This window comes from Halichoeres trimaculatus, unplaced genomic scaffold, assembly GCF_033239565.1.
Source record: "Halichoeres trimaculatus isolate MK-OKI-2021-1 unplaced genomic scaffold, fHalTri1.1 fHalTri1_scaffold_2, whole genome shotgun sequence".
NCBI lineage: Eukaryota > Metazoa > Chordata > Actinopteri > Labriformes > Labridae > Halichoeres > Halichoeres trimaculatus.
Window position 1 is genome coordinate 35,313,195 of NW_027437180.1, and position 488,297 is coordinate 35,801,491.

The 488,297-nt window shown below is 40.4% G+C and overlaps 16 protein-coding genes across 28 annotated transcripts; 11 read left to right on the top strand and 5 right to left on the bottom strand.

Annotated features, from left to right (window-relative positions):
- Positions 1-110,181: 110,181 nt before the first annotated feature.
- LOC141802007 (CCN family member 1-like) lies at positions 110,182-120,456 on the top strand. Its single transcript, XM_074685397.1, has 6 exons — positions 110,182-110,326; positions 111,039-111,252; positions 111,903-112,150; positions 113,887-114,031; positions 116,296-116,477; positions 119,043-120,456. The coding sequence occupies exons 1-6, from the start codon at positions 110,276-110,278 to the stop codon at positions 119,346-119,348; spliced, it is 1,146 nt and encodes a 381-aa protein (XP_074541498.1). The 5' UTR covers positions 110,182-110,275; the 3' UTR covers positions 119,349-120,456.
- LOC141801998 (ATP-dependent RNA helicase DDX39A-like) lies at positions 120,437-127,355 on the bottom strand. The gene is made up of 10 exons (XM_074685385.1): positions 127,240-127,355; positions 125,829-126,036; positions 125,615-125,742; positions 124,399-124,675; positions 124,161-124,279; positions 123,366-123,497; positions 123,146-123,255; positions 122,881-123,025; positions 122,489-122,636; positions 120,437-120,669 (listed from the first exon to the last, which is right to left on the bottom strand). Exons 2-10 carry the CDS (start codon positions 126,034-126,036, stop codon positions 120,653-120,655), a joined length of 1,284 nt encoding a protein of 427 aa, XP_074541486.1. The 5' UTR covers positions 127,240-127,355; the 3' UTR covers positions 120,437-120,652.
- Positions 127,356-129,570: 2,215 nt separating this feature from the next.
- On the top strand, positions 129,571-138,637 carry LOC141801948 (NLR family CARD domain-containing protein 3-like). 6 transcript variants are annotated; one of them, XM_074685306.1, is made up of 12 exons: positions 129,581-129,633; positions 129,881-129,973; positions 130,107-130,250; positions 130,379-130,443; positions 131,748-131,824; positions 132,363-132,570; positions 132,830-134,633; positions 134,729-134,902; positions 136,769-136,942; positions 137,036-137,209; positions 137,884-137,930; positions 138,055-138,637. In XM_074685306.1, the coding sequence occupies exons 1-12, from the start codon at positions 129,581-129,583 to the stop codon at positions 138,606-138,608; spliced, it is 3,567 nt and encodes a 1,188-aa protein (XP_074541407.1). In that variant the 3' UTR covers positions 138,609-138,637. The 6 variants fall into 6 exon arrangements, with proteins under 6 accessions (XP_074541425.1, XP_074541407.1, XP_074541397.1 ...); XM_074685296.1 differs by lacking the exon at positions 129,881-129,973 and having other exon boundaries at positions 129,581-129,669; positions 130,125-130,235; positions 130,361-130,504; positions 131,746-131,824; XM_074685324.1 differs by lacking the exons at positions 130,107-130,250; positions 130,379-130,443 and having other exon boundaries at positions 129,571-129,669; positions 129,881-129,994; positions 131,746-131,824.
- A 9,063-nt stretch (positions 138,638-147,700) lies between these two features.
- LOC141801981 (NLR family CARD domain-containing protein 3-like) lies at positions 147,701-155,661 on the top strand. The gene is made up of 9 exons (XM_074685353.1): positions 147,701-147,795; positions 149,037-149,115; positions 149,654-149,861; positions 150,118-151,921; positions 152,020-152,193; positions 153,529-153,702; positions 153,796-153,969; positions 154,639-154,685; positions 154,810-155,661. The coding sequence occupies exons 1-9, from the start codon at positions 147,746-147,748 to the stop codon at positions 155,334-155,336; spliced, it is 3,237 nt and encodes a 1,078-aa protein (XP_074541454.1). The 5' UTR covers positions 147,701-147,745; the 3' UTR covers positions 155,337-155,661.
- Positions 155,662-157,777: 2,116 nt separating this feature from the next.
- On the top strand, positions 157,778-214,596 carry evi5l (ecotropic viral integration site 5 like). 2 transcript variants are annotated; one of them, XM_074685364.1, is made up of 20 exons: positions 157,778-158,135; positions 178,135-178,516; positions 183,247-183,436; positions 184,173-184,397; positions 186,330-186,404; positions 186,676-186,801; positions 186,941-187,084; positions 187,174-187,263; positions 187,552-187,649; positions 187,815-187,875; positions 189,435-189,488; positions 189,919-189,951; positions 193,175-193,315; positions 196,762-196,878; positions 198,797-198,937; positions 199,040-199,216; positions 202,049-202,195; positions 202,719-202,814; positions 202,930-203,025; positions 210,925-214,596. In XM_074685364.1, exons 2-20 carry the CDS (start codon positions 178,275-178,277, stop codon positions 211,237-211,239), a joined length of 2,568 nt encoding a protein of 855 aa, XP_074541465.1. In that variant the 5' UTR covers positions 157,778-158,135; positions 178,135-178,274; the 3' UTR covers positions 211,240-214,596. The 2 variants fall into 2 exon arrangements, with proteins under 2 accessions (XP_074541465.1, XP_074541473.1); XM_074685372.1 differs by lacking the exon at positions 189,919-189,951.
- Positions 214,597-224,544: 9,948 nt separating this feature from the next.
- Positions 224,545-227,725, top strand: LOC141802017 (uncharacterized). The gene is made up of 5 exons (XM_074685407.1): positions 224,545-224,810; positions 225,551-225,770; positions 225,869-225,988; positions 226,078-226,243; positions 227,541-227,725. The coding sequence occupies exons 1-5, from the start codon at positions 224,545-224,547 to the stop codon at positions 227,723-227,725; spliced, it is 957 nt and encodes a 318-aa protein (XP_074541508.1).
- Positions 227,726-230,870: 3,145 nt separating this feature from the next.
- LOC141807310 (lysozyme g-like) lies at positions 230,871-231,787 on the bottom strand. Its single transcript, XM_074693229.1, has 4 exons — positions 231,712-231,787; positions 231,354-231,574; positions 231,099-231,249; positions 230,871-231,007 (listed from the first exon to the last, which is right to left on the bottom strand). The coding sequence occupies exons 1-4, from the start codon at positions 231,773-231,775 to the stop codon at positions 230,871-230,873; spliced, it is 573 nt and encodes a 190-aa protein (XP_074549330.1). The 5' UTR covers positions 231,776-231,787.
- Positions 231,788-237,426: 5,639 nt separating this feature from the next.
- LOC141804840 (lysozyme g-like) lies at positions 237,427-240,444 on the bottom strand. 4 transcript variants are annotated; one of them, XM_074689484.1, is made up of 4 exons: positions 239,885-240,444; positions 239,591-239,665; positions 237,953-238,155; positions 237,427-237,866 (listed from the first exon to the last, which is right to left on the bottom strand). In XM_074689484.1, exons 1-4 carry the CDS (start codon positions 239,886-239,888, stop codon positions 237,492-237,494), a joined length of 657 nt encoding a protein of 218 aa, XP_074545585.1. In that variant the 5' UTR covers positions 239,889-240,444; the 3' UTR covers positions 237,427-237,491. The 4 variants fall into 4 exon arrangements, with proteins under 4 accessions (XP_074545585.1, XP_074545577.1, XP_074545593.1 ...); XM_074689492.1 differs by having other exon boundaries at positions 237,428-237,866; positions 239,591-239,662; positions 239,885-240,429; XM_074689501.1 differs by lacking the exon at positions 239,885-240,444 and having other exon boundaries at positions 237,430-237,628; positions 237,716-237,866; positions 239,591-239,672.
- A 1,704-nt stretch (positions 240,445-242,148) lies between these two features.
- On the bottom strand, positions 242,149-244,341 carry LOC141808876 (N-acetylmuramoyl-L-alanine amidase-like). The gene is made up of 3 exons (XM_074695639.1): positions 243,405-244,341; positions 243,075-243,285; positions 242,149-242,999 (listed from the first exon to the last, which is right to left on the bottom strand). Exons 1-3 carry the CDS (start codon positions 244,246-244,248, stop codon positions 242,696-242,698), a joined length of 1,359 nt encoding a protein of 452 aa, XP_074551740.1. The 5' UTR covers positions 244,249-244,341; the 3' UTR covers positions 242,149-242,695.
- A 4,278-nt stretch (positions 244,342-248,619) lies between these two features.
- trappc5 (trafficking protein particle complex subunit 5) lies at positions 248,620-250,354 on the top strand. Its single transcript, XM_074696606.1, has 2 exons — positions 248,620-249,040; positions 249,509-250,354. Exons 1-2 carry the CDS (start codon positions 248,765-248,767, stop codon positions 249,803-249,805), a joined length of 573 nt encoding a protein of 190 aa, XP_074552707.1. The 5' UTR covers positions 248,620-248,764; the 3' UTR covers positions 249,806-250,354.
- A 360-nt stretch (positions 250,355-250,714) lies between these two features.
- Positions 250,715-274,415, top strand: mcoln1a (mucolipin TRP cation channel 1a). The gene is made up of 14 exons (XM_074665382.1): positions 250,715-250,949; positions 262,035-262,312; positions 263,375-263,542; positions 263,937-264,093; positions 266,061-266,142; positions 266,389-266,485; positions 267,888-267,987; positions 268,134-268,240; positions 268,325-268,474; positions 268,569-268,670; positions 268,769-268,891; positions 271,737-271,943; positions 272,049-272,179; positions 272,789-274,415. The coding sequence occupies exons 1-14, from the start codon at positions 250,919-250,921 to the stop codon at positions 272,823-272,825; spliced, it is 1,770 nt and encodes a 589-aa protein (XP_074521483.1). The 5' UTR covers positions 250,715-250,918; the 3' UTR covers positions 272,826-274,415.
- Positions 274,416-279,372: 4,957 nt separating this feature from the next.
- prr36a (proline rich 36a) lies at positions 279,373-325,546 on the top strand. The gene is made up of 6 exons (XM_074686891.1): positions 279,373-279,638; positions 300,266-300,947; positions 301,037-301,136; positions 312,995-313,176; positions 315,750-318,308; positions 319,975-325,546. Exons 2-6 carry the CDS (start codon positions 300,365-300,367, stop codon positions 321,075-321,077), a joined length of 4,527 nt encoding a protein of 1,508 aa, XP_074542992.1. The 5' UTR covers positions 279,373-279,638; positions 300,266-300,364; the 3' UTR covers positions 321,078-325,546.
- A 90-nt stretch (positions 325,547-325,636) lies between these two features.
- Positions 325,637-330,243, bottom strand: cunh19orf67 (chromosome unknown C19orf67 homolog). Its single transcript, XM_074661865.1, has 8 exons — positions 330,080-330,243; positions 329,733-329,905; positions 328,355-328,529; positions 328,131-328,275; positions 327,806-327,915; positions 326,288-326,497; positions 326,094-326,213; positions 325,637-325,990 (listed from the first exon to the last, which is right to left on the bottom strand). Exons 2-8 carry the CDS (start codon positions 329,863-329,865, stop codon positions 325,834-325,836), a joined length of 1,050 nt encoding a protein of 349 aa, XP_074517966.1. The 5' UTR covers positions 329,866-329,905; positions 330,080-330,243; the 3' UTR covers positions 325,637-325,833.
- A 2,080-nt stretch (positions 330,244-332,323) lies between these two features.
- On the top strand, positions 332,324-415,015 carry pkn1a (protein kinase N1a). 3 transcript variants are annotated; one of them, XM_074689284.1, is made up of 23 exons: positions 332,324-333,156; positions 379,938-380,132; positions 382,205-382,310; positions 385,011-385,159; positions 385,513-385,633; positions 394,331-394,476; positions 394,963-395,176; positions 396,607-396,801; positions 398,167-398,276; positions 398,382-398,525; positions 400,795-400,870; positions 403,375-403,510; positions 403,828-403,954; positions 404,273-404,352; positions 407,017-407,092; positions 408,116-408,207; positions 408,413-408,589; positions 410,350-410,412; positions 410,605-410,681; positions 410,807-410,949; positions 411,047-411,154; positions 411,272-411,352; positions 413,459-415,015. In XM_074689284.1, exons 1-23 carry the CDS (start codon positions 333,136-333,138, stop codon positions 413,660-413,662), a joined length of 2,841 nt encoding a protein of 946 aa, XP_074545385.1. In that variant the 5' UTR covers positions 332,324-333,135; the 3' UTR covers positions 413,663-415,015. The 3 variants fall into 3 exon arrangements, with proteins under 3 accessions (XP_074545385.1, XP_074545377.1, XP_074545392.1); XM_074689276.1 differs by lacking the exon at positions 332,324-333,156 and adding an exon at positions 378,836-378,975; XM_074689291.1 differs by lacking the exon at positions 332,324-333,156 and adding an exon at positions 378,836-378,975 and having other exon boundaries at positions 403,828-403,912.
- A 2,475-nt stretch (positions 415,016-417,490) lies between these two features.
- map2k7 (mitogen-activated protein kinase kinase 7) lies at positions 417,491-432,414 on the top strand. 2 transcript variants are annotated; one of them, XM_074682225.1, is made up of 12 exons: positions 417,491-417,687; positions 419,563-419,610; positions 423,492-423,636; positions 423,792-423,858; positions 426,538-426,651; positions 427,006-427,125; positions 428,310-428,417; positions 428,510-428,689; positions 428,825-428,905; positions 430,978-431,120; positions 431,425-431,470; positions 431,579-432,414. In XM_074682225.1, the coding sequence occupies exons 1-12, from the start codon at positions 417,564-417,566 to the stop codon at positions 431,720-431,722; spliced, it is 1,320 nt and encodes a 439-aa protein (XP_074538326.1). In that variant the 5' UTR covers positions 417,491-417,563; the 3' UTR covers positions 431,723-432,414. The 2 variants fall into 2 exon arrangements, with proteins under 2 accessions (XP_074538326.1, XP_074538334.1); XM_074682233.1 differs by lacking the exon at positions 419,563-419,610.
- Positions 432,415-451,241: 18,827 nt separating this feature from the next.
- Positions 451,242-487,597, top strand: LOC141805060 (myosin-9-like). Its single transcript, XM_074689748.1, has 43 exons — positions 451,242-451,492; positions 457,724-457,914; positions 458,009-458,149; positions 458,248-458,404; positions 458,537-458,564; positions 458,727-458,820; positions 460,253-460,273; positions 463,096-463,188; positions 463,332-463,395; positions 463,774-463,872; positions 463,971-464,114; positions 465,797-465,892; positions 465,984-466,060; positions 466,230-466,424; positions 469,294-469,467; positions 469,572-469,745; positions 469,867-469,981; positions 471,420-471,610; positions 471,690-471,811; positions 471,924-471,993; positions 472,102-472,262; positions 474,014-474,122; positions 474,227-474,358; positions 474,470-474,676; positions 474,770-474,907; positions 475,601-475,724; positions 476,827-476,998; positions 477,078-477,290; positions 477,379-477,523; positions 477,601-477,807; positions 477,913-478,017; positions 479,478-479,630; positions 479,741-479,989; positions 480,105-480,317; positions 480,404-480,616; positions 480,702-480,863; positions 480,984-481,112; positions 483,240-483,328; positions 483,454-483,577; positions 483,709-483,917; positions 484,010-484,118; positions 484,231-484,403; positions 486,671-487,597. Exons 2-43 carry the CDS (start codon positions 457,729-457,731, stop codon positions 486,777-486,779), a joined length of 5,886 nt encoding a protein of 1,961 aa, XP_074545849.1. The 5' UTR covers positions 451,242-451,492; positions 457,724-457,728; the 3' UTR covers positions 486,780-487,597.
- Positions 487,598-488,297: the final 700 nt, after the last annotated feature.

Below are 488,297 nucleotides of genomic sequence, written 5' to 3' on the forward strand. Positions count from 1 at the left end.
AGTCGACCCGAAGGGGGCAGAGACTCAATGACAGGTGAGAAGGGACAAAATCCTCTTCTTTCACTCTCAGTCCTGCAGATAACTCTTTCTTGTTTTTATACTAGAGGTAGACCGATATATCCGCCTACCGATATAACGGGCCGATATTTGGACATTTGTCTCTATCTGCCATCGGCCGTATTTTCTTTTAAAAAGCCGATTTTTGATCCGTTGTATAAAATGACGCAATTTTTGATCAGGCACAAAAAAGATGAGCACCTTAAACTTGTGGAACCGCTTGGATACATTACATACTTTGTTCAAATTATATTAATAAGTTTAAATTTCTTTTTTTGACATTTTAAGAAGAGTGTGAATGTTTACTACTGCTTGTTACATTGTGTGTTTACCCAGACAAAATATTTCATTGTTTTTAAAGCTGAATGAATGTTCAGAGGACTGGACACGACTTGTTGTAATAGATTTCTTTTAGTTGCTCAGAAATTGCTGCGTTTCACAAAAATGTGATAAATATATATTTATTTAACAATCGGCCTGAATATCAAATTGGAAAAATCGGCTATGCATATCAGCATCGGCTGCCCAAATTTGGAAAGCATCGGCATCGGCATCGGCCCCCAAAAAACCCATATCGGTCGACCTCTATTTTATACATAGATTTTCTCCACCATTTTTTACCCCTAGCATCACCTGTGACTCTTATTTCTGGACTCCTTTGTCCAGTTTTTCCTCAATTTAAACATCCTACAAGACTGGGCTGAGGTGGAATCTGATACGGACCCCCCTCAGGGAGCTGTGGTAATAAGGAAGAGTGTGAGTGAGAAAAAGGGAGACAGGGTGAGAAAGAGAGGAGCCTGATTTAAAATGAGTGGTTTCGTTATGTAAAAGGTTACAGCAGGGATAAACAGTTACGTTAAATGCAGCAACAATTCTGGGAATGCATCTCCAGAATGATCTGTGACAGTCAAGGCTGGATGGAGAGTATTCACTATGTAGTGTGTTTGTTATCCCAAAGCTACCACCTCTAAATTTGCAGACATGTGCTCTTTGGACTGGGCAGATTAAGCCATTTGCCTTCTCACAGGCACAGCTCCTGGGCCTGTATGCATGTGCAGCCATTAGCGAGGAAAATGGACCACTTGTCCTAATGGCAAAAAAAAAGAGAAAAGGATTGCATGAGCCAGGTGAACGGGCCAAAAGAGCGTTAAATTTAATGGAGGTAAACCCCACCGTTGCAGGCACTAAAGGCAGGGTTGTAGGGTGTAGCTGTTTGAAAGGCAGACATTGCGCTTATGCATTACTTTTGAGATTAAGAATGCAAAGACAGTGGACAATCCTTTGGAAAGGTGTTGATGTGTAGCCATTCAGTACATAAAAATTTAGATTTAGGAGAAATTTTTCCAGTGAACCGATGGGATAAGAGAGACAATTGAAGTTTCAAACCCGAGAGGCCCGCTGCTGTCAGTTTTACAAGTTTGATTCACTCTCTGCTTTTCTGTTGGAGTTCATAAACTGCTTTAAGAGTTATTCATTGAGGTACTGGGGCATTGCTGCGGCAATGCGCTTTCATATTACTGATTTCATAATTGAAGTTTTTTTACTGTGCGCTCGGAAACACCACACGCATTTACTCTGTTTAAAATCGCCAAACTTTCTCTTTCTCTTTGTTTACCTGATTGACTCAGTAGCCACGGTTACATGAGGAGTTTTTCGTCTTTCCGATTGGAATCTTTCTGAATGACTTTTCCGAAAACAGTAAAATACATGGAAAGGAATATTCCAATCTCTGGTCTACATGCGCCGCTGTTAAACAGAATAGTCGATGGGGCATGCGCAGAAAAACGTAAACATCAAGAGATTTATCAAAGACGGAGGACGACAGTTTTTTTTAATCACGGTACTGCAATACTCCATATTGCGAGTTATTTGTCCGTCTAGTCTTGAAATTATGTTCAGTTCTTCGAAGTTTGGATCAAAAACAAACTTTCCACCAGTGCTGACTGCTTGACGCCATTTTTAGAATTGAGGAACGTCTTTAGTTGCGTCTTACGTCATACCTGAGCATGCGCTGAAGAAACGTACCCGGACAACTTTCCATTTGAGTGGATACATGATACCTCAATCGGTTTGGGGAAAGGAATATTCCACCCCTGTGAAACCGATTAAATGTCCATTCAGATTGGCCCTTTTCTTTCAGAATGAGGTGTATACAACGGTTAAATTATTTCTGTTTGAGCAAATAAACCGAATGCAAGCGGAATATTTGGGTCCAAGTATACGTGGCTACTAATAGCAGCTGTTTGTGCATTCCTCTTTTGAAATCTATATTTCTTCCCATGAAAAATGTTTTTCTTGATCTTCTTTCAGTCACCCCATTATGGCTCGCCAGGTTTATTTCTGTTTATGAGTGGAAGACATGTGCAGTTCGACTTTGTTTGACGGAGTTTTCCAGGAGGTTCCTCTTAATTATGACGTAACCTGCACCTGCATCTCTTTCATGGTGTAATGTGTTAACTGGATGACAATTTGCAGTCGTGCATGCGGCTAACGCTGCAGCCAAACTGGCTGTTAAATAACTGAACGTGTATACACAAAACAATAATAGGGAGTTTTATGAGCAATGCAATGGGGAATGGGCTTTTTTGTTGAAAAGCCTGGTTTATTGGTCAACGTCAAATTGATGCAGCCGGGTTTTCAGAAAACTTTGATTTCTTTCTTGCACATGCACAGATCAAAAAGCTTGTGAAATATTGTGGGGGCAATTTTCCTGAATTTGATAGAGTATTCAAGAAAGAGATGCCCTGTAAGAGTATTCTTGAAATGCTATCGGAGAAACATCTTACAAGGAATTTATCAAAACTGTTCTTGACTGATTTGGCAGCTATTCTTACTCTAAGATGTTTTAAATCTGTATGTTTGTCTTTTAATGTCTAAAGATAAGATTGAAATCTTGCAAAGCCAGCTCAGTTAAATGAGATACTTTGACTTGAAATAAGACAAAGGCTTGGGAGTATTCGACTTCAAGCAGCATTAGCAGAGCAGAAAAATGAACAGTGTATGCAAACAGCGCCGATTAATCCCTCAACGCTCCAGTGTCATTAACACCATAATACATAAGTAAAACACTTAATTGTGACACAGGTTTCCTTTCTGTTACTTTTTCTAGAGTTTGTCTTTTTGACTTTCTACTTCTTCACACAGGTGTCTTGATATTTAGAATAAGGTGTTTAGTTTTGGAAGAGAAGATTTTGCAAAATTTCAGCTCTGCTACTCATCCCATAAATATATGTTCCTTATAAATGTGACACCATTTAAAATAGGAATAAAAAAGACTTTCCAATGGTTTAAGATTCATTCACAAGAAGTATTGTTGAGAATTTTCTTACTTTTTGCGCTGAGCTTATTCATAAAGTAGACGGATGGAAGAACCAAACATGTATGACAGAGATCCAGATCCAAACTTCTGGACCTTGGCTCTGTGAGATCCCATGATGGCTGACAGTGCAGCAATGTTCAGTCTGAGTAAAAAGAAAAACAAGGAAGAGAAACTAAAGAAAAACCAGTGAGAGAAGGAGAGGCACACAGCCGGCTTGTGGGACACAAACAAACAGAGGGTTAGCGAGATGCTCGATTTAGAACCACTGCATCTGCATTATTCATCAGCTCAATAGATTTACTGAGACTACTACAACCACAGCAGACGGATAATGTTAACTACAGGGTGCTTGATAGTCAAAAACGAGCACCTAGCTGAAAAAGAGTTGAGGCAAAGGGTGAATGATGAGTTTTAAAGTTTGGTCAGGTCAGACAGTTCGGTGTCAGCAAGGAGGTTATTTGAGGTGAATGATTGGCGCTGTATCCTGCTGACTTCTTTTAACACCGACAAGAGTCTGGGGGAAGAAGATGGGAAATAAGATTTAAGGTGAACAGACAGGCATGAAGAGCTCGCCCTTTCTCAGTTTTATGAAAGACAGGAGCAGGACCAGATCAAAGTCTAATCCGTCACTGATAGGGGGCTCATGAAGGGAGGCTGAAAGCCAGGCCGGCCTCTCAGTTGTGTCAGGTTTCCAAAAGTTGTGTCCAGCTTCTCACTGCAGACAAAATGACCTTTTACTCACTGATGTGTGAACAATTTCTGCCTATAAACTCTTAACACAGCTGAGTCACACCGTCATCGCAGAAAACCCCAATTCAGTGGTTAATGCTCTGATTTTCAGCCAGGGGAAATAAAAAGATTAAACAGCAGAGGGATGAGAACAGAGCCCTGAGGTGCTCCGTATTACAAGTCAGAAAACTGGGATGTAATGATATTGGAAATAAACTCCCCTTTCAGTCATGAAATGTATTGTTTAGATCAAACTTCAATATTAAAGTCCTGGAGAAGTCAACAACGCAACATGTGTTGTGAAGATTGTGAGTTTTGTATTGTATTTTAATAGGGTTCGGAGAATGCCTTCATCTAAAACTAACACACTTCTGAGCTAGATTCAATAAAGGAAACTGGACTTGATGGAATTCTTAAAGAGGTTTCACCTCCTTCTGAGGCTTCTTCAGTTCTCAAGAAAATTGTGCATAGGTTCTTGAAAGTTTTTATGGTCTGCAGATGTCAGTGTCATCGTTACCAGTCATCAACTTCGTTCCTGAAAGTCATTCATCAGTCGTCAGTCCTCTGTGACCAACATAAGAGTTGTTAACCAAGACCCTGGAAGTCTCTGAAGTCTTCAGTTGTCCGTGGTCACAGTTAGCAAAGTCATTGATCTAGTTCCTAAAAGTCTTCAGAGTCTTTGGTCCTCTGTAGCCATTGTAAGCAGAGTCGTTAACTTTGTTCCCTAAAGTTGCTGGGTTCCTCAGTCATCTGTGGTGGACATAAAGCCGCGTTTCCACCAAGCAGTCCGGGTCGGTTCGTCTCAGTACGGTGTGCTTTTAGGGGCGTTTCCACAGACTCATCCCGGGACGGATCCCTAAAAACCGAGACGAGCCGTCCCACTTTTTTGGGACCCTTTCGTATGGGTGCCAGACTGAACCAATCCGCTCTCGGGAGGTGGAGCAACACACTGCAGACGGCTGATTGGTCAAAAGAATCGTCACTCACCCCGACAGCGGCTGCATTTCTCCTTGCGGCACGCAGACTTCTCTGAAACGAAGCTTGATTGCACTTTGTAACAGAAAGTTACATGAAAATCACAGAGAGGACGAAATGCTGCATGTCTTCCATCCGTGCTCTTCGTTTACTGTGTCGCGTTTTCTTCTTTGTTGGATTTAATCGCGGGGTAAGCTGCTACGGCGTCACGCTATTGTTTACCAGCTGCGGCTTCCGGCATGCGGCTTACACGCCGCCCACCACGAGAGGGCACAGTTTGCTGTGGAAACGCAAACGGGATCAGACTTTACTGTCCCAAACCGTCCCAAACCGTACTGAACCGACCCATACTGCTTGGTGGAAACTCAGCTTAAGAGTTGTTAATCTAGGCCCTGTTTACACAACAACGTTTCATCTGAAAACGCTGAAACACAGTAAAAAAAAAATCTGCCTTCACACGGAAACACAGAGGGACTGAAACGCTGTAGTAAGCATGCCAGGCCTGTGGTTGGTGCTATAACTGTCTTGTCAAGAAGCCGCTCTTGGTAGATCTCCTCTGAAGTAGAGTTGAGCTCATCATCTGGTGTATTGGCGAATGCCAAATGCAGAAGTGGAGCAACAGGTGCTAATTTTCTTGAAATACAGTCAGCGGATTCAGCAGATTGAGCAGCACAAGCACAACATGGTAGTTCACCACAATCGTAACAACGGTACTGTTGTACTGTTGTATGTACTTGTGCAAAGTGTAGTGTGACGTCAGTGTTTCCACTGAAAACGCCGGCTAACTGTTTACACAGCAACGGTGTCAGCAGCGTTTCAGAAAAATTCCACTCTGGAGGCCGTTTTTAAAAGTTTGCGTTTTAGGTCTGCTGAGACGTTCTTTCCGTTTAATCGCAAGGCTGAACTTTTGCGCTTCACCCCAAAACCGTTGTCGTGTGAGGGGCCCTCTAGACTCTGAAATTCTTTTGTCTTCAGCCATCTGTAGTCATCTTTCGCTGTCATAAACCTGGATCCTGAAAGTGTTGGTATTTTTTGTTGTCTGTGGTAGAGAAGAGTCATTCCCATCAGGATTGGGAGGGTTACTTTAAAAATGTAATCCAATACAATTACAAGTTACCTGTTCAAAGATGTAATCAGTAACTTACTCCAAGAATCACAACATTAAAGTAATGTTCGTGATTGCTTTTAGTGACTTTTGGATTACTTTAATACCAAACATGCACATAAAGACAAGAGAGTATAAAAGATGTGTCTGCTCAGTGTTTTTTTTTTCTTAGAGAAACATGAAATGATAAAATCTCCTTTTACACTTTTAACAAATCAGGTTTTCATACACTGAATTCTAAAAAAGTACTACCTGTTTTTATCACATATACTGGTAATCTGATGACATATTTTTTTTCTGTACTGTAATGGATTTCAGTTACATTTTTTTAATATCCAAATTACATAACGCTGTTACATGTAATCTGTTACTCTCCAAGCCTGGTTGTCATCGTTAGCAGAGTGTGTTATCTAATTCCAGAAAGTCCTTAGGGCCCCCAGTCATCTGAGGTCAACATGAGAGTTGATAACCTAAAACCTGGAAGTTTTCCTGGGCTTTAGTCATCTGTGGTCATTGTCAGCAGACTCGATGACCTATTTTATGAAAGTTTTTGGGATCTTCAGTCGTCTTTGGTCATGGCTAGCACAGTAGCTGACCTAGTTACTGAAATTAATTTGTGTTTTCTGTCCTCTGTGTTCATCGTTGGAGTCATTGACATAGTTCCTGAGATTCGTTGGGGTCATATGATCCTCTGTGTGAGTGTGTGTCAGAAGCCACCATCACTGGTTGTTGGGTGCAGGTTGTTCCTTTGCACCTCTTTCAAACCAGAGGGTAATAGACGACTAAAGACCACAACAACTCTTTCAGGAACTAGGTCAACCACTCTAATGACTAGCTAGCAGAGTTCTTTGAATCTTTGAATTAGCACGGTCTTTGACTTTTTAGCATTTGGAGATAACACACCAGCTATTAGCCTCATTGGTTTGAGTGTTTTCGTTGTTGTTAGGTGGTCACTACTCTCAAAACATTCAGTTCAATCTTAACACAGACAGGGACTCTACAACGGATAAGACACACACACAGCGTGTTTGATTTGTACACTTGCATGCCGCTGCCTCACAGGAATAGAATATAAACAGTTCACCACAAATACATCTCTGTTAGCTTAAGTAAGCTTAGATATTTCCATAACAGCTTAAAATAGATTTCAGCATCCAAAACATTACATTGGTTTGGGCGTCCCTTGGAATCAAAGCACAGACGCTTCTTTCAGGAGCTGCTATTTTGAGCTGATGTGTAACAATCACTTTGGGAGGTAGAGGAAAAGCTCTAACTGCAGCAGACGTGGCAGAAAAGTGGGTTTAGATAAACACCAAATACAGCCCTGAGTTAATCACAGGAATGTGGTGAACATCACAGATTGACAAAGTAAGAGGATTTACAGGAAGATGTTGAATTTTGAGCGCTATGAAATGAAGGAGCAGAAAAGCAGCTGAGGTAAATTTGTTCCACACCATAGTCCTGGAATTTTATGAGCAACCAAAGAGCATGTTCATGACCTATTTCCAGAGCTGACCTCTTGTTTTTTATGTGTTTACACTCAGAAAACACATACAGAATTTAATTAAAACCTGGATTATTAGGATTCAGGGTTTCTCTGTGTGTTTTTAGTATAATTCATGCACAAAACCTTGAGGACTCGTTGCGCAGAAGGAAGCTTTTATCAGCCCAAGGCCACACGAAAATAGAAATTGTGAATTAGATTGGAGAGGCTTTATGCAACCAAACACACACACAGAGCTATAAACAAGCTGATTAAATGGTATAGCAGCCTTGGTTTACTATCAGAAAGGAGTTGTACCGATCCTGTAACATTCATGACGAAGAATAGAGCCTGGTTGTGTAATCCTCTTGAGATGTGTAATGGATGTAAAATCTGGTATTGACAGGAAGAGGCACAGGTTGCCTGGATTATAATGGGATACATTAAGACAGGAGTGTGCTGATGGGTGTGATGAGATTGCTGCAGGGCAAAATTCAATCATTAGGAATAGTGTGAGACAATGAGAACTATTTTGATTTTCTTATTAACAGAACAACCTCACAGTCTGCAGAGGGGAATCATAGATGTCTTGTTTCATATGATTGACGATCCTATCACGTTACAGAAGATAAAACAATTACTCTGCAGCACAGGAATGCCTCTAATTTGGTTTGAATAATATTTATTAGATCAGATTTGCACACGTACACAAAAAGACTTTTGAGCAACTACAAGCCCAATGATGGCGTCTCACAAGGATCAGTGCTTGGACCCAATCTTTTCACTTCATAGAAGTGCCTTCAAGGTTATATCTTGAGGAAATACCTAAAAACTCTTGCTGTTATGCTGATGACACTTGTACTTATAAGCAAAACCAGATAACACCAATCAACCCCCCAAATTTTGGCTGCTCAGAAAAATAATAAATGAATAGTTTTTGGTACCCATATTTCCTAAATATTTCCCTGAATTTCCCCTCGGGGATAAATAAAGTATTTTCTATCTATCTATTCTATCTATTTTCGCGTCCAAACTGCCGCCAGTGGCATCAGTCTGGCATCCAGCACCACTGTTTGATACTATACACCTGTGCACACTAGGTTTAGACACATAGTGCCACAAGGCCTAGCTCTAGAACCAATTTTTTTCATTCATATATGCTTCCTTTAGAAAGTATTGCGAGAAAACACCCCATAAACTTCCACTTTTATGCAAACGACACCCAGTTGTATCCACCAATAAAGCCAGAAGCACAATTGTTCAATTAAACAAGAGGCATGACGTAGAGTTTAGAAACCTTTTTTTTTTTTAAGATAAACCCAGAAAAAATTCAGTCATTGCCTTACCCAAATCCTAACATAAACACAACCCGAACCCTGACCTGCAAGTTGCTCCTGCAATTCCTAAAAGTAGTATGGGAGCAGGCTTGGGAAGTAACAGATTGCATGTAACAGTGTTATATAATTGGGATACAAAAGAAAGAAAAAAAAAAAGAACGTAACTGTTATCTGTTACAGTACAGAAATACACATGTGATCAGATTGCCGATATATTTGATAAAAACAGGGATTATTTTTGCAGGACTACATTTCAAAATCAAACAGGATACACTACAATGCAGCAGACACATGCACAGTGAGCACGCATTGTGACATTTTATGACGCATCATCACGACAAACCAAGACGTGAAGTGACCACCCTCGTAGCCGCGAGCAGTATGTAAACGTGAGCTAAAGTCGTTCACCATTACAGCCACTGCAGAGCAAAAAAAACAAAGCCTTCAATGGGTGGAAACTGCAGCATCATTTAGAGTTTAAATCAGAAAATAGGAATAAGACTATAGTGCAAATTATCATCCAGGGACTCCACATCCAGCTTGAAGAAACATCTACAGATACAAAACAAACTACTAAGGTTTGCAGAAATATAAAGAAATCCAGTTAGCTTCAGTTCACGTTTGTTAGCTTGCTAACCTTTCAATAACCATTGTAGTGCGTGAGGCTCTTAACTCATGGACTAAAACAGAGCCTACTCTGTTTAACTTGTAAAATGAACTATTTTCTATTATTACTTTGAAAAATGTGAACATTTTAAGTTTGTTTTGAAATTGCACATTTTCTGTCAACTTTGTAAACAACACTGTTTTTCAGCCAAATACTTGGATAATTTGGAATCAGTAGGTGTACTGTCTGAATTTGCTTTATGGTTTTAATTTCATTTTGTCATTTTTTCAAATTCAGTATACAAGCATCTAATCTTTTAAAAATACCCTGGGTTGTCTCAGTCGATGAGTTCAACTAAAACAGCATTTCCTGTTTGCAGTGAAAAAGAATTTTTTTTTCGTTTTGTGTTTGTCTAAAAAGTACACCGAGCAGGTGACACATCTTTTGTACTTTCTTGTCTTTATGTGCATGTTTGGTATTGAAGTAATCTACAAGTAACTAAAAGTAATCAGGTACATTAATTAGGGCCCAAGCCCGCCAGTTGGGTGAAAGCAGTATTGAAACCCATGCGATTATTTTTATTCTTCCTTGTACGCCGTTAACCCAAAATTGCGTGCCTTTTCTTGGAAAAAACGCCAACACACCAAGCCCCAAAATTCAATCCTGGTGTTAATCTTTTTTAAGTTGTGATTCTTAGAGTAAGTTACTGATTACATTTTTTAACAGGTAACTTGTACTGGATTATGTTTTCAAAGTAACCCCCCAACCCTGTATGGGAGGTAGCGCCTGAAGTTATCAGGCTCCTTCTTGGTAAACATCTGCTAGTCAGGGTCCCAGAGGCAGGCGCCCCCTTTACCTTTAAGAGGAGGCTTAAAACTTTCCTTTCTGCTAAAGCTTATTGTTTCAGTTGGCTTTATGCTTAGACTGCCAGGGAAACTGGCACACTGAGCTTCTGTCTTTCACTTTGTCTCCTCTATCGGTCTTCATGTCACTGACTTTAAATCTTTATATCCAATTAAAGTTACTGACCATAGATCTTTCTGGGAGTCCCTGAGCTCCTTTGTCTCAGAGGTTCCTCGGGATCATTGCCAGCTGCTGCGGACTTTCTATATCTACCATATCAGTCTTACTGTTAAAACTCCTATAATGTTGGTTTAAATGTACTTAACTCCAGCTGCAATAAGTGATACTGCTGTTCCTATTTCATTTTACAGCACAAAAATGACCCACTTATCTCAGGCTGCTGTCTCTGAAACCTGCCTCATACAGTGGATACTCCAGCACAGTTCCTCTTCTCTGTTGACCCCGTTTGGCCATTTTATTGACCAGTTATAAAACTGACGCCACTGTCACAGCTACTCATGTTTCATTCTTTTCTCCAGTGTTAGTTTCAGAGTTGCGTTTTAATTGGTTGGAGCTGTTTCTTTTTGAGGACCTGACTCAGGCCTGAGGCTGTTCTGTTAATTTTCATTTCCTCATCGCTGACAGACGACATTCTTCTGAGGTGACCCCGTCTCACATGTGCTCGAGGCCAAGAATCATTGTAATTGAAACAAACATTAATGAAACTCATTGTTGGTGATATTAGCTCCAGCATTTAATTAGCTAGCTTATGTATTATAGCCTCCAGTGTTTTATTTGTACAGTGAAGGCTCAGCTTCATAACACAGAGGCAGCTAGCTCCTTTGAATTGGCATTTTCTTCATTAAGAGAGCCAGCAACCTTTGTCAACAAAGAATTAAAGATGTGCTGTTTGTGTTATCTTGTGTAAAGTGATCACAACACCTTGAAACATGACCAGCTTTTTGGGGCTCAGAGCTACAAAATAGTGGCCTCCTGTTGAATTTTTGGAATATTTTTGCACACTGATGCCAGCCTTTTTATTTAAAAAAAAATGTTTTAAAGATCATCAGTGGTTAAAAGCTCTGTTCTCTACATCTTGTCCCAGATGTCCAACACCGAGCGACTTTATCCGTCCTTTACCAGAAGATGACTGCGATCTCAACCGGCTTGAATGAAAGTTTTAACAAGAATGGCAAATAAAAAAAAATGAATAAAACCTTCTTCACCTGCAGCAACTGTAACTGTCAGGGAGTGTGAGAAACATCCAGAGAACTGCACTGTGATCTATAATACTATCCAGCAGCTGTTAAAAGGATCTTTGACACTTTGGGGAAATCAAAGAGGGATTTTCTTCCTGCAGCCTGACCTGAAGGTTCAGATCCTCTTCTTCAGAACCGTCCATTTTCCCCTCCAACCTTTGTGTGCACTCATCCTTTCCTTTCAATGTTCTGTGTTTTTTTACTTTCTAAAGAGCCTCAAAGGAGTTTGAAGATGTCAAATTTTTCCTTTAAGGTGACAAAGGCAGCGTCTGTGAGAGCTCTTCTGAAGCACTTTCTTTCAATCTTCAACCTGTTTCTCTGTGTTCAAGCACTGCTGCGAGTAACCCTTCATTCACTTAATCTCTCTTTCCAAGGTTTGCAGTAGGTGACCTCCTGGCTCTGCATATTTTGGTCTGTGTGTTGGATAAGGGTGCTCAATAATTGGCTTCTACTCTGTCAGTGCAAAGCTTCTTCACAGAAATCCACTTCACAGCCTTGGATAAAAACTCATGGTTTGCAGTGTTGTGATGTGTTTTGGACTAGAAATGAACTCTGTTTCTTTTCTGTCGATTCCTGTTCTTTCATTTTTTTAATGTCAAAATAAAAGTCTTTTTCCTTTATCTCAGCTAAGGAAAAGCCAAGATAAGCAAACAAAAGTGACCCAAAGCTGGGATCCGCCAGTGCACGAGTCACCTGATGTGGTTTGAAACTGGGGAGGGGCCCATGGCAGCAAACTACGCTCATTAAAAAGAGTGCCAGACAGTTGAAGTCAGGAAACCAAGGAGTTCCCACACTTCCTGGTCGCTGTATCTCAGATTGATGGATAGATTTTCATTTCTTCTTGGGTGGAACATAAAAGGATCAAAATTTAATTTGGCTTCACACTCCTTGTATCTAGAAAGTGAAAGCTCAAGCGTTAAAAGGAGTAAAAGTTAAAGGGTCGTGTTGGTAGTAAAACTAAATATGATCTAGTTTTGGCATGATTTTTTTTTTTTTTTGAAAGCTACTGGGACTTTTTGAGTGGTGTCCGTGCACAACTTTGAAGTTCCTTGCCTGCTCGATCAAAATTTGGACAGTTGGGTACAGGATGCTTGTGTATTTTAGCAGTAAGATCTGTCAGAATGGGGAAAGTTGGACACAAATGCAGACCAAAAGGTAGGGAAGTTCTGAAAGTTACTTGTTCATTTTCTTGAACTCAAGGAATTCCTCCAAGTTTTTCAATCAGTCATCTTTATGGAGCACCAAGATCATCACGCCACATCTGTCTTCACACTATGGGGCAGTTTACACAACAATGGTTTTAGGCTGAAACACAAACGTTTTGTTGCATTTCAGCCTCCCTAAAACTCAAACTTTCGAAAACGGCCCCCAAAGTGGGATTTTTCTGAAACGCTGCCAACACCGTTGCCGTGTAAACAGTAAGCCAGCGTTTTCAGTGGAAATGCTGATGCCACGCTCCGCTTCACGCGAGCGCATACATCAGGGCAGATGATCGGCTCAACTCTACTTCAGTGGAGATCTACCAAAAGCGGCTTCTGGACAAGACATTTATAGCACCACCTACAGGCCTGGCATGCTTACTACAGCGTTTTCAGTCCCTCTGCATTTCTGTGTAAACGCAGATTTTTTTCACTGTGTTTTGGCGTTTTTAGATTAAACGTAAACGGGGCCTATTTTTGAGGGTAATGTTTAATGCTGTGTAGGAAACTAACAAAACTGCACTTGATATGAACACAAAAGAAAACTGGGCTCTGAACGATGCTGTAAGAAGGTAGACTCCCTACAGCCATCACCTATGGTCTAGACTGACAAAGCAGCCGGCAGGTGTTTATAGACGGGGGAGGACAATCTGATGATTGGTGAGAGTTTGGTCAGACACCAGCTTTCACACATCCAGAACTCTTTGCACCATGTTGTTTATGCTTCTTGCTGGATTTACCCATAGACTGTAAAAAAACAGATGTCATCTTGCTCAGCTCAAAATGAGGTCACCACAAAAACTGCTCCCCCTGGTGGCTGGCAGCAGTATAGGTCAAAAAATCCATCTCTCCACTCATTCCAGATGGGCTGTGGTCAAACTTTAAAAATTTAATACACCTCTTAGAAATGTTTCTCATGTCCGATTGTTGTGGTGATTTGAAGAAACCATTTGGCTGCCTTTTATTCAAGTCCTATTTTCTTCTTAAAAGTTTCATTTTCAGTAGTTTTAAAAGGTTAAAAACAAGGTCTTACGTCACGTTTAACGATGATTGACAGCTGCCGTTCTTGTGTATTTTTTGGGGATTGTAAAATATGTCGGGAGGTAGAGTCAAGAGGTGATTGGACTCTCGAAAGCAAAAAAATTGGGGGTTTTTTTGCCACCCGCCTCCACTCAGATTCTCCCAGAATCCCACACAGTCTCTCCTACGCAGACTCGGGCTGCACAACTGCTGCCAATAGTGGCGCCTGTGAAGGTGGTGGTTTGGCTTCAAAACCGTACAATGACAAATGGTGGAACCACGCTGTCCATTCTATATACAGTCTATGGTTTTATCGCCTACTCTTACATTTTAGCATATTTTTTTTACAAAATACCAAGTGAAAAATGGCACACCCAACTCTATTACCTAACTCTGATGCGTTGATAATGATATGCTTAGGTCAACAGAGAGAGATTAAGACCTTTTGCTTTACGTCAGGGTCACACTTATCCTGTAAGACTTCATAAACCAACCCACTCACTGTTATTTTACCTTAGACTCAGCACACATACTACAGAATCCCAACATTTTAGACACTTCTAATATTTGTATATCACGTTTTAGTACGACAGAGCCTGTTTATGACGCTGTCTGACACATCGTGTTCAGGAAACAAAAGTCTTTGTGTTTTCTGATTGCTGAACGCTCTTTGGAGTTGTTATAAAAAGGATTATTGAGGCTTTTAGTTCACATTGAAGAATTAGCTGTACCTTCATTTTTTGGTGGGTGAATTGGAGTAAGACCACATTCACTGAACTTCCAGAGGAAAGTTATCTTTTTATTTGCTGTATTTCTCTTTGGACCGGTCTCATGGAACAACAACACAGGGACGCCATCCCTCCTTAAGAGACAAAGCCAACCAGCCGAGACAATTCATTTTCTATCACATTATCCTCCACATTCACCACGCTTCGCTCCAGGCCCTTCACTGTCCCTGGAGGTTTGTTACACAGAGACATAAAATAATCAGAAGTCTGCAGAGCTGCTGCCACACAAGAAACAGCGCACGTATTCTCTTTCTATGCACCCAGCTGATCTTTTCTGAGCTGTGCCTATAATCCCAGAGTGTACCTTTCCTCTGCTGAAGTTTCCTGACTGACTCGACGGTCTTTGACACGCTCAGCTGTCAGCTCGTGTTTCATTTGCCTGAGGACTTTTGTTCCCCCTGGACATGCTCTCTGAAAAATCTCAAGCTTTTACTTTTTAGTCTTTTGTTGCTGTTCTGGGTGTGAATTTTACCTTAGCTTGGCACTCTAACTTTTCCTACCAGACAGGTATTTCATTTTCTTTCATAATTCTGAACAGAGTCGCACACTCCTTTATTTATTCAGAGCATGATATTAGTTTCTGTCTTATCAGATGAAATGAGTGCTGTTCATTTGACTGTCAATCAGACTGTCAATCATAAAATATCTTTCTGGTAGTTTATTAATATCCCAACCACAGACTGATCTGAATCTCAATTTGCTTTGTCTATGACTTGGAGCAGTTTTCAACCTCAGTGGACGAAGTGCTGAACAATGAAGGCAACTTTTGGTTCACTGGTAACATCTTTTAATGCTTCGTTTAAAAAATCACCCCCATAGAGTGTGTGTTATTATGGCAAAAATACACCGATGCGTCTGCAGTGCGTCTCCATTCTGTACAGCCAACAGATCAAACAGGTTTCATTGAAATCAACGTGTCAACTTTCACTGGATCTGTTCTGTTGCAGTACGTCTACGTGGCTGATCCGTCATTAAGCAGGTAAAACGCAGCCATCCTATTTTTGACAGACGTAGAGCTGTGACGCCATAAATTCAGTGCAAGAACGATTGAGTGGGACAGGAAGTCGCAAATGTAAAATTCCCCTTAAAACAGTGACTTTCAAAATAAAACAAACTGTGTCAAAATCAGCTTGTATGTAGCTTGACTCAGTGGCGGCTGCTCGTCAGTCAAGGAGGGGAAGCTCATTTTTTTCGGGCCTACATCATAAATTTGTTTATTTATTTAAACGTAAATTCTACCCTCCGTGCCAGCATGTTATTAGCATCTGGAGCTTATTGGTGAAAAGAGAGAGAATCTTTAAACACAACGCTCGTCGTTTTTAAGAAGGGTAAACTCGCTGGAGATCAATAAAGCCTCTGGATCAGTCCAGAACAAGTAAATGTAGAACTCCGAAGATGCTCTGGTGGAGGGTTATACTTCAAGATCTCTGACTGGCTCATATCACTGTCAATCAAAAAGGGATTCAGCCTCAGACAGATCATCCAATCATCATGCAGAAGCCCAGCGTCCAGGCCAGCCCACTGCCTCATAGACCCCCAGAGACGCTGAGCGTCTGATGGGTGGGACAAAGCCCAGCGTTTATCCAATGACCGTCCAGTTTCCACAGTGGAACAACCCACTCTACGCTTCCCCGCTGAAGTCAGAAGACGTCCAGCGTCTCACTGTGTTAAAGCGCTGAGACACTGCGGGGATGAATGAGAAGGAGGTGGAGCCAGTTACCTGTGATAGGAGCTGATTCTGAACAAAAGATGAAGGAATTGTAGCTCATATTTTGTCAATGAAATGTACACACAACAGCACATATCACTACTTTTTTGGGGGACATTTCATTGACAAAATATAATAAGTTTGGGTCTTAAGAGGTTAAAGGAATCAGATCTGAAATGTGAGAAACTGATTATCATCACCAAAGTTGGTTATTTCTCAGTGATATTTCTGAGTACCTGGACTTTCCCAAGACAACACAAATCAACAAATCAACAAAGTTTAGCAGTGACAAGCAAAATCTGTGTTTTCTCTGCCGAGAAGGATTTCTTGGGTTAATGTTGTAGTGATGGTTTGACACTAGAGCTGGACTATTAGATGGAAAAACGACGTCAGAAGAGAAGAAGTCTAAACAGGAAGGTGATAGATCACGGGCTAACACGGGTTAAACTGTTTGTGATAATGTTCATTCCAACCCACAGTCAGCAGTTATTCTGCAGTGGTCTGTTCAAACTTGAGAGTCTATCAATAAAATGAAGAGTGAGGTTACGTTAGCTCTGATTGGTGAGGTTGGAGTTGGACTGAACAGATAATCTACTCACTAAATTACAAACTGAGTTTACAAAGTTTGGTTGTTGTGTTTTGTAACACCACATGAAGACATTACCTCATCACTTTGCATCTTGGGAAAAGTTGTCTTGAACTAGCTGGAGTTATTATTCTGAAGCAAGTAAGGTCAGGTTGGGCACACCAAAATATTTGGATAGCACAGAGACATTTAATAGGCTCCATAAATACCCTGAATATTGGTTGTAATATTTTCCCCACAAGCTGTGGAAATTTCCTTTGATCATCGTTCAGAGCGCCATCTATCACTCATTTTGGCCACAGAATACTCCCCTCCTGTCTGTACTCTGCTGCTCCTGGGACACTGATATTGTTGGCCAGCAGATAAAGTGGTGCTTTTACTGCCTGTACCAGCTGTGAACACACAACAGTCACAGAGATCCAGACAACCACCTGGCAGCCCAGTGAAGCTCCCCGAAGCAGAGGCAGAGTGAGGCTCATCTCATCGCTGCATTTCATGCCTCTCAGCATCAGTGAACTTTCTCAGTCACAAAATGTCAAGTATCTTTAAGAGGTACTAAAATATGTTGCCGCATGCAATGTGATAGTTAAAAAAGATGTTTTAATCACTCAGGATTTCAAGGTCATTGTCATCTGAAAAGATCTGGTCAACCATTACGTGACAGATGGGTTTCTGAAGCCAGTTATTCTTTGTCAGGCAGCCAGGGCTGGAAATATTTGGCTCTCAGATAATCACTTTATATCTGCCACTGTGAAAAGCTCTGGATATCAACACAGTTTTCAGAGATAGCAGTAACTTCCTGTGGCCAGTAGGTGGCCCCATCCAATATTTGACAGGAATCTTCTTGTCATGTTTTGAGCCTTCTTTTATTTAAAGATGCTATGAGGAGAATCTGTTTTAATTAGACTGCCTCGCCACCTTCTACTGTCACAAAAATATAACTTTAAAGGTCCCATATTACGCAAAAATCACTTTATTAAGTCTTTTAGTGAAATTTGTGGGTCTTTGTCTTTCCTCCCAGCCCACAAAATATGATATTTAATGACAAAACCTGTACTTAGTAGAGCTTGTGAATGTTAATTCCTGACCTAAAACAAGCTGTTTGGAAATCTCTCCAGCAGTGGGGAGGAGAATGCCAAAGTTGAAGAGCCATCACTGCTCTGTTTTTGGCTGTAAACAGCCACATAGTTCCATGCACAAGCTTCCCATCTCAGAAGAAGACAAGACTAAGTGTCTAGAGTTCATTTATCAAGGAAATGTTCCAGCTACACTCAGTAAAACTGTGCATGTGTGTGCCAGTCACTTCACGGCCGACTGCTTTTCCAACTTTGGACAGTCCAACAGAGAGCTAGAGAATAGACTGGTCCTGAATCCAGGCGGATTACCAACCATCCACCAACAAACCTGGGACCCTGGATATGTGAGTATTTTAAATGCTGTGTGCTGTGGAGCAGATGTAAGAGCTTTTCCTCAGTGTCCCCCTGTCTCTGTGTTAGCTTCAGGATGCTAACTTTAGCTGCGGTTAGCCTGTTGTTTTAGCCTGTAATGTTACGGTAAACCAGCTTCGCTGTTTTCTAAACATTGTGCACTCAGAGCTTGTGGCGCCACTCTCGATGACGCGGAAGAGCGGGGCGGTATCAGCGGTGGCTCATTTACATATGAAGGTCACGCCCACTAAATCAGAGCGTTCTGAACAGAGGGGCTATGAGAGCCTGGAAACAATGCTGCTGTGCTTGATTTATTGGCTTTTTGGACCAAAACATGTTACTACCATTTCACGAAGACATCAATGATCCATATTAAACTGCATAAAAGAAGCAGAATATGGGACCTTTAAACCAGGCATGTGTTTGTTTTGTAACTAATTTTATTTGTTCAAGATGATTTTTTACTAGACACAACACGAGAAGGTAAGGTATTTATCAGTAAAGTAACTTAGTGCTGTTGTTTGAAGTGTGACAACAAGCATATGTATATATATATATATATATGTCAATATAGCCCAGCACTACGACGTATCTGTAGGCTAACGTCACAACAAGCTAACTGCCAATTCATACAGTAGTTTAGTAGTCGTCTATACATTGCACTGACAGCCCGATGCTGTGAGACGTGTCAGCAATGTGTCAGTGAATCCTGATCACAAACAGTTTAGCTCCTGTGTTAGCCTTTAGCTTGGGCTTAATCACAATCCTGTTTATTTTCTTCTGCTCTTCTGTCCTTTTTCTGTCTGATAGATAGGCTCCTGTGTCAACTGTCACCGCAAAATTAATCACAGAAATTGTTTTCAGCAGAGAAAACCACAGATCTCTCTTGTCACTTCAAAACTTTGTCAGCCATCGTGATGTTGTCATAGAGACTTGGACGTGCTATGAAGCTATGAAGTAGCATTTCTAAATAACCTACATTTGCTCTGATAATCTCATTTTGAAGTGTGGATTACAATCAGGCATATATCTAGAAGGAAGACCTCCAATTTTACAGATAAATCTGATGAAATATTATTAAAAAAGCAGAAAATCTTAACTGGAAAACAAAAAGATTCCTGTCGAGCTGTATAATGAGGTAACACTGTCATGTTTTCTTACTTAAAAGTATGAAAAGCAGCCACCAAAAGAAAGACTTTTCTTCTTTGTGGCTCCAATAAAAGCAGATTTTGCTTTCTGAGAGCCATCAAGTGTTGGTGATGGTCCTCTTGTGTCTCCCCCAAGGCCTCTGATTCCCCTCAGCTCTCAGATTGTCCTTCATTCAGACAGAGGCTCTCTAGTGAAGCCCCCTTTATTTCTTTTTGCATTCACATCCTTGTCTGTGGATTTGTGACCAGGGTGGCCAAGGCCAGAATGACAATGTCACAGTGGGACATGTTCGGACGCTTGACGAGAATGATGTACAGGGACAAGTTCCCTCTGAAAGACTGCAGCGAGATTCAGGGTCACGGAAATCTGAAGTGCAAATATAAAATACTCATCTGTCCTTTACTGTTGTGAAAGCAGGTTACATCGTTATTTTACAGATTTTTAATCATTTCTTTTAAAGTACATCTTTAAACTTTGATTAATCTGTTTGGTTTCGTTAATCTTCATCCGTAACTGAAAAATCCTATAAAAGGCAGCTCTGTAGCAAGAGTTTAATGAATCGCTTAAATACTGTTTTTTTGATGGTTTAATGGCTCAACATTTATTATTTTACCATCATATTTGGCTTTTCTTGCTGTCAGACACATGAGAGCTTCTTCTCAGATAGCTGGGCCACATTTGCTCTGAGGGAGGTGGTGGTTGAAAACTGGCAAGTTTGAAAAGTTTGGGAACTCCTGCTCCATTGAATCCGTAAAAACTGAAAGAACAGAGGTGAAACATCTCTCTCTCTGTTCTCTGGGAAAGATTTCATAACGATACTGATACCATCGAACTCGCAGAGATAGGAAAAATACCAGCTGATAAGATAAGCAAAGTGGAGTGCCAGCTGATACAGCTCGAGGACAAAATGGAACAAAACACTGATATCAGAAACTTTTTTACCTCCTCACAAATAGCCCAGCCATCTGTTTTATAGCTCTTTCAGGAAAGTGTGCATATTTGGGGTGATCTGCAGCATCTTATACAATATCTTCAAATACAAAAAACACACATTCATCACTCTCCACAGTCGCACAGAGCATGTGGTGCTTTTTCCAGTGACCATGAGTTGTAGCCACCACCCCAAAAATAAAAGCATCCAGCAGTGCAGCAGAGAAAAAGCCAAACAGAGATGTGGCTTCACATTCACTCACGGCGCAGCACAAAGCCCGTCACCCTGATCGAGATGAAACTCAATCACATCCTCTCTGATTGATTGAAGGGGAGTAAAGAACAAGTCTGACACACTCATCTCTCCAGACAGGAAACGTAAAAAAAAAAATAAGTGACTTCTTCTACACGCACACACCAACATGCTGCGTGTCACACTCATCTCGAACTGTGAAAAAGCTTTTTAACTTCAGCGAGGCCCGATGAGAGGAAGGACAAAAGCCAGTGAAGTGTGAAGAATCACTTTGGCCCAGAATTGTCCTCCATCAGTCCTTGACGCCCTCTGCCTTTATCTCGTCCATTTAAGGTCTGCTGGAGCTTGGAGGTTGAAGTGGACCAAAGATGCTCCGACTAAATCTACACTACTTTCTTCCCCTTCCTGTGTGGAAAATACAGTAAACTAAGAGATCCACTCAAACTGGGTCACAGCTCTACCTTCCTGCAGTATTATCCCTGTCTTACAGTAAAAGCCGGAGGATGTGGTGTTTCCTTTTATCTTCCTCTTTAAGCTGCGACCAGTTTGTCCTCTGAACCTCTTTATTCAAAGCTCTTTCAGTCTTCTTCTTCAGAGAAATGAAACTTACTTACTATACTAAACTATACTGCTTTGCCAAGCAGAGTGGAACAGCAGAAACCACCACATTTCACAGTTAGGATGAGGTTTGATGCTGGTGTTCAGTGACAACTCCACTTTAGTTTAATCTGTCCACAAAATATTTTGCCAGTAGTGCTGTGGAACATCCAGGTTTTTTTTATTTTTTTTAATTTTTTTTATTTCTACAAACTTCAAACATGCAGCAATGTTTTTTTTCTGGTTTAGGTTTTTTGTTTTTAGTTTTTCTCACTGCAGCAGCTTCCTCTGTGGTGTTCTCTCATAAAGTCCATTCTTACATACATACAAGAGATTTGTGCAAGTCCTCAGCTGACACCTTGGCATATTTTTTGACTAGGGATGGGTGCCTTTCACATTTGAAATTATACGGTACCGATGCCCGGTATCTGGCAATTAGAATCGGTACTCAACGGTACCAATCAGAGTCCAGGCAAAGGTTGGTACACATAAAAGGCAGTCCAAACAGGGAGTGGTAACAGGCAAACATAGGGCAGAAAGCGAAAGTCAAAAAGGCAAGCAAAGTTCAGAACATGGCAAGACCATAACTATGACTCTGAAAAAAAGGCTGGGACGAAGACTTTGAAGTATTACGAACTGGCAACAAGACATTAAGAGATATAAGGATTAAATACAAGAGGTAATGCGGGTAATGGGAAACCGGTGGGAAGGAACAATCAGGGAGCAGGTGTGACCAGACGGGAGCAGGGCAGGCAGGAACACATATGAAACAGAAACAGGGGTTAATGATCAAAATAAGATAAACATGAAACATAAATGTGAAGAAGAATGAAATTTTGCAGACATGACATATTAATTTGTTTGATAATGAAATCTCACAGTTTTTCAATTTAACGAATCTGCTCTTCAATACATAAACTTGCAATGCAGTCCCTCACATTCACAAGGATACGTTCAGTACCTCAACATGGTACCTTTTGATTTTAAGTGAATCGGTACTAGGTACTACAGACGTAACCTCAAAAAGTACTTAAAACAGTACCCACCCATATTCTTTACCTCAAATAACATTCTGCACTGTTCTTTTGCAGTCATTATTACAGGACAGCCACTCTTAGAGAGAGTAGTAACCAAGCTAAATGTTCTCTATTTATAGACATTTTTTTCCAAGGACTGGTGAACATCAATGCTTTAAGAGATGCTTGCGTTACCCTAGGACTACACCACATGGGTCTCAGGTCTGGCTCTGCTTAGTTGCGTATTGACCGTGTACCTCAACTCACACCAGTTGCGTGTTGCAACTTGCAGGACTGCCAGACTGCTGGAGTCAAGAGACAAACTTCAATTGACGATCCCCTCCTGGTTCATGTTGGGCTGTGAAACCTCAAACCTGTTGACTCCTGGCCTGGCTCTGCACATTATGTTGGTGTGTTGGAGTCAAGCTGAATATGATCTTATTTTGACACAGTTTGTTTTATTTTGAAAGTCAACGGGCATTTTTAGGTAGTTTCTGTGCGCAACTTCCTGCCATATTGTAAATTGTGTGATCATTTGATGTGACGGAGTGAATCCAGATCAGAGATGCATCTGGTGTATTCTGGCCTAGCTTAACAAGTCAACAACTCTTCCTAGGTCTTCTAAAAGCTCTTTTGTGTTTCTTTAGAATAACTAACCTAGAACAGGTGTGTGTTTTTTTATAGAGCAGGGCCGCTTTAACCAACTCCAAACACATTTCATTGATAGGGCTCCAGGTTGGCTGACGCCTGGCTTCAATTAGCTCTTAGAGAAAACATCAGAACACATTTAATGACCCACATTTAAGAAATCCAGTTCCTGTTTGCAGGGACTTCCTTTGAATGCTCACAGACTGATCTGAATATTAAGTCTCAAATCAGCATTCATAATTAAACAGTGTTGATAAAAGGGTAGTCTTTGTTGCAGTTATTTATGCGCTTTATTAAAAAGACTGATGTAGGAAAGTTCCCATCTCTATGCCTTTCCACTCCCCTGTTGTATCTGCACACATGCACTGCTACACACAGTTGGTAGAGGCTGTTTTTTTGAGCATGCAGGTGTTTGAATTGTGAGATGAGTTCATTTCTATGAGGTGCAGAACCTCTGCAGTCTACTTAAACATAGCTAACAAAACATGCTGACTCAGTGCTCCAGGGGCGGGGAGAAGGGACTCTGCTCAGCATCTTATAAGAATACTTTGATGTTGAATTGAGGTGGCGTCATGTCAACATAAGGGAAATTGTAAGAGAAGAAGCATTTTATATCTCCTCTGCTCTGTAAACATTTACTTCTGTACCACAAAAGGCTTCAAAGAGTCTCACGCATGATGAGGAGATTTACTTCACCACAGAAACTGCTGCTACTTTGAGAAAATATACAGCAGGAATAATAGTGTGGACTACAATATGTTGGATGGTTTTATCCGTGTAGGTAGTCGAAGCTTCACGACTCTCCTCAGGGGGAAACAACAACTCAACCAGAATTGAAGGATTTTGGCACTTGTCATGTGAAAGCACTTTAATCGAACCCTGTGGAGTTTTTAGAGCATGTGTTGCTCTAGGCAACTTTTTTTCCAGCAGTCCAGCGTCTTGTTCATGGCTTAATGTTTTCTGGATAGAGACGAAACAGTCGCTGTTTCTCTGCGGAGGCTCAGGGAAATTATGAGCGTCCTCTTTCATACTCAGAAAATTCCTCTTCCACAGTGCTGAGTGCAGCTTGAGTGGTGATAAAACTGTGACAGAGTCAGAACTGAAACAGACTCGATGGCCCTGCCAAGACTGATTTATTCAGCTGAACAAGGCTGTGTCCAATTTTAAAGAAAGGATATTCTGCTTTCCCATATTTTAAACATGAATATGAAGTAACAATGCAAGATGTTCTGACTAAATGTGCAGATTTCCAAACCTCTACAAATTTATATGCTGTAGAAATCCCTGAATCTGTTTGTAAATTGATCAAAATGTTCCATAGCACAAAATAGCACAAGATCTCCACGATTTCCATGAGACATGCTGGGACGATGAGGTCATTACACTAAGGTCTCCTTACTGGTTCATGACGCAATGGAGGGGTGGGTGGACCCCAAAAACAAAGATTTGCAAATAGCTCTGCCTCACAAATACACTTCCAGAGGGCTGGCCAATCAGAGATAAGGGGGTAGTCTTAAAGAGACAGCAGAGTGTTTCAGCCAGAGACTGAAATAAGGTTTTTTTAATGGTGTATGCACACCTGTGGCTCATTTGCTTTGTTCAGATTCAGGGGCAAAAATGATACAGTTGTAGCGGTTGTCACGTGGTTTGTTTGTGTTCACAAGGAAAAAGTCTCTTGCGGTCCAAAGTTGTAAACAAATGTCATGTGCAATCACGATTTTCTTTTTTTTTTCTTTCATTGGTCAGAAATCATACAGGGAAGGCGGGTTTCCCTATCTTCATTCATTCATTCATTCATTCATGTTCTTACCCACGTGAGCCGACGACTCTTTTTCCTTGGTTCTTCTGTCTTCTCTCCTTCTGCTGCTGTGGTTGATTCTTCTACTCCTTCTTCTTCTATTGTTTTGACTGTACAGTTGTCAACAGAGCTCATTACTGCTCGCATCACTACAATGTGAGCCACAGTTATGAGCCAGTTGTACCGGTTGCTGGGGCGTTTGTGTTCTCACTGCACAGGAACCACTATGGGGCTCTATTGGAAGCAAGCCAAGACCGCCTATTTTTGGCGATCTTGATCTGCTTGTTTTGTCCCCATCTGAGCTTGATTGCTGTGTTCACATATGCCCAAACAAACCTGAGTTTTTTGGGGGGCTGCTCAGTGTTTCAGAACAACTGTCCCAAATGGTCCAAGTTTTTAAAACACCAGCCTGAGAGACATTCAGATATTTTTGAGATTTGAATCATGTAAATTTAACCCCAGCCCAGAAAAAAAACATCAGAACAGTGGAGACACCAACTGGAGACTGTGAGACAAAAATTCAAATCACTTTTGTATTTGTTGGTGTTGTCTGTTGATCAAGCAGCTATTTAAGCCTTTGAACAATATCTTTACAGAGAATGTTCCCTATAAGTCTGAAGCCCTATATTTGGGGATATTTCTTTTGACAACTGGAATCTGAGAGACAAAACGCTGCTAGTTGTGCTTTTGGCAGGAAGCAAAAAGACAATCACCAGAAAGTGGTTAAAACCAGATACACCTACAATTGCAGAGTGGGTTGATATTGTACAGAATACTTAAAGTCTTGAGAGGTTGTCATTTTCCATAAAGTGTCAAAGAGAATCCTTTTCCAGGATTTGGTCATATTGGACAAATTATGTGAAACCAGTAATCTTGATAATCTGACCATGTTTATTGTGATTCCACCTTGTTGAAACTTCTGTTAGGTTGATGCAAACATGCAAATCTTGATGTGTGTTTTATTCCAGAGAAGTCAAGAATTGGAGCCGGACCTCTCCTTTTGCTCACTTGTTCCCTTAGTTCCTAAATCTATTAAAACTAAGGATTGGCAATGGTCATTTTCGTGACCACAATAGACGCGCGGAATTTAAATTGTATACCGTACCCTTTCCCCAAAGGGACGCTATGTAACGTGTACCTTTCCAAATAAACAAAGACTTACAAAAAATAATGTAAATTCACCCCAGAGTACCAGAGTGACAGTAAAAAGGCCAAAATAAAGCACAATACCCTCTCTTTGAGGATCCAAAAACTAATAATCAAGACTCTCCTACCCCAAATAAAACAACTGCCACCATTGCTGCTTTATTTAACAGCTTTTTATAGAATTCGCTGATGGAAATACTTGCTCTATATTACATGCTCGCTCCCTGTGGCTCAGAGATAGAGTGGGTCATCTTCATAGAGATTTGTGGTTGGGTCCACATGTCAAGGTGTCCTTGGCAAAGATGTTGACAGATAGACTGATTCTGAAGACGTAGCCTTATCCTGTCAGAGTTTATGAATGTGCTTAGATCTGTTCTTACATCTGATTGACAATCGTTGCAGGAACAAACGCCACACTCGGATGAAAAGGCCGTGAAGAAGAGAAAGTCAGGATGGATGTGAACGATGCATGTTGAATTAAACATTTGAAATCAACTGCACAATCTCTATTTAGTTTGTACTCTTTATTCTCCTACTACCTCTCTTTTTGTTAAAGAGTACCACAAAGTGTTGTTTTTGGCCTATTTTATTATTGTGTTATCGTCTCCCCGCACAATAAATCACTCCAGGCTGCAGACAGGTGCACAGCTGGGCTCCTCAGAGGGACATTTCACTTCTCTCTTTCTCTTTTTAGCCGTACTCTACCCTCTTCTTCCTTTCTCCCCACGCCAGATTAATCTCTCTGTGCAGCTCCCCTGGAAAGCCTCCCTCTTAGGATGCTATAAATGACGATGATCCCACGCCGTAAACTGTGGAACATTTTACCACCGGCTAAGAGCCGTGGAAAGATTCATTAAGGAGAGAGTTGGTGGAGAAACGGCAGGTCAGACTTGCTGTCGTGTACATATAGACAAACAACCAGTCATACTCACAGTCAAACCAAATCACAATTCTTATCTCCAGTCCAAAGACATGTTTGTGTGGTTGACGAGTCACATTAATTGTAGAGGAAGCCAAAGCACTCATGGTACACACGTGTTGATTTAGTGCTTTTGCTCGTCTTCGGTTCACTTAGTGTCAGTCATAAATAACCTTTCACACACTGACGGCAGAAGCTGCTCTGAAGACATGTGAACAACAGGACCACTTTAGACCTTCTGATTGAGAGACGACCATATTCACCGAGGAAAGTCACCAAGGATGTGGATCAGGTGGCAGCACTGACCACCACAACCAAGTGCGGCTAAGAAAACAGAAACTACAAGCTAAAATCTACTGTAACAGAGATATTTCACAGAATTCAGAAGAGAAACTATGTAAAGAGGGCCAGAGAAATTGGGTCCTCATTCGGATTTTGAAAGAATGATCTTGCAGGAGACTCAAAATTCACTGAAAAGCTTGTTCAGTGACAGACTCCTTCACTCCAGTGTCTCAGTTTCTGCAAGTCTTTTCTTTCAGCTGTAATCAAACTGTAAATTCACCAGCAACGCCAAACAGTTTTACTCCTGTTCATGCTGAAACTATCTATCTTGTGGAAACTTGTTTGAATTTCTGGTGCGATTTAAGAACTGGTGCAATGTCAACATGTACAATACCTCACAATGTATTATTCAATTTAAAGGGGCTGTGAGGGGTTTCTAAGTGATCTTGAAAAAGTCTCCCTTTTAAAAATAAGTCTGATCTTAATCCACACTTTAAATTGAGATTTTCAGCTGTAATATTACAGGTTACAGGTTATTTTAAATTGCTGCTTCTCAGCTTCCTGATCGGGTCGAGCAGGACTGGACTGATTTATGGCACGTCTAGGTCACTATGACAACACCACGCCTGATGAAGTTGTAGTGATGGTGGACACAGGAGCCTGACTGTCAGACAGAAAAAGGACAGAAGAGCAGAAGAAAGATAAACGGGAGAGACATAGAGCCCGAGCAAAAGGCTAACACAGGGGCTAAACTGTTTGTGCTAATGTTGATTCCAACCCACAGTCAGCAGTTATTCTGCAGTGGTCTGTTCAAACTTGAGAGTCTATCAATAAAATGAAGAGTGAGGTTGCGTTAGCTCAACCTGGTAGATGACTGACAGGACATAACCAGGATTCACTAATGTTACACATTACAGACATGTCTTAGCGCACTGAGCTGCCAGCTGTGCTAAATATAGACAGCTACTAAACTACTTACAAACTGACAGTGTTTACTTGTTGTCACATTAGCCTATAGACATGTTGGAGCATCGGGCGGCCGATAGCACTACATATAGCCAGCTACTACAACGTTTGCTTGATGTCAGGTTTGTCAAACCATATCACTACGTAGCTGTACTGATAAATACCTTACCTCTTGTTGTATCCAGTTAAAATTTGTTTTAAGCAAGGAAAATGTGTTTTGTTTCGATCGCCATTTAATTCCAAAACAAACACACACCTCGCTAAAAGTTATTTCCGACAGTGTGTCCCTTCACCCGCTCTGAAACATGAATGATATAGGAACACAGTCTGAGTTGCGAGCAGTCTTATATATTTTTTCCTTTTCTCCATACCAGTGCACACAAGCTCCTTCTTTGCTACTCCACTGAGTGAGGGCAGGAGTACACACATGTGGTCCTTATTCAATATTCAGAATAATTCAGACTCAGATAACTCATCAATAGAGTTTTCGTATGTTGGTAGGATGTCTAAATTTGAATGACCTGATCACCTTATCATTCCTATTTATTTATGATTACTTCCCTGATAAAAGAGCTGCCTCAAAGGCTGACCTCTTAAAGGGTAAATAAATATACAAATGAGCCAGTTTACATTTAACACCTTTGAAGGTATCATGGGTATGTGCAGTTTGTTTAATCTGGATTCTAGTGTTGATGCTTTGTTGTAGCCTTGTTGTTTGTTCGCCAGTGGAAGTATATACGTAGGCAAGTGAATTCATGGTGTATTCAAGGTTAAAATGGCTAAAACATACAATTACCAGATTATCCAGTGACATTACTGTCAGTGGCTTTTACTGACATGAACGGCTGCATGAAAGAACATTCATTATTTACTTGAGTAAGCTTTATGGGAAAGCCTCTTTCAATGACCATAAAATGAGGAATTGATTTTATTATAGTGTTATGAAAGAAGTTGGTGGTCCATCTCGCACAGAGCCTTAAAGAATCATTCAGAGATAGTGAAAGACGGATGAGTCTCATTTTGGCTTTATTTCTGCACAAGCTGTCTGAATGACAACGTGTCTGAGTCATAGCATCACATTGATATGTAATAATTTTTGACTGTTTTTATAAAGTTGAATCTTGAAATCTTGAACTCTATCTTGGTCTTCCTGCTTTTAACAATGTGTTCCTGCTTTGACAGCAAACAGAAGAGTGAAGAGTGAGAAGAAATAGTCCAACACTTGACATATGCTTCTTTTCACACCAACACACAGCTCCTTACACCCTAACACAAACATTTTAATCAACACCACATGCACACACATTAATTATGTGAACTCATAAACACCTCATTGAGGGACAAACAACACCCTCCTCTATCTGAGACGCAGGGATTGTATTAATAAGCCGAGGTGTTTGTGTTGCTGTGGGGGCTTGTGGAGTAATTTTGCGCAGCATACTGATGAAGCCACAACACTGTCTAAGCGCCAGTGTCACTCAAACGGTGTTATGACCTCAGTCGCTGTCCCTCAGTGGAAATTTGCCTTTAATTAGAACAGCAACACATCGGCACAGCAGGCAGGGTCGATGGGGGAGGAAAGGTGTGAGTGTGTGGATGGGTAAAGTTCCTCTGGCAGATGGAGACAAAGAGGGAAATGAGTTGAATGAATGATGAGTTTTTTATCCTGTTTTTATCTTTGGTTAAAAAAGAAGTCAAACTAAAATAAAAAGAGCTGATTGTTCCAACCATAGACTGTGAAAACAGGGACATGGTCTTGATGACACTGAGGGTATGAAGCCTTAAGATGTCGGTCGCCACATGACTCAACATGACTTCAAATCACTTTGGAAATAAAAGAAAATCATGTTCTGACAAATCAGCGCCAGATGTGGATCAAGACGTAAGCAAGCAATACAAGAACAGTCTTAACCAGGCAGGAAACATGTCGACATTTGCTTTTCAAACAGCCGTTATGGCTCCAGCCCCAAGTGGACACTCAAGGTACTGCAGCTGTAGTTCACATCAGCTTTATTTTACTGTAATTTAAATAGTTGCAGCAGGAGAGGAGGGCTAACAGAGTGTTTCCCCAAGTGTAAACTCAGTTCAGTGAAAGGTTGCTAAGCTAATAAGCTAAGATTATCCTTTATTCATCGCACAACTGGGAAATTTAGAGATACAGCAGCAAAGGAGAAAGTATACAGTGTAAACATTGCAAGAAGAATATATCAAATAGAGTTGTATTATGAGTGTAAAGTGGAAAAAAAAAACATGTACAGGATTATTTAACTGCTAGAAATATGTAAAGAACTAATAAACAAGTAAGAAAAGTGCAGACTGATAACTAGGGATGGGTACCTTTCACATTCAAAATGATGTGGTAGCAATGCCCACTACTTGGCAATCGGTACCAGTACTCAACGGTACCAATTTTCAGTACTTTTTCGTGCTCATGCGGTGAAAAATATCAAAGTGTTTATTAATTTTACATATTTGTTCTTCAATATATAACCTTGCAATGCTGTGTTCATGTTCAGCATGGAAAATCGCCTTCTCCTCCACTCCCTCACTGTCACAAGGATGCATTTAGGTACCTAAATATGGTACCTTTAGATTTTTTTGTGAATCGGTACCCGGTACTTTGACAGAACTCGTACTATAAAAGTACCTAATTCGGTACCCATCCCTACTGATAAAGATAAGTAAAAAGTCTTCTGAAAGGGGAAGGTCATGTAGTCCATCAGAGACCACAGCTTGGCCATCATGTCAGCCTCCACCTCCACAGGGTCTAAAGCAGGGGTCCCCAAACTTTTTCCCGTCAGGGCCAAAAAACTTTTCCCTTCTCTGATGGGGGGCCAGGGTTAGTTTGTAAAAAAAAGTGTGATGATCACAGAGGTGTTCAAACATAAATATCTATTGTTTCCCAGGAAGCCACACATAACCAAACATTAATAATCCTTTCTGGGACCTTGATGAGAAAAAAAAAATCAGAAAACAAAAAACACTACTAATGAAATATATAACACTATTTATGAAATAAATAATAATAAATAACTCTTTCAGGTTTTTCACAGAAAAAAGGCCATGAAATTTTAACTTTCTTGTAGACACCACTGTTATTTTGTATAAAGTGATACAACACCTATCAGTACAATACATTTCACTACCAGTATGGTAGGGTTTTTTTTATTTTATTTTATTTTATTTTAAAGGAGGGGTTTCAGATAGGGCACAAACCGCAGAAGGGTGGAATAGAAAGTTACGTTCTATGCATGTGTAAGTCTCAATCACGTGGCCAGACTGAAAAAAAAAGAATCATAATGCGCCTCTGTTATTGTTTAAGGGGCCAGGCAAAATGTGCAAGCAGGCCGTATCTGGCCCCTGGGCCGTAGTTTGGGTGCCACTGGTCTAAAGGGTTCACAGGGTCCAGAGGGCAGCCCAGGACTGAGCTGGCCTTCTCTACTAGTTTGTTCAGTCTGACTATCTTTTGAAGGTAAAATCCTTCTAATGTGACATTCATGTCCAGTGTTAGCTGTGTTAGCCATGTCTCTATGAACAGCATGTTGCTCTTCTGCCCTCCATTGCTGGGTTAGCACCACTAGCTTGTCCATCTGATTGAAGATAGATTCTAAATCACCCTTAACAATGGATGGAAGGACGGGTCGATATCATCTCTTTTTAGCTCGCACATTGTCCTCACCTTCTTCTCCTCAGCTTGCGGAGAACATTGGGCCTAGCACCAGTTAGCATCGACATGCTACAAATGCGACCATGGTTACATGGATCCCCAGACAAACAGGGGATATCACAACAAACATGACCAGTTTGGTATCCCAAGCCAAAGGATGAGTCATGAAAACAAATGACAAGCTCCAAAAACAAAGAGAAGAAGAAAAAAGTAAAATTAAAGAAGAAATTAAAGGATAAGGACGAGAGGGCTGCTGCAACGAGCAGACACTCAAGCGGTGCTTAGCTTGTTGTGTTTTGCCTTTTTGTTCTGTGTAATCTTTACTGTAATCTCTTTCATCTCTTTTGGATTTTGCTTCTTTCCTTTGCTGTTTCAAATTCATTAACATTAAGAAAGTACTGCAAGCAGAAAATGAGCTACCCTAGCCGCGTATGCCCTCAATTTGTTGCTGGATTTTGCAAATCCATGGATGCTCTCTGCAAAGCTTTCAGTTAAATTTTGTGGTTTCATTTCCTTTTTATCCATTTTCTCTGAAGTAGTGTTGTTATTTCTGTGACTCATGAATGCCCCTCATCTAAAACATCTCTGTGAATTGTTCCCCAGTTCACCCTGCAGCTACACTTATTCTATCATTACTTCCTGATCTATAAATCATACCATTTCCTCATCTTAACAATTGATTCACTCTCTTGTTCAGCCTGGATAAAGTTTAATTGGATAGAAAGGTTTTTGGACATTTGATTCAAATGCAGTTGTGTCAGCCTTTTGCAGTTTCTGATTTTTGTCAGTGTCTGGTTTCTGTTTGTCCATTTTTTTTTTATTTTGCAGCACATTTTTTTTCACGTACAGATTGTTTTAGCTGTTGCAAATTAGTTGGCCTTGTTAATTATTGTAGTCTCCACCTCAAGTAGGGAACATTTTAAGAAAATCCAATCAAAAAGCACAAAAATAATGCAGGTCTATTGAATGTAATAAAACTCTTCTTTTTAATCCTTGAGGCAGTTTTTTCTCCTTTATTCTCTCTGATCATTTTTCAGCAGACTGTCTTGTGTCTCTCCACATGTGAGAGCTCTGACATGAGATCGCTCTGTGCCAACAAGCTGTTCTTTCCTCGTCCTCTGTGCAGACTTCTCAGAAACTTCATTTACTCTGGTAATCCTTTAAATCTTTTGTTTATCCACTGTTATCTTGATGTGCACTTTCTGGATGCCGCAGTACTTTCCTCTTCCTGGAGGTCACTTGTCAATTAAAGCTGGAGCTGTTTTCTTTCCCTATTCAGCGTTGATGGCTGCTGACGCTCACACTAACCAACCTGTCGTTCTTTTTCTCTCATTTCTTCCATACCGTACAGATGCTGATTGCCGTCTGCTTTTTAAACTGAAAGGAATTAGTTTTGTTCTGACCATGAACGTATTCCACCTTGTCACTTCAAAGTCAGAGATACTAAACATCAAATCATTTGGATTTGAATGTTTTGGCCTGAAAATAGGAGTCCGCCATAATACGTTGTATATAATATTAGAAACACTGGCGATGTTTTGTTTCCTCTTCGATGTCATGACGCTTCTTTCATCACTCTTTTCAGTTGAATTAATGAGGATGGTGACATATTGTTTATGACAACTTCCTGCCAAACTGGCATGATGATAGATCCACTGAGTGTCACATTTACTTAAAAGCTAGTTCATCACTGATACTGAGAATTTTATGACAGTAGCTCTAAAATAAAACTGAAGAGACTACAGAAGAAATACTGGGTCATTAAAAAGCTGAGCAGGAGAAGTGCAGCAATGACAGTCGATCAAGAGAAGGACTGATGAGAGGACTTTACCTTGCTCATACAAAAGCTTAAAGCAAAGCAGGTAAACAAATCTGTGGTAAACCTTAGAGGAGATGAAGTGGTTTTTCAGTTGACCTTCCTGACCCCACTTAGAGCTCCCTGATGAAGTCTCATTCAGGTCTAGCTTTTTGAACACACAGAGGTCCTTAGTGGTCATGATTTCTTTTCTCTGTTTTTGTGACTTAACGTATTAATATCAATGGTTTCCTCATGATCTCAACTTGAGAAAAAAAGTTTGTTTTCCATGATACTTTTCTGATGATGTAAAAAAAATCAAACCAGTCGGTTGATTACTATCCTTAGCCAGATGATGGTGTCTCCTGCCTGCCTCTTTGTCGTGGGCTCGCAGCCACCATGACTAAAGTCATTAAGACCTATATTTGTGTTTCTCTGCACTTTTCATGTTGGAGAAAGATCGCCATGAAAAAGAAATTACCTTATATGAGCTTGATAAGATAACATGAGACAACTCAATAAAAGATCCCATTTGTATGAAAAATAAGTCAAGACTTCAAGAAAACAACTAGAAATTAATGTAGTGATTAGGTTTTTGGATCACTCAAAAATGATCTTAATAAAGGAGATTCATTTTCTGAATACTGACAGAAGTTATCCCATTATCAATCTCAGAAACTGTTAAAATGTTGTTATCTTGAGAAAATACAGAAAATGAAATCTGCATCATGTTTATGTGACCAAAATGGTTGTTGAATTTATTACCATGAATAATAAATGATATTAAATAATAATAATAATAATAATAATAATAATAATAATAATAATTATTATTATTATTATTATTATTATTATTATTATTATTATTATTATTATTATCAAAACAGTAATTAAAACAACAATAAAAATAATATAAACAATAAATTTATAATATTTTTGTGACAGAAATTATCCCATTATCAATCTCAGAAACTGTTGAAATGTACTTATCTCAAGAAAAATGCAGAAAATGAAATCTGTTACATGTTTTTGTGACCAAAGTGATTGTTGAATTTATTACCATGAATAATAAATGATAGTTAATAATAATAATAATAATAATAATAATAATAATAATAATAATAATAATAAAAATAATAATAATAATAATAAAAATAATAATAATAATAATAATAATAATAATAATAATAATAATAATAATAATAATCAAAACTGTAATAATAACAACAATAAAAATAATATTAATAATAAATTTATAATATTTTTGTGTTAGCAATAAGTGAGTGAAGTCCTACAATGAGGCACATCAAAACAAAACTTCAAGGAGCTTTCTCCCATTTTAGGAAAAAAAAAAGAAAGAAAGAAAGAAAGAAAGACAGAATTACAGAAGTCAAGAATGATCTCGTGGTTATGGAACTTGGAGGAAAAAAAAGTAAACCTCGCAAAAATTTCGTTGGGATCTTGCAAATGTGTCTATACACCTTAAATAATGGATTGGGAGTGGAACGGGAGATTGCTGATAAATTCAACCATAGCCGTCAGGTCGGAGTGGGATTTGTAATGGGATAGTCCACTTGCATTAAGTATCAATTTTAAATGTTTTTCGCTGGTATAACAACCGTGCCTACATCCAAGAATTGATTTGAAATCTTTATTCCTGAGGTCAATCTTAAAATAAAATTCAATAAATTTGTTTCACCAGTAAGCTCCTTCAATTGTTTTGTTTGAGTTAACCCAGAAGTAGATACACTGACCAATCACAACTGTCTCTCCATGTCCCCTTAGGGACTCCGTACATGGTCCAACTTTGATGCATGAGAGTTACAGTTGCCCCAACTAATGTAAAGTCTGAACATGCCAACATTGGGTCCAACTACAAATTCAGCCGTAGGTCTGAAAATCGCGTCAGAAACGTCTTTGACTCGGCCTCAGGTGAGTGGAAAGCAGCTTACAGTATATTAGGCACATTAAATTCCCCGTCTCTATTTCTGTCTCTTTGAGGATTCATACAGAGTACGAGTGGAGCTCCTTCAGGGAGATGAAAGCCGACAGAAGTTCTTTGTAAATGATTCACCTTGGCAGCCCTCACTTAAACCATTATTTAAGAAGCAGTGTGAGAGTGTGTGTGTGAGAGTGTGTGTGTAAGAAAGGCATAGCTGGAGTGAGAGTTCCTGAATTAAAATGTGTTGTTGTGATATAAAAAGACCAGGAAGTGAAGAAGAGGTGAATGTTCACATGAGAATGGTCCGTCTGGAGACACAAAGAGCAATTTTACTCCTGGGAGTGTTCGTCATATTTAACACCATCACCAGCCTGCAGATCCAGACCACGAGGGTTGGGCCCTGGAATAGTCAGAGGAGGGATGTCAAAGCAGCTCTGAATGTGACACAAGACTAAAAGTTGTGATTCCAAACAAAAGCACCCAGAAGCGATACGCCATTAGTCTTCATCACAGTGTTTTCGCTCTCGTGTGTCTGTGCATGTTGTGTATTTTGTGTTTGCCATGCATGGCTGCAGAGGGGGGGCTGCTGAAATGATCCACTCTGTCTCAATGAGTCCAAACTGGCTCCACGGTGCCCGCGCCCGCCAACGGCCATCTGGAGCGGCTGGCAGCAGCAGACTAATGGAGCACAGGCTTGAGTTTTGGCTGGCAGGGTGGGTCTATAGTTTAGGTAATGACTAAAGTGATTAAGCAGGGTGTGGATTCTGAACTTGGCTGTGAGAACTTTGTGCACTAAGTAGTTTCCAGCACCGGCTGTGTCACATCTTGGACACTGGAGCATAAATAGCGCTGTGGATGAATGGGAAGTGGGATGATAGCATTGATAGAGCTCATAATCTGCTCCTTAGATCTTGCTCTTGTGCCACGTTTTCATCCGGTTTGTCAAGTGAATGAGCTTCCATAATAAGTGTAAGAGCCCTGACAGTAAGCTTTTGGACATAAGTGATCATTTCTGTGTGAAAACTGACTGAAAGAAGTCAAACTAGTGCAGTTCAGCATAATGAGCTGTGTGGGAAGACATTATCCTACAATTATCAGGATCATGAGAGGAATTATTGATCAAATATCAGCCTCTGATGGCTGATGGCACATTTTTTTACTCCCCACTAATCCATTCAGGACAGCTTTGAGGACTGTCAAGGTTGCTAAAAAAATAATTAGAGAATAAAATATTTGGAAGCTGAGGTATTTTTATCTTTTTTTTCTCACCGAGGTCCCTGTGTGATTTGTGATGTGAAGGAGTCAGCAAGTCAGGTAAGAGAAAAGGCCAGCTCAACAAAAACAGGGTCCTTATTCCCCTCCGGCATGGCAGAGGTCTCTGTGGGAGACCTCCTTTCAATCTCATCCTCACTTTCTGAATTTATCTCCTTCTCTGAGCTTTTGCTCCTTGATCCTTTGAGGCCTCCGCGTTTCCCTTTCCTGTCTGCTTTCAAAATATTCACATTCATAAAACACAAACATGCAGAGAAGGATGACAAATGTGTTTTTCTAAGACTCTGATTCCAAATACCAGCCCACTCACTTCCTACGGAGGCTTCTGGACAAATAAACCTTATCACAGAAAACTTAATTTATGTCAGTCACTGAGGAAGTCACGTTTTTAAGGTGGCAGAATGTTTGAGCCAGGGGTATCGTTCGACTCTTTCTAAAATGGTATTACCACCATGAATGATCATAAATATGGAAACATAATTCCAATTGTGCAGCTGGCAAAACACTTAAATGGGGACAAATGGCAAATTCTAGTTTTGCTGCATGCAGCTGGAACCAGACAGGAAGTTTTGCTCGGAAACAACATCAAAATATCTAGTGACTTTCAAAATAAAATGAACTGTGTTGACACCAGATTGAATTTTAACTTGACTACAACTACAGCTAGACATAATGAGCAGAGAGAGGCCAGAAGCCACCAGGTTTGAGGTTTTCAAGCCCAGAGGATCATTTTTTGGGTTGGAAGCACAGGAACTCCTTGGTCAGAATTCATCTTATCTAGCATGCAAGGATGGAGCCAGGATTTCAATTTTGGATGGGCCTTAAATTTAAAAAGTTAGTTAAAAACTACTACTATATAGATATATTACTGTTTCTTTGTACGTTCTGGTTGCTTTGATCTTTTAATATTAACTTAAATTTTGTAACATTTTAGTGTATCAGACAGCTATGGCTTTCCATGGTAACGGCCAAACAGTAGCTGCTCTAACACACTAATGGGCTGCGCCGCCTCAACTTTTCATGTATTATAGGCTGTAAAAGCAGCAACATTAACCACAGTTAAACAAGAGACAAAAATCTACAGTCTTTCCCAAAATCATCCTCGAGTTCTACAGTATAACATGAGGCTGAATGAGTCATAACTTTTTTACCAACAGGCTAAAAGATTGACAAACTTGGCTCATTTTATAAAGGCAGGGCATCTAAAAATAAGAAATGATTGTACAGTGACAAAAATTATATGATATTCCTCTTCAAAACCAATTTAGAAAAATTAAAAATAAAGAAAAAATATTTTTTTCAGAGGAATTTTTGAGGTGGGCCTGTCAGAAAGTGGGCGGGTGGGACCATTGGGCCCACACATGACGCCACCCCTGACACCACGTGGATGAGAGTTGGGTGGGCCTCTCACATTTGGTTCTAAAGGGGCCAGAGGAGGATCAGGCAACAGTAAAAACAAACTGCCCGTGCCCTCATGCAGTGTTGCCAACTTAGTTCATTTAGCTAGTTTTCAAACCACTTGTGTGACTCTGTTTATTTATTAAAGGAAGCAACCAGCAACAAATCTAGCAACTTTTTCCAGGAGTTTGGAGACTCTGACGTGTAAGCACAAGCTGCAGGCGCTGGGTGCTCAGCACCAGAACCCGCCTGTAGTTCAAAATAATTTTAAAAAGTGTTTTATGAAGTTTTTTTTTCTCCCACAAGATATTCCTCTCTCCTACAGTGACTATGATACTTACATGCAAATAACCCTTATGCAAATGAGGTGATTACATCATTAAGTGACTTCTTAGAAAGCGAATAGCTACTTTCCTCCCTGAGGAGTTGGCAGCACTGCACCCTTGGGGTGATGGACACAAACTAAAGAGGTCTGCTCTTCACTGTGGTACTTCCCTTTTTTATAAAACAATTTTAAAAAAGGAAGAAAAAAAATCACATGCCCGTGTCTTAGTGTATGACCTCGATTAAACATCAGAAAGGTCGAACGTTTCTTTCATGTTACTCAGTGCATGATCTGAATCAATCGGACAACCTTAAAGGTCAAAATGATAATCGACCATCGTGCTTGTCAGCATCTTTCATGCGTCGCATAATCTTGAGAGCCAAGTGGATCTTCAAACTCTCCAACAGTCCCCAAGAATTTCTCCCATGTTACGCAAACTACAAATATTCTCTGAGGTCCCTTATAGATTATGTTGTTGGAAAATGCAGACTTCGCTTAGCACTACAAGTTTATTGTGTCTTTCATAAAAAGTTTTCAAATAACCTGCACACTGTACAACCATTGACTTTATAGAGAGTGGACAGCGTGGCCATCGGCAGCAGTTGTGCAGTAGAGAGTCTGCGCAGTAGAGGGGATGAGGGAGAGAATCTGAGTGGAGCCGGGTGACAAAAATAATAATTAAACTCAAATAAAATGCAGCCCAATAGTATCTTCAAATCACCACAGCAATCAGATGTGAGAATCATTTCTACCAGGTGTATTTATTTTTTAAAGTTCGACCACAGCCCATCTGTAATGACTGGGGAGATGGATTTTTTGACCTATACTGCAGCCAGCCACCAGGGGGAGCAGTTGACATCCATTTTTTTACAGTCTATGTGTTCAACCTGCAAAGAATTGGAACTATTAACATCATTGTGGTACACCAAAAACAGTAAATTACACCAGAAACTGAGTCAGTAGGCATGTTTTCACCCAAGCTCATGTAATTTAGCTTAAATTGTTGTGGTGTTTCTGTACCCTTTAAATTCTTCTCTCATATCTTTTCAGTCTATCTTTTACCAATATATATATATATATATATATATATATTTTTTTTTTGGGCAGTTTTGAAATGTTTAGTTCAGGCAGTCTGGAAGCTAACATTTTTGCCAGAGTGTCAACAGGCTGAGGTCAAATTAAATAGACTTTTTTCTTCAGATTAATTTTGTAATAATTCATGACTTCTGATCGATCACAATGAAGCGACTGATGCAGAGAACTCCAGTTCTGAAACCTGTTCCCCTGAAAACGACTTTTAACACAAACACGTAAAATAAAAACTGTGACACAGCACAGCGTGAACTTTCCAGTTTAAAATGTCAAAGACAAAAACTCTTCACAGGAATTCAGGACGTCTCAAGAATATTCAGCTGAGAAACAGTTTGAGACGGAGAATAATGAGAACTTTCAGGCGTCAGGAGTATCCCCGGCACATTTAGTGTGACTCATCTCAGGCTCACCTCGCCGCGTATCTCTCTGCTATGTAAATAGCTGCAGAGCAGATGACCTTTTTAACTGCAAATAACAGGCATAAATATGGAAATATATGTATCCTGGTGACTTTGGCCAACAAGCAGGGCTGTATAATTGTACGCTCATCCACCCACGAGGCCTGAAATTTTAAAGAGAGTGTCCTCGTTCTGCCCATGTGTGTGTGTGGTGTGTGTGTGTGTGTGATGGCCAGGACTCTGATCACAGACCGGGGCATCAAGGGGAGACTTAAGAGGATTGTTATGCTGTGCCCTTGTGTGCGTCTTTGTACCTCTGAGCCTGTTTGTCTCCTCAGTGTGTGACCGTATCTGTGATCTCTGCCCACACACACCCACACACACACTCACACTCACACACAGAGTGCTTTCTGGATGCTAGTAAATGACCATCTGTATGTGTATCTGACTCTTTGTGCGTCTGTTTGTGTGTCACTTTACCTTTATGCACCCCTGCCTCCATATGTTTGTGCACGTGTCCACGCTGCACTTTCTTAATTTCTGGATCACAGGTGGTCAAAGGCGTGTGCAAGGTGTGTTAGAAATGTGTCTCTGTGTGTGAATAAATTACACTTAGCTGGAAACTTTGGATTAAATATTCATCAGGCAGATGTCTGTAGTGTAATATAAACACTTGTAACATGCAAAGCTTAGAGCAAGCGTCCAGTTTTTATCCTTTTTTTCACAGTTTGTAATGTCACAGATAACCAAACACTTCAGCCATGTCTGTGTGTGTCCCTCCTGAGAGCTAACACTAAACGCTGAGTGCTAAGAGAAAATATGACTGTTTAACAATGAGAAGGAAGGAAGAAATAGAGATGAGACTTTTTAACTCACTTTATGTGTGATCAATCATGATTAATCACACAATTCCCTTGGCCTTAATAAGCCTTTAAGATACAATCCATCTATCCATTGAAATTCTACAATCTTGAATCATCTAGTAGTGCTGTCAAACTATTAAAATATTGAATCAGATTAATTTTAGGGTTGCTGTAGATATTAAGCATGTTTCATTCTGCATGAGCAGACTCAAAAAAGAAGGAAATATTTTTGCACTTAATGTGTTAAACACCTTTAAAGCCGCGTTTCCACCAAGCAGTCCGGTTTGGTTCAGTACAGTTCAGAATAGAATAAAACTGTATTGTCATTGTAAGAAGTAAAACAAAATTGAAGTCACAGCAGCAATCAAGAAAACAAAAGTAAGAAAGTGTACAGACAGTGCAAAAAGGTCCATAAGAAAATAGATGATGACAGCTTGTTCATCATTGTCCAGTGCAGCCAGCCTCCACCTCCACAGGGTCCAGGACTGAGCTTCTTCAGCAGTCTGTTCAGTCTCTGTCTCCTGGATCCTGTCTGCTCACAGCAGGTGAAGCTCTTCCAACATGGTGTTGGTGTCTGATGTAAGCTCTGTTAGCCATGTCTGTGAATAGCACAGTGCTACTCTGCCCTCTGGTATTCCCTCTGTTGCTGGGTTAGCACAGCTAGCTCATCCATATTATTGGAGATAGATCTTACGTTCCCAATAACAATGCATGGAGGGTCAGGTCAATGTCGTCACTTCTTAGCTCACACCTGAGAACCAGCACGTCCTCCTCACCTCTTTATCCTACCTTGTGGGAAATATCAGGCCTAGCACCAGTTAGCGTTGACATGCTACAGGCTGCTAACAGCTGAGTTCACATGTAAACATTGCAGCCATGGTTACATGGAGAAAAAAGTAAACTGAAGCAACAAAAAGTTTGGTGTCCATGACCAACAAATGAGCCAAACAAAGTAATGATCCACTCCAAATACAAAGATTACGAAAAAGAGATGAAAAAATTAAAAGAAACGTACAAAGAAGAGAGAGCTGCTGCAAAAGGCAGCCATAGCCAACAGGGCAGCGCCTAGCATCGTGCCACATGGCACGGTTTGATACAGTTGGACCTGATACTGTTTGCGTTTTCACAACAAAACTGTGCCCTCTCATTAAACTATCATCAGTGCTTCAGTGCTATTTCTGTGATATGGTCAATATCTGTATATTCTTTGTCTCTATTGTAGTTTTCATCGTCCTTGCTTTTCTGGATAATACTTTAATTTTTCAACATGTTTTCTGTCTTTTACCTTTTTGGTCTGTAGCCACTTCATCCTGTCTTCTGCTGTTTATCTGTGTTTAAAGGAGGCGAACGAAACAGCTGCCCACTCACTGATAACAACACAGGAACTGCGATTCCTGGAAAAGGAGACAAACTAGTGTTTGGACAATCGTTATGAGAAGCTGGATTTAATCCTTTTTCTTGCCAGAAATTCTCAATGAGCAGGTTTGGTGAAATGTTTGCATGCAGAGACTTATCTGTATTCACACCAGCGTATAACGGAGAAAAAAGAGGCGTAAATACACATTTGCAGCTCTTGAAGGCTATGAGCCCTCTATTACCTGTCGCTCTGGAAATGTCAGGAAACCATTATGTGCAGCGGTATTGTGGGCCCTGCTCGGCTCACCTTTGGTATTTCCTGCGTTTCTTTGTTTAGATTTTGTTATTGCAGCAGTGAATTCAGTGTCATGGTAATGTTCATTTTGATAAGACAGCACCGGGGCTTGATAGACGGGGCCTGGAACAATAGGAGCGCCGACCTCGTCGCTCCTGGCAGAGAGGGCAAGGACACAAAGAGGGGAACATAATGAGCAGAGACGGTGCTGTGATGGGAAGCTGCAGATACCATGCACTGAAAGTAATGTGCTGGAGTGTGTGTGTGTGTGTGTGTTTGTGAGGAGTACGACAGTGTTTGGGCGTAGGAGAAACGCTAGTGGGATTGTGTGTTTGTGTGTGGGCATGTGAGTGACAAAGAGAGTCACACAAAATGTCTGTGTCGTCAGTTAATCATGACTCTGACAGACAGCCAACTGCAAGCCTCCCGTGTGTGTGTGAGTGTGTGTGGGTAGAGTGTGTGAGTGTGAGTGTGACAGAGGTGCGCAAAACTTCATAACAGGCTGATCAATAGCCTATTCAAGGGTAATGAAACACCAGTCAATATCACCACCCACATTCTGCCTCATAAACTGATGACAGCCTCGCCTCTCCTCGCACACACACACACACACACTCACACACACACTCTTTCTTTCTCTCAGACTCAAATAACAATCACCCCCCTCTCCCCGTCTCTCTCCTGCATACTTTTGGTCTGTCACCACCAATTACCTCGACTCCCTTTTCACTAGAAGTTGACAAGATTGCCAACCCAGCTGAAACACGACGTCGGCTGAACTGAATGAATAAAAACCCACAATCCTGAAGGAACCGTGCCTCGTTGTCATCATAATGTTGAAACTCTGTGTGTGTGTGGGTAACAAGCCAGTTTTCATTCCCAAGATGTCAGATTTCTTCTCGCACGAGGTTCCTTTCTGGATCACACACACACAGACGCAGCTTTGAAATAACTCCTATGTGGAAATATCACATGAGGAGAGGAAGAGCTTTCAACCTCCTCTTGATGATCAGGATATTATTCCACATATGCATCCACACCTGTACCTCCAAGAGAACCAGAGTCACTCTGGTTTAGCTGGTTGGACCAACCCTTCGCTTCACACAGATAAAACTGTGTAAGACCCACAGACGCTCAAGGCAGCACACGAGCACAAGGAAGAGCTGTTGTCTGCGCGGGTTCATTTTGTGTCTGAATTAAGTTAAGTATGCCTTTGGCTGTGTTTCACACTCTTTAGTTTTTTGTTTATAAAGTACGATTTTTGGTAAGCAACCACCCCCAGGGGAGGTGATTCAGTGGTGTGGCTGGGTTTTTTTTTTTTTTGAAGATGAAGAAGCCAAGTGACACAAAGCCTCAAATCCAGGGGTCGCCAACCTTTTTGAGACCAAGGGCTACCTGATGGCAAATGAGTGGCCCAAAGGGCTACTTGTCCGATAAAAACTTTCTGAAAAAAATGGTACAGATCATTTTTTAATAACACTAATCATAGTAGAAATGGTAATACTATGTGAAGAGACTGCTCACAGGTCAATGTACATTATTTCATCACTATTATTAATGATCTACAGAACAATGATTGCAGTAAGGGGCTCCATTGGGAGCAGTGCTGCTTTTTGGTACATGCCTCATGGGCACTTAAAGGGCAACTCCAGTTTTTTGACACCTGGACCTTATTTATAGGTGTGTGCATGCTCATATACTCACTCAGACAAACATTGTTCAGCTCAGAGTCCTTCAGAAGTTATTTAGATCCAACCGATTTTAGCCGCACTTAGCGGGGGCCACGGCAAGGGAGCTTCAGCGCGGGACATAATCTCTGTAAAATCGCTCATTTTCGTCTAAATTCTTTCATCCATCGCCAGTGTTATCATAAAGTCAGCTCGTCTACCGTCTTCAGACTACGACTTCGAGTTTGACGGTTGTCCTTACCGGTTTGAGCTCCATGAAAGAAGGATGCAGAGGGAGAGAGATGAAGAGCTGGCTCGAGAACAACAAACAGGAGCACGTCCACGACTCAATGCCAACTGGTGGTGCGCTTGTGGACAGTGTTCGCCTATGGCAACAGAAGAGGAGCGTGTTTGTGATAACGATGGATAGCGATGGATGAAAAAATATAGCCGAAATGAGCGATTTTGCAGAGATTATGTCCCGCGCTGAAGCTCCCTTGCCGTGGCTAAAATCGGTCGGATCTAAATAACTTCTGAAGGACTCTGAGCTGCACAATGTTTGTCTGAGTGAGTATATGAGCATGCACACACCTATAAATAAGGTCCAGGTGTCAAAAAAAACGGAGTTGCCCTTTAAAGTGGTCCATGGGCACCATGTTGGTGACCCCTGCTCTAATCTGTATGTTTTCTAGGGAGTGGGGTACATAAAACACTATGTTGCAGCTTGTTTATCGCTACCTCATGTAATGGAATGACCTGTTATGCTGCGGCCAGGCTGGACTCAAATTGGCGAATTGAAACCCGCGTCGCAGGTGTGACGCGCCACGCTAATGCCTGTGGCTGGACTCAGGACTACTTTGACAAGCAGAGGGGCGACACGCTGAAGATGATGCGCTGATGCTTTATGTGTGTGCATATTCATCTCTTAACAAACCTCTACACTCAATCCCTGAGGGGCCTGCCGCCTCTCCCCGGTAATCCACCTCCACTGGCCCTGCCTGGCTGTTCCCTGCGATCTCATCCTCGACCCCCCGACCCATGTTCCCGGAGGTCTCCCTGAGGAAAATGAAGGGGTCGAGGAAAGAGAGGACCACAGAGAACTTCCATCTTTTCCCTGGCTCTGCCCCTGCCCCGCTCTTTTCTCCTCTCTATCAGGCTCAAAACTCCACTGAGAAAAACACAGTCAGACTCAGTGATGACCCGTGCAGGCAAATCCAGCTGGAAACGAATATTTACAGAGCTCACCTTCAAATCCTGTCTCCTCAGCAACTTTCACCCAAGCCCGCTCCTTTTTTTTCCAGTCTCCGTAGAGGACGCACATCGGATCGTATAACTGTGGATACTGACACACCACACAGATTATTTCTCCTCCATCTAGCAGCGGGAGCTTCACACGTCATCAAAATCAATGACGTCGGGACAGGATGACATCGTTGATTGGCTGGCGTCGAAAGTTCAATTTTCAACTCAAGCGTAGAGGTGTTTGACGCCCCAAACGCGCCACACCAAACGCGTCCAATGTGCTGTCCGGGGCAATCTACGTCCAAACGGGTCTTTGCAGTGACTTTGTATGTAATCCTGATGCAAATTCACGTCCGGTGTGGCCGTACCATTAGAGCGCCCAGAGAGCGCTCATTTTACTTACACATGCTTGTTATGTAACCAACACTTCAAACACCGACACACCCTTTCACTCTCCTGCCCTCAGTCACTCATTCACACACATACATTGTCCTCTTGACTTAGCTTAAATATCTTATTAATTCACTCAACCCCCCACTCAAATGCACAATTAGTCGCTTCATGCACACTGCTAACATGCTAATCTCCCTGATTTCATTCAGTAACTTGATGATGACGATGCTGTGATTTGATTGGTTTGAGGCCAAAGTTGGGGTGGTTCCCCTTGATCAGTCTTGGCCAATCACAGGTGAGCAGTTTCATGACTGCAGCCTCATCTGATTGGTTAATCAGTCTTGTTTTTTTTCCACCAAGGGATGCCAAGTCGGCTTGGCCTCCTAGTGTGCAATATCGTATTTTCACCACTCGTTCGCCACAGAAAATTTATGAGGGTGCTGTTTTACACATTGTAAAATGCTCAATAAGTAGAGGAGAGAAAGATGACAGAAAAACAGAAAAATTATTGAAACTGTTAAAAGGAGTATTTTCATTAAATCACAGCTACAGTCTGAAAAAAGAGAGGAAGCATGGCTCCCCTTGGCCTCTGGGAGAAAACGCCACTGCAAAGAAGACAGATTGCTGGATGTGTTCCATCGTCACTCTTTGTTTACTGTGTCGCATTTTTCTTCTTTATTGGATTTATTAGCGGGGCACACTGTGTCACTCTGCTTTGGCATCATGCTGTTATGTAACTGACACAGCTATTGGCATCTGGCTTACACGCAACCTACCACAAGGGGGCATGTTTGACTGTGGAACCGCAAATAAGACCAGGCTCAACCGAGCCAACCTGTACCCAACCAAACTGATCTAAACCAAACTGCTTGGAGGAAACGGGGCAAAACATCAACATAGTTCTTGCACGTCAAAAACTGAAATCTAACCCTAACCCTAATTTAAGATACTAAAAGACAGAAGTGATGCCTGAATCTCTTTTAGAGACCAAAATAATTACCCAATGTGAAAAGAAAATGTTTAGTTTCTTGTATTAAGACATTATTCTTGACAGATATTTTTCTGACCCCGGTTTTTAAGTCTTGAAATGAGACATTTTCCTCAACCTGTCAGGTGAAAGAGGTTTTTATTAAGTCCACTAAGTCCAATTTTGCTTGAAATTAAGGACACGAAACAGGAACTATTGGAGTAATACGAGCTCCAATTTTTTTACTTTTAATATATTTTCCTGCTAGAGTCTGAGCAAAGTGTTTATGAGGAGTATTTGAGCGCTGACATGTTCTCACACAGGAAGTGTTTCTCATTTCTGTGGCGCAAACATACCTGTGTCTCTAAAAATCAGGTAAATGTCTTTCAATGAGTCAAATCAAACAGTGCTGCAGTGGTTGCTTGGTAACCACCTGGGTGAGGCTGAGGTGATAAAAATAGTCTCTTCCTGTCTGTGTCCTCTGTCCTGAGATATCATTAGCCAGACAGACGAGCGGAGTGTGAAGCCCGTATTGTGTTTGAAAAGTTTAACAGCGCACGTTTAGCAGCTGGCAGGGCGAGGTGTTCAAAGGATCACTTTGGGGTGTTACACTCTGATCCACTTTCACCTGGTTTATATTCTCAGCGAGCAGAGAAATAAGACAAACACTTATCTGATGTAATGCGCTGCAATAAGTACAAGTTTAAAAACATGGTGAGTTAGCCTGGAGTTACGTTTGTTGGTGTGTTGACTCACTGATGCGTGGCTGCTTGAGGTTTTATCACATTGAAATTCAAAGCAATGATTTCAGAAGCACTTAAGAAAAAATGTGCACAACTTTTAATTAGCTACTTGAAGAAAATATTTGTAGGATTTACAAGAAAAACTCACTGTATCTAAGTTAAAGGCTCTGGAGACTAAAGAGATAGAGATTTTTCCAGTAAAGGGAGATCTACTTAATCACTATTTCAAACATTATAATACCTTTGTCATTACTGACAGCTAAATGAGGCGGGTTACTATGTAATTAAGCCAGGCACAAGAGAGGAGCTGCAAATAAAGTGTGGGGGTAAGCGGCAGACACACAAGTTATGATGAGTAAAATCATGTTGACACTTCTTTAACAAAGAGCTGATGCTGAAGTAAACTTTTCAGCAACAAATATCTCACAGCTACCTGTGTGTGTCTGTGTAACCAGCAGTCAGAGGGGATCTCATGCAGCGTCTTTGGATCAAACCAACTCAAGGGAGACGGGTGGATGCTTTTTTGAGGTTTGAATATAAGGCACACGTAGCTGACTTCTTTTGACTTGCAAGATAATTAGAGACATCACAACCCTACTTAAAATTAAGGGGTTAATCGGGAGTGGAGCAAGAGACTGGGTTAAAAAGCAGAAGAATCCCTCCAAAATCAGGACTAACGGCGAGTCTACTCAACGCTCAGCCAGATGCAGGACAGGAGCTGCAAATTTGATTCGCCTGAGTCTGGAGCGATCTGAGAGGTTAAAACTGGTGTTTTCAGAAATGGAACATGCATGTGAACATAACGCCCCAGGGCAAAACCTGCTCAAAAACTGACTTCTTTTGCAAAATTAAAGGTTTTCCAAAAAGTAACACACTAATTACTTTCCCTGTTAACTAAGTACATTTATGAAGGAGTACATCCATTACTGATTCAGTTACTTTTTGGGGAAAGTAATGAGTGACTGTAACTGATTATTTTTATAGTATTTTGCCCAACACTGCCCTCCTGTTTTGCTCTCTTCTTCACTGATGTCCTTTCTCTTTTTGTCAGTCCAGCTCCAGAGTCCGACATGACTACAAAATTAATCCAAGAAATAGTTTCCTCCGAGAAAAAGAACAGATCTTACTTCCAATCCAATCCAATCCAACTTTATTTGCTAAGCACTTAAAAAAAAAAAAACATAGTTAAAACAAAGTGCTGTACAGGAGAGTGAATAAATCCCATGGCTGAACTCCATCAGCCTGTCTAGTGTCGTCGAAAGGATGTGGAATAAGTCCTCATCATTAATTGGGTTAGAGAAAGTCACAGGAAATCAGAAGTAAACATGGCTGTGGCTGCATCTGGGACTCCGGCCAGTGCTCCATTGAAAAGCAAAGGATGCAGAAAAATAGACGCGAGTGGGAACGTTCAAATAATTGTCTTAACATCGCGTGAAACAGTTTCAAAGGACACGGTAAAATCTATCACCCAGTGCTTTCTGTCGGATGTCTGACAGCATGCGGCTAGAGAGCAGTGATACGGCAACATCAGGACAAGCAAATGTCACTCACAATTCTTCATACCTGAAGCATCTTAATACAAGCACCAAATACAAGAATCTTATTAATAACTCATAAAATGTGATTACTTTGGAAAAGTAAATCCTACTAAAACAATCAACAGAATACGATTTTGAAAAGTTGTGAATTATTTTGAAGCTGCCACAGTGTTTTACTGAATATACTTTCTCAGATTGGACATTTCTTACCAATACATCAAGAATACAAAAGTTTCATTTGTACAACATGAAAAAAGTTCACTACAATTTTGATAACCAGAATTGACTATAGAAAAAAAAACATCAAAAGGACAGACAGGACAGAATACATCTTGAGGAAATATTTTAAAATTCTTACTTATTGACATAGATAGAAATAGATGGGGTTGAGATTGAAAGGGTGCATGAAAACAGATTTCTAGGGTTGGTCATGGATGACAAGCTTAGCTGGAAATCACACATTAAACATGTAGAGTCCAAAGTTTCAAAAAGCATTGCAGTTATGAACAAGGTAAAACATATCCTGGATTACAAGTCACTTCACACTCTCTACTGTTCTTTAGTTCTGCCATACTTCATGTACTGTGCGGAGGTTTGGGGAAACAACTACAAAACTACATTACAGTCACTTATCACTTTGCAGAAGAAAGCAATAAGAACCATACATAAGGTTGGCTATAGGGAACATTCTCATCAGCTATTTCTAGAGTCAAGATTGCTAAAACTTCTCGACATTGTTTCTTACCAGACAGCAATAATAATGCACAAGGCAAGAAACAATCATTTACCAGAAAACATTCAGTCTTTTTTTTAACCGTGAAGGAGGTTACAATCTGAGAGGTGAAGACAACTTTAAAATAATAAGTAGACGCACAAACATTAAAAGTTTCTGTGTGTCTGTTATCGAGGTAAGCATATGGAACAGTTTAAGTGAGGAATTAAAGAAATGTTCGAGTAAAAACGAGTCCAAAAAAATGTACAGAATGATATTTGCAAGATACCATAATGAAGAGAATTAAGGAGTCTGAAAATATTATATGGTTATTATTAAAATATAATGATGGTATGAGAATTATATATATATCTGTCTGAAATTATAATTAATGGGGCGAGCCCGCGAGCTAGTTCAGGCAGTCAACTCGAGCAGCACTGCTATACACATACCACGTGTCTCACACGTCATAACCATCTTGCAATCACACTCTCTCAATTGGGCGGTCTATTTAAACCGGGAGTCTCTCATCCCTCTCTGCCTGTCAATGCCTTGGCTGCCCTGCGATTGTAATGCTGCATGTTTCTTTGCCGCTTGTGATTTTACCTTCTGGCTGCGTAGGTCGCGGTGTCTCTCGCCGTTTCTGATTCAAAGGGTGAGTCTCGACTTTCAGAGGCGGACGTTGGTTTATTCCTGAAACCCAGGCTCGGTCGGCGAAGTTTGCTCCATGAATGAATCATCCTTCTACATTACCAGCAAATGACTTGCCGGGCGGCCCATGCACCTCAACCTGGGAGAGCTGTAAGCCGTAGCTTAACGTTCCTGGTCAGCCTCAGCCGTTAACAGTTTTGATCATCTGCTGATCCAACAAACCTTCCCCGATGCCTCGACGCCGGGTGTCGAAGGCACAGCGAACAGCGGGCCCTCCAGGGGGAAGGTAAAGCTCCAGCTTAAGCGCGCGCTCTGCTCCTCAATCTGCTTCTCCCGAACCGGAGATCGGAGCTGCCGGATCCTGACACCTCCATCGACGCGTCCTTCTGTCTTCACATCTCGGGGGAGTCTCTGATCGTCAGAAATGCCTAGTTGAATGCCATGGACTCCCTTTCTCGCCATGTGAGCTACCTGGGCTCTCCCGTGTCTGCTGTACCTGCCCCGGTCTTTCCCACTGACGCCGCAAAGGTCCCTGGGAACTGCAGTCCCAGCCCCTGCCTTGGCTCTCGGTCCCTGCTCCCTGCTGCCTGTCGCTCTTGATTCTTTGGGGAATAATTCCTGCAGGTAATCTCGTCGTGCTTTCAATTGCCTTCATAACTGATAAAGTTAAAAGTCCGCCACTGGTCCGTCATTCAAAGGACGCAGGTCTAAGCCCCTCAGCCAACACTCTTCTGCTTGTGTTGTAATTATTCCTTACTTATTTAACGTATATTTATTTATTTATTTATTTATTTATTTATTTATTTATTTATTTATTTATTTATTTATGTATTTATGTATTGTCGTATCCGAGCAGACACGGGGGTTGTGCAAGATGTAGTTACTTTATCATTTAATATGCGTATTATCTTTGCTCTTATTCTGACAGGCTTTGACATTATATTGGTAAAGATTACGTTGCGTGGGTTCGGATTTGCAGACAAAAGTTTTGTAGATTGCATAAAATTCTGCAGGTTCTTGAGAATAGTGAGCCAGGTCTGTAAAACTTTTGGCAGAATCTATAAGGCTTTGGGCGTTTTAAAACCTGCTTGCAGTTTATGCTCAATACAGTGAGGAATTTGTTACTCTGCCATGTTATCAGACCTCATTCTCATCTATGGTGGCTCTTTCTTTGAGCACCTCAATCTTTCAGCCAAGATGTCATGGACATTCAGAGATTCGATTCAGGGTATCTGCAAGGTATAAAAGCCTTTAATCATAAAATCCAATAATTTGAATTTAAGATCTTAAATGTCTTAAATCCTCTTTTTTATAAAATGCCTGAATATGAATGCTAAGAGCTGAAATGTATGACATTTTCTCTAAACAAATAAATAAAGAAATGAAAGATAAAAGCAAGTTTATCTTAGCAGCAAGGCAATTCAGTGTCAGTTAAACTAAATAAATAAATAAATAAATAATAATAAATACATTTATGAATTATAATATTTTTAAAAATACATAAATTAATTAAATAGATATAAGAAATGGATATAAGATACAAGAAATATGCTATACCTTCTATAAAGGTATAGAAGTAAAACAATGATAATAATAATAATAATAATAATAATAATAATAATAGAAATAAAATAATAATAGTTATAATAAATTAATAAATACAATAGATAAAGAAATAGCAAAGGTATAGAGGAATAAATAATGATAGAAATAAAATAATAATAGTTATAATAAATAATAGTTTAATGATAATAATAATAAAACCATAGGCATATATTCAGTGTTTTATTGCAATGCATTCAGTTGTTTTTAATTGATTGGGAGAGGTCATGCAGTTATGACCAATTCTCAGAGTTTCATTGCTGCTCCTCTGCATGGGGGTATGTTTGAAGACAGTGCTGCTGTCTTTCACCTCTGCCAGTGCATTTATGTCAGATTGTGAGACCGGAAGAAAATTAAAATAAATAAAGAATAATAATGATTAATAAATAAATAAATGAATAAATAAATACATAAATAATTAAAATGAAATGAAATAAAAATAAATGATTAAATAAATAAATAAATAAAAATCAAAATAATTATAATAACATAAAATAAAAATAAAATAAAATAAAATAAAATAAAAAAATCAATGCGTTGCAAATGATAATTCATTAACAGATGAATGTTGTGGAAACATCTAATTTCTGGACTCAGCCAGGGAAGTCCTTTAAAATGTTAAGAAGAATCTTAATCTGACTCTTCTTTCAATCCGTGCTCTGAATCTGTCATGTCCTATGTCTTCTTTTGCCAGTGGAAATGTGAATTGGGTTTTAAGTTATATCTATTGTGGCATTAAAAATAAAAAATAAAAAATAGAAACAAATATAATACTCATGACAATTAGAAATATAATAAAAAATAATTATTATTATTATTTATTAATAAAGATAACGAATGAATGAATACAGGATGATAATAATACACAATAATAATAAATTTAATTATAAATGAAAATGATATATTTAAAAAAAAAAAAAACCTGTTGAAACTTCAGAGCCTATTTCCTTGACCTCACAAGCTGGCTTTACCGGGCGTAAAACCCGAGACTCTTTCATGACTTCTCTTTGTGCAATAACTGTTACAAGACCTGCCGGCCCCAGAATTCCAGCCAAATTCATGTCTAGCTCTATAGATCATTCTTAAAGGGTCAGGCACCTTTTTCTTCAGGATATGAGTTCCCTGTTTGTTTGTTTGTTTTCTTGCAATGAAAACATTTGCATTTCCTAATTGTTGAATAATGCCTATGTGGAGTTGGTGTGCAGACAGCCACCCTCGCTCTGTCTTTCAGGAGGCTCACTCCTGCTGAATCGAGGAATTAATAGGAAGCATCTTTCAACTCCGGTGACGTGCCGGCTCTTTCCAAAGCTCTGTTTATTCTCCCCAATAGATGTTTTGTGAATCATCTGAGTACTGGTTTAGTAAAAGATTTTAGCAGTCCTGTGCTCTTTAAACAACCTTGTCAAATTCTCAGTAAGTTAAGGTCAAACTCCCTTCTCTATTCGGAGCAAGAGCTATGGTGTTGCCACAAGGAATGTTCAATGAAGTTATAATAATAATATAGGTTTCATTAGATCTCTCTTCAGTTGCAATGACTTTGTGGAGACTTAAGATTCTCTCTAGTTTTTAATGACCCTGCTCCATTAGTTGGTTTTGGGGGATTCTTTATGGTTAAGGGTTTGCTCGTCTGGATTTAGTTTTACATTAGATGCTCAGATTCTTCTTGGGGACCCTTCCATTCTGCTGCTCTCAATGACTTAAGGCATATCCTCCAAGCAATGATAAAGAATGCCCCTCTTTAAATCACTGGTGCACAAGTCAGTGTTGAGATTAAGACCTATTTGACTTCTATTGTTCTTCTTCCAGAAGCAGTTCTCTTCATGGCTTTATAGTTTCTCAGTGGCAAATCCAAATCTAGGCCTCTCCTTTATTATCATTTGAGCTCACTATTCTGATTCAACTTAGAAGAGCACATGTGTTCCATATTCTTGAAACTCTGTCAGATCTTGTCAATGGTTATTGCTGAAACTAATACCATTATTTGTTCTTTGTTTTTATGATGGAATATTGGCATTATCATCCCTCAACCCATCAATCGTCCTCCTGTTCATCATCGATGGTCACAACCTATGATGAGATCCTGGTTCTCCAAAAGCTGCTTGCTCTCTGCCTGTGCTACTGCCTGCCAGACGAACTCTAGTCCCCTCAGTCCCTGACGATCAAGGATGCCCATTGCTGCTCATCTGCCTGCCTCAACACTCAAATCCCTGGGTTGCTAGTTGTCTTCTGCTAGCAATGCTATGATGGTTCTCAAGAGATCCAGCTTGCTCAAAAGCCCTTGAACTTCTGCTTGAAAGTGTTAATGAAAGAAAAGTTGGATTTACTTGCTGCTTAATACTGTCAATGCATATCAGGTGGTTTGCTGGGTTAAAGAAAGTATCTAATAAATGCTATAGGTCTGCATCTTCAACGTAGAATGTCCCCTTTGCGGCCACAGTGCTATCAGAGAATGGCCTCACATAGTAGAGAACGCTAGATAGTATATTCCCCGACAGGCGCTGTACTGGCGGGGAATGGCCTCACGGCGGCTGGTGCCATGGTCACACATAGTAGAGAACACTAGATAGTGTATTCCCCGACAGGCGCTGTACTGGCGGGGAATGGCCTCACGGCGGCTGGTGCCATGGTCACACATAGTAGAGAACACTAGATAGTGTATTCCCCGACAGGCGTTGTACTGGCTGGGAATGGCCTCACGGCGGCTGGTGCCATGGTCACACATAGAAGAGAACACTAGATAGTGTATTCCCCGACAGGCGCTGTACTGGCGGGGAATGGCCTCACGGCGGCTGGTGCCATGGTCACACATAGTAGAGAACACTAGATAGTATATTCCCCGACGGGCGCTGTACTGGCGGGGAATGGCCTCACGGCGGCTGGTGCCATGGTCACACATAGAAGAGAACACTAGATAGTATATTCCCCGACGGGCGCTGTACTGGCGGGGAATGGCCTCACGGCGGCTGGTGCCATGGTCACACATAGAAGAGAACACTAGATAGTATATTCCCCGACGGGCGCTGTACTGGCGGGGAATGGCCTCACGGCGGCTGGTGCCATGGTCACACATAGAAGAGAACACTAGATAGTATATTCCCCGACGGGCGCTGTACTGGAGGGGAATGGCCTCACGGCGGCTGGTGCCATGGCCACACATAGTAGGCTCTACATCCTGGCACAGGCTCCTAAATTTTGTTTTGGGGGATTATGTTCACTATGTTTTGCTCATCACTCCTCAATGTCACCATGTAAATTTATTGTGAGGGGTGATGAGGCCGGAGCCTGGACGCCAAACATAAAATATATTTGCTGCTAAATAAACAATTCAAACGTGAGTTGTCTGACTGAAATGGGGCGAGCCCGCGAGCTAGTTCAGGCAGTTAACTCGAGCAGCACTGCTATACACATACCACGTGTCTCACACGTCATAACCATCTTGCAATCACACTCTCTCAATTGGGCGGTCTATTTAAACCGGGAGTCTCTCATCCCTCTCTGCCTGTCAATGCCTTGGCTGCCCTGCAATTGTAATGCTGCATGTTTCTTTGCCCCCACCACCACCCCAGCAACCACCTGCAGGCTCCGGGGGGGATTATGTTCACTATGTTTTGCTCATCACTCCTCAATGTCACCATGTAAATTTATTGTGAGGGGTGATGAGGCCGGAGCCTGGACGCCAAACATAAAATATATTTGCTGCTAAATAAACAATTCAAACGTGAGTTGTCTGACTGAACTTAATTTGATTAAATTAATTAATTGGATAGAAGTTTTCTGTTGCAATGTCCAAGCATTAAACAAGGGTGCGTGGACATAGAGAAAAAAATATGGACATCTGCTTCTGTTTATAAATAATTGTTTGGTAAAGGGATGGGAATTAATAAGTTTATACTTCATCCCACGCCTTTTCGAATATGTGATTAGATAATGTCTGTTTGTTTGTATTTGTTTCTGTCTTTGACAGAAATTTCACTTTGACCTCATGTTCGAAATAAATTAAAAAAATAAAAAATAAATAAAAATTAAAGCTGCAAGCAGCGTTAGACGGGTCCTCGGGCTCCTGCCGGTTTTCCCTCCAATGTGTCCAACAAAATGAGATGAACATTTTAGCGTTTGTTTCATCTCTCTACGACATTCCTAGCCTCAGTTAGGGCTGTTTTGGTGTGAATAGGCTTTAGTGAGCCTAATGGCTCTGAGAGAATATTATGGGATGTCAGGGAGTCAGTTGACACCATGGCAACGTATCCTCTGCTAGGCTGAATGACATCACCAGCTGCATGCTTGGAGTTCTAATTAGCGTGACATGAGTGTGACTAGAGGCTGGAGGGAGAGTTTATCAGCCATCTAATGTAAAGAAATCCTCACAGAGTCCACAATTTTACCCCAATCTGTGTCAAAAATATCATATTTGACAGAAGCCTTTGTCAGGAATCCATTTTTGGCATTTTTAAAGCTGTATGAGTTATACTTTTTTCTGTAGAAGCACAAATGCGTCACAAAAACGGTGGAAAAGTGCCAGAAATGGATTATGGATTTTAGAGAAATGGCCGAACTACTTGTCCTGTAGGTCACAATGTTGGCTTAATCTGTGTAAAAATATCATGTTATTGTAGGGGATTTTGTCAGGAATCCAACCATGTAATTTTTAAAGCTCTATGACTTTTAGTTTTTTGTCTAAGGGCCCAAATGCGGCACTAGTAGAATGTGTGTTTTGACCTGAAATCGGTTCTCCTCATCTGCTAACATGGAGAAATCCTGAAGCGGCCAAAAGCGGTCGGTGACTTTGAGGGCTCGCCATTCGAAAACCGGGCCCGAAATAACAACTTCCTGAACAACTTTTGTAGAGCAGGGTCTTGTCTGTCATGGGGGCCACTTTTCAAGTCGGTCACATTTTTGGTTTCGGAGGAGATAATTTTTGAAGAAAGGGTAAAAAAAAAAAAAAATTTTTTATTTTGGGAGGCAAATAGCCGGCTTCCTGTTGGAAATAGGTCCAGGGTAGCAGTGTATGATTTTTGCGTCTCGATGACACGAACATTTTGGTGTTGGTTTCATCTCTCTACGACATTCCTAGCCTGAGCTAGGGCCCTTAGCGTGTGCCTAGGTGGCGCTATTGAGCATATTATGGGATGTCGGGGGTCATGTTTGGTATCAGACGAAAATTTTGGGCGCATAGAACGTGTGTGCCAATTTTGGTGAGTTTTTGAGCATGTTTAGGGGTTCTAATAAGCGATTTACTGGAGTGCGAAATAATAATAAGAAAGAAACGGACGAAAAACAATAGTGCCCTCGGCCTTTGGCCGAGGGCACCTTCTAGCTCTTGCTAGAAGGTGCCCTGGCTCAGGCCGAGGACCCTAAAAACTTTAACTAATACATTACCACAAATGGTACCCCCTAAGGTGGCAACCCTATGTGGAATCCACATTCATAGTTTGAATTTGTTTAACAGGGGGTTTTCCGGGAAGTTCCTCAGATATATGACGCTCTGCACATGCCTCACTTTCATGGTGCAATTAGTTAATGGGTCAATTTTTAGCAGTCAAGCATTCAGCTAATGCTACAGTCAAATGGGCCGTTCAACAACAGTATGTGTTGACTAATGGTTCCATTTGTTTAATGGCTGGACATTTCTTCTTAAAAATAGAAAAATAAAGAATGGAGTGGTGAATTTTTAGTTGTGTTTGCCGCCAGTGAAGCTTTTCCTTAAAATCATGTGCCACAAAGATGAACATTTCTTAATTTGACCTTTTGTGTTATTTTTTCATTTCAAAGACGAATCCTTTTTCTCTTAACTTCACGTTGGTCCCCCAGGGACATGAAATAAAATAACTCACCAAAAAAGAATATTTTTTTTCTCTAAATGGAATCATTTCAAAGAAGTGAACATTAATAACCAGAACAGAGCCGCGTAAAGCTCTGCACTTTCTTTAACCTTTCTTTTTCATCTTGTTGGGGTATCTACCTTGAAACGGAGGATGAGGTAACCGAATGCCACATAGGTTAGAACCCGTTCACTGCATCTCAGGTGCAGAATGAAAGAAAATCTTAAAAAAGAAATCCTCAGGCAACCCTCCCTCAGCCAGGCAGACAAAACCTTTGAAGAGGGAAAAAACAAGCCTCTGTATAAACAGATGATCCACAGTTTCTTTTTTTGACCCATTAAAAACACCCTTATGTTCCACAGTGTAGGTAGCATGGCATCAGTGTGGCTCAGAGCTGTGAATGAGAGTCTATGCGGATGATTAAACCTTCACAGATTCAGGACAAACTGCAAAGGAGATTCATGTTTTTAATAAACCAGACGACGGTAAACAAATGATAGCCCACATTTGTTCTCTGTGATCATTCACTCCCACTGCCTTTTCTTTTCTGTCTGCTTCCTGCTGTCTCCCTGTGACTCACTGTGAAATTAGTCATAAAAACCAACAGGCAAACAAACCCTAGCTCCTGTGTCTTTGATGGATTCAGATTCATATATCACTACAGTCAGAAAGGTCATCTGAAAGACTTCGCTGTGGAGAAATTACCTAGACTGGGACACTATTTATCACCCCTGGCCTTTATTTGGTATTATCTCTGTACAGGTGATAAGTCCTCTCTTCAGGGCTGTTTTTGATGGGAACAGACTGTTTTTCATGTTGGCTCAGATTCAAATATTTACTGTAAGAAGAAGTGTTGTTTTATCTGAATATGTGTGATTTGGTAAAAAGGCTCAAGGCTACAAACAGAATGCTAAAGATAATTACAGTGTTCTGACTTTCAGTGCTGAAGCTGATGGTTTTTCAAATCCTAGCAGATGTTGAATCTGTGAGAGACGCCAACAAATTGTGTAGATGGTGTAGCCTGAGATTTCTGGTATTCACCTCTAAAGTAAATATGATGTATAATGAGATGGTTCTCTAGCTTATTTGTGCTAGCTCATAAACTAACATTGTCTTTTATTTATTTATTTATAATTTATTTACTTATTTATTTGTTTACTTATTTTTCTATTTATTTATTTACTTATTTATCTATTTATTTACCCATTTATTCATTAATTGATTTATTTATTTACTTGTTTATTTGTTTATTTATCTATTTATTTATCCATTTATTAATATATTTATTTATCCATTTATTTTCATTTTCATTGTTAAACTTATCTCTACAATCACTTGTCCTTTCCAACCTTGGTTGGAAAATTTCCATGGGAATTTTAGCATTTTATGAATAATAATAATAATAATAGTAATAATAATAATAATAATAATAATTTATAATTTTACCTCAGTAAATTTTTCATGGGAATTTTAGCAATTTATGAAACATATTTTATAATAATAATAATAATAATAATAATAATAATAATAATAATAATAATAATAATATTTTACCTCAGTACTATCATCAAAATTTATCTTGGCATGACCTCTAGACCCAAATCCAGAAATGTGGTCCCAATGGAATGGACTCTGGACTGTCCAGTTGAGCCAAATACAAGACAAACACATTCGTGGGTGTGAAGCATGAATTTTTATGGACATCAGAGTTGGAAGCAGGGTTGTAAAGGGGTGGAAATTTGTGGTAAATTTTTAGAAAAGTTTCCTAAAAATCTCCATGGGCATTTTTTTAGGAATATTGGAAACTTTCAAGATGTTGTTATTGTCAACTTAAATGAATTTTTCTAAATATATGATTGGTAAAAAAAGAAAATGATTTTATTTTATATTTTTACCATCGTCTCATATCATTTGATTTCATTTTTATTTCATTTAGCAGAAGCATTTGTCCAAAGCGACATATAATTAAAAGCAAGAATTTAGACAGAAGAAAAACCTAGTTAGCGCGACAACAATGCTAAAAGTTATTTGGCTGCAGCTGCTGCCATTAAGTGCAACATTATTTTTATTTTCTAATAATGTAGAATAATCTGGCCAACTAACCACAATCAATTGCTGCAGCAATATACTTCATCCTTCAACAACAGTCTTAGACCTTCAGACTCATTCTACCCTTGATGACAAACAGGAGAAGGGTCAGATTAAGTGCTTAAGTGTTTCCTGAACAGATGACTTTCCAGACATCTCTTAAAGTGGAAAGGGACTCTGTGGATCATATAGAGTTAGGTTATTCATTCCACCATTTGGGAACAACAGAGAAGAAGAGTCTGGCTAGTGATTTGGAGCCGTGCTCGGCTGGGAGCACCAGGGGTCTTTTACAAGCAGAGTGTGGAGGGGAAAGGAGTGGATGAGGGACCCAAGGTGGGAAGGAGCCATTCTTGTCAATGTTTTGTAAGCCAGAAGAAGAGCTTTGAATTTGATTGTAGCTGCCACTGGAAGCCAGTGTTTTGTTGTTCTGTGAAAGTTATTCTAAATATCGGAATGTTCCTTTAATTTTCACCATTTACACGTTTGCATACATGTCTGCTTATAATGAACCAAAATGCTTCATATTTATACACATATACGACCTGGTAAATGCAGTTAATATACATTTAAACACTTCTTCTCTCTCACTGATCCCTGCAGCGAATGTGACCTCTTCAGCCACTTTCTGCTTTCTGATCACAGCCTGAGGCATTAACTGACGAGGCCACAGATAGAGTCAGGCAGTAGTTTACATTTATGAGGGTTAAAGTCAGCATCTGCAAAGTCTTATTCCTAAACGCTGAGTTCTCCTAACATCTTTAACAGCTCTACGGCTGAATGATGATCAGTTTTACAGCTTCTACCCAGAGACACTGAGACATCTGAAACGTCTGTCAGGATTTAAATGATAGTTTAAACCCACACTGTGTTATCATATGTTGATGAGTTAATGTAGCAACACTTCATTAGTCCACAGATGTTCAATCAGACAAAAGTGTCACTGGAGTGCTTGAGACAGCTCTGATAGATAAACAGAGAGATAATTAGTGATCTCATCTTGGTTTGCTGATTAAACTCCACTACAGTGACTTCATCTCCCAAACTCTATTTCCTGTAATCACTTGGACGACGGCAGCAGGACCCTCGGAGAGCCAAGTGGCACTCTGCCCATGAAGAAACTAATCAAGGAAATAGAGTTTGACTTGTAATTTGTCCAGTCAAAACCTCGTTGACCTGCAATTAAGGTGCAGCGGAGAGGTCAGAGCAGGAGTTTGATGGTCAATATCTGTGTTTACTGAGGTCACTCACTTAGAGAAATGGGATGAGGTGTGCCAGGGGTCTTCAATTACCAAAATGCAATCACTTAGTTTTCCTGTCTTTATTTTACTTTGCTTTGGAGTCTTTACATGATATGATTACAAAGTACTTACAGAGCGCTGCATATAGAAGCAAAAGAGAGACGTTCCTGATGCAATGAAGGTGTATTTTTACAAGCGAAAGTGGATGGAGATGTAGAAGCTGCAGGCGTTAATACATGTAAATTATTCATTGTTAATAAGAAATATATGAGCTGGTGTGTGGTGGCTTAGAACACACAAGTAAGCTTCTTTCAGAATAAAGCTAAGTATAACTTTGATCAAGAAGACTTTTATACCCGTCATCACCTTTTCAGCGTCTTACACATCTCCTGATCATGGATGTTTGCACCTTAAAAAAGGGGTGTTTTGCAATTTCTAGACTTTATTCTGTTCCTCTGGTACCCAGTTGCTTTACATGATTTACAGCTCAGAAAATTCCCCTTTTTTTCTCACACCGGTGCTTCTCATTAGCAGCTGTTTCTTTAAGGCTTCCTGCTCCAAAGACCCCTTCATTCTGATTGGCCAGCCCTCAGGAAGCCTGGAACCTTGGTGTTTGAGGCCCATCCCCCCAACATGTCATGAACCAGTCAGGAGACCCTTATTGTGATGATCTTTTACCATTTCGAGCAGTTACGAGTATGTATGAATAAGTACACAGTAAAACATAATTTGTTGACTTCACTTAAAAAAAAAAACGTAGGAAACCGATTGTCTCAAAATTTCCAATTAAAGAAGATAATTAATTTCAAGTTGTTGAAGCTAAAAAGAGATGTGTTTAGACAACTCATGTCATGGCAGTAACCTTGAGTGTAGTAAACACAAAATCATTTGTTAGGTTTACTATAAAATGTAACTTCAGAGTGAGGAGGGAACACATAAGACCCTGCTGTACGTTGTGATGTTGCACAGATGGCGCAGGCTGTTTTGTGGACTTGGAGAAGGCATTCAACCATGTCCCTCGGGGAGTCCTGTGGGGGGTTCTTCGGGAGTACGGGTGTTCCCTGTACGACCGGTGCCAGAACTTGGTCCACATCGCTGGCAGTAAGTCGGACTCGTTTCCAGTGAGGGTTGGACTCCGCCAGGGCTGCCCTTTGTCACCGATTCTGTTCATAACTTTTATGGACAGAATTTCTAGGCGCAGCCAGGGTGTTGAGGGGGTCCGGTTTGGTGACCTCAGGATTGGATCGCTGCTTTTTGCAGATGATGTGGTCCTGTTGGCTTCATCAAGCTGTGACCTTCAACTCTCTCTAGATTGGTTCGCAGCCCAGTGTGAAGCAGCTGGGATGAGAATCAGCACCTCCAAATCCAGCCAGAAAAGGGTGGAGTGTCCTCTCCGGGTCGGGGATGAGATCCTGCCCCAAGTGGAGGAGTTTAAGTATCTCGGGGTCTTGTTCACGAGTGAGGGGAAGGATGAAGCGAGAGATCGACAGGCGGATCGGTGTGGCGTCCGCAGTAATGCGGACTCTGCAGAGGTCTGTCGTGGTGAAGAGGGAGCTGAGCCGGAAGGCAAAGCACAAAGAACAAGATCGCGGGTACAAGCGGCCGAAATGAGCTTCCTCCGTAGGGTGGCCGGGCTCTCCCTTAGAGATAGGGTGAGAAGCTCTAAGGGATGCCAGATGAGGTGGCTCGGGCATCTGGTACGGATGCCTCCCGGACACCTCCCTGGTGAGGTGTTCAGGGCACGTCCCACCGGGGAGGAGACCCCGGGGCAGACCCAGGACACGCTGGAGAGACTACATCTCTCGGCTGGCCTGGGAACGTCTTGGGATCCCCCCAGAAGAGCTGGACGAAGTGGCTAGGGAGAAGGAAGTCTGGACTTCCCTGCTTAGGCTGCTGCCCCCACGTCCCAACCCCGGATAAGCGGAAGAAAATGGAAATGGATGGATGGCATTTGTTTCCTCAATGAATTAGAAAAAAATTTGTTGAAACCTTTCTAAATTAAGGCTAAAAAAAAAACAGTGTCTATTGCACAATTGTGCATCCTATACACAGTCCTTGTCCCACATTTGGCTTAAAAGCATTTGATCACCCTAACTACCGATCGCCCCTAATCCAGACTCCACACCACCATGCTCATTAGCTCTGCATGTGTGCCATGTTTGTGGAGCCGTTTACACTCTCTATTAATCATGAATGTGGCCTTTGGCAGTGTTTTCTAACAGTGTCTAGACTGGACGCCCTTTGGGGATGAAGACTCATTTTAGTGTGGCATGGAAATGAACTTAAATACAAATTAAATTTGAGATCTTCCCTTTTTCTCTGAAAAGCTTTTTTTTTTTTTACTTTACAGGCAAATAAAGAGTTTTGAAATGAATTGCATCATTATTTTTGCTTGACGGTAATTGGGAAGTTTTCAGTCTGAATTTCCACTGTTCTTTTTGTTGCTTTGTTCATTTTGAATCAATAGAGATTTATCACTTGAAGGACAGTCAGCAAGCCTGAAATCATCTTTCTTCTATTAACAAACTTACAGAGATCTGATATTTTTATTTTAGCCTACTGAGGGTGAAGGAAGGAAACTTTTTGGTGAGTTTTTATCTCAAAGTCCAAAAACTGTGGTCTACAGGGAAAACTACAGGAGCCGTTTTCTTCCTGAACACACACCACAGAGACATGGAACTACATATCCATGCAGGGCCCTCAGCCCAGACCCAGCAGCAGTGTTTATAAGGCAGTGAAATGTGTTTCTTGTCTTTATTTGTGGCTCTGGCACCCAATCCGCCCCCTGTGACAGTGATGGAGCAGTCCATCTCAGCCTGGTCGTAAAGAGGGGGGCTCAGACCCATTTCCTGGAGGGAGAGATTCATTTCATTACAGAACCCCAGAGAAAGAAAGAAAGAAGAGGAAAAGGGATCAGGGGAAAGAGAAGGAAAAGACGGGTAGAGGTAGAGATCTATTTTATTACAGGACCTCAGACTCCGGCTTGTCCCCATGGTGACGGATCGCCGCAGCGGCTGCCTCTGATGTTCAGCGTGAAGCAGCGAGGCTCCCCGCAGGACGGAACCGCCTGATTCAGGCCGACACATATCCATTTATTCACACACGCACACACACGCACTTAACCATTCACACAAAGAGGAGAGATGAAAAGACACTATTTCACCGTCATCTTCAGACTCTCATCTCTGGGTTCATCCAACTGTTTCTGACTCTACTCCTACAGAAATGTGCCCGAATCATCTTTGAAACTTATGATCTCCATCAACATAAAGGCTTGACAACCTTTTCACTTCACACAGCTTAAGCAACCAGAATTCAATCATATGTTGTCATATGTGTTAGTTTGTGAAACATGGGAGAAAAAAAAGACATCATTAGACACCACAGGTAGGCATGCTACTCTTATTTATAGATTTCATGTGAAACTTTGAAAGACAAAAAAAAAAAAAAAGAGAAAGAATGCAACAACATCTGGTCTTAAAATTTGAAGCTTTTGCCAAAATACTAAAAACTGCAGTTCCTCAAGTGTCCACTCGAGGCGGGCTCTAGAAACAGACACCACATACACAACAATTGAAAAAAAAATGTTTCACTAAACTACATTTGGACTGTGCATAGGATACTTGTATAAAGCTGAATATCTGTACATTCTGCAGAAACTCAACAACTCTTACAGCAGAAGTCTTTAAATTAATGTATTTATCCGATGTGAAAATGTGCAAGTTTGAAAATCCGTCAGAGGACACAAGACAAGATTAAAGTTGTGAAATGAAGCAGAAAAGGCAAAAAAAAAATGCAGAGTAAGAAATAATCAGAGCTTAAAATGTTATTTGCAGTTCCAATAGTCTGGCTGTGGGAAAAAAAATCCTGATAAAATGCAAGTCCTGATCCTTATTGGGTTTTAACACATTTACTTGTGATTTTTTTTTCTTATAAATTGGAAAAATCCAATTTTCCTGTTTTTACAAGATAGCAAGTTAAACCAGCTGTTTTTTCCAGAACTCAACCTAATTTTCTGTAGAAAACAGAGCTTAATTTCCTCCAGATAACTAGAAAATGAAGTCAGGATCTTGAGAAAACAAGCTTCTTTTTTCTAACATAACGATAAAATTAAGTCAAGATATCAAAAAAAAAAGCTTTGTTTTTTCCAGATAATGAGAAAAATAAGGCAAGAGCTTATGAAAAGGACTGATATTTACTCCTTATCTCAAGAAAATGATATTATATTTATTAACAAAATGGCCTTTTGGGGCTTCTGTACATAATGCAATTGTGCAACCAAATATTTTTTTAAATCTTTTCATATTTCCCCCATATCGCCCCCTAATGGAAAACATTTTCCTGGGTCAGAAGCAGAGTTTGCTGATGTTAACACAGCACGCAATACTGTAGAAAACTGACCACTGATCATCTGGTACCAAGAGATACCTGAGGGACAGGTGAGGTTTGTCATCACGGTACACTATTGTTTGACCACACTTAGGTGGGCTTTACAAGAGTACAAATTTCTATGACTCCAGTGAAATAAACTAATGATCTGGTGATATTCACACACGGAGACACAAATTTGTCCATGACTCCGCCTCTTTTTTGAAAACGGGTCTGCAGGTGGATATCTGGGTATTCGTCTTCATGCCGTACTTAGTATAAACAGATAAGTCCGGAAAAGATGGTGACCTCATTGCACCCCTCCTACTCCCCGCCCCCCAACCCACATTGTCACACACAACAACAACAATGGTGGCAGGTGGACTGATTCTGATATTGTTCCAGCAGCTACAAATATTGCTTTGACTATTACATCAACATTTTATCAGAGAGCATGAACAACACCAGCTACGGCAACAACAACAAGTGCTCATGCAGAGATGCAGCATGTTATGCATGCATGAGCACTTGCTGACGTGGAATTTGCCTAGGAGCAGAACCAGACGGGCAACCCGACGACAGTTTTGCGTTGTCATGTAAATGCACATGTCTATGTACAATATGATGTGTAAACAGTGATACATGTTTTGATGCCGACGCCAAGACAATACGGGGCCGTCCATGTGTGAGGAGGGCCTAAGTGAGTGATTTTTACAAAAAACAGTCAAATTGTTAGCAAATAGAGCTTTCATATGGAATGTTGAAGTTTTGACACCCCTTGCCTTGTCCGTGAAACATACTCCATACGTCTTTTTCATCAAACTGCTTTAAGAGGGCTGACCTTTGACTGGTCTTCAGGATCCTCCATTAACAGATCTTAGTGCTCAAGTGTGAAGTCCCCCTAATGGTCAGGGCCATGTCCTGATAAAAATACATCATAAAAGCTTAAGTGACCTCCTGTAGCCTCTGTTGGAGAGGGGACATCTTAAAATGTATAATTAAAGTGGAAAAACTCTTCAGGGTGCTCTTTCTGTGAAAGAAAATGGGTTTGTCACAGTTCACTAATGGTACCAAAAAAGAGATGTGCCATTGGTGGGTCACAAACTCAGCAGGAGTTTGTAGGGCACTGCTGAGGACTTCTGCTCTCATCCATCACCTCTTGGCATTTAACGTCCCTTCCAGCTACGCTTCAGCAAATGTCATCAAACACTTGTAAATTACAAAGCAGATGCATTTATCGTTGACTTTAAACTAGCTTTAGTTTTGACTTTTGAAAAAAAAAAGAAGTGAAGGAGCTCCAAAGATCATGTTAGGGTAAGTGTAGTGAGTCTTAAGTTTTCTGCTTCCATCTGCCAACCTCCAAACGAGACATCAGACGCTCGTATGGGAGCAAAGTGCTGAGTTTATTAGCTGTGAAGGTGTTTACTTCACTGGTGGAGCCCAAAAACAGTGTTAAAAGTGGGGTAAAAATTTGAAGTTTGTCTCTTTCTTCCTCTTTATCCAGCTCTAAAAGCCTAACACAGTTTCAGGTGTCGATCTGACCTGTCTGGTGCTGCTTGAGTCTCATCCTGCATTAGTGCTGTTACCTCACAGTAAGAAGTAGCTACTGGCCGCTAAACAAAGAAACGTCGACTTGAAGCTCTTTAGAGTTGTTTTCATTAGCATCTTAATGTCTGCTTTTTGATTCTGATGTGCTCAGGCATCAACAATACGTGCTTCGCCTCTGTTTGTCGACTTTATTTTGACACTTTCTAAAAAGAAAATCACGGTTCCTCCTCCACAAAGTCTCCCTTGTCACATGAAAAGAAAACAGATTTCAGTTCATTTTTTAGTTTTATTTACTGTTTTGTCAAACAGCTCACAAAGCCTGTGTTTCCATATTTATCTCCTTGAATTCAGCTGTCATTGTTGGATTTCAAACACTCAGTTCTTGACGTGTTTTTAAGGTCTTCCAGCTGTGTTTTACACAATGACACCTTCAGATGACACCTTCTCCACAAACAGTCATGTTGTTGCTGTTTCGAAGAAGGAGGTGTTGTGATGTAATTCACAGACCAGAGAGGTCAAACAGGTCAATGCAAACATGTCACATGAAGCTACACCGTGGAGGGGAAGATGAGAAACGACACACGATATGAATTACTAAAACACCTCTTAACTTGAGGCTTTACTGAGAAGGAAGAAGGTATGTACACCTTGGTTGTTTTTGGCATTTCTTTTGTTGTTTTTGTTACATTTCAACAAGTCTCCTGACATCGTTGACAGGGGTCATGGAGAGGGAAACTAACAAAGGAAAATTGCACCTTAACACGAAACAAAAACAAGGTCTTTGGGGTCTTAAAGGTGGAGTGGGAGTTTCACGCTCCACAACCACCCACTGAATCGACTAAAAGAGTAGGCAAACAAAAAAAAGGCCTTAAACAAAAGTGTAGTCACATCATGGGGGGAATAACAACTGTGCAAAGGAAAATCTCCTTAGAGATCAACCCTCCCAAATCTCTTAGTATATACAGACCCTCTTTCCCTCAGCACATACACACACGCTCCCAAAACACTCATCCCACAGACCAAGAGGAACCAACTGAAGGTGTTAGCTCTCCGGTGTCACACGCCTAACTGAGGGAAAGCTCCTCCTTTTATAGACTCCCCAGGTTGATGAGCAGCAGCTGGGGGGCACTGAGGACAGGTGAGCTGAGTTAGAGCTCATTAAGAGAGCTGGAGGTCACAAAACACCTCCGTTTGTAACGTCTCAAAGACTGTAACCCTGTTTTAAGTGTTTTTCTTCCATGTATCACTTCAGAAAGAAAAAAGTTGAATTTAACTTTTTTGGGCATTATTGCTATCCAGTTGTATGCGGGGGGTTTTAATGGTAATCATAAGCATGTGATGTAACCCTGCAAAGCAGAAATATAGCAAAAAATGCCAAACAGCTATAACTCCTCAAGGTGTTGCCTGAACAAAAAACTCAAATGCTAACAGAGCTGAGAAGCTGTGCTCTTAGTCAATTATAGTGTTCTGTCTCATGACATGTTTTGTTTTTGTGTTTTTCTCCTTTTATACTGCTAATACTACTTCCGTACCAAGTGCAATAATCATCCACCAGATGTTAAATTTTAAGTTTATGTAGGGCATTTTCAGACCATTTTACTGCCTTAATAACAAAACGTATCCAGATCAAGGGTCTGCAATCTGCAGCTCAAGCAGCTCCTTTGCAGTGGCTCCTTATAGCTTTAAAAAATATCACTGAAATAAAGAATATTTATTTTTCTTTGGGAGTATTGATGATTACAACATTAACAGTCTACCAACTTTCCATGCACCTGTGGCTAACCTCAAGTTTTACAGCCTTGGTAAGATAACTAAATTTACAAAAAGACTAACCTGGAAGAAAATACAGATTTTAATTCTTTGAGGGTGGATTTATTTAACTGACAATGTGCTGGCTCAATATGCATGCTTGATAAGTGGCAAGACAACCAAAAATGAAGTGTTTAGCAATACTATCAATATACATTACGTTAGCATAGTCGGATATTCTTTCGAAATTTTTGTAATTTTTTTTTTACCTTTTTGAAAACATTTCTGATGTTTAGAAAATTGCAAAAAAAAAAATTTAAAAAGGTATTTTTTTTTTGCAATTTTTTAAATTTTAAAAAGTTTTGAATTTGCAAATTTTTCAACTCTTCAACTCTTTTTTTTTTTTCAAATTTATTGAAAACAAAAAAAATCCCCTGTTCAGTTATACAGATTAAAAAATATATTGTAGATGACGTTATTATTATCAACTAGATTTTAACTATGTATGAATTCTATAAACTTTTCAGTCTTTATTATGAAGATTAAATAGATTTTTTGGCTCCAGAGTGACTTTAATCCAGGTGAGCCGAGGCAAAACAGCTCCTAAAAAGGTAAAGGTTGCAGACTCCCGGTCCAGACTATTGAACATTTTGATTTCATCATCAACTTATTAACATATAAATTTATCAGGGTTTGTATCATCAGTGGAAGATTTTAGCTCCTCATCACCCTGTCTTTACTGCAGAAGGATATATCGTTGATGATCGTTTATCGTCATCATTTTTGTAATAGCAGTAACATTACTGTTGGGTGAGCATTGTCATCGCGACACACTTCAGATCCAGGCTGTGGAGATATGGGGTTAACCACAGTTTGCAGAATCTCATCTCAATGTTTAACGTGTTTGGCACTGACAGAAAAGGTCTGGCAGATTTACCATGGGTGGAACTCACAATCTCAGCCCTGCTGCTCATCCCAAGGATGCATGTTTCCACAAATGTGGCTTGATTCAAATGGAGAACAAACAGGCTTTACAACAGAAATAGATTTATTTCTACAAAGCATTTTTACATCAGAGAAATAATCAACAAAACACAAGTTTTCTTGCTTTTTGTGCTTTAAACACGCAGGCAAAGCATAGAAACTGTGATAAACTTTGTCTGACCATCAAACTAACATGATAACAAGCCTAAAGCTGGAAACCACACTTTTCTTTCCAATTCCTTTGCTATATTCCTAGATTTATGCCTTCAGTGTGTTTTTATAGGTAGAAGCTGCAGGCGAGAGAAGTTTATTTCCCACATTATGGCCGAATCAGTCGTAAACGTAAGTAGGGACACTGCGGGAGATGTGAAAGGCCTGAGTGCGGTACCCCATTAAAACAACTCAAACAAACAACACAATAAATATAACCCATAAAACTACTAACAAAGCATGAAGATGTCCGCGCTCATGCCGACGCTGAAGGGAATGAGCAGCTGTTGTAAAGCTCGGCATGCTTTCCTGGAAAGATGGTGGAAATAGACGAGGGTTGTTCGATGTGGAAACATTTTTAAGCATCTCAGAATTCAAAGACCTTAAGAGTCGTATCATAGAGACGGAGCAACGAGGCTACAGGTGTAAAAACAGTCCCTGCAGCATCACTCTGCAGACCTCCTGCTGTGATCTTTAGAGCTGATGATTGGTTTGTTTATGAGGCGGCTGAACAGCGTGGAGTCATTTGAATACTGATGGATGTTTTCAGCCTTCACTGTCAGGAAAAACAAACCCCAAGGCTTTATTTTTCCTCCTATTATTGTCATCTCATTTTATTCTGTTTTTCATCACCCAGCCCTGTTTCATTTTCTCTAACTTCCTCTTCATTTATCCTCATCCTCTCCCTATTTTTCGTCCCCTCTCATTCCCTCAACAGACACACACGGATACAGACTCTTATCTCTTCTTTCACGTCTCTTTCTCACTCCTTTGCATCCTTCACACTCCTTCTGCATCACTACACACACGCAGAGTCACGCTCGCGCACCCTTTGCTCTGTTTTGTGTGAACCCCCGGCGGTTCGACCTCCAGCCAAGGTGGCCGCGGCGACATGATGGAGAGCCCCGCTGAAAACATTTAGCCAGCTTCATTACTCCCCTTCCTGAGTCTTATGTGAGTCTGTGTGTGTTCCTGTGTCTGAGTGTGTGTGAGAAAGAATCTGTGAGTGTACATGTGTGTGTTTAATGTGCAGTATGAAGTGATTAACAGAAGCAGGGCTATCAGGGCAGGACAGGATAGAGGGCAGGGGAGCACAGCAAAGAGACTCTATTATGTGTCTGAGGCTGGACAAACCAAATTATCGATACCAAAAGGATCAAGGAATAAAGATAGGCAATCAAAAGCTGATTAAAGCTACGTCATTATTTCTAGTAGTGGCGGCTGCTGGTCAGTCAAGGAGGGGAAGCTCATTTTTTTCCGGCCTACATCATAAATTTGTTTATTTATTTAAACTTAAATTCTACCCTTTGTGTCAGCTTGCTAGCAGCTGGAGCTGCTACATGAGACTTCAACAGGCTGTAAGTGTGAGTGACAGGGGGAGAAGCTCTGCAGCTGTAGATGAAGCTGCTTATTGGTGAAAAGAGAGAGAATCTTTAAACACAACGCTCGTCATTTTTAAGAAAGGTCCAGAACAACTGAATGTATAACTGAGAACATGCTCCAGTGGAGGGTTGTACTTCAAGATCACTGACTGGCTCATTTCACTGTCAATCAAAAAGGGATTCGGCCTCTGACAGATCATCCAATCATCATGCAGAAGCCCAGCGTCCAGGCCAGCCCACTGCCTCATAGACCCCCAGAGACGCTGAGCATCTGATGAGCGGGACAAAGCCCAGCGTTTATCCAATGACTGTCCAGTTTCCACAGTGGAACAACCCACTCTACGCTTCCCCGCTGAAGTCAGAAGACGCTCAGCGTCCGACTGTGTTAAATTCCTGAGTAGCTGATTCTGAACAAAAGATGAAGGAATTCTAGCTCATATTTCGTCAATGAAATGTACACACAGCAGTATATATCACCACTTCTTGTGGACATTTTAGGGGAAGCTGAGCTTCCTTTGCAGTCTTGGAGCAATCGCCATTGATTTCTAGAGTTAAACCCTTGATGACATAGCATCACCAGCAGCTAGCGTAGGTAGCATTATCCTCTAAAAGAACTGGAGCAGGAGCACCGTTCCTTGTTAGGTACCATATCACCATGTCAAGGTGCTTCTCTGCCTCTTGGATCATGTCAGCATAGAGATCTTTTCCTCTTTGTCATCGGCTTTTTTTCTTGCACGCCTTTGCCTTACTCTACTCAGACTGACTCTACCTTACTCTACTCGTTTTGTGATAGTTTTCCACTAGCCCAGTTCTTTGACCACCAGGGGTCGGGGTTGCCATATAACAGCTGGGCAACACTTCATCCGTGTCATTTTGAGCGTGACACAACAATCACAAACAATGGAGGACTTGGAGGCAATAGTAAACATGCTGCTCAGTCTGTGGCTTTTGTCACAAACTGAAAGAAAGAGGAAAGCAGACATTGCAGTTACTATTTAAAAATGGCAGGTGGCTCTCGTCCTCTTATCTCCCATCTTGTTTTGGGCGTCGCGCTCATGACTCATCGATGACAACATTGTCTGACCAATCAGTAGCCAGCAGTCGGGAATGTCATCTTTTAGTATAGACTCAGCTCACTTGGAACCAGAGCGGAATAGGTACTAAAACTAGCTTTCCAGGCCAGTGGAAACACGCTGCAAATCAAGTAGGCCCGAGTAGAGTGGGGCCAAGGCAGGCAAATGGAAAAGGGCCAATACACAGCTTTCACAGCAAGCTGGTAAGGTGAGTGGAGCTGTCTTTTCTTGAGCATGATTTAATTAACTTCTTCCAACCACTTAAAAGTTCAAGGGAACCCATTTTTTAAAGCTGTTAGAAAAGATGAGGCTTAAATATGAACAGAATCTAAAAAGAAATGTTTCTATATACAGGTTAAAAGTCAGTTGTAGGGGAAAAAAAGAGGGTCCAACCTAACAACCTAGCATCAAGTGTGTATATTTTGGGCAGGGCATGCCCAATCAACCCATGTCCAAACTATGTCTGCCGATATTTTGGCCCAGGCCACTTGATACCCCAGGGTATCAAGTGGCCTGGGCAAAACTGTACCAACCAGACCAGGCCAAGTCATACCCCTCCGGGCCAGAATAAACCCCTCTTGGGCAAAGGGCTTTTAATGTTTTAATGTTCATAAAGTGTTTGATACCAGGAGGAATAATTGCTGTGATTGCAAACAGTAAACAAGATTCTATGTTATAATGTGCAAATGATTAAACTTCAGGAGTATAAAGTGTCGCTTGATGTCTGTTTTTGCTATGATTGGTCATAATGACCAAACTTTTTTCCTGTTTTTTAAAAATGTATCTTTTGGTTGCCTCTAACCTAATTTGGGGACTGAGTTGGTAGCATACTAGTTTGAGTCTCCTTTTGCACAGTTGGACAATTTGAACAGTAAATCTTTGGGGAGAAAGTTTAAATATAATGTCTGCAAAGGATCAGGTGAAAAAGATTAATCGAATGCTGCCAGAGAAAAACGTGTTGTTTGACATGTCAAAAACCATAGACTATACATAGAGTGGACAGCATAACTTCGCCATTTACCATTGTACGGTTTTGAAGCCAAAATACCCCCGTCACGGGCGCCACCATTGGCAGCCAGAGTCTGCATAGTAGAGGCTAATTAGAGAATCTGAGTGGAGCCAGGTGACAAAAATTATTAGAGTCTAATTATAGTCTTCTTGACTCCCCCCCCCCAACATATTTGACCATCCCTGGAAAAAATACACAAGAACGTCAGCTGTCATTATTAAACGAAACATTAAACCTTGTTTTTAACGTCTTATTACTAATGGAAACTAAACTTTTCAGAAACAAGAGGACTTATACAAGGCAGTCAGATAATATCTTCTAATTACCGCAACAATTCAATGTGAGAAGAATTTCTATGAGGTGTAATATTTTTTTGAATTTCACCCCAGCCCATCTGGGATGACTGGGGAGACAGATTTTTTTTACCTATACTGCAGCCAACCACTAGGGAGCAGTTCATGTGGCGGCTTCACTTCAAGTCAAGCAAAATGACGTCTAATCATTTTACGGTCAGTTTCATTTTTTGCCAATCTGTGAGTGGAGACTTGAGGATTACTTAATTAGGAGCTCAGAAAGAAGGATTAGATTGTTTTGAATCTCACGCTCAAAACGGCCACAATCCTAGTGGTGGTGATGGGGAGTTCTGGTAAAGTCTTGGGGGGATTTTGGCCTGTTACATCAGCTTGATACAATGCCACTGCTCCAAGGAGCAGCTGGGAATGTATACACACTGTTTTGCCTTCAGAAACGTTTTAATTCTTCATGTGATTTGTTCAACAAAGTGCTGGAAACCTTCCTCAGAGATCCAAAAGAGCAGGTTAGGATTCTTAGCATTTACAGGACAGGATCAGCAGTACTGCTTTAGATGCTTCAGATCATTCTACTTCTCCTCTGTTCCCAGCTTTGCCACTAAACACATATTTTCACAGCCTTCCCGGGAACGTGTGTGTTTTCTTCAGCTGCAGTAGTATTAACATTTTATGAGCCAGTGTTCCAACTTTTGTGCAAATAAAGCCTGAATGTCCTCGTAAAGCATCCAAACTCTGCTGAGAAATGACCAATTACTGGGATTAAAGAAGAGAAAATGTCAGCATATGACAATGAGGAATGTTTGATTCAGCTCACACACATATTTTAACATATTTAATCCCTCATCTCCTGTGCACACGCTGATTATTTCTCCGGCTCAAGATGATTCAGTGTGGCAGCGCTGCTCTTCTGCTCCAATTTCTTCCCCTTTATAAAAGCTTATGCAGCATTTCACGCAACATACATATGATTCCTATGGAGGGACTGTATAAATATATAAGTATATATATCCTTTAATGCTTTAAGTATGTAGCCGACACCCTATGGCCTTGTAAATTAATATTTTCAAAGATAATTAGCCACGGTCCCTCAAACTGTGTTTAATTATTAGAAATGAGCCAGAAGGGAAGCGCTGAGATGAGCCCTGCATTACTCTCATGTATGTGTATGTATCTGAATCCTGAGCCGCTAACACCACCACAGACATCAATCGAATTAATACCCATAATATCTATGACTCTACATATTACCCTATGCCTTTAAGACAGCCTGTACCAGTGTGACGCCGTACCCCATAACCCTGTGTCACAGGAGGGAGTGCAGGGATCAAGATCTTAATGAAGTCTGTCTCACACAAGGTGTCTGTATCCTTAAGTCAGCTGTTAATGTGTTGTCCAACAGGGCTGTAAGTCATTATCTGATAACTCTATTACAGCTCCATTCAGGGGAAGAAGGGAATAAATGATGCAAAGAAAAGATGGAAAGAAAATCTGCTTCAACACATGCACACATCAACTTTAATTTAACACATGACGAACTGAGAAAAACACACAGGCTGTAACATGAGAGTATTAATCAGCCAAGTTTTCATTAAAAGCTCTGTAAGGATCATTTGGAGCTGGTTGCAGTGACACCTTTTGTTTAAATCTGTTGTGTTTTAACAGGATGAAGACTCCGTTTCCAATGAGCACCATCACCCACTGTCTTTCTTGAAATGACCCCTGAAATTTCATGAGAATTTGGTGAAAATTAGCGCATAACTTCTGGTCCAGATTCTGTTTTTCAGTGCGCCTGTACTCGCAGTGTCTGTCACAATCAGGTAAGGCCAATTTACAACCCCACTCTTGGTGAATATCACATCTGAAGCCTTTGGTTGTATCATGTAAAACATTATAGGCCTAATAATAAAGGTTTATCATTTTGCATGTGATCTCAATTATGCATATCAACAAACTTGGTACTAAAGAACTTAGTGAAATTAAATAACAAACAGCTAACTATCAACTGCTTATTGGGAAATTGAATTATTCGCTTAACATTTCAAAGGTAATTATCAGAGGAAACAATAAACCTGACTTCTGTATTGAAGAACAAAGCAGCTATTTATCACCTGCTTCTCTGGAAATAGCAGAAATGTTGGGATACATCTAAAAACATTTTGTGGTGGGTTGTGATTTAATTTCAACTAAATTCTTTGCTAATCATCACCTTCTTACCTTGCAATTTGGAGTAAATTTCAAAGAAACTGGGAAAAACAGTAACCTACCAATTGTGACTTGCGACAACAAATTTGGACATTATTTTAAAGAAGTTGTGTTCTAATTTTAAAGAAATACGAAAAAACGTTGTCTAATTATTCCCTATGTGTGATGATATTTGCGGACCTCTAAAGTAAAGCGTTACCAAAAGTTACTGTGAAAATGATTTTAAGAGTCTACTGCACTTTAAAAAATGACATTTCAAAGGATTTTTGACCCACAGTTCTTGTTTTGTACTCACGGCCTACTTGGCATGCTTCATTTCTGAGCTCCCAAAAAGAAAAAAAAAATAGAAAAAAAGGGAAAAAAAATCATCAGGCCACATTTCTCGGTCGGATATGCAATTTGTTTTACCCATAGACTGTATATAGAGTGGACAGCGTGGCTCTGCCATTTATCATTGTACGGTTTTGAAGCCAAAATACCGTCATCACAGGTGCCACCATTGTAGCAGTTTAAGGCCAGAGTCTGGGAGTAGAGGCAATGAGGGATTCTGGGAAATTCTGAGTGGAGCCGGGTGACAAAAATACTAATCATTTTTTTTCTTTCAAGAGTCTAATCACTTCTTGACTCTACCTCCCGACACACTTAACAACCCTTCCAAAAAAATACACAAGAACGGCAGCTGTCAATCATAGTTAAACGTTACATAAAACCTTGTTTTTAACCTTGTATAACTAATGAAAACGAAACTTTTCAGAAAAAAGTCGACATGAATACAAGACAGCCAAATGATATCTTCAAATCACCACAACAATCGTACGTGAGAAATATTTCTATGTGGTGTAATCGTTTTTTAAAGTTTGACCACACCCCATCTGGAATGGTGGGAAAGCCGTGTTCTTAAACCTATACTGCAGCCAGTCACCAGGGGGAGCAGTTTTTGTGGAGACCTCACTTCAAGCTGAGCAAGCGGATGTCCTTTTTTATACAGTCTATGGTGACATAGTGGATCTTTGGTTTGTGTAGAATATGAATCAGTCTGTAATAATGAGAGACACAGGTCGTTTCAGTCGCATCAAGACCTGACAGGATATGTCGCAAATTTGCGACAACAGGCATCAAGGGGTTAATGAGTGTGTCACATCACTTCACTTCTATCTCACAAACAGTCTGACATTAGTGTTGTTGTATTATAGTTGTAATGTCGACTCATTCCAGTAGATGGCGGTAATTCACCAAAACCTGCCACCTGTATAGAAGAACCGATTTAGCACCGTGCATTGTTGGTAATAGTTTGCCAGATAGACTGGTCTGTTGCCAACAGATAATTTTCCTGGTTCAGCAGGACATCTGGGGATTTTTTGCATCCTAACTACGACATACTGAATTTCGGCCAAGGCCATTTGTAAATCAGCCAGTGGCTCCACCTCACACCTGTCTGAGTTACTGGCTTCACCAATGATTTGAAACCAAATGACCCCAATACAGAGATAAAACACTGATGTCTATGGCTCACTACAACAAAAGACACATTGTCAAGTTTAAAAATTAAAATATTTTGAATACACTTCGAGATGGTATTTCATAGAAAATCACTTATTTCATCAGTACACTTGCACAACTTGTAGGAAAGAATAATGTTTTACACTTTTCATGCTATTTGTGGTCAAATCCCTTGAGTTCCTTCACTCAACCTTTGATACTGTTCAATCCCGCTATTTCCAAATGTAAAGCAGCTCCCATCCCACCTTCCTAGGTTGTCAACATTTTATGGGGTTGCAACTGAAATGGTAACGCCTTAAAAATACTTTGGCATTCTTCTTGATGACAATCTGTTTCAACAAACTTGCTGCCAAGCTGAAACTTAAATTGGGTTGTTTTTATTTAGAAATAAGTAATATTTTTCTCTAAAAGTCAGAAAACATTTGATCACCACAACATTTTTACCCTTGTTGGACTATGGAGACCTTCTTTTTATGAATGCCTCTGATCAGTTTTTAAAGAAATTAGATACTGTATACAGTAACGTGCGGTGAGGTCCATGACGAGGGAGGCAGGCAGACAGCTAAAGTTGAAATTTCTGTATGTGTGTGTTATATATACAGTGAACTGCTCACATTTGCTAATACAAACTGTTACTGGCCAGCCCTGCCCCTTTAAAGCGGTGACAGTCTGTGCTGTGTGTGTGTGTGTGTGTGTGTGTGTGTGTGTGTGTGTGTGTGTGTGTGTGTGTGTGTGTGTGTGTGTGTGTGTGCGACATAGCAGAAGGAGAGACGGTCTGAGTACATGCATGGTGTGTGTGGGGCGGGAGTACATTATTTTGGTCTTTGTTTCTTCAATAAATGTGCGGTTGTGCACAAGGTGCACCTTTTTTTTCCTCCTCTTTAGTCTTTTCCCTCACTTTGGCCCGGACTCCTAGACACGGGTTACCAGCAACGAGCAAAGGAAATAAATGTTAATCAGCTTTCCCATCTACGGTTCGGAAACAGACTGAAGTCCCGGAATTAACAGGACGAAATGCCAATTAAAACCCGAAACATACGTTCACCTGCATTTCTACAGGATTTACATCAAAGGAGCAAGAGAAAAATACGAAGAAAAATAACTCGTATCTCAACAACACAAGAACACAGGCCAGGCACTTCCGGTATACTCTATCAAACGTCTGCACTAACAAACTATCGCGAGACCTCAAAGAGGGTGCGTTACTACAACCTGCGGAGGCAGAGAAGCGCTTTGCCTCATCGATGCCCATGTTAATCAGACCTTAGTACGCATGCGCGAACCTGCAAAATGTTGTGATTTCAAGTAAACGGTCTCTCTCTCTCTCAGAGTCTCTGCCTCCGACGCACATTACAAGCATGAAGCCAGCGCAAAACGCTGTCCGTCCCCTCTGTTAGCCTCCCTCTTATTGACAAATCAGCAATTTACTTTTTTAACTATTAATTATGACAAATTGTATACAAACAACTGAAAAAAATATATTTTAAAAAAAAATTTTTTTTTTTTTTTTCTTGTTAGCCTAGGGGAGGCACTGCCTCCCCTGCCTCCCCTGACCGCACACCACTGACTGTATATCACTGTGTCCTGTGTTTTATTACTGGTTGCAGCTATCAAGTTCATCACTTGTGAACTGTGTAATTAAACATCCCTATTGTTGTTTTTATGCAATTTGTTTTATTTTCTATTTTGTGTTGCCATCTTGGCCAGGTTACTTTTGACAAAGAGGTTTTAAATCTCAATGAGTTTTTTACCTGGTTAAATGAAGGTTATCATTTTAAATCATTTGACAATTTAATTTTCCAATGACTGATTCTTTAAGTGTTTTAAAATGGTAGAAATGTTGAATAAAATACTATGACACCAACAGAAATGCAGACTACACATTCAAACAAACATCTAGCGCGTTATTTTAAGGAGTTGATATTAACCCTTATTTGCCACCGTCCCAGTTATGTAGCGCTATTGTTAGACCCATGACAACACTCAATCTTTGTAAATTCAGTTTGTAGTGTAGTCTAGTGTCCATCTGTTAAGTGTTACTCAACTGACTAAAGTTGGATGTATCTGATGTATTTAAATTTTGTTTTTGATTTCAGTGTATGAGAATACCTTGACGTCCCTTAAGGGGACTCCAGAGTCTTATATCAACATGCAAAACACAGCAGTTTGTCTTTATGGGATAATCTTTAATCATTCAAAGTTTTTACAGTGAATTCAAGATCAGAGAAAGGCAAGACAAGTTATATTAAGTTTGTCATGAACATTTGGTCACACCTTAGATATCTACAAACATTTAGATTATAAGGAAACTTTTTATGTAAACTACAAGAAATATCAGTGAAGTGAGAAATTAGGAAAGTTAAGAGTTCAGATGGTGTCTAAAGGAACAATTCACCAACAATCAGCCCTGAAGCTTTGACTTGCAGAGGAAGTGGAGTTTCTCTCGACAGTCACGGTTCTCCCACAGTCCGTCTTCAGTCAAAGCTCCACAGCGTCTCCATACAGGGCACTGGTAGTCCTGGTCCACCTGGGACCAAGGTTTGTACTCCAGAGAGTCACCGTCCACATACAGCCAACGGTCTCCCAGGAAGCGCAGACCGATCCACATCGGCGCAGTGATGTGGTTGCTCTGCATCTTTCCCAGGACCCAACTCACCTGGCCCAGTGACTGTGGGCTGGTGAGGTTCGAGTGAGTGACTCTGCAGTGCTCCTGAGCCTCCTCCCAGGTCTTCTTCACCGGCCGAGTGGAGCAGTAAAAAGGACGCCTGGTAAGTGGTCCCTGATCATGCCACTTTCCATTGTCCTTGATTTCTACAAAATACTCAGACCAAAGATCATTGTCTGGTTGGTTTTCACCCCAGTTCTCGTAGGTGAGGGTTTCACCTCCTGACCACTTCCACTCAGAGCTGAAGACGTTTTCTCTGTAGAGACCTATCCATCCAGAGATCCAGTTTCCACGTGCAGCTTCTTTGAGACTGTCTTGGTCAGCCTGGTTTCCAACAGAGAACAGATCAAAGTGCTTGGCTCTGCAGTAGGCCTGAGCTTGATGCCATGTCTTTCCTGAAGGAACAAAAATGTGTTCCCCCAAAACTTTCTGAACAGCTGTGCAAAGTAAGATGAGCAGGACTGTTTTCTTCATGGTTGCTGCCGTGTGGCTTGAGCTGAAGTTGTTTTCTGATGGTGTTGTTTTAGTCTTGAGGTACTGTAGGGGAAGAATTTGCATCTTCATGGTAGACTTAACCTGCACAAACAGATATGTTCTGCCGTGTAATTAAATGCTAAGACTAGGTGTGCGCGAGCTCAAGAGCTGTTGGCAATGAAAGATATGCCACTCCCTACTCTCCCCCTCTCATACTCTGGGAAAGGTGGTGAAAAAAGAGTTGTGTCTGTCCCTGAATCCGTTTTGTTTTTCTAAATGAATTTAAAATGCACCTTAAACCACTGGAAATAATAAAGGGCCAAAAACATGTTATGACAAAATAAGTATTCTTTCTTTACTTAATTTTATATTTTTTTCTTGATCTTTTAATCTTGTCTGTTACTGTTTTGTATCTGTATCTTCAACCCTGGTTGACTTCTTTAAAATGCTCCCTCTGGCAATCTCTGTGCATATTAATAACTGAAACTTCCAGATGTACCTAAAATGTGTTTTGTACAAGTTTGGAAAAAGCACACTTCAAAAAGGACCAAAAGAACAGTCAGAACTAAATATAATCAGATGTCATAGGCAATCTTTTTTTTTTTTTTTTTTTTATGTTGTAAAAATCATGTCACTAATGGAGCTAGCCTCTAGTGGACACTTGATTAACTGCAGTTTGAACTTTTCCTTGTAGGTTTCGTTGCTATGCCATATCTGTGCCGTGAAAAAAAATCTAATTAAATAATAACCTATAAATGACTAAGAAATTTTATAATTTAAAGGTCCCATATTGTGCAAAATCACTTTAAGTCTTTAAATGAAATTTGTGGGTCTTTGTCTTTCCTCCCAGCCCACAAAATGTGATATTTAATGACAAAACCTGCACTTAGTAGTGCTTGTGAATGTAAAATCCTGACCTAAAACGAGCTGTTTGGAAATCTCTCCAGCAGCAGGAAGGAGAATGCCAAAGTTGAAGAGCCATCACTGCTTTGTTTTTGGCTGTAAACAGCCACATAGCTCCATGCACAAGCTTCCCATCTCAGAAGAAGAAAAGCCTCAGTGTCTAGAGTTCATTTATCAAGGAAATGTGCCAGCTACACTCAGTAAAACTGTGCATGTGTGTGCCAGTCACTTCACGGCCGACTGCTTTTCCAACTTTGGACAGTACAACAGAGGGCTAGAGAATAGACTGGTCCTGAATCCAGGTGCATTACCAACCATCCACCAACAAACCTGGGACCCTGGAAATGTGAGTATTTTAAATGCTGTGTGCTGTGGAACAGATGTAAGAGCTTTTCCTCAGTGTCCCCCCCTGTCTCTGTGTTAGCTTCAGGATGCTAACTTTAGCTGCGGTTAGCCTGTTGTTTTAGCCTGTAATTTTACAGTAAACGAGCGTTGCTGTTTTCTAAACATTATGCACTCAGAGCTTGTGGCGCCGCTCTCAGTGACGTGGAAGAGCGGGGCGGTATCAGCAGTGTCTCATTTACATATGAAGGTCACGCCCACTAAATCAGAGCGTTCTGAACAGAGGGGCTATGAGAGCCTGGAAACAATGCTGCTGTGCTTGATTTATTGGCTTTTTGGACCAAAACATGTTACTACCATTTCATGAAGACATCAATGATCCAAATTAAACTGCAGAAAAGGAGCAGAATATGGGACCTTTAAAAGCTATGAGCTAAATCACACTTACAATTGCTACACTCACAATGTTCATGAAAAAGTTGGTCAGCCAGTTTCATTTCAACTCGTCTTTGTTTTTCTGAAGGATTTATTTTCTTGAACCTTTAGAATTTTTCTTGTGAAGCAAAGTCAGAATTTTGTTTATGATTTCATTTTTTTATGAGAATACCTTAATTCCCTCTCGGGGGACTCAAACAGAGGGGTTGTGCAACACACAGGGCACAGCAGTTTGTCTTTATGGGATAATCTTTATTTGGTCAAAGTTTTTACAGTGAAGTTAAGATCAGAGAAGAGCACAACAAGTTATATATGGTTTATCATGAACATATCTTGAAGTCTAATGAACACACTTTGTTAAACATTTGGTCACACCTCGTTTATCTGTCAACATTTACATTATATAGAAAACTTTTTATGTAAACTACAAGAAATATCAGTGAAGTGAGAAATGAGGAAAGTTAAGAGTTCAGATTGTGTCTAAAGGAATAATTCACCAAAAATCAGTGCTGAAGCTTTTACTTGCAGAGGAATTGGAGTTTCTCTCTACAGTCACGGTTCTCCCACAGTCCGTCTCCAGTCAAAGCTCCACAGCGGCTCCGTACAGGGCACTGGTAGTCCTGGTCCACCTGGGACCAAGGTTTGTACACCAGAAGGTCGCCATCCACCCACAGCCAGCGGTCTCCCAGGAAGCGCAGACCGATCCACATCGGTGCAGTGATGTGGTTGCTCCTCATCTCTTCCAGGACCCAACTCACCTCGGTCTCTGAGTGTGGGCTGGTGAGGTCTGAGTGAGTGCTTCTGCAGTGCTCCTGAGCCTCCTCCCAGGTCTTCTTCACCTGGCGCACAGACCCAGTGGAGCAGTAAAAAGGTCGCTTGAACCACCGTTTCTGATCATTCCACTTTCCATTGTCCTTGATTTCTACAACAAACTCAGACCAAAGATTATTGTCTGGTTGGTTGTCATCCCATTTCTCGTAGGTGAGGGCTTCACCTCCAGACCACTTCCACTCAGAACTTTCTCTGTAGAGACCGATCCATCCAGAGATCCACTTTCCACCTGCAGCTGCTTTGAGACTGTCTTGATCAGTCTGGTTCCCGACATAGGACAGATCAACGTGCTTGGCTCTGCAGTAGGCCTGAGCTTGACCCCATGTCTTTTCTAAAGGAACAAAAATGTGTCCCCCCAAATCTTCCTGAACTGCTGCGCAAAGTAAAACAAGTAGGATTGTTTTCTTCATGGTTGCTGTTGCTGCTGTGCGGCTTGAGCTGGAGTCGTTTTCTGATGGGGTTGTTTTAGTCTCGAGGTACTGAAGGAGATGAATTTGCATGTTCCTGGGCCTTAGAAAAATAAATGACGAAACAAAAGGCGTGTAAGCTCATGAGCTGCTGGCAATAAAAGATATGACTGTACCTGTGGATTTGACTGATCAAAGAGCTAACAAACTTTAAAGATGCTTAATCTACAGCTGGAGGGCAAGAAAAGGTCACTCGTCTCAGATGATCAGTTTGTATAAGTCTTATATGGGTGTGGGAGCCAGGAAGTGATAAACCTGGCTGCTTGGCCCAGCTCATCTGCTACATCCCAGCAGAAAGGTCTCTATTTGACTCAGTGTGTCATAATTTCTTACAGACTGCATCACTGATTACAAATTGCAGGTTCAAGCATGCGTTAGGCGGGTCCTCGGGCTCCTGCCAGTCCCCCTTCTGCTGGTCTTTCATACCTGTTTCCCCTCCACTGTCAGGGTTTCATCCCCTTCTGGCCCTCTTAGTGCTATAACAGTTGATACCATGTATAATTTCCTATACTGAGTCACATGACCAGCTGCACGGAACTCCCAATCAGTGTGTGACATCATCACAGAACTGCAGAGGAAGATTCAAATTCTCAAAAGTTTACAAACAACTCATCATATAGGCCAGAATGTTGACCTAATCTTTATAAAAAATGTGATATTTTTGTAGGAAATTTTGTCAGGTATCCACTCATGTCATGTTGAAAGCGTTCTGAGTTTTAATTTTTTTGTCTAGGGGTCCAAATGCAGAAGCCTGCATGGGCAGAAATGAAAAATCCCATCTGTTTACATGGAGAGAGCTGAGAGAGTTCACCAACTTTGAGTGCTTGCCATTTGAAAACCGGGTCTGAATTAACATCTTCAATAAAAAAAAAAAAAAAATGTTTGTAGAGCAGGGTCTGGTCTGTTATGTGAGTAAATTTTAAGCAGGTAGCACTTATGGTTTCGATGAGATAATTTTTGCAGAAAGGGTAAAAATGTGGGCAAATTTTATTTTGAAAGGAAAATTGCCGGCTTCCTGTGTGAGATAGGTGAAAAGTACCCCCACCTTTTTGTGCGCCTCAATGAGATCAACATTTTGGCATTGGTTCCATCTCTGTATGACATTCCTAGTGGCCACATGCGTGGATTTAGTGTCCCTAGGTGGCGCTAGAGAGAAAATTGTGGGATGTTGGGGGTCAAGTTTGGTATCATATCAAAATTTCTGAAGATTACGATGTGTGTGCCAATTTTGGAGACTTTTTCAGCATGTTTAGGGGGTCACATTAGAGCTCAAAGACCTGACAGAATGATAAATAAATGCAGCAGGAACAACAGTGAGGCCTTCATCCAAGGACCCCTTATTACATAATGCATCAAAGTTTATTACATATTGTGTTCAAGAATTTTATTTCAAAATGCGGCAGATTATCACAAAATGTGGCATTATTACAAAATGTGGTATTATTACATAATGTGGCGATACAATCCTGAAGAATAACAAAAACACGTAGGTGTGGTTCAGGGTTAAGGCGGTTTTAACTCTGGATCAGAAGACGGAAGAGCATAGAGTTAATTGATATTGTTGCTAATTCAATAAATCATTAATGCAACCAGAAAAATTCAAAGAAAACAATTTTCTATTCTATTTCGCAAAATGATTCTGCTTTGAACAGAGACCACGTATGAAGCGAGAAGAGAAAGCTCACCTTTAATCTGACAAAGGTTTGCCAGAGGTTGCCGTTTGCCATTTTTGTTGTTTTGATCAAAAGTTCATTAGGTCACTCTTTGTCTCTGACTTCCTCTAAAGGTTATGCTCCATATCTTTGTGTGAGAGAAGGGGGTTATTAATGAGGTCAGTCTTATCTGACCTTTGAGAAGCCTTTGGGACAGAAAAGTCACTCGACCTTCAGATGGATCTGCAATTAAACACATCCTGACCCGTCTGAAGAGAGCCAGTTCCCTGAGTCGATGCCTAACAACGAGGCGGACTCCAGAGGATCCTTCTTGTTGTTCAGTGAATATATTAATGGAAGAAGCAGATGGAGTGGTTTGGAGGTAATATGACACAAAACTGTGCAGTCAATTCCAGCAAAATGTGTCTTAACGCTTTTTTTGTTGTTGTGCACTCATTCCTTTTGCTCTGATAAAAAAGAGTTCGATTTTTATATGTTGTCACCGTATTATAATACCCTATTAAAACAATGGCCTAATTCATTTTTTTACGTCTTGGGGAAGACACAAAAAACTTTACCAAATACAGAGCCTATGATATGTATTAATCATTTCAATCAAAAAAAGCCTTCACAGTGGATGACTGTTGACCAATTTTTCTAACATTCTTGTCTGACTTGGGCCTGGACCACACGTAAATGGGTATTTTTTTGACCAGATATCTTTGTCCTTGTTAAAAAATCTCTGTCCACACCACAGAAATATCTCTGTCAATACGAAGAGGCAAAACTGAAAACGATGGCCTCTGAAGCCTGCAATGCCATGCCTGGCCAATAAGTGGCAGGTTAGAAAAATGTGAAAACCATAGATGCAAAATATTATGAGCATGCACAGTCAAAAACAGGAAGAAGCAGTCAACGGAGTAAGGAGATGGCAAAAAAAATAAAATACAAAGTTGAGTCGTTTGTGTGGACGTATGATGAGGTAGACTTGTTACTTCATTGACATCATCAACATTACATCCATCTGTAGAGCTGTAATGAGGGCAAAAAGTGCAAAGAACACAGAAATAGCGCGGCAAATGTCGCTCATCGTTCTTGTTGTTGGAAACTGTTGTTACAGTGACTTGTTTAATACAGCTACATCGATCCACTCAACCAGATATTTATTTATTTTTTCACTTTTTATCCGTTTTAAAAAAATCTCTGTGTATGTGGGTGAAATCGCCATGTTCATGTAGTTAAAGGGATAGTTCGGATTTTTTGACATGAACCTGTACGGCATCCTCATCTGTAATTACGTGCATCAGCGCTGTCTTACCCCTGTCTGCGTCCTGTGACCCGAGATCTGGTGCGGTTTTGGTCCAGACGAAAGTAGTCCAGCAACATGGCTGGGGTCACAAAAATAAAGCGTTTTTCCTCTCAAAACAAATTGTGTTCAAAAGAGTGATAAATTTGCATCACAAAACTGCAAACTGGAAAAAAGTCAGACTCTGTTATCGATTGACACTACTTTCTGGTGCGTATCACTGCACCCCATGCGTTGGCACTGTCATAACAACTTAAAAAAGTTAACGATAACATGTCTGACTACGACCCTGATGAAGATGCCATTACATTTAGCACAGAGCCAAGGGGATTTCTTTATGGACCCGAATATACTGATGCTGAAAGTTATTGTTAACTTTTTTAAGTTGTAATGACGGTGACAACGCGCGCCGGTCAGCTGGATGCACCGCGCGGCGCAGTGATACGCACCAGAAAGTAGTGCCAATCGATAACGGAGTCTGACTTTTTTCCGGTTTGCAGTTTTGTGATGCAAAGTTATCACTCTTTTGAACACAATTTATTGTGAGAGGAAAAAAGCTTTATTTTCGTGACCCCAGCCATGTTGCCGGACTACTTTCGTCTGGACCAAAACCGCACCAGATCTCGGGTCACAGGACGCTGACAAGGGTAAGACAGCGCTGATGTACATAACTATAGATGAGGATGCCATACAGGTTCATGTAAAAAAATCCAAACTATCCCTTTAAGAGGTCCAATTGGACAGAAAAATATGCGTTTGGAAATATATCCATATTCGTGTGGTCCAGGCCTTGGGCAACTTTAAACCTGGCCTAAACTACCCTTTCATTTCAAAGAGCAAACTCCAAACTGAAATTACCCTGAGTTGAATTAAACATAGGTCAGATAAATTAAATTGATCAGGAGGTAGCCCCTTTCCTCACTTCTCCAGGTATTCTTTGCTGTTTTTTTTATTATTAAACTTAACCCATTTCCAACATCCAATTTTTACAACTTTTTGAAACCTGACCATTAACTGTCCTTTAATTCCATGAAGCAAACTCAAAACGTAAATAACTCCAACCTAAATTGAACAAATATCAGTTCAATCATGAGTAGGCATACTTATACATCTCCTAACAAAAAGCAAGAACATGTCTTTTATTTTAAAGCTTTGAGAGGTTAATTGCCTTGCGCTCATTTACGTTTGGTTACAGAAGTAAGTGGACTAGCCAGGAATAGGTAGCTAGCTAGAAGTAGCTACATTTGTAGTTAAACTATAACTTTGGAAGTTTAGACTAAATTACTACACAACATTATACCCTAGCCTTTATGACTGTGAACCTAATAACTCACCAGATGAAACTGATTCAAGAATTATGTTTACAGCTTCTTCTGCACTTAAGTTTCGATTTCTTCTTGAAACAGCCGCCATCATGAAAGCTTGTTAAACTGCCCAAGTCACACATTTTATCTTAAATGATCCAAAATTTGAACTCAGGCTAGAAATAAAATGGCCTAAGTCACCCTCTTGACATAGGCCATTGTCCTATAGGGGGGTTAAAGAGCATGATCCTTTTAGATTTAAGAGATTTTACGTAACATGGGCAGCATCATCAGCCATTTAAGCCAACTTAGGCTATTATTTTAATAGGTTGATAATATTCTTTATTATCAATGATAAGGTAATTTAATGCAACCATTAACACATAGTGTTTCTTGTCCCTTTACAGATAAATGGACAGTGACTCAGTGAATAAATCAGCGTAGAATCTGACATAACAGGACCACTTTAAAAGCTTTATCTACTAGCTTGTGTTATAAATAAAGAATTGAAATGAAGCAGCAAGAGTTATTAAATATTCACAGACCCACTAACTATGTTGAGTACTTTTAGCTCCCACAAGTGTAGCTGCTTAGAAAATGTTTGGCCTTAATAAATTTCATATTGACATTGAGGTTATTATTTCAGGAGAGGTTTAGTACTTATCTGTAAGAGACCAGGTAGCGACCTCCATAAAGAAATGAGAATAATGTTTAATTTTTCTAATGAAAAATGTGCAGAACTTGACTCATAAATCAGATATTTACTTATTTTTCACATGAGTTTTGATACGTTTCTTTTAGAATAACTCTGGGCATGTTTTTCCTGTTTGCAGCATTTGCTTAGCTCGAACACTGAAGCATCCAAAGTCTGAATCCCTGCAGCCTCTTCTGTCCTTCACGCAATGTTTTGAATTTCAAGGTTGTTCAGTCAACTATCAGATGAACTGCAGAGGCTGCTTGCGCAGTTTTGTGTGTGTGTGTGTGTGTGTGTGTGTGTGTGTGTGTGTGAGTGTGTGTGTGTGTGTGTGTGTGTGTGTGTGTATTTAACCATGTGGGGGTTAAGCAGTATCACAAAGGTCCAGAGTGTGGAGCCTCTTATCTCTATTCTGAATAATGCAATTGACCCATGGGGCAAGGAGCGCTCTGAACCCCACAAAACCCTCTTATAGTAAACACACACACACACACACACACACACACACACAGGCACCAGCTCATAAATAAACATAATGAACACACACACATACACACACACCTGCCTCATAGTTGCACATCTTTGCTGTGCCACACTTTGGAGCAGATGGAGGAAGAAAACTGGAACATGTGTTAAAGAGTGATCAGCGGTGACTCACTTCATGTTTCTTTTTTTTTACCTCTACACTTAAAGTTAACCCTAAGTCTTACCTGGAAGGCAGTAATCTATGTGATAGTTACCGTTTCTTCTAATAAACTCAGATATTATCAAGTATCTTGTTGCTAGGCGCTGCCCAAATGGCTGCCTGTTGTGGCAGCTCTCTCTTCTTTGTCTGTTTCTTGTAATTTTTTCAGCTCTTTTTCGCCATCTTTGCATTTGGAGTGGATCATTACTTTACAGTTGTATGGTTTGTTTGTTGGCCATGGACACCAAACTGGTTGTGTCTTCAGTGATATTTTTACTATTTTTGCTGCTGTGTTTGTCTGGAGATCCTACAAAGCATATGTGATCAGCTGTTAGCAGCCTGTAGCATGTCAATGCTAACTGGTGCAAGGCCGGATGTTCCCCATAAGGTGAGAAAAGGAGGTGAGGTTGACGTGTGAGCTAAGAAATCATCAACCTGTCATTCCATCCATCGTTATTGGGAACCTAAGATGTATCTCCAATTAGATGGACGAGCTAGCTGTGCTAACCCAGCAACAGAGGGAATACCAGAGGGCAGAGTAGCATCATGCTATTCACAGACATGGCTAACGGAGCTAACACCGGACACCAACGCCACATTGGAAGAGCTTCACCTGCTGTGAGCAGACAGGATCCAGGAGACAGAGACTGAACAGACTGCTGAAGAAGCTCAGTCCTGGACCCTGTGGAGGTGGAGACTGGCTGAACTGGACAATGATGGACAAGCTGTTATCATCTATTTTTTTATGGACCTTTTGCACTTTTTTGCACTGACTCCTGAATTTCCCCTCGGGGTTAAATAAAGTATGTTCTATTCTATTCTATAAATCTTTGTCACAGTGCTCTGAAAGCGCAGCACAAGTGGAGGCATGCTTGATCCTGTTTGACCTTTGAGGCTTCATTTTCATAGATCAAAGGCAGGATGTGCAAAGCAACATTAGCAACTATTTGAATATAGCTTAAAGTCTCTGGTTTCAACAAATGATAAACTGCTTCTTTCATCTCCAGACTTACTGTAATACTGCGACAATAAATCTTCACCCATCACTGATATCAGACTTTATTTTAATACCTTCAACGTCTTTTTTTGTTCCTTCCCTCGTGATGTGCTGCCCACATCTGTCAGAGAGCAATTATTCATCTTTTATTTCCTCCATTATTGATAATTGTTATTCAGAGAGCAGCGTGCTGTCATTCTTCAGATTCCTCAACCTGAGGCATTATTCATAATTATTTCCTGCTGAGCAGAAGAACATCAATCCCTCGTCCAAGGCCCTGGCTGGCTTGTAAATCCAGGAGCCGAGCACGAGCCTCTTAAGTACCCGGGTGATTTAGTTGTCATATTAATAGACTCAGACTGTGAGGCCTTAAACATGGGTTTCTTCACACTCTAGAGTTTATTTATGAGAGTGTGTTTTGACATGGGTTAAACTACAAAACAAAAGAAAAAGAAGGGGATAATTAGTAATTATGCTCTCATACCAACTTTATGACCAACACGGCAGCTAAGGAGCCAAAGCCAAAGTGAGTCTTATGTTTTTAACTTTAGCAAGGCATTTGGCATGTTGTGTGTCAGCAAACAAAATCAATTTTTCACAAATTGTTTAGTGCAAAAACATATTCCTGTCTTCACACAGCCTTAAGGGGGCAGGTTTGACAAAATGTTAAGGTCTTGTGAGGACTCTTTGAGCAATGCTTCCAACTCCTCAGTAAGGAAATTAGCTGTTGACTGTCTCAGAAGTCACAAAATGGTGCCACCACCTAATTTGCATAATTGACCATTTGCATGTAATTGTCATGGACGCTGAGACAAAAGATGAGTAAACAACCTAGTAAATGTCTTTTGAAGTACAAATAAACTTACTTGTTTTTCTTATTGTCATAAGAAAAATCCTCCTCCTTTATCCCAGCTTGGGACCGTCAAATGGGACAGTGTTTATTTTAGACACATGAAATTATATTTACTTTCAGCTCTGGGACTCACCAGCAATAATATTGTGTATAATTGATTCATTTTAATGCAGTCGCGTACGACTCTGGCCGCAACTTGTCAGATTATTTAAACTCCAGGAAAAATCACTAGATTCATTGGTAGTTGCTTTTTTGAAAAAGAGTCTAAGTCTGGAGTCTAATAACTTGCCAAACATATCCTCTTTATAATCCATCATTCAATATGAGATTATCAGCACCTAAATGACTTATACCTATATACTATTTCTCAGTAATAGTGGTCAGGTCAAACAACAATCCAATTAAAGAGTTGAGACTGAAAGACCTCTTTTAATGACATCATGCTAGCCAGTAAAGTTTAGCACTGAGTAAGATCTGTCCGCTTTCTAATGACAACAACTTCTCATATTAATTCCATAGTACTGTTGGACACCGGAGCTGGCCTAACCAGAAAAAGGACGTCAGAGCAGAAGAAAGCTAAACAGGAGCATGATACGACACTGGCTAAAACACAGGTTAAAGATCCCACATTATTCTCCTTTCCTGCAGTTTAATATGGATCATTGATGTCTTCTGGTAGTAACATGTTTTGGTCCAAAAAGCCAATAAATCAAGCACAGCAGCATTGTTTCCAGGCTCTCATAGCCCCTCTGTTCAGAACGCTCTGATTTAGTGGGCGTAGCCTTCATATGTAAATGAGCCACCGCTGATACCGCCCCGCTCTTCAGCGTCACTAAGAGCGGCGCCACAAGCTCCAAGTGCACAATGTTTAGAAAACAGTGAAGCTTGTTTACCGTAACATTACAGGCTAAAACAACAGGCTAACCGCAGATAAAGTTAGCATCCTGAAGCTAACACAGAGACAGGGGGGACACTGAGGAAAAGCTCTTACAACTGCTCCACAGCACACAGCATTTAAAATACTCACATTTCCAGGGTCCCAGGTTTGTTGGTGGATGGTTGGTAATGCTCCTGGATTCAGGACCAGTCTATTCACTAGCCCTCTGTTGTACTGTCCAAAGTTGGAAAAGCCGTTGGCCGTGAAGTGACTAGCAAACACGTGCACAGTTTTACTGAGTGTAGCTGGCACATTTCCTTCATAAATGAACTCTAGCCTCTTAAATTTGTCTTCTTCTGAGATGGGAAGTTTGTGCATGGAACTATGTGTCTGTTTACAGCCAAAAAAAGAGCAGTGATGGCTCTTCAACTTTGGCATTCTTTGGGAGTGGGCGGGGAGGGGTCCAGTGGACCAATCAGGTCAGACTTGCTCCTGATTGGTCAAAAAAAGGAATCGCTGACTTCGGCAAATCCCCAAAATCCAAACAGCTCGTTTTAGGTCAGGATTTTACATTCACAAGCACTACTAAATACAGGTTTTGTCATTAAATATCACATTTTGTGGGCTGGGGGGAAAGACAAAGACCCACAATTTTCACTTAAGACTTAATAAAGTGATTTTTGCATAATATGGGACCTTTAAACTGTCTGTGATAATGTTCATACCAACCCACAGTCAGCAGTTATTCTGCAGTGGTCTGTTCAAACTTAAGAGTCTATCAACAAAATGAAAAGTGAGGTCATGATAGCTTTGCTCAGGTTGGAGTTAGTAGATGAGCACTGGTAGGACATAACAGAAGTCATTACGCTACATGTTAAACATTTTACAGCCCTAATACAACAGACATGTCTCTGGTCACCTCCAGACATGTCTCTGTGGCGTGTTGGCTGCTTACGTCAACTCACACCAAACACTAGGACACATGAGGACAAGGAGTTCTTGCTTGCCTATCCGATAATGATCCTCTTCTCATTATTGTTGGGCTGTAAAACCTCAAACCTTTTGGCTCCTGGTCTGACTGCACTCATTATGTCCATTTGTTATAATAGCCAAGCTAAACACGATCTGGTTTGGATACATTTTATTTTGAAAGTCATCTGCCCAAAGAAGAACTGATGCGTCACAGCTCCGTCATCTAGCAAAAATAGGGTTGTTGCATATCTGCTGTGACCTGCCAGAGCAGGGAAGCAGCCGGACACATAAAGTGCTTTTTGGCCATTAGAGCACCAGGCTGTCAGTAACACTAAACAGATAGTCTGCTAACCTTCTGGACATTAAACTACAAACTGAGTTTACAAAGTTTGATTGTTATCACGTTTCATAACTACATATAAAAACAGTACCTTGTCACTTTGCATCCTGGGAAAAGTTCTTTAAACAAAGAAAAGTAAAGTTAAAAAAAGTAAATGCAGATGTGGCAGAACACCAGAGGTCCAACATTTGACAGGGTGAATTTGATTGGGTGAACAGGTCAATAAGTTATGGATGACTCTGCTTTGAGTCGGGCCACACAGCCAGGTTTATCACTTCCTGGCTCCCACACCCATATAAGACTTATGCAAACTGATCATCTGAGACCAGTGTTGACCTTCTACTGGCCTCCAGCTTTAGATTCAGCATCTCTGCAGTTTGTTATCTCTTTAATCAGTCAAATCCACAGGGACGGCTCTCTTTCCAGACTAACTTTTGCTCACAGCCAGCACATAATGATAAAATGCAGTGTTTTTCACTCTATATCTTTCATTGCCAACAGCTCTTGAGCTGACACACACCTTGTCTTAGCATTTAATTACAGGGAAAAACATATCTCTGTTTGCGCAGGTTAAGTCTACCATGAAGATGCAAATTCTTCCCCTTCAGTAGCTTAGGACTAAAACAACACCATCAGAAAACAACTTCAGCTCAAGCCACACAGCAGCAGCCATGATGAAAACTATCTCACTCATCTTACTTTGTGCAGCTGTTCAGGAAAGTTTGGGGGAACACATTTTTGTTCCTTTAAAAAAGACATGGCATCAAGCTCAGGCCTACTGCAGAGCCAAGCACTTTGATCTGTCCTCTGTTGAAAACCAGGCTGACCAAGACAGTCTCGAAGAAGCTGCACATGGAAACCAGAAGTCTGGATGGATCGGTCTCTACAGAGAAAACGTCTTCAGCTCTGAGTGGAAGTGGTCAGGAGGTGAAGTCATGACGTACAAGAACTGGGGTGAAAAAGAACCAACAACTGAGTCTGGGTTTGAGACTGTTGTGAAAATCAAGCGGAACGGAAGGTGGAAGGCTCTGGGTCCACAAGTCATGCAGCCTTTTTACTGCTCCACTCGCAGGGTGAAGAAGACCTGGGAAGAGGCTCAGGAGCACTGCAGAGTAGCTGGCTCGAACCTCACCAGCCCACACTCAGCGGCCGACATGAATTTGGTCCTGGGAAAGATGCTCCGCATCACTGGGCCGATGTGGATCGGTCTGCGCTTCCTGGGTGACCGCTGGCTGTGGGTGGACGGTGGCCCTCTGGTGTACAAAGCGTGGTCCCAGATGGACCGGGACTACCAGTGCCCTGAAAGGAGACGCTGTGGGGCTTTGACTGGAAGAGGACTGTGGGAGAGCCGTGACTGTCAAGAGAAACTCCACTTCCTCTGCAAGTGAAAGCTTCAGCGCTGATTGTTGGTGAATTATTCCTTTAGACAAAATCTGAACTTTTAACTTTACTCATTTTGCATTTCACTGATTTTTCTTGTAGTTGACATAAAAGTTTCCTTTATAATGTAAATGTTGATAGATAAATGAAGTGTGACCAAATGTTTAACAAAATTTGTTTGTTAGACTTTGAGATATGTCCATGATAAACAAAATATAATTTGTTTTGCTTCTCTCTGATCTTGACTTCACTATAAAAACTTTGTAAGAAGGAAGATAATCTCATAAAGACAAACTGCTGTGTGTTGTGTGTTGCAGTTTAATATAAGACCCCCATGTTTAACTCTGGAGTCTCCTCTATCTAAGCTCTATCCTCTTACAGGATGCTTTGGAAGCACTTTAAAGTCAATGAATGCATAATTTCATTTCATTGGCGAAAGAAGAAATCTTCATAATCACAATCATTACATGGAAAAATAAAATAAGCTGATCGAAAAGGGTTTCAGCTGAAGCAGAGTTTTTAGATGCTGAACCCTAATTTTCATTTCCTTTAGTCAGACAAACAAAACAAGATTTTTGAAAATATGCTGTAGAAATGTGAGAACATAGACCATCTCCCAGATTTACTTGTGCTTCTTTAGCATCACTTTACATCTACCTCCGGGACCATCTAATGTTAGCGCTGTTGTATTGTAGCTGTAATACTGACTTATTCCAGTAGATGTCAGTAAATCACCTAAACCTGAGTGTCACAGTTTAAACAGAAAAAAAAGACAAAGGCTGTTTTCGAATTTGCATACTATAGTAGCAGTGCCTACTGATTCAACCAAAATGCAGTATGCAGTATGCAGTATGCAGTATGCAGTATGCAGTATGCGAACAAATGTCAGAGTTGTAGTATGAGAAAAACACCCGGATGACGTACTGAATCTGGAAAAATCCACAGTATGCATCAGACCAGTCTGCTTCGCATACTGTTACCCACAATGCAACGCGCCTGGTCCCATATCAGAAGTGAAAATGGCAGAGAGCAGAGCAACAACAACCGGAGTAGCAGAGGAATATAAATGTAAGAGCCATTTCTTTTTTTATCTTTAAATCCTCATCATCTCCACCACTGAAAGTTAATATAAAATGCTCTCTCTGGCAATATATTTGCAGATAAGTTACTCGTGGTTTGTTAATTTTCTACATTTTCAATAAAGTTTTTTTGGGAAAAAAAGTCAGCCGTAGCCAACTTCCGTTTTCTTCGAACTGAAGACCAGCGTAGCATACTACAAAAATTAACCCAACTGAACAGTCATACTACATACTGCTTATGAAAGTATATGAAAGTAGTATGTAGTAGGCAGTGCCTACTACATACTACTTTAATAAGCAGTATGTAGTAGGCGAATTCGAAAACAGCCAAAGACTGTTTTCCAAACCACCTTCTACATACTCCATGTGAATGTACTATGTAGTAGGCACTGCATACTGCATACTGCTTTTGCATGTAGTATGTAGTATGACTGTTCTGTTGGGTCTGTTTTGTAGTACACTACTCTGATTTTTAGTTTCGGAAGGCGGAGCTACAGCTGATTTTTTTTTTTTTTTTAATTTCATGTTGTACCTTTATTTAAAATGTACAAAACAAACTATGGGTAATTTGTGACACTGTAGTCATTTTGTTGATCATACCACAGCAGAATCATCATATTTGATTTTTGATCTTACACCAAAAGTTGAATCATTTATTCTAAAAAAATCTGGAAGGGATTGACTTTTTATTCTTACAGTTGATGGAAAAAACACTTCTATCTAACAGGCCGTTTACACGACAATGGTTTTAGGGTGAAACACAAAAGTTTTGTTGCGTTTCAGCCTCGCGCTTACATGGAAATGGCGTTTCAGCCGTCCTATAACGCAAACCTTTAAAAACGGCCTCCAGAGTGTGATTTTTCTGAAACGCTGCCAACACTGTTGTCGTGTAAACAGTAAGCAGGCATTTTCAGTAAAAACGCTGACGTCACACTCCGCTCTGCGCAAGTGCATACAACAGGACAACAGGACAACAGTACCGTTATGATGTTATGATCGTCGCGAACTATTGTGTTGTGCTTGTGCTGCTCAACCTGCTGTATCTGCTGACTGTCTTTCAACAAAATCTGCATCTATTACTCCACTTTTGCACTAAAGTATTCACCAATACACCAGATGATCTGGCTCAACTCTACTTTGGTGGAGATCTCCCAAAAGCAGCTTTTGGAAAACACAGTTGTAGCACCACCTGCAGGCCTGGCATGCTTACTACAGCGTTTTCAGTCCATCAGCGTTTCTGTGAAAACGCAAATAATTTTCACTGCGTTTTAGCGTTTTCAGATAAAACGTTGTCGTGCAAACGGGTCCTAATTCACGTTTGATTAAAAAAAGGTAATTATTGGTTTATATGGACTTTAATGAATTTGTAGAAGTAAACACTTCTTTTTTTAACTGAAAGTAATGAGATTTACCAGTAGTAGGTGATTTGGAAAACAGCCAAAAACAGCATAAGTGCAGTGCATTGTGGAAAAACAGTATAGGAAGTCGACTGGCCCAATGAATCATGAGATGTTTTCCAAATCAGGAGGATGTCCAGAAATTTTTGTCATACAACAGATTTTGCTCTTTTTCATACACCACATGCAAAATTCAGCCAAATCAGTCTGCACTGCGGGTATAGTCGGCCTTTTGGAAAAGAGTTAGACACACACACTATTGTCATACCATTTTCCACTCAAACACAGTTCCTATAAATCTTTTTTAAATCATCAAACACTTTGCTTCAAGCAGACCATCTTTTCAGTCTCAGCTCCTCACATCAAAGGAGTTTAAAGGAACATATTCCTCTGTCATCATCATCTTCCTGCTTCCCCTGGAGTCAAAGATCTCTTCAACCCACAGTTCAAGCTTTTTTTTATCCCTGTGCTTTGGGAAAAAGGTACAAAGCCATCAAATCATTTCTTTGCTGTTTGGTACAACATTAGCTCTGAGGATTCAAGACTTCCAAGGGAATTTTCCACAATTCCCAGCCATAGCTGCAGAAGAAGCAGATGGGTGCAGGGTCAGGAAGCTGAGAGGGGAAATTCATCTTCATAAGACCCTCATCCTGTCAGGGTCGGAGAAAGCAGAGGAGGAGATGAAGGATGGGGGAGCAGAGAGGTGTGGGTTATCTGTAAGCGCTGCAGATGGAGATATCTGTGTTCGTCTGCTCATGGAGGTAACACGGCTGTCGGTTGGTACATCTCCAGACCATTGAGGAAGAAAGGAGGTGATGGATGAGGAGGGGGTGGAGTAGCCTGACACAGACTCTCTTTGTGTGCCACATGATGAACAGCATAAGATCATCTGCAAACCTATTGATTGTGTTGGATCAGAGAACAGGCCTGTGAGTGGGTTTTTATAGAAATGATGTCAGGACAGCTGATTGGCCACAACTTGCAGATCTGGTTCACCCAGTAGACCCCGGCCTCCTGCTACTTTGGTCTCTCCCAACCACACCAGACCGCCTCAATCGATTTCTTGAGGCTCAATGTTTGTGCACTTTTCAACCCTCCTCATTGCGTCATCTTCACACACCCTCGTGTATCTTCAGGACACAGACAGCTATGACGGAAATGATAGATAATTTACACCCGGGTTTGGAGAACAACAAAAATGTGCAAAACCTTCATTTAAAAAAAAATCTTGCTCTTTTTTAGATATTTACTGCAATTATTACAAATGTGCACTGTCAGAAAAACAGGTATGACAGGTCCATTTATGGTCTCTAAAGTGCAAAAAAAGGTCAAAAGGTCATGACTCAAAGGTCATCAGCTGATCTATATGATATTTAAGTACCAAGCTTATGTTGTTGTTTGATATTTGTAAGTAACGTATTCACAAACTCATATTATCTGTACTGCAACTAGCCACCAGGGGGCGATTGTAATATTTTAGGTTTCATCTTTGTGAGGCTGTTGAGTTGTCCATTGCCATCAGATGCAGTGTGGTCGGTTGTGGAGTACAGCAGAAAATGTCACGCTCATGCCACACACACACCAGACGCGAATTTGCAAAGACGCACATTGAGATTACATACAAACTCAGACATGTTTGGATGCAGATTTGCCCTGGCCAGCACGTTGGACGCATTTGGCGTGGCAAGACCAAAAAAAAAAAGGAGCAGGCTCTGGTGAAAGTCACTGAGGAGACAGGTTTTGAAGGTAAGTTATATAAATAGTTGTTCGCGTTTAAATTCGCCCATCTGGTGTTGCCACAGCATTAAAGAGTCTTAAAGTGATACTCCGGGATGGAACAAGTTGGGTCCTATCACAAGGTTTAGGGCAGAAATTACCCCTACAGCAGTGTTTTTGTGCAGCAGAAGCCCAGAGCACTCGCACCAAACACCCCCTCCCTGCTCCTCTGCCGGTTTCCTCTGCACTCAGACGGGGCCATATTGTACTTGACCAAAAACACAAATAAACGGACTCCCACTGAAAAAGTCTGATATCGGTCTGCATTCACGCTTTATTTAGAGAATTTTCAGCGCATTACTTTCACACAAAAACACCGCTAAATAAGGCTCTAGTTTTCATCGTGTCTCTTCGTCCTGGCAGACTACCTGCCTTTGTCTATACCTGGCATGCCGCGCATGGACTGATACACTAAGCGGCGAGCGTCTCGTAGCCAGCTGTGGCTCTGCAGCAGAGGTAGCGCCGTTTTATGACACGATGAGCTTTGATGAAGAATGGACTGATAAGTCTGTATTTATAGAGCCAACTTTTAAAAATGCTGTATATGTGTGCCTCAAACCAAACTGTCTCTGAGGCGTCACCGCAACACAAAACATGCGAGCTTCAAGGAGTCATATTCTGAACAGTCAGAGAAACATTTCTACTGTGGTTTTTTTTTGATTGAAGGAAGGCTGCGGCACAAGATACTTTTCAGAGGGTATTTGTTTCATTTGACTTAAAAAAGAAATAAGTCAAAATTTTGACTGAAATGTAACCACTTGGGTATCTATTAGTGCTATTCTTAGGCCGGATGTAAAGCTCTGTTGGGGAGGATTTGGCCCACAGGTTGCCAATTGACGCTGACTGAAATAGGGGTGCAATGTCAGTGTCATACTCTCAGTAGAAGAGATACTGTTTCAAGAAATGGAATATGCTGCCAAAAACTATGGAGCCCTTGAAGAGCCAAAAAGTAACATTTTGGGAAATTTAGGATATAACTTGTGTTCACAAATTAATTTTCTTGCGGGGTTAAGTCCCGATCTGTCGCATACAAGCTAACCTCCTGTTCCCACAAAAGCAAACATCAGCAAATGATAAAGAAAACTTTTAACTTTCACACCGCTGATAGACTTCACACACATTCTGGTCATCGTTAGATAGGAAACCTCAGATCACAAATACAAGTGGCTGAAAAAAGTCTCCACTGAAGAGTGGCTGAGTTCAGCCTTTTGGAAACGGTTTGCAGTTTAGAGTAAAGCCTGTGCTCCTTCACATCGAAAAGAGTCAGTTCAGGTGGTTTCTTGATAATGCTGCCTCCTGGACGTCTCCTCTAAGAGGTTTTAAGAGCAGGTCCAACATGGAGGAGGCTGTGAAGTAGACCTAGAACTTGTTGGAGGGATTTTATTTCTCACTTTGAGAAATAGGGATGCCTTGGGATTCCCAAGGGGGAGCTGTGTTGCAAAGTGTTGCAGAGGAGAAGGACGTCAGGGTCGATTTACTTCGACTGCTGCTCCCACAACCCAACCCCAGATAAGTGGAAGGAAATGAATTGATGTTCATCAATATCTTTCTGTTTTGTAAATTACTTTAACTTCTCTTGTTTTCAGTGACCAGGGGACAAAATAGTGTGATTTGCATTTTCGTGAAGTTATAATCCATTTTACTTCCCTGGGTGTTGAGTACATGAGGCTAAAATCTGATATTACATACAGAACCAGATAATAATTTTGCTCATTAAGCTAAAAACTCCCAAACGGCTGAAATAAAAGATCCAAAAGGTAACCTCCACCTCCCCATATGTGTGACAGGATGTAGCTCACAGATCTGCTCTGCTCCACACCGGCTGAGAAAAGCGTTTTTCCTTCCCTGACAATCGGCGTCTGTGAACCCCAGTGACTGCAGAGGAGGGAGGCCGTCTAATCAGGAGACCACGGGTGATAGGAGACGAGAGCGTGCTCCGAATAAAACCAGGTTGGAGGCAGCTGTGCAGAAGCTGTCACGGACTGGAAGAAGACAGCAGAGATTAGACCAAAGAGGAAAACAGGGACAGAGAAGAGGTAGAGGTTTGAGAGAAATTAGAGTCTTGTAAAGGGAGAGACTGATATTAATAGATAAACGTCAGGAAAGAAGAAGAGAGGGAAAGATTTCCTCAGCTACTACACCTACTCACCATCTGTTCTGAAGAGTTTAATAACATATCAGTGACGCTGCATGGGGAGAAAAATGAAAGCTTCGAAAAATACTGCCAGTTCTTCTGCAACTATGGGGAAGTGGTTGTAAATGTTTGCCGTGTCTCCATCATGGCAAAGGCCAAAGGGCTCTCTGGGTCTTTTTAGAGTAAACTAAAGTTTCTCATTTCAGATCTGATTTGAATTTTTGATTTTAAGCCATGGACTACATTATTACCACTATCAGTTTCATCAACAGTCTTTTAACGTCATATTTATTTTAGTTGATTTGAATTCATTTTATTTTATCATTTAATTTGGATTCATTTTATTCTGATTTGAGTTATTTTAATTTATCTTTTTATTGGTATCAATTGATATTAAAAATTTTTTAATATGTCTAACTTTACTTGAGGGGCACAAACCATCGTGAAGTGAACATGGCTCTTAGCCAAGGGCGTAGGTTTGCATAGGGACGGTAGGGACATAACACTACCAACTTTTCAGGAGGCACAAATTGTCCCCACCAACTTTTAAGCAACTTTTTGCATTATATAATGAGTTCAGTTATATAGGGAATTTAGATTGTCTTCCCATATGTTGTAAGGATAGAATTGACCCTACCGTTATTAATTGAACTATTTTCAAAATGTTCAGACTTAAATTTACCCCTTTTCACTCGCTGAATGTGCCGGTCCATTTTTTTTTTCCTCAAACGCACGTTAGATTGACTAATGACTTGTTTAAATTATTATTATTATTATTATTATTATTATTATTATTATTATTATTATTATTATTATTATTATTATGAATTTAAAATTTATTTCTATTTTTTTAGTTTATTTCAATTGTGTTTTTTATTTTCAATTAATTTGTGGGTCATTTCGTCCATTTTGGTAAGTTTTTGTGTTTTCGTTTTTTTTTTTAGAAATTTTAATTGTATTTATTTTTCCATAAATCGTATTTAAATGCATTGTTTATTTTTATTAATTTATTTTGTCCTATTTATTTTAGATTAATATTATCTGTTTTTTAATCAATGTCGATTTATTTGATTTGATTTTATTCACTTTATTTTGATTTATTATTTTGATTTATTATTTTATCTTATTCTATCATCTCAACTCTTCCATCCATTCTTTTTTTTATATATTATCTTAGAATTTTTATTTATTTATTTATTTATTTATTTATTTATTTATTTTTGCTGATTTAAGGTTATCAATAGGATCTTAAATTTAGTTTGTTGTACTGGTTTTATTTTTTCCTATCAGTATTTTTTTATTACATTTATCTGGCTGTTAATTATTTTCCACTTTTTTAAATGAAGTACTTTGGGCTGCATATATGAACACATGAAAAGCGATACAGAAACAAACAAACAAAAAAAAAAGTGTGTCTGCTGGGGGTTAAAGTAAATACCTATGCTGTGATGATATTCTGCAGGTTTTGAAATGTGTGCTTGACTTCAGATTTAAAGGTGTGGTTGAAACCACCAGACCACGAAAGACGGTCTGAAGATCTGTGTGGTATTGAAGCCTTGGATAAAAGTTTAGGAACAATGTGACTTATTCTGTCCTCTCAGCAGAGGATCTTTGTGCAAAGCGAAGGATCGAAACGTGCCCTGAAGGCATCAAACTTGGATCCATATATTTGTGTTTGGCTCCATCTAGTGGAGACATAAGGAAAAAAAAACTTGTTCCCAGTACAGATTTGTGTTCTTTGTTTCATCCACTTCTTTCCTCTAAAGCATCCACCAGGGGGAGAAATGGCTCCAAAGAAGTTGTGCTACACTCAGTCTACTGTTTGCCAGGCCTCATCTGCTCTCTTATGTAACTTTATGGGCCTGTGTAAGCTTTGACTGGGCTGTTCATTAATACAGGAACCAAATGTCGATGCCAGATTTAGCACATATCCCATTACACATCATAATGTGATACCATTAGTTTGGCCTGAATGCATGAAACAGCCTTACACTCACTTTCCCACGGTTTGTCAGTCAGGGATACTCAAGCCTCTGTCCTGCTGCTGTTTTAAAGAAATCACACCTTTCTTTTTCCTGTCACCTCAAACACAAACGCACTGGGATCACATGGGCTTTACTTTTTTACTGTAGCAGCAGAGGAACAAGTTTAATCATGCCGTCAACGATCTCACACTCTTCCTCCCTCTTCTCTCAGGACAGCACTTCTCTCTGCATTTCACGCTCCCATCAGGATAATCACATCAAGTGAAGTTATGTAACATATTTTTTCACATCTCCTCTTGTGTATTTACATCTTTTTAAAGCACATGACCTTGGTGTCATGCAATTTGGTTCATGTGACCTTAAAAGCAGAGTGGGGTGAAATACCAACAGTGGGTTTTTGTGTGAAACACCAAACCTCCAGACTACCAGAGACCCCATCAGGGAGGACTGGCAGCGGGGCACTTTGCTCACTCCACCCCTTGAAAAAACAAACTCTGTTACCATGAAACACCTGTCGTCCCCCCTTTAAACGCTTCTCCTCCTCCCTTCTGGCTCTGTTTTTTCTCCTCTCTGGCTGCCCCGTTCACATTTTTATTCACTGTTATTTCCTCTGAATGTGCCCCTGATTTTCCTCACCACCCTTTCTCCTGGAGCTGTCTCTTTGCTTTCTGCAACTCTTTGCACCCAGTCGTGCTCCTCTCAGGAGACACAGCATGTGAGAGAACAAACAGATTAGTCGCCTCTTTGTTTTGCAGGCTCTAAATTAGATCAGTGTATCAGCACAACTCAACACTGGTGTCCCTTCAGGGCCGTCATTAAAGTTTACACTCAGGTTTTGGAGCACCAAAAGTGTCCAAGACCTTAGTTTTTTTTGTTTGTTTTTTTTTTAATGTATGCATGTTAAAAACAAAAGTAATGTATCCAAAGATGTACTGCAAACACTAAGAATGAGACACTACTTCAAGATACTGACTCAGAATCCAGACAAAACCAAAAAAAAACATATTTTATGACATTAAGAGAAATATGACTCCTGATTTGTTCATAAAGAGTCAACAAATCACAAATATTTACGTTAAGTTTCTTGTATTGAGACATTCTTCTTGTATTTATACATTATTATTCTAGAAACTAAACAAGTTTACTTTTCTTAAGCACTGGCAGATTGTTTTGATCATGTAGAAGCAATTTCAAGCATAATTTTCTTTTAATAGCTTGAAATAAGATATTTTTCCTGGACTTTTCGGGTAAATTAAGTCAAATGAGACAAATTCTACAAAAATAAAACATGAAACACTTGCTTAGATTTCACATTTTTGCAGTGAAAATTGTTTTCTAGCACCCACAAATTAACTACAAAGTATGCAAGCTTGACAGGGGAGTGGTAATGAGAGAGACACTTTTGAACGAAATAATTATATTAGATCTCAACTAGAGTTTACTAAAAGGCATGTGGAAGACTCAATGGGCAAGTGGAAAAAGGTTTGTTGGTCTGATGAGACCAAAGACGTGCTTTTTGCCATCTGACAAGATGTCATGTTTATTAGAAACCACATACACAACATCCCCACTGTGAAGCATGGCGGTGGCAGCATCATGCTGTGGGGACATTTCTCAGCAGCCGGACCTGAAAGGCTTATAAAGGTAGAACCCAAAGGGCTGAACCAAAAATCCTTAGGGAAATTCTTGTTCAGTCTGCAAGAAAACCAGGGCTTCAGAGAAGATTCATTTTACAGTAAGACAATGATCCAAGACATACTGCAAAAACTGCACAGCATTGTGGATGAACATGAAAGAGGCTGTTCATGCCTGATACACATGCATCTGACAGAGCTTGAGCAGTTTTACAAAGAATGGATAAAGTGTGCAGGCCTTGTACACAAGTATTTTCAAAAACAAATATTGCCCCCTTATTCATTTTTAAAAATTTATCCATCAACACCAGGGGTGGCCAACCAGCCAGAGACCAAAAAAATGACCATGGTACTATATATATATATATATATATATATATATATATATATATATATATATATATACATCCAATTTTTCTATCCATCCAGATAGATAGATAGATAGATAGATAGATAGATAGATAGATAGATAGATAGATAGATAGATAGATAGATAGATAGATAGATAGATAGATAGATAGATAGATAGATATGAGCACATGAGTGATTGAGATGAGCACATGTAGAAAAAAGAAACTGAAACTTAAGTATCAATCTCATCACCCAAGTATTGATCAATACTGATCCCAACATTGGCATCAATGTATCAATTCCATTGCTCAGCACACCACTACTCATAACAAGAAGTTTATATTTATTTTTATGAATGGATCAAAGAGCCGCACACTGAAAGGCAAAAAGCCACATGCAGCTCGCGAGCCCCAGGTTGGCTACCCCTGGTCAACACATACCAAGCAAATCTGCCAGTGAGTGCGGCTCGAAGCATGCCAAGCCCATATATGGCAGTGTTTTTCAGGCGTGAAACCCATGCCATCCAATCAGGATGAAGCCCTGTTATTCAGCTGTGACATTTGAGAACCAAAAACCAGGAAACCACAATTTTCCAAAATCTTTGGAAATTTCTGAATTTTTCAGAAAATATTGTGTTTAGTGATGTAAAACTGCAGTCTAAACTGGCCTTGACTTTTAAAATATATGTGTTACCCCAAAATCCTGAGACTTATCCAGAGACAGGCTTAGTGCTGTGATTGCTGCTACAGGTGCATCTTCTAAATACTGACCCAGAGGGGGTCAGTAATTACGCAAATAATTATTTTTCCGCCATATATTTTTGTTTTTATTAAAATATTTTTTTTGAAATCTCTTTTCATTTTGACTTTGAAGAGTGTTTTCCAATTAATTTTTGTGTGACAGAAGTCAAATTTTATTAAACCTGGGTTGTTTCACAAAAAGAAGAGGGTGAATGCTTATGACAGGCGCTGTATGAGGAAGTAGTCTTTGTGACATCACCCATTTTTATCTGATGTAAAGTTTTAAAGCCCATCGTTGGTGAGGTACGGGTTAAAAATGCTGAACTCATCCTAACTTTGTTTGAGTCAGGATGAGGTAAAGAGGCAGGACTTCCTCAGAAGAACTAAGTGATAACCTTGATGTCATTAAAGTGGATACAATAACAAAAGCACTCCTAGTGTTTGCCCAGGAGTGTCCTTGTTGTGACTCCTATAAACTGGTGTGACTCTTTGTTTGAATAAAAACACCAGACTGTAAAGTTTTTGTCTAATTAGAGGGTCAGATTTCTTAAGGCATCCAAAGAGCTCCCCTCTTAACGGCCTTTGGTTTGATGCGTGAGAAAGATTTGAAGTAAGAAGCTCCATGCTTGTGGTTTAGCTTAGCACAAATATTTGAAACAGAGGATAGAAACATGTTAAATTTAGAGACTGATATCAAGAGTGTGGACCGCAGAGCTGGAGACAAACTTCTAGTTCAGACCTGTTACAATTTGACAAAACCAGATTAGCTATTTCCACCCGTCCAAAACTTTTCTGCTCTGTGTATTGTGTCTTACAAAACTATTACATAAGTGTCTAAATGTCAGTAATTTCCCCTGTCATCAGTCAAAACTTTAACTTTCCGATTAAATTATGAGCAAATTCACTGACTTTGGCTCAGACTCTGATTAAATCTGCACTTGGGGAAGTTTTTCTCAACCCCCAGACAGTCAGAGAGTATAAACAGAGCAGGCTATAAAAGTTCTTATTGTTTACATGCAGCGTTTGCCCTCGTTATAAAAGACAAAGGTTAACAAGATCAGACAAGTTTAGTATATTACAGCTGAGCCAGTCGTCTGCTTCCCTCCGGTTCAGCATCAGTGGAGTAATTAAAAACAGGAGCAGTCACAGGACTTAGAGAACACCTTGAGTTCCATGACCACAACGGGATTAAAATAGACGGGCCATGACTTTGTCCGCTTGCTCACACCATTAGAGAAATGACTGACAGCTTCCTGGGGTGGTTTCCTTTTTTAAATTAAGAGTCACGACTCTGGTCCACAACAGTTCATCGTGTGTTTTTCAGCTGAACACCAGACAGACAGGTTAGCTACAGAGGGGTCAGGTCTCCTCTGGCCCATGTCTTTGAACACGAACATGCCAGCAATGAGCCAGTTTGATTTATCTTAAGCAGAACTAGAAACAGTCCCACTTTCATATATTTGTCTGTTCATTATTCACGATTTAATAGGAAATAAGAAATAAGATTTTAAGTATAAGTTGTTGTGGCGCTTTGGTTTTGAGAGGAAACGTGAGTTTGCCGAAATGGAGGTCGGCTCAGTGAATCACAAAGATTGTGAACTCACCAGAGGCTGGTGCAGATTTGAGTTTGGAGAAAACAGGAAAGATGAGCAGCTGTGGGTGTTTGCTGTGTCTGTAACTCATATCCATCTGTGCCGCTTGTGCAGCATATTTTTTCAGGCATAAACCAGACCGGCCAAGATGCCACAGGCCAAGCAAGTGTGCTTTCAAACTAAAAGCATCCCTTGGCAAAGTTGGAAACACTCAATGTCACATGATGTGAAAGAGTGGGTCCATCTGTTGTTTCTGCAAAGCAATTCTAGAGCAGCTTAAAAAAAGCAACATAAAACACAACTTTTGGATCATACTTTTTACATATTGTTGATAATAAGATGAGTGAAGTCTCTCCAAGTGAGAATCCTTTGGATTTACCTGCATGTCTGCATGAATTGGTCATAAAATATGACCTGATTTTGTAGCTTTAAAAGAAATTATTGAAATAAATAATTTTCAATTTTCTTATTAAGGTGATGATTAAATATATCGACACTCAATAAAATCATGTGTTAACATTTTGTTGACCTCAATATGCATTACATCCTGCAATAAAGCCTGCCACCACTCTACTTTCTACAACACCAACAGTCCATCAACTTTCCATGCACCTGTGGCTAACCTCAAGTTTTCCAGCCCTGGTAAGAAAACTATATCTACAAAAAGGGGAATCTAGAAGAAAATCCTGTTTTTAAATTCAGAAAATAGGAAGAGTTGAGCCAAAAATTAAAAACATGTTTTCAAATTAAAATAAAATGTTTAAAAAATCAAGAATTTTGACTTTTTTTAACCTTCATAATTTTGTAAAAAAATTTTCTTTAATTTTCTGTTTCTTTATTTTTGCATTTTTAAGAAATTTCACAATTTTGGTAGATTTTTTTAAATATTATAATTTTCATTTTTTTACAAGTTAAATTATTTTTTTTACAGTTTTTTTTTAACTAATTTTTTTTAACATTTTTTATTACTTTTATAATTTTCTAAAATTGTTATAATTTTTTGTTTTAGAATCTTTTGAAAGGTTTGAAAATTAATTAGATTTTATTTTAAAAAATTGAAAGAACAGCAAATTTTTAAAATTTCAGCAAATCTGTTTAATTTTGACAAATTTTGATATTTCAAAATATATTGTAATTTTAATTGTAATTGTTGTGCCATTTTTTCATGTCCAAAATGTCCTTTTTTTCCATTTTTGCAAGCTTTTAAAAAATACAGTCATCACATGCACAGTTTTTTTAAATAAAAAAACTCCTTTATCTAGCTGTTAACTATGGGCCAAATTTTAGCCACATTTTTGGTCTTTATCATGAAGATAAAGTAGATTTTGTCGCTTTGGGATGACTTGAATCCAGGTGAGATGAGGCAAAATGGCTCCTTTGAAAGACAAGGTTGCTGACCCCTGTTCTAGTCTAATGACTTCTCTAAGCGCTTATTGGTGTCAGTAGTCAGCCAACCTGGAGTCCAGTTCGTGTGGCAAGATTGGAGGTGTTGGTTAGAGCCATGGAGAAAGTTACTGTTGTCAAGTGACGGTTTGTAAAAGAGCACCTGAATGTTCCACAGCACTACTGGCAAAATATTCTGTGAACAGGTAAAACTGAAGTTGAGTTGTTAGAGGAGCACAGAACAAAAGCTGACACAGCACACCAACATCAAAACGTCATCACAACTGGGAAGTACGGGGCTCTATTAAGACATTTTACGGGAGATCTCAAGGCCATCTGTCCACCAGTTGAAGCTCAACAGAAGCTGGGTGATGCAATAGAACAATGACTCAAAGCACAGAGGTAAATCAACCACAGAATGGCTTCAACATAGCAGACATCGCCACAATATTTTTGAACTGAAACACTTTTGTGAAGAGGAATGGTCCAGAATTCCTCCTGACTGGAAACGTTCTCTATTTATCTATTTATGAACAACTTGTGCAGAATCCAGGTCATTCCAAAAAAGTTCACACACTTTTCCTCCTTGCATAAGAAAAGAGCTGGAACATAACTTTTCAACCCAGACTGATCAGATTTCTGCATCAAGAGAAGGCCTCTGTGTTAGAGCAGGTGTGGCTGGAAACCTGTGGTTGAACAGGAGGAGACCAAACCTTACAGGGGATCATATCCTGATCATTCCCACGTCAGCACAATGTGGTTAGGTGTAACATTTAGAGAAAGTCAGTGTGCCTGAAATCTCTATAAAGCACTCAGATGAAAACAGTCAAAACTTACCTCTTTACCCTCATGTAGACACTTGTTCTTGTGCTGTCCACACAGAAGAGGGGAGTGTCAGGTCTCTCTTCTGTTATCTTAATATTTGCTTAATGCACTCCACTTTCATTTTCTGCCCTGGCACCTACACAAGTCTGGAAAAACAGTGAAACTACCCCACCCCCTCCTCCTTTCTGTTATTTTTCTTCCTGGAGGTGAAGGTCTCAATAATGTGAGCGTGCTGTCTGGCCCAGCTGAGTAAATTCACCCAGTGTTAGCAGGAATGTGCCAAAGTGTGACTTGAAAGCGTCCGTGAGGTTTTAATTTTTAACCCGTTAAATAAATACAGAGCTGGAGCTGCTATGCGATTTTTATGAATGGCAGCATTCATTCCTCAACACGCCCTCCAATCAGCAGAGCCCCAGCGGTGAAGCCACGCCCACTTGGAATGTCAGGTCTCTTATCGGCGCGTGGGTTGGATGAAAGAGTGAAGGGGGCGGGCCCTCTTCGAACTCTCAGCTAGAGTTATAAATAAGAGTTTAGACTATTCCCGGTAGGAAAACAAGGAGGACTGTGGTGCTAATAGAGGACGAAGTGTCACAACCGCTCTCTGGATGTTCGCCTAGATATTCCTTCCCCTTTTTTTCACCTCATCTTGAACTCAACATGGCATATCGGGTCTATTTGACTTTACTGACAACAGCTCTCATCTCACAGGTAAGACATTTCTTTCACAGTGGAGGCTTGTTTGAACTAAAAGTGACTTTATCCAATACATTTTAGAGATTAAACTTATTTTTAAGCAGCATGAGTCATGATTATGAAATATAAATGTGATTAATCTTTGCCTCCAGGTGTCTGACTTGCATAAACATCCCTAGGTGTAAACAAACCAGCAAACACATTCATCCTCGTTTGACTTTACACCAAAATAGTGGATTAACTACAAAGTTTTGCAAATGTGACATAAGTGGGGGAGTACTTCCAGTATTTCTTATTAAATAATGAGACTGGATGCTGTTCCCAGCATCAGCATGTCTGCTCATGTCTCCCTTTTTAAAGCACAGTTGATGCTACAATCTGAAACAAGTTGGCTCTAGCGCCTGGAGATGACTCAAAGCAGGAGGCGGCAGGGGACTTTGTACAAATCTGAGTCTGTCTAGACACTCAGGCCTGACTGGGCAGCACTGACTGTATTTACTATGCTGCGTTGGCTGTAAAAGAATATAAAAATCTGGAGCTTAAGAGAGGAATCAGGAGTGAATGTAGCAGGGAGCCACAAACTCTATACCCCTAAACCCCTCACGATGATGACTTTAACACCCTTAAGGCTTAAGCTATTCTGTGTCTGAATTTTTTACACTCTTTAAGGCTCTGTCTCTCCCCACCTGGTAAAATGTCAGGTTATCTCACTCTCTCCTCCCTCCAGGTGTCTGCTAGCTGCCCAGCTGTGTGCGACTGCCCCTCAGAGCCCCTCATTTGTCCCCAAGGAGTAAGCGCTGTGCCAGATGGATGTGGGTGCTGCAAGGTGTGTGCAGGACAACTCAACCAGGACTGCAGCCCCGAGAAGCCCTGCGACCACCACAAAGGGCTGGAGTGTAATTACGGCAATGATGTGAGCTTAGCCTGGGGCGTCTGCAGAGGTGAGAGGAGGGAACAGAGAGGCCTCCTCCACATGAGCTCCTTTTCCTGTTTTAATTCAATTTAACAAGCGAGCTGCATGAAGATGTCATAATATTTTTCTCTTTATTGTGACTTTGATGGGCAGTGAAATGCAACATGAACCTTTCCTCATCATGGAACAAGACAGGGTGTATTTTAATAAGTAGTAGATGTTTTATGATGGCAACAGGGGGGTTTCACAGATAAAAATATACCCCACCATGCACACTATGCCAGTGCTGTCCCAACAAACTATGAATAGCTGCCTCCTCTGTACTTATGAGACTTACACTACCCCTCTCTTTATTTCTCAGCACTTTAAAACTAGTTTTTGTTTCAGCGTCTTTATCATGTTTTGTTAAAGCAGGACCATCTTAGATTGAAGGTTTGTGGTATGTCATTGTTAAATAACAGTTTATAGAAGCTCAGTCATTGGTATCTGAAGATTTTACAGCAGGTCTCATGAAACTGATGAACACATATCTTCCATATCTTAAAACATGGATGGTTGCCAGGTTTACCTCCGTTGCCTTCTGGTGGAGATGTTTGACAAGCCTGCGTTACATCTCTTGACACCCATTGAATGTCTTTTTATTGTTTGTTTTATCTGAGTGGTTTGTGTATTTTTTAGCAAAGTTGGAGGGACGCACCTGTGAGTACAGCGGCAGGATTTACCAGAATGGCGAGACTTTCCGCGCTGGCTGTAAGCACCAGTGTACCTGCATCGACGGCGCTGTAGGCTGTGCTCCGCTCTGCAACAACAAGCTGCCTCCAGCCTCTCTGTCATGCCCCTACCCAAGGCTGGTCAGGATACCAGGGCAGTGCTGCTTCAGTGTGGACTGCAACAAGGGCACCTGGAGACTCCCACCTAAGTACAAGGTATGTTAACTAGGGTCTGGAGTTATGGCCCTGTATGCGGATGTACAGAAATTTTGAGGGACGGGGCCTGCAAGCTGATGTTTCTGCTTGGTGGACCACCCAATAACTCCTAAACTGTGGTCTTCTTTGAGCCTGATATTGTGAGTGTGTCTCTGTCAGCTCCCGGTGTTACAGTTTAAAGAGTGACCCTGTAAACTGGAGACCTTCAGCTGAATGTGTCAGCTGCAGAAGCATTTCATAATATCCTCATAAGATAAGGATGTGATGATGATCTAAAACCTTTGATCTTACAACAGTCGTAAATCAACAGGTTGTTTTATAACCTGGTCGATCTCGGTCGTCTTCATGTTTTAAACAGCAGAGCAATCCAGTGTTTTGTCTGTCAAAGCTGAATCTCCTTCACGCTAAGTGGCTAACTGTGTTGTTGCCATAGACTGTAAAAAAAAATGGAAGTCATCTTTTTTGGCTCAAAGTGAGGTCACCACAAAAATTGCTCCCCCTGGTGGCTGGCTGCACTATAGGTAAAAAAATCCATCCCTCCAGTCGTTCTAGATGAACTGTGGTCAAACTTTTAAAAAATTGATACACTTTGTAGAAAATGTTTCTCTCACCTGGTTGCTGTGGTGGTTTAAAGATATTATTGGGCTGCCTTGTGTTCAAGTCTTCTTTTTTCTGAAAAGTTTTGTTTTCATTAGTTAAAAGAGGTTAAAAACAAGGTTTTATGTCACGTTTAACGATGATTGACAGCTGCCGTTCTAGTGTATTATTTTCAGGATTATAAAATAAGTTAGGAGGGAGAGCAAAGAAGTGATTAGACTCTCGAAAGAAAAAAGTAATATTTTTTTTTTTTTTGTTGGCCTGTCTTCTTCTTCCATAGTGTCATTTTTGCTGAATGACCTTCGTCACTGCCCTCCACTGGTGTAGTGGTGTGCTGCAATTACTTTTTTTTTTTTCTCCATTTTCCGTCAGTGACAGATATAACAGGTCCTGTAAGAAACTTTTGATATGTATGGATTTTGGCACCCCCTTGTGGGAAATACACAATCTTTAGTCTCTTTCCTGATCTCTTCCTGTAGATAAAAATAAAAATCTTTTCTTGATTTCTCTTCAATCAAATGTGAGGTCATAAAGAGGCATCAGCTCTGATTTTAGGTTGCTTCAAAATGAGTTAAAATCTCACAGGAGCTTTAAACCGTCTTAAGACAAGAAAGAGAGATGTGAAATGATAACCCTTAAGAAAAGAAGAGTAAAATTATGATATTTAATGTTTCATCACTTTACTTTTTAAGTACCGATTGATAACTCGCCAGTGTCGAAAACAAAGGCATCAAATTACTTATTTTCCTGAACCAGCAGGTCTATGACTGAAAGCAATGAGTTAATAATCAAACAGCACAAACAGAAAAGTCATGACATCCCAATAGAAAGTCACAGAATAAATGGTTTCCTTGTTGTTTTTCAAGCTTATGTCAAAAGCATGTGATTAAATTGATTGATGTTAAGCTCTTATCGGAGCTGTTGGTGAGTAAAGGTTTCTCTTTGTTTAAATATCAATCATAAATCTTAACCAGTGGTTCAAACCGAGACAATGACTCTGTGAGGACAAAGGGGTCAAGTGACCGTCCTATAATCAAGGTGCCATGATGCTATCAGCGCTCCAAAAATCACACAGACAGTAGGCCTGACTGCAGCTCAGGTGAATCCCTGGTAAACAACATCCTCTCTTCTTATCACAGGTTCCTCCACCGCAACAACACCTGCCCAGACCTCAGCACCATCCCCATCCTGCCCCACAGCAGCCTGATAACAAGCTGGTCAACAGGCTCACAGACGTCAGGTCTGTCAGCTGGGAGAGGGAACATGGCTACAAACACCTGCCAGGTAAGACAGAGGAGACGGACTGAGAGGAGAATGTGTGGTGTCAAATACAACACTGTACTCCGATTTTTGTTTGGCTTGTTGTTTTGAATTTGACCTGACCTCATAAATCAGACAAGAGTGAGGCCTTCAAAATACCTACATGGTTTAAATACAAATGTTGGCAGTTAAGAGTGAAATACTTAAAGTATGTATTTTCCTTATTATGGTGATTATGGTTCATATCTGACCCAAAATTCACGAGCTCAAACTTTGAAAATGATAGGGAGATATTGTTTTTGACACCTGCCCACACTGCCAAAATTATCAAAAGCTGGTTGGATGACATAATATAACTGTGCTTGATTGGCCAGCAAAGTAATCTGACCTGAACCCCAAGATAATGAGCAACACTTGAACCAGTAACTCAGAAAACAACTAAGCAAAGTAACCTGAGCTCAGCACACCACAATGAGTAATTTATGCCAAAGGAGCCCAAAGCAAGTATTGAGCTCATGTAGATAAATAGGCATTTCAAAAGGAAAACATTTCTGCATTAAAACAATATTGGTCTTAAGTAATATTTAGAGTTTTTGGGACACTGAATTTGGGTTTTTATTAACTGTACACTAAAATCATCAAATTATTACCTCTTAAGACCCAGCGTCCACAGATGTGGACATTACATTTCTGCCTCTCAGACCCATGATACTTCAGTTTTTAAAACTTTGACCGACTAGCCACATTCAGGGACACTGCCAACATCATTTTTGGGTGAAATCGCAACATTACACCCAATTTAGTGATAATAGCAACGTTTTTAAGTACAATAACACCACAAACGAACAACTTATAGAAAATTCACAACTCAAATAGTCAAACTTCTTGTACAAAGACCAAATTTAGTTATTATACCTTAGAGGTCTTACTTTGACCAATGGCAAGGTGAATTAAAAAATGCACACCAGGCAAAAGCTCAGGTCTTAAGAGGTTAAAGAAATAAATCTTTAAACGAGTTTCAATTTTTACAATAAACACTTGAAACTTTTTAAGATGCATTTGCACATGTGAAGCAGCTATAACTTAAACATCCTGTACTCCTTTTGTTTTTTGTTTTTTCCCAACTTTCACAAGACTCTTGTTAGATCCCATTGTGGTCACTATTCCAGTAGGGTTTAAGTTCACAAACATGCTATCTGGGAGCTGTCATTTGGTCTCAGCATATCTCTATGCCTCTCTATATGGTCTTTGTTGATGAGTACCTAGAAAAGCACACAGAGCACGGAGACCTCCGCCAAGATTCTCACACAAAACTTTAGTCCTACTTTAATGTTATACTCCCTTTCAGCAGACTGTCTGCTACAATTTGGTGTCAGTTGCAGGTTTGTACGATAATTTGTTTCCTGACAGTGTTGAAAATTATGATGACTAGGGATGGGTACCGAATTAGGTACTTGTATAGGTGTCAACAGAATTCAGTCAAAAGTACCAGGTACCAATTCATGTGAAATCGAAAGGTACCATGTTTAGGTACCTAAATGCATCCTTGTGACTGGGGGGGACTGGAAGAGAAGGGGATTCTCAATGCTGGACATGAACACAGCATTGCAAGGTTATATATTGAAGAATAGATATGTTAAATTGAAAAACTATAAGATTTTATACCGATAAAATGTATATTTTTTACCAAATAAACACAAAAAAGCATTGAAAGTTGGTACCGTTGAGTACCGTTGAGTACCGGCACTGATTGCCAGGTACCAGACATAGGTATCAAATGGTTTCCAATGTAAAAGGCACCCATCCCTAATGATGACCCAGTACATATTTCATATTCAGAATCCAGTATCCAGAATATTGCCAGGATCTGGATCGTACTTTTAAATCTTTCAAAAATTATGGTGACCTTGTCTTGGATATTTTTGCAAAGCAATCCAACTATTTATGGTGGAGTTACACACACATGGTGAAAATGTCCCTATCTCACAATGATAGAGAATCCTTTAAAAACGTCCTGGATCCAGGCGGTGATCCAGATCACATTCAAAATGTAAACTCTTCTTCCTTATTCCATTTTGAACATTTCCTGAAAATTTCATCAAGATCTGTTCATTAGTTTTGGAGTTGTGTTGTTTACAGTTAGACAGACAAACACACTCTCCCAGGAAGTTAACCTCCTTGGTGGAGGTATAAAACACAGTGACCCTGAGGTGAAGCCCTGACCCCTGGATTCGAGGTCTTAGACTAACTCTGTGATCATATCTCTCTCTTTCTTCACCTTTCCCCAGTCTGGAGCAACTTGAAGGAGAAGAGGTGTCGAACCCAGACGACTGAATGGTCCCAGTGCTCACGCAGCTGTGGGATGGGCATATCCTCAAGAATCACCAACAAGAACCCGCAGTGCAAGCTAGAGAGGGAGACCAGAATCTGCACCATCCGGCCATGTGACAGCCTCATTCTTCAAGCTAAGGTGAGGCAGACAGAGAGCAGAGGTTTGATATCAAAACAACATACCGCCTCGATCATTTCTTATCAGAGCAGTTTGTCACAACGCCTTCTGATAACACTGAACATCCAGGAATTCTTTCACCTTTGGTCCACCTGTAGAGAATAACACCTGACCAGCTTTTCTCTCTTGTTTACGTCCTTAGACTTAACGCAGAGAAGCTGAACATGAACATCCGTGCTGCAAAGAATTGTTCGCAGTAAATATGCTCTTAGTGCCAAAGCCATCTTTATCCTGAGCTTAAGAACAGAGATTATTTTAGTGGTACGACGGGAAGCTCCACATCCAGTGAGAACTGGGCAGTGCTGATTTAAACAGCCGTGTTTTGGTGGCAGGCAGGCAGGCGCCTTTTTAAATATAGTCCCCCACCCCCAGCATTCCTGCCAAGCAACTGTCCATAGCTAGGCCCCGTCTGTGTACTCTGAGTCCAGGGAAGCGGTGTGTCTATATTAATCCTCCACGTTGGAGAAACACTCGGAGGTCTTTTCTCTGCTCCACTGGGTCAAAATCCCTGATGCCAAGACTAGTTTAAGGTGTCAGGCCTGTTTGACAAGGGAGCCCACTGAAATGTTGAATAAATGCTCAAATTAATCTCTTAAATCTAAGTATAATCCCTCTCACAATCCCTGTCCCAGCCCTCTCAATGAGAAACTAATGAGTTTGAATGGAAAGCTGCTTAAATTTTCTGTTACATAAAAAAAACATTGCAGGTTGAGGCCAAAACTCATAATTATTATTACTGCTGTGAGCTACACCACCTGGCCCTAAAAAAAAGTCGCCACCAAAGAAAAGGTCATGCCCTTTAATATTTCGTTGAACTGCTTTTAGCTTTGATTACAGCACGCATTTGCTGTGGCACTGTTTTGATAAGCTTCTGCAATGTCAAAAGATTTATTTCCATCCAGTTTTGCATTAATTCTTCACCAAGATCTTGCGCAAAGCCCTCTCTAGCACATCCCCAAAGATTCTCAATGGGGTTAAGGTCTGGAATCTGTGGGGGCCAATCCATGAGTGAAAATGATCTCTCGTCTTACCCCGGGTCAATCTGGACTCCAGTTTGCCTTACTGATTGGTGTTTTTCTTCAGGCTGCACAGCTGTTCAGTCCCAATCCCTTGAGTTCCCTTCAAATTATGCGTGAAGAAATGCTCTTGCTTTCACTATTAAAGGTCCCATATTCTGCTCCTTTTCTGCAGTTTAATATGGATCATTGATGTCTTCATGAAATGGTAGTAACATGTTTTGGTCCAAAAAGCCAATAAATCAAGCACAGCAGCATTGTTTCCAGGCTCTCATAGCCCCTCTGTTCAGAACGCTCTGATTTAGTGGGCGTGACCTTCATATGTAAATGAGCCACAGTTGATACCGCTGATACCACAGCTAAAACAGCGAAGCTCGTTTACCGTAACATTACAGGCTAAAACAACAGGCTAACTACAGCTAAAGTTAGCACCCTGAAGCTAACACAGAGACAGGGGTGACACTGAGGAAAAGCTCTTACATCTGCTCCACAGCACACAGCATTTAAAATACTCACATTTCCAGGGTCCCAGGTTTGTTGGTGGATGGTTGGTAATGCGCCTGGATTCAGGACCAGTCTATTCACTAGCCCTCTGTTGTACTGTCCAAAGTTGGAAAAGCAGTCGGCTGTGAAGTGACTAGCACACACATGCACAGTTTTACTGAGTGTAGCTGGCACATTTCCTTGATAAATGAACTCTAACCACTTAGTCTTGTCTTCTTCCGAGATGGGAAGCTTGTGCATGGAACTATGGGGCTGTTTACAGCCAAAAAAAGAGCAGTGATGGCTCTTCAACTTTGGTATTCTCCTCCCCACAGTGGGCAGGGGGTATCTGCTCCGGTGGACCAATCAGGTCAGACTTGCTCCTGATTGGTCGAAAAAGGGAATCGCTGACGTTGGCAAATCCCCAAAATCCAAACAACTCGTTTTAGGTCAGGATTTCACATTCACAAGCACTACTAAGTACAGGTTTTGTCATCAAATATCACATTTTGTGGGCTGGGAGGAAAGCCAAAGACCCACAAATTTCAGCAAAGTGATTTTTGCATAATATGGGACCTTTAAAAATGCTTGGACAGTTCTTAACCCAATTTTAGTAGTTCCTGCCATCTCCTTAGATGTTTTCTCTGCTTGATGCATTACCAATGATTTGACCCTTCTCAAACAGACTAACATCTTTTCCCCGAACACAGGATGTGTCTTTCCACATGGTTGTTTAAGAAAGATTAGCAACTCGTTGCACCAGTACCTTGTTGCCAAGTGAAAGACAATCACCCATGCAGTAATTACCCAATAGGAGGCTTGTACCTATTTGCTTGGTTAAATCCAGGTGGTGACATTTTTTTGGGCCAGGCAGTGTATTTTATGTCTCTCCAAAGGGGCTGAGGACTTTAACTCCTGCCTTCTTTTGCTGACACATGAAATAGCTTACACTCTTATTTACATCATCACTCATCATAATAATTGTTTGTGTCCACACTAAACCATGTACTTTATCGTCCAATCACAGAAAGGGAAGAAATGCTCTCCAGCCCAGAAGGCCCTGGAGCCAGTCCGCCTGTCCTACGGAGAGTGTCTGAGCGCTCGTCTCTACAGGCCAAACTACTGTGGCGTGTGCACAGATGGGAGATGCTGCTCACCACGCCGCACACGCACTCTACCTGTGACTTTCGCCTGCCCAGATGGCGAGCGTTTCCAAAGGATGGCGATGTTCATCCAGTCGTGTAAGTGCAGCGATGACTGTGGCCACTTGAATGAAGTAGCGCTCCCTCCGCAGCACTGGATGTATGGAGACACACACAAGTTCATCGACTAGAGCCAGGTGGGATTTTGTTTTGACTTTAACGCGAGGTAGAATGCTTCAAGACCAGGAGCTGTTTTTTTTTCCTCATCTGGCTCGGAGTGAGTTGAAACCGCAGGAGATCACCTGACCGACTACAGACTGCAGGCAGGAAGAGCTGCCTCAGATTTATCAACAATCACAAAGGCAACCTCAATGTTATTTTACTGTGTGACAGGAGTGGATTGCACACTTGCCGGCTCCTGTTCAAACAGACAGCGGGCCTAAATTAGAGCCCTGAAGCACCCCTCGACTCCCTCCACTGTGGACTGATTGCTGGTTCAGGTGTGGAGGGTTTTTGTTGACCCTGAGATCAGCCTGAGAATAGACGCCACAAAGCAACGAAGCACTTTGTTAAAGCACTGAAACTCTGCTTGTGTAACTACGACAGCAGTGACTCCAATTCCCACAGAGCACTGGGACAGCTCCTCGACAAGCAAAAGAAAACTTTTGTGATTGTATAATCTGACCATCCACTGAATAATACGTGGATGAATATCTTTTTTATTATTCAGCCTTTTTAAATCGAGCCTGTTATGACAAGCAGACCAAAATGTTTGAGCGTTCTTGGCCAGCTGACATGACAAGCCATTAAAATAGATTTTAAACAGCAATGAATAGCACAGTTTCACTGGATTTGGAGCTGTTGAGTGATAGGAGACGCTTTTGTAAAGCAGCCAAGAGCAAAATGTCTTAAACGTTGTGAAAAAACTTGTTTTGGATCACATTGTAAACTGTGTTTTCACACCTGTGGATCGAGACACACTGAAAGATTTCTGTCCATACATGTTATGAAATAGGCTGCTGCGATCAACTTTCATGAAGTTCTAATTTCACACATTTGGAAGTACTTGGTAGCCTCTAAAAAGCAGCCATCAAAAAGTGTAACGTCTTTTATTTAGGAGACTAGCACCCTCTGCTTGTGAGAAAAAGTCACTACAGTCAACAGTGACAACTTTTTTTAACGTTTGACAACTTCTGATGCACTCAATTTTTAATAAATGCAAAAATAAATCCAGTAAAAAATCACTAAGGTATAAAAAGTTTATTTCTTCAACCAAACGTTGGATTCATGGTTTTAACAAGGAACTCACTAAAACAAGCAACCCGCAAATGTGTGATAAAATAAAAAAAGGTTCATTTTCAACTTGTCAACATTAATGGAGGGGGAGGGGAGGGGGGTACTTTAATGAGGAGGGTTTAATTTTCTTCCACTGAAATACAGCAACACAGAAGATCAGGCGATCAAGCAGAAGCTTCCCTGGAGAGACACGTCAGGCTCATCTGGACTGCTCAACTGCAAAGGAAACAGATTTTAGATATGAGACCAAGAACGAAACAGGAAAAGAGGCTGTGATGCACTGACAGCTACAAGTGGGCAAAGCTAAAAGAGACTCAAAATACACATGGGGGAAAAATACATCACTTGTCAACCACTAAATCAAGAATGTTCCTGTTACTTTTGCTGCTGCTGCCTTCACACCCTCCCACTCATTTCCAGCAGATGAAGACACACCCCACTCAACACAGCTGCCACACCACCATTTTAATCCAGCTTCTTAAACTGAGGCATGTAGCTCATGACAGATGCATGAGGCTGTGACAGCCCAGAATCACCCACTGAAAAGCAGTTACTTCCTCATTGTGTTACAAAAAGACATGAAATGGACACAGAGAAGCGAATACTAATATAGTGTACAGATACTGAGGGAACATCTGTGTTTATCCACATGCTAGGAATTATGGGTCTCTAGTTACCGAAGCTGCTCGATCTCATCTGTGCAACTGTTTTTGAAAAATAAATAAAATCATTGGAGAGCTGGAGGGAATTTAACATAAGCCTGTTTCTGACTGGTAGAAAATGAGAGTGACCAAAAACATAAATAAATGCATTGGTACCTTAACTCACAAGTGTCACAACTAATGAGTTTTTCAAGTTACAAGCCATCTCTGGACTATTTTTTGCTTTGAGTTGAGAGCTAAAATTTGGGTTAAAAGCTAGCACCAGATTCCCCACTGTCACAGTGAACGCCACATCTTTCAGCATCCCATGCCTTACACATTCACTCTCAGTGGTTAACCTGCAGTGCTCGCATTTGTGCTTGCAGTTATTCAGCAAAACTTTCAGAATTTAGTTAAAAGAAACACACAGAAAAAGTTGCAACTGGGCATGTGACAGCCCTATTTAATGACATTTGTAGGGACAGCCAGATACTGATACCAGCCTTTTTTCAAGGTATCGGTACTCGCGAAGGCTGCAGATACTAGCAGCAGATACTCTGAGCAAAAAAAACTTGCGTCAAGCAAGTTTTCCTCGCCACTAGATGCTGGTAATTGCTGCGGTTTGACACCACTGCAAATGTACACCAGGTCTTTTTCAGACAATATGAATGAACCAGGAAGAGTTCACAGTTAAACTTTTTTATTTTACACTTCAGTTTACTTTAAAAAATCCCTAAACCCTGACAGATGTTAGTTTTATTGTGCACTTTTAATTTTATTTCTTTTAATATTTATCAAAAAAGTTCTAAACTCAAAGAGAGTTGATTGTGTTTTATTTGGACCTAATGGGCAGAGTGACTGTCACTGTCAATTGAAATTGTATGTATCAAAAGAACTAGAAGTATCTGTACTTGGTATAGGTGAGTACTCAAAAAGGAGTACTCGTACTGGTATCGGTCAGCATAAAAGGTGGTATCGAACATCCCTCGACATTTGCTGAACTCACTTTACAAATGTCCTGAAGGGAGGATGAAACAGAGCTCATTGGACAGGTTTTTGTGGAAAAAAAAAGTTTAAACTTCTCTTTTGGGGGTCCCAAACTGATTAACAGCATTTCAATTCATTCAAATGGGGAAAACTGATATGACATACAAATCATTTGAGTTACAAACTGTCACAAAACAAATTAAACTCATGAGTACAAACACCATGGTGAGGCGACTTGCACGAATTAAAGAAAAAGTCAAACTTTTAAAATAAAAAGTTGAAATTTTTAGATACCAAGTTGAATCTCCTCAACATTGCTTGAATTAACTTTGACGAAAAAAGCTGTTCTCAATGATTAGTGATCTATATCTTAACAATGAAAGTTTGAGAGAAGAAACAGCACTTACTGTAGGAGGAGATGTCAATCTCATCTGGTAGCTCTGCTACGTTGACTTCGAAGCGGTCTTGGACCTCATTCAAGGTCTTGGCGTCGGTTTCATCTGACACAAAGGTAACAGCTAAGCCTTTGGTTCCAAACCTGCCAGCACGAGCCACCTGGAACAGAGGAGGAAGTTAGCAACACCGCTCTAAGGGACATTTGTCTTCAGAAAGCAAAGGAAGAGTGTGATCAATCCATTTAAGTAAAGTTTCTCAATGTTGGCTCTGGCTTAAGAAATTTTGACGAAACCATCAGGTTTGGATGCCTTATAACAGATAAATCAACAAATCAGAGGTGTGGTAGGAGCTCCCAGTGTGTGAAGAAAACTCAGATGTCTAATGCATCAACAGCAGAACTGACTCTGTGGAGGTATGTGTCAGAATCCTCTGGCATGTCGTAGTTGAAGACGATGTTGACTCGCTCGATGTCCATCCCTCGGCCAAACAGGTTGGTCGCAACCAGGATCCTCCGCTGAAAGTCTTTGAACTGCTGGTAACGGGATAACCTGGAAATACAATTAAAATAGAGTCATATTATACAGTACAAAAGAGGAGGAACTCTTTAAAAATTGAGTTCCTCCTCAAACATCTCAACTTAACAGCTCAAGGGACCAAACAGCACATACCGCTCCTCCTGGCCCATTCCCCTGTGGATGGCGATGGCAGGAAAGTTCTGCTCCACCAGCAGCTGGGACAGAGCCACACAGCGCTGTACCGACTTCACAAAAATCACCACCTAAAGAAAGCAAAATATGATACTTTGAAGTAACTTTTGAAATGTACATGAGAGATAAATATGCTGGAGTTGGGTAAAACTGTGAGTGAAAGATGGTGGGAAAACTCTACCTGGTTGAACTCGAGCACATCGAGCAGGTCGAAGAGCTTTCTGTTCTTCTCACTGTCCTTCAACTTGCAGTAATACTGCTGCAGGCCGTGAAGAGTCAGCTTGGTCTCATCGTCAACAAACACTTCCATTGGCTACAGGAAAGAGGAACCAAAGATCAGTTGGAGATCAAGAAAAGTCAAACTTTGGTGAAGTTTCGGTCTGATGATAAAACTTTTTCAACAGTTTACAATATCTGCACTTAATAGTCACAAATACTTAATAAAACCTGTTCTCCTGGGCTGCAACACGGCCAAGAGGACTGACTGTCCTGACTGAGCCACATGCGCCCAGGAGGATCACTTTGCCCCTCTGATATGGCCACTTATGACACTGACAGCCACAGGTGGGCAAAGCTAAAAGGGACTTTTCACACAGCACTCAATTATAGAACTTAGCTGATGATAAACTGATTGGTACATTGGCCGAAAAATGTGAAGGTTATAGACAGGAAAGGAAGAAGACAGTCACAATATTTTTGTGGCAGCATCAGGGTCTCCCTTTTTTGAAAAATCAACCCCTTTTCACGATACTTACAGGACTAGTTTGCAAGTTACCGACATGCAAAACTTGTCCCCATACATAAAACTAGTCCTTAAAGAAAGCATGATGTACAATTCAGTCAAAAGTGAACCCCAATTTTGATAATTAATGAAACATGTTGATCTTCTCTATGTAAGGAGAGCTCTCTAACCTCACAGGAAAGAGAATTTTTGGTCAAAGATACGATCAAGCTGTAAATCTTTATGAACACTCACATCCTGCATGAACTTGCGGCAGACGGGGCGGATGTCTTTGCTTAGCGTTGCACTGAACATCATCACCTGCTTCTCATGGGGTGTCACCTTGAATATTTCCTGGACATCACCCCTCATGTCTGTGAGGAATAAAAAAATGAGTTTCACTCGTCTTTTGGTTCAATTAAATACTGACATTCTGATGAGGGATCTTCACTAAAGCAGATTATTTCTCATCAGTCTGCTTTAATATTCTCACCCAGCTGCTCCAGCATCTTATCACACTCATCGAGAACAAAGTGTTTGATGTTCTTCACATTGAGGTTCTTGTTGCGGATGAGGGCCAGGGTACGTCCTGGAGTCCCCACGACGATGTGAGGGCAGTTCTTCTTCAGGGTCTCTTCATCCTTTTTGATGGCCATGCCGCCGAAGAACACTGACACTTTGACTGTGGGCATGTACTTGGAAAAACGCTCGTACTCTTTGCTGATCTGGAAGGCCAGCTCTCGTGTGTGGCACATGACGAGCACAGACACCTGGTACAGATGGATACAAAGCATTAGACCAACTTACTTTTGGGTTCTTTTCTTTCATGATAACAGCAAAACGGCTGATCTGTAACTTAGTTTTTGGTAACTCGTGTTTTTCAAGACTATTTCTACATATCAGAAAAACTTGTAGTTCTGTGTGAAATTACTTTTTGTGTAAGATTTGATCATCAGTTTCACTTTCAGACACAGACAAATAGCTGAAGGGACTCTAATGGCTTAACATCGCCATAGTTTGTGTCAAACTCAGTCAACAAGATGTTGAGAAATGCCCATTGGGCTGGATATGGCAAAGACTATGAGGCAATAAGGTGAGCCCGTCACCACAGCTGTGTCTTTGGCATGGCAAAAAAAGCTTGGTACAAATGTTAAGAGATCTGTGGAGACACTGACATCCACTGGGATACTAAATTCCCATCACAACACATAACAGATCTGCTTGTTTACATGAACTATGATTAGCATATACACCTCTCCTTTCCCTTTGTTAGCCTAGATTTCTTGACTGTTCTTGACTTTTTTTCTCATATAACTACGTGGTGAAATGATTTCAAATCATACAACAAACACAGAAGTGAATGCCACTGCTGCTACAACCTGTCTAACCAGGTAATTAGACCAACTCTCATCATCATACATAGATGTAGCTCATGATACAAGTCTCACAAGAACTTAAAGATTATAAGCTCTACCATTTTAAGGTGAGCTGGGTATTGTTAGGTGCGTGAAAGAGGCTGTGTGGCCTTGAAGTACAACTTCTGACTGAAAAGTTGCTCCCTACTCCCGCTAATCAAAGACCTGAGCACAACCTGTCAACCAGATATTGTCTAGTTGGACAGGATACTTTTTTATACCAGTTTAAACACACCTAGAGGGTAACCATAGTATCAGGAGAGGCACAAAGATTCAGGAGCTCCAAGGACTTACCTGACCATCCACAGGTTCAATCTGCTGCAAGGTGGCCAGGACAAACACTGCTGTCTTTCCCATACCAGACTTGGCCTGACACAGGATATCCATGCCCAGGATAGCTTGGGGAATACACTCATGTTGCACTGCGGATTTAAAAAAAAGATATATCAAATAATTTATCAGAGCATAAAACTTTAAAGGTATAGGAAAAATCGAAATAGTTACTCACCTTCTGAAGGATGTTCGAAGCCACAGTCTACAATCGCGCGGAGCAGTTCAGGCTTAAGGAGGAAGTCTCTGAAGCCAGAGCTGTGAATAGATACATAGGACCCCTTCACCTCTTTCTTGTTTGTTGAGGTCCCACTCTCGGGGGCTCCTTGAGGCTCTTCATCTTCCTCATAGTCGAGAAGTTCAGTATCAACATCTGTCTCTGCCATCTGTGTGAAAAGCAAGAAAATCACAGAGTCAATGCCAAAAACTTTGAATATTAATAACGATGGGTCTCAAACCCATTCACCAAATTTGGTCAAGCCGTGAAATAAAGTAGACAGATCTACTAACATTCCAGCATTAGTGTTGCAGTTTAAGAAATATATTGACATAATACCATAGGTGTGTGCATCTGTAACGGCTGCAAAAGGTGGACAGACTAAATGTCAACGTTAAAAGTAGATTATAAATAGGGGACTCACTTCATCTGATATTTGTTGTGCTCAGAGTAACAATCTGCATATTTCATTATCATTTTGGGGGGAATTATATATATATATATATATATATATATATATATATATATATATATATATGATGGATTTGCTTTACATGCTGTGGTAAGCTGTGAATGAATTGCCCTATTTGGGGTTAATAAAGTTCACCAAGTCTGAGTCGAATAAAACACTGCAATAATTAACTGTTCTCAAGCCAACTGTGGTCAAAACTTCGAGCAGAGAACAAAGTTGTTCGGTTTCGAAAATAAAAAGTGAGCAATACAATGATGGTCTCGTGAATAATGCGGAAAACGCAACAACGACGGGAAGCTAATCAGCTGTCTCAAACGTTAGCGAGGTTAGCATCATGCTTCATTGAACGTACAGAGGCCGCAGTCGTGATTCAGAAAATAAACCATCGTTTTCAAGGCTAATAAAGCTATGATTTATTCCTTTGTAAACCCTTTTTAACGACATAAGTGAAGCATGAGGCCAGTGTGAGGTAAATATCACTGCAAGACCGGCTAGGTAATCTGGACTGGACTCAGAGAAGCGCCCACACACACAATGGACTCATTCAAACATGCCGGCTAGCATGCTAACAGCACAACCTGAGTCACGAGTTAAGTTTAACAAACATTTAGGTGACTTTTCTGGCGTATCTACTTTCATTTAGTGAGTACGTGATATTATAATATGGAAACGGGCGAAAAACAACAGCCAAGTATGTGACTTCAGAAACAGTTTGAAGTGACTCCACAACTCAAACAAAGCTAATGCTAACACGACTAGCATATTAGCTTAAATCCAATCACTCAGTCCAAACCTTTTCATTTAAGACACAGTCCCGAAAATAATGATAACATAATATAACAAAAAATACAAATGCCTCGTTAGGTTTGGTGAAAATGGGAAAAAAACGGCGCACATTACCTTGCTGTGGGGATGAATGACGCACCGATGTCAATTTGCGTAATACCTGCGAGCTAGTACTCACAGAGAGGGGAGCACACATGCATGGTGTGTTCAAGTACATCCGGAAAAGTAAGGAGTCCGATGTGATCCACATCGACGGACTGTAAAAAAAACATCTATACAATAATATAAACCGTACAGCCTGTCCAAAAATCCCAGCACGTCAAAAAAGACAATTGGGAGGATTTTCTCAGAATAAAACAACACAGAGAAAGTGATAAGCTGTGATGCATAGACGAACTCCCGTAGATAAACTTAGCAGTAAGCAGTACCTTTCACCTATCGTCCATGGAACCATTATTTGAGGGTCCCAAAGCATCTTCATGTAAATTACGATTCTTGTGAAGTCCCCCTTTGGCATCATGCATAATCAGCCTGCTAACACTAGATAAAAGTGTTGGCAGTATATATATATATATATATATATATATATATATATATATATATATATATATATATATATATATATATATATATATATATATATAGTCATGATAAAGCCCAGTGTGTGTGAGGTTTCAGCATAATTCAATGTGTGCCTCTCTCCAGTAGGCAGCAGTGTAGCGCCTACAGGTACTACAGACAGTACAAAACAGGTATTCTCAGGTAAATCACCGTCACTGCTTCCTCCTACTCAAGAGCTGCGCCACTTCTTCTATCTGCTCCCCTCTTTCATTCAGGTTTGTAAACTTTGAAAACGAGTGGGAATGCTTGAAAATGTCGTTTCTCTGTCTTAAAAAGCTTCATCAGTGTTAACTAGAAAGTTAAAGTGTAAGATTTGAGATTTGTAGACACTCAAAAAACTTTACTTTCACTTTGACCCAAAAAAAGAAAAGAAAAGAAGAGTCTGGTTCCATTTTTACGCCATTGCATTTTGTTTTTATTACATATTTGTTTTCTAATGTTATGCCTCGTTGTAAATTACATTACAATTACATAGCTAAAGTTTGTGGAATTTGTAAGCCTTGTAAGGAAGCACGTCCGTTCAGACGTTTAGAGCCCCCCTTCAGGCCTGGTTATACGTGAGAAAATGGAGGAAAGTCTGCGCAGTAGATAGCTTTAAGCTGAGTGAACTATACCTCTGAGTTACTGTGGAGTCGTTTTTGAAAGCAAAATACATTATACATGTTCAAATTGTATTTCTTGTCGATTTTGATTTATTCTTCTTTCTTTACAACAAAAAATATTGATGATTGTAATTTCATTGATCAATCCAAATATGATAGAGTATTGTGTTATAATGAAAAAAAAAATACCCTTGAAGGTTCATGTGGCCCTGATTGCTCAGTCTTGTTGACATGCCCTCTATAACATCAGGAGGATCAGACCCTACCTGACACAACAGGCCACACGGTTTCTGGTACAGGCGCTTGTGATTTCACGCATCCACTACTGCAACTTCCTCTTAGCAGGCCTCTCTGTGTGAACATTGAAATCTCTATAGATGATCCAGAATGCAACAGCACGTCTGGTCTTTAACCAGTCCAAAACAGCACTTTTCACCCCGCTGTTAATCTCTCTTTGCTGGCTTCCAGTGGCAGCTCGAATCAAATTCAAAGCTCTTCTTCTGGCTACAAAACATTGACAAGAATGCCCGAGACCCTCCATCCAGGTCTACACTCATTCTTGCCCACTTCACTCTGCTTGTGTAAAATGCCTGGTGCCTCCAGCCCAGTGCGGCTCCAAATCTCTAGCCAGACTCTTCTCCTCTGTTGTTCCCAAATGGTTGAATGAATTACCTAACTCTGTATGATCCACAGAGTCCTTTTCTACTACTTAAGCTGGCCCTTCTCTGTCCTCAGGGGTAGAATGAGTCAGAAGGTCTCAGATCTTCTGACTCATCCAGCTCTTAATGAATTTTCAGCACTATTTAATGAATGTTTTTGGAGGTTGAATGATATTGTTGCAGTTAGTTAGCCATGGCTACATTATTTCAAATGTGGGGAAAAAATGTGCTTCTCTTTGCACTTGATGGCAGCACTTGCAGCATAACTTGATGCACTAACTAAGGTTTTCCTTTCTGTCTAAATTCTTGTTCTTGTACGTCGCTTTGGAGAAATGTAATCTTCATTATTTTTTTAGCCTCTGAAAAACCAAAATCAGGGGTCAGTACACAGAACCAGGACCAGAAACCAGGAAAGAAGGGAAGAGGAAGGGAAGAGCGTGGGTGAAAAGGTCAGAGGTCAAACATCTTCCAACCCTACTAAGAGAAAGAAGAACTACTATGTGTCATGTGCTGTAAACCTTGTTGTAATGAATGAACACATTGTTGTGATTGTGTAAAGGTGAGATCTCTGCTATGGATCAGTGTGAGGACCAAGAAGAGGGAGCCCCTCCCTCTAAAGGCACTCTGTGTGGGAACCATGAGAGCCAGACTGAAGCCCAGAGGTGAGATTAGGGTCTCAAACTATCACTGCAATTAACATCACTGGACCATCATTATTTACACTCATACCTCTCTCTCCCTGTGTGTGTGTGTGTGTGTGTGTGTGTGTGTGTGTGTGTGTGTGTGTGTGTGTGTGTGTGTGTGTGTGTGTGTGTGTGTGTGTGTGTGTGTGTGTGTGTGTGTGTGTGTGTGTGTGTGCGTGCGTGCGTGAAGCAAAAAGCAACAGCATGGACCAGGACCTGCTCCCAGCTCTGTGTCTTTAAAGAGTGATCGGTCTATGCTTAAACCTTTCAACTTTAAAGCTGTGCGTCAGTCTGATCGTCTAAAGTAAGAATCCATCACCGTGTTTTTATATCAGAATTTAAACTGTAAAAAGTTTGTGGTAAATTTCATCACCAGATTAACCTGGAAGATTTCAGTGTTCATGTTTATTCATTAGTGTTTGTGACTCTCACAGGGTCAAACGTATGAAACCAGACTCACCTGGACCAGGACCTGCTCCCAGCTCTGTGTCTTTAAAGAGTGATCGGTCTATGCTTAAACCTTTTAACTTCCAAGATGAACGTCAGTCTGATTATCCAAAGTAAGAATCCATCACAGCGTTTTTATCAGAATTCAAACTTTAGAAAGTTGGTGGTAATTTTCAGCAGAGCTCAAACCTGGAAATTTTCAGTGTTTTTGTTTATTCATCAGTGTCTGTGATTCTGTCAGGCTTAAACGTAAGAGACCAGACTGTCCTGGACCTGGACCTGGACCCAGTGATGTCTCCTTAAAGAGTGACATATCTATGGGGAGAATTATTGAATTCAGATCTTCAGAAAGTAGTGCTGATGAAAGGTGAGCCTATCAAAGTAAACTTCCTGTTGTTGTGTGTGAAACATTTGATCCTAACTGTGGTTGGTGTTTTAAGGTGAACATGTTTCAGTCTTTGTGTTTCTATCAGGACCCAACAGTAAACAGGGCCAGAGGCAGAAAGAACTGGACTCAGCATGTGTCTTCATATGTGCCCTCAATCAATCCTTATTCGTAAAGCGTCAAATTCTAACAAACGTTATTTCACGACACTTTCCAAAATAACATTAACAGGTTTAGACCCATTAATGTTAATAGAATCTTATTAACAGAAACCCAACATCAAGACAAGATAAGGAGTCCTTTCTCATCTTAACCCACCATGAGTACAGGACTTTGCAGCATTTAGCAAATTACAATGGCAAGGAAAAACTTCCCATTAACGGGCAGAAACCTCGGACAGAATCAAATTTATGTTGGACAGACAGTCAGTACCTGAACTGCAGCATTCTAAACCAGCTGAAGCATCCTCATAGACTTATTAGGACAGCTGGATAAAAGAGAGTTGCAGAAGTCCAACCTAGAAGAAAAAAAATCACAGACTAGTGTCTCAGCATCACTCTGAGATGAGATGTGTCTGATTTTTCTGATATAATGAAGATGAAAGAATGCTGTCCTTGGGACCAGTTGGATGTGTAAGTTAAAGGAAAGGTCCAGATAGAAAAGAACTGGCGGGTTCCTGGCAGGAGTGCTAGATGCCAGGCTGATGTGGTTCAAGGCAGTGATCTCGTCAGAGAAAGTCTCTTTGTGGTGTTTAGATCCGAGGACAATGACTTCAGTCTTTTCTGAGTTCAGCAGTAAGATATTTCTGCTCATCCAGGTCCTTACTCAGGTCCTTGAGGCATGCTTTAACTTTAGATAAACGGCTGGTTTCTTGTAGCTTTTTTAACAAGTACAGTTGAGTATCATCTGCATAAAAGTAAAAGTTTATTGAGTGTTTCTTCATTGTAGTGCCAAGAAGAAGCATTTACAAGATGAAAGCAAATGGCCCAAGTCCTTAACCTTGAGGAACTCAATAACACACCCTGGTGTACACAGAGGATTAGTTAAGAATTAGAATTAGTTTTCACGTGAACAAACTGAAATCAGAGGACACCCCTGTGTGAGGCAACAAATAGATTATTGGGGTCCTGTGTTTGTAGGAGGATCCAGCAGATAGAATTATCACATGAACACTGTGTGTCATTCTGTTATTAACACTACATGATTTTCTGTTTGTTTCACAGAGTTCAGTCGCAGAGATCTGAGGCTCCTATTGGTCAGTCTGCCCAGCAGCATCACGCACAGCTGGACTTCATATTTATGGTGTGTAAATGTAGAAACACAGCTCCCACTGAGCATCAGAGCTCACACTCTGGAGCTTTCTGGATAGTTTCCTGATCACACTGCAAACATCATCTTCACACTCAGTGTTTGACTGATTGAATGAAGCCGCACATTTCTGAACTGCTCACACTTAGAGGTCAGAGGTCATGCTGGGTGCTAGTTTCACACACAGAATCAGACTTTGTCAGCAGAGGGTTCACAAACTGAGTTCAGTTTTAGCTCGAAACAACAAAAACACTTTGCTTCATGTTAATGACAGCTGCTGCTTTCAGCTTCTTTCTAATAAACACATTACGTCATAAGCAGAATTTTTCAGGAAGAAAGCACACTAGGAGATTTCTCCAACATGAAGTTCATTTCATAGAAAGGAAGAAGGAGCATCCACAGACTAAGAGGTGAAGCAGCTTTGTGATCCAGTCTCCATGCTGGACTCTGCAGACCAGCAGGCTTTCTGTCTGTCACACGTGATCTGATCTGACTGTCTACGAGTTGAACCTGAAATTTTCTTCTCTTCCAGCTGCTCCAGAAGAACATTATCAGCTTCGTAAGGAGTGAGCTGAAGAGGATCCAGAGAGCTCTGAGTTCAGATTACCCAGAATGCTTTGAGAGTCAAAGAGAGGATGAGGATGAAGAGCAGAGGAGGAGTAGAGAGGCCTTCCTGAAGATCACTCTGCACTTCCTGAGGAGAATGAAGCAGGAGGAGCTGGCTGCCTGTCTGCAGAGCAGTAAGAGGATTCAAACATATTTAACATGATGGAAAGAGGAAATGGAGACAACATAGAGAGGTTTACATTTTAAACTCTGCTCTTAGTATGATTTTCACATTAAACATCTATAAACTGTGACAAACTTCACAACTGATGAGCCGAAGACATTTCAGAGAAGAGCCAAATCAAATCCTTCCTGATGTCTGAAAGTTGAAACTAATCAGACTGATTGTAGCTTCACATCATTCATTACATTTCTTTTTTCTTCATTCAGGAGCCGATGCTGCTGCAGAGTGCAGACGTAAACTTAAGTCTGAGCTGAAGGAGAAGTTTCAGTGTGTGTTTGAAGGCATTGCTAAAGCAGGAAACCCAACCCTTCTGAACCAGATCTACACAGAGCTCTACATCACAGAGGGAGGGACTGGAGAGGTCAACGAGGAACATGAGGTCAGACAGATTGAAGCAGCATCCAGGACACCAGACAGAGCAGAAACAAGCATCAAACCAGAAGACATCTTTAAAGGCCCACCTGGAAGACAGGAACCAATCAGAAGAGTGCTGACAAAGGGCGTGGCTGGCATCGGGAAAACAGTCTTAACACAGAAGTTCACTCTGGACTGGGCTGAAGACAAAACCAACCAGGACATCCAGTTCACATTTCCGTTCACGTTCAGAGAGCTGAATGTGCTGAAAGAGAGAAAGTTCAGCTTGGTGGAACTGGTTCATCACTTCTTTCCTCAAACCAAAGAAGCAGGACTCTGCAGGTTTGAAGAGTTCCAGGTCCTCTTCATCTTTGACGGTCTGGATGAGTGTCGGCTTCCTCTGGACTTCCACAACAACCAGGTTCTGACTGATGGTACAGAGTCCACCTCAGTGGATGTGCTGCTAACAAACCTCATCAGGGGGAACCTGCTTCCCTCTGCTCACCTCTGGATGACCACACGACCTGCAGCAGCCAATCAGATCCCTCCATGGTGTGTCGACATGGTGACAGAGGTCAGAGGGTTCAGTGACCCTCAGAAGGAGGAGTACTTCAGGAAGAGGTTCAGTGATGAGGAGCAGACCAGCACCATCATCTCCCACATCAAGACCTCCAGAAGCCTCCACATCATGTGCCACATCCCGGTCTTCTGCTGGATCACTGCTGCAGTTCTGGAGGATCTGCTGAAGACCAGAGAGGGGGCACAGCTGCCCAGGACCCTAACTCAGATGTACATCCACTTCCTGCTGGTTCAGTCCAAACTGAAGAGCATCAAGTATGATGGAGGAGCTGAGACTGACCCTGTCTGGAGTCCAGAGAGCAGGAAGATGATGGAGTCTCTGGGAAAACTGGCTTTTGAGCAGCTGCAGAAAGGAAACCTGATCTTCTATGAATCAGACCTGACAGAGTGTGGCATCAACATCAGAGACGCCTCAGTGTACTCAGGAGTGTTCACACAGGTCTTCAGAGAGGAGAGAGGACTGTACCAGGACAAGGTGTTCTGCTTCATCCATCTCAGCGTTCAGGAGTTTCTGGCTGCTCTTCATGTCCATCAGACCTTCACCAAGTCTGGACTCAACCTGATGGAAGAGCCACAAACAACATCCATGATCTCTGAAACCTTTACAGACCAACCTGAACTGGAACGTCTCCATCAGAGTGCTGTGGACAAGGCCTTACTAAGTCCAAACGGACACCTGGACCTGTTCCTGCGCTTTCTCCTGGGTCTCTCTTTGCAGACCAATCAGAGTCTCCTGAGAGGTCTGCTGACACAGACAGGAAGTGACTTCCAGACTAATCAGAAAACAGTTGAGTTTATCAAGAAGAAGCTCAGTGAGGATGTGTCTGCAGAGAAAAGCATCAACCTGTTCCACTGTCTGAACGAACTGAACGATCGTTCTCTAGAGGAACAGATCCAACACTACCTGAGATCAGGACTTTTGTCCACGTATAATCTGTCTCCTGCTCAGTGGTCAGCTCTGGGCTTCATCTTACTGTCCTCAGACAAAGATCTGGACGTGTTTGACCTGAAGGAATACTCAGCTACAGAGGAGGCTCTTCTAAGGCTGCTTCCAGTGATCAGAGCGTCAAAAAAAGCTGTGTGAGTGAATGAGTTAGACATTAGAAATGGAATAAATTCTGTTCCTGACAACTAAAAAATCCATCTATTTGTTCTCTTAACATGAATTTCTTCAGGCTGAGTGGGTGTAAGGTGTCAGAGAGAAGCTGTGAAGCTCTGTCCTCAGTCTTCCGCTCACAGTCTTCCAGGCTGAGTGAACTGGACCTGAGCCACAAAGACCTGCAGGATTCAGGACTTATGATTCTGTGTGCTGGACTGGAGAGTCCAAACTGCAAACTGGAAACTCTCAGGTCAGTATGAAATAGAAATTAAAATCTAGCATTGACACAGAAAGTCTCACATGACTGAAGTTTTCGAAATTACCAGTGAAGAAAGGTCAAGAAAGCTGACACTTTCAGTCAATCTTTGAGAAATTTGTGTGGGTAAAAAAGGAAACAAATTACATACTGCTATGGCAAATAACTGATCATATCCTGAAGACAAAGTTGCATGGCTTGCAGTCCTATGCACTGGTAAATATAACTTATTGTTTTAATACATATGCTCTACTTCTACACTGTAAAACATTTCACTACACTGTAAAAAATAATGGCAGCAGGGGCTTCCAGTTGTTTTCTATTATTTTACAGTGTATGTCCTGTAATTTATTTTTACAGTATAATACTGTAAGTTTGATAACAGCACATGAATGCAAAATAACAGTAAAATACTGGCAACCCTGCTTTTACTATTATTTTACAGCAAAATATTTTTTGTCGTGATGACATTTTGTAACCGTGAGTGAGGAGGAAACACATTGGATAAAAGAACCTGTTGGACATTATGATGTTGCACAGAGGGCAACAGCTATTTGTGCTCTAAATGGCACAGATCAGCTGTTTATGCTCCATGACTTGCTGTCTTGTCTGTCCTAACCCTAATAATTAATACATCTTATTTATTAGCATAAACACTAAAAGCACTGTGAAAAAAAACACTGAGTCATGGGCCCATGCCATGCGGAGCACAAAGAGACTGTCCGTGCAGCAGAGCACAGACAGCCGGTCCATGTAGATAAGCACAGACAGCGGTCCATGGAGATGAGCACAAACAGCCTGTGCCCCCACTCAGTGTAACATTTTCACGTACAGCAGGGTTTTATATCCACTGTGTTCCCTCACTCATGGTCACAAAACATCATCAGAATAAATACTACTTCGCTGTAAAATAACAGTAAAAGCAGGGTGTGGTGGAATTTTCATATTGTGTTTTGCCTTTCCTCTGTTAATTTTCAGATTGATTAATTAATTAGATCAGATTAATTAATCAGAGATCAGATGAATCAGATTAATTAATTGCCACTATATGTGTCGCAATAATACCTGTAATTGGCCTTAGAGTTATTTGTGCACAGACACACATGTTCCTGTCTCCTCGAACCCTGTGTCACACACTGAGATCCCAAGCCAAGCTGAACCCACTGGCTCAGATAGACATAGCAATCGCAATGTCAGGACTGATAAAGACTGAGCACACAGACTGGACTGTTAGTATTGACTTTGCATTACCCTGGGCACCCATGTGTACTGTCTGTCATTTTCTCCTCGATCCAGTTGTATAAACTATTTCAACTTAGGTCATCTGAGTTTCCTGAGTCTTCTTCATCAAGTGTCAAGATTCCTAAAATAAGTGGAAGCTCCTGCAGCCGGTTATTCTACCATTACTTTTGACAGCGTAGTGAAATGTTTTACAGTGTAGAAGTTTAGTCAATGTGCAAATGTAATTTCAAAAATAAAGGTTAACATAACTGAAAAGTTTAATAGAGTTGAAATACATTTATTATTTCAAACAACTACCTAAAGAAGTTAAGTCAACTCACAAGTTTAAATCAGCCAAACTAAAACAAAGGGTTGCCTCGACACATTTCATTTAGAAAAGTAAACTTCTGTTTGTGATACATTTTTTATTGTTCTAACTTAAAATTCAAAGGCAGCCCTTCAACACAAATTTTTACATTAAACCAAGTTCACATTTTGAACTTATAGTTATGTGTTATCGCAGCAACTTCAGAAATCTTTGGTTATACTGACTTAAAATATGTTAGAACAACAAATTTGCAAAGTCACATTTCACACTGTGTAAATTTACAGATTAATAAGATGTTCATGTCTTTAAAGGCTTCATGGATGTAACCTGTCAGAGAAAAGTTGTGAAGCTCTGTCCTCAGTCCTCAGCTCCCCGTCCTCCAGGCTGAGAGACCTGGACCTGGGTAACAACAACCTGCAGGATTCAGGAGTGAAGATTCTGTGTGCTGGACTGAAGAGTCCACACTGCAAACTGGAAACTCTCAGGTCTGGTCTTTGGCTCATCCTGAGGTTAGAGATAAAGTAATAGTGATAATCAGTAGACTTTCTCTCATTGTGTGATTCTTTTTCTAACCTCAGACTGTCAGGATGTCTGATCACAGAGATTGGCTGTGCTTCTCTGGCCTCAGCTCTGAGCTCCAACCCCTCACACCTGAGAGAGCTGGACCTGAGCTACAATCATCCAGGAGACTCAGGAGTGAAGCAGCTTTCTGCTGGACTTGAGGATCCACTCTGCAGACTGGACACACTGAGGTATAACCAGAACAACAAGCGCTCAAAGACTGAATCTGTTTGATTCTTTTCAGATTAGTGATTGAAGCTGAATCAGGAAACACACAGAGCAGCAGAAGAGCATCAAATAGAAGAAAACACACATTTCAATAGAAACAGCAGTATGTCTTCACTTCTTTGATGGTTCTGCTCTCTGCAGAATTAGCCTCATCTGACCATTCATCCACAAATAATGTGAGCAGAAAAAGGCAGAAATTACATTATCAGATCATCAGAACGATTAAAAACGTGTAGAATTATAAAGACCTAATTTCTAGGAGACAGTGTTGTCTGATAAAATGAATAGGATCAAATATTAAAGACATAACTTTCTCCACCTGGCTCCTCATCAGAGCAGAAAGGTAAAGCAGAATTTGACTTTACTCATTTCAAAAGGTACATGAGAAGCAGAATATGGACTTCAAGGATCCAAAAAGCAACAGGCAGCCTTTACTTTTTGACCCCTTTTGTCCTTCTTTTTGTCAGAATCTCCACACTGTCAGAAAAAGTGACAGAGTGATGGAGACAGTTGTCTCTGACGAGTTTGAGCCTGTTTCTGTTTCACAGGGACAAACTGAGGATCACTGCTTCATGTTGAGCAGCAGTTAGGACTCATGTTGGACAGAAAATCATTCTGACTGTGTTTCTCCCTCCAGGGTGGACCATGGTGGACAGCAGTGGTTAAAACCTGGTCTAAAGAAGTGTAAGTGTGAAATCAGTTTGACTCCTGATAAACAAACAGCAGACTGTCAGCTAACAAAGAATGAAGCCTTCAGGTGTGTCTGATGATAAACTGCTGCTGTGCTGTGTCTTTTTCTCTCTGTCAGATTTCTGTGAACTCACTCTGGACCCAAACACAGTTCACAGAGAGCTCAGACTGTCTGAAGACAACAGGACAGTGACACGTGTGGAAGAGGATCAGTCATATCCGCATCATCCAGACAGGTTTGATCGATGGGTTCAGCTGCTGTGTAGAGATGGTCTGACTGGTCGCTGTTACTGGGAGGTGGAGTGGAAAGGAAGAGTAAATATATCAGTGAGTTACAGAGGAATCAAAATGAAAGGAGACAGTCGTGTCTGTGCTTTTGGAACAGATGATCAGTCCTGGAGTCTGTTCTGCTCTGGTAGATGTTACTCTGTCCGTCACAATAACATAGAAACAGTCCTCCCTCTGTCCTCATCCTCAGACTCTGACAGAGTAGCAATGTATGTGGACTGTCCTGCTGGTTCTCTGTCTTTCTACAGAGTCTCCTCTGACACACTGATCCACCTCTACACCTTCAGCACCACCTTCACTGAACCTCTGTATCCTGGGTTTGGGTTGTGGTTACCTGGTTCCTCAGTGCATGTGTGTGGTTACCTGGTTCCTCAGTGTGTGTAGGAGGGAGAATCTCCTCTCTGCACAAATCCAAAAAGGCAGTCGAAGAACAGTTTAGCCTCTGCACCAACAGATACTTCAGTTTATCCTGATATCAAAGAGCAGGACTCAGTTAAAAACGGGCTCACTCAGCCTTACTGATTGACATATCTATGATGGAAAAAAAAAAACATTCAGATGTTTTTTTTCTCCAATGCATTTTATCAAAAGTTTGTCAGAAAAGTCAGAGTCAGATTCTTGAAACTTTTCAGTAAAATCAATGAATCGTTTTTCTGTCCGTTACTGCAAGCGTTTGTTCATCCCAAAATCCCATTTACCCTAAATGTATAAATTCTTGTTACATTATAACACTATGAATTTAGTTTTATGTGTCAATGGCCTGCATTATGAATTATTTTTTTTATCCTTTGAATAATTTATTAAACGAATATTTTTGTTAAATTGTGAATCAGAAAAAAAATCTGTCTCAAAGTCAGGAATGATTCTCTGTAATTTGATTTCAATAAAGTTGTGCTTAGCATTTTGTTCTTCATAGTCTTGTCAAACTCATTTTTCACTCAGTTTTCATTCCAGCTCATCACAAACCGAGTGTTAAGAAACAGACACATGGTGATGATCTGTTTCAAGTCTCCTCTCAGTGACTATTTTTATATTTCTCTTTTCTCTGATATTAATTTCTGACCATGCTTAGGTGGCGTTCACACAACAACGGTTTTAGGGTGAAACGCAAAAGTTTTGTTGTGTTTCAGCCTCGCATTTACACGGAAACGGCGTTTCAGCTGACCTAAAAATGCAAACTGTTAAACCAAGTACTAACGGCTGCGACCTGCGGGAAGGCGGGGCTAGACATCCAGCCCCGTTTATGTCACCTACGTCACACATCCAGTCCCGCCCACATCCACTATGCAATTGTGGTTTGTTCAGGGACAGTCGGGATTTCAGAAACTCGATTGAAACAGCGTACTTTTTGACTGAAGGCTGACTTAGAAATAATAAACATTCAATGAACACGAATGAACATGAAAAACGATTGTTTTTGGCAGCGATACATTGTGTTTTTGCAAGTAATAAATAGTGTATCACCGTTTATCACACTAACGGAAACTCACAAGGAGAATGGTCTAGAAGAATGCTAAGGAGTGGAGAAGTGAGTGACTGTCATTATATTAATCAGTTACTCACATTCATGTAGGCTACATCACTCGACACATTTTTAAATAATCGGTCAAAGGTCACATTATATAATTTACTTATCTTCCAGTAGTGTGTCAGACTGAATAGAAGTTTTTACCACTATTTAGCCAACATCAATTAACCTCTGTTTAAACTGTATTAGTTGCATTTGTATTGACTATTTTATTTATTCAAATTGTTACCAACAGAACTTACCTTTACCAACCTCCTGACCAGCCCTCTCTATACAATTACATTTCTATAGAGGGCATCCAGTACACCACCATCTTTTGTTCTCTTTCATTTTTACTATATCTGACCTAATATCAGAATGTGTGAACAAGTGTTAGTGATAGTAAATAATGGAAACTAAAGTAAAAGCTGTTCTATTATTTAGCAACAATGAACAGACTCTTCTGATCAAATTATGGAAGCAATAGCAGGTTAGGCTAAACATGATACTATGGGTGCAGCCTCCAAGCAGACCAAGCCATATCTCTGCAAAAAATGTACAATTACTATCTTTTCATCCTGCAGGTAAGAAGGGAAGACATCCACCACTGGAGTTTTTTGTTTGTTTGTTTTTTTTATCCATCAAGATGTTATGAAGTGGGCGATCCTGGTGGTTGTTCTGAACGGCCCCTCACACCAAGTAGTTTACCCAGCTGCCTTGCATCTTTGTGTATGATGCAGCCTCCCCAACAGACTGCAGCATAAAACAACACACTTGCCACCACAGACTGATAAATCATCTACTAAAGATGTTTCAACATTTTATTCAAACAAAATAATACAAAACATGAACATCCATCCATCCATCTATTTTCTTCTGCTTATCCAGGGTCGGGTCACGGGGGCAGCAGCCTAAGCAGGAAGCCCAGACTTCCTTCTCCCTAGCCACTTCGTCCAGCTCTTCCCGGGGGATTCCGAGACGTTCCCAGGCCAGCCGAGAGATGTAGTCTCCCCAGCGTGTCCTGGGTCTGCCCGGTGTCTCCTCACTACCCAAAGCTCATGACCATAGGGGAGGGTGGGAACAAAGATCGACCAATAAACAGAGAGCTTTGCCTTCCAGCTCAGCTCCCTCTTCACCACGACAGACCTGTGCAGAGTCCGCATTACTGCAGACGCTGCACTGATCCGCCTGTCGACCTCTCGTTCCATCCTTCCCTCACTTGAGAACAAGACCCTGAGATACTCCATTTTGGGCAGGATCTTGTCCCTGACCTGGAGAGGGCACTCCACCCTTTTCCGGCTGAGGATGTTATGCCCCGTCTAGGGGAGACCAGAACACAACATGATGTCCCATTTCCCCCAAGTCCCAAGCAGCCACAAAAATCAAAACGAGTTTAAGGTGAAAAAAGTTTAGCTATTTATTTACAAAAAGAAATCAACCCAAAACATTTTCCAACAACGAAATTAACTCAGAAACAACTCAAAGAAGGGCAAAGGATAATTATATAAATTAAGACAACTAAATTACAAACTAACTTAGATAAAACTACCAGAAAATAAGAGTAATCAAACTAAGACTTTAAACAAAGGAGCACAGCGTGGCATGGCACGCATGGCGTGGTGGTTGGGAGAAGAGGGAGATGGGATTCCCTTGCCTGCTTTGCTGACGTCATCGGTCGACTTTTATCGTTGCCCAGCCAATCCGATCCCGATGATCAGCCAATCAGAAAGGCAGGCCTACCTGCAGACACTCACAGCAGGCATACTTTCAATGCGCGCGCGCACACACACACACACACACACACACACACACACACTCACACACACACACACTACAGCCGCGCTATGACAAACAAAGGAACAAACAAACAAACTAAAATTACGACCTCGGTCGTACCAAGGACCATGGACTCGGATTTGGAGGTGCTGATTCTCATCCCAGCGGCTTCACACTGGGCTAGGACCATGGCCAGGACGAAAACCACATTGTTCCTCCTGAATCCGAGGTTCGACTATCCTACGGACCCTCCTCTTCAGTACCCCCGAATAGACCTTACCAGGGAGGCTGAGGAGTGTGATCCTCCTGTAGTTGGAACACACCCTCCAGTCCCCCTTCCTAACAAGATGAACATTTGACTGGAATTCTTCTTCTTCGCTGTCCACTCCTAAAAGGAAAACATATCATGTCAATAAATTTGGATACAAATGTAGAACTTTGTCAATGATAACTTCAGTTATTATTTAGTCATGAACACATTTACTCAGTCTGGAAGAACTTGAGGGATAAGTATTAGTTGAGTATTTGTTGAATATAACTGATAACTTGAAGTCATTTTGTTTTCAAAGTAAAAATAAAGGGAACATTTCTAAAAAAATAAAATAAAAATTGTAATGAGATGAAAAATAGTCATTGATCAATCAAAGAGTCTTCACTCTGGAACGCCAGCACAAATTTAGCAGAACTTCGAACAAAAGCCAGGGTGAGTACATTAAGAGTAGATTCCCTGTAGCTCCCCTCTCTGCCCCCTTCCTGCATAGCCTGTGGGCAAATAAAAGATTAATTTACTAACAGTACCTATTTGAGGCCCGACTTCATTTTTTCTACGTGCAACAGGTCTGCATTGGAGGCTGCATTTGCAGATGCGGTATTCTGCAAGACAAAATGTTTATTACATTAGAGCCATTGACAGCTTCACACACGATACACATGTACTTAAAATAGGGAGATGAAAAGGGAGGGGTAGGAGTAAAAGTTATTACGTGATATGTTTGAGTAAAATAAATTAAATCAGTAAATTCAGACTATACCTCCATGGTGGACCACTCTGAATGATTCTGTAGATGGTAAAGACATTTATGATTTTGTTGGGACCAGAAAGGACAACATGGACAATGGTTAATTCATTTAGTCAAATAAGTTTTAACTACAACATTAACACGTTAGATAACTTTTTTGTTACATTACATAACGTGACTATTTAATGTAACTTCCAAGTTTGTCACTTTCGATGTACGCAATGAAAATGACAGACAGACAGACATAGACATACACACACGCACAGACACACACCGCTAAAATGGGGTTGCAACCTTTGGTTACATAAACAATGCTAACGCTGACGCTAATATCGCGTAGGATAATGTTACCACACAAGCTAAATGTTGACCACTAACCTGCCAAAATAACGTAAAGCTATACAACAGCAGTACACAGCAACAGAATCACCATGAGATATGAATAAAGCTTTTCATTCATTGCATGTATTGTAGCAACATAATTTCTTCTTCTTCTTCTTTATTTTCTATATTTACTTTATTTGTCCATTTCTCACTGAACTCCTGGCATTCCATTGAAGAACACAAAACATTTCAAAAATTATCCTTCCCTTATAGTCAGCTATGTCTTCCTCCCCCTTGCTTTCCACCCTCTGCTTCTGTATGTTTTTCCGCACATCTGACATGTGTTGGAAAAACTTTTCTGGTCCTTGTTTCGCTCCAAGGAATTTCTCGGCTGCCCCTACTACTTCCCGAATGATATCTGAGCTATTAGCCGTTTTGGAAGCAAAAATTTGTCTAGCTGCTGCTAATACCTCAACCACAAACGACAGAAACGACTCCTTACTCATTACCAGCATGTCTGCTGGAGGGCTGATTGGCTCTGCTCTTGAATTTTCTTGCATTGCTGTCCCCCTCCTCTCTTCTTTGTACTCCCTTGCAACAGTCTTGACTGCTTCAGCATAGGACACTTTATCTCTCTCCTTTACAGCCTGCACCTGCCTGGCCTTGATGGTGCGCTCACATCCCCCATAAGCTGCTCCATGCCCCCCGCAGTTAGGCCTGTCTGCTTCACACTCCCTTATTCCATGTTCCCCACCAAACTTCGCACACCTTTTTTTTAACCTCGACAGGAGTCTGTAATGTGCCCATACCTTGGACAGTTGTTGCATCTAAGTGGAGGTCTTACATACTCCCTCACCTGATATGCCGTAGCCCCCAGATACACTCTCCCTGGTAGTTGTGTGTCTTTAAATGTCAGTAGAACTGGTGGGTCCCCCGGGGCTTCCTCCCTGTTCTTAAATCTCCTTACAGCCACTACCTCCCCACCTCTTATAGGTTTTCCAGGATGTCCTGTTCTGACAGACCAGCAAACATTCCATAAACCCCTGAGTCCCCACTGGAGTTGTCTCTACTCTCTCCACTTTAGCCACAACTTTCCCCAAACTCTTAGCATCTTCAAACTGTTTCCTGTTAAAGCAGCTCACTTTCAAACCCCCCATTGAACAGTTTCTTGGCCACATACCCCTTGCCACTCTGACTGTGCAAGGACATATCAATCTGTAAAGGATTGATTGCTTTAAATCCTGCATCCCCTGGTTTAGCTCACTTGACTCTGAGCTGCACCACGTTCCTCAGGGCTTTTTGTTCTCCTCTGCTTTTCAGGCACCTCATCCCTCTCTCTTTGAGCCGATCTCTTGCTCTTCACCCTCCCCTGTTGCTGCCAACCTCCTCCCTCAGTCTCTCCACTCTCCTCCGTCCATCCATCCGTCTGCTCCTCAACGGAGCGAGCTCCGTTGCTGCTAAACGTTCCACCTCCCTTCCCCTTCTCCTTCCCTTCTCCTGCACTATTCTTACAGAGAGCCGACACAGACGCCGATCACAGATTTAAATTTTGCGTCAACAATCCTTCAAACAATTCTCTCGACACGCTGCAGCTCCTTCCTCAACATGCGTTCGATGTCAATTTGCATAATACCTGCGAGCTAGTACTCACAGAGAGGGGAGCACACATGTATGGTGTGTTCAAGTACATCCGGGAAAAGTAAGCAGTCTGATGTAATCCACATCTACAGACTGTAAAAAAACAACAACTTTACAATAATATAAACCATATAGCATGTCCCCAAACCCCAGTACGTAAAAAAAGACAATTAGGAGGATTTTCTCAGAATAAAACAACAAGAAGAAAGTGATAAGCTGTGATGCATAAACGAACTCCAGTAGATAAACTTAACAGTAAGTAGCACCTTGCACCTATCGTCCATGGAACCATTATTTGAGGGTCCCAAAACATCTTCATGTAAATTACGATTCTTGTGAAGTCCCCCTTGGGCATCATGCATAAACAGCCTAACACCAGATAAAGGTGTTGGCAGTGTAAAAAATAAAAATAAAAATAAATAAATAAATAAATAAATAAATAGATAGATAGATTAATTAATTAATTAATGAATTAATTAATAGTAATATAATAATAATAATAATATTAATAATAATAATAATAATAATAATAATAATAATAATAATAATAATAATAATAATAATTCACACATTGAATATAATAATAATTCAATGTGTGCTTCTCGTCAGTAGGCAGCAGTGTTGTGGCGCCGTACACGTACCACACACGTCACTGCTTCCTGCTTCTACCGACCTGCTATCAAAGGAAGCTGCGCCACTTCTCTTATCTGCTCCCCTCTTTTATCCAGGTTTGTAAACTTTCAAAACGAGTGGGAATGCTTGAAAATGTCGTTTCTCTGTCTTAGAAAGCTTCATCAGTGTTAAATAGAAGGTAAAGTGTATGATTCGAGATTTGTAGACACTCAAAAAACTTTACTTTCACTTTGTATCGAAGCGGGGCATAGTCTGTTATATAACGTCTATTTGACAAAAACAATAAGAGTCCGGTTCAATTTTGACGCCATTGCATTTCATTTTGTATCACATATTTGTTTTCTAGTGTAACGCCTCGTTGTAAATTGCATAGCTAAAGTTTTTGGTATCAGTAAGCCTTGTAAGAAACCACGTTCGTTCAGACGTTTAGAGCTCCCCTTCAGGCCTGGTTATACGAAGAGTCTATGTGGAGCAGAAAGTATGTTCACTAGGCGACATGAACGGGGAGAAAATGGAGGAAAAGTCTCTGTGTAGTGGAAAGATTTATGCTGAGTGAGTGAACTATACCTCTGAGTTACTGTGGAGTCGTTTTTGAAAGCAAAATACATTATACATGTTCAAATTGTATTTCTTGGCAATTTTGATTTATTCTTCTTTCTTTACAAAAAAAAATATTGATGATTGTAATTTCATTGATCAATCCAAATATGATAGAGTATTGTGTTATAATGAAAAAAAAAATACCCTTGAAGGTTCATGTGGCCCTGATTGCTCAGTCTTGTTGACATGCCCTCTATAACATCAGGAGGATCAGACCCTACCTGGCACAACAGGCCACACGGTTTCTGGTACAGGCGCTTGTGATTTCACGCATCCACTACTGCAACTTCCTCTTAGCAGGCCTCTCTGTGTGAACATTGAAATCTCTATAGATGATCCAGAATGCAACAGCACGTCTGGTCTTTAACCAGTCCAAAACAGCACTTTTCACCCCGCTGTTAATCTCTCTTTGCTGGCTTCCAGTGGCAGCTCGAATCAAATTCAAAGCTCTTCTTCTGGCTACAAAACATTGACAAGAATGCCCGAGACCCTCCAACCAGGTCTACACTCATTCTTGCCCACTTCACTCTGCTTGTGTAAAATGCCTGGTGCCTCCAGCCCAGTGGGGCTCCAAATCTCTAGCCAGACTCTTCTCCTCTGTTGTTCCCAAATGGTTGAATGAATTACCTAACTCTGTATGATCCACAGAGTCCTTTTCTACTACTTAAGCTGGCCCTTCTCTGTCCTCAGGGGTAGAATGAGTCAGAAGGTCTCAGATCTTCTGACTCATCCAGCTCTTAATGAATTTTCAGCACTATTTAATGAATGTTTTTGGAGGTTGAATGATATTGTTGCAGTTAGTTAGCCATGGCTACATTATTTCAAATGTGGGGAAAAAATGTGCTTCTCTTTGCACTTGATGGCAGCACTTGCAGCATAACTTGATGCACTAACTAAGGTTTTCCTTTCTGTCTAAATTCTTGTTCTTGTACATCGCTTTGGAGAAATGTAATCTTCATTATTTTTTTAGCCTCTGAAAAACCAAAATCAGGGGTCAGTACACAGAACCAGGACCAGAAACCAGGAAAGAAGGGAAGAGGAAGGGAAGAGCGTGGATGAAAAGGTCAGAGGTCAAACATCTTCCAACCCTACTAAGAGAAAGAAGAACTACTATGTGTCATGTGCTGTAAACCTTGTTGTAATGAATGAACACATTGTTGTGATTGTGTAAAGGTGAGATCTCTGCTATGGATCAGTGTGAGGACCAAGAAGAGGGAGCCCCTCCCTCTACAAGCACCCTGTGTTGGGACCACAAGAGACAGACCAGAGCTCAGAGGTGAGACCAGGATCTCTAACTATCCCTGCAATTAACAACACTGCACCATCATTACTCACAGCGCTTTCTCCCTCTGTGTGTGTGTGTGTGTGTGTGTGTGTGTGTGTGTGTGTGTGTGTGTGTGTGTGTGTGTGTGTGTGTGTGTGTGTGTGTGTGTGTGTGCGTGCGTGAAGCAAAAAGCAACAGCATGGACCAGGACCTGCTCCCAGCTCTGTGTCTTTAAAGAGCGACCAGTCTATGCTTAAACCTTTCAACTTTAAAGCTGTGCGTCAGTCCGATCGTCTAAAGTAAGCATTCATCACTGTGTTTTTATATCAGAAATTAAACTGTAAAAAAGTTTGTGGTAAATTTCATCACCAGATTAACCTGGAAGATTTCAGTGTTCATGTTTATTCATTAGTGTTTGTGACTCTCTCAGGGTCAAACGTATGAAACCAGACTCACTTGGACCAGGACCTGCTCCCAGCTCTGTGTCTTTAAAGAGCGTCCAGTCTATGCTTAAACCTTTTAACTTCCAAGATGAACGTCAGTCTGATTATCCAAAGTAAGAATCCATCACAGCGTTTTTATCAGAATTCAAACTTTAGAAAGTTGGTGGTAATTTTCAGCAGAGCTCAAACCTGGAAATTTTCAGTGTTTTTGTTTATTGATCAGTGTCTGTGATTCTGTCAGGCTTAAACGTAAGAGACCAGACTGTCCTGGACCTGGACCTGGACCCAGTTATGTCTCCTTAAAGAGTGACATATCTATGGGGAGAATTATTGAATTCAGATCTTCAGAAAGTAGTGCTGATGAAAGGTGAGCCTATCAAAGTAAACTTCCTGTCGTTGTGTGTGAAACATTTGATCCTAACTGTGGTTGGTGTTTTAAGGTGAACATGTTTCAGTCTTTGTGTTTTTATCAGGACCCAACAGTAAACAGGGCCAGAGGCAGAAAGAACTGGACTCAGCATGTGTCTTCATATGTGCCCTCAATCAATCCTTATTCGTAAAGCGTCAAATTCTAACAAACGTTATTTCACGACACTTTCCAAAATAACATTAACAGGTTTAGACCCATTAATGTTAATAGAATCTTATTAACAGAAACCCAAAATCAAGACAAGATAAGGAGTCCTTTCTCATCTTAACCCACCATGAGTACAGGACTTTGCAGCATTTAGCAAATTACAATGGCAAGGAAAAACTTCCCATTAACGGGCAGAAACCTCGGACAGAACCAAATTTATGTTGGACAGACAGTCAGTACCTGAACTGCAGCATTCTAAACCAGCTGAAGCATCCTCATAGACTTATTAGGACAGCTGGATAAAAGAGAGTTGCAGAAGTCCAACCTAGAAGAAAAAAAATCACAGACTAGTGTCTCAGCATCACTCTGAGATGAGATGTGTCTGATTTTTCTGATATAATGAAGATGAAAGAATGCTGTCCTTGGGACCAGTTGGATGTGTAAGTTAAAGGAAAGGTCCAGATAGAAAAGAACTGGCGGGTTCCTGGCAGGAGTGCTAGATGCCAGGCTGATGTGGTTCAAGGCAGTGATCTCGTCAGAGAAAGTCTCTTTGTGGTGTTTAGATCCGAGGACAATGACTTCAGTCTTTTCTGAGTTCAGCAGTAAGATATTTCTGCTCATCCAGGTCCTTACTCAGGTCCTTGAGGCATGCTTTAAGTTTAGATAAACGGCTGGTTTCTTGTAGCTTTTTTAACAAGTACAGTTGAGTATCATCTGCATAAAAGTAAAAGTTTATTGAGTGTTTCTTCATTGTAGTGCCAAGAAGAAGCATTTACAAGATGAAAGCAAATGGCCCAAGTCCTTAACCTTGAGGAACTCAATAACACACCCTGGTGTACACAGAGGATTAGTTAAGAATTAGAATTAGTTTTCACGTGAACAAACTGAAATCAGAGGACACCCCTGTGTGAGGCAACAAATAGATTATTGGGGTCCTGTGTTTGTAGGAGGATCCAGCAGATAGAATTATCACATGAACACTGTGTGTCATTCTGTTATTAACACTACATGATTTTCTGTTTGTTTCACAGAGTTCAGTCGCAGAGATCTGAGGCTCCTATTGGTCAGTCTGCCCAGCAGCATCACGCACAGCTGGACTTCATATTTATGGTGTGTAAATGTAGAAACACAGCTCCCACTGAGCATCAGAGCTCACACTCTGGAGCTTTCTGGATAGTTTCCTGATCACACTGCAAACATCATCTTCACACTCAGTGTTTGACTGATTGAATGAAGCCGCACATTTCTGAACTGCTCACACTTAGAGGTCAGAGGTCATGCTGGGTGCTAGTTTCACACACAGAATCAGACTTTGTCAGCAGAGGGTTCACAAACTGAGTTCAGTTTTAGCTCGAAACAACAAAAACACTTTGCTTCATGTTAATGACAGCTGCTGCTTTCAGCTTCTTTCTAATAAACACATTACGTCATAAGCAGAATTTTTCAGGAAGAAAGCACACTAGGAGATTTCTCCAACATGAAGTTCATTTCATAGAAAGGAAGAAGGAGCATCCACAGACTAAGAGGTGAAGCAGCTTTGTGATCCAGTCTCCATGCTGGACTCTGCAGACCAGCAGGCTTTCTGTCTGTCACACGTGATCTGATCTGACTGTCTACGAGTTGAGCCTGAAATTTTCTTCTCTTCCAGCTGCTCCAGAAGAACATTATCAGCTTCGTAAGGAGTGAGCTGAAGAGGATCCAGAGAGCTCTGAGTTCAGATTACCCAGAATGCTTTGAGAGTCAAAGAGAGGATGAGGATGAAGAGCAGAGGAGGAGTAGAGAGGCCTTCCTGAAGATCACTCTGCACTTCCTGAGGAGAATGAAGCAGGAGGAGCTGGCTGCCTGTCTGCAGAGCAGTAAGAGGATTCAAACATATTTAACATGATGGAAAGAGGAAATGGAGACAACATAGAGAGGTTTACATTTTAAACTCTGCTCTTAGTATGATTTTCACATTAAACATCTATAAACTGTGACAAACTTCACAACTGATGAGCCGAAGACATTTCAGAGAAGAGCCAAATCAAATCCTTCCTGATGTCTGAAAGTTGAAACTAATCAGACTGATTGTAGCTTCACATCATTCATTACATTTCTTTTTTCTTTATTCAGGAGCCGATGCTGCTGCAGAGTGCAGACGTAAACTAAAGTCTGAGCTGAAGGAGAAGTTTCAGTGTGTGTTTGAGGGGATTGCTAAAGCAGGAAACCCAACCCTTCTGAACCAGATCTACACAGAGCTCTACATCACAGAGGGAGGGACTGGAGAGGTCAACGAGGAACATGAGGTCAGACAGATTGAAGCAGCATCCAGGACACAAGACAGAGCAGAAACAAGCATCAAACCAGAAGACATCTTTAAAAGCCCACCTGGAAGACAGGAACCAATCAGAAGAGTGCTGACAAAGGGCGTGGCTGGCATCGGGAAAACAGTCTTAACACAGAAGTTCACCCTGGACTGGGCTGAAGACAAAACCAACCAGGACATCCAGTTCACATTTCCTTTCACGTTCAGAGAGCTGAATGTGCTGAAAGAGAGAAAGTTCAGCTTGGTGGAACTGGTTCATCACTTCTTTCCTCAAACCAAAGAAGCAGGACTCTGCAGGTTTGAAGGGTTCCAGGTCCTGTTCATCTTTGACGGTCTGGATGAGTGTTGGCTTCCTCTGGACTTCCACAACAACCAGATCCTGACTGATGGTACAGAGTCCACCTCAGTGGATGTGCTGCTGACAAACCTCATCAGGGGGAACCTGCTTCCCTCTGCTCGCCTCTGGATAACCACACGACCTGCAGCAGCCAATCAGATCCCTCCATGGTGTGTTGACATGGTGACAGAGGTCAGAGGGTTCAGTGACCCTCAGAAGGAGGAGTACTTCGGGAAGAGGTTCAGAGATGAGGAGCAGACCAGCACCATCATCTCCCACATCAAGACCTCCAGAAGCCTCCACATCATGTGCCACATCCCGGTCTTCTGCTGGATCACTGCCACAGTTCTGGAGGATGTGCTGAAGACCAGAGGGGGGGCACAGCTGCCCAGGACCCTGACTCAGATGTACATCTACTTCCTGTTGGTTCAGTCCAAAGTGAAGAGCATCAAGTATGATGGAGGAGCTGAGACTGATCCTCTCTGGAGTCCAGAGAGCAGGAAGATGATCGAGTCTCTGGGAAAACTGGCTTTTGAGCAGCTGCAGAAAGGAAACCTGATCTTCTATGAATCAGACCTGACAGAGTGTGGCATCGACATCAGAGCAGCCTCAGTGTACTCAGGAGTGTTCACACAGGTCTTTAGAGAGGAGAGAGGACTGTACCAGGACAAGGTGTTCTGCTTCATCCATCTCAGCGTTCAGGAGTTTCTGGCTGCTCTTCACGTCCATCTGACCTTCACCAAGTCTGGACTCAACCTGATGAAAGAACAAACAACATCCCAGATCTCCAAAACCTTTAGAGTCAAACCTAAACTGAAACGTCTCCATCAGAGTGCTGTGGACGCAGCCTTACAGAGTCCAAACGGACACCTGGACCTGTTCCTACGCTTCCTCCTGGGTCTCTCTTTGCAGACCAATCAGAGTCTCCTGAGAGGTCTGCCGACACAGACAGGAAGTGACTCACAGACCAATCAGGAAACAGTGGAGTTTATCAAGCAAAAACTCCGTGAGGATGTGTCTGCAGAGAAAAGTATCAACCTGTTCCACTGTCTGAATGAACTGAACGATCGTTCTTTAGAGAAGCAGATCCAACGGTTTCTGAGATCAGGACCTTTGTTCATGTATAAACTGTCTCCTGCTCAGTTGTCAGCTCTGGGCTTCATCTTACTGTCCTCAGACAAAGATCTGGACGTGTTTGACCTGAAGGAGTACTCAGCTACAGAGGAGGCTCTTCTGAGGCTGCTCCCAGTGATCAGAGCTGCAAACAAAGCTGTGTGAGTGAATGAGTGTGAATGAGTGAGACAATTGAAACAGAATAAATTCTGTTCATGACCCTGAAAACATCTGTTTGTTCTCTTAAAATGATCTTCAGGCTGAGTGGATGTAACCTGTCAGAGAGAAGCTGTGAAGCTCTGTCCTCAGTCCTCAGCTCACAGTCCTCCAGGCTGAGAGACCTGGATCTGAGTCACAATGACCTGCAGGATTCAGGACTGAATATTCTGTGTGCTGGACTGAAGAGTCAACACTCCAAACTGGAAACTCTCAGGTCAGTATAGAAATGCAATTTCAATCTTATTGACAGAGATAACAACCCAGTGAGTTTAAGTGATATTGTCACAAAAAAAGTCTCACATGGCTCTAAAGTTTCTGAAATTACCAGTGGGCAATGCTCCTGAAAGTCAACACATTCAGTCAGTCTTTAAAGGTCCCATATTCTGCTTCTTTTCTGCAGTTTGATGTGGATCATTGATGTCTTCATGAAATGGTAGTAACATGTTTTGGTCCAAAAAGCCAACAAATCAAGCACAGCAGCATTGTTTCCAGGCTCTCATAGCCCCTCTGTTCAGAACGCTCTGATTTAGTGGGCGTGGCCTTCATATGTAAATAAGCCCCCGCTGATACCGCCCCGCTCTTTCCCGTCACTGAGAGTGGCGCCAAGTACTGTAACATTACAGGCTATAACAACAGGCTAACCGCAGCTGAAGTAAGCATCCTGAAGCTAACACAGAGACAGGGGGGACACTCAGGAAAAGCTCTTACATCTGCTCCACAGCACACAGCATTTAGAATACTCACATTTCCAGGGTTCGAGGTTTGTTGGAGGATGGTTGGTAATGCGCCTGGATTCAGGACCAGTCTATTCGCTGGCCCTCTGTTGTACTGTCCAAAGTTGGAAAAGCAGTCGGCCGTGAAGTGACTAGCACACACACATGCACAGTTTTACTGAGTGTAGCTGGCACATTTCCTTGATAAATGAACTCTAGCCACTCAGTCTTGTCTTCTTCCGAGATGGGAAGCTTGTGCATGGAACTATGTGGCTGTTTACAGCCAAAAACAGAGCAGTGATGGCTCTTCAACTTTGGCATTCTCCTCCCTGCTGCTGGAGAAATTTCTCCAGCAGCAGGGAGGGGAGTGGGCAGGGAGGAGATTCGGGGGTATCTGCCCTGGTGGACCAATCAGGTCAGACTTGCTCCTGATTGGTCAAAAAAGGGAATCGCTGACATCGGCAAATCCTGGAAAATTCCAAACAGCTCGTTTTAGGTCAGGATTACACATTCACAAGCACTACTAAGTACAGGTTTTGTCATTAAATATCACATTTTGTGGGCTGGGAGGAAAGACAAAGACCCACAAATTTTACTAAAAGACTTAATAAAGTGATTTTTGCATAAAATGGTACCTTAAATAATTGTGTGTGTGTGTGTGTGTGTGTGTGTGTGTGTGTGTGTGTGTGTGTGTGTGTGTGTGTGTGCCTCCATGCATGGGGGGCAGGCAATTTATATACATCTATGGCAAAGAAATGATCATGTATTGAGTATAAAACTTGCGACACCTTTAGTCTTTTGTAAAATAGATTAATAAGATGTTTATGTCTTTAAAGGCTTCATGGATGTAACCTGTCAGAGAGAAGCTGTGAAGCTCTGTCCTCAGTCCTCAGCTCAGAGTCCTCCAGGCTCAGAGAGCTGGATCTGGGTAACAACGACCTGGAGGATTCAGGAGTGAAGATTCTGTGTGCTGGACTGAAGAGTCAACACTGCAAACTGAAAACTCTCAGGTCTGGTCTTTGGCTCATCCTGAGGTTAGAGATAAAGTAATAGTGATAATCAGTAGACTTTCTCTCATAGTGTGATTCTTTTTCTAACTTCAGTCTGTCAGGATGTCTGATCACAGAGAGTGGCTGTGCTTTTCTGGCCTCAGCTCTGAGCTCCAACCCTTCACACCTGAGAGAGCTGGACCTGAGCTACAATCATCCAGGAGACTCAGGAGTGAAGCAGCTTTCTGCTGGACTTGAGGATCCACTCTGCAGACTGGACACACTGAGGTATAACCAGAACAACAAGTGCTCAAAGACTGAATCTGTTTGATTCTTTTCAGATTAGTGATTGAAGCTGAATCAGGAAACACACAGAGCAGCAGAAGAGCATCAAATAGAAAAAAAACCACACTTCAATAGAAACAGCAGCATGTCTTTTCTTCTTTGATTGGTTCTCTTCTCTACAGACAAAGTCTCATCTGACTGTTCATCCACAAATAATGTGAGCAGAAAGAGGCAGATATTACATTATCAGATCATCAGAACGATTAAAAAACGTGTAGAATTATAAAGACCTCATTTCTAGGAGACAGTGTTGTCTGATAAAATGAAAACATGAATTTTTCCACATGGCTCCTAAAAAGAGCAGACTACTTTAAAGAGACAGAAGAAAGGTAAAGCAGTATTTGACTTTACTCATTTTAAAGAGGACAGAGAAGCAGAATATGGACTTCATGGATCCAACGAGCAACAGGCAGCTTTTGCTTTTTGACCCTTTTTGACCTTTTTATCAGAGGATCTCAACAGTGTCAGAAAAAGTGACAGAGTGATGGAGACAGTGGTCGTTGAGCCTGTTTCTCCTTCACAGGGACAAACTGAGGATCACTGCTTCATGTTGAGCATCAGTAAGGACTCATGTTGTAAACATGAAATCATTCTGACTGTTTCTTCCTCCAGGGTGGACCACAGTGGACAGCAGAGGTTAAAACCTGGTCTGAAGAAGTGTAAGTGTGGAATCAGTTTGACTCCTGATTAACAAACAGGAGATTGTCAGCTAACAAAAAATGAAGCCGTCAGGTGTGTCTGATGATAAACTGCTGCTGTGTTGTGTCTTTTTCTCTCTGTCAGATTTCTGTGAACTCACTCTGGACCCAAACACAGCTCATAGAAAGCTCAGACTGTCTGAAGACAACAAGGCGGTGACACGTGTAGAAGAGGAACAGTCATATCCTGATCATCCAGACAGATTTGACCACTGGGTTCAGCTGCTGTGTAAAGATGGTCTGACTGGTCGCTGTTACTGGGAGGTGGAGTGGGAAGGAGGGGTTTCTATATCAGTGAGTTACAGAGGAATCAGAGGGAAAGGAGACAGTTATGACTGTGCTTTTGGAACAAATGATCAGTCCTGGACTCTGTTCTGCTCTGATGGATTTTACTCTGTCTGTCACAATAACAGAGAAACAGTCCTCCCTCTGTCCTCATCCTCTGACTCTCACAGAGTAGCCGTGTATGTGGACTGTCCAGCTGGTACTCTGTCTTTCTACAGAGTCTCCTCTGGCACACTGATTCACCTCCACACCTTCAGCACCACCTTCACTGAACCTCTGTATCCTGGGTTTGGGTTGTGGTTACCTGGTTCCTCAGTGCATGTGTAGGAGGGGGAATCTCCTCTCTGCACAAATCCAAACAGCTGTGAAGAACAGTTTAGCCTCTGCACCAACAGGAACTTCAGCTTATTCTGATATCAAAAAGCAGGACTCAGTAGAAAACGGGCTCACTTACTGATTTACATATCATATGATGGAAAAAATCAATCAGATGTTTTCTTTCTTAAATGTATTTTATCAAAAGTTTGTCAGAAAAGTCAGTCTTCTTGAAACTTTTCAGTGAAATCAATGAATCATTTTTCTGTCCTTTACTACAAGCATTGCTTTATCCCCAAAATCCCATTTACCCTACATGTATATATTCTTGTTACATTAAAACACTATAGATTTATTTGTATGTCAATGGCTTTTTACCATTTGATTGATTTATTAAACAAATATTTTTGTTAAATTGTGAATCAGAAAAGAAATCTGTCTCAAAGTCAGGAATGATTCTCTGTAATTTGATTTTAATAGAGTTGTGATCCACATTTTGTTCTTCATAGTCTCGTCAAACTCATTTTTCACTCAGTTTTCATTCCAGCTCATCACAAACCAAGCGTTAAGAAACAGACACATGGTGATGATCTGTTTAAAGTCTCCTCTCAGTGACTATTTTCACATTTCTCTTTTTTCTGATATTAATTTCTGACCATGCTAAGTTTCAGTGAAGTGTGACTCACTGCACCACAGCATCAAGCAGAGCTGTCCCGAGACATTCGCGATGTAAGCAGCTGCTTAGGGCCCTAAGAGCAGGGGCTGTGGTGCATGAATTTGTATGTATCGCATTCATAAGCACTTAGCAGTAATTGAATAGTCCTGGCATAGAGTATTACAGAATTAAAGTTGTGAGAAAATATTTCCATATTATCCTTTGCTACCTACAGTAAATTTCAGGAAAGACTTTTTACAGTAAGTTGCTGTACATTTTGCAGTAAAAAGAAAATCATAAAAATAAGTTACAGTGTGCTTTTATAATGAAAGATTTTTTATAAGTTATCCAACAATTTTTAAACTTCTCCTGTTCAAGTTGTGTAATAAATGTGAGTCCCTACCTCACAAAAACGTTATGAATCACACCAACCAGCTGTTAAATATGGGTACATCAGCTGACATCCATTTCCTCTTGAGACCCTTCTTGCTTGATATTATCTAAATATGAAACATGTACTTGTCTGAAAATCTCTTAACAGTGCCTGGTCTCAGACCCATTGAACAAAATCACAGATCACTTTTCTTTCTCTTTTAAATATCCTACACTTTGTCAATGTTAGGTTGATTGGGTTAGTTATGTATTATCAAATAACTATTACTTTAATGTATCATGTTTGTCCCAAATGTTTATGCATTGCAAAGTTTGTGCTCAGAATTTATTTTTGCCAGCTGCAGTACTTGGTTTGTCCACTTGATGGCAATAATAAGTCTGATATGGCCAGATAACAGGTAGAGTTGATGTTATACAAAGTGTTACGTGTTTGTCATACTGTTCTTTTTTCTTTGAAAATATCACATACATCTGGAAAAAAATTAATTCTACTTTTGCCCACTCCACTTGTCATGTTTCTTGGCTAACGTATCCTTTTAAAGGTACAATTTGCCTGCTGCTTTGCTTTATTTTGAAGGCCTTATTGCTTTTCTACATCTCCATGTCCTTTAAACAGTTATTCTGTACCTCATGTGCTAATGTGTCTGAAGTATTCAGGTATTTTCTGCACCAGCATTAACAGCATTAACTGAAGGAAGGCTGTATCCCTATTGTGTTCTTATTTACAAGGTAATTTTCTTGTTTTTTGCTTCCTATTTAAGTGCACTTAATAGCTTAACCTGTGTTTTTTTTTTTTTTTTTTTTTTTTTTTGTCAATTTGTCTCATCTTCTGGTGCTGTCAAACCCCCTTTGTGCAATTTTTTTTTTTTTTTTTTTTTTTTTTTTTTTTTTTTGAGATTGTGACAATTTGGGGTTTTCGTTTTTAATAAATATTTTTTTAGTTCTGCACCTGGGCCCCTTTTTTATGTACATTATGCCCCGTTAACCTTTTATTCTCCTCATTAATTCCCTTTATTACTACAGCTTTCGTTCTGTTTTCCACCACTTTGCAACTGCAACCTAGTTTAGGACAGTGAGTATGGAATTGTACTTCTTAAAAATAAAACTGTACGCCTTTTTCATCCATTATTCTGACAGCTGAAAATTCCACACGAAATAGTTTAATCTCATAATTAATCATTCAGTGTCCATGTACGTATAAACCTGTCTAAGCCGGCACCGCTGTATGACACCTGCAAGTCCCACCTCCCCGCAGAATAAAGCTCTACAGTGATTGGCTGCCTCGGTTTTCTATCAAATGGAACACTGTCGTTCGAAGCGATGATTGGTCCGTGGCCTGCCAATCAAACGTCATCCTGTGTCTTGACTGGTTGGCCCCTCCTCGTGCTCACCAGAGCACACTGAACGCCAGCCATCCCGTGTGATTTACTCGCGATGATTGATGCTGCCGTTTAAACCAAATCCTTGATGACCGCAATCGACATCGCTCGGCTGTCATGCTTGTTTTAGAGGATTTCTCCTGGAGGATTTGCCTCCTCTGACTCCGTGGGAAAAAAACACGAGCCTCTCCGCGGACCAGCTGTGCGTCGCGGCGCTACCTCCCGGATAAACGGCGACAGGAGGATGGCACTGCATTGGACGCTCTCTGTATTTGTCCTCGGTGGTCTATTAAGATTTTAATTAGCTGATAACACTCTTTTACGACGGACTCCGTGTGGGGGCAACGACAGAGGCACCGTGTTGATTATGGAAAAGGACTCCAGGTATGCATTTTTGTATTTTTACATGAGAGGTTTTGTATCTTCGACTGAAATATCTGTATTATCGCGTGATGCGTAACGTTGGGCCCTATACCTTGTTAGTTTGCATTTTCTCAACGTGGACACATCAGCATCGACTAACATTATGATCCTATGTTATTGAAGCCTCGTCTGCTTCGTTCATCTCAGTGTAAAATTCCACTGAGCAGCATGCCAACAGACACGGCCCATTCATTGGCCGATAAACCATATTTATTGCTCCAAGCATAACATGCTGCTCTGTGACATGTCTCTGTTGTCGTTCCTCGGCGTCTCGTCCCCGTTTTACAGTTTCGTTACACAATCCAGATTGGTGTTGGTGTGCGTGAAGCCGGGACATTTGGTGGCGCAAAGCAGCGGATGATGTGTCATTTTGGCCACAGATGTTGATCCAGCCAAGCCATGAGTCGACTGCAGAGCGCAGGCCTGTTGTTCAGTTATCCTCAAGCAGGCCTGGATAATGAGCTGTCATGTCCAAGGAGACCCAGGCAATAGGATTACAGGCTTATTTAAGTAGGAGCCACACGACAAATTATTGTATGGGTCACTTTTTTTCCATGGAAAAATCTCCTTTATATCCGTTTTGCGAGATTGGCTGTTGTGTTTCTTCAAATATGCCCTTCATGAGCACCATGACACTGTACACAGCTGTACCAGTTACATTGATATAAAAGGTTTATGGGTATTACTACTGTTTTTGTTGAATCTTTATTTTCAGAAAGAGCTTTAAGGCACCTTAAAGTGAGATCCTCTGGTATAAAAACTGTCTTGACCTAAGGGTTCAGGAACTTCAAGTCATATGCACCTAGACAGCAGAGATTGAGCAGTATGTCACCTCAAAAAAACAGGCTTGTTGGTTCATGACTTTCAAGGCTATGCATCCCTCTTTAACGTGTTCAGATAATAATTCAATGCTAACCTGATGAGATTTTTTGGGGCACATATAAAGGTTTATAAAACTAAACTTTCACAAGGACTTCAACCGCAGCTGTTGTAAACTGGATATCCACTGACATGTTCAGCTGAAGGTCCCCAGTTTACAGGGTCACTCTTTGAACTGGAACACCAGGAGCTGACAGAGACACATTCACACTATCAGGCTCAAAGAAGACCATTGTTTAGGAGTTAAACCAAGTCAACTCAAGTGTTCCCAAGTCAGTGTGGATGCCACTGACCCAACCAGGTAAATTAATATACCCCAGAACTAAATTAAAAACTTGGTTCTGACCATATACCCACAGAGTGGACAGTGGGGCTCTGCCTTTTACCACTGTACAGACTTGAAGCCAAAATACTTTCACTGTAGGCATCACCATTGTGGAGCCAGTCTGCGTAGAGGCTATGAAAGACAAATGTTTACAGGCTAGTGTAGTCTAAAATCACAGTCATTGACAGGTGTTCCTCTGCTATTCATATCATCATCCATCATTTGATCCGTTCCCGTCCTCTCTGCAATGTAGCCAACATGGCAAACATTTGATACTCAAAATGCACTATGTTGTTCATGCTATCAGTGTGAATGCATTTATGTGGTCAAAATAAGAAGTGTAAGTGCAGAAGTATGCAGTTTGTGATGCAGCGCTAGTTTTCCATTCCTTGCTAACACAGCTAGCAATTTCAGTTTTTTCATCCCATATAGAATAGAATAGAATAGAATAGAATAGAATAGAATAGAATAGAATAGAATAGAATAGAACTTTATTGGCATTGTAACAAGTACAACGAAATTGAAGTCACAGCAGCAATCAAGAAAACAAAAGTTAGAAAGTGCAAAAAGGTCCATAAGAAAATAGATGCTAACAGTTTGTCCATCATTGTCCAGTCAGCCAGCCTCCACCTCCACAGGGTCCAGGACTGAGCTTCTTCAGCAGTCTGTTCAGTCTCTGTCTCCTGGATCCTGTCTGCTCACAGCAGGTGAAGCTCTTCCAACATGGCGTTGGTGTCTGATGTTAGCTCCGTTAGCCATGTCTGTGAATAGCATGATGCTATTCTGCCCTCTGGTATTCCCTCTGTTGCTGGGTTAGCACAGCTAGCTCGTCCATCTTATTGGAGATAGATCTTACGTTCCCAGTAACGATGGATAGAAGGACAGGTCCATGACGTCACTTTTTAGCTCATACCTGAGAACCAGCACATCATCTTCACCTCCTTCTCCTTAACTTGTGGGAAGACATCAGGCCTTACACCAGTTAGCATTGACATGCTACAGACTTCTAACAGCTGAGTTCACATGTAAACAATGCAACCATGGTTACATGTAGGATCTCCAGACAAACATAGGAGGAAAAGTAGTAAAAATTATACTGAAGCCACAAAAAGTTTGGTGTCCATGACCAACAATGAGCCACTCCAAATACAAAGATTACGAAAAAGAGACAAAAAAATTACTGGAAAACAGACATCAAAGAGAGAGCTGCTGCAAAAGGCAGCCATAGCCAACAGGGCGGCACCTGGCATACTTTTAGCCTGTATTGGCCCCCTACTTATAAACTCAAACTTAAGATTTAAAGGAAGAAAACCAGAAAAATACAGCAGCCAAATATTTAAAATAGGGTCATCTTCAACACTATTTACATAAGACTGTTAGATAGCAGTTCTGTTAGCATCTTGCTATATATCCTAGCTTGTCGGATCAAGTTCAGATCACTTCACTGATCTGAAACATTGATGGCAATGATGTGACAAATTTTGAAGATTTGTGGTACTTAAGGATGATTATAAACTGATAATGTGCTCATCTGTAAGCTAATAATTAAATCTGCTTGAGAACATTCCTGAAAAAAATATCCAAGGTTTTTATTTTCAAGTGTATGATAAAGAAAATCAAGTATACAGCTGACTTGGCACACAACAGAATGGCTCCCTCAGGTGCTTTTTGTTTTATTGGTCGTGCAAACTACCCCAGAAATTAATTATCTTACTTTTCTGATTGTGATTACAGCTTACAGCCCCATGACTGAGGCGGTGTACCACAGAGTACAGGGTTTACCGTTTCCTTATTCGAGACACAGTGAGATTACTCAGGTTTATCTGTGAAATCCACTCACCATGCAGAAGACATCTCACACATTTCACTATCAGGCAAACAGGTATCTGATTGTCACATCCTGATGACCTTGTTTTGGAGTGCAGTGATACCAAAACATTATATCTGATGTGGCACACACACACACACACCCACACTCATTTTGCACCCGTGTCACGCAAGCACACCAGCTTATCCTAGCTCACCTTTTCCTGCACATTACTCATGTGTGACAGCGGTAAGCTAATAGGCTCTGGACAGTGTCACAGGGATAAACACTCTCTAAGCTTTGCATACACGTGTGAGTGTGTGTAATTGTGTCTGTGTTTTTAATTTGTACATGAATGTAGGTGTGTGTTGCCTCCAGCAGAAACAGGAGGAGGGATATCATCTTGCAGCTTTATCCCTTTTACTGTCCAGGTTTGTAATTGTCTGGCGCTGTGTACGGCTCTGTAATAGGGACAACAAACAGGAGCCACATGTCTGCTTCAGAGAAAAGGTTCACTGGTTGATTTGATGGCTCTGGAACAAGATCTATCCTTCCAAAAACCATACAGATGATGATTATTGCTACCAGGGCTCAGTACACAGAGCACTTAGAAACAAGATACGACAAGTCAACAGCAGATCGACTTATTGTCTCTTTAGACTTATTTTATCAGCTGAAAAACATCCTGGACCCCTGCTTGAAGCCTTGAATCATCCAAATATATGTGACTGCCAACTCTTTAGTCAGTTATCCATTATTCTTTTTCACTATTACATCTGTTGTTTTGATGTCATTGCAGACTCCAGCTTTGCAAATGAAGAATCAGATGGATTTTTCTCTGTGTAGGACTAAAAGAGATCAGATGGGAGCATCAGTTCATATGGTTGTGAATGACTGACACTTCATTTTAGACACAGTTGAGAATACATTTAAGTGTCAGAACTACACTGCCAGAGGCAAATAAGGCTTTATTGCAATAAAGGTCAATTGACAGCCTGCTGGCTAAAGTAGGCCCCCAATGCTACTAAAAATTACCCTAGTGAGGAGAACAAGTTATGTTCAACAAACTGTATCTGAAAAGCATCTTGTGCCATTGCCTGCCTTCAGTCAAAAGTAACCACAGACTGGTTGCATGCAGAGATGCTTGTCACCCTCTTTCGTTCAGGTGAAGTTGGGTTAATAACTCCTCTTCATGGGAGTTTTGAGGTTTTAAAGTAGAAATGTTTCTCTGACTGTTCAGGATATGACTCCTTGAGACTTGCATGCTTCGTGTCATGGTGACGCCTCAGTGAGGCAGAGACAGTTTGGTTTCAGATGAGGCACACTGATACAGCATTTCTAAAAGTTGGCTTTATAAATACTAACTTATCAGTCCATTCTTCATTAAAGCTTTTCCTCATTTTAAGATTCCTTGAAAATTACTTTTTCTTAACCTTAAATTTACCCAGAGGGTCTTTATCCTGTCAACATTCTCCTCAACCTAACACACTGCAACTGACGGTGATGGACACCTTGACAGCCTCACAAAGATGAAACCTGAAATATTTAATCGCCCCCTGGTGGCCAACTGCAGTACAGGTACCTAACACTGATGAATACTAGAAAGCAGGGATGAGCGAGTACTGATACCAGATATCGGTATTGGTCCGATACCAACCTTATTTAAAGGTATCGGTTCTCGTAAAGGCTACCAATACCAGCAGCCGATACTCATAGTAAAATAATCTTGAGATGAGTCCTCCTCACCAGTAGTTGGTGCTACATTGCTGCGGTTTGACACCACAGCAAATGTGCGCCAGGTCCTGTTCAGACAATATGAATAAGTTAGCAGTTAGAATGAGTTAGCAGATAAACTGTTTAACTTTGCACTTCAGATTATTTTCAAACAATACTAAAACTCGGACAGTTGTTAGTTGTTTTTTTCTTCTTTTTTTAGCTCCTTTGTTAAGTTATTTAAAACAAATCATACAATTAAAAGTAAATTTTCTGTGCTTTATTTTGGACTTAATGGCAGAGTGACTGTGCTGTCTTTGTTAGAAATGATCTGTCACTGTTAATTGAAATTTTATGCATTAAAAATACTAGTGGTATTAAACATCCCTACTAAAAAGTAACATGAATTTGGGAAAAAAAAGTATATATAAATTTAAATGATACAATTTATTTGATTTAATTCATATTTTAATAATTACAGTTTTGTTGTGTTTGTTGCAATGACAAATAAAGTTCTATTCTATTCTATATTTACATCAAATAAGGGATGCACTATATATCGGTATCAATATCAGCCAATGTTGGTCTTTTTTTTTTACATATCGGCATCAGCCCATTTGTAAAAGTAGGCCGATATTTACTCATTAGCTGCTGGCCATTTTCAGAGCATCCTGAATGATCTTTCAAGACCCAAATAATATTGTTTGCCATGACTATGTAAACACCAAAACTACCTAAGAAGACGGGACTCTCTTCTTTTATGTCTCTCTTCCTGTTTTTGATCTAAAAAACAGACAAAACATACTTTTTTGATCGCGTTCATCTTACCAATTATTGTGCATAACAGCAATATTTATATCGGGTATCAGTATCAGCCAGAATTTTCATATCAATGCATCCAAAAATCAAATAATAATGTATTACTCACGATACAATATTAATTGTATTTATTTCACGAGAGCATCTGACCCTCTCTAGGTCTGCAGAAGAAAACGTACCTTGGACAAAAAGAGTTGACGACCCCGGCATTATTGGATGTGTCAGTCTTATCTTGATGATTTATGGCTGAAGGATGGAAATTTCAAGCAAAATTACCGGTCACTGCTCACTATTCGCTGATTATTCCTCTAGTCCAGGCTCGTGCCTGTCTTGCTGGCCTGATGGTGTGTGACTGTCTAGGTGCTGGCCTGGCCTGTGCACAGCGTTACGATTCATCTCGGGTGCTGACACATGGAAACAGGGAGCAGCTTGATGACCTGGCTGCTGTGGTTCAGACTCACTACGTCTGCAGCTCCTCCACTATTGTTCCTGCAGACTGCAGATTTGTAACTGGATCCATGTGGATGTGCAGGTTTTATGCCCGGTGAATCCTGATTTTATTTAAGACTGCTGCGTGTTGGATTTATATCAACATGCAAATTAGGTTTTTTAAATAATGAAGCAGAAATATGCACAGGGAGATTAGAAATCCTGCAGAGGAACTCGGCTCAAACTCATTTGGAAATCATCCAGGCTAATATCGTCCTCATTTCTATTCATCCACCTGTTTTAATAACAGGTTGATCTTTGTCCTTGCTTTCTGGCACAAGAGAGTGGCTACATTTGAAATCTTTGAGTGAAATCACAAAATATTCATTAACCAAATACATACGTATATATTTTTATCAAAGGCTTTAACATATGTTCATCAGAATTGGTATGTTTATAGAAATAAGGCTTGTTATTTGCTCGCTCTCTCATATATATGTTTTCATTTTTCACAAAAGGAGCGAAACATCCTCACTTTAAGGGTCTTTTTTTATATGACACATCCTGTCATAAAATGCTATTGCTAACGTTACTTCAATTTCCATGACTTCTGGAGTCGACACACACAAACACGCTGCTTCAGTGCTTCTCAGTATTTCATCTGCAAAGTCAAGTTACTGTTTACAGTGAGCACGAAGCAATGATTGACTGCAGGATGAATCTGTTTAGGTTGGAGTATGATTAACAGCTCACATGAGTTACTGAGTGAAAAATGTTGTTAGTGCTTCCTTTGCACAATCGACCTGTAATGTGATGCATCCTGTTAGCTAATGGGTCATCAATAGGCCTGGAGTAAACAACATGGACGTTGAGAGTTATAAGTCTAAAACCAGTTGTTTTCTGGGTAGGGATGGGTACCTTTCACATTTGAAACGATACGGTACCGATGCCCAGTACCTGGCAATCGGTACCGGTACTCAACGGTACCAAGTTTCAATACTTTTTTGTGTTTATGTGGTAAAAAATATCAATTTGTTAAATAGTGAAATATTAAAAAAAAAAATTCAATTTAACAAATTTATTCTTCAGTATATAAACTTGCAATGCTATGTTCATGTCCAGCATGGAAAATCAACTACTCTTCCACTTCCTCACAGTCACAAGGATGCATTTAGGTACCTAAACATGGTACCTTTTAGTTTTACGTGAATCGATACCCGATACTTTTGACAGAATTCGGTCGGTACCTGTAAAAGTACCTAAGCCGGTACCCATCCCTATTTCTGGGTTGGAGGCCAGTCAGAGTCTAGGTGAGCACCTGCTTTATTTAATTACCAAGCTGTTGCTGGTTGTTGGTTGAATGTTTTCCTCTTGGAAATCTATTTTCAAGACACACAACAGATGATTTTACCACTACAGGTGTATAAATAAGAGCTGCTGCTCAGTATGTGGGAAGGTGTTGCTGGGAAAGTATCAAAAAAAGAAGCAGGAAAGCCAACGCCACTCATTGCCTCAGTGCCACATACGGCTGTGATAGCGCCCAGTTTGTTGCCAGTATCCTCTATGACACGCTTGTGTAATCCAGTTTTAAGATTAGTGTGTGATTAGCGGATGATACACTCTATTTTATCATGTTCTTTTTACTTATAACATATCAAAGACTTTTATTCATGAGTTATAGTGTGTTTGTAAATGAATGGGCTACGGGAAAAAACATTTCTTGTCGATTCCCCCTCACCGCAAATCATCTGGAGAGGGATTCAAACTAAATTTAGAGCAGGAGAGCATTAGTCATATAAAGTGAACATGGTCAGTGGATTAAAGGAACCAAATCTGGAAAACATTCATTACACACAGTGTCCTTTCCATTGGCCTACATGTGACTCTGCTTCATTCAGGCTTTATGTCACACTCAGTGCTGGTTGGAAAAATCCCAGAGAAGAGTCAGAGTACATAAGAGGACCAGCAACATCTAAATAATCTATATGGAGCACGAATTGTTGCTTTCACAAAGTCTGACAAAGCTAATGTTGGGGTTATGGGCAGTCTTTCCCAGTGGGGTTGTCAGTACCATAATTTTTGATAAATGTTGTGACCTGATTTGATTACACAGTGACTTAATTTTTTTTTAATTTCTTATTTTTTATTATAGAAATAGAAATAGAAATAGAATATACTTTATTTATCCCCGAGGGGAAATTCAGGAGTCACCACAGCATTTAAAAAAACAAAAGTAAGAAAGAGTATAGAAAGTGCAAAAAGGCCCGTAAGAAATGAGATAACAACATCCCGTCCACCACTCGTCCACCACTCTCCAGCCCAGCCAGTCTCCACCTCCACAGGGTCCAGGACTGAGCCTCCCCAGCAGTCCATTCAGTCTCTGTCTCCTGGATCCTGTCTGCTCACAGCAGGCGAAGCTCCTCCAATGTGGGGCCGGCGTCCGATGTCAGCTCCGTCAGCCACGTCCGTGAACAGCATGATGCCGCTGGGCTAGCACAGCTAGCTCATCCATCCCCCGGGGCTGGATCCCACGTTCCCAACAACGATGGATGGAAGGACAGGTCCACGTCATCACCTCCCAGCTCACATCCGAGAACCAGTACGCCATCCTCACCTCCTCCTCCTCAGCTTGAGGGAAATCATCAAGCCCTACACTAGTTAGCATTGACATGCTACAGGCTGCTAACAGCTAATTTCGCATGTAAACAATGCAGCCATGGTTACATTGACAAACACAGGAGAAAAGTAGTAAAAAAATATCGCAGAAGCCACAAAAAGTTTGGTGTCCGTGACCAGCGATGAACCATACAAGGGTGATGATCCACTCCAAATACAAAGATGACGAAAAGAGACGAAAAAAAAATTACAAGAAACGGACAAAGACGAGAGAGCTGCTGCAACTGGCAGCACCTAGCAACGGAATGGTATCACATCTGCCCCTTTCACTTTGCAGTAGCTTTACTCATTTTGACTGGATGAAACATTTTTTTTCATATACCTTTAAGGCTGAATATAGGTGGTTTCGGATGGTGTCATTCTCACGTAGCGACAGTAACACACACCACAACATCGTCAGCGTACAGAGTCAGTGTGGAAAAGCTTATGCAGAAATGGTGGACAGGGTACACAGAGCATTTATTTTTTCTTTTAAATAATAAATGTAAAAGCACATAAGACACAGAAACTTGTATTTTTTGTACCACGAAGAGGACCTTTCTTCTTTTTTGTGAGCTTACGTGGAAGAGGAGGTGTGCAAAGATTATTTTGCTGTGTAAACCTGCACACAAATTTGATGTAAACCCGTCGTTGAGTGGGACCAATTTTTTTATTTTATTTCTTTTTTAGGATGGGTTTTTTTTTCTGTTAAAGTTATTTTGAGAACTCGTTGATGCTGCCAAAGTCTCCAGTTTTTCTCCACCTCTAAGTCTCACAATGCCAAACTTCTTTACTGGTAACTGGCACTTTCTCTTTCTTTCTGTTTCTTTCTCTTTCTGGTGTCATTAAGATAAAATTATGTTATTACGGGCATTTTTTTTGTTATTTGAAATGGTTTCAGATGCCCCACAAACACCTTCTGGTGTGTATACCACATTACAACCAGCAGATAATTATAAATATTACGAAAAGGTTATAGTTTTACTTTTAAAATAAAACTGTGAAATTACTAAAGATATTTTCTATTTTGACTCTGGCTCAATGTTTATTTCTTTTTTTTAGACATGCAACGGTCATTAAAAAAAAATCATTCTACTTTCATAATCATTATCAGAAATATGTTCATATTTCTATCTACTAATGTCCGTATTTAGGTAAAGTACTTTACAATCGATCCTCCTGTGTGCCCGTTGTTTGAACGAATGTCCTGTGTTTTTCTGCTGTCAGGCAGAGGCTGTGAGATCATTTAGAGCTTGTTTTCATCACACAAATTGATTAGATCCTGTTTTACACACCATTGGCCTTCTGCACATAAAGTGGACTCTGCTGTTTAACTGTTCAATATGTGAAGTGAGGACTAACTCTGCTCTCTGCTTTAGCTAATTGAGCCGTTCTGATTCCACTCATGTTCTGCAAACAGCTTTGATAAGACCACATCTTTTTGTTCACAATGGGACACTGTTAGTACCGTGTTTCTGCCGTGAAACCCAGCAGCGGTCACAAGGGCAGCGGGTCCAGTAGATGAATAGCGTGGAAAAAAGACAATCCACGTGTCTGCGACCAAACATGAGATCATGAGTTGAACCAGCAGTGAGGCTGGCAGCAATGGATTAATGAAGGGGTCTTCTTTAATGTCAGGGCGGGCAGGCCTGCAGGCAGAACACACATGCATGAACAGAGAGGGGGGAAGGGTGAACACACTGTGGTGGTAAGTGTATCTGTAGCATGGTGCTGATTTCTCTGTTTTTGGAATAAAAGTGGAGTGAATGTGTCTCTGTCAGCTCCTGGTGTTTCAGTTTAAAGAGTGACCCTGTAAACTGGAGACCTGCAGCTGTGTCAGTGTCAGTGGATGTCCAGTTTACAACAGCAACACAGAAGAAATCCTCAGGAACTCACCCCAGATTAGTTTTATGCACCATATGTGTTAAAATAACCTACTCAGATACGTATTTACTGATGATCTGAAGCTGTTTGAGAAGGACTTTGTGCTGAAACGCTTTAAACACCAGGTGAAGCTTTTTCAGGTATTTTGAAACATGTTCAATCAGCAACAGCTTTTCCACCAGCAATGTCTCCTTTTAAGTGTCAGCAAATCCATCTGTAGTGCAGGAAAGCACAATCAAAACCAGCACAGGCAAAACATCCTTCATGCTAACAGGCTAACTGTCGTCTTCTTAACACCCTCTACTGGTCTGGCTGTGAAGTACAATTACCTTTATTTTTTCTTCATACCTCATCAGCCTGTTTAGCATAATCTACCCAGGTCATCGGCCCTTTGAGCTAATGCAGACAAACAATGAGCTGCACAGGAGCTGAATTTTCACCAGGAACTAAAAACTCATGACCCTGCTGGCTGAAAAACACCTTCTGTAATGTTTCAGGGATGATGTTGACTAAGTGGCTGTTGGTGGGTGTTGTCAAGAGATCAAAGAGAGGGGGCATCTGTCCTTTTTTTCTTTCTTATACCCTGCTAATTTTTAACTGCCCCAGGCAAGCTCAATGCCACCAACCCCAGATGGAGACCGTGAATAATCCTTTACACCAGGGGTCTGCAACCGTACTTTCATTAGAGCCATTTTCCCTCAGCTTGGCTAGATTGAGGTCATTCAGGGGCCAAAAAACTACTTTATCTTCATAACAAAGACTAAAAAGTATGCAAAAATCTATACATAGTAAAAATCTAGTGAATAATTATACAAACGATATGTTTGTGATGTCTTAGTTTTTTACTTTTAATAAATTTGTAACTATTAAGAGGACATCATTAAACCATATTAAACTGCAGAAAATGAGCATAATATGGGACCTTTAAGACTGGATGCAATATGTAGGTGGTTTTAGATGGTGTCTGTGTCACGTAGCGACAGTAGCACACACCACAACATCATCAGCATACAGAGCCAGTGTGGAAAAGCTCAGGCAGAAGTGGTGGACAAAATACACAGAGCATTTATTTACTCCTTTAAGTAATAAATATAAAAGCACATAAGACACACAAATTTATATATTTTTGTATAGCAAAGAGGACCTTTTTTCTCTTCTGTGAGTTTACATGGAAGAGGAGGTGTTCAAAGATTCTTTTGCTGTGTAAACCTGCACACAAATTTGATGTAAACCCACCGTTGAGTGGCACCATTTTTTTTTTAATTTCATTTTATTTTTTTTTATTTTTTTTTTTAGGATGAGTTTTTTTTCTGTAAACGTTATTTTGAGAACTCGTTGATGCTGCTAAAGTCTCCAGTTTTTCTCCACCTCTAAATCTTACAGTGCAAAACTTCTTTACTGGTTACTGGCACTTTCTCCTTCCAGTGTCATTAAGATGAAATTGAAATGAGATCTTTACATAGTAAAAATCTAGTGAATAATTATCTTAACGAAATGTTTGTGATGTCTTACTTTTTGACTTTTATTAAGTGTGCAACTATAAAAAATTTTATGTAGTGCCATTGAAATTTCACAAATTTGCAAAACTTATGAAATTTCAATAAATTCACATTTTTTTAAAAAAAAGAAATTTTGAAAATTTGCAAAAAGTTCATAAATTTGCATTAAAATAAAAAATGTGATTGGAAAAAAATCCTAAATTTCCAAAATAAAAAAATGTAAAATTTTGCAATTTGTTGTAAAGATATTTAATTTGGATTATTTGCAAAAAAAAAATGCAACACTAACAAATAAATGATTTTTTTTCTAAATTTCAAATAATGTCAAAAAATTGAAATTTAAAAAACAGCAAAAACCTAAAAATAAAAAATTTAATGCTTTATTTAAGATTTGAACGCGTGATCTTATTTAGTGTCGGTGTCTTTAATCATATTTACCCTTTGTACAAAAAGTTACAAGGAGCCACAGCAAAGGAGTCAAAGAGCCGCATGAGGCTCCAGAGCCGCAGGTTGAGGACCCTTGCTTGCCTTATTTTGTAAATCAGCTACATCCTGCTCTCAGTTTTTCATGCGAAGTAAGGGTGCAAAAAAGAAACATGAAGAGAGCAAAGGGACATGGGTTCATGTTGAATAATTGGTGTGTGTGACTCGAGGTCAGAGGAGAAAACAATAGTGCTGTCTGTTTCTGTGCACAGAGAGAGCTTGGTGAGGATGCGTTCAGGCGTAGACGTTGCAAAATAGCATAGTGGCGTTTGGCAGCATCAGGCCACAAAATAATATATTGGCTGGAAGTAATCATAAACCTGTTAGATGATGTGTGCACCCATCAGTCTAATTGTGTTTGAAAGCACCTGAAGTGTTTTCATCTGTGCTTTCTCTGAAGTACACACAGCATTAGGACATGCTGCTCTCAGGGCTAATCTCAGAGAATCTGGCTTGTTTTGCTTGGTTAGAGTCCTCCACAGTGTCCTTCCATTAACCATGTCACTGTATGTTTATGCCTGTGTGTGTGTGTGTGTGTGTGTGTGTGTGTGTGTGTGTGTGTGTGTGAGAGAGGGAGAGAATACACACACTCCGCTTCGGTCTGCATGACTCACACCTTTCTCAGAGAGCTCAGACCACAGTGACACAGCTAAATCGCCCCCTGAAGCGCTGAAACCTCGTTGTCCTGTCGCCACCGAAGGCTGTTTAACACAAGTGCCATGGTTACATATTCCATGACACCTGTGTGTTTGTCAGCGTGTGTGTCTATCAGGAATATAAATGTTGTCAGTAACCGCGCTCTCTATCATTTAGGTGAGTGTGTATCGGACATGGCAGATGCCTCAGTGCCCTCAGGCTCCCCCATCTGTTCGAGGGTTTAATCTTCAGAGAAAAGGCAAACCATCGTTGTTTTTGCCTGCGTAAATTCAGCCTCACAGAGCTCGCTGAGCGCGACCAGGTTAAGCTGACTAAATAGCGACCATCTCTCCTTCATCCCTGTTTTTTTCTGTGATGGTAAAATGTTGCTCCATCAGATTCGCCCTTTAACAAATGTGATGGCTCTCATTGGCCTGTTAATGGCTCTTTTGATCAGCCTGCTTTCCCTCCATGAATGTCGTCCTTGTCTCCTCCCTCCAGTCGTGTTTTCCTTGTAGAGGATGTTATACTCCTCCTCTCCTCTCCTCTATTTCCACTCCACTTGTTTTCCTCCCCTTATCTCTAATTCTCCTTTTCACTCCCTCTCCTTTTCTTTCCTGTTATCTCCTCTTTTGTCCTTTCTCCACCCTTCTTCTTTCCCCATCGACCCCTTTTCTTTCTGCTTTCCTCCCCTTTTCCTTTCTCCCCTCCACTCTACTTTCTTTTTCTCTAAGCTTTCTCCTCTCCCTTCCCCTCTTTTCTTCCCTTTTTTTCTTGTCTTTCTCCTTTTGTCCTTTCCTGTGCTCCCTTTTCTCTCCTCTTTTTCTTCATTTTATCTCCTTTTCTGTCGTCCTCTCTCCACCCTTTTTTTGTTCCCTGCTCCTCCTTTTTTTTCCTGTTTCTTTCTGCTCTTCTCTCATTTTCTCTTTTCTCCTTCCTTGTATTTTCATCCCCTCTTATCATTTTAATTATTTTTTCTCTTCTCTTCTTTTCAGGCTTTTCTCATTACCTTTTGCCCTCTCCTTTTTATTTACTTCTGGGGATGGGTACCGAATCAGGTACTTTTATAGATACCGACCAAATTCTGTCGAAAGTACCAGGTACCGATTCACGTAGGATCAAAAGGTACCATGTTTAGGAACCTAAACGCATCTTTGTGACAGTGGAGAGTGGAAGAGTAGAGACATGGACACAGCATTATAAGGTTATAAAATTAAGAATAAAAATGTTGAATTGAAAAAAATGTCTATATTTTATTATTAAACAAATTGGTAGTTTTTACTTCATAGACACAAAAAAGTACAGAAATTTGGTTCTGTTGAGTACCGGATTGCCAGGTACTGGGCATCGGTACTGTATTGTTTCAAATGTGAAAGGAACCCATTCCTATTTACTCCCCCCTCTTTTTATAACTCCTTTCATCATCCTCTCTCTCATCCTCTCTTTTTTTTCTATTTCTCTACTTATCTTGTTTTCCCTCCTCTTCACCCTCATTTCTTTTACCAATCTGCTTTTTTCTTTCTGCTATCCTCTCCTTTCCTCTCCTCCCTTCTTATTACCTCCACTAAGGAGGTTATGTTTTACGTTCACAACATAACTTTTATAGTAGTAACGAACAGATTTAGATGAAATTTTCAGGAAATGTTCAAAGTAGGATAAGGAAGAAGTGATTAAATTTTGGAGGTGATCTGGATGACTGTCTGGATCCAGGACTTTTTTAAAGGATTCTTTATCATTGTGAGATAGGGCCATTTTCACCATATGTGTATATAACTCCACCAATACAAGACAAGGTCACCATAATTTCTAACAGATGTAAAAGTATGATCCAGATCCTGGCAATATTCTGGATACTAAGATCTGAAAAATGAAATATGTACTAGGTCATCATAATTTTCAACACTGTCAGGTAACAGATTATCGTACAAACCTGCAACTAACACCAAATTGTAGCAGACAGTCTGCTGAAAGGGAGTATAACATTAAAGTAGGACTTAAGTGTTGGTGACAATCGCAATATGCTTGGTGGAGGTTTGTGCTCTCTGACTGCTTTTCTGGTTTACTTCTTTCCTTTTTCCCGTCTCCTCTTTTTTTAACTCCTCTTTGTTCCTTTATTGTCCTCCCCTCTTTGTTTCTTCCCTTCGTGTTTTTGTTTACTGTCTGCATCATTTGCTTGGAAAACATCAGTTTTTGTGCGGCCTGTTTGAGACACCCTTCACGGTCGGTTAAACCACTAAAATCAATTCTTTGCTTCATTGTTTCTGATTTTCCTCATAGATCTGCTTTTGCTGATCGATTGACTCTGTTGTTGTTGTTACTAAGTTTGAGTTTGGTTTGTTTATTTCTGTCTGGGTTTCCTCTCTTCTGCACATTTTTCTGGTTTAACATTTATTCTGGAGTTTGTTCGTGTAAATAAATGTCATTTCCTCGGGGCTCTCTGGGTTAAAGAGCAGAAAGAAAAGATGGTTGCAGGACATTTTTGCTGCAGTCTTTGATTTTAGCCACACACCAGTTTCAGCCTCTCAGTTTGGTCTCTGCAGCACACAGAGAGCATTTACATGCATAATAAAATATATAGAATATTCTTCTGTCTTATGATGAGTCTTCCTCCTTATTGTTCTGGTAATGTGTTTTTTAAGTTGGTGCTAAATGTGGGACAGAAAACAAGCCCTGGGATGTTTGTCCTCCTTTTGCATGTGTGAAATACTCAGATCTGTTTACTCTGCATGTTTTCAAAGATGAATCCATGAGGCAAAGCAAACCACATGTAGATGAGGTGTCTAACATTAGAAAGTTGAATGTCTCACTTAGGATACATATGCCTCTCCCTGAGCTAATTACTCTTAGAAACTTGAACACTAACAGGTCTTTGGGAAGCCTGACTAATGACCGTCCCTCTTAAGCCAATACTGAACGCTAGTGTCCGAGCAGAAGGTGCAACACAAGGATGTTAACAATGAGTAATTGTGTAAATTCGTATTTGATTCAGTCCAAAACCTAAAACATGTAAAGCTGAAACATTTTTATTAGTGATCTTGAAATAGTCTTACTTAAATACATTTGTCTGTTCACGGTTCACGATTCAAAATGAGATCATCAGCACCAAAAGGATTCTTTCTTAATGCTATTTCTCAGGCTCTTGGCTGAGAAAGTTTAGCAGTAAATCGAGATCTGTTCCTTTTTTACAACTGAAAACGATGCCTTAATTGGGATATATTTTGTTATAATTTTGTACACTGGAGATGGACTGTCAAAAAGAAAAAGGAGGTGAGAGCAGAAGAAAGATAAACAGGAGAGTGATAGAGCACGGGCTAAAACACGGTTAAATCTGTTTGTGATAATGTTCAGTATATACTAATTTTATGTGTTAAAGACATGTCTCAGAGCATCGGGGTGTGAGTAACAGATCAGACAGGTTTCTATTCAAGTCAATAGCTGCGTTTCCACCAAGCAGACCAGTTCAGTTTGTATCAGTACAGCGCGCATTTTGTGGCATTTCCACTGACTCATCCCGGGACAGATCCCCAAATAACCGAGACGAGCCATCCCACTTTTTTGGGACCCTTTCGTATGGGTATCAGATTGAACCGATTCACTCTCTGAAGGTGGAGCTACAACACTGCAGACCATTGATTGGTCAAAAGAATCGTCACTTACAGCAGTAGCATTTCTCCTGGTGGCACACAGACTTCTCTGAAATAAAGCTTGATTGTTCTTTGTATCAAAAAGCTACATGCCAATCACAGAGAGGATGAAATGCTGCATGTCTTCCATCACTGCTCTTTGTTTGCTCTGTTGTGTTTTTCTTCTAGCGGGGTACACTGTGTTGCGCTGCTACGGCGTCACGCTATTGTTTAACAGCTGCAGCTTTCAGCATCCGGCTTACACACTGCCTACCATGAGAGGTCACAGTTTGCTGTGGAAACACAAACAGGATCAGGCTTAACTGTACCAAACCGTGCCAAACTGTACTGAATCAAACCGGACTGCTTGGTGGAAACACGGCAAATGTGTCAAATCACACTGGCTGCATACTTGCTCCGGCAAGTTGCAGCAGATATTCAAGATTCCTGATTAGGCTGGAGCTGTGACGCGTCAATTTACAAAAGGCAAATTGAGCAGGACAGGAAATCGTGCACAGAAACCACCCATAAATACCCACTAATTTTCAAAATAAAACAAACTGTGTCAAAACCAGATTGTATTTAGCTTGACTATGACAACAAACTGACATAATGCGTGCAGCCAGATCAGGAGTCAACAGGTTTGAGGTTTTACAGACCAACACGGACAAGGAGAGGCTCGTTATTTGAGTGGGAAGTACAGGAACTCTAAAAACTAAACTAAACTACAAACAGCCCACGGTAACTACAAATAAAAACATACACCTTGTCACTCTGCATCCTTGAACAAAGAAAGTAATGTTAAAAAGAAGATCAATTGCACGCTTGGCAAGAGTCACTTCTGAGTGATGATGCTAATGGGAAACAGAGTCTTTATCCTAGAAAAACACTCAGTAAAGTTTCTTCTACTCGTCTATTTCCAGACTGTGGTTGAATCTTTTACAAGCCCTTTGACACCTGCACCATCCCTCTGATCTGACTCAGTTATTCATGTGATTTATTTATGACTGGATTGATCTCTTAATGCACGCTCATCACTCAGCAGCACTGCTGAGTCTTTCTGAAAGCACAAAGTGATGTAAATTGATTGATTGGATTTGTTCTTTTAAAAGCAACACAAAGTTAAGAGTGTCATATTCTAAGAGTCCACTGCGTAGGCCGCACGGCAACTCGTGGTCTTTGAGTGAGGAAACAACAGGACAGAGTCGGTCTGCAGTAAAGGATGACGTCGTCACACTGACTCATGCTGGCAGTTGTTTGAGCAAAGGTTGGGAGGGGCTTTGTTGGCACGTTGATTAGGATTGGACCTGTATGACCAGTTTATAAAGCACTTCATCTTTAATTAGGCTGCTCCTAATTCTTAATACACACACAACTAATAATCTGACGGATGTTCTTACCATGGAGAGGGCTAAGGAAAGTCTTTTCTTTGTTCTTTGGTCAAACTGAAAGTCTGCATGAGTTTGCGCCAGTATCCTCTGATATTGGTCATCCTTCAGTCTGCTGGTTTGAAGGTGCCTCTCTTATGTGGAAGTGTCTGGCTCTGGTGACCGTCTTTTTTGACACTTCCTGACTCAGCTAAGTCTTTAACTCTTGTAGTTTGGTCGGTTTTTTTTCAGCTTTTTCGAAGTACACATTTCTCTTTCACTAGTTTTATTTCCAGCGTCCAGTTTAAAATCTTTGACTTCCTACTCAGCCAGACTTGATGTGGACTGTGTGGCTCTCTCTTTTTGGATTTCTTGATGATACTCCTCACTCCACATCCTGACACTTGGACACAGTGGTGTGATAACTTTGTGTATCCTTCTCCTGCTTTGGACACACTAACAATTGTTTTTCTAAGGCAGGGGTTCTCAAGAGTTTTTAATGACAGAAATATGCTACATTTATACTTTACAACCAATTCATTGTGTAATTTTTGAGAAAATGTTACCTCTGAAGCAGTGGTGTGCACAGAGGGGGGACAGGGGGGGCAGCCACCCCCCTTGTGGTTTAGTTGTTAAAACACACCCGCTGAAGTGAGCACTTGGGAGCCAAAACGTGTGCAAAAGTGCTGTCCTGGTTGGCAAAAAAATGCATGCAATGTGTGCCTCTTTTTTTCTTTTTTGCTCTTGCCCTTTGAAAAGTCTGAGCACACCACTGCACTAAGGTGTTTTTTTTTCTTTTTCTAATTTTCTAGTGTTGCGTGTAATGTAGTGCTAAACATGTCACGATCATATGAGAATTGATCTGGCACAAAACTAAATTGGGCAGGGGAATTAGAAAAACGGCTGATCCTGGTTTGTTGATATTCTTTTTCAATGATACAGCACGCTTTTACAATCTTTTTCTTAAATTATTCCACAGACCCCCTGGCTGTGATTCACGGACCCCCTGGGGGTCCTGGGACCCCACTTTGAGAAACACTGCTCTAAGGTCTAAAGTGGTTTTGTTTTGTCTATGGCTCCAGTTGCTGTGTGCTGTGAGTGTTACAAAGTTTAAAAACATAATTAAAGCACAACAGTGGTTTCTGCGCTGGCTTGATGAAAAGTATAGTTTTTTTTAAAGGGGGAATGATGATTTTGACCCTGCTAGTTTTTTTGTTTTTGTGATTTTTTTTTCTGTGTGCAAATTAAAATAATGTCGGCATCCAAAATAAAACTCATCAGTCTGTTTAAAAAGCACTTTACAGTCGTGTATTGCATTCTCCCGAAAAAAAAAATTAAGAATCCTCCTGTTCTTATGACATAACTATCTCATAAAAACAGGAATTTTTTAAATTTATTTTTGATTGTCCTGTTTTTATGAGCAAGTATCTCATAAAAACAGGAATCTGAAAAATTAAAGGAAGTCCTGAAAATCCTTAATCCCCATCTTGATGAAAACACATAAAACATGAAACTGTAAAAACCAGAGGATTTTTTTCAAGTGAATGCGATATGTCACTGTAGCACTTGGGATATTTGGGGAAAAAAATCTTTAAACATTAAACATTAAACAGATCTTTATCTCCTTATGTCTTCATGGGATGGCAAGGAACTAAAGGTTTCACAAACAGGTGAATAGTCAATGGTGACTATCGAACAGTGTTTTTGCTTGACATGCCCATCCTTAATTTCTGTTGTGGTGACTTGCTACAAACCCAATAACAACTTAAATATACCACTTAACTAAGTAGGACACACTGCTTTGTCCAGGTTTGTTAAATCTGTATTTCTGTCCTTCACAGGTGTAACAACCTCTGATCATATTGGCTCCAAGGCCAGACAGGAAGCCACCTCAGGAGGAAGGAGACCAGCAGTGAGACTGGAAGAATCCCTGAGTACGCCCACACTGCTTCACCCATAACCCTCCACCACCACCACCACCATGTCGATACCCAGCAGCAGCCCTGAGAGAGAGGGATCGACTGGGGCTCCCCCTCAGCTAGAGTGCCCTTCCTCCCCTACTGGACTGGAGCCAGACCCGCTGTCAACGGGCAGCCCTGTGCTCAGCCCAGACTCCTCTTCCCATGATGCAGTGCTGTCAGCACCGGCAGCTTCACCGGCAGACTCGGAGAACCTGAGTCCTGATGAGCTGGAGCTGCTGGCCAAACTGGAGGAGCAGAACAGGTGAGAACAGAGGGGAAAAATAACAGAATAACCCTTTAAAGCTGAAAGCAGAGATAATTAAGGTTTAACCTCACTGTTTTTCCTCTCCTCCTTTCGTCCATTCATTGCCCGGCAACCAGAGCTTTACACACAGACTTGTTAAGCACCTGGTTCTTTATCCTCAAAACATAAATATCAGTGTCAATAAAGAGGGGGTATTCTGCTCTCTCATGTTTTAAACATAGACATAAAGTAACAATGCCAAACGTGTTCAGATTTTCAAACAGCTGTATACTTGTGTTGTAGAAATCCCAGAATCTGTAAACTGATATAAATGAGATTGTCACGAGTCATGCTTAAATGATGAGGTCATCACATAAAGATCTCCTAACTAGATCATAACATGTTGGAGGGGTGGGCCTCAAACACCAAGGTCTGCCCATAGCTCTGCCCCCAACAGACCTGCAGAGTAGGGCTGCAACTAATGATTATTTTAGTAATCGATCATTCTGACGATTATATTTACGGTTAATTAATGAATCAGGAGAAAAAAGGGTGAGAATGCACAATAGTAAAATTCTTGAAACCAAACATGCGTTGTTGTTTTAGTTGATGACTATTGTTTGCTTAATGATTTATACAAAAAAACAACATATTTGAACATAATTAAACTGACCAGATGCTACATTTATAAAGTATGAAAAGTGACATGAATGTATTGTCACTTTAAGAAACAGCAGTGTGGGCAAAATAATAGAAAATAAATTGTTTTGTCTCCAGATTAAGAACTTAGTGGGCCAAAAAGGCAAATAAATAAAAATGTGTCCTCAATCTTTTCACCTGCAGGTCAAACAGTACACCCCCTCTGCCCTACTACTATCTGTAGTAGCTAACGCTAATGCTAATGTTAGTTTAATGAGCTCCTCCTGGTTTTCAAACCGGGTGACAATTTAATAAAAAGACAAAACAAGTCCTAAAAGACAAACCATGCATTTTACAACATATAAATGAGTGTATGTGGGATTTTGTAGCTCCTCACCTCGTCATCGATGAGCCCAACATGTTTGCGTTTTAAGTGCTAGATCATTGCAGTCGTACTGCCGTGCCATTCGAGGTCATTTCTGTCAATTAATTATTATCACGCTTTGTGCTTCTACTCAGCGGGAAATACTCCCAAACTCTGGATTGTTTTGACAAGTTCTTCTCCGCCACACTGATCTGTTTACATGTGACGCATACAGCCCCACAGCCCAGGTAATCTACACTCCAGTCAGTAGGTGGCGGTAATGCACCTTCAGCTGGTTGCCAACCGCTAAATAATCAAACAAAAAGGAAGAAGACAAATAAACTAAAGACAAACTAATACAGTAATGGTGCAGCAAAGTGCATCTATTATTATTATTAACAAATATTTTTATTTTCCTCAGAGTATTTGATATTTTCACCAGGTCACATATAGTCTTTCTGATGTCACTGTCTCTCCACCACTATCAGTGAAGCAGTAACATGCACTCAGTACTACACTGTTTATTCTGTCAGAGAGCTTCTTATGTAATCAGCTCAGAATCCATTTCCACAAGGGAGATATCTCAAACTTAATCCACGGCTTTTACAGTCATGTTTTGAAATGTCTTTTGCACTAGAGATAAAAGTTTTGTCCAAAACAGACGTGAGCACATTAAACAATCAGTTTTGATTAGTCCCAGCAGAGACTAAAGGACAGGAAATCACTTTGTAGATAAAGGAGCGTAGCAGGGTAATATTTTGAGTGTAAGTGGCCACGTTGTTTTTCCGTCACATGTTTCAGCGGTGGAGGTCAACGTGTGCGAGTCAAGTGATGTAAAGCATAAAGACACTCAGGGGTCATAGTGGGACTGAAGTGAGCAGCCCCGGGGAAAAGAGCGTCTCCTTGATCACTTCATATCTGCCTCCTGCAGCTTTGCTTTCCCTGACTAAGAGAGAGAATATTTAAAGGAACAGTCCACACTTTCAAAAACGATGATTGATGTGACTTGATTACTGTGGCTTGTATAAACCAAGGGGCAGTTCATCTCTAAACAACATACACACCAAACCAGAAAAGGCACTTTTTACAGGAGAAATAAAAGTTTACAGCCTGGAACAAAAAAAGGCTTGTTCACCCAATCAGAGGCACGGCTCAGCTTTGGGATTTTTTTTAACCTTACGGTCGATGAGAAATCAATTTAAAACGGTTATTTTGCCTGATGAAGTGGCGCCACTCCGCCTGTGGTCAGCACTGCGTCTCCAGCGTTGTCCCGCCCACAGTACCATCTGGTTGGTTACAAGCAGAGCCATGACTCAGGTAACAGCCAGTCAGCAGTCAAAGCTGTGCATGTACTCGATAAGATCCGGAGAGCAGAATGACGTTAAAGTTTGTCAGGTAAGTTAAGGCAGCAAACTCTCCCGAAATTGTAACAAACATCCCAGTCCTAATCCTCTACATCTCACAACTTCTGGTAAACGGCAGCTCTTGTTGCTGACAGTCCCTTCAGATTTGTCCGTTAATGCTCTCCCTAAATGTTGGTGCTCAGCTCCTTTGATAGCTTAACACTTCTTAGTGAAATCATAGACCGTTGTTTGGTGATTTAGTCATTTAGTTGGGCTCAAAACTCAAAGGCACTAATAAACAGATGTAAAAAAAAAAAAAGACGTGAACAGCCTGACTTGGCAAAGTAAAGCTTTTATTTTTAAATCGGTTAGTGAAAGTCCACTAGCTTAATGCTAACGTCAGTGTAAAATTCCATTGACGGGCTAACTTGGCGAAGTAACGGTTTTCTTAACAAGCTAGCTTCTGTTAGCTAAAGTCCGCTAGTTTAGTGCTAAGTTAGTGTAAAATCCCGTTAATGGGCTAACGCAGTTAGCATCGTGACTATCTTACTGTCTATGAACTTATTACAACTTTCACAAACACACACAAAACACTTGTATTATCAATACCCACAGGAATACATTTCCCTGCCTCTTAAAAATGACAAGAAATTACTTCAACTATGAATATTCAGGGGCTGAATTGTTGCTGCTTCTCTCTGTCTAAACTGTGGAAGCCCTAGATGGCCAAAACACTCAAAGTCTAACGTTGCGTACCCACCAAATGTATTCACGCGTCAAGTGAACGCGCCGCTCTAGACGCTCGAGTTTTGACGCTGGTACAAATATGAAAAAAACGCTCACTGCTCGCCGCGGCTTCGTTGCATGAAAAGTCTGCCATCATCATTTCATCGTCGAACATGGCTCCAATCACCACCATACCTGCTCTGTACCTGCTGTCGAGAAGCCAGCTGCGGGCTAGGCGCCGACGTCGGTACTGGATGCATGCTACCCTACGGAGACGGTGTGAGCTCGGTGAGTTCCACCGTCTCTTGCAGGAGCTGCGTCTGGACGACTGCCGGTTCCAGCAGAAGTTCAAGTTGACTGTTGCCCAGTTTGAAGACCTGCTATCCAGAGTTGGTGCCAGGATCTCCTGCCTGGATATCAACTACAGGCGCTCCATTCCAGCTGCAGAGCGCCTGTCCATCGGTGACGATCTCCACGCTGATGGGCTGTCCTGGCGCGCCAAGACGCTCGCTCGCTCAAAAAGTTCAATTATTTCAAGTCTAGCGTCAAGCGTTGAGCGTTTTTCGCTGGAAACGCTCACCGCTCAACGCTTGAACGCTTGACGCCACTCTATGCTCGCCCCTACGCAGCGTCAATTCGCGGTTTTAAATTGACTTTGTATGTAATATCAACGCTCGAAAAAAATTTGCGACGCTTTCGATGGGTACACACTGTACAATAATGCAACTGCATTACATGCCCGTAAAAGGCAGAACAAACTCACTTACTTACATTGAAATGTTGGAAAAATTTATTTATTGTGGAAAACTTCAGGTAGCCATTTATTTTTTTAAGTTTTCATTTACCTTTATGAAACATGCCTCTGAGCCTGGGAGCTGTTTAATAAATATTTGCTTAAATGCTTTTGAACATAGTTAAGTGTTTTTCAAATTTTTGACACCAATATTTTTACTTTTAATGCAAATGAATATTGGTCCCAAATATCAGTTATTTCCCTCCTTGACTACTTATCATATCAGCCCACGATTTGCTCCAAAACTCAGAAACAGATAGGTGACATCACTAGGCTACATTCATTTATTGTACAGTCAATGGGAAAAAAATGACCAAACCCTTAACCTGAAGTTCAACCTGATTTTATTTTGAAGCTTTCTGCATATATTTCCTGACTGGCTGTGGAGCTGTTTCAGTGTAGAGGCCTTGCAGAGAGGGGAAGGCTGCAGGCTGGACTTCTGCTGTCAGACTCTCTTGGGATGAGACCTGCATTTGTGGTTTTACATTTCTGGCACTCAGATGAAATATTTTTATTAAGGAGGTTAGAAGAATTTCTGGATGATGTTGACATCAATAATTTCTCTGGGCTTTTTGTTAACCATGTTCACTTAAGTGTGTTTACTGAGCTCTCTACAAAGCAAATCCGCAAAAAGAGTGACTGCTTAATGTTAATCTTATGAGTAACTCTCAGTCTCTAGATCTGCATCGTTCAGAGATGAATTAAAGTTAACTCCAGAAAGTGTTGTCAGAGAGGCTTTGTATTCAGCTGTGTGTCTCAGTCTACCTGCCTCTCATCACAGCTCATCTGTCTCCTCCATCTTTAATGAAACAAACATTTTGTGCTGTGTTTTCACATGCTTTCCCATCAAAAACTAACCTTTGACCTCTGTCTTTTCCTGCAGGTTGCTGGAGGCTGATTCAAAGTCCATGAGGTCCATGAGCGGTTCACGGCGCAACAGTGGCTCCTCGCTGGTGTCCAGCTCGTCTGCGTCCTCCAACCTGTCACACCTGGAGGAGGATACCTGGATTCTGTGGGGCCGTATCGTCAACGAGTGGGAGGAGTGGAGACGCAAAAAGGATAAACTCCTGAAGGTGGGAGTGCAGAGAATTCAAGTGCCTGTGGTCAGATGAGACAAGTGAGAACATGAATGAGGAAATTATCATCCTCCAGGTTTTATTTTTGCACCTTCTTGGAGGTTTCCTGGATGGTTTTAAAACTCCCTGAGTCATTGCACCATAAACATCCACACACAGACTTTCTCACTGCTCTGTTTTTGTTCATGAGGTCACAGCGTCCGTCCCTTTTTAGCTCTGAGCATATGTGTGTCAGAAATATGTTGCTTGCTGATTTCACAGCCTTTATTTTAGCTGACATCCCCCCTACAAGAAAAAAAAGCCCAGAATCTGTTTGAATCTGTTTCAAAGTGTTGAAATATTTGTATCTGACTCTGCCGGTGGCTTTGAGGTGCACTGCGCCAACACGTTTCCCTCCTCATCCTCTCTGTGTCTCTCTGCGTCCTCGGTGACAAAAAGAGGAAACCCAGGGGAGGAGAAGATGGATGAGACGGGGGAAAGTGAAATGACTCAGGGAGCAGACGAATCAAGGAATATGACACGAGCTGCCTGAAAAATCCTACCCACACATACCAAACTGAAGGAGTTTGAAAAACACAAGTTCAATAAGAGTGTTACTGTGAAACACGACATCAGTGCGGGTTGTTTTTAAAATTCAAATAAACCCTCCTCACACAGCTGATCTGTTATTCATTGCATTGTCGATTCATCTTCTCTCTAAATTAGTTATTAATCCTCTTAATGTCTTCTCCAGGAGCTGATCAGAAAGGGAATCCCTCATCATTTCCGCGCCATCGTCTGGCAGCTTCTGGGTAACGCCACCGACATGCCGGTGAAGAACCAGTACTCTGAGCTGCTCAAGATGTCGTCCCCCTGCGAGAAGCTCATCCGCAGAGACATCGCCCGCACCTACCCCGAACATGAGTTCTTCAAAGGCCAGGACAGTCTGGGACAGGAAGTGCTCTTCAACGTCATGAAGGTGAGAGCAGCAGCATTCAGGTCAGAGGTGGAATCTGTTGACATGTGAGAAATAGGTGCATGTGTTGGTTTGAAAAAATGTGTGCCGTCATTTCTAGTGTCAAGTTACGCTGTCACACTGTGGGTGAATTTAAAGATAGGGATGGGGGCAGAAACCTGGCTCCATAAAGAGCTACAGTTTCATTTAGCAGATGCTTTTGTCCAAAGCGACGTACAACACAAGCAAGAATCTAGACAGAAAGAAAACCTAGTTAGTGTGACGAAGTGATACAAGTTATTCGGCTCTGCAGGTGCTGCCGTTAAGTCCAATTTTTTTTTCCTTCTTTTTAATAGTGTAGAATAAACCCTTTTCTGCAACCCTAGTGCCAAGGACAGGAAAATATGCAAAATAATCATGAATACAAACCCCAATACTGTTGAATGCCAGAAAGAAATAATTATTTTATATAAAGATGCACAATATATTGGTATCAATATCAGTATCGGCCGATGTTAGTCATTTTTTAACATATTGGTATCAGATGTATGTGATGTATTTGACATCCTGGTCGCAACATGAAGTTAAACATTGTTGGGGGGTGGTATGATAAGTGTAGGCCCAGCTCTCAAAGAGATTTTATCCAATACATGAAAATCACTTAGAACATGAAATGAGTCTACACATTTTATAAGACAAGGCAAGGCAAGATTATTTATATAGCACATTTTAGCAAGGCATTTCACAGTGCTTTACAGACAGAACATGTTAAAATAAAACAATTACCATTCAACTAACCAGCAGATTAAAAATAATAAGGTACAATTAAACAAAATGAGATTGAAAGAAAAAATAAAATAAAACGGTTAAGTGGCAGTGCAGAGTTGCAAAATTGTGCGATTTTAAATGAATTGTTAAAATACTCTAATAAAAGGCAGCCGTAAAAGATGAGTCTTCAACCTGGATTTAAAGAAGCTGAGAGTTTCAGCGGACCTGATATTTTTTGGCATTTTGTTCCAGATATTTGGAGCATAGAAGCTGAATGCTGCCTCTCCATGTTTGGTTCTGACTCTGGGGACTGAAAGCAGACCTGATCCAGAAGACCTAAGTGGTCTTGGTGGTTCATACGGGATCAAAAGATCATTGGTGTATTTTGGCCCTAGTCCATTCAGAGCTTTGTAAACCAACAGGAGTGTTTTAAACTCTATCCTCTTACAAACAGGAAGCCAGTGTAAAGACCTCAGAACTGGACTGATGTGATCCACTTGTTTGGTCTTAACGAGGACTCAAGCAGCAGCGATCTGAACCAACTGCAGCTGTCTGACTGGTTCCTTAAAAAGTCCCAAGTTCCTGGAGAAAGTTCCTGCAGTTGAAAAGCATCTTTTGTTTTAAATTTACTACTGAATTGCCTGTCTGCTTTTTTTTTTTTTTTTACTTTTTAAGGGTTTATTTGTGTATCCTCATTTCATTGTTTATCTCATCTGCCCATTGTAAATGAGGGTTGTGCTCTCGTCGATTTTCAAGTCTTTGTAAAAAATAAAATAAAATATATATGTTTTAGTCACAATTACTTTAAAATATTCAAATAGCTTCTGCACAACAGACAGGCACTTTTGGAGAAAAAAGGGGGGAAATAATCACGTCAGAGCACCATTTTAAACACCTTGCCACTGCAGGTGTTAAGAAAACAGATTCAAATTATGAAAAAATATTCAACAGGCTTTAATAAAATCCCCCTTTTCCCCCATCAAGTGTTAACCTTTGTGTTCATGAGACAGAATCTGCAAAGATTTGTCCATAACGCTGTGGAAACAAGCTCGGTCATGATCTCTGCATCATCCTTTCTGTGCCAGCTGCAGGAAATGAAGAGACCCCTGGTGACGGGTTTCAGATGTCATCCCTGCTCCTGCTGATGAAAACAGCACACAGATAATGTGATGTTTTTTTGTTTTTCAGGCGTACTCTCTGGTGGATCGAGAGGTGGGCTACTGCCAGGGCAGCGCGTTCATCGTAGGTCTGCTGCTCATGCAGGTAATGACTAAATATTTCAGGTAAACAGAGCATAATGAGAACATTTTGCCCTTAAAGTTCAGCACAGTGTTTGTGAGCTCCTCTTTAATGAGTCCCGTTAGATTTCGTGGATTACTGCTTTTAAAACGAGCTCATTATGTCGCAGGTTTTGAAAACTATGAGGTGATTAACTCATCTCCAGAGACAAACAAAGTGACAGTGTGTTGTTTTGTTTAACATAAGCTAAATACCTAATGAGGGAGCTTTACTCACCCCTCTCACCTCCCCTCAGATGCCAGAGGAGGAGGCGTTTTGTGTGTTCGTGCGTCTGATGCAGGAGTACCGTCTGAGGGAGCTTTTCAAACCCAGCATGGCTGAGCTGGGACTCTGCATCTACCAGTTTGAGTATCTTCTACAGGTGAAGAGAAAACACGTGTATCTGTGACGTGCAGTGCTTGATTCCCCCACAAGGGGGCAGCAGATCTCCAGTACACCACGTTTTACAAATGATTTCATCTGAGACTTCAAACTGACCTCCCTTTTTTTTTTAAATTTAGGAACAACTCCCCGAGCTGAACGTCCATTTTCGATCTCAGAGTTTCCACACGTCCATGTACGCCTCGTCCTGGTTCCTCACGCTTTTCCTCACTTTTCTCCCTCTGCCTGTCGCCACACGGATCTTTGACATATTCATGTATGAGGTAGGTAACAACTAGGTATGTTATAATATCTTTGATATGTTTTAAGTTTCATCCAAGCACAAATGGTAAAAGATCTGACCTGTGTGCAGGGCTTAGAGATCATCTTCCGTGTGGGCCTGGCTATCCTGCAGTACAACCAGACTGACCTCATTCAGCTGGACATGGAGGGCATGTCACAGGTAAGAGGCTACAGCTCCAAGATAACAATAATTTTACCTTAAAAAATCCTATATCCTTTGTCTCTTTTACCTTGAAACACAAACTACAACTACATCCAAGTGTATCATTGTTTCCCCCGCTTTAATCACTGCCTCATGGATTGAACGACCCCCTCGCCATCAGACAAACATTGTGCCAGACGCTCTGAAAAACCGTGTCTGCCTCCCTGCTAATAAAATATGAATGAGCATGTTTGTTTTTTTTCCGGGGGGTCTAAATCTTGCGTTATTTCTGCGGGGCTTCTGCAGCATTTCCAGAAGGTGATCCCCCACCAGTTCGACAGTTGCCCGGACAAGCTGATCCTCAGGGCGTACCAGGTCAAATACAACCCCAAGAGGATGAAGAAGTAAGAGCCAGCACTGCTCATTACCCAGCTGACGTCACACACACACTCCGACACACTTCATGTAGCAGAGGAGGATTGTTTTTAACTCTAACTCATTTATTGCATTTACCAAATTACACACAAACAGAATTAGGTGAGCTGATAATGTCTTTATTCTTCTTTTAGACTGGAGAAAGAATACACAACCATCAAGAACAAAGAAATGGAGGAGCAGATTGAGATCAAGGTGAGTAATTTGCTGTGCTCTGGGCTCTGTGTTTGTTGGTTTGGATTCAGGTGATTTTTACCAAGCAGAAGTCATCTGTTGGACAAAAGTTAAAGGGGACATATCATGCTTGTTTCTCCTTTTCACTATGCCAGACTAGGATGCCTGTAAAGCATTTCTGCCCTCAGTACAAGTCATTTAGTTCCTTCATTTCCCCACAATAGCGTTCTCAATATCCTCATTTTAGGCCATTCTGAAGATCTCGTTGAAACGCTCTGTTTCGAGAATGACCTCCAGTAACGTCACAGCCCTTTGTGCTCTGATTGGTCAGTTCTATCAGAGGGGCGGAGGGGGTAGAGCCAAGGGGCGGTTTTTGCAGCATGGCAGTATTTACAAAATAGCCACATTGAATGGAGCAGACCGAGCGAGTTTGCTGTTTGCCAAAACTTCACTGTAAGGCATTGATAGCACTAATAAAATGGCAGAGTGTAGGATACGTCCTTTTGTATGGACCCCGAGTCAGACCAGGACGGTTCTGCAGCTCAGGAGGAAGAAAATCCACTGCTTTATCAGATTACTCCAATAAAAAGAGAGGATCCTCGTGTCGTCATGACGGTCGAAATCTCGAAGCCAAATGTCAATGACCTATTTTCAGAGGCATCAAATCTCGTTCTAGGATATCAGAAAAAATACAATATCTCATTTTTTGAAAATTCAGGGGGTGTAAGGTCTTGTTTTCAAACTTATTATCTTATATGTAAGTATTAAATCACAGATCAGCATGATATGTCCCCTTTAAAGAGGGTTTATCATCCTTTTCCATATTTTAAATATGGACTTAAAGATGCTATGAGGAAGATCTGTTTAAATTGGACTGCCTTGCCACCTTCTGGCCTGGAGTCTCTGGGCACTATCGTAAATTGCTTTTGGTGAGGTGTGTGTTTGTTGCCGAATAAAATGGAGATCGGATTGAAACAAATTTTCTTTGTTGAATACAATTTTTTACTGGATACAACTTGGTAAGGGGCTCATCAGTTCAGTTACATAGCAATGGGGTTTGTAACGTGACATCAAGCAAACGTTGTAGCAGCTGGCTGTATGTAGCACTATCGGCAGCCTGGTGCTCTAGACTCTCATGTTTGAACAGACCACTGCAAAATAACTGCTGACCATTATCACAAACACATTAACCTTTGTTAGCCTTTACTAGCCAGAGAGACAGTATAAAGCCAAAAAAACACAGAACCCCTCTTTGAAAAACTAAAAATCAAGACTTGTTCAAATTTAAGCTTTGAAAGCTGAGGAAAAAGTTTAAACAGACATATTGGAATCAGCTTTTGGCTTAATTTTGTTATATAACATTAATATCAGCCCAGATTTCAGTCAGAGCATCTGTTTTTATGTGTTTGTTTCTGACAAGGGTTAGAATAATAACTACAGACCTTATGACTGACTATCGTATTTACAGTGATGTTACATTGAAATTTCTATTAATTTGCTCTGTTTGTGAGTGCAGGATTAAGACCTTAAAGTGGTGTTTTTTAAAGCCTTATCACTGGTCTGTCTTCCTCTTTCTGCAGAGATTACGCACAGAAAACCGTCTGCTGAAGCAGAGGATTGAAACTCTTGAGAAGGTAAGAGACGATTTTATCTGAAATTCTGAAGAAAATCTGATTTATCTGATCAGGTGGACCGCACTTTAACAATGTAATGATGCTGTGGTGACTTAGATTCATGAGCTCACTTTGGGGTTTTGGTTTCCACTCCCTGTTGCGTGTGTGTGTGAGTGTGTGTGAGTGTGTGTAGGCTCTTTGCTGAGGAAGGTTTTTCCCCTCCTCTCCAGCACTCAGCCTCTAACATTTCTCTTATCTTTTGTGAAACACTTTTCTTCACTGCTGCCTCTGTCTAAACTTTTCTACGTTCAGAACATAAACAAGGACTTTACAACCTGTTTTCCTCTCCTCGTTTTCTTTGACCGTCTTCTCGTGTTGGTTTATTCTCCTGGTGTCTTTTCTCGCTCTTCATCTCTGCTTTTCATTCTTCCTCTTCTCGGCTGTGCTGTAGGAGAGTGCAGCTCTGGCAGACAGACTCATACAGGTAGAGTACTGAGCACCACTTTCCTCCTGACCTCCTGCCCTTAACACCTCCTCCTCCTCTTCCTCTTCCTTCAGCTCTCCTGAACTCTTCTTCTTCTCCTTTCCAACAATTATCAGCTAGAAGTGCATGACAAACAAATTATGATTTTTTATTATTATTATTTCAGCCTGCAGAGTTAACCTGTTGTGGCTGAATGCATGCACGATGTTTGTGATTATTTCAGGTTTTCTGCATGTGGCATGTGCTCTACTACATCATTCCTCATGTTGTTAACCAGATCAGGGATGATCACTCATGTGTGGTTTAGGTACAGACAAAATAAAAACTGAGTCCATTTTCAAGGCACTGTGAGGACTAGAGGTGGGAGAAAAAATCTAAATACAATATATCAGGATTTTTTGTTTGGCAACACCAAAATCAGGATTCTTTGTCAAAAAATCGTGTTTTTTTTTCAAATTCTTCATTTCAGTTTTTGTTAGCAAACTAAACTGGAAAAAAGTTACCACATTTCTCCAGTAGAGGGTGAAATGTTTCTCTCTGACTCACCTGATGAGCATTTTATGGGAAAATATGGCTCCTGATATAGTCTGTAGACATTATCATCATCATTTAACTTTTTCACATGGTCTGGTCCTAAAAAGCAAACTAATAATTAGAAATAATGATGAATCACAATTTAAATCAGCAGTTTAAAATAGCATATCATTCAAGCCCTAGTGAGGACTTCTGGTAGGGCTGAACAATTGATCAAATTGAAATGAATCAAGATGTAGTAGAAAACAATTATCAAATCACAAAGGCTGCAATTAAAAAAATAAATAAGTAAAAAATCATGTACACAGACTGAGAGGGAATAGACTACCTTGTACTCTGTCTTCCTTAAAGCCAGAAAAAGTCAATTTGCAGGTTTTTCTGGCAAAAAACAAGTGAGCTACAAAGATCCATAAAGTAGAATAAATGTAGCTGACAGAGTCGTACCCCTTATTCACTTTAACCTGTTTGGTTTGGTACTCTCACTGACAACTGGAGGTCAGTAAAATTTCACAGTTGCTTTTTCTTGTTTAGTTAAAAAGTACAGAAAATAATTGTTTACATGTTGACTGTATCCTTTGTCATGTTGGTCATACTGTAGAATGATTCATTGTTTGTGTTTAGCGGATAATGCAGAAGACAACCCCCCCCAAAAAAAAAATAAAATAAATAAATGAATAAAAAATAAAAAATAAAACATTTAAAAAAATTGCATGCTAATGCTGCCTTACATTCGTCTCTGGTACTGGGAAGTCAGGAGTAGGAATGACGTAATCTCAAGTTAAAAACATTCCAGTTGCCAAGTCACAAAAACTTGCCATAACAGCAGTAATTCTGTATATAAATATTCAATAATGTTATGTATGTAGCTGATTTATTGCGACAAACACTAGTCAGAAATTCTAAAATAAACAGATGTTGTCATTTCTTATCTATTGCAAAGGGGCGCTGGGTAGCTGGCAAGCTCCTAGGTTTCATCTCATTTCTGTATTTTTCCCCATGTTTGTTTTCTTATACGTCTTGACAGGGATGAAACTGAAATGGAATTTCCCTTCGGGGATCAATAAAGTATGAAATATTCTGAATCTGAGCCTAATTACTGTTTACCCCTGAAATCAGAATTTTCTACGACCACAGGGGTTGTTCCAGTCTGGCGTTCCCACTGGGGACTTGGAAATTTTGACTTCCGAGTGCAAATGTAATGCACCATAAATCCCAGTCGCAATTAGGTTATCTTCCAAAATCGTTTAGCCCTAATTTCTGGAATCAGTGGCGTTTTCCCATGATAAAGTTCCCCATGAGCTCAGTCACTCACCGTTATTAAGATGTGACTCCAGCTCGGGTCTGCATTTGCTTTGAAGCAAATAAATAGAGAGTAGCTTTTCTATTTAACACAAGGTAATGTATTTATTTGTAGTTGCATAGCACTGTTGTTTGAAATGTGACAACAGGCATAAATTTTAACTCAGTTTGTAGTGCAGTTAGACCTCTATAACATGTAGCATAGTGACTCCTGTTCTGTCCAACCAGTGCTCATCTACCAACTCCAACCTCACCAAGCAGAGCTAACGTAACCTCCCTCTTCATTTTATTGATAGACTCTCAAGTTTGAACAGACCACTGCAGAATAACTGCTGACTGTGGGTTGGAATGAACATTACCTTTAACAGTTTGTCATAACTCATTTTCTGTATGATCATGAGAAATAGCTCATTTTGGTGCTGATAATCTCATTTTTAATAGTGGATTATGAACAGACAAATACAAAAGAGTGAGACGGTTTTGAGATTACTCATCAAGTCCTCACAGGGCTCTTGAAAATAAAAGGTTAACAAGTCCAGCTCAACAAGGTGTGACATAAATATTAGTCTGACTCATCAAACCTGGGTTAATAAGCGGCTTCAGACTGAGATCTCCTCCCATCCACTGTCTGCACAGAGCACTTTCAGAACTCGTCACTGCCTCATACAAACATGAAACCTGCACACTGAAGTTAAGACAAACTTTTATGCTTGAGTTTTATTTGTAGAAGGTTCAACTTCATCTTCTTGCAAGCTACACAGAGGAAAAATAGAGGTCCAGGTTAAAACTTCAGCAACACTTGAGGATAACAACTGTATTTGAGACCATTCTGCTGCAGCTTGTTGCCTTTGTCAGGGTCATAGTGAAAGATACTGCAGAAATCATTTCAACAGGATGAGTTTAGACAATAATAAAACTTTATTTGTATTGCAAAAAATCACAAGAACATTTTCTCAAGATGTTTTAAAACACAGGAACAGATCTAGACCTGCAGAGACTCAGCCTCATGCAAGATAAAGAGTCTGGTCTCATCTCAACATTTAGCGGGTTTTAGTGGTAAGCACAAATCCACAGAAGGAAACCTCAAGCAGAGTAAAATGTATTAAATACTTAACTCCTGACAGACCTGGATGAGCTGTTTCCTCCTGTTTTTAGTCGGCAGCATACGAGAAACAAGCCTCTGCATTCACGAGACAGAAACCAGAGAGACGCCTCTCACTTGGACAGCTTTAAAACACGTTTCCACATCTTTTTCTATAAGACTGAAAACATCCAGTTTATCTTGAGATATAAGTTGCACTCTCCTGACTTTCCCCCCTACATTCATATCATCAGTGTGTGTTTTACTGTTTAAACAGCGCGGTAATTTTGTCATGGCCTCCTGTTTCAGGGTCAGGTGACGCGGGCGCAGGAAGCCGAGGAGAACTACGTGATCAAGCGAGAGCTGGCGGTGGTGAGGCAGCAGTGTAACACAGCCACCGAGGGTCTGGAGAAAGCACAGGACACCATCAAAGAGCTGCAGCAGCAGAGGGTAAACAGCAGCCGTCGTCTGTCGGTCTGTCACTGCACAACACTGTGGTAGCAACAGGGAGCAACGCTCAGCATGTAAACAATGACACGTGAAAAACAAGTGGTCTGAGAGCCTTTCACTAAGAGGAAGAAGTCAAGTCAAGAAGTCAGTTTGTTTAAAAACATTTCGCTAAATTACTCATTTTTCATCCAGAAAAACAAGCTGATGCTTCATTTCGTGTAAACGTTGAACCTGAAATTGATGTAAACAAAACCTTCCAGGTAGCTAATCTCCTCAATTTATCTAACAAGCAAACCCTAAGAGCAGTGTCGATCTTTCTGCAGATTTATGGAGAGAAAACATTGAAATGTGTTGAGCAGTTTCTGTATTTAGAGATGTTTTTAAAGATGAGTCATTTCCCTGAACCCTGTCGGCCTTGTGGGTCAGATTTATGGCAGCAAGGGTTCAATTCAGACGAATTTGTTTCATCACCCACTTTCTTCAGACTTTGTGGAAAATTGAAGAAGTTGAAGTGTGTGCAACTGAAACCACAGGGATGAGAAAAAATGGCAACACAACTACAAGATGTGTGTGAGTGTGTTTGTGTGAGTGTGTGTGTGTGTCCCAGAAGGAAATTAAGAATGAACTGTTTGACAATAAGTCTCTGTGAAGTGCATATGAACCTCACTGTCACCATTTGAGAATGATTGTGTCCTTTTTATTACTGTTGTTGCTGTTGCTGTTGTTGTTCATTTACTCTCTAATCCCGTTGACTTGTATGGTTGCCTTTTTTTTGTTTGTTTTTCTTAATTTGTTTAAAAAAGAGAGAAATATCTGTAATCCTGAATGTTTTATCATTGCTCAACAAAAAAATACTCAGACTAGAAATTTTCTTTCGGTAAGAAGAGGTTTTTATCAAGGTCTCCTAACTTAGCAATAAATATCAAGATAGGCTTCCAGGTTTCATAAAATCTTAGGACAGACCCTTTAAGAGAGTTTATCTTCTCAAGCTTGAAATATTGCATAATTGCATAATGGCATAATTGCATAATTGCATGCTAATATTTTAGGCTAGCGTATTATTCTTACAGTTATTTAGATTTAGACCCTGTGGCACGATATCGAATAAGGCAGTGAGAGGAGATGGATCTCCTGGCATGTCTAATATTTTTGAAAGAGTATCATAAATGGATTTCCAAAATGCACATAGTCTTGAACAGGCCCAAAACATGTGGAGTAAGCCTGCTGGGGCTTGTTTTCACCTGTCACATGTCTGGTCTAGGTCTGACCTGATTTCAGACAGTCTGACCTTTGACCAATGAAGTCTGTGGACAACAGCATGTCTTTGGCAGATGGAGGATTCGTCAATTCTTTGTATAATTTTTGCCCAAGTTTCTTCTGAGATTTGCTCGTTTAATTCTCCTTCACACTTGTTCTTAAGTTCAATCAATATTTGCTGAATTACAATGATTGAGAAGGTTATATATCTTACCAATCACCTGCTTTAAATCCATTATTAGTTTAAAAATTGAGTCTAACAAGGATGCTAAAAAATATAGGGGAAAACCATCAGTGTGTGGGACAACAAAACTCCACAATTGTAGATACCTATAAAAATGAAAAACTTAAGGATATGAAATTTAATTCTTAGTTGCTCAAAGAAGAGTAGATTTAAAAGATGTCAGTGACTCTGTCAGCCTATTCTCCTCAGGCAGGTTGTTCCTAAGTCAAAAAACACGATCACTGTACACACCAATTCAATAAGCCGATCTTTACAGCAGAAATAAACACACAATTTTTTTTTTTTTTAAACTCAGTTCTGCTCGCTTGAGGGAATGGCTGACTTCACTGATTGGTGGGCACCCTTCAGCGGTTAACACGACCTGTTTTCCTCATACTCACTCAATGATAGCTTAAAGGTGATAGCTTTATTCATCATGGCACATGTTTCAGAGCAACTAAATTACATTTTTGGGGGGGCATACTTTGAGACTAAGAAAAAAAACACATCAGCATATAAACACATGACAACAACAAATAAGAAACTTGAAGACTTGCACAAATGTCACTGGGGGTGCACACACAGCCACACTTGGACGCGTGCAAACAACCCTCAGCCGACTGCGCTGTGACGAAGCCAAAAAAGGCGACTTGAGGTTGAGTCAGATTTTCCCCAAACAACAGGCTTCAAAGCTGTACCAGAAAAATGGCAATGTCACCGACACTTTGTCTGTATGTTACTGTAAACAAAAGTGCTGATATCAGAGATTTAACATGCAGGCCCATATAATATTCAATATAATTACTGGATTAGGACACCCTTAATGCCACCCCCCAACTCTCAGTCTGTTTCCTGTTTGTCCACTGGCTTTTTTTTTCACAATAAAGGCATAAAATGATAGAAAATAACCTTAAAAACATAAATTTCCACAAAAAAAGGAATGAAGTTACTGATTAGAAAATGTGACACTCTACTAAAGTAAACAAACAATCTAAGAGTGATCAATGTAGCTCATAGCTTAGCCACAGCTAAATTTAAATTTTGAAATTGAGCCAAATTGATGATCTAACATGTTATCGAGTACTAGTTTATATTGATACAAGAATTAGATTTGCCAAACAAATGAAGGCAGGACTGCAGCTGAAAAAAGATGACTCTGTCTGGATTTTAAAACATTTTTACGAGGGGAAAATCTCAGTTTTCATCTCCCCTAATAAACAACCTGGTGTTGCTGAGAATTAGTGAGTTTAAGTGAGGCGTATTAAAATTTAACACTTGTCATTTTTACCAGCAAACTCTACAGGTCTTAAAAAAGAATCTTTACGGTCACATCTGACCGAAGCGAGATAAAAAATGCCCCCTCACACACACACTCACACACACACACACAAACACGCACACACACACTCGGTCATAGGATAATGACTTGGGTTTTTGAGCATGGCCTGAGAGCGTGATGCCATTTTTAAGGGCAATTTTCTTCCACCTCAGATTGCTGGCACCCATCGCCCCGCAGAGTTCTCACACCTCCTCACACTCGCACTCCTCTTTGAAAAACCACGACTGAAAAGCCTCAAATGACAAATCATCACCTTTACTCACGCAATGCGACTCACCCAATTTCAAACTTAAGTGTTTGGCCTCGTAGGAAAGTACGTTTCCACTCAGCCCGCCGTGTTTTCTGTTGCTCTCACATCTTGAACTCTTCAGTTTCGCTGTGATGTGCTGACACAGAAATGTACAGTGGCGCTTGATTTCATGACATCACTCTGAGTCACTGTGGCTGAATCCCAGCTCGACACCGACTTCGTTTTACGTGATCAGCTAATCTATGGACTGGCACCTACTGAGTGTAAATATAAAACTGTGTAGCATTTTTTGTTGCTGATTAAATGTGAAAAAAGAATAAGGATGTGCACAGTATTTGACGAGTGTGAAGTAGTGACCCCTGTGTTTGTTTCTTCAGTACACAGATCAGTTTGTGACCAACCTGCAGACCGAGCTGGAGCAGTCCAGACTGCGTGAGACTGAACTGCTGGGAGCACTGAAGGAAATGCAAGATAAGGTCCTTGACCTGGAAAAGGTGAGCTCACTGAAAAGTTTAAGTGGCCCAATCTCAACTTTCACACCCACACGCACACTGACTTTGAGTCCTGCTACAGTGTGAAGAGCATGAGGGATGTGAGGGTGTGAATCCCAAAGTGATAAACTGCAGACTCCTCTTTCCTCTCTCCTCAGCCACAAAGAAAGAGAGGACAGGAGGAGCAATGAGCAAGGAAACACGAGAGCAGGCTTTTTCAGGAATCAGAATCAGGAATAAGGAGTGCGTTATTAATCCCAGGGCAAATTTGGTATTTCCATTGCTCTTTACATAATACTGTAGGTGGATAGAATAAGCAATTGAGTATCAGAAAGTATCAAAGCGATAAGTACTAAACCAGATAAGAACATTTACATAAGGAGGTAGACAAGGCAAGATGAAGTATTCTGAACAGATATTGTACTTAGCAAACAGTAAAACAGGATATAAGATCCATAAACTAGATACTGCACTTTGTTGAAGTCTTTTTACTAACAGACACACTCCCATATGGGATATCACTCACTAATTGGATGTTGCAGTGGCTCAGACGTCTCTGAAACTTCACATCAACAAAGTTTAATGAGATCAGAAAGACAGAGAGGAAACAGTCACTGAGAATCGTTCTGACACAGGTCAGAAACAGGGATGTCTAGGGATGGGAATTGAAAACCGGTTCCTGAATCGATAAGAAATGTTTCAATCCATTGATATTGTTAGCCTTTGTGCTTAACGATTCCCTTATCAATTCTTTACATTGTGCCGGAGCCGCCGGGGCTTACCTCAACTAGCCTGCTGCAGCTATCTTAGCTTAGCAGTTAGATAACGTTTCCCAAGAAAACTCTGATTCAGGATTTTCAGCTTGAAGTTTTACTGAAGAACTGACTTCATAAAGAAATGTACTTTACTCTCTCTCAGGAAATTCATATTCAGTACATTCAAAATGGTAGAAATCCCTTTATTTACCAAAACAACAAAATAGCACAAGCTTGATGCTAACGTATATGGGAAACTGCTTTGATGTGCTAGCAGTTAGCAGTAAAAGTCGGAAGTCAAAAAATCTGTATTGGGACATCCCTAGTCATAAAGCTGGGATTAAAAAAAGTGTTTGATGTGAGTTGGGAGCACAAAGTACTGGACACAGCTACCATAAAATCTATAAAAGAAAAGATAAATACCTAGTTTTTATATCTAGATTCATCATCCAATGAAATAACTCCAATAGTTCAATAAAATATGCAGAATAGAAATATTCATCAACCGTCATTTCTCTTGTTTATATTTCTGTTGATTATCTTTTTCTTTGTTAAGATAATTTAAGTCAGAGAGAAAAAACACTTTTTCCGTTTCCTTTAGAGTTCGTAACATTTCATTCGTAAGCATGAGATTTGTAAAGAGTAACATGGGTTCTATTTTCCTTGAAATCTAATAAATTAGTTATATCCAGTGGTCCTGAGAAATCATAAACTAGTTAAATTAATATGTTTTGGAGTTCACGATCAGGTACACTCTAGATGAAGGTGAAATATTAAAAAATTAACTAATAATGAAGCCCTTTACCAGTAAAGTGGATTTTTTTCAGCGTGAGGGCATTTCTCCAGAGTTCGTAGACACGTGATGTAAAACATGGGATTCCCAGGAAACCCATAAACATGGCACAGTGAACGGGACGAAGATAAATAAGAAGCACAGTTTGTGCACCAAATATTGATAATTCACAAGATTTAAGATCATCTGTGGCTTGTGTTTATGATTAAATATCCGTACTGTTAGTATGAAATTTCCTCCAGCTTCAGGCCAGGATGTTAAACCATGTTAACACTGAAATGTTTGGCAGGTATAACAGTTGAACTGTAGTATGAAGTTATCATGTTAGCTGCATGTAGTATGACTCACTAACACAACACCTTCATCCCCTCAGAGGAACAGCTGCCTGCCTGATGAGAACAACATGGCCGCTCTGCAGGAGGAGGTGAAGCAGATGAAGCTGAGGGAGCTGGAGACGATGCGCTCCTTTAGAGAGATGCAGGACACCGTCACTGAGCTGAACCAGCGCTGGCAGGTAACACACACACACACACACACACGCACACACGCTGCATTAACATCTGAGCTTTTGTGCTTTAACTTTGTTGTCACACCTTTATACTCTGTGTTTCTGCAGCACCACATGTCCCGAGGCAGCAGCACAGGCGGTGGAGGCGGGCACTGGAAAGAGTCCCCGAAGAAGAACGCCATGAACGAGCTGCAGGACAAACTGATGACGGTCAGACTGAGGGAGGCGCAGGCGCAGGCCGAGCTCCGAGAGGTCAAACTGAAAGCTCTGCAGCTGGAGAGTCAGGTCAGACATCTCATCTTTGTGTTATCTGCCTGCAAAGGCCACAGTAGTTACGGCCAGCTTTACCTCATCGCTTTGCATCCTGGGGAAAGCTGTCTCAAAGAAAAGTAAACAACTAAAATCTTATCAAGTCATTTTGTCCTGTTTAAAGTAAAAATTGTCTTTTTAGACTTAATATGACCTTCATTCACTTGAGCAGTCCAGAAAAATGTGTTGCCTCAATTTGTTTAAAGACAAAAATGAGATCTAAATTGCTTGTAACAAGTAAAAAAATTGGCCAATGGAACAAGAGAAAAGTTGCTCAAAAATGTTCTTGAAACTAGAAGAATTTCTTAAAACAAGTCACTTTTCACTTCGCCTGAGTAAGATGTTTCCTAATTCATCCCCTGTATGTCATCGATGTAAAAGTTGTGTAGGGACAATCATGCACATCTTCTGGGAATGCAAAAAGATCAAACGCTTTTGGAAAGACATACACAACCTGTCTGTCAAAGTCATGGGAACCACAGTGGACTGTACACCTATATACTTTCTTTTTGGTACTGATCTGAATAGGACCCTGGATCCCACACACACAAAGAGGATTGCTATGATATCCTATATAGCAAAGAAATGTGTTTTACTTAACTGGAACCAACACAATCCCCCTTCATTGACTATGTTCAAACAAACTCTGAACGAAACTCTACGTTTGGATCAACGCACATTTATTCTGAAAAACAAGGGGGATCTTTTCCTAAAAATATGGAAACCGCTTATGGACCTCTGACATCTATGTCGCTCGACAGCTCATGCACAGACTCTGAGTGCAAAGGAGGAAAAAACACTGTGACCATGGTTTATTAATTTAATGTATTATTTGTTTTTTTTTGTTTGTTTGTTTGTCTTTTGTATTTTTTCTTTGTTTGTTTGTTTTGTTTTTGTTTTTCTCCTCAATTATTTTACTTTTTAACTGTCTTATATATATATATTTATTTTTTTGTCCTGTTTCGTCTTGTTATATTTTCCTTTTTGATATTTGACTTTGTTCATTTTGGTTTTGTTCTTGCAAAAATGTGAAAAATCATAAATAAAAAGATAATTGGAAAAAAAAAAAAAAAAAAAAAAAAACAAGTCACTTTTCTCTTGTTCCATTGGCAGATTTTTTTGACTTGTTACAAGTAATTTAGACCTCATTTTTGTCTTTAAATAACTTGAAACAAGACGTTTTTCTGGACTGGTCAGGTAAATCTGGCTTACATAAAGTCTAAAAACACATTTTCTACTGAAAGTAATTCAATATTACTGGATAAGATTGATAATTGATTTGAATAGAGTCACATCTTTGCAACAGTGGGTGATGATGCTCATGGGAAATGGAGGCTTCATCCTGGTAAAACCAAAGTTTTCACCGAAATTAACGCCAAATAGATAATCCTCACAGCACAGCAACAAAATTACTTTATGCTTACCTTATCAAAGTTTAAAACCAGTTGAAAAAATGCAAAAACTTACAATTTGCACTTTTGTTGGCTCTTAAGAAAAGTCTAAGTAGAACATAAAAATGCAAAAAGACAAAATAAGAGTGAGACCAAAAAGTTGAGTGAGCAGTCATGTTTTCACACTATACAACCTGATGCTCTGATGCAACTTCACTGCTCACTCTATACGTCCATGTGTCGGACTCTGTATCCTTCTTCTTCTATGGTGTTTGGGAGCTGGACTCTTCTTTTCAGCTCTGCAACATCAAAAGGAGGAGCAGGAAAAACCCAGAAGTGGGAGATGCACTCCGAGGATGCTCAACAAAAAACAAGCGAACTGCCTTGGCAATTTGTGCCATTTGGTGTTAAGAGACAACAAAAAAGAAGAAGAAGAAGAAGACGAAGAAGACGTGTATCGATAAGGAATTGGCTGGACATACTTCAGCAATACAGTCTTTCAATTCTTCGGAGGTCAATACCTTCACGAGGAGTGATTAGGATTTCACACGTCTGATTTTCTTGCAGTCAGCGGATTTGCGATCAGAAGCACGTGTCAATCTGTCCTCGTTACCCCCCGTGAACTACACGAGACACAACATACGATTAAGCTGAAATTCAGCCTGATCCAAAAGACCATAAAGGTTTAGTTTTTTTTTTCATCAGAGAACAAAACCTTTCTTCACCTTTCAGTGTCCCATGTTTGGTGCTCTCTTACAAAATCCAAATGGGAAATATTGTGGCGTTTAAGGAGATGAGGAGACGAGGCCTTTGAAGACTTTTTTGTTCTTGATGATGGTTTTTGGGCTGCAAAAATAACTTTAAACAACAACTTTAATTTAAGTTGAGGATCATCCTAGCCAATCAGATCCTTCGTCTAACCTTGTTGAGAGAGGCCTTGCTTATGCAGCTCAACAATCCGACCTTGATTTAAGAGAAAAAACTTTTTAGCCTTTGCCATCAGGAGGTCATGACAGAGTGAACACCTGACAGGAAAAGACATTGAATCCACATTTTTTTGTGCAGATTTTGAGTTTCGATCAGCTGATTTCACTTTCACTTGTTTATTTAATAAATTGCTTACTCATTTATTTTTGTTACACTCCCATTTTTTCCTCTTTTTGCATTTTGAAACTTTGCTTAAAACCTTTATAAGATCCAACAGTGCAAGATGAAAATTTGTGCAATTTATTGACTGGTCTTAAAATTTTGTTCAGGTGTTTCTGTTTTTGTTAAACCTTTACCATCGATCCAAAACAGTCTGTTAAAGATGGTGGCTTTGGGGAGTGCTGGTCTTTTCTTCTTATTTAATTCTAAAGACTTTGATAAAAGAACCTCAAACACATAAATCTGCTCTCCTTTTTGCCTCCTGTTACAGAACCAGATCCACAGCAAGCTGATCGGTCGTAACGAGCAGGAGCGCTCTGCCCTGCAGGACCGGCTCCAGATGCTGGCCAATCAGAACAAAGCTCTGCAGGCTCAGCTCAACGAGATGAAGAGGAAGCAGGCTGAGTCCGACTGCAAGGTCTGGATCTGGTTTACGGGGGTAGATGAGGGAGGAAAGGTCATTAGAAAGAAAGAGCTGCTCAGTTACTGCCCTGCGCAGCATGTCCACACAATAATGAGGGTGGTGAAAGAAAACAGCCCAGAAAGAGGAGCGTTATACGACAGAGAAGTATGAGCAGGGAGGAACAGAAACTGAAACCATTTCTGCAGAAACTGAGTCTCGTATTAATGTGTTTTTGGGAGGGGCTGAAGGGCTGGGATGAGTAAAAGAGGTCAGGGCAGGAGGCGCAGAAAGAGACTCAGACCACTCATTGTGCACCTTCAGTCCGCATCACTGAAACCCCCTGAAATCATTGTCCTCCAGCCCTTAGATAATTTCATATCCTGTCTTTTGTGTTTCTGGTCTCTGGGTGCTGGTAGATGGTAGAGGAGGCTACAAAGCTTATCACTGTATTTGTAGAGCACATTTCCTGTTTCTCTGTCAAAAAAGCCCCCAAGTAACCTCATTTACTCACCTATGACTATCTCCCTGCTTCACCCAGAGCAAAGAGGAGGTGATGGCCGTGCGTCTGAGAGAAGCAGACAGTATGGCGGCCATGGCTGAGCTGAGACAGAAGGTGGCAGAGCTGGAGATACAGGTGTGACAGTCAGAGTGTATCCTGAGTCTGACTATCTGTTCATGCAGTTGATCAATTCTACTGAAAAGACTGAATGTGTGTGTGTGTGTGTGTGTGTGTGATGTGTGTTTTACAGAAAGAGGAGGGGCTGATCCAGGGTCAGCTGAACCACTCAGACTCCAGACAGTACATCAACCAGCTCAGGGACCAGATCTCTGAGCTCAAGAACGAGGTTAGAAACACATCCTCACTCTGGCACAAAAACACACTCAGCTGGAAATAAAAATTTAACTTAGGCTGATCTGTAATTCCCCTTTAATACCTCCAACATAAATACCAACAAACAACCAAATTTCATTAATTTAAACATGCAGGGCTCATTAATATCCTCATGTGCTTCATGAAATTACAGATCCTGAAACCTGTGTGCTTTAGTTTTTGTGGGGCTGACAAACACACACAGATGATAACGAAGTTGTATATAATTTTGTACTTTCTTATACTTGTATATATACTTATAATTCTATTTTTTACTCTCTTTTATTAAAACTTTTTGAAGGGAGTGGCTATAACAAAAAAGCAAATTCCCCTCGGTATTAATAAGTATTTCTGATTCTGATTCTGATTTATAGACTATATGTGAAGCACTTTTCATACAACTCTGTGGCATAAAGTCCTGAACATAAATAGACAAGCAGCTATAAAATAAAATAATAAACAAATAATGTGAAACAAACAAATGAACGGATTCCTTTCCTACCCTACTGGGAAATGCTGGGGTATACAGATGCATTAAAACTGGGGTTTGCAACGTTTTGGTGCAGTAAGCAGAAAAAAAAATAACGTACAGTCAAAATAAAGGAAATATTAAATATAAGTTCCTTTTATTCAGGCATACCTGCCTGATTAAATTTTCTTTTTAACAATTAGTATAAAAATATTACAATAATCTGGAAAATCCCCTTTAAGCACCCAACACAGGCAGATTTTCTGTTTGAGTAAATTTGAGAAGTTTATCTACTAGGGATGGGTACCAAATCAGGTACTTTTATAGGTACCGACCAAATTCTGTCAAAAGTAAATGCATCCTTGTGACTGTGATGGAGTGGAAGAGTAGGTGATTTTCCATGCTAAACATGAACACAGCATTGCAAGGTTATATATTGAAGAATAAATATGTTAAATTGAAAAAGAAAGTGTACTTTATCATTATAAAAAAATAATATTTTTACCACATAAACACAAAAAAGTACCAAAAATTGGTACTGTTGAGTACCGGTACCTATTGCCAGGTACCGGGCATCGGTACCGTATCGTTTTAAAAGTGAAAGGTACCCATCCCTATTATCTACAATGTGTTAATACTACCAGAATATTACCCTGTTATATATTATATGATAAAAAATCTTACGACACTAGTTTGAGCAACATTCATCTAATATTTTTCTAACTTATTTTGTTATTTTTATCTTGCCCTACTTTGTATATTATATATATATATATATATATATATATATATATATATATATATATATATATATATATATATACATTATATATGTATATGTGATATTTTATTATTCTTTTTCTAATTCTAATTATTCTTATTATTAACATTATTATTATTATTATTATTATTATTTTCCAGTTAACCTGCAGCTGTTCTATTCTATTCTACCATACCAACTTAATTTATAAAGCACTTTTAAAAACAGCCACAGCTGTAAACAAAGTGCTGTACAGGTAGATAAAATAAAAAGATAAAAACAGATGAGAAAAACAGACACTTATAAAAGAAAATATATTTAAAGCAAATAAAAGGAAATGACATTAAGCAAAGAAGATTAAATCTTACTAAAGTGAAAACCAAAGAATAAAGATGGGTTATAAGACACATTTTAAAAGTGGACAGTGAAGAGGCCTCACTAATGAATAGGGTGGAGAAGCTCATTGTTTAGGTGGGGCAACACCATTTCAACATTAAATAACAAACATAAAAATTTTAGAATCAGCTCTAAAAGTCACAAGCAGCCAGGGAAGTGAAGTGCCGTATTTCACGTGTACCTGTTAAAGTCGTGTACTGTGACATGCAGGTTATTAATGAACAAGTGTAACTCTGTTTTTGGAGCAGCAGCAGCCTCTCTCTGCAGCTCTGCAGATCCTCCATCAGGTCAGGCTGACACAGCAACATCTCCACAAATCTGTTACCGCTGTTTGGCTCTCAACACAAGACATCCGATTAGTCTGCTACTCGCTCAGTTTTTGGAGTTAGGACTCTATGACTGGGCTGTGAGCTGAAAGTTCATTTAAATGTTGCTTTCTGTGGCCCAGAATAATGTGTGATGTGTTTTTTCCTCTATCTATAACACCATCTGCATCACACTGAGTGCACTCTGCTCCTCAGTGACACACACACACACTCACTGTTGATTTCTCTATTTGAGCTCATTGCACAAAACTGATCAAAGGTGAACAGAATCTAAACTCAAGGTGTTTTGTGCAGAAAGTCACTGCTTTGAACCAAATGTGTTTCAGTAGCCTACGTGACGGACTACGAGCTTTTCCGGGGACGTTGGATTTGTCTCCCTTTTTAGTCTTGGCCCTTTGAATCCCCATTAGCTGTACCCTGGAGCAGAGCTAGTCTTCCCGGAGTCCAGGCTAAAAGAAAACACATATTTACATATAAATATATATACATTCACATTCAATCACATTTTGTAAAGAAAAAGAAAAACATACGACTAGGCCTGTCACTATAATCAATTAATCGATTAATCGAACGATAAATAAAAACGTCCTTGGTAAGTTTGCCAGCCTCAATAAACTGACACGTGCATGCATGTTTGTTTTCCTCCTCTCTTTTGACCAAAGAGGCTGAATGAGAAGATGGCTCACTACGTCTATCTTTCCTAACATCGGGGTGCATAGGTTCTATAGCGGATTTAGCAGTTTTATGGCGGAGTGAGCATCTGTCAAAAATGCGATCTTTGGGGTGAAGACGGGGCTGCTTGCTTGTACACACAGAGAGAGCTAAAGCGAGCGTCCTGAGGGGTAAGGAGGAAACACACGCTAATATGAGTGATGGCACGAAAGATACGGTTCTTAAGCCGCCTGCCACAGTCCCAGTGTGGGAATATTTTATTTTTTATCAGAATCAACAAAGTGTGAGCTCATGAACACCAATGAGCTGACATGTCGCATTTGTTTGAAAATAGTGGCGACGAAGAAGAAGAAGGGGAGGTGCAGTGGAGCCTTGTTCTTTGACAATCCGCTCTTACTGAGGCTTTTGATCTGCAAAGTAAATAGAAATAAAAGCGCCAAATGGTGGCGCTCAAAGACAGCTACATTGCCAAAGAAATGCAGCCCTTCAATACGGCTGAAAGCCAGAAATGTTAAAAATGTTTGACAGACAGTACGGATTGACTGGGAAAAAGTACATGTTACAAACAATTCAGGAACTGTATAAACTCCCTTTTATTTAGGCTATAGTTTTTATTGTTGTTTTTTTTGGAGTTTTGTTTTTTCTTTAGAGACAGGGTCTATGTTTTATTGTTCTTGATTAGTATTAATTATTTTCATTGACATTTATTTTTTTCTAAAAGAGAGTCCATTTCATTTTCATTGTATTTTTTTTCTCTTCCTTGTTTCTTAAATTTATTATATTTTTTGTTTATTTTATTTAAAAGATCCTGACCTTTTAATTACAGTTAAATGCTCTTAGGAAATTAAAGTTTCTTGCTTTTGATATGGTGTACTCACTTTATTATCCCATTTATCATAATTACATCAATGAAAAAATGGGGGAAAAAAATCAAAATAATATTGACAATAATATCGTTTATCGGCAATAATATTTTGGAAAATGATCGTCTAGCAAAATTTGTTTTCGTGACAGGCCTACATACGACGCACAAAGTAAAACTTTACAGTAACATCTGTCAAAAATAAAATAAAAAGATGTAATCCACAAATCCATGAGTCTATATACACACACCTTTATACCCCAAATATACAGTTCAAGAAAACTTTCAAAATAAAAGACTCAGTAAGAGCTGAGGAAATGCTACCATGAGGTCAAATGAAAAAATATGATAGAAAGAAAAACAAAATGAAGGAGTTAGACGAAATAAGACTCTAAAAATCACCTTTGATCAGAAAGAAAACCTCCACGCTGTCACACTGAGTGGGTATTCTGACTACACCTATCTGCCTAGAGTTTTCTCAACATTTGCTTCTGACTGAACCAAAGGTGAGCACGGTGTGTGCGTCAGAGGAGGAAAGGGATTTTTTTTGTTGAACCCACAGCTCTTTGACTTCTGTACACAGTTCTTCACTCACGCTGCAGCAGCTGGGTTTTAAAAACTTCTTGTAAATTCACCTCTACAGATTTTTTGTGTGATAACTTTATGACTTTAAGCTTCATTGCCAATTTATCGAGGTGAAATTCTCCCCTGCAGCGTCTCTGAGCGTGTTCATTCAGAGAGTTGCTGTGCGTGACTCTGAAGCGAGTGGGTGTGATGAGACTGCACTGATCTTTACTGCTGCTCTCCTCTTTCTTTTCATCCCCCCACCTCTTTTTTTATCAGAGCCGTGGTTTTTCTATGCGAGACTGAAACTTGCGTGAGCACAAATGAGGAAGCGGGGGACAATTTAGAAAAATCTCAGTGTAGCTGCCTGAACATTTGAGTCACATCGACCGTGCTGGTAAATAATGAGAGTGTTGACAAAACACAGCTGAGGAGAACATACGTGCACATTAGCTGATGAGTTAGGGTGATTCAGCTTGACACACTGATCCAAATTAACAAGAAGAGAATATTAATCTAAATAACTGCGTTTTCACCAACTTTCTGTCTCAGTATTTATCAATTTCCATCGGTTGCTTGAACCTTAATCAGACAGAACATGACCATAAAGAAGCAGATGATTTTTATTTACTGTAGCTTCACACACTCACGCACTCAAAACCTTTCCAATGGTTAACCACTGCTTTCCCCCTCCCCCTGCCCCTCACCCAGAATGAGTGTGTGATAGGAGGAAACTAAAACCTCTGAGATTTGTCATGAGTCACTGAGGGTAGCACACATGAGAAACATGCATCTAACAGTCAACTTTACTTCTCTGCCTTTTTAATGTGACCAACGTAGGGCAGCAGGGAGTTAAAATGTGAAAATAATCCTTTTAAATTTCTATCTTATGCACAGATTGAGTTAATCTAACGAACAGTGAAAGTATGGGGCTCAGATTTAGCTGTGAAGACCCCCCGTCCTATTTGCAAAACCTCAAAGTGGTGAGAGCGATGCAGACGCTACGTTTTGTTTTTCGTACGAAACAACCCGCAAAAAACAGTTCCCAGCACCTGACATAAAATGATCTCAAAAAAACAAGTTCATTGAAGATCAGCTCAACATTTTTTACATTAACCCTTCAATTCATGATGAGAACTCAGAGAGCTTTCAAAAAATCAACACAGGTCTTCATTATTCAGTATTTTCTTTTTCTGTGAAGTTTTCTATGACTATTTAAACACCAAAACTACCTCTTTGCTTCTTCTATGTCTCTCACAGACAAAACATACTTTTTTTGATCGCATTTATCTTGGGTGCTCTATCCTTTGATCGCGACGCTCTTTCTCTCTGAACTACCGCGACACATCCTCAATTTAAGCGTGAGCTGCCTGAACTTTTCTGACTTGCAGCGTCTCTATATGCCTCTATCATCTCACATCTTCTCCTCATATCCATGCTGAGCTCTCATCCAAAGAGCACACAGCTCTCACCCACAGTAGTTTACGAGACCCTGCCTCCCCCCACTGAAAAACATAATCGACTTCTTTAGATGCAGTAAAGGGTTGTAATCGAATTAACATTTATAGACGTCAACGGCAGCTATGATTTAATGATCTGGAAAACAAAACCGTCAAAAACAAGTGACTAAATCTGTTTAATCATCTTTCACATCTGAAACATCTGGCAGGAGTTTGTGTTGGTGTCATATGTTTTCACATGTTCCTCTGCGGAGCATCAAATTGTGATATTTCTGACAGTGTTCATTAAGAAGGTTGATAACATGTGCTGACATTGAGCGAAGGGAGATTTTTAAAAACAATTTTGAAGTTTTTACATCAGGGGGAATCAACTACATTTGTCCAAAAGCCAAAAACTGTTTTTCAGTTTTCTGACCCTGTGAGAGCCAGATGCTCTTGAGAAACAATTGAAATAAATTGGGATCCCAAAGGTCCATCTATGCTCAGTGTTGAATCAGGTCCAGACAGAGCCTTCTGCTCGCGCTACATTCCTTTCATCCATATCTCTGCCTGTTTCAGTAAAGCTTACGGATACTGACCAACCGGAGTAGTGCCACTGAAAACTGCAGAGACAGTGTTGCTGTTACTACCAGATATGTAGCTAAAGTGAGACACGAAGAAGAAATAACAATGGCGGAACTTTTTGAAGACAGTCATGATGTATTTACCGGCCTAACAGCAAACTACATCTGCAGTGTGTCTTCGTTCCGTTACGGCAAACGGGTCAAAAAGGTTTCATTCAAATCAATGTGTCAAATCACTCTGGATCCGTTCTGTTGCAGTACATCTGTGGCTGGTACGTCATGTTGCAGGTAATCCACAACCATCCTATTTTTGATGTACGCAGAGCTGTGATGCATAAATTCAGTGCAGGGACAGGAAGTTGTGACCGAGAAGTGCCTAAAAACACCCAGTGACTTTCAAAAGAAAACAAACCGTGTCAAAATCATTTCGTATTTAGCTTGACTGCGATGATAAACAATCATAATGGGGGGAGCCAGACCAGGAGTCAACAGGTTTGAGGTTTTGCAGCCCAACATGAATAAAGAGAGACTTATCAATGGAGTTGGAACTTCTTAAGCGCCCTTCACACCGCCGCGCGGTAACCGCCCCGAAAACCGCTCCTCTGCCGGCAGAGACCCCTGAAATGCAGAGCGTTTTTCAAAGCGGCTCCTGCCGCCACGGCATGAGCATGGGGTAACAGGCGGCAGTGACGTAGAGGTGATTCGGCGAACGTTACAGCAGAGCCTGCCCAAAAGTCCTTCACAACACTCCCTCCTCAAAAACACGTACCCCCTAGTAGTACCTCTGTTTACTCTATAATGTGTATATGAAAGATTTTATTATTATTGTAGAGCTCTGGATATTCAGATACCGGCAGTATTAGCTCCTCCATTGCTCGTTCTGCCCCGCGAAGCCTGCTATTTCCGGGTTTTCTTTTTCCTTCGATGTGATTGACTGTTCCCAGGCGGCTGCCGCCAGAAAGTTCAACACGCTGGACTCTGGGCGGCAGGGGAAAATCTGTGCGCGTGCACGTGGGCGGCAACCGCTTCTGGGTCCTACCGCTGCAGCCAAAACCGCTTGCCGCCTGCCGCCCGACCCTCATTAAAATGACTGGAGGCGGCGCATTGCCGTGCGGCGGTGTGAAGCCCCCTTTAGTCTCACGACTCCAGCTGTCTATCAGTCATGCAGCTCGTCGGACTGAACATGCAGCCGTTGTAAGTTGACAAACGCAGTCAAGACACAACAGAACTGTGTCGCACTGCAGACGAATCTGGTGTATATCAGGCGCAACTGACCACCGCCTCCTAAAACACTTCCTTCCATTTTTGTACATTATACAAGAGATACATTAGCAATACTTCACAGTCGTAATGTTTGTTTTTGAGTTTGTTGTTGTCATAAACTTTTAACTCTGTTGGTTATGTTGGTTAATGGCAATGACAACGTAAAGAACGCTCGTAAGTATGTGAGCAGTAACAGTAAAATTGTTTATTAAGGGTGTGTACATTTTTGTATATAAAGGGAATATGTAACAATAAGTTTTATATTATTATTTGTATTTCTTATTCCAAGTTTTGTACTGTAGGTAGCCACCAGGTGGCGATTGTAATATTTTAGGTTTCATCTTTGTGAGGCTGTCGCACTGTCCTTCACCATCAGATGCAGTGTGCTAGGTTGAGGAGAACAGGAGAGCCCTAAAAGAAAAGTTGATGCGGAAAAGCTTTGATAAAGCTTCTGTATTTATTTTGCTTGTTATCACGACACAAATATGATAAAAAGGCCTCCCTTCCTCCTGAGAAACTTTCCCATCTGTGTTTTCAGATTAGGCAGCTGCGAGGTCAGAAGGCGGCGCCCAGCTCCAGGGTCACCTGTGGCGGAAGCACCAACTACCAGGACCTCTGCCTGGCCAGCCCTGCCTCAGCAGAGGGGGACTACCTGAGCTCGGACGACGACCTGCTCCCCAGCCCGCTGCCTCCTAACGCCCTTTACCCGTCCCTCTCCGGCCCGTGTCACCCGACTCCCCGCCTGGACAGCGAGGGGAGCACGGACAGCGAGGCGGAGGAGCAGGTGCGGACACACCCGGACCCTCAGCAGCTGTACGGCAGCATGGTGTGTGCCGAGGCGCTGGATAACTGAAGCCAGGAAGGACGCGCTGGATTTCTTTGAGCTGAGACGGACAGCTGCTGTGAAACTGTGACTGTATAATCCAATCCAGTCCTCCTCCTCCTGGGTTTGTCCTGTGTCAACCTGATGCAGACGAAATGGCACTGATTGGTCCTCTTCTGATCATCACCACCCGCCGTCTCTGCTCCTGTTACCGTCTCCCCACACCGTCCGATCTTGTGCCCCCTGATGAAGAGGTAATGTAAAACCTCTCTGCTTGTGTAACTGTGCCAGAAACTGTCAAAACACGTATCCATCAAAACAGGAGTGAGACTGAAACACCACTGGACCTGAATCTGTGACTGAAGAGGTTTGGGAGTGGGTAGACATGCAGAAAATAACTCCCCCATCACCCCATGAACTAAACAACTGACACCTGACGCACTGTATAGTCAGTCTACCCGTATATAACGCTCCTCCCTGATTGGTTCAGGTATAAAAACCTCTTTATCCCCTTTTTATGCTTCTCATTAGAAAGACTCAGACAGAAGAAACTTCTATCAGCCATCGATTTACCTCTCACTAGACCAAGTATTTAAAAAAAGGTGATGAGTGTGCAGTGTAGGAGTGTGTACCTATCAAACAGTAGGACTTCATTGGACGGTATTCATACATGAACACTGTAACCAACCTGTCATGTGTCGTCTGTATCAGCGAGCAAAACCAGCTCGTGTCAAAACATATTCATGCAAACACACTGAAAAGGAAAGAAAAGTGTTGCCAAATGTAATTTTTGTTCTGATTATTTATATGTTGTAATTTATTTTGATATTTTTTTTTATTTTTTTATAAATCTATATGAAACCTTAGGAGTGTAGAGAAACCGACAGAGGCCAAACTTTCCACGCCGTCCTTTGTGCCAACAAGTCGCCTGTGAGTGTTTCAGAGATGGGAAATTTGCTGCTATGGTTTTTGGATTGACGACTTTTCTTTCTTTCTTTTTTTGTCTGTTTTTCTTCTTTCTATCTTTGTGAACTGAACATGTAACCTCCTGTGAACGCTTACTTTGATTTCCTACAGTAGATAACCGCTTTGCAGGCTGATCACATCTGAAAACTGAGCAGTTTCACTTCATTTATCTGTGGGGCTTTTGAATGATTCACAACAAGGGGATTTATTTCTTTTATTTCCTATCCAAGTGTTTTCATCACCCTATGTTGGATTTGAAGGAATAGTTTGAGCATTATAGAAATATATATCTTTTAAATGCCAAGATGTGAACAGGGGTGCATTGAGTAGGAAAACATCAAAAACCCATGACTGACTTATCAACCTTTTGTCTAATAACAAAAGGTAACATTTAAATCTACTGGTGGCTTCAGATAAAAAAAAGTGCAGCTGTATTTTGATTTCTGTTGTCATGTTAAACAGAAAAGACAGGTTTTTAAAGTTCATGGGTTTTCCAGCTAAGCCAAGATAATTCAACCATCTCCTGGCTGGAGCATAAGGGCCTGTTTCCACTGACAGCATTTCATTTTCTGTGCACTCAAACTCAAGAAGTAGCGGGACGACTGTTGCCAACTCTTAAAGAAAACCAGACTCATAAAGTTTCAGTCTGTAAATATCTTTCTTGAGAGATTTCAAGGTGTGTAGAAGCGGCTAGTTCCAAAATCGGTTATTTCTACGCGCTATTTCACGGTTTCTTTGGTCAGGATGGATTTTCCTAACCTTGCAGAGCAGATGGACCTGCCTGATTCAGTTTCTGAAACCCTGCAGAACAGATCCATCTTGCCAGGCTCCATTGACCAATGAATTCACACAGCTAAATTCTAACCTGCCCAATCAGGGAAGAGAGGCGGGGGCAGCGGAAGTGACGAGCAGACGTGACGTCAGCAGACTTTCGTACTTGTCAGCGTTCCTTTAATTCTTAAGTTGACTTTACAAAAACAGCAGCAGTCGTCTAACGCCATTATCACAGCTGTTTCCCGTGTTCCAGTAGTTGTTCGTCTATTGTTTCTCAGCAGCGGCACACATAAGCTACGTCATACTGTGGCTTGTTGTGGATTGGTCTGTGGTGAGTGTGTCAATCAGAACGGTCGTCCAATCACCAGCTGCTGATTTTTTTTGAAGGTCACTCCTCTGAAAACAAATCCACAGAGCTGCTACTCAAATAGACAAGCTAAATATTTCTGTGGCGGATATATTAAACTATCTGTCTGGCATGTCAGGTTAGGATTTTCCTGAGAGAACACTCAAATCCATTTAAGGCACGTAAATGACACCAAACCTGCAAAGTTTAACAGTGAGACACAAGATCTGACAAGGAAGCTGAACAGGAGAGTGCTAGAGCACGGGCTGAAACATCGTTGAAACTGTTTATGTCATCTCAGAGCACCGGCCTACGTAACAGAAAGGGGCCGTTTACACAACAACGGTTTTAGGGTGAAACGCGAAAGTATTGTTGAGTTTCGGCCTCACGTCTACACGGAAACGGCATTTTAGCCGACCTATAACAAACTTTTTAAAACGGCCACCAGAGTGGAATTCTTCTAAAACTCTACCGCCGTGAACAGTAACCTGGCGTTTTCAGTGGAAACACTGATTGTACTGTTGCTACGATCGTCGTGGACTTCCGTGTTGTGCTTGCGTAGCTTAATCTGCTGACAATCTTTCAACAAAATGTGCATCTGTTGCTTCACTTCTGCTCTTACCATTCACCAATACATCGGATGATCGTCCCAGCTCTACTTCAGTGGAGATCCACCAGTAGCCCCTTCTTGACAAGACAGTTATAGCACCAACTACTGGCCTGGCATGCTCACTACAGCGTTTTTAGTATCTCCGGTTTCCTTGTAAACACAGATTTTTTATTTTTACTGCATTTAAGCATTTTTAAATGAAACGTCATGTAAACGGGGCCTAAACAGTCTGCTCACTTTCTGGCCGCTAAACTACAAACTTAATTTATACATTTTGATTGTTGTCACATTTCATCACAATAAATAAATATATTACCTTGTTGCTATGCATCCTGTGAAAAAGTTGTCAACAAAGAAAAGCAGTGTTAAAAAGAGAATGGACTCCAAAACAAATGCACGTCTTGGCAAGAGTCACGTCTTTACCACAGTGGTTGATGGTGCTCATGGGAAACTGAGTCTTTATCACTGAGACACTACCAATGCTCATATCAACATCAAACAGGTAGTCATCACAGAACCTTTAAGCAAAGCAAATTGTTAGCATGTAAACATATAAGTGAAGTGGAAGAGATGCAGAAATGCTGTCAGTGGACACAGGCCCTTATACTAGATCTACATATATAATAGCGCCAATACCAGTCCAACAATCTACCAATAATCACTTCATGTGCTTCTATCACTTTTTGAACCCGTTTCACCAGAAAAAAATTTTTCAACAAGCTGCCATCATAACCAGAGGATGTGTAGAGGGAAATATTTTACATATCAAACGTGAATATATTCAGTGTACAAAGGAATGGTGCAGATTGTATGGAGAAATATAAGATACAGCATTGAACAGAGAAACGTTTATGGATATAAAGATGTTGGGCTCAGTTTCACAGCTTACGCTGAAAGTGAGTCTTTCAAACAGGGTGATCTGCTTTTTGCACAACACAGAAAGAGGGAACTGCTCCTTACACTCAGTACGGAGAGATGCTTTTGGTTGATTCATGGTGGGATCATTTTTTGTGAGACTTTATCCATTTCAGATTTTGTATTTTGTTCACGATCCCTCAGATTGTTGCTTGAAGGAATCCCACTGTCTGTTTCACAATCCTACCCTACATAACTTTGAATTGGTGATGGAGAAAATTGCTACTGCCTTCGAGGAAACCAGGAAATTGGATCATCCAGAAATGGCCATGAGAGAGCTGAAGAGGATGTCAGTTAGGCCACACAGATGTTGCAAATAACAGCTTTTTAGTTGAAGCAACAGCTAAAATCTGTGCACAGGAATCAGTGTGGGGTGTTAAATCACGCAAGAGTTGTTTTCTGTTTGTACAGACTGACAGCAGCACTGAGCATATGGTTTGGGTCTGTGAGCGTATTTACTTTGGGTTAAAAATGGCTGCAATCTTCACTTATGGTTAAAATCCTTCTGATACTTTTATGTAATTATAATTTCAATATTTTAAGTTATTTTAAGATGTTTTCTTTTAAGGCCTTTCTTTGTGAAGATTGGATGCTCTCCCAGAGCACGCGTCCGTTCTCACCTCCTACAGTCCACTTCTTTTTCAGACTGATACCAGTACAAATTCTCAACAATAGAATACCAATACCACCATTACTTTTGATACATAAAATTTAAATTAACAGTGACTGATCATTTAAACACAGACAACTCTCTCTCATTTACATTTTTTTAGATAAATTAACAAAAGTGCAAAATAAAACTAACAACTGTCAGAGTTTTAGTCATTTTAAAACAAACTGAAGCGCGAGGTTATCTAGTTCAACGGTTAACTCTTCCTGGTTCATTAATCTTGTCTGAACCATAGACTGTGTAAAACATGGACGTAGTCTCCCCAACATCACCTGTCTGTTTCTGAAACAGAAAATGAAGCACATCGGCTATAGCTGCCATAATGGTAGTGGCAAGGGCTTTGCGTAAAGCTATAGGGCGCCTGTCGGTCACGTGACCTGAGCTATGCCTCTGATTGGGCGAGCTCTTGATCTTAATATCCTTTGAATTGCCCAGTTAGAAAAAAATTCCCCCTACAGTGAAATTGACTCAGACAGGAGACGTTTTTTGAACCAGACTGTAAATAGGTAAATTTCTGCTTTGAAAACAGCTTTTTTTGGCTTGGTGTGTATGTGACTTCTGGTACTTCCAGAGCCAGCCTCAAGCGGACACTTGAGAAACAGTAGATTTTAGCACTTCTGCATTTTCTCATATTCTTAGACCTGAGGTTGCCGCTTGGTCTGGACAGGGCCTGACGCACATTTGCCGTGGTGTCAAACCGCAGCAATGTAGCGTCAACTACTGGTGAGAAGGAATTACTCGCTTGAGTTTGGGCTGCTGTTATGGGCAGCCTCCACGAGTACCAATACCTTGAAAAAAAGGCTGGTATCAGCCAGATACCCTATACAGATACCAGTTCTCGCCCATCCCTAGCTTGCGTGTTTCAGTATGTTAGTCCTATGACAGTCTGACCTGTCTAGGATGAACCCACCAAAAGTATCAGGACACCCCTCCAAACTGTTGACTACAGCTGTTCCAATCACTTCCATGGCCACAGGTGTATTGAATCAAGCACCTAGGCATGTAGACTGCTTCTGCAAACATTTGTGAAAGAACGTATCTCTCTCTTGAGCTCAAAGAATTCGAGCATGGTACCATGATAGGTTGCCACCTGTGCAATAAGTCCACTTATGACATTTCCTCATTACTAGATATCTTACAGTTAACATTTAGTGGTGTTATAACTACTTTTAGCAGATACTTTTAATAATGTAGTGTATGATAGGCTCCAGTGACCCTGAAGGTAAGGGGAAAAGGATAACAAGTGAGCAACAAAACGTATTTCAGCACGTTGTATAGAAGTTCAGTATTGAATAGCTAACTCATTTTACATCTTTATTTCCCAGTTTTCTAAATGATCTTCTGGCTGCAATGCTGGATTCTGATTGGTCAAAACCCCTTGGCAACAGTTTTTAACTGTCACCAACATTGCATCATGTCACATCAGTCTGAAGGAAAGAGTTCAAAGGGTTTTGCTTCTGTTGAAGTTATCGTCTGTTAGCAAACAATGTGACTAATATGTTAGCTTTAGTTAGGATGCTAATTCAGCAACATGCTATGAAATATTTATACTGGATCTTGTCAAGCAATCTTTGGGATGGCAAAGCAATTTCAGATTTCAGGTTGCCACAAAGAAACTTAGTCAACTGCAGAGCTCAGAGGTTGTCAGAGTAAAGAAAGTACCTCAACGCCAAGGTTTCTGTTTCCCATAATTCCCATTTAACTCTCAAACTGATTGTTAATTCAGGACATTCCACCACAGCTGCTGCCACTGAGTTTGTTTACAAAGAATACCTCTTACCTTTAACCCAGAGAAACACTTACCGCCCACCACAATGGGGTCACACTGAAACCAGCCTGATCTGGTTCGCCGGAAGACGAGACAAGATGTACATCTCTGAAAGCAACCCAGGCTTCTGCTGGACAACATGAATCTGTGCATCTAGGTTATAGTGGATTGAGTTTTATGTGACAACAAAAACTAGATCCCATGTTGTCTTTAAGGGGACGATTGACTCACAGATAAATATCTAAACCGTTAAACTGGTCCAACTGAATTCTCAAGATGCTCTTTTTGAATCTGCTCATGGACACTTAAAGGGCTTTTTAAGTCATCTTGAACAGTCTTTTTTTAATAAATTTGCCTGTTCATTATCCACAATCATTAGCCAAAATGCTGTTTCTCAGTATCTGTGGTTAGGGTCACGAAGACCTAAGACCCTACGTCAGTTGACAAGGTTAGGGATTAAGTCAGGTTTCAAACAAAAGTGCTACGTAAATACAAATAAATACATTATCTCGTCGCTTTGCATGCTGGGAAAAGTTGTTTTGAACAAAGAAAAGTGGATTTTGAAAAAAGATCTGATCTCCAAAACAAATGCAGGCCTTGGTAATGGTGCGTTCCATTTGTCCTCGGAACTGGGAAGTCGGGAGTGGGAATGACGTCATCTCCGAGTTACGTGTACCAGTTGCCAAGTCGGAAAACTTGCCATAACAGCAATATAATACTATGTATACAGATGATTTATTGCGACAAACACCAGTCAGAAATAGTAGCTTAATTACCGTTTACCACTTAAGTCAGAATTTCCTACTGGGAACTCAGGGGTGGTGTGGATGCTCCGACTTCCCAGTTGGAAGTTCTGACCTTGGTGGGCGTTCCAGTTGGGCGTTCCCACTTGTAACTCAGAAATCTCGACTTCCGAGTACAAATGGAACGCACCACAAAAGTCACGGCTTCAGGACATCGGGTGACAGTGCTCATGGGAAATGGAGTCTTTATCCCTAAGAGATACAACAGATTCTGGCCCAACATTAAACGTATCACCACAAACACATTTTTTCAGAGCATTTGGAAGTGATGAATCCGTTGTATGATACTAAAACCACATTTAACACCAGAACTACTGCGATAATAGTCTGAAGAATTTTAATTTTTAGTTTTCTTTGGGTTTTATTTCAATAACTTTTTGATTGTTAAAGGTTTTTTGGACCCAGCTCAGTGCTCAGTGTTCATGATGACGTGTGTACACGGCTGTCTAGTAATGGTGCTCCGCTCTCACCACTGTCTAAAAAACAACTCTATCTACTGTGATGAAACATTTTGATATGTTGTAAATTTCTTCTGAATATATGATTATCACTCATCTTTGATCTTATTTTTATAAAACCATCAGATCTTTGTTTCCTCCTGCTCGCAGCAGTGATAACTGAACGACTGACCATCATAATGTGCCATAAACTTAGGTAGACTAACACATTATGCTGAACAACCTCATGTGGTAAACAAGAGTTTCAGCCACACACACACACACACACACACACACACACACACACACATCCCCCTTTGTTTAACAGCCACGTCATGGATTTATTGTGGAGTGAAATACCATCACACTGTGTTCCTCCAGATGTGTCATCATGAAACTAAAACATCCACACATCGTCCCTGACAGAGCAGGAAATCAGACAGCTCGGTGCAGAGCAGGTTGATCCGCACAGACTTTCAGAAGAAGAAGAAGAAGCAGACGGTGTTCATCTTGGTTTGTCAGATTTCTGTGTGGTTCGTCGCGGCTGTTTGTTCCCTGAAACCTCATCCACCTTCTCTGTCTGTCTGTCTGTCTCTGTCCTGCGATTCAGCTGATGTTATCAAATATATTAAATGACGGTAAAGATTATATAAATTCAAGTATGATGGGAAGAAAAATACATTTCAGTGTTCTGTATCCTATGAATGATACAAAATAAACTTTGACATTGCACCTTTGCATAGGCCTGGTGGTCTTCTCGTTGTTCATTTCTGAACTTTGTCTTTTTTCCAACTCACTCCTTTTTCTCACTTCACAGTTTGCTTCTAATGTCCTGTGTCTACAGTTCAAGAAAGAAAATTGGCCACAAAAAAAAACATTTGAACAATAAACATTGTGGCTTTGCTTAGGTAGCTGACTGAACTAACTGAAGCTGAAACTCATTCCATCACAGAAAGACATTACTGGCTACGTTTACATGCAGTTAGTAACCCTTTCATATTCAGAATATTAGCAATAACCCAGTTGCGATGCCATGTAAACACCAATAACTCTTCTGGAAAACTGGACAATGCTCATATTCCGATTTTTGAAAACCCGAAAATCACCCCTGGTTTACTCCTTTTCTAACCCAAATATTTGGTAATGTATACGTAGGTATGGGTACCAAATTAGGTACTTTTATATGTACCGGTACTGAGTGCCAATTCATGTATAACAAAAGGTACCATGTTTTGGTACGTAAACACATCCTTGTGACTGTTGGAGAGTGGAAAAATAGGAGATATTCCAGTCAGCACCGTTGGGGTCATTATTTGCAAGTGGAAGAAGCACCACCTTACCATCAACAGGCCACGCACAGGAGCTCCTTGCAAGATTTCTGACCAGGGAGTCAGAAAGATAGTCAGAAGAGTACTCAACCAGCCAAGGACCACCCTGAAAGTGCTCCACAAAGACTTGGAGGCAGCAGGTACAATTGTTACAGAGAAAACAATAGGCAATGCACTCCACCGCCATGGCCTCTATGGACGCTCAACCCGCAAGACTCCATTCCTCAAGAGAAGGCATGTTGAAGCTGTTTTAAAGTTTGCTAAACAGCATCTTGACAAGTCTGTAGAATACTGGGAGAGTGTTGTCTGGTCAGATGAGACCAAAACTGAACTTTTTGGCTGTCATACTACAGACCATGTTTGGAGGAGAAATGGCACTGCACATCACCCAAAAAACACTACACCAACAGTGAAGTTTGGAGGTGGAAGCATCATGGCATGGGGTTGTTTCTCATTTCATGGTATTGGCAAACTTCATATAATTGACGGAGCAATGAATGGAGCCATGTATGGGGAAATTCTTGATCTGAATCTGCTGCCATCCACCAGGATGATGAAGATGAGACGTTGCTGGACCTTCCAGCAGGACAACGATCCACAGCACACGGCAAAGTTGACTCTCAAATGGTTTCAAAAAAAAAATCAATCTGTTAGAATGGCCTAGTCAATCACCTTAAATCCAATCAAACATTTGTGGACAGAATTAAAGAAAAGGGTTCACCAGAGGGCACCAAAGAATATTCCAGATTTAATGAGAATCTGTGCAGAGGAATGGGCCAAAATCACACCTGAGCAGTGTGGGCCATTAGTTCAAACATACAAGAAGCTTCTGGAAGCTGTCATTGCAAACAAAGGCTTCTCCACTAAGTATTAGATGAGTCTCAGTTAGCGTGTTCAATACTTTTTTCCTGTGTTATCGCATTTAATTCATCATAATCATCATTTATGGACCTGATCATTGTGATTTCTTTTCATGTGTGGATTATTTGAATAATATCAATGTCTGGTAGAAATTTCGTTTGAATTGCATCTTTAGAAATAAATGTGATTAGAAAAAAGTTGACACGTTCAATACTTATTTTCCCCACTGTATATCCATTTGTATTGTTTTTATTAACATGATGATGAGTTCACTGGACTCTTTTGGCCTCCACTGTCACCAGATCTCAATCCAATAGAGCTCCTTTGGGAGGTGGTGGAACAGGAGATTCTCCTCATGGATGTTCAGCCGACAAATGATGCTATCATGTCGGTACGAAGCAAAATCTTTGAGGGATGTCTCCAGCACCTTGTTGAATCTACACTTCTGAAGGCCAAAGCGAGTCCAACCTGATACTCACATCACACTGAGCTACATATTCTAACTAACAGGTTTTCTCTGTGAAAATGTCAGGATGGGAATCTGCTTTCTCATCATCCAGCTTCTTCAAACCTGACCACCACCCGCTGTTTAGCAACACAACTGTGTCGACACAGAGTGTGGACATTTTCTGCAGAACTTTCAGCACAGACGTCCATCCTCTTCCCCTCACATCCGCCGTCATCTGTCGCCCCAGATTCATTTCACACTCACAGCTGCAGCTTTGAAAAGTTTGGGGGTAAAAGAAGTGGAGCCTGTGAGGATCTGAGCTGCAGTCAGCGTGTGCAGCGTCTCGGGCTGTCAGCGAGGAAGCTGTGTGGTTGCTGGCTCTGGGTTCTGAGCTGAAACACTTCCTCATCTCGTCACTCGAGTCAGTGCAGCGAGAGCATCAACCGCTCACCCCAGAGCACGCTGACCTCGCATGTGACACGCTGACTTCACACCATCTCTTTTTTAGTTTCATGCTAAACCTCTATAATCTCAAGATTGGGTGAGATATCAAGAAGCACAGGGGGAACTCAAAAACCTGGTGAGTAGTCAAACTTTTCTGTTTGAACAAGATCTACTCTGGATTTGTTGGTTTGGTCATTTTTATTTTTTCTTATTAAATGATAAATCAAAGTAACTGCATGATGAGAAAAGAAGGTGTTTCATTTTGAGAAGGTTAAAATCTACAACTCTTATGACTTGTTTGAAGTGTTTGAGCTTTTTCAAGAGTAAAAGTCAGAAAATCAATGCACAAATACCTTAAGGTGGATCAGGATAGGATGGATAGGATTCACAAACACAATCATTTAAGAAGAAACACTTAAGCATTCCTGAAGACACACAAAAAGTTTCAACTTCTGCAAAGGTTCCTCCCAGCTTTGTGTAAAGTTGAATTTAGATGTGTAACATCGTGAATGTATTCCACCTGGATTTGAGAGAAAGTTTATTTTATTTGTTCTTATTTGAGTTTGTTAGACACTCAGATGTTAAGTCTTGTCACTCTGGTGAAATCACAACCAAAAGCAGCCAGCAATGAGAAATAACTTGTTGTAGCTTCTGTTGAAATAAAATCAGAGACACTTGGAGCATCTGGTCCTTTAGCAATTCCTCCCTTCAATTTGAACCCTATAGGTTATAAAAGACAGATTGTTAGACAGCTCATGAAATCAGATCTGATCCAAACATGCTCAAAAAAGGTGCAGAGAAAACTAAGTTATTGTTTCTTATCTTCATCTAGCGTCAGGTACAGAGCATTACTCTCAGGTTCAGTTGCTAAGTGATGACCAAAACTGGGCAAACATGGCATTTAAGCTTTTCCTTTCCTCTTTAATCTCATATTTTTCAATAATTAAGTATAAATAAACAGTACAAGTCAATACAAAATGTGGAAAAAAAAGCTACAAGCAAAAAATAATAATTAAATTAAAATTTGAAAAAATAAAATAAAATAAAAAATAAACTTAAAATTTCACACCGAACAAACATAATATAGAAGTTTGCATATGGACATCAAAACAGACACGTATGAATTTAAAATGTGCATTTTTCCACATAATTGAATATGTGTCTGAAACAAATGCAACATATGACTCCATCTGACAAATCTCATTCCACATTTTCTTTATGGATCTTAACCTTGTTACAATTTACAGAACAGTCTTGATGAAGGTTAAAGCTGTTCGACTGACGCAGTGATGAGTATGGGTGTGTCACGTCTGCTTTTACTCACCACAGAGTTTTAATTTATAAAGAAAGCAAAGGTTAGAGTGGGTGAAGTGGAAATGTTTATGCTTCTTTAAGCTGCAGAGTTTTGTAATTTCTTGTTTCCGGTTCAGGCTCACTGTGAGATTAAACTTAAAGATTGTAAAAAAAATTGTTTGAACTAGCTCCAATTGTAAGATACTAAACTGTCTTATACTGTAACTGTAAAATATGACACACATTTAAAAGCAGTATAAGCAAAAGTATTGTTATCAAAACAGTCTAACTGCAGAAGACGATGTGTTCCCCCGTGCTTTGAAAAATAAACATGGTTCACAAATAAAATCTGTTTAAAATTTGTTGAAAAAAAAAAAAGAGGAAAAAAAATCCTCAAAATTAACCCAATCCTTGATTTTCTGCATTAGCTTCCTGTTTATTTTTCATTGATTTCAAATCAGCCAGTCATCGTTATTAATAATGTAACCCTTTCTGAGCCAGCTCACTCTCTAAGATCAGCTGATCTGTCTGAGTCTGATTGAAATCCAATCGCTGGCGTCAGGAACATCAAGATTTTGCTGCCCAGGTTCCTTGACTCTAGAAACACCTGCAGAAATCTGTTTCAATTTTCACATTTTTCAAAACTTTCTTGTTGGACGAGGCTTTCCTAACCGTGTGACTCTCACTGTTTCTGTCCTTCTCTGCTGATTTTATCTTAGCGTGTTGTTTCATCTTTGAATTTTATATCTTTACTTTTATCCATCTGTTGTGTTTCTTGTTGTTTGCAATGTTTGCAACTTTGAAAAGCGCTTTATAAATGAAGGTATTATAATAATTTCGATGTATCCTCATGGACTGATGCTTTTTACTGATCTGTTTGTTCACTTCCCGTGAGATTCCTGTCTCCTCGTACTGTTATTTTAATCTTAAAAATGACTTTTATTATATCTCTCAGTTGATAATTTGTAATGAGTGAAACACTTCAGTGTCCTGAGGATCGACCCAGTTTCACCTTTGCTTAAATGCTCGGATCTGAAGTATCTGAATAAAAAAAATAAATAATAAAAAATGTAGATGAAGAAAACTGTGATTCGAGGAAAGTTTTAAGTACAGGCACAAGTTTAACTAGTTTTGTCATTTTAACAGAATTTACTGCTGTATCTGCATAATGGGAAAGGTCTTTTTGGTTAAAAAAAAAAAAAAAAAACCCTTGCGGACAGTAACTTACAGTAAAACTTACAGCGTCTGTTTTACAGTGTATGAAAACACAAAGGCGAGGCTTCAAATGATTCAGAATATTATGTCTGATGTTTATCTATTGTTTCATTTTCTAGTCATTTATTTGACTTTTTTATTTCAGTTTTAAATCAATGTGTGACACGAAGAGAGCAAACAAAACAAAAAATAAATAAATTAAATTAAATATTTACCTTTTCTTCTTCTCTGAATCACTGTACCAACAAAGTGTGGAGTGTGTGTTTGTGTAGTTCCTGGACGCTCTCAGAGAAGAAACCTGAAACTTTTGAAGACACAGTTCTGCCGCCCTCTACTGACAACACAACGATCAAACGTACACCCTCGATCCATTGCTTGGTAGAAGTCGTCTGCTGCATTTTAATCCTCTTGATGACTCTGATTTCAGGTCCACGGCGGTTTCCCTCTCCTCAGAGTGATGCCTCGGTCTTTCTTAGTGAAGCGAGGAGGGCTGCACCACCACCGGCCCTCAGCACGGAGCCCCGGCCCTGGATCGACCCTGGTGACATTCAGTCAGACAGAAAAAAACACAGAGTCCTGGTACACACCTCTGTGGGACTCCACAGCTCGAACAGCAGACAATAACAGCAAAGAGCCTGTCACATTACTCCAGCAGGACCTCCAGGCTGTTCAACACCAGAGTGGAGGTAGGAACCTCAAGTGTTACCAGCACCAGGTCTATGAGAACCTGGGCCTATAGCTAAGGTTTAGCACAGGCAAGGGTGCACTGCGTAACTCAAAATAATGTTTAAACACTGTGGATTAAGGAGAGAGAGGACACAGTCAGCGTCTTGCTCTGCCGTAGCTCATTTAATGTGAATAACTAAATAGAACATTCTCATATTCCATATTAACTAATAAAGAGTCAAAAGCATGCAAATAAAAACATAAGTAACATAAATACATGTAAAAAAAATAGACACTAAACAATATAAAAATCTCTTGAAACATAAATAAATACAACCAAAGGTACACTATTTTCTTGCGTTCTTACTTTAAAAGTTAAAAAGACCAAACTGTGAAGAAAATGCTCAGAAATATGAAGTGATGGAGGTCAAGTGGTTCAAGTTGTTCAAGTTCTGCAGTTAGCACAAGAGCCAAAAAACTGAGAAAATGTCAACCGTGTTAACTGTGATTTTTGTGCCATAATTCTTTTAATTTATGGCCAAACTGATAAAAATGATGAGGGACATTTCTAGGGAGCCTAGTCTTAATTCGAAATGTGGAATGGAAATTATGCTCCAAAATGTATTTATTTTTTTACTTGAATATTTAAGAATTCATTAGAGCTTAAGCTTGCCAACCAATGAATTAAGGTAATGTACACAAGAATCACTCGAAAGCATTCTAAGTTTAGGTAGCCAGCTCTGATAAAAAGGAATAAATTTATCGAAATACACAATGTACTGATGTTTTTTGCCTGTCTGTCTAGACTCAGACTTCTCAGACTGCAGTTTGGTCAACTCGAATACCTCAAGCACAACAGAAGAAGTCAAATTTTCCCCTCCCAGAGCAGCAGTTTGCTCTGCACCTCATGGGATCTCAAAATATCCACATGAACCGTCTTTGGGACAGGAAGCCTGGAGTCAGCACCCACCGATCCCAAGGGACATCAGGAGGCAGGAGTGTCCACTCTGCAACAAAGTATGTCGTCTCTGCACAGTTTTCAGTGGAAAACTGTTAGCAATCACCTCTTTACATTTTTTAAGCTCTTTAACGTTCATCATTTGATCTCTTTGCAGATATTTTCATGTCTGTCAAGTCTTAAGACTCATATATGCAAGAGTCATGGAATCAGGTCGTCACCTCACATCAAGTCCAGCAGGACAGACGGCAGGAGATCCTCCTACAGAAGCAGCAAGGTCAGAGCACATCACTGTTCAGTGGGACAAATTCACCGTACATCAATGAGAGAAAAACGGGCACATAACCACAGAGCGTTTTGTTTCAGGAGAGGACGTTTGGTTGTACGGAGTGTGGGAAAGTGTTCAAGCGCTCCTCCACCCTCTCCACCCACCTGCTCATACACTCAGACACGCGGCCGTACCCCTGCCAGTACTGCGGCAAGAGCTTCCACCAGAAGTCCGACATGAAGAAGCACACCTTCATACACACTGGTGAGACATGTCTGAGGTTTAACAAAAGGGTATCAAAGAGCTTTTAATACCTGCAGGAAGTAAACCTTGATTTTTCTGTCATTCCAAACAACACATGCTCATATTTCATAGCGTATCAAGTAACAGTCAGCATATTATTATTATTTAACATACAAACCGTAAAAATATCTCCTGTTGAGAGTCAGCTTACCCGAAAGCTTTGAAGAGGGGGTATTTTCCTTTCTCAGGCTCTATTTTGTCCACTTCCTGTTGCTGAATGTGATTTACACTGGTGTTTTAGGAAACCCCAAATTTAGCCTCTGTTTGTTTAGCTGCTATCTCTTCAAGGCTCCCTGCTCCATAATCCCCTTCCCTCTGATTGGCTAGCCCAATACCATTGTACGGTTTTGAAGCCAAAATACCCCGTCACAGTTTCCGCCATTGGCAGTCAGAGTCTGTGCAGTAGAGGCTATGAGGGACTCAGGGAGTATCTCAGTGGAGCTGGGTGAGAAAATTATATATATTTTTTCTTTTAAGAGTCTAATCACTTCTTGGCTCTCCCTCCCGACATATTATACAATCCTAGAAAAAAATGCACAAGAACGGCAGCTGTCAATCATCGTTAAACGTGATGTAAAACCTAATTTTTAACCTCCTTTAACTAATAAAAATGAAACTTTTCAGAAAAAAACAGGACCTGAATACAAGGCAGCCAAATATTATTTTTAAATCACCACAACGATCAGATGTGAGAAACATTTCTACAAGGTGTATTAATCTTTTTAAAGTTTGACCACAGCCCATCTAGAATGGCTAGGGAGATTGATTTTTTGACCTATACTGCAACCAGCCACCAGGGGGAGCAGTTTTTGTGGCGACCTCACTTCAAGCTGAGCAAGATGAAGTCCAATTTTTTTTTTTTTTTTTTCGTCTATGGTCATGAACCAATTAGAGGATCATTATGTGATGACCTCATCATAAGATCTTGCGAAGATCTCATGCTACTTTTGAGGGCTATTATGGAAGCACAATAGATCCTATTCTTCAATTTGTCAACAGGCAAAGTTCTAGGCAACTTTTTTAACTATAACCTTATTTGTTGCAGATCTTGATAAAAAAAATATTTAGCGTGCAAAAAAAAGAAAAACATTTTCTATCATATATACATGAAGCTGGCGCTGAGGCAAAAATGTCCATTAGATCTCTGGTTCTCAAAGAATTAGTATTTTCAAGATGTGTGAATCCTAGTCCCAAACTGGAAACCTAATTATCATGGCTACTTTTTCCTCTGATGTCTTGTTTTGTGTCTGTTTTCCAGGAGAGAAGCCCCATGTGTGTCAGATATGTGGGAAGGCCTTCAGCCAGAGCTCAAACCTCATCACTCACAGCCGTAAACACCGCGACGAGCGGCCCTACCGCTGTGCCCGCTGCCCCTACGGCTTTCAGCACAGAGTGGAGCTGCGGCAGCACCAGGAGCACCACTGCAGCTACCGCTTGCTCTGACACAGCCCAGTCCCCATCTTTTGTCTCCGTCAGAAAGCAGGAAACACAAGAGAAGCTCTGACAGTGTTATCAGGGAAAAAAAGACACTATATAGTGTCACTATACCCCGTGTCACTATAAGTAGCTGAGACTGAGCTCACACAGCAGACAGTCTGATTGAAGGCAGGAACTATGAAGCTGTTTCTATCATAGTCTCGCCGACGTCACCCGTCTGTTTCTGAAACTGGAAATGAAGCAAATTGGCTATAGCGGCCATATTGGTAGTGGCAAGGGGTTTGTCTACAGCCATAGGGCGCCTGTCGGTCATGTGACCCTGAGCTGTGCCTCTGATTGGGGGAGCTCGCGATCTTAATATCCCCTGAACAGCTGCGTTAGAAAAAAAATTCAACCCTCGTACAGTAGGTGCTGAGAGTAAAATTAGCGACTCAGACAGGAGATGTTTTTTGAACCAGGCTATAAATAGATTAAATTCTGCTTTGAAAATGGCTTTTTTTGGCTTGGTGTGTATGTGACTTCTGCTACTTCTGGAGCCACCCTCAAGCGAAAAACTCGTGAAATAGCAGATTTTAGCACTTCCACATTGTCTCAGACCGGAGGTTGCCGCTTGTATAAAACATGGACGTAGTCTTCACAACGTCACCCATCTGTTTCTGAAACAGAAAATGAAGCACATCGGCTATAGCAGCCATATTGGTAGTGGCAAGGGCTTCTCGTACAGCTATAGGGCGCCTGTCTGTCACGTGACCCTGAGCTGCGCCTCTGATTGGGTAAGCTCACGTTCCTCTAACGGCCGAGTTAAAAAAAAAAAAAATCACTCCCGTACAGTGTGCGGATAATAAACTTATTATATTTTTATATGAAAATAATAATCTCTAATATAATTTAAAATTATTATATTCATTATAATTTACCTTTCATATCAAGTCCCAGTGTTATGACCTGGCGTTTAAGTGCATAAGGAAAGCAAAAAAAAAGCACCTGTTAGAATTTAAAAAAGCTAATTATTACCAACACGGTAAAAGTGCTGCTTAAAGAACAAGTTAATATAACAAAAGGAGATTGAATAGTCTAATTATTTGGTTTCTTTCAGCCTAGACTTAAAATAATACTTAACTAAGTCACTTTCTGATGAACACACCATGAAGTGAGAAGCCCTCTTAACCTTTTTATGACTATGTAAATATGTAACGAAGCTGTAAATCATTATCATTTCCCCTACCCATCTCCCTCCTCTGCTCTGGGAAGAAACTGAATTTAAATCAGAGTAACATGCAGAGTCTGGGGAAACTCGAAAATAAAAATATTACATTTTTTGAAGTTTCAGGTTCTAATTTTAGGGAGTAAAATGTGAGTTAAATGTGTGCTGCTTGTTTTATGGGAGACTGCCAGCTGCTCTTATCAGTTCAAGACAGAATGCTATGTTATCAAAAGTCAGAAAGATGTAAGCCCAACTATTTAGCGAAGGGATGGCCAAAACGATTAGTGAGTGCAAAAGCACAGAACTTGTTAATTTTGTCCTTATGTGATAAAAATAAAAATAAAAATAAAAAAAATAAATAATTAAACAAAAAATTAACCCAAAAAGTCCTCTGTAACAATGCTTATTGTAAAAGTCTATTTATTTATCTTTGAGGTGGGTCACATTTGGTCCCTGTTCCAAGAATCAGCACCATCCCACCTTTGACTGATCTAGATCGAGCTTGTGAAGTAGCACATCAAGCTGGTGCAAGAGGAATCCCAACTTATCCCAAACCCGCAGGCGGGTTCAAAACACACTTATTTTTAAACGACTGGCATATACACACCATTTATCCTATTCGAAAGCAGTAAAAAGTGGCGTTACCGTCAGATTCTCAAGTGTCCGACGGTCCCTGAATGTATCACATGTGATGCCAGCAACATGTTGAAAACCGGCAGAAAGGAACGATGATTTTGTGCGACTGCCATCTTTGAAAAGTCCGCAGAAAATGAACTGTTTGCACCAGCTCAATTCTGTTAAAAAAAAATAATTTGACACTTTTTACTGCTTTAAATAAGCCCTGAATGAATGATTTACGTGTTGTATTTAAATCTTAATAATTTTTTAAAATTTGCCTTCCATCTTCCTGGTTTCATGTTTCAGCTTGGGGCTGCTCTGCACCAATGAGCAACAGTTTGTGTGTTAAGAGCTATTAAAACTGGAAGCACCTCACTCTTCTTTGATCCAGGACTTGAATAAAGTGTTTTGTACATAGTTATTCACATTTTTAATTTTTTTAGAGTGAATATTCAATTTCCGCCTGTCTTTTTTTTTGAATAGTTTCTTGCATTTTGGTTCTGTTATGTTGCTGAGACATTGTATTATATATATATATATATATATATATATATATATATATATATATATATATATATATATATATATATATATATATATATATGTAGTGTAACACAATTCAAAAGCTGTTCATTAAAAAAAGGAGAAACAATTTCTTTTTCTTATTTTCTGATTTAAAATTTTTTAGAAGTAAGGTGGGAGAATATATATATATATATATATATATATATATATATATATATATATATATATATATATATTCTCCCACCTTACTTCTAAAAAATTTTAAATCAGAAAATAAGAAAAAGAAATTGTTTCTCCTTTTTTTAATGAACAGCTTTTGAATTGTGTTACACTACATAAAGACATTATTAAGTTACATAGCCTATAGCCATGGTTGTCCCAAATCTACAGAAGTGCTACACTTGACCTTAGAGAGAAAACAGAGAAAAATTAGACCACAGTGAGTAAAAATATGACTGAAGCAAAAAAAAAAAAAAAAAACCTCAGAAAGTGCTTGGGATCCAGAGGGTTAAAAAATTGCACCCTACCACTTCTATAGGCTGTATCTTTGTACATCAAATAAAAGTGATGAAAAAAATGTTCCTAGAGTCTAAAACCAGGTTGCACATACTTCAGAATTAATCGGATCTCAATGCAACCTTGAGCACACTTTAGGGATTCAATAACCATGTTGATGCCAAGTGAGAAACAGATTACAGCGATTTCCAGCATTTTTTAAAATCAGAATTAATTTTTATTCCAGGATTGCATCAGAAATGTTCAACCATCACTTGTCTGCCATTTTTTCATGTACAGCTTCAACTGTTAATAGCCACAGTTCTTCTCATACCACTGGGCTCTGGCAACAACGTCATTAGAGTAGTCTCCTCCAGTTGTTTCGTCATCCACTTCATCATAGGATTCGACCTTTCCATCCCCAATGTTGTAGGCAGCGATGCCTCCTGTAGGTTAAAAGCCCAGTTAAGAAACGTGTGAAAAAGGTTAGAGGTGGTGTTTTTATGGCTCCAGTGTTAATGGTTCTGTGAAACAAACCTTTGAGCTTCTCCTCCATGCTACAGCCTTTGAATTTTTTCTGCATTATTTTGATGAAACGAACCAAGATCTCAGTGGCTTGGAGGAGGTGTTCCTTGCTGTCCCATTCACCCTTTGGCTTATGATTACCTCCATTTGGATCGACATCCACCTGCAGAAATGTGAATGAGTGAATAACAAATGAATCGGTCTACAACCATGTCTTGAAACCAGAGACTTCTGGAAGTGAGGTGAGGAGAGAAGTATTTGTTAGACCTGCATCAGTCCAAAGGCGTTGTATGCTTTCCTCTTTTGGCTATAGTCTCCCCAGCCTTTGGTTTTCCTGATTGTATTTCCAGCCCGAGACTCCCTGGAGATGATACCAGCGATAAGCGCTGGGTGGATTTCTGTTTCCTCTGCCACTTCATTTATTATATCCCTGTATTTTTCCATTCTCTTTGCGTCCATCCGTGCCATTTTGTATGATGCAATCACACCTTTTGAGCAAAACCACGTCTTGAAATACCAGATGAGACTTTCACTTCCTGGAATAAGTAAAAAGGCAGACAAAATAAACTTTCCCTTTGCATGTTTGATAAGGTTGGTGTTTCTCTTCCGTTGTTGTTGTTTTTACCTGTGCTTTCTGGTCCATCCTGAGCAGCTGTTTCACTTGAAGCTCCAGAAGTTTCAACCTTCATAATGTTTCCATATTTTGAAAACCCTGAAGTTAAGTTCAAAATAGTTTAATCAAAAATAAAGCATAGGAACTTAATGTAATTGGTTTTCATAGATATTTTAAACTTCAACTTTATTTCATTTATATGGCACTTTTCATGCAATTCAGCAACACAAAGTACCTCACAGAGAATAAAAACAAAAACAAAACAAAGTCAAACAAAAAAGAAACAAAGGAATACCATAAAACCCCCAAACCTCCCACCCCCACAAATATACCCATGGCAACACAGTTATATACACTCCCACGTAAATACATAGATATACGCACAGACACACAAACACACACACACAATCATACACAGGCTATCGCTGAGGAGACATGGCTGGACACCAGGATCTGAGGTGAGGAAAAAGCTACCTTTGGGGGCCATGCAGACCGGGAGGAGCCATGGCCCATGGCTGAAGGGGGCGCCACCACAGGGACCACCCCAGCCCAGGCAGACAGGTGGCTCCACACCAAGGGGTAGAGCTCTCTAGCCACCAGGGCTGGAGCCATCCACGGGACAGCGCCCCAATCAGTGGACCAGAATCGGCCCCAGGTGTGGCAGGCCCCCAGGAGGAAACACTGGAAAACCGAGGGACTAAAATAGTAGAATGTGATAAAAGGTCTAGAAGCTAAAACTGAAGGAATAAAACAGTATAGATTAAACAGATAATGTGAAATAAAATAAATAAAAGAAATTGTGTCCTGACTAAAACATCAAAATAAAACATTGAAATAAAACAATAACATAATAAAACAGGATAAACTAAGCTGGATAAAAAAAAAACATTATAGTAATGATAATAGTATAAAATAGAGTAATGATAAAAAGTGTAAAAATAGGGGTAAGCACAAAAAGGATTAGGAGGAGTTAAACTTGTCAGTTTGGGGCATAGGGGAAACAAAGCCTCTGTAAAGGTAGGGTGTGCAGGAATTTTGTTTCTTGTTAGTAAACACAACGGTCAAACTGGGCTCTTCCTCCTTGTTAATGACTACATTAACACTGTCATTCGCCCAGCAACCACCAGCAGCATTGCTTTTCTATGTGGGAGAGACTTCAGGGTGCTGCACCAGACATGACATGTCAGCACAAACTAATCACAGGTATATGGCACATACTCGTCGCTCTTTGTCCTGAGCTGCTCTCCAAGTTTCTGAAAGCAGGTGAAAGTTGAGCCAAACTTAACCCTTGTTTATTGAAAAAAAATCTTTATCTCTTTGGCGTTTCATTTCACTTGGTTGTTTTTCTTGCTCTCTGCTACGTTAACTATTGTACCCACTCAGGATAGCTTTCCACTCTCTCATCAACACGCTAAATCACTTTCGCACTAGACAAGTGCTGTGATTGGCTGATTTAACTATGCTTATTCTCTGCCCAGAAACATCCCGATACAACCAAAATATCAACATACAGGCTGAGGAGAGGGTTCGAGGCAGACACGGACACCTACACACTCTCCGTAGGAGATGATTGAGCAGGATTATTCCAGTAAAAGTTGATACTACCGATAACTTTCAGTTTCAAAGTGATCCTGAAATTCTGAAGATTCTAAGATCATCAGCACCAATATAGGTTATTTCAAAATGTTTCTACTTCATAGCCTCCTGATTGGGTCGAGCAGGACAACAATATTTCCCTGCTTTTTCTTTTTGCACATGAAACTATAACTTTGTATGTTTACTTGTTTTAGCCCCAGGACACACAGCAACTCTTCAGCTTTGTAGGTAACAGGTATGCATCAAAGCAGCTAAATAAGATAAGAATTAGGGCTGTCATTTTAATGCATTAATTAGATTAATTAATTACACCGCAAATTAACGTGTTATAAAAATTAATGCAGATTAATCTGGATCCAAACCCGCGGGGCATTCAAAGACGCACTTATTTTCAAATGTCTGGCATTTACAAACCGTTTGTTCTACTTGGAAAAAGGAGTGTTGTAGTCAGATTTTTAAGTTTCCGACGGTCTCTGAATGTTTTCTTTTTGAAAATCTACAGAAAATCAGCCGTTTGCTCTAGCTCAATTCTGTAAAAAACAAATAATTCTACACTCTTTACTGCATTAACCAAGCCCTGAATGATCGATATATGACCTGTATTTAAATCTAGAGAATTCTTTGAAAATTTGCTTCCATCTTCCTGGTATCATGCTTCAGTTTGGGGCTGCTCTGCACCAATCAGCAACAGTTTGTGTGTTCAGAGCATGTTAAACTGAAAATACTTCACTTTTCTTTGATCCAAGACTTGAATGAAGTGTTTTGTACATAGTTCCTCACAGTTTTTAGCCTTTAGCCCTGGTTCTCCTGACCTCATAGAAGTATAGAAGTTCATATTGCAGTGAAAATTGAGTCCACATCGAGTAAAAATGTGACAGAAGCAAAAACCATCCTAAAAATCAAATCAGCTTTTCTTAGGTGCAGGACTGTGTAGATTTTGTAAAGATAGAACCATAAAACTTTTTTCATGTGTTCCTTATGCATCAGGGTACCTAAAAATGTGTTCTATATATTCCCACCTTATTTTTAATTGTTTTTTTTTAATGTCTTTTAATGTAATTTTTATGTCCCGGAATTCAAATTCTTTATTTTGGGACCTAAAGAAGATATGAGATTAAAATGCGATTAATTAGATTAATTAATTACAAATCCTGTAATTAATTGGATTAAATTTTTTAATCGCCTGACAGCACTATAGAATAAATGAATGACTAATGAATAAACATATTTAAGAAAAGAATAAAACCGGTTAAAACAAAAGGGGGGGGGGGGGTAGTTACTATAGAATAATAAAGGTTCATTTCAAAGTAGAACAAGTTAACATGTGTGGATAAAGTTTATCTAAAAGAGAGAATAACAACAGAGGCACTTACGAGCTCCTCCCATTTTTTCCCCAGATTGTCCAACTGGGTATGAGTCAGCTGAGCTGGTGCGAGCTGCAAGTCACAAGGACATGTTACTGAGAGAAAATACTTTACTTAGAAATAAAACATAAATACTCACACTTAAAAAAGTTCTTCCCAGTATTCAGTCTTAATATTTTAAGATTTAAATTAAACAGTATTGGGGTAAAAATGAAACAGGCTTTTCTCACATTTATCACACTTTTTGAAAACATCTAAACTAAATGTGTGGTGTGCAGCAGACCTTAATGGTTTATCAATATCAAAATGATTGAAGGTCCACCAAAATGTGAAATTATGAAATTGTTTTGCACATTTATTACCTTATTAGGATATATCAGTCAAATGTCTCAATTAACAATTTTGGATGTGATATTAAACATAAAAAGCTAAATGAGTTATTTTTGTAATAATTCAGACAAACACTTACCTGCTTTTGTCTCTTTCTCCTCTGGTGTTCTCTCTGCAACTGAGGACATCACCACAGTGGGCTCATCTTATATAGAGATATATTTATTCTCAGCCTTACTTTCACTTTCAGTGTCCAGTGAGGATCGATAAAAGAGACATATATGTGCAAATGTCAAAGTCCCTTTAATGGCCCAATTAGCAAAGTTTATCAGTGAGAAGCAGGAGAGTGACAGGACACTAAATCACAAGCAGGACATAAACGGAGTAAACAGGGTGATAAAGAAGACAAGGTCCAGACAAAACTGCACTCTTAAACATTCAGTTTCTGTATGACATGGATTATAGATAAGATTACCTGTCATTTTAAAACAAGTGACAGCATGCTGATTTAAAAGAAAAGACCCTATTCATTGTAAAAGGAACATGACACTATATTATTGCACCTGTATAAGAACAGGCACCTTAAATGGCTCCAAAGTCAAGGCTAAGGTGATAGTGCGTTTGGCATCAGGACACTGCCCTTCAACCTGAACACTTGACAGTCAGACTCAGTGTCTGTCTTTTGAAAAGCCACTTTATAGACAGTAAAATCCTGACATCAATGTTTTTAATCTATTCTGCAATTTTCTTCTTTCCAAAGCTTCTCAAGTGATAAAGTGATTTCTTTTAGCCATGTTCTCTTTTAAAATCTATTTTGCCCTTATTTTTTGACTGCTCTTTTTGCTGCCTTCTTCGTTCTTCATTATGCTAATTTCACCTTATTTTTTCCTATATAGTAGGGCTAGGACAATATGCTATTTTCATGATTTGATTCTATTACACTTGTTGGGGAGCCAGTTCAATTTAAATTGTGATTCTTCGATATTAACGATTTTTGCAATTTTAAGTTTGCTTTTTTTAAAACCAGACCATGTGAACAAGTTAAATGACGATGATAATGTCTAAAGACTATATCAGGAGACATATTTTCCCATAAAATGCACATCACATCAAGTCAGAGAGAAATATTTCACCCTCTGCTGGAGAAAAGTGGTGACTTTTTTCCAATCCAGTTTATAAACAAAGACTGAAATGAAGAATCCAGCTTTATGACATGGAGCGTTATCCTGCTGGAAGTAGCCATCAGAAGATGGGTACACTGTGCTCACAAAGGGATGGACATGATCAGCAACAATACTCAGGTAGGCTGTGGACTTTAAACCATGCTCAGTTGGTACTAAGGGGCCCAAAGTGAGCCAAGAAAATATCCCCCACACCATTACACCAGCAGCAGCAGCCTGAACCGTTGATACAAGGCAGGATGGATCCATGCTTTCATGTTGTTGACGCCAAATTCTGACCCTACCATCTAAATGTGGAGCAGAAATCCAGACTCATCAGACCAGGCAACGTTTTTCCAATCTTCTATTGTCCAGTTTTGGTGTTGCTGTGTGAATTGTAGCCTCAGTTTCCTGTTCTTAGCTGACAGGAGGGTCACCCGGTGTGGTCTTCTGCTGCTGTAGCCCATCTGCCTCAAGGTTGGACGTGTTGTGTGTTCAGAGATGCTCTTCTGCAGACCTCGGTTGTAACCAGTGGTTATTTGAGTTACTGTTGCCTTTCTATCAGCTCCAACCAGTCTGTCCATTCTCCTCTGACCTCTGGCATCAACAAGGCATTTTGTCCCACAGAACTGCCGCTCACTGGATATTTTCTCTTTTTGGGACCATTCTCTGTAAACCCTAGAGATGGTTGTGGGTTAAAATCCCAGTAGATCGGCAGTTTCTGGAATACTCAGACCCCCTTTCTTCCCCATTCTGATGCTCAGTTTGAACTGCAGCAGATCGTCTTGACCATGTCTACATGCCTGTGCAAGTGATTGGCTGATTTGCGTCAACGAGCAGTTGGACAGGTGTGACTAATAAAATGGCTGCGAGTGTATATTGTCATTTTAGTTTCACATCTGTTAAAATATAAACAGGTAGTATGCATACCTTGTAAGTGGTTAGAAGGGTAAAATCTCAGTGCATTCTTTATTTGAGGTAGATTTTATAGAAATGGGAACACTTAATGATATCTTGGTGTTGAAACCTAGTGTAAAACTCTCCCTTGTTCACCTCCCTCATCAATGACAAGAAGCCCTGTTGATGTATGAGAAGTATAATCAAACTTTTAAACACTTTCAAAAACTGCATATGCAGAGTTAATACACATTATTTTGAACATACTTATGCCACACATGATCCATCACAAGCAAGACATGACAGATATTAACTGGGAAAGGAATAGGACAAGGCCAAGGAGATGTAATTTGCATTTATTGGTTTTAATAAGATTTTCATGCTGAAAATACAATAAAGCTGTACTTTTACTTCTAAAACTCTTCCTCATGAACAGGTTCAGGTGTTAATAGCCACGGTTGTTCTTGTACCACTGGGCTCTGGCAACAACATCATTGGAGTAGTCTTTTCCAGTTGTCCTTTCATCGACTCCCTCATAGGAGTGGACGTTTCCGTCCCCCATGTTGTAGGCTGCGATCCCTCCTGGAGAGCAAAATATCATCAAAACCAAAGGCAGGTTTCTATGAGATGAGTGAAGCAGGTTAATTATGAAGGATCTGTACGACAAACCTTTCAGCTGCTGGTCTGCGTTCCAGCTCGGAAATTTTTGACGGATCCGTCCAATGAAATAAACCAAGATCCCAGTGGCCTGGCTGATGTGTTCCTCGCTGTCCCATGCTCCCTGTGCGGTGTGCCCACCTCCATTTGGATTGACATCAACCTGTGAGATTTAACATAGTCTTTATTTGATTAAAATCTCTGTTGTGTTAAAATCACATTGAGTCAAACAGCAGAGGTTATCACAACCTGCATCAGTCCCCAGGCGTTGCCATGGTCCCCCCATCCTCCAGTAGCCCTGATCACATTCCCAGCCCTGGACTCTCTGGAGATGATGGCAGCAATGAGAGCTGGATCGATCCCTTTCATGGCCCCCACTCTGTTGATCTTTGACCTGAACTCTTCCATTCTGTCTGCATCTGTCTGGGCCATGGTGTGAGATGCTTCCACACCTATAGAGAAGAATAAGATGAAAACTATTAAAAAAGTTGTTGTTGTAAAAAGTTGGACCCCACTGGCTCAGATAACAGAAAACAACAAAGTAATGCATACAACTAACAGTTATACTCAGATGTTAAAGTTAAAAACCATGGTCCAGGCCAGAGAACAGTTTTTAACTCAGACCTGAATGTTAAAAAACAAATTAAGCAGGACCACACCATACCATCACTTCAAGATATGGGGGACCGAAACTGTCAAAAAATAAATAAATAAATAAAAGTGAAAATCTAATCCAAAAAAAGATGTGGCAATAGAATTAATTATCAATGCAAAGGGTTATTTTTATCAGTACAAAGGGGTATATATATATATATATATATATATATATATATATATATATATATATATATATATATATATATATATAAAACTTTCATCATTATCTATTTTTAATTTTGGCAGTTTTGGTCCTCCTAAAAGAATGTGTCAAGAATTAAGGAAGGTGTACATCAGCAGGACACACACACGCGACTGCCAAAACAAAAAAATAAATAAAAGTGAATTATAAAAATTGATGTGGAAAAATGTATCACTTGTCAATACCTAAGTAAATACAAGCGCTTTGCTTTTTACTTTTATCAATTCATTCAGTACTTTTACATACACACACCCACAAACATATATATATATATATATATATATATATATATATATATATATATATATATATATATATATATATATATATATATATATATATATATATATATATATATATATATATATATATATATTGTGGTCCTTCATAAAAGAATGTGTCAAGAATAAAGGAACTTACACAACAGCAGGACATGCACATTCACACACACACACACACACACACACACACGCATGCACGCACGCACGCACGCACGCACGCACGCACGCACGCACGCACGCACGCACACACACACACACACACACACACACACATATGTTTCAATATATATTACTATATAGGGTTACATAGATAGATAGATAGATAGATTATTTTTACTCTAATTCATGTTTTTATTTTGGCATTTTTGGTTTTCAAAAAAAAGAACGTGTCACAAATTAAGGAACTTATACGTTAGCAGGACCTGAAAAACTGGTCCATGCTTTTATGTGGAGTCAGTCAGACTCATGTCATTTAGAACAGGTCTGCTTTCATTTCCCAGAGTAAGAAGCAAATATGCAGCAGTAGTTGGCTTTTATGCTCCAAATATCTGAACAACCCCCCCTGAAAATATACTTAACACTCTCAGCTCCTCTAAACCCAGGTTGTAGACACTCCATTTAATGTGAGTTTCCCTCTGAATACCTAGATAAGTAAACCCTCTGTGGACGATGATGGCCACACAATGACTTAATAAACCATCTGACTTTAAATCAGCTCAAATCAGATTCTGTGTTTGTAGTTTTTACCTGAGGATCCCAGCCTGTCCTGCTGTGCTGTTTGCCATGATGCACCGGTAGTTTCCACTCTCATGATGTCACCTGCTAACATCAAGTTTTTGTAAGTTACACTCCCCAACAAACCCACACCAGAATCAGCACAAAGTCTGGAAACTTTATTTTAACATTAAAGAAAATGTCTTTTAGCCTGTTTAGCCACAGCATGTGATCATAAATACAGTGGGGAAATCTCACATTTACATTTACTGGAAGAAACATACAGACATTTTATGTTGCTTGAAAATATAAATGAAGTCATCTCACCCATCTTTGTTGTGTCCTCTTCTATTGACCTCACTGAGGCAGGAGAGCTCAGATGCAGTGATCCTCCGTGCGCTCTATGAAATCAGCAGTCAGGATGTCTGTTTTTATGTCTCTGATTATACTCTTTCAGTTTCCGCATGACTTCCTCATTCTCGTTTCACTTTCTCTTTCACCTGCAGGGGGTGTTGTTGAGGTCCCAAAAAAGAAACAAGTGACAGCTGGTTTACAAGAAAAGCTCCCATTTACTGTAGGAGACACATTTATGAGAAAAGGTTTTCTGGACATCTGGTGGTTCCAAGGTCAGCTGTACATTTACATCTTAAGGACAAGGGCTGCAAATTCAGATTCACAACAGCCTTTCCTGAACAGAAGTGGTGGCCTTACATTCTACTTATTTCCAAAATATGATGCAGTTTTGAGTTTTCTACCAAGCAGAAAAGGGCACACTCACACCAGGCATCATGTGACCCCATCACTGCTTAGGAACTAGGGTAATGACTGGATTAAGGATGACCTCAGACCCCAGCATCTCTACCAAGTCCAGTTACTGTAACAGAATAGCTTCAGAGTTTCCTATAACTGACTTTACATGATAGCGTGTAAGTTAAAACAACAAATTCTTGAAATTTGCCCACAGAAACTCTAGTTTCTTCTTCAAAATGTCAGTTTTTTTCTACAGCTGCAGTGCACAGACTAAGCAATGACTTACCAAAACCTGCAGATGGCACTAGTGTCAATAAAAACTTTCAGGCCTCAGGTTCAAACTCTAAACACGGGGAAACACAGAGGACTTAAAGCCACCCTGCAGGCTTCTCCAGTTGTCTTGATGAAACCATAAAAACTGACAAACTGTTGGTATGATGTGCCGGGTACATAATCCATCTGTTGTTTTGGCTTTTGCAAGTTCCTTGGCCCAGCTTCATTAAGAAGCTTTAACTACCCAAATTTTTGTGTACATAATGCTCCAGTATTTCATCTGCAGCATCCTCCCACGGTACAATGAACCCTACAAAGTAAATAGTGTTAAGTAAAGAAGTGGGGTCAGGTCATTTGGTGTCAGCGCTTGAGAGAAAGTGGGCCAAATTAAAGCAGGGTTATGGGCAAATGTTGGGACAGAGTGGGTGGTCTGGTGAGTCATAAATGTTATCTGAGGACAATAATGGAGGAAGATGAAATCAAAAGTTACATTCATCTTTAAATCTTGTTGAAAATTTGTGTCTCAGGAAATAAAACAGTAACTTATAAGGGTTGGCTGTCTTTCCAAGAGTTAGTCATCATTTCCCACTTTCAGCTCCTTACGCGTCAAGATGTTTGCAAATTTCCTTTTGTTTAGGGTGTTAGATTGAGATATGTAACACAACAGTTCGATAGGGTTGTCTCAGATTTTTCACTAATTTCAATAAACTTAATTCAGTGACAATGAGAGAATGGTTGTCCTGATTTGTTTTCAGAAAATTGTGGCTCAGATTCATCAGTCTTGGATGTGACACCAGCACTATCTGGACTATCAGCTGTTAGCCAGTCTGTCCTATAATACAGCGGTCCCCAACCTTTTTTTTTCACCACAGGCCAGTTTAATGTCAGACAATATTTTCATGGGCCGGCTTTTCTTCTGTCTCCCCACTGGCTCTTTTATCCTGCCTAAAGAAACTTTCCAAAGATGTTTGTTTTTTGTCCGTTTTGCAAGCTTGGGGGGGGTTGCGTCAGGAATTAGACACAGATGGATATGACAGAGTGAATCCGGTCATTTTTCAAAATAACATACTGTTCAGAATCAGATAATAAATCAAACTGAAATAATGTAAGTTGTGTATTTTTTATGTGTGGCCCAGCACCAATCGACAAACGGACGGGTATCTGTCTGTGGCCCGTGGGTTGGGGACCACTGCAATAATATATCTAATTAAGAACATTGGTTTTTAACTGTGAGCAATGCTGATCCAGATCACCAGAGCTTGGTGTTTTGAGGGGCTAAAAGCCTGTATACTGTCGCATACTGGTTGTTATTCTTTCAGTTTGTTCAATAAATCCTTGTAATTTTGCCATTAACTTCAGTCTCTGTTGCCTATTTGTCATGACCCTTGAGCCAGGTTATGACATCACACAGAAATTCACGATCTTATTGACAAAAACTTACATTAACCAATCATTAATCATTAATCAGTAGACAGTGATGAGGGTAATTACCAACAAAAGTGTCAAATGAATGATAAAAAAAAATAACTTTCTCTGAATTTAAGACTACAACTCAAGTGTTTTCAGTATGCTGAATCCAGCTGTTGGAGCTGGAGTTGTTTGCCCTTCCTGATCAGACAGAAACCCTGACTTTACTTTTGGGATTTTACCATGTTGCACTTTTCATTTATCTTTCTAAACATGTGATTCATTTGATTATATTTTACTCAGTCAATCTCTAATGTCAGACAGTAAACCGTGGTTTTAGGTCATCAAATACATGTTTCTGAAGGTGTTCCACAGGGGTCTATTCTTGGTCCTCTTTTATTCAGAGCGTACACAGCATCATAATAATCTCAGATTCTCCTTATCTACCAAATTTGCACTCTCCATTTGACACATTTTATATTTCTTTTGTCAAACAAAACATTATTAAGGACTCTCCAAAACTCAATACTTGCGTAATATACATCCCAAGCAACAGGAGTATTGCAATTATTAATGAAATTGATTTATTGTATCCCTGAGATCAACAAAAAAACAACAACAACAAAGTCTTCAAAAACAAACTGGCAAGGATCATTCCCCCTTTGATCCTTTCATTTTGATGATTCCAGGTTTTCACTTTGGGTCTCGTCAGTCTCTGAAGTGTTCCCAGCTTCTTATTTCTGAAAAGAAAGCGTCCCCAGGGCAGCTGGTGTAGTTCACCACCTGTCTGTGGCCGTGAATGGTGAAGTTGGCCGCCAGTTTTCCTCCATCTACTGCACACCGGGCTAGGCGGTGACGTATCAGATCCATGGCGTGACGAGACGGCAGAGTGGAAGTGTAGTTACCGATGAGTGACACGCCAAACCCCATAGAGTTGCGGCCCCTTGTGTGTGTGCCAAGTAGGTGCCAACCTCTGCCTTCGTAGACGTAGCCATCTGAGCCCACCACAAAGCTAACGGAGAAGACAAAGGTTAACTCTGTATTTATGAGTTTATGAGATCTTGTTTTTTCTTTGATGGATGGTTACCTGTATCCTATATCGCTCCACCCGCGATCCTCCTGGTGGAACCTCTGCATGGATCTCATGTTGAGAGAGCACATAGTGAAGTTTAAACAAGGTGATGATGGCTCGTAGGTGTGGTGGACATAGAGGAACTGTAGGGGCAGAGCCAGTGGGGTCGGTGTGCCCCGGTAGTTTTCTGCCCCCCACTGACAGCGAGGGATGATTTGAGGGCAGTCTGAGGAGAGGAGCAGGGACAATAAGGGTATCACAAGCAACTCTAACCAGAATAGCAGATGCAACCATAAAAGGCAGTTTAAAAGGATATAAATGACTCTTGTTTGGATATGTACTCACCCCAATATCTGTGCACAAATTCCTGTAGTCCACTCCTCACTGCTTTCCCCACTCCAGTGTCGAAGGCAATCCATTCAGTCTTCTCCAACTTCCACACCAACGCCAATGTCTCCATCACCTTGCTGTGAAGATCCAGCGGCTCCAGAATGGTTCTAGAGATCTCTCTTCTCCTTGGACTGACATGGCTGGTCACAGCATCCAGACCTTTCCCTTCGCTCAGACTGAAACTATAATATCCTTCTAAAATTTCACTCAGGGGTTGCAGCTGCTCCGGTGCTGCTACACTGCTAATGTCAGTGCCGAGTATTACTCCATCCATGCCCCCACTGATAACAGCATCAGTGGCCAGAGTGGCTGGACGGGACAGCTTGAACACCCTGGGATGGTCCACACTGTCCCAGCACCCATTCGGCCCTATGCGAGCTGATGGTGGGAAGTCCTGGAGGCTTAGGAATGAGAGGCCCAACGGTCTGCCTAGGGTAAGAGGAAAGATCCCAGCTGCTGGTGTCCCCTCCATCTTAGCTTTTAGTCCTGATTCGATTCCAAGCAATAAAGGTGCAAGAGCCACTGTGGTGCCATCTGGAGCAAGCACCACCCCTCGTTCCTCTCCTTGGGCTGTCACGATGTGGCTGATCGCCTTGTCGAAGAAGCTGAAGGATGTAGCATTGAGAATGGCTGGCTCCAACACCTCAGCCTCACTTAGATTATAAGAAGAACCCAAGAAATGGGTGGTCATCATGTCGTCATGGCCGGCGGTCCTACGCAGAGCTCTGACCAGAGCCAGAGGAGAGAGACCAGGGTTTGAGTCTTCTACCTGTCGAACAGCTTGTATGAAGCTGTCCATGTTACGCAGGTGGACTCCTGATTACATGAAAAGAGATACAGAGATGAAGACAGACTGCTGTCATGGCTCAGACAATAAAATCAGTGTTTTGAGATCATCCAAGTTTTGGTAAATTAAAGTTAATGATTCTGTGATGTACGAACAAGATCAGGGAAAATTCTGTATTGTATAAAAATTCTGGACAAGGTGGGTTAGGGTTGGGGGTGGAGTACGGTACAGCGTTGGGGTACGGGTAGAGCAGGCTACAGGGTTGGGAGTATGGTAGAGTACACAATAGGGTAGGCAATTGAAAGGGTAAGCTATGAGGGAGGAGGAAAGGGAATGGGGTATGGTAGAGTTGGTAAGGTTACAGGAAAAGGGTAGGAAATGGGGCACAGTGGAGTACAGGAGAGGTTAAGTGGTAGAGTAGAGTAGGGTAGGGTTAGGGATACGGAAGGCAAAGGGAATGGAAAAGTAGGGTAGGATTAGGGCAGACTAGGGAAAAAGAAAAGGGTAAGACATGGAGTAGAGTAGAATACAGGGTAAGCTATGGATTAGGGTACAGGTATAGAATTGGGTAGAGTAGGATATGAGGTTAGCAGGGTAGGGTTTCCTCCGTGTGACCTTGGTAGGCTGATAACGCTCTACTCTCCTGGATGGTATGCAGACAGATGCTCTACCCCCCACCCACCACCCGCACCTTCCTCCTGTGAACTTGTCACTGGATCAGAACTTTTCGATGTCGTCTCTATGGCAACAGCCGTGGCCTTGTCATCATCAAATGGCAGGACATTGCTGAGTCTGGTTGGGGATGAAGTCCACGGGCTTACACATACACACACATGGAGACACGTGGCACACACACAACCTCAGACTCAATGCCTTCTTTGGCTCTGTTGCAGTTTAGCTGCTAAGGGCTGATGTATGCACGCAAGTGAGGCTGCGTGTGCGCCCCTCGGTGTATGTGCAGTGACAAATGTGCAAGTCCCCTTGTTTTTTGGTTTGTTGCTCATGTGCTTGCTGAGGTTTTTTTCATAATCTGAAACTATGCCACCCCCTTCTTCTTCTTCTAGCATAGTCTGGAATTGCCTTTTTTCTCTCCTCTACTTGTCTCTTGTATTCTTTTCTCTCACCTGAGTGGGGCGCTGCACACCCTGCTGCCCCCCAGGTCCTCCCACTCTTGTCCTCCCTCAGTCTGACACTGTATGTTCTTTGACGGGATGTCTAATATTTTATGGGGTATGGTGGGGTACAGAAGCGGGTAAGATAAGGGGTAGACTTAAATGCAAAGTAGGATATGTTATAGGGTAGGGTAGGGTAGGGTACAGGGTAGAGTATAATCAGGGGTAGAGAAGTGGATACAGGCTAAGGTAGGGTGGGTTGGATAGGGGATGAGAATCAGGCTCCTTTTTTAAAACCCATTACTGACAGTGTTCATTTACTACCCTTTACTTTGGATAAAATTCTCAAAAAATTAAAATGTTTCTGCCTTTAAAGAGAAAATTTGGATGAGTAAAATAAAGATGCCTTAACAAGACAGCATGCCCTTTGTGTTTTATTGTTATATCTGTATCAGACAAAGAGTCAGAGGGTAAAAAGTGACTGTCTTGTTCAGGGTAGGTGATCTGCTTTGTCAAGGTAGCAATGATAAAAGGATGGATACGTTAACTGAAGTAAATCAGGATAAGCAACTGCCTCAAAATAGTGGAAGATGCAGAGAATAAAAAGATAGATATTGTATCAAACTCACCCTGACCTCCTCTGACCTCTAGACTTTATAGCTCGATCATAATGCTAAATTACTTCCTCTTTCTGAACAATTATAATTTCTATGACTGCTTAAGATCAAATTTTGTATTGAGGATTAAGTGTCATCCTTTTCTGTCTCATTCGATGAATCTCTATAACCACATCAAACATATTCAAAACTCAAAATTCAGAATTCAACTAATGTTACAGAGGTTAGCATTCAAAAATCTACTTGGTGCAAAAAAAAAAAACATCTCAGGTTTAATGCATTATTGCAAATTGCATAACACGACAGGCTGCAAGCAAGAGGAAACTATTATCATAACTAAATCAAAACCAGTTTAAGATTTTCATGACTGAACTTACCTGTTGGCCTGCAATGAACAAAAAACAAGAAGGATGAAGCCAGAACAAAATAGAACAGTCCATATGAAGTCATTTTGTCCACAAAGATATATAAATTAACTTCGACAAAAGGAGAGTCTTCAAAATAAAAGAAATATCTGGACAAGACTGTTTTGCTCCCTTCAACTTCTGCAACAGGTTGTGGAGGAGTATTTGTCTCCCTGTTTGACCAGATGTGTCCAAATAGGGAAAAGTACTTTTTGTTCACTGATGGCCTAAATATTGATTTAGCCTACAGTGTGTCAAAGTGTGACGTGGGCAGAGTCTGGCCTCCTCTGTGGAGTGTTAAACACCAATCCCGACTGAAGACTTTATCTAGAATCAGTCTTTCTGTGTCACTCTCTCCACATACATTCCTCAGACTTTAACAGCTCTGTTTGTTTTCAGTATGTCCCTCAACAAACAAAACTCAAGCCAAAACAGATCCATAGTTAATATTTACCTGTTCATGAGATGTTTATTCTGCTGTGAACTCACGAGTGTTGATAACATTTCACTGGGTCATTTTTTACCCCATTTTTGGTTCCTCGAACTGAAACTTTTGAAAATTAACCTGCTACCTCTATAATTTATTTGCTTTGTGTATTTGGAGCATATATGTTTTATTTAATCCTTACAAATATTAATTCATCGTGGTGGTTTGTCCTTGGCCAGCTGTGTGCTTTTGGTCATCCTGTTGGGAATCTGTGACTCAGAGGCTTTCTGACTCTGGATAGTTAATTTTGCTCAAGACTGCTCACTGACTTGATAGTCTTGCAATTTTATTGAAAAATGCACAGATTCGAGACACTATGTAGACGCATCAAAGCAGCCAGCTAAATTTTGCCGGCTAGCGTGTAGTTGACTTCGATGTGCTATGAATCAATCCAGTCCAGGACAATCCACACAAGGAAACTGAGACAAAGCATTTAGAAATAACTTATTTTGGCACTGATATTCTCATTCTAAAGCATAGATTACCATCACGCATATGTGTAAAAGTGAGACTTTTTCCATAATCACTCGGGAAGTCCTCACAGAGACCTTAGCAGGGGTCGCTAACAAGTAGCTTGCCCATGATAAGTACTTCTCCAAGCAAATGTAAAATGAAAAATGATAATAATAATGATGATAAAAAGATGAGAAGGATAATACAAAGAGTTGATAGCAGTTGATGCTCCCCCTGGTGACTGGTTGCAGTATAGGTATAAAAAAAAAAAAAAACTAGCTTTCCAGTCATTCCAGATGGGCTGTGGTCAAACTTTAAAAAATTAATACACCTTGTAGAAATGTTTCTCACGTCTGATTGTTGTGGTGATTTGAAGATATCATTTGGCTGTCTTGTGTCCTAGTCCAAGTCCTCTTTTTTTCTGAAAAGTTTCGTTTTCATTAGTTATACGAGGTTAAAAACGAATTCTTTACGTAACGTTTAACGATGATTGACAGCTGATGTTCTTGTGTATTTTTTTTCGGGGATCGTAAAACAGGTCGGGAGGTAGAGTCAGGAAGTGATTAGACTCTCTAAAGAAAAAAAATAATTATTATTTTTGTCACCCAGCTCCACTCAGATTCTCCCAGAATCCCTTATCGTCTCTACTGTGCAGACTCTGTCTCCAAACTGCTACAATGGTGGCGCCTGAGACGGCGGTATTTTGGCTTAAAAACCGTACAATGATAAATGGCGGAGCCACGCCGTCCACTCTATGTACAGTCTATGCTCCAAATGAGCAGTAGCTAAGGTATGGACTCAGTTAGCCGCCCTGCCGTTGTTTCCGAACTAAATGTTTTTAATTTCACTAAGCCAAGCATACCATTTGGATATAAACAATAGGTAATACAGGTCCATCAAAAAACCCAAAACATACTAATTACAAGGCCTTGGTTGACAGCATGCAGTGTTAAAAATCATATTTAAAGTAGGCTAAAATAAGGGCATTGAATATGTAATTTAATGTAAAAAATAAATAAATAAATAAATAAATAAATAAATAAATAAAAATACATTGCACTACATAAATAAATGAATAAGGGGGCTGGAAGTAGCTCACGACTTGTTTTATGTCTTAAAAGCAACTCTTATCGAAAAAAAAAAAAATAAAAGCTGGCGACCATCGACTATAAAACAAACAAAAACATAAAACTGGAGACTCCTGCTCTGAGGTCTTGTAAAAACCGTCCAGAAGAGAGCAGCAATACGCTGCAGCGGCGCCTCGTCTGTTTAAACCAGAGATTAAGGAGTCACGTGACAAGTGACGTCTAGAGCCGGAACAGGAAGTAATAGGAATAAATAAAGCAGGTGTAAATGTGTTTTCCACTGAATTGAGGTTTTATTTCTCGCTTCTTTCTGTGACATCTGAAGTAAGTTTATTTCTTACCCTCCCTGGGCCCAGAATCTTGTCTCTAAATGACAATGGAGACACGTTTCACCCGCGGTAAGTCTGCGATCCTGGAGCGGCCTCTGAGCCGGCCAAAGACCGAGGTGAGCGTGAGCGCCTTCGGCCTGCTGTTCTCGGAGGTGGTGCAGTACTGCCAGGGCCGGGTGTACTCTGTGACCGACCTGCAGGCTCGTCTGTCCGAACTGGGTCAGAAGGTTGGAGGCAGCCTGCTGGACGTGCTGGTGCTGAGAGAGAAGAACGGGAAGAGGGAGACCAAGGTCCTGAATATACTCCTGTTTATTAAGGTACAGACTCACTCTTTCAATTAAACTAAAAGGCATCCAAAAGATCCATGGTCTATAATCTTAATCACACTGTGCTTGGTAATTATTTGCGTCTTTCAATTTCCTTTTTTACGCAATTTGGACGAATATAGTTAATTGTGTTCCGATACAGTGTGAGGAAAGTGTCTGCAATATGTTATCAGAAATTAGCATCTAATCAAATGCAAAGATCAGTGAAATGATGTTTGATTTGTGCTTTAGTCTGAAATGATGTTGTGACTATGACCAAGTAAAGTTATTCAAGTGTTGTGGCCTATTGAATAAAACACCTTACCATCAATGTGCAATCAATTTTAATTCAATCTGTATTTCAAAGTAAAACTGCAGATAACTTGCAGATTACACTTTAAAATGGGACACTCCAGGTTGTGTCAAAACTCATTGTAATCCCACTTTGAGTCTCTCTGTCATATGCTCTGTACCCCTCAGGTGTCCGTGTGGAGAGCTTTATTCGGCAAGGAAGCAGACAAGCTGGAGCAGGCCAACGATGATGACAAGACCTATTATATCATCGAAAAGGAGCCCCTGGTCAACACATTCATCTCTGTTCCTAAGGACAACAGCACCTTGAACTGTGCAGCATTCATTGGAGGAATCGTGGAGGCTATCCTCACACACAGCGGCTTCCCTGCTAAGGTCACAGTCCACTGGCACAAAGGCACCACGCTCATGATCAAATTCGATGAGGCGGTGATCGCCAGAGACAAAGCACTGGAGGGCAAATAGTCAAGAGACAAGAGAATGAGTGTGTGATACATGTGCGATGTTTAGGAACAGCTGGAATATCTGTTACCTCTACAGACTGTTTAGTTTTCAATTTAAGCTAATTTAGGGATTTTAGATTGTACTTCACTGACTGCAAGACCTCTGCAAAATGATGTTGAGAAGAACTGCTGGATATTTCTATCTTCTCATCACTGTCTTGATTGTTTTCAGGTTAAAAAAAAAAAAGATGCAAATACTCAAGGACTTAAAGTTTCTCCAACAAAACAAAAAGGGGCATTGTTTATTTGCAAAGCTGGAACTAATACATTTTTTTCACTTGTCTTCTTTTCCTAATGCAATATTGTACTGCATGACCATCTTGAGTACAGGGGCCTCACAAGTTGAACTTGCAATTTAAATAATAGTTAGCTTTTATATTGCAGCAGAAAAAAAATATTTGTATTTTTTCCTGTTTAGAATGTTGATAAATACATGAGAAAAAAGATATTTTTTTCTTCTTTGCCTCTGGAAATGACAATTGTATGTTTCAATAAACCACAAGTGTTTTGTGAATGCAATAAAAGGTGAATGTATCAAGGTTAAAAGTTGATAATAAAAAAAAAATAGTAGAATTCACTTTTTTCCATTTTTGTTGTGCATGTTTCATGACCATGCTTTTGCAGCAAAAAAATAAAAATAAATGATAATAATAATAATAACAATAATAATAATAATAATATTTTCCTGATCTGTTATAATAATTTTGGCGTCGGGTCACACATTTTAACCTGCGCACATCGTGTAACTTTACAACACAGAAGCTGTCAGCTGTTAACTCATGCCTGGCACGGGATGAATTCAGAAAATCCGCCTCAACTGAGTGTCCTGTGCTCGGTCTGCAGGCTGGCACCGAGCCCTGAGCGGAGTGACGTGATCACGTGGTGTTGGTCACATGACCACGAGGAGCGGAAGAGAGTTGCCTCAAACAGCAGCAGAGGAGCTGAAGCCCGGCTGTTGTTGCACAGCTGTGTGCTGTGAGAGCTAAAAACAGTTATTTATACAGTATATTATTGATTTTTCTGAGGTTTATAGCTATAAACGAGGGCTGTTGGTTAATTTTAAGCGGTGGACTTCATGGCTGAGACAGAACAAGAAGACTCCACAGGTAACACGAGTTTAATCGACTTTTACTTTCAACTTCACCTCTACTAGCTTTAAAAAGTCTTTTAAAGTTAGTTTTATTAACTCCTAAACGTTTCCATATGTTTTTTGTTGTGTTTAAGCTAGTTTCAGAGTTGCTTCTTGTTGTTGAGACATCCAAACATCACGGTCACCTGTTACTGCTCTGTCATCCTGTGATTAGCCCAGATCACAGTGGTTATTATCTTAACGTGTGTTTCCCCAAGTGCTCTGTCAGAGTCATGCTCTCTGTAAGGACATTATGTTTTATCCTCGATGACACGGAGGGATTTCCCTCTCTTTGCTAGCAGAGACTGTTAGTGAGCGATGTAAGGATACAGAAATATACAAATATTGATCAGATTTGGTGAAAATAGTCTTCTAATAATTGATTAGCTGCTCGCTAATTGTTATTATCTTAAGGAATAATTCACTGTACGATATGGAACAGAGTGCAAAATTTCATCATGCATCGATTCTACTTTAAATGATCGACTGTAAGGCAACCAAAATCAGGATTATGATACAATATCTGTATTATACAGTTTAAAGGCCGATACTGTACAGCATGCACATTTAGCCCCACCTCCAGTCATCCTTACATCAACAAATCATCAACTGATTTTTTGAATTGATTTTTATTTTATCGCATTAGGGATGCACGATATTATCGGCACAATATCGGTATCGGCTGATAAAAGCTTAAAAACACGTTTATCGGTATCGGCAGATATGAAAATTTCTGCTGATAGGCACAGCCGATAAGGTGCTATTCAGTTAGGATTATTATTATTTTCCATCTGAAAAATAAGCTCCTCAAATAAAATGTAGCACTTCATTTATTTGCGCTGCAGAGCTCTGTGTCTGTCACCAGGTTGTTACAGTAGCTCTAAAATAATCAAATGCAACTTGGTTATGTTTAAAAATGCATTTTACATTTAAAGTTCATGTGATCTAAAGAAATTATTTTTCTGTATTTCAATACTGAATGTCTTGAGTTTGAAAAAATAATACATTTCTTATTTATGGTAAAATCAAATGTTTATTGTCTTGTTTTGTGTGTGTTTCTTAAACAAATAAAACCGTCACAATAAGAGTAACATATAAATTCCAGTACAGGATAGACTTAGCTTTCTTTACAGTGAAAAAAACAAACAAACTTGTGATTATTGGTATCGGTATCGGCCAAAAGGGGTTTCGATATATCAGCATATCGCATCCCTGTATTGCATCATAAATAAATATGAGTTTTTGTTTGTCTGTCCAACAAAACAAGACAACATTGTTTTTTTAAATAACCAAAGGTTTTCATTTTTAGATGTTTCTTTGATATATAATATAGACTTTACTACCCATGTTGGATTTTTACATTTGTTTAGCTCTCCTGAATTTAAAAGCAGCTCAGGCATCAGGAAAACAACACTATGCCCCTTTTTAATCCTGCAGTAGTTGTGTGTTTTTGTTGATCTAAAGGAGCCTGCATTCTTAAATTGGCACATGTAGATGGCTGACTCTTTTATGCATTGTGATTATTCCAAAATTTCATAAGCTGCTCTCATGCATGATTGAGTCTTCAGTTTTTGGAAAGGTTCTCAGTGTGAGTGAAGTGTAGTAAGTCCCTGTAATAGTGTTACTCAGTGCTGTAAGGAGTCCTCATACTAGTAATAACAATAATAATCGATAGGACTTGTACAGCGCATGCCTGAATATTTAAAGACAAATGGTATATTGTAGAGATCGACCGATATGGATTTTTTGGGGGTTGATACCGATACCATTTATTAGGAGGCAAGGAGGCCGATGACCGATATTCGAAGCCAATATTAATTTAAAGTCAACGTGAAAATATTGGCGTAAAAATTATGAACAGTACAAACTCCAACACAGCGCAGGAAACAATACTGTTTTGAATTGGTTTCATATCAGCTGTCAGATTTTAAAAAACGCCAAAATGCCAAATATCAGCTCAGATAATCGGCCCGGTCAATAATTTGTCTATCGCTAGTATGTTGTGTGAGAAGAATAAAGGTATAAGATGGAAAGAGGTTTTTTTTTTGAAGAGGTAGGTTTGAAGTAGAGATGTCCCGATACAGATTTTTTTACTTCCGATCCAATTTTTTCATGGTATGTTTTGCCGATACCGATCTGATACCAATCCAATACCTACATTTTCAGACCCTTGAAAATAAAGCAACCAGTATTGCATACACATCCTTTTTTATTTTGCTTTACAAAACCGTATTGTAACAAACTTGCTCTTTCAGCTAGGTCAATAATAAAGAACCAAATAACAATAATAAAAATAAATAAACAACATAAACCCTGACTAGTTTAAATTCAAAACCCATAATGCAAATCAATTTTACAATAGATTAAGAAGAAGTGCTGGTGCTTAACTTTGCACACAAAAAATACAGACCAAGAAAGTGCACAGTACAGGGAGATAAACATTACTATTTTTGACAGGTTGTTAACTATGTCTTAAATTCTGTCAGGTTTAAAGCACAATACAACTCATTTTTTTAAAAAGAAATCTAAAAATAGGAAGGAAGGAAGGTCTTATTCAGTTTTCTGAAGGACACACAACTGATAGGTAGAGTTTAGAGATGGGGATATGACGCTACTTACTCTTGTACAGTTGGTGGTGGTATGCACCTGAACGTAGCTTGCTATTAAATGAAAGAAGAAGTCGAAGTGTGACGGTGCTGAAAACACTTGAAAACTGGATCGGTTCTGATCACGTAACAAAATCTTATGCTATCTAATCCTTAGAAAATAGCAGTATCGGGCGCCAATGCATATCCGTGTATCAGGACATCCCTATTTTTAAGTTGCTGATGTTTGCAGAGTTCCCTCCAAACACATGTAACTATATGAGGGTAAGGGTTTAAACATATTAGTTCAACAAGCAAACGCACCGTATCCTGGACTTTGATTCTAGGATGACAGTTGGATTTTTTTTTAGTGCTATACCTCCTTTCCTGGTTTGGCTGCAGCAGGATGTATGTCTCAATATCTGTGCACAAAAAACCCCAAGCTTTCTTCACTGACCTTTGAGTTTAAAGGCACAAGCAGTAAAGGAAGTTTCAGTTTTGTTAAGTTGGACAAAGTTTGTTATAAAGTGAAAGTAATTGGCCTTTTATTTCAGACATTTCATCTTCACCACAAATAACCCCACACACAGTTATCAGTGCATCATTTTTTAAACTGGAGATTGCCCTCTGACTCTGGTGTATGTTAAGGGTTTTTGACTCCTCACCCGTGGGTGGCCTCTTTCTGTGGACGGCAAGACGAGATCCTTGCAAAGATTCGAAGTTGTTGACAGATTTCCAGTAACAGTTAGGATTTTGATTGACAGACGTGAAGCTCTATAAGTGTCTTAGTCATCTCTTCGAGTGCGTATGTGAACCAGAAGAGCCGGATGTTTCTACGGATTTACTCAGCGTGTGTCAAATCTGGCGACACGGCCGATGGCCTGCGCCTACTTTTGTTTGTCTGATTACTATCCGCCGTGACAATCGGCACACTCTGATCAAAGATACGTGTGCTCAGACTCCTTCCCTTTTGTTTTCATCGACATGTGAAGTGTTTGGATTCTTTCAGCGGTTTTTCATTCTTCTCACCACGGCACGCAACCCTGTCACGGCTGAGACACCTCGCCGTCTTTGTGTTTCACTGAGTTAATTAAAATTCTGTCACTAAGAGCGAGTTGTGTTCAAGTGGACGTAAAATCATTCTGTTGTGGCTTTAAACTTTCAAAAGGGAAAAGCAGGTGTTGGTTTGTTACAGGAACTGATCCCTACAAACAGCTGTGGTGTACCACAGGTTACCTGATGTGGTTATCGAAAAATCTCACATCACATTTTGTTTCCTCAGGAGAGTTCGGTACGAGGATTTTAGAGCTTTTTCAGAGACGGTGAGCAAAAACAAAACAAAGCCTTTGAAACTAGAGACATTATTGAAGGGTGTTACAGGCCTAAGTAGTAAACCTATTACAGCGATTACCTAACTCTGATTAAGGTGTTAATTTCCTGTTTCATTAAAGGCCAGAATAGAGGATATTTTGCCGCATGCATTGAACTAGAAATGAAAACCTGGTAATAGGTTACTGAAGGTTGCAGGTCAGAAATTGAATCAAATCTGCATGAAACATAAAAATATCTGACCTTGTTGATGTGGGTAAAGGTAGATTTTGTTGTAAATTATGACACCAGGTTTTGATCAAGGCTGGCTCCAAAAGTCAAGGGAACCCAATTGGTCCCACATCCATCTTTTCATTCACCCATCACCATTCATCGCCTGTTCACGGGGTCATGGTTGAGGTGGGGTACACCCTGGACAGGTCGCCAGCCTATCACAGGGCTGACATGTAGAGACTGTAATTAAAAAAAAACAGACACCGTCTTGCTCAGCTCTGGGGCACTACTAAAACTGCGCCCCCTGGTGGCTGGCTGCAGTATAGGTCAAAAACTCAGTCTCCCCAGTCATTCCATATGGGCTGTGGTCAAACTCTAAAAAATAAACACACCTCGTAGGAATGTTTCTCATATTCATTTGCTATGGTAACGTGAAAATACTATTGAGCTGCATTGTGTTCAAGTCCTCTTTTTGCCTGAAAAAAATAGTTTTCATTAGTTTTTAGCATTAAAAGCAGGGTTTCCTTGTTTAACTATAGCCGTGTTTCCACCAAGCCGTCCGGTACAGTTCAGTATGCTTTGGCACGGTTTGGTACAGTTAAGCCTGATCCCGTTTGCGTTTCCACAGCAAACTGTGCCCTCTTGTGGTAGGCGGCGTGTAAGCTGGATGCCAAAAGCCACAGCTCTTAAACAATAGCGTGATGTTGTAGCAGTGCGACACAGTTTACCCTGCTAATAAATCCAACAAAGTAGAAAAACGCAACACAGAAAACAAAGAGCATAGATGGAAGACATGCAGCATTTCATCCTCTCTGTGATTGACATGTAGCTCTTTGATACAAAGCACCATCAAGCTTTGTTTCAGAGAAGTCTGTGTGCCGCCAGGAGAAATACAGCCACTGTCGGGGTAAGTGACGATTCTTTTGACCAATCAATGGTCTACAGTGTGTTGCTCCACCTTCAGAGAGCAGAAAGGTTCAGTCTGGCACCCATACGAAAGGGTCCCAAAAAGTGGGATGGCTCATCTTGGTTATTTGGGGATCTGTCCCTGGATAAGTCGGTCGAAACACCACAAAACGCGCGCAGTAACGGGACGATACCGAACCGGTCTGCTTGGTGGAAACACGGCTTTGGAAATAGTAAGATACAACAGGAGGGAGAGCCAAGAGATCTGACTTTCCTAAGAGAAGTCACCAAGGACCCTCTTGCTCTGACAATGCTATAACCAATGCATCGCTGTTAAGCCTAGATCATGTATCAAAAACACAATAAGAAGAAGAAAGCAGAAAAAGTTACGCAGTTAATGTTTGGTAGATTGACTCAATGCTAGCAATGCTTCTTGGAAATAAATCTTAAATCTTATTTGTGTAAAACACAAATGGATGAGCAGCAGGGCTCAGTTTGCGGGTTGTGCCCATGAAAAATTTGCCAAATCTTCTCTGCCAATGCCATCAGTTCATTTTTCCGGGCTGATACTGATACTGATTATTTGTAGTCAAAGAGGCTGATAACCGATATTTGAAACCAATATTAATTTGCAGTCAAAGTGCAAATATTGGTGTCAAAATTTTGAACAATACAAACTTCAACACTTAACTTCATTCAAAGACCTTTAAGCATGAGTTTATTAAACAGCTCCAAGGCTTAGCAGCATGTTTTATAAAGTTAAATGAACACTTAAAAAATTAAAAAGCTAAAGTTTTCTACAGTAAATAAAGTTTTCCAAAATTTCAATGTAACTGCAATAACTGTAATAACTGCACTGCTGATTGGCTGTTTCCCAAGCCATGGCTCTGCTTGTAACCAATCATATGGTACTGTGGGTGGGACTGAGTAATGACTGCAGACAGCGGAGCTCTGCATCAGAAATAAACAGGATTTCCAAAGATGTACGATTTATTGCAAAGGAGCATTGTTACAGCAGAAAAAAAATCAAACACAAATTACATCTGTTTGATATAAAAAATTAAGAATTCTCCCTTAATGTGCATAACTGGAAACGTAGCTTAGTTGACTCATTGTGTTTGATGTATATCTAAATACGATGAATCCTAAAAGTTTAAAAGACTTAAAGTTTTATTCAGTGCTCCAACAGAAGACTTTCCAGAGAAGTGTTTTCTGTGAAACCCTCTATTTATCAACACCTTGTGCTGACTTATATTTATCAGTCCAGGTTTTGTGTCCTGTTTCACTTCTTCTTCCCCTTCAACGTCTCTGCAGAGCTGACACTAAGTTCGACTGACTCCTCAAGTCTCTTGAGTTTGACTTCATCCTGACTCAGCATTTTTTCTTCTTGTTTATGCTGACTTTGGCGACTGAGTAATCCTGGGAAAAAGTTCTCATGTCTTTCAGGAGTGAGGAGCAGGGGGGAAAGTGTCCTAAAAACACAGTTATACTGAAAGAACTACAACTATCATGACTATTTGAGTTATTTCCTGAATGTAAACTGAGCGAACAGTGTGAGTGACCCCATTCTTCTTTGTTCCTCCACAGCAGTCAGGTCAGGCACGCTGAAGGCATGTGACGCGTGTTAAGCCTGATAAGCCAACTTTCTGATCTGTTGTTTTTTACTTAAAGGCTGGTGCTTTTTAAAAGTTGACCAGCTTTGAGATAGAAGTGGTTTGCTTTGATGTCTGGCTCAGATATGCCTTTTTTTTAATATAATACTTTCCTGAAGCTGAATTGTCTCAGGCATTTGTCTCCCTTTTTCTTTAGTCTCGTGCAGGAAAAGTGGTTGTTGTTTTTAAATATTAATTTTTAATTAATTTAGATAAAACTAAGCTCTATGACAATGACATTGCATCCTTTTCTAGTTTTGTAGAATAGTTGATGTCTTGAAACAAAACAGAGACACTTATAAGCGCCTGTAAGAAGACTGAAACTCAAACTGGTATCTCTTTAGAACAGAACAGAACAGAATAGAACTTTGTTGTCATTGTAACAAGTACAACGAAATTGAAGTCACAGCAGCAATCAAAAAAACAAAAGTAAGAAAGTGTATAGAAAGAGCAAAAAGCTCCATAAGAAAATAGATGCTGACAGCTTGTCCATCATTGTCCAGTTCAGCCAGCCTCCACCTCCACAGGGTCCAGGACTGAGCTTCTCCAGCAGTCTGTTCAGTCTCTGTCGCCTGGATCCTGTCTGCTCACAGCAGGTGAAGCTCTTCCAACATATGTTGGTGTCTGGAGTTAGCTTCGTTAGCCGTGTCTGTGAATAGCATGATGCTACTCTGCCTTCTGGTATTCCCTCAGTTGCAGGGTTAGCACAGCTAGTTCGTCCATCTTACTGGAGATAGATCTTACGTTCCCAATAATGATGGATGGAAGGACAGGTCCATATTGTCACTTCTTAGCTCACACCTGAGAACCAGCACGTCGTCCTCACCTCCTTTTCCTCACCTTGTGGGGAACATCAGGCCTCGCACCAGTTAGCATTGACATGCTACAGGCTGCTAACAGCTGATTTCACATGTAAACAATGCAGCCATGATTACATGTAGGATCTCCAGACAAACACAGGAGAAAAAGTAGTAAAAATATTGCTGAAGACAAAACCAGTTTGGTGTCCATGACCAACAAATGAGCCATACAAAGTAATGAACCTCTCCAAATACAAAAATTATGAAAAAGAGATGAAAAAATTACAAGACACAGACAAAGAAGAGAGAGCTGCTGCTCAAGTGGCCTGAGTTTTTTTTTTTAAATTGTTGTCATACTTATGCAGGAGATGATGTTCAAAAGTAGGGATGTACCAATGCGATCTTGGTATTGACTCAGAGAAAAGTTACTTGTTTGAAGACATTATTTTAGTTTCAAGCTAATTTTTCTTGTTCCATTGGCAGATTTATTTCTCTTGTTGCAAGTGATTTAGACCTTATTATTGTCTTTAAACAACTTAAAACAAGACACTTATCTGGACTGGTCAGGTGAATGTGGCTCATATCGAGTATAACAAGACAATTTTTACTTAAAATAAGACAAAAACGCTTGATAAGATTTCAGTTTTTTTGCAGTGTGTTGTTTTAAAGCAGGGCATATTTTCACATATTGTCATAGGCCTATGGAAAATTTTGTTCGCTTAATCCTCACATAACCTCGAAGCTGTTTTTACTCCAACCTGAGGGTGATCATAGTAGCTGTCCGTGACAGTAACCTCATACTTACCTTCTAACTCACTCTCTAACCTGTCAAACCCAGTCTAGCCAGAGTCTTAGGACTTGTCAGTTCAAACCACATTGCGTCAGGATTCTTCACTTCTCCTACTGCTCGTCGTCTCCTGTCGGTAGTATGTCTGCTATGTGCTGCTGACATCAGTGTCATGTAACTCCACAGACTGTTTTACAAAAGATGGATGTCCACCTTTCACTTTCCGGCAGTTGACGTCTTTAAATGAATGAATTTATCATGATTTGAAAATGCGAATGTGACAAGAATGTTCTTTGTAGGTCAAAAAAAGTCTGAATATAAAAAACAATCCTGATAAAATCCAGATCCTGATCCTGCTGTAAAAACATCCTGACATATTTTCCCCATATCGCCCTCTAATGGAGAAAATTTCTCTTGGTCAGAAGCAGAGTTTGCTGATGTTTCTGCAGCACATTACACTGCAGAAACTGACCTCTTATCATCTGATATCAAGAGACACCTGAGGGACAGGTGAGGTTTGATGTCATCAGCCAGTTGTGTGTTTAAAGCAGCCTTATGTAATGTGTTTATTGTTGCTGCTCTAAACACAATGACGGTAATTTTGCACTTTATTCTGCAGCTTTAATCCCAGCACTGGATTATTCTTAGTGGTTAAGAGAGAAGAAAGAGAAAAGAAAGCTTCTCTCTTAGTCATTAATCTTTTTTCTTTTAATTAGTCTTTGAGGCTTTGGAGTTTAAAGAGATGGATCATGTGCAGACGCATTGAGCACATATTCAAAGTGTGAGAGGGAAACAAAGATGAGGAAAACTGTAAACACTGCAAAAGAGGAGAGTGTGGTGAAACAGATTTTTGCTGCTGACGAGATGCTGAAGCTGTTGATGTTGAAAGTGTGAAAGTCAAATTTGGCAGGAAATGAGCAGACTGGAGCTCAGCACTTTGGAAGACCAGCCTGTTTCATGGTATTAGCGCTTTCTTTTTAAGCCATGTTGTTACCGACACAAATGTTGGGCCGCACAATGGGAACTCTTGTTCCAGACTTTTAATTTCGCCTAATCGTTTAATTACCACGAACGTTTGATTCATCATTAAGTTGACAGTTTTTGGAGTGACAGCCTCGTGACTCGGCTCCTTTTATTTGTGCTTCATGTGCTGAGAAATAAAGTTTCAATATTACTGAGTTCACTTGTACAAGCAGGAGTAGTGTTCAGCTGTGGCTGCGGGAAATTTACCAAGGATTTGGTCCCCAAAACATCAAATTATTTCTTTATCACTTGTTGATGCTTGGTTGAAAGTTATGATTCACCAAAGATATTAATTTTTTTTTCTTTTGACAACGTCCTGCCAATCCATCAAATTTATGATGAGAAACTTTTCACTGAGCCAATATAAAAAGTGACGTAGGAATGGGTACTGAATTAGGTACTTTTATGCCGCGGCCACATCTTAATGCTAACTCGCAAATTTAAACGCGCGTCACGCCTGAATTCGCGTCGAAAGTTTAATATTTTCAACTTGAGCGTTTTAGGCGTCCAAATGCGTCCAACGCGCCGTCCGGGGCGAATCGTCATCCAAACGCGCCTTTGCATTGACTTTGTATGTAATCTTGATGCAAATTCGCTTTCGGTGTGGCTGTATCGTTATAGGTATCGACCAAATTTTGCCAAAAACACTGTGTACCAATTCATGTAAAATTAAAAGGTACCATGTTTAGGTACCTCAATGCATTAACACATAAACACAGCATTACAAGGTTATGTACTGAAGAATCAATATGTTAAATAAAAAATAATTTACATTTTGTAATTAAACAAATTGATATTTTTTACCACAGAAACACAAAAAAGTACTAAAAATTGGTACTGTTGAGTACTGATAGCCATTGCCAGGTACCGGGAATCGGTACCAAATGATTTCAAATATAAAAGGTATCCATCCCCACAAGCAAGTATTAAGCAAGTGTTTATGTCTTGTTTTAGTTAAAAATATGTCTTACCAGAGATAAGTAGGGATGGGTACCCAATTAGGTACTTTTATAGGCACCAACCGAATTCTGCCAGAAGTATTCACGTGAAATCAAAAAGTGCCATGTTTAGGTACCTAAACGTAACTTTATGACTGTGGGGTACTCAAAGAGTGGATGATTTTCCAAGCTGGACATTAAAACAGCATCACAAGGTTACATATATATATAGAAGAATAAATATTTTGAATTGTAAAAAATTAGACTTTGTGATCAAAGTAATTGATATTTTTTCCACATAAACACAAAAAATTACTGAAAAATTGGTACTATTACGTATTATATATATTAAACTTGCAATGCTAGGTTCGTGCCCCGCATGGAAAATTGCCTACTCTTCCACTCCCTTACAGTCACAAGGACACATTTAGGTACCTAAACATTTTACGTGAATCAGTACCAGGTACTTTTGACAGAATTCGGTCTGTACCTACAAAAGTACCTAACTCAGTACCCATCCCTACGTACCGGGCGTGGGTACCGGGCATTGGTACAGGGCGTCGGTACCTGGCGTCGGTACCAGGTGTCAGTACCGAATTGTTTCAAATGTGGAAGGTACCCATCCCTAAATATAAGCCACATTCCCTTTTCAAGAAGTTGAGAGACAAAAATGATGCCTGGATGTCTTATAGAGAATTAAAAAGTCACCCAATAAGGGAAGAAAAATTACCCTGTGAAGTCAGCGTCTAAAGAATGAGTCCATATCAAAGAATTATTGTGGTCTGTATATTATGTTAGCTTAAAAAGGTGTTTCTTCTTTCTAAACGAGGAGGCCTGATCTACTCGGTGAGTCGATATGGCTCCACAGACGGCAGCGGAGAGCACTCGGACCACCACCAGAGTAACAACCTCAGCAACAACCTCAGCAACCACGGGTTCTCCACAGCCATGGCCGGTCACTGGGTCGGGGTGGAGCGGGAAGAGGAGGCCATTCGCCGGAAGCTGAAGTACTTCTTCATGAGCCCGTGTGATAAATATCACGCCAAGGGACGCAAGCCGTACAAGCTGATCCTGCAGCTGCTCAAGATCATCATCGTCACAGCACAAGTATATGCTCCGATATATTTGTAATATGTCCTACAACACTTATTATAATGTTTATTTTACATTCCCTGACAGTCTGCTGCTTCTCTTATTCAGTCTTTAATGTCTTAATCTTGATTTGTACGACTGAAAGGTCCAAGCTCAGACTGATCTTTCAGTCACTGCCTGAGTCATCAAAGCATAAAATCTGAGTGACTCAGAGGAAATATTGTTGTTTCCTGTCACTCTTTTTTTATTTATTTAATCATTTTTATACACTCACATACAAGATTGCACAACATCTGATTATGAAAGAAATAAGAGGGTCATGTGAGGAGAGGTCACAAAGCCACCGGCACCAGCAACAAAAAGTATGCAAGATCTGAGCTACTGAGCTGAATAGTAAAATGCCATGGCAAAGTCTCTTTAAGGTCCTCAAAAACTGAAATCTGAGCTAGTTTTTGCATCTGAAAAACATCTTTTCAGACTTAATTTGAGCCACAAAGGCTCAACAAGACCCCAAAAATGTCTCATTTCAAGATAAAGACAAAAATGACACTGTAAGAAACTACAAATGGTGAAAGAAAAGTTTCTTGTCTTTAAACTTTATTCTTAATTCTACAGACTTTGAAGATTGTCTTTTACACATATAAGTGTCTTTTTTTTCGTTTAATATCTCTAAACAAGACTTTTTTCTGGACTCGTCGGGTAAATATCAATAGAAAGATGAAAACACTGGTTTAATACTTTTAACTGTAACAAGAGCTTTATTCCACCTGCACAGGATAAAATCAGCAAACACTTTTTGTCCACAGGGGGCGCAAAATTTATCTCAAACTGAAAGCTCTTCACAGCTGCTTCAAGTGTAATTAGTAAAGTGATAAAAGACGTTTCTTCTCACTTCAGTAGGTACATGTCAGACTGAGCCAGGTGAAGCTGACAGTGATCTATGAGCTGTGAAAAACACACAGAATAACATGGATTAAATGACTGACAGGTCCTTTTTAAACACAACACCTGTCGTTCTTCACATCCATGGTGCTTCCTCTGACCTTGACTTGACTTTTCCTTCCTCTCTGCTGCTAGCTGGTGCTGTTCGGCCTCAGTAACCAGGTGGTCGTGACCTTCAAAGAGGAGAACACCATGACCTTCAAACACCTATTCCTCAAAGACTACGACGAGGGCTCGGATGATACTTTTGCCGTTTACACACAGAGCGATGTCTACGACCATATCTTCTACGCCGTGGAGCAGGTACGCCCTGAGGGGAATGTGACGGCTGCTTCAGCACAAAAGAAACAGAAGATACAGAAACTGACACCTAGTTCATGTTATTAGAGTTGGCTTTTTTTTTTCTTTTCTTTTCTTTCCTTAGAGGTGATTTTTTATTTCCGTTGCACCCAAGTTCTCACTGAACTTCCCAGAGAAGAGCTGCCATTAAACCCTGTTTTTTGAATTCTCTAAATAACCCAACATAAAATAAACAACATTTGGCAAAAACAGCAGGGAAACATTTTATATGAGAGGCAGAAACCCTGAGCAGAACCAAACTAATCCTTAACTAAATGGGTAGAAAAGAGGATAAGCTTTTTCCAATTTAAAGCTGTCATGACTCAGGTTTCTTCTTCTTCCCTTGTTCTTTCTCCAGTATCTGGCCTTACCAGAGACCACAGTTGGGCGCTATGCGTACGTCTATGATGTCGGTGTGAATGGAAGTGCGCTGTCTCTCTGCCAGCAGTATTACAAGAAAGGAAGCATCGACCCGGCCAATGACACTTTTATCATCGACCCCCACATCATTACAGGTAAATTAACAAACTGACAGAGTCACTCCTGGACTGTTTATTCATTAATTCAACTAAAAGTAGTTCTACACATGCTGATGTGTGAACTTTTCTTACTCTGACAAGCTGTGAAAGACATCAAGGTTGTGACGAAGAAGAGATAAGTTTGGAGAACAGACATGAGTGTGATTGTTTTTGAGAACTGAAAGTAGTTTTACTGCAACATTACATAATGTTCCCTTATTACAGTTTATTCCAGTGCAGGTTAATGAGATCAGCTGATGGAAACTGTGTTTACAGGTGATTCCCTGTACATAAACAACTCATAAAGGTAGAATGATGATGTTGCCAAGGCAGGTGACATCAAGATGAAAGTCCAACAAACAGTTTTACGTGTAAAAGCTTCTTGTCCTTGGAGGCCACCGTCACTTTGCTTATGAGGTGATCAAGGGAGCATTTCAGTGCAGAATCAGTACCTGTAATAAAGGTGTTGATTCTGGGACAATAGTTCCACCTGTGGTTACTCTGAAGCAGAGGCAGGTGATGTATTAAGAGGTAATGAATGATTTTAAAGTTTAAAAAAAAATGGCTGCCAGCCATTTTCAGAGCATCTTGAATGATCTTTCAAGACCCAAATAATATTGTTTCCTTTGACTATGTAAACACCAAAAACTACCTAAGAAGAGTGGACTCTCTTCTTTTATGCCCCTCTTCCTGTTTTGGATCCAAAAAACACACAAAGCATACTATTTTTGATCTCATTCGTCTTCGTCTTCTCCATCCTTTGATCCTCTCCATTATCTCCTTCGTCTTTTCTCACAATCACGCCGCTCTTTCTCTCTGAACTACCGCGACACATCCTCAGTTGGAGCGTGAGCTGCCTGAACTTTTCTGACTTGCAGCGTCTCGCTATGCCTCTGTCATCTCACATCTTCTCCTCATATCCATGCTGAGCTCTCATCCAAAGAGCGCACCGCTGTCACCCACAGAAGTTTACGAGCATGATTTTGATCGAAAAGCTCTGCCAGACCCCCCTCCCTCTGCTAAGAAACATAAATTACTTCTATAGACACAGTAAACAGTTGCAATCGCATTGACGTCTATAAACGCCAATTGCAGCGAACTCTGGCATTTTAATATTGGCCAGTTGAAGGACTTGTACATGGCAGTGGCACGTCACTTCATATGTGCTCGGCTAATCAAACCATACTAAGCCAAGGTGACAACAAGAATGAACATGTCATATTTATTTGCAAAAAAATGAAGACAGCACAGTCAACAAAAACACTGTTATTGTAAGCTCATGTAAAAAGAAGTTAATATCAGCCTGACGTATAATTATAGAATATAGAAATTTTTGGACTAGATGTCCTGACTGAGATTTTATTCAATCACCAATAAAATGTGGATTTACAAATCTTCTTTTCTTCGTACAATTTTGTGATGTCCTAGAATTCAAATTCTTTATTTGGGGACCTTAAGCAGATATGAGATTAAAATTTGATTAATTAGATTAATTAATTACAAATACAGTAATTAATTCGTTTTTTTTTTTAAATTGCCTGATAGCACTAACGGGAATGTCTTCATAAAAACAGGGCAAAGTAATCAGCACTGATAGTTTCCTCATACCTGCTTTCAACCACTCTACAGTGTGCTAAAAAACTGCCATGAAATCATTTTTGATGAATGAATAAACTTTTCAGAAGAAGCTGAAGTAGATAAAAAGTTACTGATTAAGCTGTTTGGATTTCATCAGTTTAAGGGAGAGGTTTTATTGCAGTCTCAGAGTTTCGTACTTCCTCTTTAATTTCTTCATGATGATTATTAATCTGAAGATCTGAGAACAAGTAAACACAACCACACATAATAAAGAAGACACTGCTTGTACTAAGCGTTTCTCTCTTCCTTATTTTTCACCCTGTGATTGTTTGCTCCATATGTGCTCATAATTACTCAGCATTACTGTTTTGTCTCACTGTTTTCAGACTGCATAGGTGTGAACCCGCTCTCCGTGCCTCCAGGTCAGCTTGCTAACAGCTACAAGAACTTTACACTCAAGTTCCACAAGTAAGGCTTCATTTTTCTCGTGGCTTCAGCTTCACCTCATTTTGCTTCCACTGCTGACCTTTATCTACGTAGTATCTGATGATGACATTCAACAAGTGACTTATCTCTGCTGCACACGCACACTCAAACATGTATACAAGCTCTGTGTGCCTAAAAACACACACAGGCAAGCACAGGTTCTGTTTTACGCGTGTTTGTGGTCTCCGTAGCCTCTGTCCAACTGTTCATCTGTGTGTTGGTTTAAAGGTTCATCAATGTGACCATCGAGTTCCAGCTGAAGGCTATCAACATACAGACCATCATCAACAACGAAATCCCAGACTGCTACACGTTTTTCATCACGGTGAGCAACAAAGGAAATGTACCCCCAATTTATAGGAGCAACAGTTATGATGAGCAAAGTCACAGTCAGAAGTATACAGATGGACTTCAAATCAGACCTCTGAGCTGTTGCACAACTGTGACTGAATGATACAAATTACTGTTTGGATGGTGGTGATATGTTTTAGTTACACTCCCGCGCCACTTTCTGGCCTGGAGTCTCTTTGTTTTGGAATTCAATGGAGATCAGAGAGAAACAAGTTTCCTTTGATCAAGACAACATTTTACTGGATATAATGCGCCAAGTAAGGTTTTTATCAGTACAGTTATGTAGCGCTACAGTTTGAAACATGACATCAAGCAAATGTTGTAGCAGCCGGCTATACGTAGTGCTATCAGCAGCTCAGTGTTCCTACGTATCTGTAGACTAACGTGACAACAAGTAAACACTGTCAGTTTGTAAGTAGTTTAGTAGCTGTTTATATATAGCACAGCTGGCAGCCCAGTGCTCTAAGACATGTCTGTAATGTGTAATGTTAGTTTATTGGTTTATTGTTGGACTCTCAAGTTTGAACAGACCACTGCAGAATAACTGCTGACTGTGGGTTGGAATCAACATTATCACGAACAGTTTAGCTCCTGTGTTAGCCTTTAGCTAAGGCTCTATCTCTCTCTTGTTTCTCTTTCTTCTGCTCTTCTGTCCTTTTTCTGTCTGACAGTTAGGCTCCAGTGTCCACCATCACTACAAAATTAGTCACAGAAATCGTTTTTAGTAGGAAAAACACAGAAGACTTCTCTCTACTAAACTTTGTCAGCTGGCGTGGTGTTGTCACAGAGACTTGGACGTGCTGTAAATCAATCCAGTCCTGGACGACCCGAAATGGAAGTTAAGAAGTAGCTGTTTGAAATTAACTGTAACCAGCAATGTTGGTGCTGGTTATCTCATTTTAAAGTGTGGATTAAAATCAGGCATATATCTAGAAGGGAGACTTTTTCAAGATCACTTTCAAACTCCTCACAGCCTCTTTAAATTTCTGCTTTTCATTCATATCCCAGTTTTCTTCACTGTCTTTGCTCTGTGCTGGGATCCTCTTCCAGAGCTTTAGAAAGGAGCAAGTTTAACACTTTGGCACTTCAGTTTTCTCTCCTCTCTTTTTTACTTTTTGGATTCTTTTTTGTCTTTTTTATTGTGAGTCATCTTAGGTTATCCAGAACCAGATTTGGTAAAGAAGCACCATTTTCATACAGTATTTAACATCCGCTTTTCTCTTTGACATATAAGTTATGTCACCATACCACAAAAAGATAAAGGATGGACGGATGAATGAACTATATTTATGATGCTAAATTTTTATTAAGCTTGGTGCATTGTCCTAAAAAGTTTTTGACAGTTTTAAAGGTCTGCTGGTCATCTCTCACCACAGATAGTCCTGGACAACAAGGCTCACAGCGGCAAAGTGAAGATCCGGTTAGAAAATAGGGCCTTCATCAAAGAGTGCAGAGACCCAAGCATCTCGGGACACGGTGAGTCGAGGTTTTGACCAATCAGAATCAAGCACCCTATACATTTGTGAGATCAGTAAGAGAGCTGGTCGGTAAATGTGGATGAACCACCTCTGCATCCTGTCAAATCACTCTGAAAGCTCTTCTCTTTCCCACTAAATCCTCAGCTGAGAGTTACACACGGGTCGCGTTTGATGTCGCTGTTGCTCTGGTGTGCCTGCTGTCACTGCTGCTGTGTGGACGCTCCATACTGCGAGGCATCCTCCTGCAACAGGTACCACAATCAAACAGAAAAACCTTCATTCGCTTCTTTAATCTGGATGTGTGACGAAAAACACTGTTTTTTTCTCTTCACCAGGAGTTTGTTCGCTTCTTCAAAGCCACTCTAGATCGTCAGGTGTGCTGGTCAGACCGGATGGAGTTCATCAACGGCTGGTATATCCTCCTCATCATCAGTGACGTCCTCACCATCACTGGCAGTATTATCAAAATTGGAATTGAGACGAAGGTGCAGTAAAATCTGTTTCATTTTTCTCATGATGATGCCAGTTTTTTTATTTCTTAGCCAAATTAACTTCTTACTTCTTTCCTCCTTCGCACAGAATATGTCTTCATACGATGTTTGTGGCATTCTGCTCGGAAGCTCCACCCTCCTGGTGTGGGTTGGAGTCATTCGCTACCTCACATTCTTCCAGAAGTACAACGTAAGTCACAGATTTATGGTGTAAAGAATACAAATGGTAGTCTTTAGCTCTCTTTCTGTCGTTATTTCTTCTGTGTAACATCTCCGTGCCCTCCTCAGATCCTCATCATAACACTGCGAGCAGCGTTCCCAAACGTGATCCGGTTCTGCTGCTGCGTGGCCGTCATCTATCTTGGATACTGCTTCTGCGGCTGGATTGTCCTGGGACCGTACCACGTCAAGGTGAGCAGATTTGATCCTGTTGTTAACTACAATGTGATTACTAACGGGGTCAAACCTCTTAAACTCAATCTGGATATGAGCTGTAAATTTGTTTATTATGTAACATTAGCGCAGAGTTTGACCTGTTGTTAGTGTTAAGTGACTTGAGGTAACTTTTAATAAATTGACGCAACTCAAATAAAACTTATTGGCTCATTAAACATGAATTAACTCATTGCTTTAACTTTTTGTGTTGGTTATTAAGAGCAGCAAAAACAAGTTGAGAAAAACAACAAACAATTATAATCAGCTTTAACGTTGAGAAACTTATGAGCAAAAATATTTACAGCTTTCTGCTGTGATCAGCACTTTTCTCTGCGGGGGCACAGAGCTGGTTGGGTTAGTGGATTAAGCACGTGCCATACAAGGAGGTTATCATCCTCATCACAACAGACTCTGGTTGATCTCCTGGCCATGACACCTTTGTTGCATGTGTTCTCAATCTGACTGTCTCTCTTCAGCTGTCCAAGGAATCAGCCCCCAAAAAGTTACATTAAAAAAGCTGTGGTTAGATTAATAAACAATAAGATAAAACCCAAAAATAATTTAAAAAAAAAACATTTTATTTTATCTTTTTTTTCTTTATAGATATGTATTTTTAGCATAGAAAGTAGATTATTGTGGTAGAAATAATAATAATAATAATAATAATAATAATAATAATAATAATAATAATAATAATAATAATAATAATAATAATAAAAACAATAAAAATAATTGGGCTTTTTTCCACATTATTAATTCATATTTTATTCGTACCCTTCTCTAGAATAAGTCTCATCACTTGTTTTTATTTTTTATTTTATTAAACCTTTATTTTACCAGGTTGGTCCCATTAAGATTAAAAACCACCTTTTCAAGTAGGACCTGGCCAAGACAGGCAAAAGCAAAAACACAACACACAAAGTTACAGACAGGAAACACAAAGAGAAACAAAGCACAGTCAACAAAACACAAAATAAAAGATTAAAATTACATTCTAGGAAACAACTGTTGAAACAACTGAGCTAAAACACTGACATCGTATGGAACCAGCCTCCATGTCCCATATTTTGCTCCTTCTCTGCAGTTTAATATGGATCATTGATGTCTTCATGAAATGGTAGTAACATGTTTTGGTCCAAAAAGCAAATAAATCAAGCACAGCAGCATTGTTTCCAGGCTCTCATAGCCCCTCTGTTCAGAACACTCTGATTTAGTGGGCGTGGCCTTCATATGTAAATGAGCCACCGCTGATACCGCCCCGCTCTTCTGCGTCACTAATATTACAGGCTAAAACAACAGGCAAACTGCAGCTAAAGTTAGCATCCTGAAGCTAACACAGAGACAGGGGGGACACTGAGGAAAAGCTCTTACATCTGCTCCACAGCACACAGCATTTAAAATACTCACATTTCCATGGTCCCAGGTTTGTTGGAGGATGGTTGGTAATGCGCCTGGATTTAGGACCAGTCTATTCGCTAGCTCTCTGTTGTACTGTCCAAAGTTGGAAAAGCAGTCGGCCGTGAAGTGACTAGTACACACATGCACAGTTTTACTGAGTGTAGCTGGCACATTTCCTTGATAAATGAACTCCAGCCACTTAGTCTTGTCTTCTTCTGAGATGGGAAGCTTGTGCATGGAGCTATGTGGCTGTTTACAGCCAAAAACAGAGCAGTGATGGCTCTTCAACTTCGGCATCCTCCTCCCCGCTGTTGGAGAAATTTCTCTCCAAAGGGTTCGAGGGTATGTGCTCTGGTGGACCAATCAGGTCAGACTTGCTACTGATTGGTCAAAAAAGGGAATCGCTGACGTGGCAAATCCCCAAAATCCAAACAGCTCGTTTTAGGTCAGGATTTTACATTCACAAGCTCTACTAAGTGCAGGTTTTGACATCAAATATCACATTTTGTGGGCTGGGAGGAAAGACAAAGACCCACAAATTTCACCAAAAGACTTAATAAAGTGATTTTTGCACAATATGGGACCTTTAAGAACACTAGCTCCTTGAGCTTCAAGTTGTTCCAAGCTGAGGGTGTCGAGTACCCAAAGGTCCTTTTCCCAATTTCTGTCCAAGCGTTTGAGACACAGAGCTTTAATGCCCTTCATTTCCTACACAGTATCAATGTCTGCTTCTTCAGATCAACAATTACACTAACACCAAAGATGTTTGTAGAAACAGGAAACTGTTAGTTAAACTGTAGAGGAAAATAACAACTGAAGCGAATCAAAACAATTTAAATCATGTAGCACTTCACACATACCACATATGTTAATGCTCAGTGCCCCAATTTTAAGTAGGGAGTATTTTGCTCTACTATATTTTAAACATGGGTATAAAGTACCGATGATGGATGTTTATACTAAACCAGAAATTCCTGAATCTGTCTCTAAACTGATTAAAACACCCTGTTCTAAAACTAGCATGAGAGCTTCATGAGACCTGCCAAAAGGATGAGGTCATCATCACATAAGGATCTCCTAACTGGTTAATGATATCTTTGAAAAAGGCAGGCCTCAAACACTAAGGTCTGCCATATGCCCTGCCCTAAAAGGCCTCCAGAGGGGCTGGCCAATCAGAGGGAAGGGGGTTTGTGGAGTAGAGAGTCTAAAAGGGACAGCAGCTAAAGTGAAATGTTTCAGATAGAGGCTGAAATAAAAGTTTCTGAAACATTAGTGAGCGAAAGATAAGATTGTTTTAGCTATAAGTCATATAAATCTACTACAGGGGTACCAGAGTGACAATAGAAAGCCTGTAAAAAAGTGTAATACCCCTCTTTAATGTAATTCAGATTACTCTAACTGCTTCATGTCTTCTCTCCTTCAGTTCCGCTCTCTGTCCATGGTCTCAGAGTGCCTCTTCTCCCTCATCAACGGGGACGACATGTTTGTGACGTTCTCAGAGATGCAGGAGACCAGCACCCTCGTGTGGCTCTTCAGTCAGGTGTATCTGTACACCTTCATCTCCCTCTTCATCTACATGGTGCTGTCACTCTTCATCGCTCTCATCACGGGAGCCTACGAAACCATCAAGGTTTGGAAGGAATAAAAACTTTTACAAATCTCAGAATAATGTCAGGAAATTGAATACGATAAACATAATTTTTTATTTATGTTAATGTCTCATTGATTTCTACAGCACCAAACCCAGGAACCTATCCATATGACAGACCTGCACGCCTTCATAGCAGAGTGTACAGATGCACCGAGCTCGGGGAAGTTCAGGGTTTTGGAGACGTCACCGTGCTCGTTCTTCTGCTGCTGTGACAGGTGAAGATATCTATAATTCTTTTTCATTATTTTTAGATTTAAATTATTTTTTTAAAAAGTAAGAAAACAAGAGGGAAAATATGCAGTGTGAGCTACAAGTGTTCACATGTTCAGATCAGTACATCTGCAATTCTGCATTTAAGGTACAAAAGGTGTTGAATTAACATCTCCTACAACAAAAATCATTAAAAAAATAAATGTGCAATTTTTGTAATTAAAGATTTATTATATAAACTTGTAATACAAATAATCAGAATGGGTGTTATGGGGTGTCAGGTGACCTAGTTATTAAAGGTATGTTCCATAAATTGTCCCCCCCTGTTTCTCACATATCATTACTCTTCCTGCTTATCTTCCTATTTCATCTTTTCTAAATGAACACGACACCTTTGTATTAAATAGTTCTGCTTTTGAAATCACAGCAATGTTGGTGTAGATTACAAAAGATGCTTTAAAATGGGATATTTTAACTGTTGTTGAGTCACTTACTGAGTATCATTCACTGTTTTCTACCATTGTGTAATTATAAATGAGGATTTATGAGAATAGTGGCAATAAAACAGTCATTGCTGTGGAAAATCTATTAACGTCTATTTTTTATTCCCCCAGAACAACAACATACGAGGACAACCTGCTGGTGAACTGAAGAAGACCTCAGTGACCTCCAAACCTCACTTTCCCCCCCTGCTGACCACAGGGACTCACTGCACGCTCGTGATGCCATGTGTCTCTGTACAAACATGCTGTATCTGGGTCAAACCTCGTCTGAAGGAGGAGCTGACATCAGCTGGACCAGCGCTCTGCAGGAGGAACCTTTAACAGCCTTCATACTTCCCTCTTCGTGACCCCGTGTAGGAGAAAACTGCAGGCTGATGCAGGACTGAACCTTTCTCTTTTTATGAACTCTACAGCACAGACATTTCTTTGTTTCTTCTTAAAAAAACAGTGTTTCTTTCTTGTGTATTGAGTGATGTATGATGCTGAACAAGAAACCGGAACTATTTACCGACTTATTAAGTAAAAACAGGGTACATGCAGCATTGTGTTCATGGTGCTGACTGTTTTATTTGTGTGGTTGTCCTTTTATAGTATTTCAAAATGACCTCTTGAAAATAGTGCTCTCTAATTAAGACTTTTATACTGAAACAAATCAAAAAAGTGTCTTCTCTTATCTACTCCATTATTTAAAGTGCTTTGACCTCCTTTGTGCTCCAAATCGACTCTGCCAAAGACGCTGGAGTCGTAACTATCATGGGATGTTTAAATTCATGCAGACTGAATGAAATCCATCTGTTAGCAGGCTGACTCTTTTTCAGGACAATCAGGAAGATGGTTTCAGAAAACAGGACAACAAACAGACCAAGTGGGATTGATTTGTTTTCCCTCGCATGCCTGGAACTCCAGTATAAAGTTTCTCCTCTGGCTGCTGCTCCACTGCACAAACACCATGTTGCCTTCACATGCAGATTCTGCATTAATCTGTGTGATTCAGTTTATTTATCTAGTCATATTTCCCTAATGGAGCTATAATTATTGCCTCAAGGATCCTCAAAGTATGTCAACAAACAAAAAGTTGATACAGAAGTTAGAAATGTGAGCCCATTGTTTTATTTCTGGTCGTCTACACACTGTCTGAGCCGAGTAGAGCAGGATTATGTTCAATAACAAGCCAACTAAACTTATCTGTAGCTTTGTAATCATGCTCTGTCATACTGAATCATAGTGCCTGTTGTCTTTGTAATGATGTTTTGTTGAGTACTGTAGCCAAAAACTGTATCATATATTCATTTCTCATTCTCCGAGAACGCACAATAGAAAAGGGGTCGCACACTGAACTCCACAAAGTTAGTAGAACGTTGTTTTCTTTTTAAACCAGATGTCTAATCTGAGCATGATGGTCTTTCTCTGTCATTTCATGTTCAGTCTAATGAGCCTGCAGTGTTGTTTATAAGCTAAATATGTCAACAGAGTTTGGATCTAAATGGCGAAAGTGTGTCAGTTGTACCCAAGGCCTTACCTTTGAAAGGTACAAGAAGTGTATATATAATCTAATTAACTAAATGTACTTTCCTACATTGTCTTGTTTTTGTTTTTTTATACAAATGATATGCACTACCCCCCCAAAAAAATACAAGCATTAAAGATATAAATTGTCCTTAAGTCATTCAATTGGTGTTGTATAAGTAAAGGACGTGCTGATTAAAGTTTCCGGGATCATCTTTGTAAAAGTGGTTTTAGTCCATTTTTTGTTGTATTATACTGGGGAACAGTTTTAGTTGAGATAGCTCTGACAGCTGTTTTTAACTAATTTATGGGTGTGAAATCCAAGTTTTTGAACAATAAGATCCTTGTTTTCTAAAATTGTAAAATTGTATTAAAAAAAAGAAAAGAAAAATAAGTTGGTATATAGAGGCCATAAAAGCCAATATCCAATATATCGGCTGATATATATATATATATATATGTATATATATATATATATATATATATATATATATATATATATATATATATATATATGCAAAGGATAAATGCTGTATATGAACACAAATTATTACTAGCAATTGAAAAGTTCCAGCTTCCATTTAATGCATGGGACTAAACTAGATTTGAAGCAAAAATGTAGCTGCTTTCAAATTATGCAATAAACACAATTATGACAAAATACATTAAAACGTTTTCAAAAATTATTTTAATGAAAACAATAACTAGTGAATTTATAAGCCCAGATAAATCCTGCATGACATTATGAAGTGAGACGCTGTGTGGTTGCCTTATATTAATGGTGGACATGGGGGTAACAGTTGCATAATTCATATATTGTTATTTCACAAAGATGCAACTTACACAATGTTAAAATGCTGTATAATACTCTTAGATCAGATAATGGTGGAAGGGTGAATTAAAAGTAGCATTTATCTTTGTTTATATCACAAAAAAGCAACTAACATGACGGTAAAACGCCGTATTTTAGTCTAACATTATAATGGTGGGCGTGTGAATTTACTGTTACATACATCTTTGTTTATTTCACAAAGGTGCAACTTACACCATGTTAAACATTGTTACACACTTTTTAAAACTTAGGTGAAAAAAAAACCTGAATGCTCTTCTCGGGATGTTTAAACAGTGTGTTTTTGTCATGGAGCACTAAAGTGTAGAGTTACATTGTTTTGGAAAGTCACAGATTAATGGAGTAAATCTTCTGTCTAATACTGACATTCAAAGAAATATGAAAGAAACAGGCATGACTGCAATGTTTATTTAAAACCATAATGTTTTTACAAAGGATATGGCTACTGGAGGAGCTACAGGAGCAGATATGATACAAATTAAATATATACCTTTGTAGCCGGCAAGTTTTACTTCAGCTAACAAGTAGAGTTTTGCTTATCTGTAGGGTAAGATGTGGAGAAAAAAACTTGACTGCAATTTTGAAATCAGCATGCAAATTTTAGTTTTAATCAGCATAAAAATCAAACTCATCAGTTTTTTTTAAACTACTCCCCAGTGTTATTGCATAGTGCAGTTCCACTGGTTTGCCAGAAGATGGAGCTTGTTATTCATGACTCCTGTAACAAATGCATGCAGTAGACTGCAAGTTTAATTTTCCATGTATGACAAACATTAAAAAAATAATCCCCCACATCATTTAGAAAAGACATGACAAAGACATCTTTTGCACATTAATCCTTTCTTTTAATATATAGTCGATTGTTTTTGTTGTGAAAACTTGTTGCGGCGGCACAGCACAAAGGCTCCACTGAGAGGAAATAACAGTCCTGGATCTTTTATTTTTTTCAGAACAGTCCAATATGATGAGCTCATTTCCTGGTTATTGAGCTTCCACTGCGAGGCTTGGCAGCTGATGTAGCACATCCCCTGCCCTCCACCCACTTAGCCTAATATCATCATACATTATGTACTGCTCTGCCGGTGCCTTGATGGTTTGTGTCAAACTGTGAGAAAGAGAGAGAAGTCTTTTTAATGCACCTTGTATAAATGTTGCATTCATCCTCCTATATCAGAAATCATGCAGGAATAACTGTGTACAAATTATTCATCAAGTGCTGTTGATACACCAAGAAATCAAGAAGTCTTGCTCCAGGGTTTGTAATGTCAGGGTGCTGATGCTGGGTGTGGCCTTTTGTGGATGCTGGTTTGATCTCAGCTTGAACTGAAGCATGCTCCACTTGCTCATTTGTTCTTTGTTGTTTGAAGTTTGGAGCCTTTTATATTAACAAAGCAGCTCAGAAAGAAAAATAAGCAGCAGCTGCAGCAGTTTCCTTTTCCCGTCTTGTATCTTCAATAATGAGGTGTGTGTGCTCGTTGTGTGTGTGTGTGCTTTGTGCCACGGACAGTGTATGCAGCTGTCTTTACGACCAGGTGCCGGTAGCTGACCTGCAGACCACAACAAAGAAATGGATTCAAAAGAAGCAAAGTCTTTGTGTGAAAGCCTTGTAGATTCTCAGTCCATCCTAATTATGTTATGGATTTTCACCGGGAGCTTGTGCCCGGCCACGCCTTTGTGTAACAACATTATGCAGCAATCTGAATGAGATGAGCAGGAAGTCAGGAGATTTAGCTGCTTTTTCATCTCTGTTATCTCATGATGGATGCCACTAGAGCCTATTGTTTAGGGGAAAAGGAGGAGTTGTTTCCTGGTCTCTCCTGGTTCAGATTTGCATCATTATTTTGCAAAAGCAGGCTTTCTAAGAGCTTACAAAGCAGGAGTGAAAGTTGAGAAATCCTGAAACTTGTTGAAAACTGTTGGGTCTTTCCCCCTCCCTTGCCTATAGGAAAGGCTGACAGGCTGCTGATGACACAGCTGCCAGAGTCCTGCAGAGAGATGGAGAGGCAGAGCTGAGACGTGATGACTCACACTCTCTGTACACTGAGGAACTGTGAGATTGGGTGCGCTGGCAAGGTCGTGGTTAAGGATTTCTAGTCAGCCTTCATTCCTTCCTTCACTCACAGAGTCTCAGATTTCTCTTCTCTCTTCTTAAAGTTTCTGTTTCGTGCTTCATAAGAGAAAACAACAGAAAATGTCACATGCCTTGACCCATTCACTACTTCTCCCTTTCTGTGAGCTGCAATAGTCTTTGTATGTTTTCTCTCTTTTCATTGATTCCTATTGTGGAGCGTGCAGCTGCAGCTTTCAGCTCTTTCCTATTGTGGCCTTGTACCATTGGGAAGTAGACACAGAGCTTTACTATAACTAAAGAAATGACCAATGCAACTCATAAAGAATTATTTTCCTAACTCTTGTTTTACAAAGGCATGGCAGAAAACAGCAGAAAAGATGTGTGTGTGTGAAGAGGGGGGACTATAACTCATGCAGCTTGGTGTCTTGGATTTCATTTTGAGCATGCAGAATAAACATGTGGCTGGAAGGAAAGAGTGAGGCGTGTAATTGGAGGCTTGGTGATTTATTTTTCCCTCTAGAAAGGATTCTTGTTTTTCTTTTTATCTCATTTATTAAACCACCTAAGCAAAACAAAAATTGCATATTAAACTCACTTCAAAGTGGTTTAGAAAAGATTTTAACAGTGAAAATCAATGCTTGAAAATGAAAAACATTGATTCATTAACAAGCAACCTGATAAAAGGATCAGTCTGAGTATTTCTTAACATTAACCCATATTGTTAACAAGAATATTTGCACAGTTTTCCACTTTTACTTTATTTGTGTTGTATGGGTTTGTTTTGATTTCTCTTGTATAACTTTTTATGCACCATTAAATGAAAAGCTGCTGTGAATTTAGGCTTGTGAATATTTTTTTTATATAGCTGCAGTTCAGTGTTTGTTTAAAAATATGTGGAAAACAGATGAAATCGCATTTATTCCAAAAGTAGTAGAAGGAGTTTGGTTTACCTTGACTGTTTCTTTAGCTGTACTCTCTGTGCAACATAAACAAACTCTGAATATCAAAATAAATATTGAAAACATATATAAAAACAAAGTTTTATTGTGCAATGTAAAAAGACATCAAGACTTCTTCCTCAAGTTTTTTTCTACAATATGCCCCTACAATATATGCCCTTGTCTTAAAATCAAGACAAAACGCATGTTCTTTCTTTTACGTCAAATTTTTTTGGGCAACTTCCAGTTTAATGCTGGTCAAACCCTTCCATAGGGTGTCACACCAATTTTCACATGATTTTGGTCACCTTCCTCCAAAGCAAGGTCTCTTCACTTGCTACCTTTGATATTGCCTTTAAAACAGAAACACTGGGCAGTTTCTTTAAGCTATCTCAAGTAACCTCCTGACTACCAGTAGTTCAAATTTGTCCTCTGTGGAGGACATTTGTAAACCTAAATATCTTTCATCTACTTCACACTGCTGAATAAACTCCTCATGCTATTTACAGAGGACATTTAAGGCTTTTCAGTGATACCAAATGTGAAGGGGTGGGGCTTTGGTACCTTTCTCTTTTTCATTAAGGAAAATGGCATCCATCAGTGGAAGTGCAATTTATGGGAAGAGGAAAAGTAAGTGTATAGAACTTTTTAATAAGCAAATTTTCGCTTGAAATTTTGGTGGCATATTTTATATGTGACTCTTAACAACTCATTTGAACATTGTCTGAATAATTTTTACTGTATTTTAGCATTGTAATATGCATTGTAATACACATAATATCTGAAATATAATTTTATTTTTTTTTTCCAAAAAAATGTGTTCAGTATTCTAATAACCTCACAAAGATAGGGGAATCTTAAAATCTTTGTGATTGGACAATATTTTTTTTTCCTGGTAGTCAGGAGGTTAACCTGAATTTGCCTTTAATATACCACAAATCTATATTTTAAATGGATGGTATCAACTTAATTAACCTAACAAATAAATAATCAAAAAATATAAACAAACAAACAAATAATTAATTAAAATATAAATAAATATATTTATAAGTAAATAAATAAAAGCTGTAACAATGCAGTTTGTTTTGAGATGATTACCGTAAATGCCCCCTCCCTCCGCAGGACACTTTTGTCTTGCGCCCTTTAGTTTCTCCGCACCACAGTTTGGGAACCCCCTCGTGCCCCAAGGCAGAGCTCGCGCTTGGTTTGAATTTGACGTCACTCCTACTTTGCATAACCACCAGCCTCGCGCTCGTGATTGGACCGCTCTCGGGATTATAATCTGCATGTTTTTTCTTCTTTTATGAGCTCCACGTTTCGCCTCCTTTCAATCTTCTGCTGGACGACTCCGTCCCTCCCCCCTCCTCCACCTCCCCGCCCGGGTCCATCCTTCATGAAGGGAAGCAGCCTGCTGCCGCCGCCTGCCGCTGCTCAAACGTGGAGGAAAGGACACAGAGAGGGACGCTAGCAGCTTCATTGTTAGTGAGTGTGGAGAAATTTACGGCTCAGTCGACATATTTAGTGCATTTCAGCTCACAAAGAGGGAGGGACTGTTTGTTTCTCCAGGCGTCCTCAGGAACAAGCGGCGGTCAGAAGGTACGTTTAATTTACCACATTGCAACGGCTGTGGCGCGAGCGACATTATTTAAATTCACATTCGCATTTCATTGAACAATTTCATCTTTACGGTGCCAAAAAATGTGTTCATCACTGAAAAAGTCTTTCCTTGCTAGATGAACGTACTTGTTTTGAAGCCAGACGCCCTCTTTGTAGTATGAGGCAGCCAGTGTGTGTGGCTGGCTGTGATGATGGATGTGAGACGTAAAGGCTAGCATGGCACGGTAGCGGTTGGGCGGTGGTTTCAACGTGTGTTTCATCCTCAAGAAACCATTTGTTTGGACTGTTCAAGCCTCGGCTGGCATGCTTCAAGTAGTATCAGGTTCAGTTTATTGACTGGCCTCATGTGTCTCACTCAGTGTTACACTGCTATTGTTGTGTGAGGCTAAACGGGGCCTTTTGCTGAACCTGCAAGAACTCCGTTTGTTTGTTCTAGAGACAAATGGTGTTATTAGAGCTCAACACTTTTAAGGTTTTGCAGTTAAAAAGAGGGCTCCTGGGACCACCAACTAGCCTTTGACAGGTGCCTAAAAGGGCAAAGTGGAAAAACTTTTGAGGATATATTCTAACTGTGTTTTATTTCCTATCATGTTTAGTGGTAAAAGAGCTATTTTAACCCTTAGGAGTTACATGGATTTCTGCTTGAACTAACACCACAGGATCAATTAAATGGTTTTATTGGACACACCATGTAAACATTTACAATGCAGGGTGGAAATGTTTGTGAGCCCCTGGATTAGGGCTGCAGCTATCGAATATTTTAGTATTTGAGTATTCTACTGAAAACCCCATCTATTAATCGAGTAATCTGATAAAATACATTTTTGTTTAGTTAGAGAGCAGTTATTTTTCAAAAGAAAATTTTTCTCTTTACGAAATATAATTTTCTGATACAGCATGTCAATAAGAGCACTTGCTTTGGTAGCTCCAAAAAACACACTTTGACACATTTTTTGTGCCTTGAACATCTCATCAGATGCTGCGGACCCAAATGGCACCCGTTTTGTAGAATGACACATTAGTCTCCAAACTCCAGAAAAGAAGCTAGATTTGTTGCTAGTTGCTGTTTCGTATAAGAGGTAGCTTGAGGGGTCTGAAAACTCTCTTAATATGGCCTCAGCTCTATTTGAAATACCACTCTTTGATCTGTTTTATAATTGAACAATTCCTCGAGGAGAAGAAAATTACTCGAGTAATTTTTGTAATCGAGTACCTCGAATCATACGAGCAATCGTTTCAGCTTTACCCTGGATTCAATAACATGTTGACCCTCCATTGGCAGCAATTTTGGACCATTCCTCTCCACCAAACTGTTTCAGTTCAGCAATATTCTTGGGATGTCTGGTGTAAAATGCAGAGTTTACTTCAGGCATATTGAGGCCATTCTGTTGTCGATTTACTTCTGTGCTTTGGGTCTTTGTCCTGTTGCATCACCCATCTTCTGCTGAGCTTCAACTGGTGGACAGATGGCTTTAATTTCTCCAGCAAAATGTCTCGATAAACTTTCATTTTTCAGTCGATGATAGCAATCTGTCCAAGCTCTGAAGAAGCAAAGCAACCCCAAACCACAAGCCCCCCTCCTTTACCATACTTCACTTATGGGATGAGGTTTTGATGTCGGTGGGCTGTGGTTTCATCTCTCCACAGGATATTTTGCCAGTAGTGCTGTGGAACATCCAGGTGCTCTTTTACAAACTTAATTTTTTTTGTGTTTTTACAGCAGTAGCTTCCCACATTGTGTCCTCCCATGAACTCCAAACATGGCTTACATCCATCAATACTTCTTGAGCATAGCAAACTTTAAAACTGGTGTGTTTTTTTAAAGGGTAGGGCGGCTTTAACCAACACTTTCCAACTTGTCTCATTGATAGGACTCCAGGTTGACTCTTGACTCCAGCTCTAGGAGAAGTACACATACTTGGTCTACTCAGCACTGCAAATATTGAAATGGTGTGCTCAGTAAAAACATGAAATTATATGTATTTGATAATAACTTTAATTGCATCTACGTTTTATACCTTCTCTCTTCGTGCAGTCTGTTGTTTCTTGCAGAAATAGCAATCATCTCTGTTTTCATATTTCCATCCCTGCAAATGAAGAGCTCTCACTGTTGACTCAGCAGATTGACACTGAGAAAGGAGGAGTAAGGAGAGCTCAGTGGCAGAGAATAACACAGCATTGTTTCCAGATCTCTGTGATAGAGGGATGCTGTTTTGGCTCCGAGTCCAGGTTACGTAATCAGTAAGTTTGCCCTGTGTGGGTATGGAGGGCAGGGCTTGGGCGCGGCAGCAGTGACACTGCCCTTAAAAAGATGTATTTGACATGCGGACGCCCACTGAGGAGTGTGTGTTGCCTCCTGAAGACCCTGCTGCTACTGCTGTCAGGGTGTTTGAGTTGTAACTGAGGAGTCAATCATCACAAGGATGTGAAAGCAAGTGTGAATGACACACACACATGGTCTTCCTCTTCCACTTCTGTCTTCCTGGCTAAGCTCCAAGAGCTTGTTGCTGGATGGCTGATACTGTTTCTTACTCTGTACGCACAGAGATACACTCGCCTTCCGCTTGTATTTTAGGGTTTGACTCAGGAGCATTTTTACTTAACCTTGCAGAGCAGATGGACCTGCCTGATTCAGTTCTGAACTCCCGCAGATCCATCTTGAAAGGCTCCAATGACCAACGATTTCACTCTGCTAAATTCTAACCAGCTCAATCAGGGAACAAAGGCGAGAGCGGTGGGAGCAGACGTGACGTCAGCAGACTTTCGTACTTGTCAGCGTTCCTTTGATTCTTAAGTTAATTTTACAAAAATGGAAGCTGTCGTCTAACCCCTTTTCCACAGCTGTTTCTCGTGATTCAGTAGTTGTTCATCTATTGTTTCTTAGAAGCATCGGCTCACATAAGCTACTTCATACCGTGGCTTGATGTAGATCGGTCCGTGGTGAGTGTGTCAATCAGAACGGTCATCCAATCACCAGCTGTGGATTTTTTTTAAAGTCCCGCCTCTGAAAACAATTCGGAAGAGCTGCTACCCAGATGGACTAGAGAAATATTTCCGTGGCGGATACATGAAACTGTTCGTCTGGCGTGTCAGGTTAATTTTTACCCTCAGTGTCTCACAATAGAGTGAATTTTGCTATTAGTAGATGTCATGTTTACGCTAGTAGTTAGAGGTGGGAGAAAAAATCGAAAACCAATATATCTGGATTCTTTTTACGGCGATATCAAAATTGAGATTCTTTGTCAAAATATCAATAATTTCTCCAAATTCAAATTCTTTATTTCAGTCTTTGTTTGTTTGTAAGCATTAACAGCTTTAGACCTGTTAATGTTTTTGGAAAGTGTCTTGAGATAACGTTTGTTATAATTTGGTGTTATACAAATAAAGACTGATTGACTGGAAAAATGTTACCACTTTTCTCCAGCAGGGGGTTAATTGTTTCTCTCTGACTCGTATGATGTGCATTTATGGAAAAATATAGCTTCTGATATCTTCTGTAGACATCATCATAGGAATGGGTACCTTTCACATTTGAAACGATACGGTACTAATGCCCGGTACCTGGCAATCGGTTACTGTACTCAGCGGTACCAATTCTTGGTACTTTTTTTGTGTTTCTATGGTAAAAAATACCAATTTGTTTGATAATAAAATACACTTTTTTTTTTTGACTACACATATTTATCCTTAATTAAATAACCTTGCAATGCTGTGTTCATGTCCAGCATGGAGAATTGGATACTCTTCCACTCCCTCACAGTCACAAGTCTGCATTTAGGTACCTAAACATGGTACCTTTTGATTTTACATGAACCGGTACCCGGTACTTTTGACAGAATTCGGTTGGTACCTATAAAAGTACCTGATTCGTTACCCATCCCTACATCATCATCATCATTTAACATTTTTTCACAAGGTGTGGTGTTAAAAGAGCAAACAAAAATCTTAAATATCACAGAATCGCAATTAAAATCAAATTGGCACCCCCAAAAATCGTAATAGAGTCAAACCGAGAGAATCGCGTATCCCCCCAGCTCTACTAGTAGTTGTAGGTAATAAATTGCAAAAAATCCTGTTGCAGTGGTCTGTTAATCAAATTTTTTGCACTTTGGGGCTAATTGGTATAAAAACGTAAATATCCAGTGTTTTTCTTTCATTCAAGTATTTTAATTCTAAATTTTAGATAGCATTGAAATATCAAACCTTTGCACAAATTGTGCCTTTGATGAAGATATCATAACACTAAACCATTGTTCTCAACCAGCTAAACAACCTGTCTGTTTGGATGTAGTCTCAGAGGGCTTACCAGTGTTTGCACACCTTTGAGATAAAGGGAAGGAAGTGCCAGGTAAGAAGAACTGTAAACATGACTAACCTTTGCAGAGCACATGAAGAGCGGTTGTTTTTGCAGTTGATCCATTCAGTAGCACACAAATAAGTCATGTCAGGTCAAAGTTTAGTTCACAGGACTTTCCCCAAGAAGGGAAAACTGTCAGTCGGTCTGCAGCTTGTACAGTCAAGCCACATTTCTGTCCTGAAGAGCCACTCTTCAGGCTCTCAACAGGGACCGTATGTGCACAGACAGCTCAGCCACTTCCACTCTCCACACCTCTGTTTCCCTTTCCTCTTCCCAAAAGCCAAACCAAAGCACAAAAGGAGCTTAGAATAGCAATCTGAGTTCATCGAGTGCATCCTTAAACCCAGAGAAGGCCCGAGGGATAGGACAGGTGGATGAAAAAAAAAAAACACAACGGAAACTGCAAGCGTTATGCAGAGAAAAGTTTCCACTCTTAAAACTCTCTGGAGAGGGTGTGTGACGCAGTGCTGTATAAGCTATCACCAACACCTTGTTCAGTTTTATTCAGAGGAAAGTTTGTGCTTATTTCCAAAAGTCTTATACCTTTCTAAAGCCGATGTGGGCTCCAGTTATTGATGTCAGGCATGGGAGAAGGGAAGCATCATTTGAAGTGAGTGGGAAACAAATTTGCTTTGCTACTTGGTGAAAAACCTGTTGGATTCTTTGCTGAAATACTTTTAATAACATGAATAGTTTCTGCTCTATCTCTCGAGGACTTTGTCAGGCCCGCCAAACAGGAGCTGTTATCTGAGATGACAGGCGTGTGAACAAAAACTTGTCTCTAGAGCGAACTTCCTCTGTTAAATCGTGTCGAACACTGCTGGATTCCTGAAAGCTGATGGTTCGTGCTGTTTATCGAGCTTTGTGTGGTTCAGTGTCGGTGTATCAGGGAACAGCTGTGAGAGGTTAGCATGTTTATGTGTTGGGGTCAGTTTTAAATCCCCCTCTGCTAACCCTCAGTGTGGGAACAGGATGTACTTCCCAATCACTGCGGTACCCGTAAGCATTGGATTCGACGTGTTTTTAAATTCATAAAGAAGCTGATCTGTAATCTTGGTTCGTTTCTTAACTGGACAAAAAAGTGACAAAGTAATCCATAGTCTCAGGCTTTAGAAAAACAATAGAAGAGGGAGGAGAGATCTCTTCTTAAGATCTAACTCTGAAATGTTATTGACAGGTTTGTGGCTGAATGGGAAAAGGAAAAGCTTGGTATCTTTTAGGCATTTTTATCTGGACTGTTAAAAAAATATGTGCAGATCGATTTCTTATCACCTGATGGTGGTTTTATAAATTCAGCTGTGCAGTAGAAGGGATTGAATCCATGAATGCAACCATTTTTACTGCAGGAACGTTTCCTCCTTTTCCTATTCAGCGTCTCAGATTCAGGGCAGCCAAGAGGAACGCACAACCCCTGTCCAGTGCAGAGCATTTGCATCTGCTTGAGAGTCAGCTGCTTTTTACAGCCCGCAACCAGTGTCAGTCAACCCACACCCATGGAAATTTAATCCCAAATCCTGGCTGCTTGGCAGCATCTGTTTGAAGCTGACACTCAGGGTTAAACCATATTTCATCGTCCACCCTTCATGTTTGTTGTGTGTCTCCTGAGCGGCTCCCAGTCGCTCAGCTGTGGGATGAGGAGACGGCGTGGTGCTGTACTCTTCGTCACTGTGGTTTGGAGGCTGGCACTCTCCTGCCCATTAGGATAAAGTGGTGGATGCTGGCGCTGCACTTTCAGGCACTCTGTCTGTCTGGGACTGTGAAGCTAGGCTTGGTGCACTGTAATTATTGAAAGAGGAATTCAGCACTTTCAAAGTCTGTTTGTTAGTTCACTTGGGTAGCCTTGAATGATATCCCAGAGAAACATTTTTGGGTATGCTGTCCATCTTTCCAGTCGCCATCCTAAAGTGGTGCTGAATCTGTTGGTGGTGACAGAAGGCACTGTAGTTAAAGTCCTAAAGCTAACTTTAGTGTCTGTATTTATTTACAACACCCTTTACTTCCTCTTTGTACATTTTTGCTGTTTTACAACTATAAAGTGATACTCCGGGATGGAACAAGTTGGGTCCTATCACAAGGTTTAGGGCAGAAATGACCCCTACGGAAGTGTTTTTGTGAAGCAGAAGCCCAGAGCGCTCACACCAAAGACCCCCTCCCTGCTCATCTGCCGGTTTCCTCTGCACTCAGACGGGACCAAAAACACAAATAAACGGGCTCCCACCGAAAAAATCTGATATCGGTCTGCATTCACGCTTTTTTTAGAGAATTTTCAGCGCATTACTTTCACACAAAAACACCGCTACATAAGGCTCTAGTTCTCATCATGTCGTAAAACGGCGCTACCTCTGCTGCAGAGCCACAGCTGGCTACGAGGCGCTCGCCACTTAGTGTCTCAGTCCGGGCCCGCGGCGTGTCAGATATAAACAAACGCAGGTAGTCTGCCAGGACGAAGAGACACGATGAGAACTAGAGCCTTATTTAGCGGTGTTTCTGTGTGAAAGTAACGCGCTGAAAATTCTCTAAATAAAGCGTGAATGCAGAGCGATATCAGATTTTTTCGGTGGGAGTCCGTTTATTTGTGGTTTTGGTCAAGTAAAATATGCCCCGTCTGAGTGCAGAGGAAACCGGCAGAAGAGCAGGGGGGGGGGTGTTTGGTGTGAGCGCCCTGGGCTTCTGCTGCACAAAAACACTGCTGTAGGGGTAATTTCTGCCCTAAACCTTGTGATAGGACCCAACTTGTTCCATCCCGGAGTATCACTTTAAGAGAGAGCTCTGAGGATGTTTTGGTTGTGTTGGTGCTAGCTTTCATCCCAGTGAGTTCTAAGTTCTAAGAGTTTCTCTTAAAACAGGGCTTGAACTTATGACTATTTTAAGACTTAACAAGTCAATAAAAATGATGAATTGGCAATTGCCTAATGGCTTCTATGTTGCTGTTGGTGGCGATTTCACTGTTGGCTTTAAGTAGAACAAGTTTTAAGATGGATAATTTTGTTTTAATATGTAGCATGATTGCTTTAGGGATAATGTACTGGCTGTAAATGTGGACTGATGGGCTCTGCTTCAACATTTTGGAGGGTGAATTTTCTAATACTTCATAAGTTTCTGATATGATTGTGTTGCACTTTTTTACAGCAATTTCTATGCTTTGTTGACTCGTCCCTCCCTAGGTTGCTATGCTACCCTCAGCAGAGAAAGTAGGGATGCGATGTGGCTCACCCCCAGCACTCAGCTTCAATGATTTGACTTTTCACAAAAACAAAAAGCATGAAAAGCCACATTATCATATAGTTTACAATACAGGATGGAGAAGAAATTTTTGGAGTTAAAATTTTGTTTGCAGGTCAAAATAGTCTGAATATGACTAACAACCCTGATAAAATCCAGATCCTGATCCTGCCATAAAAACATCCTGACTTATTTCCCCCATATCGCCCCCTAATGGAGAACATTTTCCTTGGTCGGAAGCAGAATTTGCTGATGTTTACCAAGCACATAACACTGCGGAAAACTGACCACTTATCACCTGCTGTCAAGAGGTGATTGAACTAAAGTAGTTAACAAATAAAACAGATATAAACTCAATATGTCAGAGCCATTGGCCCTTTTAAAATCAAATGTTTGGACCCCCCTGTGATAGATCTTCTAGAAATCAATCAAAATTTATAACCTGATTTCAGTATTAACCTTGTACACTTCTTCAAATAATAATTGACTCCCCTGAGGTCTATTTTACAACATCCAGGGGTGTGGCAGTGGGCTTGGCTGGCTGTCAGAAAGTCAGGCATGCGAGGTGCAGGATCATTGTCCATCTGGCCTCAGCTCACCCTGGAAAGTCACAGGCCCGGTAACTGATCTGGCCCTGAGGCTCTCCATCATGGTTATTGACTCTCTGCCTGCACATTCAAAGCCAGTTGGCTTGGTCAGGCTGGTTTTATCAGCGTAAAACTGATGTCAGCTCTGGCTTCCCCACAAACATGGATAGACTTTCTCCATTTGCTTATTCTTTTATGAAGGAGTAATTCATGGAAAAATGTCAACATGAGGTAGTGTTTCTGTTTCTGCATGGCTTCACTCTACTATTATACAGCCCCTTCCTTCTACTTCTTTTAATTAGCCTACAGTGGGAGGAAACAGGAAGTTACAAAAATAGAGGAGATAACACTGGAAAAAAAGAGCTTTGCTAAGAAACTTCAGTGTGTTTTATGCTGCCGCCTCTCTAAATCTACTTTACGCCCATTGCCTTCACTCCCTGCCAGTTTTGTATTTTTCATCCCGTCCCTGAAGGCTTGTAATCAAACCGCAGCATTTCTACCCATTTTCAAACATTAAATCATTTTTTAATAGTGTTTAAGCCAAATTGAACTGATAACTCTGTCATGATCTCAGATTGTGAAAGAGAAAGATCAAACATTTAAAAGTTTTAGTGGAATCAAGCAGAAAGAGCATCGAATGTGTTTTTCATGCCTTCATTCTCACTGTACCCCAGGTTCTCCACACCAGCTGCTCATCTGTCCGGTTACACAAGTTAATCCACTCCAAACCCACCCACACCCCCCTCAGACAGCACCCCTTCTGAGGGGGTTAGATGGTGCGCAGACAATAAGGTTTGTCTTCCACCCTCCCCCTCCCAGTACCCTAGCGTTCTGCTCAATTATTCAAACAAACACTTAAGACGGTTGTCTTCGTTGTTATTCTCTGAGTGGATTATATGTGAGGAAGCTCATGCAGTCCCTCTCTTCCTCCCCGTTTGACGACACCATCCTCTGACTTCACCCAGCCCACCCTCAGCCTGTCCTGGTTGGCAGCAAAGCCAGGCCGGCACTTTTTTGAAAACACTGCCAGCTCTGGAACAGATTGTAACCCATTTCCTCCCAGCCTTTTAGAGCAGAACGCAGTCCGCTGCTGGTGGCCACCAGTCCATCCCTTTGTGATCGCCCCTCCCTAAAAGGCTAACTGGCTTAGTCCACTTAACTTGTAGCCACACTTAACCACCTGCTCCTAATGGCCTTATTGAGTAGCTACAGTCACTTAGCACGTTGTTAGTGTCCCGTATGGAATTGATTAGAGTAAGATGCTCGCTTAACACCAGACTCCTGCACTCCATGATGGTTTCTACCCCCCCTTTGGCAACAGTGATGATTTTTGTCACAAGGTACTAAGCATGGTTTTATGAGTGTACCAAATTTCAATCAGTCAATCAAACTTTATTTGAAGTGCAGAACATAAACAACAATTAATGTCAATAAAAGATAATAATAAGAAGAAGGCCAATAATCAATTCACAGAACCCTACCCCCTCCAATGCCTCGATGTAAATGGGCTGAACAAAACTTTTTTTAAATAAAAGATAAGAGCTGAGCCAAGGAAATGCTATCTTGATGAGGAAAAAAATTAAAGCTATGATGCTAAGTATGACAAAATTGAAGTAAGATAATAAAACTCCCCAAAATAATCAGTAAAGATGAACTAGTGTAATTTAAAGGTTAAAAAAGTGAGCTATAAAGATAGAGACATTAAAAACTCCACATTTAACATTTGAAATGATGTGATACCAATGCATGGTACCTGGCAATGGCTAGTGGAACTCAACGTTTCCAATTTTTTGTACTTTTGTGCATATTTATGTGGTAATAGATATTAATTTGTTTATTGATAAAAGCTAAAAGTTTTTCAATTTAATATATTTGTTTTTTGATATGTAACCTTGAAATGCTGTGTTCATGTCCAGCGTGGAAAATTGCCTACATTTCCACTCCTTCAAAGGCAAAAGGTACCTAAACATAGTACCTTTTGACTTTACCTGAATTGATACTTGGTGCTAGAATAGAATAGAATAGAATAGAATAGAATAGAACTTTATTGTCATTGTAACAAGTACAACAAAATTGAAGTCACAGCAGCAATCAAGAAAACAAAAGTAAGAAAGTATAAAGAAAGTGCAAAAAGCTCCATAAGAAAATAGATGCTGACAGCTTGTCCATCATTGTCCAGTCAGCCAGCCTCCACCTCCACAGAGTCCAGGACTGAGCTTCTTCAGCAGTCTGTTCAGTCTCTGTCTCCTGGATCCTGTCTGCTCACAGCAGGTGAAACTCTTCCAATGTAGCGTTGATGTCTGGTGTTAGCTCTGTTAGCCATGTCTGTGAATAGCATGATGCTACTCTGCCCTCTGATATTCCCTCTATTGCTGGGTTACCATGGCATGTCGTCCAAACCTCCTCCTCCTCACCTAGTGGGAAACATCAGGCCTTGCACCAGATAGCATTGACATGCTACAAGCCGCTAACAGCTGAGTTCACATGTTAACAATGCAGCCATGGTTACATGTAGGATCTCTCTACAAGAAACGGACAAAGAAGGGAGAGCTGCTACAGGGCAGCCATAGCCAACAGGGCGGCACCAAGCTACAGACAGAGTTTGGTTGTTGCCTGTAAAAGTACCTAATTTGGTACCTATCCCTACATCAAAGTGAAGCTATAATCTATTTTACATGTGTCTACTCTGTTTGGGATCACAGAGCCAGTGAGAAACGCTAAACAAACAGGGATAAATATTATGAATTTCTGTTTAAGAGTGCAATTTTGCCTCATTATAAACAGCTGTCCAATTAGTATCAAAGTTAAATGTAGTTTCCCAAAGCAATTAATTCTATAAATGCATTTTTTAAAGATTAAACTGAGCCCATCTGTTACAACTGCTTCCATGAACCTGAATGAATTGCACAGAATCAACCTTGTCCTCATTTTGCGTACTTTCTAATCAACCACATTCTAACTTGCATGTGACACTCATTTTTGAGGATACTAATTCAAACTTGGACATACTGGCTGGTTGATACTTTGAAGGATCAGCCCAACAATCCATGCTGATACTGCCTGAACCTCTTCCAGGCAGCCAATCACTTCAAAAGCTGGTGGCCACAGAATGGCAGATTGGAGTAGAAAGGGTTGGCAACCATACCAGGTGTCAGAAGAGTTGGAAATGAGGGAGCTATTTTTAAGAGTAAGATTCTGGTGGAAATTACCTGGAAGCCTTTCCACACTGTCATAGTTTTGTTATCAAAATGTTCTTATTCCTGAACTGGATGGGTCGTGTGTTCTGGTGGTTTCTGTTTAAGTGAGGCATTGTTTTTGGCTCTAAGAAAGAACACTTGTCCTCTCACTCCCTAAGAGCATCTCATGAGAGATGAGCAAATGTTCTGCTTTGTATGTTTTCTTGCCTTTTTTGCCCAGCCAGAGAAGTGAGGCGAGCATCTGATGAATTATGGGTGTAGTGACGTAAGCAGTTGTCTCGACCGGAGGCTTCTGCTTGGTTTTAATCAGCTGAAATGTGTATTTTTCAAAAGACATTGCCAAGAAAAAGAGAAACTGATTTACATCCCTCAAGGCTAGTGCTGAGGATGTCACAAATGTAGCTTGATCAAAGCTCAGGTAGCACCAAGGAAATCCTCTGAAAGTGAGGAATTGTCTTGAATGACTTTAAAATAAACCTTAGATCTGTTCTGTGTGGAGGATTTTCATTGATAGAAGGAAAGCCCATGCTCTCACAGCCAGCGGGATGTTGTGCCAGAAATCTATAATCCGATAGCTGTGTTGCTCAGATACTGATAGCTGCTGACAAGCCCATCATCTTTCATTTGCTTGACATTTATTGGGTGTTTCTAACCTGGTCTGTTGCCCTCATGTAGACTACAGATACTGGTGATAGACAGTTCACAAATTGAGTATCAAGAGACTGGTTTTGTCTTCTGTTATTCTCTCATAAAATATATTTTTAATTGAGGAAGTGAGCAACACATAAGTGCAGTACAGAAAATGATATTTGGTCTTTGAAGGCTTTCTAAGTGACCATGCATTAGTCTTACTTTTATATATTTGCCGGCTTATAGTACATAGTTCAAAATGTGATTATCAGCATCAAATTTGGTTGTTTCTAAGTGCTATTTCTCAAGATTTGTGGTTAGGTCAGACTCCTCTGGGAGACCACAAATCCATTTACGGCACATAGAGCGAAAGTTCGTCAGCAAGTTAAAGGTGCTGTAGGCAGGATTACCCAGGTAAGATGGCGATTTGACCCGTGTAAGATGGCGATTTGAAAACCAGCACAGCCCCTCCCGTCCTGTGTTCTCTGACATCACGCCCTTACGCAAGTTTAGCACCTCCCACAAGAATGCGCGCACGAACGCCACACAATACCTGCCGGTATCAAAACACTCTGCTCTTCAAAACACTCTTCTTCGTGCTGTCCTCGTTGAACTCCTTGGTGTTTTTGGGGTTGGAAGTCCGACAAGGCAGGTAAATATGTGAGCCAGGACTTCCTCATGCGCGTTCGCAAGAACAAAGAGCTTTACAACCAATTGCTATGAAGGACGACCATCAGGATAGAGCCTCAGGGGCTCTTCTGATTGGTCAAAGATACCTGGAGCAGTAATCCTTGTCAGCTCATAACAGAGACAGATAGAAATGCTGTGACCTAGCGGTAGTGCAATTATACTACACTCATAAAGGGTTATCAATCGAAAGAGAGGAGGAAAACAAACATGCATGCACGTGTCAGTTTATTGAGGCTGGCAAACTTACCAAGGACGTTTTTATTTATCGTTCTGTTAATTGATTTATTGATTATCGTGACAGGCCTAGCAAGATCTGTCCTTTTCCCTGAAGAAAGAAATATCTCGGAAATGTTTTGTAGTAATGGTGGACACTGGACTGACAAAAAGAAAAGTTGTGTTATGAAGAATATCTGCTCTCCAAAACAAATGCAAGCTGTGGCAAGAGTCCTGTCTTTACGACAATTGATTATACTGCTTGTGGCAAACTGAGCCTTAATCCTGGAAAAGCACGACTGATTCTTGCCAAAATAAAATGTACTTCATCGCACATTTGTTACATTAATGAGACTAATGTGTCGTGAAACATGTAGTATTTCTTCAAGGAAGTAAAGTGTGATCAACCCTGGTAATAATTAACCAGCCGCTTGCTTTCTCTGACTCATAATGAGCTGTGTGTGTTTGTGTTGGTGTGCCAGGCCTGCTGCCTCTATTATTGTGCCACAGAGGAAACCATTCAGAGCTTTATAGAGCTGTATACTCATTTGCACTCTTCCTTCTCTGTCAGCATGCATTAAGTATTTGTGTTCTACAGCAGATTGGATTTCTCTCCTTTCTCCCTGTCTCTGCGTGGCGCTCTGTAAGTGTGTGAACTTAACACTGAGTGATGCAGCAGAAACAGCACTGCAGCCTTGTATGGTCAGAAGAAGCAGCAGGTCTTTACACAGCCTTGCTCAGATAATTATGCGATTGAGGTTTATTTTACTGGATCTGTATGTTTTTGAAGATGACTGTTTGAAAAGTTTGTTGTTTTGAGTGAAACTTTTGCTGTTTTCTTTTCAGTGTTTGAATCCATACTCAGAATCGAATCCTCCCTGTTTCTTCCTGTGTACGTGCCTAAACCTTGAACACACACTACGGGAAAGTTAATAAACAAACAGGCCCAGGCTCCTCATATCTCATTGGTAAACACAGTCATACCCCGCTCTGCTAACACGCCTGCTAACCGCAGCCAGCCCTGTAACCACGGTCAAGCTCATGCCTTGAACTTGTTTTAAAAGTCTAAAGGTGACACTCCAGTAAGAAGACCTAGATTAATAACGAAGTGCGCCTGTGGAATTGAAAGAATGTTGAAAGTGGTGGGCCGCTAAATTCCAGTTCTTTTTTTGTCTGCCTGTATGAGAATGAGCACAAACAGCCTTTTCACCTCATGAACGCTTTGATCCTACACATTCCCTCCTTACCCACTCTCCACTCACACACAGCTTCGTCTTACACATGATCACTAACATACACACATTATCCCATCTTCCTGACCCTTTCACTCCCCGTGACCTGCTTAGTCACACACACACATGCATGCACACTCTCACAGACAGCTGTCACTGCCTAGCTGAGGAAGGTAGTGCTGGAATGTAAATGGTTTGGATGTTACTTAATACAGAAAGAAAATTTATGTTTGGTAGATTTTTTTATTTTTTTTTTAACTAGGGATGCACTTTCACAACTTTTGTAGTTCCGATACTGATACCTGGGCTTTGGGTATCAACCAATACTGATCCTATGCCAGTGTTGAATAATAACCTGCATGCCCTACTGTGGGATAAGACTGGTAATGTTTTGGGTAAAAGGCAAAAATGAGTATATAGAATTACTGAAGTTAATATTTATTAAGAATATAAAATATTTAAATGTTTACTGGCAAAAATGCTTCAGAATGTACAGAAACTCTATTCAGTTGTAAAATTTTAATACCCTGTAGACTGGTAATGCAGCTAAAAACAAAGAAAGTGGGAATATTTCAAATCAAGTACCCAAAAGCACCAGAAAAAAACGGCATAGAGCTCCTTCCCACCGGTACCGATCTAGCTTTAAGGGCACTGATCAGTGTTTTCTCCAGGTTTACAGTCTTGGCAGGGGAATGACATTGTCGGCAGCCAGGGTGGGGGTGGGTGGTGTGAGTGCCAGAGGGTGAGAGTTGCATCTTCCCAGAAAAGGCGCTTGAAAATGTTTCTTGTGGTGGTTTTCCCACCTCTCTGTCCACTATATGGAATGAGCTTGTGAAAATGTGTGCACGTGTTTGTGTGTCTGTGAACGCATTGGGGCAGAACTTCCCAGCCAAGAAAAAGCGCAAGAAGAACGTGATGATGTACAAATGGCATCCCTACTTGTAAATTAGATGAATGACACAAGGCAATTAAGTCTGTTAGATAAAAAAAACAAGGTATGGACCTGATTTGCAAGCGAGGTAACTCTAAATTACTTTTGCTGTGATCTGGCGCTGTATGGAAAATAAAATTATCGCGACTTCCAGGGGGCGCCTCCGTTGGGGAGGGAGGCCTCCCACCTATATAATGGTAGGGGAAACACTGCTGATACACACATACCAGGATCAGTAACGGCACATCCTTAGTTGTAACAATGCTTCTTCACCAAAAATCTTATACCCTGTTTATTTCCTTTTGACATGCATTTGTAGGATGAGCAGCAGAGCTGAGCCATCTTGAAAAGTGTGATAATTCTCCTCTGCCAATGCCAAGCAGCTTATTCTGCCACTGACTTTTGTTTTGTGATGTTTGGTGAGTGATTAAGGTCTGAAGCAACAAGGCATATTGGCAGTTTAACAATTTATTTATAGGACAAACAGGAGCCTCAATAGTTGAAAAGCAGAACAAGCTGTTTGGCATTGACAGAGAAGATTTGGCAATGTGTTTTGTCGGCACAATCCACATACACAGAAGTCTTATTTCTTGTGCTAAGTTTATATTATTGTAGGTAGTTTCTCAGTCCAAAACAACTGAATGAATATGTCATCATGTTATAAATCTTTCAAGAGGAATTGTTTTATTCTTTGGAGCTTTCTGTCAAAACATCACTCAGTCAGAGCAAAAATAAAAAGATAAACAAGAAGTTTTAAAGTGGCTGAAATAGGCTTTCATTACTCCTTCATTAGTTTGTTTTGAGCCTCAGTTTGGGCACACACCCCATACCCTCCTAAGTATATTGTATTCATCTTGTTTCAGATCTGCAGACAGCATTTTGGGATTAATCCACAGATGTTATTAAGCCCCAGCAACATCCAAATCAGCCACCCCCCTCCCTCCCTCCCCACCACCATCATCATCAGTCCACACAATGCATACCAAACCCCTGCTATGCTATAAACACAACTAAATCCCCTCTGCTTGTATTAGACACAGTATTAAAAGTGACCCATTTTGTCGGGAACCTCTTTGAGTGTCTGGGCGCATAGAGGGAGAGGATGAGAGATGGGGTATGACAGACTTAATTAAACTCCCTCAAGACAGGTCGTATAAGATGTAATGACACATGAGGCCGTATTTCTTTATTAGGAGAAGTGGGGAATGTAAACACCGCAGAGGCCACAGAGTTCTTTCTCTGTCTAGACAGACTCCCCCAAACAGTCAACGGAGGGATTGCTGTCTTTATAAACACACTCATCTTTAGTTGGAGCTACACGGACATTACCAAAGTTCTTTTAGGCCATTGTCTTCATAATCCCGATATTTGCAACACATTGTAATTGTCGACACTGGCACTGAGATAATTGCGAGTGTAAAAATGCTGAATATGCTTTTAAATCTTCAGCAAAACAGCATTTGTTATGCAAATGCAGCTTAGGAGAACAGACAAAGGATTTTCTTCCTATTCATCAAACTGCATGAAAATATTCATCTTGACTTGGCAGATTTTTTTTTATTCTGCAGTCATTTTATGAACATCATCTTGATTTCTAGCTTAACACCTTCTTTGCAGAATCCCTGAACTCTGGTTTTCGTGCTCCCTGATAGATATGAGAACAAGCATCAGCCATGCTGTGATTTAGTAAAACATCTCTGATGCGTGTCCATGGATGGGATTTTACTGATCCATTCACTTCCCGTCCGCTCTGCGTCACACCCCGTGTCAGCTGGAAATGATGCCTTCACATGCCCAGAAGGGGGTCATCACCATGAGGAATGTGTTTGACTCTGGTGTCGGCTAAGCCCCTGGCATTAAAAGCTGGACTGGCAAAACTGTGCCATGCACAGTGCTGGCACACAGCTCCTCCCAGTATGCCTACCACCTTTGTTCCAAGAGCAGTTTGACCCGATGTTAATCTGAAAACAACAGATAAGCTGGTGGCTGACTTGAGAGATTGATGCTACAGATTTGTACTTGTCAAATTTTGCTTGTGTTTGTATGTCTCCTAATTTCCTAATGGCTTCAAACCCATCCCATTCACATAAATGGAGTGATGGTAATGGATTTTATTCACGCATCATCGTCCCAAAGGCTCTGCACATTAGCTAATTGACCCTCACTTAGGGGTGATATTTTCTAAAAGCAGGAACAATCCAAACAGTGTGTTTGTTGGCAGGTTACTCTCCTCTACTCAGCTTCCTTTCTGTGTGAGATTTGTAACCAAAGAGACCAAACAAGAACCAGAACGGCTACAGAAGGCAGCAGGAGTGAAAGAGCTTTGAATGCAACTGCTGGGCGCAGATTGAAACTTTTCGAGGTAGGGCTCGGTTATTCTGTGAAAGAGATCAGAGGGTTTCAGGGGCTGGGTATGTAGAGGTGTGGGTGTTTGTTTGGAGCTACAGGGAGGAAAGTTCAATGGTTATCAGCAGAAACTGGCCTAACAAGTTATTCTTGGAATGGCATCAAAGGGTTTTTTGCAAATTACATTGTGTTTGATAAGGTAATGTTTTTTTTCTGCCAACCTCTGAGACCTTTTAACCTCATAATGGAGGTCCCTGACCTGAAACATTTTTGGATTACATGACTTAAAGGCCCTGTGAGGACTTTGTAAATTATGTTGAATGTACTTTCTTTAGCCTGTTCATAGTCAATGATTTAAAATGAAATCTTCAGAGTCAAAATTGTTCATTTCTAAATGCTATTTCTCAGTATCAGTTTAATGGACAAATTTCCCCTGGAGACCATGAATCTGTTAAGACTGGAGGTCCCAGCTGGGACTACACTGGCCAGCTAAGTCGAGCCAATCTGTCCTTCTTGACGAAAACAATTTCTTGGATTAATTTTGTTGTGACAGCAGGTACTGGAAAGCGAAGCACCCAGTAGGATAGGAAATGACAGGACGTCTAAGACCCTGTTTACACAACAGTGTTTCATCCGAAAACGCTAAAACGCAGGGGAAAAAAACCTGCACTTACATGGAAACGCTGAGGGGCTGAAAACGCTGTAATAAGCATGCCAGGCCTGTAGTCGGCGCTATCACTGTCTTGTCCAGAAGCGGCTTTTGGTAGATCTCCACTGAAGTAGAGTTGGGCCGATCATCTGGTGTATTGGAGGATGCTAAGTGCTTAAGTGGAGCAACAGATGCACATTTTGTTAAAGACAGTCACAGATTCAGCAGATTGAGCAGCACAAGCACAACACGGTAGTCCGTGATGATTGTAACAACGCTACTGTTGTGTTGTATGCACGGAGCAAAATGTGACGTCAGCGCTCCCACTGAAAAAGCCAGCTCACTGTTTACACAGCAATAGTGGTGGCTGTACTTCAGAAAAATGCCACTCTTGCTGCCGCTGTTTTTCAAAAGTTTGCATTTTAGGTATCTCGATTTCTGTGCAAACGCAAAGCTGAAACACAACAATACTTTTGCGTTTCACCCTAAACTGTGGCGTAAACGGCCTCTGATATTTCACAACGACCATCAAATTAAAACGCCCATTCCTATTGGCTGTCTAGCTTAATTGCTTGTGTATTGTACTTAGGGTCTGTTTACATGACAATGGATTTAGGGTAAAACAAAAGTATAAGCGAAAGTTTTGTTGCATTTCAGCCTCATGTTTACACACAAATGGCGTTTAAGCCGACCTGAAACACAAACTTTTGAAAATGGCCTCCAGAGTGGGTTTTTCTGAAACGCTGCCAACACTGTTGCAGTGTAAACAGTAAGCTGCCGTTTTCAGTACAAACGCGGATACAACAGTACCATTGTTATGATCGTCGTGGTCTACCGTGTTGTGTTTGTGCTTCTCAATCTGCTGAATCTGACTGTGTTTCAACAAAATGTGCATCTATTGCTCCACTTGTGCACTTAGCATTCACCAATACACCAGATGATCGGCTCAACTCTACTTCAGTGGAGATCTACCAAAAGCCACTTCTGGACAAGACAGTTACAGCGCCACCTACAGGCCTGGCATGTTTACTACAGCGTTTGCAGTCCCTCAGTGTTGCATGCAATTTTTTTTCACTGTGTTGGCATTTTCGGATGAAATGTTGTGTAAATGGGGCATTAATCTTTGGATTTGACTTTCTGATAAGTTCGTAGAACTTGAAAAATGTGTAAAAAGGACATTAAGCGCGCACTGTATCTGAATTGTATTCAGATAATACAGATAATAAATCAAAAATACTTCTGACTGATGGAATTTTCAGTGTCTCATTGTTTGCTCACACTTACTTAAGAAAATTATTTTACAACAGCAGATCAACAAAGTGGATTTTGTGGAAGTCTGAAATGTCAAAGCATTAGTTTGGCAACTTTCTTTGTTGTCTTGCTATGTTGTGGTAGCTCAGATATATCAACAATGGATAAAGGAACCCTTACTTTCCTGTTACAGCTTAAAAAAAGAAAGAAAGAAACTTTCTTTGCTCTTTTTTTAGTTCCATTACTTCCCTATCTTCTCATAGATCTTTCCTCCTTTCCAGTCCATCTCAATCTTTTTCATTTCCTCTTCAGCCCCTCTCTTGCACAGCTTGTTTCCGGGGTCATACAGAGCTTCTACTGCCTGGACCATCTGTGTCGCAGTTTACTGGAAGCAGATCTACAAGTTGTGGGAGGAGGGGAGGACAGGACCAAGGAGCTGAAGGGGGAACAAGTGGCTATTGGAAAAAGGAGAGGAGTAATGTGGAGGGGGTGGGGTAAAGCTGCTGTGGTCAGGAGGGTAAAGAATTGAGTGTGGGCGAAGGGAATGGATGGGGGTCAACCCACAATGGAAGAGATCTGGATGGACAGGTTAATGAGTTGAAGACTGAAAACTCTTCTTACTCAAACTGCCAAAATAATTCTCCCACAAGTTTTATTAAAAAAGAAATCTCACGCCACTTTACTTTCTGTTTCCAGACCACACAATCAATTGATCAGGATCATCTGCTCAGCAGAGAAGAAGACAATAGCCTATAAATGAGCTAGCTGGTGCTTATTTTCCACCTCCTCCCTCCCCTCATCATCTGTGGTCTGAGCAGCATGCTAGGAAACTGTGAATTTCTTTTCTTTCAGCGAACCAAACCACAGCTTTTTCCCTTTAAAATTCAAGATGCTGGAAGCCATTTGGTGTTACTAGTAATCATTTTTTTCCGCTCCATAAAATGTGCAGTGAAAACCGTCCAAGGCTCCTTCAGTTGTGGTGTTTTAAGAGCGATTCCTGGTTTATTTAGGTGTGGCATACGTTATATGCATTATTATCTTGATTGGTTGGTTGGTTTTATGAGTAAATGATAAGTCTGTGCTGAGTGAAGGTTCAGGGAAAGCTTGTTGGCTCATCTTGCTGCTCATTTCCTCTTTTTCACATTCCCCCAAATTCCTTTTGAGGCCCCTCTCCACAAACGGCATTTCCTTTGGACAGTGACTTCTTTAACATATGACTTTATGCAAAGTGCAGAAAGGATCAGCTGGACAAAAGGATGAAAAAACAGCCCTGTGATCTTTGATTTCTTTTTCTTATGCAGGACACTGAAGTTGGAGAGGAACTGGCTTTTCCAGAGCAGTGTGAGCCCCCAGCCTGTATCTGTAACTACAAGTTGGTGTCCACACCTTAGGAGGAGGTGATGAAACCGGATGGGGTTAATATGGAAACCACAGAGCCCACTGAAGCTGCAGCTGTAGCCGAGCACTCCCCGTTGCTGGAGCAGGCCCCGTCGCAGCCAGTGGAGACCTCAAACGATGCAGCACCTGGACCCGCTCAGAAGGCCAACGGCAAGCCGGTGGCTGCAGACACCAAAGCAAAACCAAGAGCTGCGGCTTCTAAAATGCAGCCTGCGGCCAAACCAGCAGGGGCATCACGACCAGTCACCTCACAGCGCACAGTAAAGAATGTCACATCTTCATCTTCAAACAGTGTTTCTGCAGCTGCTGCTAAGAAAACAACAACAACAACAACAACAACAGCAGCAAAAGCCTCAGCAGCAGCAACTGCATCTAGAAGACCCGTGGGTGCTGCAGCTGCTTCCTCTACTGTTAGGAATCAAACTAGAGTGCCGGACAGGAAACCTGTTGGAACGGCTAAGATGATGACGACGACGACAACGATGTCTGCTGCTGCTACAGTAACAAACGGTACCAAACCAACCGCAGCAAACGGCACTCCTAAAAGGAGGCCAGTGGCTGAGACTGTTAGACCTAAAACCACAGGTGAGACTGAAGCTTACAAAACAAAACTCTGCCAGTCTCATGCACATTTTTCTGTCTTACCTTCATGCTCTCTTCTTTTTCTCTTGTAGCTACTTCCAGCAGACCAGTAGCATCCACTGCCCCAAAACCCAGCACTTCAACCACAACAAAGCCTGCTGCTGCTGCTGGCACCATTTCAAAGACCACCAGGTATCCATGACTAACATTAACAGATAGCTCTGTCTTTGCTTGAGAAACTACATTTCTGACAATAACACCAACTCCCCTTGTTGCCCCACTTTACACATCTACCCTCCTCATAGAGGTCTGGATTTTCATCTCCCCTCCAACACAGCAGGGTCTGACTTTGTCTTACTTTTAATGCCCTGAAAGAGAGAAGCCGAGAACAGTGTCCATTGTGGAGTTTGGGCCGTTATTGAGTCAGATTTCGCCTCAAGAGTGTGAGTCATGTTGGTAGAAATGGGGTCTTAATGAGGGCAGTGATACTGAAGAACTCTGGCTTTGTCCTGCACAGACCCCCAGGCAGGAACCAGCCCCACTCCCCCGGGGCTGGGAGCTATTGACTTGGATCATAATCCCTCTCACACAGAGCTGGTGGTTGGATAGAAAGTGCTCTAGTTGGACTGAACCCTCTCAAAGAGCTGTTCTGTAGCGATCAGTTTGGGAAAATAACTTCATTAAAAACTCACTCATTAAATTCTCTTTCAACTTTAAACTCTTATTTATAGATTAAAGATAAACCAAGTAAAATTTACTTATAATCCACTGCCAATAAATCACAACAAACGCTAGAACAGTTTTTTTCCCCGAAGTGTTTGTGCCATTCTGTGAATCTAAGTTTGAAACTTGATAAAGTAATTTAAGCTGATCTGTCTTTAAAGACCACAAAGTCAAATTCACAGAACACCAATTAACATCTTTGCACCGAATGTGGCGTTCTGGACAGAGACAGATAATTGGATTGTCTCTGTGCTCGTCTTCTGTCTTAATGATCTCTTTATTGAATAAGGAAAACTGTGCTGCCCTGATGTAGAACAGGATCATTACATTTTCTGTTTGCAGTGAGAAAAATGAACAAAATAAGTCATCTAAGGATACAAAACGCACATGTAAACCTTTAGTTTTCTAGATGTACATATAATAGGAATATATCAAGAAGAATGAAGCAGAGAGGGTGTAGTTTCATGTAGGGGTCCAGAGACACCATGTCTGGGTTATTTTTCTCCATAACTACCCAAAGTATCTTAAGCAAAAAACTCATTGGGAAAAAATTGATAAAGAGATAAATTTATTTATTTCAAATTATTAATATATATAAAGGTTAAAAAAAACAGCTATTCAACATTCAATTGCCCTTGATTAGGGCTGCAACGATTGGTCGACATAATTGACAATGTCAGCGATAAAAATTCATCGACGCAAATTTTAATAGTTGATGCGTCGTACTATTGTTTGTATTGTCGTCGTCACATGGTGAAATCAAATACCGGGGGGAAATACTCATTTGTAACTTTAGTTCACAGCATGAGGTGCTGTGTTATTGGATACTTTCATGGGAAAAGATCACTAAGTTCATACGTGAGGAATATTGATGAGGAAAAATCTCCACTCCCAGAGAGCGCTGTGCGCTGACGGAGGCTCTGCATCTCCAGCTTGGACAGCCTGACAGCTCCCGGAGTTTAACGTCTGATAACGTTATTTAGAGAGTCTCCTTCACTCTCTGTTACAGACAGTTTTTCAGGATCTGAGTCACAAACTAGTGTCAAAACTCCTCTAACTTTTGAAAAGAGAGGACATTTATCAGATGGAGCTCTCACTCTCAAGCTCACACTACACCGGTAACACTCAGTGGGGAGGAGGAGGGGTAGAGTGCGCATGAGCGAAATAGCGCATGTAGAGAAACGCGTTGTCATGGAGACCTTGGAGAGAGTCAGGCGGGATCTTACAGGGAGCGAAGCCCTAATAAACAAATAAACATTAGAAACCAAGCCCAAAGTCACTAATAAGTGGTCTGTCCAACACTGCGTACAACAGCTTAATTTCCCTGTTACCTGCTTTATTCATTTTGAGATTTATTTAATTTTTTTGTATAGTACTTATATTTTTTTATGTCATCATGAATGAAATAAAGACAAACAAAACAAAACAAAGTAACATGACACAGGGCTTACCAATTAGAGATGTGAACCTAACTCTGGGTAAATGCAGTGAAAATGAAACACACAGGTTGAATTATAAAGGTCTGCACATTTTAAAGGCCAAATTAGGTTGAAACACAAAATAACCATGATTAATCGACTAATCGAAAAAATAATCGATAGATTAGTCGACTTTAGAAATAATCGTTAGTTGCAGCCCTAGTTTTACCTCACCCTACGGTCTATAATGTCAACATGTAAATCCTGAAGTCTGCAAACAGTTATCCACAAATTACTTTGACATGAGGTGATCAGTCCGCTTCTGGGCTATTTTAGTAAAAGTTAATAACAGTCATCAAAGGGTTTTGACAAATCAAAATCAAGCATCTTTCACGCCCTGTAGATCAGTAGGAAGGTTGAGTAACAGTGCTTGATAAAATACTTTAAAAACAGCACATGAGCTCAAAAAATGATTGAAGGTTCTTGGTTTGCCTTGCCTCTGGTCTCTGAATAAATCAGATGAGGCCCATCCTGTTGCAGGACCTCCTAACAGCTGGAGTCAGGAGACTGAGGAGTTCCCTTGATTCCCGCCCTTGATAAGCCTCTCCTTGTTCAAGTTGGGCTGTAAAACTTCAACCCTGGTGACTCCCAGCCTGGCTCCACTTGTTATGCGAGTTTTTTGTTGTAGTCACGCGAAGTACGATCTGGTTTTGACACTTTCATTTTATTTTCAAAGTAAAGAGCATTTGAATGTGGTTTTCTGTGCATGACTTCCTGTCCCACTGCTCCCTCTGCTTTTTGTTAATTGATGCTGGGACAGCTGGACGATGCTGGAGCTCAACCTCGCAGATCCAGAGTGAGTTGACTTGAATAGAAACCTGTCTGATCCGGGGCTGTGATGGAGCAGAGCCGGACCGGTGTATTTTGGCCGTTAAAAGCGCAGGAGTCTGATTACAGCAGCATATCATCTTTGTGTGAATGTTCCCTGACCTGTTCCCTGAGGCACGACATCGGGCACTTCAGCACAAACAGAAGCACAGCAGCAGGTGCCTAACCTTGTGACGGACAGTGTGTTGTCTTTCATGCCACCTACGTGCCTTGGCAAAGTCAGTGGAGCGTCAAATCCTTTGTGAGGCAGCCGTGGTGGTGATGGTGTGCCTTTCAGTCCGTGCTGGTGTTCATGCTGGCTCTCAGGCCGGATCCCTTCATTAAAAGCTGGCACTTTTATTAGCTGTAACACTGAAACCCACTGCAGCGACAACACATGCAAGCATTTGTCAGATTACCCAATGAGATAAATGAGCTGAAACACAATAGTCTGGACTTGCAAGCTGAGCCCTGCCTTGTTGTTGTTTCTCGTATCGCTGAGTCATTGTTGCCCAAACTGTGAAATGGAAACGGATATAAACAATGTTCTGACATTTGTCTGCAGGCAGATGTTTCATGTAGATGTATTGAGGTAATAACATGGACAATATGGCACATTGTAAGACTAACACACACTACAACATGCCACTGCAGGGGAGGTTGCACGTGCTGCTTGTAGCTTATTTAAAGGTTGATTAAGTATGCAGGACAGAGGAATAAAATCAAGTTTATTTTGTCCTTCAACTCTTATTATCTCCGGCAAGGAGTTTATGTTTTGGGGAGAGTTTGTCTGTGAACGACATAACTCAAAAATTCTTTATCATTGTGAGATAGGGCTGTTTTCACCATATGTGTATATAACTCCATGATTAATGGTTGGATCACTTTGCATAACAATAACAGACAAGGTCACCATAATTTCTGACAGATATAAAAGTACGATCAGATCCTGGATCCTGGATACTAAGAGCCAGAACATGAAACATGTACTGGGCCATCATAATTTTCAACACTGTCAGGTAACAAATTAACGTACAAACCTGCAACTAACGCCAAATTGTAGCAGACAGTCTGCTGAAAGGGAGTATAACATTAAAGTAGGACTAAAGTGTTGGTGACAATCGCAATATGTTTGGTGGAAGTCTGTGCCCTCTTGAGTGCTTTTCTAGTCGTTCTTGGTGTTGGTATTCAAACATCAACTTCTGAAATAGATATTTTTTCTTGGGGAGACAGGCAAAATTTTTGATAAAAGGGAGTCAGAAGAGGCGGGAAAGCTGAATCTATATGAAGTATGAGACCAAGGCCTTGTACGCATGCAGCCGGGCATTCTCAGAAACAAATACCCCCCTCCTCATCCTTAGATACTACTACTACTACTAGATACTTGTAAGTGCGCCTCGAGGCATGCCAAACCTGTATTTAGTAGTGGTTTCTATACCTAAAACACTTGCCAGCCAATCAGAATGAACCTCCATCTTTAAGCTGTAACGTTTGACATCCAAAAACTCTGTTTCCCGGCGTCTACATGAAACGTTCAAACTAGAGTTTTCCAAAATCTTCGCTTTGGCCAGAGTTTTCAGAAAACATCGTTTTGAGTGACGTAAAGCTGCAGTTTCGTGTGGGTGACAGTCCTAAATGTATGAAAAGATATGCAGTATCCCAGATACTCGGCTACGTGTGGACCAGTGGTGATTTGCTCTAAGACTGCAAGGGAAGCTCAGCTTTCCCTAAAATGTCCCTAAAAAAGTGATGATATGTTCTGCTGTGTGTACATTTCAATGACAAAATCTGCGCTAGAATTCCTTCATCTTTTGTTCAGAATCAGCTCCTATCACAGGTAACTGGCTCAACCTCCTTCTCATTCATCCCTGCAGCGTCTCAGCGCTTTAACACAGTGGGACGCTGAGCGTCTTCTGACTTCAGCGGGGAAGCGTAGAGTGGGTTGTTCCACTGTGGAAACTGGACGGTCATTGGATAAACGCTGGGCTTTGTCCCACCCATTGGACGCTCAGCGTCTCTGGGGGTCTATGAGACGGTGGGCTGGCCTGGACGCTGGGCTTCTGCATGATGATTGGATGATCTGTCTGAGGCCGAATCCCTTTTTGATTGACAGTGAAATGAGCCAGTCAGAGATCTTAAAGTATAACCCTCCACCAGAGCATCTTCTGAGTGCTACATTTACTTGTTCTGGACTGATCCAGAGGCTTTATCAATCCCCAGTGAGTTTACCTTTCTTAAAAACGACGGGCGTTGTGTTTAAAGATTCTCTCTCTTTTCACCAATAAGCAGCTACAGCTACAGCTGCGGAGCTTCTCCCCCTGTCACTCACACTTACAGCCTGTCGTAGTCTCACGTAGCAGCTCCAGATGCTAACAAGCTGACACAGAGGGTAGAATTAACATTTAAATAAATAAACAAATTTATGATGTCGGCCGGAAAAAAATGAGCTTCCCTTCCTTGACTGACCAGCAGTCACCACTGGTGTGGACATGGCCTTAGAAAGACATGCCTTCTGCTCATCCATCTAAATGACAGGAAGCGATCTCCCTTGATAACTCCAGAGGCAGCCAAATGCTTTCAAATCTGGCACCAGCTCTTCTCCGTTAATGACCAACGTTGGGTTGTGGTGTCCTTGCACCGGTTGTGCAGTCTGTCTTTGTCCACCCCAGCCCCCTCCTTCAATCTCCCTCTTCTTCCCCCTTGTCACTTTTCACTGCCGTCTGTGCATGTTTATTTCTGGGCATTGGGCCTGGATCTTCTCAAGCCCTCCTCAGAGCCCATCCTCCATCCAGTCAGTCGCCTTCATCTTTCTAAATCATTCATCATTTATCTGCGTACGGAGACGAAAAACTCCGGGTGTGGTTGTGTAACATGAGAGAGACAACGATCAGCCTTCATTGTGCTAAAGCATCTGTTAGATGATTATTCCTGAAGAGTCACTATTGGGAATGGAGAGAATCGCTTCCTCTTCATACTTCCTGGTCTTTCAGTGAAGACGATTCCTTCATTATTCCAAAACTGAAGAGGCCGTGAAGTAAAATTGGTCAAAACAACTCAATGCATGACTTGGAGAACGGCTTGTCTTTGCCAAACACTCTTTCCTCTCATTTCTATCTTGTCCTTTTGTCTATTCCTCTCTACGTCTCCCAACAGCTTCTGTTTCTTCCCCAGAGGAGATAAAACTGTCATTTCTCCCAGGCAGTCTTGGCAGGAAGCAGGATTACTGTCCTAACAGAAAAGGGCCCGTGGCATCTATCACAGTGACAGTGTGTGCCTGGGGCCATAGAGCCAATACTGTCTGCATGATATTGCTAGGCTGCAGCACTTCAACTTAACTCTCCACTGGATCAATTCAGACCTCCTTCTCTTCATTGTCAAGGAGATAAGTGCAGGCCAGATCACACCCAAGGAATGTGTGCTCCTCTCAGGACGGAGCAAAGCAGCTGGTTTTGGAGAGAGTACAAGTCAAACAAGGATGTGTTTGGGTGCTCCAGTTCCATTTGTCGTCCTGGAGGAGATCCTTGAAGGCGTGATGAGTAGAAAAAAGGCCAAGACGGAGGACTGCGTTTTATTTGGAGCATAAACTCACAGCTGCAGGGACACCGTGAACCTCCTGACCGCTCTGTCTCCTTTCTTTATGGCATAATAAGAGCAGAATGATTAAATCTGTGGGACAGGAATGAGTATGCCAAGGGACTCTCCTCAGAGCTGTAAAATACAAGCGAGAGGGAGTCATGGCTGCTCGGATGAGGAGAGGGTGTGGCTCATGTTGATTTTTGGCCAAACAGATGTTGCCGCTGCTCAGCATGTAAATAATCGGGCTGTGTTGTAGGGCTGCAACTAACGATTATTTTAGTAATCGATTACTCTGACAATTATATTTACGATTAATCGATGAATCGGGGAAAAAAAAGGGTGAAAATACATAATAGTAAACTTCACAAAACCGAACATGCGTTTTTATTTTAGTTGATGACTATTGTTTTAAGTATGTATAAAGTATAAAAAGTGATATGAATGTATTGTCACTTAAAGAATCAACACCAGTTATGTCACCAGATTAAGAGCTTAGTGGGCCACAAAGGCAAATAAATAAAAATGAGCCCTCAATCTTTTCACCTGAAGGTCAAACAGTTCACCCACTCTGCCCTACCACTATCTGTAGCAGCTAACGCTAATGGTAACATTAGTTTAATAAACTCTTTGTGGTTGTCAAACGGGGTGAAAATTTAATAAAAAGACTAAACGAGTCCTTAAAGACATACCATGCATTTCACAACACATTAGAGGAGTGTATGTGGGATTTTGTAGCTCCTCGCCTCGCTGTTGAGCTCCTCCGGATCAGTCCAAAACAACTGAGAAGATGCTCAGGTGGAGGGTTATACTTCAAGATCTCTGACTGGCTCATTTCACTGTCAATCAAAAAGGGATTCAGCCTCAGACAGATCATCCAATTATCATGCAGAAGCCCAGCGTCCAGGCCAGCCCACTGCCTCATAGACCCCCAGAGACGCTGAGCGTCTGATGGGTGGGACAAAGCCCAGCGTTTATCCAATGACCGTCCAGTTTCCACAGTGGAACAACCCACTCTACGCTTCCCCGCTTAAGTCAGAAGATGCTCAGCGTCCGACTGTGTTAAAGCGCTGAGGATGAATGAGAAGGAGGTGGAGCCAGTTTCCTGTGATAGGAGCTGGTTCTGAACAAAGATGAAGGAATTCTAGCTCAGATTTTGTCAATAAAATGTACACACAGCAGAACATATCACCACTTTTTTGGGGACAGCCCCACAGCCCAGGTAATCTACACTCCAGTCCAGTAGGTGGTGGTAATTCACCTTTAGCTAGTTGCGAACAGCTAAATAATCCGACAACGAGGAGGAAGACATGTAAAGTTTGGGTTTTATCTATTCGTCGTTGCAGCCCTACTGTGTTGTTTGAGTCCGGACATTAACTTAAAGATGTGTCATAGCTGTGCCCCTGTGTTGACCTCTGCCCCGAAGAAGACCTCATGTCCCGTCATTAAAACCCTGTAGATGGCTGTTTAGTGCCTCTCATCCTCCCTTTGGGCTGTGATTTGTATTGATCCCATCGTTCGTTTGCAGGAAACGTAATCCATACAAATCCCTCCAACAACAGCACCACCAAACACCACCCACAGGCAATTTCCAGACTCTCCATCAAACCTTAAAGCTTTGAGTCATCGTAGGGAGAGACGGGCTGTGTGTGCGGCGTGTGTGACCTCCCTTTGGTCGGCTTCATTCCCATTCCTCAAATTTAATCTTCACTTCTCTCTCCGTCTCATTTCATCCTTCAGACTTCCCTTAAGGAATCTGAAGAATTGTGTCTGCCTTTGAGTGAATCTCCTGCCTGCACATGAATTAACTCACCTTCTCCTGACCCTCTAACATTCTTCTTTCTGCCTGTTTGTGTATCTCCTTGTTATTTTTCTGTCTGGGAGGCTTCATTGTATCGTCTGACACACTTTAAACTTTTTGGCTTTACAACCAAACTCTTCTGTCCGACGGGAGCCAATTATAAGCTCCCCTTAGCGTCCCGGCCTGTGATGCGGTTTCTGATCTTGGGGAACAAATGGTCATTGTGATGCTTATTGTAATGTGGGAGAGGCATCTTTGAGCTGGCGTGCTTCACTGCTGAGAGCAAGGCTGTGCGTCTTTGTCAGTTCACGTCTACACAATCTCTCAAATCTGCAGAGCAACAGCAGAAGACCAAATGGACGATGTAATTGGTGATGGGGTCAAAGAGTTTCTAGGCCAATTACATTTGGGTTTGCCACTCCTCTTGTTAGAAAAGTGAGTTTACTTTATTACAAACACATGTCTTAACACATTGTTTATAGCGCCAAGGGTTTGTTTTGGTTTACACATCAGGGTTCAAATGTGGAAACGAGCTCGGTTCCAGCTGCAGGCGCTGCAGAGCCTTGTTTAGCTTACTGACTTTGTTTGAAGACTAGCCAGTGCAGCACTGGAGGCATTAAAGCACAGGTTATGTAAAATATTTGGAGCCTGATTGGGCAAATATTAGTTGTGGTGATTACAGAGAGCTAAGTATAGCAGAGCAGAAGTTGCATTTTGATTTTTATGTAGGTTACTGCTCGATTTGTGCCTGCACCAAGACTGATGCAGTAAGATTTCATGCAAATATTTCTGTGTGCTAAAGAACAGAAAAATGACTGACTTGTGACACTGGAGCTGCTTTGCTACTTGTGTCAAATGTCAAGAGTCTCCACTGTTCAAAGTTGCTCAATGCTGCCTTTTCAGACTTTTCTTTTTTTAATCTTAGATGGCATTTTTCTTTCTGGTCCAGATGGGAATGGTCCTTTTTGTGAAGACATAACAGCCTCCAGTCATTCCCATTGTTAGCCGGTTGTTTTGTTTTGTTTTGAGAAAGTTGGAAAACAAGAAGCCATGTTTTGGTGGCACAACCTAAATCATACCAGCATAGTCTGTCTTGGTTTGAAAAGATAATAAAGACAACCAGATCTTTGTTCAGAAGAAGGAGCGCTTTGTTTTTACCCTTTGCACAATACAGGAAATGTGTGTCCAAATATGCAAACACTTCAGAATAGGGGTAAGTATTGGCAAGAGCCTCATGATACAATACCCTTCACGATACTTGGGTCATGATACGATAATATCGCAATGTCACAATATTTGGATTTATCCTGATACTGTACCCAGTTAACTATTTGATTTAAAACAGCTTCCCTATTTTATTGTGGTTAAAATAAAGTACGATGCAGTGTTTCATACATACCCTTAACTTAAAAACGTAAAGTGTGTGAAGTTTTTCGCTTAAACTACTGTGAATTTAAACTAATTTTGCAAAAAAAAAAGATTGGTTGAAAGACTAGGTCAGTTGGTGAACCTGATAAATGTCACTTGTCGTAACCAATGTTTCTCTATGATTATTATTTATCAGTCTACTGCACTGAAAAAAATAAACTTAAAATGATTTTAAACTAACTGACCCAAGGATAGAGAGAAACCATTGACGTTTACAGCATCAAAACCCTCATCATCAAGTCTAGAAATTAAATATTTTAAACATATATTGAGATTATATTTATTATACAGTTTATGGGCAACATACAGCAGATTAACTGTATGTGGGTTCACATACAGCACAGTGGAGGTAGGGAGGAAGTAGGGTACTTCCAACAAGGGCTGGGGGATACATTGAATATACTCAATGTATCGCGGGTTTTTGCACGAGATGTATTAAATGACTATATCGCAATCATCAAGTATCTAAAATGTTTTCAGACGTCGGAACGTAAATTTTCCTCGGTGATTTGCTCGTTTCCCTCTCTGCTGCTCAGCTGCTCCAGGAAAATTATCCTCCACATGCGTGTTTTGGTATTAGGAGAGGAGGAAAAAAGTCGCTTACATGTCTCATCAGCCGCTGGTTGTGGGTTCCTGGGGCTTGATTCGTAGATGTAGTTGCTTATTTGGGCTTGCTAAACTGTCCGTATGGTCCTGATTTTTTCTAACTCTCCACAACAAGAAACAAAGGCGACATGATGATGACTTTCGCTTTTCTTCTCACTCTGCCCCCCCAAAGTTCCGTTCTGTCACGGCAATCAGCTGAACACTGCTCGAAACATCACGTTATCCAGGTAGCTGATTTATGGAAATGAAAGTAATATTATCTCCATCTTTAGTTCATGATATTTTCAAACTGTAATAATATAATAAAATATAATATACTATAATATAATATGATATAATATAATATTATATAATCTAATACAATATAATTTACACCTCTACTTCTGTTGGGAAACAGATTAAGAATCTATCATTGGGATCTGTCCCCTACGTTGCTCAGAAGTGTTAATGATGAAAGATGTGGTTACTTTTGAATGGGATTTTAGTAGATCTATGTTTCCCCCCCTAGCTCTGCCAACTGACCTCATGCACGTCATGTTTGACAAATAGATCTGTGATACCCGGAGGACTGTGCAGTTCTGGAGTCGAATTCTGCACCCTCATTCAGTTCAGTCATGTGAACAGTGATTGGTAGATTTTTTTTCTTTGTTTTAACGATGCTTCTTGGCATATCTTAAACTGTCGGAAAGCCTGTTTATTTACCTTTTAAACAGAGTCACATCTGTAAGGAAAGTGTTGTGGGATGAGCAGCAGAGCTTAGTTTTTTGGTTGTACCCATGAAAAATTTGACATATCTTCTCTGCCACATTTTGCTGTTCAGTCTTACTTGGTGGATTGGAAGCTTATGATGATGCTAAGGACATAAGGGTTGCTTCATGAACACCTCTCAGGTGGTCTCATAACAAGATGCTTCAGGGGCTTGTTTTTCCCTCCCCCCACTTGCTCTGTGTTTTTTTTATAGTCTCTTCCATTTCCTCCTGCTTTCCTTTTATATCATAATCAGTGGTATTCACAGTTGCTGTGTTTTTTCTTTTTGTTTCACTCACCATCCAGTTTACATTTAGCTCCATCAGCTCCTAAAATCCTGCTTCTGTCAGTTTTTGCTCATCTGTGTCACCTAACCTCCTTCCCTCTTACACTTTTCCACTCCATCTTTAAATTCTTCTTTACCACCCTCCCCCCTTTATGGCACCCTTTCCTCGCCTCCTGGAAATGATTGGAGAATGCATGAATCATTACAGCGGGGCAACAGATGGATGGCGCTGTGTTAATGGGTTCCCGTTGCTGAAATTGATTTTGTGGTTTTACAGAAGAAACGGTCTTTTATTTGTGCTGTGTACGTGTGTGGAGACAAGGCATCAGATGTCACGAGTGAACCATTTATCGGTGGAATAAACAAAGTGGAGAATTGGACTGTGTTATTGGAATATTGAGTTTGATTGATGTTGTGTTTTTCTTCTGATTAACTTTCCAAAGAGGCATATTGCAACCCATTTAATGGATTTAATGATGGAAATAAGTACATACATTGTGTGCACCTTCAGATTATGGAGTGCCTGTTGCAACAATTGAGAATTGAAAAATAATCTTGAAGTGTATTTTTTACCAACTGGGCATGTCCTTCTTCTCCCCAGGCCTACCACAGCTCCACTAACATCTCGTCCTGCTGCGACCACATCCAGGACCACCACATCTACAACCTCCAAGCCCCTGACCACCACAGCTGCCAAAACAGCTGCTTCTAGAGCAACCACAGCCCCCTCTACTGGCAGGACCTTGGCACTACAGACGTCTAAGACTGCTGCTGCTAAGAAAGGTCAGACACTGCTTTAAAGTTATTTGGGGAGTGGGGCTTTTATGCCTTTAACTGGATTGTAGAGAGGATGCTGGAAAGAGGCCACAGGCTGGATTTGAACCACCAGGCCATCTGCGCTCTGGTCAAACATTGTTAAAACTACACCTGGTGGATTTGGTTCTGGACTTGGACCAGGTGCTGGCCTTAGATCCATGTAATAAAGACTAAAATGAGATACTTTCGGGATCATAATCAATGATTTTAGTGTGTAATAAAAAGTACTGTAAGAACCTGAAAACGTTTTAAAGTGCGTCTATATTTAAAGGTACAGTGCTTCATAAGAAAAGGAAGCATAAGAAGGTTTCCTGCTGCAATCTTACCCCACAGCTTTAATCTTTTGTAAAAATTATGAAGATAAATGTTTGTCAGTGTTCATTTGTTTTTGCTCTACAGAGACGAACTAAAATAATTCACTGATGATAAAAACTCTGACAATCTTATTTTTTGAGATGATGAGGAGGAAAAAATCCCTGAAGTGAGCCTGTCACTGCAGGTGCATTTAAAGACCAGTGTTAAAACACAACACAGCCCTTTTAACGTGTCCATAGCACTTTTCTTTGAAGCCAGAGATTAAAAATGAGCAACTACTCCCACAGAAAGTTTTTTATCCACTTCACTTAAAATAAGGATTATTCTTTTGTAACATCACTTTTGGCCTTTCCTTATTCTATCAATCAGCAGAGATAGCACAGCTGCTTTACATCAGGAGGAGAGTCCAGACTGAATTATTCCCCAAAGATATTAATCTAGAAGAAGTTTGAAGAGATAGAAATGCAGCAGATTTTATCTCTTGGTACAGCCTTAATACAAATCTCTGAACTAATATATGAATGAATTTAAAGAGGAAAACGGATAGACTTATAAGAAAGATGAAATGTCAACAATCATAAGGCTGAAATATTTTGTGTTTTTGATGCTCAGAGGTCCCATATTCTGCTCCTTTTCTGCAGTTTAATCTGGATCATTGATGTCTTCATGAAATGGTAGTAACATGTTTTGGTCCAAAAAGCCAATAAATCAAGCACAGCAGCATTGTTTCCAGGCTCTCATAGCCCCTCTGTTCAGAACGCTCTGATTTAGTGGGCGTGACCTTCATATGTAAATGAGTCATGGCTGATACCGCCCCTCTTTTCAGTGCCACTGAGAGCGGCGCCATGAGCTCGGAGTGCACAATGTCTAGAAAACAGCGAAGCTCGTTTACCGTAACATTACAGGCTAAAACAACAGTCTAACCGCAGCTAAAGTTAGCATCCTGAAGCTAACACAGAGACAGGGGGGACACTGAGGAAAAGCTCTTACATCTGCTCCACAGCACACAGCATTTAGAATACTCACATTTCCAGGGTCTGAGGTTTGTTGGAGGATGGTTGCTAATGCGCCTGGATTCAGGACCAGTCTATTCACTAGCCCTCTGTTGTACTGTCCAAAGTTGGAAAAGCAGTCAGCCGTGAAGTGACTAGCACACACATGCACAGTTTGACTGAGTGTAGCTGGAACATTTCCTTGATAAATGAACTCTAGCCACTTATTCTGTCTTCTTCTGAGATGGGAAGCTTGTGCATGGTACTATGTGGCTGTTTTCAGCCAAAAACAGAGCAGTGATGGCTCTTCAACTTCGGCATTCTCCTCCCCGCTGCTGGAGAGAAATCTGCTCCGGTGGACCAATCAGGTCAGACTTGCTCCTGATTGGTCAAAAAAGGGAATCGCTGATGTCGGCAAACCCCCAAAATCCAAACAGCTCGTTTTAGGTCAGGATTTTACATTCACAAGCACAACTAAGTACAGGTTTTGTCATTAAATATCACATTTTGTGGGCTGGGAGAAAAGCCAAAGACCCACAAATTTCACTAAAAGACTTAATAAAGTGATTTTTGGATAATATGGGACCTTTAATACTAGACAACAAACGTCAAAAAAGACTAAGATGTGGTTAAAACCAACAGGTATGTTGGTCAAAAGACTGAAAGTAAATCTGAAATAGGAGTCAAAATGAACACTCTCGCACCGTCATTCTTCTACACTCCAACAGAAATAGTGAATTACCAAGATGGGCTTATGTGTTTTACTGTCTAGCAAGTGGCCATCCAAAATAAACTTGTTAGGAGACTTTGTATTGTGTGGGTTTTTGATGTTCCATGTTTCTCATTTTCATTCATTTCTTTTTTTTGTTTATCGAACTGGTTTAAAAAAAAACAAAAGAAAAGAGAGATAGATAAGATTTAAAATGTGTTTAAGCAGAAAAACAAAACATTTAAAGAGACAACTCTACTTCGAAAGGGTGTTGAAGGAAGTTAGAAAACTTTTCTCGTCCTACCCTTTTATTTTTGCATATTTACAGTCTAATCTGTCAGAGCATGTGTAGGAAAACAAAATGGAAGAAAAGAAAGTGCATCACAGTCAAACAGAAGATCAAGCTTCAGCAATGAGCTCATGAATGTTTCATTTTAGTTTCTATCTGCATATTTTGTGATGATTGCTCCTCATTTTTTTTTCTGCTGGAGTGATTTGACGGTTGTTTCTCAACTTTCCCACAGATGTCACTCGACCACTCCCTGTTGCAGCCGCCAAGAAACCATCAACAGCTCCAACATCCTCTGTTACCAAAAAGATCGACTCTTCCAAACCCACAGCCGCCCTGAAGCAGAACTCGGCCTCCAAATTGTCCACAACCGCAAAGCCGGCTGACCCCAAGGTGGCCCAGACCAAACCCCAACCACCTGTGAAGTCTGCTCCCACAAAGAAACCTCTTCAGTTACCCGCCAAGAACAAAGTACCTATTGGCCGGACCCCACCTGCCTCTCCAGCCACCAAACCAGTTGGCAGCAGCACCCCTATGTCCAAACGCATCACCAAACCAACTCAGGCTGTCCCCCCTTTCACCGCTGCCAAGAAAACTGGGGCTGAAACCACGACACCCGCTGCAGAAGCACAGGGCGCTGCTGGAGTGCCGGTAGCAGCGGTAGCAGCAGTAGCAGCTGTAGCAGCCACTGCAGCAGCAGCGACTGTGACAGCACAACCTCAGGCTGAAGCTGCAGCATCTCTTCCTGTCTCTGAGCCAGAGGAGGTTCCCGTCCCAGTCCTGGCTCAGGAGACCACACCAGAGGTGCCTCCAGAGACTGTTCAAAGCCATGTAGCTTCTCCTCTGATCGCTGACGGGACGCAAACATCTCTTCCCCAGGAGCAGCCGGAGAGCAGTGCTCCTCTGCTCCCAACGCAGGAGCACATCACTGCCCCAGCTGAGCCAGAAGCACCACCAGTGGCCTCTTCAGACCTCCTAAAGGAGCCTGCTAACCCAGTTACAGACCAGACCGCCTCCATATCCAAAGCCCCCCCAGCAGCAGCGACTCCAGTCTCTCAGATCACTCCTCACACCAACCTAAACGAGGAGGAGGATGAGGAGGAGAGGGAGGGCAGTCAGCTGGTGTCTGTGTCTGAAATGAGTGGAACCACCCAGCCCACAGAGGAGTCCCGTCCTGGGTCAGCGGGGCTCGTAGGGGGGTCTGCCTGGAAAGCCAGCGGTGCTTTGCTCTCTGAGCTGGACTCTGAGGAAGTGAGCGGCAGCCAGCAGGGGGCGTCTGAACTGAGCGCGCCCGGCGTCCTGGAGGGCACAGAGAGCATGGACGACCTCGGAGATGGCAGCTTGAAAGGAGCGATCGACATGGAGGGGGCCTCGGCCGGCTCACCGGACTTCGAGAAGGTTCCTGACATCCCAGCGAACGACTTCGACGAGGACGAGGAGGACGACGATGATGACGATCGGGTGTGTGACATGGATGTTGGTTCAGAGCGCGCTGATGAGCCACAGAGACAAAGGCATGACAACGATGTGGATGATGACGAGGATGATGATGATGTAGAGATGGCCAGTGAGGGGGTGACGGAGAGTGGGCTGGAGAGCTACGGGAACGCAGACGAGGACGACTTCGCTGAAGACGAACGGCTCGACAACTTGAACCGAGTGGCTCAGCCGCCTCCTCCTCCTCCTCTGCTGCCAGCTGCCCCCGCCGCTCAGTGGGACCAGCAGAACCCCTTCGCTGACCCCTGGGCTGAACCTCTGCACCCTCAACAGGCTCTTGAAAACATCCCCCAGCCTCTCCAGGGAGCAGCCTCTGCAGCGAGCCCTCAGGCAGATCCCTGGCTGGCAGATTCTGACACCCCGACTCAGACCCCGGCACAGGCTTGGCTCGAACTCGGCTCAAGTTCTTTGGTTCCTGAAAACCAAGAGGTTCCTAATCAGTCCTCTGCCCAAGGTGAACCACAAAACCTGGATGCTGTAATGTACCTGGCTCAGTCCCACTCAACTATGCAGACCCTGGCCCCAGCTCCCGCCTCTGCCCCCGGGATGTCTCTGTCAAGCACCCTGAGCAGCGAGACGAGCACACCTGAGGAGCTGGGTGACCTGGTGAAGCTGCAGCCCCAACCTGCAGAGCCGGATCAGGACCTCCTCCACCTGGAAAAAGAAGACCAGGAAGGGGACGAGGAGGCTGAGGCAGAGACTCTGCCTGCAGATGAAGTCCTGGGGGGCCCTGCTACTGCTCCCACCTCCAACCCCTCCTCATCCTCAGTCACAGAGGACGAAGCAAGTGACACAGAAGGAGAAGCTCAGCTGGAGGATTCCTTGGAGACTCAGACGGTGAGCAACGTCACCTTCGAAAGCCAGGCCACGGCGCGGCGCTGCCTGTCCACTGTGGAGGAGAGCGAAGAGGCCGAGGTGAGTGCCACCACCCCGCCTTCAGCTACATCACTGGCATCTTACGGCTTCGACACGACGACCACGGCCTCAAACTCCAACGCCCAGTCCACTGGAGAGAGCTGCATCAAGAGCCCGGGGATCTTCTCCCTGGAGGAGCTGCCTGAGGAGGCCAAGGAGTCCTTTGTGATCCCGCCGCCTCACACGGAGCCGTCGCTGACCCCAGAGCAGCAGTACATCGAGTGCGGAAAGCTGGAGTCTGCTGAGCAAATCAGGGAGGAAGTGGAAGCCCCGGACCCTTCAGCATCTCCCATCACTCTACAGCAACCAGAAGAAAACCAAGACGACGTCCAGCCTCCGTACTATTCTGCTATTTGTGAAAAGACTGAGAACTCTTACGCAGGTAACGTATAGTCTATCATCTCCCTAACAGCCCGAGTAATGCCCCTTAATCCCAACTGGCCTTGTTTCAACGTTACAAAACATCTTCCTGACGTAATTCTTGTCTCAGTAATGTGTCCTGAATCTCTGGGGGTGGATTAAAAAAGAAAAAAAGTAAAACAGAGAGCAAAAAAAAGGAAGAATTTAAAAGAGGAGTCTGACGTTTCTATGACGAGTATGTGGCTTCAATTCCTGTATGTGCAATAGCTGCTAGTATTTACTCTTCTTGTGTGAGCGTGCCTGGGTGTGCCGTCTGGACTGGCATGGATCTGACTCATCTGTTTACAGCTCTTAATAAGGGATAACAATCATGCATAACTAAAGAAATACAAATGAAGTGTTCGACATGTTCTCATGTGTATTTATCAAACTTTTTACTGAACTCAAGTGTTTTCTGAAAAGACTTTTGGTTGTGTATTCCTGTTTGATTCTGCTCTCTTACTTTATGACACAGGCGTGCGACATCTTCCTTAACCCCGATCACTCCTCGTCTCTTCTTGCACTTTAAATTGTAACCGTTTCTTTGTGTTTATTCATCTTTTTGAAAAAAGGAAGTTAAAAGTTTAAATAAAGATTAGATTTTTACCATGATTCACTCTGATGCTACAGTTTTATTCCACTTGGGATCTGTGGATCTGTGTGTGTGAGGCCATTTATAACAGACACTCAAAGATTCTCACACACATTTCTGTGAAAACAAGACGACTAATTCTCCCACAACTGGTCTGAAAACCAGCGGACCCTCCAACTCCAACCTGTGGACAGACCTTCATCTCATCGCTGAGCCTGAGGAAACAAACCTTCTTAACCACTTCTTCCGATCCACTGTGGGTGTGACTGTCTCACCTCTTCCCTCGCAGCTTTTTTTTTTCAAAGCATTCCTGCTGCACTGATGCACATCACTGTAATAATGTCAACTTAAGCTTATGCATGTCACTGTTGCTCCAACTTCATTTGGATTGTTTTGTTCAGGGTCAGCCTGATAGCCTGGCTCTAGGACTTGACGTTCTCGGTCACGAACTTGATCTTCTAAAGCCAAGCTATTCCTTCAGCTCTTGTGTTGCTGGATGTCTTTTAGATGCATGTCGAGCTTTTTGCATGTGTCACTGGTGGAAGAACTCAGAAAACTCCACAGATGGGTGATGACATACGAGTCACAGTACACTTACGTTGTGGTTGGGTTTGTTTCACCATGGTTGATAGTGATTGCATATACAGGAAGATGGCTGCTTTTATTTTGCACAAAATCTTTGTTTTGTGGTTTAAAAATCATTTGTAAAAAAGAGAAATTAAGTTTGCACATTTGCTCTCAGCACAAATTCTCCAAACCACCCCCAGTCACCTCACTTTCGGTCACTTTATTCTGGTGTGTTTACTGTTTTTACACATCCACCCTTCGAAATACTAAATCTCTGAATCTATCTCTCTTTCATTGTCCAAAACACGCCGGTCAGTTCGGCTTCTGCAGACTTTGCTTCAGAATGCTGTCACTTTTTCTTTAAAGGCCGCCCCCTTTCCTTTCCTCCACCTTTCTGCTTGTACTGACACTGCACTGCTCTCACTGCCTGCCACCTTTTCTATAACTTCATGCGACTGTAATCTTCCTTCCCACTTCCTCTCACACACAGGCTTCACTGCACTTCCACACCCTCACCGCCGTGATCACGCAGCGTACCCCAGAACCTACTGCGACATCATCAAACCTCTCACGGCTGCCGCCGCCGCGCCAAAACTGACCTGCGCCGACCTCCCGCCCAGAAGCCTTGGTCAGCAAGCCCTGAGCCCGCAGCTCCGCCGGCTGGAGCAGCACCAGAGGCAGCTGCTGGAGATGCAGCAGCGCAGGGAGCAGCAGAGCAAGCCGCTGGAGGAGGCGGAGCAGGAGAGGAAGCGGCGGGAGGAGGAGGAGCAGAGGAGGAAGAAGGATGAAGCTGAAGAGGAAATTAAAAGGAATAAGGAGGAGATGGAGAGGAAGAGGAAGGAGCAGGAAGAGGAGGAGGAGAAGCAGAGGAAGGAGGAGGAGCTGAAGCAGAGGAAGGATCTGGAGCTGCAGCTGCAGCAGCAGCAAGAGGAGCTGAAGCAGAGGCAGCAGATCATGCAGTGGCAACAGGAGCTGCAGCAGTCCAACAAAGGTCAGACCGTGCTCCTGTCTCCGTCCTCGGGCCTCTGCACCATCTACGAAGCCCTGGAGAACAGCGACGAAGAGGAGGGTGAAGAAGATGGAGTTAATGAGCTGAATACCCCGAGGAGGAAGAAACAGAGCAAAGAGAAGTCGAAGAAAGTGAAAGACGACGACTGTGAAAAGGAAATAGATGTAGACTCTTCAGCACCCTCAGAGATCACTCCTCCTCCTCCTCCTCCTCCTCGTCTTCCTCAGTCAGACTCTCCCCAAACACCCAACATTCAGGAGAAAGAAAGCTCCTCTTTCTCTCCTCCTGAGTCTCCAGAGACTCCTCCACTGGAGCTGGACTGGGGGAAGAAAGTCGACATCGTGCAGCAGCTCATCAATCAGACCTTAATGCTGAACAGGGACGGCTGCTCCTCCCTGCTGCTCCTACCAGGAGGTGCAGGAGGAACGCTGAGCCCTCTGGAGAGCAGCCTGTGGCCCAGCCTACTGCCTCCTCTCACTCCTCCTTCTGCCACCGTCACCTCTGTCAGTAGTTTCTCCCCGGAGGCCAGTGGGAGCTCGCCTCAGGGGGAGTGGACGGTGGTGGAGCTGGAGACGCATCATTGAGACGTTTAAAGACAAAATCTACAGAGCTGTTCGAAGAGTTAGCATCACTCCTAAGTTCTGTCAAACACGCACAAATCACACGGGAGCTCCAGACATGGTGTAGCAGACTCGTTTTGATTCAACAGAGCGGCTGTGAAGATTTTAAAGAAGGTAAAATTCCGGCCTGAGGAGCAGAAAATCCAACATCAAAAATTCAGATAAGGATAAAAACAACGGTTTATGCTCATTCTATTGTACAAGGTGGCAAAAAGTCACTGCAAAACTATTTAAAAAAAAGTTTCCAGCTCATGAATCGATGTTGTTTTGACGGAAATATGTTTAAAAATAGGATCAGTGAAGTTTTATTTTTATACTGCTAAAACTTGGTGCTGTAGACTGATGGTTCCCAGCCAAAAAGTCAGAGAAGATGTGGGATAAGTTATGAGATAGAAGAAAGAAAGAAACATATTTTTACCACTCTACATTTTTATTTCCAGCCTTTATTTTTCTCTTTCAGCTACTGACATAGTTTAAACTACTGATAAGAGTCTAAAAAGTCTTGAAATGCAAAAAAAAATCATTTATTTACAAGGTGGGAGCCACTTAGATGACAAAAACAGGGATTTTTGACTACTATATTAAAAAGCACAACACAAATATTGACGCCTCGTGCTGCTACAGTTTTACTATCTGTTCCACTAAATGTTCATTTCTATAGATGCATGAAAAAGGAACAAGATAACACTCTTGCTAAAATTGTACTCATTAACGGTGGTGCTCATTCACACTCTTCTCAACAAATGACATATTTTGACCAAGTTGGAGGTATAACAACAAACAGGACACTTCCTTCCCAAACCCTGAGGTGCTGCCGTGGGAATCTGCTTTGTCTTGAAATTCAAGAACACAAACACTGCACTGAAACTCTGCACCTAACCGATACCTGACCCCACTGCAAACACACACCAGCTGCCAAACCACCTGAGCTCAGATAGGTTCCCATAATGCACCACTACTACTCACTGCCATGACTGGACATTTCTCTTTATGCCACATTTTGAGCCAAATGGATGGGTGACGGATGGCTGTTTTCAAAACCACCTACTGCATACTACACACAAAAGTAGTATGTGCTGCATACTGCTTTTAAATGTAGTATATACTCTGTTCTGTTGGGTCTGATTTGCAGTCTGCTTCATTGTTTCACAGTTTCAGAAAGTAGAGATAAAGCTGATAGAAAATCCTCTTCTATATCGTCAGCGTATGTTTTAGAAAGGTTGATACTAGTTTGTATGAACTTTGATAATTCTTGTAGAGGTGAAAAGATACCTTCTAGATTGGTACCACCTGATATCTGACAGTCAAATATTAAAGGGGACATGTCATGCTGATCCGTGATTTGATACTTACGTATGATATAATACATTTGAAAACAAGACCTTACACCCCCTGAATTTTCAAAAAATGAAATATTGTATTTTTTCTGATATCCTAGAACGAGATTTGATGTCTCTGAAAATAGGTCATTGCCATTTAGCTTCGAGATTTCGACCTTCATGACGACACGAGGATCCTTTCTTTTTATTGGAGTAATCTGATAAAGCAGCTCCTCCTCTGTGAAGTCAGTTAGTCACACAACCGCCACCGAGGGATACACCCACCAAGAACCGAGTATAAACGTATAAACTATACATGTTACAGTACCGTACACTCCTACACTCTGCCATTTTATTAGTGCTATCAATGCCTTACGGTGAAGTTTTGGCAAACAGCAAACTCGCTCGGTCTGCCCCATTCAATGTGGCAATTTTGTAAAAATACTGCCATGCTGCAAAAACCGCCCTCTGGCTCTACCCCCTCCGCCCCTCTGATAGAACTGACCAATCAGCACAAAGGGCTGTGACGTTGCGAGGTTACTGGAGGTCATTCTCCAAACGGAGCGTTTCAACGAGATCTTCAGAATGGCCTAAAATGAGGATATTGAGAACGCTATTGTGGGGCAATGAAGGAACTAAATGACTTGTACTGAGGGCAGAAATGCTTTACAGGCATCCTAGTCTGGCATAGTGAAAAGGAGAAACAAGCATGATATGTCCCCTTTAATGATGTAGTATTGTTATTGTGATGCTAACTCCTCTCAGTAGGTGGCGGTAAAGACCCTAAAATGAAGCCAATGTGACAGGTATCCCATCTGTAGGACATTCTGGTATTTTTAGCATACTGCTGACCTTTGAAGGTTTTCACATACTACATGCTACATTCTGGCTGAATCAGTACACCCTGGGAATGAAAAGTAGGCGGTTTTGAAAACAGCCTACGCCTTTGTTGCTTATTCATGTTGACAGACATATAGCTATCACTTTATTTTGAAAGGGTACACTGGAAAACTTAGTCTACTACTGAATCTACTACTGCTAGTTAAGTCCACTTTGATGTGATGTGTGTGTTGACTGTGGGCACACCATGTAATGGGATTATTCGTCCAGTCTTTTCTGATTTATGGACATTAATCCAATATTTTCTGCTAATTTTGCGGGGTGTGTTTTTTTTCCATTCAGTTATGAATCAGTGAAGGATTTGACGGCTTATTTGCGTTAGCATCAAAGTTTGAAATTTGCGTTTACAGTATCGCAGGCAGGAAAAAATGATTGTTTTCCCAAATTATTAGGCAACCCCGACTTTATCTGAGGTTAAACCTTGTTTGTAGCATTTTTAGCCTTGTTTGGACTTAAACTGGCATAAATAGCTAGAAAATTTAATTTGATCTGCATTTTGAACTAAAACTTGACCCTTATTTAATCTGCTAACATGAAGGAGGCTGGTTAAAATGACTTATACTGCAATGAGCCACTAGAGGGAGCCCCAAATATTCGGTCTTCACTCTTTGGGAGCGATTGTACTTTTTATTTTCCTCCTTTTTTTTTCTTCTTCAGTTTATGATCATGAAGCATATGATACTCTATAGAGCAGTGGTTCTCAGCTGGACTGGTTTCAGGAACCACCATCACCCCTTAATGAATAACCACAAACTGAATCGAGGAAGTTTTTCAATTTCTTAATTTCTTTAATAAGATAAGATAAAAAAAAATTAAAAATACTTTATTCATCCCCGAAGGGAAATTCATGTCCTATTGAAAATCAAATTAATTAGTAATAATAAATAATAATAATACATTTATAATAAATAATGAATAAATAAATAATTATAAATAATTACAATAATAAATTTAAATAAATATAAAATAATAATACATTTAAATAAATTTATGTCCTCAGCTTTTGAAGTTGTCTCCAGAAGTAGTCAACAGCTTATTTGAGAGAAGTGTGTTTTTTTTTTTCCAAATGCGGCTGAGGCTTTTGTCCTCTATGTGAGAAAATCCATATATGATGAGGTCAAAGTCATGTTTTTGGTTTCTCCATTTGCAGTAGCAAATGAAATCAAACTTTGTAGTTCTTTGTTTACGTTGTGAAAAGTGAGGACAGTTAGCATTAGCATTTCAAAAATGGGAGCAGAGGCTTTTGTTTTGACTTTTTTTGTTTTGTTTTAAACCCTCCAGCTGAGAATCCCTGCTCTAGTTTCTTTTTTTTTCCTTCAAAGGTTGAGTCACTCTGGGTTTTACCGATACTGCTGTGAAAGTCAGGCGTCACTTCATGAAAAGTCATGAAGGACAAATAAACAGAAGGAGGGAGCAATGGGAGGGTGGAATATCAGGTTATTTAGGATTTCACTGTTGATGAAACTGTGAGGATGTTTGGTTCGTAGGTGTCTCACTTGTTCTAAATGTTCATATTTGTGTCTTTATGTTGGTCTGTTGAGTTTCCATGATGCTAAACCAGTTTTAATCAAAGGTACGGACAGCTTCTTCCACTGTGGACTGAACTGGAAGCACAAACATCCAGAAAAGTAAAGGCTTTGTGAGTGTGAGTGAACTTTTGTGTCAAGGATTCGTGAGCTCCTTTTGTGATTCTCCACTCTGAGCAAAGTCTCTGTAGCAGATAAACAATCAGGTGTTCATGTTTCTGTGCATCTGCATCCCCCTGACTCTGAAGCTGGATGTTTTTCTGACTCCTTTATTCATCACTGTGTGTCTGTTGTTTTCTTTTTTTTGTTCTCATGTGAATCTTGTCTGAAACGACTGCTCACTGTAATGAAGGGATTCCTCACTTTAATTTTGTACTTTAGAGATTTAGAAGTATGTTAAGCCCTCAAAGAGTCATATATAGATTTTTATTGAATAAAGTGAAGGGTGTTGGTTGTAAATGTAAGATCTTATTTTTGTTTTTAATGTTGAATGCCTTTTTTCTTTTTGAATTCAAAGCCTAGTCAGAAAGATCGATTGGTTGAATTGTGTCAAGATGTATGAGTGGGTAACTTGGGGCTCTTATTAAATCTGGATTATAATTTATTAAAAGAATAAAGTGGAGCAAGTAGGCATTCACTGTCATGGCAGCTTGTTTTGAAATGTAAAGTTTTCTTTTTGAGACTTTTAAAGAATAAAATTCAGTGATTGTGTGTAATTATTCAATGCAATGATTTGTGTAAATAAAATGTTTTTTTAATAACACTTGTGGACTTTTTTTAACAACACAACATGCTTTTAAAACTTCAAACTGTAGAAATATAAAACCTTGTACAAAATTATCTTAAAAGTCACAACAGTAACACTGAACACACACCAGTGAAACACTTTTCACAGTAAACACAGTAAAAATAAAACAGCTTTGAAACGTGCTCGTGAATATGGCTCCTCGTCCAAACAACAGACGTTGGGGAAAACTATTCTCTCCCGGTCTTGGTGAGCTGAGCCGCTCTGATGTTGGGTTGTGACAGCAGCAGCTTGTGCAGGTGGTCTGTAGCTGTAACACTCGACGGCTCGTCAACGCCCAGAGCCACCAGCCTGTGATAGGGCCCCTGAGGAACCTGGCACATAATCCTGAAACACACATTTATATGAAAACGAGGCAGAAAATTGTTGTATGTGTCCTTTTTAAGATTGTTTGATATGTTAAAAGCTTGTTCATGAAACTTGACATTACCAGTCGAAGATGTGCTCTGTATCAGGGTCAGGGTTCGCTTGCACCCACAGACCGATGGACCACATCTTCACCACAGCGTTACTTTGTTGGTGCAGAATTTCCTCACAGCACAGAAAGTAGCTAGGACGAACACTCGATGTTATAAATAACAGCACAAAAAATCACTTTTTTAAAACTACAATTAGATAACTCACTACTCCGTGTCACCGTCTGTTTCTTCCTGCTGCTCTTTGCTGTCCTCTTGGAGCTGCTTTGCGCTGTCTGGGAGCCTCTTCACATTCCAGCGCATGCGTTTGTAAATGCCTGTATCCACCTGGGACAGGTACGGCGTCAGCTTGTAGTAACGGAATGCAGTCACCATCATCTGACCGATAAGACACCGACCGATGCAGAAATGGGAAATACTGAGAGACAAAAAAGAAACATCACAGAGAGTAATTTAATTATGATAATGTGGGAACTGAGTGAGGGATGATGTGATACACTTCCTTTTATTATTATTTACAATTCCAGTCAGAATAAAAATTGATCAAACAGAATATACGAGGGAGGTCTGAAAAGTTCATAGCCTGACTATGAAAGAGTTACACCATCATGATGAAACCTGGCAAACATTTTCTGACACTATCGGCATGGTTTTTTCAGATTAACTGACGCTGATGTAGTGTTCAAGTTGTGTTGAAAAGTAGAACCAGAGACATTTGGTGAAAAATAAAATTTGTCTCCATGATGTTATCAAATATCTGGTTGCTACATCAGAGGATGTTGCTCCAGCTTTATCAGCTGTGAAAAAGTGGTCAACTGAATTCAAGAGAGGTAGGTAGAGCCTTGAAGATGACCCAAGGTTCCCAAATGCCCCCTGCAGGGATTAATAAAGGAGTAAATCATTTCTTCTATGACAGACAACGACAACATAATAAAAAAAAATACCATCCTCATACCAGAATTTACTTTAAGATATTTATTTTCAAATTTAGAGCTAAAAAATAATATTTTGAAAAATTTTTGGTTAAAACTAGGGATGCACAATATTGGATTTTTGCCGATATCCGATGTGCCGATATATCGAAACCCCTTTTGGCCGATACCGATAATCATAGTTTGTTTGTTTTTTTCACTGTAAAGAAAGCTAAGTCTGTCCTGTGCTGGAATTTATATGTTACTCTAATTGTGACGGTCTTATTTGTTTAAGAAACACACATAAAACAAGACAAAAAACAATCGATTTTACCATAAATAAGAAATGTATTATTTTTTCAAACTCAAGACTTTCAGTATTGAAATACAGAAAAATAATTTCTTTAGATCACATGAACTTTAAATGTACAATGCATTTTTAAAAATAACCAAGTTGCATTTGATTATTTTAGAGCTACTGTAACAACCTGGTGACAGACACAGAGCTCTGCAGTGTAAATAAATGAAGTGCTACATTTTATTTAAGGAGCTTATTTTTCAGATGGAAAATAATAATAATCCTACCTGAATAGCACCTTATCGGCTGTGCATATCAGCAGAAATTTTCATATCTGCTGATACCGATAAACGTGTTTTTAAGATTTTATCAGCCGATACCGATATTGTGCCGATAATATCGTGCATCCCTAGTTAAAACAAACAAAAAAGTGAGGTAACTGTTCAGCCAGAGTCAAATGATATCTGATCACCTCCTTCTGTCTTGTGTTTTTCAAGATTTTTCCAAACATGTGTACCTGTCAGGCTCGTCCTCGTCCAAGCAAACAAGACGGTAGTTGGCGAGGGTCAACACCAGCTGCTCCAGCCTGTCACACAGCTGCTGAGAGAAGCCCAACAACTGCACTTTCTGAACACACACACACACACACACACACACACAAAGGTTTGTAGTCTGCTTGTAGCTGCATACAGAATATCTCATCCAGTAACAGAAGAATAAACCACACACTACATGTGCCGGTTATTACCTGTTACTGATCATGTACGCTGCATTAGATAACACATGTATGTTGAAGGAGTGTCCATTCCATAAGCTCCTGAACAGAGCTTGAAAACATTCACCTCGCTGTAGGTGTCACAGGACGGATCTCTGTGGAGGGGCTTCGTGCTCCTGGTGGTGGACTCCACATAGTTGAAGAACGGCTGACAGGTGTACAGAAAACGCTGCACTTCTTCTGCAGGAACCATCAAGCTTTGATTCTCTGGTCTGTAAAATCATGCAGAGAAAGAAACCCTCGTACGACAGAAACACACAGATGACACTGGTTGAGTTATGAGCGCTGTACTTGATGATCAGGCGGTTGAATAAGGAATCAGCTTGGCTCAGGAGGAACTGGAGCTGCTGCTGCATGGGCTGGAGGCTCCTCTGGAGTCTGACCTCCTCACAGTCACAGCTGGAGGACACATAATCACCACGAGGGGGCAGTAGAGCGACGTCAGCCAGCAGTAACAGAGTGTCCTCTACAACACACATGGAGTGACAGAAAAAATCACTTTCCTGTAACATTTAATCAGAAGTCACTCCAAAATTGAATTATATTTTAGACTAGAGGGCTTATTCTGATCAAAACTGTGCCCCCACAAACACTTATTGTATTAAAAGTCATCTATAACTTCAGAACTCAAGATATAGTTCAGCAAAAGAATTTAAAAATTGCATTACAGATATCCGTAATTCAGTGTGTCCTTGACAAAATGAGTATTGATGAGTATTTCTCAAGCTAACAAGTCAATTTCAGTTGTTCTTATGTGTTTTCTGCTTATTATTCACCTTATCTCAAGGAAACAAATCACTCTTTTTCAAGACACTTGGGTAATTAATCTCATTATCTCAAGAAGACGAAGCTTTATAATTAAATACTTTTCTGGGGATCTGAAAATCAAATTAGCCAATGATTTCTACCTTAACCAAAAGATAGCAAGCCAAGCAGCCCACATGAGAAGCCTATTTCTGTTTCTTCACAAAGAAACGCTGTCTTGGACGCCAGAAAATTATGAAGTTATTGCAGGGAAAACAAACTTCATGTTCTCTAAGAAAAAGAGACACAGTCCCTGTTAAAACCCCAACATTCAAAGCTATCTTTGAATGTGTGATTTGGCTGTTGTTTTGTTTTGTTTTATTTATGTATAAATGTCTATGTTCCTTGTTGGGTATTGATTTTAACGATTTTTCAGTCTCTTTGAGTTTTAAAAAGTGACCTTTGAATAAAATATATTAGTAGTAGTAGTAGCAGTAGTATCTTGAAAAAATAAATTTGAGTTTCTTGAGATCTTGAGATGACAAGAAAAATAAACTGGCAGCTCAAGAAAGACACTGAGATTAACTCTTTAAGAAATTGAGAAAATAAAATGTCCAACAGGGGCTTCCGTAGAGTAGAGATACCTGTAACATTTGCAATTTTTAGAATCCCAAATTTATTATGAAATGTCACTTTAAATTGCATTTATCCAGTTTGGCAGTTAAAAGCTAAAACCAAAGCACTTCACTTCTACTACTCCGAATAAAAGTGTCAAATCAACAGTGACTCCTGAGAAGATGGGGCTATTTGGTGGTCTTAAAGAAATGTGTGACTCTATATCAGGGCTTAAACTGATTGTTTACAATTAAAAACAGAGTCTGAGCTTAATATATTTTTTAAAACCATCAAATTCTAAGTTATTAACCTTCTTGTGGGGTCTGTTGGAGACTCCCGGCACAGTGTAAATCCTTCCCCAAACATGTGCCCTCCTGCTGGGCTGCAGGTGGTTGTCCATCCGGGGTGTGTTGGACATCGACGTGAACTTCACTATCGGTCATAATTTCTTGTCTGAATAGTTTCTTTTTCCCCTTGAGCCACCTGAAAAAGAAACAATCCTCATAAACAAGATCTCTCATAACGGTATGTTTAACTTTTGTTGTTCCCCCAATTACTGTTAAATTTAGCGACTAGCTAGCTTAGCTGTATCGTGGCCACAAAACACCCAAGTTTAGACTGACAAAGATAATTTTCCGACATAAATTGACTACTCACGCTTCAGACCGACTCAGTTCAAGAAACTGTTTAATATCTATCGTTTTTCAGCTGAAAAGTGATAACTGCTCTGTTTTTAAGGACGCTAGCTAAAACGATAGCTAGGAAATTCCGGGTATGCTAATTGTTACGTCTTTCTGGATGATGCGTTCAGGTGACCGAGGAGAAAGTCATACTGCGTGAGAGGCAAAACAACACCAAAACTATTACTAATAAAATTAAATACTTTAACCAACATGTATGATAACCATCAACATTTCTGTAAATTTACTTACCTTGTGTTGCCTTTATTTTGTCTCAAACACTTGGTAGGATGGGTCACATTTTCTTGAAATAACCACCTTAAAATTAAGTAGTACACAACTGACAAATGTGATTACTTGATATTAAACAGGAAGGCCCTATAGTTAAAAAGGAGATATCATACAACACTGAACAGATTTATAAGGTCCTTTGGAAACCCGAACTGAAAGTCTCTCTTTGTAATCTCACTGGATCGTATTATTTCTTATTAAAATACCTGAAATAATTTGTAAACAGATTTTGTTTTAGACTCTGGTTCAGCTGGTCTGACCACATACATTAAGTATTTAGACTATTTATTTAGGTATTTTTTCTTTTTTAATGGACAATGTACAGTGAGTTGTATTTTTATATTGTCTGTATTTTCTTTCAGAGTTCTGTTTTTAAGTAGGACAGTGTATGTGACTGTGTATGGCTGTTGTGTTTTTTGTGTTGTTTTTTTTTCTTTTTTACTCTACTGCTAATTAATTTCCTCACGGGGACAATAAATTCAACCTTCAACCTTCAAGTCACACTGTGCACACTCAGGATAAATTCAAAATAAATGAAAGCAATGCTTAAATTGAAAGAGTATGTTTCTTCAAACAATTCAATTCCATCATAAACAGTACACAAAAATATATAAAATAAAATAAAATAAAGCTACACTTACAAATATAAATTTACCTTTACACATTCAGGTTAGCAAAACATTCACAGGAAAAATTGTATTGGCATCACAGCTCAAGATGTTCTTCAGTGTCATCACTTCCGAAATCTTAAAAAGTATCTTCCAGACTTTAACAAACTCAGAGGCCCTATTCTTTATGGCATAGGTGAGTTATTTGCTTATTATATATATATATATATATATATATATATATATATATATATATATATATATATATATATATATATATATATAATTTTATATATATATATATATATATATATATATATATATATATATATATATATATATATATATATATATATATTATTTTATATATTTATTTATTTATCTATTTATTTATTCATTTATTTATTCGCAAGACTTTTCGTTCTCTTTCAACCATTGACCAAGCTAGAGGCAACACCTATTTTTAACATTTTCAGTGTGAAAACAGGTTGTTATGTAGAGATATCTAGGCTTGTCAAAAACAAAACTTACTTAAAGTTGTCCATTCTTTAAAATATGTGGCAAGTCACAGTTCACCTATTAATACAGCCAATCTATTTTTTGCATCACAGCTCAAGATGTTCTTCAATGTCATCACTTTTTAAATCTTAGTATTTTCTAGACTTTAACAAGCTCAGAGGCCTTATTCTTCATGACACAGGTGGGCTACTCAATCACTAGATTTGGCGTTAACTCGTGGTTTTCAACCAAAAAAAAAAAAAAAACAGTTTGGAGACCTGCCCATTACTCAAGAAGGTGTTATGGAAGATTCTTAAAAAGTGGTGAAAACAGGTTGTTATGTAGATATATCGAAGCTTGTCAAAAACAAAACTTACTCAAAGTTGTCAATACTTAAAAGTATGTGGCAAGTCACAGTTCACCTATTAATACAGCCAGTCTATTATTTTGGTATTCAAACCACCATATTCAGATACCAAAAATACATGTAGTGAAGACATTTTTAGTTTGATGCCTAAACCCAGATTATCTAGCAAAGAGGTGTTTATCTATATGCATTTACACAGTCAATGGTTTGATGCATCAAAGGATGTTTGTGGTATAATTAATTGGATTTTTTAATTTTAACTTTATCGTATTAGTTACATACTTAATATCAATTTACAACTTTCTCCTTAAGTGTTGTATTAACATATCAACAGTTGGTTCATTAAAAGTTACAGTTGACAACGCTACTTGTGTGGGTCACATGACACATCCGGGCGCGCTCCCGCCGCCCACCCCTGGACCAATGAGCGGCCGGGCGGCACAGCTCGCGCGTCTGGAGCGCGCGGGGGCAGAGTGTAGCGTACAAGTGTTGAATGTGTGCTCCTCTGCCGTCAGTTAACCACTGTTTGAATGTAATGAGGTGGTGTCCTCACACATGTAGAGTACCGGCTTTCTTTGGAGTGTTTCGTACTTCAACCAGCGGTATGATCCTGAGGATATTGGCCTCCTTTTGTCCCTGCTCTCTGGCTGTGTGAGCGGCTTGTGAAGGGCTGACAAGCGGCTCTTTTTTTGTGTGTGGCATGTGATGCACACAAGAGACTGAGGCGTGTTCATGTCTCACGGACGTTACCGGGAAAAAGAGAAAAGGAGACGAGTCAGAGGCTGTGTCGCTTTCTGTTGTCTGTGGATGTGACTCTGCTTCTTGAGGACATGACGGAGCAGCGCTGCATGTGGATTTTACGAGGTTTTTGCTAGCTGTTGAATCAGAGAATCAGCAGAACAATGACTTTGGAGTTTCACATTTTCTCCTGAACATTCTTATTTTGAAATTCGTGGAAAGACGCGCGGACAGTGAACGCATCTTTATATTCTGTTGAATTGAGGGCCAACAGCACAGAGGACCAGTTCAGGCGCGGCCAGGCAGCCAACAATGCGGATTACCTCTTGACTGTTTGCTTTTGTGTCAATACAGACTGCTTGTATAAAGTCGAGATAAGCCTCGCAGCACAATTGCCTGTCATTTTCCGTGTATTCATTTTATTTATTGTGTTGGAAACAAAAGGAGACTGTAAGCCGACGTGCTGTACAAATCCCACATGTGCCCAGGTTGTCTGTGAAACTCACTAAGAGAGGAGCAACAGGGAAAACGATGGCCAACGACTCTATTCAAGTAAGTTGATGAGTATAGATATCCTGCAACCTGTTTGCATTTACTAACATGTTTTATCTCCTTTCCTGCCTTTACATGACTTTATCTGACCTCCAACTTCTGTCATACTAACCCCAAATGTCTCTCTTGTTCTCTATTGTAGACCTATCTACATCTACTTATCTACAATTTTCTATCTTTACCAGTTTCCATTCCCTTTCTGTAGGCCCCAAGTCTGAGAAAAGTAGCTAAAAATACATGCATACATAAATAAACACTAGGGATGCACGATATTATGGACACAATATCGGTATCGGCTGATAAAAGCTTAAAAACACGTTTATCGGTATCGGCAGATATGAACATTTCTGCCGATAAGCACAGCCGATAAGTTTTATTTTCCATCTGAAAAATAAGCTCCTTAAATAAAATGTAGCACTTCATTTATTTGCACTGCAGAGCTCTGTGTCTGTAACCAGGTTATTACAGTAGCTCTAAAATAGTGAAATGCAACTTGGTTATGTTTAAAAATGCATTGTACATTTAAAGTTCATGTGATCTAGAGAAATTATTTTTCTGTATTTCAATACTGAATGTCTTGAGTTTGAAAAAATAATACATTTCTTATTTATGGTAAAATCAAATGTTTTTTTTGTCTTGTTTTATGTGTGTTTCTTAAACAAATAAGACTGTCACAATTAGAGCAACATATAAATTCCAGTACAGGATAGACTTAGTTTTCTTTACAGTGAAAAAAACAAACAAACTTGTGATTATCGGTATCGGTATCGGCCAAAAGGGGTTTCGATATATCAGCATATCGGATATCGGCAAAAATCCAATATCGTGCATCCCTAATAAACACTGTATACGTCCTCTAGACATTATGCTTGTTGCCAATGTGTCTCTTGAAAACCAATAGTATGTAATTATTGAAATTAAAGAAAGGCTTAAACATAGAAAAAGCAACATTTTTAGATACATACATTTTGCCAAATCATGCATATTAATCAGATTTCATTTCCTGGAGAGACTCCCATTTCAAGCACCTTCAGTGGCCCCGGGACACCACTGTGAGGGACACCACCCTCTCAGGTGAATTGGAAACAGATAGTTTGTCTCGTTAATAATGCACTATGAGTCTTCTTTTGGAGAGGTCATATGTGCAGAGAGCTCACCAACCCTCAGGTATTGCACTGCCTTGGTTTTGCCATCATGTCTCCTGGTTCAGTTGTAGCTGTGTGCCTCTAAAGAGTTGGAGGAGAGCTGGGAAGTAAAGGTTGTTTCACACAGGCACAATAGTGGTTGTTTGTTGTAAAACAACACACATTTCAAACACTATTCCCAATTCCCATTGCTTGCTCTGTGTGTTTGTTTAGCACATAGGCAAACAAATAAAGAGCTCACGTAGCTTTTTTCAAGGGTGTGCTTGTATTTTTGTGCTATTTCAGGCGAAAGAGCTATTGATCTTTGCTTTCCACTTAAGAATCAGTGAAACAGTCAAGCAACCCATGAACTCAGCATGGCTTTTAGACTTCCTATGACTGAGTTAAGGTAGGCATTGTGACACTCATTCTGCTCAGTAGTGTTTGACAGCAACATTAGACTCTAAGCCAGTGTCTCCTATCATTTGTCATGGACACATGGAGCTGCAAACACAACGGGGACACATGTGTCGCAGTGTTTAAGCAGGTGTGTGCCTTTACCTGTTTGTTCTCCTGCAATCATACACTTTTGTTTGCACTCTGATATCAAACAGCAGAACTGGAAGTAAAGTGAAACATGTATTTTTTGGAGTCTACTGATGTGAGGAACATGTGAAAATGCAGAAGTGTAACAGTAGTAGTGAAAACAGCTGGTTAAAACGTTAGTTTGTTGGAAACGGTGTTCTTCATGATGTGTTTCTGTTTGAAGTCTTAAAATGCTGACTAAAGACTTCGCACTTCTGGTTTATCAACTTTTCAACCATTTTTGGCCTCTCTGACTCTACATCACAAGCTGTCTGTTTCTCAGTCTGCTGTATTTGTTCCTCAGGACTAAATCAAATCCTTCATTAAAGATGGAGATGTGCAGAGGTGGACAAAGAAAAAGAAAGGTTGTACTTCATCAATTCAGTGACTTTTCCCTTCAGTTTTATTAGTTTGTTCAGTGCAGATTTGTCAGCTTCACATCTTAATCTACTGCAGGAGTGGCCAACCAGTCAGAGACCAAGAGCCACAAAAATGACTGTGGTACTGCAAAGAGCCACATCACACAAGTGGTCTCAGAAACACACTTCCTCTCACACATAAACCAAATGACATATATTGAAAATCAATAAATTTCCATTTTTTAAAGTGAGATCTATTGTGCTTGTAAGTGCGTGTAAATCAGTACTTGGAGCCATGTCAAAGAAAAATTTATGTTTTTACTGCATAAGGGACAAAGTTCCATCTATCTATCTAGCACATGTAGAGAGAAACGAAACTGAAACTTAAGTATCCATCTCATCACCAAAGTATTGATCAATACTGATCACAACGTTGGCATTAATATATCAGTATTTTAGTCTGATCAGCAAGCCTTCACTCATAACAATAAACATATTTATTTTTATGATTTGATTGAAAAGCCACACACGGAAAGGTAAAGAGCCATACGCGGCTCACGGGCTGCAGGTTGGCCACCCCTGATCTACTGGATTGGGATATGGTGACTGTGGAGGCCATTGGAGTCCAGTGAACTCATCGTCATGTTTGAAATGATTTGAGCTTTGTGACATGAAGTGTTATCCTGCTGGAAGTCTCTATCAGATATAGGGATGTCCCAGTCTGATACAGGAGGTATCGGCGCAGATTTCGTTACGGGATCGGGACTGATACAGTTTTTACGTGTTTTGCGTCATGCTGTACAGCTGCTGTAAATCAAACCATGTTGCGAACATGTCTGCTATGTGGAACTTGGGGAAAGGTACCTTTCACATCTGACACGATACGATACGGCACCTGGCAATCGGTACCAGTACTCACCGGTACTCATTTTCAGTACTTTTTTGTGTTTATATGGTAAAAAATACTATTTTTTTAAATAATGAAATATTAAAAAACAACATTTTAACATATATATTCTTCAGTATATAACCTTGCAATGCTGTGTTCATGTCCAACATGGAAAAGCCAAGCGGCAACCACCGGTCTGAGAATATGAGACAATGCTGAAGTGCTAAAATCTGCTGTTTCACGAGTGCCCTCTTGAGGCTGGCTCCTAAAGTACAGGAAGTCACAAACACACCAAGCCAAAAAAAGCTGTTTTCAAAGCAGAAATTAACCTATTTACAGCCTGGTTCAAAAAACGTCTCCTGTCTGAGTCGCTAATTTTACTACCAGCTCCCACTGTACTGGGGGGGGTGAATTTTCTTTTTTCTGTAGGCGAAGCCCTTGCCACTACCAATATGGCCGCTATAGCCAATGTGCTTCATTTTCCGTTTCAGAAACAGACGGGTGATGTCCACGGGACTACGTCCATGTTTTATACAGTCTGTGGGAAAATCCCCTACTCTTCCACTCCCTCACAGTCACAAGGATGCATTTAGGTACCTAAACATGGTACTTCTTGGTTTTACGTGAATCGATACTCGGTACTTTTGACAGAATTAGGTTGGTACCTGTAAAAGTACCTAATTTGGTACTCATTCCTAGTGAAACTACTTCTCTTCCTCAAGGAGGTACCAACAGGGCTTTAATAAGACAAATATGAATCAGCATTTACAACTGAATCACGGAGGACAGGATTAATCAGAGAAAGGCATCAGTATCAGATTAGTATCAGCAAAACGCATCATGAAAAACTGTATCGGATCGAAAGTCAAAAATTCGATACTGGGACATCCCTAATCAGAAGATGGGTACACCATGCTCATAAAGGGATGGACATGGTCAGCAACAATACTCAGGTAGGCTGTGGACTTTAAACCATGCTCAGTTGGTGCTAAGGGGCCCAAAGTGAGACAAGAACCAGAATCAACCTGATGGATGGATCCATGCTTTCATGTTGTTGACGCCAAATTCTGACCCTACCATCTGAATGTGGAGCAGAAATCCAGACTCATCAGACCAGGCAACGTTTTTCCAATCTTCTATTGTCCAGTTTTGGTGTTGCTGTGTGAATTGTAGCCTCAGTTTCCTGTTCTTAGCTGACAGGAGGGTCACCCGGTGTGGTCTTCTGCTGCTGTAGCCTATCTGCCTCAAGGTTGGACGTGTTGTGTTTTCAGAGCTGGTTTTTGAGGCATTTTGTCCCAGACACCTTCCTCTTTTTGGGGACCTTTCTCTGTAAACCCTAGAGATAGTTTTGAAACTACAATTTGTGAAATACTCAGATGGACAACCATGCCTTGTTCAAAGTCCCTTGAATCATCTCTCTTTTCCATTCTGATGCTAAGTTTGACCTTTAGCTCTCAGACATTTGCTTTAACGAGCAGCTGAAGTTGAGGGAGAAAGATTCAGGTGTGTAGAGCAGGTGTGTACTACCCTAAAAGCCACATTATACTCACTTCTTTCTGACTCTTTTTATGGCTACATGGACGGAACAGCAGAAGAGAAACAGAAAAAGTTAGGAGTCACGACAACACCTGTAAATAGACTTTCATTTTGAAAATTGGTGTTTTTTTGGCGTGGACAGGATGACCACAACAACCAGTAGTTGAAACCCAGCTGCGTCACTCATCCACATAAAGTTCAGAGGGGAGTGGAGAACAAAGTGTGTGTGTGCAGTTGTTGCTTCTCTGACACGTTTCACTTGGTGAATTTCTCCTCGTAGCACACTTCAGCTGCTTCAGGAAATGTACTTGCCTACAAATCCTCGTGTTCACATAGGAACACACACACACCGATACAACATCTGACACGCACACACAGAGTCAGACACTCGAGGGAATGCATAGGAGTTCTTCCCATAAGCCTCGGCATGACGTAAGGAGACAGCTATGTGCACGGAGTCGGCTTTTCTCAGTGCTGCCCTGTGGCCATGTACGCAGACAGAATCCACAATAAAGCATCCAGGAACTCAAAGAGGGAATATTCTCATTCATGTTCCTGTCAGGCTCCTCTCTTTAATAAAACAATGTGTTCTGCTCACTGTGTGATATAGGGTCTCACATGAATAATGATATATTTAAACTGGAAACACATGATCGCAACCTCAGACTGACTGTAGCCTTTATGAAGAAGGATCCCTCAGGAAATGTTCACACTTAAACCACCAACAACCTCCATACATAATGTCCTCTGAAAGCTGCTGAACACATGAATCCAACCATCCCCTCACTTTAAAGGAAAGTGCATCGGTTATTCTGCAGCGGTCTGTTAAAACTTGCATGTAAGGCTTGGACACAGTGATGAATCTGTTCTCTGATGAGCTCTGTTAAGTGTCTCCACGCCGTGTCTGATGGCGTCCACATTACAGTAGCTGGTCTGTGGCCCATGCAGTCATGCTTCATGCACAGCTGAGGGGCTCTTATCCTATGACACCCCTGTGTTGGAATGTATATCACTACTGTGGTTGCTCTGAAATTACAGAGTATGTTCACTAGGAGTTAGGTTCAGCAGGGTTTCTGAAGAAGAAGCTCGAGGATGGCTCCTGAACAGGCCTGAGTGTGATCGTAACCTCACCTAACCTAACTGAAGCAAACAAATCCACACTCCTTACAGTCAGATTGTTAAACTTTAACTACCTAGTCTGGAGATAAGAAAACAGTCATAAAAAGTCATTATACAGCTGAAACGATTTTACAAAGTTAGACTCAGAATCTTTGGATTAGGGTTAGGGTTATTCCTGTTAAGGTCAATATTCTGGTTTCAGAAATATTTGGAATAACCCTTTAACATGTGTGAGAAAGCAAGGTTATTGCTGTTTACATGGTTTACTGATCAAAACAGCGACGCACAGACAACATCTCAACGCACAGAGAAGCTCATGACGCAATCTGCGTCATTTCCGTGTCGTCTTACTATATCCATAGCAGCAGCAACAACAACAACAGCAGCAGCAGCATGGCGGACTTCCTGTAGAATAGAATAGAATAGAATAGAACAGAACAGAATAGAATGGAATATTTCTTTATTTTGGCTTTGGCTCACCAGCACTAGAGACAGACAGCACTAAAATACAAAAAATGTCAAACATAAAAACGTATATAGGATACAGTATAGAACAAGGGTCTTCAACCTGTGGCTCTGGAGCCTCATGCGGCTCTTTGACTGCTTTGTAGTGGCTCCTTGTGGCTTTAAATAAACATAATTAAATAAAAAAACTTTTATTTTTCTTACAGAGGGTATTGATGATTTGAGAAATTGACAATAATAAAAAATAAAACAGCATTTTGCTGAACTAAATAATTAAACCTCTTGCAATAAAGGTTTCACTTTTTTGGAGATTTTTGCAATTTTTTTTTACTTTTTGCAAATTTTTGGAATTTCATTTTTTGTACTATTTTCAAATAAAAAAGAAACAGTTTCTAATGTTTATGAATTTCACCTAATTTTTGCAAATTATTTAAATTCCCTTTTTAAAAAACATAAATATGCCACTTTTTTCAGTTTCACAATTTTTGTTTTTTTTAGGGAATAAATGATTTTTTTTTTTGAATTTCAAAATTTAGGGAATTTCTGCAAATTTTGAACATTTTTGATTTTTTTTATTTATTTATTTTTTCTTTTGAAATTTAAAACATTGAAAAATTGTGGAACTTACTGAAATTTCATAAATTTTCAAAATTTATGACATTACAAATTTTTCTTTAGAAAAAGAATGTCTGTAAATTTATTAGAAATAAAAAAACCTAAAACATCGTCCAATATTTTAAACACAAAAAACTTCTTGTTTAGATATCTATTCCCTAAATTTTTACTATGTCTAGAATTTTAAACACATTTTTGTCATTATTGTGAAGATAAAGTAGATTTTGTGGCACCTGAATGACTCTTGTGCAAGAAAAGGTTGCAGACCTTTGTTATTGCTAATATTCCGAATATGAATGGGTTACTGACTGCAAGTATATGTTTCCAGTGATGTTTTTATTTCCTGAGTCCGGCTAAAGTTAACAGAGCTAGCACCACCAGCATTTGATCCTCACAGTAGATTAATGTCCACCTGTCTCTGCTAGTTACACAGTTCCTTGCCAAGAGTGGTCATCAGGACGTAGCAACCTTTGAATTTTCCTGAACTGAATAAGGACAAACTTCACTGTGCTAAAAGCTGTTAAGAGACCTCAATGCCTGTTAACCTTTTTTTTTCGTGGAGATAGTAGATCATTGTAGTATTGAGGAGCCAGACACATTGATATAAATGCTTAAAAACTGCAAAGTATATTTTCTCTGTACTCAGCGGCCCTAATTTTCAGTACTTTTTGTGGTTATGTGGTAAAAAATTATCAATTTGTTCAATGATAAAACATATATTTTCAATTTAACAAATTTATTCTTTAATTTATAAACTCTAAATGCTGTGTTCATGTCCAGCATGGAAAATCAACTACTCTTCCAGTCCCTCACAGTCATAAGGATGCATTTAGGTACCTAAACATGGTACCTTTTGATTTTATGTGAATCAGTACCTGGTACTTTTGACAGAATTCAGTCAGTACCTATAAAAGTACCTAACTCGGTACCCATCTGTGGGGTAAACCATGCAAAACCTTTCTTTACTTAAAAGTGCAAGTGAATTTTTGCTGTTTATCTTAAATACCAATTAAAATAACAATTTTTTTGTAACCAAATAATCTTTAGATAAACAAAAATCAGGTTTCCATGTATTCCCGTTCAGGATTTACATGTTACTTTTTCCAAGGAAAAACAACCTTCTGCTGTTAAAACAGGACATCCTGATTTATTTTTGAACACACCTGATTTGAATTACACGTTTGTATCGGTTTTAAACTGCAATGCGATGCATCATTACAATCCTGTAAATTATAATGACAGGACTGATAAATCCTTTGTGTTAGTGCTCAGGAAGTTGAAAGTTGCACTTTTCTTTGAGGGTTGTGCAGAGATGAACCTTTTCATCCAGTGATGAACCTCATGGTGTGATTATCTCAGTGTATGTTGTTGGTGGGAATTGTCCTGACATATTTTGGACCTCCTCCTCCTCCTCCTCCTCCTCTGCTGTCTCTGAATCTGTGTCACTTCCACAGGAGTATGTCAGTTGTAGGTTAGGCTTTGCCCGGGCCCAGGGTTGCAGGGTGGAGGGTGGAAGGGGAGGTCTAAAGGGCATTATGCTGATGATGAGGCTCCACAGCCGCAGCAGCACAATAGCTGGTATTGTCTGACACCAGCAGCCCAGATCACATTCAGTTCACTCCGAGTTCATTTTCCTCATCCTGACCGCAGCATGGCGGTGACCACACCCTCGCCGAGCCCATCCACCCGCCCGGCTGCCCGCTCCGGGGCCGCGCAGTGAAGACAAATCATGTGTGGTTAATGGTGTTTGGAGTGAACACTGAAATCCCTGGTGTATTAAAACCATGTTTGTGCTTCATTAGTTGGCCCCAGCAGCTGTTCTGAGCTTATGTTTCTCTTGGTGGATTTGAGCTGGTTCCTTTATCTCCCGCTAAAATCTCTCCTTCCCTCTGTGCAAACAGCCATAATTCTCATGACCTCATAGCAATGCAGCCCCACATTCCCCCTCCTCTCTCTCGGACACACACTCACAAAAACACACAACACACATACACAAAGAGGCCTGCTACACTGAGCTCATGAACTGTCATGACATCACCTGTCAGCGCCGCTCAGCCAGCGCCTCCAGCTCTCTGTGGGAGCACTGGGAGGAGTGGAAACTGCAGGCGTGATCAGGAAAGTGTCAAATCAAGTGATCAGGGCGGGTTCAGAGGAAAACTGTGAGTTCATCACGAGAAACTTCAAAGTTTTATGATGGAGCAGCTGTGATTCCTCACTTTCCCTCTCACGTGGGCTCAGGCTCGGATTGTCAACAACACCAGCAGCATCGCACGCTGACATGCGATCACCTTTGACCCCTCCTCATTACGGCAGAGCGTGGGGGGCCTCTAGGCTACACATATCGATCCTCCAGCCTCATCTGTGTTGTTTAAACAGGGTAACTATTCCTGCAAGTGCTGGGGGATTGTAGCATCAATCGACAGCTTAGAAAGCGTCGACTGAACGTGAAGTTTTCTCTGATTGGTGAAACTGAAAGCTCACTTAAAGATGTTTTTAGTTAAAGTGGAAGGGTGTTGTAATCTTTGGGTTTGGTTTCAGGGAAATGTTCTGTTCTCCTGGTGGAATGAGAGACGTGAGTGATGGATTACGAAAGCCATTGTTACGAGTTTATTGGTGAAATTGACTCAACAGCTCCTTTAATGGGGTTTGGTAACACTATATCTCTTACATGTGCACTCAGTTGATGCTTTTATCAAAGTTTTTCACCCCCTGCATCTTAAAGGTCCCATATTATGCAAAATTCACTTTGGACTGGTTTGAAAGTTTGCTTTCAGGACACGTGTGCTCAAACATGCGGAGATGAGGTCTGCCCTGCAAGAGTTACTGCTCCAGGCCCGCCCCTTGTACTGCCCCCTTCTGTGTAGCGTGTTTTTCACTTGGCAGCTTGGCTGCTTCGGTAAAATAAACATGGTGAAGGAACGAGCGAAGCACGGCGGTTGCTCTGTTGTTGCCTGCACAAAAGAGCACAGAAGCCTGTTTTTAACTCCATCATCTCAGGTTTTGAAGACGCTAGGGGTGTAACGGTACACAAAAATCACGGTTCTGTACGTACCTTGGTTTTAGGGTCACGGTTCGGTACATTTTCAGTACAGTATGGAACAACGCAAAACCATTTGCTTGTTTAGCATGTTTATTAAACCAAAAACTTGCCATTATACAGTGAGGGGGTAGGCTCTTCAAGCTCCGGTTGGTTGTTAGCAGCAGCCATGATGCTCAATTCAGACACAAGCTCCTGAAGCTCTTTGATATTCATCTTCTGATTGGCTCACCGTGAGGCATCACGTCCACATGATATGTACATGATCGCAAAGCACGAATCACAGACCACTTTCCTCATGAATATTAAAACGCCTTCCCTGCTCAGCCAATCATAGACGAGTACTCGCGTGAATATTAAAGAGCCATGTGCAGCGGCTAACGTAAACTTACTGTACTCGTTCGAATACAGCACTGTACCGAACCGAACGGTCTTATTGAGCGGTTCAGCACAGATACATGTACCGTTTCACCCCTAGAAGACGCAGTGGATTATTTTATTTTTGACGGAGATACAAAAACAACTCCCAAAATTTCACTTTGCTTTCTCAACGAGGGCCAGTACAAAGCAGGATTTGCCAAGAACCTGAAGCTGAAGCATGGATCTGTACCAAGTGTCCAACTGCTCTACCTAGTGCTATAGCCTGATGAATGTGGTTTTAGCATGGCAGCTAACGTAAGTTACGGTTTGTAACTTAGTTTCCTTACACTACATTAACACAAATGAGTAAATAATATCAGGGGATATTAAAAAGAAGATCTATGGACATATATTTCACGTGAAGCTAGCTTTATTTACATAATGTTATCTTTTGTTTGGATGGATGTGACTACTTGTTGTGGTAGCCCCTGGTGGAGCTAATGTTGTGCTACAGGGTAGCAAACGCTCAGACACCACTAATGTGTGTGTTACTGCTGCAGTTTAGTTTGCTTGAAAGACGTTCCTCATGGTACCGTCTCCAAAAACTAACAGTCCAGGCTGCACACAGTTCTTTCTGCTCCATATGCTCATATAACTCTGGTTAGCACCAAGCTGCTAACGTTAGCTTTATTTACCTGATGGTAACTGCAGTAGTTACTAACCACTCAGAAACGTCCTGCTGCAGCCGTAGAGTTTGGGTTTCTTCAGGCGCCTCTCCTTCTGGGTCAGACTCTGGATCAAACTGGTCTGACTGAACCACGGTGCTTCTATAAGCCATACCTACGCACTCTCTGTAAACACTGCAGCATGGTACCAGAGCGAAAGCCACACCCTGGTCTAAAGAAGTTGTGAAGGAGGCGTGGACAGGGCAGCTCATTATCATTTAGAGCTACGCCCACACAAACAGCTTTTCTTCAGGAGTGCTCAGGAGAGGATTTACAGAGTGGCTGAAGTTTCAGGAAATAACTGGATTTTGAGGCAAAAAAACAACAACTTTGAATTGACTGTCCGGGACCTCTGAGACCCATTTGCACTTGTGGAAAAGTTGCATAATATGGGACCTTGAAACCTCATGTCCCACCTCTTGCTCCCTTGACACTCTTGTGGTCCCTTCCCTTTAAGCTGCTGATTTTATGCATAGTGATTTCCCGCACAGCAGGGGGTCAGCTGGTAAATGGCTCTTGAACAAAGCAATATTAGCCAACTTAATGGGATAAACTAGGCATGGTTCCCTAAGCTCACACTGCAGAGACGAAGCACTGATGTGAGTCTCTGCAGTGTGAAAAGAAACAGGTCTTAACTGGCTAGTTAGGGTTTCAAACTTTCCTTAAAAACAACCTTACCCATCATTCCCAGGTCTAAGTATTCTCACAGAAAGTCCCTGGTGGACTGGCCAAACTTAGCATGACTGGACAACATGTGTCATGAAGGGAAAGTCTGGGCTGATTTATGGCTCTCTACAGTCTACAGTCGAGTTTCCAAAATCAAACAGTGGTCTCAGAAGACTCCTTGCTGGGCCTTTTCTGGGTTAGCGTCAGGGTGTCGAGCCAAAATATTTTTAAAAGTTTGGTGACGAAAGAGAAATAACAAATGGTGAGAAAACGGAAATATTTAGAAAGGAAAGGATGGATTTTCTGTGTGCATATCAGTATTTTTTGGTTTATCACTCCTGATCTGAAATAAACAAACATATCTCTCAACCTGTTGCATTTTTGATTCAGGCTGTTAAAGCAAAGAGGTGAGGGCTTGTTATGTTATTTTTAAACTGATTTAATTGTGACCTTATTCAGAAATGGGGTAACTTTTTATGTCAACACATCCTGAGATAAAATTTAGAGGTTTAAGCCTTTAATGTTTTTATAACCTTTAGATACCTGAGCCTCAAAATGGACTTTTGGACGTTTTTGCTTATTTTGACTGTAAAAAGGTCAGAAAATGTCCTGTGAGTATGTGCTTTGGGAGTTATTTCCAATTTACTGCATATTATATGATAGTAAAATATTCGAAAATGAAGAAAAACTCAAACAAATTTGATTTAATTGATTTCAAAGCTTATTTTAGTGGTTTAGCCAGACTTTAATGTCATACTCCCTTTCAGCAGACTGTCTGCTACAATTTTGTGTTAGTTGCAGGTTTGTACGATAATTTGTTTCCTGACAGTGTTGAAAATTATGGGTCTTAGTATCCAAATTATTGCCAGGATCTGGATCGTACTTTTACATCTGTCAGAAATTATGGTGACCTTGTCTTGTGTTGTTTTGCAAAGCAATCGGAACATTTATGGTGGAGTTATACACACATATGGTGAAAAAGGCCCTATCGCACAGTGATAAAGAATCCTTTAAAACAATCCTGGAATCAGACAGTGATCAAGATCACCTCCAAAATTAAATTACTTCTTCCTTATCCCAATTTGAACATTCCCTGAAAATGTCATCAAGATCTGTTTGTTACTTTTTGAGTTATGTTGTTCACAGACAAACAGACGAACTTACCCAAAAACATAACCTCCTTAGTGGAGGTAATAATTGAACATGTACAGTAATGTTTATGAGTCTTTGTCTCTTGTTTTGTTAAGAAAATGGCAATGAACATTAAAAATTATTGTGTATCTTTTGAAGGCACATTTTATCCATATACTATAAAATACATCAAGGTCTCTATGACATCACACATCTGTTTCTGATTCAGAATTTTGAAGCGTATCATCAGTGGATAAAGCTTTAAGAAGCTGGACTCAGTCTTACTTTGTTAGTATGAAGGTAAAGAGGTGGGCTTTAGCCACTTTGCAGACAGCTACAGGTGTAAGTCAACCGTAAGTCAAATCAGCCACGCCCTTATATGGGCAAAACTTGTATGTTCAATAACTTTGGAAATAATGGGTAATGAAAATATCCAGACATCATAGAGTGTGTGTGGAGATAGAAATGAGCAATTTAGTTTTAAAATGTTTTTACAAGCAGGCTCTATTTGTTTTCCCTGTGAAAATCAGCTTCTTGAATTGGTGTGTATGTAGTTTCAGGTGTTTCTACAGCCAGCCTCAAGTGGTCACTTGATGAACTGCAGTTTTCAGCACGTTTTCATCTGCTTCATGTTTTGAAACCTGGAGGTTGCTGCTTGTTTTGTTCGGAGAAAACTGGTCTGTGTAGGATTTTAAAATGAGTTCAGATCCAAAAGTCCTGCAGTGTGAATCTGGTTTTCGAGGCTGATAACTGTTGATAACTGAACTTGTGCTCTGCTGTCTTTTTCTACTTCATGTGATGCAGAAAGTGCTGCAAGTGTTTTTGTCTCGCCGTGAACTGTGAGCCTTCAATGCTGAACAAATTATGACCTCAGCTCTGAATCACTGTTGGCTTTGTTTTCTGCATTAAATCAAATTAAGAAGTTCTGATTCAGATACTAAAGTTTTGTCTTCAGATATTACCGTCTCTGTCTGATCTCTAAACATCTGTGAAGTTTCTCCTTCAGAGCTCTGAGGAAGAAAATTACACACTCGGAGGGGGAGGAGGAACTTTAAAGTGACATTTTCTAGCTTGAAAAGCAGAGGGGGGGCAGGCAACCACGGAGGAAGTGGTTACAGTGATCTGAAAGCTGTTACCCAGGGTTGCTGGGCAATTTCTCCTTTTAAGTCTCGCAGTCGTAAAACTCGGTGATACCACGCTTGCTCAGCAGTCTTCGTTTCTGCACTGACACTTGTAGCACTCAGACACTTTTGTAAGTCAGCGTTAGAGTCAGCGTGTTGAATGTTTCAGGCCTGTGGAGCCCAACCAAACCGCCTCAGATCAGAGGTTGTAAATGTAAAGTGATCCACCATGTTCCCCTTCTGTCATCGTGTCTCCTCCTCTTTTCTCTCCTCCCCTCTCATGCTGTCTCTCCTTCCTGTCCAGGCTACACACCAGCTGCTCTCCTCCTCCTCCTCCTCCTCATGCAGCCCTCTTCCTTGTTTTCCTGTCTGGGTATGGTCGGCCCTCACTAGCTGCCCTCCTCTGGGGATAATTAGAAGGAAAAAACTTTTGCTTTTAAGGGACGTTGTTGCCATTAACCAGCCAGCAGCAAAACACTCACACACAGTGTTGACTTAGTTTTTGTTTATCAATTTTCTTAAAATTATCACGTTGTTTTTAATCACATCTAATCCACTCTACTGACTTTATATCACTTATTGATGGCTCAGCTGAAATGTGTTTCATATCCAAGTTTCCTGAGTCAGGCAGTCAAATAATCGCTGCTCGATTTCTCGATAAGATCTCTGCAGCAGCACAGACACTCTTTGTCAAAGTTCATGTGTGTGTGTGTGTTTGAGTGCGTCATACACAAAGGGTGTGACTTTAAAAGATATAAATAGCTGCTGGGAGTTATTAAAGTCTCCCCACAAACAAACCCTTTCATTACAACGGTTGGAGATCAAGTTACGCTGATAACATTTGGTGCACAGGGAGGTCTGCTGAAGACTCGGGATGCTTGGATGCTTGGAGGATTAGGTCGCTGGGTGCGGTTGCTGTAAAGTTTAAACACTCCCAAATGTTAAAACTTAATTCTCAATGTGCAGATGATGTTTTTGTTAGAAGCTCTCAGAATAAAGTAACTGTAAAAGTGATGTGAACGTAAACTCAGATTGGATACATGCTCAAATGGGACAGATAACGTTTGGATAAAGCGAGATATCACAGTCTCACAGTCAAGGATCAGTCAGACTGGTGTAAGCAGACAAAGAGGAGAAAGATAATATATTTAATTGGTATGCTTTCAAAATGCCAAGACACTTATGGATCATTTAAGAAACTAAAATAGAAACAACCTGTTACAGTGAAAAAACACCTAAAAAGGAAAAACAAACAACCAAAAACTGGGAAAGCATTACAGACATTCAGACTTTCTGCACCAGTCTTTCTTGAATCCCAAAGGATAGGAGGACAAAAATGAATTTAAAAAATGGACAAATACCTCTAAGAGAAGCAAGGAAGTCTGATGGATATTGAAAGCTATGTGTAATGTAAAATAAACTGTGTTTTTCCTAATAAAAAGAAAATTAAAAGAAAAATAAGTCCTTCATTTTGGTCGTTGTTTAGGAACTGAGTTGGAAAATCTTAAAAACTGGTTTGCATGTTATGTGCTTTTTTTGGGAAATATGGCTCCTGATATAGTCTGTTGACATCATCATCATCATCATTTAACTTTTTTCACATTGCCTGAGCAAACTAAAAACCACAAATATCAGAATTATCAAAGATTTACATATAATCGGCACCCAACACATTGTGAAAGAATTGAAATGGGAGAAAAACATTTCGTCCCAGCCTTGATGGGTTGTAAATTTGGTGCTGTTTTTGGAAGCAAAACTAAGAATGTCAATAGCCTGGTACAAAAACAGCTAAGGTCTCAAAAACTCATGATACTTAAGACACCTTTACATCTCAATACATCTTGCATCAACTAAGAATGATTAGCGTTGTTTTTACAATTATATTTCTACAAATCAATATAATTTCATTATCCAGACACTTTTGTCCAAAATGACTTACAACAGAGGCAAGGTTTTGGACTGGAGAGAAAAACCACAGGAAGTGCATCGAAGCGCTTTAAGTTTGTTTGGCCTCATCTAGCAAGTCCTTTTTTTAAAAAAATAATTAAGTCAGAACTAATAGGGGTGGGAGGAAAAATCGATACAGGATAGATCAAGATTTTTTTGTTTGACAATATCACAATCAGGACTCTTTGACAAAAAAAAACTTTTTTGTTTTTTGTTTTTTTTCCCCTACATTTCAGTCTTTGTTTATGAACTGGATTGGAAAAAAGTTACCACTTTTCTGGAGAATTCGCTTCTCTCTGACTCACGTGATGTGCATGTTATTATCAGTTAACTTTTTCACCTGGTCTGGTGTTTAAAAAAAATAAAATTAAATAAATAAAAAAACTGTAAATATAAAAAAAAAAATATCAAATCCAATCGGCACTCGAAAAATCGTAATAGAATCTAATCGTAAGAACAGTAAATCATCCCAGCCCAAACAACTAACCACACATTTTTTGACCCCTCGATCTATTTTTTTTGTTCTGAATATTTGGAGATACTGAGTCCTGATCTGGAATTTAATGTGGATCATGTAGAGGGCATCAACCTGCCTTTAAGGTCTAGACCAGTGGTGCAGTTTTTCCTCTGTTCCTCTGGGTCTCTTTCGCATTTAAAACGATACGTTACTAATGTCTGGTACCTGGCAATTGGTATTGGTACTCAACTGAGGAATATTTATTCCTCAGTATATAAACTTAAAATGCTGTGTTCATGTCCAGCATGGAAAATCGCCTACTCTTCCACTCTTTCACAGTCACAAGGATTTGTTTAGGTATCAAAAACATAGTACCTTTTGATTTTATGTGAATCAGAACTCTGTACTACAGATGGAATTTGGTAGCAATCCCTGATTGCATGTTGAGTGTTTGTTGTAGTATTAAATGCAGCTTAAACCATGTTGGACTGATTCCACTCTCTAGTTTGAATATTTCCACACCGCTGACATTTAAGCCACAAAGTTACTAATGCTTACTAGACAATAGATTGGTGCCGTTTTACTTAATTTTGTAGGATTGGTAATGGGCCCATCCTTTGTTATGAAACTGATCATATAAAACTCTGGGAAGGTCTGACAGCCAGCCATTGTTCCTTTTGCTCTGAGACCTAAAACTCAAGACACTTTATTGGTTTTTAAAGTTAAAACATTAAGATTTTACTGTTTTACAGGTATCTTTAAATGATTTTCAATTAAATAAGATTTGAACATTGAAGGTATATGCTGTCAGTTATGATAAAAAAAATCAATATCGGCAGGTCAGGCTTTTTAAAAATCTGTGATTGTGATTGGAGCACCCCTAATGCTTACTTATCGAACCTTTCTGTGCTTTTATATTTTCACCTTTTGTACTGTATGTCCCTAGAGAGTTACCGTAGGATTCTGTAAAGCAGACGTTATTGCTGTAATGTGTCTGGCTGAATACTTTTTCTATGATAAAACAAATTGTGGCTGCTTTTCCAAATCAATGTACGCTTTGTTTTCATTTCCTTGACAATTTTAAGAGGTTGGGTGAACTCAGATCAAATGACTGAATGAGCCTTTAGCTCTGATACTTGAGACATGGTTGGAGACGTCCTTATTTCCAACCAACAGCACTGCCTTGCATTGTCATTGGTTGCCTCACGCTGATAATAACAGCGATTATTGTTTGCTGTCCTCTTTAATAAGGAACAGGCTGTAAGTCGTAACCTGGAGTTTTGTTTGCAGACCTTTTCAGGTGAAGGTGGTGCTGCAAAGCAAATGTCGCTCTGCCTCTTTGTAGATACATATTTGTTGATTCAGTATTGTGCTCAGTTCAGTTTCCTTCATGTGCACTCTCCCAGCCTGGCAGTGTAAATATAAGAACAAAAACACGCTGTAATGAGGACAACATGATCTGTTAAAGTTTATTTGATCCACAGCCTCAGTTTAAGCTCAGAGCCCGGTTTGCTGACATCCTGCTCTGCCTTCATTCCCCCTTCGACTGTCTGCAAGCCTGAGCGCAGAGGGAGTGTTGGGCAAACAGACGAATGAAGGAGGAGACAGGTGTTTCATGCTGTTACCTGGAGGCTGTGCTGTCATAGAAACAGCTGGTAACAGGATGAGGTCATCGTTTTGCTGCTTAATGATTTTCATTCTCTCTGGCGCTCACAAACCTGCTTATTTCCAGCAGAAACTTCTGTATTTCACAGAAACTATTTTGCACAACAGTGTGTGTTAAAAGAGACAACTCCAGTTGCACATCTCTTTGCCTTTGGAGCACAATACGGCTTGAGAATAGCAATCGCTCTTGTAATTACAGATGAGATTGAACTGCTTTTCCCTCCCACATGATTAAACCGTGGCATGCATTAAGCTGGAGTCACTCAGACCTTTCCATTATCCCAAAACACTTTACATAACCTGATCAGACCTCCCCAAATATAGACCCAAACCTCATCTACGTTCAATTCACTTCCACAACTCCCACATCACTTATCAGCGAACACACCCATTTCACAGAGTTTAACCCACTGACTCGTGTAATGTGTGGCTTTATCCTCGTGTAATCCAAACTCTTTGTCTTTTTGTCCGCATTAATCAGACAGCTCTCAGGAATATTAAACAAGAGGACAGATTATCCTAAATTTATGTAACAGGTTTGTGATAAATTGAAAACAGCTGCTTGTTTATTGTCCACAAACTGCTCTTACATAATTCAGACAGATGCTGAATTAAGTTAACGAAATATAACCTGTGATCATAAAATATCTTAATTCCAAGACCTGTCCAGACTTTTCTCATTAACTATGAAGATAAAATATAAATGCTTTGTTTATTAATTTATTTTTATTGTGGTTTTTTAGGTCCATACAATCACTGAAAATATATATCGTACTTCTTATATTTAGCCATCTGTTATTGTACCACTGTATCCAACAGTTAAATATCCCAGACTTAGTAAGCCGTACAAAAGCATAAACACGCATAAATAAAGTGTTGGGGTAAACCTCAAAGACAGATAAAGCCCTCAAAAGAGGGAATATAAAATAAAACAAAGAAAGGACACAAAGATCTTCTTTAAACTAATGATGGTCTGATTGGCACATCATATATATTATCCTTTTAAAAAAAAATCCATTACTTAGTCTCAAAGCAAAGCTTTCTCCATCTTAAAAATATCATTGATCAAATAAATCAATTTCTCTACGGTTGGTTTTCCAGACTTTAACCACCTTTTAGTTATAGCTTTTCTGCTGGCAGCACTAAGGATCCAAAATAAGTATTTGATATTAAAAGAAACATTTTCTGATGTTACGGCACCCAGATACCGGGAGTCAAATTTAAATTGGATGTCAATCTGAAAAACACTTTGCAAAACTTTGTTAACCTTGCTCCAAGATGTAACTAATGATAGACAAGATGTGGTTTGCTTCAGGACACCCACAGCGTCACCAGCATGCAGAAGCTTTGTATAAGGCCTTTTTGAACTGGGGTGATAAAAAACCTTATAAGGTGTTTCCATTCAAATTCCTGCCATAAAGATGACCTTGAAGTTTTCCAGTTCCCATTTTTGTTTTAAATACGGTGAATTACACTTAATTTATTGTCGCCCCATAAATGCTTTATTTTTAACATTTATTTTTAGTATATTCTGTTAGAAATCAGCCACTTAGTGCAGTCAAACATCCTTGTTTCATCATCACAGACTGACGAAATCAAACCTCACCTGTTCCTCAGGTGTCTCTTGTTCCAGATGATCAGTGGTCAGTTTTCTGCAGTGCTACGTGCTGCGTTAACATCAGCAAACTCTGCTTCTGACCCAGGAAAACGTTCTCCATCAGGGGGCGATATGGAAAAAATATGCCAGATTTTTTATGGCAGGATTGGGAATGGGTACTGAATTAGGTACTTTTAATAGGTACCAACCGCATTCAGCTAAAATGCATCCCTGTGACTGTGAGGGAGTGGAAGAGTAGTTGATTTTCCATGCTGGACATGAGCACAGCATTGCTAGATTATATATTGAAGAGTAAATATGATATATATATGATATACATTGAAAAAACATGATATTCTGTTATCAAACAAATTTATATTTTTTACCACATAAAAACAAAAAAGTACCAAAAAGTGGTACCATTGGATACCGGTACCAATTGCCAGGCACCGGGCATCAGTTCTGCATCGTTTTGAATGTAAAAGGTACCCATCCCTAGGCAGGATCAGGATCTGGGGTCTCATTTATAAAAGAGAGCGTAGAATCTTCACTAAAAAATGTACAAGCCCCAAAATTTGGAAATGACATTCACACAAAATGATTCAGATTTATAAAACCTTTTGTTGTTTACTTTATAAATCAGGATTCACTTGGGGATGTAAGTGGACCCTTAATCAGCCCTAAACGGTCAATGTAAAGCACCTCATGCCTGCATGTACGTATGGCTGGGTCAGAGTTTTCACATTTTACTGTTATGTTTGTTTTTATAAATCACAAACTATGTGTGGGAAAAGGTGTACGCCAGTTTCAGGCCCCAGTTTGGGCCTATGTAACGTTTATAAATTTGACCTGCAAACAACATTTTTAGCCCAAAATATTTTTTTAAAAATGTTACTTCAAATATTACCTTTCCTGCACCATAACTTGTGGTATTTCTTTCAACTCTTGCATTTTCACACCATGATAAAAACATTTATTTAAAGATGTCAGCTGTCAGAGCTGTTGAGTTTCTGCAGTTCTATTTTAGCTTTATACAGGGAGCCTGTGCAGAGTCCAAATGTAGTTTAGTGAGATGTTACTAGATATACTTTGGTTTGATTTGTGACAAAACATCATTAATAAGACTAATTTCAGTGCCATAGTTCATACATTATAAGATAAAAGCTGAGGACTTTGGTTTGAAAATGGACCGTAGGTCATGATGGGACCTGACCTTTAACGTGTCTGGTCTCAAATGACCTTAAAAGTGAGAAAATTCAGATTTTTAACAATAAATCAATCAAATCAAAACAAATCCAAACCTTGGATCTGTAATGAAACTTGTAATCCTGATTCAGTCAGTCCCTCTTTGTGTGTTTGGGGGGAGCTCAACTTGTTTCTGCAGGTCCTTTAAAAAAACACACATAAGCTCACACACACACACACACACACACACACACACACACACACACACACACACACACACACACACACACACACACACACACACACACACACACACACAGACCTGCTGCACTGGTCTCCTGCCTCTGCAGCCACACCTGAGCCCAACTGTCATAACCGTTAACACTGTGACACACACACACACACACACACACAGGCTAAAGGCGCTAAAGCCCCAGGTTGCTCTGGCTGCACATTAATATGCTCCTACACGCTCTGTCGTTCTCTGTTAGATTCAACACGAGCAGCCGCCACACAGCCTCAGTCTCCCATAGGTGCTAAATATGAGGTACTGCTGCCAGTTTCTGTCTCTACACACATGCTCAGACACAGCTAGACGTGTTGATGTGCAGTTTTTTTACACACTGAGTGGGAAACGCACGCATTGTTCCTGCAAGGTGTGACTTTGTGGTCATCGGATTTGCAGATTTGAGATAAAGCCTCAGAAGAAAAAAATGAACACATGTAACCAGGGTTATGAAAAAAATAAAAACATAAAAACTATAGAAAAATATGGTTCTGAAATTATGTTGACTTAATTATTTAGATAAAATGAAGAGTTACAGACACTTGATTTGATTGTTGCCATATTTCAAGCGATATCACTACCTAGCTACAAATTGATACATTATCTTGTCGCTTTGCATCCTGGGAAAAGATGCCTTGGAAAAAAGAAAAGTAATGTTAAAAAGATCTGCTCTCAAAAACACATGCTTGTCTTTGTAAAGGCTGTCTTATGCTTTCCATACGAAACATGACGCGCAGAAATAAGACGCTTTTTAACATCCCGCACTGATTCCATTGGTGTCCATTCCCAAACTGCAGGGGGCGGTGTATCACAAATGTATCTCTACCAGAGATTACTAAACAAGAGTCAAAGAAGTCTTGCTGTGTTTACAACACATTTACATATCTGTCGTGGAGATTTTTCAAGTTCTTTAAACTGATTTCTCTTCTCTGCCGAGAGTGGCCGCAATTTCACACCATGAGTTATTTACCACTCAGGCCCCATTTACAGGACAATGTTTAATTTGAAAACGCTAAAACGCAGTGAAAAAATAATCTGATTTTACACGGAACCGCTGACGGACTAAAAACGCTGTAGTTATCATGCCAGGCCTGTAGGTGGTGCTATAACTGTCTTGTCCAGAAGCCGCTTTTGGGAGATCTCCACCGAAGTAGAGTTGAGCCGATCGTCTGGTGTTTTGGGGAATACTAAGTGCATTGTGTTGAAAGACAGTCATCAGATACAGTAGTTGAGCAGCACATGCACAACACGGTAGTCCATGACGGTCGTAACAACAGTACTGTTGTCCTGTTGTATCTGCTCGCACGGAGCAGAGTGGGACGTCGACGTTTCCACTGAACATGCCGGCTTACTGTTAACATGGCAACAGTGTGCACCCACTCTGGAGGCCGTTTTCAAAAATGTGCCTTTTAGGTCGGCTGAAATGCCGTTTCTGTGTAAACCTGAGGCTGAAATGCAACAAAACTTTTACGTTTCACCCTAAAACCATTGTTAAACCGTTAAATCAGCCTTAGGAGTCACTGCTTTACAACAGTGGGTGATGGGGCTCATGGGAAATGGAGTCTTTAACCAGGAACAATACAAGCTTTTCCTGATAGTCCTGAACCAAAGACTATAAAAAAGGTCGCCACAAAAACTGCTCCCCCTGGTGACTGGCTAAGTATAGGTCAAAGAATCCATCTCCCCAGTCATTCCAGATGGGCTGTGGTCAAACCTTAAAAAATTAACACACCTCGTAGAAATGTTCTGATTGATCGTTGTGGTGATTTGAAGAAATCTTTTGGCTGCCTTTACTTCAAGTCCTCTTTTTTTCTGAAAAGTTTCATTTTGATTAGTTATAACAGGTTAAAAACAAGACTTTACGTCACGTTCAACGAACATTGACAGCTTCCGTTTTTAGGTCAAAGAATCCATCTCCCCAGTCGTTCCAGATGGGCTGTGGTCAAACTTTAAAAAATTAATACACCTTGTAGAAATGTTTCTCACACCTGATTGTTGTGGTGGTTTGAAGATATCATTTGGCTTTTTTGCAGTCAAGTCCTTTTTTTCTGAAAAGTTTCATCATCATTAGTTTTAAGAGGTTAAAAACAAGACTCTACGTCACGTTTAATGATGATTGACAGCTGCCAGTCTTGTGTATTTTTTTTTCCGGGACTGTAAAATATGTCGGGAGGTAGAGTCAAGAAGTGATTAGACTGCACAGACTCTGGCTGCACAACTGCTACCAATGGCTGAGCCTGTGATGGGGGTATTTTGGCTTCAAAACCGTACAATGGTAAATGGTAAAGCCACGCTGTCCACTCTATTTACAGCCCATGCCTTGAACAGAGAGTGTGACTTACAGCAGAACAGGCAGTACCTAAGTGTTTTAATTAGTTCCTTGTGACTAATGCATGAATAAATGAATGAATGCTTGAAATGTCCGTCCCTATCTTGGCACTTTCATGTAGCACAGCATGCTAATCTTAGCAATTAACTGTCCCAGACAGACACCTTTCCCTCCACTGAAGTTTCACAGACTGTTGTGGAAACTTAACAGGAAGTGTGAAGAAAACAGGCATCATGAGACTCTGATCTACTGACTGTTAATTACTGTAACAGAAAAAACTGTAACACAATCAGACGTGTATTTGAGGACAGCTGGTCACATGACTTATCTCGAAGGCTCTTGGCTCTGTGTTTTGTTGGGGGTGGCGTTAGACCCCATGTGTCTGGCCTTCAGACAGCTTAGAGGGTTAATCTCTGCAGCTAAACCCCTGACTCACCACCAGAACTACAACTTCTTAACACACACACGCTGTCACGGTCTGTCCCTGCCTTTCAGACATTTCTGAACTGTCGTTAACTTTCTGAAAAGAAAACATCCACGGAAATGACCAGAATCATAATATGTAATTCAGCTAGTAGCCATGAATCTGTTTTCTTCTCTGTTTGACATTTTCTGAGCACAAACTGAAACATTTCTTTCTCGCTGCTGTTGTATTTCTTTCCTCTCTCCTTCTCTCAGGACTCCTTTCTTCCCGTCCTCCCCTCTCTGGCTATCACAGTTGCTCACGCCGTCCAACAAACACACAGTTTGACTTTCCTTTTTTTTGTCTCCAGAGCTGTGGGATGTCTGGAGGCTCAAAGCGAGACAGTTTGTAACAGAGAATGAAGAGTGTGATACTTGAGCGGATGATGATTCAGGAGTCGTTGGAACATTTCTGGAAGCCTGACAGGAAAGTGTAGATATTAAGGAATTTGATTTAAAGTCGGTCCCGTTATAGTCCACGTCTGAGGTGTTTACAGTCGAAGCGCTCTGCCAAATGTGCTCTGAATGAACTCTTTTCCTCCCATGAACACAGGCTCCTTCTCTGTCTCTCTTATCCTCCCCTCATGTGTCTGATGTCTGTGTGTTTGGCAGAGTCTGGCCTCCCAGCATGCTCTCACATGCTCTTTTATCCATCACTCGCCTCTGGCGCTGTGGGCCGACCAGCCTCCCTTTCTTCTCCACCTGCTTCTTTCTCACTCTCTGGCTGACCGTGATCTTTCTCTCTGTGTGTCGGGCTGTGCACCTCCTCTGGGTTTCTCTCTCAGCTCCGAGGCTTTCTTGGCCTGCCTGTCTGTCTGTCCGTCTCGTGGGGAAGGATGGTGTCTGTCTCTCCTCCTGCAGCCTTTTCCCTCCCTCTGTTTACAAAGAGAGCTGGATGAAAAAAGACGGGTGTCAACAGGGGAACTGAGCTGCCGTGAATCTAAATGGCAACGTTTTCTCCCTCAAAAGCAGCTTCAGTATCGTCTGGAGGGGGGCACAGAGAGTTCAGTGTGAGAGAACAAGGATTATTGTGATCATCGTGCAGCGTAAAATCTTAAATATAATGATGTTATCTTTATAAATGCAGTTGTAAATTTTAGAGCTAAATCAGTTGGACTTGTAACTTCATAATCATCACAATTGAAAGAAAGAAACAAGACAAATCTGTTTTCTTGGATATCCTAATTTGTAATGTTTAGAAATTATACTTCATCGTTGACTCAACTTCTCCTGAACTCTCACAGGATCATGACTGTTTCAGAGCAACCGGTGTTTTGGAGTTTAGCGTGACCGTGCTAACTGACAACCTTCAGCTGAACGTGTCAGTAATTATCACAATTACAACAAAACAGTTGGGTAAAGTTATGAAAGTAAAGTTAAAGATAAAGATTAGGTAAAGTTCTAAAATAGAATAGAATAGAAAAGAATAGTTACTTTATTGATCCAAACTGGAAAATTGTTGTGTTAACAGCAAAAATCGATGGAGTCAGTAGAAAAATACAAAAATAAAAAAGAATAAAATAAAAAAAAATACATAAAGACTCTAGTTACAATAAACTACAACAATAAGGATTGTGAGCAGTATAAACAACAGCTATAAATTAACGTCATTTCTAGTTTCATACAGTGAAGTTAAATACAACATTAAAGCAAATCACACAATCTCCGGCACAAGTCCTAGATTTTAAAAATGATTAAATAATTTCTCATTTTCTTCAGCAAGTTGGCCTCGAATAACTGTTGTTTCTTGTTGTGGGAGTGTCGATAAACCTGCCTTTAGTTTCATTTGTTTGTTTCATTTCAAGCTTTATTCCTCCTTAGCTTAAATCATCACAATTGAAAGAAAAACAAGACAAATCTATTTTCTTGTATATCCTAATTTGTAATTTTTAGAAATGATACTTCATCGTTTACTCAACTTCTCCTGAACTCTCACAGGATCATGACTGTTTCAGAGCAACCAGTGTTTTGAAGTTAAGAGTGACTGTGCTAACTGACAACCTTCAGCTGAACGTGTCAGTAATTATCACGACATAAAAGTTGGGGTTGTGTTTTAGAATCACATCCACGCCTCTTTTGAAGCAAAAATGACTTCTACTTTTCTTTCTGTGCTTTACTACAATGATGTTTTCCACGCCTCTTCTCAAAACCTGCACACTGTATACTGTGTCTCACTAATGTTAGATCTGCTTCCCTCTCTTCTCCTCACCTACACTGATCAGAAATATACAGAAACTTAAAATCTTTGTTCACAAGATCCTGTATTACCATCTGTTCCAAAGGTCAGGACTGAACTTGGGGGGTAAAAGGCCAACAGAAAGACTTGAAACTTAGGGAACTTTGCTCATTGGACTCTTCCGTCTTAAATGATTTAGAGGCAGATGCAGTTATTTTGATTCCTGAAGGTAGTTGTAATGTACACTTGTTATTTTGAGTGTGATATTTGTATTTGTGTCCGACGTAACTATGTAACTGTGCTGCTGCCTGTATTGGCCAGGACACTTTGGAAAAGAGATTTTAATCACAAAAAGCCTTTTTCTGATTAAATAAAGGTTAGAGATAAATACAACAGTCGTAACACAAAAAATCCTCACAAATGCATCCTAGTTTATGTTTCATCAAAACGTTGAAATAAGCCCATCAGACGTCTTTTATAGTTATTCTGTTTCCTACCTCAGTTAACCAAGTTTGACCCTAAATAAGTCATATTAACTGCTGTTATTCTAAATCCAGTTTTTACTTTGTGGAGTTCATTAAAAAGTTGGTTTGGAGCTAAAATTATAACCAAATGCTAAAGGTAGGAGAAAATGTTCTGTTCAAAAATCTTTTTTTTTCTTTTCCCATATTTTTATCCTTCATTTTACTTTTTGTTTATAAGCTGGATTGGGGAAAAAAGTTCAGATGTCCTATTCCCAAAATAAATCCTAAAAACTGACTCACATGGGTTGATCATTCTTTTTGGAAGAATATGACTCCTGATAAATCATCATTCAACTCTTTTCACTAAAAATCGCTAAAATCAGAACGATAGACAAATCAAATTGGCATTTATCTTCTGCATTCTTCACTAAACACAAGCAATAAACCATTTTATAGTTTGACCCACACGGCAAAAGGATACTGTAACATATAAAAAATCCTTTCCTGAAGGTCAGGCCTACATGTTACGATGAAATGAGATGAACTGATGCATGGATTGTTACAAATAACATACCTTTATTTAACTATTACAATCACAGTAGAATACTGAGTGAATGATTGAATGATTTAACTTAAAGACTTTTAGATGTGTTTAATTTTTGCCAGAAAAAGTAGCATATTGACTTTTGATGGTTTTTACAAGGAAGAATGAGTTAATGTTACTCTATCCCCTCCAGGTTTGTTTACATCAAGCTTTTTTTTAATTGCAGCCTTTGTGATTTAAAAATTGCGTTCTGTTAAATTGCGATGTCAGTTTCAATTCGATTAACTGTTCAACCCTAGTTTTAAGGTAGAAATGGAGGTTTTTGCCGGTGAAGCTCCTTGCAAAGTGTGAAAAACCATTGTACTCAGTGGGAAAGGGTTCACTTTTGGAGCCAGCCCCTGGTGGCCATTTCAGGGAACTGTAGTTTTTCAGCCTTTGGAAGTTTTTGCTTGGTCTTTTCCTCCATTCTCAGAAACATATGAGCATGCTGTGAGCATTTAACTCAAAGTAACACCATGTCTGAGAAGCAATGCTGGAATTCTCCCAGCTTTAATATTAAAACACATGAATATTTGGCAGCTCTGGCGTTGAACACTTCTGCTTTAAACAGAGTCACTGTCAGCAGAGAGGAATTTAACATGATATAAAGCAGCGTAGGTTGATAAGGAGGAGATATACTCTGAGGATTGCAGTGGAACAAGTCGTAGCCTGGTTCGTTTATCGCTTCAGAGCTCCTTTCGTCTGACGCTGCCTGCTCTGTGTTTACCTTCCCCGCCGTCACTACCTCTCTTTCCACGTCTTTCCTGCCAGGTTGGCTGTTGTCACCAGTCAGGCTTCTCAGGAATGCCTCCAGATGTTTTCCTTATATGACTCAGCCAAACACACACACACGTTCACACGCACAGGGTCTCTTGGATACATTTCCTGTCTTGTGCACGTAAACGAACAGAAAAACATTGTTTTGACTTCAGGTGGACTTTGGTGAAATCCCTCAGAGTGCACAGATCCAGGAGCCGCTCACGTCTCTTTACTTTTTCTGCTTTTCATGAGCTGAGACAAACCTAACCTGACATCAGAGCCACGCTGCACAGCAAATCAGCCGTGCAGACCCATTTCCATCTCTTTCCTTTAGAATTAACACACACACACACACTCTAACACACACCCTCCAACTCACACCGACCCACACGCACTCAGAATTAAGACACAGCAGTATCTCTGCTCATGCAGCTCTGCAGGCCTGGCTTTCCTGAAGCACATCCCACCAGATACCCCAATCCTGTCAAAGAAATTACCCATAATTCTCAGCTGGGATGCATCATACATTTGTGCAGTCCAATAACTCAGATTCAGAGCAGGAACATGAAGCACAAGAAGAAGTGCAGCATCACTGAGACACTTTGGTGATTTCTTTTTGCTTTATTTTTACACTTGCTTTAACCTCAAGCACTTTTTTTTGGCTCCTGCAAGAGTCTATTGTAAATAGAAGCAGCTGATGTGTGACTAGAAACACCAGTTTCAGTTCCTGATCTTTAAATGTTATAAATACACTTCTGTTTTTGCACGGTTTTACAAGAAAGTTGCGTCAAAGGTCATTTTGTTGTTTGTTTGGGTGAATTTGATCTCTTTTCTGTTGCTTCCTCTTATTTATCTGTTGAATTCCTCCATATGAAAACTTGTGTTATCACTCACACGCCTAAAAAATTGGATTATAAGAGTTTTAGCTGCAACAAACTACAAATTATCTGAAGTTTGTCCATCAAAACTTTGTAATTTCAAATAAAACAGGACCCACTGGAGCACAAGATGAACACATCACCAACAAAACCATCAGCAGGAAGGTTATTGGTTATAGTCATTTTTTGATAACTGAGCTAACTGCCAGAGGTAAGGTGTCAGAAGACACAAATGCTGCCAAAACACTTTTTTTCTCACAGTTTATTTGTCATAAGTCAGATTTTAGCTGTTAAAATGAAGCAGGATTAGACTTCTGTTTGAAAGGAATGATTGAAAGGACAAAATTAGCTGGGTTTGCGTTGATTTTGGCGCCCCCTGTGATCAAAGTTTCTCATCGGAACTTTGTAAGACTAACAAAGTCTTGGTAATTGTCTAATTTTCCTGATAAAATACTTAAAAATTGTTTATTTATTAATTCTGACAAGACTGGGGAATAAATTCAAATTTTGATACTTTAAAGAGAGGGTATTGTTTTTAAAAAATATTATTATTTAGCCTTTATACTGTCCCTCTGGTGCCTCTGAAATGATTGAAATGAACAACCATTTTTTTTTCTCACCTGGTGTTTTGTCCAACCTCTTTTTCAGTCTCTGTTTGAAACCCTTTGTTTAAGCTTTTGTCTCTTTAAAGTGATACTCTGAGATGGAACAGGTTGGGTCCTATCACAAGGTTTAGGGCAGAAATTACCCCTACAGCAGTGATTTTGTGCAGCAGAAGCCCAGAGCGCTCGCACCAAACACCCCCTCCCTGCTCCTCTGCTGGTTTCCTCTGCACTCAGACGGGACCATATTTTACTTGACCAAAAACACAAATAAACGGACTCCCACCAAAAAATCTGATATCGGTCTGCATTCACGCTTTATTTAGAGAATTTTCAGCGCGTTACTTTCACACAAAAACACAGTTAAATGAGACTCTAGTTCTCATCATGTCGTAAAACGGTGCTACCTCCGCTGCAGAGCCACAGCTGGCTACGAGGCGCTCGACGCTTAGTGTGTGCCAGATATAAACAAACGCAGGTAGTCTGCCAGGACGAAGAGACACGATGAGAACTAGAGCCTTATTTAGCGGTGTTTTTGTGTGAAAGTAACGCGCTGAAAATTCTCTAAATAAAGCGTGAATGCAGACCGATATCAGATTTTTTAGAAGGGAGTCCGTTTATTTGTGTTTTTGGTCAAGTAAATTATGGCCCCGTCTGAATGCAGAGGAAACCGGCAGAGGAGCAGGGAGGGGGTCTTTGGTGTGAGCGCCCTGGGCTTCTGCTGCACAAAAACACTGCTGTAGGGGTAATTTCTGTCCTAAACCTTGTGATAGGACCCAACTTGTTCCATCCCGGAGTATCACTTTAAGGCTACTCGCTCCACAAGCCCCCTTCTCTCTGATTAGCTAGCCCCTAGAATCAGACCTTGGTGTTTGAGGCCCACTTTCCTGATTTGTCAAGAACCAGTTAAGAAATCCTTAAATATTGCCTTGCCCAGTTTATTATCGATTCATCCTCTTGGCAAATGGGGGGAGTGTGCGTGTTATTTGCGTTGTGTGGACGAGAACAAACAACAAAAAAATGGCAGCCAAAGCAGCAGCAGCGTGAAGCCAGATCCTTCAGCTTTAAAGTCTGACGTTTGGGTTGTTTTATTGCTCCAAAAGGTGAGGTGGCATATCACATTTGTTCATATGGGGCATGAAAAATGATAATCGATGCATTTAAATCAATATCAAATTTAATCGATATCAAATCTATATTGAACCCAATCGAATTGCATTCAAAAGAATCAAATTGTGAGGTTCTCAGCAATACCCAGCCCTAGTGAAGATCTCATGGAGATTTCATGCTGTCATTCGACAGATTGAGAGATTTCTCCAACATATGATGATGTAGCTGTTTGACAATCTGCGCACATGTAGTACGAACATTCAGTATTGTTTCTTTATACCATGTTTAAAATATGGGAAAGCAGCCCCCTCTTTAATGATAGTATCAGGGTTAAAGCAGCATCTCAGTCTGAACTTCTTCATCTCGAATCTCCCCACACAAAGTTTAGCCTTTTTCTTTCATGTGCTACCCTGATTATGACTGACAGCTGTTTGACACCCTTCCTGACTCAGCAGGGCAGGGATTGGGCGATGACTGGCAGGTGTTTGGTCCACTGACGGAGCTCATCCCGAGCTGACAGTGAGTGACAGATGGCCTGCTGAGCCGAGGGTCCTCCCCCTGCTGCTCTGACTGTTTCTGTGTTTGTTCTTCAGAGAATAGAGGAGCTGTTTGTTCCTCTCCTCCTCAGCATCCTCAGCTCTATTTCCAGGAAAGCTTCAGAGGTTATTGATGCGGAGCCGCTTCGCCGTCTAACAGAGTTAACATTCCAACCTGAGAAGTTTATTTAAAATATCTGTCCCTGACAAGTCTTTGATGATTCGTTTATCTGTTCAGCCTTTTGTGTTTTCCCCCTAAAGGCTGAATTATCATCACTCTGTGGCTTCCCTTCAGGCCAGAAGATTCTTTGATAACTCATGTAATATATATGTTGCACAATATGTCCAGCCTAAAGCATATCTTAGCTACATTATTCATTTGCAACACCCAATTCTAAAAAAAATAGCTTTAATATGTTACAGAAGCATGTGTCTTAAAAAATGCAGGATAAGCCTGAGGTGAGGTAAAATATAAAGTGTATTTTAATTTTTTTGGACTTTTATTTTGAAGGCACAGACAAGAAGTAAAGATATTTCTGTACTTTTGTACTGAGCTGCAGATGTGTTTATAACATTAAACAACAGACAACTGTTGGTCTGGAAAACTTCACACCTGAACCATGAGGTTTGTTTTTGTTTTGGCTTTGATTGTGTGTAGTGTTAAATGAACCAGCCTCTGGGTTTGAATAACAAAACAGCAGCTTCCTGAAATGTGAAGTGGTTTATCCATACACTGAATAAAAAGATGGATGACAGGACAGCTCCACAAATGTTGTGTTAAAACATTTAGAGGCTTCCCTTCAGGCTGGCCCCAGGGTACTGAGAGTCATAAAGCCCCATGTTGGTCAAGTTTAACATGCAGAAAATAGGGATGGGCAATAAGTTTTGATTATTCAAGTGAATTTTAACGTGAAAAAAATGGAGTGGTTCATGTGATGATGGCTGTCCCCTGTCTGTGGCAGATTCTAGCATATATGAGGATTTATTTCGCTCTTTGTTGTTTTTGCTCAAAGGTGCTTTAGGGACTTCGTAAATGTCCTGTTCTATAGATTTGCCTGTTTAAGAGCAATGATTTAAAACTTGATTATCAGTGCAAAAATCAGTTGTTTCTGCCATTGTTATTTCTTCTTCGTGTCTCACTAGAGCTATGCATCAAGTAGTAACAGCAACACTGCCCCCATGGTTTCTGGTGGTAGTGCTGGAAACGTGCAGAAATACGGACAAAATAAACTTAGCAGTGTTTCCCCTACCATTAAATTGGACGGAAGCACCTGCCCCCCTGGAAGTTGAGTTGATTTTATTTTTCATATAGCGCTAGATGACAGCAGAAGAGATTTAGAGTCACATCTCATAAATCAGATTTATACTATTTTTTTTTATTTACCAGACTGAAATATTTATCCTATTCGCATGACAGGATGTCTTTTATACATTGTTGCGTTCACATTTTTTCTTGTGCTTTTTCACACTCAGCGAAGTTTTGCCCCAATGCGTTCACTGACACATAAACACGTGTACACACACACAGAGACAATCACACTCCGTGTAGTGGACAGAGAGGTGGGAAAACCACCACAATAAACATCTCCCAATGCCCTCTCTGTGAAAATGCAACATTTGCTCTCCTGCGCTCGCGCACCTGCTGCTGCCCCCTCAAGGCTGTAAACCTAGTGGAAACACTGCACAGTGAGCAGACGAAAGGCTCAGTCTGTATCCGGATCCGGATTGTCGTTTTTTGCTCTGAGACCTAAAACTCAGAACTTTATTTGTTGTTTAAGTTAAAGATTTTATTGTTTCACAGGTATTGTTCAATGATTTTCAGTAGAATAAGGCCGCGTTCACACGACGCCAAAAACGGTCAAATGCGATAACATTTTGTTGCGTTTAGATGAGGCTGCGTTGCGTTTTGTCCAGATGAAGGTTGCACGCGCAGCTACAACTTCCAGTTAAGCCATTCCGGTCCAGTTGGTGGCAGTTGTTAAAGAAATTTCAGGGATCTTGACACTTGATGAAGAAGACTCAGGAGACTCAGATGGCTTAAGTTGAAATAGTTTTATAGCTCGGCCGAGGAGAATATGACAGACAGTACACACGGTGCCCAGTGTAATGCAAAGTCAGTTCTAACAGACCAGTCTGTGTGCTCAGTATTTAGTATTCTTGAGATTGGGATTGTTATGTCTATCTATCAGAAAGGGGGGTTAAGCTTAGCTTGGGAACTCAATGTGAGAAACAGCATTCAAGGAGACAGGTACGTGTGAATCGGATCCAACCCAGACTAAGAAAAACACTGTCTCTGTGTGCAGATAACTTTAAGGCAAATACAGGTATTATTGTGACACATATAGAGGCAATTTACAGAATTAACGAAGGAACAGCATAAAGCAATATGAAAATTCCACCACAGCAGTAATGTGCCTTAAGGGTGGATAAAACGGCAGAAAAAGAAAGAAAAACCACTGATGGCTGATTTCCGAGTAGCATATATACACATATATATCCACATCGCCAACTACTGGCATGGCATGGCCACCATATCGTTGTGACTTGTCCTCCTGGAGTCGTATGGGCCTATAAATGGGCCTTTAAGTGCATATAAGCTTCAAAACAAACGCTAGAATTACGTCCTCATGACTATGGGTGATGGTGCTCATGGGAAACAGAGTCTTTATCCTGTGAAAACACTACGGATCTTGGCCAAAGATGTCTCTGCAATTGACACCAAACAGATCGACCTTACAGTTCCTGGAGTGTCTGAGTAGATCAAACTCACATGAGTTTTCTGCCCTGGACATCAGTTTTCTTTACCGTGACTTTTAGTTTGAAGATGAAAAGATAAGGGGTTTATGATTTAGTTTAGTTGCGGAGTGAGTCAAAATCAGTACAGTTATGTTTGATATTTGTTGGAAGACGGAAAGGGAAAAGGTCAAAACAAAGGGAAAGAGGAAACGTCTATAAGGTAGGAATGGAGAACAAAGAGGGAGAGGAGTGCTCTGGTCAGCCCGTTTTCTCATGTTTGTTTTTATGTGTGTGTGTGTTTCAGGGGTCAGGTAACCATCAATGACGACTCTCCCTCATTGTTTTGTTCCTGTTTCCTCCTCTTATTCTCACTGTGTGAACACTTAAAGCCAGAATGACATGATTAAATGTCTCACTTCTTTCAGCTTTAGATAGAAGACAGTAAAATCTTTTCATGGCTGATGGAGAAATTCATGTTAAGGTGGTAAACTTTTCCTTTTGGAGCTCTCTTGATGACTCTTGAGTGGCACAGATGTCCTATGGAGTAGTAGCTGTGTGGTTGCTGATTCATTGCTCTTCTCTTTTTTTTTATCTCCGTCTTTCTTTGCTTATTTGTCTGCTTCAACCCTGTGACCCTCTCAGCTGTGCCTCATCCGTCTCTCTCCTCCCTCTCTTCCTGTCCCCATACTGCTCTCTCTTTGTTTGCCTTCGCTCTTTCAGCCCCTCTCTAACCACTTCTCTCCAAGCGTGACTGGACAAGCTGCCTTGTCCTCCTCTCCTGCGTGTGTATGTGTGTGCTTTTCATTCCTGTTTGCAGATGGTCAGTTTGTAGATTTGTAATAGCTCCTTAAAGTGACAGACTCGTGCTGTAAGCTCTAACACGAGGCGTTTGTGTTAGACCATCCTTTTTTTGAGGACACAGTGAGTGTTTTTCCTCCTTCCTTCTCGTCCACTAATTTCCTCTGAATTACACACTGTGTCCCTGCTCCCTGTTTCTGCCTCTCTGCCATGCAGTCAGTCAGTTTGACATTAAAAAGGAAATGGTTCTTCCCTGCAGCTTCATCTTTTCAGCAGAATAATACAAAGTGGACCATGTGACGGTGAAAAGACATCTACAGGAAGTGCTGCTGTGCATGTAACAGTAAATGCATTACAGAAAGCATTTGCAGACTCGTGCTTCTGTCACACTGTACTTTTATATCCACACTTCACGTTTCATTTCATCAGCTTGTCAGTCTCTGGTTATCTTCCTCCAACTGTTCAAATAATTCCTTAAACCTTTGCAAATGAGCTCCGTCCAGTTGGGGAACTTTTGCATCAGGCTACAAACATTTGTATCAATTTGTAGCCTAAAGTGCAAGCTGATGGATAAATTCAGTGATATCAGCACAAAAGTGTTCTTGCAGGAAAGTCTTGCAAAGTCTGAAATCAGTTTTACAAAATTAAAGTCCAGGGCCTGTATGCATGGCAAAAAAAAATGGGTTAGTAGGATTGGGGCGAAGCTATTCTTGTGATTCGATTTTATCATGATTTTTAGGCTGTTGATTAAATTTCAATTGAGATTCTTTGATATTTGATATTTATAGTTTACGTTTTAACACTAGACCAGGTGAAAAAGTTAAACAATGATAATGTCTACAGACTATATCAGGAGCCATATTTTCCCCAAAAATGCACATCATGTGAGCCAGAGAGAAACATTTCACCCTCTCCTGGAGAGAAGTGATAACTTTTTTTCCAATACAGTTTATAAACAAAGGCTGAAATGAAGAATTTGAATTTGAAACAAAGATCAAATTTTTTGACAAAGAATCCCGATTTTAATATTGTCAAACCAAAAAATCCTGATTTATCGTTTTATCGTTTTTTCGTTTTTTCCCCCCATCCCTTTAGGTTAGTGGTATGCATAAACCAGGGTAACGTCCAAGAAAAATGTTAAATTTTGATAGAGGTTTACCCCACTATTACAGGGGCTAACGGCAAGATTACAGTGCCTGTTCGGCTGTTCAAAGGCTGACATCGCACAATGTGTTATTGTTCAAGACGAAATATGAAAAAACAGTTGACAATCCTTTGGAAAGGTGAAATGTTTGAGTTCATAAACTGCTTTAAGAGTTATTCATCAAGGTACTAGGGCATCACTGCACCCCTTTTCTTAAAAACAGTTCCAATCAGAAACGCCACACATTTACTCTGTTCAGGATCGCCAAACTTTCTCTTTCTCTTTGTTTACCTGATTGACTCACAGATAACAGCCGTTTGTGTATTCTAGTTATAAAATCTCCATTCCTTCAGATGAAAATTGTTTTTCTTGATCTTCTCTCGGTCACACTGTTACCGCCAGGTTTATCACTGTTTATGAGTGGTAGGAATGTGCAGTTCAAGTTTGTTTGATGGAGTTTTCCAGGAGGTTCCCCTTAATTATGACGCACCTGCGTCTCTTTCGACATGCATATGGGCCATAGAAATGTCTTTAAAAGTCTCATTTTCTCTGGTGACTGATCTTAGATTTTTGATATCCACAAATGCCTTGCCCCTGATTGGCCAGCCCTCTGGAGGCTTATAAGAGAGAAGGGGGTTTGTGCAGAGTCAGACCTTGGTGTTTGAGGCCCTGTGCCTTCAACGGGTCATGAATAGGGATGGACACCAAATAAGGTACTTTTATAGGCACTGACCGAATTCTGTCAAATGTACCGAGTACCAATTCACGTAAAATTAAAAAGGTACCATGTTTTGATACCTAAATGTATCCTTGTTACTGTGGGGAAGTGGAAGAGTAGGCTATTTTCCATGCTGTACATAAACACAACATTGCAAGGTTATATACTAAAGAATGAATATGTTAAATTAAAAAAATGAATATTTTATTATTCAAAAACTTGATATTTTTTGGCACATAAACACAAAAAAGTAATGAAAATTGGTACCGTTGAGTACCGAAACCGATTGCCAGGTACCTGGCATTGGTACCGTATCATTCAGATGTGGAAAGGTACCCATCCCTTTTCATGAACCAGTTGAGAGGTCCTTATTTGATGACATCATTGTTTTAGCAAGTTTTCCTAAAATTTTGTGCTATTTTTAGAACGTATTATTTTTATCAGGTTTAAGAAAACTGTCAAGGATTTCTGCGTCATATGAAGATGTAAGAGTTTGAAAATCTGCACCTTTAGTCTGAACAGAAAACATTGTTACTTTACGTATTTTTGAAATATGAAAAAGGATAATTCCCTCTCTTTAAAGTTGGATAATCATGCACACAGATGACTGCAGTGTTAAGGTTTGAGACAGTGTAAGTGTGATAGTGGAGGTTTGGATTAAACCGTCTCATTTTCATGTTTTCTGGCCGTATGAAAAGCTCCCAGATCCTCTCCTCCTCCTCTTTTTACTTCCTCCTCTGTTCATTAGCAGAGACTTTGAGGCGAGCCAGAGCTCAACAGTCCTTTCCCTTTTCTCCGCTTAATTTGCATCACACTCAACAGCCCACACCAGAGTGTGTGTGTGTGTGTGTGCACTGAAAGTACACAGATCACACCCTCTATGATAACACAGGCTGAAATGGGCTGAGCTCTGAGGACACACTCCAAAAGAGATGTGTGGATATCTCTCCTTTTATTTCATCCACACCGTGCTTGCGTTTCGACATTATCTGTGTCATTATCATTCAGTAGGAGTACTCACAGTATTGTCCTCACAGCAGAGAGCGCACGAATACACACAGAGACACACAAAACTGCACTTTAACCCATGTTCTGTCTTGTCCTTCTCTGTCCAGCCCGAGGCTCCTCTCCTCTCCTCTGCGCTGCTCACACAGTCTGATTGAATTATCCTCGCTTGGTGCCGTTATCTATCGAATTAGCTCGTCATTGCTTCCCTGGACACCGCTGCTGAATCTTCCTCCCTGGGCTTGTTCGCTAACAAGCTGCGTGGGCTGACTCATTCATGCCTGTGAGCTGTCGCCATCTTTGTAGTAGTACTCTGGGTCAAATAATGAAAGGAGGATTTATTGTATCAGCTTTCTCTCTTTTTAGCTGTTCATTGACGAGGCGTCTGACATCAGAGAGTCAGTTTGTGTGTGTGATCTGGTGCTAATTGTCTCCGTTTTAGACACATTGAAGTAATTGTAAAGTTAACATCAGCTCATGTTTGCATACTTCTCAGTTTGTCACACATATGATTACTTGCGTGCTGTTGAGTCTACCCTCTGTATCATGTTAGCTTAGCGCTTTAGCATGCATCACAAGGCTCTTACAGTTGTGCATCATAGAAATATCAACCTTATATTGCAGTCGTAGAGAAAAAAAAATCTGACTCGGCGATGGCTTCAGTCTTAGGAAACATGATGTTTTCTTTGGACATGCAGGAACTACTACATCCTGATTATATCATAAAATGTTTGATTTTAAAGAGGACATAAAAAAAAAACTAATTTTTCAGCATTTTCACTCACAGACTCGTCTGGATTACATATACTGTAAAATATATCAACCCTGTTCTTTTATTTGTGCTCCAACTCTGACTGATAATTCACAGTCTGATGCTCTTTTCAGTATTTTCTCAACTTGTGACATCACAAGTTGAGTAGTTATGATATTACATGCCCCCTCGCCTGGTATTCCAACACTTTATAAAATCCCATCGTGGATTTACTCTCAGATCTCATATTTTTCTAATCAAGGTCCCTTTATTGAAAGTTTTGCAATATACACAAGAGAAGTACATGAGGTCCTCGACTTATGTGGTTTCGACTTTACGACGCCAATAAATATATTTACGTAAGAAAATAGAGAAGGTTTGGAAGTTACCCTGCTCTGTTCTTATGCTCCTCCGAGGCGTACTAGTTTTTGACGCATATGAATTAGGGGTGTAATGATCCATCGATATACATCGATATATCGATTGGTTAAGCAATGATCCAATCACATCGATGGAAAGTCTAAATATCGATCATCATCGTGGTCTTTAATGTACGCCCTTTTAAGCCTCACACACTCAGCGTATGAGACACTTATTTGAACCTTTTCACTCTCTGACACGCCACACCTGATATTTCTCCTGCTGTAAAACGTACTGTTTAGCGCCCACCGAGTCACACCGCTGTAGGCGAACGTGTAGCAAGACGCTGTTAGCATCACAGAGCTAAAAGGGAGCCAGACATATCGGCCAATCATTAAATAGCTCTCCTGTATCCGGGTAAGACACGGCCAACCTGACTGCAGAGGACGCATGCTGCACACACAACAGGAGTGCATCATCACACAACTGCAGTGAGTTTTCTCATAATTTGATTTTGTAGCCACTGATTCATGAAATTTCATATAGTTAAAAAGTAAAAAGAGCTTAGTGTCATTCCTCCTCCACATCAACTATTACACAGTGAAACAAAGTCTGATCACACTGACATACAAACTGTGGTTATCAGGCATCACAGTAAAAAAAACTATCAATGTTAAGTTAGTTAAGTTGATAGTTCTAATTTTGAAGAATAGAAATGTTTGGGTTTAATTAAAATCAAAACTTCAAATTTTTGGTTTGATAGAAAATGGTCAAATGTTAGATGTCAATAATAAAGTTTATGTAATCAGTCATTTTTAATTATAGTGTTGCATCATTACTTGATATAATGATCAAACATTACAGTATAACAGTAAGACCCATAAGGTAATTGTGGGGGCAAAAAAGCACCTTACCTAAATTTAACCAGTTTTAATTTTAAAACATAATTAGATCATACAGATGGCTATAATCCTCTACAAACTATCATACTAAAAGGTCAGCACATCGTTCCACATTTCAGTAATAAAACTATCAAAATTGTTTTGTAGTTCTTTCTTGCCTCAGGTGAAATGTTGCTGATTGTGTTCAGTGAGGACATAGTATCATCTTAAATCGATCGAAGGCCCCTGAATCGTATCTAGGGCTGCAACTAACGATTATTTTTAGTGTCGACTAATCTATCAATTATTTTTTCGATTAGTCGATTAATCACGATTATTTTGAGTTTCAACCTAATTTGGCCTTTAAAAGGTGCAGACCTTTATAATTCAACCTGTGTTTTGCATTTTTACTGCATTTACCCAGAGTTAGGTTCTCATCTCTGATTGGTCAGCCCTGTGTCACGTTTGTTTGTTTGTTTGTCTTTATTTCATTCATGATGACGTGAAAAAATAAAAGTACTAGGCTATACAAAAAATAAATAGGCTAAATCTCAAACTGAATGAAGCAGGTAACAGGGAAATTAAGTTGTTGTACGCAGTGTTGGACAGACCGCTTATTAGTGACTTTGGGCTCGTTTTCTAATGTTTATTTGCTCATTGGGGCTTGCTTTGCTCTCTGTGCGATCCCGTCTGACTCTCCCCCAACTCTCCATGACAACGCGTTAAGTTTCGTTTCTCTACATGCGCTACTTCCACTTCGCTCATGCACACTCCGCCCCTCCTCCTCCCCGCTGAGTGTTACCGCTGCAGTGTGAGCTTGAGAGTGATAAATTTCCTCTCTTTTCAAAAGTTAGGGGATTTTTTTACACTAGTTTGTCGCTTAGATCCTGAAAAACTGTCGCTAACAGAGAGTGAAGGAGACTCTCTAGATCACGTTATCAGACGCTAAACTCCGGGAGCTGTCAGGCTGTCCAAGCCGGAGATGCAGAGCCTCCGTCAGCGCGCAGCGCTCTCTGGAAGTGGAGTTTTTCCTCATCAATTTTCCGCACGTATGAACTTAGTGATCTTTTCCCATAAAGGTATCCAATAACACAGCACCTCATGCTGTGAACTGAAGTTACAGATGAGTATTACCCCCTGGTATTTGATTTCACCATGTGACAACAACAATAAAAACAATAATACGACGCGTCGACTATTAAAATTTGCGTCGATGAATTTTTTTCGTCGACGTAGTCGATTATGTCGACTAATCGTTGCAGCCCTAATCGTATCGTATCGTATCGTATCGTATCGTATCGTATCGTATCGTATCGTATCGTATCGTATCGTATCGTATCGTATCGTATCGTATCGTATCGTATCGTATCGTGACAGACTTTGTGATATCGGCAAATATCATATCGCTGTCCAAAAAATCGATATCGCATCGTATCGTCATGAAACTGGTGATTTACACCCCTAATATGAATACACAGCTATGCAGCTATCAGCATTGTCCACTTAGTCTCGAGTTGCGTCATAGTGTAGATTGTCTGTGTTTGTGCTGGGTAATTTTCTCAGTATCCTCACCTTTTTTCACATCATGGACACAAAAAGGAAAGCAGGATCTGTTTTCCCATGAATATGAAGCATAATACATGTTTTTTGATAGTTATTTAGAGATTTAGGGTAAAAATCTGACTTTGAGTTATGACATTTCATAGGAACAGAACTCATTCATAACTCAAGGACCGCCTGTATATAGAAAAACATACATACAAACTATCAAAGGGAGCCCTGCACATTAACCCGCCCACTGGACAGATAATGTGATATATTAATCAGTCAATCTACCACTAGCCAACACAAGAAGAAGTAAATAAATGAAAGGGTTATACTCTTCGCTCCTAACTTCTCAACGAGCATCAAGAGAGGTTCCAGGTTTCATAAAATTTTAGGACAGACCCTTTAAGAGAGCATCTTATCTTGTCAAACCTGAAATAATCTCTTTAATCCAGTGAGAATATTTAGGAGGAAGAGGCGCCTGGAAATCAAAGTACAGAAGGCTGGCGTATTATTCTTAGAGTTATTTAGACATACACCCTGTAGTATGATACCAAATAAGACAGTAAGAGGGGATGGATCTACTCGAGTGTTAAAAATGGATTTCCCAAATGCATGTAGTCTTGGACAGGCCTCAGATCTCATATTTACAGGTTGCTTGATGTTATTTACATTTTTGTTTATGTTAATACCTGCAGTTTTCTAAATTTAATTCCCGTCACTTTCACATTAAAGGTGACAAAAGAGTTGATCTCAAACTCTACTGACCTTTGAAACCAGAGTTGAAATAACACAAATGTCCAGAGACGTGACCTAGAGGGGCGGGGTTAGAAAGAGCTATTTGGATTTTAAAGAGACACACACCAACGCTGGGCGTACACAGAAAGTCTTTTTGGAGTTAAAATCTTCCTTTGGTGCTTGATTCCTCTACTGTTTAGACTGAAACATGGTGAGGATATTTTGAGGGGACTGTGTTAAATGACTGAAAAAGGGTTACCAGCATGTGTTTTTTTGCCTTGTGTTAACAACAAAACAACATAGAACAAGATTGCACTGTGATGTAACACTGTTCAGTGTCATGCTGTGTAACTGTGTAGAAGTTTGATACTGTGACTTCTTTTCAGCCCAACTGTTCATCGACACACACACCTCACTATCATACCATCACCTGACACATCGTCTCTGTGCAGTTACACAATTTACAGGAAGCATTAAACACTCAAGCATTAATATACCTCTCTGAAGCAGCAGCACTTATTTCCACCGTGCCACAGGTTTCAGCAAACACCATACGTGTTTCACTCAGTTTGAACTTTACAAAGGGAGGAAGAGGTGGTGGATGGTGACAGAGCAGATCAACTGCATCCTGCTAAAGAGCTTCCTCCTTATTTTCATGTGGCCGTTACTTCTTTCAGAGTTCACATTGGTGCAGAAGAGTCCCCCAAAACCAAGATCAAGCAGCAAGCAAGGAAATAATCTGGACATGTAAACATATTTTTATGAGATTTTGTTATGATTTTATTATTTTCTTTCCAAATTTAAAGACATTTTAGGGCCAAGAATTCTGATTTGCTGTAGTTGAAAGGACATCTCTCCAGTAGGTTGTATGACTATCAGTATTCTTGGTGACTCTTGCAGACAGGCTTTGGAGACTCTGGCCTGAGATGCTGCATCTTATGCCCAGAATACACCAGATCCATGTTTCTTCCTGCACGTAGCAGGACTACCAGGGAACTGGAGGAGTTCCTGAACTTCCCACTATAATGATGAGCCTCCCTTCACTCATGTTCATCTGTAAAACCCTAAATCCTCTTAACTCCTGGCCTGGCCCAGCTTCACATGTTGTTAGTCGAGCTAAATACAATCTGGTTTTGAAACCATTCTTTTTATTTAAAAGTCACTGGATGTTTTTGATGTGGTTTCTGTGCAAGACTCCCTGTCGTTGCACCTTGTTGTTGTGACTTAGCTAAAAGTCAGAACACATTTAATAATAGGGATAACGATGGGTATCTTTCACATTTGAAACGATACGGTACCGATACCTGTACCGTTGCCCGGTACCTAACAATCAGTATTGGTACCCAACGATAACAATTTTTGGTACTTTTTTGTGTTTGTGTGGTAAGAAATATGAATTTGTTTAACAAGGAAAGATATCCAGTGTTCAATTTAACATATTTATTTTTCAATATATAAGCTTTCAATGCTGTGTTCGTGTCCAGCATGGAAAATCGCCTACTCTTCCACTCCCTCACAGTCACAAGGATGCAATTAGGTACCTAAATATGGTACCTTTCGATTTTACGTAAATCGGTACCCGGAACTTTTGATAGAATTTGGTCAGTACTATATATATATATATATATATATATATATATATATATATATATATATATATATATATATTAGGGCTGGGCAACGATTACAACTTTTAATTGTAATCAATCGCATGATTTCCCTGATTAATCATAATTAATCGCATCGTGAAAGTGCCATAACATCTGTCATGCAAACACTAAATCAGTACTTGTGACACAGTGATAGTTCAATCACATATTTAGTGCAAATCGAATTTACAAAATGTAAATACAAAATTAAAGCTTATTGCCACTGTCAGGGCATTAAAGTGATACTCCGGGATGGAACAAGTTGGGTCCTATCACAAGGTTTAGGGCAGAAATTACCCCTACAGCAGTGATTTTGTGCAGCAGAAGCCCAGAGCGCTCGCACCAAACACCCCCTCCCTGCTCCTCTGCCGGTTTCCTCTGCACTCAGACGGGGCCATTTTTTACTTGACCAAAAACACAAATAAATGGACTCCCACCGAAAAAATCTGATATCGGTCTGCATTCACGCTTTATTTAGAGAATTTTCAGCGCATTACTTTCACACAAAAACACTGCTAAATAAGGCTCTAGTTCTCATCGTGTCTCTTCGTCCTGGCAGACTACCTGCGTTTGTGTATATTTGGCACACCGCGTGCGCGGACTGATACACTAAGCGGCGAGCGCCTTCAAGTTCCGTGGCGTTGCCCCTCTTCTCCATGCTTGTTTTGGTTACTCATCGTGTTTTTCCGCCAATTTCACTTCCGGTTCCACCGCGGTCAGCAACAGACATTTACAAAATGAAAGCATGTGAGCAACATGCACTAATGTGCAATAAAATATTCAACGGCGTTAATAGATTGACGGGTTAACGCCAAAATAACGCGTTAACTTGCCCAGCACTAATATTTTTTTAAATATATATATATATAGTGAAGCTTTATATTTATTTATGACAATTGCTTTCAATCAAAAAAAATCCTAAAGATAAATCCTACTTGAAAGCTGAATGGTGCTCTACCTGAAAAAATCATGAAATTATCCACAACCAGGGCAAATTTGACCAATTTCAGAATTAACAGCCAGTTAACGTAACCAATATTTACAGGGAACATATGAGAAGTGCAACTGTACAGCATTTGAACCTAATTTGAATGATATGATTTACTTTGGTAAATGGTAAATGCGTCTAAAGTAGTCGGATACATGTGCTGCTTGAGTTTAACTAAAAACAGGAGCCAAATATGGGACTCCTGAATCTGAACTGTGCAAACAAAATCACAAATTGTTTAAAAAAATGCATCTTCAGCCAATTTTAGCAGTTTATTATATAGGCAGAACCTGGTGTGTTGGCAGATATTTCGTTTTCAAGCCAATATGGGCCAGTATCAATAACGTCCCGATAAAATCAGGCATCCCTAATAGATCAAAAGGGTTCACAAACTTTTTCTAGTAACTGTTTGTCGTTGCATCCATCAGTTGCTCCAATCTGAGTCTGAGTCTGAGTTTTTGGCAAGTTAGCTGTTTTCAGCTACAACAGACATGTAAAAGAAATCTTAGCTGTAGCTTTCATCAGTGATGTGAAGGTGAAAAAAAGCAAATCTATGGATGTTAAATTACATCCACCACACACACACTGGCAGTGTTAGTAGCTGGTTAAACACAGGACACTGTTCACCCTTAATTTCCAGAAACTCTGGCCCGCTCAGCCAACCATTTTGGATTTCAGGAAGTAAAACTGTCACCTCTTTTTTTCTTTCTTATCAGGCTTACACAGATCTGCTGCTGAGCGGGAAGAGATGAGTCATGAGGAGGACAGATAAAACCAGAAAATTACCAGAGAATTACAGACATAAACGCTCCACGCTCTGAGCTCGCAAATTCCTCAATTGTGACGAGGAAACCAGAAATACACGTTTTTCTCAAAGTGGTTTCCTCTGCTTTGAGGTTTGAAAAGTGTGCTTTATGTTTTTGTGTCTTATCGTTGTTCTCTGCCAAATCTGAAGACTTTCTCACAATAATCCAGCATGCAGCACACCTGAGAGCGTGTAATTCTTCAGTTAAGTGACCTAAATCTGTTTATTTTCCAGTTTTCTAAAGCTAACATTACAGGGTTTAAATCCTGATGTTATCATGTTTTCAGATGAGGCTGAGTCCCATACCGTTTCTGTAAGGGAAGGAGAATCACCTCAGGGGTTTGTGGATGTAAAGCTCAAAGGAAACAAGAGGTCGAGTGGAAAACAGAAAAAAAAACGTCCCAGTTTTACGCTCTGGCTTTGATCCAATACTTCGAAAACGCATCCTCTCCTTGTTTCCAGCCCTTCAGATTTTATCACCGACCCAGGGAGGGGGGAAAGAGAGCCGTCACATTTTCACATTAAGAAAATCTGATTAATCGCTGAGTGTTGTTATGATGACATCATCCAGATCAAAGATTGATTTACAGAAAGCTCTGAGGGGGAGGATGTAGTCTTGACATACAGGTCCCTCTTTCTCTGCACTGACAGCAGCAAAACTCGCAGAGGAAACAGGAAAGGCCTGAGCAGCTTGGTGTCGGGACGGATATCCTCTTTGGGAGGCGTTCCCCTCCTCCCACCCTTAACTCTCCCTCTCTTTATCTCACTTTTTATCGTTTTTCTCCCCCTTCAGCCCATTTTTCTGCTCTCCGTGTGGCACTCACGGTTTGGCAGAGCTCAGGAGTGTAGCGACGCTTTTTTGTTCCTGAAATTTTCAGACCTGAGCGAGCTATGTGTTGGCATGGCGACGAGGAGGATGAGGACAGCTCAGAGGTGAAGCTTGTTTGTTTGATTTGTGCGTTTGTGTGACGGCAGCTGTGATTTAGGTGCTGTCTCCCGCTGTGGTTCTGATTGTGCGTCGGGCGGTTTGACCTCAGAGCTCTGCTTGAGGTGGTTTTTCGGTTGGACGCAGGAAGTGAGGGGAAATCGAAGGCAGTAGCGAAGCCGGGATGTTTACACGTGCTTGAATGTTTTTTATGAAGATGATTCAGGGATTTGCTTCTTGCACTGGAAAAAACTGAAGTCTTATCAAGTGTTTTTGTCTTATTTTCAGTAGTAAATGTCTTTTTAGACTCAATTTAAGCCACATTCACCTGACCAAATGTTCAGCAAATTTTTCTTGTTCCATTGGCAGATTTTTTCACTTGTTCCAAGCAAGTCAGACCTTATTTTTGCCTTTAAATAACTTGAAACAAGACTTTTTCTGGACTGACCAGATGAATGTGGCTCATATCAAGCAAAACAAGAATTTTTTAAATCAAAATCAGACAAAACACTTGATAAGATTTCATTTTTTTGAGCCTGGTAAAGACGATTGAGTTCATGAGGAGGATCAGCAGACAGAAGATGTGTTTTTCTCTTTGATGTTTGTGTATTTTCATGATTTAGTCGTGGTCAACAGTCTTCCTAAAGAGCATTTCTAGAAGTTTTTTCAATCTAAGGAATCTCTCTGATGCTGCTAGTACTCCAGACTTTAGCTTTTCCTTCCCTGTCCAACATTTTCAACCCAACTTTGCCCTTTTTTCCTTCCCCACCACCAGCTATCGTCTCTCCCTCTTCATCCCTTTCCTCCCATTATCGCCTTATCCTGCTCACCATCTTTTCCTCTCTGCAGACATCACTCTCAACACCTCCTCTCACCAGATTCAACTCTCCTGCTCCAAGCCTCAAAACAAAGATTTACTGCTCCCCTGTTGTCCCCCCTCTTCTTATTCTTTCATCCCTTTGACCTTCAGAGCGATCCAGGTGGGCTGTCGGTTCTGGAGCAGCTCGGTCTCGACCAGAACTCGGACTTCTCCGACTCGAGCGTGCAGCAGCTGTTGGACGAGCAGCGTGAAAGGATCAGAAGAGAGATCAGGAAGGAGCTGAAGATCAAGGAAGGAGCTGAGAACCTGCGCAGGGCGACGACTGACAAGAGGAACGCTCAGCAGGTGACAAAGTCTCCGTCTTTCATTAATCAGAATTTTGTTGCTTGTCAAATCAGCTTGAGACCACATGAAATAATCCAGATTTCTCAATCCTCGTGTGATTGAGCAGCAGGAAACAAACATGTCACATTTTTCACCAAGAGACTCAGAGCAGCTGCAGAAGAAAGTTTAGTGAAGAGGGGACAGAGAGTTTTCAAAAACATCTGAAACCAAATCAGGAAGAAGCATCAGTGTGTGACTCAAACTAACAGTTTAATCTCTGGACAAGTTCTTCTTACACACCTCTTTTTATTTGTCTACTAACACAAATAGTTCACAGCGTGTGTCAAAAGTTGCAGCTCCTTTGTTTTGGTTTGAGAGCAGCAAATTCACAGCAGTAAAGACCTAATATCACTGGATAGGTAACATTTTATCACTCCAGAAGTTGCAGCGCTTTACTTTTTTACACTAAAAAAAATGTTTTTAAGAGATACATCTCAAATAATACCCCTCTTTAAACATTAAAGAGGGGGTATTCTATTTTTAATATTTTAAACATGGATATAAAGTATTAATGCTTGATGTTCATACTAAATTTGTGCTGATTTTTTTATCAACTCCATATTAATATATTGTAGAAATCTCTGAATATGGTTGTAAATTTCTCGAAACAGTCCGCTCTAAAAAAAAATTACACAAGATCTGAGTAAGGATGAGGATCTTCTTACTAGTTCATGACACAGTGGACGGGCAGATTCTAAACACTAAGGTGTGTCCATAGCTACATCCCCTAGAGGCCAATCAGACGAGAGGGGGTCTCTGAAGAAGGGAACCTTAAAGAGATAGCAGCTAAAATAAAGTTTTTCAAACAGAGGCTGGAACAAGTGTTTTCTAAAACAAGAGTTAGAGAAAAATCGAGATTTTTCGAGATATGAATCATGTGAATCTACTAAAGGAGTAACCTAAGAAAAAAGCACTTTACCCCCTCTTTAAGAATAGTTAGTGAAGTAAGAAACATATGAAGATAGATTTGATAGTTTTGGTGGTAAATTGAAACAGAATTGTGACTTAAGTCATAAGTTAAGGGTTTTTTCCACAACACTGATTCCAAAAAGTTAGGAAGCTTTGTATAACGTCTAGTTTTAAAACAAGTATTGGTGGTTTTGTAAATCATTTCAAGCCTAAATGTAGTTTTAAAAAAAAAGTTCCAAGAAGCCCATCAAATGTCTTTGCCAAAAGACTGAAAAAGTTGTAGAATATAAAGAAAAAAAACTATGGATGAACTTTTAAGAAAGTTTATCTGCAATAGGTATGTAACATGTCGGGGTATCTGAAGGTAAATCCAGAAAAGTAGTGTGAAAATGGGAAATAGCCATATTTCTGTGGAAAAATGTGTCAGCAAAGATATTTTTTTAATTAAAATTGCAAAAAGAAAAGGACATTTTCTTACCTACTATGAAACATATCATTGAAAGATTCTCTGTAAACAAAAAAGGAAAAACTGATAATAATACTTGAGGGTCATGACCTTTGGGCTCTCGTGTAGTTCTGTATTTAAAACAGACATGACTCTAAAGTGGAAGTCACGGCATGACTAAAAATCACTTTATAAAATTCAACAGTTTGTCTCTGCATCCACAAACACAGGTTTTAAGTGTACCATGCAAAGAGGAAACCACATTTAAACACGATCCAGATACACCAACAACTTCCCCCTGACCTAAGCTCGTCTAAGATGGACTGTGGCCAAACGGACGACTGTCCTGTGGTCTGATAAATCAATATTTGGCATTATTGTTGAAAAGTGTGAAAGTGTGAAATGAACATCCTTCAGTCTGAAGTGGAGAGGGACCACCCAGTGCACGGTTATAAGCATAAAGTTAAAAAGCCGGCGTACATGATGGTACGAGGATCCACAGAGGCTCACAGCATGGCTTGTTAACACATCTTTAAAGGCAGAATGAATGTGTTGCTATTTCGAAAAAACTTTTTTAATTTTCCTTTGAATAAGGGTTGTGACTGACTATAAAATAACACTGTTCTTTTGTTGTCCAGAATTTAAAGTTTCTTATTAATAGTTATTATTTTCCCTTCAGGTGGACAGCCAGCTGCGCTCCTCTAACCGGAGACTCGACAACCTTCACGCTCAGCTGCAAGAACTGGACGCTCACATCGTGGTGAAGGGTGGAGAGGAGAATAAAGGTAACTACTAGAAAATAACTTGCCACACACAAGACCAAAGGGTGATTTTCTTCCACCAGTTATTCGGGGCGTAACCTGATTTGTGGCTTGTCATAACTGATTAATTGTCCAGATAATTTTCCAGTGTGTGATGTCATTACCTCTACAACATGTTTATAATTCCTCGTTGGACTTTCTGTGACAGAATAGACGTCATAACCAATCAGAAGAGCAGATTTAGAAGTGTCATCAACTGGATGTTACAGCTCATGAGCATGGAAGTGAATGTAAACAAACCTGCACCAAGAGCTGAGAGGATTGAAAACGAAGTTAAGCTTCTGGTGTTATTTACCGAGCCTTTTCATCATTTTTGTCGCTGAATGACAGAAAAAAACACCAGGATGGTGGTTTGTTTACCCTCTAAGGTCAAATTTGATCACACAAGTTTCTTTGAGATCTGGTGTAGAGCAGGGATCTCAAACTCATGCCATAGAGGGCCAAGAGGCTGCAGGTTTTCTTTCCAACCAAAAACTCCACCAGCTGATTTCACTGATTACCTCACCTTCAAGCAGAGAGCAGGGACTAATCGTTTATCCAAAGATTGACATGATCTTTACTTATGGTCTCCTACAATCTTCAAATGGTCACAAAACATTATGTTTCACCTAAATTACTTCAGAGGTTGCCGTTACAAAAACCATCACTTGTTTGACAAACTTGTTTGACATGTTAGGAAAACACTGTGGCCGGTGGGTGTCAGATAAAACGATACAATACAATTCGATACGGTACGGTACGGTATGGTACGATAGGACATGATACGGTACGATATGGTATGGTACGATATGGTACGGTAGGATATGAAACGGTACGGTATGATACGATAGGACATGATACGGTACGATATGGTACAGTACAATATGGTACGGTACGATATGGTACGGTACGCTACGGTACGCTACGGTACGCTACGGTACGCTACGGTACGGTACGGTACGGTACACTTTATTGTCCCCCTTGGGAAATTTGTTTTGGACTCGCCTGCTGCTTACAAGTCTCCAGAATCTGATAAAACAAACAACACAAAACTGCAGACGATTTGCAAAAACCACAACACAAATGTAAGAGCAAAACACTAATACAAAAAGCGACACAGAATTACAGATGCAGTGGAAGCTAATGGAGGTTAGTTATCCCACCGGACACAGAAAAGTTACAAAATTAAGTAAATAACTTTATATTTTAGCTTCATCTTTGATAAATATATCTTTGTAATATCCTTCATAGCACTTACATTTTTTTTTATTTACCAGAAAAATACGTCTTCTCATTTGTAGCGTTATGAGTCTGTCACATTAGTATTCAAGCAATATTAATCACAGCTGAATGTAAAAAAAAGAGAAAACAATCCACTTTACTTCACTTACTTTTACAACTTTTTTGTGTCCATAACTGTCCTCTTAACCTCCTTTTCACTTCTGTTGTAGCTTTTGGAAATCAGCTGACAACTAGCGGTAAGTGCGGGAGAAAAATATCGAAAATCAATATACATTGGGATTTTTTGTCCAAAAAAAACATTTTTTTCCAATTCAAATTCTTCATTTCAGTCTTTGTTTACAAACTGGATTGGAAAAAAGTTTCCACTTTTCTCCAGCAGGGGGGGAAATGTTTCTCTCTGACTCACATGACGTGCATTTTATAGGGAAAATATACAATATACTGATACAGTCTGCAGACATAGTCATCATCATTTAACTTTTTTCACATGGCCTGGTGTTTAAAAAGCAAACTTAAAAATCGTAAAAAAATTGGAAATATTGAAGAACTGCAACTTAAATCGAATCTGCGACCCCAAAAATTGCAAGAGAATCGAATCGCGAGTATGGCATATTGTCCCAACTGGCCACCATAGGAAGAGCTTTTTGGTGTCAGTGTGTGTAAACGTTAAAGCTGTATCAGCAGTTGTGCAGTCCAGGCTTCATTTTCTATCATTTTGTTATGATTGAGCTGTTTTTTTTTATTTCTATGGACAATTAGTGTATAAATGTAGCTCATGAGTCTGAATCAGTTACTTCTTGTTGCTTGCTGCTCTGGAAGCCCTAAAAAGTCAGCCATTAATCCTTACTCAGGGAATTTCAAGGTTGCAAACCTCATAACCAAACCATCCCATCCATTTTTGGCTGAGAAACCTCAACCTGATGCGTTCCTTCTTTCTGTATTTATTGAAATTTTGGGCTGTTTACATCCCAGAAAGTGTATTTATTAAATAATCTGTTGCTTCTAGTGCAGGAAATGTAAAGAATGTTGGAAATCAAAGCACAAGTGACCACACACAAATGTTTCATATACTTCCTTATCCTGAATCATTTACGCTCATCTTGATGAATGGAGGCAGAGACTGCAGAGCAGTGACAAATAATACAGCCAGATGATTTGTCCTTTCCTGTTCTGTGATGGTGGGACTCCATGTAAAGACTGTTTAGGCTTTCTGTCTGCTGCTATGAAGATGAAGAGGACCTCAGATCAGGAGAGGCATTAGATCTGTTCCCACTGCTCAGGATATTAACCCTCTCCATGCTCCATGCTCTAAACTTCAATGATGAAATGATGTTTTTGACATAACACCAATCCCCGAGAGAGTATTTTCCCTTCAGGGCACACCGTGTGAACTCTCATCCTGTTCTTTTTTTATAACTGGATTTTTTCCCCTTCCCTCCACAGATGAGTGTCCTCAGTCTCCCGGGGCAGAGAGCCGCACGTCGGCCCACAAGGAGCGCATCGCTGCGCTGGAGAGGCAGCTCAACATCGAGCTCAAAGTCAAGCAGGGAGTTGAAAACATGATTCCCATCTACTCCAATGGATCCACCAAGGTACGCAGCTTTGACTGTGTCCAGAGTCAGACTAACACGCAGCTGAGCAGACACTGAGATAACCTTGCCATGTGCTGACTCAGTTAAAACCTCTGAATAAGAAGAGACACAACAAAACCCTTCACCTACACACGACCCTCTCCAGTGATTACTCCCCCTCCCCCTTTAAAAGCAGTATGTTTCACCTTCCTCTTTCACCTTGCTCTCACACTTTCATGTCACTTCCTGTTTTATTGTGTAGAATTAAACAAACGCAGTCAGAACAAATCTGTGCTGTTAAGCTATTTATTAACTACAAAATCTCACTCCCAGCCTCTTGTTCTGTCTCACTGATGTGTTTTTGCTCCTATCAGGATAAGAAGATGCTGCAAACAGCCCAGCAGATGCTGCAAGACAGCAAGACCAAAATTGACATCATCCGCATGCAAATTCGCAAGGCTGTGCAGGCCACTGAGCACAATGATGACACACAGGGTGAGTGAGCAGTCAGAAATACAAGTGAATATCAAATACTTCGGTGAAAACACAATTTTCCAGTTCAAAATGAGACTGAAATAGGTTTTTGTTGTCACACTCAGCAAAGAATTCACTAAGAATGGATCGCAGCATCTGATAGCACCAAGAATTGTGCATCATTCATCTGGTTATCTGCTCGTCTCAATGTCCGATTCACAAAGCAAACTAAATTCAGAAAACCCACAAAATTCTGCAGCTCTGTGCAAATTGTTCAGTTTTGCACCTGATTGTGTCTGAGATGAGCTGTGAGCATCTCCACACTGAGCAGCCAAAGAGACAGAAGACACTTAATGATTCCTAGATTTTAACTAAACTTTAGTAAACTTTCCGGAATTACTATAGAAAAAATGTCCCAAATAATATAAATAGATGAACGCTGTTGTGTGTAATGGCACAGCCCATATATGCAGGGTTTGATCCTCAGACAGCTCCAGACAGGTTTACATAGGGATGTCCAGATCAGGTCACATGATCGGAAACTGGGGCCGATCATGTGGTTACAGACTTGATCGAAACCGGACATTACATTCCTGATCAGGACGTCCCTAGATTTAACTTCAGATTATTACAATAAACGCAATGTCGGAGTATTATTTTTTTTTTTTATTTAGGAAAATTTGGCTTCTAGGTCACACAAAGAGGAAAATGTTTTGATCACCTTAACGTCTGTGCACTAAGCAATTTAATTGTGCTGTGCTGTTAGCAAAGGACGGGCATTTAAATCAATTCAATTCTAGTTTTATTGAGTGTGAGGAAAAATTCCTAATGGACACTATGGGAAACTCTGGGAATGCCAATGACTGTTTAATTCACTGTCAAATATGTAGACTCTCAGAGTCTCCAAGTTTACCATTTATGCATTTGAGCAAGTCCCACAGCAGACAGAAACTGTCAAAGTGCTTTTAAAAACAAGAATTATTGTGATTTATTTCACCATAAGACAAGCATTTTGATCAGCAACTGTTTCAAGGTCGCCCGCTTATAAAAGTCAGATGTTTGATGGATGAGTTTCAAATCCTCTCTGTGATTGTAGATCCTTTTCTTTGTGTCGTTCTTTCTTTCTTTCTTCCCTACATCTCTACACAATCACCAGTCTTTGTCTCTGCACGTCGTCGCCCGTTAGCCCTGAGCAGCAGCAGACAGCAGACTCCCAGCAGCACAAACAGATCAATACGGAGCTCGTTCAGTGTTTTCACATCTGAGTTTTATGAGGAGGAAGATGAAGAGGACAGTCAGGAGGGATTCACTGTAGACTGAGTGAGACAGCATGTGTGTGTGTGTGTGTGTTATTTGTGAGTGATACAAAGCCTGTGTGAAGGCCCACCTGGCACACAATCACAACCAATGAAATTCACACAGAAATGAACTCAGGGATAATCCATCGACTACAAAAGGACTGGCAGATAAAAGGTGTCTTTCACAGACACACACCGCACTGCAACACTCTGACAAACAAAACTCATTATTGTTCTGTGTGTGAAGACCTGTTCAAGCAGGTTAATGCACAAAGAAAATCTGACAAACGGGATGTTTATTCACTGTTTCTTCCTCTTACAAACACAAACTCTCACTTTAACTTTGAGGGAGTTTGATCAATGCCGTTTAGGATGAGGGACTTTCTATAGGACTGTAAATACTGTGGGCCATTTTGCTTTCCTATTAGGAAACTAGTTGATTGATTTCGTTCAATCGTTATAAAGCTGGAGACATCTATGGCAAAAAGAGTCGGTATCAAGTCAGAACAGTTTCTTTTTAGAGCTATCCACATCACACTTGTTGTATTACTAAAGTTGTTTGATGTCTTAAATTATTTTGAAGAGGGGTTATTGTGCTTTCTTCAAGCTTTATACTGTCCTTGTACCCACTCTACTATCTCCTTCCCTCTAATTAGCCAGTCCAGACCTGGCAGGGGTAGAGCTTTGGACAGGCCTTGGTGTTAAAGGCCCGTCCCACCAATGTACCATGAAGAGGTCAGGAGATTGCCTACAGAGGTCTATTTGGTCAAAAATTATATTTCATAGTAAAACAGTCAACAACCGAACCAGATATTTAAATTTTTTTTTTACCCTGACATGTTTCGACTACAAACTTCCAGCAGTTTTCCTCAGAAGAGTCAAAGAGTCACGTGATGTTGTCGTGACTTGTCTGTCAGCTGATTTAAAGAGGTTTGGCTGTCCTACTTGAAGTAGCAGGACGACCATGTGTGTTAAACCACACTTCAAACTAGGACAGTCACTGGTTCAACCAAAGGACATTGACCCGGAAAAGAACAACTTCTTTTATGAAATTTGATGTGTTTTCTGTGTCAAAACTTCTTGCGGTTAAACAGGAAGAATGTTTGGAGCATGAAAGAGCAAACGAGGAAAAGAGCATGCACATGAACAATGAAGCAAAAAATAGACCAAGAAAACTTAAAATCAATCATCTCAGACCACTGCAAGGGAGGAAAATCAAGTCATGGATCAGGAAAAGGCTGAGGTCCTCCACTCAGAGATTTACAGATACCAGCGTTAGATGATAGGTAGGATGACCAAACCTCTATCAATCAGCTGACATAGAGTCTTCTGAGGAAGACGTGTAACTGTAGTAAAGAATTCATTGGCATCCGACTACAAGAACGTTATTTTACATTTAAGGCATCCTTATTTGAGGATCAAGGGGCAACATCTGGTTTAGAACAATGAAGCCTATGTGGAAGTGCTAAAAGCTGCTGTTCATTGAGAATCCGCTTGAAGCTGGCTGCAGAAAGATGGGGGACCAAGAGGCTGTCAACATGACAACGATTTTAGGGGGGAAAACAAACGTTTTGTTGTGGCCTCGAATTTACACGGAAATGGTGTTTTAGCCGACCTAAAACTTATGAAAACGGCCTCCAGAGTGGGATTTTTCTGAAACGCTGCCGACCCCGCTGCCGTGTAAACAGTAACACAGAGTTTTCAGCAGAAACGCTGACGTCACGCTCCGCTTTGCAGGAGCGCATACAACAGAACGACAGTACCGTTGTAACAATCATCGTGGACTACCGTGTTGTGCTTGTGCTGCTCAATCTGCTAAATCTGCTGACTGTCTTTCAACAAAAGGTGCATCTTTTGCTCCACTTCTGCTCTTACATGATCGGCTCAACTCTACTTCAGTGGAGATCTCCCAAAAGTGGCTTCTGGACGAGGCAGTTATTGCGCTGACTACAGGCCTGGCATGCTTACTACATCGTTTTCAGTCCCTCAGAATACGAACGCAGATGTTTTTAACTGTGTTTTAGCGTTTTCGGATGAAACGTTGTCGTGTGAAAGGGGCGCAAATAGACACCAAGCCCAAAAAATTGATTCATATGGCATTAAGAGTATCTTTACAGCCTGGTTCTGAATTCCTGATTTCGCTATCAGCATACACTGTATGAGGGGGGATTTTTTTCTAATTTGGCGGTTAGAAGTTATTAGGATTGTTTCATCGTCCAATCAGAGACACAGCTCAGGTCACGTGACTGATAAGTGTTCTATAGCTGTTAGAAAGGAAGCTTAAAGGGCAACTCCGTTTTTTTGACACCTGGACCTTATTTATAGGTGTGTGCATGCTCATATACTCACTCAGACAAACATCATGCAGCTCAGAGTCCTTCAGAAGTTATTTAGATTCAGCTGATTTTGGCCGCACTTAGCGGGGGCCACGGCAAGGGAGCTTCAGCGCGGGACATAATTTCTGCAAAATCGCTCATTACAGCTATATTTTTTCATCCATCGCCAGTGTTATCATAAAGTCAGCTCGTCTGCCGTCTTCGAGTTTGACGGTTGTCCTTACCGGTTTGAGCCTGAGTACACGGACGAGGAGCTCCATGAAAGAAGGATGCAGAGGGAGAGAGACGAAGAGCTGGCTCGAGAACAACAAACAGGAGCACGTCCACGACTCAATGCGAACTGGTGGTGCGCTTGTGGACAGTGTTCGCCTATGGCAACAGAAGAGGAGCGTGTTTGTGATCACTATGGATAGCGATGGATGAAAAAATATAGCCGAAATGAGCAATTTTGCAGAGATTATGTCCCGCACTGAAGCTCCCTTGCCGTGGCCCCCGCTAAGTGCGTCTAAAATCAGTTGGATCTAAATAACTTCTGAAGGACTCCGAGCTGCACGATGTTTGTCTGAGTGAGTATATGAGCATGCACACACCTATAAATAAGGTCCAGGTGTCAAAAAAACGGAGTTGCCCTTTAAAGCTGCCGTCATAACCAATGTGACTGCTCGTGGATGGGCTTTGTTTCGCTGTTTCAAGAACAGACCGGTGATGTTACAAAGACTACATCCATGTTTTATACAGTCTATGGTGATAATCTCGTCATTTCAGAATTCTTACGGACAGATTCAGGGATTTGTTCAGCATATGAATATGTAGAGGTCTGAAACTTCACATTTATGAACATCAATGTGAAAAATACACAAAAGCAGAATACCTCCTCTTAAGGGATGCCACAGGAAACTGCCCTCTATTTTTACCTGAGGATGTTTGGAATTTATTTTTGTTTTCTCTAGTTGTCCTTTGAGATAATTTCCCAGACTTCCTTTATAAACTCTCTTCACAGTCTGTCTTCTTCTTCTTCACTCTTTAAAGCTGGAATCACAGAGGAATAAATGAAACCTCCATTTTGACTTGTTACTTTCTTCTGGATCTTTCTAGGTTAATCTGTCCCTCCTTCTTTAAAACCACACACAGTCTCACACACACAAGCGCAGGGGTTGTGTGTATAGTGTACACAGACAGACAGTCTCCAGGCACCACACCCGGCGTAGGGGTCATCTAGCAGGGTCTTGGCTGCAGGGAGAGCACCTTATTAGGAGATAAAAGCACCCACATCCATCCCCAGCCCTACCTCCCTCTTGTCTTTTCTTCCTCCTGCCTCTCACGCAGCTTTTCGAGCAGCTCACAACTCATGAAAATCTTTTATTTTAATCACCCCCCTGTGCCTTTTCTCTTCTTCAAACTATCCCCACATTTGGAAGTCAAATGAACTCATCTTTTAAACGACATTTATCTGATTTTCCTCTTCCTTATCTCACGCCTCCTCTCTTCTTCCCATGTCTGTGTGCTCTATTGTTTCCATTTGTTTCCTACGGTTAAACCTGCTACCGGGCCATTAGGCTCACCACTTAGCTGTAATTGTGCTTCATGGGGGCGACTCAGGGGCTGACCTTCTGTCTGTTTATGTAAGTGAGGGAGCTTGAGTGTGTTTTAGCCTTTTGACTGAAAGCATCGCACCTAATTTGCTGCTTTAATGCAGTAACTGCTACCATGGCTGTCTGTTTTTATGGGTGAAATAAACACCGGCTGAGTGTTTTATCAGTGACGTTGGTTTATTTCTGAGGGGCTGCTCGTACGCACTGTGGAGTGACTGAAACTATAAAGTTTACACAATAAAAAAACTAATAATTGCTCAATAAAGTCCTTTTGTTATTAATATAACCTCTGAAATAAACTCCTCTCCTCCTGAAGTATAAAGATGATATAAATCTTAAAAGCCCATCACTCCATCACAGCAGCTACCAGAGAGGTGTATTGATCCCTCTGTGTCCTTTTTTAACCAGAGCCTGGCACTGGAGCTAATGATGTTTGCTGGGGAACATTTAGCAGCTGTTTACTTCCCTTTAAATGCTGCTAATGGTCACTTTTCTGGCTCTGCATTAAGGTATTAAGCTTACTTACATACCCAGGGGAGATACATTACCTGTATTACAATACACAGGGGTCATCTACTACATTTCCCAAGAGAAGACACTCAGTATGTTTGCATACAGCTTCAGAAATCAGACTATGAGCTAAGTCAGCGCGAGATCAGACCATTGAAATGCATATAAATGGTAGAAGTGTGTTAAAAAATATAGATACTGCAATATATCGTGATACTTTGACCTTCAATACAATATCGATATTTTTGTGAAAGTAAAAAGTAATATTTTAGCTGAGTTGGAGTTAAAATACGACTACTTCCACTGCGCTAAAAAGCTACTACACTGTATGCTGCGAGTAGATTGTATGATAAATATCATCTCAAGTATATCAAAAATATTTAATTTCTAAAACTGATGAGGTGGGTTTTTGTTGCTCTGAGCAAGTTAGTATGGCATAGATATCAATGTTTTCCTTGGTCTTTTTAAAGGTCCCATATTCTGCTCCTTTTCTGCAGTTTAATGTGGATCATTGATGTCTTCATGAAATGGTAGTAACATGTTTTGGTCCAAAAAGCCAATAAATCAAGCACAGCAGCATTGTTTCCAGGCTCTCATAGCCCCTCTGTTCAGAACGCTCTGATTTAGTGGGCGTGGCCTTCATATGTAAATGAGCCACCACTGATACTGCCCCTCTTTTCAGGGTCACTGAGAGCGGCGCCACGAGCTCCAAGTGCACAATGTTTAGAAAACAGCAAGGTTCGTTTACTGTAACATTACAGGCTAAAACAACAGGCTAACTGCAGCTAAAGTTAGCATCCTGAAGCTAACACAGAGACAGGGGGGACACTGAGGAAAAGCTCTTACATCTGCTCCACAGCACACAGCATTTAAAATACTCACATTTCCAGGGTCCCAGGTTTGTTGGTGGATGGTTGGTAATGCGCCTGGATTCAGGACCAGTCTGTTCGCTAGCCCTCTGTTGTACTGTCCAAAGTTGGAAAAGCAGTCGGCCGTGAAGTGACTAGCACACACATGCACAGTTTTACTGAGTGTAGCTGGCACATTTCCTTGATAAATGAACTCTGGACACTTAGTCTTGTCTACTTCCGAGATGGGAAGCTTGTGCATGGAACTATGTGGCTGTTTACGGCCAAAAACAGAGCAGTGATGGCTCTTCAACTTTGACATTCTCCTCCCTGCTGCTGGAGAGATTTCTCTCCAGCAGGGGGGAAGGGAGTGGGCGGGGAGGGGGTTTGGGGGTATCTGCTCCGGTGGACCGATCAGGTCAGACTTGCTCCTGATTGGTCAAAAAAGGGAATCGCTGACGTCGGCAAACCCCCAAAATCCAAACGGCTCGTTTTAGGTCAGGACTTTAAGTTCACAAGCACTAAGTACAGGTTTTGTCATTTAATATCACATTTTGTGGGCTGGGAGGAAAGCCAAAGACCCACAAATTTCACTAAAAGACTGAAAGTGATTTTGGCATAATATGGGACCTTTAATTTTAAGTAATGATTTGATTTCCATAAACAACATCTCCATTTTTTCCTGAGTTAATTGTGTAGAATATCCCAACATATCACAACATTGTGATAACGAAGTATCATATCGAGAGGTTCTTGCCAATAACCACCCTTAGTAAACGGCTTAGTCAGATCAAGATTGGACCAAGCATAGCTTAATTGAAACACCTAGATAATGCTATCGATATAAGACTGCAGTTGGATTTAGCAGGGCTCAGTATGTCTCAGTCATAGACTGTAAAAAAAAGGATGTCATCTTGCTTGGCTCCAAGTAAAGTTGCCACAAAAACTGCTCCCCCTGGTGGCTGGCTGCAGTATAGGTCAAAAAATCCATCTCCCCAGCCATTCCAGATGAGCTGTGGTCAAACTTTAAAAAAATTAACACACCTCGTAGAAATGTTTCTCACGTCCGATTGTTGTGGTGATTTAAAGATATAATTTGGCTGCTTTGTATTCAAGTCCTCTTTTTTCTGAAAAGTTTCGTCTTCATTAGTTATAAGAGGTTAAAAACGAGGCTTTAAGTAATGTTTAACGATGATCAAGAGCTGCTGTTCTTGTGTATTTTTTTCTGAACTGTAATTTCGTTGCTCTGAAACGTGCAATGACGAATAAAGCTATATACACAGTCTATCGTCCCAGTACGCTTCAGCGTTCAGCTGGAAGAGGAAGTAGATGGCTGATAAATAGGGTCACTGCGCTCAAACAGTCGGCGGATACAACACAACAAACAAACAAACGCTATGACACATACTTCAGTAAAAACGTAGAGAGCTACAGCTGTGATTTTACCATTGAGCTATGACTGTAGTCGGACTGCTGCTTGCATATAAACGTACTGACTGTGAGGTCCAGATGCTCTTATGAAATGAATAGAATTAATATTGTATCCTCAGTAATCTGTTAATCTCTATCCAAAATTTACGTAAAATCTCAGTGTTTGTCAGTGTTAACGTTCATATTACCTGTACTGCAGTTGGCCACCAGGGGGAGATTGTCATATTTCAGGTTTCATACCCATGAAGCTGTTATGCTGTCCATCAGTGTCAGATACAGTGTGGTAGGTTGTGGAAAGCAGCAGAAAATGTCACTCTCAAAGAGCCTTAATCAGAAAGTTGATGCAGAGAAGCTTTAATGAAGAATGGACTGATAGGTCTGTTTTTTTAGAGCCAACTTTTAGAGATGCTGTCAGAGGTCTTTTAGTCAGAGAAGCATTTCTACTTTGAAACATCATAACTCCCATGAAGAGGAGTTACTAGCCCAACTTCAACTGAACAAGAGAGATTTGATTTAATTGATTTGATTTACTAAGGATCCTCAGTAGCTGCTGCAGTAGCAACCAGCTAGTCTTCCTGGGGTCCACATTAAAATAAACATACAACAATTATACAAGTATAGATGCAAAATGAAATTACATCACATCATACAATGTGCAACGAATAAAATCCTCACTCTGATGTATTCATTCCCATCACTGCAGGTAACCACGACCTGTGTGGAGTGGAGCTGCGCATTGAGGAGCTGAGGCATCACTACAGGGTTGAACATGCTGTCGCAGAGGGGGCCAAAAATGTGCTGCGGCTCCTGGGGGCCAACAAGGTCCAGGACAAGAAAGCTCTGTCTGAGGTGAGACTTATACAAGGTTACACACATGCTCTGTATTCAGAGAGTTAAATACAGCTTTGTTGACAAACGAGGGATCAGGTGGGCAGAGTAGAGGAGGAACAGAGAGGAAACATGATGAAAACTATCACAAGAGTCATTGAACTTCCCATAGCCACGAGTGTCTGCTTCAAATCATCACAAGAATCTGTTCTGCTGTGGACTGTACCCACCTGAGGGGCTTTTGACTTTTTCTCAGTAAAGTTGAGTGTGTGTTGTGGTTATCTGATAGGATGTCGCTATCAATACTGTATTTATTCAGTCATGAGGCAAAGCAAAACAAGCAAATGTGTGAAACTATTTCAAGCTAATATATAATCAGGTTTTTTAAGGTGCATTCCAATTTTGAGCCTCTTTACACTCTGAATAGATTTTGCCGTTATCTAGCTGAAATTTGTTTACTGTAAGGTTAGATAAACGTTAAATCTGCGCTGTGATGAACCTCTGCAGGCGCAGTCTCGTCTGAGCGAGGCGTCCCAGCGTTTGGACCTGCTGAGGGACTCTCTGGACCAGCGTCTGACAGAGCTGCCGGAGGACCATCCCAAAGCAAACGTCATCAAAGAGGAGCTGGTCCTGGCCTCCTCTCCTGCCTTCAGCTCTCGCCATGGCGCCCCCTACCTCCATAACCAGTACAGCACCCTCAATAAACCCTCACCTTTGACAGGTACGAACCACAAATCGAAGCAGAAAAAGCAGTCACAGACACTACATGGTAAAATACATCCTGTTCTTATAAATATGATAAGTTGTCCTGAATTTTGACGAAAAATACAAATTAATATTATTTTGTTTGTATTTATTAAAGAGTAAAAGAGCTCACAGTTACTCGAGACTTGGGTGTTAACATGCTAACAAGGCAACTTTGGAACTGGGCAAGATTCATCCAGTGGATTGATTTTAATCTTTATAAATATATCTGTTCAGAAAAAACTCATGCATTCATAAAGAAAATTGGCCCAGCAAACCTACAGAGTGACCCAGATTTTGATGTTGTAGATTTTTTGTGAATTTTACTGCATTGTGTTTTTGACCAACATCTTTTGTTGTCATTAAGTATAAAATATCCACAACTTTTTATTTTTTTAACTTTTAAATGCCAGTTTGTTTGCACAATGCACCTGTTGGAAAAAAACCTTAAAGGTCACATTTTTATTTACAGTCTTGAATATGTAACTGATTAACAGCAAAACTGATTGAAATTTATTTTTATTTTTTGTGCAGTTGAAAAACACAAGAGTGACCAAACATGGCCACCTCTCGTTTACATTCTGAATATGCTATAAAAGTCATAAATTTCAAAATATTATTCACTCTCACCACTTGATTTTTTAAAATTATTGTAGTCTTTGTAATTAAAACTAAAATTCTATGTAAATTCAGAATTTTAACCCTTTAAACCCCTGTTAGATCACACAAATCTGTTTGCATATGAAAGGACAAAAGCATGAAATCAATATTTTTAACCAACAATTAATGCTATCTGAATTAGGTTTTTATCCAGCATTGTATCTAAGTGTTCAACAATAATTAGCAGTATCGATTTTTTCTGCACTGTTAAATTTTTGTGCTGTGAAATGCTATAAAAGTCATAAATTTCAAAATATTTGTTTACTTTCACCACTTGATTTTTTTTTTATTTGTTCCTGTCTTTTTCATAAAAATTAAAACTTCATTTCAATTCAGAAGTTTAACCTTTTAAGTCACTCTGCATTATGATACATATCTGTACTGCAATTTCATACAAAAAAAAATTATGCACAAAAACAAATTGTTGCTTGGCATCCATCAGATCACACCTAGTGTCATTGAGTTCCTCCATTGGAGTGCAGTGAGCCGTCAAAACCCCCCTACTGGAAACTAAGAATATTACATGAAATTGCTCCTTTGACCAAAAATGAATTGACACGAGCTGGTAAAATACATTAGAAACTACTATTTTGATATGGGGGCCTGAGGGTGAAATTTCTTGAGTAAGAGGGTTACGTCATCTTTGTTCTTGCATCACTGAAAATAATTCTTATCGTCATATTAATATGTACGCCATGCAACCAAAACATGTTAGCTGTGATCTTATATGTTTGTCTTTGACTCCAGGTACCTTACAGGTGCAGCTGCTGGGCTGTGTGGGGCTGTTAGAGATGGTCCCTGGTCGTAACAAAGGCACGGCTGTCATGCTGCCGTGCTACAGCCCAGGGGACACCCGCTCCTTCATGAGAGGCAGCAAAGGGCTGTACGGCCGGAGCGGCTCAGTCAGCGGGAAGACGCCCAGCAAGACGGACGAGCTCAGCTGTGAGTGGTTTTATCAATCAGATTACTCTGATTCCAACTTTGTTTGATTGTTTGTTTGTTTGTCTTTATTTCATTCATGTTGACATAAAAATACAAGCAGAATTTAAAAATGAAAGAAAACAAATGCAAAGGAGCAGGACGAAGAAAAAGTCTTATTGTATCTACCCCTTCACTCACAAAATGTTAAACACATCATCAGAATTAAACTAAAATACGGTTTGCCGACATGACTCAGGAGGAGTCACAGCAGCAATCAAGAAAACAAAAGTAAGAAAGTGTATAGAAAGTGCAAAAAGGTCCATAAGAAAATAGATGCTGACAGCTTGTCCATCATTGTCCAGTCAGCCAGCCTCCACCTCCACAGGGTCCAGGACTGAGCTTCTTCAGCAGTCTGTTCAGTCTCTGTCTCCTGGATCCTGTCTGCTCACAGCAGGTGAAGCTCTTCCAATGTGGCGTTGGTGTCTGGAGTTAGCTCCATTAGCCATGTCTGTGAATAGCATGATGCTACTCTGCCTTCTGGAATTCTCTCTGTTGCTGGGTTAGCACGGCTAGCTCATCCATCTTATTGGAGATAGATCTCATGCTCCCAATAATGATGGATGTGGACAGGTTGATGTCGTCACTTCTTAGCTCACGTCGTCCTCACCTCCTTCTCCTCACCTTGTGGGGAAACATCTGGCCTTGCACCAGTTAGCATTTACATGCTGCAGGCTGCTAACAGCTGATTTCACGTGTAAACAATGCAGCCATGGTTACATGTAGGATCTCCAGACAAACACAGGAGAAAAGTAGTAAAAATATCACTGAAGCCACAAAAAGTTTGGTGTCCTTGACCGACACATGAACCATATAAAAGAATGACCCTCTCCAAATGCAAAAATGATGCAAAAGAGATGAAAAAAAATTACAAGAAACTGAAACAGTTTAATACTGCATTACCTAACTTTGCAGTTACTTATAATGTTAAATAAGGAGCTTTGTTGTCATTCATAGGTGTTTCAAACTTAACTGTCACTTTCACTTCATGTAATAAATCCTTACGAAGCGTTTGAGCCGACTGTCACCTTCACTTTGCATTAGTAAGGTAAAGTCACACCTGCAGCAACAGCATTTTTCCCTGATTTGCTTCAGTACCCTGAAGAAATAACCAGATCTGTAAGGTCTCCCAGCTTCTGCAGAGTCTCTTAGGAAATTAATGACAACCATTAATCAATGCGTAGCTCCTTCTGTTGAAGCGTGACCACAGAGCGGCTCCAGTTTTCACAGCAGTCAGGGATAAAGCGCCAGGCGCTGTAAAGGAATGTCACCTATAGAGGGAGTGAAATTTGCTGATGTGTGTGTGAATTTGTGTGTGTGTGTGTGCAGCTGAGGTGAGCGCTGTGCTGAAGCTGGATAACACAGTGGTGGGTCAGACCCCCTGGAGGACTGTGGGAGAGCAGGCCTGGGACCAGACCTTCACTGTGGAGCTGGAGAGGGTGAGTGCAGACACACACCATGAAGGCGTACTGTGTCTTTAAGTATCACACCAGGACACACTGTTTCTCACTGTGTGTATGTGTGTATGTGTGTGTGTGTTTTAGTCGAGAGAGATGGAGATCGCTGTTTACTGGAAGGACTACCGCTCGTTGTGCGCTCTGAAGTACGTGAAGCTGGAGGAGTTCTTGGACAACCAGAAACACACTGTTCAGCTGGAGCTGGAGCCTCAGGGCTTGTTGCTGGCTGAGGTACACAGGGACACACACATGAACACACACTGTTAAATACACACCAACACAAACCTTGACAAACGTGCTCACCTTAAATCTCCAGTACAACCCAGAATTCTAACTGTATTTCTGTTCTTTCTTGAACAAAGCAGCGTGTTGTGGGTTTTCATCTCAAAAAAAGAGCACACTCCTCAGTAACAGAGGATTCTTAAAGAGGCTATGGGGAGTTTTGAAGTGATCTTGAAAAAGTCTTCCTTCTTAGATATATCCCTGATCATAATCCACACTTTGAAATGAGATTATCAGCACTTATTTTGCTGGTTACAGGTTGTTTTAAAATGCTACTTCTTAGCTTCCAGTTCAAGGCGACTATGACCAGATTGATTTAGGGTATGTCGAGGTCTCTATGACAACACCACACCGGCTGATGAAATTTAGAAGAGAGAAGAGATAAAACACAGAGATTTGTGTTTTTCTCTGCTGAAAATGATTTCTGTGATTCATTTTGTAGTGGTGGTGGACACTGGAGCCTAAACTGTCAGACAGAAAAAGGACAGATGAGCAGAAGAAAGCTAAACGGGAGGGTGATAGAGCACGAGCTAAAGGCTAATTAGCCACAGTCAGCAGTTATTCAGCAGTGGTCTGTTCAAACTTGAGAGTCTATCAATAAAATGAAGAGTGAGGTTACGCTAGCTCTGATTGGTAGATGACTGGCAAGACAAAGCTAACCAGGATTCACTAACTTTACACATTACAGACAGGTCTCAGACAAGGGGCAACATCCGGTCAGTAAAAATGAAGCCTATGTGGAAGTGCTAAAAGTCGCTGTTTGTTGAGAATCTGCTTGAGGCTGGCTGCAGAAAGATAGGAAGTCACGTTCACACCCAGCCATAAAAACGGACTTTTACAGCATTAAAAAAGCATATCTACAGCCTGGTTCAAAAAAAAGCTTGGGTCTAAAAACGCTGATTTCACTATTGGCACACACTGAACGGTGAGTGAATTTTTTCTCTCTCTGCGGTTTAGAAGTTATTAGGAGTGTTAGATTTTTCAATCAGAGGCACAGCTCAGGTCATGTGACCGCCGAGCTTGAAGAAAAACTCACAGCCAGCGTCATAGCAAATGTGGCTGTGTCTATGAATTGGCTTCATTTTATGGTTTCAGAAACAGACAGATGACGTTGCGGATGCTTCGTCCATGTTTCATGCAGTCTATGGTCTTAGAGCTCCGAGCTGCCATCTGCGCTAAATATAAACAGCTACTGAACTACTTACAAACTGACAGTGTTTACTTGTTGTCACATTAGCCTAAAAATATGTCAGAGCACCGTGCTGCCGATAGCACTACATATAGCTGGCTGCTACAATGTTTGCTTGATGCCACTTTTCAAACCGTAGCGCTACATAACTGTACTGATAAATACCTTACCTCAGCATGTTGTATCCAGTAAAAAGTTGTCTTGAACAAAGAAAATTTGTTTTGATCCAATCTCCATTTAATTCCAAAATAAACACAAACCTTGCTAAAAGTTATTTACGATAGTGTGTAGAGACTCCAGGCCACAAGGTGGCAATGGAGCGCAATCAAAACAGATCCTCTTCATAGCATCTTTAACATAGCAGGGTTGAAGTTCTGCACTGTAAAGGTCTTATTCCAAAATATTGTAAGTCAAAAATGGCGTCTTACTTGTAATAAGTAAAAAAATATCTGCCAGCTGAGGTTAAATTTCTGCAGCTCTAGCTTTTAGCACTCCAGGGCTGACTCAGCTACAACTACATCTTGAGCATCCACACCTAGGTGTTGACTAATCCCCAAAACCCATCGTCCCTGGAGTCAAAGTCAGATTAGAGCAGCTTTAAAATCCCTTTAGCTCTGTATTACAAACTGTCTTCAGATAGTCCTGGTCTGGCTGAATGCTGCTCTGCTCACCACAGTCTGCTCCGGGTGCTTCTTTTGGCTCCCCTCTAAATTTTTATAAAATATTTCCACTCTGTTTTCTTGTTGAAAAGTTTGGCTGTGATACAACAATGTCGAAGAACGTGTGAGTAAAATCCTGAAACCCACAAAAGGGACGGCTTTAATTTTGGTCAGACGCCTTTTGTTTCTCTCATAGACATTCAAATCTGCACATGTTCACGACACACACTCACACACTGATGCTGTCACATGCACCTGTGCTGATAAACACTGCTTTGATACATCGCACTTGAAAGGTTTGATTGTCCCAAAAAAATAGTGTGTGTGTGTCGGTTCTGTGTGTTTCATGTGATGCATGTGTGTTTTTCAGGTGACCTTCTTCAACCCGGTCATTGAGAGAGTTCCTCGCCTGCAAAGACAGAAGAAGGTGTTTTCAAAGCAGCAAGGTGAGGAGAAAGGATGCATGAGAAATATAAACGTTTCTTCTTGGTTGAATGAAAAGTTACTCCATCACTCATCTTCCAATTTTCTAATCACTAATTTTAACCCAGCAACCCCATAAATTGTGGTGCCAAAGACCAGCAACCCCCTGCTGTGGGAATACACTAAAAGACCAATCCAAAACCAGACAGAAATATAAAAGTCTACTTGATCTAGCTGATCTATATAAAATCATACTACTTGGTGCACATATTCCTGTGTCCTTAAATTGTTTTGCACCAACTAATACCGTCATTATCCTGGTTTACTCACTTGGGGAGTCTTGTGGCAGCAGAGAAATGTTGAAAACAAATCAAACATTTCCTGTTTGCATTGTTTTGACATTAAAGTTAACCCCTCATTTGTTTATATTAAACAATAATAGATCAAATATGTAATTTCAAGTCATCTCGGAGCTTGGGAGACCCCTTGTCAGTGCTTCAAGGCCAACCCCTGCGCTGGGGACCACTGCTATCACAAATAGTCATGTATACAACACTTTCTAAAAAATGAACCAGTCCGAGGAACCAAGCAGGCTGCTGGCATTGAGCATATTTTACTCCAGACTACAGCACCCTCTAGTGGAGGAAATTATACTTGTATTCTGATCATTATGAAGAATGTAGAGGAAAATTACTTATTAGCAGAGATGGCAAAAGTTCTTCTTACTTGAGTAGAAGTAAAATACCTCTGTAAAACTTGGATAAAAGTAAAAAGTATTTCTATTGTAAGATTCACTGGCTGCAAAGCTATTGAACACAGAATAATTTATATGGAATCTACTTTGGTAATGTTATAATTTGAACAAACACTACCTGTCCAGTATACTAATGTACTTCACTGTTTAGTCCTTTAGACATTTGTATTTAAAACTTAAGGTTAACACATCACACTTCTTATCATTGAATTTGGACCAGGATTAGCTTCTAAACTATGGGGTCACAAATCATGCTCATTGGCCCAACTCTTCATCAGCCTTTTTAATATCACTTTTTAACAGCACATCAGGCAACGATTGTTTCTAACTGTACAGGTGTTGACTTATCGTGGGTGACACACTCAGGGACGACAGATCAAAAAACTAAGCTTCCCCAGCCAATGGGTGCTGACTGTGTGTGACCTTTACTGTTGTCCAGTCGAATGTTAGTGGTGTAACACGTGTAGGCAGGACATAGTTGTGTCTCCGGGGTCTTTCAAAACACATAACTGTTGACGTGCATTGGGGTCGTGGCGCCAAAAACAAAAAATATATATAGGCTGGCAGAGAAATAAATACTTCTAAAAGTACAAATAACCTGAAAAATTTACTTCAGTGCAGTAATTTGTATGAAGAGTAGTTAAGGAGGAAGACGATAAAACAGCCAAAGCCTTGAAAAATCATTTGGTCACTTCCGATTCCTGTCTTTTTAATGATCTTCTGAATTTTGTATTCAAGGTTATTCTGATTCTGACCCCCAAATTCTTCCTTTTTTACTATTACAACTATTTGTTTGGGTTAAAATTTCCAGTTTCATTTCATTTATTTCGAAGGATAGCCTCCTGAGATGGGCCATCTCATTTTCAAGGGGTCCCAACAAGACATAGAACACAAATAATACAGCACATACAACAATATAAGAGAACAAATACACACATAAACACAATTATACACCCATTAAATGCTCTCATATGCTGAGTCAGTCACAATTGCAGCAACAAAGTAGCGTCTTTAAAACAAAAAAGTCAATAAATAAATAGATAAGTAACAAGGGTAACAACTTAAAGGGTAAAATCAAAAACAGGAGCAAGGAATTCGTAGATAAGTAAATTAATAAGACTTAAGAATAGGAGAGGATGTAATTGATCTCAATGAATCAGGGATGAATGAATCAAATGCATGATGGCCAATTTCTTTGTTGACTCTGGGAGTAACAGAAAACAGATTGTTTTTATGTTGGAGTCTATATTGCCATGTTAATTGTATTAGGAACGGCTTCAAATTAAAAGGAAAACGAAAATAACTGCACTTAAAGATAGACTGGATCCAGTAAAACCTCCAGATTAGAGTGACAACCAGTTAGACTCATACAATAGACAACGGTGAGTTTTAAATGGATATCTGAGAATGAATCAACAAAGACTGTTATAGTCAAGTATTGGCAGAATCAGTTGTGTTACAATTTTCTTCCAAACTAAACAGACAGATAGAGAAATATTCTTTGGGACAATAAAGCAATTTCAAAAGACAGAATTTTAAAGCTTGATTATGTCTGTTATTTGTGAAAACAGAACCACAGGATGATTCAAAAGGATGTGCTTTAAAGATTTCTTACTCTCAGGGATCAAAACAAAGGTGTCTGAATAGATCTAATACCTGACAGCAAATATCACCTGACAGAAATTCTTTTTGACAACATAAAGTGGAAATTTGAAGGCTTTTTTATGATCAGCTTTCAAACACGCAGCGCTGACTCCTGACGTGTGTTTCCAGGTAAAGCCTTCCTGCGGGCTCGTCAGATGAACGTGGACATCGGGACGTGGGTGAGGCTGCTCAGAAACGCCATTCCTACCGCCAACAATTCAGGAACCTACAGTCCACATGCACACAGCCTGACCCTCAACTCTGGGTGAGACACACACACACACACACACACACACACACACACACACACACACATGCTGCTCTCTGCTGAACTGGACACACGCTCTTATCTGTGTGGACTGTTTGATCGCTGCATCAAACACGACAGCCCTCCTCCAAACCTTTCTCCTTGTGTTTCCTGGCAAAGTTTAAAGCATCTGATGCTTTCTCTGCCCCACGTCTAACAACCCTCCTGTCCTGTGTGTGTGTGTGTATGTGTGTGTCTTCATATGTCCATGTGCATCACTGTGTTTGTTTGTTTGATTGTCTGTTGGTGTGTGTGTGTATGTGTACATTTTCCAGGGAGGTCTCAGTGGAGAAGTTGAGTTTGGACAGCGACTCTCCCATGAGAGGAGATTACAAGAGAGACACGGACACACACACGCCGGTGAGACAGACAGAGAGGGAGGAGGCGCGGGAAACAGGGGAGGTGTGTGAAAAGAGGAGGGGAACAGAAGACATTCAGTGTTTACTCAGTTTTATCAAAGAATAACATAAAAATTTGTATCTAAAACATGTTAAAGATCAACATTTATGTCCATTATTTTTATTTTTTGGCACTTTTCAGATATGGATGCTGTAGTTAGCTAAAGGCAGGTGTTTGATGTCCTACTAGAGATGGTGACTGCTCCTCAAATGTACAGTGTCCTGAAATCATGCGTCTCATGTCCTCCTTCGTGCATCCTCTCATCTCTCTGTACGTCTCTGTGTCTTCTCTGTATTCGTGTCATCTCATGTCCCTCATCAGGACCGACCTCCAATCATCGAGCCCTTCTCCCCTCCAGACCTCACCCCTGAGTGCCCTGTCCGAACCTCGTCTATTGGCAGGTACACAAACACTCACTGTTACGTCCTCGTCCTTTCATTTTATACCTGTGTGAATTTTCTTTGATTGAATTGTGTCGACATTTCAAAACAGTCCTCTGTCACCTGGAGATGTTTCATCTAGACCAGGGATTCCCAAAGTGTGATGGGCGCACCCGCAAGCTGCCACTAAGGGACGTGCAACATAAGTGTAATGGCAGCTGAGCACCATTATTTATTGATATTGTATCAATAAATAAATCTATAAATAATTAAAAGAATAATTTAAACACTTTAGACAGTTTAAGTTTAGGTTAACAGTTTAAATATTGAAATATTTAAATTTTGTTACATAGTAATGACTGCTTTTCATCACTTGGCGACCATACTTGACTTTCAAATATTATTATTGTCATTATTATATTGTTACTTACTGTTATTCTCCCCACTGTTTCAAATGTTAGAGATCATTTGGACTATTATTGTACATTCTGTTTTGTGTTAAAGGTCCCATATTCTGCTCCTTTTCTGCAGTTTAATCTGGATCATTGATGTCTTCATGAAATGGTAGTAACATGTTTTGGTCCAAAAAGCCAATAAATCCAGCACAGCAGCATTGTTTCCAGGCTCTCATAGCCCCTCTGTTCAGAACGCTCTGATTTAGTGGGCGTGGTCTTCATATGTAAATGAGCCACCGCTGATACAGCCCCGCTCTTCAGCGTTACTAAGAGCGGCGCCACGAGCTACGAGTGCACAATGTTTAGAAAACAGCGAAGCTTGTTTACCATAACATTACAGGCTAAAACAACAGGCTAACTGCAGCTAAAGTTAGCATCCTGAAGCTAACACAGAGACAGGGGAGACGCTGAAGAAAAGCTCTTACATCTGCTCCACAGCACACAGCATTTAAAATACTCACATTTCCAGGGTCTGAGGTTTGTTGGTGGATGGTTGGTAATGCGCCTGGATTCAGGACCAGTCTATTCGCTAGCCCTCTGTTGGACTGTCCAAAGTTGGAAAAGCAGTCGGCCGTGAAGTGACTAGCACATACATGCTCAGTTTTACTGAGTGTAGCTGGAACATTTCTTTGATAAATGAACTCTAGACACTTAGTCTGTCTTCTTCTGAGATGGGAAGCTTGTGCATGGAACTATGTGGCTGTTTACAGCCAAAATCAGAGCAGTGATGGCTCTTCAACTTCCAGCAGCGGGGAGGAGAGTGGGCGGGGAGGGGGTTCGGGCGTATCTGCTCCGGTGGACCCATCAGGTCAGACCTGCTCCTGATTGGTCAAAAAAGGGAATCGCTGACGTTGGCAAATCCCCAAAATCCAAACAGCTCGTTTTAGGTCAGGATTTTACATTCACAAGCTTTACTAAGTACAGGTTTTGTCATTAAATATCAGATTTTGTGGGCTGGGAGGAAAACCAAAGACCTACAAATTTCACTGAAAGACTTAATAAAGTCATTTTTGCACAATATGGGACCTTTAACAGTAGCCTATTTTATTCAACTTTGCATTGGAGGTGCGTCAGCTAAGTCAGGGGGTAAAAAGGGGGTGCGCGGCCTGAAAAGTTTGGGAACCGCAGTTTCCTGGTCATGAGATGGAAATGTTTGTGAAAGAGGCGTGTCTGTTACATTTTATGATGACTCCACCCGTCAGTCTCCTCATCAGCTGACACAGATCTGTCTCCTGTGCTGAACACTGTGTTTGATTTTATGCAACAGCTTGACCTTTATGTTTTATACTTGTGGTCCATGTTTGTTTATTTAATAATTTAAAGGGACAGTGCATAATAATGAACATGTCATCAGACTATAGAAGAGTTCACAATGACAGACAGAGATATCAATACATCATGGTAGCATGATAATGTAAACGCAAGTTACTGCACTTGAGGCTGTGTCATTCTTTGCAACATCTCAAAAAGCCTGCGAAGTGGTCCTGGCCCAAACCAATCCCCCTGAGTATAATAAGCTCAAGTCCAAGGGGGCTTAGACTTGAGCTCATTATGCCTAGGATGATGATCAAAGGTCAATGTAAACTTTCATGGTCAAGTTAACTTACAATAACTGTTTGTTGGGTTAAAAAGGGTTGAAAATTTTTGCTAAATTTTGGTGAAGAATTTTTTTTGTTTTGTATTGTTTTAATAAATAAGATAAAAAATATTGCATTAGGCATGTTTGCATGCCTGTCTGCTTATAATGAACCAAAATGTTTAATATTTATACATGTATATGATCAGGTAAATGCAGGAAATATATCGTTAATTACCAAATATTTATGTTAATTCATGTTTATTTCCAAGAATTCCCATAATAGTTCCCAACTTCAAAAAATCCTGGAATTTTCAACCCTTTTATGTATTGTGATAGATGTGACAGTTTTCTTCATGTCTTAAAATAAGGTTGACTGAAAAAACGTAATTGCTTTGGTCATTGTGAACGCAACACAAAAAGAACGGTCAAAGGATTTTTCTCCAAACAGTTTGGGCCCAAGAGTGATTTTCATAGATTTTGTTCAATCTGACTAAGTGTCTTCTCATCAATTCAAAATCTTCACTAAAGGACGGTCACATTCTTCAGAAAACACTGACTGAGGCATTTGGCCTTGGGTTTATTATTCTAGTCAGTCTATGGTTTGTGGTGTGTTGTGTAAATGCTGCAGCTCACAGTGTTTGTTCTCTCCAGTAAACAGAAGAAAGGTCCTCTGTCTCTTCAGGACTTCAGGCTGATCGCTGTGCTGGGCCGGGGACACTTTGGAAAGGTACGAGTCTGACTTTCTAGATGCACTTTTAACTTGTTTGGGTCCTCGGCCTGTGGACAAGGGCACTATTGTTTTTCGCCCGGTTCTTTCTTGTTATTCCCTCCCGAAAATTACTTACTGGCCCCCTAAACATGCTCAATAACTCATCAAAATTGTGTGCTAAAAATTTCGATATGATACCAAACATGACCCCTGACATCACATAATGTGCTCTCTAGCGCCACCTAAAATGGCTCTAATAGGTGCTAGGAATGTCATAGAGAGATGAAACCAACGCCAACTAACTGAGGCGCACACAATTTTTTTTTCGCCTATCTTGCACAGGAAGCTGGCAATTTGCCTTTCAAAATAAGATTTTGCCACTTTTGTACCCTTTCTGCAAAAATTATCTCCTCTGAAACCATAAGAGGTATCGGCTTGAAATTTGCTCACATGACAGAGTAGACCCTGTTCTACAAAAGTCCTTATGGAAGTTGTTATTTTGGACCTGGTTTTCAAATGGCGAGCCTTCGAAGTCGGCGAACCTCAAAGAAGCCCTCTCAGCTCCCTCCATGTAAATACATGGGTTTGAAGCCTCCATCTTGCGCAGGCTTCCGTATTTAAGCCTCTTGACAAAAAGTAAAATTCGTACAGCTTTAAAAATGACATGAATAGATTCCTGACAAAATTTCCTACAAAAACATTTCTTTTAACTTAGATATGTGTAAAATTGTGGCCTCTGTGAGGAGTTGTTTCCAAAATTTTTGTGAATAAATTTCACCCTTCACTCTGCTGCAGTTGATGATGTCACACACTGATTAGGAGTTCCGTGCAGCTGGTCATGTGACTCAGCAGAGGAAATAATACATGGTATCAACTGTTATAGCTCTAAGAGGGTCAGAAAGGGATGAAACCCTGATAGTGGAGGGGTAACGGATATGACAGACCAGCAGAAGGGACTGGCAGGAGCCCAAACATGCATATCTAGAAGCACTCCTCACCTGTAGAGTTTAACAGATTTGTGGCTGTGATTTCTGTCTCCAGGTGTTGCTGTCAGAATATAAGAAAACAGGAACGATGTACGCCATCAAAGCCCTGAAAAAAGGAGACATTGTGGCTCGGGATGAGGTGGAAAGGTGTGTATTTTTACTCACTTATCACTGTGTTGTTTAAATACAGAGAGCTAGAGCCTCTTATTATTCATTTACATGTATTCAATCCTTCATGCTGTGTAAATCAAAGTGATTATAGCCCCTCTCAACCAGAATTAGAATCTGATTAAGAAATTTGACTCATTTTTCTTTCCAGTTAACTGACCTCTGTCTCTCTTCCCTCCTGCAGTTTAATGTGTGAGAAACGCATCTTTGAGATCGTGAATCTGTCGCACCATCCCTTCCTGGTCAACCTGTTCGCATGCTTCCAGACTCCGGAGCACGTGTGTTTTGTGATGGAGTACACAGCTGGAGGTGACCTGATGATGCACATCCACACAGACGTCTTTACGGAGCCTCGAGCAGTGTACGTATACACCTGCTTAGAAAGTCAAAACTTTCCTGATGATGTTTTCTAAAGAACTTTGATTACCTGGCTTTTCTTACCAATATTACAGGTGTGTAAGATGCTTGATTGTGATTGGTCAAACCCCCTTTTCCCTTGTTTAAAGCAGATTACATAAATCTTCAAGTTCAGTAACAGCTTCACTTTGAATTAATGCACATTTTGTTGACTGAAGCACAACTATTCAACCTCTATCTCTATGGGAAACAGGATGTATTGACATGAATCCACAGTCCTCTTTCTGTGAAAACATTAGCTCATCATAGCTAATGGTTCAAATGTAGAAACAGGAAAATATCGTCTTATTTTGCTAACTTCTGAAGATACATTAGCTTCAAAGAATGTTTTCATTTTCATATTTTTGTGGATGTTGTCCTCAGCTTCTCAACCTCTGATGATGGTAAAGGATCTTTTTGTGACAGAAAAAGGTGTCCGCACATCCTTAAAGTTTAAAAAAGTCTTATAGTCATGTAAATAAATTAAGGTCTTAAAATGTCTTAAATTTATTAAAGTTATGTGCTAGTCTTAGATACTTTACTCCCCAAACTTGATTGTCTTTTTTACAATTTAACTTATTCAAAGTTTTATATCAAACACCTGTTGCCTCTGTTACTCTCTATATCGATAAAATTCACTTGACTATAGATCAAATTCGTTAAAAAAGAGGCAAGCTAGTATCTGTCAGTAATAATTTTCAGTCAAGTTGTTATTTTTTTTTGCCTGTAATCCCTGTGATATACATTCTCCACATGCTAGCTAGCCAGTCTGTAACTATGGGCAAGTGCAAATTTGTTGAGGTTTGGCTTGATGACATCCATTTGGATTGTAATACAGTAGGATCCCTCAACCATTGCCTTTGTTTATAGCAGGGGTGGCCAACCTGTGGCTCGCGAGCGGCATGTGGCTCTTTGCCTCTCGGTGTGTGGCTCTTCAATCCATTCCTGAAAAATATATATATTTATGCGTAGTGGTGTGCCGATCAATCTAAACTAAATATATATATATATATATATATATATATATATATATATATATATATATATATATATATATATATATATATATATATACATATACATATATATATATGGGCGCCAACACTGGGATCAGTTGGGATTGATACTTAAGTTTCAGTTTCTCTTCTCTAGTACGAATTTAAACACACAAACACAGTAAATCTCACTTTAAAAATTGTAAATGTATTGATTTTCATTTTATGTTATTTCGTTTATGTGTGAGAGAAAATGTGTTTGTAAGATGCCATGACGTGCATGATGTGGCTCTCTGTAGTACCATTTTCGTGGCTCTTAGTCTCTGACTGGTTGGCCACCCCTGGTTTATAGTGTTTTCAGTCTTAAATTTCATTCAAGTTGGCGTTAAAAAGTCTTAAATTTGATTTGCTGAAACCCGCAGATAGCCTGCAAAAAACACAGAGCTGTTTTTAATAAAAACACAGTCAGTTCCAGTTAAAGAAATCATCTGATGGTTTTATGATGGCACTAAAATCCCCTCAAAAAAATACATTTTCTACCGTACCCCTTCACCCTTTTAGGTCTTGGTTTGATGCAGGTTTAACTGTTAATAAAAAATATAGCAGCTCAGTCACTAAAAATCAAAGACAGTGATAGTTCAGCAGAGGTGTTGTTTGTTAATCTCTGTCTGCATGTTGATAGTCCCTTCATTTTCTGGTCAGTAATCATGTTCTTCTGATTTGACTTCAGGTTTTATTCAGCCTGCGTAGTTCTTGGACTTCAGTTCCTCCATGACAATAAGATTGTGTACAGGTGAGTCTGTAAGTCTGTAAGTCTGTAATAGTGTTTTATTCTTATGAGATCAGAAAGGAAGCTTTTTTTCCCTGAATGAATTTGAACCAATTTTAATCTGAAAACAGACTCTTTAGTCATTTTCAAGTTGACTCCTTGTGGGGTTTCGTCTCTTATTCTCACCTCCATCTTTCCACCATCTGTCTCCTGCAGAGACCTCAAGCTCGACAACCTGCTGCTGGACACAGATGGTTATGTGAAGATCGCTGACTTCGGACTGTGCAAAGAAGGTGGATACTGTCGCTCCCGACAGACAAGCTCGTCTGTTTTTTTTTTTTCACTTTACATCTTAAAAGTCACTTCAAAAACTTCCTGCTGCAATTTTTTATTTTCCTCTGTGTGTCTTTGTGTGTAGGAATGGGCTTTGGGGACCGGACCAGCACGTTCTGTGGGACTCCAGAGTTTCTGGCCCCAGAGGTGTTAACAGACACATCGTACACAAGAGCAGTAGACTGGTGGGGACTCGGGGTCCTCATTTATGAAATGTTGGTTGGAGAGGTGAGAACTGACAAATCTGACACTCTAAAGTCTTATCAGGTGCACATTCAGAGTTTTTCTTTAATATGTTTCATTTAATGTCTGTGTTTGCATTTAGTCTCCATTCCCTGGAGATGATGAAGAGGAAGTGTTCGACAGCATAGTGAATGATGAAGTTCGTTACCCGCGCTTCCTGTCAACAGAAGCTATTGGCATCATGAGACGGGTAAATTCACAAACATACTTCAAAAAGCAGCCGACACACTGATCCTTGTTCTCCACAGAGGGTCACACTTGTGCACATATGCTAAAATATACGTGTTTGTGTTTGTGTCATCGGCAGCTGTTGAGGAGGAACCCGGAGAGACGACTCGGCTCTGGTGAAAAGGATGCAGAGGAGGTGAAGAAGCAGCCTTTCTTTAGAGTAAGTACAGCCTGTTGGAGTTTTTTTTTTCATGTAGTCATTTTTATTTTCATTTTTGACAACCAGAAGCTCACATGGGGAAAACTTAGTGAGTGAGCCACATTTGAAGCAGAGAGGGACACAGATGCTACGCAGAAATCTTGAAAATCACAGATTGCTGCTTTTTGAAATCTCACCCACATTTCTCTTCCCTGCCCCCACCTCAGTCCTTGTTTTAAAGGAGGGTCGCTGACATCTGCATCACACTACAACCTCCAATCCAGAAAGTGGTGTCGGGGCAGGAGTTTTTTTTATATATTCAATATTTATACTTTCGTTCACACAGTGTTTCTTTCTCATTTTATGAAAAAGTGCACTTCACATGTTGACTTATTTCAATGGTTGAGCCATAGAGTCAGTCTTTTTTACATTTCTGCGCATTATCTAGTATGAGATTCATAGAAAAGAGGATTCATAGTTATTTTTCATATTATTCTTCATACTAGGCCTGTTGCTCTGCATTCAATCAATCAATCAAAGTTTATTTATAGAGCACATTTCATACAGTCAAATTGCAGCTCAAGTGCTTTACATTCCTTTCTCTGATTTTATTTAAGGTAATTAATAATAATTATATTACACGTCTACAAGGGTTGAAGTTAGATTAATCGGTCAGCATTCTGCTGTAATTGTAATAGTTAAATAAAGATATGTTATTTGTAGGGCTGTCATTTTAACGCGTTAATTAGATTTATTAATTACACCGCAAATTAACTCGTTATAAAAATTAACGCAGATTAATCTGGATCCCAAACCCGCGGGGCGTTCAAAGACGCACTTATTTTTAAATGTCTGGCATTTACAAACCGTGTGTCCTACTAGGAAAAAGAGGTGTTCTCGTCAGATTTTCAAATTTCCTACGGTCTCTGAATGTATCACAAGCGACATCAGCAACATGCCTGCGGGAGGGAAGCGAGAGTGATTTGTGACTGCCGTCCACATCGCGTTTATTCACACGTCCTTTTTGAAGATCTGCAGAAAATCAACCATTTGCTCTAGATCAATTCTGTACAAAACAGATAATTCTCCACTCTTTACTGCATCAAACAAGGCCTGAATGATCGATATATGTCCTGTATTTAAATCTGAAGAATTCTTTGAAAATTCGCTTCCATCTTCCAGGTGTCATGTTTCAGCTTGGGGCTGCTCTGCACCAATGAGCAACAGTTTGTGTGTTCAGAGCATGTAAAACTGAGAATACTTCACTTTTCTTTGATCCAAGACTTGAATAAAGTGTTTTGTACATAGTTCCTCACAGTTTTTAGCCTTTAGCCCTGGTTCTCCAGACCTCATAGAAGAACCTCATATTGCAGTAAAAAAATATGTCCACATTGAGTAAAAAAGTGACAGAAGCAAAAACGGTACAGTATAATTTATTGTGTTGGTTTTCTTTACTATGGAATGGGGTGCACTGATCACAATTTTCTGTCTGATCAACCATTTTTATTATTTATAACTGACAGCATATACCTTCAATGTTCCTGTCTTATTTTATCGAAAACTATTGAACAATACCTGTGAAACAATAAAATGTGGCTGGAGTTTTCCAAAATTTTCACTTACGCTGCGTTCCATTTGTACTCGGAACTGGGAAGTCAGGAGTGGGAATGACGTCATCTCCAAGTTCAGCGTTACGGTTACCAAGTCAGAAAAACTTGCCATAAGAGCAACATTCCCGTATATGAACATTGAATAACACTATATATATGGCTGATTTATTGCGACAAACACTAGTCAGGAATTCTAAAATAAACGGAGTATAAAATGAGCTTAATTACTGTTTACCCCTGAACTCGGAATTTCCTACTGGGAACTCAGGAGTGGTGTGGGTGCTCCAACTTCCAAGTTGGAAATTCTGACATCAGGGGGCGTACAAATGGAATGCGCCATTCGCCCGAGTTTTCAGAAAACATTGTTTTTAGTGACGCAAAACTGCAGTTTAATGTGGATGTCAGGCATTAACGTGTAAAAATGTAAGCAGTTTCACAAATACCCAGCTACATGTGGATCTCCTCCTGCTCATCTCTCCCTCCCTTTTTAACCCCTTCTTGTCTTTTCTCCTCCCAGAATGTGGACTGGGAGGCGTTGCTGCAGAGGAAGGCCCCCCCTCCCTTCGTCCCCTCCATCCGCGGTAAGGAGGACGTCAGCAACTTCGACGAGGAGTTCACCACCGAAGCACCAACACTCACACCTCCACGGGAGCCCCGCGTGCTCTCCCGCAAAGACCAGGAGAGTTTCCAGGACTTTGATTACGTCTCTGACCTCTGCTAGTGAGCTAGGTGGCTGACAGACATAGAGGAATGTTTCATTTGAAGGCGATAAATAAACCGACTGTCTCTGTTGACTTTGTTAGTTACACTGTGAACGAATGCGAAGAGACCTGCAGACTCTGGTCTTTGTTTTCTGAGTCTGCAGCATTTTGACGAAGGAGGACTGAGTGAATAAAAGCCAGGTTGGGTAGCTGTTGGTGAGTTGTCTATCATGAAGGACAAACCAAGCTCCCCTCTCCCCAATCATTGTACACCACACCAGTGACTTGTTTATCTTTGCCTTCGAAGCGCCTCCCACCCTCGTGTGTGTCGATGTAGTCACGTGTGCAGCTGTGAGAGGAGGAGCTCGTTGTCTTTTCGTACTGTTGACTGTTTTCGGGGTTGCTTACAGACCTCTTCTACCAATGCCTTACTTACTTGTATTTGATCCAGAGAGAAACATTCGTGTTTTCCTCTGTGACCTTCTGTGTGCGGGACAAATGATCCACTGTGCTGCAGAAATCACTTTTCCAAAGGATCTGCTTTGAAAAGTTGAAATCGTGACATTCAGATTGAGACTGTAGACGTATGAAGATGATGTTCGGTCACGCAGGATGAAATGCGAGTGAACGATTAGGATAAGAACCACTACTTCTTTCTTTTTAACTACTTTTTAAAAACTTGTGCTGCTTGGATTTTTTCGTTTTCTGCAACAAATGTTACAAAAGTGCAAAGTAGTCCTATTTATTGACAGCTGACTCCATGATGCATTAACACCAATCACGTGTCTCTTTGTGATAGGAAATTCAAGTGTTTTGGATCATTTGATATAAACTGGTGTAGCAGACAGATGAATCACAACCACCAGCATTTAAAACTGATGTTGCGAGCAGGTAACTGCTGTAACTAGAAAGAAAAAGGAATCTGATTACTGATTACATTCAGTCGATTGTTTTAGATTTAAAAAAACTTCTTCATGGTCACTTCAGGGTTTTTCTTTTCATCAAAAAAGATCAAATCTTCACCGTTTCAGCCAAAAACCGATCTACTTTGTGATTTTGTGAAATGTCCGTGGCGCCGTCAGCACAACAAACCTCATTCGTCACTTTCCAGCTCACAGAGAGCTCTGCCTCAGCTTTCGTCTCCTCTTGGCAATACTTTTCAGAACGAACAGCATCACCTGAGTGAAACTGAATCATAAATGTTGGAAAATATGAGTGAGTGTGACAATAACACTTCAGCTTTCCGAGTACAGCAGAGGTTTGTTGTGAAGCTGTATGTAAGATGACGTGGCTTTTACTTATCCTGTGTATGACAAAACAAAACCATGTGAGAGAATGAGATGACTTATTTTATAAAGAAAATCTGGAGTGAATTTCTCTGTCTGTGTTTTGTTGTTATGGGTGTGGGAGGGTTCACACACACAAAGGAAAGGGTTGAGTAAAAACACAGAGAGAAACACGGGTAAAGAAGAAAACTTGGTTTGTGAAATTATATATCTCTTTCTATCTTCCAGCAGATTTAAACTAGTGTTATGTAATCACATCATGATCTCTTTTACAAATATGAAATAACTATCATTAACAGAACCATATCAGAAGCAAGTCAGGTCATGTGACATTTTTTTATTCCAGATTTCAGTGTTTTAGCTCCTCACGTCTATCAATAACAGTTTTTGTTCTTTTACATAGAGATTATCACTGTTTTTTATGACAGCAACAGTAGCTTCTTTTCTTTTCCCCTTACTTACATTTGATACCTAAAAGTGCTCCGTTAAAGCTGTAAAACCATATACTGAACCAAAACCATGTATTGTAATATTTCTCATGGTAAAATATAATCCATTCAGTGATATTTGTTCAAAAAAACACAACTTTTGAGAAGGAATAAGCAAAAAGAGTTAAGATACTGCTTCAATCCTAGGTGTGACATGTGTCAGTGAAATACACCAGTGCCAAACATAGGATCCAAAAAAGTAAGAACTAGAGGTAATGTTGCAAGATGCTTTCATTTCTCATCATAAAATAACCAAAATTCACTTTTTAAACTTGTGCAAAGTTAGTTTCATTTTCCTTCATTATACAAATGAAACCAAACATTTCAACTCTCAGCTCCATCATGCCACACTCATGGCCCTTGGTCTAGCCTAGACCAGGGGCCGTTTTTCCTCATTTCAGTTGGATTAAAGTCGTTCGGGAACCACAAAACCTACTTTACCTTCACAATTAAAGCAATTTGGTGCATAAAATTCTATACCTAGTTACAATATGTTGCATAGTTAACGAAACAAGAAGTTTTTTGAATTTATGAAATTGTAGTACTACAAGAAGAATACTTGAATTGGATAACATATATTGATATTGTCGCTCAACTCATCATTTTTTGTTGTTTGCCCATTTCTTGCCACATCTCAAGCATGTATAATAAGCTGGCAGTTAAATGAAAACAACCATACACAATTTAAAACTATATTTTCTTCCAGATTTGTCTTTTTGTAGATTTAGTTTTCTTACCAGGGCTGTAAAACTTGAGGTTAGCCACAGGTGCATGGAAAGTTGCTGGACTGTTGATGCTGTAGGAGGTGAAGCAAAGCGGTGGCAGGTTTTACTGCAAGATGTGCTACATATGTGGTTCAACAAAATGTTAAATCATGATTTTATTTGCTGTGAATGTCGTTTATCATTGATTTCGTCTGTAAAAGACATAATAATAATTAATTTCATTGATATATCTTTTTAAAGCTACAAGAAGCCACTGCAAAGGAGTCAAAGAGCTGCAGGTTGTAGACCCCTGACATAGACAGTTCTGCATGGTTAGACATCATCCTTGCTCACACATTGGAGCTGAATCTCTGAGAAATAAAAATATTAATTAGCTCTGATTTGTTTAGCTTTCGTCATGGTGCTGGGACTCAGAATTTAGAGGGCTGGACTGAAATGTGCTGCCCAGTGTTCAAATAAATTGGGAAGGGGGCTCCAGTATCTGTAAATAAAATCCAAATACTGGTAGATGACCTTCAACATTTTAAACATTTCACAGCAGGAAGACAGAGAAATTAAATGAAATGTCCTGGAGATGGAGATTTAGCAGCAGTCAAAGCTCTAGCTCCTGGTCAAGCAGCAGGACATGAGGGTTATAGTTCAGGGTTTTATAAATGTTCTCATGTTTCCATCCTATTTCCACCTCTGACCTTACTATTAAAGGCTGAAGCTACTAAACATTAATTCACACATAAAATCATCACAGCTGTTCATAATTAAGAGAAACTACCTCCAAACGGTGTCATATTTGTTTGAAATCAAAGCATTCACATTTCCACCGTAGAACGATCTAGATCACAAATCACATCAGAGTTGTCATTTTTATGAATGACATTCAAGCGTAGTTTTAATCTACTAAGGTGTGACAACAAGGGATAGATTAAAGTTTATTTTTACAGTGACTTTTTTTTTGGTAAAATTAAAACAGTTCACTGGAGAACAAAATCCTATTTCAGGGTTCCTGTTTTGACAAACTGTTAATTTTAAAAGCTGATTTAGAAGACAGAAAGAAAAAAAGAAAGATGGGAAAGGCTCGGATGGCAGCATGGATCTAAAAGGCTGAAACCTGTATTATAGGTCCTGTAAGTAGGTTGATTTTCCAATGTTTTGATAAATTGTGGAACCTAGTGTCAGTGGTCCTTTGTAGACCTCTTTAAGGTCACACCATGGGGCTTTAACAACCTCTGTTTAAATCACTGAAAGTAAAAGTATGACTGTGTGTGTGTGTGTGTGTGTGTGTGTGTGTGTGTGTGTGTGTGTGTGTGTGTGTGTGTGTGTGTGTGTGTGTGTGTGTGTGTGTATGTAACTGGCCCTTCCTGCCTGCCTGCCAGAGAGGGGAGTCGAGAGCTCTGCTGGGAACTACATGGTGCTCAATTTTTCAAGATGTCGTCGCTGGAACAGAGGCTATCGCGAATCGAGGAGAAACTAAAGCAAGAAAATGAGGAAGCCCGCCGGAGAATCGACCTCAACATCGACATGAGCCCGCAGCGATCACGTCCGAGGCCGAGTGAGTGTCCACCGGGGAGAACCGGGGAGTCGGTAACGGCCAGAATAGCCGGGGGAAAGATCGCAGAGGCGGAGGGGAGGGAGGGAAGGAGTGGGGGTGTTGTGCTGCTAGCTGCGTGCTAACAGGCTAGCTACATAAACAAACACCGACTTAGTTTGTTCGGTTGATTTTGCAGTCAAATTTCAGCCGTGACAGTTTCCATACTAAGTAAAACATGAACTTAAAGTATGAAACGCTGTCATTGAATATTTAGCTGGAAGTCAAGTCCTGGAATATGATGTGATTCGGTCCTGTCAAACATGCTAGGCTAACACGCTAGCATCCTGAGTGATAGTCGATGGCAGGCCTAGCGGCAGTCTGAAAAATTAATGTAGTTTTCAGGCTTTAAACTAAACATCACGTTGGTGCCATCTATCACTAACAAACCAAGTGTTTAATGGAGCAGAAAAGATAGGTGTTTGACTTTTAGTGTGGCGTCAGACGAATTGTCTGTGTCAGTTTTGACCCTTGACGAACAGACGCTAGTTTGTGCAAGCTAACGTTCAACAGACGTTACCAACCTTTGGTTATGGTGTTAGGACATAAACGGTACGCTTTTAAAACACTTCATTTAAAGATTGGCTTTTCAACCTGTGTCAGAATATTTTTAAATAATAAAGAGTCCCATTGCAGTGTCAGTGTCAAACAAATGGAAAAAGAAAAACGTTGGGCCCTGAAACCATCTGGAGGAGAAAACTCTCCGGCTCGGTTCATGAGACGAGGCTGACTGTAACATGCCAGCGCTGGCTGACATGTTACACCGAAATAAACACTGTGGTGGCGACAGGAACCTCTTTATTATCTCACCACTGTGACACTGTGAACTTTTCTTACTGATTGACAGTAAAATTACACCATATTTGACTGTACTAAAGTGATTCAGGCCAAAAAATAACCAACTTTGTTACACTTGTAAGGTTTCAGAGACAAGAAACCTGTTTTTACCTAATGTCTGTCAATTTCAAAACATCCTACAGGTCTATTATAGTTTTATGTATGTATGTGTGTGTAAAAGAAGACACAACTTGTATCCTGTGTTTTTTATTGTATTGCTATTATATCCCATGAAAAGACCAAAATCAACCCTAAATTCAACATATTGTTAAAAATTGACAGACCCTATCAGACTATAATTGTTGCTCATGGATCTTTCTATTCTAACTACAGTTGATTTTCTGAATGCTTAGTAGAGTTGGCTGTTTCACCCCCGATTTGACCAACTTTAAGGCCATGTGAGGACCTAATAAGTGATCTTGAAATAGTCTCACTTTTACATATAGGTCTGTTCATAATCCAAAATTTAAAATGAGATTATCAGCCCCAAAAGTTGTTATTTCTAAAGACTATTTCGTAGTATCTGAAGACAATCCTGAAGAAAAAGAGCAGAAGAGCAGAAGACGGCTAAACATGAGAGAAATAAAGCTACAAATATAGAAAGAAGATGTGCTCATGTGTGTCTTTATGACAGTGGGTGATAGTGCTCATGGGAAATGCAGTCTTTCAACTAGCTTTTCTGCATAGCCCTCATAGCGCCTTAAAATATCATATGTTTTTGACCAGCCCCTAAATGTGTGACTCAAGTGGGAGCTATTGGATTGCTCCCCTGAGGAAATCAGCGTATTGGAAGAAGCAGAGTTGTTTCTGGTCTTTTTATGGGATTTATCAACAAAAATGTTAACCCTTATTGCATATAATTCACCACAACAGGTGTTTTCTCCCCTCTTTTCATAATCTGACGTGCTTTGAGTGTGTGTTTGCGTGTGCACAGGTGTGATCGTCTCATTAGAACATTGCAGTAATGTGTGTGTGTGTGTATATTTTCTTTCCTCTGTCCAGTCATCGTGATCCAGCTCAGTCCTGCTCCAGCTCCTTCCCAGCGTGCAGGTATCATTCTATCCATCACTCTCTCTGCCACTGCACCTCTTTACCTCCTCTCCTCACCCAACACCTGTGTCACTCATTTCACACCCCCTCCCTCCCCTCCTTCCTCTCAATCAGTTTCTTTCATATGTTGAACACACTCTCTAAACCTAGCAGAGGAAATCACAGACAGTTCCATCAGCAGATGCCTTTTTTGCCCATATTTCAACATTATTATCTATGACTTCACAACAACATATATTTCCTCTTGCACACTTCTTTTTTTATATCTAATGTGATTAAATTATAAGAAGTGATTTAAGCATTAACAAATCTGTGCCTTGACCACTGAAGATATTTTGGCAGAACAGTGACCTACACCTCCCCTTAAAGGATAAGTTCGGTTTATACAGCTTTTACATTGTTTATAGAATGAAGTAGAACAAAATACTCACCCAGAAGGTTTTCCTGATCCAAGCAGGGCTTCGGGAGATATTTAGATCCAAAATCCTGCAGCGGACGTCCGTATAATGGGATCCATCGGAGGCATAGACAGCGCCGCTCCTAAAACTGCATTAATCATCCAAAAACTCGTTTTTCACCAATATTCCTTCACGGTCCGCTCCGGGTTAGTCCTCTGCTGCAGTCTGTGTCACTCCAGACAGCGCTGTGTGGCTGTACTGACCTCTGAACTGACGAAGACTTTGTTTACGTTTGCCCCTCAAAGAAAGGAGTCAGCTCTCCAGAGAGTACTGCGCATGCGCGGAGGGCAAACGTAAACAAAGTCTGAAAAACATGAGTTTTTGGACGATTTATGCAGTTTTAGGAGCGGCGCTGTCTATGCCCCGATGGATCCCATTATCCTTTAAATCACATCCTCTATCCCTCTTCCCACCCCTTCTCCTCTCTCTGTCCCCCTCTTTCTCTGTATGTGCATCTGTGCCAGTGGCAGGGCAGTGTTAGTGTGTGTGTGTGTGTGTGTGTGTGTGTGTGTATGTGGAAGTGTGTACAAAGATTAACCTTTGTTTTGCTGGAGGCAGAGAATCACGGTGCATGTGGCTTTTCTGCACGACACAGTGTTTTTGGGTTGTGTTTTTTGTTTGACACAGTCTCTAATCCAGCATCCCCACTGGTCTGTCTGCAGGAGTGCAGCTCTATACACTCTGGCTTCTCTTTCTCCTTCTTTCTTTGTTTATGTGCCAAATGAAGACTTGCCTTCCTGTCCGAGTCCGACTGACCGTCCGTCTGACTCCCATCTCAGTCTGTGCTATGCACTTTTGGCTGAATTTCTGAATCGCTCTCACAACAGACTGTTTGATGTTGTTTGCCTGTTATTCATCTTCTGGCATCCCCCTCTTCCTCCTCCTCCTCCTCCTCCTTCCTTTTGCAGCAGCACTGTGTGAGCAGGAGGTGGTGCAGCAGCAGCAGCAGCAGCAGCAGCGCCCGCAAGTGTTTGTATGTCTCCCCCTCTCCTGGCTCTGTCTGCCCGTCTATCCTCTCGTCTTTCCATCTGGAGCCAACAGAACTATGGAGATGCAATCTGTGCCAAAGACTGCCTGAGCCTTTCCTTCCTCTCCGTACTAACTCATCTTCTCCACTAACCGACTCTCCCCTTACAGGCCGATCCATCCACAGGTGACTCATGGACACAGACACCTGCTGGCAGAGCTGCCGGCTCGCTACTACAGAAATGTTGATAAATGAAGCTGGTTCATGTTCCTCAAAGTTTCCACAAGTTTCTGATTTGAAGCTGCCAAAAAGAAAAGAATTCAACTCTTGTGAACTTTATTGTAGCTGCTCACCTCCTGCCTGTCATTTGGTTGCATGTAGGGTGTGTACTAATAAAACTTCAACAGTTTTTCAACCTCTGGCGTTAAAATTGAGTAAAGCTTTCTTGCTCATACTGCTTAGTGTGACGCATGATTTGACCTGCGTTTATACAGCGCTGTGAGCATGTTGCATCCTCTTTCTGTCTGTGCCAAACTGTCAGTTAAAAGCTCATTCATGGGTTCGATCAGGCTGCGTGGAAAACACTGGCCTCAGTGTCAGACAAAGTATTTGAAAACTTGGATGTTTGTCTTGTTCTAGGGATCAGCTGTTAAAACATTGTACTTACCAAAATGAGTCTCTTGAGATTGGGAAAATAGTATCTGAATGTAGAAAGTATCTTTATAGTCAGTTCACAGACTGAGCTCACTTTCTTTAAAGCATCACAGGCAGCTGTACTGAGTTATCAGATATAGAGGGATTATTTGTTTATCAACAATGGCGGATGTGCGCAACTTGGGTGCAGAAGCACTGCAAAGCATAATGGTTTTTGCCAACCGATGTGGAGGAGTTAACCACCAAAAAAACCATTTTTTAACTTAATGTCATCACTTTGACGGACAGTAAAATGCTCCCAGGTTTGTGAAATAGCAGTGAGTGGACAGATATTAAGGGGAAAGACGTTTTTAGGAGAAACCTAGCTTGTACCCAGAGAGGGCACAATTCTCACTCGATGCTGACTGCATTATCCGTGGACACTTATCAGACTGTGACAGACCAGGATGTAAACATTGTTTCATAATATTCCCTAATTTTTCTTTGGTCATAAAATCTGTTTCTGCTCATCTTAATTTATCGGTTCACTCATTATTTATTGTCCATATTGAGTCAGAACCTCAGCCCCAAACCAACTTTTTCATTAAATAAGCAAAGTCAAATCTGTATTTTTAATAACAGCAGTTATTGTTGCTTGTTTGCAGTCAAACCTGGTTAACTGAGGTTGGATAAAGACGGCACATTTAATAACACACACGCAGATGTCGCTGGTGTATCAGTGTGCACTGCAAAAGCTGAAATCTTATCAAGTGTTTTTGTCTTATTTTCAATAGAAAATTCCTTTTTAGACTCAATATGAGCCAAATTCACATGACCAATCAAGAAAAATGTCTCGTTTAAAGTTATTTAAGGACAAAAATGAGGTCTGAATTGCTCGTTACCAGTAAAAAAATCTGCCAATGGAACAAGAGAAAAGTTACTTGTATTAAGACATTATTCTAGTCTCAAGGAAATTTTCAAGCAATTTTTTCTTGTTCCATTGGCAGATTTTTTTACTGGTTACAAGCGATTCAAACCTCATTTTTGTACTCTGATATCTTGAAACAAGACATTTTTCTGGATTGATAAGTTGAAAGTGGCTCATATCGAGTATAATAAGACAATTTTTACTTTAAAAAAAAGACAAAAACACTTGATAAGATTTCCGTTTTTTGCAGTGTAAAGTGTGACCCTGTTAAGTGGTGACTCTCGGCCATTAATCATGGCTGCCGTCAGCTGAAAGTCACCAGTTAGCATGGTCGCTATTAACGCAGAAACACCGGTTGCGCTGTAACAGTCGAAACTTGACGTAAGATCCCTCTATTGTGTAGTTTTGTTTTGACAGCTGTCCACAGATAAAATGTACATTTTGATGCTCCTAACAGGTTGAATTTGGTGTTAAAAAAATGCTAACTCGTCTGAATGAATGGAGCTAATTGGTGCGTCTGCTGTCGAGATGCGTGCGCATCTTTATGATGACGTAGACTGATAATCCCTATATAGATTGAGAAAGTTAGCTTCTAAAAAACAGCATAAATAAAGATGAGAGTAATCCTTGGATGTAGTCAAACCCTGAGCTGTCTCTCCCTGGTGAGAGTTGTGTTGTTTGTTTTCACATTAAGCTCAGAGATCAGACAGGAAGCAAGAATTTCTGGGAATTAAAAACAAGTTTATTTATGGTTTCAGCTGAGAAGTCAGATTTCAGGATGGAAACAAAAAGTCAAATACAGTCAAAGTTAAAGCTTTTAGACACAGCTTTCTTGGTTGATTAGTTCTGTCTTGTGCCCCTGTCTGCATCTAACACGTCTTTCCCCTCACCTCAGCGCTCCAGCTGCCTCTGGCCAACGATGGAGGCAGCCGGTCATCATCTTCAGAGAGCTCGCCTCAACACCACCCGTACCCCAGCCGCCCGCGACACATGCTTACCCTGCCCACACCTCCGTACGGTTTACAGAAGAGCCTAGAGAAGTAAGTGGACACACGCTGATGCTCATCTGAGTCGTGATTAACGATGTGTGGTGGAGAATTTAGATGGAGCAGTTGCACAGAAACCTCCCAGTGTGACAGAAAGTCTTCATGCAGCACTTGCTCTCTTTGACGCTGTGTGTGTTCTGACTTTGCAGCGCAGAGATCGACCAGAAACTACAGGAAATCATGAAACAGACGGGATATCTAAAGATCGATGGCCAGGTAAGGTGTCCTGCATGATGTTTTTTTTTTTTTCTTCATTTTGAAAGGCAGATGTGACATGGCATCCTTTTCGGGAAAGGTTACAGTATTCAATTTACATTCCACACGTTTAATGTAGTGGTGAAAATGATCATTGCCAATCCTTAATTTTAATAGTTTTAAGAACGGAGAGAACAGGTGAGAGGGAGGAGGGGTCTGGCTCCAATTCTTGACTTATCTGGAATAAGACGCATCAAGATTTTTACTTTTGCATCAACCTAAACAGAAATGTAAACAAGTTAGGTGGATTCACAATTAACAAAACGTAGTCAGGTTACCTCTTTCTGATGATTGTCTTTTCACTTGCTGCCACCTGCATGATGTTTTGTGTGTCCAGTTCAGGAATTTTAATCTCCCAAAAAACATGAAACAACAGCAGAGAAAGGAGAGGTAATTCGTTCAAAGACCAAAATGAAGATGTAAAAAAGCAGATTTAACAGGGTGTCCACGGGATTAAAAGTTAATAAATCAGTTGTGGGAAAATTAAGGCCCTTAAAAAGTATTCAAAAGTTTTAACCGTAATGTTATGAGGTGTTAAATTTTATTGGTTTTCAAGCTCCATGAATATTTATTTTCCTCCTTGCGACTGTCACAAACTAACCTGACACGCCAGACAGACAGCTCCATATATCTGCCTCGGAAATAGTCCATCTGGTTTGAAAATGTTTTCAGGTTCTGAACCTTCAAAAATAACCACACCTGGTGATTGGACGATCATCCTGCTCGTCACACTCATCACAGACCAGCGTAAGGATGGAGAAAAAGCTTTAGCATCTCAAAAGATTTCTCTCTAGATCATAAGAGTTTCTCAAGCCTCCTGATAAGTTATTTATCAATACAGTTATGTAGCGCTGTTGTTTGAGACGTGACAACAAGCAAAGTTGTGATTTTGTGAGGCGCGGGCTGTATGTAGCACTAGCAGCCCAACATATCCGTAGGTGAATGTGACAACAAACTCAGTTTGTACAGTAGTTTAGTAGCTGTCTGTATGAAACGCTGATTGAAAGAAAATTACACAATCTTAAGCACATGTCCTAAATTTTGACACTGATGAAATAAAATTCTTGTTTTGTTTTTTTTCTGCAAGTTGGCCTTGAGTAACTGCTGTTACTTGTGGGAACGGTAATTTCAATTAACCTGCCTTTAGTTTCATTTATTCTTTTAAGCTTTATTCCTTCTCAGTTTACCTGATTTATGTTAAAGTGCAAACTACAACTGTCAAAGATCGGTTGCTAACAACAGCTTAAAGTGATACTCCGAACAAGTTGGGTCCTATCACAAGGTTTAGGGCAGAAATTACCCCTACAGCAGAGTTTTTGTGCAGCAGAAGCCCAGAGCGCTCGCACCAAACACCCCCTCCCTGCTCCTCTGCTGGTTTCCTCTGCACTCAGACGGGGCCATATTTTACTTGACCATAAACACAAATAAACAGACTCCCACAGAAAAAATCTGATATCGGTCTGCATTCACGCTTTATTTAGAGAATTTTCAGCGCGTTACTTTCCCACAAAAACACCGCTAAATAAGGCTCTAGTTCTCATTGTGTCATAAAACGGCGCTACCTCCGCTGCAGAGCCACAGCTGGCTACGAGGCACTCGCTGCTTAGTGTATCAGTCCGTGCGCGCGGTGTGCCAGATATAAACAAACACAGGTTGTCTGCCAGGACGAAGAAACACGATGAGAACTAGAGCCTTATTTAGCGGTGTTTTTGTGTGAAAGTAACACGCTGAAAATTCTCTAAATAAAGCGTGAATGCAGACCTATATCATATTTTTTCAGGTAGGAGTCCGTTTATTTGTGTTTTTGGTCAAGTAAAATATGGCCCCGTCTGAGTGCAGAGGAAACCGGCAGAGGAGCAGGGAGGGGGTGTTTGGTGCGAGCGCTCTGGGCTTCTGCTGCACAAAAACACTGCTGTAGGGGTAATTTCTGCCCTAAACCTTGTGATAGGACCCAACTTGTTCCATCCCGGAGTAGCACTTAAAGACTTTTTGGAAGGTTTTTAAAAGAGTCCTAAAAAGGTATTGAATTTAACATCAGGATTTCAGCATATACCCTGTTAAAACACCACACACCATTTCGGCAGAAAGTTAAATTTTGGATCATTTTCTTTTAAACCAAGCAGCTGCGGTAAATACTCATTTAGGAGAAAATATTAATAAATGGGCTGATTTTCTTCTTTTGTTCAGATATTTGAAAACAGTTATATCTGTTTTAACTGGATTTTAAAGTTGAAGGTTAGAAAAATGAGAAACCCAAAGTGCTGAAATGTCTTTGAGAGGACTGAAAATCTAATTCATAAACACTGGCCTGTTTTTGTTTCCTTTTTTAAATCCAGCTCAAACTGAATCATGTCGATCCAATCTGCACTGTCCTCATTCTCTTCCCCTTCCTCCTCATTCAGCCTTCTGCTCCACAGTCAGGCTCTGAAGAAATGATTTGACTCATGGCTGCTCTTCAGATTGTCTTTTTTTTTTTCTCTAAATAGCGCCGAGGGGGAGCACACATACGACACAGCAGCTCGGTCACCAGTGGTGTCATTTCAACCGAGCAGGGGCTGATGCATCTTGATGGATTCAGAAAGTCCAAAGTGGTCTTCATAAACGATTATTCTGTTTGTGTTTGTTTGTGTGTGTCCTCAGCGGTATCCAGCAGAAGTGACAGACCTGATCAGCGAGGGGGAGATCGGCAGTGGAACCTGTGGACAGGTCTTTAAAGTGCGATTCAAGAAGACCGGCCATGTCATCGCTGTCAAAGTAAGAGCTTTCTACGCTCAACCTGTTTTCTGAATTCAAGAAAAACAAACACAACCACAGAGATGATCCGAAAACTGCTGAAGCTTAAATCTCAGCTGGGTTTCGCTCAGTGATTGTCTGTTGTGCTGTGCTTGTGCTGTGTTTACCAACACAGTGACAGTAATAACCCCCGTAGCCGCCTGCCTGTTTAAGAGAAGACGTAATGGGAGGCTTTCATGCTGTTATTTAATTAGACAGCCAGCGTGCTCACCAGAGGAGGCTTTGTTGTGTGATTTTCAATTTGAAACATTCAGAAGCTCACAATAATCCTGGATCACTCTTTTTGTGTGTGTGTTTGTGTGTGTGTGCTACCAGCAAATGCGTCGGACAGGAAACAAGGACGAGAACAAGAGGATCCTCATGGACCTTGATGTGGTGCTGAAGAGTCACGACTGCCCTTACATTATCCAGTGCTACGGGGCGATAGTTACCAACGTGAGTGTCCTCTAACCGTGTTACTCTGGGAGAATGGTTATGATTATGTGTTTTAGTATAAATATTTTACTCACTTTGAGTTAAAGTAAAACTTATGTGTCAGGGTTCCCGCGGATCCTTGAAAAGTCTTAAAAGGCATTGAATTCATAATTCTAAAAATAAGGCCTTAATTGGCATTAAAATGTCTTAAATCCAATTTTCAAAAGTCTGAAAAATCTAATCACATTAATAAGATGTATGTTAGATTGAACTAAAGAAATATTTAGCGAAATGCATATATTTTTCAAAAAGAATTCACTGATTTGTTGCCATGGCAACATCGTGTAATCACAAAAGCAGAACTAACAAATCAGTGATGTGGCTGCACCAGGATGTTTCAGAGCAGACGCATGTCTTGGTTTTAACTACAGTGCCTGGAGAGGGAAAGAAAAGGTGAAAAACAGGCAAAAAAAATCCATAAGTGGCTTAGGAAAATTGATTATGGCAGCAAAATTGGAAATTAAATTGAAAATTTAATGTCAAAAAACATGTAAAAATTCCAAAAAAGTTTCTGACAGTGGTCAAAAAAAAAAAAAAAATGGAGGCAAACTAGAAATAAAGTTATAAAAACGGGCTTAAAAAGATAAAAATGGTCCAGAAGTGAGACAAAGTGTATGAATAAAGGTCAAAAAAGGGATGAAATTGCAAAAACTGGGCAAAAATGGTAAGAAAGTGGAAAAAGGATTACAAATAGGTGCATAATAGATATGAAATTGCAAAAAAAAAAAAAAAAGATGGGGAAAAATGTGTAAAAAAATCCATCGGTAGCTTAAGAAAATAGTCTTTGGCAGCAAAATTGGGAATTAAATTTAATATTAAATTTGAAAAAACATGTAAAAATTACAAAAATGTTTCTGACAGTGGCCAAAAAAACGATGAATGGGGGGCAAAATAGGCTTAAAGCTGTAAAAATGGGGTTAAAAAGAAAACAAAAAGTGATGTTTTATTTAAAATAAACATTGGGTCAAAATGGCCTCTCACCCAGGTAAAGCATGTGGTGTTTTTATTTTGTTTTGTTTGTTTCAATTGTGGTTCGTTGGCGACTTGGTCTTAAATTTGATTTCAAACGGCTTAAAAAAAGTCTTAAATAGTCTTAAATTTAACTTGGCTTAAGCTGTAGGAACCCTGTGTGTGTATGTGTGCAGACGGATGTGTTCATCGCCATGGAGCTGATGGGAACATGCGCAGAGAAGCTGAAGAAAAGAATCCAGGGCCCGATCCCAGAGCGGATCCTTGGGAAGATGACAGTAGCCGTAAGTGGAAGAAGGAACACACACACACACACACTCACAAGTACAGCAAAGTGTGACTCCTCTCACCTCCACTGTGTTTCTTCCTGCTCCAGATCGTGAAGGCCTTGCTGTACCTGAAAGAGAAGCATGGCGTCATCCACCGGGATGTCAAACCCTCAAACATCCTCCTGGACGCTAAGGGTCAGATCAAACTCTGTGACTTTGGCATCAGCGGACGCCTCGTCGACTCCAAGGCTAAAACCCGCAGCGCTGGCTGTGCTGCCTACATGGCGGTGAGAGAAACATGTTCATGTTTGTTTCACTGATTATTTAGCTTCATATATATATATCAGTTACTGTGGTATAGAGTGAAGTCTTTCACTGATTCCTGTAACTTTGTAAAACAGTATTTTGTTTCTTATCTGCAGCCAGAGAGAATAGACCCTCCAGACCCCACTAAACCTGACTATGACATCAGAGCGGACGTGTGGAGCCTCGGCATCTCTCTGGTAAAACAACCTGTGTTTTAATCATAGATTCAAAAATCAGCCTGGTTCAGTCAAGGTTAGGTCAGCTATGAAGTCCAATTTTGTTAAATTTAGTAAGAAAGAACAGATGACCACGTGAGCAGCCTGTCCTGCTCAATATCAGCTCGACTTAAACTTTGTTTGCTAATCCAGAGCTAAGGGGGATTTTCTCCATTTAACTCCTTGGATTGAATATTTTGAGGAACTTTGGAGCCTCAGGAGTGAATTGATGGTCTTAAAGCATCTTGTTTTCACCATTTCTCAATAGTAATTAGACAGCTATAAGTGGGGATGCTCGATAATGGATTTTTTGCCAATATTTAACAACTCATTGAGCTGATGCTGATTTTTTTTCTGCGCACCTAAGTGCAGAGATCATCAACTCTCTTCTCTATTGGTAGTAGCATAATGTATTATGGTGCATACTCTTGTGACGTTTGTTATGTAACATTCATTTCTTATGCAAAATAGTAAAAATAAACACTTGAAACTCTTGATTTATGACAACTGCTTTCAAACAGAAAAAATAAAACGATAAATCCTACTTAAAAGCTGGACGATGTTCTTGAGAAAATCACAACAATACCCACAACCAGAGCAAATTTGGCCAATTTTATAACTGACAGTCAGTAAACATAACCTCTGTTTACAGGGAACATATGGGAAGTGCAATTGTACAGCATTTCAACTAGACATGCACCGATTGATCTGTGCTGAACAGTGCTGATTTTCTTAATTTTGGGGGATCTGTGATCAGAGATCAGAAATCCGTGATCGGCCCATCCTTACATATAAAACCACTCCTTTATACCTCTGGGAAAGTCTGACAGCCAGCCATTGTTGCTTTTTGCGGTGAGACCTAAAACTCAGGACACTTTTTTGGTTGTTTAAGTTAAAACATAAAGATTTTACTGTTTCAAAGGTATTGCATAATAATTTTTCATAAAATAAAATTGGAACGTTGAAGGTATATGCTGTCAGTTATAAAAAATAAAAGATAAAAATCGGTATCAGCCCAAATTGGTATCAGCAGGTCAGGCTTTTTAAAGATGTGATGGGGCAGAAAATTGTGGTCGGTGCACCCCTAAATTAAACCCAAATTAAATAAATTGGTTTACTTTGGTAAATGGTAAACGTGCCTAAGTAGTCATCTGCTTTACAGACTGCTGCTGAAATTCAAGTTTAACTTAAAACAGGAGCCAAGTATGGGACTACTCAATCTGCACTGTGCAAACAAAACTGCAAACAATTCATGAAATGCATGCAGCTTCAGCAGATTATTTGATTAGTTTATTTTATTGCCAGAATTTGGTGCGTTGGGCGATGTCCGATATGTTATTTTTAAGCCAATATTGGCCGATACGGATAATGTGTAAATATTATTGCGCATCCCTAGCTAAAGGTCTAAAGAGCAACATAAACTCTGGAATATACTGGGAGTTGGAAGGCTGAAATTACCTGACTTCTCTGTAACTTTCTGATGAGTTTCTCTCCGGAGCCATATTATCAGGGCCATGATTATGATTTAGAAGAACTGATACATCGTCGAAAAGTCTGTAGTCTTGCCAAATTAGAACATCACTTCATGAGGTTTATTGACTTTATAGTTTACCTCTGTTTTCTTTTAATCTATGATAATGGCCAAGCAATACATAAAAGCGTTTAGAAGAAATAGAGTGGTCTGCTTTGCTATGTATCCAGCATCCTTTGCTGTTCATTGGCCAACTTCTGGGTTTAATACTGTACTTATACTGAGACTATTCAAGTGTTTTTGTCTTATTTTCAGTTGAAAATGTCTTTTTAGATTAAATATGAGCAACATTCACCTGACTAGTTCTGAAAAACGTCTTATTTTAAGTTCTTTAAAGACAAAAATCAGGTCTGAATTGCTTGTAACAAGTAAAAAAAAATCTGCCAATGGAACAAGAGAAAAGTTTTGTATTAAGACATCATTCGAGTTTTAAGCAAATTTTTCTTATGCCATTAGCAGATTTCATTTTTTGCAGAGAAAGTTTTGAATTTGACATTAATGTGTGGTTTGATGTGTCCTCCAGGTGGAGCTGGCCACGGGACAGTTTCCCTACAAGAACTGTAAGACAGACTTTGAGGTTCTGACCAAAGTGCTGCAGGAAGATCCTCCTCTGCTGCCTCTTAGCATGGGCTTCTCCCTCGACTTCCAGTCCTTCGTCAAAGACTGGTGAGCGTTACTTTAACTCTACAGTTCAGTCAGCAACTTTGCTCCACAGGTTACCTGAAGGAATGTATGTTTTTAGAAACAAGATCCCTAAAACATGACTTTTGGAGTCTGGGTTTGTGTTTGTACTAAAATGTGAAAAATATTTCATGTCTTTGCTTTTCCTGGTCATCTTGTTCCACTACCTTCTTCACTATCCCATTCTTCTTCTTGCCAATGAATATTCAATGTATATTTTGTGATTTGTTAAATTTACTTAAAGATATTCCCAGCTTCACTGTGCCTGTGTGTTTTTGTCTCTCCACAGCCTCACAAAGGATCACAGAAAAAGGCCAAAATACCACACACTGCTGGTAAGAAACCACATCTAGAGACTTCACTCTGTGTTTTAAAATCTACCTGAATAATCTCAGTAACAAGGTGTGATTAAACCGTCTCCCTTTCCTCCGTGTCTCCTCCAGGAGCACAGTTTCATCCGGCGTTACGAGGTGCTGGAGATAGACGTGGCCGGTTGGTTCCAGGGCGTGATGGATCGCACCGAGTCGCCTCGCAGCAGCCAGTGTTACAGCCACCAGCACCAGCTCCACTCCCTCTTCAGTAGGTAGCCTAACCCAGCCGAACGCTAGCTTAGCCAGACGCTAGACTAGCCTAGCTTTAGCTTTGCTGAACCCAGACTCGGTCTGTCCTAGACTAGCCCAGCGTTAGCAGCTAAGTGTAGCGTTACACCAAGCCCGCCTGTCAGTCTGTTCACCGGAGAACCTGAGGAGCCCACAGAGGAGGAGGAAGAGGAGGAAGAGGAATGAGGACAGACAGATGGAGTGATGGATGGAGAGATGGATGATGCAGGTGGTTGAGTTCATCTTTGGGTTAAATCTGGACAGGCAGGCACAGGTGAGAGGAGGAAAAGGATGGACACTGTAGTTAGCTTCATTTGTTACGTCTTTTATCGTCTGTCTTTCCTAACAATTCACAGTGTGTGTGTGTGTGTGTGTGTGTGTTTTAGTGTTTCTACATTTCATCATGCTTTCATTAGTCTGTCACCTACATGTCTGCGTCCGGCGTTCGTCAGAGACGTCGGATTAGTCAACAGAGTAGTCACTACACACTGGAACAAAGCATCTGCTACATTAGCTACGTTAGCAAACATGGATCTCTTGTACATAAAAAGCTATGGAGGACGCCACGATGTCCGGTGCAATTATGACTCTTCAGGTGTTTCTACTATCACACATTCTCAGGCTGTAAATCTGTGTGTTAGTGAGTGTGTGAGTGCGTTTGTGATTGAGTGTGTGTGTGTGTAAAATAATAAGACACAGGCACTGGTTGTTTCATACAGTGAGTTAGTCGTTTATTCACCTTACACCACACAGAGCTAACACACAGAAAGAACTAGCTAACCCGTTAGCTGTGCGTCATTTTTAACATTAGAGTAACGTTTATAGGAAATGTTTTGAATCACCCACGGCCAATTTTAGCAGCTGCATAATTGGAAAAAATGTTTTTAAAAAGTTTCTAAAAAAATTAGTTTTGTGTTCTAGCTTTGTGTTAAAGAAGGTGTTTATGGCGTGTGTGTGTTTGGAGGGACTGAGAGTGTTTAAAGAGATGGAGGAATCTGAAACGAGCGTTTGAGACTCTTCAGGAGTGTTTGATAGAAAAGCTGAGAATGTGGAAGAGGAGGTTGAAACGAGAGCAGGAAAGGAAGAGGAGCTTATCATGTACAAAGAGAATATATGCTGTTAGATATCATCACCTGTGGAGCATTTCTTTACTTCCTCTGCTGTTTGTCTACCTCTTTCTCTCTGTCAGTCCGTCCGTCTGTCTCTCTGCTCTTCAGTGTGACGTAGTGCTCCACAGTGTTACCAGACCAAAGGCTGCGTGGAGGTAGTCGGTTGTGAGAGGTTTTAAACGACTCAACTGCCAACATTTCAGACACTCAGAAACATGACTGGGTAGAGCAGAGTTATGGTGTTTTTAGTGCCCAGTTCAGGGGTCTCAAAGTAAAACCAAGGGGCCTAATGTGTGCATGACATGATAAAAACACTACCAGGGTTTGAAGTGATAAGGTGGTTTGTCTTTGCTTTGTTATTCATTCGGATTCAGAAGCTACTGTCTCCAGAATCCAAGAGTGGAAACTCAACTATTAAGCCCTTTGCACAGCCGACACATATTTTTCACGCAAATATTTCACACGTTATATTGATTAATATCATTTATTATATTAATATTTTACGCGACTAGTACACATCCAACTAGGGGTGCACCGATCACAATTTTCTGGCTGATCACCGATCTTCAAAAAGCCTGACCTGCCAATACCGATTTATTTTTTATTTTTGTAATTGACAGCGTATACCTTCAATGTTCCAACCTTATTTTATTGAAAATCATTGAACAATACCTGTGAAACAATAAAATCTTTATGCATTAACTTAAAAAACCAATAAAGTGTCCTGAGTTTTAGGTCTCAGAGCAAAAAGCAACAATGGCTGGTTGTCAGACCTTCCCAGAAGTATATAAGTTCAGTTTCAGGATTGGCCGATCAGAGATCCCCAAAATTAAGGAAATCGACACCGATCGATCAGCTGACCAACCAAATCACATACTAAAACATTCAACATTGATTATGTTTGTGTCACAGCACCTGTTTTTTTTATGAGAAAAGACATAAAAACTACAAAGACATCGTTGGAAGAGAATAGCTGCAAAGGTTGAATACGACACCTCCAAATTTTTCACACTGTCATGCCGTTTATTTGCGTTGTCGTTGATGTGCAAAGGGCTTTATGCTTAACAAAGTAAGAATATTTATTGAAAGTAGAAATAGAATGAAAAATAGAATCTCAGGTGCTCTGTCAGGCCATGGCGTTGCTGAGAACGTAAGAAGGGAATATAAACAAGAGCTCCCTGGGCCGTCATATGGTCCATAGCTAGCATTTTAACATCTGAGCAGCAGATCCGAGTTCTTCTGGAAGGGACTGTACAGGTTATATCTCCTCTCTGAAGAATTCTGTCCGCTTGAACCAGCTCTTTCCCCTCATTGTAAATTTAAATGGCAAAATTTAAATGAACAAGCTGCAGTAAATTCTCTGCTTCTGAGTATTAGCTTACTCAGATAAGAGGCACTTGCACCCAGTTATCATAGGTTAAAACCGACAAGTGCTTTGAAGCAAATGAAAAGTTTACCTGGAGTGCACATCTGTGAAGAGATTATTGAACTACAACTAACAATTTACAAAAGTTTATCTAATGAAAGTAATTGGACAAACCAAGGCTCTAATTGACCAAAAGATAAATTAATTTGTATAAACTCAAGGTGATGGAAACATGGAAGAGTTGTTCTTTTTGCCCCTGGTATTGTGACTGAGAGACCCCTGAACTAAAGCCAAGTTTCCACCAAGTGGCTCAGTTGGATTCGTCCCGGCTGAACACACATTTTGTGCTGTTTCCACTGACTAATCCCGGGAGAGATCCCCAAATAACCGAGACATACCGTCCAACTTTTTGGGACCCTTCCATAGGGGTGCCAGACTAAAACGATCTGATCCCAGAAGGTGGAGCTACAACACTTCAGTCCATTGATTGGTCAAAAGAATCATCACTAACCGTGTGATTGTGGTGTCACACAGTCTTCTCTGAAACAAAACTTAGCTGTGCCTTGTAACGAAAAGCCACATGCCAATCACAAAGAAGTTTTTCTGATTCGTTGGATTTATTAGCGGGGTACACTGCAATGTGTTGCTATAGTATGAGCTGTTATGTAACTGATGCAGCTATTGGAATCCGGCTTACACCTCACCTACCACAAGGGGGCACGGTTAGCTGTGGCGACACAAACAGGACCAGGTGTTACCAATCCAACCCATACTGATCTAAACCGGACTGCTTGGTGGAAACAGGCTCAAGTGATTGTTTAATTACCAGACAGAGCTGATCTGGTTGATGTGTCTGAGGTTTAGATGTATGTAAAGAGCGCAGGTGTTCAGAGACGCCTCCCCTCTTGCAGGGCCACAGCCAAAGCCTGCCAAACGTGCAGACTCGAGTCCCGTCACGCACCGAACCAAATCACTGCTAGACACAGAGAAGTGAGGATGAAGGCGATGTAGAGAGAAGGAACCGTAAAGTGCTAGAGAGAAAGATCCATGAATGTTGTTGAGATGGCAGAAAGGATGAGTGAAAAAAGAAAGGAGAGGAAAATGAGCTGAGCAGAGTGATGGAGTGAGGAGAGAGGGAAGATTGTGTTAGGAAAGTTGGATGAGACGTTAAAGAGAAGTTTGAACAGACAAGAGTTGGATGATGGGAAGTTAAACGTGTTGGAGAAAAAAAGGAAAGGAGACATCAGAGCTCTGAGGCTAGCTGGTTGTTGTAAAAAAAAGCTTTCATGGTGTTTCACCAACCTACCAATTATGATTTTAGCATGTGAGTTAGTGTGTGTATGATGTTTACTGTTTGTTCCAACAATGTTATTTATTTACATCGCTACTGCTGCTACTTTGATTTGTTTTATTGCTTTAGACGCTGCTGTCTCTTCTTCTCCCCAAAGGACAAATACTTTATTCTTTTTCTTTTAAGCCAAAAACGTAAGATAATGCAACGTCAACATGTGTTACCAAATACAGAAGAGCAAGTCTGTTTGAAGGCAAAAGCAAGTGAGAGAAGGGTGAGGTGAAAACGAACGTGCAGGAAAGATGGCTTTACAAAAAGTACTAACTCACAGTTTAGAAACACACAGCTCACCTCAAATGTAGCTCAGAGTGTGTGTGACATATGTAATCATTCATGTCGTAGCGCTGAAATGATCAGAGGGAGAGTCTGCCTGTCTGTCCAGATCCTTCACACCCTCCATCCTTCACTCCGTCCACCCTCCGTCTGTCCACAGGTCGCCTGCAAGCTTGACAACCTCGACAGTTCACACCAAAGGTGTCTACAACTCAATGAAAACACGAACGAGCGTTGACGTTATTGTTGTGACTTTTAGAACTGATTACTCAGAGCTATGACAAATATGAAATCTTTTTCTAGCTAGTGGATGGGAGGGAGGGAGGGGGGGATGCTGTATCAAAGCAGTGCTGTGTAAGTGTGTCATATACTGTACAGAAGGAGACTGTTGCACTACAAACACTCAACAACAAAACCAGCCACTCCTCCGCCTGCTCCATGTGGGGCCTGTATCAGGGAGTTTCTCAGGCTGCCTCGCTGAAAGTCGCCTGGTAACACATTTTTATAAGACACCTGGCTTTCTTATTGGTCTTCCTGGTGTGTAGGATGCTTGATTCTGATTGGTCAAAACAGAAAAGTTGTGAATAGAGTGTCATAGTCCTTTTGTCCTGACTGCAAAGATTTTAATAGGATCACATTTTTGTCTATAAATTCGAACATACAGGACGAATATTCCCACAGGTAACATAGCAAGAAACAATTTAACAATTACTCCAGATATCATGAGTTAAACATAATGTCATTAACACTTAATAAATGAGCAGGTGTGACTTTTAATGCGCTGCCAGCTGTATCTACAGACCATAAAGTGACGTTAGCTTCTGTTAGCATCAATCACATGTCAATCAAACCCAACTGCAGCTACATTATTGTACATGCTATCAGCTAATACCGGCTAATGTGTACTCCAAATATTTACCTTTGTAACAAAGCAAGAAGAATACAAACTAGATCAGGGGTGGCCAACCAGTCAGAGACCAAGAGCCACAAAAAATGACCGTGGTACTACGGGGAGCCACGTCACGCACGAGGTCTTACAAATACACTTCCTTTTACACATAAACGAAATTACATAAAATGAAAATCAATACCAATTTTCAAAGCGAGGTTTTTTTGTGTTTGTGTGTTTGTTGTACTAGAGAAGAGAAACTGAAACTTAAGTATCAATGTGTACACCCAATTATTGACCAATACTGATCCCAACATTTGCATTAATTTATAAAAATATTTTAGATTGATCAGTACACCACTACTTATAACTATATCTATATATTTATTTTTATGAATGGATCAATAAGCCACACATCCAAAGGCAAAGAGCCACATGCAGCTCGCAAGTCACAGATTGGCCACCCCTGAAGGAAATTATTTAAAAGCAGACTAAATGTGTAGAAAAGTATATTTCCATCTTAAATTTAATTTAAAACTGTGGACATAATGTAAAAAAGATTCACACCATCTGCTGCGAAGTGTTAACTTACAGTGTGAGCTTTAAAACTGATATATAGAATATATTATCCAGTACTTACATGATTGAAACACTATATGAAGTAGTCTAGTTTATTCTGTGATGAATAACTTTGTGTAATTATTTCTAAATGATAGCGTCATGTTTCCAGGGATCTGATTGGTCGATAAGCTGAGTTAGGTGAAATGTAAAGGAAGGTAAACCCTGAGGTATATTTCGTCACAGCGATCTGAAGCGAGCCAGCCGTATGAAACGAGAACATGTCTCACGTCACTTCCTGATACAGGTCCCTTGAGCAGCTCTGTCAGCTTCACACACAGGTACCACCTGGACCTGGTCCATCCTCTGTGTTGTTGGTAGACCCCCACACGCCTCCCTGCTCAAAACATTGTGTATATAGACCTGAATCTGGTGCTTTGATTGATACACACCTCTTCTGACTCTGTACGTTGCACCCAGTCTTCTGCTGTCAAGGTTCTCTCTTATTAAGCTTGTGTATTTCACACACACACACACACACACTCAGCCATGCTGTTTCTGGTGGATTTCCATCCAAACACCTGATTGGGTGACGGCCGTATGATGCGACACCTGAAACCAATCAGGTCAGGCCAGGTGTGTACCTGCTACAAATGACTGTCAAAAATGTGTGTGATGAGGACAACAACACATCCTTGTCACTACCACACACACACACACACACACACTCACACACACACCCCTAATGTATAAACCCATTCTACACAGCGATGCTTGCTACGCCGACAGTGGCTTTATTTGTATATTAGCTTGTCAGGTGTGAGGTGTTGAAAACAGCCTTGACACCAAGTGGGCGCGTGCGTGTGTGCGTGCGTGTGTGTGTGCACTAAAGCGTATGTTGTAAACCCATCTGTAAGTAAACCAAATATCATTTTCACTATGCAGTCATTCAAACCATGTCAGCTTGCTCGGATGGGTGTAAAGCTTCGTGTAAATACACAGATTTATGGATCGAGTGGAGTCGTGTGGTGACGCTGCGTTTCCTCTGTTCCCTCCTCCCGCTGTGATGACCACATCACCGCCTTCAGCGACCTAACAGAGAAGACAGAGCAAGAGATATGTTTTGAATGAGCTGACAAATATTTAAGGATTGTATTGGGGTCGGGGAGGGACGCGGGGTTAGACTGGGGTTTGTAGTTTTTGGGGGAGATACAGATCAATGCTGTAAAGTATATCAACTGCATGTTATTGTCACCGTTGTAACTGCCATTTTTTTTGTTTGTTTGTTTGTTTTTATTTTCTTCCAAGACAACGGTCGGTTCGGGCGGGGATGCACAAAACTTTATCCTTATTTATGATTTTTACACATCTAGTCTGTATTTCTGTTTTTGCAAAAAAAAATTGAATACTTGTGAACTTAGGAAAAGACACGTTTTTGTTTGCCTTTTTTTTTATTTTTGATGTTTTTCTGTCTTTTTGCAATATATTTTTCTTTATGGTCCGTGAGTCAGGAGGAGGAGAAGCTGTTTCTTTATTAGCAGACAGTGTTTGTTAGAACAACAACGTCCTGTTTCCCCCTCGTTTATGTGCCGTGTGTCTTCCTCTTCAGTTAGCCGTGCCTGTGAGCAGAGTGTGAGTGTGTGATGTTTAATTTGTGTACCAAAAGTCTTTTTTGATGGTGATTATCATTAGCTTTTATTTTGTTTTGTTTTTTATTACTATGATTACTGTTTGTATTTTTATTCTTATTACTATTTTGTTATTATTATTATTATTATCATTATTATTATTATTATTATTATTCAGGGCAAAGATGACACCAAATTGAACAAAGAAATAAAGGGGTGATCCCAGACCGTGCTGAAAGCTGGACAAAGGTTTTTCTTGTGTTGGCTGAGGTGGAGCAACCGTTATTTTCACGCTGTAGAGTCTGTCCACCTTATTTAAAGATAACCTCTGAGCTGAAAGTCTGATAGTATTTTTATTATTATCATCATCAATATTATTTTTTATGTTTTCTTTTGATCAGATATCGTGATCACTTTCTTGTTACCCCAGTATGGGTCACAAACTGCGTGCTGTTATTTAATTTTCCCTCTCCTCTGCTTTTGGATTTTATTTGATTTCATGATTATTATTTCTCCTTCTCTCTGGTTTGTCTGATGCTGTAGTAGAGAGCTGATTGGTCAAACACCAGATTATTATTATTTTTATTTTTTTTCTAATGCTGAGGCTGTCGTGACTGATGTTGCACTTGTGATGGATTTTATTTTCTTGTTTTTGTTTTGTGTTGCAGATTGTTGTGCAGAGAAGAGAATACCGGGTGTTTTCCTTATTTTCTTTACGGTCACAGCAGATATTTTATCAATCATAGATCTGTGACACGGAGCAAGAAAAGTTATTCTACAGTGTATTTTTTTCACTGATATTTATTTATTGGTCATTTGTACATTTTTTTCTTTTGGTTTGTTTTATTTTTATCTGTATGCTTTATTTTGGAGGGCAAACAGGACTCGATAGAGAGGAGTAGTCGTCTCTCATTGACATTTTATTTTGGTGACAGGAAGTGTCATAATAATGTAAAGTCCTTAAAGAGAAATGTTAAAATAGAAATCACAGCAGAGTAAAGCGAGCTGTTTTGGGTTAAACTGTGACTGTCAAACTTCCTGACATCCACAGTTGTGTTTTCAAACTCCCGACAAACAGCACGATGGATTTGAACTCCGTGCTGGACTGATGATCCTTCTTTAAAACCCGTTTTGTTGCAAACTTTGTTGGTTTCAGAATGCCAGCCGTCAAACAGACGAGATTTGTTTTTGTTTTGTTTTTTATTTAAGTATTCTAGCTAATGAAAACTACTTTAACAGTGGGCTGATTGGCTTGTTATTAACCTGAACTCTGTTATCAAGGTGAGACACCTGCCTTGAAACATCATGTGAGGTTTGGTTCTTGGTTCTTGGTCTAAACTGCATGACTTTGCTAGTTTTCAGGGCGGGGGTGGTTGGACTGCTCTGTCAGTGCTGCTGCAGTTCAAAGGCTTCTCGTACGTTTGTCACCACAGACTTTTTGTTGACAGTTGTATCAATCGACACAGCTTTACTGCCTGTTTCTTTCATTTTACTTTGTTTGTTTTTGTTTTCTTGTTTTCTTGTTTTGGCTGTATTTTTGTCCCCTGCCCCCCACGTCTCATTTCAAACAGAATAAACGCCATTATATTGTGAATACCTCAGGATTTTTTTGGAGAAAAAAAAACAACAAAACACCTAAAAATCAAATAAATAAATAAATCAATAAAAACTCATAAAAAGTTTTGGTGTCTTGTTTGTTTTCTTGTGATCGCTTTGTTGTTCACTCTCCAACACCATGCAAACATTTCTCTACCTCGTGTTTTCCAAAAAAGCTTTGCTAAAGAAGTCAGACTATGTGATAGAATATTGACCTTCATCATTCAGGGGGGAACTGACTCTGAGGTCGGAGGTGCCGTCATTACAGACTTACGAAGTTAAACCTCACCTGTCCCTCATTCGTCTCTTGATCTGAGATGATCAGTGCTGCATAAACATCAGCAAACTCTGCTTCTGACCAAAGACCATATTCTCCATTAGGGGGCGATATGGAGAAAATATAAAACGATCTGATTTTTGTCAGGTTCATATTAAGACTTTTTTGACCTGCTAACAAAATTTTAGTCCGAAATATTTCTGATCCTGAACGATTTTTCTGCACCAATTTTATAACTGATTCTGTCTTGTATCCGCTAAAGCAAAGGTGTTCAACTGGGTGTCCGAGTATTTTCAAGTCATCATTCATATTATTCATAGGCATGTGAAAAAATATTGATATGGCATTATATTACTTTACTTTGACCTGTGATAAATTATCAATATTTCAACTCTTAATATTGATATTTCTGTTTGAATAAAAATTTATGTTTTAGGTGAGTTGGAAGTAAAATACGTCTTCCAAACCTCCACTGCAGTAGATAGAATAGAATAGAATAGAAAATACTTTATTTATCCCCGAGGGGAAATTCAGGAGTCACCGCAGCATTTAAGAAAACAAAAGTAAGAAAGAGTATAGAAAGTGCAAAAATGTCCATAAGAAATTAGATGACGACATCCCGTCCACCACTCGTCCACCAATCTCCAGCCCAGCCAGTCTCCACCTCCACAGGGTCCAGGACTGAGCCTCCCCAGCAGTCTGTTCAGTCTCTGTCTCCTGGATCCTGTCTGCTCACAGCAGGTGAAGCTCCTCCAATGTGGGGCCGGGGTCCGATGTCAGCTCCGTCAGGCACGTCCGTGAACAGCATGATGCCACTGGGCTAGCACAGCTAGCTCATCCATCCCCCGGGGCGAGATCCCACGTTCCCAACAGCGATGGATGGAAGGACAGGTCCACGTCGTCACCTCCCAGCTCACATCTGAGAACCAGCACGTCGTCCTCACCTCCTCCTCCTCAGCTCGAGGGAAATCATCAAGCCCTACACTAGTTAGCATTGACATGCTACAGGCTGCTAACAGCTAATTTTGCATGTAAACAATGCAGCCATGGTTACATGTAGGATCTCCAGACAAACACAGGAGAAAAGTAGTCAAAACTAGAGAAGTTGCATTTCCTTGCAGCAAATGCGTTGAAATGCTGAAGCTGGAAAAGTTTGAATAAAAGTGGAAAAAGCTGAAAATGTAAAATAAAGACGAGAAAAATGGTAAGAGGAATGAAGAAAAGACAATGAGTGGGTAAAAAGAGTGGATACAATGGAAATGTAAATCAGCCTTTAAAAGTTAAAATAAATAAATAAATACAAAGAGAGAAACCGAACAGTGAAATCTTAAAAAATGTAGAAGAAAGCAGAAATCTATGACTAATGTTTAAATGAGATAAAGAGAATAGGACCAGTTTAATGTGTGAACAGAGTCTCTAGTCAAAGTTTGCAAAAGGTAGAAGCAGTTGAAGTTGAAGGAGTAGCAGTGGATCAGAAGATTATTTCAGTCTCTGTTTTTGATGGTAAAATGTTTTAAATAAAGTTTAATCATTTAAAAGTTAAAAAAGGGGGTTATGATGTGAACTAGAGCTGAAAATGTGTTATGTTGCTTGAAGAGTGAAATCTCAAAAACAGTTAAAGCTGTTTAAGAGCAGATAAAAACCTGAAGAGAGGAAAGATAGCTGAACATTTTAAAGTTTAATTGAAGTCTGTAAGTGGAAGTAAGATGAAGTTAGAGCTTGTTAAAGTTGAAGGAGATTTAAAGGAAGGAGCTGACATTTCCCATCTGTTTAACATAGAGAAATTTTTTTGGAAAAAGCTGAATAAATCAAAAAGTTTAATAGTTAGAAAAGTGAAAAGATATAGCACACATGTCCTAAACAAGCTGAATAGTTTAAAAGTTGAACGGTGAAAATCGGACAAAATTTGAAGGCTGTGAAAAGGTCCAAAAAACGTACGGAAGAATAAGAAGTTTAATAAAGTCACCGGATAACAATATGTTGAAATGCTGAGTCAGCATTTCAACATAAATATCGCCGAAGCCACAAAAAGTTTGGTGTCCGTGACCAACAATGAACCATACAAAGTGATGATCCACTCCAAATACAAAGATGACGAAAAAGAGACGAAAAAATTACCAGAAACGGACAAAGACGAGAGAGCTGCTGCAACAGGCAGCTACTTGGGTAGCGCCTAGCAGATGGCGCTGCAGAGCTACTCTGCTGCATGTTGCCCATTAACTGTATGATAAATATAATGTCAAAGTATTCAAAATATTCTATTCCTTAACTTGATGTGGGTTTTGATGCTGTAAACGCCAGCTTTTTCTCTCTATTCCTAGGTCAGTTAGTTTAAATTTTACAGTGTAGTAGACTGATAAAATAATAATCATAGTCATGTTTTGTGCATTATTGGATTTTTGTGAGTATCATTGGTTACACCAACTGACCACGTCTTTCAACCAATGATTTTTTTTGCAAGTTTAGTTTGATGTCAACACATTCAGCAACAGCAGCTCTGTCAAACTGTAAATGCAGGTTCACTCAGCATTCACTTCCAGCTCCTCAAGACAGAGGAAGACCCGCCTCTATCACTGCTCGGCCAATCACACGGCAGCATTTTTGTACTGGCTCTGCCAGAACAGCGTAATACTGGATGCTAGGGGTGGGCGATACTGAGAATTTTGGTATCAATCCAATGCCAAGTAAATACAGGGCTAGTATGCCGGTACCAATACAGATACAGATACTTTTTATATGAAATGTAATGATTATTAAATAATTTTGTGATTTTGCCTTGATGAGTTGAGTTGGTTGATGATGATGTTTATGATTATGGTAAAACACAGCACAAAGATTTTAGACAATAAAAATGCTTTTCATTAACTAACCCCAACAATAGAACAGCATTTTAACAGTTAGACTTAGATCGATACGCCCACCCCTAGTGGATGCACATTAATGAGGTATGTTTATGTGCAGTACTAGTCCTGGTTGAGTAGTCTTTGGTCTGAAATACATTTAAGATCTGATGTGCTTTTCCTTTAACTCGCACATTTTCTCATCATGATAAATCTATTTCAGTTTTGCATAGAGGTCGACCGATATGGGTTTTTTGGGGGCCGATGCCAATGCTTTCCAAATTTGGGCAGCCGATGCCGATATGCATAGCCGATTTTTCCAATTTGATATTCAGGCCAATTGTTCAATAAATATATATTTATCACATTTTTGTGAAACGCAGCAATTTCTGAGCAACTAAAAGAAATCTATTACAACAAGTTGTGTCCAGTCCTCTGAACATTTATTCAGCTTTCAAAACAATGACATATTTTGTCTGAGTAAACACACAATGTAACAAGCAGTAGTAAACATTCACACTCTTCTTAAAATGTCAAAAAAGAAATTTAAACTTATTAATATAATTTGAACAAAAGTATGTAATGTATCCAAGTGGTTCCACAAGTTTGAAGTGCTCATCTTTTTTGTGCCTGATCAAAAATCTGCTTTTTAATAGAAAATACGGCCGATGGCCGATAGAGAAAAATGTCCAAATATCGGCCCGATATATCGGCCGGCCGATATATCGGTCTACCTCTAGTTTTGCAGAATGTACAGAGCTTCACCTTCAAACAAGCAGCCTATGCACAGTCTAGACAGGCTTTGGTTTGTTTTGTGACCTTGATGGAAAATGCAAATATACACATGATTTATTTCAGTGACTAACTTTGGACATGCTTAATTCAGTAGCTCAATCATTATTTCAAACTTTCTTATTACAGATGAAGTTATTCAATGCACAGAGGATTAAATAATTGTAGGGCTTCACATTCTTTCAGTTCCTGTCCTCCCACCTTGGGGTGTTGGCAGCTGCTATTACAGAGATCTGAAGGGTTAATAAAACTGTCTTAAACCTATGATCTATCTCAAAGTTTCATGTTAGGTATTTTGTTTTTTAACCCATTTGCTGCACTAAAGATGAGGACATGCTTTTCAAAAATGCTCTATTTCAGGCTGTAGCTACATATTCCATCCACAGGGTGGTGCATTTTTAAAGAAATCTTCTTTTAAAGAGGTCAGTTTCTCTAAACTCAGCACACCTTTCCTGTGACTAATCCTGGTTTTTGTTTACCATAATTTTTAACTCCTGTCACTTTTTAATCAGATAATCCTTGAACTTGTTGACTGAAGAAGTTTTTATGACTAATATGGAGTTTATGAGTGAGCCTCCTCTGCTTCTCTTCATTTGTTTAAACTGTGTGTAGGTAAATCTGTCCTCTGCCTACAAATACCGACAGGCCAATGCGCTCAAACATGTTGGAGTAGACTTCCATGCAGACGTCCCCTGACTACAAACTTTCTGCACTTTCCCCCACAGTGAAATTTTAACCAATTACCTGCATGACACGACATGACTCAACACGACAGCTTCTTCGGCTTCTTCCTGAAATCTTACACAACACTAAAGACCTGCAGTTATGAAGAAGACAGAGCACTTTCTTTTCTCAATTATAAAGTGTTGTGATATGTCTTTACTGTACTTATGCAGCAAAGATGTAAAGTAACAAAGAGGAGGTTGGTGTGAGTGTGTGTTTGTGTGTGATTGTTTCTCCATCCTGGAGCGAGCTGCAGGAAGCTGTGTTACATGTGCAGTGATGTAAGAACAGACTGTGCCCTGTGGCTGCACAAATGAACCAACAGGATGATGACTTAGTTAAAAAAAAACATGATCAGACACTGAGCAACCTCCTGAAGTGAAACTTGTTTTTCACATCCTGAATGTTCAGACCTTCACAAGCAAAAAAGAAAATGAGTGTTTATTCCAACAGGTGAAGACTTTTACCACACGTCAGGGGAATGTTGGGTTTTGCAACACTCGTTCACTCGAGTAAAGACAGGTATCAGGGGCAAGGGCATGGTGGGATTTGTAAGTGACACTGAACTTGACAGTGAGCCAGTGGAGGTGGATGAGAATGGGGGTGATGGTGAGGCTGAGGAAAAACCCTAGCACCCTAGCTCTGCACATACTGGAGCCAGTCTGGGTGTCTCTGTTGCAGAAGTCCACCAGGAAGTGATAGAAGTGTGAACAAGGGTCTCAGGCACATAATCCGTCCTGTCTGTTGCAAACAACATGAAAAAACAAACAAAACATAAACAGTTTAACTCATTCTTTTGTGTTTTTCAATACTTTACACTTTACTTTATACCTAAACTTTGTGTCACTCATTGTGAGCTGAGTAGGTGACATTATTATTTCATTGTCTGCATCAACCAGTGGACCCATAAATGTATAATGTGTGCTAGCATGTGCTAGGCACTGCCCCGTTGGCTATGGCTGCCTGTTGCAGCAGCTCTCTCTTCTTGTCTGTTTCTTGTAATTTTTTCAACTCTTTTTTGTAATCTTTGTGAGTGGATCATCTCTTTGTATAGTTCATTTATTGGTCATGGACACCAAACTTTTTGTGTCTTCAGTGATATTTTCACTATTTTTTCTCCTGTGTTTGTCTGGAGACCCTACATGTAACCACGGCTGCATTGTTTACATGTGAACTCAGCTGTTAGCAGCCTGTAGCATGTCAATGCTAACTGGTGCTAGGCCTGATGTTTCCCTACAAGGTGAGGAGAAGGAGGTGAGGATAACGTGCTAGTTCTCAGGAGTGAGCTAAGAAGTGACGACATGGACCTGTCCTTCCATCCATTGTTATTGAGAACGTAAGATCTATCTCCAATAAGATGGACGAGCTAGCTGTGCTAACCCTGCAACTGAGGGAATACCAGAAGGCAGAGTAGCATCATGCTATTCACAGACATGACTAACAGAGCAAACACCAGACACCAACACCACATTGGAAGAGCTTCACCTGCTGTGAGCAGACAGGATCCAGGAGACAGAGACTGAACAGACTGCTGAAGAAGCTCAGTCCTGGACCCTGTGGAGGTGGAGACTGACTGAACTGGACAGTGATGGACAAGCTGTCAGCATCTATTTTCTTATGGTGCTTTTTGTACTTTCTTACTTTTGTTTTCTTGATTGCTGCTGTGACTCCAATTTCGTTGTACTTGTTACAATGACAATAAAGTTCTATTCTATTCTATTCTATTTTATTCTATTCTATACATACAGTTTCTAAGAACAGCACAAAATGTGGGCACAATATTGTAAACAAACGCCTGACTTCCTGTAACTTTTTCATTTTTGCTTTACTGTTGCACCATAAATGAGCGGTGTACAGAGCAGTACAGTGGCCTCTAAAAAGCTCAAAGTATAAAGTAAGAAAAGCAAGAACACTTTTCCCCGGCTGAATTCTCCCCTCATGCCTGCGTTGGTTATCTCTGGAGACCCCAGCTTCCTCCCACAGTCTGTCTCTACATGTTGGCCCTGTGATAGGCTGGTGTCCTGTCAAAAATGTACCCTGTGTGTCTGATGACAGCTGGGAGAGCCTCCAGCCCTGTCCCTCATGACCCCTCGGAGGAAAAGTGGTTCAGATAATGGATGGATCTGTATGTCATGCACTTATTACTGAGCTTCTTCCATCAAATAAGTCTTAAATGAGATTAGTTCAGTTTTTAAAGTGATCACAGGTTGATCAATAACTTAAAATAAAACAAAACATACTTTAAGCAGCTGTATTAACAATTAAAAAGTCTCTTTTAAGGACTTTTTCTTTCTTTATTCGCCAGGAACCTTAAAGCAGGGGTTCTCAAACTTTTTTAGACCATGGACCCCTTTAAGGTTGGACATTTTTTCAAGGATCCCCTTATTATCATAACAATGATACACATAATATTGATACTATATAATCATTTACTTTGTAGTATTTTACAACAATAGAATGAGGCTACGTTTATACTTTCCAAGTTATTCATTTTGTAAACTTTGTGAAAGTGTGGACTCCAAGGCAGTGTTGAAAAACACACACTGAGGTGCCCTCTTGGGCTGCAAAAACGCATGCTAAAGTACGCTCCTGGTTGGCAAAACACACTTGACTGCACTTTTGGATGGTTAAAATACAATAAACTGACCTCTTGGGCTGCAAAAACGCATGCTGTACGTGGGGTGCCCCGTTTTCCTTCTTTTCCCCCCTGTCCTTCAGAAAGTCTGTGCGCGCCACTGCACCAAGATGTTTTCAGTTTTGAGATTTTTTTTAAGTTGTTGCGATCAATGAAGTGATAGATATGTAACTTAAATTGGGCGAGCGTATTGGAAAAAATAGTTGATTTTATTGGTGCAAGAGATCCCAGTTTGTTGATCTGTTTTTTTATTTTTCAATGATTCCTTGGACCCCCAAGCTGTGGTTCGTGGACCCCTGGGGGTCCAAGAACCACAGCTTGGGAAACACTGCCCTAAAGGATGGTGATTTTTTTTTAACCTTTCCTGTAGTTTTAAGGGAAAAAAGTTTTTAAGGACAGAATCGCCTTAAAATCTAAAGTTCATGTGGTTACAGGTTTTATCTCCAACAGTTAAAGACATTCCTCTACATGCACAGCTCATAAAACAGGCTATGTGTGTGTGTGAGTGTGTGTGAGTGTGTGTGAGTGAGTGTGTGTGTCTCAGTTTCATTCATGCACTGACATGCCTCCACCCTCCTGCACATTTATCAGCTCATCTTTGATGTGTGACAGATTTGAGACAACAGGAGGTCCGGGTCTCGACGTAATGACGGGGTTTTTGAAAAGAAACTTTACACCACAGAATAAAAAAAACACAACAATAGACCCCGCCTCCCTCCTCCTCCTCTTCCTCCTCCTCCTCCACCTCCACCTCCTCTCTGCTCTCTTTCTGGAAATCTCTCTTTCTGTCTCCTCTCTCTGACCATATATGGTAGGAAATTAAACTTAAAGCTCATTGGTGGATCAGAAACAAAGTGCAGGTAGAAACTCCTGCTTGGTTTGCTCTACTTTAAGATCTCATATCTTTATTTACAACATCTTAAATCACAACACAGGCTTATTTTATTATTATTTCTATACATTTCAACATATACTGTTAAAAAAAAGTCCATGACAGCTTCTAAACCTGAAGTGTTGACACTGAAACCATGAGCTCATAAACACATAAACACATAAACATATAAGAACAGACTGTAAGTAGCACACGGTGGAGTTCACACTGGTTTTGTGCTCCTCACAAACAGTTTGATGTCCTGTATCAAGTTTCCACCCTGGACACATCAGCAGCGCCACACCCCTGCTCCTGTTGCAGGTATAGACGAGACTCTGCATTCCTGCACACACACACACACACAAACACACAGACACAGAAACACACACACACTTTCTAATCTGAGCACCATCTGACCAGATGCTACAATTGCACAACAATGAACACAAAACTGAAAGGTGGAGTGGCAGACATCTTTTTTTTTTTTTCAGACTTAAAGTGAATAATGAATCATGTTTGTGTCAGTCAGCATGTATCAGGAGCCTGAGGTGTGTCCTTGTTTTCATTTTTCTCTGACAATAGAAAAAGAAACTCTAAAAAGGATGAACTCAAACAACACGTAAGATAAAAACAAGCTGCTTATCATTTGTGAGGGTTTCTCATTGAACACTTTAAGATTTCTAGAGTGATTTAATTTAGCAACACTGTTTGTTCCTCACTGTGAATGAAGATTAACAGCCCATTGTTCATCCTGATTGTCTTATGTTTGCTGATATTGATGTCCATCATCAATGGGGGATGATTATTACTCACTTTTAAAGCTTTACATGGACTTTCCCCCACACTGTGAGCACAGATAAGTTAAGTCTACTTAGAAAATTATCTTAAACTAGATGCCTTTAGAAACTTAAAGTGCAGACTTTGATTAAGGAGTCTTCAAAAATCTTTATAAGGATGCAACAAGGTAGATTTAAGGTAAAATCTTAGGCTACTATCATAAACCCAGATTGGTTCAGTGGAGTCAAAATTCTAGTAAATCTAATTTATTTTTTGTTTCTGAGTCAATGGAGACTGGAGCTTATCCCAAACTGTATTTATTACACCCTGAACAGGTGGGCAGTTTGTCACAGGGCTCACTATCCACACACTTACAGGGAATTCAGATCAACCAATCACCCTGATGAGCGTGCTTTTAGACTGGGAGAGGAAGCTAGAAGAGAACAACACTTAAATAGGGAGTGCTAACCGTTGCATCAGGGCTGTGCAGCCCTCCTTTATCAGAATAAGCAAAGAAACTTCAATAAAAATAAACACTGTTCCACCAATGTAGAACTTGGACAATAATAACTGAAATTAGATCGGCATTAAAAAAACAAGTAAGGTACACTTTAGTCTTTTATACACTTCATTTTTTAACTAGATTTAAAAACCAGGTGAACAGCTGCACCTACATCTCTAAACTACTAACGTCTCATGAAGTGAGTTGCTGCTGATGTTCCTCATGAAGATATTCTCTGTCACCAAAGATGACCAGGCACCTTTTGCTTTAAAATCCCCCCTTAAAACTTCTTTACAGGCCTTAAAAAGTAAATCTGTCTGTTACCTTTTTTTTTTCTATACACAATGGAGGCTGAAATTATGAGCATATTTAAGAAGTTTAACTTGTTTTGTTGAATTTGAAGATACCCCCCCCCAAAAAAATAAATAAATAAATAAATAAATAAATAAATAAATAAATGAATAAAAATAAAATAAAATAAAATAAAATAAAATAAAATAAAATAAAATAAAATAAATACATAAAAATAAATAAATAAATAAAATAAATGAATAAATAAATAAATTAAAAAATTAAAAAATTAAAAAAGAAACTATCTATTGAGTCATCATAAGGAGATTTTAGGTCATTTTCTTTCCAAAAAGTGATATTAAAAATGTTAGCTTGGCATCCTTAGGTCTGGACTTCAACCCCATCCTGCAGATTTGGACAAACTGGAAAACACACCAGACATTCAAAGGAAAGCTGATAACATCAGTGATGAAGTTCTCAGGAAGTTTATTGACACCATCAGAGAAATGTGCTACCGTAACTGCTGCAAAAGGTGGACAAACCAAACATTACTTAAGGTAGATAAAAACAGAAGAAGTCTCTTCATATATTTGTTATGCTCAGAGCAAGGTGAATACTTTCAGATCTGTTAGGTGACTTCTCGTTAACATCATTATTATCACGATTATTTTACTTTATTTGGTGTTATTGTGTATTTTTTCACTGTTTTATTTTTTTATGGGTTTAATTTTTTATTTACTTTTAATTTTTAGACTATTTTATATTGTACACTTCACGGCTTTACAAATGAATTTATTGTTATAATAATTTTTAATGCATATAGAACCATTTTAGCTTTTAGTTTACCCACAAGTTTGATTAATCTAGGACCTTAACTGTTAAAATGTGTATTTATTTGAACAGATGCTAGAAAATAAAGAGGTTTCTGCTTTTTAAGGCAGGGTAGCTCAGAATTCCGGGTTTTTACGCAGGCTCATTGAACGCAGCACGTTCCGCAGGCTGGAAAGTGGGCGGGGCGTCGAAGTTACCTGCGAAAAATAAAACAGGGCGGATTAAAAGGTGCCGAGCGTCCATCCTCCTCAGCCACGCCTGGACCCCATGAAGGAGCGGAGGGACGCTGCTCAACACCACAGAGAGACCGCAGGCTGCTTTTTTTTTTTTAATTTAACCTCCAAACTTCTTCTTCTTCAGCTTGAAGAGGCGACTCAGTGAAGGGCTCGGACACCAAACACGGACCTTACTCACCTACAGTGCCTGCTGCTGCTGCTGCTGAAAAACAGGTGAGTTTATGCTTTAATTTTGAAGGTAGGGAGAGAAAGTTTGTTGGGGTTTGGAGCAATAGGTGAAAGTTTTTGAGGTGGTCATCTTTTTTATTTTAAGAAATTGAACCGTTAAGTTTTGAAAAGATGAAAGAAAAGCCGCGCCCCGGGCCAGGTGTTCTCATCAGGTGGACACAGAGGAGCTCTTTAAACCCGCGCATGCTCACTCGAACTAGCTGCATTAACGCTTTAAGTTGTTTATTTAACCCTCAAATTAGCCTCCCGCTGAGTCAGAGCAGGGAGAGGAGCATGACAGAAAGCTCTCACTTCTCTTTATCCTGCAAGCAACACAAACAAGCTCCAGTGAAACCTGCAGCATCAACCACTTCAGCCAAAGCCGTGCAGCTTTAAAGGAAGAGTGCATGACATTTGAAGTGTTTCCAGTTTCTAAATGGTTTGGATCAGTCACTGAAATGTATGTTATTGTATGTCAGGTGGTTTGCATGAGATGATCCACTTTTCTGAACACGCCCTTCTGCTGCAGCTGCATGAATCTACCCTCAGGACACAGAATATTCATGCAGCAGTCACAGACAGAGGATCTGGTTTTTGGGAGACAGTTTAAGCTTTTTACATCGATAACTTGCAGATCAAAAAAGTAGTTTTCCTCTTATGCTCCAGAAATGAGGAAGCGCTGACACATCTGGAGTCATAATCGGTTGGAAAGGAGTTTAAGGAGCTATTAAATCTGGGAAAACTCCCATCAAAGTTGTTCAATTTGCTGAGCTCATATAAAGAGACAGGCCTGAGGTGACCAGACTTGTACTGTCTGTGTGTGTGAGTGTGTGTAAGTGTGTGTGTGTTAGATAAGAGCAGCAGTGGAAGCCCGGATAAAGGGTGGGATTGACATGCAGCCAAGAGCAGGAGATGCAGCTGAAAACATGCAAGAGAGGACAAATTTAACCAAACCGTGCAGAGCTGGTTGTGTTATCAAGATGCATAAGCTGAATAATTCTGCTTTAAAGTGAGTTTTAACTAATTAACTAACTAACTGATGAATTTACTCCGGCCTGAAGATGAATGCAGTTGCATCTCTTTGTCATTTTCACCACAAAGTGTCAACATATGCAGACTTTGTGCAACTTCCTGAGGAAGTTAGCCCATGGATAGCATCAGCACCAAGGCTGCATACATTGTGACTGTCACAAGCCTTTGTGCTGTTTTTTCTTAACACTCCATAAGAGTATAAACAACATGCTTACTTTAAATTAATCGTGACTTTAAACTTTCCCAGCTCAAGAGAAGCTGAAATTTCAACACAACATGATGAAACCAGAGGAGCTGTGTTCCTCTTCCTCCCCCACTTATCTTCAAGAGTCTGAGCACATAATGAACTTAAGAGGGACACAGATGACACCTTGTGCACTGATCCCTTTATCCCTCGCTCTGTAAACACACACACACTCTCACACAAACACACACTGGCTTTACGTCTCCAGACGGATGCATCGTGTGTCTTCACGCGATGATTGATGTCTGTCAGGAGTTTTGAAACTTTAATGCAGATTATGAAGGATGAGATTACTAACTTGGCTGTAAATTGTATTGCTTTAATTTTCTGGAGATCATTTTTTAAGGCTTTCTTTTCATCAACTACAAGAAGTTTTTTTTTTTTATCATATGTACTATAAAAATTTAAAGCCTCTATTTTTTTATATCTTAAAAAATCTGGCATGTAGCTCAAAAATTGCAGAAACTTATTATTTTATTATTTTACAAAAAAAAAAAAAAACTATTTAAAATGCAAAAATGTCCATCCAAACAAAAGTAAATTCATTTACACTCAGTACTTTCTTGAGGCTCTAAAGTGTAAATCACTGCATCAAAAGGGCATGGCATGGCAATCAGCCTTAAGGTGTTGACAGCAGCTGGTCTTTATTTTTGGGTCACCTTGACAAATATCCAAGTCCAGCTCAGGGAAGTTGGCCAGGGAATCAGAGCAGTAATATTATGGTGGTAGTTTTGGGTAGTAGTGTGCTGATCAGTCTAAACTATATTTATATGGATGCCAACGTTGGGATCAGTTGGGATTGATACTTAAGTTTCAGTTTCTCTTCTCTAGTACGAATTTAAACACACAAACACTGTAAATCTCGCTTTGAAATTTGGAAATGCATTGATTTTTATGACATTTCGTTTATGTGTGAGAAGAAGTGTTTTTGTACGACCCCATGTGTGACATGGCTCTCTGTAGTACCACAATCATTTTTGCGGCTCTTGGTCTCTGACTAGTTGGCCACCCCTGCAGTAGACCAACACCAGCAGATGGTATTGGACCCCTAAACACCGCAGACCGTAGAGGATTCTGCGCATCCTTGGTGTTTATCTTGACTCAGTGACAGTCTAATCAAGTTAAAACCCTTCTGGCCGCCCAGATTCAGGAGTGGTTTGATATCCTTTCTCTGTGTGTGGTGTGTCGGTCCATCCTTCCTGAAGTTGGACTGCTTTTGACAGACCGCTCTGTTGTATCGTTCCCCTCTTGGTCAACCTCTCATCGGTATGTTTTGGTACAGCGCTCTGCAAACAGCAGCGATCTGTGGCTCAGCCTCCTTGTTGAGGGTGTCGATGGTAATCTTCTGGACAACTGTCAAGTCAGGAGACTTCCTAAAGATTGAGGTTGCATGTGTCAAACTAGATCAAGAGAGTAGGGATGGGTACCTTTCACATTTGGAACAATAAGGTACCAATGCCAGGTACCTGGCAATCAGTAACGGTACTCAACGGTACCAATTTTCAGTACTTTTTGTGTTTATGTGGTAAAAAATACCAATTAATTTGATCATAAAATTGTATTTTTTCCAATTTAACATATTTGTTCTTCAATGTATAACATAATAATGCTGTATTCATTTCCAGCATGAAATATCGCCTACTCTTCCATTTCCGCACAGTCACAAGGATGCATTTAGGTACCTAAACATGGTACCTTGTGATTTTTTGTGAATCGGTACTCGGTACTTTTGACAGAATTCGGTTGGTACTGATAAAAGTACCTTATTCTGTACCCATCCCTACGAGAGAGTTCACAGCATTCAATACTGTTTGAATATCTTAGATTTCAAAAGACATCATTTTTACATTTCTATGAACTTAAGGATTAAAAAAATGTTTGAAGTGATACACATCTGATATAAGCATTGAACTTTCTCATAGTACTCTCAAGTATTTTAATGAATAAATCTGACGTTTTGGTCAAAAAATAGATGATAAATGACAATAATAAGGAAGTAAAGTCTGACCGTTAAACTGACAAACTGATCAACAGATTTAACTTCTAAAATCTTTGACCAATAGATTACAAAAAAAGACATTTTTGGTCTTGATAATTAGAATGAAAAAGCCCCTCATTCATTAAATTATTTTGTTTACTTCAAAGTTTTTATGATCCTGCTTTGAACAAACATGCTAACTTGTAGCATCATCTCAAGAGGAACGCTCTAGCTAACATCTATCTGCTTTCACCGTGGAGCTGGTAAAAGCAGAATCGAGGTGATGAACCGACAGATTTTAATCTCCTTCAGGGTATTTTCACCTTTTTTGTGGAGGTGGTGAATCTTTCTCCAGGGCGCGGTCGGGGAATAATGACATTTCTCTCTCTGTCTGGACTTGTTCCTGACATTCTTCTCTGCATCTCCATCCTCGACTTTACATAACTCCACCACCACCACCACCACCATCAGTCACTCTCACTGTCCTGAAGCAACACCTTCACATTTATGACCTTTACCGGAAGCTGCACAGAAAGACAGTGTTGATAATGAGGAGTGGGAGAGGAAGTGGGGAATTTGTGGAATTCTGGATAATGAGCTGGTGAGGAAGGAATGTGGGTCAGAGCGGGAATAAAGGACAGACAGGTAGAGATGGGAGCTGATCTGCAGAGTGACTCACGGCTCGTCTGAGCCTCAGGTCATGAATACACAAGCAAAGATTAACTTTAAACAGGTTTGACCAGATGGGATTTCTTCCTCTGTATGCAAAAGTAGCAAAACTTTTTGATTGTTAATGTTTGAACACACAGTTTCATTTTGAGGTCGTGCTGAAGGAAGACTCGTGCTGGTAATAACACACCTCTCCAACATGAAACAACAGCTGCTCAAGTGCTAATGTGTCCCGACTTGTGCAGCACCTCATGTTACCTCCTGATGCTGCAGAACGTCTCATCACTGAGAGGAGTGTTTGACTCAGAGTTCATGCCAGTGCATGCAAACACACACACACACACACACAAACACACACACAGGTGAACAACCATATGAAAACATTTGTCATGCATCAAAGTTAAAACTCAAACTGAACACAGACTGATTGTCGCGTGTTGAGTGATGGCTTATGTTAACAGTATGTTGTTCAGTGTTGCGTGTAACACCAGGTTATCTTTTTCTGTGGGTGGAGACAGGTTCCTCTTTCATGCAGCTAATTACAAAAACAAGAACCATGAAGAGCCACAAACTTTTCGAAGACAATGCAGAAATTCCCTCCACCAATGCCAATAAGGCCTCTTGAGTTAGTTTAACCACCCCAAAACTTCAATATTTTCTGTGAATCACCTTTTTTTTAAGAGGAAAATCATTTGAAAAGGGGATTACCTGTTTGTTTTTTTCTATGATTCATTGTTTAAGTTCCTATTCTTTTATTTTGAAGGCAGGGTTTGCCCTTCACAGACAGAAAATACACTATAAACAAACGCTGGTAGGTTTGTCCTTCCAGGTGTACACAGTGCAACAGGAAGCTCATATTACAACCAGGAATAGCGTCCGAGCTTATACTGTAGCGTCCCCAGCTAGGGCTATAGTTAGCTTATCAAAAATGATGTCATTTTAAAAATATCCATGGAGCCACATTGGCACCTTGCTGGCATTAATTAGTAAAGCACACCTTTTTATGGCGTCATGTGTTTGCATTATGCCTTTAATTGAGAAAAGACAGGGTTTAGGATGGAGCAGGAAACAAGGTAAGAGTAGAGAGTGACAAGTGAGGAAGAGGCCACAAGTCGGATTGAACCAGCATCATTATTTTCAGTATAAAATGTCTTTTTAGACTTAAAGGTCCCATATTCTGCTCCTTTTCTGCAGTTTAATATGGATCATTGATGTCTTCATGAAATGGTAGTAACATGTTTTGGTCCAAAAAGCCAATAAATCAAGCACAGCAGCATAGTTTCCAGGCTCTCATAGCCCCTCTGTTCAGAACGCTCTGATTTAGTGGGCGTGACCTTCATATGTAAATGAGCCACCGCTGATACCGCCTTGCTCTTCAGCGTCACTGGGGCGGCGCCACGAGCTCCGAGTGCACAATGTTTAGAAAACAGCGAAGCTCGTTTACCGTAGCATTACAGGCTAAAACAACAGGCTAACCGCAGCTAAAGTTAGCATCCTGAAGCTAACACAGAGACAGGGGGGACACTGAGGAAAAGCTCTTACATCTGCTCCACAGCACACAGCATTTAAAATACTCACATTTCCAGGGTCTCAGGTTTGTTGGAGGATGTTTGGTAATGTGTCTGGATTCAGGACCAGTCTATTCGCTAGCCCTCTGTTGGACTGTCCAAAGTTGGAAAAGCAGTCGGCCGTGAAGTGACTAACACACACATGCACAGTTTTACTGAGTGTAGCTGGCACATTTGCTTGATAAATGAACTCTAGAGACTTAGTCTTGTCTTCTTCCAAGATGGGAAGCTTGTGCATGGAGCTATGTGTCTGTTTACAGCCAAAAACAGAGCAGTGATGGCTCTTCGATTTTGGCATTCTCCTTCCTCCTACTGGGGAGAGGAGTGGGCAGGGAGGGGGTTTGGGGGTATCTGCTCCGGTGGACCAATCAGGTCAGACTTGCTCCTGATTGGTCAAAAAAGGGAATCGCTGACATCAGCAAATCCCCCAAATCTGAACAGTTTGTTTTAGGTCGTGATTTTACATTCACAAGCTCTACTACCTACAGGTTTTGTCATTAAATATCAGATTTTGTGGGCTGGGAGGAAAGCCAAAGACCCACAAATTTCACTAAAAGACTTAATAAAGGGATTTTTGCATAATATGGGACCTTTAACAACTTGAAACATGACATTTTTTGGACTTATAAATTGAATGTTGCTCATATCACTTGCAATAAGACAATTTTAACTTAAAATGAAACAAAAACACTTGATAAGATTTTGTTTGAAGTGTTGTTTTAATGCTCTCCCTCTTTGTCTTGAAGCTACCATGACGGACGCAGATAAGTTCCTGTATGGGGACCGCAGTGCGGGGAACAACCCTCTGGCCCAGGCCGACTGGGCCACCAAGAAGCTGGTGTGGGTCCCCTCAGAGAAGATGGGCTTTGAGTCCGGCTCAATCAAGGAGGAGCAGGGAGACGAGTGTGTGGTGGAGCTCTCGGACTCCGGAAAGAAGGTCAGAGCAAAGTCTTCCCTCATCTCTCTGCACTGTGGTGACCTTCGTTTTATTGATAAATCAGAGAATGAAACATGTTGTCTCTAAATCTCAGGTGAAAGTGAACAAGGACGACATTCAGAAGATGAATCCGCCCAAATTCAACAAGGTGGAGGACATGGCGGAGCTCACCTGCCTGAATGAGGCCTCGGTGCTGCACAACCTCAAGGAGAGATACTACTCTGGACTCATCTATGTCAGTTTGGGTTTTTTCCACCACCAGTACACGTTACTTTCACACGTCCTCTCAGGGAGGATAGCTTCTTGATAATTACTCTGTCCTGTCTCACTCAGACGTACTCTGGTCTCTTCTGCGTGGTGGTCAACCCGTACAAATACCTGCCCATCTACACTGAGGATATTGTGAACATGTACAAGGGCAAGAAGAGACATGAGATGCCTCCTCACATCTACGCCATCACAGACACGGCCTACAGGAGCATGATGCAGGGTACCGATGATGGATTAGTAATGATATTGTCATTATCAACATCAGTTTTTACGGCTGTAACTTGGGAATATGGGGAGATATTACATCTAATTTCCTTTTTCCTGATTTATATTTTTGTTTTTCTCCTCTCAGACCGTGAGGACCAGTCCATCCTTTGCACGTAAGTAACTTTCCTCCTTTTTTATTAACTAATCTGTGCATGCAAATGATTTTTCTCCACCTTGAAGAACTTTAAAAAAAAAAAAAAAAGTAATGTCCTGATTGTTATTGAATGAGTTCCTTATGAAACACTAAGACCAGTGTGTTGTGCTTTTTAAAACAGTGGTGAATCAGGAGCAGGAAAAACAGAAAACACCAAGAAAGTCATTCAGTATCTCGCCCACATCGCCTCATCCTTCAAATCAAAGAAAGATCAGGTCAGTAAATCTTTTTCTTTTCCCTTAAAGTGTCTCTGCTGTTTCTTCTTTTACTCCTGAAGGTTCGTCTGGACATTTGGAAGAGCCACGATGTACCCACATGCCTTTTGTACTTTTCCATATGTTTTTTGCTCTTTACGGTTGAGTTAATCTTTTTAGTGTTATCCTCCTGAGCCAGGAGAGTGTGTGGAGGCTGCTGCACATTCCTCTCTCAGGTCTGGACGTGCCTGCCTCACCTCTCCGCGGTCACTGAAAGTAGAGCAGAATGCAGATGTGATGAGTGTGTACTTGTACAGGGAAATGCTTGATACATTACTTCTTCTTACTTCGATCAGCTACCTCAGGTTTCCTCCCAGATTACGTAATTTTTTGTGCAAAAGGTGGCATCAAATATTAAGAATCAATGTTGCATTGATCATCAGAGGAGAAAGTTGTTGCAGCAACAGAAGATATAGCAAGTGTGTTTGCAATCAGATAAAGAGCATAATATTGATTTAAATAAGAGATTTCCCATATTAAAAATATCCCCTATGGGGGATTAATAAAAGAATATTCTATTCTATTCTATTCTATTCTATTCCATTCCAGACTTATAAAACGTGTTAGTAGGAGGAAATAGGTCAATTGTGGCATGAGGTACACTACAAAAAAAGTCTGATTTAACAGTTTTGAAGCAGTTGGAAAGTAATATGATACAATAATATGGACCAGTACTTGTAATATAATAGAACTGTATAATTCTGTATGAAATAATACGATTTAATGTAATATGATTTAATAAAATTTAATATAATATAAATTATAATATAATATAATATATTATATAAGTTCAATATAAATATAATGTAAATGTAATATAAATATAATATCAAAATAATATAATTAAACTGTATAATACTGCATAATATAATATAATATAATGTAACATAATTTAATGTGACATGATTTAATATAATATAAATATAATATAATATATAATATGAATTTAGTATAATTTAAATTTAATATTAGTATTAAATTAATGTAATGTAAAAATAAATTTAGTTTAATTTTATATAAATGTAATTCAATTTAAATATAATTTAATATAAATTTCAAAATAATATAATATTAAGATTAAAATAATATAATATTAATAAAATATACCAACAAAACAGTAAATAAGTTGTGGTACAGTTAAAATGTATATATTTGTTATGAATATTCTTAAATATGATAGAATATTATTTTACAATAAGCTGTTGCACAGTGTTTATGGTATAAGACATAAAAATAGTTATATACACGTCATTGTAACACTAGCAGCACTTATAATACAGTATAATTTAACACAGTTTACCAATGTTAAGAAAAGCTTTAAACAGTTAATAAAGATAATTGTAAGTTGCAGTGCATATAATGTGTTGAAGTCTCTCTTCTCTCATTCCTCCAGGGCAGTGCAGTGTTATCACATGTGAGTTCATCTTTTCAGCTCCATATGCATGGTGTTCACACGTTTCTTTGTCTGTTACCCTCTACTAACCAGATTTATGTTGAGGTCATGTCTCTGTGTGTCTTTTCAAGAACAAGGCAAAGGAAATATTTTATGTTGCTTTGGTTTTTAGGGTTAAACATGTTGAGGAATATGTGGCATAAAGTAAAAGCTAGCTCGCTCTATGCTAAATGCACAAGCTTCTATACCTTTGACGCTAACAGACGGATAAACTATGTTTTGCTTGTTTAAGAGCATAAAACAGTCCATCAATAACCCTTTTACATTTTTAACAGTTTGTGTACATCTTCCTTTAGACATCTAACTTGCTGCAGGGTTTAGCTTTACAATTAGCATACAGATATCAGAGTTGCAACTGTCTCCATATTAAAATAAATGAGTAGATACCTGTATCTTTCACTAAATATGCAAACTAAAATACTTGTAGATGAGAAAAAGAGTTAGTTAACTTACCTTGGTATAAAATCTGGAGGCATGGAGCAACCTTGTTTTTGCGGACTCAGCCAAACACGTTTAGCTCTACCTCCATAGATGATCACTGATGGATACGTTGTTTGATTAGTGACAGGGAAAAACACATGTGAGGATGCCCTGAATTGCTTCTTTCACACCATTGAAGTCCCTATATTTTTAGACAAGTGAGAAATCCTCACCATTTTTTAAGTTTTACTTAGTTAAGCTAAGTAGTGACCAATTTTAGCTTAAGTTTTGTAATGAGTTCATTGATATAAGTTAAGCTAACTAAAGACTGGCTTCAGCTTTACATTAAGCATGTCACCAAATGTTAAGCTAACTAGCCACCAGCTTTAGATACATAAGTAAAACTAACTAGGGACCAACTTTGGCTTTTAATTTAGCAAGCTGAGATGAGTTAGGCTAACTAGTCAGTGGCATTGGCCTTATATTAAACATGTTGTTATAAGTTCAGCTAACAAGCTACTGTCTTAAGCTTTATACATAGCATATTGTCATAAGTTCAGCTAACTATAGACCAACTTTGGCGTTAGAGTTAGAAAGCTGATATAAGTTGAGCTAATTAGCCACTTGCACTGACTTAATATTAAACATGTTGGTACAAGTTGAGCTAAGTTTAAGTTTCAAGTTTAGCTTTCCTGAATTTCCCCTCAGGGATAAATAAAGTATTTTCTATCCTATTCTATTTATACTTACCATATTGTCATTAGTTTAACTAACGAGTGACTGGCTTTATCTATATAATTAGCGTATTGACATGTAAATCTTACTAGCTACCGGGTTTGGCTTTTGATTAAGCATGTTGTCTAACTAGATGGGCTTCAGCTTTTGTTTAGCATATTTACATAAATTAAGCTAACAACCACCTTTGGTTTTATATGGAGTGAGCTAACGTAAGTTAAGTGAACTAGCAGCAGGCTTTTGCTTTATGTTTTGGATACTGATATAGAAAAAGCTAACTAGCTTCCTGCTTGACACATGTTAAGCTAGCAAGTGGCTGGTTCTATATTTATTTTGAGAATACTGACTTAACTTACGTTACCAGCAACTGGCTTTAGTTTTATGTTTACATAGTGATATAATTTTAGCTAACTAGTGATTGGCTTTAGCTTAGTGTTAACAGTGATATAATTTTAGCTAACTAGTGATTGGCTTTAGCTTTGTGTTAACAGTGATATAATTTTAGCTAACTAGCAATTGGCTTTAGCTATGTGTTAGCATAGTGATATAATTTTAGCTAGCTAGCAATTGGCTTTAGCTATGTGTTAACATAGTGATATAATTTTAGCTAACTAGCGATCGGCTTTAGCTTTGTGTTAACAGTGATATAATTTTAGCTAACTAGTGATTGGCTTTAAGTTTGTGTTAACACAGTAATATTATTTTTGCTAGCTAGCAATTGGCTTTAGCTTTGTGTTAACATAGTGATATAATTTTAGCTAACTAGTGATTGGCTTAAGTTTTGTGTTAACATAGTAATATTATTTTTGCTAGCTAGCAGTTGGCTTTAGCTATGTGTTAACATAGTAATATCATTTTTGCTAGCTAGCAATTGGCTTTAGCTTTGTGTTAACATAGTGATATAATTTTAGCTAGCTAGCGATTGGCTTTGGTATTGAATTTAGTAAACTAAAATTCTTATGGCTTGATATCACACTTTAAAAAAAAAAAAAAAAAAAAAAAGAGGATAAACAGATATTTAGAAAAGCCAACCTTAGGATTAGAAAACAAGCGTTTTGACAGAACAGTAGAAAACAGCAGGCCAGAACCCTGATCAGGAGAAATGCTTTAAATAAACTTTTCCTGATTCTTTCTTCAGAGGACTTTAAAATAAAAGTATGTCAGCCGCCATGTTCTGTAATCTTGTCAGTCCAGATCTTGTCATTGTTCGGGGTCACTGTGCACTCTGGATTTCCTTTAGGGAGGGTTTTGATAACCACTCTGTGTGCTTCTTGTGCCCTTCTGTTTGTTTCTGCATGTCTCACAGAGTGTTTGTGCCTGGGCGGGCGTGCTGTGCTGCAGGGATATGCATGTTGGGATGTGCAGAATATGGAGTTTGTTGTTCTGTGTGTGCGTGCGTGAGTGTGTGTGATTGATTTTGCAATGATAACATACCTTCAGGTCTTTTTTTTTAAAACACACAGCCTGAGTTCTGTTTCAGTAAGATGAACAAGTTCGCACACATTGCTCAGGTTTGTCCAGGTTAATAAAGGATCTCGATGTACTTGCCTGACTAATTTCAGGGTACGGGATATGATGGATGTTTTCAGAGTCTGTGGCGTGATCTTTAACTGTGTCTCGTCTGTCAGGGGGAACTGGAGAAACAGCTGCTGCAAGCTAACCCCATCCTGGAGGCCTTTGGCAACGCAAAGACTGTCAAGAACGATAACTCTTCAAGATTTGTAAGGATGACTTTGAAACTTGAAGACTTTGTTTCAGATATTGCAAACCTTTCTGCCAATCATAGTGAGATTTCAATTAACAAAAAGGTTTTTGAAGCAATGTAGATTAACTGATTGTAATTGACTTTCTTTTCCTTTTGTAGGGAAAATTCATTAGGATCAACTTTGACGTCAACGGATACATCGTTGGAGCAAACATTGAAACTTGCATCCTTTATCGCTGTCTTTATTCTGACGCTCACAGCTGGAACAACTAGTTAGGACGCCTCAGGTCCTTAAAGTGCAAAAGAAAACTGAAGAATGCTTTTCATGTTGTAATAATCAGCAGCCTGAGGGTTTTCTGTCAGCTTGTTTGTCATGATTTGACTCCGCAAGTTTGTACATGGATGTACACCATGTACACCATGATGTAACTGTGTCAAAACTGTTAGAGACAGAGAAAATATAGATAAGAGAGCCACTAGGGTTCAACTTTGAACCACTTTCAGCTGTTAATTCTGATATAGATGAAAAATAAGGGAAATGCTGTTCTGTTTTCTTGTATTTCTTTGTGTTTTTGTTTCTCCTTGACTGAAATGTTTCCAGATCTGCTGGAGAAGTCTCGAGCCATCCGACAAGCCAAAGATGAGAGAGCGTTCCACATCTTCTACTACATGCTGTCAGGAGCAGGAGACAAGCTGCGCTGTGAGACCTTTTATCATCGTAAATACACCCAAAATGTAAACAAACACAATCAACTGTTCGTCTAACAAGACCTCTCTTTTCTTTCTCTTTCTGTCCAGCTGAGTTGTGTCTGGAGGATTACAGCAAGTACCGTTTCCTGTCCAATGGACACGTGACAATCCCAGGCCAGCAAGACAAGGACATGTTCACAGAGACCATGGACGCCTTTCAGATCATGAGCATCCCTGAGGAGGAAAGAATCGGTACTCATCATATTATTTTTGAGCTTTTTTGCTTATTTAAGTTTTTTTTTCTTTTTGAAAGTCTCTGATTTTAGAGGATCTACATGGTCTCAACATGCAGGGGGCGTGATTCACTGTAACACTGACTTGCAGATGTGCACACAGCCACGGGAGTGTTCAGCTCTTATTAGACCTGAGTTAAGCCTTTGGGAAAGAAGGGATAAGCCTTCTCAAGGCAGTTTAATAACATTGCTACAGAAAGACATTCACAGGCACATCAATTGTGTGATAAAATTTATACGGATGTTTCCTTTAATCCATGGAAAATGAATGATAACAAACTAGCATGAATTCTTTTGGCAGCTGTTACAGGGACATGGTTGAAATCTGATTCCTCTCATGTTAATGACTGGATTGAAATGATTTTCGTCCCCCATAAATTTCAAGATGAAAGATTTGACAGACTCCGTTAAATGTTAAACCTGTAAGGTCTTAGTGTTAAGTTGCTAAAGAAATACAAAGTGCGCTGTGTCTACTGTATTCTTTTAGAAAGTCTCAATGAAGGAAGAATTATCAAAATTATAAAAAAAAATGCTGTAGCAGTTGTAGTGGAGTAGACTGCTTCGTCTAAAACAAGACAATTTTTAATTAAAATAAGACAAAAACACTTGATAAGAATCCAGATTTTTGCACAGTGGCTTGGTGGTTTGGGTCACGCTCCATGAGGTTCAGCCTTGTGCACGTGGTCCAAATTCAGCCTGTCGCCTCTTTCCTGCATATTACCCCCTATTCTTGCCCTGTTTCCGGCTCTATCCACCGTCCTCTCTACTATCCAGTAAGAGGCATAAAAGCCCAAAAAATACCTTTAAGAAAGGAAAAAGGTAAACGATACTAAATTTAATACCAAAAATGTGAAATAAAAGAAAAATCAGGCCGAGGACCCTAATTAATCCAAACATGTTCATATAGATTCAAAAAAACTCACAATACTTGATAACACTTTTCATATTATGAAAAGCTTAAACCCTTATATTTGAGAAGGTTAAACCTTAAATTATTTAAGAGTAAAGGGGGAGTTTAGTGGATTCAATTTCTGTTTCAGCAATGTAGCTTTTTATTATTGATGACAGGATAAAGAGAGATGGGGAAAGACCATAGACTGTATAAAACATGGACATAGTCTCGTCGATGTCACACGTCTGTTTCTGAGAGGGAAATTGAAGCAGATCGGCTATAGCGGCCATATTGTAAGTGGCAAGGGCTTTGCCTACAGCTTTAGGGCGCCTGTTGGTCACGTGACTTGAGCTGTGCCTCTTATTGAAGGACCTCGGGATCTTAATATCCTCTGAATAGCCAAGTTAGAAACAAATTCACCCCCCGTACAGTGGGTGCCGGTAGTAAAATTAGCGACTCAGACAGGAGATGATTCTGAACCAGGCTGTAAATAAGTTAATTTCTGCTTTGAAAACATCTTTTTTTGGTTTGGTGTGAATGTGACTTCCTGTACTTCTGGAGCCAGCCTCAAGCGGACTCTCCAGAAACAGCAGACTTTAGCACTTCAGCATTGTCTCATTTTCTAAGACCAGAGGTTTCCGCTTGGGGAAGAACATGCAGATTTCCCTTCATTGACTAATTTAATGTAAAGCCTCAAAAAAATCATGTATAATAAGTCAAACACTGACCTCTTTTTGTGTCGCCATCAGGTCTGATGAAGGTGGTGTCGGCTGTGCTGCAGTTGGGCAACATGTCTTTCAAGAAGGAGCGTCACTCTGATCAAGCCTCCATGCCGGACAACACTGGTGAGTACATTTACACACATCTCCATCTGTAACGTGTCATCAAAGTCTTCTCCTTTCATCTTCCAGTCTGACCCCTGTGTTTCACCCTCAGCTGCCCAGAAAGTGTGTCACCTGCTGAGCATCAATGTGACCGACTTCACACGAGCCATTCTGTCTCCTAGAATCAAGGTCTGTGATCCCTCCATGAAAGTTTAACTTTTTTAATTTAATTGACAGGATATCAGTCAGTATTTCAGGTGCTTTCAGATAGAATATAAAAATTTAGAATATAGAATATGCCACTGTTACAGCTAATTTCACGACAATTCACTTATCAGCTTGTGCATCTGTCTTGCAGGTTGGCAGAGACTACGTGCAGAAGGCCCAGACCCAGGAGCAGGCAGAGTTTGCAGTCGAGGCTCTGGCTAAAGCCTCCTTCGAGAGGATGTTTCGCTGGCTGGTGATGCGGATCAATAAAGCTTTGGACAAGACGAAGAGGCAGGGAGCCTCCTTCATTGGCATCCTCGATATTGCTGGATTTGAGATCTTTGAGGTGAGCAGTTTAGGACTAAACAGATGACACTTTGGCAGCGTCGCTCTGGTTCTCTTATCAAACAGAGCTCTCTGTTGGCTGCGATAAGCGCCTGTGTCTGCAAGGCAAGAGTCCAGATGATACTGCTGCCCAGAGAGATGTGGAAAAGCTGGATCAGATTAAAAAGCAGCTGCAGTTTGTAACCAGGGAGTGTAGAGGTCAGTGTGGATTTCCATGATGATGATAATGATGATGATGACAGCTGAAAAACTACTTTTGGACGGTGCATGGGCTACTGTTATAAAACTAAAGCTCTGAACATTCTGCAGAAACTCAACAACCCTTCCAGCTGACGTCTTTAAATGAATGTATTTATCATGATGCACTGCAAAAAACTGAAATCTTATCAAGTGTTTTTGTCTTATTTTAAGTAAAAATAGTCATATTATTCTTGACATGAGCCACATTCACCCAAACAGTCAAGAAAAACGTCTTATCTCAAGTTATTTAAAGACAAAAATTAGGTCTGAATTTCTTGTAACAAGAAAAAAAAATCTGCCAATGGAAGAAGAAAAATTTGCTATAATATTTTATTTCTATTTTTCCATTGGCAGATTTTTTTTTACTTGTAACAAGCAATTTAGACCTCATTTTTGTCTTTAAATAACTTGTAATAAGACGTTTTTTTTAAACAAGTCAGGAAGATGTGGCTCGTATTACGTCTAAAAAGACATTTTCTACTGAAAATGACAGAAAATCACCTGATAAGATTTCATTTTTTTGCAGTGTTTGAAAATCTACGGATCCCCTAAAGGGACATAGGCAGAAAAGAAGTACAAAAAAATATGTTTCTTATGAGCACAACTTAGTTTCTCATGCACATGCAAGATATATATTTCCATTTCCTCAGCCTGTGTCCCTTCAGGGGCTCCATAAATATGTAAGAGTTAAAAAAAAAAAAATGACACAAAACAAGATTGAAGTTATAAAAAGGAGCTTAAAAGAGTTCAGGATGCAGGATAAGAAATAATTGGGGCTTAAAATATTTTTGTAGTTCAAAAATAGTCTATATGTAAAAAACAATCCTGATAAAATCCAGATTCTGAGAGCCTAGATGGAAAAACTGAAATCTTATCAAGTGTTTTTCTTTTTCTCTTTTTAGTGGAAAATGTCTTTTCAAACTCAATATGAGCCACATTCACCTGACAAGTGCAGAAAAATGTCTTGTTTAAGTTGTTTAAAGACAAAAATGAGTTATAAACTGCTTGTAACAAGTAGAAAATCAGGGTATCTGCGAAGTCTTAAAAAGTCTTAAAATGTCTAAAATGCGATAATTTGAATTTAAGGCCTGAAAATGTCTAAAATTATCTTAAATCTCATTAAATGTCTTTTGTACGATTCTGAAAGGTCTTACAAATGTTTAATTCTAATTTTATATAGCACATTTTAAAAACAATAAAATTTACCTAAGTGCTGCACAGTTAAAAAAAAATCAATAAAACAAATAAAATGAATTAAAATAACACATAGACACAAAAAAGAGTCAAACATCCGACAAACAAAGCTAAGACCTAAGAAAAACAAATATTTTGCAAGGAATACTGTGCCTCCAATTTTCCGTCATGTTTTTGAAGTTTTCCCCGTATGGACAAGAAATGGGTCTTAAATTTGATTCATTTAGGTCTTGAACAAGAAGGTGGACTCCGGCACACTGTCTAACCTGCAAGAAAATCATTTATTTGCAACGTCTCGGTCTCAGACCTTCATCAGGCAAACAGTTTAATCAAAAGGGCAGGACGTCTTAAATAAGAGGTGGCGATTGCACCTGTGGCCAATCATCATCATGACATAACTTCTGCACCAGAAAAAATAAATACACAGGACAACAAACACACATTGACTACCTGACTAAGATAGTCATCATGGTGAAAGACTATTTCAAGCCTACAAATAAGGCTAAAACCAGGAATATCGATCACAAAATATGCCGTTTAGGGGGCATTAAAGTTCCATAAGACAAGAAACATGAGAAACAATACATTGGACTTTAAGTTGACACAGTCCATTGATGATTAGTCTTAAAAATGTCTTGAAAAGTCTTAAGTTTGGCCTTTTTAAAACTGCAGACACCCTGAAAATGGAAAAAAGAGAAAAGTTACTTGTATTAAGACATTTTCGAGTGAATGTTTCTTGTTCCATCGGCAGATTTTTATTTTACTTGTTACAAGAAATTCAGACCTAATTTTTGTCTTTAAATAACATGAAACAAGACATCTGGACTGATGAGTTGAATGTGGCTCATATCAAGTAAAATAAGACATTTTTTAGTTAAAATAAGGCAAAAGCCTTTTTTTTTTGCAGCCTGGTGCTTTAGGTCGGGCAAAGCTCCGCGCCACCTCCCTCGTGCAGGTCGATTCGAGGATTCGAATCCAGCCTGAAACCTCTTTCCTGGTTGTCACCCCCTACTCTTGCCCTGTTTCCTGCTCTGCTATCCAAATAAAGGCATAAAAGCCCCAAAAATAACTTAAAAAAAAACATTCTGATCCTGATCCTGCCATAAAAACATACTGACACATTTTCCCCATATCGCCCCCTAACATTTTTGTTGGTCAGAAGCAGAGTTTGTTGATGTTTATGCAGCATGTAACACTGCAGAAAACTGACCTCTTATCATCTGGTATCAAAAAAAAGATGAGGGACAGGTGAGGTTTGATTTGATAAGTCTGTAATGATGGGGCAAGGATGTTTGACCACACTTAGCGACTGAGTTTTACAGAAATCTCTAAAAGAAAAAGTTAACTAATAGAGAATTCACGTGTTAATTTTTAAGTTGTAGGATGAAATTATTATTTTGCATTCCTGGTTAATGGTTTTGAATTCTCTCTTTCAGCTGAACTCATTCGAGCAGCTCTGCATCAACTACACCAACGAGAAGCTGCAGCAGCTCTTCAATCACACCATGTTCATCCTGGAGCAGGAGGAGTACCAGAGGGAGGGCATCGAGTGGAGCTTCATCGACTTTGGCCTCGACCTGCAGCCCTGCATCGACCTCATCGAAAAACCCGTAAGCCTCTGACACAACTTCTGAGAGATGATTCAGGATTCCTTCGACCTTCCTTTGACCTGTGGTCGTGTGCGATGTTTGTTGTCTCTCATTGATCATCACAGGCCGGTCCTCCAGGTATCCTGGCTCTGCTGGATGAAGAGTGCTGGTTCCCCAAAGCCACAGACAAAACGTTTGTGGAGAAGGTGGTGCAGGAGCAGGGATCAAACACCAAGTTCCAGAAACCGAAGAAACTCAAGGCTGACGTTGATTTCTCCATCTTCCACTACGCTGGAAAGGTCACTGGACTTTCACTCTGTTAAAACAAAGTGTAGATAATGCTCCTGGTGAAAGGGGTTAGAAGTTAACGTGCTTATGTTTCAATGCTTCGTCATAAGCAAACCTCTCCTTGTGATGCAGGTGGACTACAACGCCCTCGAGTGGCTGATGAAAAACATGGATCCTCTCAACGAGTGTGTGGCCACGCTGCTCAATCAGTCTGGAGACAAATTCATCTGTGACCTGTGGAGGGACAGTAAGTTCTGTCACTGGATTAACCTCAAATTTGAGAAGAAGAGAACATGGCACTGTCTTTTTATGTGCCAAAAAACAGTTTGAAGGTAGCAGAATAATTTGTTTGATGTTGGCAGAGAAGATTCAGCAAATATTTCATGGTCAGTTCTGCTGCTTATCCTACAGATACATGTTTCTTACAAAACTGACACCGTTAAAAAGAGAGATATAAGGAGATTTTTCAGCAGTATCACCAAGAGGCATTTTTACACCAAAGAAACAACCAAAAAAGACAAACATTCTTACTCTTTGCGCCAAGTTTGACTCTTAAACAAAGGTCTGCAACCTTTACTTTCAAAGTAGCCATTTTGCCTGAGCTCACCAGGATAAAAATCATTTAATAGCCATAAAATCTACTTTAAATTTGCAAGGAAGACTATTGATTGTATAAAATTCAAAACAAGAAAAAATCTAGTGAATAATTATCTAAATGAGAAATTTTCTTGAATCAATAAAACTGCTCATGTGATTTTTTTTTTTCAATTTAAAGATTAAAAAAAAAAAAAAATTCCAATTTTTTAAAAAAAATAAAAAAATTGAAACAATTTTCAAAATATTTTAAAAAAGACTTTAAATAAAAATAGTGTAGAAAAAAATTAAATAATTGTCAAATATTAAAAAAAGCCACATTTCTAAAAAAAATGAAATTTTAAATATCTTTTGAATAAAAATAAAATTAATCTCCCAACATTAAAAAAATGAAACAATTGTCATAAATTAAAAAATTACATTTCTTAAAAAAAATGAAATTTTAAATATCTTTGAAATAAAACAATTAAAATAAAAAACTCCTAACCTTAAAAAAAAACAAAATTAAAAAATAAAGAATTAAAAAAAAAAAAATTAAAATTGAAAATTAAATTCGATAAAGTAGTAAAAATATTACATTTTTTTAAATGGCATCTGAATTTGATAATATAATATCGCTTAATTAACATTTTTTGTCGTCTGCCAATGTCTTGCCACACATCAATTATGTCAATTAAGTGGTTATGTTGGCAATCAAATAAATCCATCTGCACAGAATTAAAATCTATTTTTTGTATCAGATTTGTCTTTTTGTAGATTTAGTTTTCTTACCGGGGCTGTAAAACTTGAGGTTAGCCACAAGAGCATGGTAACTTTGTGAGCTGTTGATGTTGTGGGAGGTGAAGTAGAGTGGTGGCAGGCTTTATTGACAGATGTGATGCATATTTACTTCAACAATATGTTAAATAATGATTTTAATTAGTGTCAAAAATATTTTTAAAGCTAAAATGAGCCACTGCAAAAGAATCAAAGAGCTGCAAGTTGAAGACTCTTGGTCTAAAAGATGAAATGTCTTTGCTAGGATTTATATTTAAACTCATTGTTATCACACCGACCTGAAACCTGATGATCTTCTTGCTGTCTCCTCTCAGTGGACCGTATCGTCGGCCTGGATAAAGTGGCAGGAATGTCAGACTCCTTGCACGGTGCATTCAAAACCCGTAAAGGCATGTTCCGCACTGTGGGTCAACTGTACAAGGAGCAGCTGGGTAACCTCATGACCACGCTGAGGAACACCAACCCCAACTTCGTCCGCTGCATCATCCCAAACCACGAGAAAAAGGTGAGAGATCAGTGCAAGTTTATGACTGAATGTAAAGCAGAAAAAACATGTTTTTAAAAGTTTCATGTGTCTTTGTCAGGCGGGTAAACTGGAGCCTCACCTGGTTCTGGATCAGCTGAGGTGTAATGGAGTCCTGGAGGGAATCCGTATCTGCAGACAGGGCTTCCCGAACCGCATCGTCTTCCAGGAGTTCAGACAGAGGTGATAAAAAACGCTGATGTATCTGCAAACTTTGATCTTTGGAGGTGGAAAAGTAAATAAATTTAAATTATGTTTCTTCCTTTGGAGTGATTTAATGTTTGTGTCTGTTCAGGTATGAAATCCTAACTCCAAACGCCATCCCTAAAGGCTTCATGGATGGAAAGCAAGCCTGTGTGCTCATGGTGAGGATCAGAAATCAGGGATAAGTCATCAAGCTTCAAACAAACAGGAAATAAGATCCTTCTTTTGTTTTCTTCTATTAAAGTCTGAATCTTTCCTCCTCATGTCAGATCAAAGCTCTGGAGCTGGACCCCAACCTGTACCGCATCGGCCAGAGCAAAGTCTTCTTCAGAGCTGGAGTCCTGGCTCACCTGGAGGAGGAGCGCGACATGAAGATCACCGACGTCATCATCAGCTTCCAGGCCTGGTGCAGAGGATACGTGGCCCGCAAGTACGAACGATTTTTCTCAACCGACAGTGAAGGACGTAAATGTGCTGCCTCCTAAAGTCTGTGCCATCTGAGTTGAGCTGAAATGAAAAAATGTAGTAGTTGTGGGATTTATTCAGTCACAAGACAGACATTTTAAACAAACCAAAATTTTTAAATGAAACCAAAGTTCTTGTATCAGGTAGCGACTGAAAAGGCTGAAGCAGAAGCAGGATGCTAATCTGGGCCTAGCTTATGTATTTCATAAACTTAATGAAATTAAGCTAACAAAAAAGGTATAACATTTGGATATAACATCTTCACGTGATCAACACTTATAACTGTCAAAAATAACAGACCATTTTTCAAAAATGCAATATGAATGACTGTTTTTTTAAGTTTATATTTGCATAATTTCACAGTTAAAGGTGCTGTAGGCAGGATTTAGCTAGTCAGTGCTAATTTTTTTGTTTTCTTTAGATTAAATGTTTGAGTATCCATTGATAACCCTTTATGAGTGTAGTATAATTGCACTACCGCTAGGTCGCAGCATTTCCATCTGTCTCTGTTATGAGCTGACAAGGATTCTCGACCACTCCAGGTATCTTTGACCAATCAGAAGAGCCCCTCAGGCTCTATCCTGATTGGCCGAGGGGCGGCACTTCGTCCTTCATAGCGATTGGTTGTAAAGGTCTCGTTCTCGTGAATTGGCATGAGGAAGTCCCGGCTCACATATTTACCTGCCTTGTCGGACTTCCAACCCCCCAAACACCCAAGAGTTAAACGAGGACAGCACGAAGAAGAAGAAGAACAAAAGCGAAAAGAAGAACCATGAACTTGCGTGTAAACTTCTTGTGGGAGGGGCTAAACTTGCGTAAGGGCCTGATGTCAGAGAACACAGGACGGGAGGGGCTGTGCTGGTTTTCAAATCGCCATCTTACCTGGGTAATCCTGCCTACGGCACCTTTAAACCTCAGCATCAGAAGCACTTCTTCATTTTAGACCTTTTTGAGCTTTCTAAACAGGAAACTTGCAAACGGCTCTTGAATCACAGTGAGTCTCTGATTAAATTTTGGAGCTGATCTGAATCACCATCTGGATCCGGGATTTTTTTTTTAAGGATTCTTTATCATTGTGAGATATGGCCGTTTTCACCATATGTGTATATAACTCCATGATAAATGGTCGGATTGCTTTGTAAAACAATACAAGACAAGGTCACCATAATTTCTGACAGATGTTAAAGTACAATCCAGATCCTGGCAAAATTCTGGATACTAAGATCCAGAATATGAAATATGATCTGGGTCATCATAATTTTCAACACTGTCAGGCAACAAATTATCCTACAAACCTGCAACTAACACCAAATTGTAGCAGACAGTCTGCTGAAAGGGAGTATAACATTAAAGTCGGACTAAAGTGTTGGTGACTATCACAATATGCTTGGAGGAGGTCTGCGCTCTCTGACTGCTTTTCTAGTTTTGAAATAAAATATGTCAGGAAATTTCATTATGTGTGAATTTAAAAATAAAAGATCAGTGTGTATATATTAATCTGTCTTATTGATAATGCGTACAGCTCCTTTTTCGTAAAACAACAGTTGAATTTATACTTGTTTTATATGTAGGTCCCCACAATTCTAAACAGTAAGACATGCAAGGAACGCTAAGTGGATAATAGATTGTTTTTATTGCCTTATAATTTAAAAATATCTAGATTTTGACATAATTTCCACTGACTTTGTGATTTTACCTAATCTTTTCCTCTTTCAGAGCCTTTGCTAAGAGACAGCAGCAGCTGACCGCCATGAAGGTGATCCAGAGGAACTGCGCTGCGTACCTGAAACTGAAGAACTGGCAGTGGTGGAGACTCTTCACTAAGGTAAAGGGGGTCATAGAGGAGTGTATTAAGTGTTTTGAGCTTTTTGAGTTTATTAACTACCTTTTGTTTCAAGCACAGTTTGATTTCTAAACTCTCTCTTTCAGGTGAAGCCTCTGCTGCAGGTGACCCGGCAAGAGGAGGAGATGGTGGCCAAAGAGGAGGAGCTGCTGAAGGTGAAGGAGAAGCAGATGCGAGCTGAGGAGCAGATTAAAGAGTTTGAGGCCAAACAGCAACAGGTGAGAGTCTCCACGACGTATAAACTGAACACAAGTGCTTCTTCTCAGAGAAAGAAATCAGGAAGTTTATTTTTTATCGCTGACGGTCTCTCTGTGACTTTCCTTCATCAGCTGAACTCGGAGAAGTTAGCTCTTCAGGAGCAGCTGCAGGCCGAGACCGAGCTGTGTGCGGAGGCCGAGGAGATGAGAGCCCGTCTGGCCACCAGGAAGCAGGAGCTGGAGGAGATCCTCCATGATCTGGAGTCTCGTCTGGAGGAGGAGGAGGAGAGGGTGACTCAGATGCAAACGGACAGGAAAAAGATGCAGCAGAACATCACGGTCGGTGTAGCTATAGATCTCAAAGCGAGATGTGGAAAGGAAAAAAAAAACACAGTGCACTGACTTTTGAAACTCTTTCTGCTGCTCGTGCAGGAACTGGAGCAGCAGCTGGATGAAGAGGAAGGAGCTCGACAGAAGCTGCAGATGGAGAAGGTGACCACGGACGCCAAGCTGAAGAAGCTGGAGGAGGATGTGATGGTGCTGGACGACCAGAACAGCAAACTCTCTAAGGTCAGCCACAGTGGTTTTATTTTCAGAGCATCTAGAACGATCTTTCAAGACCCAGATTATGTTGTTTTCTATGACTATGTAAACACCAAAACTACCTAAGAAGAGTGGACTCTCTTCTTTTGAAAAATAGACTAAGCATACTTTTTTTTGATCACATTCGTCTCAGGCACTCCATCCTTTGATCCTCTCCATGATCTCTGTCATCTTTTCTCACGATGGCGCCGCTCTTTCTCTCTAAACTACCTCGACACATCCTCAGTTGGAGCGTGAACTGCCTGAACTTTTCTGACTTCCAGCGTCTCGCTATGTCTCTGTCATCTCACATCTTCTCCTCATATCCATGCTGAGCTCTCATCCAAAGAGCGCACCGCTCTCACCCACAGTAGTTTACAAGCAGGATTTTGATTAACAAGCTCCACCAGACCCCACCTCCTCCTTCTGAAAAACTTAATTTACTTCTTCAGACGCAGGAAACGGTTACAATCAAATTGACGACTATAGACGTCAATGGCAGTGAACACTGACATTTACAATTTTGTAGTGTCCAATAATTAATATTCTTTATTTGGGGAACTTAAGCAGATATGAGATTAAAATGCGATTAATTCGTTTAATTAATTGAAAATAATGTAATTAGTTGGATTAATTTTTTTAGTCATCAACGTTAATTAAACCTCACATTTTCATCTGCAGGAGAAGAAGCAGCTGGAGGAGAGGATCTCAGAGTTCACCACCAACCTGACTGAGGAAGAGGAGAAGTCCAAAAGTCTGCAGAAACTGAAGAACAAACATGAAGCGATGATCACTGACTTGGAGGGCAAGTATTTATGGTTATTTCTTAAATCCATGTGGATTCTGCATATCTAATATCCACCCCCAGGCTCAACTTCTTACTCACATCTGCCAAACAATCCACAAATCTCAGTGACATGTTGATATTCAATCTGAAGTGATGAGATGTGCACTGGAAAAAAATGAAATCTTATCAAGTGTTTTTGTCTTGTTTTCAGTAGAAAATGTCTTTTTAGACTCAATATGAGCCACATTCACAGGGCCAGTCAAGACAATGTCTTATTACAAGTTATTTGAGACAAAAACGAGGTCTGAATTGCTTGCAACAAGTTAAAAAAAATCTGCCAATGGGACAAGAGAAAAGTTACTTGTCTTAAGACATTTTTCTAGTTTTAAGCAAATTTTTGAGCTAATTTTTCTTGTTCCATTGGCAGATTTTTTTTTACTTGTTACAAGCAATTTAGACCTCATTTTGCCTCCAAATTACTTGAAACATGACATTTTCTGGACTGACCAGGTGAATGTGCCTCAAATTAAGTAGAACAAGACAATTTTTGGTTAAAATTAGACACAACACTTGGTAAGATTCAGTTTTTTGCAGTGCGTCAATTTGGTGAAGAAGATGCATTATCCAGAGGTTACATTCAGGATTTATTAAAAGCATTTCTGCTCACCTACAGAAACACTCGAGCTTAAAAATTCTCAGTGGGGAAAAAAAAAGTTTATAAGGGTGTATTCACCTCTGGATCGTTTGGACATATGTGAACACAGCAATCACGCACAGATGTGGGACAAAACATCTAAGTGAATAAAAGCGAATAAAAACATGAATAAATGAATGAAGATAGGGAAACTCCCCCCCCTTCCAGGTATGATTTCTGACCAATGAGAGAAAAAAAATCAATCGCACGTGGCTTTTGTTTACAACTTTGGACCCCAAGAGACTTTTGTCTTGCAAACACAAACGAACCAAGTGACAACCGCTACAATTGTATCATTTTTGTCCCCCAAAGCAAACGAGCCACAGGTGATAATAAACCCTGAAATTCAATTTTTGAGCTGTAGCCAGAATCTTCTTGTGAGAAATGAGTCGAATAAAGTCTGGATCTGTCTCTGTTCACTCACAGAGCGTCTGAGAAAAGAGGAGAAACAGCGTCAGGAGTTGGAGAAGAACCGCCGTAAACTTGAGGGAGACTCCACTGAGCTCAATGACCAGATCGCAGACCTGCAGGCCCAGATCGCTGAGCTCAGAGCCCAGCTGGCCAAAAAGGAGGAGGAACTGCTCGCCGCACTGGCCAGGTTCAGTAAAATTCACATATTGAGTTGATAAATTACTCCTCCTCAAGCTTCATAGATAATGAGACGTCTCATCCTCCAGGATTGAGGAGGAGGCTGCAGCCAAGAACTCAGCCCAGAAGAGGATCAGGGAGCTGGAGGCTCAGATCAGCGAGCTGCAGGAGGATCTGGAGATGGAGAAGCAGGTGCGCACAAAGGCTGAGCGACAGCGCAGGGACCTGGGAGAGGAGCTGGAGGCGCTGAAGACTGAGCTGGAGGACACTTTGGACTCCACTGCAGCACAGCAGGAGCTCAGGTTACAGACGAGTGTTTGAAATGCTCAAAGACAGAGATATGTTTGTTTCTTTCCTAACATCTCATCCTTGTCTACTTTGTTACTCCAGGTCCAAGCGAGAGACCGAAGTCGCCCAGCTGAAAAAGACTCTGGAGGACGAGGCCAAGTTGCACGAGCAGCAGATGGCCGACATGAGACAGAAACACAACCAGGCCTTCGAGGAGCTGAACGAGCAGCTGGAGCAGGCGAAAAGGGTAATTAAACAGTGTCGTAAGAAGATAAAGATGCTGAATTGACGCCTGTAACGTGTGTCATGTGACCCGTCCTGCAGAACAAGGCGTCAGTGGAGAAAGCCAAGCAGGCGCTGGAGAGCGAGTGGAACGAGCTTCAGATCGAGATGCAGACGCTGACTCAGGGCAAAGGAGACTCCGAGCACCGCCGCAAGAAGGCCGAATCCCAGGTCCAAGAGCTCCAGATCAAATTTGGAGAGAGTGAACGGCAGAGGCAGGAGGCGACGGACAAGCTGGCCAAGTTACAGGTAAAGTAGAAGGTGATGAAATAATGCTGTGTCTATGAGAAGAGTGGGAAACAGCGGTGAATTAAATCCTCTCTGTGATGAATTTTCTGTGTGTCTGGTTTCTAGACCGAGCTGGAGAATGTGAACAGTCTTCTGAGTGAAGCAGACGGAAAAAACATCAAAACAAGCAAAGACCTTTCTTCAACAGAGTCTCAGCTGCAGGACACACAGGTACGTCTGATCACTCACATGACCGTTTTTGTTTGTATGATTGCCTTCCAAAGCCACAAACTATTTACAACTCCTCATTTCATCCATTAATGCAAAAAAAAGAACAAAATTAGGGATTGAATTTAATATAGAGTCATGCAAACAGAAAAAGTTAAATCTGTTGCCACAAGACCCTGAAGACCATAAGTAGTCCGATTTTTCCTGACCAGTTAAATTTAGTTTCTCATTGCTATTTTTGTGAATTTTTTGTCCGTTTTTGGATTGATCCATCAGTTTATTCCCACAGCAGGGGGTTGTTGGTCTCTGGCAGTGATATTTTGGAGATCGAAGACTGAAATGTTTGGAAACCCCTGATCCTAGAAAACACATTTTTTAATGGATTAGGAAGCAGAAATGAATCTCAGAATCTTAGTAAGGGCTGAAACTGATCTAAGGAGAGACGGGATAAATAAATAACTGAATTTTCAAATGTAATTTCACACTTTCAGAAGATATAATTGTCCGTTTAACCTATTTGTTTTATAAAATCGAAAAAAAAAAAGGCTCCTCCGCATTTTGGAAAACTTTACAGGATTAGCACTTCTGAAAACTGCATGTACTTTAACAGACTCTAAATTATTATAGTTTTATCAATGATAACTCTGTAGTTTAATTCAGCCTCACTTTTCTTTTCAAATGTCTATAATGTGGTTTTTATGCAACCACTTTCATGAAAGATGCATCTTAAATACTAAAATAATTATTATCCATGATATTTCAGATGTTCTGTTTTATTTTAAAAAAAAAGAAAGAAAAAACATCAAAAAGCACATTATTTTTTCTTTATTTGTAAGATAAAGTTATTTACTTTAAATTCCTAGGAGAAAAAAAGTGGTGGTTTTATTTTATTATTAATCAATTTCTGATTTCTCAGAGAATTTAATTGCACTGGCTTGAATTTGGGAGTCAAATCTGAGAAAGAGTCTGAATTAAAATACAAGTGTTCCAATCATGTTTATATTATTATTATTATTATTATTATTATTATTATTATTATTATTATTATTATTATTATTATTATTATTATTATTATTATTATTGAATGAATTTTTTGATTAATACTCCAGTTACAGTTTCCATTACAGAATATAAATTTTGTGCGATCACTTTACCAAAAATAAGAATAAATAAACTAACAATTTTTTAAAAAAAACTGCAAATTTCACACATTTTTTCCACAAAGAATAAAAAATTTAACAAACTCTGTTCCAGAAGGAGGAGTAGGCTGAAGCAGAGGATTATTTTTGGCTATCCTATATAATCCATAAAATAACCCAGAATATAAGTGATGGAAATAAGAAACAAAATCATTTTTTTTAAACCCTTCTCTATTTTACTCTACTGAAACAGCAGTAGGGCAAAGTGGGTTGAAGGGAATCTGTTTTCTGATGTTCCTTATTTTTCCTCCTTATTAACTCCAGGAGCTACTCCAGGAGGAGACCCGTCAGAAGTTGTCTCTGTCTACACGCCTGAGGCAGCTGGAGGATGAGCAGAACAGCCTGCGAGAGATGCTGGAGGAAGAGGAGGAGAGCAAGAAGAATGTGGAGAAGCAGGTGGCCTCTCTGCAGGCTCAGGTCAGCGCTCAGATTATTTAACCCAGATTAGTGACATTAGGTGAAAAACTTGTCAGTATCTTCCCCTGATGTTCCTCATCATCATCCTGCACGTGCTCTCGTGTCTCCAGCTGGCAGACATGAAGAAGAAGCTGGAGCAGGAGGCCTTAACCCTGGAGGGGGCAGAGGAGGGCCGCAAGAAGACCCAACGTGAGCTGGACAACATCACGCAGCAGCTGGAGGAGAAGGTGTCTGCCTACGACAAGCTGGACAAGACCAAAACCCGCTTACAGCAGGAGCTGGATGACCTGTTGGTGGACCAGGACCATTTGAGGCAGATCGTCTCCAACCTGGAGAGGAAGCAGAAGAAGTTTGACCAGGTATCACGTCAACTGAGAAAACGTGAAAAAATCCAGTAGCTTTCAGTTTTCGTTAACGTGGCATTGAGTGTATGAAACGTACATCAGACTTCTCTTTCTGGCCTCTCCTTATTAGATGCTGGCCGAGGAGAAAACCATCTCCTCTCAGTATGCGGAGGAGCGCGACAAGGCCGAGGCTGAGGCCAGGGAGAAGGAGACTCGCGCTCTGACTCTGGCCCGTGACCTGGAAACCATGACTGACCTCAAAGACGAGCTGGACCGCACCAACAAGATGCTGAAGGCCGAGATGGAAGATCTGGTTTCCTCCAAGGATGACGTCGGCAAGAGCGTAAGAGATCAGAGCAGGGATGCTTCCACCAAAAACTTAACATGTTATCTGTTCGCTGAACTGACGATAAAACTTCTCTGCCGCAGGTTCATGAGCTGGAGAGGTCAAAGCGTGCGATGGAGCAGCAGCTGGAGGAGATGAGAGTTCAGCTGGAGGAGCTGGAGGACGAGCTGCAGGCCACAGAGGACGCCAAGCTGCGTCTGGAGGTCAACATGCAGGCCATGAAGGCCCAGTTTGACCGAGACCTGCAGGCCAGAGACGAGCAGGGAGAGGAGAGAAGGAAGCAGCTGGTTAAACAGGTAGAGCAGACAAACATCCACACCATACCAAACTATGATGCTGAATTATGGAGGACTGACTTTGACACGGTTTAACCTGCTTCAGGTGCGTGAGATGGAGGTGGAGCTGGAGGATGAACGCAGGCAGCGTTCTCAAGCCCTGTCATCCAAGAAGAAGCTGGAGCTGGATCTGGGAGAGCTGGAGCAGCAGATCGACGCTGCAAACAAGGGTCGGGATGAGGCGCTCAAACAGCTGAAAAAACTCCAGGTACAGTCAAACACCACAGTATCATCAAAGTTTTCACCTGAAACTGCTAAAAAAACAGACTGAGAGGTGTGTCATACTGTGATTTTAATAACTAAAGAGGTCACGTACTCTGCTCCTCAGGCCCTGATGAAAGAGCAGATGAGAGAACTGGACGAGCTGCGTCTGTCCAGAGATGAAGCCGTCAACGGAGCGAAGGAGACCGAGAGGAAGCTGAAGAGCATGGAGGCAGACGCCCTGCGCTTCCAGGAGGTGAGACTTTTTTACACATCGTCTACCTGAATAGATATTTGTTTGTCCAGCCTCATAACTAAAAATATCCGAAGAACAGTTATTAAAACTGTGACTTCTGTGACTTTTTTAATAAGAGGTACTTTCATTTACAGTAGGGATGCACGATATTGGAATTTTTGCCGATATCTGATATGCCGCTGTTTAACAACTGATTTTAGCCAGTACCGGTATTTTTTTGCACGCCTAAGCGCGTAGATTATCAACTCTCTTCTGTATTGGAAGTAGCACATTGTATTATGGCGCATACTCTTATCACATTTGTTATTAAATATTAATTTCTTGAGCAAAATAAGAAAAATATATACTTGAAATTGTATATTTATATATGACAAACAAAAAAATACAGAAGATATATCCTGCTTGAAAGCTGGATGATGTTCCTTCTGAGAAAATCATAACAATACCCATAACCAGGTAAAATTTTGCCATTTTCGCAATTGACATTAAACATAACCTCTGTTTACAAAGAAACATATGAGAAGCGCAACTGTATAACAATTAAACCCAAATTGAATAAACTGGGTTACTTTAGTAAATGGCAAATGTGCCTAAATTAGTCTAACCTGACACGCCAGATGGACAGTTTCATATCTCCGCCACGGAAATATTTCACTAGTCCATCTGGGTCGCAGATTTGCAGATTTGTTTTCAGAGGCGGGACCTTCAAAAAAAATCAGTAGCAAGTAATTGGACGACCGTTCTGATTGACACATTCACCACAGACCAATCCACATCAAGCCATGGTATGACGTAGCTTATGTGCTCTGCTGCAGAGAAACAATAGACTAGACAGCTACAGGAACATAAGAAACAGCTGTGATAATGGCGTTAGACGACTGCTGCCTGTATTGTAAAGTTAACTTATGAATCAAAGGAACGCTGACAACCACGAAAGTCTGCTGACGCCACGTCTGCTTGTCACCATAGACTGTATATAGAGTGGACAGTGTGGATCCGCCATTTATCATTGCACGGTTTTGAAGCCAAAAAACCCCCGTCACAGGCGCCGCCATTGGCAGCAATTGGAGCTAGAGTCTGCGCAGTAGAGACTGTGAGGGATTCTTGGAGAATCTAAGTGGAGCCGGGTGACAAAAATAATAATTATTTTTTTTCTTTTGAGTGTCTCATCTCTCCTTGACTCTACCTCCTGACAAAATTTACAATCCCTAAAAAAAACAAGAGATCAGCAGCTGTCAATCATCGTTAAACGTTACGTTAAACCTTGTTTTTAACCTCTTATAACTAATGAAAATGAAACTTCAGAAAAAAAGAGGACTTGAATACAAGACAGCCAAATGATATATTCAAATCACCATAACAATCGGACATGAGATACATTTCTACGAGGTGTAATAATTTTTTAAAGTTTGACCACAGCCCATCTGGAATGACTGGAAAGCTGGATTTTTTTTTTTACCTATACTGCAGCCAGCCACCAGGGGGAGCAGTTTTTGTGGAGACCTCACTTCAAGCCGAGCAAGATGACATCCATTTTTTTTTTAACTGTCTATGCTCGTCACTTCTGCTGCTCCCGCCTCTCTTCCCTGATTGGGTCGGTCAGAATTTAGCCAAGTGAATTCGTTGGTCAATGGAGCCTGACAAGATGGATCTACAGGATTTCAGAAACTGAATCAGGCAGGGTTTAAAGTAGTCAGCTAATTCACAAAAAGTGCAAAAATTATCTGCAGCTTCAGTCTTTTTTTTTTAACCAGTTTATTATATCGCCAGAATTTGGTGTGTTGGCTGATATCTGATAATGTGTTGATAATATCGTGCAGCCTTAATTTCCAGTCATGAAAGACCAAGAACTGATCATGAAAATAAACAGAGGACACATTTATCAGTAAAATGAGTTAAATTACTCCTATTTATTTTTTAATATATATAGCCACTGAGCTTCGCTAATATGATGTAAATCTGTAACAAAACATTTCCTCCTATGTTTCTGGACACATATCAAAGCAATGGACAATAAACTAAGCGTCGTGTCTCTACGGCAGTGGGTGACGGTGCTCATGGGAAATGGAGTCTTAATCCCTGCTGAATCTGGATAGTCTTCACAGAAGCTGTATCTTTTCCTTCCAGGAGCTGGCCACTGCAGAGAGACTGAAGAGACAAACCCAGATGGAAAGAGACGAGCTGCAGGAAGAGATTAACAGCAGCAACACCAAGAAGTAAAGGGACATTTCCTACTTTTTCAGAAAGTCTTTTTATCTGCAATCCGGCAGGTTTGAATTATAAAACATGTAAATCCCTTTAACTCTTAACCTGTTTCCTCATCCTTGCTCGTTGTTGCCAGTTCTCTGCTGACGGATGAGAAGAGGAGGCTGGAGTCTCGCATCGCCCAGCTGGAGGAGGAGCTGGAGGAGGAGCAGGTCAACAATGAGATGGTCAACGAGCGTATGAAGAGGACAACTCTACAGGTCGGTGGATTATTACGATGTGATCCCAGCAGCTGAAGAGTTATGGTTGTCGTCAGATGATGTGAGGAACTTGATATTCTTTAATATGACCTCTCCATTTCTCCTTTCCTCCTCCATGTGTCTAACATCAGGCTGAGCAGCTGACCACAGAGCTGGCTTCAGAGCGCAGCTCCTCTCAGAGACTGGAGGGGGCCCGCTCTCAACTGGATCGTCAGAACAAGGAGCTGAAACTGAAGCTGCAGGAGCTGGAGGGAACCATCAAGTCCAAGTACAAGTCTTCCATCACCACACTGGAGGCCAAGATCCTTCAACTGGAGGAGCAGCTGGACATCGAGTCGAAGTGAGAGCAGCAGAGTCTCTGAATATCCACGGCAGTCAAAAGAGACTGACTGACTGATTCCTTGCTGCTTGTTTTTATCTCTCTTCCTCCAGGGAGCGTCAGCAGGCCTCCAGGCTCGCCAGGCGCACAGAGAAGAAGTTGAAAGAGGTGCTGCTGCAGGTCGAAGACGAGAGACGCAACGCGGAGCAGTACAAAGACCAGGTCAGCGTCTCCTTCCAACAGCTTCCACCTGTGGTGTATCTCTGCTGATCTACCTGTTTAACTCATGCTGTTTCTGTTTCTTCTTCTTTTTATAAAAACTCTCTGCTCTCAGGCGGAGAAGACAAACAGCCGAATGCGTCAGCTGAAGCGTCAGCTGGAGGAGGCCGAGGAGGAGACGACTCGAGCCAACGCCTACCGCAGGAAGCTGCAGCGGGAGCTGGATGATGCAGCAGAGTCGGCAGACGCCATGAACCGTGAAGTCAGCTCTCTGAAGAGCAAGCTCAGGTAGAGAGCTCCTGAATTTACAGCAAGAGTATGAGAAATGAATCAAAAACAGGCTTTTGTTGGGCACAAAGAGAGCTTCATGAAATAATACTGGATTTGAAAGGAGAGGTTCAAAAATAAGAGAAGAAGACCGCTGGAGTGGCACTTAAACTCAGTGCATCTTTGACTAAACTGTGGGTTGTGTATGCGCCAAGTTAAAGGTCTTTGCACACTCAGTCCGTTTTTTTTCGGATGTGTTTTTTGGATCAGTAGTGTAAATGTGTAGAGAAAATATATCAGAAAGTGTGAGAATGTGGCGTTGCAAGCAGCCTAAAGTGTCTCTGAATTGTCAAACTACCCAGGAAACGAGCTTGGCGGATGCGAATCCTGTCCCTAAAAAAATGACAAACAGACAGAAAGTTTTGGCGTGAGTGTACAAATGTGAAAGACATAAGATGGGATCGAATTTCTCTTGCAACATTCTTCAATTTTCAAAAAAAAAAAAAAAAAAACAGGTTTGGTGTGCAAAGACCTTAAGACAAGAGAAAATTAGTAAAAGAGACAAAATTTAGGTTCCTGGTATTCTAGTCCTCCAATTGAACTCCCCCAACTTTTTAAAAAATTTTGTTCTAGGACTTTTTTCTATTTTCATCGAAAGCCAACATGTTCAAAGCCTTAACTGTATATTTTTGTTTCTTTTTCCTTAATTGCAAAAACTAGGTACTGTCTGTACAGTTTGTTCTACATAGGTTAATAAACTTAATCCATCCTTTCCAGCGTTTATCAAATTTTTCGCTCTCAAATCTCAAAAAAACATTATTTTTTCCCCCCAAAAATGTCATGCTTCATATTTAATTGGTCCACTAGTGTTGGAAGCTATCAACAAAACCATTTTTTGATATATATATTTTTTTTGCAACCAACCTGTGATATTTTAAACATAAAAGCTTTTGGAAAGTCAAAACATTAGGGTGGCACCAATAGACTGTATGAAACATGGACGAAGCCTTCGCGACCCGACACCTGTCTATTCCTGAAACCATGAAATGAAGCCAATCCTTTGATGCAGCCACATTTGTCATGACGCCGGCTGTGAGTCTTTTTTCAAGCAGCTACAGGGGGGCTCGGCGGTCACGTGACCTGATCTGTGCCTCTGATTGGAAAATGAAACAATCCAAATAACTTCTAAACCGCCGAGAAAGAAAAAAATCACTCACCGTTCAGTGTGTGCTGATAGTGAAATCAGCGTTTTAGACCCAAGTTGTTTTTTGAACCAGGATGTAAATATGTTTTTTAGTGCTATAAAAGTCTGTTTTTATGGCTGGGTGTGTAAGTGACTTCCTGTCTTTCTGCAGCCAGCCTCAAGCGGATTCTCGACAAACAGCGACTTAAAGCACTGCCACAAAGGCTTCATTTTCACTGACCAGATGTTGCCCCTTGGAGGCACCCTGCTCATATAGAGTCAAGAAGAAGAGGTCTATTGTGAATTTTAAAACTTTTTCCATGTCGTCTTTTATTGTCATTTAATAATTTTTAAATCTCAGAGCAATCCCTGAGTATATGGTTGCTGTTTGTGCTCTCAGTTCCACATTGTCTCCATCAGTCTGTCTGTCTTTTTCTACAGCATATTTTTTTAATAAGTTCACACCAGTCATCCTATTGAAACCTCAGCTTAACGTCAGTAAAAATGATGTTTTCTGAAAACTGGTTTCTGAAAACATCATCTCCGGTAAAAGGAGTTTTCAGTTCTCAAACATCACAGCTGAATGACAGGGGCTCATTCTGATCGGTTGGCACGGGTTTTCAACTGGAAAATCACTGATAAATATGAGTTTGGCATGCTTCGAGTTGCATTTATCAGGGTGTTTGCCCGCTGTGTGTGGACGAAAGTATTTTTAAAAAACAAATGAGAGGTGATATTTGTTTTTGAAAATGCCTGGCTATGTGTGTTAAAGGCCTGAGTGCTGGTGTAATAAAATGTCTGACCCCGTTTTTCCAGTTTAACTCTCTTTTGGCATTGAAAAGTTATCTTCACCTTCCCACTGTTCTTTGATTTAATGATGTTTTTGAAGCTCTTTGTTGAGCTTTGAGATTGTTCTGTAGCCAGGTTTAGACCTCTATGTTGAAGTGAAGACTCATACTGTATTGGATCTCGATCTTGCTTTCTCCTGAGGGAGTCCTCCAACTTTAAGGATTTACTCTTTGTCTTTTTAAAGATAGCTCTGTTGATTTTCTATGATGTACCTGTGAACTCATCTCACTTGACTTACTCTTTCCTTGTTTTACAGACGTGGAGACCTACCCTTCAACATCCGTCGCACCATGAACCGCTCAGGTCTGGACAGCGACGAGGAGGTGGACGTGCAGCCTGAAACTCCTGAGCCTGCAGCCGAGTGAACCGCGCAGATTTAGATATTTAAAGATAATCATTAGCCAAGCAAGCCATCGAATAATAAGACTTTTTCCCTGAGAGGATTGAGCCTTGTTTTCTCCTCCTACCGTAGCCTTACGCTTTGTGAATGGATGCATTTATATTTGGCCAAATAATCTTTTCCACCTCATTCAGTTTGAGGAGTTTTCTAAAGATGTTTTACACTTACTTTTTGCTCTATTTTTCTACTTAATTGGTAAATAATATAAAGTATTGCTCTTGTAATCAGCTGTTTTATTTGTACTTCAGGTTGATGTGCTGTTACTGAACCGTTATGGGGGACACTGGACATTTTATGCTTTTTTTGCACACAGGTATGGGTCTTTGAGAGATTTTATGCAGCTCATGTTTGCTCGTGTCGGTATAAATCTGTGCATTTGTACTGAGCGCTCTTCACTTTGACATGCTTTCATACTATTACCTCAACCAGTTTTGCACAATGCCAACACACACACACATAAAACAAAGTGAATTGGTGGGTGGAAACACCGCGATGTTTGGTGAACAAGTTGTTCCATCACTTCTGATGTCTTGGTTGATGAATCTTTCCTCACGGTTTCTTTATTTGTTGTTAACGGTGGTGGGTTATCATATCCTCGATGTATTCTTTATGCCACGCTTTGCACCACATGTATGGTTTTCTTTAGTACATTAGCCTCTATGTTTCTTTCCACAGTTGAATCCCTTTATGCTTTAGATTTAGTATAAACCCTCACACTGTATCATTGCGTACAGGCCAGATTTGTTGCCATTTCAATACGATCCTCTGTTTTAACAAATGCCTTAATGCAATAAAATGAAAAACTTTGAAACTGGTTTGACTTCTTTGCCTCACGTGCATCCCCATAAGAAGAAACCGTGTTCCTTCTGTAACTGTGAAACTGCAAAAACTAAAATCTTATCAAGTGTTTTTGTCTTATTAAGAGTAGAAAATGTCTTTTTAGACTTAATTTGAGCCACATTTACCTGATTAGATCAAAAAATGTCTTGTTTCAAGTTATGTGAAGACAAAAATGAGGTCTGAATTGCTTGTAACAAGTTAAAAAAAACCTGCGAATGAAACAAGAGAAAAGTGACATGCATTAAGACACTAGTTTGGTTTTAAGCAAATTTTCTGGTAATTTAGTCTTTTTCCAGATTCTTTTCACTTTTTACAAGCAATTCACACCTCATTTTTGTCTTTAAACAACTTGAAACATTTTTCTGGACTGATGAGTTGAATGTGGCTCATATAAAGTGTAATAAGACAAAGATACTTGATAAGATTTTTTTCTTTGAGTGTCCTTTTGGAAAATCTTTGACATTTGTGGATTTCTGGCTAATAAAGTGGAGAAGACTGGCTGTCCTCTAGACGCCTACCACCTACTACAAACAATTCAAAGCTCTTCTTCTGGCTTTCAAAACATTGACAAGAACAGCTCTTGCCTACCTGGGGTCCCTCATCCAGGTCTACACTCTTTCTGGCCCACTACTACTGCTTGTGA

Bases quoted from the DNA above. Each gene is read 5' to 3' on its own strand.
- map2k7 (XM_074682225.1), top strand. From the start codon at position 417,564: ATGTCGTCGCTGGAACAGAGGCTATCGCGAATCGAGGAGAAACTAAAG. The intron at 423,637-423,791 runs GTAAGTGGACAC...CTGACTTTGCAG, and splicing joins TTACAGAAGAGCCTAGAGAA to CGCAGAGATCGACCAGAAAC. The intron at 431,471-431,578 runs GTAAGAAACCAC...TGTCTCCTCCAG, and splicing joins CAAAATACCACACACTGCTG to GAGCACAGTTTCATCCGGCG.
- LOC141808876 (XM_074695639.1), bottom strand. From the start codon at position 244,248: ATGGACAGCTTCATACAAGCTGTTCGACAGGTAGAAGACTCAAACCCT. The intron at 243,286-243,404 runs GTGAGTACATAT...TCCTCTCCTCAG, and splicing joins ATTTGTGCACAGATATTGGG to ACTGCCCTCAAATCATCCCT. The intron at 243,000-243,074 runs GTAACCATCCAT...CTTCTCCGTTAG, and splicing joins TGGAGCGATATAGGATACAG to CTTTGTGGTGGGCTCAGATG.
- pkn1a (XM_074689276.1), top strand. From the start codon at position 378,934: ATGTGTTGGCATGGCGACGAGGAGGATGAGGACAGCTCAGAG. The intron at 395,177-396,606 runs GTACGAACCACA...CTTTGACTCCAG, and splicing joins TAAACCCTCACCTTTGACAG to GTACCTTACAGGTGCAGCTG. The intron at 398,526-400,794 runs GTACACAGGGAC...TGTGTTTTTCAG, and splicing joins AGGGCTTGTTGCTGGCTGAG to GTGACCTTCTTCAACCCGGT.
- mcoln1a (XM_074665382.1), top strand. From the start codon at position 250,919: ATGGCTGAGACAGAACAAGAAGACTCCACAG. The intron at 268,475-268,568 runs GTGCAGTAAAAT...TCCTTCGCACAG, and splicing joins AAATTGGAATTGAGACGAAG to AATATGTCTTCATACGATGT. The intron at 268,671-268,768 runs GTAAGTCACAGA...TGCCCTCCTCAG, and splicing joins CATTCTTCCAGAAGTACAAC to ATCCTCATCATAACACTGCG.
- prr36a (XM_074686891.1), top strand. From the start codon at position 300,365: ATGAAACCGGATGGGGTTAATATGGAAACCACAGAGCCCACTGAAGCT. The intron at 313,177-315,749 runs GTCAGACACTGC...ACTTTCCCACAG, and splicing joins GACTGCTGCTGCTAAGAAAG to ATGTCACTCGACCACTCCCT. The intron at 318,309-319,974 runs GTAACGTATAGT...TCTCACACACAG, and splicing joins GACTGAGAACTCTTACGCAG to GCTTCACTGCACTTCCACAC.
- LOC141804840 (XM_074689476.1), bottom strand. From the start codon at position 239,672: ATGTTAGCAGGTGACATCATGAGAGTGGAAACTACCGGTGCATCATGG. The intron at 238,156-239,590 runs GTAAAAACTACA...TCTTCTCTATAG, and splicing joins GGACAGGCTGGGATCCTCAG to GTGTGGAAGCATCTCACACC. The intron at 237,867-237,952 runs GTTGTGATAACC...TAAATCTCACAG, and splicing joins ACGCCTGGGGACTGATGCAG to GTTGATGTCAATCCAAATGG.
- LOC141801948 (XM_074685306.1), top strand. From the start codon at position 129,581: ATGGATCAGTGTGAGGACCAAGAAGAGGGAGCCCCTCCCTCTAAAGGC. The intron at 132,571-132,829 runs GTAAGAGGATTC...TTCATTCAGGAG, and splicing joins GGCTGCCTGTCTGCAGAGCA to CCGATGCTGCTGCAGAGTGC. The intron at 136,943-137,035 runs GTCTGGTCTTTG...TTCTAACCTCAG, and splicing joins TGCAAACTGGAAACTCTCAG to ACTGTCAGGATGTCTGATCA.
- LOC141807310 (XM_074693229.1), bottom strand. From the start codon at position 231,775: ATGAAGGTTGAAACTTCTGGAGCTTCAAGTGAAACAGCTGCTCAGGAT. The intron at 231,250-231,353 runs GTCTAACAAATA...ACATTTCTGCAG, and splicing joins ACGCCTTTGGACTGATGCAG to GTGGATGTCGATCCAAATGG. The intron at 231,008-231,098 runs GTTTGTTTCACA...TTTAACCTACAG, and splicing joins CATGGAGGAGAAGCTCAAAG to GAGGCATCGCTGCCTACAAC.
- cunh19orf67 (XM_074661865.1), bottom strand. From the start codon at position 329,865: ATGACCGATAGTGAAGTTCACGTCGATGTCCAACACACCCCGGATGGA. The intron at 328,530-329,732 runs GTTAATAACTTA...TGTGTGTTGTAG, and splicing joins CCAACAGACCCCACAAGAAG to AGGACACTCTGTTACTGCTG. The intron at 325,991-326,093 runs GTAATGTCAAGT...TGTGTGTTTCAG, and splicing joins ACAGAGCACATCTTCGACTG to GATTATGTGCCAGGTTCCTC.
- LOC141802017 (XM_074685407.1), top strand. From the start codon at position 224,545: ATGCCTCGGTCTTTCTTAGTGAAGCGAGGAGGGCTGCACCACCACCGG. The intron at 225,771-225,868 runs GTATGTCGTCTC...ATCTCTTTGCAG, and splicing joins AGTGTCCACTCTGCAACAAA to ATATTTTCATGTCTGTCAAG. The intron at 226,244-227,540 runs GTGAGACATGTC...TCTGTTTTCCAG, and splicing joins GCACACCTTCATACACACTG to GAGAGAAGCCCCATGTGTGT.
- LOC141805060 (XM_074689748.1), top strand. From the start codon at position 457,729: ATGACGGACGCAGATAAGTTCCTGTATGGGGACCGCAGTGCGGGGAAC. The intron at 458,821-460,252 runs GTCAGTAAATCT...TCATTCCTCCAG, and splicing joins TCAAATCAAAGAAAGATCAG to GGCAGTGCAGTGTTATCACA. The intron at 479,990-480,104 runs GTATCACGTCAA...TCTCCTTATTAG, and splicing joins AGCAGAAGAAGTTTGACCAG to ATGCTGGCCGAGGAGAAAAC.
- LOC141801981 (XM_074685353.1), top strand. From the start codon at position 147,746: ATGGGGAGAATTATTGAATTCAGATCTTCAGAAAGTAGTGCTGATGAA. The intron at 153,970-154,638 runs GTATAACCAGAA...TTCTTCCTCCAG, and splicing joins TGCAGACTGGACACACTGAG to GGTGGACCACAGTGGACAGC. The intron at 154,686-154,809 runs GTAAGTGTGGAA...TCTCTCTGTCAG, and splicing joins AAAACCTGGTCTGAAGAAGT to ATTTCTGTGAACTCACTCTG.
- evi5l (XM_074685364.1), top strand. From the start codon at position 178,275: ATGTCGATACCCAGCAGCAGCCCTGAGAGAGAGGGATCGACTGGGGCT. The intron at 184,398-186,329 runs GTGAGAGCAGCA...TTTGTTTTTCAG, and splicing joins TGCTCTTCAACGTCATGAAG to GCGTACTCTCTGGTGGATCG. The intron at 199,217-202,048 runs GTCAGACATCTC...CTCCTGTTACAG, and splicing joins CTCTGCAGCTGGAGAGTCAG to AACCAGATCCACAGCAAGCT.
- LOC141801998 (XM_074685385.1), bottom strand. From the start codon at position 126,036: ATGGCAGAGACAGATGTTGATACTGAACTTCTCGACTATGAGGAAGAT. The intron at 123,026-123,145 runs GTATGTGCTGTT...TTGTATTTCCAG, and splicing joins GGAATGGGCCAGGAGGAGCG to GTTATCCCGTTACCAGCAGT. The intron at 122,637-122,880 runs GTCAGTTCTGCT...CCTCTGTTCCAG, and splicing joins CTGACACATACCTCCACAGA to GTGGCTCGTGCTGGCAGGTT.
- trappc5 (XM_074696606.1), top strand. From the start codon at position 248,765: ATGACAATGGAGACACGTTTCACCCGCGGTAAGTCTGCGATCCTGGAG. The intron at 249,041-249,508 runs GTACAGACTCAC...TGTACCCCTCAG, and splicing joins ATATACTCCTGTTTATTAAG to GTGTCCGTGTGGAGAGCTTT.
- LOC141802007 (XM_074685397.1), top strand. From the start codon at position 110,276: ATGGCATATCGGGTCTATTTGACTTTACTGACAACAGCTCTCATCTCA. The intron at 112,151-113,886 runs GTATGTTAACTA...TTCTTATCACAG, and splicing joins GACTCCCACCTAAGTACAAG to GTTCCTCCACCGCAACAACA. The intron at 116,478-119,042 runs GTGAGGCAGACA...GTCCAATCACAG, and splicing joins GCCTCATTCTTCAAGCTAAG to AAAGGGAAGAAATGCTCTCC.